This window comes from Molossus molossus, unplaced genomic scaffold (assembly GCF_014108415.1).
Source record: "Molossus molossus isolate mMolMol1 unplaced genomic scaffold, mMolMol1.p scaffold_m16_p_4, whole genome shotgun sequence".
In the NCBI taxonomy this organism is placed as follows: Eukaryota; Metazoa; Chordata; class Mammalia; order Chiroptera; family Molossidae; genus Molossus; species Molossus molossus.
The window spans coordinates 31,706,728-32,265,326 of NW_023425377.1; the positions used below are offsets into that span (position 1 = coordinate 31,706,728).

Genomic DNA, 558,599 nt, shown 5'->3' on the forward strand with positions numbered 1-558,599 from the left:
CACAGGGCAGGCTCTGAATTGCCAGCACACTCCCTTTCCTCTTGATTTTTCCCCATCATCTCAGCCATCATCATCTTCAACTATCAGCATCACCGTCACCATCTACAAAATTCTTAATTGCAAATGACTGTGAACCTAGAGACCAATGCAGATATAACTCCTGCCTTGGGATGGGAGGAGAGGACTTACAGTCCTCCAGCTATGTATACGCCCCCTCAAGTAAAGGTACAAAGCTGGGAGGTGGGAAGGCAGTCTTCTTCTTAGAGACTTTTCTGGAAGTAAGAGGGGTGGTGGGGAAAGACACTGCAAACAGCCATAACATGTCTGGTGAGGGAAATTAATCAATGGCCAAGGAGATTGCTTGTCATCTTTCAATATCTATAGAAATAACAAGCCTCCAGGGAGGGGGTCGAAGCTTCAAGAGAAAAGAAGATCAGAGGGTATTCTGCCCAACCTGTGTCTTTAATGAGCTACAGGGGAAAGATGGAATTATAGGCAGCTTCATCCCACTTTGGGTGTTGGCCAATACCCCATCTTCCTGGACACAGTAGCTCTTACAGTCCCTGGAAAACAGCAGCAAGCAATACTGCCCAGTTTTAAAATCTGACTGTTCCTTTGGGTCCAAATCCTACCCACCTCCTAGCCCAAAGAGCCTACTGGTTGGCTCTTCGTGAGTGCTGGCTGCCAGGGGGTGCCATTGTCCTGTACAGGAGGAGGTGAGAGGAGACAATGACTTCCAGGACCAAAGCTTCCACCCAGAATTCCCTCCTAGGCCCTAGAGCTCCCAGGACCTGGAAGAATTCTCCCCCCTGGTTGCGTTTGGAATTGGCTGGTTTTCTGGGCACCAGGCCCAGCTCAGTTTAATTTTTGTTTATTTCTATGTACGGATTCTCTTCTGTTTGGGGAAGAGCTTTGTGTAAATTATTATTATTTATATGATAAAGAATAAATCACACTAAATAAAAAAACCCACAATCTCTTTTTCTCAATAGAATTACTAAATTAGGGGCTGAAAGGAACAGCCGATATGCTGGGGTTTGGTTTCAGGAAGCCTTTGGACATGGATTCTTGCAAAATCTCTTAGAACATGGGCGCTGTAATCCTGGATTTGATGCTGCTCACAGCTAGCAGAGGCATGTGGGCCTTCTAGCAGGACTGCAGTACTTTGGGCCCAAGGGTGCTGGCTTCCTGGTCCTTCACACATCCCATCCCTTGGGAGATGAGTTGGGCATTTTTAAGTCACTCAATAACCCAGAATGGGAAAAAGAGAAATAGAGGAGTTACGAGTTTCTAGCCAGAACCATGACTAAAAGCCCAGAATTGGGGTGGGGGTGGGGTATATAGGAATTACTTGAATAGTGGCATTATTACATCAGGGGAAAATGAGCCAATCATTTACTTGCCTATTCATAAAATTTGCATACTAGGAATCTATTGGTTGGAATGAAATGAGTCAGGAGGCAGGGATGCAGATGGGCAGAGAACCAGGTTGGCCTAGAGAGTGTCCCCAAGTGGCCCCCATGCCCAGCCAGGGTAGAGAGATCAATTCATCTGAAGTACTGTCCTCTGAAACCTCCATGTCCACTCTTGCATAAAGTTCTGTTTGTGGGACAAGAGAAAAACATACCTAGGGCAGAAATCCATCCTGGGGCTAGTTTGCTAAAGGCCAGAGAAAGGAAAAAGTCTGCAATAGCTGACTTTTCTTTCTTCTTTTAGCTTCCCAGGATCTCAGGCTGCCAGAGACTTTTAAAACCAGGCAGGCCTGGGTCGGCTTTAGCTCAAGTGGTCACTTTGTTATAGCAGACTGCTAAAAGTCGGGCAGACCTGGCAGCATTGCTGATCAGCTTTTGCACGAGCTGTGGCCTCCTCCTAGAGTGGACTGCTATCTGCCCACCCAAGTCCTACCTTTGCTTCAGACATAGCTATGACCACCATTCTGGTTAAAAGCAGGGATCTGGACCCTCCTCTAGAGCGTGAAAATCCACTCTGCCACTTAATAGAGGTTGAAAATTGGAGCAAGCTGCTCAACCACCCTGAGCCGTAGTCTTCCCATCTGTAAATGGGGTGATAATAGCAATCACATACAAGGCTTATAGTGGAGAGTAATTGAGAAAACCCATGTAAAAAAGGCCTAACACACAGTAAGTACACAGTTAAGGTGATCTTTATTTTAAATAATACTGCAATAAGCTATTTCTGTGCTCCCCAGTTGGGAATTAACTGTGCCCCCCACACCCACCCAGCTCATGTGCAGTCTGAGAACACTTCTACTCCTAAGGTTTCCACTGAAATCATTTTTCACAATCTGCCCCGAAACAGCTACTATGAATGGGTGTGGCAATCCCTAGCCATGCCTTGCACTTAGTAGGTACTAAGTAAGGTATTTGTTTTAAAAGTCGCCCAACCATCAAATTCCCAAACCCTGTAAATTCCACTAAATTCTAATTTCACTGTTCTAGCTTCCACACCTGCCTGGTTCAGTCACTCCCTGGAGAATAGGTCATGCAGAACCATGGGACGTGGGCTGCTTAAGGTGGGGGGTTTGGGGTGGGGGAGATGGAGCCTGTGAGAGGCTCTACTTCTTTCAAGCCACATGGACAGATCTGTTTCTATTGCCCCTCCCATAGGACACTAAAAATTCCACCCTCATTTTTGATTAATCAACAGCTGACCTGAGACATGCCTTCCTGTACAGGTCCTCGTCCAGCTAGAGGGGTGGGTATTGATTAGCTAAACTAGTGCAATGAACTGTACAGGCCATGACTCTTGATGGTCTAAGAGGTCCCTTGAGAGGTGGTCCGTGTAGGTGACGGACATCTCTGTGTGATTTGGGGCACATATGCACTTGCTCATGAATATCTATACATTTATATATGTGTATTGGTGGGTAAACACATGTCCTTTATTCTTGGACTACATTCAGTTGTCTATTTAATATTTATTGTGAACCTACTATGTGTCAACACTATGTCAGTGTTATAATGCACTAGTCACTAAGACAGACAAAATTCTAGACCATACAGAACTTCTTTTCTTATTTTCTCAGTGAGAGCAGAGAGCAAGAGTAAACATGCAAAGAAATAAATAATTCAATTTCAGATTGTGAAAGTGCTATAAAAAATAAAGGGATGGAGAGTGACAGGGCATGTAGCGGGAGCTCCTTTAGGCTGAGTGGGTTGGGCAAAGCCCTAAATGATGAGAATAATTCAGCCTCAGAAAAACCTGGGAACAGAGCATCCCAGGCAGAGGGAACAGAGCATCCCAGGCAGAGGGAACAGCAACTACAAAACTTAGAACGGTTGTGAGACAGCCACTTCTGGGAGCTGTCTTTTTGAAGCAAATTTTAATCAGCTCTTATTGCATATACATCTTTGTATCTTTCCATTACTCTTAGAATCAAGTTCAGCTCTTCACATAGAACTACAACCTTACCCCTACACCCCACTGGCTTCTTCAGTTCTTTGAGTTCCCTCCTGCCATAGGGTCTTTGCACAGTCTGTTCCCACCACCTTGAATACTGCTCCCCATCCTCTTTCTCTAGTTAAAGCCTATATCTTTTCAATGTCAGGAAGCTTAGGGTGTTCCACCCCTCTCCCTCCCACACTAAACCAGTTTCCTTTGTTAGATGCTTTCATATATATTACCAAGTTTCTTCAGTCGGATCCCTTATCTCACTTGGTAATTACGTATTAATTTTTGTGCTTATCAGATAGTAGTATCTGACTTCTCCACCAGAATTATAAACCTCAGGAGATCTGGGATCACGTCTATATCCCCAGCTGTTAGACAGTACCTGGTGCCTGAAAGGCACTTAATAAACACTTTTTGAATGAGTAGTTATAAACATTTGTGGATGCTGGGGTCAGCCCTACTAAGAGTTCCAGTGATGTACCAGACATCACAGAGGAGGGGAATATGAAGGGGAAAGGACTCAAAACCACAGACTAGTGGGATATGGGGAAAGAGGGCAGTGTTGTTTAGCCCTGGAGAAAACAAGCCTCAGGGGGACTGTAATGGAAGCCTTCAAATTCCAGAAGACCTGTCAAGGTCCAGAGGAAGACCAAGTTAATATGAAAGCCAGAAAGTGAGGGACTGGGCTGTTATGGGGAGGTACATGGGGATCCTTCTTTTTGTCTTTTCTTTATTGATTTTAGAGAGAGAGGAAGGGAGAGGGAGAGAGAGAGAGAAACATTGATGAGAGAGAACATCAATTGATTGGCCACCTCCTGCATGCCCCCTACTGGGGAATTTGGCCCACAACCTGGGCATGTACCCTGACCAGGAATTGAACCGACAACTTCTTAGTGCATGGGTTGACAATCACTGAACCACACTGGCTAGGCTTTGGGGATCCTTCTATATAATAGTGAGAACTTTTAGGAATGAAACTGGTGCCTTATAAGGTAGTGAGTTCCCTGTCCTTGGAGGTCTGTAAGCAGAACAGAAGATAGATTGGGGCTCTGAAGTCGTCATTTCAGTACCAAGGTACTGTGATTATGGGTCTACTAGCAGATCAGGTCCCTCAACCCTACTGCTAGTCAGTTCTTTCCCTGGAAAATGGAAGCCCCAAGCCTGAGGGGCATGTGGGGGGCAAGGCCATTTCTAGCTTCAGTCTTGGTGGCTGCTCTTCCCCCTCCTCTCTGCCTTGCTCAGATAGGACTGGGGAAGGAGGGACAGAGCGTGGTGTGGAGGGAGGTCCTTCCGCAAGTCTTAAGTAGCTCCCCAGCTGGAGCTTGGTGAATATTTTAAGTACAGTTTATAGACAATGGATCTCTCCAGGGCTTGGAGGGGAAGGAAGCTGAAATGCAGGACCATTTAGTGAATTCCCAAGTTCTTTGTGTCCATTGTATGGGGAACAATGCTGTTTGTTCGGTATATTCACTCCGAATATGGGGGTAGGGGGATGGTTAGGCTCCAGTGTTCTGATGTTCTTGCGGGGGAGGGCTACTGAGGAATGTGGGACCCTTTCAGGAAAGAATGGAAGCTGGAGGAGCTGGGGTGGGCCCCAGGGAGGCAGGGAAGCTGCCAGTCTGGCTGGGTGGATTTGAGTTCCAGTACAGCCTCCCCACCCTTCCAGGGGATTCCAAGCCTCCTCTGACCTTGGTCTGTTGTCTGAAGGCTACATGTGGTAGTAGGGGGGAGGGGTAGAGCTGTCCATTTACTAAGTGACTGTATACAAGTCACTTTTTCCTGGAGATCTTACCTTTTTGCTCTGTTTCTACAGCTGGGTTGGCCTAGAGATGCTGTCACAACCCTATCAGTTCAGACATTCCTTGGACCAAGGAATATAGTCTCCCCTTCTATACCGACCATATCCCCAACCTCACCAAGCCTGGGTGCCCCCATCCCCAGATTCTTGCCCAGCAGCACACAGTCTTAGTTGCTGGAAGAGGTTGGGCATCTTCAGAATGAAGGATGTGAGAGATATAGCCCCAATTTCAGTCACAGTGTCACTGGAAGACAAGACCTCGGTCAAAGCACACTCAGGACTGTGAAACAAGGAAGGGCCTAGGGTGGAAGGAGCAACAGGAGAGCCTGGGCAGGGATGCTTAGCTCACTGGGAAGTCAGAGAAAAGGGGCCTTGGAGACAGGTTCAGGGGCTCAGCCTGGGACGAGCTGCTGCTGCCCATTGCTCCCTTGGTTGCAAGTCTCATGGGGTCCCTTAGAGTGTAGGAGATGCATGCCTGTGGGGGAAAGAGTGGGAGAAGGGGAGGCCCAGCTGTGCTCCCCAGGGAGAGCTTGCACTGGATCCTTTGTCTTGAGGGTTTCTCTCTCTCTCTTTAAAATATGTTTTGTATTGATTTTTAAAGAGAGAGGAAGGAAGGGGGAGAGACAGAAACATCCAGGAGTGAGAAACAAGGATTGGCTGCCTCCTGCACGCCCCCTGCTGGGGATTGAGCTTGCAACCTGAGAATATGCCCTGACAGGGAATCGAATCTGTGACATCTTGGTGCATGGGACACCGCTCAACCACTGAGCCACACTGGCCGCTTTTCTTTCACTCTTGAGGTCTTGGGAGGAGGGTTTGAGTAGCATAGTCATCAGTTTTCCAGGTGTGCTCTTTCAGGGTCTGGTCTCCACTGATTGGTCAGCACCAAGGGTCATTAGTTAATGCAGCTGGTCCTGAGGCAGCCAGTGGGTGTGGCTTTTCTGGTTTTGCTGCTTTTCTGAGCCGGATCTGAAATACAGCTGAGGCCTAGACGTTATCTTTAGGGAGGAGAAGGTCAGGGGGTCTAAACCACATGACCAGTGGTATGTTAGGGGAGCAAAGGTCACCCTGTGGCGGGGGGGGGGGGGGGAGGCTCCTTATCTTCCCAGTTTTGCCCCTTGCTAGGCACCCAAGGCTTTCCCGCCTGGTGCCCTTCTGGACCTGGTGACCTTCTGGACCTGGCCTATCATCCTTGCTTTGCTCCTGTCTAACTGCTACCACAATAGAACCTTACCAACAAGAATATCCCAATTTATTGCATACATTGGCTCATGCTGCCTGGATTAATAGCCCAGCTCTCCCACTAGCTGACTCACCTTAGCATCTCTGAGCCTCAGTTTCCCCTCTGCAGAAGAGACATAAAGATAATGATATCTATCCACTTCACTGGGCTGTTATGAGAATTAAGAGATAATGCATCTAAAGCAGTGTGTCTGAAAGGATGTAGGACTCGTGACTGTTAGCCATAGACTTGTATAGAATTACCATCTGTTGTTTAGGTAAGGGAATCAAAGCTTAGAGAAGGTAAGCATCACACAGTGAATAAATTAGGGCATTATAATTCAAACCCAGGCTGGTTGATTCTGAAGCTGAGTTGCCGACTTGCTCAGGGCCTCCTGCAGAGATGGGACTGATGGCTGCTCTGAGCAGGCCTCTCCTGGCTTTCCGACAGCACCTGTCAATGCCAGAAAGCCTTTTCCTTCCACCAGCCTGGGGCTGGGATCTGAGATTCCCCTCTAGTCTTCCCATAATCCCACTGTAACTTGGAGTACCCTACCACCACTATCACCGCTATCCACCAAAACTTCTGCAAAGCGGTGTCTTATAAAGTAGGGGCATCAGGGTCAAGGTCAGGAGCAGGCTTGGTGTTCCTGGGCTCAGTTCCAGGGCTGAGCTACAGTTGGGCTGATACTGGAGAGAAAACCTGAGCCTGGAGGCTGAAACCCACCTCTGTTGTGCTCTGAGGTCTTGGGCCCATCAAGGAGGCACTCTGGGCCCTGGACCTTCTAGTTTTGAGTTGGAAGACGCACAGGTTTATGAACTGAGACAGAGCTGGGAACAGGAGGAGCCTTGGGGTCCACAGGTTGGAGTGGGCACTGAGCCATGGCTCCTTCCCATTTCTATCCTACCCCTCCCTCCACCCTGGTCCAGCCCTATTCCCACACGCACTCCTACTCTTTCAGCCATTTCTCTCTTTGGTTCATGAATGAGAAGAGAGAGAAAGGGGAGAATGGGGGAGAGACAGAGCTAGGGGAAAGCGGTGTCCACTTTGTCCACATTAAGCAATTCTTGTTCTATGAATGGAGGTGGTATGGGCTCAGGGAGGAGGACAGCAGGTGGAGGGAAGCACTGGGCAGTGCAGCCTGCAGTGGGGTTGCCATGGGAACAGCAGCCTGTCAGGAGCCTTGCCTTCAAAGCTGAAGTGCGTGAGTGTTGCAGGTTCCTGGGGGAGGTGGATGGTGTATGTGTGTCTGGGGTAGGGGAGCATTTCTGATGTGAGCCTCCTGGGACTCCAGCTTCTGGATTCCAGATCAAAACTCTAACCCGAGAGGGAAACGGCACCCCTCAGCCTCAAACCTGCTCTTGCTGAGTGTAAGGCAGGGATGGGATCGAATCTACACTATGAAGGAAGCTCTGATGGAAGTCCTCTGCCAACACTTACCCCCTTCAAATGGGGCAGAAAGGAGAGGGAGTGGGGGTGGGGAACAGGGGTTCTGCTTTGTCCTCTAGGCCTGGGTTAGGGGCCAGGTTCCACAATGACACTGCCACCTGAGGCTTCCGGCTCCAATTCCCCCAGGAGAGACTTGAAGCCTGGAAACAGGGCTCACTGCCACCATCCACCATGCTCGCCGGTCCCTAGAGGGGGAATGCCTGGCACCCATGGGAACTGAGGCACAGGCCCGTTCTGAGACTCAAGGTGGCCCGGTGAAGAAGTGTGGATGAGATGAGGCCTCAGCAGCATTTGCCTTTCATGGGGTTGGCCCTGCTCATTCAGGCTCCCAGGAAACTCGAGGGCCTTTACGTGGCACCTAACATGCTTCAGCTGCCAATGCAGTCCCAGCCTTCTCACACTTGATGTCCAGCCACCCACTCAGACTTTTGTAGAAGCACCAGCCAATTCCAAACAGCTCTCAAGCGCCTGCCGCTCACCAGTACTGTGCTGAGCGTTGCAAGGGAGTTGAATGCATGGGAGAGACGAACGTGGACCGAGTGCAGGCTGGTGGGTAGAAATGCCACACTGGAGTCATGCAAACCTGTGTTGCAGTCCTCGCTTTGCTATTTCTAATTGGATGACTTCAGACAAGTCTCTGATCTTGAGCCTCAGTTTCCTTATCTTTACCTAGCTCCTGGAGCTGTGGGGAGAATGAGAAAGTGTGCTGAGCCCAGCCGGAGTAGCTCACTGATTGAGCGTCGACCCATACACCAAGAAGTCGCTGGTTTGATTCTCAGTCAGGGCACATGCCCAGGTTGTGGGCCAAATCCCTAGTAGGGGGCATGCAGGAGGTGGCCAATTGATGTTCTCTCTCACTGATGTTTCTCTCTCTCTCTCCCTCTCCCTTCCCCTCTCTCTCTTAAATCAATAAAGAAAAAAAAATTTTTAAAAAAAGAAAGTGTGCTGAAACCCTATAGTGCCGCACCTGACATGTAGGAAACCCTCAATGAAGGACACTGTTGTCATGAGGGTGAACCACACCGAGTGCTGACATGGCAATAGAAGCAGTGTTGAGTCTTGGAGGAAAGCAAAAGCAATCTGATGAGAATCAGGGAAGGCTTCTTGGATGTGGTGTCTACTGTGAGCCTGAGGCAGAACAGGATTTCTGTAGCCGGGGAAGGCCAGAAAGGGTGGAGCAGGTAGAAGGAATTTCAATGAAAAAAAAAAAAAAAAAGCATTTAGGGCTCTTGCTTTATTTATTTAACCCTTGCAGCACAAATTGGCAGCTCGAATCTCTCCTGGGGTGCCTCTCTCCTACATCCCTATTTCCAGAGGCTCTTCCATCTCCTCCTGCCCCTCAGCTTCCTCCTTTCTCTCACTCCCACTGTTTCCTTCTTCCTCCTCTTTCCTTCTTCCCTCCAGGGAAGCCAGCCCAGAGATAGCAAGTGGCACAAACAGTGACCACTGCCTTGTGAGGGCTTAGCTGAACCGCCTGGCTAGGGGCGGTTCTGTCCCCTGCGGGACTTTTGGCAGTGTCCAAAGACATTTGTAATTATCATGACTAGGTGTGCTGGGGATGCTTCTAGAGGGTAGAGGCCAGGAACGCTGCTAAACCTCCTGTACTGCACAGGACAGTCCCACCACAAAGAGTTACCTGGTCCCAAACGTCAGTAGTGCTGAGGCTGAGAAACCTGCTTTAGATCAAGAACTGGGGTGAAACTTGGCCCTCTCCTCAGGCTCCTGATGTGAAACCTCCAAATCCTCACCCCAAGAGTATCTGATTGCCCTCATCAGCTCTCCCCTTCTTATAGTCCCGCCCTCGGTATGCTCTGGCCTCACGCCCACCACTCCTGGCCTATGCCCCTTCCTCCAGGGTCGTGACCCCCCCCTTTATTCTTCCCTTCAACAGGGGCTGCGAGAGCCTGTCAGGCAGGAGTCAGCCTGCGGGCTGCAGGAGGAGGCTTCAGAGACCAAGCTGCTCGCTGCACTCAGTGCTGCCCGGCCCACTGATTGGCCAAGGCTGCTGTTTCCATGGTGATCCACAGCAAAGCCCAAGGCCCCCCTTGCCAGCCCCCCAACAGGCCGTATTCAGTGGCGAGAGCAACGACAGGCAGGTTAATAAAACAGGAGCCCTGTGAGGAGCAGGGCTGTGGGCCGAGGTCCCAGCGTGGTGGCCCGCCCAGAAGACGGAAGGGTGGGGGTGAAGGTGGGGGTGGGGGTGAGGATCTGGCTTGCTGCCCAGTCAGCGCCCTCCCTGCTCCAGCCAATAGAGGGGACTCTACTCTGGGCAGGATCTGGGGCTGCATTGGCCCTGGGGGAGTAGGGGTTCAGTCACTGGAGTGCACCTTCTGCAGAGGCCTCTGGGGGCAGTGTTCCCTCCCCCGCCCGCACCACAGCATTCCATAACTGGAACGGGAGTGTCCTGGGTCTGGGGATGCAGAACGGGGGAGATGGAGATGGGGCAAAGGAGAGAAATGGCAGTAAAAAATTGGAATGGGAATCGGGAAGGAGACCAGGGTGAGATGAGGATGAGGTGGGAAAGTAGAGGAGGTTGGGAATGGAGAAAAAGATGAAGATGAGCAAGTAGCTGGGGATCAGGCGAGAGAAAGAAGGAGTGAATTGAGTGAAATGGAGGGTGGAGTATGATAGATACCGAGGATTGAGATGAAGCTGAGATGGAGCTAGAAGGGGAGCTGGTGGCGGGTACAAGGTGGAAATGGAGTTGAAGGTAACAGGTGGGGATAAGAGATTGGATGGGAGCTGAGATGGAGATGGAATGAGTAGGAAAGCGTGAGATGGGGGGCATCTGGGAATAGACATGGCCTCTGACTTGTGTACCACTTATCCCCAGCACACAGCCTGGCAAAAACGTGTTAGTGGAATGAATGAATGGAGTTGGAGCTGATGGGCTGTGGATGCTGGGAGTGTGCTCATGCTGAAATAAGTGGCCATAGCAACACCAATGCCACTCTCAACCACTAATATCAACACTGAGTGCTTCTCATTCAGTACTTTCAATAATCCTTTGAGGCAGGTACTATTACCATTTGATAGGGGTTCAGAGAGTCTAGGTAACTTGCCAAGGTCACGTGGCTCTGATCCCTGCCTCAGAGATAGATGGTGGACATATGGTCAGCTTCTTTGTGGGTATTTCTGGCCAGAGACTCAAACCATACAGATTGGTAGCAGGGGAGGACACGGAGTGCTGTGTCAAGAGGCCCAAGGATGCAGTCTGCCTGTGACACTGACCTGGTGCCAGGCTCCTGGGTTGCCATCCCTGCCTTGGTCACTCACTGGCTCCATGAGTCACTTTTTCCAGCTGGTGGAGATGTTGGGTTCACTGTTGCTTGGGGCATCAAAGCAGTCACAACTCCTTCCCTGTGACAAATACAGTGACCCTACAGCCCTTCTCCCAATGCTATGCCTGCGGTCACTCATTTTGGGGTGGCCCAGAGCTGGTGTCCAAGGTCTGGAGTGAAAAGGGCTTTGGAATAAAATTAGAACAGCTTGGCTCTGCCATCTGTGGTGTGGCCTTGGGCAGACTACATTGGTCCATGGGTTGACGCTGTAACCGCTGAGCCAACATGGTCAGGGCTTGAGCAGACTACTTAACTTTCCCAAGCCTCAGTTTCCCCATCTATAAAATGGAGAAAGCAATACCTCCTAGTGTGGGGATGTGGATTACAAGGAGGTGACATCCGTGAAATGATTGGCGCAGAAAGTTCTCAGTAAATGCTGTTTCCCTGCTCCCGGGACCAGGTTACCTCCGCAGGACTTCTCCAGGTCCCAGAGGGGGAAAACAGGGGGAAAGGACCCTCTGCCTCCCTAGTGTCTATGTTGTTACCACTTCCAGAGGACTCAGCATAAGAGGTGGACATTGCATTTTGTAGGCCTAGAAAAAGAGGTAGGATGGATAAGCCCTAGGTGGTGAGGATACCTTTTTGTCCCCTCAGAAAAGGCAGATGGATTCGACAGCCCTGGCCCGTCCCTAGCCCAGAGAGAAGAGGCTGCTGAGAGGTCAGGCCTGGGGTCAAGAACACAGAGCTTCCGACCCCTTTGCACAGGCTGCTGCCCCTCCAGCCTGCCTGTGGCCCATGCCAGTCAGGCTTTGAGGGGCATGGCCGGGTGGCCAGGCCAGCAGCTAGGAGCCCGGCCTGGGAGGACAGAGGCAGCTGCAGCAACCTGAGCACTCGATAAACCATTAATTCTTAATAAACGACAGGCTGTGCATTATTTAACAATAATGATACTTTCTGTTCCATTATAGATTAAAACACCGGCCTCTTCTTATTAATCCTGCATTTCAAAAGCTTGTAAATCCTGCGCAGCCGGAGGAGATAAAAGCTGGCTCATCCCCATCCCAGGCTGACATGCTTGCACTGACACAGTGGCTCAGTGGCTGGGCCTGTGAGCGCACACGCGTGTGCCCGGGCCCACCCACTGCTGGCGTCACGGACAGGAGATAGGAGCGCAGCTGCAGGTGGGGGGCCGTCTCCATTCTCCATCCTGCCTCCTCTCTCATTTTGGTTCCTCTCAGCACTTTTCTCTTTTTCTGTTGATCTTGTTTCGCCCTCTCTCGTTGTATATTTTTCTCTCTTTGTTTTCACTGTCTCTTCTTTTTTATTTTCCTTCTCCCATCTCCCCTCCCCCACCCCACAGGTATATCACCTGCCTCTCCCTTCTTTACCTTCACATCATTCAACCAAACAGACTTCCAATATACACAAACTCTATCCATATATGGTCTTTGCTTTTCTCAGGGGTCCTCTGAGGGGTTGGGTGGGGAGAAGAAAAAAGAACTCCTTAGGGAAGGAAAAGGAGGTACAGAAAACCCCAAGACCCTGCAGGCGGTGTGGGTTCTGACCTTGAGCCCTCCTGACCTACTCTGAGAGCTGGGAACATCCAGTTCAGTCCTCAGAGTGTTCTCTGTGCCCCTCTGTATTACCACCAGGCTCTGTTTAGGTATTCCCTAGGGATGGGGAACTCACTACCTCAAGAGGCAGCCTCTTTTATTGCTGCAACGTGCCTATTACCCAAGCACTCTTCAGTAGGAGCCCATATTCACTTTCAGACCCCTCTGGCAAATGACAGGCCTTTGGGGATCTGAAAGCTGCCATTCTAACCCTCCGACGCTTCTAGCCTCACTGCTGACATTCCTCCAGGCCTATGTGTCAGTGAGTTGAGTTCAGTCTTCATCCTGGTTCTGCTGCTCTGTGCCACCAGGGTGTCAGAGAACTATTAAAGGTGGCCCCAGACTTAACCACAGCCCTTCCTCTGGTGCAGCCAGAACAGAGGTCAGCTGGACCCTCCTTCTGTCTGGGGATCAGAAATCATAACTGAGTGCTTGGGAAGAAAATTCACTCTGACCATGCATGTCTCTCCTAATGTCATTGCAAAAATAATATCTGTCATCATTTATTGAACTTTTACTACATGCTAGGCATGCCATTTATATCCCTTATCTCATTCAATCCTATGAAATCTGTTCTAGTATGACTCCCAATTTGCAGGTTAAGAGACAGACGTGGAGAAATTAAGTTAACTTGGCCGTGGTCACAAGTTAAAGCCAGAATTAACCTGGTACTATTTGCCTCTGAAGCATTTACATTCAGCAAGAGACTGCAGCCCTCGAGGGCTAACCTCAGATGTTCTCCCCAGCTATTTGGAACTAAAAGTGTCTTCTTGGTCCACTGGGTCCCCAAAGTCAGAGGGACTGATGCCCCTGAAGCTAAACCCACTCTCCAGGACTGGACTAACAGTATCCCACTGAGAGTTTTCAGGTAGAGGTGTAGCTCAGGTGGGGGTTTCTGGTGGCTCTGTTTGCATTTGTTGGACAATTCTTCAGGTCGAGGAGGAGATGGTCCCTGATGCTTACTGACTGGTCGCATACACCAGGCTCTATCACTCCTTTCATCCTCACTGTAACTCTGTGCAGGGGGTGTTTAAACCCACTTTATTATTTCTTTAAATATTTTTTCTTTATTGATTTTTAGAGAGAGAGGGAGAGGGAGAGAGAGAAACATCAATGAGAGAGAACACTGATTGGCCTCCTCCTGCATGCCCCCCCACTGGGGATTTGGCCCACAACCTGGACTTGTGTCCTGACCGGGAATCGAACTGGTGACCTCTTGGTGCATGAGTCGATGCTCAAGCACTGAGCCACACCGGCTGGCTGGGGATAAACCCACTTTATTGATTTTTTTTTTTTTTGGTACGTGCCCCTAGCGGGAACCAAACCCAGGACTCTCTGGTCCGCAGGCCAATGCTCCAAATGCTGAGCCAAACCGGCCAGGGCCAAACCCACTTTAAATAGTGGCAAACTGAGGCTCAGAGGGGTTAAGTCGATGGCATTCATGCTTATCCCCTGCCTAGGAGTCTTAGAGCTTGACTGTGATGCTTCTTTAGAGAGAGAAAAAGTGAGAGAGAGAGAGAGAGAAAGAGAGAGAGAGAGAGAAGAAAAGAGAGAGAGGAAATGGGAGAGAAAAAGGGGCGGACCTCAAGAAATAGAGTAGATGAGGAGAGTTGAGCAGCTTTCTTTTTTCTTTTTTTTTAAAGGCACGAATGGGAAATTTAACTTGATCCCTTGTGGTTTCTTGGCCAACCCCCCGAAGTCGGAAGGCTTTTGCAAAGGAAAATTTTATCCATTTTCTGGTTTTTATGGGGCTTCCTCAATGAGCAAAACCTCTCCTGATGGTGCTTTCAGAGGATTTCTCTGCATGGCCCACAGTGACGCTGTGTAATCTCCCAAAAAATATGGTGCTAATATTCGCCAGATTAGGGTTAGTTATTTTTATGTCTTTGTCATTTTGTTTCTCGGCAGCTCTTTCTGCCGCCTGAAAAGGACGCGGTGGACACTTTATTTCCAGAGTCATATTTTTTAATTTGATCAAAGCAAATTTCACTAGTTCTCCGTATAAATTATTTAACTCATTTCTTTTAGGTTAAACGTCTCAATAGGAGGATAGAAAGTCTTTCCATCACATTTTCTTTCAGGATTTTAATCAACTCCTCTAGATGGTATGAACTTCCTTCTCAGTCAGTCCTCCATCCTTCTCTGTCTTTACATCTCTCTCCCTCCCTCCCTGTCTCTCCCTATCCACTTTTCTTCATCCTCTGCCCCCAACTTCTCCTGAATCCCTTGGCCCAATCCCAGTTCCCTTCTGTCTTGGCTCAGGTGGGAAGGATGGAGGAGCCTGAACATTCAGGACCCAGCTAATATGCACTTGAACCAATAGCTGGATGAATGACCTAAAGTCACCCTTCCTTAGACCTGACCACTGCCCCACCAGGCCCCAGGCTTGGCCAGCAGCAGGGTGGTGCTGAGCATCAGGCCCTGCTTGCGCCCTCAGCCAGGTCTCTGTGCCCAAGTAGCTGCTCCTGTCTCTCCTAGACCTGTGCTTCCCCCGCCCCTTTCTCTCTCTAGGGCTGCAGTCTCCTGCTGAACTTAAATATAAGGGCCTCTCCCCAAATTCTAGTTCTGTTTCCTAATGAAACACTCTATCCTACTCAATCAATTGCCCCTGTCACAGGCAGATTTCTTAGTGTCTTATTTCACTCTGGTCTGGTTCCCTCGGCCCCAGGGCTCTTCCCAGGGCATCCCCCAGCCCCCTCACACACACACTGAGGCTTGATGCCACACTGTGTAACAGTGCAGGGCTGGGGGGCAGGGGGCTAAGGCAGAGGTTTGGGGGCTGAGAAGCGGGGCTGCAGCGGAGGGAGGGGCTTGGCCCTGTCAGCGGCCCAGCCTCTCCTGGCAGCCCCGCTTCTGGCCCCAGGCCCTGTCAAGAGAAGCAGAAACCAGCAGAGCAAGCTCATTACCTCGTGCACACTCTCCCTTCCCTCACATCGCATCGTTCCAGCCAAGAACAAGTCTCCAGTGGGAATTCCCTTTCCTCTTACTTTTAAAATATACAGTAATTAACAAACTAATGCTATTAACTGCGACAACGAAGAAATTACAATAAAATCACTGCAGAGTCCACAAGCAGTCTGTCTGGTGGTGGGTCTCTGCTCAGTCTGCACAGGAGGGACCCAGTCTGGGTCCAGGTGTCATCATCTCGGCCACAGCCCGGCCTCTCAGGCTGCGAACCTTCTGCAGGGGCCGAGTCCTCAGCAGGTCAAGCCAGGCCTCGGACACAGCTGCCGCATTTCCTGTGCAGGAAGAGTCAGGATCCCGGCCATTCTTCCAGGCCCGGAGGTTTACTTTTATGAAATCCTTAAATAATAGAGTTGTGGCCTGGTGCTGACCTGGGCATGTCTGCGAGGACCTGGCCCCTGCTCTGGAGACAGGCGCAGGGACTTCCCTTCAAGGTCACAGTAGGTTCTGGCAAGGTTTCCCGGGGATGCTGCTCAAAGAGAGGCTGAAGAAGGGCCTGCTGGACCACCGTGACGCCTTCTCTGGCCCTGCGGAAGCATCTTCACGGTTGCCCTGTCCAGCCTTCTGCATTCCTCCAAGCACAGTCAAGTCTCTCCTCTCCTCTCGGGGAGATTTTGCTAAAGCACAAGCCAAAGAGCCAGGAAGGAGCAGGCTTGTTGTTGCCCGATTGTTTAGAAGTCTGTTTCCAGGATGACTTCAGTCCTTCATGCTGAAGCCCTGTGGAATTTCCTCTGATGAGTTCCCAGCAAGCCTGGTCCATGCCCTTCCCATCCTTTCCTCCTCATCCCAGGTGTCATGTTCTCCTCTGCTGGTCCTTTGAATCCCTCTTTTCCATCAGGTAGCCAAGGGCAACCTATTTCCATCCTCCTTCTCTGGACTTTGTCCCCTTGTATATTGACAAATATCTGCTCAGAGCTCTTAGAAATTTTGCTCAGAAAACCACAAAGAAGTTTTATTGTCCCCATTTTACAGATGAGGAAACGAAGACTCAGAGAGGTTAAGTGACTTGCTTGAGATCACACAGCCATGAATGAAGGTGCAGAGCCAGGACTTGAACGGCACGTTATGTTTTCCCACATGACTCTATCTTCCTGGTCACCGCTTGTTCTTAGGGAATGAATACTCCCAGTGAGAGGACAGAAACTTGACTTTCCTTCCTCTCCATGATCATGCTGGGCTTGGGGAGGTGAATTAAAAAAAACAAAACAAAACAAAACAGTTCATTTCATTTTCTCCTTACAACAGCAGTATAAAATGGGTGCTATCATCATGCAGATTTTATATATGGGAAAACTGAGGCTTGGAGAAACCCAGGCCTCTGCCCAAGGCCACAGGGCTGTTGGTGACAGAACCAGAGTTTATACCCAGTCCTGTCTAATGCCAGAGCCCACCCCTGCCTTTAGCCTCTTGCCTGAAGAGTGAGACAGACTGACTTGAAGTCAGTGACAGTGAGTCCAGCCAGGGCGAGTGGCGAGTACGAGAACCTCATTAGGAGCGAAGCTGCCACACATGTCAAAACCCCGCCGCCCGGCCTGCCCCACTCAGGCCTCCAGCGCATAGTGTAAACATCCTTACTAATTCACCAAACTCAATCACGTTACTGTGATGGATTTTCCCATCATTACTCCCGAGTGAGTGACAACCTGCTCAGACACTTGCCTTCCCCCTGCCTTCAGCGAGTTTCAGAAACCAGAATGCTTTACTCCCTAAGTTGATTTGAACTTGTCCTAAAGTCATTTTAATGGGTGAAGCATCAGAGGCAATTTGGGTAACTTTCTGAGAGCCCCTTCTTGCCAGCACTGAGCTGGGGAAGGGGGGCCTCAAATGCCACCCTGGCCCCCGGGTAGCACTTTCTCCTCCCCTGATTGGTCAGGAGACCAGGCTCCTTGCTTTATTTTTGTGTTTCTTGCTGAGGTTCCTACTGCTGGTTCCCGAGGATAACAAGATTCATTTTCTCAATGGCTCTGACAGATAGGATTGTTATTGTTATTACACTCATATACCACCTTTCCTCTGAGGAGCTTAAGGCGCTTTACAAATTTGAAAATTATCTAATAATCTCCCAGCAACCCTGAGAGAGGGAGAGAAGCTGCAGCTAGAGGCACGCAGTGCAGGCAGAGCGCCCCCCACTGCTCGCCCCTCCACCAGGTAGGGTGGGCTGCAGGTCTCAGAGGGTCCCCCTCCCCCTGCTGAATAAGGAAGAGGATATGTCTGTATGGGAGGAGGGAGGAAGGAAGAACAAGAGGGAGGGATAAAGACCCAGCTCCAAAGGACAAAATCCAATGGGAGGCAACTCAGGCAAGAAGAGTTTTCTTTAAAGACACAAGGAAAGCAGGAGACTCCCAGGGGCTTGCGGGTAAGCGAGCTGAAATTCAAAATGGAAATCTACCAAAGCAGCATCTAGGCTGGTTGCAAAGGACCCAGCATGAGAACATGGGCAGAAATATCAAGAAAACCCATAATGCAAATTTAGATGGCTGCTTTTAGGTGGGTGTGGGAAGCCTCTGCAGACCTCTTTTTGTTTTTTTTTTCCACCTATGAGCTGAAAGGTATGGCATTAGGTCTCTGCCAGCCTGACATCCTGTGATTCTGTCTTTCTTTAAATTTTCTCTTGCCAGAGGTGGCCACCGTAATTACAGCACCTTTACTAAGCGTGAAGGGAAAGCTACTATCAAAATGATGGAAGGGCGTAACTGGACTGCCAGCATTTTCTTGAGAAGAAGGCATACAGATCTGCCTTAGTTGAGGCTGCCCTCTTGGGATTAGAGATTTGTGATGGCTCTAGGCCTTTTGGAGACCAGCTATGGTATTGTGGTTAAGAGCTGGGCCCTGAGATCAGACGACGTGGGGACCTTGGCAAATGATGGAATTACTCTGAGCCTCAGTTTCCTCATCTGTTCAAGCATAAGCATAGTGACTTTCTTTTGTGGATGCTTGAGGATGTGTGTAAAATGCCTGGCACAGTCAGCCATGAAAATGGTGAAGATGAGAAGGAGAGGATATAGTTGCTGATGATATGGTGTGATACTGGGATTTATAATAAGAATATATATATATTTGTCCCATTTTTGGCACAGAGCTCCTATAATTCTTAGAATTTTCTAAGTGACTAGAGCTAGTAAGGTGTTTATTGTTGTTGTTGTTGATGATGATGAGATGACTTTTAGAAAACTCATAAGTGACCTAAGGATTGGGGCAGGCTGCCAGGGGAACCAAACATACAACTAGAAGCCTGGAACTTTCTGTCCCCTCCTCCACCCCCAGCTTTGGAGAGGGAAGATGGGCTGGAGATTGATCTCAATCACCTATGGTCAATGATTTAATCAATCACATCCATGTAAAAAAGCTTCCATAAGAAACTAAAACGACAGGGTCTGGAGAGCTTCGGGGTTGGTGAGGGCTGGAGGTGCCTGGGGGATGATGACCCTGGAGAAGGCATGGGAGCTCCTCCCCCATTCCTCACACCTGTGCATCACTTCCATCTGGCTGTTCCTGAGTTATACCCTTTTATAACAAACCGGTGATCTGGTAAGAAAAACGTTTCTCTGGGTTCTGTGAACCTCTCTAGCAAATTAATTGAACCTAAAGAGGGGTCATTGAAACCTCCAAGCTACAGCCGGTTGGTCAGAAGCACAGATGACAGCCTGGACTTGCTATGACTGAAGTGGTGGGATGGGGGGTGGGGGGGGCAGTAGGGGAGCAGTCTTGCAGGACTGAGGCCTTAACCTGTGGAACCTGATGTTATCTCTGGGTAGGTAGTGTCAACATTGAGTTGACCTGCAGGACACCCAGCTGTGTCTGAGAATTGTTGCTGGTGTGGAAAAATATCCCTCCCCACGTTGCAATTGGGTGATCAGAACACTTTATATGGCTACCCTTCCCTTGAGCTTCTTCTAAAGGCCTGTCCTGCCTTAAGGGCTGGGACAGTTGGGTCAAGGCTCAGGGGCAGTTGGCAGACTGGGGATTTGGGTGACAAGGGGCCAGAGACTCGGCATGATGGTCTTTGAGGCAGCGACTCTTCTTCCTGTCCCCACCCCAGGCCACCAGACCATGGCTGTCATTCTAATCCCCTTCACTGCTCTCTCACCGCCCTCAGCTCCCCAGCGGCCATAACGGAAGCTGGAGGTGCCAGCAGGCTGCACCCCCTGCTGCTCCCTCACCTGGCTCCTCTTTCCGTTTCCACTGGGGCTTCTGGAGAAGGCCCAGGGCCCCTCTGTGGAACCCAAAGGAGGACACTAGGCGGTAGAAGGGATGCTGACCATGGCCTGAAAGGCAGACTGGGGAGGAAGGACAGTAGAATTCAGGACAGTGAGCTGGGGAGAGGGCAGGGAGGTCATAACGGTGAAGAGAAATGTAAGAGGAGGAGACCCTGTCGTTCTTTCCATGGTCGTCTTACTGAAAAGAGACATAGCAGGGGCTCACTACATGGGAGCTAGTGTGTGTATATACATATATATGTATATATATGCATACATATGCATATCTGTGGGTTTGGGTGTCTGTGGGGGTCCTGAAACCAAGCCCCCACGGATACAGAGGGATGGTCTAGCTAAGTTTTTGGGGAGTCAAAAGTTATACAGCCCTGGACGGTTTGGCTCAGTTAGATGTTGGCCTGAGGACTAGAGAGTCCCAGGTAGGTTTCCACTAAGGGCACGTACCTCTGTTGCAGTTTGTCTCCGGCCCCAGTTGGGGTTGTGTGGGTGGCAGCCACTCGATGTGTCTCTCTCTTTCTCCCGCTCTATCTGAAGATAAATGCAAAAATGTCCTTAGGTGACTATAAAAAAAAAAGTTATACAAAGATTTTGCCCTGGCTGATGTGGCTTCGTTGGTTGAGCATCATCCCATGCCCCCAAAGGTCACTGGCTCAATTCCTGGTCAGGGCACATGCCCAGGTTGCAGGTCCAATCCCCAGTCAAGGTGTGTACGGGAGGCAGCCGGTCAATGTTTCTCTCCTTGTCTCCCTTCCACTCTCTCTCTCTCAAATCAATAAAAACATATTTAAAAAAATAGTTATACACAGATTTTTCAACTGTACACGGGGTCAGTACCCCTAGTCCCCATGTTGTTCAAGAGTCAACTGTATACATATATTTTAAATAATTAATAAATTCCCAAACACCTGTCCTCTAAGTCATCCATCCAATAAATATTTACTAAGCACTGACTCAGTGAGACACCGGGGTCCAAGATAAACAAAAATAGATACAGACCCTGCCCTTAGAGAGCTTAGAGTCCAGTGAGAGAGACAGACTTTAAGCAGGCAAATACACAAATAAAGAAATGGTCTTAAAAGTGATTTGTTCATTCCACCATTAATAATAATACCTGGGAGAGCAAAACTAAGGAGACCAACTCCAGATGGCCCCAGGGAAAATCTGCTGGTGGAAAAGTTGGTTCAGATAAGATCTAAAGGCAGAGTAGGAACTGGCCAGGGGCAGACTGGGGAGCGAGAGCAGGGGGACAGCGGGAGGGAGGGCTAAAGTCTGGAGGGTCAGCAGGGCCTGGGCCCTGTGCAGGCCCATGGAAGGAGGTGGAATTTTTTTCCTACTCTTCAGTGCAATGGGAAGTTATTAGAGGAGAGTGATCTAATTTAAGTTTTTAATGATCTTTCTGGTGGTTGAGCACAGAATGGATTAGGGAAGGGGACGAGGTGAAAGTAGCAAGACCAGTGAGCAGGCTATTTCAGGAGCTGCAAAGTAGGGGGCCTCCCATGATGTCCCCTTCTACCCACTTTGGGTCTGGCATAGAGTGGTTCTCAATGTTGGCTGAACAGTAGAATCTCCTGGGGAGTTTTAGGAATCCTGCTGCTATTTGCACCCCCAGACCATTTAAGTCAGAGTCTCTGAGAGTAGGATCCAAGAGGGTGGGGAAGGAAATTCAAGTTTACTGTGCATCTACTATGTATCTGTGGCTATGCCAGTTTCATTGGCTTACATTAGTTCATTTAATCCACCACAACTGTGAGAGATGAATATTATTGCACCCACTTTACAGAAGAGGAAACTGAGACTCAGAGATGAAAAGATTTTGCTTCCCTATTTTCTGGCCTTGAGGAGTCTCAGTTCTTTGTTTGTTAGTTTTTGTATAAATTGGGGTTTATATTTATATCATAGAATTGCCAGGGGAATTCAATGAGGTAGGCTTGCCCACATCCAGAACATGTTAAGAGTTTGATATATTATAACTACTGTTAGCAGAGCCCAAGGCTCCAGAGTCAGTAAGTGGCAGAGGCAGGACTTGAGCTACCGACCTGTTCCATTTCTCATAGCACAGAAGCCATGAGTTGTCCTGTGGGTGCCCCGGTGGAACCCAGCCCAGGCACAAGGCTCAGAGCCCCTGCCCTAGCCTGGGAGTCAGCACCCACACTCCACACTCCAGGCAGACTGCAGCATTGACATCCGGGTGTCAGTAGGCCTCTCTGCTTCCCTTGGGAAAGAGGGAGCAGGAACTTTTCTCCCCTTTTACAGATGGGGGAAGTGTCTTGCCCAAAGGCAGGAAGTTAGAAACAGAGTCAGGATTGACCCCGGGTCTCCTATCTCCCTGCCTAAGGCATTTTCCTCTTGCCCAGTGGAATGAAGAGCAATATGAGGTTTGACTCATGTGGGGATAAGCTGCCTAGAGCTAGTGCTGGGGTGCCCCAAATGGTGGGTGATCTGAGAGTGAAGGCTGGGCCAAGGGCATGCCTCCTCAGACCCACTATTGGTGGGTTCCGTGGCTGACTCTGGGTATGTCCATTACCATGAAGGCCCCCACTGCCATCCCTGGTCCCCGAGAGTGCCCCCAGCTGGAGCCCAGAGACTTTTCTGGGTTTACCCTGCCCATGCTAGGGACCCGGCCCCCACTGTCTCTCAGCAGAACAGAGCAGCTATGGACACAAGCTCTGAAGTCAGGCAGACTTAAATGTCAATCCCAGCCCTGCCTCTTTTGAGCTGTAATGTCTTGGACAAGTTTCTTAACTTCTCTAAGTCTCAGTTTCCTCATCTGTACAATGGAGATAAGTAAAAAATAATATAAATAAAATCAACTGATAAGGAAGGAGCTCCAAGATTATTATTTGTTAAAAACAGAAATGCTGGCCCTGGCCAGGTGGCTCAGTTGGTTGGAGCATTGTCCCATACACCAAAAGTTGTGGGTTTGATTCCTGGTCAAGGCACATACCTAGGTTTGGGGGAGGCAACCGATTGATGTTTCTCTCTCACATCAATGTTTCTTTCTTTCTCTCCCTCTTCCCCTCTCTAAAATCAATAAAAACAAATAAAATCTTCAGGTAAGGATTTAAAAAAATGCTGAACATTTTTAATATAGTATGCACCAAGCTGAACTTTTAAAAAGGGATATCTCGTGTGTACGCTTGTGTATGTACACAGACTATAACAGAAAGTTCACAAAACAATTGAAACAGTGCTTCCTCTCTGGGGGATTGGGCTAGGGCTGGAGTAGAAAGAAGAGTTAGTTTTTGTTGTTGTTGTTGTTAATCCTCACCTGAGAATATGTTTCCATTGATTTTTAGATAGAGTGGGAGGGAGGGGGAGAGAGAGAGAAAAACATCAATGTGAGAGAGACACATCAATTGGTTGCCTCCTGCATGGGGTCAGGGATTAAACCTCCAGCCCACGTACGTACGTGCCCTTGACCGGGAATCGAATCTGAGACCCTTAGGGCCAATGCTCTAACCTCTGAACCAAACTGGCCAGGGCAAAGAGTTAGTTTTTATTGAATACAACTGGTACTACAGTTGACCCTTGAACCACACAGGCTTGAACTTCACAGGTCCACTTATACGAAAAATTTTTTCATCTTATAAACAGACAAAGCAAAGTTATGGTATTGATAAATACAGTACAGTACTACAAATGTATTTCATCTTCCTCATGATTTTCTTAATAACATTTTATTTTCTCATTTGCTTCATTGGAAGAATATAGTATGTAATACACATACCATGCAAAATATGTTAATTGATTATTAGGTTATGGGTAAGACTTCTGATCAACAGACATTATTGCAGCGTCTAGTACAATAGAAGCTAACAGTAGGCTATTGGTAATTAAGTCTTGGGGGGTTAATAGTTATATGTGGATTTTCAGCTTCATGCAGACCAGCCCCCAACCCCTGCATTGTTCAAGGGTAAACTATTTGAATTCTTTACTCTGTGCAGGTTTTATTTTTTCAGTTAAATTTTTTTTTAATGAAATTACTAATACTTACAGGTCGACTCAAAGATTAAATTAATACATGTAATGTGCTTAGCACAATGCCTAACACAGAGTAAGTACTCGGTTCCACAACACAATATTTAGGGAGAATGTGATAGTTTCAGTTGGTCCCAATTCTTATTTCCCCTACCAGAGCCACACCCTTGCCATGGCCACAGGACTTGCTCTGGCCACCTGGGTGCTTGCGTGGTTAGGCATGCTCGCTTGCATTCCTGTCTTTCACAGAACGTGCCTCAGGCAGCTGCTGGTCCAACAACAGGGGGAGGCCTGTGGAGCAGATGAGCATGCAGTCCACAGTTCAGAACCAAGCCCCACTGAGTTCAGTCCAGATCAACCAAACCCCAGCCAGCCTGCAGGAAATAGTGATTGGATGACCCTGATTTTTGGAGTGGTTGTTATACAGCATTATTATGACAAAAGCTGACTAATACAGACTATGTGGCAGGCCCTGTGGTAAGTACAGGGGCGAGCAGAAACAGATGTAGTCCCTGCCCTCATGAAGCTTATACTTGTAATGATGAAAGGGCCATGAGAGCAATTAGTGATGGAGATGGGGAGGGTTGATCTAGGCAGAGGGTCAAAGAAGCTTCCTTGCGGAAGTGACACTTGAACTGAGACCCTGAAGGATGAATAGTTGTTACCCAGGTAAACTCCTGCAGACAAACAGAATGTGCAAAGGTCCTGAGGCTGGAAGGGACCCTGGCTCCTACAAGGGGATTGACAGTGGCTAGATAACAGAGGGACAAGTGTGAGATGAGGTAGGGGGTGCAGATCAGGTAAGGATTTTAGGGAACCTATGGAAGGGTTTGGGAGGAGGGTTTGGTGTCAAAAGAGGAGGACATAATTAAATTCATCTTGGAAGAGGTCATTTGGACTGAGGTTATACACACTGGAAGTCGGGTTAGCTGAGGGGGTATTAGAATGATCACACCATCTGTGCTGTCTCGGCATCTCTGCCACGTTTTCGTCCATACCCATATCTGTGTCCTTGCTTCTGTGTCCAGCCTCAGAAGCCTCAGGGCTCCTGGCCCCTCTCCAGATTACCGAGGCCCTTAAAACTGTACCGCATGTGTAAACCCTGTGCATTCCCAAACTCTTGCCCACTTTCTGGGCACCTTGGGTCTCTCCAGACAGGGCTGGGTGTGCTGGCTCCAGGCTGGGATCTCTGGACCAGCAGAGGCAAAAGGCGGCTTCCAGGCCTCTGGAGTCTGAGGCTGGTGAGGACTTCTACTAGAAGGGGGTGGGGAGCAGGACGCGCGAAAGGCCCTGGCATCTGCAAACCTCCCATCAGTGCAAATCAATGCAAGATTAAAATTCATGATGGTTCCGGGGCACAACTGCAAACAATTTGTTCAGTAAACTTTGCTCTAATTGGCATTCGTAGAATTTCCTGTTAATCAGGCCCCTTGGGCTCTGTGGGGCTGGGATGCTCTGTCTCCCCAGGACAGGACAGGGAGCAAGTGTGGGTGGGTATGAGAGGAAGGGGAGGCACAATGGTCAAATGTGTATACCCATGATTATGTGCCGGGGTATGTCTCAGTGGAGACCCAAGTGCCAGACTGGGGTGTCCACAAGAGACTTTGCCCAGGGCGTATTTCTGTTCCACTCCAGCAGGTGTCTGAGTGTCAGGAGGTAGATCTGCCTGAGTCAGTCTGTGAACCAGTCTGTTGGAGAGTGTGTGTCTGTCCAGGGGTGCCTAGGTGTTGGGGTGATGCATATTGTGTGGGTGTGTCCATTTGGTAAGGGTGTGGATCTGTCAAAGTGTGTACTGGACCTGTGTCTCCTTAAGTGTTTGTGTTGGTGCCTGCAGGTGGCTGTCCAGGCACACCTGTGACATGTGTCTGCGGGTCAATACAGTGTTGTGTTGCAAGGTCTGAGTCTCAGTGTGGAGGCTCTGGCTCCAGGAGACAGGAATTGGTGATGATCAAGTTGGTTCCTAGACTCAGAGAGTCTCCTGCCCATGAGTCCCTGGTCTACCTACGCAAGCTGTCACCAAAGAGGGGCGGGGCCCACTGATAGCATTCCCCCTCCTCATGTCCACTACCCCTTTTACCAGGGCCCTTAGCATTTCCCCTCCCCCATGTCCACTACCCCTTTCATCATTCACCATAGCCCCAAGACCCAGGGCTTAAAGGCTTTCGAGGATTCTGCTGAAAAATATCAATGACCTCAAACATGAAGGGAACTCACATGAAGAAGTCACAAGTAATGCAAGTTTAATTACATCTATAAATTGTAACATCGTGCCAACTGCAAGACTGCTCAACTCATATGGTTCTATACAATATGAGATCTGGCTGTGTTTTATTGTGTTGGATATTATGGGAGGTATAGCCTCCAGGAGTAAGAAGAACCAAGAAAGTCTAGAGATGGCCCTGGACAGTCCCTTGAGCTCTTGTAGGAATGCCCAGCCCTCCCCTCCCTGGTCCCCAACTCTGCTCACTCTCACAGGGAGGCATCCTCTGTCCTTGGACAGTGATGGGGTCACCTTGGCATGCTGTCAGACCCTGACACCCAGAGACTGAAAAGGTGTAGCAGGTGATCGTGTGTGTGTGTGTGTGTGTGTGTGTGTTGTGGGCCTCTGAGTGCCAGGGCTGCCTGCAGCGCTTGTCTCTGAATGGGTTTATATTCAAACGCAGAGAATAACTGCAGTGCTTGTATAATTGTGTGTAAGGGACTGTATCTTATGCACAGATGGTTATGACGCTCCTTTCTGTGTGTGTGCGTGTGCATGCCCAAACTGATAACTTGCCTGAGCATGAGGACATTTGGGGGGGTGCTGGCTGGGGGGATGTACATGTGGCCCCCACCCCACCATCCCTCACAATCATTATCTCAGCAGGAACAGCTCTTGCCCTGGGGCCCGCCCTCACTGTTTCAAGCAGCTGCTGCTTTTCCCCAGATTAACCCCTCTGCTCTAGCTTCTCGTTTTCCTGCCAGGGGTCTGTGGGCTGACTGGGGAGGGCTCTCTGGAGGACATTGCCCTCAGCAGGCAAGCTGATCTTTCACAGACCCCCACCCCCACATCTTGTCCACAGGGGTTCCTCTCTTTTCTTGAGTCCCTGAGGCTGTGGACAATAGGGATTGTGTGACTGAGTATCTGTGTTGGTTGTGTGGCTGTGTGTGTGCGCGTACGTGCATATTGCATGTGTGTGTGTGTGTGGGGGGGTGCTGGGGCTAGAATGTGAATGGTTCAGAAGCGCTACACAAGATCCTGAGGTCTGGGAGGGGTGGGGCTGCCCTTGGTCCCGGCATCGGGGCCCTGAGCCTCTCTGGCATCGGGGAAGGACCAGAAGAGCCTGAACTGCAGGTGGCAGGGACAAGGCTTTGCCTAGCTAGGGAAGTCCTGGACCCACCCTTGGCTTATCCAAGGGCACCCAGGGAGGTTCAGCCTAGGTAGAGGGCATGTAGCCGCTGCACCTGCCAGGTGAGGGAGACCCAGGATCTCAGCAGAGGTTGCTGAGGAGAGGGGAAGCAGGGAGCAGACGAGAGAAAGGTAAAGAGGGGAGAGAGTTAATCGCAGAGTATTTCCCAAGAGCCAGGGAGGAAGGAAGGAGTGGGCTCCAGAAAGTCCAGGTGGAACCCAGGCCTGGGCAGGTGAATGGACAGCCCATCTCCAAGATGGGCACTCCGAGCCGTGACTGTGTGGAGGGCCCCTATGTCTCGACACAAATCTGCAGTCCAGGCCAGGTGGGCGCAGGGACAGCAGTCACCAGCACCTTGGCTCTGACTCTAAGACATTCAAGTTCTACCACGTGCCTCTGGGATGTAATCATGACCAAGACCCGGGCCAGCCCTCATGGAGCAGCAGGCTGCGGGGAGAGGCAGTGCTGGGAAGGGGATGCTCAGGGCTGTGGCCACCAGAGGAGGCCTGTCCCTCGGCTTAGGGGAGCCTGAGGGAAAGCTTTTAAAAGAGGTGCCATTTCAGCCTAGGCCTGATTCTAATAACAACACAAATTATTATTTGTAGTAAGAGTAACAAATACTAGTGATTTTGAGCAACCTACCACATGCTAGATATGCTATCCCATTTACCTTTGATAACTGCCCTGTGAGTTAGATACTGGAACCCCAGTTTACAGATGGGAAAACTGAGGCCCAGAAAGGGGAGGTTCTTTGTCCAGAAACCAATCGTTAATGGGCGACAGAGCCAAGATTTCAAGTTCACCAAAATATGAGTATTTACCCAAGATTTCAAGTCCACCGAAATCTGAGTTCCAGGACAGGCCTCCCGTGGTCCTGAGTCACCTCTCCTAACTTCTGCAGCACAGGCCTCCGAGCATCCCCTCGGACCCTCGGAGGCTGGCCTGGCAGCCTGGACCAGGCCCAGGTGCGCACGATGCGGGTGAAACGGGGAAGAGCAGGTGTAGCCCTCAGGCCCGTGTTTGCAGAGACTGACATCTACCTGGCCCTGTTTTCATTTGCTTTTTGGTTGAGAAGGGAAAAGGCCCACGTTTTTATGACACCACCTTGTGATTCTATTTTCTGTTTAAATTCTGGGTGAGGGAAAAATAAGAGACATCAGAGAAACCTTCAGAATCTCATTTCGAGAGTCTGAGCTGCAGATAAATGAGCCTCCTGCAGAAACGCTACATCAAAGCAAATTTTCTCAGCTGTATTTTCTTTCTTTTAATAGGGCCATTTACTACATTAATATTCCAGGAAGTCATTTTAATTTCGTGTTTATCATCCATTGGGAAAGTTAAACAGGATCAATATGTAACCAGTGGCGAATTGGGGAATCTTGGGAGAAAAGGGGCATGTTTGGAGGCTATGGTGATTCTACAATGGGGAGTCTTTAGGAGGGAGGAGGCGGCCAGGGAAGGGAGGAAGGGACGGGTGGGGGAGGGGTGGCGAAGCGTGGGGGAGTTGTAAGGTGGTAATTGTCTGAACATGTATTGAAAGAACAATTATTGAGCATCTACTAGCTTGAGACATTGCTCACACCTTATGTTTTCCATCCTCACAACAACTCACGAGGCAGGTATTCTTATTCCCATCCTCACACATGGAAAAACTGAGGTTCAGAAAATTGGCCACATGTCCAAGGTCTCATAGGAAAACTCTGATTCATTGACTGATTCATTCCTCCAATAAATGTCAAGCACCTGCTATGTGCCAGACATTTCCCTAGCAGCTGGAGGCTTTAGGTCAATGAAAGTTAATTTACCAAAAGCCTAAGGCTTCTTGTCAAATCCACTGAATGTCTCTCTGGGTGAATTGCCTGCTTCTGGGGAAACAGGTAGGCCCTGCCCTTGCAGAGGTTACAGTCAGGTAGGAAGACAGGCTTTCATCAAATAATCACACAAATCAAGATGAACCTGCCGTTATGATAGAGGCTCAGGGCTGAAATGGGGGCTTCATCTAGAATGGCAGGTCAGGGAAGGCTTCCCGGAGGTGGTGATAATCCAACTGAAATCTAAGGGAAGTGTGGGAGACAGTTGGGTGAAAGGGAAGGCAGGGCTAGCTTCAGGGAGCATCAAAGTTGGGAGGAACCAGGGACCTCGAGGGGCTGCTGGGGTGAACAGGAGATGTGATGGGAGCTCCTGAGCCACATAAGGACTTGGGGAGCCCAGAGGCTATGAGGCAGATATATACTCTGAATCAAGTTTGATGTACTGAGGGTCCTCCACCCTGCATAGCAAAGCCCTGGGCAGTGGAAGATGGGAGTGGGGGATAAAGATGGGGGTGGTAAATAGATCTTAAATAAAGCCCTGTGAGTGGTGGGTGTCTCAAGGGACTTGGGAGAAGGTCGGGGAGGGTGGAGCTGGATCTTAAAAGGAGGGGCTGGGTTTTCCAGAAGTTGAGACAAAGAAGGCGACACCCTTGGAATCATCTGCGACCTACCTCTTTCTCTCACCCTTTCCACATTCGATCCATCAGCTCATCCTGTTGGCTTTACCTGTACCAGACATCCAGACTCAGACCTCTCATCACCATCTCCATGCCTTCCTCTCCAAACTCAGCCACCATCTACTCTCACCTGGACTATTTCCACAGCCTGCTCACTCCTCTCTGCTTCTGTCCTTGACCCCCTCCAGTCTACTCTCAACACCACAGTCAGAGTGACACCTTCAAAACATAAATCAGTTCGTGCCTAAAGCCCCTGGCGGATTCCTGTCTCATTCAGCTAAAAGCTAGTCCTTACAAAGGGCAACAAGGCCCCAGACGGTCTGCACTTCCCCCACTACTTCGTGACTCCAGTTCCACCTTGGCTCATACAGCTACTCTGGTCTGCTTGCTGTCCCTATAACATGCCAGGTATGGTCCCACCTCAGAGCCTTTCTACTTTGCACTTGCTGTTCCCTCTCCCTGGAATGCTTGTCCCCCCAGATATAAGCTTGCTGCCTCTTTCACTTCCTTCGAGTCTTTTCTCTGTGGAGCTCCTCCGTCCACCTGTTTTGCTTGCACATCTCCCATCAGCCCTGCTTCTCTCCCCTGGCTGCTTGGTTTTGTTCTGGTGCATTTCTCGTTTCTCACATCTGTTACAACTTACTTATCTTGTTTGTGGTCGGCTTCCCCTCACTGATGGAAGCTTCACACGGGTGGGGAGTTTCGTCATCTGTTCACTGTTATGTCCCCTGTGCCCAGGACAGTGCCTCATGTCGTAGTGCTCAGTCTGCCAGATAGGGACACCTCCCCACCTAGGGAGGTAGGCAGCAAGGCCCCAAAGGGAATACTATTTTAGCTCTGAGTTGTTTTTAATTTTTTTTTATTTCCCTGACTTCTAACAACAGTGCTTCATGGTGACAACTATGATCGTCCCCATGTTATAAATGGGGTGGCTGAGGCTCAGGGAGGGAGTGAGGTAAGTGGTAGATCTGGTCATCCTTCATGTCTCAGGGACAGATGCCTCCACTTACCATTTATAGGACCTTGGGCAATCTTCTGTCTTCTCTGTGCCTCAGTATCCTCATCTACAAAATGGGCACAATCATAGTGCCTACCTCCAAGTGTTGTTGGGAGGCTTAAACAGGACAATGCATGCACACTCCTTAGCCTGGGCTGCATGGAGGGTGTTCAATAATGTTAGCTATTATTATTCTCGGACCTGTGCTCTACTGCCTGAGTCAGGCCTCTGGGGTACTACCCACCCAGGGGTCTCCATCCCATTTCCACGGGGAACCTCAGGTCAGCCCAGGGTTCTGCCTCCAAATGGCAGTGGCTGGGCTTGTCCGGTCCCATTTGTTTAGGTGGAATTTAATTTCTCCCCAAGCTGAGTGCCTTCTGCCCCCTCCTGCCCTTTCTCTTGCTCTCATCAGCAGGAAAATGAGCTCCGGGAGCTTTCCTTCTGGTCCAGAAATCCAAGGTGAAGAATTTCATTAACAATCAAGAGGACATAATCAACATTCTAATAATTCCAGATCCGCGTTCCCCCTTTTGCAGCCCCCTCAAAGTGCCCGCATCCCCCACCCCACCCCACTCCCCATGCGTGCAGACACACTCACCTTGACAAAGAATCTCATTTTCTCTCCAGCCAAATTTGCTTTGCTATTCAATTCAGCACCTTACCTTCTGCCCTGATGACGAGGAGATGTGCTCGGACTTCCTGGACATCTCCTGCTTCTGAAAGAGACACGAGTGGGAATGATGGCATCATGAGGGGCTTGCTCTCCTTGCTCCTTCTGGAATGTTCCAGGGTGGGAGCAACACACTGTCACCCTAGGGACTCAAGAACCCTCTACCCCATGGCCAGAGAAGCAGACTTCTGATGTGGGGGAGGTGGGCGTTCTGGCGATCTCTTCTCTGGGCTGCTGACGGCTCCAGGGCTGATAAAGTGGCCTTTTCCAATTTCATTTGCATTTTACACAGACCGAGGGCCCACCTCAAATCTCTACCCCAGCATTTGGGAGGATCTAGCTTGTACCACCTTCTGGCTCTATGATCTTGGCTAAATGAATCTTTCTGAGCCTCAGTTTTCTTATCTATAAAATGGGATACTGGCAATAATGCCCCCTCTCAGGGCACTGGGGGAATGAAATGAGATCACGCTTAGCACAGTGCCTGGTATGGCGTGGGCACACAATAAGTAATAGTGCCACTATGGTTGTAAGTGTAGCAGTAGTTACAGTGTCTTCGGCATTTGAATCTTACAATGTGGTCCTCACCATCCTTTCTGTCCTCACTGATTCCTTCACCCACTGAGAATACACCAGCTCTTACCGATGCGGTGACGTATGGGCGGTGAATGGATATGTCCAACAGGCATTTACAGTACAGTGTGGTCAGAGCTGTGACCGGAGAAGTACTGGGGCTATGGGGACCCAAGGGGGTGCCTATGTGGTGTCCCGAGGCTCTGGCAGGAGCTGACTTCTGTGCTGAGACCTGAGCAATGAGGAGGGATGTGCCTGGAGATGGGGAACCAGAGGGGCTTGAGGGTGGAAGTTGCCCGTGCAAAGGCCTGGAGGCGAGAAGTCTGGAGGCTGGAGAGGAGAGTTCCTTCTGCGGTGCTGGGGAGCCGGCCAGCCAGGAGCCAGGCCAGAGGGGTAAACCCGCCTCGGTCTCAAGCCACAGGGGGAGTTTGGCTTTTACCCTGAGATATGTGGAGCCAGCAAGGGACACCAGGAGAGGAGCAACCTGAGTTTTCTCAGAGAGCCATCCGTCTGGCGGCAGTGTGGGGAATAGACGGCAGAGGGCAAGGGTGGACGTGGGAAGGCGGTCAGGAGGGAGGTGCCTGGGCTGGTGGAGGCCAGGAGATGGCAAGCGGAAGTGTGAGCCTCAGAGGCCATCCTGGGAAGGGCTGGCGCTGACTGACGGGGGCTGGCTTGAGCACCCAACCCACTGGGGGACCTGGAAGAAGCACCAGAGCTGAGGGGAGACTGGCACCCCACATGTTTGGGTGCTTTTGTGAAGGCCACATGAGGCCCAGGTCCCTGTCTGGGAAGGTGCCTCGGGTTTGCTGGAGACCGGGTGAAAGGCAGGACCCCAGGAGGCCACTGTCACCCTGGCCTGGCCTAGCTCAATGCTCTGTGCAGCTGGGGCCCAAAGATTCCAGGCTCAGGAAGTTTGATTCTCTAATCTCTGAATTTTCCTGAAATCCCTTTTGAGTCTCGAGTGGCCCTCGGGCTCTCTTTCCTGAGGTGGTTCTGAGGCGGGGCCCATGGCATCTCCCTGGAGCTTCAGCATTCACACCACAACCCACACACCTTCTCTCGCCTGTCTGTCTGTCTCTCTCTCGGCAGAGACTTGGAAAGTCAAGAGGAGGAAGGAAAAGAGGTGAGGAAAGGGGAGGGAGGGAACAAAAAATTCCTCTCAGCGTCTGTGGCTCAGGCAGAGGTCAGCGGACGAGGGGAGAAGGGAGGGGCGTTGCTCCAAGTGACCCAAAGCTCTTCCCACCGGAGTTTCAGGAGGGCAGCAGACCTCCAGACCCCCTTCCCTTCCAGCTCCTTTCTAGGACACAGGCCTCTGGGTCCCCTCCCCAACCTCCACACATCCCCCTGTGTGGTCTGAGCAGGTCTGCTCCGTGTGTGTCTGGGAGAAGGAAAGTCTTGCCTCCCTTCCCAGTGCGGACAGGAGGGGGCTGTTCTCACACATGGTGGAGGTGAGACAGATGGTAGGAACCTCCTGGAAGGTCTCCCGCCCTCATCCCTGTGGCTCCCAGTGTGCTCTCCATATGGCAGCCACATTGCCCTCCTGCCCCACACCTTCCTATAGCTCCGCAGCACCCTCGGAATGAAACCCGAACTCTCCAGCAAGGCTGACAGGGCCTCCGTCCACCCTCCAGCCTCTACATCAACACCCTCCCCGCAAAGCCTCCGGGCCTCTTTCCTCTGCTCTTCCTTTTGTAGGTCCAGCCCCACACCATGCCCTTCGTCCTCATTCTTTAGGTCTCAGAATCCCTGAAGGAAAGTTCTCAGATCAGCCCTTCAAGCTACAAAAGTTACCCCCAGGGCATCACTGTCCTCTGCGCCCCACTGCAGCCTGGGTCCCCAGCTCTGATCACTTTGTGCCACCCCGGCCTGGCCCGAGAGCGCTGTGAGGGCAGGAACTTGTCTTCCCAGAATCCTCCATGCCTGAGGCCGTGCCTAGCAGCACCAGCTATTAGTGAAAGGAACACCCCAGGAATTACCAAAGTGGTATTGTCTTCCAGGCCAGAAGCTGGTCAGAGATCACCAAGGTGAACTTATTTTTGAGGCCCAGATTGTGGACAGGACTGGCCCCAGGTCACAGGGAGGGAGTAGCTCAGAAGTCCACACTCCTGGAGTCTTGCCCATTCGGGAAGGGACGGGGAAGTGGAGGCGCTGGCGGGAGGGGCAGTCGGAGGCCCTGCCGCAGCCCTCATGGTGTGTGCTCAGATGCGTGGGCTGCACTTGACTGGCTGGGAACCCCTCCTGCTGCCCTCAGCGAGGGGGCCCGGCTCCCTGGGGAGGAGCCCACCCAGCACTGGGTGCTGGGGGTGCGGGGGAGCCGAGCTGGCCAGGCTCTAGAATTGGGGATTTACATCATCTCAAACCCCTGTGGAAGCCGAGAGTGGGTACCCAGGGGGCAAGGCAAGCACTGGGGATGCAATCACAGCTAATAGCCTCCCAGCCTGAGATGCAATTAGGGGCCAATTCCCAGTGGGTCCAGAGGCAGCAGGAAAGGCAGTTAGTTGTGTGGAGTTGGGGGTGAGGTCCCACCTCTGCCAGCCCTGGCTCAGGGCCGGAGGGGCCACAACGAGGCCCGGGTGCAGTAGGGAGACCCCCACATGGAAGGAAGGTAGTGAGCAGAGGGCACCTTGGAAGTGAAGCACAATCATGGAGGATGAATGGGGTGGGGTATTTTTTCCGAGCTCCAAAGGTAACAGTGAAAGAGCCAAGCTAAGGAAGTTAATTCCCGGCTTTTTGAGTGGGGCTCCTTCCTTGTAAGGCAGGACTAATAACAATGGCTGGAGCTCAGAGGGCTGTTGAAAGGAAAGTGTAGAGGGGGGAAGAAGGGGGTCCCATGTTCATCCTTACTGACCTTCCCTGAGCACTTCATCTATGTCATCTGGTGTCATCCTCACAACCAACCCCTGAGGAGAGTGCAGGTATCATTCCTACCTTACAAACGGGGAAACTGAGGTCAAAGAGCTGAAGTGTCTAGCCCAAGGCTGCCTAGCCAGTAAGTGTCAGCCCCAGTATTCAAACTCAGGATTGCCCCAGAGCCCAGGCTTTGAAGGATCAGCCTGGCAGTGCGGAGCTTTAGGGGGAAGACCTGTGTCACACACACTCCTGCTGGACACTTTCTCCCCCCATTCTGGAGGAGCCCAGGGACTCAGATGCTGGTGGCCTGGGCACCACCGGGAAAAGGCCCAGACTGAACTCAGGAAGGCTGAGGTGGAGATCAGTGTCCAGGCCACAAGGTCACTGACCGGGCTGGAGGTGGTGCCCCAAGCGCTGGGGATGGCCTAGCTCCAGCCGCGTTGGTCCAGCCCCCTGGCCCCATCTCACCTGCCTGACCAGCCAGGTGCTTTGAGATAAAGAGGAAGTACAGCCCCCGAGCCTGCTGAGGCGGCTGCTTTGGGGTAAATATAAACCTGGTTTTCCTGGGTCCTAGATGACTCAGCACAGCTGGGCCCAAGGTTTTTCTGTCCTTTTTTGGTGGAGAAGGTGGAAATCAGTGGCACCCCACCCCCTACCTTCAGTGAAGAGCTCTCCTCCCTGGCTCCAACACAGGCTTTGAAAGAGGAAGCTGCTCTGCTTGTCCCAGGGTCCAGCTGAGGTGGTGATGCAGCCTGGTGTCATAGCAAGAGTATGGGCAGCTGTGGGCCAGGGTTCAAATCCCAGTGCTGCTTCTTACTGGCTGTGTGGCCTGGGTCCCAGTCTGTAAAATGGGGACAATCATCTCCACTTCTGCAAAGACTGTGAACACTGGCAAGGAGAGCTCAGGCATTCTGCAAATGTTTGTTTCCTTGCCTCTCCAGCCTCTCTGGCAAAACCCACGATCAGCAGCAGAACCATCCCAGACTCCCCTTGGAAATGCAGGGAGCAGGGGGAGAGGCAGGCATCAAGTGCACCTGAGGGGAAGCACGTGCAAAGTTCCGGCTACAGCCTGGGATGGGAATGGTGGGCGGGTTACTGACTCCTGAGAAAAGCAGGGCTGGCAAGAACTTAGAAAGCAGATTCGGGCCCTACCCCCTTATTTTAAAAGGGGGAAAGGCATAGAGGGGAGCTGCTGGCCAGGATCAGCCAGACGGTCAAGGTCTAGTCAAGTCAGGCTCGAATCCAGCTTGCTTGTGATTTTTCATCCTTGGTGACAGGAAAGACAAGTCCTGGGAGAGGGGCCCAGGTTACACTGGGAGGGGAGGGGCCCCGACAAGGAAGCCTGTTGCTCTTCACCACTGTCCTTGCACCTGAAACAGTGCCTGGACATAGTGGGCACTCAAATATTCATTGGATAGTTGAGTAGATGAATGAATGAATGAATGAATGAGGTAGCAGGAAGGCAAAGGTGCCCTTTCAGGAAGGAGGGTTATTTCTGTAAGAGTGTAGTCACCTTGAGAAGGGGCCCTCAGGGCCACCCCAGGGCAAAGGAGGCGCCCTCTTTGCTTCCTCCAGATGTCAGCTATGGGAGGAGGAGGAAGGGTTCCGCAGGGACAAAGACTGGAGCTGCAGCCAGAGGGATGTTGTTAGACAGCAGGGGAGCTATGTGCAGGAGGCAAGGAGGCTGGGAGGGCTTCTTCCATCAGAGATCTGTGAGGGAGGAGTGCTCTGTCTGTGTCCGGGGCAGGAGGGGCTTTGTTGGGGTGGGCACTGGGGGAGTCCTGAGTTACACTCGCTCAGAGCCTGGGCACCTGGGGCTCTGCAGGCAAAGGCCACTTGCGCTCCTCAGAAGCCCAGCAAGCTCAGCTCTGGCTGCTCAGGATGCTGTTGCCGTGGAGATACGGAAGGCTCCTCTGAGAGCATTGGAGGCACAGGCCTGCCCTCAGCCTGGTTTGAAGCTAGTGATGGGAATGGGGGCACAGTTGGGCAGCAAAGGGATTTGCTAGGACCTTGTCAGGCACAACTCCCACAGATATGCAATGTGGCAGTCACTGGCTTTAGAGTCCACAGACCTGGGCCTGAATCCCAATTATTAACTGGTGGCCCTGTACAAGCGACATCCCATGTTTGAGCCTCAGTTCTGTCATCTGTAAAATAGGGTTGATGATACTCTTCATAGGGCTGCTGTGCCATTCACTTGGGTCCGTTTGCCTGGGTTCAAACCCCAGTCCTGCTACTTACTGGCTGTGTGAAAAGCACAGTACTGGGGTCCAGGGAGGGCTCAGTAAGCGGTAACTATTATTGTAATTGGGATCGGGATTGGGGCTCTGTAGGCGTCGGCCCCTAAGGCAGCACCCCTGCCCTCCGCTGCTCCCGGGAACTCTTGGGTGAGGCTGGAGAGAGGCCTGACTCTTTTTCCACAGACAGAGGTGATCAAGAGCTGGAGTTATGTCATCCTTTGAACACGGGCCTGGAGGCTCTGCTGCAGGCACATCTGAAAAATAAATAATCACAACTTGAATAATTCACAGAACCCGTGTGAATAATTCACCGTGGCTTCCCAAGCACCAGCTGATTAGTCACCGCAGACCCAGGCTCTGGTCCTGCCTGCCTCTGGCTGCCCTGCCGGCCCCGGGGAGTGTGGCCTGGCTGCAGGTGCAGGAGGTGGAGGCTGTAGGGTCTCGGACAGCCGGGGAGGTGGGGTTCATGGTCTCTCTGGGTGCTACAGAGACCAAAGGGGACTGCCCTGGGGTCTTTGAACGAGGGGATCTTGTAGCTGGCCATCTGGAGGCTGCATGTTGCAGACTTGGAGAGAGGAGAGCCCCTTCTTGTGATATTTTAGGAACTAGTACAGCCCAATATGGCCCATCTCCACAGGGACTCCAGGCTGCATGGTCTCTCAGCCCTGAAATCAATCATGAGGAGCCCACACAAACCTCTTGTGTTTCTCCTGCGAGGTTGGATGAAGCGGGGGTTAAACGCCTCTGCTCAGGATTTAGACAGACCTTGGTTCAAGCCCCCAGTTACTTACTGTGTGATTTGGCCAAATGGCTCCAACATTTCCGGGTCTCCATTTCTTTGTCTGTAAAATGGGGATTAAAAACACCTACTTCATAACGTTATTATTGTTCTGTGGATGAAATGATGTAATGACCATAAATTGCTTGGTGCAATGCCTGGCACATAGTAAGTGTTAAAAAACAGTAGCTGTTATAGGTACTCATTATCTTTCTAAAGATAGCATGCTGGGGACTGGGGGTAGAAAGAGGGCTGCTCAGATGTTGCAGATGCTCATATAAAAAATGATCTGCAGGCCCAAGAGATGGGCATAGAGTGCTAGCAACCATGGAGGTGTGCAGGGCCCCAGGGCCCCAAGTAGATGCTCCACTCAAAATACTGAGGATCCTGTTTATTTCCTCCCCAGCACTTGCCATACTTTGTGATTATTTTTTTTAGTTACTTATCCTAGGGTCTGGGGAGATATCAGTCCAGATCAAGACAGATGAGGTCCCTGCCCTCGGGGAGCTCACTGTGTAGTGGGGAAGTGAAAGCCCCCCCCCCACTTGAGAACTTTCACTTCCTCACTAGTCACTGAGCTCCACGAGGGCAGGGACTTCACCTGTCTTGTTCTGAACCAGTATCTTCCCAGGCCCTGAAATACTGCCTGGCACATAGTAGGTGATAAATTAATAGATTGATCAGCTGGGCAAGGTTTTAGAAGACATGAGGTCCTGAAGAGCTGCTAGAACACAGCCTCCATTGTGGGTGGGTCCGAAGGGATTCTGGGGCCAGTAGCTGGGTGTGCAGCCCAGAGCAGGGAAGGTGGTTCTGGGGCTGGTCCCTGCCAGGCTGGCTGCTGGGTGGGGGTAATGCCTATCTCCCCTGTCTTCCCACCTCCCAGGTAAGCCTTCTCAAACCATCAGTACAAGCCAGGCTTACTGGTGACACAGGCTCGCTGTGCCTTCCCTAGTAATGATTTAATCGCTTGTTTAGAATTTCCTGTGGCATTAATGATTATTCCCCAGAACAGGGGGAATAATTGGCTGCACTCTCACTGTGAGCGAGCTCCCTGTTAGTGGGGAGCTGAGGCATGTTCTTCTGTAATCTTCTTCTTTTACCTGCCTGCCACTCACTCCTAGGGTGATAGAGATGGATGAGCTCACATGTGCAGAGTGGCTGGGAAGCCACGTGGAGGCTGCAGGACCTGGCTGGGGCAAGGAGGCTGCAGGGATGGTAGGGAAACTGAGGAAGAGATGCACAGAAATTCAGAGATTGATGGAGAAACAGCAAGAGCCAGAGACAGTGTGAGGGAATGACACTGCAGTCTGTGTTCTTGGACCGTCTAATCCCTACACTCAGCTCATAGCTTCTAGCCCACCCCAGCTGCCTCTCTCGCGCTGTTTTACAAAACCTTCCACGCATGAACGCGCATCCTCCTGTGTGTGCACATGTCAACGTCTCTAATGCAGTGGTTGTCAAAGAGTGGTATCCTGACCAGCTGCATCAGCAGTACCTGGGGACTTGCTTAAAATGCACATTCTCAGGCCCCACCCCAGACGCACTGAATCAGAAAGCCGGATGCAGGTGGAGCCTAGCATTCTAATAAGCCTTTTAGGTAATGCTGATACACCCAAGTGTGAGATGCTTCTAGAGTATGTAGAGATGTGTGACATGGATGCATTGCTGTGTGGACATGGCCACATGTACACATATGTAGGATGCCTGTGTGAGCATTACCACTGTCCCCAGCCAGAGGCCAGAAAATGCCCAGGCAGAAATCAGAACCCACCGGAGGGCCCAGGCTGCTGCTTTTTGAGAGGGGTTTCAGGTCCAGCTATCCATTGCCCCACCATAGCCCACTGTACTTGGGTGGCCACAGGACCTTCTGCCTGGGGAGTCTGAGCAGGATAAGAGGGGCCACTATCCCCGCCAGGGTCTTCGTAAAGCAGGCTTGGGAGCAGGATCTGCTGAGAGTAGCTGGCCTCAGCCCTGACATCCCAGGGAACCGTATCCTGGCCCCCTAGGCCAGGGACTTGGAATCCGGGGGACCTGTCCTGCCCCACCCCTTCATAAGTCACTGCTGTTGGGCTCTGAGAAAGTGAGTTTTCAGGGATCAAGCAATTTAAGGAGAATTATGCAGAGCTGGGATGGGGGTGGGGGATCAATTACCAGCTGAGAGCTAAGAGCAAAGCACCCACCTGCAGGAGCAGCCAAAACTTGGGCCTGTGGGTGATGTTTGGGGGAAGGGAAAGTAGGAGGCCGAAAGGGGTGAGAAGGACCTGAGCTCTGCAGTTGGCTCTGGGGTACGAGGGTGTTTCAGGGTGAGGAGGGGGGGGAAGGAGAGGAGCTTAAAGATGGGGGTGGGGCCCTGGCCAGTTTAGGTCAGTGGTTAGAGCGTCGGCCCATGGACCAGAGGGTCCCGGGTTTGGTTCCCACTAAGGGCATGTATTTTGGTTGCAGTTCATCCCCGGCCCGGATGGGGTCATGTGGGTTGCAACCAGTCGATGTGTCTCTCTCACAGATGTTTCTATCTCTCCTCCTCCTTCTCTCCCTCCCGCTCTATCTGAGGATAAATGCAAAAAAAAATGTCCTCGGGTGAGGATTAAAAAAAAAGACAAAGATGGGGGTGGGGAAAGAGTGGGGAGAAGGAAGATGATGAAGCAGAGAACAGGAAGATGTGGGAGGTGGCAGACTGAGAGGAGCACGGGAGGAAGGTAGAGGGGAGGAGAGGGGGGCAAAGCTGAGAAGGGACGCACTCTGGGTGGAGGAGGGAAGGGAAGAAGCGGTGGGAGGTCAAGATGGCAGAATGATGAGAGTGGGATTCCCAAAGAGGAAGCCACTGGAGAGGGTGTGCTCCACGGGGGTGGGGATCTCCAGGCTCACCTGAAGGAAAGGGTGTGGGCACACAATTCACTGTGAATCTGGAACAAATGAGAATGAGCCGCTTGTTTGAGTTTTATATTAACAAGACAAAAGAAATGGAAGGAATATGATTAATTAGGAAGTAATGAAGACCTTGCAAAAATAGCTTTTTCTTTAAAAAATAATAGAAGCAAAGAAAATACGCAGAAAACCAGAACATATGCAAATTACCCATCTTGGGCAGGTGCATGAGTCAGCAAGCCAAGACACCCAGCCCCTGGCAGTCCAGCTGGGCCTGGTGATGAGGCGGACAGTGAAGAGATGGGGAGAGGGGAAGGAATTGACCATCAGCCCAACCCTGCAAGAGTGGGCTGGAAGTTGAGATTAGGAGCCTCCCCCATGCTTCTCTGCTGGAGCACCCAAGACACATCTGGGGGAGACCATGGCAGTCCCCAGCAGTGATGCTGACCTCAAATGTCTACCCCCACCCCCCCAGCATCTCTCACTTCCTTTAATTACTGCCAGGGACCGTCATCCATTAATTTTGTGCAACCTTTTCTGAACTTCTTTCTATTTTCAGCTTATGAAGGCCCCTTGGGTGTAACAAATTCTAGAAGTCAGATAGCAACTGTGTAAGGCAGGACTTCCCTTTAGAAATCCTAAATTAAGTGACTCCAGCTTCTGAAGGGACCTCCTTGTTCTGGGCTAATGTGTCCTTCTCAGTAACTGGAGAGGCTTGGCCATCAGTGTTCTAACAGTCCCTTTGCTCCCACATTCCAAAGAGTCTGAGTTTAGGGTCAGACAACCTTGGGTCCAAATAAGGGCTCTAACACTTCCTAGATGTGTGACCTTTGAGCAAGTCACTTATCTTTCTGTCCTTAGTGTTTTCATCTGAAAAATGAGAAATAATTATATTGCCTCTTGCAAAGATTGAAACATGATGGAATAATGCATGTAAATCACCTGAAACAGTTGCCAGCCTGTAGTAAGTCGTGGCTGTGTGCCCGGTGCTGTTCCAGGCCCCGTGGGAGAACCAGGAGCGAGGCTGGGAGACTGCTGCCCTCAGGGAGCTTGCATGCCTGGAGGATGTGGGGAGATGACCACAGGCCAGGAAACAAATCAATAGAGGGATTCTGAAGAGTGGAGGTATGAGGACAGTAAAAAGGTGAAGGGAGGGTGGCGAAAGGACGCTCTGTTGAAGTGACATTTGCATTGAGAAGCCAGATAAATGGATCTGGGGAGGAATTTTTGTAATTAATCTCAGGATTTGTAAGCAGTTCAGGGCCACATTTGTTGTATCCTGTACATTTCATAGAATTTGACCTCCAGCCTTCTTCCCACTCTTCTTCCTTCTGGGTTTCATCCTTCTCTGGGCTCAGAGTCCCTCTTTGTGTTAACGGGTCCCAGGCCTAAGAAAGGGGTGGAGCAGCAGGGGGCTAAGAGCTCTGCCTCCTCCTTCCCTCACTCCCAAGCTGTTTCTCCCCTGGATCTCTGCCCTCACTGGCTGCCCAGGGTGATGGATGTTCCTACATGCTCTGGCTCTGGGCGAAGTCTCTGCCACGCCTCCATCCCTGCTCCCGTGGGGACGCTGATTTATAGGGGTTCCCCCTACCCCCAGGGACATGCATGCACTCAGCTCCACTCTGGCTCTGAGGCTGCAGGAGAAGAAGCCACCACTCTGAGCCACTTTCCTCAATCACACAAGGAAACTGAGGCTTGGAAGAGAGAAGGGACTCCTATGGTTGTGCTGCCACCTGGCTTGAGGCGGGACCTCGAGGCTCTGTGTCCAGTGCTCTTTTTCCTTGGCTGCTTGACCACAGTTAGGGCTTTGTCAGGGTCTCAGCTTCTTGAGGCCCAGAGCTAGGTTTGTGCAGCCCGTTCCGAGTAGCCCCCAGCCCAGTGCTTTGTGCAGGTAGCCTCCCGGAGGCTCTGGTGACTGCTAGGAGTGCATGGGGAGGACATGTTTTGGTGCTGCATAGGGCTCAGCAGGAAAGGGTTATAGTTCAGGGGTTCTCAAATTTCAGCTTGAGCAGAATCACCTGGAGGGCGTGTTAAAGCACTGATTTCTGGCTTTCACCATTCAAGGGGTCTGGTGTGAGGTCTGCTAATTTGCATTTTGAATAAATTCCCAGGTGATGCTGATGTTGCTGATCTGAGGACCACACTTTGACAACCCCCCTGCTGTAATTGATTAGCGCTTGTCAGTGATGGGTGTAAGAATTGGGGCTGGTGACAAGTATGGCATGTATTTGCCATCCCCCCTCTTTATTTCATAGGCAGCTAGAGTCATCTTTTCAAAATGCCAATCTGAACATGTAACTCAAAACCCTTTGAGGACCTCCAGATAAAGACAAAATGCCATATAAGGCCTGTAAGGTCCTACACAGTGTGGCCACTGCCCACTTCTCCAGGCTTGTCTTACATAACATGTTCACCTATGTCTTACTTTGGTCGCTCTCATTGACTAGCAGAATCCCTTTGACCACAGGACATTTGTACATACTGTTCCCACTGTCTGGAATATTCACTCCTACCACCAGTTTTGATTATTGCCTAATAAACTCCAACTTCTTCTTTAGACCTCAGGTTAGTCACTGTTTTCTCAGGGAAGCTGTCCCTGACCTCCCTGACCTGGTCCATTCCATTCTCAGAACTCATTGAGCCTCTTCTTTGAAGTTGTTAGCATAGGTACAGTGACGTGTATGTGATTATTTGATTAACCCCAGTCTAGCCCACCAGACCATCAGCCCCAGAAAGGCAGTGCCCATTACATAGTAAATATTTGTAGAAAGAGAGCAAGAGGGAAAGATGTTCTGAATTTCCGTTGGGTTTCTGTTTAAGGTTTTGCTGGGTGAGGAAGACATGGTCAACCAGTAATCAACAAATGTTTATCAAGCACCTACTCTGTGTAGAGATATGCAGACCTCAGTGCTGTGAGGTTCCTCTGCTGTGGACAAGAACAAGCTTTGAGGTGGCCAGTGAGAAGGGGGAAAAGAAAATTGGATTTGCTGAACTCCCTCTTAGGGTTGGTACTTTGCTTTCATGTACGCTCTCTCATTTCATTCTCAGAATAGGTGAGCGGTATTCTTCCCATTATCCAGATGAAGAAACTGAGGGTCTGAGAGGCCAAATAAATTGTGTGTGAGGTCTGTGTATGAATCCCCTTTTTACTTCAAACCTCAGAAAAATCTGAGGGGGCCCGATATGAGAGAGCACCAGTGTTAGGGTGGCTGACAGGAGGGACTCTATGTTTGGGTCAGGGATTCTAGTCTGTTCATTCACCCATTTCACAGACCCATAGGTAGAGGTGCTGAATATTCAGCAGTGAAAAGATAAAGTCCCTGTTCTCATGGAACTTTCATTCTGTTATGGGAGAGAGAGAACAAGTCAAATGTGAACTAGACGTTGTCAGATAGTTGTAATTCTGTGAAGGAAATAAATCAGGGTAATGAGCCAGTGTGTGGCTATGGGGGATATTTCAAATGGAGTGTTCAAGGAAGGCCTTTCGGAGGAAGTGACATTTGAACTGAGGCCTAAATTATGACAAGGCTCCAACCAGGACCAACTGCTCCATTAGGGATAGTAGCACAGTACCTAGGGCCCATGAAGATATTTCAGTTTCTTTTAAAATCAGAAGGAAAAAAAAAATGAACCTTTAGGTTGAAGAAGATATTTTAATATATAATATTAATATATTCTTCTACCAATGCAACCATAAAATATAATTTGTAAAAGATATTAAAAATATCTTATTAGGGATGAAGGAACCCACAAAAGAAGTGCGTAGGGCCCATGAAAATCATAATGTGACCCTGGCTCCAACTATAAGAAAAGCCACAGAAGAGCACTCCAGGCAGAGGAAACAGCAAGTGCAAAGGTCCTGCGGTGGGAATAGTTGGGCATTATTTGGGAGCGGAAACAAGGTCCCATGGCTGAAGTGAGATTGGTGAACTGAGAAGAGGGATGGGTTGCAGGGTCAGATCTTCAAGGGTGTATGGAGACAGATGTAGGCCAAAGTGAGGTAAGCTGATGCCTGAGGCGTCACCACTGACTGCTCTGGGGAGTAGGGGGTAGTGGGCTGCTTCTTAGAGTCAGAGTGGTTGGGCCCAGACCTGGACCAACACACCCCCTTAATGGAGGGCAGAATGAAAACCTGCCAGTTACAGCCTTGCAGCCAAGATAACAGGCCCAGGCAGAGCGAGTCCCCTGACAACTCGCAGTCCTGTAAGAGATTGCCTGCATCCCCTGTACTCAAGAAAAAGTGGGCTGTGCCTCCTAGGCATAGTGATGAACAGGTGTTGTTTGGTAGGCATTTCTGTGACTGGAGGGTGTTCCTGAGTTGGGGAGCTGAGCCCCTCTCTCTCTTGGCCTCATTTCTGGGGCTCACGTAGCCCCTCCCTGGGGCAGCCAGACTCGAGGGTGGGGGTGGGGCTTCGGCAAGTGAGACACAGCGCAGAGCTATTTAGAGCTGCCGGCAGCTCGCCCCTTCTGTTCGCGGCTCTGCCGGGTGGGAGCTGCCATCGTCACGCACCCACCGGCGCCACAGGAACACAGCAGCCCAGTACACCCACACAGAGATGTGGGGGGTCTTCATGCACCCCCACAACCTGGCAGGGGTCCTGCTGCTGGGAGGTCAGGGTAGACTAGGCAGGAGTGGACCCTGGACCGCTGGACAGCCAGCCTCTCACTCCACCCCCAGGTTCCTATCCACAGCCCAGGGAGGTAGCCTAAATTTAGGTCACCCCCCCAATTGGCTACAAGTGTAACCAATTAACAGCTTTTTGAGGGTGTTGGTGGAGGCAGGGGGATCTTCGGGCCCATGAAGGACTGGAAGGCTGTCCCAGGCCTGGGTGGAGGAGCCCGGAGGACATGGCCCCTCCTACAGCTGCAGCCTAGACTGTTCCTGACCCACCCTCACCTACATCACTCACACCTCCCGGGACCCCAGCAGCAGTTGCATGTGGGGGCTTCACAGGGTCTGCAGGGGTTCAGAGCACAAGTGTGGAGGCAAATGGGCCCAGGTATAAATCCAGGCAGGTGACAAACTCTCTGAGCCTCAGTTTCTTGCTCTAAGTGTGGATAAAAATAACATCCACCTCCTAGATAGTTGTGAGGATGTTATTTCAATTAATGTATAGCACTTCCCCATAGTCTTGCACTGAATAAGCTCCCGATGAGCGATGACTTTGCCAATATTATCTATCTATCTATCTATCTATCTATCTATCTATCTATCTATCCATCTATCATCTATCTATCTCTTTATTGTTGAGAATCATGAGAACTTTTGAAATTGGTTTCCTCTTCCTCAAACCGGAGACTAACATGTCCTGTTCAGGCCCCTGTGGATACAGACATGGGCTGAAGATTCTAGGAAGGGGACGCAACAGGCAGATTTGGCCTAGAGTTGGCTGTATGTCTGTCTGCGTCCTGGAACATACTGGGATTCCAGCAGTGCTGACTGGAACGTGCTGGAGACTCCATCCCTGCTCTGATCCTCACCAGCCAGACCTTCGGCTCCCAGACCCCAGGCTCAGGAGCCATCACGGGCTCCTTTTCAGGGGAGAACAACTGGTTCTGCCAGACCAGGGCCAGTGGGAACTGGGGCTCTTCTTTTGGGACCAGATAGTTAAACAGGCAGATAAACAGATTTCTGCAGGTCAGCCCTGAAATATACTCTGTCACTTGCAGGCCCCTAAATGGGAAGGGCTGTTCACTCACTCAACCCAGCAGGGGGAGAAGAGAGGTGGGGAAGCCTAGGGCCCAAGGTGAGGGCCGGAAGCAGTACAGTGAGAAATGGGAGCAGGGAGTCCTGGCATGAGGTGCAAAGGGGGAGACAGGTGAAGGGCAAGCCAAGGGAGGTCCCAAGGAACCGCTTCTCATAGCCTATTGCCACATCCATGCTTCATGGAATGCCTCCTTCTACCCATTCCATACCTCCTTCACCCCCATTCACCACCCCTTGAACCCTCACCAATGTCCCAGCATTGTACCTTAGGTCTCTTCCACCAACAAGGGTCCCCTTCATTACCTCTAATGCCCCCTTCTCTTATCCCAGCCCTTCTCTGAACTCCCTTCACTTTACTCCACCCCCCGCCCCCAGTCCATACCATTGCATCTAATGGTGTTACGACCCTCACCCAACCCATCCGCTATACCACCCAGGGTCCTCTCTAGGCAGCCCGGGTCCTCTGCGAAAGTCCTAGGACTCCCTCTCCAGCCCAGCTCCGTCTTCTGGGTCCCCATCACCCCATTCTGTCATCATGTTCTGAAACCAGCCACCGGGAGCTGAATCAGAGCCACAGAGCTAACATTTTGCACACACGTCTCTGCAGATGACGGGCAAGATGGGCCTTCTGCCCTCAGCCCACACACACCCGTGCTCAGGAAGCGCAGAGAGCCAGGGCTGCACCCCACATGGCGGGGGGAGTGCTGTGGGAGCCTTCCCCTTCTGGATAACTGGCCTGGACCTGGCCCCTTGGGCCTTTGCTCAAGGCTAGGACTCACCTTTTAAGATGCAGAAAGAAATACCACGTGAGATGGAGAAAGACACAGAGACTGGTAGACAGAGGCAGCCATCGAGTTCACATCAGAGACAGGACAACTGGGAAGGACAGGCAGGGGCAGAGACTGAATAGAGACAGACATCGGAGACAGGGACAAGGAAAGACAGAAATAGGAAGAGAGAAAGGGAGAGGGACTGAGGAGGGAACACAGAGAAGGAAGCAGAGATGGGTGGAAAGAAATCCAGGCACTTGTGAGAATGGGGGAGGGAGCATAAAGGGGACGCTGAGACAGGACAGGAGCTGTGGCCAGTAGTGAGAGCTCAGGTGGGGAGCAAAACCCGAGGAGAGGCGTCAGAGCTGGTCAGGGAAAATGCACCCCAGGGCTTCTGCACAAGGACCCAGGGCAGCACGCGGAGGGAGCAGGCCCTGGCAGGTGAGTCTAAAGAAACAGGGAGGACCATGTACCTCCCGACCTGGCAGCGCCCAGGTCCAGACTCCAGCTAGGAAGAGTTGGACTGATCCCAGCAGAGGCCTCTTGATGCCAGCCCAGCGCTCTTTTGCTTCTGGCTTTGCTTCTGCTCAATCATACTCACAGTAGCCACCATTTAACTATACACCTACTATGTGCCAGGCACTTACATCATCATCTCTTTCAATCCTGCACACAAAATGCCTGCAAGGCCAACACCATGGTCACCTCTGTTTTACAAACGAGGAGACTGAGACTCTGAAGCATGAAGGGCCTTGTCTAGGTCTAAATCCACCACGTTGGCTGTGAGCTTCTGCTTTCCTCGCGATGCCAGGATGTTTCATCTCTGCTCTAACATTGTGCGAGTCTGCAGATCCCAGCACATACACGTGGGTGGACCCCAGGAGACATACACACACACATGCACACGCACACGCACACACACACACACACACACACACACACACACACACAGGTGTTCCCAGGGGAGCTTGGATTCGGTCCTTCATCTGCCCCCTGGCTTCCCCACCCCCAGCCCCAGCAGTTCTTTCTTCCCTTCCACAGTATCTCAGATCACCTCCCTCTCGCTCAGCAGCTAGCATGAGGATGACATCATTCCTTTTATTTAAAGAAAAGGGCTGAACGGGAGCTTCAGGGTGGGAGTCCATGTGGGAGCAGGAGGCAGGTGACTGGCCACCCCAGCTCCTGGACCAACCTCTCTGTACCCCAACTGCCATCTACTGAGGTGCTTCGTGACCCCTGCCTTCTCTCCTGAGAAGCACCCTTGAGAGGGCCCTGCTCAGCATGGGGGAGACTGATAAGGGAAGAGAAGGTATCAGAGGTCTGCAAGGATATGCATTTATTAAGGGCTTTCAGGGAAACCGAGGCTCCAGGACATTCCGTCAGTCATCCAAGGTGGTTATCTATGCGTGGCATCCTGGTAGGAGGGTAGTGGGGAGGCACATTGAATGGGGAACTTACTCCCAGAATTGCTAAGTCTAAGTTCTCTCTTTCATCCTCTACTAGTAAGAGTCTACTCACCTGTTTCTCTCTAGAACACCTGAGAGGGGCACCAGTGAGGAAAGAGCCCCTGCCAGGAGTGGGGCCTGCTCAGCTTCCCCGGGGCCCCCAGCTCCCTTCCAGGCACAGGGCTCCCCTCCATCAGCCTCTCTGAGCAATACCCCTGCCCCTTTCAGACCTCAGCCTCACTCCCTACTGGGGGGCCTCTTTTTTGAGGGGTATAGAGAATTTATTATTACCTCATTTAAATCTAGCAACGCGGCCCTGGCTGCTTTGGCTCAGTGGTTAGAGCATTGGCCCATGGACCAGAAAGTCCCGGGTTCGGTTCCCGCTAAGGGCACGTATCTCAGTTGCAGTTTGTCCCTGGCTCCGGTTGGGGTCGTGTGGGCGGTAACCACTCGATGTGTCTCTCTCATGTCGATGTTTCTCTCTCTCTCTCCCTCCCTTCCCCCTCCCGCTCTATCTGAAGATAAATGCAAAAAATGTCCTCGGATAAGAATATAAAAAATAAAAATGAAAAAATAAATCTAGCAACATGATTAGAGGTTGGTATGACTATTATCATCCCCATTTTATAGCCAAGGCAACTGAGGCTTGGAAAGGGTAAGCCACCTGCCCAGGTGACACAGCAGGGAGTGGCAGAGCCAGGGTGCATCTCCAGGGTTGTCATGTTCCAAAGCCACGATCCTCTGCTTCCCACTGTTTTTCAGGACTTTCCCTCAGCTCTCTCAAGATCCCCACAGCTTCTCCGCATCCCCAGCTCTCTAGCATGAGCTCCTCTTCTCTGCACCCTTATCCCAGCAAGAGGCTCCAGTCCAGGGGCCTGGGACCACCATCTTCTGTCCCCCAGTCTGTTCCCAGGGTCCCTTACCCAGGCAGCCTTCAGGTCCCTCCCAGAAGCAGGCAGAGATGCTCATCCTGTATTTTATTTAGCCACTAATTGCCTGCATTTTAAAGGCATCCCAGTGCCACAATCGTCCTCTGCTTCATGCCCTGATGTGTGTTTCTGCATGAAGGGACACTGGGGCAGAGGAACAAGTGAGAGAGGGGCCACAGTCTCCCCAATGACAGCTTTAAAAGCCTGACCCCAGAGCTGAGTGCCAGAGGATGTCAGGTTGTCACCCTGAGAAGCGAGAGGGGGGCATGCAGGGGCTGCGGCCTCTGCAGAAAGAAGGAGAGAGGTCAGGGCCCTGGCAAGGGCCAGGAAGAAGCGGGAGGGGGCAGTCCATGTCCCAGATCACCCCTAGGCTGAAGGTCCAGCTGATGGAGCCCTACCCAGAGTGCCTTGCGTCAAACCCAGCTCTCCAGCCCAGAGGACTCTGCAGTAAAGCAGCTGCCTGGGAAAGGGCACGGCACAGGCCTCAGTCACAGATGCCGGGATCAGGAAGGAGATGACACGTGAGCCTTGCCCAGAGTGAGGTGGAAGGAGCAGGTGAGGGTAAGCATGGGAAGGCGGAGGTAAGTGAATAAGATAGGTGGTTGATGGCAGGTAACTTTTGTGACACTTTGGGTTTCCCACCTGCTCAGCAAGTGCACACCCTGGTAGGTGAAGAGCAAATGTGTTTCCCACCATTTCCCAATCACTTCCCAGTTTAATTCTGAGCCAAATATCATTTCACTCTGACCCCAGCCCTCATACCAAGCAAATCTTCACTTCAGCCACAATCCTGCTGACCCTCACCTCATCCCAACTACAACTTCACCCCCATTCCTGTCCCTGATACCCCAATCAAGCCAAAGTCCACCCCGAATTCTCACCCTAATAGCGATAATAATCCTAATCCTATTTCAGTTTCCAGTCCCAAACTGGCTCTAATCGCAACCTATTCCTAACTCCATCCTTACTCCGTATCCATCTCCAATGGAAAGCCACCCCCACTCCTGCTTCCTTTCCAGTCCTTATTTCTCAACTGACCCAACCCTTTCTCCAACCCAAGCTGACCTGCTAACCGCAACTGATGCCAGTTCCTCACTCTGACACGGTGCCCTGCCATGGGCTTGGTCCCATGGCACCTGGATTAGGCTGAGCATGGGTTAGAGGTTGCCATCTTGAGCTAAACCACCAGGTCATGGGAACTTTGGGGCGGTGCCTCCCATTTCTCAGAGGGCTCCAGGTCCCTGCTCTGAGCCTCTCCTATGGTGTTCAGTTCTCTGCAACCAGCCCAAGGACACCAGGACATGGGTAGGGGTGTGACAGGCCCCCCAGCTGAGGAGCCTTGCTTCTCCTGAGGAATGGGGAGAGATTAGCACTCCTCACACCTCGCTGAGTAATTTCTACAGGTTCAGGGGCTGAGCTAATGTGCTGCCTGCTTCCAGCCTGGTGGACAAGCGAGAAGAGCAGCCCCAGGGTCTCCCACAGGCGGAGGGGCTCTGTGCTCTGCTGAAAGGATGACATTTACCTCCGCCAGGAGAGAAGGGCACTCTGAAAGCGGAGAATCCTGCAGCCAGTGGGAGAGAAGGAGCAAGTTAGAGCGCTCTGCTGAGCCCTAAGAGGCAGGAAAACTTGTTCTCTGGGGATGGGCATAAAAGTCATCCCTGTTAGGGGCTGGAGTGCCAAGGAGCCACCGTCTGAGCTCCGCAAATGCCAAGTGATTAAGCCTTCAGCGTGCAAAGCCTTCCAAGCAGCCCCTCCAAGAGCAGCTCTGTGTACCCGAGCCCTGTTCCCAGGGCCCACCACCGTCCACCCTCCAGCCACCTGGTGATGATCACCAGCCATTACCACCGCATGGGCTGGCACCCCCCCAGCCCGCTGTCATCACCCACCCCTCTTCCTGGGGTCTGTCTGTCTGTCTGCTCAGATGGGGAGCTGGCTGGCCGGGCTGGCCGCCAGTTCTGCATTTCCTGCCCGGCCCAGTACGCTGTGGTTACTCACCAAGCACTAACTGAATGTTTGCTCTGAACTTGCTCCAGCTTTGTTTCCCAGCAACTTCCATTTCCTGGGAGGTGGGATGGTGACTTCTGCTCCATCCTCCAGGGGGTGCAGCTCTAGGATCAGACAGACATGCCTGGGTGCTAACAGCACTTCCAGCCCCACCATTAGGAGCTGTGTGACCTCGGGCAAGGTGTCTTCACTTCTCTGAACCTCACTTTTCTATTTTGTAAATGAAGATAAATATGGTTCAGAGTTGCTTTGAGAATTCAGTGAAGGAGCACACAATAAATGTGTGCGTGTATAAAGTGTTGAGCATAGTAGCTGACACACAGTAGGTCTGCAGTAAATAATAGCCATGCTAATGATATGGCTACAGACAATGGAGGCCTAACTTCAAGAGGTCAGCTTGCAGCCTGGCTGGTGTGGCTCAGTGCATTGAGCATGTTCCCATGGACCAGTTCAATTCCTGGTCAGGGCACAAGCCTGCGTTGCAGGCTTGATCCCTAGTAGGCGGCGTGCAGGAGGCAGCCAATCAATGTATCTATCTCTCCCTTCCTCTCTCTAAAACATCAATAAAAACATATTTTTAAAAAAAGAGGTCAGCTTGCATCCTTCTCCTGGGGGGACCCCAAACTTGATATGTTTACAGTCCTGTCTGAAGTACCTACTCTCCTTTCTCCACTAGACATTGTCCTTTCCCCCTTAACAGTTGGGGCCAAGAAATCCAATTATTCATTCATTCAGCCACTCATTCCCAGCTTCATCTAACAAATGTTTATGTATTGACTGCTCTGGGTCAGGCTGGGAGATAGGTACACAGGTCGAGGTCCCTACCCTCACAGAACTCATAGTCTGGAGGGAAGGGGCCAATGCTTGTCAGCACTAGAGTTGGGGGGGGCACACAGGGGGACCTCCTGGCCTAAGGCACAGGCTTCCTGAAGGGCGAATAGGTCTAAGTTAACTTCTGGAGGGTGGGCAGGAGTTAGGGAAAGAGGAGAAAGCGTTCCAGGCAGAGGAAACAGCCTGGGGAAAGGCCTGGGGAGGAGAGAAGACACAGATTTCGTGCTTTGAGGGGTTCAGGTGGGAAGTAGAGCCAAAGGCAATCAGGTAACAGGCTGGGGTTTGCACTCAGCCCTCAGAGCGCTTCCTTCAGAGATCAGACCTGGCCTGATGTTTTCCCCTCTCCACACAGCCTCTGCCTCAGCAAGGAGACCCATCTGGTCCTCAGCCCTACCTGGCTGTTGGCAGGGAGGGAATGAGACCAGGGAGGGGAGTTCACGCCCTCGGAGGGCCCGAGATGGACAGAAACTGGGAGGAAGAAATCTACAAGCGCCAGCATGACCAAAGCATTAACTCCATTTTCTTGCTCAATCTTCCTAACAGAACAAGAGGATACTCTTGCTGATTCCATTTTACCAATAAGGAAACGGAGGCACTGAGATTCTCAGTAACATGCCCAAAGTTTTACACCTACAGAATGTGGCCCTGGTGTCAGTCCCCAGAGCCTGGATGTAGTACAGTGCCGGGGGAGAGGGCCAGCCAGGGACAGGAAGGCAGGGAAGGAAATGGAGCCTTTGGGGGGTGACTCCCTTTGGCCTCTTGACCAGCTAGTGCCCCAGACGCAGACCCTGGGAGCAAGTGCCTACCAGTGCCCTGAAGGGACAAAGCCTCCCATTCAAGTCCTCTGATGATCTCCACTCCCAGCTGCTCAGCTCCTTGCAAAGCATTTTCTCTTAATAGCCTCCCATTCAGCAGGACGGCTGCAGCCCACATCTGCGGAAACCAGGCCATGGCAACTCCTCCTACCAGGCCAGCAAGGCTGCCATGGCCATGGTCACCATGTCCCAAGTTTCCCCTTCCTCCCAAGCTTCCCTTTCTCTCTTTAAGTCAGGAATCTTCCAACTTCCTTCCACTCCACCTGCGATTTCCAGGACTCTGTCTAGAGTGGGGGGCAGAGCTGAGATCCTTTCCCTCAGGCCGGTCGGTCCTAGCTTTTCTCTGCAAAATGTGTCTGAAAGGTGGGGATGGAGAGCAGGAGGAAGAGAACTCCTGGGTTCTAACTTGCCTCCAATTTGCTGTGTGATATTGGGAAAGTCACTTTACTTCTCTGGGCCTCCTGTTTCTCCAACTGTAGAATGAGAAGGTGGTCCAGCCGTGGACTCAGACTGCCTAGGTCTGAATCCTGGATCTGCCACTAACAAATTGGGTGACCTTTGACACACCTCTCTGAACCTCAGTTTCCTTGACTTTATCAGCCGGCTGGCCTGCTTTAGCACCAGGTGAGAGGATAAAAGAGACAATCCCCGTGAAGCACTAGCATAGTGCCAAGCTCTCAGTAACCAATCAACAAATGTTAGCTATATGATTATTATTACCTTAATAGACATTTTCCAGACTTTTTAGCTATAGAATTTTTTTTTTTTCAAACGCGGTTTTCAAGCAGAACCCTGTTACTGTATGTAAAAGGCGAAGTGGCGGGGTAGGGTTTGTCCACTGGATGAGGAGGGTTCTTCCAGCTCTGGCCCTCTGTGGCCTCTGGTTTTGACCAGGTAAGTCCCAGACCCTCCTGGGGGTGTTTTAAAACCCGTTTCCCAGGCCCCACCCCTGAGGCTCTCACTCAGGAGATCTGGGGTAAGCGTGACATCACCCCAGGTAGTTCTAATGCTCTCCCAGGTTCAGGTTCCACCAAGGTCCTTTCTGGCCCTCAGGTGACATCAAGATTTTGAGTTCAAATAACTTCTTCTCCATCGCCCCCTCTGAGGCTGAAAACCAAGCCACACAGTCCCAGCAGTTTCCAATTGTTCCCATACCCACACTCGGCTCCCAACCTTCACCAGGGTTCCCTTCTTTGAGTTTGTTCTCTTGGAGCCTTGACCAAAAGGGGACAGAGGGAAAGTGCTTCTTTACCCACCCCAGGCCCAGCCTTCCATCACCATGTTCTTGCCCCTCCTTTCTAGACCTGCCTTTTTTGATAATAATGTCTAAACAGCTGCTGAGGGCTTACCACGGGCCAGGCACCATGCTAAGCTCCTTACATTTACCATTTTGTTAAATCCTCACAAGCCCTGTGAGGTATGGATTATTATCACCCCAACCTGACAGACGAGAAAAGCAAAGCACAGAGAGGTTAGGTGACTTGGGCAAAGTCACACAGCTGTAACTAGCCAAGAAGAAACTCAAGCCTAGATTTGCCTGACCCCATAACTCCTGCTCTTAACCATCCTGCAGATGTCCTCCCTTCAGGGCCCCCACTCCCGATCTTACTCTATTAATCTCCACTCCCCACCTCCCACATCCCTAGAGACCTGCTGAAGCTTCTCCCAGGAACATGGCTCTGGCCACAGCTCCAATGGCAGGCGAGATGCACCACAGCAGGGCCTGCTCTAACTGGGCCTGAGAATGCCCTGGGTCCAGAGTCGGGGAGGGAGGCCAGGCACTTCCTTGAGTAATCACAGATGCATGGTGAATCCAGCCACCAGGCCGGTCCCTGCTAAGCAGACCCCCATCAGATCATCTACAACAGAGCAGTCATCCAGGCATCCGGCTATCAGGGCGGCTGCACTGACCAGTCCTGGTCATCTGTCAATCTTCTTTCTGACATCAACGGCCACCAGATGGTTCTTACATGCTTCTTAGTTCATCCATCGGTCAGTCCCTCTCTACAGACCAAGGGCCTTGATTTGTGAGTCCCCAGGGTTGAGATCCCTGACTCAGGGTCAGTGGGAACAGACCTAGCCACTGTCCCCACAGACCTTATAATCAGACACCCACAGTCATCATTCACCCAGCAGCCCCCCTGGTCATGATGTGGAACAGATCCCTCTTCCTGTCCCATCACCACATCATCTCCCCTAGTCCCAGATGCCCCCGTGGCTGCGAGACCTTTCCCTTTGTGACCTGTCTTGGTAATTTGGAAGGTGATTAACAGCAATCACGCTTGAGTTTGACATCCAGGCACGGCCACTAAATTGAGGCTCACAAAGCCTCCTTGACATCCAATATGTTATATGCTTTTCCCCTTAATTAGGAGCTAAAGTGGATAAATATGAAGTTGCCATGGCAACAGCCTCCCCGGTTGGTGGAGGGATGCAGCTCAGTTTCTGTCAGCTGGCTGGATGACATGTTGGCTGACGGGGCACGTCAGTCTGGGAAGGGGTAGGATACAGCCCCCTCCCACTTTCCTGGGAACCCACCTCCCAAGCCCCAGTTCTCCTTGTCCTCTTCATCACTTCTCACCAGACTTCCAGAGCCTGGGGATGCCCCACTTGGACCATGGACCTCAGTTGGTCTTACCCATCGTAAAGCAGATGGGGAACTAAGGAGGATGCTTGCGCCTGAGGAGTGAAAAGCAGATGAAATCTAATGCCCAGAGCTCCTGACTTCCAGACCGAAGTCCAGAGTGGTTCTCAACCAATTAGGGGTCTTAGATTCCTTGGAGAATCTGCTAACAGCTATGGGTCCTCTCTTGGAATATACATTCCAGAGGTTTCTGGACCCCTCTGAAGTTTGTCTGTGTACCCCAACCAGCTGTTCCTCCAAAGTTTTACCACCCACAGAAACTCTTTAAAAAAAAAAATTTTTTTCCTTTATTGATTTTAGAGAGAAAGAAAGGGAGAGGGAGAGAGAGATAGAAACATCAATGAGAGAGAACATCGATTGGCCGCCCCCTGCATGCCCCCCACTGGGGATCGGGCCCACAACCTGGGCATGTGCCCTGACCGGGAATTGAACCAGCGACCTTTTGGTGCAGGGGTCAATGCTCAACCACTGAGCCACACTGGCCAGGCCCCATAGAAACTCTTAACAAGTATATTTCAGCAGCGAGTCTTCACTCTTTCATTTCTGCCCTCTTTCCTGTGACTGTCTCATCTGAGATGCCCCTCAGCCTTCCCCTCTACCCTTGATGGCTGAAGGGAACAACGTCTCCAGCTCTGAAGGTACAGGGTGGCCTACATTCCGCCTCTGCCTGGGAGTCAGAGGCTTGCAGCACTGCGGGCAGTAATGGGGTAAGCAAAGTCAGTCAGATCCAAGAAGGAATTTCTGCGACATGGGCCTAAGATCAGCCACACTGTCAGTTTCAGGCCCAGGTTAGGGCTGAATCTGCTTTTTTTTTTTTTTATCCTCACCTGAGGACATTTTTGCACTTATTTTCAGATAGAGCGGGAGGAAGAGAGAGAAACATTGACGTGAGAGAGACACATCGAGTGGTTGCCACCTACACGACCCCAATTGCGGCTGTGGACAAACTGCAAACGAGGTACGTGCCCTTAGCGTGAACCAAACCCAGGACTCTCTGGCCCACGGGCTGATGCTCTAACCGCTGAGCCAAACTGGCCAGGGCCTGAATCTGCTTTTTAAATGTCATCAACTAACGGGGGGCGGGGGAACTTACTATGTGCATTTTCTCACATTATTTCATTTAATCTTTAGCAACCCTAATGGGTAGGTACTATAATTATCCCTATTTTACAGATGAAAAGACAGATTCAGAGCAGTTTAGCCACTTCTTCAATGTCACACAGCTGGTAGGTAGAGGAGTCAGGGTTTGAACCCAGGTCTATCTGACTGCAGAATCCAAGCTCTAACAACTATGCCCTCCTGCCACTTGAACTGCCTTTCTTTGACCCACAGTAAGGACAGTAGCAGCTGTGGGGTCCTAGCCAGGGAGTCTAAAAGACTCCTGCTGGTGAGGTGGGGGGCACTGAAAAAGTCCTCCCTCTCTGCTCCCAGCTCTGCTGTTAGGGTGGGTGGAGGCGAGTCTAGGGGCTCATGCCTCATACAAGCCTCCCACTGAGGAAGAGCTAGCCCCGAACACCTTGTAAAAGAGGGCAGGATGTTTAAACCTTGAAGGAGGAAGCAGGGGGCATCACTCAAAGAGCTCACAGAAGAAAGCACCTCAGAGTTCTATTTTCAGGAGACCAAACTGGGTCTTTCTTCTTTTCCCCCTTTTCCTTCTTTGCCAAAGATCTAGTGCAGAGCTGCGTGTTCAGGCTGGGAAAGGAGGCAGCACCCCACCCCAGCTGCCGATCCAGAGGATGTCCCCTCATTACAGCCATCAGGCCCAGCACCTGTGCTGGCCGGTGGGCGGGAATACTGTCCACCTTCCTGAGGAGCTGGGACTTGGGGCTCCTCCTGCACCACATGGTGTGGGTGCTGGCAGTGGGAGCTGGGGCTGGTGGCGTGGCCCCTGAACTTCCTCTTCTCCCAGTTCTGACTACAGGTAGACACAGCAAGGACACGCTCATCCTGGAAGACGGTGTGGGGGATGCCTGTGCACATAGCCTCCTTCTGGGCACGTGAGACCCAGCCCCCCGTTTTCTCCACATGCACCCCGCCTCCCACGGCCTTCCTCTGCTGTGGTGGTCACTGGCCCAGGATCCAGGGTGGGGGAGGGGGATTTGTTGCTTTCCCCAAAGTCTCAGGGAACATTCTCATTGGTCTCCTCTGGAGGGTCCAGGTCCGGGCTGCAGTCTAGAGGAGCGGGAGACCTGGCCTCAGCTTCCCTCCCCCGCTTACTGCATGCAAGTGGGAGGTGGGCTGTCAGGACTGGGGCTGTTACCTTTCAGTCCTGGAATAAGGCCCAGAAGCCCAGGCAGCTAAGCCGAGATGGTAGGGCGGGGGAGGGGAGCGTGTGCTCTCCAGTGTCTTACATTTCTCAGGAGGATGGCTTTCAAGCCTCAGGGTCCCTCCTGCCTCTAGGTCTTCCTGCAGGTCTCCTCCTCTGGTGACTGAGAGAAACCATAGCCAACTTAGTCTCCCGTTTGGGTGCTTGGTTCCCCCCACTGCCACACACCCCTCCCACAGAGAGGCCCAGGAGGAGTTTACAGTAGGGGATGAGGGAGGAGCCTGGCATCCTCTGCTGCTCCCCTCTGCCATCTACACCCCACCTCAGCTGCCCAGTCTGAGCTCTGCTCAGCGAGAACACACACACACACACAAACACACACACACGCACACACGCACACACGCACACATGCACGTACACTTTCCCTGACACACATGAGTATATAAGTGCACACCAGGTCCTGAGGGCATGAGGAGCTGGTGCTGGGCTGGGGACAGGCACAGAAAATACCTCTACCACAGTTCCATATCACCCAAGGAGCTGGTTTTCACCTGAGGTCACAGCCCAAGCCTGAGACCTGTTCTGATCCCCACCCCCACTCCGTTCCCATGTAGGCACACAAAGGGCCCCGATCTCTGCTCCTTCCATTGCACGTGGGGTACTGAGCAGTGGGAGAGGAAGCAGTTTGCTGTTGCACCCCAGTGCTTGGACAGTGCCTGGCACACAGTAGGTGCGTAGCAATGCCTGTTGGATGAGTGACTGAAAGAATGAATAAATGAATGAACAGGAGGCAGTTGTGACCCAAGACAAGAAAGGAATCATTAAAGCCATCGTTATGGTATTTTTGCAATGGGGCTGGAGTGAAAAATGAGAGAGCCAAGGGCAGGCTAATAATTCGGTGCCTCTTCAAACCAAGGCTCTTCCAATATTTGTTCAATATTTATTTGGAGAGGAGGCTGCACAGGGACTGGGCAGGAGGGGGCCTCCCCAGCTGCAGCCCTCAGCCTCTCCTCCATCAGCCTGAACAATTCAGCTTTGGCCCTGACCTCGCCCTTTTGGTTCTCCAGGTCCCCCTCCTCTGCAAGGAGCTTAATGAACAATCGTTGAAGTCTGAGCGTCTGTGGGATCTCACCTCTGTGCCCAGCAGCTCTGAAAGTGTTCCTGCCAACCCCAATGCCACTCTGAGGCTTGGGCCTGATAAATACTCTTGTTAAGTGACCAGTGAAGCTTTAGTGCCTCTTAGAGATGGGTGCCCTGGTGGGCTGCCCTCCATCGGATCTCTGGATGACTATGGAGGGGAGCAGCAGGGAGAGGGTCTACTTGGTGCCCTCTTCAGCTCCTCACAATCTCCTGCCCCTTTCCTAGGAGGTAGGATCAGGATGGGGAGGTGAGAGGAGACTGACCAGCAGCTAGAAGGGACTCCCACTCTCTCACAGTGAGCTCAAGGGGCAGATCCCCTGCTTCTGTCCCATTCTGCAGGGTAGTGTCCTGAGCCCCGAGAGTGCTGGCGAGTCTGGGGTGGATGCTTTAGAGCCTCTGAAGTCATGCGGTCTGACTCCCATTCCCCAGGGAAAAGCAGATGTCGGGCCAATGAGGCAGTCACTGGAGCAAAACCTTTATGTAAATACAGTCACTCACTGTCATGTCCTCTACTCTGCTTGCCCGCTCTCCCCTGCTTTCTGCATCCAGCACCCCTTTCTCATGCCAGCACACCTGTCCCTGCACCCACAGCCTCCCTGCAGCCGCCTTCCCAGCCCCCCTCCCACCACCATCTTCTCCATCCTCTCTTCAGCCCCCAGCATAAAACGAAAACTCTGAGCCTGCAATGATGAATAAATACCAACGATGTTAACACTTACTATTGCTTGAGCTCTCAGTGTGTGCCAGGCACTGGGCTAAATACTTCTTTATGTGTGTTACTCCTTTAATCCTCACAGAGACCCTGAGATATGGGTACCATACATCATTCAGGGTACAGCTCTGGGGTCAGAATCCCAACTTTGTCACTTACCAGCTGTGTGATTGTAGGAAAATCACATAACCTCTCTGAACCCTAGTTGCCTCATCTTTTAAATGGGGAGATTGGCAGTACTAACCACATAGGGCTGTGTGAGGATATGAGGAAACAGAGTGCTTAGAACAGCATATAGTCAGTCTGGCTTATATTATCTGATCTTCTTTTTAGATGAGGAAGCCAAGGAGGTTATGTTGTGTCACATGTGGCTAGAACATGGCAGATTCAGGGTTCTAACCAAGGCCTCCCAGTCCTGTCTGAGGGGCTGCAGGTGGGGCTGGGTCCAGTAGGGTCACAGGCCCCTCTTTTACCTTCCCGTGGAAGGAGAATGGAACTGAAGGAGGCAGAGCGCGCCTCTGTGGCTCCCTAGTGACAGCCAGCATCCCACAATGCTCTGGGGAATTTTGCGCACACCCACCTACTGGGTCTGGAGGAATCCAGGCTTTAGACTTGAAAGGTAATTCAATCCCCCATGATCCCCCCCCCCGCCCATGTTCATGACATCACAGACCCAGTTTCAGAGGAGCAAGCCAGCAACTTGCTGGGCTACACGCTCCCCTGGCTCACGGGAACCTCGCTGCCATCACTGGGGACACAGCCCACCCTGGCCTCTCACACCTCCTCTGGACTTGACAATCTCCACCCTTTCTTCAGCTCCCCATGTCCAGACTCCTTATTCCTGTCCCTTATCCTACCCTGGGGAAGTTCTATCTCTCTGACTGTCCCTTCTCCTGATCCTAGTCCAAAGACCCAGGGTCTCTTCTCATCATCAGAGTGGGCACTCAGTGACTGCCCCTGTGTATCCCTCTTCACCTGCCACCTGCCACCTGCCACTTCCACCCCACCCCACCCCTGCTTCCCCCCACCCAGTGGCCTGACTCAGCCCAGCTCTGCAACTGGTGCCCAGCACTTGGGGCCAGGGCAGGAGGAAGCTCCTGTTTCATTAATGATAAGTAATAAGTCAACATGTAATTAGAGGATGCAGCACCTGGCTGTGCCCCTTGGACTGTGCCCTGGGGGCGTGGGCTGAGCTCCTTCACTCCAGCCCCTGCGCCTCTAGATCCCCTTCTGCCAGATCCTCCCTCCCCACCCTCCCAGGATCACACAGGGGCCTGTGGCAGGCTCTCTGACAGGCAGTCCCCATTTATTCAGCACTCAAGACCACCCCCACAGTCCTGCCCCAGCTTCTTGTCCCCATTTCCAGAAGGTGCCCACTCCCTGTAGTTGTGGGGATCCCAAACTCTCCTGGCATCACAACTTTCTGAGGGGTCCGACTAGTTCCCTATCTCCACCCAGGCCTTGAGTGCTTGGAACAAGAAATCCCCCAGAGGATCCCAGGAAGAGTCAAGCCCCACACCTCTTCTGCCTCCCCCATTTGGCTTTGACATTCTGTCCCCCTCCATTGGCATTTCCCCCATTCTTCCCACATGCCAAGCAGGGGGCTAGTGATGCCACTCCAGGGACTCTCCTCATCCCATCCAGTGCCTGGTCTTCTTCCTCTCCAATACCTGAGGGGTGACAGGAAGGCAGCACCCCTACCCCCTTCACACCCACTGTCCACGGGCAGAGCATGTTGTCCCCTAGTGGCTGTGGCTAGCTGTGGCCCAGGGAGGAAAGGGTGTCCAGGCTCCTTGGAGTGGGTCAGGTCCAGTCTGTCTGGGGTGGGAGCTGGGGAGGTAGAACCCACCATGCTGCCAGGCATTTATAGACACATCTTTAGGGCCGGGAGCTGCCCAGTTCTCCCAGTAGCCTAGTTAGCACTTATTCCATTACCCTCATCCACCGCTGTGGGCCTGTGTGATCAGGTTCACTCTGACCCCTCCCCCCTGAATATTTTGGGTACTTTCACCAGCACTTTAGATTTAACACATATACTACCCACACACTCCACCCAGCACTGTCCAGCAAAGGGCCTGGCACGAAGTATCACAACCACAGAGGGACATCCAACCAGACCAACCCTTCCCCGGAGTGCACTGCACGTCCTGTGTGCTGGACAAGGGCTTTGCAAGCCTCGGCCTGCTCAGGCCTCACGGCAGCCCCGAGAGGTGCGGAAAGTTGTCAACCCCATTTCACAGATAAAGAAACAGAATCTCAGGTGACTTCCTAAGTTAGGAGTCTGACTGGAGAGACCAGCTCCTCATCAGGAGAGAGGGGGCCCTGATGGTCACTGAGGGGGAGCTGTGAGGGGGCGAGGGGGTTGGGATGAGGGAGGGACGGGCTTCGGTAGGTGCATGGGGAGTGAAGTGAGAGGTGAGGGAGTGTCAGGAGCAGGAGAAGGTTCCAGAAAGTGAGGTGAGGAGGGGATGTGCATTGTGGATGAGGGGGTGAGATGTGGAGGGGAAAAGGGTGAGGGGTGGAGGAGGTGAGCTAGGAGGAGTGAGGTGTGGGGTGAAACAGGAGGGGAGGAGAGTGTCAGGTGCGTGAGAGGTAGATGGGGAGTGGGCTAGGACCAGAGGTACGAGGGGGATGGGGAGGGGAGGGATGAAAGGGCAGAGTGAGAACACGTGGGAGGTGGGGGTGTCAGGTGTGTGGGTGTGCGAGGTGGAGCGTGGGAGGCATGAGGGTATGAAGGGTGAGAGGGCAGTGTGAGGACACAGGGCAGGTGGCGGGTGTCAGGTGGTAGGGGCATAAGAGGCATGAGGTAGTCAAGGGAGAAAGTGAGAAGGTGTACGAGGGTGTGAGGATTCTGAAGGTCCCGGAGGATCCAGAGGTCCTGAGCAGGGCAGACGAGTGGAGGAGGCGTGTGGGCAGCGCTGGGAGGGTGGATAGGTCTAAGGGACTTTGACAGTTTGGTTTCAGTGCCTGTCCACATCCCCGGCTGCTGCAGCCCCACCAGATCTGGCCTCACTGCCGGGCTCATTTCAGGGATGGGTGGAAATTTCCATTTCAGCAAAATGCATTTGTAAAGCCCTGGAGCTTTGAGCCTCACTCTGCTCTGCTTCTTGGCTCTGCCCCGCTCTACCCCAGACCTCCCTTTACTCTCCCTCCCCAGCAGGCAGAGCCTGGCTTAGGGCCTGGCCTCCCCCCGACCCACTGCAACTCCACTATAGCATTCAGAGAAGCCCCCCTTTCCTGAGCATCTTCACATCCTGGGTGCCCTGAGGGTCTCAATGTAGGGGACTGGGCACTGTCTTGCCCTCAGTTAGAGTTCCATCAGCACAGTCTGTGCCCACTGCCCCCTTTCCCAGAACTGAGGGTATTGTGACATTGCAGGATAGCAGAAGGGGACAGGTTCTTTTCAATAAGCCTATTTAGGCCTTTTACTTTTTATATATTAAAAAAAATTTTTTTCTTTATTGATTTTAGAGAGAAAGGAAGGGAGAGGGAGAGAGAGAAACATCAATGAGAGAGGACATCGATTGGCTGCCTCCTGCATGCCCCCACTGGGAATCGGGCCCACAACCTGGGCATGTACCCTGACCGGGAATTGAACCTGTGACCTCTTGGTGCATGGGTCGATGCTCAACCAGTGAGACACACCAATCAGGCAGGGCTTTTACTTTTTAAATGGGGAAATGGAGGTCCAGCAAGGAAAAGATACTTGCTTGTCCAGAACTACACAACCGGCTGGTGTGTAGAGCCGTCGTGACCATCTTGCCTAGGGGAGAGATTGTAGCAAAATGGTCATGCAAACTTAGGTTCAAATCCTGGCTCTGTTGAAGAGGTGTGCCTTCCACAAGTGACTCACTACTCTGCACCTGTTTGCTCATCTACCGAATGGTGCTCATGACCATTGTCCCAAGCTGGTGTGAGGACGGTGAGCTGACCACAGCCAGATGCAGCAAAGTGGGGTGGGCCCTCCAGTCCATGCACAGGCAGCAGTTCTAGATTCTGGCCCTTTGCCTTGTTCCACCTTCCCAAGAACCACAGAAACTATCGAACCAACAGGGATGACGTGAGGCTCTGGGTAGGAAGATAAGCTGTGGGGTTCTGGGATAGAAAGTGAGGGAGCAGCTCTGGCTGGTGTGGCTCAGTTGGTTGAGCATTGTCCTGTGCACCGAAAGGGTGCCAGTTCAATTCCCAGTCAGGGCACATGCCCAGGTTGCAGGCTTGATCCCCAGTTGGGGATGGGAGCAGGAGGCAGGCTATGGATGTTTCTCATATCAATGTTTCTCTTTCTATCCCTTCCTCTCTCTCTAAAATCAACAGAAACAGTCTGGCCAGTGTGGCTCAGTGGTTGAGTATTGACCCATGCACCAAGAGGTCACCAGTTTAATTCCTGGTCAGTGCACATGCCCAGGTTGTGGGCCTGATCCCCAGTGGGAGCCATGCAGGAGGCGACCAATTGATGCTCTCTCTCATTAATGTTTCTATCTCTCTCTCCCTCTCCCTTCTTCTCTCTTTAAAATCAATAAAGGGAAAAAAATTAAATACAATCAACAAAAACATATTTAAAAATACAAATAAAAAAGCAACTTGGCGCTGTGGGACCAATACTCAGTGGAGGCATGCAGGAAGAGGCCAATTGATGTTCTCTCATATTGATGTTTCTCTCTCTCTCTCTCTCTCTAAAAATCAATAAAAAACAAACAAACACAAAAAACAACCTGGCCAGTTTGGCTTAGCAGGCCAAAGGGTTGCAGGTTTGACTCCTGATTAGAGGCATGCACCTTGGTTGCAGGTTCATCTGCAGCCCTGGTTGGGGTTGTGTGGGAGGCAACCAATCGATGTATCTCACATCAATGTTTCTCTCTCTCTCTCTCTTCCTCCCTTTCTTCTACTCTATCCAAAAAATCAATGGAAAAATATCCTCAGGGGAAGAGTAACAAAACAAACAAATAAACAAATAAGAGAGCAAGTGAGGGGACAGGTTGGGCCATTTCACTCAGGCCTCTGAGCAAGGCTTTCCTCCCCCAGTCCAGAGGAGTGGCCACTCTGGACTCAGGACATCCCCATTTCCTAACCCTTGGGCATCCCTTCAGCTGTAGGGTGGTTCCTTGGGACCAAGCCAAAGTTCTGCATTGGGGTGAAGACTGAGCTCCCCAAGAGCAGAGTCTGTCTTGTTCATTTCAGTACCCTGCCACAGCACATAGCAGAGAGGGTACGCTTCCCTGCCAACAGCGAAAGGCAGCTCAGATCTATCTGGTACAGGGAAAGCACCTAGGGCCACCTGACCTATCCTGCTCTCTGCCCAAGTCCCACATCTGAGGCACACCCTGTAGCACATGTGCCAGCACCTTGGCGCCATCCTCAGCTCTAGCACGTGCCCCAGCACACCCTTCAACTGCTGCCCTGCTCCCTCCAGCCCCCACAGGAATCCCAGGCCTCATCTGCTCCACTTTCCTGCATCTCCCCTGAACATCTGGACTGCTCTTGAAATCTGGCTTCAGGCCCCATCCAGAGGAAGCTGCTGGAGGGAAGAGGAGACTCCTGGGCCCAGTTAGACCTGAGCTGGGGCCAGGGAAGCCTCTGCCTGACCCTCCTCTCTCTGCCTGCAGCAGCCAGAATGAACAGGTCTAACAGAACCCTGGTCCCTATTTCCTAACCCTTGGGCATCCCTTCAGCTGTAGGGTGGTAACTGCCCCCTTCTCTCCCACACACAGAACACACCCTACACAGCCTTCCCAATGACTGCCCAAGGGTCACTCCATTCTCTTGAAGGGAAAGTATAATCTGAATTTAATATTACTGAATTGCACTCTGAAAAATGGTTAAGGTGGTAAATATGATCTTATGTGTACTTTACCACAATATAAAACAAAAACAAAATCCAAACCATAATTTGCTCGCGTGTTTAGCTTTGAACTCTATGCACAAAGGTTCCCAGGGCTTCCTAGCAAGAGCCGTACTCTAGAACTAGACACTGAGCACAGGCTGCTCCTCCGCCTCCCACTCTCAGGCTGCTCCTCTGGTCTGAGGAAGCAAAATTTCTGAGTTCTAGTTCAGAGTCACCCAGCCTAGGAGGGCCAGGGTGAGGCTGGCCCTTGTCTATATTCTTCCTTTTTCCCATCACCTCTTCCCTACTTCAACCTCGACCAGCTCCCTTCCCTGGCAGGCAGGCCATCCAAGTTCTATTTTTGTTCTGGGAGAGGGCCTCCACTTTGCAGGGTGCTCTCCATGGTCCTGAAGCAGAATCACATCTCCTGAACCTTGAGGGATGCGTTACTCCTGGCCAACCTCCCCAAGGCCTGCTGACCCAGGTAAAGAAGAGGATAGTGGAACAGAAGGCAGTAGAGGGACAACAGAGACAAGAGCGTGAGACATAAAGGGACAGCGAGAAAGGGACCAACTTAAGACTGCCAAGAGGAAGAAAAAGTGATTTTTGTGTTTGTTCCTTCTAAGGAAGGTAATCCCCCACCTTATGCAAATGAAAACTCCTGTTTGCCTCTGCAGCCCATTAGCTGTTCCACCTTCCAGTTCTCTCTCCCTCGGTTTCTTGCTGGTCCCTGATTTGGGGGTTCCTGTATGTTGGGGACCACTTCCAACCCTGGTCCTAAATGCTCAGCTGTTGCTGCCTCCTTCCTGAAAGCTGAGAGAGGAAACCCCTCTCCAGACTTCTCCCATCCAGTGCTTCTTCAAGAGCAGATGCAGGAGGGGGAACAGAAGGCCTGTTCAGTCGCCCTAAGGGCAGCACCCCCAACCCCCTCCTGGGTGGATGGATGTCTGCTGCTCAGGGGAGGGAGGGAGGGCACTTACAGACCCGACCCAGCCTAGGAGCCCCTGGGACCACGCCTGGAAGGAAGGAGCTGGGGAAACAGAAAAGAGAGGAAAGCGGTTTCCCACTCCGTTATGGCTGTTATTATTTATTTATTCATGTATTTTTTATTAAGGAGGAGATGTTGACCTAATGAAGGAGGAGCACAGCAGGCAGAGCTCAGGGGTAATGGGGCGCTGTCCATGCATGCAGGGCCCCTCTCCAGCCACTGGGGACCCCCTCCAGCTCAAAGCCCTCAGCAGCCTGGTCTTCCTCTGCATAACTCTCCTCTCCCTTTTGCACTGCAGTCTACACCCAAGCCATAGGGTCCCCAGCACAGACCCTCGCCTTCACCCAGGGGACAGGACATTTCTCTCTCTTCCCCTTTCAGGTTCTGTGGACAAGAAGCCAGAACTAGAGCCTCAAAGGCACCTCTCCTTACCCAGGGAGGACTCCCTTTCCACACCCTGCCTGGTGAGCCCCACACCTGACCAGCTCTCCCAGCTCTTCCTCCAACCACAGTTCCCAGCCATGGCCCGGCAGGGAACTAGCTCAGCTTGAGAGACCAGCTCAGCCCTTATTCCTTAGTCAGGGACCACCTCAGCCATCATCAAGGACAAGATTGAGCTTCAGCTTCAGCTTTCAGTAAACAGCAGGCTTCAGACCTAGATACCCCAAGCCAAGTCAGGGGCTAGCCTCTGACCTGGACTAAATCCTTTGGCCCTGGAAGTGGAGACAGCTGCAGCCTAGTCCCAACTCTGAGGCTTTCCCTGGGAAGCTAGCCTCAGACCAGATCATGACCCAGCTCCTATGGTAGGGTTAGCCTTAATCCCAGTCTATCTGTGGAACAGCCTCAGATAGAGCCAGTCCTGAGCTGGCTCCAGGTTTTAGGGCAGTGAGGGAGGTGAAAGCTTTTAAATAAACTTGGTTGGTTGAAGGATTATGGCCAGTGGCGGCGGGGGTGGAGGACGCAACTGGTTGTTCCCTGAGGCCGAGACCACTGCAGCTTTACTCCGGTGGCAGAGGGTTGCCCTCTGCTTGTCGTAAGGACTCAACTGAAGGCACACCCTGGGGGTTCATGGAGGGAAGTGGGGGAGATGTGAGGGTCCTCTACCTATGTAAGTACTAGGCCACAAATTCCACTGTGTTTCCATACATCCAACAAGAGCTGGACCAAGAGAAGTGATTTGTTCCACAAACATCAGCAGAACCCTGCTCTGTGCCAGGAGCTGGGGACAGGGAGAGCATCCCCAGTAACCCAGGTCTGTCTAAGTGGAGTGGGTGAAGGTGGAATATCTTAGCTGCACCTAACTATATCGAGCATGTATTTTGCCAGGCCCTGTGATGAACAGCATCATCTTACTGCATCATTACAGCCCTACAAGGTACACACTGTTATTATTCCTATTCTATTTATTAAATAACCTTTTATTATTACAGAAGCAATACATGTACACTGTGCAAGATGTAAAAAGACAGAAAGCAAAAATATAGAAATAAAAGCAACACATTCCCACCATTATTAACACCTAAATGTATATCCCTCCAGCTCTTTTTCTTATATATAAGAATCTTTTTACCAAAATGTGATCACATTATACATACGACTTCATGATCTCCTTTTTCAGTCAACAGTCTTGACCTTTTCACTTCAGAAAATTTTCATCCCTTTCAAGGCTCAGATCATACACAAATCTCCTCAACTCACCCCCAAAATGTCCTTTACAGTTGGTTTGTCAGAACCCAATACAGGGCCACACATGGCATCTGACATCATGCGCATTAAGTTGCTTGGGACAGTGCACTCCCCTATTTTTTTTTTTATACTGACCCATGAAACATCCAGTTTTCCTACAGAATATCTCTCTTTCCAGATGCCTGGTGGCTTTCTTATGCTAGTTAACTTCCTGTAAACTCAAAGTCAGATCTCAAGGCTCAAATGATTCAAATTCAACGTTTTTGGCCAGAACACGTGTGGCGATGGTGTATACCTCACCTTGCCCTATGTCAGAAGACACATATAATATCTAATTCATCCACCATGAGAAACGCTCAGCCCATTACTGTCACGATTTTCTCCCCACCTTGCTTCTAGAAAATAATGTTTGTGGGTTACTCTAGCATCAAACAAATGTCGATTTCCCCATTAACCATTCCCCTAATGGTGTTTAATGCTAATTCATAATCCTTGCCTGATTACTGATTTTTAAAGATAAGAAAATTTGCCCAGCTGGTGTGGCTCAGTGGTCAAGCATCGAACCATGCACTAAGATGTTGCTGGTTCGATTTCCGGTCAGTACACATGCCTAGGCTGTGGGCCAAATCCCCAGTGGGGGACATGCAGGAGGCGGCCAATTGATGTTTCTATCTCTTTTTCCTTCTCTCTCTAAAATTGATTAAAAAAAATATACTGTAAAAAATAAAGACAAGAAAACTTGAGACTGGGACTGGGAAAGAGTCACTCAAGCTCACACAATCAGCAAATTAAGATTTTGACTAGAGCCAAACTAGTGTGGCTCAGTGGTTGAGCATCAACTCATGCACCAAGAGGTCACTGGTTCGATTCCTGGTCAGGGCACATGCCCAGGTTGTGGGTCTAATCCCCAGTAGGGGGCATGCAGGAGGTGACCAATCGATGTTCTCTCTCATTGATGTTTCTATCTCTCTCTCCCTCTCCCTTCCTCTCTCTAAAGTCAATAAGGAAAAAATAACAACAAAAAAGATTCTGACTAGAAATCAAGTTTTCTTCTTCTTTCCCCCCATATTGAGTGGGGTGCACATTAGGAGCCTGGTACACATTAAAATGCATGAAAATCTGTGGGAAGGGTCTTCCCTTCCTTAGAGACTGGGCTGACCAGAGGTGGGAAAGCTTCTCAGGGAGGCCCAGCCTGCCGCCAGGGTCTGCGTGCTGATGCCACTGAGAATGACCCAGCATCTGCTATGTAGCAGCCCGTGCTCAGTGCTTTACCTGCATAGTTTCTTTGATCCTCCCAACAGACCTGCAAGGTATGCATTGTTACTACCCCTCCCTGCATCGTACAGACGAAGAACTGAGGCTCAGAGAGGGAAACGACTAAGGCCACACAGCTAGTGATCAACAGAGCCAGGATTAGCTCTCTGACTCCAAATTCCAGACTCTTTACCACCACCCAGACCTGGCGTCTCAAGCTGCTCTCCCTCCCAGTCCTGACACTGCAGAGTAAAACTAGTGAGAGAGGCTGTAGGTCTCTTCCATGTGGGCTGTTCTGACACTAGATCTGTCAGCATCAACTGGGGCATCAGCGGGTTCCCTGGGTCTCCTCTGCTGGTCTTGACCCTCCAAGGAGCTTTCTACAATTTGAGAACTTGCCAGAGTCTGACCTGGTTCCTCTGGCCTCAGAGCCTAGTTATTCCTCCAAGCTCCATCCTCCCTACGCCCCACCTACCTTAGACCTTACTGCCCCCATAAGAGCCCTTCCCACTTGCACAGCAAATCACAGTATACAAAGCATTTCCCTTTTCTCACATTCATGTAGTCGGAGCCCCACAGCTCTTTGAAGGAGGGGGGTATTGTGGGCTCCGTCGTACAGATGCAGACACTGGGCCTGGGGGGAAAGCCCTGGGCCTCACTGCCCCCCTAGTCAGCATTTTCATGGAGGGACCCAGGCGCCTGTGCCACTTCAGGAACTACCCCAGAAAACGACGCTTTGCTGCTGTTTGGAATGTGAGGCGCATCCCTGGGTGGGGCCTGTGGCCTGAGCCCGTCTGGGCCTGGAGCAGGGTCAGCCTTGCCTCCTTTAGCCCGGTCTCTGAAATGTCACCAGCTTTGAGGGCATCCTGGGAAATGTCAACAAATGCTGATTTGGGTCCCCTGGCAGAGGGTGGAGCCAGCCTTTCTCTGCAGAGCCTCTCTTCACCATCTCCCTGTTCCCAGCAATAGACGGCACAGAAGCCAGAGAGCCCTTAGAACTAGTCCAGGTTCACCAGTTTATAGATGGAGGAACAGAGACCCAGACTCACAGAGCAAGCTGCTGATTTTTGCTCTGGAGACACTGAGGATTAGTGATGGCTGTTCCCATTCTTCACTCCCTCTTACTCCTATCTTCCTCTGAGCCCTGGAGCCTGCACCCCTTTGAATCAGGACACTGATTTCCAGAAGCCAAGGAGCAGAGGGAGGGCCTGAGCAGAGGTTCAGGGCTGTAGGTCCAGCATGAGAGTCCACAGTAAGAACAGCCTGAGCAGCCCCGCTGGTGTGGCTCAGTGGCTGAGCGTCGACCCATGCACCAAGAGGTCACCAGTTTGATTCCCGGTCAGGGCACATGCCCAGGGTGTGGGCCTGATCCCTAGTAGAGGGCATGCAGGAAGCAGCCAATCAATGTTCTCTTTCATCGACATTTCTATCTCTCTATCCCTCTCCCTCCCTCTCTCTCTCTCTCTCTCTAAAAATCAATTTAAAAAAAAAAGAACAGTGGAACAGCCTGAGCCAGCGCCACGTGGCCTCTGCCCTCTCTACCCCTTCACTGGACTGACACCTGGATCAGGTTCTTCCTGCCGCCTCCGCAGAGAGAAAATCAAGGTCCCAGGGAGTGGCAGGCAGCAGCACAGTAGCCTCCGCGAGCTCTGGGAGCCTGCCACCCTCTCCAGGTCCTGTGCGCTGGCATTCCTGTGTCTCTCACCTTCCCTCTGTGGGAGCCCCTCACTCCCTTTTCCCTGTACCCTAACCAGGGAGGTTGCTTCTTGCGTCCATTTGTTTCCACCTGTACTGGGTGCAAAGGACCCAGACTCCCATCTCTGGGTCCCTGGTGAGTCTGGGCCCCCAGTTGTCAGCTGCAGAGCCTGCATCCCTCTCCTTCAGTGAGTGCTAGTCCTCTCTGCGCTATGCCTGTCTCTGCTTGCGCTGAGAACAGGAGCCAGTGAGGGAGGGCCTGGCTGGGTGCTTCTCCTCCATGCCGGCCCTGTCACAGATGCGTGGCACACAGTCATTGAACAAATAAATATTGAGATCAGTCCTGGACTGTACTTAATAGCCTGCCCTGAAAGACAAGGTTGGCTTCCCCACAGACTGTAAGCTGCCTGAGGGCAGGGAGCAGGTCTTCCTGATCCATTTCTACATCCTCAGTGATGAACCTGGTACCTGGCCTGCACTAGGCACCTACTAAATCTTCATGGAAGGAAATATGTGGACGAACGGATGGATGGATGGATGGATGGATGGATGGATGGATGGATGGATGGGTGGATGGGTGGATGGATACATAAATGAATGAATGATCTAGGCAGGCTATTTTTATCCTCTTATTATAATGAGAAAAGGAGACTCAGAGAGGATGAAAATCTGGAAAAGACGTCCCAGATGTTAAGTGGTAGAGTTGGGATTTTAATGCAGGGAAAGCTGGCCCAGGAGGCTTGGACTACTGACTAGGGAGCGGATGGTAGGGGTGGGGTGGGAGGCTGAATGGGACAATCTCATGGCTGAGGTCCAGGCAGATGGACCCTCTTCCCAAGAGGAAGAACTTTCCTGGAATTATCCTGCCTCCAGGTGGAGGAGCAGGAAAGCCTAATTGGTTTTTTCAGCTCCTGGAGCCAGTTCCATAAATCATGGCTCTGTTTAAGACATGGTGACTCCTCTCTGGAGACTCAGGTATGACTTGACACACATTCCCAGTGACACGGGAGGCTTGCAGCCTTCACGTGCAGGTGCCCATGCCACCCTTGCCCAGAAGCGAAGGCACTGCTCCATAGGATCTGCCAGCCAACTGCTGTGTTCAAGGTGTGCAGCCCCATGGGAGGAGTGGGGGTTGGGTGAGGCATGGCATGAAGGCTCCCAGGAAAGACAGTGAGCCCTGCTGGGGGTGGGGAGGAAAGTGGAGAATGAGCCCTGGCTGGTTTGGCTCAGCGGTTAGAGCGTCAGCCTGCGGTCTGGAGAGACCTGGGTTCGGTTCCCGCTAAGGGCACGTACCTCGGTTGCAGTTTGTCTCCGGCCCTGGTTGGGTCGTGTAGGTGGCAACCACTCGATGTGTCCCTTTTACGTTGATGTTTCTCTCTCTCTCTCTGTCTCTCTCCCTCCCACTCTATCTGAACAAAATATCGAAAAATGTCCTCGGGTGAGGTTAAAAAAAAAAAGAAAGTGGAGAACGACAGAGGGTGGCAAAGGCCCATAGCCTTCCTTTTGTGAATTCGATCCCATTCACCATTTATCCAGTGCCTCCCTTGTGCCAGACGCCGTGCTGGGCACTGGGGACCCCGGATGGCTCATGCAGGAGAAAGAGAGGGAGAGGCAGCTACAGAGCCAATAATCACAACATGGGTGATAAGTGCTTGAGAGGGATGTACAAAGTGCTCTGGGAGCTCAGTGCATCAGGCCATTAATTCTTCCCCCAGTGGAAAAGGATTTTGGAAGACTTCACCGAGGAGGAGGTGTTTCAGCTGGGTTTGGTCAGCTAGGAGGTTGGAAGAGGGAGGGAAGGGTGTTTCAGGCTGAGGTGAGCATGTGCAAAGGCAGGGGTATGAAAGAGGAACCAGAAAACTTCTGCAGGGCTGGAGCAGAGAGGAGGCAGGAGGAGAAACTGGACAGGGAGCCTCGGGCCAGAATTTGCAGGGCCATGAATGGTTCTACTAGAGAGTTTGGATTTGATCCAGTCGTGGGCAAAGGGGAGCCATTGAAGAATTTTAAGCAGGGGTGTGACAGGACCCAATTTGTGTTTTAGAAAGCCTTCTCTGGGGGAGACAGAAAGAGCCAGGACTGTGGCCAAGGGGCAGAGAGAAGGGAATGGATTCTGGGGACATTTTGGAGGGAAAATGGACACAGCTTTGTCCTTCCTAAGCCATTATTTTGGACCTTCTTCCCTTTCTACCCAGGCTCCTAGATCCCCTGGAGATGGGGGGCTGCTCCCTCTTTCTCTGTGTCTGGTGCAGGTTATGCATCCATTGAGCTGAAGTACGGGGCTAAGAACAGAGCAGCAGAGCTGGATCCCAGTGGTGGGGGAGTCCTGCTCTGAGGATGAGCTGAGACTTCTCTTCATCTCAGTCCACAGGCCCCAGAGCCAGGTGAGGCTTCGCCCAGGCCTCTGGGGAAGGCCCATGAGGTCCTCCCCTCTCTCCTATTCTCTCTCTCTCTTCCCTCCTCCTCCTCCCCAGAGCCCAAGCTTTCTTGCTGGGAGGCTCTCAGAGCCAGCAGAGCTGTGGATGAAATGGTTCGGTGGCTCCAGCCCAGCTGCTGCCATGGTAACCAGGCTGCCTGCCAGACCCACAGTGACAAGCAGATCCAGTTTTCCTGCTCCGGGACTACAGTTCCCAGAATGCAAAGCACCTGGGAGGCTGAGAGAAACTCATCTTCTAGCTGATGTCCAGCCAGAGCCTTCTTTTTTTTTTTTTTTTTTTATCCTCACCCGAGGATATTTTTACATTTTTTTTTTTTTTTGTACAGATAGAATGGGAGGGAGAGAGAGGAAGGGAGAGAGAGTGAGAAACATCGACGTGAAGGGACACCTCGAGTGGCTGCCACCCGCACGACCAACCAGGGCCGGGGACAAACTGCAACCGAAGTACGTGCCCTTAGCGGGAACTGAACCCGGGTCTCTCCGGACCGCAGGCCGACGCTCTAACCGCTGAGCCAAACCGGCCAGGGCCAGCCAGAGCCTTCTAACTTGAAAGAGGACTTACATTGGCACCCCCAGGAGAACATAGTAGAGAATCTGGGAATCTGGGGCCAGACAGCAGAGATACTTCTAGAGGAAGCCTGGGAACCCCTCCTTATGGTGGCCCACTAGATATCCCAGCAGAAGGCCAACAGCTACAGGAAGGGGTAAAGGGTAGGGATGGTCACTCGTCCTGATTTTGCCCCAATCTGTGGTGTTGCTTGAACACTTTCTCTCAAAAACTGTCCAGTATTATCAACCTCCACCAGCCTTCATGGTCTGAGCTGGGGTGACTGCAACACCCTACTTATTGGTCTCCTTGCCTCCACTGGCGCCTCTCCCTTCCTTCTTCATACTTGAAGCCTGAGTGACCTTCTCGAAATGTAATTCTGATTATATCACTGCTGCCTCTGGACTTGCCCACTGGCTGTTTAAACTCTTCAGTGTTTAAACCCTTTGCCCTGCGTGGTCTGGCTTCTGCCCACTTTCCAGCCTCTCATTTACCACCCAAGCTCAGAACTTATGAACTTTTAGGTTTTTATAGAAACCCCAGGCCTTCTTTTCTGCCACAGGGCCTTCATACATGCTGTTCTCTCTCTCCAGAGCACTCTGTCCATCACTGTTACTCTACACAACCTCCTCTATCTCAGAGAAACAGCCTTCTCTCAGGAAATTTCCCTGACCTCCTTGACTTGACCAAATCGCCCTTTTATGGGCTCTTGTTGGCATCATGATCCTCTATAAGCACCTGTCACAGTGGCAACTTAACAGCAATGTGTCTGATTCTGTGACACATTGCAGCCTCAGTGAGGTTGGAAGAGGGAAGGGAAGGAGCGTGAGTGCCTGTTTGTCTGCTGCTGCATCCTCAGGGTCCAGCACTGTGCCTGACACACAGCAGATGCTCAGGAACCATTTATTAAAACAAATGACTCTGTTTAAGCTTCAGTCTTCCTGGCTGAGTGCCCACCTTGTGCCAGCTACTGTGGGGGTGGTACCAGGGATACGGTAGTGGACAAGACACACATGTGTGGCCCCTCCTACCATGGAGCTCACATTCAGTGGGAAGACGGACACTGAATATACAATGACAAGAGCGTAGAGTATTGCAAACAGTAAAGGATGTAGAGCCGTGCACCCAGAGCCAGGGGATCTGGAAAGAACCACTGAGGAAGAGAGGGAGGAGTTATCAGAGAAAAGGGATGGAAGAGTGTAAACAAGCATTGCAGGCAGAGGGAACAGCATGAGTGAGGGTACTGCTGAGGCAAAAGTGAGCGTGGAGTGTTGGAGGCATAAAGTAAGGACAGAGTTGCTGGAGCGTAGAGGGGCTGGGATGCGGCGTTAGCATCTACGTGCTTTGATTTTACTAGGCAGAAGTGGCATGAGACAGCTAGCCTTTAAACTGGTTGGCCCTCATCTTCCTTACTTCCTCCTGACCTCAGGCCCGGGCGGAGGTCCAGCATGAATGCAGCAGGCTGTCCCGTTGCTCAGGCACACTGTCCTTCACCTCTGAGTACCTCCGCTGTATCTCAGGTGTTATGTGTGGCCCTGCCTGTCTGCTATGATTGGGATGTGACATTTGGGGTGTCTGTGCATGGTGGGGGCATATGCTGGGACAGCAGTCAATCAGTCCTGGAGCACACATTGCCGACAAGTCTGGGAGAGGTCCCCGGAAAAGGCAGGGAGTCTGGCCTGGGGCTTGGGGATGGGTGCACAGCTTGCCTGGGAAATGAGGCATGACTTACCAGCTGCAAAGTCTGCAATGGGTGGGGGAGCAGAGGCCCCTGGGCACAAGGCAGGGAGGGCTCCTTCTCCTCACATCTGTTGCTGTCCTCCTCTTCCTCTGGGGTCCTGAGTTGGGTGGGGGAACTATATCCCCAGCAGGCTGAGCCGTTCCTCTGAACATGGGGGCTCTGCCATAAATAGCTCCCAGTGTGTGTATAGACCTGGCTGGAAAATGGATTTTAGCTTCCTCCTTTCACTGTAAGTATTCCAACTACTGCCCTTCCAACACACACACACACACACACACACACACACACACACACACACACACACTGAGCATCCTCCATCCCTGGCTATGTTGAGATCTCCCTGCAGCAGGACCCCCCGGCTCACCCATTTCCCAGAAGAGTGTTTCTCAAAGTGTGTACTTCAGACCCACGGTCTCAGGATCACATGGGATGCTTGTGAAAATGCGGCTGCCCGGCGACACTGATGTAGTGGCTTGTGGACCACATTTTGAAAAGTTTGTCCTGGAGGACACCTAATTCTGTCCAAAAAACTATGGAAGCATTCCCTTCCCCAGAAAGGTCTCCCCGAATTCAGCCAGTGATGTTATCATTGGCCAGCCAACCCTGGGCCCTGCACCCCACCCCCTTCACCACCAGACCTCTGCAGGAGGGCAAACCAGCCTTGCCCCTTCGGACCTACCACATCATGTGGTCAGTAAACATTTACCAAGGACCTACGAGGTGGTAGGTGCTGAAGTCCTGGGAAGAACATGGCAGCCCTAGCTCTGGTCCTCGTGGGTCTTTTAATTTAGGGATGAGGACAAATTACAGAAGCAAATAGGTAAATGAACAGGACAATAATGGTGAGTGCTATGAAGACAATAAAACAGAGTTTTCTAAGAAAATGCCCAAGGGGGCCTACTTAATTCAGGGGTTCAGGAAAGGAGGCTACCTGGTGCTGTGAAGAACAAGGTTCTGGAAATGAAAGAAAAAAATCCTTCCTTTCCCTTTGCTACTGCTTTTGTCTTTCTTCTTTCTTTCTTCTCTTTACCTTGGCTCGGCTCTCTGTTTCTCTTTGTTTCCTTTCTTCTCTCCTCCTCTGCTTCCACCCTCCTTCTCCCATTGCCTCCCTCTTCTCCCCACCCCACCCCCTCTCTTCTGCTTCCTCCAGAGAAATAGAAGAAACCAGATCCCTTTGCCTCTTGGGCTAGCCAGCAGTAATTGAGCTGTGGGCTTGCTCAGCAGCTGGACCCGAAAGCAGGGATAGAGGAGGGAAGAATGGAGGTCAGAGGGGAGCTGGAGAGATGGAAGCAGGGAGGGACTTAAGGAGGGAGAGGGCACTCAAGGGGCTGGAGGTGGCTGCTGAGCCAGGTAATCTAATCAGGGGTGAGTCATAAAGATCACTCACTCCCGTGCACAGAACCGGCCTAGGAAATCACATTAATTTGAAGAGGGTGTAAAATCCACGGAGAATTCCCCCTCTCTCCACCATACACATGAAGATAAACTGTCTTCAGCTTCCAATATGATCTTACAACAGCTTGTCAGTGACAAAACAGCCTCAAATCCTCCCATTTATCAAACGGCCAATCCTGTTAGCAGCTTAAAAGAGACATAATTACCTGCGGCCTTTTGTGTGATTCGTTATACTAACGCCACTTCCTTCTTCCTGGCAGCGGTCCAGAACGTGAGCTCAGAATTTGTTCCTGGTGACTGGGGAGATCATCAGAGATGTTAAAGTTGGGGAGGAGGAATGGGTGGGGTGAGAAGTTGTGCACTGTGGGCAAGTCTCAAGTGAGGATGTGGCTAGCACCATGGACAGGGACAGGGCCAGGAGCCCGGGCGTGGCAGCTTGCTTGGGGTAGGGAGGAGGCAAGCCCAACCGGGTAGTCAGTTGGCTGGCAGGTATCTCAAGGGCTGGGTTCCAGCTGCCTTTACTGAGAAAGCCGTGGAGCCCTGGCCCATGGTGCATCAGCACTGACAGTGGGGACAGGGACGAACACAGCCTGGCCTATAGATCAGTAATTTGGGTAGAATCATCCACCTTAGGCAGATCCAGAAGTTCCTTCTCTTGACTGCAGAATGACTGACACATTTGGGGTTTTCATGACTTTAGAATGCGCCATGCTGCTACCAGGGAGAACAATAATGTTCCCAGCTAACATTTACTGAGTGCCTGTATGGACCAGGCCTGCGCTAAGCACTCTATACACATGGTCTTAATTAATATAAACCTTATGCAACCATGTTGTATTATACCATTTTACAGATGAGAAACCAGAGGCAGGTGAGACTAAGTCACATGTCCAAGGTCACCCATAGCTGGTTCAGACTCATGGTCTGTGAGCTGGGCTGCCTTCAAGGCAGGCTCTGGCCATGAAGACAGATCAGTCTGTGGCTCTAGGTTGGTCTCTCTCCCCTCTGCACTTCTTGCTGTTCCCCAGGGAGCCACATCAAGGTGGGTATCTGCTCTCACTGCTTTGGGGAGAGGGATAAGAGAACAACATGACATGACATTTTCTTTCATGAGAAATAGGCCAGTCTGGAAACTGGCTTCTTTCTGGCCAGGGCAGCTCTACAAACTCATATCTGCATTCCCCCAGTCCCTCCCTTTCTCCGCTGACCAGGTCCCTCACCTCCACCCATTCCACGCCACCACCTTACTTCCACTCACGTCCACTGCCAAACCCCTACTTGCTACTAGCCTTCCCCACGTGCCTCCCCATACTCCAGAAGGCCCAAAGGAACCCTCTCATGGGAGGAAACCATCAGAGTCCATTTGGAAACCAGATAAAGAGGCAGATAGTGAGACAAACAGCAGGAGACAGACGAAAGATAGATAGACTTAAAATGAATTTTGAAGCACTGTTGAGTTAATGACTGTGGTCAAATCCTATGGAGAGAAAAGGCTAAGATTAGTTATCCAGGGGCATCTCATAGAGTTTCTAGAACTCAGCTTTGACTCAGCTGGCTCCCTCTGCCTACCAGCCCCCCATCCTCACCCCTCTCCTTTGCTGGGCTGCTGCCCAAATTAGCATCTTTTCCCCCACCCCAACGAGCCTCAGGGCATTTATCACTTGGGTTAGTGATTTATCAAAGACTCTGACAGTCCCTGTTTGGCAAAAATCGATCAGTGAAGAATGGGACCAACCCAGGGCCCCCTGTTTTCCCCAGCCCCCACCATCAATCTGCCCCAGAGGAACTCCATGGCTCCAACGTCAGTACTGCCCACACTACCCTTTACCCCAGCTTTGGGTGGGTCTCTGGATCCCTTTCTGTTCTTAGAAGAGAGAAGGAGGAGAAGGAGGCGGAGGAGGAAGAGAGAGAGAGAGAGAGAGAGAGAGAGAGAGAGAGAAGTGAGTTAGTGCCTTCTCTTAGATGTTTATTTTGTTGTTTTTAAGTGAGAAAGTCTCAGCTCTATTAAATGCAATCAATACTTGGCCCAAGAGAAGCTTCCCTTCTCTGAGACATTTGAAATCTGGTCAAATCATTTTGCCCCAATACAAAGTAATTTATCAATTTCAAAGCCTTTCTAATCAGTAGAAGCTGTAGAGTCCCCATTCCTGCCATCTTCTGCTGCAGGACACACACACGCGTGCGCACACGAACACACAAGCGCACATAGCTGTGCACAAACTCCTCTATTCTTTCTGCAAGCTCCCCTCCCTCCCACCTCCCAGGGACTGCAGAATGTCTTCCCCTCAGCTCAGCCTCCAGGCCTGGTGCCATCCTCAGCATCTCAGCCCAGCCTATGTGCTCCTGGCCCAGAGAGGCTGCAGGCCCCTGTAGGTCTGCGGCACTCAGCCCTGGGGGAGTGGAGGTGGGCATTGGCCCAGCCACAGGGCACCGCTGAGGGCACTCCTCCTCTCCTGGTGGGTAAACATCGCAGTGTGGGGGGAGGGGGTATTCCTGTTCAGAGAGAGAGCCCAGAATGAGAGTCAGGGGCCTGAGGCCACTAAAGCCATCCCCTAGGACCTTGGCCCAAGTCTCCAAGGGGCAAGCGGCATCAGCTGGCTGGAGAGGGGTTTGCTGGCTGAATCGGGGGATGATGTCACAACACTCTCCTGCTATTTTTGCCCTCGAGGACAGCCTGGGTCTAAAGGGAGATTGCGACAGCAGCAAAATCACCTTGCAACTCACCCTCCTGCTCCCAGGAAGAGCAGCTAGAGCCTTTGCTGCTCCATTAGATTGGATTTTCCGCAGGTCTTTTGTGGCCGCCAGCTGCCGTGGCCAGATAGGCCACTGACCTTTGTGGGGGGACCACTCACTGAATGGCTCTTCAGATTCTCTCTACAATGGGCTGTGCGCACTCCTCTCTCCGAGAACAACCGAGAAAAGTGACTCAGCCAGCCAGCGGCTGCCGCACAAGGAGCCTCAGGAGCACAGAGAGCATCCACGCTTTCTGAGCCCTCTATCCACAGGACAGTCAATCCAGGGCCCTTCCCTTGGCTTTTAAGGCCCCTCCACCAGGCCTAACCTATAAACCTCCAATAGACCTATGAAAGCCTGTCTAGTGTTCCACTAGCATGTGTTCAATCAGTGAATGGGTGCAACTCTGCCGTTTCCCTCCTGCTTTGTGCATTCTCTCCTCAAACCTATCAAAGCTCCTCTAGGGCTAGGACCAAGGACATAGCATATCTTTGGAGCCCACATCCAGGGCTCTGCACAGTATAATATTAAACTAGAGTGAACCCTGTACCCTATGGTGTATGAGGCATTTTACTATTTATTGTCTATTCTGCAATAACGCTGGGGGCAGGTGTTATGCTATTTTATACTGGGAGAACCCAAGATTCAGAGAGGTGAAGTCACTTTTTCCAAACCACCCAGAAAGTAAATAGTAAACCTGGGATGCCAATCTGCGTCCTCTGAATCTGAATCCTAATACCTTTCCACATCATTCATTCATCTCTCACATAAATATTGAGCATCCTTCTTACGCTAAATGTTAAGCTTTCTTCATGGCAATCTAAAGCTAGGTGACATTATTCCCTTTCTATAGATTAGGAAACAGAGACTTCACAGTTAAATGATTTGCCCAAGGTCACACAGTAAATAAGTGCTAGAAGTAGATTAAACCCCGGTCTTCTAATCTCAAATCTGGAGTCTTTTCCATTGTTTATACCATACATAATTTTTATAGTAACATGCATGAAGGGGTTGCTATATGCCCAGTACTATCCCACCTAATCTTCACAGCATTTGACATGGGTTCTGTGGTCACTCCCTTCTTGCAGGTGAAGAGATGGGAACTTTGAAAAGTCCAGTATCCAGTGGCCAAGTCAGGATTTGAACTCTGACTCCAGAATCTGAGCTCTAGGTAATGCTGGCTTTCTGATGATAATAAAAAACACTCATTACATCCAAATAATCGGTTGAGTGACTGGTCACTGTGGTTATAAGGCTCGTAGCACAGCTGGGAAGATAAGTTGTAAATTCTGGGTTTCTGAGCCGGCATCTGGCCCTTGGTCTACACGGCACCTCCCAGGCCCCTCTGCGCCTTGTAAGAGCTTGCCACATTTCCTGAGCACTCACTTCACGTCAGGTGCTGAGCTGGGGCCCTATATACACTCTCTCTTTGTATCTTCACATAAACTTATGGACATAGGTATTATTTTCCCCATTGGAGGGATGTGGAAACCAAAGCTAAGAGAGATTCAATCACTTGTCCCTGGCCACAGTATAGCAAAGCGATATCACTGTAAAGGTGCTATCTCTCTTCTCAGAACTATAAGCCATCTGGGGGCAGCTGCTCTAGTCCTACCTCCCCACCAGGGTCCTGTGGGGATTACGGACATCATTTCCCTGGGAGTTTGGAAAGAAAGTAGGAATATGGCACCGAGGGCAGCTGGAGGGGTCTGCGATGCTAAGTAGAGAGGCACACAGGTCGAGGATTGGAACCCTGCTGGGAGACAGGTGAAGCCAGGAGTCACCGAGGAAGAGGTTGGGAGAACAGCTGACTTCTGGGAACAACAGTGCCTGTTACTGGCTTGGATACCCCAATCCCACCCATCTAGAGTTGAGAATGCTCAAGCCTCCTCCAGGAAGGGACATCCCCCCAAAGAATGGCTGCAGCATCAACAGGCTCCAGACTCACCCCTATTGCTTCTCACATTGATGGATGAGTGCGCCTCTGCAAATGGGAAAAATAACTAATGTGCTACTCCCAGATCCTGCTGCCTAGGAGAGGAGGGGGCTCTTCTGGGTTAACCCAAGAACCGGGAGGAATCAATCCCCTGAATAACAACCCAAAGCTTCCAGCCTGGTGGGGGTGGAATTACATTTCCTACGGGGTATTCTCCATGTCACCTCTCATCACCATAATATTTACATCAAATGCAAAAGGCCTCCTTGGAATAGAACCCTGAGGTTGTAAATGCCAAATTCAAGAATGTCAGCGAATGCAAAAGATCAGGTTCCTTGAGCAGCAGTTTCTCCCTCTCCACCCGCAATGGCTGTGTCTGCCGCACCCCCCGGGACAGGCAGGGTGGGCTCCTTGGCAGCCGCGAATCTCTCCCAAGGTGGGGAAAGGCTAGGAGGCAGCAGTGTCCATGGACACCCATCTCTTTTCTGGGGGTGCCAGGCAGCCCTGTCCCTTTCACCTGGCTTCACCCAAAGTCTGAGGAAACGTGTCCACACATACCTGTGGGTGCAGAAAGGGAGGCCGGGCCACTTCACAGACAGACGGACAGACAGACAGGTAGATTCTCTTCTATGAACCCTGGAGCCTCAGTGATCAGACCTCAATTAGGTCTGTAACCCAGCAGCCAAATTCTCTGCCCAAGGTGCCCCATGCCTCTAGCTGCCTCCTTGGGGCCCAGGGAAGCTTTTCTGAGGTCACTCATCCATCAAACATTTATTGAGCACTTACTTAGTGCCAGACCCTGGGAACACAACCATGCAAACCTCGAAGAACCTTATGTTTTAGTGGGCAAAGCACAATGAACAAATTAACAAATGAAACATTTCAGATGCTATTAAGTGCTGAGAAGAAAGTAAGTTGAGATGGAGGGATAGAAAGGGATGAAGGAAAGCTGCTGCGGCTGGGTAGTCAGGGAAGGCCTCTCCAGGGAGGTGGCATTTTACCCGAAGAATGAGGAGAAGCTGCCACATGAAGATTTGGGGGGATAGAATTCCAAACAGGGGGAACAGCAAATGTAAGAGCCAGTGGAGAGAACGAGGGCGTCTGCTATAGCAATGGGGAAAGGGCAGAGTGAGTGATGAGGAGTAGAGGAGAGGAGGTGAGAGGTGCAGGGTCTTGGCAGCCATGGAAAAGAAAAGAACTTTATGCTGAAGACACTGGGAGGCCATAGGAGTAATCTAGTCAGGGGGTGGCATGCTCTGATTTGCATCTTTAGGTTTTGCTCAGATAATAAAATTCTTGGCCTAGTTCTGACTTTACAACTTACTCACTGTGTGATCTTGGGCCAAGTTCTTGCATTAATAAACCTTAGTTTTCTTAAGAACATCTTGGGGAGTCAGAAGGATGACATGAGTTACCATGTACAGTACGTCTAGTTCAGGGCTTGATGTCAGCAGGTGCACAATTAACGTCCCATATTGTGGCTCTCCCACTCTCTTTCCTCCGAGCCCCAGCCTGGGCCCCATCTACTGTCACACACTAAGTGCACCCAGGGCATACCTGGGGTCCTAGAGCAAGGAAATGGGCCTCATCCACTGGCATCAGGACTGGCTGAGGTGGGCCCAGTGTTCCCTTCCACCAGTGCCCCAGCATTTGCGGGCACCACCTCTTGGGAGGCAAGAGATCAGACTACAAGGGTACTCCCCAGGGGCTGCATGCTGCTTCCGGAGTGACCAGGAGGCCTGGGCACATTTACAATCAGACACTGCATTTCCATGCATTTGCATGTCACTTGCTGCACCCACAGGGCAGGCACAGCATCCAGGGGAAAGGTTATCACTGCTGCCCAAGGCTGTGCTCCTCCATGCTCATCTGCATTCCTCCCCAGGTCCTTCGTGTCTGGTCTTTGACCCCAGAAATGTCCTGGGGAGGATTAGAGAAAAGGGTGGAAGCAACTAGAGGGAGCAAATGATAAAGGCCTTTGTCAGACCATTTGGAAACTAAGCCAGGGCTGAGAGCAGACAGGGTGACCCTCGTTTCTTCCTGAAGCGGGGCTTACACCACAGCCAGCTTCAGAGTGGGGAGGGGTGGCAGCTCTGAGCGAGAATCCCCAGCAGTTGCTGGAGTAGCCACATGTCCACTTGACTGTCCACCTCCCTGCACTGGGCTCCACAGAAAGGAGGTGATGAGGTTAATTAATTACTTATAGAAAGTTCTTTGGAAGGAAGAGGAGGAACAAGAGAGCCATCAGTCTGGAATCCAGAGGATTCTGGCACAGTGCTAGCAGTGGAATCCTGTGGGCTCCAACAGGGGGTGCAGAGGGCAGGGCAAGGGGTTGTGATGGCAGCAGGCAGGCACCCACAGAGGGAAAAGTGTTGGTTGGGCATACGTGACAAGGCCTCGGCTGGCTCAAACCAGTGCCTGAGGCAAGGGGGAGGACAAACAACCCCAGCCAAAGCACTTCCTCCCCCTCCTCCCCCTGACTCAGTCTGAAGCCAGGGGCTCCCCCACCATGCCTCCACCCCACTCCCAGACTCTAGTTTTTGGAGATCCTCCTGTCTCATTCTTTTGGGGATCAGTGCACTTAGTTACCCATGAGTGGCCCTCCTATGTCCATACAGCTCCTCTGAAACTTCTGTAGTCCCAGTGAGACCCCCAACCATAATCTGAACTGTTCACATAGGTCCATTGTACTCAGCATTTCCACCAAACCCAGAGGATTAACTTAACAGCAGAGAAAGCCCCTGCAGCAGGAACTCAGAGGGCACTGACCAAGGTGCTGAATAGCACCAGTTCTTTCTACAGAACCTTCACAGTTCTCCCTATGCACACCTCTCCTCCCATCCCACCCACATATTCCCCCAGCTGCACCTCCAAGGCTTAAATGTGAACCATGTGAGGGCTGATTAGTCAGGTAGCTGATCTCAAGGAGCTCCTCTAGGTTACAAGCCTCCTCCTGAAAACAGAGCCTCCACCCCTCCCTGTCTGTCCTTAACACTGGCTCCGTCTGTTCTACCAACCCCGTCAAGGACAGCCCCCTGCAATCTGACCATAGCAGCAGCTGGCAGGGCCCAGGGCTGCACTTGACATCTTGATCCAACCATATTCTCAGAAAGGAAGCAGGTTGGGAGTTCCGCATGCTTGCACACACCTGCGCATACCATGCACACACTCACACCCTCAATGTCAGCCTAGGCTACGGGAATGGTCCTTAGATCTCCTGAATCACAGACCCTCTGGCTGTGATGAAAACAACTTTTTGCATGTCCTATCAGAAAGGCCTGGGATAAGGGTAACCCTTCCCTTGATTTCTGCCTTCAGCAGCAACCCTTATTCCCTAAGAAGATGTATTCCAGGCAAGTGGGAAATTGGCCAAATCACAGGGTGCCCTTTCATGGACTGAGTTTTGGGGACTCCCCAGTAGCAATGCCAGTGGGGCTGGGCTAAGGGGCAAGAGGTCTCTGAACCATCTCGGAGGCCACTTTCAGCTCAGACCTGAGGACTCAGCAGTTCTGTCTCACACATGTCTCTTGTTAACCAGTGCAGTTCAGGTACTGTCCTCCAGGCATGGTCTTCTTAAACCAGAGCAGGTGAGCTCCTCATAGCTCATTACACAGTCTGACTAGGTTCTGCCATCCACAGTGTGCACCAAGAAGCACCTTCATGCAGATTCTGGTCTCTGCCTGGCTTCACACTTTCTGTGACTAACACACACCCATTGCTTTGGGTTCAATACACAACTGCAGATCATCCACACGTGTGCACTGATGGCAAAGCACACAGAGATTAAGACACAGACGAACCACATGAGAGTATGCAGAAAACACACAAATCATAACAACAGGATGAAACATGCAAAGCTCCAAAAAGCACATGCATGAACACACAAACTATTCACATACACACAGTCACAATTATGTAAACCATATGTACACATACATACACTCTAACATGTAACTTCCCATTTCTACCTCCTGGAGAACATTCCGGCCCTACTAAACTTTGTTTCTCTCTGCTATGCTCTCACTCCTCCATGCCTTTGCGGGGTCTATTCTCTCCTTTTTCTCACCTGACAGATACCTAATTAGCCTAGTAAGCCTCTGTGTTAGGGCTTTCCTAGGGCTGTCATAACAAAGTACCACAAACTGTGTGGCTTATAACAGAAATTCATTCTCTCAACAGTTCTAAAGGCCAGATGTCCAAAATCAAGGTGTCAACAGGGTTGGTTTCTTCTTAGGGTCTCAGAGAGAGAACCTGTTCCATAATTCTCTGTTAGCTTCTGGTGGTTGCAATCCTTGGCATCCCTTGACTTGTAGACACATGACCTCAATCTCTGCCTCCAAAGTTATGTGGCCATCTTCCTATGTCTGTGTCCTAATTTTCCTCTTCTTATAAGGACACCAGTCACTGGAGTGGCGCCCACCCTAATCCAGTATGACGCCCTCACCACTTGATAGCATCAATAAAGACTCTATTTCCAAATAAGGTCACATTCACAGGCAGTTAGGACTTGAAAGTTTTTTGGTTTTGTTTGTTTGTTTGTTTGTTTGTTTGTTGGTGGGGGTGGGGATAAAATTCAACCTTCAACAGACTCCAAGTCATAGCCAAATTGTTTCTTTCTCCATGAGTCCTTCCCTGGCCTGCCTCCCTAAACCGGCCAAAGTAAGTGCTCCTGCCATGTGCCGCTGCATCGTGACACTTAGCTCACATTATGGTTATTGCTTCCTTAATGGTCTCTCTTCCCAGCTCTGAGGGCTGGAGCAGTCCACTTCTTTACTCATCATTGTATCCCCAGCACTTGGCACAGTGCCCAGTGATGGGGTCTCAATATATGCTTGTTGAATACAGTAAACCACTTATACACATGATAAACACACCTGAATCATAGTCACATGCACAAACACATACACTCTATGTGTGTGTACAACATGTAAATCAAACAGACACATGAACGTTATATAGACACACAAATGCCAGGCCCTGAACACAGTCCAGCAGGTTCCAATTAGTCAACCAGTAATGATCGAGTTCCAAAAAAAGTTCAACTCTTTTCTAAGTCTACTGGGAGTGGCATAAAGGGGTCATCTATGGTCTCCTGTCCTCAAGGGGCTGGCAGGCTAATTGGGAAAACAAGACTAATATATGATGAAAGATACTACAGAATTTTGTTCTATTTTGTGAGCTGAGGGTTCAGAGGAAGGAACTCTCATTATGAGCTGGAGTAGTCAAGGAAGGTTCCCTGGAGGAGGTAAAAGTTGAGCTTGGCCCTTCTGTGTTTGCAGGATTTAGACAGATGGAGAGGAGAGGGGAGGAGAGGGAAGGGGAGGGGAGGGGAGGGGAGGAGGGGGAGGGGAGGGGAGGGGAGGGGAGGGGGAGGGGAGGGAGGGGAGGGGAGGGGAGGGGAGGGGAGGGAGGGGAGGGGAGGGGAAGGGGAGGGGAGGGGAGGGGAAGGGAGAGGAGGGGAGGGAGGGGAGGGGAGGGGAGAGTGCATGTGTAAAGGCCCAGGGGCCTGTTCATGCGACCAGTTGGAAGAGAGAAACCCATGATCGTAGTTGAAGTGTGGGGGAGAGATCTAGATGCTGAGGCCTGCAATGTCAGGCTCAGGATCTCCAGATTCAGGCAGTCCAATCTCTTCCTGCGAGGTGCAGGGAACAATTTCTCCAGTCTTGTGACCCAGGCTTCAGGGGGCTGTGGGTAGACAGGGATGTGCTGTGTACCACAAGCTGTGTTAACAGGGCACAGCCCCTGGTAGGTCTCTTCTCCTTCGTCAGAAGCTGGGAACCTGTGGGCAGCAGCAGCACCTGCTGGAAGGGCAGGGTCAAGTGCAATGACTGGTCCCTCCACCCACTCCTTCCCTGGGAGAGAGAAGTGGCAAGCTAGAAGAAAATTTCAACACTTTAGTTGGTAAAGCAGCCCCTGTCAGCCACTAATGACAGGTGGAAGTGGGTGGCCATGGGTAGAGAGGAAGCCTCTCAATGCTCCTTCCCAACCCCAGCCCTGACACCAAAGATCCCCCCAGGGACCAGCCACACAGTAGCGAGGGAAGGCTCAGCAAGGAAGAGGGGGTGGTGGTGCCTGTCCCCACCAGGAAGGGTGGAGAGGTGGTGAGCTCCTTTTTAGGGTACTGTGTGAAAAGATAACTTGTTCTTTCATCCAGCAGGGACAGAGAATGGCTGAGTTGGAGCTCTTGAAACAGATACAAAGTCTCTATCACCCTGCAGGCCTCCTCTCTAACCTTGAAATAGCCCCTTTCTTAGGAATGTGGGCCAGAAAGTAGTGGTTGTCATTTGGAGCTTGAAGAAGCCACTAAGAAATGAGTAGAGACTATCAAGAAGAGGAGAGGGGCTAAGGGATCTAGTCTTGGAAACTTGGCCTGAGCACCTTCTTTCTATAGGCACCACCTGCCCTGTCCATCAGGTGCTGCTTGCAAAGGCCCCCAGTGGGGAGTAGGGCAGCACAGGACAAGCTCTGTGTTTGGAAGGTTAAGTGATTTTCTTGAACCTGCAGTGAGTGGGTTCTGGAAAACCATTCCCCTGGGGCACCCGGGTGAGTCACTGAAGAACAGATGAGCAAGCAGGTGGAGCAGGAGACAGAGGCCAGGGAAGAGATGAACACTCACTGGCTCCTGAGCATCACCTGTGGCTGCTTCCTCTGCAGTGGCTTCTGGGCAGCCCTCCTGCAGCAACCAAGAGCATGGTAGGTGGTCCAGCCCAAGTGAGGGCAGGACATGTGAGAATAGGTTATCACCTCTGCTGGAGGGCTGGCCCATAGGGCAGGCTAGATAGAGAGAGAAGGATAAAATGAAGCTACAAGCCCGGTCAGCGTGGCTTAGTGGTTGAGCATCTACCCAAGCACCAAGAGGTCGTCGGTTCCATTCCAGGTCAGGGCACATGCCCAGGCTGTGGGCTCAATCCCCAGTGGGGGGCATGCAGGAGGTGACCAATTGATGTTCTCTCTCATTGATGTTTCTATCTCCTCTCCCTCTCCCTTCCACTCTCTCTAAAATTCAATGAAGAAATAAACAATAGAGGAAGGCCACAATTGAATAAAAAGGACAGATGGAGGGGGCAACAAAGGGATCCAGAGGGCAAGGAAGGGGAGTTTGGGGGGATAGGCGAATAGGAGAAAGCTGGGGCAAACTGACATGGGGCCACCTCTCAGGCCACAGGGACTCAGCGGTCCCTCAGCCATGCTCACCTGGAGCCCGGTGACAGCCTTACTGGGGTCATCAGGTCTTTCTTGGCAGCACCCTGCCCAGCTCTGCACAGGATTCAGTCTGCTAACTTGACAGCATTTATTCAACTTTATCCCACCACTGGCCACTGACCATGAACAACCAGGGAGTCTGAGGCCAATTTTCTGTGCTAGCTTTAAGGTGGAGGAGGGTACCCCCCTACTCCCTAGATAACTCTGGATGGAAGCACTCTTGGAACTCTCCCCAGGCCCCACAAGCCCGGGAATGTCAGAGCCACTCTGCCTTCTCCTCCTCTCTTAAGAACCAGTTTCCCAGGTCACAGCCAAGACACAGTGGGATTTGGGGTACGGGGGAGGCAGCCTTGATGCCGCCTTCTCTCTTCTTCCTCTTTGTCTGGCCCCAGAATGTCCTACCCTTGCAGCTGCTGGGCCCCACGAACCTCTGTGAAACTCCCTTTTCTCTCCATTCAGTGACACAGTCCCTGCCTCAGCTTCTCTCTGACTTCCGTCCCACATCCTGAGCATTTCTAGGCCAGAACCTCTAGCCACCAAGATCACAGAAGCCTGCTGACCCCGCAGTTCCAAGGAGGCAGGAACGCTAATTGGCATTAACAGAAACCAGGCCAGCAGCTCACAAAAGATCCTCTCTTCCTGACCAGAGCCATGCCTGGGGCACAGCCAGCTTCTGGTGTCTGCTAGTGGGAGGAGGGGCCCTTTCGGGTGCAGGGGAAGAGAGGAGGCCCACTCACTGGGACTCTCTTCCTGGGACTCTCAGCAAAAGGCTGGCCTTTCTTGCAATCTCTCAACACAGCTCTTCAGCTCACCCTAGGGCTTTAATCCCCGTGAAGCCCACCACCCACACTATACGCTCGTTTTAAGTGGGTCTCACCTGGAACAGAAAGCTCTAAAGTCAGACTGCCCCGGTTGACATTCCAGCACCACACTTAACATGTATGACCTTGAACAACAACAATAAAAATGGCACCTCTGTTTTCTTGTCTATGAAAAGGGAATAATACTACCTACCTCCATGGCTGTCATGAAGATTAAATGCTATCTATGAAAAGCTCCCAGCATAGTGCCCAGCATGTAGTAAACACTCACTCAATAAACGGTCATTGCAGTTCTATGATTACAATGATTCTTTCCTGGACTCTGTATTCTTTGTTGTAGGGAGTTCCCATTTCAGGACTACAACGCTGAGCACAGAGAATGGAATAGAGCAGGCACCCCAGAGAAGTTTTTTGAATAGATGGAAGGAAGGGAAGGAGGGGAAGAGAAAAGAAAGGGGATGTATTTATCACAGGTAAAACCAGTTTTATGAGTAGACAGGAAAGACCCCTAGTTTAGTACTCCCTCTAATAGACTATCTGCCTAGAATTTCACCAATGTTGATTCATTTCTTTAATTTTTTTTTTTTTGAGAAAGAGAGGAAGAGGGAGAGAAAAGAAGCATCAATTTGTTGTTCCGCTTATTTATACATTCATTGGTTGCTTCTTGTGTGTGCCCTGACTGGGGATTGAACCCACAACCTTGGGGCATCCTGATGCCCCAACCATCTGAGCTACCTGGCCAGAGCTGATTCATTCCTTTGAGTAAAGCACCATCCTCTTCCCATTGGTCCTCATTAAGATGCAAACAATCACACTTTAGTTTAAATGACTTATAAGACTGACTGATGAAAAGAGGTGATTTGAAAGTACTAGAGATTCTGTGGGGAGGTAGGGAATTTTGACTTGCAAGGTGCCAAAGGGATCATACAATTTTGCAGGAGGCTAGCCGGAAGAAAATTGAGTGCAGGGTGCTGCAATTTCCCTTAGTAACAGTTCAGATGTGACTGAACCTCATATTCAAGAATGTCTTCCTTGTCTCCATCCTAAATCCTTCATGCTATGGATTATAGAACAAAATGATAATTTATTTCTCCACGTTATGGGCCCAGCACAGAATGTATGACTGTATTTGTTACTGAAGATTTTCTTTTTCTCGGGGTAGGAGCTATCCATATGCAATCTCAATCCTAAAGTGATTTTCATTTGCTGGGAAAATTTGAAGACTATCTCTTGCCAGTCAAGGTTAAACACAGAGGAAAATCTAAATGCAATTTTCCTGTTTGAAGAACAGTTACAATATTTTTAAGCAATTGAGGCTTCATAATTTCAAATTTAACATGCAGTTAGACCTCAGCCACAAGAACTACAGATTTTGCAAAGTTTACAAAACAGTGGAATATCTCTGGCTTTTCCCCTGAGTGCTGAGTCTTTGAGTGTTTCATAAACGAAGAGGCTCTGGGAGGCTAGGTTCAGTTTCATTGTTGTTGGCTTTTGGCTGGGGCCTTTTAAAGTAAATGTTACATGGGGGAAAATAAGAGGAAAGATGTTATAACAAAGCGTCGGAGCAATGATACATTTTTAATAGCATTATTTATCAACATTTATTGGCGTTTGGAGTTAACAAACACTCTGGTCCATCCCCATTGAGCATTTGCAGTAAATTTAAAGGACTTGTCTTGCCTTTGGCACAGTGAAGATGACCCAACTAGAGTTCTTGTGCCTTTTGCAGAGGCAGACTGTTGGATGCTGGGACAGAGAGTACAAAGAGAGACCATAGCTGGTCCCTACCCTTCCCTAGTTTATTCCCCAGGCCTGGAGAACCCAGTCTGCTTCATGAGTTTCCCCAGGCCTCCTCATGAACCCCATCCACTGCAGCAAGCAGACAGAGGGCTCTAAAGACATGTGAATCATGCTGCCCGCTCTACCAAGGCTACCAAAGGAGCAGCCATGGGGGACCTATCTTCATAGCCATTGCTGATTGGACCATTACCAGGATCCTGGTAGATGATTCACAGACCAGGAGGCTTTGCTGGGGCCGGGTGGGAGGAAAGAGGTGAGTTGAGTTCATCAGACCTTCTCTTCGGGTGTAAGGATTGTCATTTGCCTGTACAGCACTCGTCTCACATTTTTCTGGTAATAGCACCCCTATGTTCTTTGGAAATTAATTCTTCCACCTCTTTCAGTCCCTAGGATTTAGGTGAGCTGGTCTCAGCCCCAGATTCAGGAATAAAGCCCCAATCCCAGGTCTGGCCAGTTAGCAGATTTCTATCCCCTGACCACAATGATGGGTTCAGGAAGGGGAAGTGAAATAATGAAGGTACTGGTCCAGCTACTGTAACAAAGAGAGCCATCTAGTAGTGACTTAAACAAGATGCAAGTTTGCCCGGCCGGTGTGGCTCAGTGGTTGAGCGTCGACCCCTGCACCAAGAGGAGCCGGTTTGATTCCTGGTGAGGGCACATGCCCAGTTTGTGGGCTGGATCCCCAGTGGGAGGCATGCAGGAAGCAGCCAATCGATGTTCTCTCTCATTGATGTTTCTATCTCTCTCTCCCTCTCCCTTCCCCTCTCTCTAAAATCAATAAAGAAAAATTTTTTAAGATGCAAGTTGGTTTCTTTCTCATATAGAAGCCCAAGTGGGCGCAGTGGCTGTGTCCACAGAAGTCCTTAGGAGCCTGTGGGTGGGGGTCAGTCTCTTCACATCAGAGTCACCAGCCAGCCAGGAGGCAGCGAAAAGGGAGGGGAAGCATGACCTTTCCTTTTAAGGGAACCACCCCAAAATTACACACGTCACTTTTTTTTTTATCCTCACCCGAGGACATTTTTCCATTTTATGTTCAGGTAGAGTGGGACAGTGAGAGAGGAACAGAGAGAGAGAGAGAAACATCGACGTGAAAGGGACACATCGAGTGGCTGCCACCCGCACAACCAACTAGGGCCGGGGACAAACTGCAACTGAGGTACGTGCCCTTAGCGGGAACCGAACTCGGGTCTCTCGGGACAGCAGGCCGATGCTCTAACCGCGGAGTAAAACTGTCCAGGTCACACACGTCACTTTTGCATACATCCCATTAGCCAGAATTTAGTCCCAAACCACATCTAGTTGCAGGGGAGGCCATATGGCCAGCTAAAACTTCTACCACATTGGAAGGAGAGGGGAATGGCAATTTCAAGACAACCAGAGGCCTCTGCCACAGTAGCCATCCTGTCACCATGATGGGAGAGTCGTCCGGAGGTGGAATCAATGCAGAGGAAGCGAAGGGGATGCAGACATCGTTGGAGCCCACAGATCCAGCATGCTCAAAGCCAGTTCGACTTATGATTTTTCAGTTATGTGAGCTGATAAATTCCTTTCTTTTTTGTTTTCTTTCTTTCCCCTTCCTTCCTGCATTCCTTTCTTTCTCTTTCTTTTTAAAACTACTTTGATTTGGGTTTCTGGCACCTGAACCTCAAGAGTTCTGGCTAATTCATGGCAAGATCAGAAGGTAAAAGGTCATAAAGTACAAAGAGGGAGAAGGGACTATGAAGGGGACACCACCATCATAAGGAAACAGGACTCTGTAGACAGCAAAAAGCAGAAGCCACAAGACATAGAAAAAGTAGAGTCAGCGGGTGTGAGGGGGAAGAGGTGGACACACAGGAAGGCCAAGCTGCCTGAGCTATCACTTCCTCCTACAGAGGTCCCTCCTGCCAAGCCACTCTGAGGTTCAAATTACCTTCTAATTCAGTTACAATGTATGGAAAGTTGTGTTATTGTTCAAAATAGTTGCTGTCCCTCCCTTGGGTGCCTTTTCTGAAGGAAGAATACAATTCCTGCCCATTGATGTTAGGCCTAGTCATGTGATTTTCTTCAGTCAATAAAATGTCAGGGGAAGCTTTAAGACCCAGTGTGGTCCTCTGTCAGCCCAGGCTCCAGAGAAAAGAAAACATGGAACAAATCTTCAGCTGACCCATACCAGGCATGTAACACAAGGGAGAAATAAGTGTTTGTCTCAGGCCTCTGAGACTTGGGAATTGTTTGTTACTGTAGCATAACTTAAGCTGACTGACACAGTGTCTGTAAGATCTGTATTTCCTACAGTTCCTGCTGAACTTGAAGTTTGATTTTTCATCTTTCCTACGTTTTCAGGCACATATTTCCTTATAGTACAACCTCTCTCCTTATAGCCAACAGGGAGTAGCCTTGAACAATCACCTGGTATATAGCAACCTTGGAGAGCAATATCCATTACGCCAACATTTCATGACAAGGTACCCCTTATTACCAAATCCCTTTCCAGTTTCTACTCCCCAGTACTTCCTGTAGTCCTAAGGGGACATGGAATAGATCTGAATAGTATAAAACTGCACACTTTAAGTAATTTTATATTTGTAAATTTTACAAAAGTTTTGTAAAACAAAATAAAAAATGGGTCACTGTACAGAGCCGACTTCTCAGGCTGCTTCAGGTTACAGTACATGCTGCACTCGTGAAGATAATGACGACGGTGACAGAAATTCATGCAGCACGCTTACATTTCCAAAGCATGTCACATGTTTGTTCGCTTTAAGTTCACAATAGACTGCAAATATCCCCACTTTGCATACATATAGGAAGACTGGGATGAGAAAGTTGGAGAGACTTAACAAATTATGGAAGTGGCTCCTGTATCTCCTGGCTCCGTGTCCTGCTTCTCCCTTGCCTGCTACATTAGTCAGCAAGAGAACATGACAGGAGCATGGGAAGGGCAATCAGACACACCCCTGATTTGAATAAATAGCTGAATGCATGAAGATATGACTAAATGAAGTGATGGATGGATGATGAATAAATGGATGAGTAAACTGATGGACAGATAAATGCGTGGACGGATACATGAATGATGAATAGATGAATGGCAGGATGGATCCCTTTTGTATGGGTGGATGGGTGGATGGATGGGTGGAATTCACGTGCTCTGAGGGAGAAGGCAGGGTGTTCTCTCAGAGTCTGGAAAGTGTACACAAACACCCCTAATACTCTACCACCCAGAAGGTCCTACACCGTACTTGGCTGATATCCTAACCCTGCTGGCCCAGGTATTTTAATTCTCCCTCACCTCCAAGAAGATAGAATGTTTTGCCCACAATGTTGTCTGTTGCTACTGTCCAATTTATTAGCCACGTTCACGTCCCCTCGCCACGCCTTAGTGTCCTCATTTGTAAATGGAGATGAAAACAACATCTCCTTCATATGGTTGTTGCAGGAATACATAACATACAGAGATCATTTAGTAAAATATTTAGCGTATTATAAGTTCTCAATAAGTAGCAACTATCAGAGTTATTATTCCCTAAAGTTCAGGATGGTTGCCTGTGGAAATCAGGCTAACTCCCCACTAAGCCTACCATATTGTGATTACAGTCTTTAGCCCTTTTTCATTAGTGGTTGAATCTGTGATAATACAATAACCTTTATTTTATTACACAGCCCTTGGAAATTGAGGGTTTCATCCGTGTCAATTAATTCCCTCTCAGCCCACGTTAGCGGTGACAATCAGAATGTCAAAATGTCTCCAAGGATTCCTGGGAAATCGGAGGCACTTCACGAGGAGCCTGCCCAGGTGAGAGGCCCGCGAGAGTGAATCTTTAATGCACTTCACAGGAAGGGGGACTCTTTGGAAATGCTAATACAATCAACCTGAAAGGCAAACTTCAGGCTTCCTGCACAGTGATCAGAGAGGCGCTCCCAATGCTGGGGGGCTCTCCATTGAGGAGGCCAGAGGCTGGCTTCCTCACCCCACCTGCCAGGGAGGAGCAGCCCATCCTCTGCACTTTGCAGCTGCCATGCAGGGCCCACAGGTACCTCCTGTCGCAGCCAGGGCGGTGCCCAGACTATCTCTGGCCACCAGGACCCAGGTCTGCTCCAAGGAGACAGCACATTTCTGGAGGAGTCTTAGCCAAGAAATTACCATGGAGTGAGGAAGGAGATAAATGTCTGGATGAACAAGGAAATGCCTAATTCCCAGTGTTTACTCCTGGGACCCAGTTTGTAGCATTCTCCAGTGCCTCCGTTCAAACCCTGCTTTGCCTCTTCCTAGCTGTGTGGCCTTGAGTACATTACTTAACCTTGCCTGCCTTACTTTTCTCATTTATAAAATGCATATAATAACATTACCTACCTCCTAGGATTGTGTGAGGATTTAATGATTTAATAAAGCACTGAGAACAATGCCTAGTGCATGGAAAGCACTGTATGTTCTCTGTTATGATTTATTCTTTCTTATATTCCTTCATTCATGCATGCATTAATTCCTCCACCCATTCATTTACTCCTGCACTCATGCGCGCATCTATCCAACATCCCAACTGAACCTCTGATGAGGTCAGGTGAAAAATGAATTATAAATATCAGGGTTAGGTCTGAGAGACAAAGAGCCACCCTGGGGAGCCTGGGGGAGGTATCTTAACCCTCCACTTTGTGCAGGCAGCATTGCACAAAATCTCCAACAGCATGTTTTTTGTCATATGGTTTTCTCTCTTCGGATGCTTCTCTCCCTCTTCTCCCCTCAGAAAACTCTTACTCATCCTTCAAAGCCCAGTTCAAAGATCACCTGGGTGAAACTTATCTATCCTCCAGGTATAATTATTCTCCATCTCCTCAATGAATGTCTGCTTTGATTGAATGAATAAAGGCTCCCAATGCTCTCTGTTCGTATTAATATGATAGCCTGTATCACCTTGTACTATAATTTGTCACTTGCACTCTTCCTTCTGCCTGACCACTTTCCCCACAAGTAGGCCGTTCTTACTTATCATTCAGGTCTTGGTTCAGAAGTCACTTCTTCCAGGAAGCCGTCTTTGACTTACCAAATGCAGTCTTGGGGCTTCTCCTGCAAGCTCTCACAGCCCTGGCTCCTCTCCTGTCACCACGCTGGTCACACTGTGAGGTAATTCCTGCTTCATTGGACTGTCGGCCCTATGGAACATCATCTTCCATGAGGTTAGGGACGAGGCCAGTCTTGCCTCCCATGACATCCCCAGCACCCAGCACCCAGTAAAAGTCTCCACAGTATGAACAATGCCCCCAGAGGGTTGGGTGTTACACAGCTATGTATGGCAGCCCCGCTCTGGAATGGTGCCCAACCCCAAGTATTCGGTGAATCCACAGATGGTGGCAAAGCTCAGCAATCCCCAGGTCCCTGGGCCTGGTGTCTCCCATTGCTGCTCTAGGCCCCTCCTGGGGGGCAAAGGTATTGCAGGCTCTCCCTTCCCTCCTCTGTTGCAAGGTTTTATGTGTCTGGGAAGCTTAAAGAGCACCTGGAGGGAACTGGATGGTGGAATGAAATGAGATGGAGAAGGCTGCCTCCTGGAGCCTGAAAGCAAGGAGGCTGCCACTTTCACCTTGATAACTGGACACACTGAGTGCTTCCTGGGGATAATGGAGACCCCACCCCTACCTCCATCCAGCTCTGACCAAAGGTACCTAAAGCCCCTCCTTCTCAAAACATGTAGGCATCTCTGGACTGAACCCACAGAAGGCAGAATAGAGGAGTGGTTAAGAACAGACCACATCCAATTCGAGCCCACCTCTTATTAGCTGTTTGGCTTCAGAAGGATGCTCAGCCTTTCTGAGCTCCACTCCCTCAACTGTTTAAGGATAATACCTCACAAGGGAGGTATGAGGATTAAATGAAACAGCACGTGTCACATGTCTGCCACAGAGTAAACGCACCATGAATATCTGTTGATATTATTGTTGTTGTTAATCATCTTCTCAGAGTTGGAGGGGAGCTCAGACCTTATGGCATTGATCCGTCTCCACATCAACCCAGCCCCTCACTGAGGCTCAGAAGTGGGGATTTGTCAGAACCACAATCTGGCAACAGAACCAGAACCTTCTGACACCTCACATCGATGTGGGAACTTACTTCGTTCCTGTCCTCAGCATCTGGAGGTTACACATAGAGTGGAGGTGAGACTGGACCCTGGACTGACACTCTGCATCTGTTTGGCCCTTACCAGTCATGTGAACTTGGGTGAGCTGCTTAGCCTCTGCAAGCTTCCTCATCTAAAGATGGGAGTAATCAAAATAGTTCCTGCCTTCATGTGGAGAATAAAAAAGGTAATCAGGAAATGCAAGGAGAGCACTTAGTCCACTCTGGCTCAGAGAACCAGAGTAGTAACTGTTCATTATTATTTTATTTTATTACAAGTCTTAGGATCTATGCTTGTTGGGAGAGGGAGGATTTAAACTGTATCCTGATGGAGGCTGTTATTCTTCCTGGAAGTGTAGGCTCTGGTGTTTCTGACATGGACACACCCTACCCTCTCCCTTCCACGTGGCACCTCTTACTCCGCCCAGGCAAGGGTGGCCTGCCTGCCTCTCCTTCCTGAGGACCGCACCTGGGGACACTAATATCAGAGCCCTCTTGGCATTTGGAGGCTACATATAGAGTGGGGGTGAGGCTAGCCTTTGACTGACACTCTGCATCTGTTTGGCCCTTACCAGTCATGTGAACTTGGGTGAGCTGCTTAGCCTCTGGGAGCTTCCTCATCTAAAGATGGGAGTAATCAAAATATTTCCTGCCTTCATGTGGAGAATAAAAAAGGTAATCAGGAAATGCAAGGAGAGCACTTAGGCCACTCTCTGGGGTCTGTGGAATGCAGTTCTTACCCAGTGCCAAAGGGACCCAGGCTACCCCGGGCTGGGCTGACTTCTGGAGCTTGCTCTGTCTCCCACAGGCCAACAGAAACTTGCTCGAACCACACTGGGTGACAACAGACTGCTGAATGACTTCTCTGTGCTTTGCTCTACGTTCTCTGCAGCCAGAGCCAGTGGCTGGTCCTCAGGGATGTCCAGCTGACATGGGTTTTGTTCCCAAGTTGGCATCACCACCCTTACTCCAGTGTTATCGAAAGAATTGTTTGTGAGGACTTCCGGTCAAGACAGTGGCGTAGGTAAACGCGGTACTCACCTCCTCCCACAACCACATCAAAAAGACAACTAAATGACAGAACAACCATCATTCAGAACCACCTGATATTGAGCTGAATGGAAGTCCTACAACTACGAAATTAAAGAAGAGGCCACATGGAGACTGGTAGGAAGCATGGATGGGCTGGTCCCACACCCACATGTGGCCAATAAAAATCAGGAGTGATACCTCAGCTGCAAAGGTCCTCCCCGAGGAGTGAGGGGGCCCTGGCTCACACCAGGCTCCCAGCTCAGGGTTCCAGTGCCAGGAAGAGAAGTCCCCATCACTTCTGGCTGTAAAATCCAGCAGGAGTTGAGGCTGATGGAGGCTGAGGCTTCTGGAGTCCCAGGCAGTTCCTCTTAAAGGGCCCCCACACGGACTTATTCGAACTCGCTCCCTCCAACCTCCAGCACAGGGGAAGCAGCTTGGAAGGCTCCAGAGACATAAGGAGAAGAACTGAGTTGTTTAGCATCAGGGCGAAAGCTGGAGAGGCAGCTTTCTCCTGGACAGACCTGCTGGTGTAGGCCATTGTTTCTTTGGTGAGCCCTTCCCCAGGGCAGCAGACAGCCAACACATCTGGGACTCCAGCAACCTGTCTCATACTGTTTGTCCCACCCTAGGGATTCCCTGAGGCCCTGCCCCACCCAAATGTCAGGCCCACCCAAGCTGTATCCAGTGGCTAAAATAGGATTGGCCTATTTTAGCTCCTGCTTCAGATTTACCTAAATTATTTCAAACAAGCAGCATCTGGTCTCAGTGAGCCCCATACCTCTTATTAAGTGGCGCCAGGCATGGCACTAGAAGCAGCCAGCCTTGGTTCATAGCTTGGCTTTGCCTGGGCACTACCAAGCCCAGCACAAGAAGGAGCCATCTGCAGATTGCTTTGTAGCTTATGCCTGGTGTCCCTGGGTAGAACACAGGCAGGGGATGACCTTGCCCCAGAGCCAGAACACCCAGTGGACAGCTTCATACCCCGTTGAAGTACCACCACCAACCACCACTACCGACACACTCAAGTAGTGAACTCAGTGAGTACCAGAGTCCTGCTGAAGTACTGTAAGTCTTGCTCTGAGTGGTGGGTCCCTGCACAGCTGATCCTCCAAGGTAGTCAAAGGTCAATGGTCAGTGGGTATAGCCAGTCCTTGCAGCTGATCAGCCTGAGTAAATTCCTCCTATTGATGTGCCAACAGCAATCAAGACTCAATTACAATAGAAGGGTATACAGTCCACACAAGGGGTGTACATCAAGGGCCCAGCTGGTTGATCAGGGAGGCTGTGCCACTGAACCCTATGGGACATCTACTACAATAGGCCACCCTAGGAAGCCTAGGAGACATAGCAACTCTACCTAATACATAGAAACAAACACAGGGAGGCAGACAAAATTAGAAGACAAAGAAACATGTCCCAAATGAAAGAACAGAACAAAACTGCAGGAAAAGAACTAAACAAAATGGAGATAAGCAATCTAACAGATGCAGAGCTCAAAACGCTGGTTATAAGGATGCTTAAGGAACTTAGTAAGGACCCTAAGAGCATAGAAATGAAGGATGCACTAACTGAAATAAAGAATACTTTACAGGGAATTAATAGTAGAGTAGGTGAAGCCAAGAAGCAAACCATCGATTTGGAATATAAGGAAGCAAAAACACCCAATCAGAACACCAAAAAGAAAAAAGAATTTTAAAAAATGAGGATAGTGTAAGGAGCCTCTGGGACAACTTCAAGCATATCAACATTTGCATCATGGGAATGCCAGAAGAAGAAGAAGAGAGAGAAAGAAATTGAAAACCTATTTGAAAAAAAATAGTGACAGAAAACTTTCCTAACTTAGTGAAGAGAATAGATGTGCAAGTCCAGGAAGCATAGAGAGTCCCAAACAAGATGAACCCAAGGAGGCCCATACCAAGACACATCATCATCAAAATGCAAAAGGTTAAAGACAAAGAGAGAATATTAAAAACAGCAAGAGAAAAGCAATTTGTTATCTACAAGGGAGCTCCCATGAGACTGTCAGTCAATTTCTCAAAAGAAACTTTGGAGGCCGGAAGAGAGTGGCAAGAAATATTCAAAGTGATGAAAAGCAAGGACCTACAACCAAGATTACTCTATCCTGCAAAGCTGTCATTTAGAAACAATGGACATATAAAGAGTTTCCCAGACAAGAAAAAGCTAAAGGAGCTCATCACCACCAAACCAGTATTATATGAAATGTTGAAGGGTCTTCTTGAAGAATAAGAAGATAAAAAATATAAACAATAAAGTGGCAATAAATACATATCTATCAACAATTGAATCTACAAACAAAATGAGCAAGCAGAACAGAAACAGATTCATAGATTCAGAGAACTTTTTGTTGGTTTCCAGATGGGAAGGGGTTGGGAAGATGGGTAAAAAAGGTGAAGGGATTAACAAGTACAAATTGGTTGTTAGACTTAGGAACCTCAAGGGGAGAGGGAGAGGAGAGAGATAAACCAAAGAACTTACATGCATATATGTGTAACCAATGGACACAGACAATAGTGTGGGGAAAGCTAGATGGGAGCAGGAGTGGAGAGGAGAGGGGTCAATGGAGAGAAAAGAGGGAACATCTGTAATACATTCAACAAAGATAAATTTAAAAATAAAAATAATAAAATAAAGAATTGTTTGTCCCATAGGTCCCAGAGCAACCTGGATATGTGGGGGCCCATCCAATCTGTCATTCCTAGGTGATGGTATCCCAGAGCTGGGAAAGTGAAGGGGAGGGGAGGACCCCTGGCCCCACCCCTGGTCCTCACATCTCCCACCAACTTCTTTTCCAGAAGCAGATCTAGGGGCCCCCACCTCCAGGTGCCCAGAGGCCTGAGGAATTGTCGGAACCACTGAACCTGACAAGTATAACTGCAGGAGACGCCAGTCGTCTCCTCCAGATGCAGGCTAAAAATACAAAGGCACAAGGGTCCTTGGTAATGGAGACTTTAAGAGCCTGTGACATGCGGCAATGGCTGTGTGGCTGCTAATGAGCTCCAAGCCAGAGCCCTGAGTGAACACGTGGGCTGGAAGCAGGGATGGGGGTGTCACTCAGCATTTGTCCATCCTGGCTCAGAAATCTGAAATGCTAGTATGGGCCAGGTGCTTGGGGACCAGCTCGAGCAACCCCTTGATGTCTAGGTGGGGAGACTGAGGCCAAGTGACAGGAGGTTGAAAGACATATCTGGGAGAGGCAGAGGCCTCAAGGGACCCTAGCCAGACCTCTGCTTCTTTGGCTCCCTGTCTTGCCCCAGCCCTGTGCCCCAGAACCCAGCGCAGAGCCTGCACCAGGAGACCCTGGCAAACGGGTGAGAACTGACCAGCTGAATTCACAAATGAATAAGCTAATAAATCAATACCTTTTTCTTTGCAGTGTGAGCTCTCCATTGATGGGGACTGGAACTTAGTCATCCTATCGCTCCAGGAGTGCCCATTCTGCTTCTTGATCTATCCCTTTCTCAGTGTGGAGGTAGGAAGTCTATCAAAATTGTGCCTGGGGTCTCTTTCCCGTAGTCCTACCACTCAGAGAGCCAAGGGGTAGTCCCACTGAGCAGAGAAAAACAACCACAACACTATAGATATTTCTTAAATACTTAGTAGTCACAGTCCTAAGAACTTAACACAAATTATCTCTTTAGTCCTCACATCAACCTTGAGTTAAGTTCAATGATTCTACCCATTGCACAGAAGGGAAAGCTAAAAGGCTCAAGAGCCTGTGTGACTTGCCCTGAGTCAGGCCTCTAAGAAGAGGTGGGACCAGGATTCAAACCTGGACCAGCCTGCCCCAGTCCCTCCTTAACCATTGTGCTGACATGCCTCCCCTAACATACAGCTGGAGAGGAGAGGAGAATTGTGGGCCAGAGGAAGCCATGCAGAATGGAGATAAAAATACCTCCAGGGACCATAAAGTGTTTGATAAATTCCAGGAGAAGAATAGGAAGAAATAATAAGCATTTGTCAGAATCTTTTATAGCATAAGACGCTTTCCCCTGCATTCTCTCATTTGATCTTCACCACAGGCCTGGGAAGAAGGTGTGATCATTACCTACATTTTATTGGTGAGGAAAGTAGGGCTCCCACATCACCCTGCTTGTTCTGGGCAGGCTGCATACCTGAGGGAAAGGGGGTGGATAGTGGTGCCATGATAAGGACTTGTTTCTCATCTCCTGGCATAACCCTTCCCCAACTTGTCATTGGCTCAAAGAGTAAATCTAGGCTGAGGCCCATCTGACATTTCTGAGCTCCCTATAATCACAGGGGAAAGGCCAGCAGGGGGCAGAGGCCAGAGCAAATGCCATCTCCTCCAAGGAGCCTGCTTGGACCTGCCCACCTCAGGAATCTTACTCTTCTTGAGCTGTCCATCTCTCCCATCCCTTTGGCAGCCCCTCCCAAAGCAGGGCAGAGCTTGCTATCTCTGCATCATCACAAAAGTATTAGCCAGCAACTAGTTACCCTTGGCTGTGGGAAAGTAAACACAGGTACCTGTTTCCAGAGCACTAGTGGTTTGTGATCACTGTAAGGACGGAAAAAATGTGTGGAATGAAACCAGAGCCCCTCACCCTCTCGGGGCCCCTTTGGCTTCCCAGCTCCTCTGTCAGTCCCCTGACCATCAGAGCATGAGGCCAAGGTCGGGCACAAATTGGGTGTAGTGACACCTTTCCTAGTGCCCCCCTCCCATCCCCAGCAAGAAATATAAATTTAAATGCAACATGATGGAGGACTGGGTGGGGCTCCTGTCCTACACCCAGTTCCAGTTGCAGTGAATAGGAGTGTCAGGAAGTGACTCCCTGTGATTATCTGAACTTCCTCCGCTCAGTATAGGGTCAGTTGTGTACAGTATGAGCCTTATCATCTTTACTTTATGTGCCAATTCAGATGGATGAAAAATGTTGTTTTTCACTAACCCTGTAAAAATGAGAACCCAGATTTTTATGTGATCAAATTTTAGGGACCCTATTTAATGCATACATTAAGGTCTTACAGTCTTTGTGATTGCAAACGGGGAGCCAGAGCAGGTATGCACCTGAGTGGGATTCATGCCAGCATTCAACAAATGCCTATGGAGCCCCTGCTGTGTGCCAGGCACTGTGCTAGGCGTGGAGGGCACAGCGGTGAACCAGGCACACTCCCTATTGTCAAGAGTGTCCAGTCCAGCAGGGAACTGGCAAGCAGACTTCACAGGGTGGAAGGTGCTCCTAAGGATGGAGAAAGTTGCCATTAAGCACAAGGAGGCTCGGAAGCCCACAGCAGCTCCTGACCCAATCAAGGAAAGAGGAAGCCTCCAGGAGAAGGTGGCACCTGGACTTAGTCTTAAAGAACGTACAGGAGGCAGATGGTATAGTGGTGATAAACTCCTGAGCTGGAACCTGGTTCTGCCACTTCTGCCCGGTGACCCTGGGCAAGTCACTTGACTGCTCTTTGCTTCAGTTTCCCCATGTGCAGAATAGGAATAATCATGGTAACACGCCCTAACTGGGCTTGTAAGGATTAAGTTAGTTACTACATATAAAGCACTCAGAAGAGTGCCTGGCAAATGGCAGGCATCTACTACACGTCCACTATGATTATTTTTACCTTGTAGGTTGTTGTGAAGATTAAGTAAGATAACATTTGAGAAGCACTTAGCACAGAGTGAGTGCTCAGTAAATGTAAGCTGCTATTATTCTTGTTCGCCAATACGAGCCAGGTGCACAGAGGGGTGAGGAGGAGAGGAATCCAAGGCAGAGACAACAGTATCTGCAAAGGCCTGGAGGCCAGAGGGAGCCTGATGCACTTGGCAAAGTTCAGTTCAGTTAGACTGGCACATAGCCTGGGTCCCAGGAGTGATGCAGGATGGGGCTGGAGAGGAGGAGCCAGGGGCTGGATCTGCAGGCACTGGGAATAATGAGCCTCCATTCCCTGGCAAACAGCTTGGCTGAGAGTGCTCCGGCCGGATGAAGGCCTGGCTGGGGGCGGGGCAGGGTGGTAGGGCAGTGTGAGGTGGGCTGCTCTGCTCCCTGCCCCCACCCTGCCCAGTGTCACTCAGCATGGAGCCACTGGCTGTCAATTAGGCAGCCTCAGCCTGAGAGGCTCGCTTTCCTCATGCGATACATGTCACATCCGGGAACGATCAAAACAGCTTTGCTTTGGCAAAACGTCTTGTGCTGCGTGTTTGTTCTTTGGTGTCTGAGTGTAACTCCTGTTGTTCCTGAGACACCTGTGATTTGCTGGTCCCTGACAGCCATTACCGGCTCAAAGTCTCTGCCTGCCGCACAACCCACCTGGCGGCACCCCCTTTCCTTTCTCTGCCATCCCCAGAGCACTAAATGCCTCTCCGGACCACAGGGGCTAAGGCTGGCGCTGAGTCAGACACAGCGGCAAGATGGCCAATTTTAGTAATCACCCCACCATTCGGTAATACCTATTGTGTGCCAGGTGCTTTGAATGCCTTATTAATCTGCCCGGTACCCAGTTAGGCCTTATTATCTCTATTTGACTGAGGCTCAGTAAGGCTAAGAAACTGGCCCAAGTCCACCCAGTTGATAAGTGGCAGAGGTAGAATTTGAACCCAGATCTCTTGGCCACCACAGCCTGTGCACTTGCTACCACACCAGACTGCTTCTCTCCAGCTCACTTGCTCCAACCGGATGATTCTGAAGGGAGGGGCTTGGGAATGGCCAGGCTTCAACACAGTCAGGAGATCAACGGGTGAGAAGTCAACTCATCTGACTCCAAGGGGCCCCTCACCTGTCAGTTTCAGATCCTGGACCCATCCTTTGGCCTCTACTACCCACCCACCAAATCTCCCTTTGAGTTCATACATGTCAAGCATTCAATTCGAGTTAACTGTTTATTATTCATGTTGTTGTTGTTGTTATTGATGCAATCACTGCAATCACAGTCTTATGTAAGGCTTGAGGTCCCTTCCCTATCCCTGATTCTCCTTTTCCCACTTTCTAGGAGCTCTGATGAAGTAGGAGCCATAGGAAGTGCGGGTCCTCCATTCTGTGATGGGCTCCCTGAGGGCAGAGCCCTGCCTATCTTACTCACCCTGTTCCCCCAGTGCTAGAACTGCACGCAGTAGGTACGCAGGAATTGTCTGAACAACCACATCCACAGCTGCTCCGACTGGGCTGCACCGAGGACTTCACTTACGTGACCCCATTTAGTTGCGATAGGGGTCATATAAAGGGGGTATTGTTTTCCCTGCAGATGAGGAAACAGAGCCTGTGAAAGACAAAGGGATGTGCTATGGAACCCAGCTAGGAGATGTGGAGCCGGGATTCAAAACTCGGGGCTGCCTGGCTCCAAGGTTGTGTTTCTTACCCCCACCCCCACCCCATACTCCCTCTTAATGTAATCAGTCAGTGAATAATCAATCAATCCATTAATGCCCTCTGCAGTCAGCTGCACCTGGCCTGACCCCTCCCACAATCTCCTAGGACACTGGAGTCCTCTGCCCATCCTGCCCTGGCCCTGGCCACAGGCTCAGCGCAAGGCCTCTCGCAACAAGGCTTATCATTTCTAATCTGCCTCAGTTCAAAGGCATTTCAATTCCATTCTGAGTCAAGGAACAGTTCTCACTTTGCCCCTCTGACCCCCTACCACCCCCGCCTACTCCTCCAACTGGCGCCAATAACACAAGATAAATCTTTCCTCAGAAATATAATAGTTGTTCTTCCTCTTCCCGTTGAAGCCTCTGCCAGGTAATTAGCATACACTGACACCTTGATAGACGAAAAGAAAGGCATGAGATAATTCCCTTTTTCTTTAACCATTATAGTATGAAGCAGCCTTTCAATTTGCCGGTTACCCAATCCGGCATTCCTGAACGCAGCCCACCGTGTGACATGTTATTCTAGCTGATCCTACCATCTCTGGTATTCATCACCAACCCCAGGTCACACTTGATGGAGCAAATTCCCCTTTTACACTGACACCTCTCTGGTAGGAGGGGTGGCTGGGGTTTCAGACGCTCTGAAAACTGGGATGATGTGGTCAGACTTGGTTGGGCGCCCCCAGGGGGCAGCCTGAGGCCTCGCGTGGGCCGCACACCTACAGGGCCACTTTCAAAATCCCTTCTCACTTCTTTTCTCTTTAAAGGACTATCCCTCCATGGCTAGCTATATATATATATATATGTATATATATATATATATATGTATATTCTCACATATATATGATTTTCTCCTTGTCCTTTTTGGGGGTGAGTGATAGGGGAATGCCATCCTTCGTTCACTTTATTTCTTCATTTTACAAATAATTTATAGAGTGTCTACGTACTCTGCCAGGCAGTATTCTAGGAATTGACAAGACAGAGATGAACAAGACAGGCGAGGGTCCCAGCCTCATAGATCCAGTCCGAGGAAGCATACAAGAAATTTTTAATAAACCAGAAAGGTATTTTTTCAGATGGTAACGTGTGCTTTTTAGGAAACAAAACAAGTGTAGTGTGAGGGAGGGGGTGGGAGGATTCTCTGAGACAGGTGGCCAGGGAGGATCTGAGATTTGAACTGATAAATCGATGAAGGAAATATGCCGGCTACGTATGAGCTGGGGGAGAAATTTCTGAAAATGGGAACAAGCAAGCACTCACAATTCACAAGCTGGTTTGAGAACCTGTCATTCTGCAGCTGGGCCTGTCACTTTGGAGGGGTCTGGCCCACCCTGACGTAGCTTTGACTTTCCCAAGTACTAGGGTGGGTGGGGCAGGGTGGGACATGCAGTTTGTTCCTCCATTTGGTGAGAGAGAGAAATAGCTGCCTGGGTTTTCCAGTCAACCGGCCTTCCCACGAGGCTGGGAACCAGACCCCTGCGCAGGCGCACTGAAAAGAAACCAAAAACCAGACAGAACCCTGCCAACGGCTGCCCAAGGAAACCTCCAGGCCCCCATGCCTTAGACTCCCTTTACTCCAGGCAGGAGGCTCAGCTGCCCCAACCTTTCCCTCCCCTGTTCCACCATCTGGTCCCCCCTTGGCTGGGACAGGTTTCTGACATCCTCACTCTGGGTCCAGGCGCTGGGGTGAGGAGGGTGGGGAGGATCTGCCAGCCAACCTGTGCCAGTGCAGACATGTCTTCTTCCCTCTCAGTTCAGCTAAGATAAGGTGAGAGTTTTGTTTTGTTTTGTTTTGTTTTTTTAAACTCATCTAACAACCAGAGGGAAGAATAAAACAGAAAGAAAAGGGGGAAGTGCAGAGGCTGGGAAACGGGTGTCCGCAGAGCTGGGACAAATGACTAAAGGAATTCAAGCCTTGTCATAGCTCACTTGGCCTTCTCGGAACTTAAGCCTCCACCACCACCACCACCACTACCTTTGTGGCTCAGGATGCAGAATGACCTTGGACATCACTCAGATTGCAAGGTGACTTGTTAGCTGTTCTGTCGGGGGTGGGAAGGGGCGCAGGCCTAGAGCCCAAATGAGCCACAGGAGACTCTCCTTTCCCTGCTTCACAGGGGATCCTGTCTGCCCTCCCAGCTGCCTCAGCCTTTAGCTCGTCTCCCCACCTCACCCGGCCCCCCAATCTGTTCTCTATACATGAAAACCACTGATTTAAAAAAATTATATATGAATTAGATAGAATTTTTTATGATTTAAAATCTCCATTGAACAAATACTAGGATAGGCAAAAGAGAAAGGCCTGAATACACGGGATGGACAATATGAACTGCCAGCCAGACCTCCCTTCAGGGAAGGCTGGTGGCCCAGGTGCTATGGGCAGAAAGCCACCAACTCTCAGCCCCTCCAGGGACTGGCTCAGCTGCAGAGAACTGCTTGGTCCAAGCCCTGCTCCTTCCTGGGATCTCCATATCCAAGAGCAGGCTGACATGGGACATGAAGGACATGCCGGAGGACCAACTCCGAAGAGCCATTCTAGTCCCAGAATGCCCCATAGGTTTGGCCAAGGTTGTCCTGAGGCCTGTGCCCAGTTCAGCTTCTCCCTTTGCCCACGCCTACCTCCTTCCACAAGTGTTGATCCCAAGGGAACACCTTAATAAGGTCCTGCACACTAAAACAAAAACAAAAACACAAAAACAAAAATTCCACTGGCCTCCCATAGTATTTCCATTAAAAAGTTTTGTTTTTTTTTAAATGAGGGCCAAGAAGGCCTTGCCTGCATGACCTCTGCCTTTCTCACATCACAGACTGAGGTCTTCCCTGGCTACCTTGTCTCAAATTTCAGCTTCACATAGTCCTTAATATTTTTTCCTTACCATTTATCACTACCTATCATTCTCTATATTTAAACCTATGTATCTTGTTTATTTTCCGTCTCCCCACTAGAATATAAGTTCTAGGAGGGCAGGAATTAGTGTCTGTTTTGTTCCCATGGCACCTTCACAGCTCAGCATGGCGTCTGGCACATAGTAGGTGCTCAGCCGTTAGTTGTTCAGAGAAATAATAAATACATCTCCTACCTCCTGCTGTCTTACACAGTGCCTAGAACATAGTAGGCATGAAATAAATATTTATAGAACAAATGAATGAAGCTGTGTCCACCAGTGGGCGTCTCTCTAAAATCCTCTTTTCGCTCTAGGGGCTCTTTCTGTTCCCCTGGTTTCTCAAGTTTTCTCTGGTGATCCCTCCAGGGGTCAAGATCACAGGGATCTGATGACAGAATAGCACACGCTTGTACTTCACCACCTGTAAGCACCTGATCACAGACTCTGACCAGTGTGGTCGGTAGTTACAAACCAGGGTTCTGAAGCAAAACTGCCTACATTCAAATCCTAGTCCTCCCACTTACCAATTGGGCGACCTTAACATCTGTGAGCCTTTCATCAGTGAAATGAGGGGAGGTGACTACTATCTCATGGGGTTCAGGATGTGCCTACTGAACACTTGACTCCTACTAGACCCTGAATGCTTGGAGGGCAGGGGCCAAATCCACAAGTTCACATCTGACTCCTCAGCACTTAGTAGGGGCCTGATAAATTGGAGAGTGAATTTCTGTTTCCCACTGTATGTGGTACCCAGTGTATACATGAGCGAGACTGGTCAGAAGGCAGGCATGGCAGAGGCAGACCCCAAATGGCTACACTTAGGGGGTTTCTGCCTGATCACCCAGGATTTGCCTTCTTCTTCCCTCGCCTGAGAATTCCCACTGTTCTCTCAGTTGATAGGTGGAGGTGAGGAGGAAGTCCAGTGGTGGCCAACACCATTCATCCTATGCCCAGGGGTCCCTGTGTACCCCCAGATCTTCCAACTTCCCCGAGGCATCTCTGTCATAGGCCTCTAATCAAACCCCAATCTTTGCTCGTGCCCGCCCCTCCAGAATTCAGCCAAGTCCCTCCTCCGAACAGCTCCAACAGCTCAGGCCACAGTGTTCTCTCCCTTCCTGACCACCCACTGCATATATTGACTGAATTGTGCTTTCTGGCATTTGCTTCCACCTAGGCTGGCATTTGATTAGGTTCTGGCACAGGTTCTCATCTCACTTGCCTGTCAGATCTCCCCCCAATTGACTTTAATAATAATAATAATGCTCCCTCACATCTGGGAACCCACTGGGCACTCAGACAAAGGGCGTCCATTTCTTTTATCTCTCGCTGTCTCCACAACCATCTCAGAAAGTAGAAAGAGAGGGATATAGAATTCTCCTTATTCTATAAATAAGGCAACCAAGACTCAGGTAGGCCCACAACACAATCTCGTCTTCCCAACCCACTCCCATCTCTCTAATTCAGCCATCGGCACCACTGTCCAAGATGCTCAAGCCAGAAACAGGGCAACATCGCCATCCTTTAACTCACAGCCAGACAGTCCCCCAACTCTGCAGATGACCTCTAAGTCTCTCTCCAGACCACTCACTGCTCTCCAGCTCTTCTGCTTTGGCCCATGTGAGCTGGCCACCACTCTCCCCAGGAGGACTGCAAAAATCGCCCTCCTGCCTGGCCGGTGTGGCTCAGTGGATTGAGCACCATCCCATGGACTGAGAGGTCCCAGTTTGATTGCCTGTCAGGGCACATGCCCAGGATGAGGGCTCAATTCCCAGTAGGGGGCATGCAGGAGGCAGCTGATCCATGTAGGTATCTTTCTCATATCGATGTTTCTATCTCTCTCTCCCTTCCTCTCTACCCCCCCCCCCAAATTCAATAAAAACATTAAAAAACAACAACAACTACAATGCCCTCCTCATCTCTAGGATTCTCCACCCCAGCCTATTTATTCTTTTTACTGCAAGAGAGCATTCTTTCTCAGATGCATATTCATTCATTCATTCATTCATTCAACAAATAGTCATTGAAAGCCTACTATGTGCCATGCATTGTTCTAGATGCTGGGGGTACAGCAGTGAACAAAACAAAGCCTTTGCCCCCATGGAACTTATATTCCAATGGGGAGGTGGAGGACCAGTAAGAAATATCAAATAAATATATAGTACCTGGAGTGATAACTGTCATGGAAAGAAAAAAAGCAAAAGAGAGGAACAAGGAGTGCCCAAGCAGAAGAGAGGCTTGTTATTTACAAGATAGGGAGGGAAGCCCTCACTAAGCAGACCTCTGAAGGAAGTGAGGGAGTGAGCCTCGCTGATACCTGGGGCTGTTCCAGCCCGATAGAACAGCAAGTGCAAATTCTTCAGGTGGGATTGTGCTTGGCAAGTTCATGTCTGAGGAAGTGCACAGAGACTAACTAGCAAGGCTAGAGTAATAGGAGAAGAAGAGTTGGGAGGAGGCCTCTCCTTGCAGGGTTTGCAGGCCATTTTAAAGATTTTGGCTTTGACTCTCAGTGAGACTGAAGTCATTAGAGGTCTTGAGCAGAAGAGTGACACGATTTGATTTACATTTTTAAAAAATAAGTTTTTATTGATTTTCTAGATATAGAGGAAGAAAGAGAGAGAGAGAAACATTGGTATCAGACATGTGCCCTGACTCTGACCGAGAATTGAACGGGGACCTCTCAGTCCATGCCCTCAACCCACTGAGCCACACCAGCCAGGCTTGATTTACATTTCAACAGGATCCCTCTAGCTGCTTCATGGAGAATAGACTGGGGGAACAAGGGGAGAATCAGGGAGACCAGTTAAGAAGCCACTGCGGCAATGCTGATGGCTTGGGCCAGGGTGGTGGCTGTGGAAGTGGTAAAGAGTGGTCAGGTACTGGATGATTTATGAAGGTAGAGCTGATGATATTTGCTAATGAATTGGATGTGGAGTGTGAAAGAGAAGAGTCAGGACTGACGCCAAGGATGACTGCAGATTTGATCTTGTCAGTCCACTAGTTCCTCATTGCTCTTAGGTTTGTCCAAACCCTTTAACATGTATTATAAGGTCCATCATAATCTGAACCCCTAGTCACCTCCATGCTGTGATCTACTTTTCAGCAGCAGTGAATAATAGCACTGTTTATCAGTTATTGAACAGTGACCTCCTGCCAGGCCTGGGCTAAGCCCTGTACAGAAGTCCTCTCATTCTCATTCATTCAACAAAAGGCGCACTATTATTAATCCCTTTCTGTGAACATATCCATTTCACAGAAGAGGAAACTGAGGCACAGAGAGATTAAATAACTTGGCCAAGGTCACACAGCTGGTAAATAGCAGATCCAGTATTTGAATCCAGGCATTGGATCCCAAAGCTTTTTCTTTAACCACCACGAGAGATTAAAATTTCATTTTAATTTAATTTCACCATGAGCTCATTCTATTGACCTCTCTGCCCTCCAAGTTCCATGTGCCTAGAACATTATCCCTCCCACCCCTTACACACACACACCCTCCACACCTTTGTCTGGTGAAATTGCCTTCTGGGAAGCCCGTTAGGATGTGGTACCCCCGATCTGAGCAACCACAGCTGCCTATACTTGCTGTGTTTCTGCCCACCCTGCCACCTAAGGGCCTGTTTAGGGACCAGCTGCTGTTCCCTACCAGGCATGAATGCTCTGCACAGAGGCCATGTCTACCTGTCTCTCAGCTGTATCCACAAAGCAGAAGACAGTGCCCGGTACCTAGGCACTCAGTAATTGTCTGTTGATAGATGAATGGTACCAGGCTCAAACTCAGACATTCTACCTCTAAGGATGCACTTTGTATCCATTCTCTAATAAATGCCTAGGTCCTTGCCTTCTCACCACTCCTACACTGCTACCTTCATAGATTATAATAATAGCTAGCATTTACTGAGTGTTTACTTTGTGTCAGGTACAGTACTAAGCACTTTACATGCACAATTCCATTTAATCCTCCCAATGCATGTATGAGATAAACATGCTTATTACCTCCATTTTACAGGTGAGGAAATTGGATCTCAGAAGTTAAGTAAATTCCCCAGGGTCAAAATGTGGTGCTGGGATGCTACCCAAAAAGTTGCTGAATTACACTGATGACATTGGCATTAACTTGCTCCTGCTTTCTCCGTGTCCAGGGCTCTCAGCACAAGGCCTGGCACAGAGTGGGCACTGGCCCAACCAGTGAGCAGAGCTGCAGTCCCACTCTCAGCTGGAGAGGAAGGCCTCCCTCCTCTCCCCCAGAGCTTCCGGAGCTCCTCACTCATGCCCCTCCACACCCTTAATAAAAGCCCTGCGAGTGACCGATGGAAGGGTGTGATTTCCTCGGGAGAGCAGCAGCATTTACATGGGAACATTCAAACAGGAACAGAAATCTGCCGCGAGGGCATAGCCTTCAGAAGACAGCTGTGGATGGAGAGTTGTTGTTGGGGAAGGAGGTGGGAGGGGGTGCCGAGGGAGGGGACCGCTCCTTTATTTATTTATTTCCCACTCAGAGCCTTCACCTTTCATTAAAACAGCCTCCGGATGTAGGTGCAATCAAACATTCATTAGACAAGCAAGGTACATTTAAAAAAACCTAATAACCCCCAAACACACACACACACACACACACACACACACACACACACACACACACGCAGAATAATCAATCCGCGAAATGAAAACGGTCCTTCAGGCGAGAAAAGCAGGCTGTGTTCCTGAGCGCCGTGCTCCCGGGCCCTGTGTCCGCCCCTTGGTTACAGTAGCTCTCGCCCCCTTAGCCGACTGCCCTGAAGCTATGACCCCGGGATCTGGCACTCGCGTGTGGCTGCGGAGCAGTCGGGCTCCGCTCACCCCGTCCCCCCGCCGCCGCAGCTAGCCGGCCTCGCCAATCCCGGCCTGGGCAGGCTTGCCCACGGTCTGAAGCCACAGTGGGTTCTAGCTCGCGTCTGTTGGAGGCTCAGACCTTGGCCCTGGGGGTCGTCTGCACTGGGCACTTCCCCAAAGCGGTGGTTGGAGGAATGGGGGATGGAAGGCGGTCGTCCAGGACATCCGCCCTCCTCGCCTCAATCACGACCGGCTTCCCGGAGGAGAGGACGGTGGCGGAACGGGGAATGGGGACAAGGAAGTGGCTCGACAGATGGGTAGTGGGAGGTTCTTCCCAGCATATGGGGCTGCGTGGGTGGAAGGAGTCGGGACCAGGCGAGGGGGAGGGGACACAGGGCTGCAGAGACAGTTCCGGGAGCGGGAACGCGCGCTGAGTGGAGGTGGGCGTGTGAACCGGTCGTAGAGGGGAAGAGGTAAGACTGCAAAGGTGGGGGGCCGGGGAGTGGGGGCGGCCTTGGAGGCGCTCACCCCCGAGCCTGCGGAGGGTGCAGCACGCTGAGCGCCTAGCACAAGGGCGCCCCCTGATGGCGTTTCAGGAGTCAGTCACTCTTTCCATTTTCTTCAACCAATTTAACAAAATCCTTGATCCAGTGCTTCTCAGGAGACAGGCGCTGGGCTGAGCCCTCCTTTGGGGGATACTACCGTGCCCATTTTTCAGCAAAGGGAACGAAGACTCAGTGAGACTATACAGCTCGACGTGCGTAGCAAGAGCCAGAATTCCAACCCATGCTTTCATTCACTCAGCAGCTATTAAGAAGTCCCTACTGTGTGCTGGGGACACTGCAGTACACAGCGCTGACAAAGTCCCTGGTCTCGTGGGTCTTATAGTCTAGGTGAGGAGACAGCACACAAGTAAACAAATAAATGAGCAAAATCATTTCAGTGCTGTGAAGAAATAAACCGGGGTGTGGAGCTAGGCAGCTACTGTGCTCTCGGCTTCCCCCAGCCTGCCTCCCCCTTACTGCTCCCTGGGGACTGGGATTTGTCAGCCTTGGCTTCAAGGCAGGCAGCAAAGGAAGGTGGCTCTGGGGGTGAAACTAACGTGTGTATGGGGTACAGATTCCCAAGGCCAGGAGCTGCTCCCATCCCTGGCACCCCCTCACATGTACTCACCACAAGCACCTGCAGCCCCAGGCTTTCCCACTGTGGCCAACCGGCTGAATTATTTCCTCATCTCAACCAGATGAGTTTTTAATCTGTCTTTATACAGAAGCCTGGCTGCCTGCACAGGGATTATTACTGAGTTCTCTGTACATCAATCCTGCCTCTCCTTGTTCTGATCAAGTGAGGCTCTGAGATGGAGGCAGAAGAAGTCTGGAACGATTTAGGGGAGCACCAGTGCTGGCTGTGGGCAGGGGCCTGCAGTATTCAGGCATCAGATGCTCCGGATTTCAGGGGCTCTGCTCTGCAAGGTGGGGGTGCAACCAGGATGTCAGGATGTCAGGATGTGGATATGAAGGCGCAAAGCTTGCCGTTAGAGCTCAGGAGATAGGACTGTTCCAGGTTACTGTCTGCCTAGGCACTTTTGCAGCTGCAAGGGGAGAGAGGAAAGGATTAAGGGGAGGCTGAGATGGCCTGGGATAGGGACCAGAGGTCAGGCCAGGAGGCCAGGAGAACAGGGTTCTCCTCCCAGCTCTGCTATTTACAAGCTATGTGCCCTTGGGCAACTACCTCGGCTCCCTTCTGTACAATGGAGGTGGTTACTGGGGATATTTAATGCACCCGGTCTTCACACAGTGAACACTCAATGTCAGCTATTGTTATTAATATCATTATCTGTAAATGGGAGTAGGAGTACTGGCTCTGCTTCCTGGACAGATCTCTTGTGAAACTCAAGGGACAGAGGCACAGGCCCATGTGAGGACTATTGTTGGTCCAAGGCCAGCTCACTGACACTAATAAAGGTGTGAGGAAGAGAGGCGGACATGTCTATTCAGTCACTCCTGCATTGGGTCAGTGACACACAGTCTGGAGGCTGTTTAGACATGCAGCCTAGATACACCCTCCCCTGCCTGCATTCCTGGCCTAATAGCAAGGAATGTGGGACAAAAGCACCCACATGTGACTTTTCATCTGCCCTGGTGCCAATGGGTACCTGAGAGTGGCCTTTCAAGCATGCAGATCTGAGCAACTAGTTCATTGCCCTGGGCCAAGCCCCAAATGCCCTCCGTGGCCTGGGTGTATCTTCTGTTCCCACCTTGTCCCTCACTTCTCCTGCCCCTTGTACTCGGAGCTCCCTGTGGCTCCTACAGAATACTGGACCCCTCTTGCCTCTGCCTTAGCACATGCAGTTCCTTCGTCCTGGGACACTTTTCCTTTCAAACTCTAACCCCTTGGGGACAGAGACTTGGTTTACTGGTTCATCATAAGTGGATAATCAGCAAATATTTGTTGAATTGAATTAAATCGAACCCACCCCCATCCTAGATGACTAATTCCAGTCTCAGCTCAAACCTCACTTCTCAGGAAAAGCCCTCCCACTGCGGAGGCTGGGAAGAGCCTCTAGTTTCAACTCCTGAGGTCTCCCTGGAAAGGGGCATGTTTGGTGTCTGTCTCCTTTGCTAGACACAACTTCACAGGCCAGAGACAGCTCTTTTTTGTTTACTGCTCTATCTTTATTTACCGAACATGTAGTTGGTGCTCAAGAATATTGTGAACAAGTGAAGGAATGGATGGATGGCACTGGGACTCTATGTTCCTGTTTTAGTCCCTCCCATTGATTCTCCTTCCCCATCTGCAGAGAATGATTTCTAGTATCTGCAACAGGGTCTTTGCTCTCCAACCCCTCTTTCTTCTATCCCCTTCCTCCACTCCCAAGCCATGCCCTGGCTCCTGGGGACACTCTACTGGCTGGGCCCTTTCAGCCCTGGGGTCGGGTGGGGGGGAGTACGCTGCTGGCTGGGCCCTTTCAGCCTGGATTGCCCCTCCCTGATAAAAAGTAGGGCCTGCTCTGAGTTCCTGAGGGCAGGCCTGGACCTGAGCACCCTGGATCCACCTCCTTTTCATCTTCCAAAGAACACAGCTCTGGGTCTGCAGACACAGTGAGGCTGGACACCTCTCTCCCCACCCCAGTCAGCCAGGCCTAGCAAATGCAGAGTCATTGCTGGCTGCTGCCGCCTGTCTCCAGCTTCTCCAGCCTGAGGAGCTGCCAGGAGCAAACCCAGCAGAGCCGCCTCTGGCAGCATCCGAAGCACTTCACAACTGAAACCAAGGAGTTTCTGCTCCCTTTCTGCAGGCTCCCACCTTTGCAAGGGCAGATGGAGGCCCTTGAACCAGATATAGGACCAGGGTGGGATTACCAATGCTGTGCCATCTCAGAGCCACCTCCCAAACTCCCTCCACTGCCAAGGGCCTCTGGACACATGCTAACAACCCAGTCTCAGTTTCTCCGTGGGGCCCTTCTATTAAAGGAGCTACCAAGGAAATATTTGCAGAGCTGCGCCAAAGCTTTGGTGCCTGTGAATGCTGACTAATCATTAAGCCCCTACAAACTGCCTGTAGATAAGCATAATCCCTTGCATTTATACAGCACTGAACACATTTCAAAGCTTTTCACACATATTATCTCATATGATCTCCCACAATAATCGTATTGGGTAGTTGTTGGGAAGGACATTAATGTCCTTATTTTGTAGAGGAGAAAACCAAGACTCAGAGAGGGAAGGATCTTGTCTGAGGTCACACAGTTTGTGGGGGCCAAAGATGGGCCCAGGACATAGGTTCCCAACAGTCCACAGTTCTTAATTATCTTCTTGCTCAGAATCCTAGAGTTGCCTATATAGCACAAACCCTCTCAGGTTTCCGCCCACTCCAGCAGCAACAACAAAGAGTGGTGGAGCATGTATAAACAGCTTAAATTATGTTCTCTCATTCAACTCCCAACACAGCCTTGTGATATTGGCAATACCTATTATTAGCCCTCATGTTACAGATGAGGTGACCAAAACTCAGAGATGTTAAGTAACTTGCCTGGGGTCACACAGGCTATTTGGATCCAAGACAAAATGCTGGTTTGTTTGAACAACCTGACTTTAACTCCTATCCTTAGGGTCTCCTTGGCTTAGTTGAAGCTTCTTCTTAAAGTCTGGGATTATGCCCTAGTCGGTTTGGTTCAGCAGTTGGAGCGTTGGCCAGCATTCTGAAGGGTCGTGGATTCGATTCCTGGTCAAGGGCAAGTATCTGTGTTGCAGGTTCAGTCCCTAGCTCTGGTCAGAATTGTGTGGGAGGCAACCAATTGATGTGTTTCTCTTACATTGATGTTTCTATCTCTCCCTCCCTTCTGCTCCCTCTAAAGGTCAATGGAAAAATATCCTCAGGTGAGGATTAAAAAAAAAAGTCTGGGATTAGAGATTCTCTTTTCTGTGACTAGCTGCACTCTCAAGTTTCTCATTCATTCACACACTCATTTGACAAACATTTGTTGAAGATTTTATTGGTGCTTGGAATGAAGGATAGCACAATGGACAGCGGTCCAATTTCCTGCTCTTAAGTAGCTAGCCCAGGCTGGGGAAACCTGGGAAGGCTTCCTGGAGGAAGGAGCACCCAAAATAAATCTTTTATTTATTTTATTCTCACCCGAGGACATTTTTACTTTTTTTCTTCTTTTTTTTCAGATAGAGCAGGAGGGAGAGAGAGAGAGAAACATCGATGTGAGAGAGACACATAGACTGGCTGCCACCCACACAACCCCAACTGGTTCCAGGAACAAGCTGCAGCCAAGGTACATGCCCTTAGCAGGAACCGAATCCGGGTCCCTCAGGTTCGCAGGCTGACTCTCTAACCGCTGAGCCAAATTGGCCAGGGCTCCAAGATAAATCTTAAAAGATGAAGGAGGGAAGCAGACAGCAAAAAAAAGAAGGAGAAAAAAAATGTGCCAAACACAAAGAGCCAGAGAGGGTAGCACCTGTTCAGGGACCCCATAATTGAGACAATTTGGCTGGAGGAGAGAGGAGAGGTAAGATTTGTGCTGTGTCAGAGAGGGACATGTGGCAGGGCAGTGACCTGTCAGATCTGTGTTAAGAAAGCTGTGGAGGCTGTGAGGAGGGTGGAGCTGGTACTGTTCGCTCTGGTACAAGATCCTTCTCAGTCACTTCTTGTTCTAGACCCTTGGAGCCAGCCCTGTAGGCTGTGGGGATGTGGGAGGGCTGCCTTCCAGGGCACTCTTGACTGAGCTTAGGGGGAGACTTCAGAGGCTGGGGGTGGGGATGGGGAGTACTTTGTGGATGGGGTAAGATATGAAAGCCAAAGCTTCCTCTCCCCAGTGGTCCTCAATAAGGTACCCATCTGAGAGCAGGTAGAAGGAAGAGCATTCTAGTATCTTTTTTAAATTGATTTTTTTAGAGGAAGAGGAAGGCAGAGAGAGAAGCATCAATGTGAAATAGCAACATTGATCAGCTGCCTCCTGCACGCCCCACACCAGGGATTGAGCCCATAACCCAGGCATGTGCTCTGACCGGGAATTGAACTGGGACCTCTCAGTCCATGGGATGACGCTCAATCCACTGAGCCACACCGGCCAGGCAGGAAGAGCATTCTAGACAATGGGAACAGCATCTGCAAAGGTACAGAGGCAAAAAGGAGCAAGACCAGCTGTGGAGCTAGAGTTAAATATGGCTGAAGCCAGGGTCTGGGCTCGGGGGAGCAACTGCTATGCAGTGGAAATGAACTCAGGCCTTAATGGGTAAGAGTCCAGAGGCTCTGTGGATGGCCACCTAGGTTCAAATCCCAGCTCCTGCTAGCTATGTGTACTTGGGCAATTTACAGCTTAATTTCTCTGATTCTCAGTTTTTTCATCTGTAGAGTGGGGTTGTTGTGAGGATTATACAATACACTTAGTGTACTATAAACACTTAAACACAAACTATGTTATCATCACTAGCATTAATACCACCATTATTAACCGTTCCACAATTGGAGATCTAAAGTGGAGTACCACTTTGTAAGAAAGGAATATCATTTTAAAAACTAAAAACAAGTTGCAAGGTGTGCTTATCTGTAATTTCCACATTCACAGATATGTGTGAAATTTCATCTGCAACTGTTTCTCAGGGTGTCATCTCATCCCAAGTCAAATGACAGTATTGGATGTTGGATGTCCTTAGGAGCATTACAGGAACTGACAACAGGCTCCTGGCTGGGAGTGGGTGCAGAGGAGGGGAGCGGGGCTCTCTCAGTCCCTGGAGGGGTGACAAGCCCCAAGCTGAGATGGTGTGGGGCACTTGGGGCCTGAGAATGGCTCTACCTGTCCCAGTTAAGATAAGCCTTAGGCCCTGGCCAGTGTGGCTCAGTGGTTAGAGCGTCGGCTCGTGGACCGTAGAGACCTGGATTCGGTTCCCGCTAAGGGGGTGCGTACCTCGGTTGCAGTTTGTCCCCAGCCCTGGTTGGGGTCATGTGGGTGGCAACCACTTGATGTGTCTCTCGCACATCAATGTTTCTCTTTCTCTTCTTCCCTCTCTCCCTTCCACTCTTTCTGAAGATAAATGCAAAAATGTCCTTGGGCTAGGAGAGAAAAAAAAAAGATGAGTCTTAGGATCAGCCAAGTTTTTCTGGAACGAATGCTATGAGCAGAGTCTGGGACACAACCGCTGTCCCCAGAAGTTTATAATCTTCTAGAGCTATGAATTGACCTCTTAGAATTTGAATTGTTTGAACTTGGGGATTAAGCTTTGGCCAGTTGCTCAGTGGTTAGAGCATCGGCCCGAGGACCAGAGAGTCCTGGGTTCGGTTCCCACTAAGGGCACGTATCTCAGTTGCAGTTTGTCCCCGGCCCTGGTTGGGGTCATGTGGGTGGCAACCACTCGATGTGTTTCTCTCTCTCTTTCCCTCCCACTCTCCCTATCTGAAGATAAATGCAAAGAAAAAAAAATGTCCTCAGGTGAGGATAAAACAAACAAACAAGCAAACAAATAAACAAACTTGGGGATTAAAATTTCCAGGTGTTAACCATGAGACACAGAGCTCCAGCATGGTGAGACAAGCAAACTAGGACCAAGAGTGCTGTGCGCCAGAGTCCTGCTTGGGTGGAATCCTACCCCATCTATGGAACAGGGGGCCTTAGACAAGCCACTTCTCTGGGGTTTGGTTTCCTCACCTATACAACTGCACTGATCATTAGACCTACCCCAGAGGTTGTGTTAAGATTCAACGAAATAATGAATGTAGAGTGCCTGACACAGGGCCTGGCATGGGACCAGGGCTCAGAACCTAGTAGTGGCCATTGATGCTGATGAGAGGCTGCTCCTCTGAGAAGCTTGATGAGCAATCTCCCAGCTCCAGGTGAGCTGCCCATAGAGAGGGGCGAGAGGCAGGACTCGGGGCTGACACATCTCATCAACCAAACTACTGCCCCCTTAGGTAGTGGTAGGTAGGGGTACAGGCCCGGAAAGACCCCTGTATCCTGGAGGGCACTAGAACCTCTACTGTAACATGGGAACAAGCTGGGCCTTGGCCTCAGTGTGAGAACAGGGAAGGAGCTCCAATCTGCGTAGGGGCCGCCTGGACAAGGTCCCCTGCCCTGCATGAGGGTGCGAGGCTAGGGGCAGGCTGGGGTCTGTACCAGGCCAGTCCTTTGCCAGGCCTTCTGAAATTCAGAAATGGGAAGTGTTAAAAATCAGCACACACACAAAGAAATGTGTTTTTTTGCAGCTGTTTTGGCATTTGGGGAGTAATTTACCAACTTCGAGTTCAACTTAATGAAGTTGGGGGTAGGCAGCTTCCATGGGAGTTCTGCTTCCCGGCAATCTGCAGCCGGCAAAAGGGCTGAGCGGGTGCTCGGCTGGGAGCATTGACAGTAACACGCTGTGTATTTGTCATCAGAATGGAGCCCCCGGCACAAGGGTAGTGCCCATTGCAGCTCAATGGTGTATTTGTCATGTGGCCACTGACACAATCAATTGACCCCCTTACACACCGGTGTTTATTAGCCATTGTATAAATATTTCACCCCTCCCCAGCTGACACATAATCTCTTCTTCGCTGCCTCTGACAAATGAACATTTCTCTGTAGACTCTTAAATGAGTATGTGTCACAGCTATGTCACTGATTAATTTTTTTTACCACCATGAACAACGATGCATAGAAATGTAACTTATATTCATTTCCCGGCTTGAGCCCAGCTGTCTAAAAAATTCCACCAGCAGCTACGACTGACAGACAGCTATCCCAGCACTTGGGCGCGCTGACATGCGGTTGTGTGAGTGCCAGCTTGTTAATTACGGGCTTTCTCTTCCGGCCTGGCTGCCGAGTAACCAGCCACAAGGACTTTAATCACTGTTGGGTCCGGGAAGGGCCTGCTTCTGAGGGCTCCTGGGGCCGCCTCCCCAACCCAGCCTAACCACACACATTTTTTCCTCCAAGTATTGACCACTTTTTCCTCCAGGCCTTGGTCTGGGAATGCCCCTGAAGTCACCCTGGTGACACTCATTGCCACCTTAAACTCTTCCCCCACTGATCTGTGCGATCATGAGGGTAAGGACTGGGTCTTATTCGCTGAGTGCAGGGTGGATGCTCCAGAAATATTTGCTGACATTAAATCAGTTAAGGTGTAATTACTGAACAATGTACCAGCCACTTGATGTGTATTGTTCATTTCATTTTTCAGGGAGCATCCTTGGAGCCCCTACTCTGCAGGCCTATAGACCTGGAGCCAGAGGAAAGGGGGACTGTGGCTTAGACTGGGATGGGAAGGCGGACTTTGGAGCCTTCTGAAGCTGGCTCTTCCTGGGCATCGCAGTGATTAAGGTTGTTGTGACTGGTGACTTGGCAGGTAGGCCAAAATGAAGTTTAGATTCTGATGGCGGAGGACTAGAGGCTCTCGGGGTAGGCATTATTTGTACCCTGGCCTGCAGCTGGGGAAACTAAAAGGCAGTTCTTGCCATTGAAGCTGGGCTAAGAGCCCGTGTCATCTGACCCCAGAGCCTGCACACCTCACCATTCTCTGCCAATCGCCCTGACTCTGCAGTTTTTTTTCCTGTGTTGCCTCAGTTTCCCTTCCACTACATTTCACCTCCCATCCTTTCCTTTCTTCTCCTTCACACTTTCCTCTTCCTGGCAGATTCTCGAGTCACCTTGGGCTTCAGAGCCAACTCAGCATCCCTGCCCCCACCCTGACCTGTCCATCTGCTGCTTCCCCCTCCCCACCCACCCACCCACCGGCACAGGACTGAAATCCTCAGCAGGTGTCTAGGCTGCCTTCCCCACCCTCGACCTCCATGCACCTGTGTCCCATGCACCTGTGTCCCTTCCCTGATGTCATATAATCTCTAACTGGAAGCCAAGTGCACAGCACCTGGGGACACTTTCAGTAGATTAACTAGTTCAAAACAGCTCTGCCATTGACCTCAAGGCCCTCGAGAGACTGAGTTGAGACATAGAGACTCCTCCCCCTGCACATCCAGGGAACTGTTACTCAAAACCACTGATGTATGTGGTAAGGTACAGAGCTGGAATGGGACTTGGTCTGAATCAGTTTCTTTATTTACCCATTGTGTGTCCATGGGCAAGTCACTGACTTTCTTCTTGTCTTGTACATTGGGGATGCTGGTATCTATTTCGCAGGGTTGTTGTGAGGATGAAAAGAGCTCCTGTGGAGCACGCCCAGGATGATGCCTCGCACATAGTAGGTGCATAGTAAATGGCAGTCTTTCCTTTCGGGAAAAGACTTTCGAGGTTCCGTCCCATCTTGATCAATCATCTTCCAATCAGAGGAGAAAAGCTTGTTGAACCTATCTCCTTAGACACATGCCAGTGCCTTAGGATGTCCTAGCTCACACTCACCTTGGAGGTGGCCCTCTGTGACCTCATATAGCAGGTGGCTCTGCCTCCCTTCTTCCTTCCTGGCCTGAGTGGTATGAGAGAAGGGGCAGCTGCTGGGGAGGGAGCTGCCCAGAGGATCTGCTCTCACCTATGATGAGCATCATCCAAAACGATGACCACATGGGAACCTTCAGTCCATGCAGCACTGAATGACGTACATGTTTATGTGCACTATTTTAGTGAAAAGTCACAAATCCCCTCTGAGTTAGGTAAGACTGAGTTCATTGCACTGGTAAAGGAATGGAAACCCAAAGAGGTTAAGGAAACCACAAAAGGTCACACAGAGCCAGGATTTACTTGAACTTGGGTCTACCTCCTTCCCAATCAAGGGCTCTTAACTACCACCATATGTCACCTTCCTCAGACCTCCTTCCTCACTATACTCACCAAGCTCCCAGGTTGTTCTCCAGGGAGCAGGCATTACTAGCTCTATGATGTCACTGAGGGCCTGTGCTATGTCACTGAGGGCCCAGCGGGCCTGCCCTGCCCCACCTGTGGGGATTTAGTGGAGCTGAGGGCAAGGTAAGAGGAAGGAGAAGACCAGATGACACAGAGCTGCGTCAGGACAAGGATGACAGCAGGCCTGGGGGTTGGAGGGAGCAGATGCAAGAAAGGGGCCCCACACTGGCCCTTCAGTTGGAGGCTTGGGTGTGCCATCCCCCATACATTCCCTTGTTGGAAATGGAGCGTGGAGCCCCGGAAATCAGGACAAAAGCAACACCCACGTCTCTGGTCTCGATGACTCAGATTCCACCTCCCACAGCCTCCTCCTGTATGTGTTTCTGAATGTGTGTGTACCCAAGCACGCGCCCTGCCAGTCCGTGAGGCTGTCAGCTGTGCCTGCATGTGCACACACGCACGCACAGGGATGAGTCCACATGTGCATGTGCCCAAGCTGTGATCATCTGCATACCTCTCTTCAAGCCCAAGCCCTCAGAATATGATGAGCAACAGCGTCAATGGCAATCATAATGTAAATAGCTGACATGCTTCCTATGTTCAAAGGCACTGTGCTAAGCACTTTACATGTAGTATCGTGCGGAATCTTTACAAAGTGGCCCTTATGAGGTGAGCACTATCATTATTCCCAGAGGATGTTAATGATGAAACTGAGCCTCAGAGACATTAAACTGCTTTCCCAAGGCCATGCAGCCAGCAAATGTTGTAATGTTCAGTTGCCAAAATCTTAGCCCAGTAAGGATGTGCCTTCCTCCTTGCTCCCCCTAGGGAGTCTGGAGAGAAGACCAACCCCAAGCATGTTTTGGAACCAGGGTTTCTGAAGGAAATGGGGCCAGAAGCCAGTGTTGGAGAAGGGCAAATAGCAGCTAGATGCTTGAGCAGGAGGGGGCAGGGCAGTTGTCTCTCAGAACAGGTGTCAGAGAAGCTGTGACAGCCACTTAGAACCACAGTGGCAAGCCTCCTTTACACGGCGATTTGCATATATTTGCATTCATTTGCATCACCAAATCTGTGGAATTGGCCTTAATGGTCTCTGCCTTTGAAGCCTGGCAGAAGCTGAAGAGGGTGGGAGTGACAGGGAGGGCCTAGGGACTCAGGAAGGGAACGGAGGGAAGAGGCAGTGCTGTGGAGGCAATGGGAGGTGCCGGGCACTGCTAAAAGGCAGCTTCCAGGGGAAAGCAAGACCATTTCCCCCGATGTACCCATCCCCTGAGGGCAGCAGGAAAGGGAGCGGGGGATTCAGAAATCAGGAGAGCGCAGGGGGCTTTGGGCCCTGGGTCAGTGGGCAGCGCTCGAAAGGCAGGCCCAGGCCTGGTTCGGGAGCCCCGAGCCCGAGGACCTGGGAAAGCTGGCTGGAGGAGACAGAATCTTGCACTGCGTCTCCCCGCTAGGGGGCCGACAACTTGGCCTCCGGAGCTCAGCAGCTCGGTGTTGGGGCGCCATCTAGTGGGCACACTCCGGAAAGCGACCCCTTCCTGCCTGCTCTGGCTCAGCTCCTTCCTCTGGCTGCCTGTACAAAACCGGCGTCCACCTCGCTTCTGCGGAGGAAGCACGTGGTGGAACCTGGTCCTGTAACCCGCGGTATGAATAGGCCTGGGGATTGCGATTTTCCGGGGGATCACCAGGAGGAGCTTCCCGCCGGGCTTAGGTCAGGCTAAGATGAGCTAATACAGCTGAGTGATGGAAAGCCGTAGGCTTTAAAGTCAGAAAGACATGGCCGTGCCAGTTACTGACAGTGTGGCTTTGAAAGTTAACCTTTGAATAAGTTTATTCACTGTAAAATGGGAGTGATAATATTTACTTGTGAGAATGAAAGAACATAATATCTGTTAAGAGCTTATTAATAGGGTCAGGACTAGAGAAAAGCAAGTGAGGTGCCTAGGTTGCAAAATTAGGGACTTGGGTCTTGCACGGCACTGAGACCTCTTTAAAATGTGTGTCCTATCAAACAACAAGTGTTGGTGAGGGTGTGGAGGAAAGGGGACTCTAGTACACTGCTGGTGGGAATGCAGACTGGTGCAGCCACTATGGAAAACAATATGGTGTTATCTCAAAAAATTAAAAATTGAACTGCCATTTGACCCAGTGATTCCACTTCTAGGAATACACCCTAAGAAGCCTGAAACACCAATCAGAAAGAATATATGTACCCCCATGTTCATAGCAGCACTATTTACAATAGCTAAGATCTGGAAACAGCCCAAATGTCCATCAGTAGACGAATGGATAAAAAAGCGGTGGTACATATACACAATGGAGTACTATGCAGCTGTAAGAAAGAAAGATCTCTTATCCGTTGAGACGACATGGAGGGACCTGGACAGTATATCCTAAGCGAAACAAGCCAAACAGAGAAAGACAAATATCACACGATCTCACTTATTTGTGGAATCTAATGAACATAACAGTCTGAGGAACGGGGTAGCCCCAGAGACGTGGAAGTGGGGTACAGACTAACAATCCCTAGAAGAAGGGGTGGGGTGGAGAGATAAACCACAGAACTTATATGCATGTATGCATGAACAATGGACATAGACAACAAAGCTGGGGACGGTGGAGAGGGTGGGAGAGGTAGGTATCAGTGGGGGGAAAAGGAGAAACATTTGTAACAAAAATAAATTAATTAATGAAATAAAATAAATTAATTAAATTAAAATAATAAAATGTGTGTCCTAGGCTCCTCATTCTTTTCACCTTAGTCCTGGCCCTGCTTATTAGCACGTGGCCTGGCACAGGAGGGGCAGTGTTGATGTTATATTGTCATTAGCAGGAGCTACTGTTGATGTTATCATACTGTTACTGCTGGGAGGATGCTAAGGCTTTGGGAAGGTGGCACCCTACCCCCAAGGCCTAGAAGGAAGTAGCACCCCAGTTCTCATCTGGCCTGGCCTGGTCTGGCAAGAGTATGAAATGAGACTGAAGGCCACCTCACAGTGAGTCACAAAGAGCAAGGAAGTCACAGGCAGATAGGAGTGGAGGGGGATATTGGGTCACAAACCTTGTGTGGCTTCTCAGATACCCTGTGACCAACTGACCGACAAGGAAGGGACTCAGGCCTGGTTCACAGGTGATCAGTGTGATATGTGGTTGAAGTAGACTGCTGCCACACCACAGCCCTCTTGGGGTAACCCTAAAGGACAGTAGTGAAGGAAGTCCCATCCAGTGGACAAAGCTTTGAACGACAGACTTGCTCATCAGCTTTGTGCAGAAGTAGAAGTGGTGTGAGGTGTGGATATTCCCTGGTTCCTGGGAAGTAGTGAATGGCTTGGCTGGCTGACCAGGAGCCTGGAAGGGCAGAGAGAGCTAGGGAAAGATACGTGGACAGACTTCTGGGAGTGGGCACTGAGTGTGCAAACTTCGGTCTCAGGTAGACACTGCAGAGCATCCACTGCCACGAAGCTCTCAATGGGCAGGTAGAATGTTTCTTCGGGTGAGTGAGTCTCTTCCTGTCCCCCCACAAATGTCTGCACAATAGTCCTTGAATAGAGAGTGGTCATGGTGCCAGGGCCCAACAGCATGGGCTCCCCTTCATCAAGGCTGAGCTAGGTCCACCACCCTGAGGGCTCACCTGCCTACAGCAAGGCCCATGCAGAACCCTTAGTGTGGCTCTCTTCCTCAGAAGACCAGCCGAGCCCCTGGTGGCAGGTGGATTATGCTGAACCCCTTCTTTCCACCTTGGAGGGGACAGTGCATGCTCGGGATTTGGGCTTGTCTTTTTTGTCCACTGTGCCTCCACAAAGGACAATAATGAGGTCATCTAAGACTTTTACTTTCAGCTCTGACATTTATGTCTTTGGTCTGTGTTGACTTAAGTTTTGTATATGGTGCGGGGTAATCATGGGATGGTGATCAACAGATTCCTTCCTCACACTTAGTTGTACTTCATCGCGCAGAAGCAGTCAGCAGAGCAGTGGAACACAGCCTGTTGAATTCTCAGAAGATGCCAGCAGGAGCATGACTCCTGTGGGTTTGGGCCCTGAGCTCCCTGACATGGTATTTGTTTTGAATTAGCACTGTGTCCCCTATACCTGAAAGCTACAGGGATCAATGTAGAAGTGGAAGTGGCCCATCTCACTCTCAGATTTGCATAATTTTTGCTTCTTGCCCCCAAATCTTTAGACTCTGCCAGTCAGAGGTGCTGGGTTCCAGGGAGAGAGAATGTGCACCCGGGCACACAGTAATGTTTCCACTAAACCGGAAGTTGTGCTGCCACCCAGCCACCTCCTCATGCCAGTAGACCAATAGCAAAAAAAAAAGGGCATGACTGTACCGGTCAAAGCCATTGATCCTGATTGCCATGAGGAGCCGGGGCTGTAGATAGATGCAATGAGATACAATGAAGTCAGGGAAGAGGATGCCTGGACCCAGCCAGGGAGTCGCTGGGCATCTCTTAGAACCTTCCACCCGGGAGTAATTAACAACAGACAACCTCAACAGTGACAATCTCCAAAAGGCAGGCAACACAAGGATCAAACCTCTGGGGATGAAAGTCTGTATGATCCCATCAGGCAAAGAGCCCAGATCTGCAGAGGGCTAGCTGAGGGTAAGAGACGGACGAAGGACCAGCTGCAGCAGCGGGGACTGTGTCTTGCTTCATGCTCTTGCCTTTATCTTCCTCGAGATCACATCTACATTATCTGGAGAGGGACTTGTTTACAGTGGACTGTCCCTCCCTTTTTGAGAAAAAAAAAAGCGGTGACAAGTTTGTTCTCTTGAAAAAATAAACCACCACCACCAACAGAAAAATGACACAAAAAAGCGGAGGCCCCAGTGTTGCGGTATAGAAGTCCCATGTGATGAGAGGGTGTGAGTCATGAGGAGTGGACGGTACTGAGACAGCAACCTTTCTTCTCAAATGCCTTGATGACCTCTTTGCTCTCTTTGATGTTGACCCTCCACTTTCAGACTTAGATGCAAGATCACACACTGTGCAATTTGGAGTCTGGTTTCCCAGTGCCACCAAGGGCTGGATGCCAAAACCCAGGAGCTTGGGGTGAACCTTGACCCTTGGGGGTAGGTTGTGGGTGGAAGCTGTGGGCCACTTCAGGTGCTCTTCCTCTTTGCAGCATGCACTTTGGTGGCAAAACGTGCAGTGTCTCTGTGGCCCGTTGGAAGTGCAGTCTAGACAGTAAGGCATTGCTCCACCTTGTCCTGTGTCTTCCTGCCCTATTTCTCTTTCCTCGCCCTCAGCCCCTGGGCTTTCACCAGAACCCTGGCCACAGAGCACCTAAGACAAGCGATTTCTGAAATCTGCCTCCCTCCGTGTCCTCCACACCGTGATCACCGGATCCTGGGTCTGACCACGCCAGGCATCACTGCTGAAGCCAAAGAAATAGAGACCTGAGGAGGGCAGGAACCAACCAACTATTTTCCAGGTGGGGGAGCAAGAGGGTGGACATCTGAGAGATGAAGGATGAGAGGCAGACAGGGGCAGGAAGGGAGAGGAGTGCAGAGGGTAGAAAGTTAAGTTTCATGAAAGTTGTCCCCTGTAAATGGGTCAATACAGGGATTTTACTGGGAAGGAGTGGCTGGGTCCTGGAGGTCAGAAGGGGGACAATATTGTCCCCCCACTAGAGTGGACACACCCAGCAGTGAAGGACTGGGAGAGAGTTCCTCTGAGCCCCCCCAGACCTCCGTATGCTTGGGTATCTGACTCTCAGAAGATCTGGACAGTGAAACATCAGGATGAGCGGGTGGTGCTGGGGGCGTGAGCAGGCAGCACCCGGTGGAAGTTCCAGAGCAGCCAAAAGTGGCTGCTCCCTTTTCCAATGCAAGGAGGCCAGGTTGGGGGGCTAGACGAGGCTGAGGAACCCCCCTCCTGACTGGGTCTCCTGCTCTGGCTACTCCTAATCCCCCAGCTCATAGACATTGCAGGCACAGGTCCATCTCCAGAGCATAGCCTTACATTTACACTCTAGTAGAGACCTGCGCCCCAAAAGGGACCAGCCCAGCGGCAACTTGGTGATTTGCAGGGAGGCATGAAAGGAGGAAGTTCAGCCAGAGACTGAGACCAAATGTCCTCAGTGTCACCCCTACACCACACTGCCTTTCTTTAGATGTATAGGCAGTGCACAGGGAGGGAGGGGGCACAAAAGTCCCTGCTTCAAACTCTGGTCTGATAGTATCTGAGGTCACCCCACTCAGTCTTCTAGGCAAGACCCCACTTTTCCTAAAATTTTTCAAGGCAGAGAGAGGGGCAGAGTATATGAGATCCCATTGATGTACCCCAGACAGTCGGCCCTGCTTGCCGGGGTACATCCATGGGATTACAGGGGGCCATCTGTGATAGACAAAGTGGATATTTTTCTAAGGAGGGATCCATAATGGTGATCAGATTCTCATCAAAGTTTAAGGTCTGCCCATGCTGTTCAGTATGGGAGCCACTAGCTACATGTGGCTCTTTAAGTCTAAGTTAATTACAACAAAGTAAAATAAAGTAATTCAGCTCCTCTGGCTCACCAGCCGCATTTCAATGTCTCAATGGCCACGTGTTGGACAGCACAAATAGAGAACATGTCCACCATGTCCACTGTGGAAAGTGCCATTGCACAGAGCTTCCCATTAAGGTTAAAACATTTTTCCATGGTGAAGGCAGGAGGGGGAGGGGAGTGTGTGTGGCAGGAGCAGGGAGGAGGGTGTCAATGGGGGGAAAAAGGAGGGACATCTGTAATACTTTCCACAATAAAGACAAATTAAATTTTTTTCCAGCTTTATTGAGGTATAATTGACAAATAGAATTGTATGAATTTAAAGTATATAATGTGATGATCTGATATACATATATATTGTGATATACATATATATTGAGGACCATAGTGAAATTAGGTAACATCCATCAGCTCACATAGTTACTGTGTGTGTGTGTGTGTGTGGTGAGAACATTTAAGATCTACTCTCTTAGCAAATTTCAAGTGTACAATACAGTATTGTTAACTATAGTCACCATGCTGGAATTAGATCCCTGCCTGTTAACTTTATGCACAGGGAAACTGCGACCTAAGAGTGGGTAGCGGGCCCAAGGCCCCAGGGGAGTCAGTGGTAGCAGGGAGACCAGCAGCCCTTCATAAAATGCCTTGCAGTAAAATTGCATTAAAATATCTTCTTGTAGATACAGCTCATATCAACAGCCTAGGATGGAAGGAGACAGGGCTCTGGTTGTGGGGGTGGGAGTGGGGATGGGGGAAGGGAGGCGGTCTGTGTTTGTTCCTCCCCTCCCCCTCCCCAGGGCTACCCAGCCTCCAAGATAAAGGAGGCTTACAAGCCTCAAACTCCCTCCCCTCCCCCAAGATGACCTCATTCTCACACAAAATATGTGAGAAGGGCACTTCGGAGGGGCTGCATGGAGGGAAGCTAGGGTGGGGTGGGGTGTGTGGGTGGGGTAGATTGCACAGTCCTCTGGCCTGAGAAATTGAGGGCAGGGAGGGCTGTGCTGATCTTAACCAGTCTCCATGCAGCCATCTTTCTAAATTCCAAGTCTTAAACTCTTCTTGGACTGGAGACCAAACCCCAACCAAAGACTACAAGGGTCTAATCTACATGGCCTGGCCCTGGGGTCCCTTAATCTCAGCTGGCCCCAAACTTCCCCTCTCTTTGCTCTGTCTCTATTACTCACCTCAGGACCTTTGCACTTGTGGTTCCTCTGCCTAGAACACTCTCCTTGCCACCCTCAGCTAACTCCTACCTATCTTTATGACCTCAGCTTAAGCATTGCTTCCTGGAGAAGACTTTCCAAAACCCCAGGCCAGGTCAGCTTCCTCTGTGTTATGTTCTGACAGAGCTTTGCTTTAGACCACTCATCTCAGTTTGTAATTATACATTTATTTGGGTGTTCCTTGGTACATGTCTCACTCCTCTAGGAGACCATGTTCTCCACATTGTGCTTCTGCTCATTGTATCTCTAAATCCTTGAGCAGTGGTTGGTCCAGAAGAGATGCTCAATAAAAATATTTTCACATTCTCACAATTGAATGAAAGTATTTCCTCCTGCAAGAAACACGCTCCTCAGAGCCAGCCCCACCTTGACTGGCCCATGTCTTCAGGACCAGTGTGGGTGAGGGCTGTGCCCTCTACCACCCAGGGGGAGGCAGGAGAAGGAGTGAAACCTGGAGGCCCCAGAGACAGTGGAGGTGATCAGGAGTTGCAAGGGTGACAGCAAATTTTATAAGGAGTGACAAAAGTGGTGGAACTCACAAGATGACAACTGGGGACCGTAGGAGATGGTGGAACTACAATGAGTACAATGTGGTCTAATTTGACAATAGGATGCAATGGGATGGTTGATTAAAACAAGATCACGGGATATACCAGGGTGATGGGGTAACAGGCAAGCTAGTTTTTATCCAGAGTCACCATGGAACTGACTGGTAAAAAAAAAAAGTAACAAGGGCCCTGGCCTGCTTGTCTCTGTGGTTAGAGCGCTGGCCTGCAGATTAAATGGTCACAGGTTCGATTCCTGGTCAAGGGCACAAACTTGGGTTGTAGGTTTGATCCCCGGCTCTGATCAGGGTCGTGTAGGAAGCAGCCAAATGAGGTGTGTCTCTCACATTGATGTTTCTCTCTCTCTCTCCCTCCCTAAAAATCAGTGGAAAATATCCCCAGGTGAGTATTAACAACAACAAAAGAAGTAGTAAGGAATGGGAAATATTTATTGAGCACTACTGTGCATCAAGCCCTTTCCACATATCCATATATTTCCATGGATTAATCTTTACCACAAGCCTCTGTGGTAGGCACTATCATCTTCGTTCTTCAGAAAAGGAAACTGAGACAGGAAGATTGAGTAACTTGGTCACGTAGCTGGTAGAGGTGGGTCAGGATTTGACTTTAGAGACTCTGCTCTTAATTACTATATCATCCCATTACCTTTGGTGAACAAAGTGGCCTCCTACATGGCTGCGGCTGTAGTAGTCTATGGTTTGGGTGGGGAGGGAGAGAAGCAGAGAGATATAGAAAGGGGTGTTGAAAAATTCCCTTGTATACCCCTCATTGCTTGGTTCTGCCCCTTCCTCCGCTCACTCCCTTTTGTCCCCTGTGTTGGGATTAAGATTTATTACGATTACATCCCTTCTTACTGTCCCCTCCTTGCAAAATGCCGGAGAGGCTGAATCAAACTGCACGGTAAAGAGCATGGGACAGAGAACGCCTAGGCTGGCTATGGGAAGGACTTTGGGGAGATGGAGTAGTGAGGGGAGAGATAGGGGTACTGAGGAGGAAAATGGGTACTGAGGAGGGAGATGGGGTATTGAGGAGGGAGATGGGGTACTGAGGAGGGAGACATCCCCAAAACTATGGTTTGTAAGCCACATGGAAGTGTTGTTGTAGGTGATAAGGTCTTTTGAGAGATGAGACTTTGAAGAACATATCCATTCTCTTTGGTTTCTGGACTGACCTTGTTTTTAAACTGTGATCCCATGCATACACTGGGCTGCATGAGCCCTGCTGTTTATATTGGGATTAGACCAGAACAGGGAGATTGGGTGGCGATGGTCAGTAATGCAGTCTGTCAGGGCAGAGTGAACTGGTAGGGTCCAGGGTTAAGGTCTGTAAAGGGCTCCTTCCTAGAACCCTTTGCCCATCAGGCCCTGAAGGAGTCAGAGACAATGCCCTAAAACAAAAAGGGCAGCTAGCCCAGATTACCAGCCAGGGTGTCCCTGGAATGAGTTCCCTGGCTCGGCCTGGCATGGCTTATCTTGCTATAGGTGGTCCTTGAACAGTGAGGATGAAGGAGGTCTGGCTAAGGAGCAGGGACCTGAGACAGCCTCCGAGGGAAGAAGCCCCTCCAGGAGACCCTGGCCACTCACCCGCCTCACTCTCATTCCTATGAACTGGCTCACCTTGCACCCAACCATTCCCCCTGCTCTTTTTTCCTAAGGTGACTCTTGCTCTTTCAGGACATTCTGTGGCCACTCTCTGTCCCGTTTTTCAGACCAACAGCCTTCCCCTCATCCAAATCATTTTAGGAGTCATACATCCCCCCAGGGAAACAGTGACTTGGTGCTCTACCCCATTCTTAAGTATTCAGAGAAAAGATCAATCCCAGAATGCCATCCTCCCTGCCTTGAGGTCCCTGACCTCTCTCCTGCCCATCCAGTAGGGCCCAGGGCTGACATCTGCTTCAGGTTTACTCTGTGAGTCCCTGCACCCTCCTATTAGACCTGGTTGGTACTCTCTCCCCCTCCTCAGGCTTGAAGGAGGTCAGAGGATAGTCTCAACACCTGGACTCCAGCCTACAGCTCCACAGAGGGAGTTTGGGAAAGAACCACTATATCCAAGTTCAGGGTCACAGAGACGTCAGCCCTTGCCTTTGGTAGCCTGGGATGGCTCAGCTCCCTGCCTTTGTTCTCACTTATCTCTGTCTTGACCTGTTTCTGCCCTTAAGAAGGCTGAGAATGGAAGAGGAGGTGCGGAAAGACCTGTGCCTCCCTGGCCAGAGCCTGAGGTCCAGGGACACTCCCTCTTCTAGCTCCTAATGACCCTAGAATTGAAGAGTTCTTTTTGCTCCACTGTACACAGGCTACTGGAATCCCCTGAGTCTTCCCTGTCTCCTCAGAGACAGATTATGGGGACACAGAAAGAGACATAGATGCAGACAGAGGTACAGAGAGACACAGACTGACAGGCAGAAAGAGAGATAGACACAGAGAAAACCACAAAAAGAGCCAGTAAAGAATGACAGAAATAGCCCTGGCCACTTTGGCTCTGCGGTTAGAGCGTCGGCCTGCAGTCTGGAGAGACCCGGGCATGCACTTCGGTTGCAGTTTGTCCCCGGCTCTGGTTGGGTCGTGTGGGTGGCAGCCACTCGATGTGTCCCTTTCACGTCGATGTTTCTCTCTCTTCCTCTCTTTCCCTCCTGTTCTATCTGAATAAAAAATGGAAAAATGTCCTTGGGTGAGGATAAAAAAAAAAAATGACAGAAATACATTCACAGAAAGATAAAGAAGAAAAGAAACCAAAACAGAAAGAGAAACACAGTAACAGAGATTGGGGGGTGAGGGACAGAGATAGAAATAAGAGAAAGTGAAAAGGAGGGCCAGGGAGAAAGAGAAGAAAGATAAAACCCAAGGGTCAAGGGGCTCCACCCTCTCCCTGCAAAGGGTTAAGTCAGAGAAGGTAGTGTCATCTGAGGATTGGAGCTGGGTCCTTCTCTGCAGGTTTGCGCTGACTCTCTGGCTCAGATGTTCTCAGCTTGGAGTCACTGAACTTGGATGGGGGGGGGGGGTCACATTATTTTCACTAATCGCTAGCTATAAATTTAGCATTTCCTTCAATTATGACAATAGCAATAAACCAGTCATATTAGCCATAACTATGGCTTTGTCACCAAAAGAAATCACATATATTTTTGTATCATATTATGGTATTGCAGACATTTTGAAATAGCATTTATGCTCATCACTGCAACAAAATTATGTGAGTTATCAACCTATGGCTAGATCTTATTGAAAGCATTAATAAAGAAGCACATATATTACTATAGCATATTAAAATAGTTTTGTAACTGGATTGCAATATAATCGGTTTCCTTTGTAATGCTACATATTTTATTTTCTGCATTCTAAAACATTATTCTGAGACCAGGGCCATAGGTGTTACCAGATTGCCAAAGGGGAACATGACGAAAAGGTTCAGAACTCCTGCACCTGATCCCTGACCAGGACCCCCGCAGCACCCATTCCTGCAAGCTCCCTGTGCCCTGTACTAATTCACCCAACTCTTCTCTCTTGCTGGGTTGCTCTGAGTTCTCTAGAAGAAGCTGCCAAGGCAGGACAAAGTGTACAAAGATCTGACTAAGGGAGAGAATGCCTGTGAGAGAGGGAGGGGGCCACAGGCTGGGAGAGCTATGGAGGGAGGAAAGGAAGGGACGGGGGAAGACGCATCCTAGACCATCATGCAGTAGAAGGCAAGTTCGGCAAGGCCATGGGGGAATTCTTGAGCCAATGTCAGCTGTCGAAGGAGCCCTGTCTCCCAGGAATAGGCCTGCCTTAGGGTCTTGGCTGAGCTTGGTCAGGGGCTGGAGCAGCCCAGTGAGAAGCTGGCCTGAGAATAGGAGCTGATGGAGTCAGAGAGAAGCCGCTTGGTCAACTTCCATTCCTAGAGTTGGAGGTCTGTGAAGAACATTCTCCTGGCCCCACAGCTGCCCATCCAGAGACATGTCTCCTTTATTTGCCAAGTGGACGTGACAAAATTCCCTATCTTAAGGGTTGTTGTGAGGATTAACCGAAGTTTGCAAATCAATGTTTGCACTGGGCCTGGGAGAACAGTCAGTTCCCAATAATTGGTAGCTGTTACTATGGTCATTTTAGTGATTGATTATTATTCTCATTTTCTTTCTCAGAGGAAAGGGCTGCAGGATACTGAAGATGGGAGAGGTGGACACCACGTCCCCACACTGCCGCCCCACACTCCCTCCACCTTTCCCTGAGACAGGGGTCTTCCCCTAGCTACTGACAGTTCCTGTGTCTGCTTACTCAGAGCCAACTTCCTCTCATACAAACAGGAAAACACAGCCGGCCAGTCCCCCCACCCCCAACGCCAGACTACACAACACCAAAGGCCTGCCCAGCTCTGAGGGGAAGTGCTGCGGGCTCTGGAGGACAGGTTTCAAGGCTGGGGCTCCAGGGTAGATGGGGGAGGGGAGAGAAGCCGCTTCTCAGACACCCCCGACCCCACAAAAAAATGCAGCAGGAGAATGGGGAGAAGGGGCTTCTCCCAAGGATGAAAAGGTTGTTAGCTGGGTGGCTGTGTTCTCATGGTGCCAGCCTTATCCTCACACTGATTTGGGAAAAGAATGTGGCCCTGCTGACCTTCATCCCTGGGAAGAAACCTAGGCCGGGCCCTGGGGAGAGAGAAGCAGATGGGGTCTCCTCTGCTGGGCCTCGGTCCCTACTCCCCTAGGTCAGGTTGCTGGGCTGCTGAAGGGCTCCCCAGCTTGGAAGGCTGCAGCCTCCCTGACTTCTGCATGCCAGCTTCCGTCCCCTCTTTCACTGGGTGCCAGTGTCCAGCTGCTCCGCAGAAGTGCCCTGGGGGCTTAGGGCCCGACCCTTCTCCCCTCCCCTTCTGGTAGGACGAGGCGGGGGTGCACTGCCGTCCAGCGCAGCGCTGCCCTTTTCTCTCTTGTTCTCTCCTGGTCTCCATCTCTGCGCTGGTCTCTGCCTCTTTGTCCTGGCCTCCAGCCCTGTTCCGGTTCCCTTCTCGGCCCCCAAGAGGGCACAGTGGGCCAGTCCCAAGATAAGCGCTGCAGTTGGGTAAGGAGCCCAAAGCTTTTGAAGGTCGGCGCTTGCACAAGGAGTGGCCGGGGACCCGCGGGGGGAACGGCGGGCGGGGCGGGGCTGGGCCCGTCGGGGGAGTGCTGGGGGAGGCGGGGCCGGCGCGGCGGGACCCGGAGCCTCGGACAGCCCGGCGGGCACCGGGCAGCGGACGGCGGCCGCGCATTGAGGTGAGGACCCCCGCGCCCCCGGGCCCCTGAGCCCAGACTCCTCCCCATCACCTCCTCGAGGACTTTCGTGGGAATCCCAAGCCCCCTCCGCGCCGGCGGCCCTCCCCCACCCCTCCCCGCCGCGACCCGCCCCTCCCTGCGGGCGCCGGCCTCTGCCCCCTCCCTCCTTGCCCCCTCCCTCGTCGCAGCCCGCGCAGCCCCGAGCTGCCCGGCCCGCCCCCGGCACTCCTGCCCCGCGCACCTCCTGGTTCTCAGTCCCGTGCCCTCGGCCCGACCTGAGTCACCGGGACACTGGGCCCTGAGTCAGGGCCGGTCAAGGCCGGAGGCGCAGCACTCTGGCCCTAGCTTGGGGATGGGGCCCAGCCACGAGAGGCCGAGAGCAGCCAGAATTGATGCTGGGGCCAGAGGGAGTCCTGGTCAGGACTCCGTACAAGAGAAACAGGGAGAGACAGAAACCTAGAGTCAGAGGTGGCCAGAGACACAGATACAACCAAATATCTAGTTAAGTTAGAGACTGAGGCAAGGAGAGGCTTAGAGAGCAAAGCAAGGAGAGGGACAGAGATGGTTTTGAGGTGGAGACGGAAATGGGCTGGATTAGAGACAGGGACAGAGCAGAGATAAAACTCAGGGGAATGGAATCAGGGGTAGGTCCAGGGAGTAGACCAGGGTCAAGGTGAGGCTGGAGACCTGAGCCCAAGGGCATGGGCAGGGCAAAGGAAGGCTTGGAGAAAGTAGAGCTAAGGGGGATGCCATTTCACACCGCTAAGCCCCCTTTAGGGTGGGTGCTGACGTGCCCATGCATGTGTGTGAGCACACTGCAGGGCAGTGGACAGTAAGACTCTGGAGTACCCCTGGGCTCTGGTCCCTCATCTCTCTGGCCCAGTTCACCACTCCATCCCCACTCTGCCCAGGACCAGGATCCCACATGTTGGGACTAGTTAAGGCTCTCTTGGCAGCCTGACCAAGGCAGGCAGGATGTGTGGGTGGCCAGAGCTGGAGGGACAGGAAGGAAGTCTGAGCTGAGACAATAGGTGGAAGGGGAGGAGGAACTGGGAATGACCAGGATTAGGATGGCTGAGCCTATATCTCAGCTCTGGAAACCAGTGGGAGTGGAATCTGCACCTCCTCCTGTGCCGCTGCTGCTCTTATCCACAGCAGGATCAGGCCACGTCACGGGCTCCCTCCTCCCCGCCAACTCGCTCCACACCATCCCTGCAGGGCTCTAGCATCTTGTCCTGTTCTTCCTTAGTTGACTGTGCAGTCATGCAGAGGCAGAGCTTTGAACCCAGGGTGGGCAGGAGGTTGAGGGCCAACACTAACATGTATTTGTTGTGAGCCTCTTCCCCTCTCTGGGACTCAGTTTCCTCTCCTGCAAATGAAGGGATTCTCCTATAACAAGAAAGCTATTTATGATGTCCTGGGATAGCTTGGCCTCCAGATGGCAAGCCTCTGGTTCTTTTTCTTTGAAGGAAGACTGAAGTCTGGTACCCTAGTCCAGGTCTCAGACTTTGAGACAGGGAGGGGGAATCTCAGCCTGAGCCCTCCCTTCACCCTGCCCCTCCCCCCAGCAATGGCCTGAGCCCCCATGGCTGCCCCTCAGGACCTGGACATCGCTGTGTGGCTGGCCACGGTGCACCTGGAGCAGTATGCAGACACGTTTCGGAAGCATGGCCTGGCTACAGCAGGTGCAGCCCGGGGCCTGGGCCAGGAGGAGCTGAGGAAGTTGGGCATCAACGCCACAGGGCACCGGAAACGCATCTTGCGCCTGCTGCAGGCGGGTGCTGCAGAGTGCTCCCTGGATCCCCAATCCGATAGTGCCATGGAGCCATTCCCCAGCCCAACCACCCAAGCCCAGCCACCCAAGCCTGTGCCTAAGCCCAGGACAGTATTTGGTGGGCTCAGTGGCCCCACTACCACCCAGAGGCTTGGGTCGAGCTCAGCCCTCTTGAGACCAGAAGTACCCAGGAGCCCAGAGTCCAGCTCGAGGTCCCTTCCTCTTCCCACATCCTTCTCTGAGCAACCTTCAGCCTCGAATACTGTGGAGATGATGCCCAATGCCATCTACTTTGGCCTAGACTTAAGAAGCGGGGCACAGACAACTCAAGACATGTGAGTGAGGTTGTGTTCCTGGGGATCCAGTGCTGGGTGGGGGCAGAGAGGAACAGGGCCTGAGGGCTTGTCCTTTCTTCTCTCCCTTAATGACCACTAGACCTTTTCCTTCAGGGCCCCAGACAGCTCCCAGACAGCTGCCCCCACCCCTGCTCTCAGGCCCACCACAGGCACAGGTAGGTGGGTTATCATGTGCTGGGGGGAGAGGAACAGTGCTCTTCAGGACCTCAGACACTCCCACCTGATCTCCTCTTCCTGTCTCCCCCATCCTTCCCTTGACAGTGCACATCATGGACCCTGGTTGCCTGTACTATGGTGTCCAGCCTGTGGGGGTCCCAGGGACACCCAACAGAAGAGAAGGCAGAGGTGTCTGTCAGGATAGGGCTGAACACAGGTAAGTAGTCAGTAGGGTGATGATGGCAGGAAGTGGGGAGGCTTGAGAAGCTGGTGGGGGCCGTGTATGTAGTTATTCACCAGATGTGCATTGAATGTCTACTGCCTGCTAGCCAGAGGGTCTGGAACTGTATCTGTATCTCAAACAGAGAGAGGCTCAAGTACAGTATGAATATAACAGATCTAGTCCCTGCCTCAGGCAGCTTGTGACTTAGTGGCACAGACAGGAAATAAAACAAGTTGACAAATGGACATGTAATTTTTAAAAATTATTATTTTTTTAAATTTTCACCCAAGGATATTTTTTTCACTGACTTTTAGAGAGAGTGGAAGGTAAGGAGGGAAAGAGAGAGAGAAAGAGAGAAACATTGATGTGAGAGAGACATATCGATTAGTTGCCTCCAGTATGCACCTGGATCAGGGCCTGGGATTGAACCTGCAACCCAGGTACGTGCCCTTGACCAAGAATTGAACCTGTGACCCTTTGGTTCATGGGCTGACATTCTAACTGCTGAGCCACACCAGCCAGGGTAATGGACATACAATTTAAAATAGGGAACAGTGCTTTTCATTCTTTCATTTAACAAATATGCCCTTGTGGGGAGCTGGTCAATTAACAATGGATATGATAAATAAATTATACCATATGTTAAAAAGTGTTAATACCATGGAGAAAAGCAGAGCAGGGTGAGGGCTGGGGTGGAATGAGAGGGAGAGTGGACTGCAAATTTTCATCAAGAATTACCAGAGTGTTAAGAAGACATTTGAGTAAAAACATTTAGGGGGTAAGAGAGTCAGTCACAAAAATTTCTGGGAAGAGAGTGTCCCAGGCAGGGGGAGTGACCAGAATAGAGGCTTCAAGGAGGCCATGTGCCCAGGGGCATAGGAGCTGAGACAAGGCCGACTGGGGCAGGATGGGCTAGGGTGGGAGGAGTGGGAGAAGATGTCAGAGAGGTGAAAGGGGCCAGATGGGGCAGGACCCTGTAGGACCGGAAGGGTATGACTTACGTGTTAAGAATCCCCGGGGCAGCTTTGTGGGACTGGTCTGTTGAGGTCAAGAGCAGCAGCACAGAGACCGTTAGGAGGCTATTGCAGTAACCTATGTGAGACGTCTCAGACTAGGTAGTGGAGATGGTGAGAAGCGGATGGGTTTTGGTTATATTTTGATGGCAGACTATCCTAGTAAATTGAAGTGTGAAAGAAAAAAGAGCAGTTCAGAATCACTTCAAGGGTTTCCGTTTGAGCCTGCACAGTCAAGCGTGGTAGCCACTAGCCACATGTGACTGCTGACCGAATGTGGCAAGTCTGGAGTGAGATGTGCTGTGACAGTAAAACAACTACCGAATTTCAAAGACTTAGTACAAAAAAAGAAAGAAAGAAAGCAATACTAGATGAATGTAACAAACAGGTATAAATTATCTTAATTTTTATACTAATTACATATTAAAATGTTAATGTTTGGGGCATGTTGGGGTAAATAAAATATATTATTAAAATTAATTTCACCTGGTTCTTTGTACCTTCTCATTGATTTTTTTTTTTTAAGAGAGAGAGGCTGGGTGAGAGAAATAGAAACATCAATTGACTGCCTTCTGCATGCCCCCTACAGGGGATCGAGCCTGCAACCTAGGCATGTGCTCTGACCAGGAATTGAACTGGGACCTCTCAGTCCATGGGAGGACGCCCAATTCACTGAGCCACACCGGCCAGGCTCTTTGTACCCTTTTAAAGTGACTACTAGAAAATTTAAAATTATGTACTGTATGGCTTTCACATTGACTTCCGTTGGACAGCGCTGCTCTGAGCGACTGAAAGTTCCTGGAGTTGCCATGGTCTGAGATGGGGAGGACTGGAGATTAAATCAAGAGTTCAGTTTTCGATGTGTTGAATTTGAGGTGTATATTATACACCCACGAGGAGATGACAAATAGGCCATTGGATATGCAACTCCGAAGTTTTGGGGAGAGTTCTGAGATGCAGATCTAAATGTGTGAGTTGTCAGCATTTAGATGTGTGTATGTAGCTGTGAGTGAGTGTTAACAGAGCAGAGGACCAAGCTCAGTGTCCTGGCACACTTCAATAGCAAGAGGTTTGGGAGAAGAGGAAGGATCAGCAAAACAGAGTGAAAAGAAATGGCTAGTGAGCCCTGGCTGGTTTGGCTCAGCGGTTAGAGTGTCAGCCCCCAGACCAAAGGGTTGCAGATTCGATTCTGGTCAAGGGTACATGCTTCAGTGGTGGTTTGATCCCCAGCCCTGGTTGAGGTCGTGCAGGAGGCAATCAATTGGTGTGTCTTTCTCACATCAATGTCTCTCTCTCTCTCTTTCCCTCCTTCTCACTCTATCTGAAAATCAATGGAGCAGGGTCCTCGGGTGAGGATTTAAAAACAAAACAAATGGCTAGTGAAGGAGAAGGAAAAACAGGAGAGTGTGATGTTGTAGGAGCCAAGTGAAGGATATATGTATAAGGAGGAGGGAGAGGTCAGCTGTGTCGAATGCTGCTGAGGGTTGAATGAGATGAGAACTGAGAACTGACCTCTGGAATTGGCATCGTGGGGGTTGTTCAGAGTGGGCTCAAGAAAGAATGGAAGGTCCGGCTGGTGTGGCTCAGTGGTTGAGCACCGACCCATGCACCAAGAGGTTGCTGGTTCGGTTCCCGGTCACGGCACATGCCCGGGTTGTGGGCCCAATTTCCAGTGGGGGGCCTGCAGGGGGCGGCCAGTAGATGTTCTCTCTCATCAATGTTTCTATCTCTCCTTTTCTCTCTCTCTAAACTCAATAAAGAAAAAAAATTTTTTCTTTTTTTTTAAAAAAGAAAGAATGGAAGGAGAGGAGTTGGAAACGTGTAAACAAAATTCTTTAGGAGTTTTTTGCAATGAAGAGCCGAGAGTTGGAGTGGTTGTTGATAGTGGAAGTGGAGTCAAGAAAGGGATTTTTTTTTTTTATCCTCACCCGAGGACATTTTTGCATTTATCTTCAGATAGAGCTGGAGGGAGAGGGGGGGAGAGAGAGAGAGAGAAACATTGATGTGAGAGAGACACCTTGACTGGTCCCCACCCACACAACCCCAGCCAGGGCCGGGGACAAACTGCAACTGAGGTACGGGCCCTTAGTGGGAACCAAACCCTGGTCTCTCTGGTCCGCAGGCTGATGCTCTAACTGCTGAGCCAAACTGGCCAGAGCATATTATTATTTTTTAATCCTAATCTGAGGATATTTTTCCATTTTTGTTCAGAGAGAGTGGGAGACAGAGAGAGAGAGAGAGAGAGAGAGAGAGAAACATCTATGTCAGAGGGACACATCGAGTGTTGCCTTCCACACAGGGCCAGGGACCAATCACAACTGAGGTACATGCCCTTGACCGGAATCGAACCCACGATTCATTGGTCAGAGGCCAATGCTCTAACTGCTGAGCAAAACTGGCTAGGGCAAGAAAGAGTTTTTTTCATGTTTATTTTTTAAATTGATTTTTAGAGAGAGAGGAAGGGAGGAAGGGAGAGGGAGAGAGAGAGAACATTGATTGGCTGTCTCCTGCATGCCCCCCACTGGGGATTGGGCCCACAACCTGGGCATGTGTCCTGACGGGGAATCAAACTGGCAACTTCCTGGTGCATGGGTCGACGCTCAACCACTGAGCCATACCAGCCAGACAAGAAAGGGTTTTTTATAGGCTGAAATGTTACATGTGTTTATAGGTGAACAGGGGCGATCTGGTAGAGAGGGAAAATTGGCTGACGTCGGGGAGAGAAAGGGGAGAAGGTAGAGTGACGTCCTTGTGTAAGTGAGAAGGATAGGATCAAGAGCAGAGGAGGAACTGGCTTTAGACAGGGGTGTTTATTAATAGTAACGGGAGGAAAGCAGAGTGTGTGTGAAATTGGGTAGATGAGGTGCTGGGAGTCCGTGGGTGTTCTTGTCTGATTGCTTCAATTTCTCAGGGAAGTAGGAAACAAATAGGTGGAGGAATAGTTGGCAATCTTCATAGTGCTATAGCCTAGGGGACTTTTAAAACTACTTTTAAAATTGCCTGGGCCCCAATTTCAGGAGTTCAAATGTAAGTGTCTGGTATGGGGTTCATATTCCGAAGTTTATAAGTTTTCTGAGTGATTTTGTGCTCCTGAGATTAAGAACCACTGGAAAATACTAGAAAATAATAGAGGACTTTCTGAGGAGATGGCATGAGCAAAGTCCTGAGAATGGATGAGAAAAGGCAGCTCAAGGAAGCATATTCTGAGCTGAGGGAATAGCATGTGCAAAGGCTCCACGAGAGGGAGGGGAATGTGACTGATCTGTAGTAAGCAAAGGTGAGGCTGATACAAGATGAGGTCAGGGGAGTAGGCATGGATCTCACTGTCCAAGGTCTTACAGCCCATGGTAAGGAATTTGGATTTATCCTAAGTGCAGATGGAAAGTTATTACAGGGCTTCATGCAGGGGAGTGAAATGATCTCATTTGTATTTTTAAAAGAGCAGTCTGGTGGTGGTGGGAAAATGGGTGTGGGAGGGAGGGCCAGAGTGGAAGCAGGGGACCAGCTAAACAGTTACATCACTCTGGTGAGAATGATGGGAACTTCGTCCAGGGAGACAAAGTCAAGCATTTTTTGAGAAAGAACCAGTAAAACTTATTGATTAGATATAAGCAACCATGACAGGAAACCATCTACCTAAAGGCAGAGGAGAGGGACTGAAATTTTCCCAGTGAAATTTCAAGTGTGCTCACAGAAGATGGTCCATGCTAAACTACTGGGTTCCCAGCCTCCCTACTCCTCCATTTGAAAAGCAGATCCAGTACCTGCCAGGCATTGTACCAGGTTCTGTGGGTGGGGGTGTCTAGGGAACTGGGTCTAATGTGTGTCCCTCTCTATCTTGGCCCCCACAAGGCTCAGCAGGCAGGATCTGGAGACTCGGGAGGATGCTGGCTATGCCAGCCTTGAGCTGCCTGGGGATTCCACCCTCTCGCTGCCCACCCTGGACACAGAGGAGACCAGTGATGACCTCATTTCACCCTATGCCAGCTTCTCCTCCACTGCAGACCGCCCCACACCCCTGCTCAGTGGCTGGCTAGACAAGCTCTCCCCTCAGGGGTGCGGCTGCTGGGAAGGGGAGGGGAGGGAGGCTGGGGTTGGGTCCCAAGTGCTCCTAGACCCTAGGAACCCCATGCAGCCTCCACCACTCACTGATCTTGGCCCCTCCCTTCCCTAGAAACTACGTCTTCCAGAGGCGCTTTGTGCAGTTCAATGGGAGGAGTCTGATGTACTTTGGCAATGACAAGGTGGGGGTCCAGGAGATGCTCCTTGGGGCCTGGGGAGAGGGAGAGGGAAAGGGAGGGCTGAGAAGGGCTCAGGATCGGAAGGCAGAAGCCCATGGTAGGGATACAGTCACTACATGACTGATGTCAGCATCTAAAGCCAGGTTAGCAGCTGTACCCAAATGACTATGGAATGAGTGCTGATCTCATTAAAATTTGGTGCTGGCCCCTGGTGTCAGCACACATGACTGAGTTCCTGTCCCTGTGGGTCACTGGGCTGTCTCTTCAGGATCCCTTCCCCAAGGGCGTGATCCCTCTGTCTGCCATTGAGATGACCCGCAGCAGCAAGGACAACAAGTTCCAGGTCATCACCAGCCAGAGGGTGTTTGTGTTCCGCACCGAGAGCGAGGGTGAGGGCCAGGGCCCCTTGGGTGAGGGCAGGGGTGGGGAGGCCATGTGAGCACACAGCCCACTGACCTGCTTCCTTGTCCCCCACCAGCTCAGCGGGACACTTGGTGCTCCATGCTGCAATCCTGCCTGAAGGAGCAGCGCCTCCAGGGCCATCCCCGGACCCCTCAGCCTCCCCGCCCCCTCCGCACAGGCATGCTGGAGCTGCGTGGACACAAGGCCAAGGTGTTTGCTGCCTTGAGCCCCGGAGAGTTGGCACTGTACAAGAGTGAGCAGGTGAGGAGGGCTGGCTGGGGCTGAGGGGCCTGGCCTAGCCCATTCGGGCACCTCACTGCATCTCTCCCTGACCCCACCAGGCCTTCTCCCTGGGCATCGGGATCTGCTTCATTGAACTGCAGGGGTGCAGTGTCCGGGAGACCAAGAGTCGCAGCTTCGACCTCCTCACGCCCCATCGCTGCTTCAGGTGGGCCCAGATTGGCAGGAGGCAAGGTTAGGGGAGAGACTTTTGAGGGGGACACAGATGCAGAGGACTGGAGGCCTCCTCAGGAGGATATCAGTGGGTGTGCTCTGATGGGATTCTAGGGAGCAGGGTCAGGGCTATTAGGAGGGTCTGGGTTGGCCTGTGGGTGTTCCTGCAGGAATGGCTAGTGGGATGGGCTAGTGGGGAGCGTGTCCATGCCCACAGACTGGCTGTCCACCCCTCAGCTTCACAGCCGAGTCTGGGGGTGCTCGGCAGAGCTGGGCAGCCGCTCTACAGGAAGCAGTAACCGAGACCCTGTCTGACTACGAGGTGGCTGAGAAGATCTGGTCCAATCGGGCAAACCTGCACTGTGCAGACTGTGGGGCTTCCCGCCCAGACTGGGCTGCTGTCAACCTGGGAGTGGTCATCTGCAAGCAGTGTGCAGGTGAGGGCTGGAGCCTTAGCTGAAATGGGGAGAAGAAGGAGAACTGGGGTGGGAGGGCTCAGGGTACCCATGCCACATGCCCCTCATACTCTAACAGGTCAGCACCGGGCTCTGGGTTCCGGGATCTCCAAGGTGCAGAGTCTGAAGCTGGACACGAGTGTCTGGAGTAATGAGATAGTGCAGGTGAGGAATCTGAAGGAGAACATCCAAAAAAGACTTTGGACCCACCTTAGGGACAGGATTGGAATGTCTGAGACTCTTGAGTTCCCGTCACTTGCCTCTGCCCTTTGTCATCCTGCAGTTGTTCATTGTCTTGGGAAATGACCGTGCCAACCGCTTCTGGGCAGGGGCCCTACCCCCAGGTGAGAGGCTGCAGCCAGATACCACCCCAGGCCCCCGGGGAGAGTTTATCTCCAGGAAGTACCGGCTGGGTCTCTTCCGGAAGCCCCACCCGCAGTATCCAGATCACAGCCAGTTTCTCCAGGTAGGAGGGGCAGGTTGGGCTGATGGGGAGGAGCAAAGCAGTCTCTGAGTTGAAATGCCTAGACTTGGGGGGCAAGGGGCTGTTTTTGGTGACCAGGAGACCGTCCCCAGGGCTCTCATGTTGGGTCTTAGGGCTGACAGAATCCCTGTCCCCCTGCAGGCACTATGTACTGCTGTGGCAGGACCCAATCTGCTGAAGAACATGACCCAGCTTCTCTGTGTGGAGGCCTCTGAGGGCGAGGAGCCCTGGTCTCCCTCGGCCCTCGATGGCAGCTCCCCAGTTTTCCTGCCCCCAGGTAACCCCAGAAAGTGCCTTTTCTCTCTCCCCACGACAGTTCTCAGCCCACACCTGTGCCTTGGTTCTTCCAGGGAGCTGCCCTGACCAAATCCATCACAACGGCCTAACTGGGTGGTGTCCTAAACCTCCAGATCCTCTGGGACTGTTTCCTGATGTTATGAAATAACCAGTGCTGGCCACTGCCTGGGGTGTGGATCTGGATGTTTGGAGTGTTAGTGCTGGTCTGCTCCTGACAGGGTTCACCCATAGGCCAGGTCTCATCTCCCTGGGGGCAGTCTGATCATAGAAATGGTCATCTAAAGATGCTGGTCCTCAGTGGTCAGGCCAGAGGGGCTGAGATGCTTACAGATGACCCATACTCTGAGGCCTCCACCCAGGAGAGGCTGGGTAGTGGGGAGAGACTGTGGGCAAGGGCTGGGTTAGAGGCCTCATTCCACCCTCTTTTCTAATCTGAGTAGTGACTGGTCCAGCCCGACTGGGCTCTACTGAGCCATGCTGCCAGTGGAGTTCGGTCCCACTGTCTTCCTCAATCCCTTCCCTAGGGGGCTTAGACCAACCCATTGTACCGGCCTGACCTGATCACTACTCCTCCCCCTTACAGACCCCTCCCTTGGCGTGTACAATGAGGTGGTGGTGCCTGCCATTTACAGCAGCTTCCTGTACTGTGGTCCCATCAGCAATAAAGCTGGACCCCCACCCCCTCGCAGGGGCCGGGATGGTAAGGGGGAAGCTGAGGGACGGGAGGAGAAAGTGTAGCTAGGATGGGTGCAAATATACCGCAGGGGGACAGGGAGGAGAGGGCTGGCATGGGAAAGTGGGGTCATGCCCAGGGGTGGGCTGGGTGCAGGGGGTAAGAGAGGAACTCTGCCAGGTGGCAGCATTGTGCTTTGAAGCCAGACTATCAGGGTCGAATCCCAGCTCTGCTACTTCCTACCCATGAGGCTTGGGCAAGCCACTCAAACTTCGAGCCTCAGTTTTCCCATCTGTAAAACAGGATTGAGTACAATACCCACCTCATAGGATTGTTGTGAAGATTACATGAGATCATACATAGCCACAGGGCTTGGCATAGAATAAAGATCTGGTCTGTGGGAATTCTGACGGTGGAGACAGAGGTTTTCTGCCTGCAGACCATCCCTTTTCCCTTTAGCGCCTTCCCGACTGTGGTGTGTGCTAGGAGCGGCTCTGGAAATGTTTGTATCAGAAAGCAGTCCTGAACCCCTCAGCCTCATCCAGCCCCAGGATGTTGTATGTTTGGGTGTGAGCCCTCCACCTACTGACTCAGGTGACCTTGACAGGTAACAGCCCTCCGTGCTCACTACGTCCCCCTTTTCCCTTCCTGATCCTGAGCCTGAAGCCCCCTCCTTGGCCCCCATTCCATTCCCTGACCTCACCTTCTCCCCAGGTTCCCTTTTTCCTTTGAGCTCATCCTCACCGGGGGGAGGATCCAGCATTTTGGCACCGATGGAGCTGACAGTCTGGAGGCCTGGGTCAGTGCCCTGGGCAAGGTGAGACAGCAGAGACCCCTCCCTGACAGCTCATGGTTTTCCTGTCCCCCCTCCCCCCGTCCTCTCCTCTCTATTCCTATAGCCACTCCTACCCCCTCCATTAACAGCGAAGTTGGACTGAGCACTGATTCTGTGCCAGGGCCTGGGGTAAGCACTGCCCACTCAATATCTCATTTAATTTTCACAAGAACCCTCAGAGGAAAGGATCATTAATAGTCCACACATAAAAAAACTAAGTGTCAGAGGTTATGAAGTCGCTTGGTCAAGGTCACAGAGCTAGAAGGCTGCAGAACGCAGGATCAAAATCAGGCCTCTGGCCCCGGTGCTCATACCCAGAACTTCTTGTGCTGGGGCTCCTCCCACAGAGAAGCTGCCTTGCCTCCCACGTGTCTCCTCCCAGTTCTTCAGGTCCAGAGGCAAATCTGCCTTCATCTGTCCCAGCTTCTTCACTGCCACACTAGCCAATCTCTCTTCATTCTGCACCCTCCCCTGGAATTAAAAGTTCAGATCCTGGAGTCAGACATCCTGGGATCTGAGTCTTCCAGCTCTCAGCCTTGTGAGTTTTTCCGTAGGGGTAGAGTGGGTATAAAAGACCCGCCCCCTAAGGCTAAGAGTTAGACACGTGAGGCCCATACTGCCTGGCATCCTGCAAGCCCACCCTCTGTGGATGCTGAAATAGTAATGGTGATAATGATGATAATCACTCCCATCCTTAAGCAGCTTTCCCCTCAGCCCTGCTCCGCCTTCAGCTCACCCTGGTGCTCTCCTGACAACTTCTCAGAAAGGCCTGTGCCCCGTGGTTCCTCCTGAACCCCTTGCAGCTGCCTTCCTCTGCCACACTCTTCTGAGCTGCTACCCTGTGGGTGACCAGTGACTTTCCATTGCCAAGGTCCAAGGGCTTCCTTCTGGTCTCCCAGGTGATCTCTGCAGCATCTGACACTCCTTTGACCCCACTCTCCTGGTTCCCCTATAATTCCTCACACCAAGAAACTTCTCTCTGTCCTCTAAGGGTGCTGTCATGGCCCTGCCAGCTGAGTCCAAGTCTCCTCTTAATATTATGTACACTTCCCAAAAATCTAGCCCATCCTTTAAGGCAATGGTACCGCCTCATGTGTGGGCTGCAGACTGTTCATTGTACTGGCCCATGGGCTCTTTGTTATGGCCCATGACAGACAAGTACAGAACTCGGGAGTCAGCTTTTAGACTCTTTCATAACAATTTGGTACAGTGACTTTCTGTATAGAATCTCATAAAAATTGGGAGCTTATATTTTGTATGTACTTCATTTTTCATTTCACTTTTCTAGTAATTCATTTGTATTATTATTATTTGTTTTTGTTAATTCTCATCTGAGGCTATTTTTTCATTTATTTTTAGATAGAGTAGAAGGGAGAGAGGGGGAGAGAGAGAGAAAGAGAAATATCGACGTGAGAGAGACACACTGATTGGTTGCCTCCTGCATAACCCCAACTGTGGCTGGGGATTGAACCCAAAACCTAGGTACATGTCCTTGACCAGGAATCAAACCTGTGACCCTATGATCTGCAGGCCAGTGCTCTAACCACTGAGCAAACCGGCCAGGGCCATTTTTATTATTTGTTAGTGATGGTTTGGAAACTTACCAAAGAAAAGAAAAAGCTCCCTGTGCCTTCATCATAGGTGGTGTGAGAGGCACTGCTTGCAGGCCCAGCTCAGACAGTCCCTTCTCCATGAAGTCTCTGCCTGGCCCCTTGGTGTGGTGGGACTTCTAGGACATCACGACTCTTTCGTTATAGCATTTTGGACTACCCGTTCTTTCGTACCCCTACATCCCAATTAAGGGCATAAGGCTGTCACAAAGGGGTCTTCTCTGTGTTGGTTGGAGCAAATTGAATTGAACTGAATTTCTTTCCTGTCTTTCTCCATCCAACTCTGTCTTCTCCTTGGGTCTTTCCTCCACTCCCTCCCCATCTCTTTTCATTTCTCTCTTTCTTCTGCTTTCTCTTCATGTCTTTCTCTACCTTTTTCTGGCCCTCTCACTCTCTCTCCCCATCTCTTGTCTCTTTCCTCATCTTCCTCTCCCCCTGTGTCCTCCTCCTGCCTCACAGTGGTTCTCCCCGCTGAGCTGTCACCAGCTGTTGGGCCCTGGGCTGGTGCGGCTGGGCCGCCTGTGGCTGCGGTCCCCCTCCTATACAGCCCTGGCTCCTGGCCTCTGGCTGTCAGGGTTTGGACTTCTTCGTGGTGACCACCTCTTCCTGTGTCCAGCACCGGGCCCTGGCCCTGCAGTCCCTGAGGACATGGTGCATCTTCGGCGACTACAGGAGATCAGTGAGCAGGGGCGGGGACAGGGATGAAGGGTGTCCATGGAGGGGGAGGGGAATGGACCTTCATCTATCTGGGGGCCCCTATGGGAAACAGCAGAACATAATGGATTCAGGCACAACCCCCACTCCACCCCATCACTTCCAAGCTGGGTGATCTTGGACAAGTTACTTAACCTCTCTGTGCCTTAGTTTCCTTATTTTTACAATAAGGTAATGCATGTAAAACACTTACCACAGAGTCCGGGAGGAGGCATCTCTTAAGTGTTCAGTAAATGTTATATGTTTTAAATGTTATTGTTATTATCATTATTTGGAGTCATTGCTGGTTGGGGACAGGAGAGGGGACTGAGTACTCTCACTTTCTCCTAAAAGAGGAACAGTGTAGGGTAATGTTTTAGGGCTTCGGAGACAAGAGACCTGAGTTCAAGCTTAGTTTTGCCATTTTATAGCAAGTAATCAGAGGCTTAACCTCTCTGAACTTTGTATCACCTGTAAAATGGGGATAATAATGTGTAACTCGTAGGATTTAATGCAGCATTGTTTGTAAGGCTCCTAGCCTGCCACCTTCGTATCTTAGATGTTTTATAAATATTAGTCACGAAGATGAAGACAATGATGATAGTCTCCGTGGTTCTCTCAGGTGTAGTCTCGGCAGCTGACACCCCAGACAAGAAGGAGCATTTGGTCCTGGTGGAGACAGGAAGGTAAATGTTGTCCCTGCCCTTGACTCTGGGCTTCCCTTTCTAGAGCTCAGCCCACACCCTTTCACCCTAGCCCGCTGGACACTGCCCACTTCCTCAAAGTCCCTTCCCCAGTTCAGAGGCCCTGTCTGGGTTGGATGTTGCTGCCCCCTGTTGGTGATTCTGGGAAATCTGGTCCTTGTGAGTCTGAGCCTCTTAGAGACCCTCTGCAGATGGTTCTGACCCAGGTCTCTTGGGTCTCAGGACCCTGTATCTGCAGGGAGAGGGCCGGCTGGACTTCTCAGCATGGAATGCAGCCATTGGGGGAGCAGCCGGTGGGGGCGGCACAGGGCTGCAGGAGCAGCAGATGAGCCGGGGTGACATCCCCATCATTGTGGATGCCTGCATCAGTTTTGTCACCCAGCATGGTGAGTGGGGACTGGCCAATACTGAGCCAGTGGGGGATGGGCAACAAGGACACAGCCATGGGGTGGTGATCTGCCTACAAGCTTGGCCTCCAGAGCTGCAGCCTGATAACCTCTGCTGAGTTACCCTTGGCAACCTGCTCCACCTTTCTGAACCTCTGTTCTTCATCTGGAAAATAGGGTCACTAACAGTCCTTATTTTCCAGAATAGTTGTGATAGTAAGATAACACCTGTAAAGCATTTAGAACAGGACCTAGCAGGTCGTGAGTGTTCCAAGGCAGCTGTTTCTGGGGTGTTGGGCATGGAGAGAGTGGCACTGCAATGTGACTAGAGATGTAGAGCCATGGAGAACAAAGAGGGGGCAGCTGCAGGGCCAGAGCCATTCTGCAGCCAAATCCTTGAAGGTTTCAACACAATTATTCTGTGTGGGAGGTTTTCCAGGCATAAAAGATCAGCTATGCAAGTAGTTCCCAGAATTCTTTGTGAACTTTTGGCCTCTGCTTTAATCTCCAGCCTAAGTAAGGACCAAGTAGAATCTTATCTTCTGAGTGAATCCCCATTAGAAGGCTGAACTCTTGAGGAGAATTCACAGAAAACTAAGGAGGGCAGTAAAGAGGGGAAAGTACACCCATGAACCTACAAGGATGTGCTTGCAACAAGGACAGTGGATAGTCAGCAGCTAATGACATTCTCCATGAGTTGGCAGTGGCCTCATGCAGTGATTTCCCCTACTCACTAGACCCTTGTCCTTTTCTCAGCCTTCCTTGTGTTCAAAAGAGGAATTAAGTCAAAGGCCCAGTGAAAAAGCCCTGAAGAAAAAGAACGAGTGTTCAAGTCTGCTCCTCCACAATTCCTGCACCACTCTTTTTTTTTTTATTCCTCACCCAAAGATATTTTTCCATTTATCACTAGATAGAGTGGGAGGGAGGGAGGAAGAGAGAGAAACATTGATGTGAGAGGGACACATCAACTGGTTGCCTCCTACACAACCCAACCAGGGCCAGCGATGAATTGCAACTGGGGTACGTGCCCTTGACTGGAATCGAACCTGTGACTCATTGGTCCGCGAGCTGATGTTCTAACCGCTGAGCCAAACTAACCAGGGCCTGCTCTACAGTTTATTCAACAGATATTTGTTAAACTGCTCCCATTTTCCAGACATGGGGATATAGCAGTGAACAGGGAAGGTTCTATGAAGCTCAGAGACTAGTGGGAGAGATGGGTAATGAATGAGAAAACAAATACAATCGTTCTCATTATCTGAGGTCATTATATTCTATAAAGTTACTGCTAACACTGAATTAATGTACACGGGATCATTGCCCCAGTGGAAATACAGGGTTAGGTTCTTGAGAACCTCTGGTCACATTTTCATCAACCAATCAATACACGACTTTATTTTATGTGTGTTTCGGTTTAAAGACACGTTATTTAACATATATTGTTAATTCTGTTAACATTGAACTCATGGCCAACAAATACTACATCCCTACCTGAAGGAAGCTTATCTGACACACGTGTTCTCTCCAGAAGGCACATCATAGCCACCTCACACTTAGGAACAATAGATAGCACATTAGCACTACAATTGGGGGCCATTTTAGACAGAATTACACCCCCTCCCCAATGCTCAAAAAAAGCACAAGAGTGCAAAAAACATGTCTCTAAATATACCATGAAAAAGACACTTGTTTACTGTATGAAACTTTAGCTAGGAATGTGTCCAACAGGCAACTCAAAATTTTCTCCACTCTGCACATGTTCACAAATGACTGAAAAAGTGCCACCAGTATTGATTTGGGGGTTAATAATAAATTTTAGCAAGTAGATGAATTTGCAAATGTGGCGTCTTCAAATAACTAGGACCTGTAATGTGATTTCAGAGAGTGCTGTTCAAAAATTAAAGTGATGGAGAGATAGGCTGATGGGGGCTGCTTTGAGTGGTGGTGTGGTTAGGTTAGGACTTTTCTGAGAATGAGGACTGAGCAGGGCCCTGAAAAGCAAGACCATGGGGCAGATTTCCTCTTCTATGACCACCCAACAGCCACATCCCATGTGTGTGTGGGGGGGTCACAGATGAGATGCTGGACGGGTAGTGGTGGGTCTCTGGGCAGTTGTGAGCAGAGATGCTGGCTCTTCTCAGGACTCCGGCTGGAAGGTGTATACCGGAAAGGGGGTGCCCGTGCCCGCAGCCTGCGGCTCCTGGCTGAGTTCCGGCGGGATGCGCGGTCAGTGAAGCTCCGACCAGGGGAGCACTTTGTGGAGGATGTCACAGACACACTCAAACGCTTCTTTCGAGAGCTGGATGACCCTGTGACTTCTGCACGGTTGCTGCCTCGCTGGAGGGAGGCTGCTGGTACTTCCAAGATCCCTAAGAACTCACAGGCAACCAGGAGCTCCACCTACCTCACTAGAACCCCTGAGGCTCCCTTGGGGGATTGAGCGGCACCCTTCCTTATCACTCCCCCCACTGGAGGATCACCCAGGGACTCAGCTCAGGGCAAGGTGGGATGGGGGCAGAAACACATCCAGCATGGGTTTGTTCCTCTAAAAATCCCTTCACTCTCCCTCCTCTAATCCTCTCCAACCCTCCCCCATTCCATCCCAGAGCTGCCCCAGAAAAATCAGCGCCTGGAGAAATACAAAGAAGTGATTGGCTCCCTGCCGAGGGTCAACCGCCGCACACTGGCCACTCTCATTGGGCACCTCTATCGGTCAGTATGGCAGACCTCCTACAAGTCTCCTCACTGACCCTTCATCACTTCTGCCCAACCCCCTCGCTTACATTCATTCATCCATCCCACAGTTAAGCGAAGGTATAGCATAAAGTTTCAGTGTGAACTCTGGAGTCAGACAGACCTACGCCTCAGTTTCCTCATTTGTAAAAGAAAGATGATGTAATGAATAGTATTCACTTCATTGGTGATTTGAGAGTTAAGTGAGATAATCCTTGTAAAAACTTTAACAAATCCTTGCAAAAACTTTTAGCACCTGTAGTAAGCATTCAGAAATGGTGAGCAGTCACTATTATGTGGTTTTATTATTCTATGCCAAGCAAAGAGTAGATGTAGGAGACAAAAAGAATAAGATGCAGATATTTTACCTATCTGTCGGGGTGATCAGTCTTTAAATGATTCTCGGGTCAACCCCAGCTATATTGGGCTAATTACACTATATCACAGGAATGGCCAATTATGACCTGTGGGCCAAATCCAACCTGGTGCCTGTTTTGTAAACCAAGTTTCGTACATCAAGTGTAAGCCATGCTCATTCATTTATATATTTTCAGTGGCTCCCTTCACACTACAGCAGCAGAGTTGAGGAGTTGTGACAGTGATTGTCTGGCCTACAAGCCTAAAATATTTACCATCTGTTCATTTACGTTAAAAGTTTGCTGACCCCTACTATATTTATAAGGACCCATTCCTTGTCTGTCTCTCCCCTAGACTGGGAGCTCCTTGAAGCCAGTTGTATATCTGACTCCCTGTTGCATCCCAGTTTTTAGCCCAGGGCCTGCATACAGTAGGAATTCAGTAAGTGTTTGCTGAATGAATAGATGTGTTGACAAACGGGCGAACGCAAACCGCCTTCCTTATGACCCTCACGCCCCTCTTCAGAGTGCAGAAGTGTGCGGCTCTAAACCAGATGTGCACGCGGAACCTGGCCCTGCTGTTTGCACCCAGCGTGTTCCAGACGGATGGACGTGGGGAGCACGAGGTGCGGGTACTGCAGGAACTCATCGACGGCTATGTCTCTGTCTTTGATGTAAGTTCTCTCCCTGAAATCTGGATCCTGCTCACCCCAATAAGCCCCCAGTCCTCTGAAGGTCCTCAGCATCAGGAACCACTTCCCAGAGCCCTGGGCCCCCACGCCCATAACCTTGCTCCTAATATTCAATTGGTTCTTAGTTCTTGTAGCCTCTAACCCTCTCATACAGGTTCCCTGGTTGTTCATCTCTCCCTGCTCCCCTCCTTTCCTAGTGTCCCTACTCCCCAAACACACATGTACTCCTTTTGGCTCTTCCACAGATCGACTCTGACCAGGTAGCTCAGATTGACTTGGAGGTCAGTCTTATCACCACCTGGAAGGATGTGCAGGTAACTTATACTGAGCTTGGCTCCTGGGTGGGCCAGGAGGGGACATCAAGATTGGAAGCTGAGCCCAGCCAGTGTGGCTTAGTGGACTGAGCATCACCCCATGGAGTGAGAGGTCTGGGTTCGATTCCCATTCAAGGCACATGCCTGGGTTTCAGTCTTGATCTCCAGTGGGGGTGTGCAGGAGGCAGCTAATCGATGTATCTCTTCACATTGATGTTTCTGTCTCTCTCTCCCTTCCTCTCTCTCTAAGAAATCAATAAAAACATATTCTTAAAAAAATATAGGAAGCTAACCTTCTGCTTCTTGACAAGGGGAAACCCAAGGAGGGGAGTACTTTGCAGAGGGAGGGTTGGTTTACGATTTGCTTCATTCATTCCTCTATGAGGATTCTCCATTACAAACAGTGGCAGAAGCACTTTCATTCTACGTGTAAGAGATCCAAGGAAGAGTTAGCTAAATTAGACAGAGGTGAGAATAATAATGATAAATACCATAGTAAATAGCTGAGGACTTATTCTATTGAAGGCACCTGTAATCTCACATTAGTATCACACAACTCCATGAAGTCTGTAGTCTCATTTTTCAAATAAAGAAACTGAGGCTCAGAGGGTCACGTATTCAAGGTCATACTACAGTGAGTGGCAGAGTTGGGACTCAGGTAGTCTGACTCCAAACCTATCCTCCCAAGCACTTGTGCTGCACTGTCTTGGGAAGTACCTATGCAGCTTGAAGATGTGGTCCCGCCACCCCTGTTAAGGGCCTGAACCATGTTGGGAATGAGGGTTGGAAGGAGACTTTTGTGTGTGTGTAAGGGGGGGGGGGAATGCTTATGAGGCAACATGAGGAGTCCTCTGGCCTTCATTCTTTACATCCTCTGTGTCCTCATGACTTCTTTTCCCCTCCCCTCAGCTGTCCCAGGCTGGAGACCTCATCATAGAGGTTTATATAGAGCAACAACTCCCAGACAACTGTGTCACCCTGAAGGTCAGTCCTGAGGGAACGGGAGGGGAGATGAGAGGATCATGTGATACTAGGGCACAAGCCTGACCAACAAGGGTCTGCTTTTGCCCTGACCCCAGGTGTCCCCAACACTGACTGCCGAGGAGCTGACTAACCAGGTACTGGAGATGCGGGGGACAGAAGCTGGAACTGACTTGTGGGTGACATTTGAGATTCTCGAGCATGGGGAGCTTGGTGAGTATGACCAGGTGTGTGCGTGTGTGGTGGTGGGGGTCAAAGTCCCAATGACTTCTATGTTCCAAATATAGTAGACACTTCCTAATGCGCATGAGGGGACAAGCTACACAGTTGGTCACCCCCTCTTTCTCCATACTCTCTCTTCTCTTGGTTTTCATAGACTTCACAAACCTTTGATTTCCCTTCTACATTAATGGAGGCTTCTCTTCCATCTTTGCCCAGATTCCAAATGTTGGAGTGACCCATGGCTCAATCTTGGACCCTTTTCCTTTCTCTCCCTCTCTTTTTTTTAGCCTCACCCAAGAACTCTTTTGCATTTATCTTCACTTAGAGCTGGAGGGAGAGAGGGAGGGAGAGAGAGGGGGAGAAACATCGATATGAGAGAGACACATCAACTGGTTGCCACCCACACAAGCCCAACGAGGGCGGGGGACAAACTGCAACCGAGGTACGTGCCCTTAGCGGGAACTGAACCTGGGTCTCTCTGGTCCACTGGCCGATGCTCTAACTGCTGAGCCAAACCAGCCAGGGCCCCTTTTCTTTCCCTTTTTCTTCCTCTATCTACATTCTCCTTGGATGAGCTCGTTCACCCCATGGCTTAAACACCATTAATAAGCTAGCCCCCAATTTTCTTAAATCCTTACCCACGAATATTTTTCCATTTATTTATAGACAGAGTTGGGGGGGGGGGGAGAGAGAGAGAGAGTGAGAGAGAGAGAAATATCGATGTGAGAGAGACACATCAATTGGTTGCCTCCTGCACGACCCCAACCAGGGCCAGGGACCGAACCACAACTGAGGCACATGCCCTTGGCTGAAATCAAACCTGTGACTCTTCCGGCTGATGCTCTAACTGCTGAGCCAAACCGGCCAGGGCACAGCTCCTCAATTTTTATCTGCATACCAGACCTCTCCTCTGGGACTCATGTCCAACTGGTACCTCCACTCACTTGTATATCTCATAAGCCTCAAATTTAAAATGTCCAAGACCAAACTCAATTCCCAGCCCTCTCCCCTAACAAAAAGCCCGAGCCATTTCCTAGTTTTTCCTCAGTCAGTGGCACCACCATTCGGCCAGATGCTTGTGAGTCCTTTGGGACTCCTCCCTTTCCTTCATCTTCATACCCAACCCAACCAACTAGTTCTGTAGATTCTATTCGAATCTATCAGTCTCTCCATCTCCACCAATGTCACCACCCAGATCAAAGTCACTATTATGTCTCTGCTCTCCAACATTAACCACTAAAATGTACAGTCTCAGAAAGGAAACAGCTGGTTCGTATTCCATTCTTGCTTCCTGACAATCCATTTTCTGCACAGCAGCCAAATGGGCATTTCAAACATAAGTCAATCAGATCACACCATTCCCATGGTTAAAACCTTCCAGAGGGCTCCCATTGAACTTAAAACAAAATTCAAGTTCCTTATTATAGTCCACAAGACCCTGAGTTATCTGGTCCTTGCTTTTTTCCCCAGACCTTATCTCACATAATTGCTCCTCTCATCTATTCTTTGTCCCAGCCACACTGGCTGTTTAGTTCCTTAAACACCTTTTTCCTGACGAAGGACCTTTGTTCTTGCATTTTGTCATGCCTAAAATGTTCTTCTGCCTGATCTTAGCATGACTTCTTCCTAATCCTTCAGGCCTCCGAGTCTCACCTACAAATACTCCCTCTGAAAGACCTTGCCTGATCACAGTATCTCCGTAGCTGCCCTATTACTCTCTCTTTCAACTTATTGTTTCTGTCAGAATAATTGTTGTCTGTAATTGTTTTGTCCACTTACCTGTTTACTGTCTGCTCGCTCACTAGCTGTGGGCTCTGGGAAGGCAGGCCAGGTGTCTCATGCTCGCCACTGCATCCCTGGGGCCAGCACTGTGCTGGCGTAGACAGAGTTAGTCCTAACACAAATGCCTGTGACTGGATGGTGGGATGGACGGATGAATGAGTGACTGGTAGGACATGAGTTGGGGGCTCCAGGTCATGGATGGATATTCTGGTTGACACCCAACCTCGTCTTGCCCCTTAGAGCGCCCACTGCACCCCAAGGAAAGGGTCTTGGAGCAGGCCTTACAATGGTGCCAGCTCCCAGAGCCCTGCTCCGCCTCCTTGCTCTTGAGAAAAGTCTCCCTGGCCCAGGCCAGCTGCCTCTTTACAGGTGAGCCTCTTTCTTCAGCCCACAACCTCTAGGCCTCTCCCCTGGAACCCCCAACCTAGCCCTGCCCATTTGTACCCAGGTGTCCAGCGGGAGAGCCCGAAGGTGGGGCTCTTGCGGTGTCGAGAGGAACCACCCCGCTTGCTGGGAAACCGCTTCCAGGAGAGGTTCCTTCTACTTCGTGGTCGCTGCCTATTGCTGCTCAAGGAGAAGAAGGTGGGGCCTTGGCGCTATCAGGGGGGGACACTGGGTGGCCATGTGTGAGGAGCCATGAGCACACTGACCCTCTCACTCCCCGGCCCGTCATCTCATCAATCTCACGACTTCCCTGGCCCTTTGACCCTGTGATCACATAACCCCAGTGCTTCCATGACTTCTTGACCTCATAAACCATGTTCCTTCTCTCACCTATCAACCTCGCTGACTCCGTCCATGTTCTCAGAGCTCTAAACCAGAACGAGAGTGGCCTTTGGAAGGTGCCAAGGTCTACCTGGGGATCCGCAAGAAGTTAAAGCCTCCAACACCGTGAGTTTTCCTCCCCAACTCACACTTCTAGGGCCTTCCTGCCACCACCCCTCTGGTCTTTCTGTTCACCTCATCACTGTTCTCCTCTGCCTCCCAGGTGGGGCTTCACATTGATACTGGAGAAGATGCACCTGTGAGTACCTCCCAGCCTGGCTTCTCCTCTGGCCCAATCCTGCTCCCTGTCCTTCAGCTCCTCACTTTCCCTGTCCTCCTTCCCTACAGCTGTGACCTCTTTCCTTCCCCTAAATTCCCCTCTTATCACCCAGTTACCTGTCCTGCGCTGATGAGGATGAGTTGTGGGACTGGACCACCAGCATCCTCAAAGCCCAGGTGAGGGGAAGGAGAGAGCAGAGGGCTAGGTGTGCGGTTCCAGCTGTACCCCTTAGTACCTCCCATGCCCATCTGTGCCAACCTCTCCCCCTCCCTCCAGCACGATGACCAGCAGCCAGTGGTCTTACGACGCCGTTCCTCCTCTGACCTTGCCCGTCAGAAGTTTGGCACCATGCCTTTGCTACCCATCCGTGGGGATGACAGTGGGGCCACCCTCCTCTCTGCGAATCAGACTCTGGTGAGGTCCCAGCCCACCTGAATCCCTTCCTGATCCCTGCTGGTGCCCGGTCCACACTGCAGGAGGGAGTGGTGCACCTGCCAGCCTGGTGTCCCCCCTCTGCCTTCTCTGTGTCCCCACTCCCGACCCCCTGTTGCTCGGCCTCACTGTGTCTCTGTGTCTTTCTCTCCCCGAATCCCCACCCCATCTGTGCCCAGAGGCGACTTCACAATCGGAGGACCCTGTCCATGTTCTTCGTGAGTACTGTGCCTGCTCCGGCTGTGTGCCTGTCAGCGCTGTGTTGCTCTGTGCTGCCTGAGCCGGTGTGCTTTCTGTATTTGTCCTGATGCAGCCATCTGTGTGTGTGTGTGTGTGTGTGACAAAAAGGGTAAGTGAGAGAGTATTGGGGCTAGAAAAGGTGAAGAAAATGAGGGATGGTAAGATGCAGTGAGGAAAGGGGGAAGTGGTTACATGATCTGAGAAACAGAAAGCAAGTGGTTAGACAGACCTAGGTTCAAGCCCCAGCTCTACCATTTGGCAACTCTGTACCTCAGTTCACTCCCCTTCAGTGGAACCCATCATACAGAGTTGTTTTGATACCATATCTGCAAAGTATTGTGCAGCATCTGGCTGAGAGAAAGAGCTCAATAAATGGTAGTGATAAATAATCCAGTAACTAACTTCTGCCTCCTGCCAACACATTCCCATCTAGCCGATGAAGTCATCCCAGGGGTCTGTGGAGGAGCAAGAGGAACTGGAGGAGCCTGTGTATGAGGAGCCAGTGTACGAGGAAGTGGGAGCCTTCCCGGAGCTGACCAAGGATACCTCCACCTCATTCTCCACCACGAGGGAGCAGACAGCCAAGTCAGAGATGCCCCTCGCCAGCCAGAGGTCCTCTGATCAACCCCTTCTCTCCAAGGCAGGCCAGGAGGAGAGGCCACCAGAGGCTCCTCCAGGTCCTTCTTCAAAGAACAGTTCCCAGGCACGTGGGTCCTTGGAGGAACAGCTGCTCCAGGAGCTCAGCAGCCTCATCCTAAGGAAGGGAGAAACCACGATGGGCCTGGGCAGCTCCTCCCAACCCTCTAGCCCTCAGACCCCGAGCCCCAACAGCCGTCCGACACAGGCACCTGGCTTCCCCACCCCACCTCCCTGCACTTCCAGTTTACCCTCCAGCCAGCCCCTCACATGACCAGCAGTCTGAGGGAGTAGGTAACCGAAAGACCCAAGCTCTCTCCTTGGCAGACACTGTTGGGAGCTTCCTCTGCCATAGCTGGAAAGACTCTAGAATCCAGTGTGGTGCTATGGAAGTAGCACAGGAACTCAGGGCTCCAGAGGCTGTGTCCTGCCCAAAGAGGGGCAGGTCATGCCCTGTCCCACCACCGCCCACCTCTGCTCCCTTGTCTGTACTTTGAAGTAACTGAAAGTAGAGCAGTGAATGTCAAACTGTTGCTCAGAGCTGTAGGCCCCAAATATTTTCCCTCAACAAGGGCAACTCCTGCTTTATATATTTGATATATTGGGGTTCTATGAGAGATTTGGGGTTTGAAAAGAATGGTTTTACTGTGTTAAGTAAAAAAAAGATTTGGAAGCCAGATACCTGAATGGTCTCCAAGTCTGTCCTACACCACTTCCTACATTTGGGGTCTACGCTGAAACTCAAGAGTGGGGAGGTTGATGAGAATTAGGAGCTGGGGTAAAGAGGAACCAAGAAGGATGGTTCACTGTTAATAAGCCTTGGAATCAAAAGGCTACCATTCCTTTTTTTCAATTTTTATTAATTTATTTTTGTTACAGATGTCCCCCCCCCAGAACCCCCCCCCCCCACTGTTGTTGTCTTTGTCTATTGGTTATGCATACATGCATATAAGTTAAAAGGCTACCATTCTTTTATTCATTCATTCACTGGACAAATATGTATTGAGCACCCAGTTGTTGCTAGGAATTGGGGACATAGTATGAACAAAACAGATGAAGTCCCTGCTATTATGGAGCTTCCACTGTAGAGGGGGAACAGAAAACAGAAAATAAATGCACAAATTCAGTACTGTAAAGAAACTAAACCAAAGTAATGTGCTTGTGGGGGAAGCCTTTAGGCTGGGTGCATGGGGAAGGCCTCTGTGAAGAGTAGAAACTTAAGGGTAAGAAGCAAGACATGAAGAGAGCTGGGAGAAGGCGAGGGAAAGCAGGAGGCATGAAGGCTCTTGGACTGCCAGTGGGAAGGGACTTGGCTTGCTGGGGGAACAGCAAGGAAGTTGGAGCACCGTGAGTGGGAAGTGGGAGAAGAGTAGGCTGAAGAGGAGAAGAGGGACAGGGGAAAATCATGCACAGCCTTGTAGACCATGCTAAGGAAGTTGGATTTTATTCTGAAGCAACTGAGGAGTTTTAAGGAAAAACGTGATGAGATCTCATTTCCTTTAAAAACAACAACAATCATTCTGGCTGTTTATGAACAATGGGTTGTGGTGGTGGGTGGAGACTGGAAGCAAGGAGATCAGATATTAGACTAGGAGACCGATACTGAGGGCTTGGACTAGGTTGGTGGTTTTGGAAATTGAAGGAAGTGGATCAATAGGAGATATTTTTTAGAAACAACCTATAGGACTTGTTGATGGATGGAATGTGGGGGTAGGAGAAAGGGCATACTGATCCTGGGTTTCTGACTTTCTCAACTGGATGGAGCATGGTATCATTTAGTATGCTACCTGGGAGAGGTGATTGGGGAAGAATAGGGTTGAAGGAGCTGTTTTTATTATTATTTTTATTATTATTATTATAATATATTTTTTGCATTTATCTTCAGATAGAGCTGGAGGGAGAGAGGGAGGGAAACATCAATGTGAGAGAGACACATCGGCTGGTCACCACCCACAGGACCCCAACCGGGGTCAAGAATAAACGGCAACTGAGGTTCGTGCCCTTAGTGGGAACCAAACCTGGGACTATCTGGTCCGCAGGCTGATGCTCTAACCGCTGAGCCAAACTGGCCAGAGCATATTATTATTTTTTAATCCTAACCCGAGGATATTTTTCCATTTTTGTTCAGATAGAGTGGGAGACAGGACAGAGAGAGAGAGAGAGAGAGAGAGAAACATCTGTTAGAGGGACACATCAAGTGTTGCCTCCCACACAGGGCCAGGGACCAATCACATCTGAGGTACATGCCCTTGACCGAAATCAAACCCAGGACTCATTGGTCAGAGGGCCAATGCTCTAACTGCTGAGCCAAACCGGCCAGGGCTTGAAAGAGCTGTTTTAAAAGTTTGAGGTACTGCCCTGGTCTGTGTGACTCATTTGGTTGGAGCATCCTCTCCTCCACCAAAAGGTGGTGGGTTTGATTCCCAGTCAGGGCACATAACCAGGTTGTGGGTTCGATCGTCGGTTGGGACAGGCATGCAGGAGGCAACCAACTGATGCCCCCCCCCCCTTTCTTCTCTCTAAAATCAATGAAAAATAAATAAAAGTTTGAGATTCCTGTTAGATATACAAGTGGAGGTGTCAGTAGGCTGTTGGAAATGTGAATCTGGAGTTTGGGGCCACAGATAAACTACCTTTTCCAAGTCGGGGGTGTGGTGATGGGTGGGTGTGGGCCAAGGATAGGTGAGGTGGGTGAGGAAAGGGTGTGTGGATCCTCAGAAAGCTGTGCCAGGTCGGAAGGGCAGACCCTAAAGGTGACTTGGGGCATCCTGGGTCCCAAGGCCCCGTGCTCATCTCCCAGCTCACACCCACTCACTGGTGTCTTTTAGTTTCCCTTAGCCTCGGATGTACCTGTCTTTTCTTCTGGGACTGGTTCCTTTCTGGCTCCAGGCATCTTTCTCACCTCAACTCACTCTGGCTTTTCCAGTTCAGTGGGAATTGGGAAAAGGTCTGGGACCAGCCCTGTTTCACTCATCAGACACTCTTCACTCAGGCATCCAGTGACTCAGTTTCCCTGGTCACAGATGGAGTTCCTCGCCATTCTTCACTCTTTGCCGGAGACTGGAGATCTGCATATGTAAATGAATAATTAGAAATAATTACGGGCTGAGTCAGCGGCTCCACTAGAAATAGAACCCAGGCGTCTTGACTCAGAAACCTGGGGTTCCCCCTACCGCCCAGAGGACGCGGCGTCCACCCCGAGGCCCGGATCCTTTTGGGGTATCTGAAACAGAAGTCTAGTTCCTGCGCGGCCCGCGCGCGCCTCGCCGCCCTGCGCGTCGCCGAACCAGACGAGGGCGGGGCGAGGGCGGAGCCGGGCCGGGCCCGGGGCGGGGTTTCGGCGTGGGCGGGGCTTCCTGGAGTTCCGGAGTCGAGTCGCTGCCGGGGCTGGAACCGAGATGCAGCCGCCCTCCCGGAAAGTGAGCTCGGCCTGGGAATGGGGATTCTCGGCGGGCTCGGGGAGTGGTGGGGATCAAGGGGGCACCGGGCTCGCGGTGGGGGACGAGTAGTGGGAAGGGGTCAGAGTCCGACCCAGAAGTAACCGAGGAAACAGCTCAGCCCCTCCCCGGCCCCGCCTCCTCGCCGCTGGCCGCGCGGAGTGTTTTTCAGGTCCCCGCGCCGGGGGTCTTCATCCTTTTCTTACCTTCTAAGGTGAAGCCGGCCCAGGAGGTGAAGCTTCGCTTCCTGGAGCAGCTGAGCATCCTTCAGACTCGGCAGCAGAGGGAGGCGGATCTGCTGGAGGACATCAGGTAGCCCCTGCCCTCCTTCACGTTACCCATGTCTTCGCGGTCGCGCTCCGCCTCTCCTCCGACATACTTGGAGCGGGGGGCGGGAAGCAGGGGTGAAGAGCTCGCCAAACTGCCCATTCACAGCCCTCATCTTAGGCCTGCCTCTCCAGATACCGGATAGGAATTATACCTCCCCCACCCCAACACACACATAAACACACAGGGACCCTCCCTCAGCCCTCTGGACTCCACATCGCTCCCTCCACCCCCCACCTCCCCAACAATCACTCTTAGGGGAGAATCCCCCTCCCTCTTCCAGACCTGTTCGAAGGCTGGCGGACACTGTACCCAGGCCCCCATCAGTCCTCACCTCCAAGCCCACAGATGGTTCTCCGGGGGTGGGGAGGATCCTGCTGAGGCTGAGCAATGAGGTGAGGTTGACCTGTGTTCTGGCTGCCTGAGGTGATCTCAAGGACTCTCTATAGTCTCATTCCCTCCTGGTGTAGTCACAATCTAGGCCTGGCTCCCCTCTTCCTCCTGCCCTGGCTGAGGAAAGGACTGGGGGTAGAAGAAAGGACCAAACAGTAACACCCCTTCAATCCCTCAATCTCCACAGATCCTACAGCAAGCAGAGGGCAGCCATTGAACGGGAGTATGGGCAGGTATGGGATTCCTTTCTCCAGATCTACCCTTTTGTTCCCGCTTCCTTTACACTTCTATTAATGTTCCTCCACATATAACCCTGTTCTGGTCAAGAGCAAATGCCTAGAGTCAGGCAGATTTGTATTAAATCCCTGCTGTGCTACTTGCTAGATGTGTGACCTTGGACAAGTTACTTAGCCTTTCTTGGCCTCAATTTCTTTCTCTGTAAAATGGGAAGAATAATAATTATACCGTCATGTAGGGCTGTTGTAAGGGTGGAATAAGTTAATGCATGGAAAGCACTTACAAAGTGAGAGGCATATCATACACATCTGGTGAGTGGCATTATTGTACTCTGATCCCATATTTTTCCAATTGTGGGGAGTCTTTGGAAGGGAACTGGGTCTTTGTTGACTTTTCCACCAGGCACTCCAGAAACTGGCTGGGCCATTCCTGAAGAGGGAAGGGCAACGGAGTGGGGAGATAGACAGCAGGTGGGTCCTATGGAGGGGGAGGGCAAGGGACCAAGAAGGGATGAGGAGCTCAAGCCTAGGAACCTGTGGGGATGAAGGCCCAGTGAGGGGGGAGGGCACAGGAGCTGACACAGCAGCAGGAGAGGAGCTGACCCAGCAAGGACACTGTAGGTGGGGGTGGAGGGCACGAGTGATCCTTGTGGCTGAGTTAATGGGCTGATCGATTGAGGGCTCCCAGACAGGGGGGATGGGAAAGCACTCTGTCTACCATGGTGTTGAGGGGGTGGAGGGGTCTTATGAAGATTTGGAGTGCTCCCCTCTTCAACACAGACCTTCTCTGGGGAGAGGCAGGATGGTGTTTGGTGCCTGGCGCTGCTTGCTGGATGCCACCATGGCGGGGGGCCAAGCCCGGCTTCAGGCGTCTGACCGATACCGTGACCTGGCAGGGGGCACAGGGCGGAGTGCCAAGGAGCAGGTGCTTAGGAAGGTATGGCTCAGTAGATGGGGTGAAGGAAGGGCTGGCTCAGGGCTGGAGGTGGTCTGGGTCAGGACTTTGTGTGCCATGCCCCTAGGGAGCAGAGAACCTCCAGAGGGCACAGGCCGAGGTGCTGCAGTCTGTCCGAGAGCTGAGCCGAAGTCAGAAGCTGTATGGGCAGCGAGAACGTGTGTGGGCCTTGGCACAGGAGAAGGCAGCTGATGTCCAGGCCAGGTGAGGTCATAGGGTGTTAGTAAGCTTGGGGTGAGGGTGTGAAGGGGGTAGAACCAAGGCACCCCTGGTGGTTAATCTTGACTCTTCTTCCTTGCCTGCACAGGCTGAACCGAAGTGACCATGGGCTCTTCCACACACGGACCAGTCTCCAGAAACTCAGCATCAAGGTTTGGGGATGCAGGCACGAGTTGGGGCAGGGAAAGGGTGGGTAGAGTAGTCTAGTGGTTTGGGAGCCAGGGGCATAAGTAAGAGACTGAGATGAATTCAGGCTTCCTTACTTCCTTGGTGTGTGACCTTGGTTAACTTAATTTTTCTGAGCCTGATTTTCTTCATCTATAAAAATTAAAGTAGTGCTTTTCTCTTTCATTCCTTTACTATGCATTTATTGAGGACTTCTATGTACTGAATACTATTCTAAACACAAGATCCAGTGGAGAACACTACCAGTGGAGTTCCTGTCCTCACAGCCTGGTCAGGAGAGACAGATAGTAAGACACACACACATACATAATCAGATTAAATGAAAATAAAACAAGGTGCTGTGATAAAGGGTCATAAGGGGGTGTAATTTAGAGGGACAGCCTCTATGAACAGGTGGCCTAAATGTCAAGAAGGAGCCAGCCATGCGAAGAACTAGGGGAAGCACATTCCAGGGAGAGGAAATGGTACAACGGCTCTGAGACAGGAATGATTTTGTAGGCTCGAGGAATTCAGAGAAGGCCAGAGCACTGTGAGCAAGGGGACAAGCACTGTGGAAGAGGTCAGAGAGGTTGCACAGGCCAGCTTCTGTTGGACCTGATAGACCATGGTAAAGAGCAACTGGGATTTTATTCTAAATGTACACAAATACCTCTAGAGGATATGTAAAAATTTTAGTATAGTGTCAGGCATCTCAATAATGTTAGAATCCATTCTTGAGCAGGGTTGGCCTTGGAGGGACCCCAAGGGTCCAGGGTTCCCTGTTGACAATGTATTTTCCCCTCTTAGCTCTCCACGCAATCTGCCCAGTACTCCCAGCAGCTGAAAGCAGCCCGCAATGAGTACCTGCTCAACTTGGTGTCCACCAATGCCCACCTTGACCACTACTACCAGGAGGAACTGCCGGTCCTGCTCAAGGCCAGTCCCAGCCTAGATCCCCCTGCCTCTCACCGGGAAAGGAGGGGAGGGCCTCTCCCTGCTTCCCGGGTGGTGGTAGGGACCTAGCCTGCTTAAAATGGGTAGAAAATACATACTTGGTTTCTGGTTCTGCTTCTAACTGGTTCAGAACATTTAACCCCTCTGAACCCCAGTTTCATCATCAGGAATAATCTCTGCTCTGCCTCTCTCAAGACTAATGGGGCGCAAGGGAGAGAATGGATGTGGAAATGCTTTTTAAATGGTTAAGTATGGTGTACACATGAGGGTCCATTATTAGAAATGAGAATAATGTCTTATTCCTTTCCTCTTTCCCATACTTCATGCCCATCACCCATCCAAACCTGGACAGAGAGCCTGCTTTGTGGTAGAGGCCTGAGGAGGAAGTGGTGTCAGTTTCTTGGGGTTCTTTCCAGGCCCTGGTCAGCGAGCTGTTGGAACATTTGAGGGACCCCCTGACCTTATTGAGCTGCACTGAGCTGGAAGCAGCAGAGATGGCCCTGGAGCATGCCCGCCGTGGGGCACAGGCAACCTCCCAGGTGAGGGCTGTGCCCTGGGAGAGCTCCCCAGAGACCCTCTTTACCCTGCTCTCCTGATATAGACCACCCCACTGCATGTCTGCCCTTCTTCTCACCTTGTCCTTTCTTCCAAGAGGGGACAGGCTTGGAGAGGGAGCCAGTTTGTGACTGACTGACTTCTTCTAACCCCTAGGTAAGCTGGGAGCAGGATCTGGAGCTCTTTCTTCAAGACCCTGGGGTATTTTCCCCCATACCACCTCAGAAGTTTCAGCCAGCAGGGAATGACCAGGTGAGACCTCCCTGATTGTTGAAACCAGGGCAAATGTGAAGGGGACTGTAGTTTAGGCCCATCCACATTATTCTTCTGATGATATTAATTTAGTAACTTAAACCGTGGAGAGGGGGTTTGACTCGTTTGCCTCCCTTCCACCAGGACACAAATGAACACACTTCACTCCACCTTGTTGTCTCTCACTGCACTCTCCTCTTCATTCTACGCCTTTCCCTCATCCTGGATCCCGTTTCTGGGACTCTCTGTGTCTGTATGTTCTTATGAATGCACACCTGTGTCCATGGTCATAGGTGTGTAACCCCACCTCTTTGTCCCTGTCCCTGGAGGTCAGGTCAGAGAGAAGAGAAAAGGAGGGAACTGGAGGGAAGGGGAGTAGAGAAGGAGCAGCATCAGGTCCTCCTCACGCACTCTATTCATTCAGGTATGTGCCCTGGAGCTGGAGGGGGTCACTGGAGGTGTGGCTGGGGAGAGTGACCTGGAGAAAGAGGTTCAGCGTTGGACGAGTAGAGCTGCCCGAGACTACAAGATCCAGAACCACGGGCTTCGGGTGAGGTTGGGGGAGGGTGCAGATGTCACGGGTGGACAAGAATATCTGAAAGATGGGGATCCTTGAGTCACTGGGGATGTCCTGGTACAGGAGGAGGGGAGGGAAAGGTATTTTAAGCCAACAGTGTGGCAAAGTAGTTAAGAGCACAGCTTTTGGAGCAAGACCCACGTGGGTTCAGTTCCTGCTCTGTTGCTGCCTAGTTATGTCACTCTGAGTAAGGGAGTGATTTAACCTCTCTGGGCCTCAGTTTTCTCATTGAAGCAGGGCCAATAATAGCACTCACCCCATAGGGAAGATCAAATGATATAATGCATGTGGAGCCACTAGCAAAGTGCCAGGTTCATAGTAAGTTTTGTCCTATTGTATCTTCATCCACCCCGCCCTCTGCTCCCCATCCAGGTGCTGCAGCGGCTGGAGCAGAGGCGGCAGCAGGCTCCAGAGCGGGAGGCTCTGAGCATAGAGCAGCGGCTGCAGGAAGTGAGGCAGAGCATCCTGCGGGCACAAGTGAGACACAGCCCTGGGAGTTAGGGTCACTGATATCCCACCTCCTCAGCCAACACTCTCTTCCACTCCTTCTGATGGTGGGGAGGCGGTAGGCGGGAGGTAATGGGTGGACACATTTGGGGATGCTCCACTCACCTCCCCAAAGCAAGCCCAGCCACAGATTTGATCCCTCTTCCTCATGCCAGGTGAGCCAGGTGAAGGGAGCTGCCCGGCTGGCCCTGTTGCAGGAGGCTGGCCTGGATGTACAGCACTGGCTGAAGCCGGCCATGACCCAAGCCCAGGATGAGGTGGAACAGGAGCAACGGCTCAGCGAGGCCCGGCTGTCCCAGAGGGACCTCTCTCCCACAGTGAGCTCCTTCTGCTCCCTAACCACACATACCCAGGAGGGTAAAACACCCTAGTGGAGCGAAAGCCCTATAAAATGGAAATCACAACAGTACCAAAATCAAAGGGTTGTTCTGAGGCTTAGATAAAATCATTTAAGTATAATCCTTTGCATAGTTTATAGCATAGAGAGTTCTTAACAAACTTGTATTGAGTATAGGATGATGGCTATGAACTAAAGTTCTGGGGGCAGACTGAAAGTGGTTCCAGTAATAGCCAGTCACTTATTAGCTGTGTGATCTTGGAAAGTGACTTAACCTTTCTGAGCCTCAATTTTCTTATAAGTAAAATGAGGTTAATATTTATACAAAATAACACTGGGTTATGATGAAGATTAAATGAGAGGATGTACATAAGATACTTAGCACTGTGCATGGCACATAGTAAACGCCCAGGACTCTAACTCTGCAGTCTTTGTTAGTGTTATCCTGCCCTGTGGTGATTTTTCTTGTGATATCTGGTGAGGGGATGGGTGGTACTATCTTGGAGGAGGATCCTCCAAGGGTAGGATGAAGGAGTAGGAGATACAATGGGTATTTGAGAGTGACAGTGATGTCTGTTCTCTGCTTCCCCCCGCCACCAGGCTGAGGATGCTGAGCTTTCTGACTTTGAGGATTGTGAGGAGACTGGAGAGCTGTTTGAGGAGCCTGTCCCCTCAGCTCTGGCCAGCAGACCCCTCCCCTGCCCTGCACATGTGGTGTTTGGCTATCAGGTGTGAAAGGGGTGGGGACCTCAGATGGGCAGGGATGGGGGACAGCCAAGTCCTGAATCCTTCCTTGTGGGACCCAGGCGGGGCGTGAAGATGAGCTGACTATCACAGAAGGCGAGTGGCTGGAGGTCATAGAGGAGGGAGATGCCGATGAATGGGTCAAGGTGGGTATGGACCCTGGGGTCTGACTTTGGGGGCATGAGGGCAGTGGGAGGGACTTCTCTGTGGCCCACAAGGACCCAGCCAGGCAAAGCTAGAAGCCTGAATGGAGGAGGGCCAGGCTGCGAACCTTATCAGTTCTCCTTGCTGGGTGAGCAGGCTCGGAACCAGCATAGCGAAGTAGGCTTTGTTCCTGAGCGGTATCTCAACTTTCCGGATCTCTCCTTCCCTGAGAGCGGCCATGGCAGCAACAATCCCTCAGGGGCAGAACCCACAGGTAAGAAAGGAAAATTCTGGGTCAAGGGATGCTGGGTATGGAGAAGAGTTACTGAATGGTTGTGAGCCTAAGGTGTCATGGTCCTGGGCACTACCTCCACCCCTTCCCATCTCTCCTGGGTTTCTGCAGCATTCCTGGCCCGTGCCCTGTACAGCTACACGGGACAGAGCCCAGAGGAGCTGAGCTTCCCTGAGGGGGCACTCATTCGCCTGCTGCCCCGGGTCCAGGATGGAGTGGATGATGGCTTCTGGAGGGGAGAATTTGGGGGCCATGTTGGGGTCTTCCCCTCCCTGCTGGTGGAGGAGATGCTTGGTCCCCTAGGGCTACCTGAATCCTCAGACCCTGAACAGGTGAGGCTTCCTCCTCCCTAGGTCCCCAGGCACCTCTGGGTTGATCCTCCACCCCGCTGAGGCTCCATATTCATCTGAATGCTCCCTCCCCTGTCCAGGTTTACCTCCTATAGAGGCTTGGGCCTCCCACCTCCTTTGGCTGGGCTGAGAAAAGGGAAATCAAGGCAGTGTTCATAAGAGTTTGGTGGTGCTGCCATAGTGCTGGATAGATCTGAGTTCAGATTCCTATTGCATTACCTTGGACAGTGATTTAACCTCTCTTAGCTTCTTTATGTGTAAAAAGGGAATAATGCCTACTTTAGCAGGCCACTAACCTGACTAGGGACAATGGAGGTAAAGCCTTTAGCACAGAGGCCTGGCCCAGGAGGTGCTTTAAAATATGGTGCCTAGTGTTATATTGCAGCGGGAAGAGCATAGGAGTGGGAATCAGGAGATCCTGGCTCTAGCTGGGACTCTGCCACTAACTGGTTCTGTGATTTTGGACAGATGGCTTAACCTGAGTCTTGCCCCTAACATAGGAATCATAAAGATCCCTATCCCTGTGGAGTGGTGGTGGGGAATGAATGAATGGGTGCATGTGGAGTGCTAGCAGAATGTCTGGGACAGAATGGCAGTACACATTGACTGTTGGAATGTGTATCAGCTGCAGCCCCCACCCAGATACAAGTATTTGGCCACTCTTGGTACTGGGACAGGAACTGAAAGTGGGATGAGAGGACAAGCTGGTGAAACCTTCCCACATCCAGAAATAACTGTGTCCCCTCATCCTCAGATGCTGCCATCCCCTTCTCCTCCCAGCTTCTCCCCTCCTGCACCCATCTCTGCTTTAGATGGGCCCCCTGCACCTGTCCTGCCTGGGGGTGAGTAGTGGGAACTAGGGGTTCTGGGAGGGAAAGGGGCTGGAAGAAGGAGGAATCTTGGGACGCCTGGGTTATGCTTGGCTCTTCTGCCTGTCCTTGGGAACCTCTGCCATCAGGCTCATTGAAGCATGATGGTGAGAGCTTGGGCCAGGCCCAGTGTTCACACTCCACTCTGTGACTTCCTAGTGCGTGATTTGGGGTGGGATGTTTAACCTGTCTGGGTCTTTACAGAGTGGAGTTGTTGTGAGATAAAAAGATGTCTGTAGAGTACCCAGCATTGTGCCTGGCACATAGCAAGCACACAAGCAGTACTTGTGTTGTCATTATTATTTTCAAAATTAGCCAGCTTCTTCCACAGTGTTTTCCCAACACACATCCTCTGTTCTTAAGTGTTTTTGAGTTTTTCAAACACCTTGGTCTGTGTCATCATTTTCCTTCTTGGCATGTTCATCTTTTCTAAAGCCTTCTGGTACTTGCACTTTCTTTTTTTTAGATAGAGTGAGAGGGACGTATGGAGGGAGAGAAACATCACTGTGAGAGAGACACATCGATTGGTTGCCTCCTGTACGACTCCGACCAGGCCAGGGATCAAACCCACAACCGAGGTACATGCCCTTGACTGGGAATTGAACCCGCTACTCTTTGGTCTGCGGGCTGACGCTCTAACCACTGAGCAAAATTGGCCAGGGCAACTTGCACTTTCTTCACAGAGCCTCCCTTTACGACCCTGGAGACCCCTGTAAGCATTTTCTGCACCCCCTTCTCTGCACCACAGTTCACTTGGAGTGATTTAGCACTCAGTCATTCATTGGGCTTGTGTTTCGTTGTTGGGTTCCTGACAGCCACTGGGGGTGGCAGTGTTGTGGATCCCTCCTCCCCTTCTCTGATACCTTGAGCAAAGCTGCTTATGCAGCAAGTGCTCCATAAGTGTTGAAGCTGGGTAGATTGATGGATTTTATGGCCCAAGTTGGTGACTGTTTGTTAATTCAGTAAGTGTTGTTGTCTTAAGTGCTGGAGATATAACAGTGAACAAAACAGAGTCTGAAAACTGACTTGTGGTCTTATTTCCAGACCAAGACCTAGACTGCTCTGGACCCCTGGACATGATGGTGCCTCGACTCAGGCCGGTAAGGCCTTTCCCTTGGAGATTGTGTAGAGAGGGGTCATTCCAACTTGTCCTGTTTTGTCTGTAGGACTGAGGGCATGAACAGGGATATCCCCAGTAGAGGCCTCTGGAGCACTGACTGTGTGTTCCCTACAGATGCGTCCACCGCCTCCTCCACCAGCTAAAGCCCCGGATCCAGGCCACCCAGATCCCCTCACCTGAAGCCAGGGGGATCACTGCTCCCCAGGGATGCTGCTGCTGCCCCTGCCTCCATGCTGTCAGAGACCACCCTTCAATGATCCAGGGTGATACAGCCAAAGGCTGGAATCTCCCCCATTTCTACTCTCACCTCTAAGGGTAGAAAATTCCCCTCTCCCACTTCTGGGGCTGGAACTCCCCTCCCCCACCCATTGCCTGCCCTCTTGCCATCTATTTCTAGGGCTGGAACTACCCCTTTCTTTTCTGCCACCACTTCAGTTCTAGGGTGGTGAAACACCCTGAAATTCCTGGGGCTGGACCCCATCCCCCAAAGTCCTGAGTGGCTCTGGTCCATCTGTGTCTCAACCCTGGCTCTGTGACCCACCCCACTCCAGATGCCAGGGTAAGGATTGGGGGCCCAGACAGGGTGGACCTGTCAGAAGGAGCTGGAGCCAGTATGTGAAACAACTGTAATGGTCTGAGCGGATTTATTGACAATGAATAAAGGGCATGACGCCCAAGCCAGGGCCTGGGCCTCTTGTGCCAAGAGGGCAGGGGGCCTAAGGTGCTATTGCTTTAGGGGCCCACCAAGGACAGGGGCCTGCTCCCAGTTGCCACGCTCTAGCACAGTGGTTCTCAACGTTCCTAATGCCACGACCCTTTAATACAGTTCCTCATGTTGTGGTGACCCCCAACCATAAAATTATTTTCGTTGCTACTTCATAACTGTAATTTTGCTACTGTTATGAATAGCCATTGGAAATATGTGTTTTCCGATAGTCTTAGGCGACCCCTGTGAAATAGTCGTGTGACCCCCAAAGGGGTCACATCCCACAGGTTGAGAACCGCTGCTCTAGCATATGGAGTGAGGTGATGGGGAAGGCTGGGCAGGCAGCCTGTTGGCAGGGAGGGGAAGGGGGAAACTGAGGGCCAGCGGTGGGGATGGGGAGCTTCTCTCGAGGTCTCCCCAGCCTGAGACTGTGCAATTCCACGTGGAAGTAGGGCTGGTCCCTCAGCTGGGGGGCTGTCCAGTGGAAAGGAGGGGCTTCACGGCTACCCATGCCCTGGCTCTGTCAGCTGGTAGTTCTTCAGCAATAAAGAAGGAGGCTTGGAGGAGAGGAAGGGTAACAGTGTTGCCTCCCAGTCAAGCTGTATTCCAGCTTTTCCCTGGGGTCTGCAGGACTTCCCCTATCCCTGGAGCACATGCTTTCTCCCCACCACCAAACCAAAGAATATGTAGCAAAGGTTAAGCCTGCAGTTTACTCTGGGAGTACAGGGAGACAACCAATGGGCTTAAATAGTGTAAGCAGAGAGTGGGAGGATGAGAATGATCTGATTTGGAGCCCAGGCAGACTCACCTTACACACCCTTTGCTCCCCGTGCTGGAGACACCTGAGTGAGAGGAGGGGTCAACAATGGGAGAATAGGATGTGGGTTATATCAGTTGCATCCCCATCCCCAGAGTAGGGGGCAATAAGAGCTCAGCCCACCGCAGCCCTGGGCATGTCTTCATACCTGGTGATCTGAGGTGTCCGATTTGCTTGGCTGTCCATTTGCTTCTTGACTGGTCATCCCTGGACTTGGGCCCCTCCCTCCAGTCCCCAGCATCAGCTCTGCAGAGGCTCCAGGGTTCCCCTCAAGTGCACAAGGGACTAGGCTGCTGTCTTTGAGTCTTCCATTCTGCACTAGGGGGCTGGCGACGGCCTGGGGCTGTGGCCTCTCAGGGGTCAGGCTCTCAATGGCTGACACCCCTATCCTGGACTGCCCTCCCCCAGACCCCTGACTACCTGCTGGGTCCTGCCCCCCACCAGACCCCCAGCTCCTGTCCGTGGGGGAGCCATCATGATGTTCATGCAGCCCATAGCGCTTCTCAATGTGTGTCACTCGGAACCTGGGAGGGGAGGGAACACTGGGGCTTAGGATCACAACTGAGAGGTTGCTTGGCCCTTCCCTCCAACCTGGGACATCTTGGGTTTGATGGTCACTTCCCTCTGGTCTAGGGCAGGGGATACTTCCTCAGATTGTGGGGCACATTGTGTAACCTGACTCTTGCTGTAGGTCACAGTACAGGAAAAAAGAGCTGGGGCCCACCTTTGGAGTCAGGGGCCTGATCCTTGGGTCCCCCACCTCAACCTCCCTTGCCCTGGGGCACTGTGTCCCCACCTGCCCACAGAGAACACGGTGGTCTCCCCAGGCCTGGGGCGGCTCTTTCCTTCCTTGGAGCGTCCCTGGCGGACAAGTGGGGGCCTCTTGTTGCGGCTGCAGTGGATGCAAGGGGCTGCAGAGCCCAGGTGCACTGTATGATGATGGGAGGGGGCTCCATCTTGCAGGCTGGAAGTGGCATCCACGCTGGACAGTAGGGAGGAAGGGAGTAGGGGTGACATTTCCATTTCCCTTCCTGTTCTGTTTCTGTTCTTTCAGTGTGCTCCTTAAACCTCCAGATGCCCACTTTCCTCAGGTCCCAACATTCTTTTCTGTGTTTCTCTAATAAACTCAGTATTAAGATGGTAGTGATCATGTGTTCTCCCTCCCAGGGCTGGTTTCTAAAAAGAGGGAGATGCTTAACTCAAAGGAGAGGCACAAAGGGTGAATGTTAGGCTTGATGATTTCCAAATGAGAAGTATGGTTTGAAGGACTTGAGATGTCTGCAAAACTTTCATCCTGTAGGTTAGCCAGCTTTGCCCTCCCCCCACCCCAAACATGCAAGGAGACTGGGAGAGGATTGTGCTGGAGGAGAGGGTGCTCTCCAAGACAAGCTAAGTCATGCTGGCCCTTGTTTCCAGCTCACCTGGACAGTTGCACTGTCCCTTCTCCTTCACTGTCCCCCAGCATCTCCTTCAAGGCCTCAGCATTGGCTGAGGGAAGAAGGAAAAGAATCAGTGGAGGTGAAGGTCAGGGCAAGATAAAGTTGGGGGGGGGGCCTACACCCACCTTCATTTTGGATGATGCAGCGAACAATTCTCTCTACTGTGTCCTCATTCATGTCATCGTCCTCAGCTGAAGGATGAAAGTGTGAAAGAGGTTGGCAAGGAATTGGGAAATGAGTCAGCTTTGGGGGACATTACCAGGTGGCTTCTGTGGCTTACTGCTCAAGACATACCCTTGTGCCTATTTGCCATCATGCTGGGCATTAGCATTTCAGGGGTCAGGGCAGAAAAGATGAGAAAGTCAGTGAGAGCCCAAGATTACCATCAGTGGGCCCTACCCACCCATGCTGCCTTCTCTAGCCTTGCCTTCAGGGTGGTGTCACCCTACTTGCTGTCTCAAGAAAGCATCACTAGGTCTACTGAAATCTTGGTTGGGATTTGGCCTGGGTCTGTTGTCCAGGAAAGCAGAAAAAGGTGTGGGGGAGAAGGGTAAGGAAGAAAGGTGACTGAGCCAGGTTCTAGGCTCCTCACTCACGGGGCTGGAGCTGGGTGTCATCAGGCTCCGAGCCCCTGGATGTGCGGCAGCGGTAGCCCTTCTTCTTGAGCACGTGGCAGATCATGAAGCCTACCAGGCCCATGAGGAAGAAGACCAGCACAAGCAGGAAGAGCATGTACAGCCCATGTTGGGGTGGCTCCAGGTCAGGCTGTGGTTCCGACATGAGGCCCTGGGGGGCGAGCGCGGGCCAGGGCGCCTCCTGCGGTTAGGGGGCTGCAGCTAGGGATGGGAGGAGGGATAGAAATGTCCTCAAGATCTGGAAAAGGCAAGCCTCAGAGGTCCGGCCCCACCCACCAGGGAGCTGTCCGGGCCAGGGGTGCTGGTCGGGGCCAGGGATGCCAGACCGCGGCTGCGCAAGCCCTCTTCCCTGGTCCGGCCTCCTGGACACCCACAGCGTTCCCCTTACCAGTTTGTCCTGCGCTTCCCTTCCTCCCAAGGACACTACATAGCGAGATGGGACGGAATTCTCAGGCGGCCAGCGCAAGAATCATGCCTGAGTCAGCGTCCGCACCTCCTCCGCGCCGGCCTAAGCCAGGCCTCTGCAGCCCCTCACCTGCCTGTACTCCAGTACCCTCCCCCCTTTCGGTTCCTCCCATCCTGCACCTGGTCCACCCGGTACCGATGGTTTGGTTTTGGCTCCGGCTCCTGCTCGGGCTCCGGCTCCAGGGGTGTCCTAGTTCGGCTCAGGGCCCCCGACGCCCTCCCGGCTCTCATACCTTGCTTCCTTCCCCTTCCCCCTTCGCCACCTCACCGGCTCCGGGCTACGACTGCAGATACCGGTGCCGCGGCAGGCGGGGCGGGGTGCGGGGGGAGGGAAGGATAGAGAGGGATGCAGGCTGGTTGGGAGCGGCGGCAGGTTCCCGACAATTCTGGCCCGGGAGAAAGGAATAAATGGGGGGCGCCGCCGCAGCCACTCTGGGTTCCCAAATGCCTTCGCCAGTCGCTGGCCCGGGACCAGGCGGCGGGGCGCAGGTGTGCGGGGCAGAGAGCGAAGGCCTTGCGCGCTTGTGAGCGCAAGTGTGGTGCGCGCGTGACTGCTCTGCACACCCTCCCCCCCCGGTGGGGAGTGTGCAGCGCCGAGTCTGGGTCCGGGTGGGGTGGATAGGCAGTCAGACAACACTGTTCTCTAGTCTATCCGGCACGCCTGGCGCAGCTCCTGCCCTTTGATGCCCCGACCGGGTGGATAACCAGGAGTCTTCCCAGTGGACCGGGGGAAGCTGGCTTTCTGTACCCGAGCGGGATGGCGTGGCCGATTCTCCCGAGCCTCCTAGAGAGTGACCACGGCCTGAATCCCGTTTGGGGCAGGTGGCTGGACGAGATGGCTCGGCTTCTCGAGGATTTAACCCCCGCCCGGAAGGAAATGGCCCTCGCATCCTAGGACCGTTGCTACCTGTCCTCTGTCCAAGCCCAGATGCTCACGCCCAAGAATCTGAAAGCGAGGCCAGGGAAACGCAAACCGCAGAGGGCGTGGTCTGGGCGTGGTCTAGGGAGGCGTGGCCTGGATTCCCGGTTCCGCAGAGGCAGGCTGCGTGCTTACGCAGCACGTACGACGGGAGGTGGGGCTGGTAGCCGGGCGGGCGGGTGAGGCGCGGGGCCTGGTCCCGGCACCATGGCCAAAACCGTGGCTTATTTCTACGACCCCGATGTGGGCAACTTCCACTACGGTGAGGGAGCTAGGTGGTACGCGAGGGGTTTCGGGACGAGAAGGTTTCGAGGCTGAGGCTACAACTCCAGCGATGGAAACTAACGAATTCTCTTCTACCCCCCAGGGGCTGGGCACCCTATGAAGCCTCACCGCTTGGCACTGACCCATAGTCTGGTTCTGCACTACGGTCTCTATAAGAAGATGATCGTGAGTTTCACTATCTCTACTGGGGATTGAGGGTGGGGGCGAGCTGAGGCCCTAGAGCTAGGTAGGCCTCACTGAATGCACCAAGTGAGACCTACCCCAAGAGTGGGGGTAGGGGGAGGCTGGATAGAAGGAACCAGGAGTACCTCCCCCCCCCCCCCCCATATACAGAATGTTGGTGAGTGCAGCCATCGACTTAAGGGGAGTTGCTTTTTTACCTTAGGTCAGCCACCCTACGATTTCAGGTTGACTAACACTTGACCTAGAGTTAGGGTGTAGTGGAGCTGGTTTGAAGACAGAAGGTATTTTTCTCCCTAACATCTTAGGATGTGGGCAGTGCTGTGGTCTCAGGGAATGGAGAGGGGGCTGGATTACTATATCTGCATGTGAGATTTACCCTCAGTTTCTACCCCTTATCCTCTGGAACCCTTCTCACCAACAAGGAGCTGGAGCTCCAGGGAGGACCATAGCCCTATGTGTAAATGTGTGTGTGTGTGTGTAGGAGAGCAGGAGATGTACTGAGTATTCCCTTTTCAACCTAGAATACCCCCACATGGGTAATCACTACCCAACCCTTTGGCTCCCAGATACACGCATTCTGTCTGTCCCCAGCTTGGGATTTGTAGCTGTGTTAAGTGGTTATAACATTACTGCTCAGCCCTCATGCATTGCAAGGGGAGCTAGTTAACAGTATAGTATGAATGACTGTCCACTGCTTTTGCTAAGGCACAGAAAGTGAATGGGTCATAAAAAAAGATTGAGGTGATGTGAGTGCATGAATCCATGAATTTCTGAAATCTTTTGCTGGTATGTACCTGTGTACATTTTCCGGGGAGAGAAAGGCTTTTTGGTCTTGCCTAATTTCTAAAGAAGTGTGTGAACCCCCTCAAAAAATAAATTTCTGGCTTAGCACCTGAGTATTGTGAGTTTTAATGAGAAGATTGTCATACATTCCATATTATTTGATTCCAAAATTAAGAACTCAGAGACAGAAAGGGCAGGATCAGAGTCCAGGGGAGGATTGAGTATGGAGAAAATCAGAGATCCTGGGAACAGGGCAGGTGGATTGGGGCTCACGGTTGAGAAGGTAGGAAAGGCTGGGCTGGAGGTGGGAAGGAAAAGGCAAGCCCAGTGGTCTTTAGGGAGTTGATAACCACCTGGCTATCAGAGCCTCTCTTCTTCACTGACCTTTGCCTCATAGCCTAACAAGGATTGGGGTAAAGGGACTGGTTTTGGATAATCCCCAGGGCTGGTTCATTGTGGATGGTTCAGCCCCATGAATGAGACTGATCCTGCCTGGGTTCACCTTGTGTTTCCATTCTGAGGTCTTCAAGCCATACCAGGCCTCCCAGCATGACATGTGCCGCTTCCACTCTGAGGACTACATTGATTTCCTGCAAAGAGTCAGCCCCACCAATATGCAAGGCTTCACCAAGAGCCTTAATGCCTTCAACGTGGGAGATGACTGGTGAGAAGACTAGGACTTTTGATGCCAGGCATTTCAAGGAGAACACTTAAGTAAGGTCTTGCAGGCAGTAAGTGGGAAGATTATGAGTCAGTGAGTCATTATTTACTCATTGATTTATTCAACAAATATTTCTTGGTTATTTGCTCTAGGCCAGGTCCTGTGCCAAATGCTGGGGATGCACTGATCAACAATAACAGCAAAATTTTAATATTGTAGTTGTGCTAAGTCCTCTGAAGGAGAGGTACATGACTGCATATGGGAGTGTATATAAGGGAGATTTACCCAGCTTTGGGAGTCTGGTCAGTGGAAGCTTCTTAGAAGAACTAATGAAGATTGAGCTGTAATCTGAGGAAAAAATAAGTTAATTAGGTAACAGATGGTTAGGAAAAGAGAGGGTGAGGGGAGGAAAGTCATGGGCAGTAGGAATGACATGTGCTAGGGTCTGTGGTAGGATAGAGTATGACTCATTTGAGGACCATAGAATATGAAGAGAAGAGTGATCTGAATTGAGGCCGAAGTGATAGGCAGGACCTTTAAAAAGTAGACAGCCCTTTAATGAATTGGAGTTTTTACCTCTAGAAAAGAGGGAAGTCTTCAAAGTGTTTTAAAAAGCAAGAGAGTGAGTAAATATGATTAGGTTTACATGATTGGGCTTGTACCATACCAAGAAAACTCAGAGTTAGACCCTGTGGGAAGGGAGTGAACAAGAAAGATAAGCCATGATTCTTGCTTATATTCTAGTATACATCCATGAAAATATAGTGACCATAACAACTACCGTTTACTTAATTTATTTGTAAACTTAAAAAAAGTGTTGTTGTTTTTTGTCTTTATTGATTTTAGAGAGAGGAAGGGAGAGAGAGAGAGACAGATAGAACATCGATGAAAGAGAACATTGATTGGCCACCTCCTGCATGCCCCCCCACTGGGAATTTGGCCCACAACCTGGGCATGTACTCTGACCAGCTGAGCCATACCACTGAACCATACCAGCCAGGCTCTTTTTAAACTTTTTTTTTTATCCTCACCCGAGAACATTTTTTTTCCATATTTTGTTCAGATAGAGTGGGGGGGGGAGAGAGAGAGTGAGAGAGAGAGAGACATTGATGTGAAAGGGACACATCGAGTGGTTGCCACCCACATGACCAACCAGGGCCAGGGACAAACTGCAACCGAGGTACGTGCCCTTAGCGGGAACTGAACCCCGGTCTCTCTGGACCGCAGGCCGACACTCTAACCACTGAGCCAAACTGGCCAGGACATTTTTTAAACTTATTAGGGAAAATTTCAAACATTTCTGAAAGAATAGTACAGTAAACCCCATACATATAACATATATCTAGCATGCAGCTATAATACTTATAAACAAATGGCTTATCTTTTTTTTTTCTTTAATGCTTTCATTGAGTTTTTTAGAGAGAGAGAGCAAAACATTGATGTGAGAGAGAAACATCAATCAGCTGAGCCCACAACCCTGGGCATGTGCCCTGACTGGGAATTGAACGGGGACCTCTTAGTCCATGGGATGATGCTCAATCCACTGAGCCATACCAGCCAGACCGTCTCTTAAGACTTTTAATCTGTAACATTTATTTTCCTTGAATTTAATTCTTGAAGAGACCAGGCTGTTGATCCTATAGAGCAACAGCTACCATTTTTTAGTGCTTACTCTACCGTGCTGAGGGTTGCTGCTATATCCACTATTCTCACACTAACCCTGAGATGTAACAGTCCTTTTCCTGGTGTTGGGCATACTGAAGTTTGAGGAGATTTAGGTAACTTAGCCTGAGCCACATAACTGTTCAGTGGAGGTAGCTGAATTCAGATCCAGAGACCAGGTTTTTAAATACTACACTAATCTGTTTCCCTAAAATATCCTATCAATAGAAATAGCCTGGGCTGGAGAAATAGACACCAACTCCTCAGGCTGGCATTGAGCACTTCCTGGAATGCCATCTTCTCCAAGGCCTTACCAGCCTTCATACCACCAGGAAGTTTCACACCACAAAGCCTTTCTTGACCACACCAGCCGCTGAGGTCTGTCCTGCACTGTCATTTGGTGTTCAGTCACATGCTGCCCTGGAGGGTTTCTTGATTTTTTGTTATTGCTGCTGCTGCTATTTCTGAGTTCACTTTATAGGTCTGTGAATGCAGAGTCAGCCCTCAGGCCACAGCTGGGGCCCTGCAAAAGCTCTTTGTGGGGTTAGGGAATACTACCACTGGGCCTTTGCACTGTATCAGTCATATTGTCAAACTTAAGCCACAGTTGTGCTTATCTGTGTTTCAGATGAGAATCAGGAATTTTTCTTTTAATTAATTTCTGACTGTTTTCAAAGTAATTTAATATAAAAAGTTAAATTTTACTACAAGGCTTTTTTTTTTTTATCCTCACCTGAGGATTTTATCTTCAGATAGAGCAGGAGGGAGAGAGGGAGGAAGAGAGAGAGAGAGAGAGAGAAACATTGGTGTGAGAGAGACATGAGTGGTTGCCATCGACATGACCCCAACTGGGGTTAGGGACAAACTGCAACTGAGGTATGTACCCTTAGCGGGAACCAACCTGGGACTCTGGTCTGCGGGCCTACGCTCTAACCGCTGAGCAAACTGGCCAGGGCAAATTTTACTACAAGGCTTTTAATGAAAACAAAAAAAAGCTCCCTCCAAAATAGTTCCAGAACTGTCACTTCCACCTATAGATCCCTCTCCTCAGTGGCAGCCACTTTTAGCTCCTTTAACTATTTCTTGTAATATTTATCTTTGCATTTCAAAATAATAATACTGCCCTGGCCGGTATTCTCCCTCCCCCCCTACTTTTTCCCTCCTGCTCTATCTGAAGATAAATGAAAATATAATAATAATAATACTGATTTACTACTGTTACTAATAATCTGTAACACACTTAGGTACCTACTGTTTGTCAGGTACTATTCTAAATGCTTTGTAGCCATTGGCTAATTTAGTCTCAACCACCTCTATGAAGCAGGGTCTATGACTGTCTCCTTTTTACAGGTGAAGGCACTTAAGCACAGAAAGGTTAAACATCTTGCCTAAACTTACTATCATTAGGTGGTAAAGAGTCAAGGTTTGAACCTAGGTAGTCTGGCTCCAGAATCTAGGCTGTTAACCATGCTACCATACTGTACTGCCTCTTATAACATACTTTTTTTTTTTTTTTCTTTAAGTTTTTTTATTGATTTTTAGAGAAAGAGGAAGGAGGCGGGAGAAAGAGATAGAAACATCAATGAGAGAGGCAGTTGATGGGCTACCCACTGGGGATTGGGCCCACAACTTGGGCATGTGCCCTGACCAGAAATCAAACCAGCGACCTCTTGGTGCATGGGTTGACACTCAACCACTGAGCCACACCGGCCCGGCTTGTAACATACCCTTATTGCTCTCTTCATTTAGCAGTTGTCTATTAAACTCTTAGTATTGGAGATGAGCAGTTAGTCTTCTTATACCATCACCCTGGCTTCCCCTCCCCTTCCAGCTTCACAATATAGTTATTTAACAGTTTTTATTAAATGAATATTTTATGTTTATATTTTTTAACTTTGAAAAATTCATTTACCGTTGAGCTAAATAGTATACTATGATTTAATCTTTTTCTTGTACAACTTTTTGTTTTTCCTGGACTGATAATTGCATTGTTTATTTACTTGCTTACTTGTCTAGGTGTCAATCACGAATCCTTCCCAAACTCTTTGAGAAACTATAAAACTGCCTGCAATTTTTTTTGCACATAGTCAAATATGTCAGCTCCACTATTTTCTTGGAGACCTAAAATGAGGGATTTTTTAAAGCATTTTCTTTTCTGAAGGTCAGGTTTATGAAGCTATAATTTGTATACAGTGAAATTCACCTTTTTTAGATATACATTTTTGAGAGTTTTGACAGAAAGTCAATTATCCAGCAAAAGTCCCTCATGCACTTTTGGAGTCAACCCTTTCCCTTCACCTTAGCTCTAGGCAACTACTGATCTGAAGTCTGTCCCGATATTTTGCCTTTTCCAAAGTGTCATTTAAATGGAGCTATATAGCCCTGGCCGGTTTGGCTCAGCGGTTAGAGCATCCGCCTGCGGTCCAGAGAGACCCGGGTTCGGTTTCCGCTAAGGGCATGTACCTTGGTTGCAGTTTGTCCCTGGCCCTGGTTGGTCGTGCGGGTGTCGTGCGGGTGGCGGCCACTCGATGTGTCCCTTTCACATCGATGTTTCCCTCTCTCTCTCTTCCTCTCTCTCCCTCCCACTCTGTACAAAAAATGGAAAAATGTCCTCGGATGAGGATTAAAAAAATAATAAAATAAAAAATAAATGGAGCTATATAGTATGTAACCTTTTGTGTCTGGTTTCAAGCCTCTTTTTTATAAAAAAAAAAAGAATAAAGAATTCTTTATAAAGATGGATGCCCTGGCCAGTTTGGCTCAGCAATTAGAGCGTCAGCCTGCGTTCCAGAGAGACCTGGGTTCAGTTCCTGCTAAGGTCACATACCTCGGTTGCAGTTTGTCCCCAGCTCCAGTTGGGGTTGTGTGGGAGGCAGCCACTCGATGTCTGCCTTTCACGTCAGTGTTTCTCTCTCTCTCTCTCTCTCTTCTTCTTTCTCCCTCCCACTCTATCTGAACAAAAAATGAAAAAAATGACCTCTGGTGAGGATAAAAAAAAAAGTGTAGCTATATGCCCAGCCGGTGTGGCTCAGTGGTTGAGCATCGACCCTAGCACCAACAGGTCACCAGTTTGATTCCCAGTCAGGGCATATGCCCAGGTTGTGGGCCAAATCCCCAGTGGGGGGCTTGCAGGAGGCGGCCAATTGATGTTCTCTCTTATCGATGTTTCTATCTCTCTCTCTCTCCCTCTCTTTTCCTCTCTCCCTAAAATCAATAAAGGAAAAAAAAGTCTAAAAAAATGTGTAGCTATAAAGAACATTATTGAACATTATTAAAATGTGATATACACAGCCCGGCCAGTGTGGCTCAGTGATGGAACATTGACCCATGCACCAAGAGGTTGCCTGTTCGATTCCTGGTCAGGGCACATGCCCAGGTTGTGGGCCCGATCCCCAGTGGGGAGCATGCAGGAGGCGGCCAGTTGATGTTCTCTCTCATCAATGTTTCTATCTCTCTCCTCCTTTCCTCTCTCTTAAAATCAGTAAAGAAAAAGAAATTTTAAAAATAAAATAAAATGTGATACACACAGAAGAATCTTTTAAGAAAAATAGAGCTCGTGTTCTTTTTCAACTTATTTCCTTTTTGTGTGTTCACTGAAGTACCTTGTAGCTGCCTGTTTCTCTCTCCAAATAGGGTACAAACTTCCTGATAGGGTTAAATGCTTCTTTACTTCCCATCAGTGCTTTGCACAGGGCTTGTACATGGCTTGGCTCAAAATATTTGTTGAATAAATTTGCAGATAACTTGAGTGTGCAGGAGGGGGAGGTCAGGTTATTGAAGAGTGGAGACTGGAGGGGTTTAGGTAGGGAGAGAGGTATAGGAAGGCCCTTACAGAGGTAAATGGGGCTTCAACTTGCTTCTCTTCCCTGCAGCCCAGTGTTTCCCGGGCTCTTTGAGTTCTGTTCCCGGTACACAGGTGCATCTCTGCAAGGAGCAACCCAGCTGAACAACAAGGTGACCACAGCCCTGAGTCCCTTCCCCCTCACTGGACTCAAGGCCTTGACCCTGACCATGAGCTCTCAGCTTTGGGGTGGGCAGGAGGAGGACTGTGATTTGGGTGTTTGTTTTTTAGATCTGCGATATTGCCATTAACTGGGCTGGTGGGCTGCACCATGCCAAGAAGTTTGAGGTAAGTGAGGAGTTGATGGGGAGACAATGGCTATCTTAGGGTTGGTGTTCAGGATGGCAGTAGGGGATAGCTGGGTGGATGACTTGTTCCTTTCTTTATAAGACCACTGTCTTGCCATAGGCCTCTGGCTTCTGCTATGTCAATGACATTGTGATTGGCATCCTGGAGCTGCTCAAGTAAGTAGCCGGGAGGAGATGGAGGGACTGAATGAGACTCTTAGCTGAGGAGATCTCAGACTACCCTGGCCCTGACCCAGACCTCCACCCCCATAGTAGCGTCTCCCAAGTTCTTCATTTCCTGTTGTCTGCTCACATTTCAACCTTCTCTGCACATCCCTCTCCTGACCCTGCATCCAGGCTGGAGCCCCAGGGTTGCCCTTAGGGAACTGGTGGTATAGTTTTCAGGTGACTTTGGTGGAATTGGGAGGAAGCAGACTCTTCATAATCCCAGACCTTGTGTTTGGGAAGAGAGGCTGGGGGGTTTTCTTCCTGGGGTTCACCTGTGCCTCAGACCCTGGCTTTGCCCTCACCCCAGGTACCACCCTCGGGTGCTCTACATTGATATTGATATCCATCATGGTGACGGGGTTCAGGAAGCCTTCTACCTCACTGACCGGGTCATGACAGTGTCCTTCCACAAATACGGAAACTACTTCTTCCCTGGCACAGGTATGGGAATAGAAATGTCCATCCCCTTCGCACCCCTCAGCTCTGTACCGTGACCACCTCCTTCTCAGCCTTCAGGTCTCAGCTCAGATGCCCCTCCTCAGAGAAGCCTTTCCTAACCACCCCGTTAAAGTATTCACCTCCTTCCCCACTACTCTCTCACATCGCTCTGCTTGTTTCTCACAGAGCACTTGCTGCTATTTGTGTTTCTTGTGGCGTTTTGTTTCCTGTCTTCCCCTTGTTATGCTCACCTCCAAAAATATAAGCTTACTGGGATTTCCTTCATTTCATTAGTTCTCTTTATTGCTGTACCCCTTGTGCCTAGTACATAGCTTGGCTCCTAGTAGGCCCTCAGAAAGTATTTGTTAAATGAATGCAAGCTGCAGGCGACGTGGCTTTAGGGAGTGTGTGGTGCAGGTATGTTGACGGAGTGAGAGGCCCTCAGTGTTGGTTGGGGGTGAAACAGTTGTGTTGTAGATGCCTCCTTTGCATGGCTGCCATCCCCCACCTCCCACTTCCCTGTAGGTGACATGTATGAAGTTGGAGCAGAGAGTGGCCGCTACTACTGTCTCAATGTGCCTCTGCGGGATGGCATTGATGACCAGAGTAAGTACTGAAGTCTTCTCCCTGCTCCCTGGGCTCCTTCTTTCTCTCTTTGAATTAACCTCTTCTGCCTGGTATTGTCTACTATTGGGCCAGGTGTCCTTAAGGATGAATGGCTATCAGAGGGACCATGAATGCCCCCTGGAAACTGTATGCAACACATTATGTGTATGTGCATTTTTCTGGAAAAAAGGTCATCTGTCACTCCAAGGGGTCTGGGACCCCCTCCAGAAGTTCAGAACCAGTGGTTTGGTTCCTTGGGTTGTCCTTTCCTGGGCTATATGCTCTCTCAACCCCCTTTTCCCTTTTGTTCCCTGTCTCCCCATCCCCTTGGGGTGCCAGGTACCCATCTTTGGCCCTCTCCCAGGTTACAAGCACCTTTTCCAGCCAGTTATCAACCAGGTGGTGGACTTCTACCAACCCACATGCATTGTTCTCCAGGTAATGGTGCCAGTGCCTGATCAGGGGGGCTTTGCCTGTACTTGGGGGAAGAGAGCAGGGAAGAGGAGAGCCTCCAGGTTGATGGGGAAGGGAAGGACATATGGGGCATTCTGATCAGGTATCTCACCGCAGCTGCCTGGACTTTTGCTTTATGCAGTGTGGAGCTGACTCTCTGGGCTGTGATCGATTGGGCTGCTTCAACCTCAGCATTCGAGGACATGGGTGAGACTTGCCCTCCTTTGAGTTCCCCAGGTTTTCAGGTGGCCTTGGACCTCAGTACAGGGAGAGGGGGTAGTTGGGGAATAAGTCTCACCTCTTCTTGGGAATCAAAAATAGCTACAAATTGTACTTGAACCAGAAAGGTCACCTTGAACAGGCTCTCCTAGCTGGTCATTTATTCACAGTAGATTTTTATTAAGCACCTATTATGTTCCAGGCATTATACAAGGAGATGGGGATGGAATGTGGAAACTCCCATGGACTTCACAGTTTAGTGTGGGGAACAGACAATACATGAATAAGCAAACCAAGTATATTGTTATAAATCTTATGAAGGGAAAGGATAGGAAGCTGAGATAACAGAATAACAGTGGGGACCTACTTCAGATAGCACTATTTGGAAAGGATTTTCTGAGGAGTTGAAATTTGGGCTGAGAACCTGGAAGCTGAAAGGAGGGAGCCATAAGAAGAGCAGAGAAAACTCTGTCCCAAGTGGTGGGCAGGGCCCACACAGAGGCTCTGAGGCAGGGAAAAGCTGGTGTGCAGAGGAGATGAAGTAAAACCAGAGAGGCGGGAACACGGAGCAAGCCGGCAGTGGTTTGAGGTGAGATCTGAGAAGTTGACAGTGGTGAGGCTGCACAGAGCCTTTAGACCCTGGTAAGGAGTCTAGGTTATATTTCAAATATGACGGGACACCGTGGACAGATATAAAGCAGGGGAGTGCCGTGATTCAACTCATGTTTTAAAGTGACTGCTCTGATTGCTGCTTGGAGATAGGTTTGGGTTGGGGGAACAGGGGCAGCAGTGGGAAGACCAGTTAGGAAACTGCTGGTGGTGTATAGGCAGGAGATATGGGGCCCGGGCTGAGGTGAAGGAGAGATGGCTGGAGAGAAGTAGATGATGTGAGTTATATTTTGGTTTTAGAACTGATTGCACTTGCTGATACATGGATGAGAATAGTTGATTAACAGGTAGGGTGCCAGGATGGGTGTAGAGCAGGAGTGCACTTTATTTTAAAATTTCTATTGAGACACAACAGCAACATAATAAAGTACACATAACTCAAGGATAGAACGCAATGAATTTCACTGCCTAGGTCAAAATACAAACCTTTTGAGTTTCCTTGTGCTCCTTTCCAGGCAGTACTGAGAGGTGTGTACTTTGGCTTTTCATAACTACTTTACCCATTCCCTTGTTTTTTTTTTTAACAGGGAGTGTGTCGAATATGTCAAGAGCTTCAATATTCCTCTACTGGTGCTAGGTGGTGGTGGCTATACTGTCCGAAATGTTGCCCGCTGCTGGTAAGTACGCTCCCTGATTTTCCTCCTCCCCTTTGTCCAGTGTGAGCTAAGGGCTCCCTGAGAGATGGCCAGGTGGGCCCTCGAGGCCACTTGCTCAGCCTGCCCCCTTCTGCTGGTTGGTTTCAGGACGTATGAGACATCGCTGCTGGTAGAAGAGGCCATTAGTGAGGAGCTTCCCTATAGTGGTAAGGACAACCCCATGATACTCCGACACCAGAAAACCCATCTCACAAGACCCCACAATGGCCTTGATTTGAAGGCAGAGAGGAAATTGACATTCTCAGAGCTCTGCAGACTAAACCCCTGAGATCAGAGCAGTGAAAAGATTAGGCAACTATAATGTAGGTATTTTGGATGGGAAGGAAAGAGATTGGGAAGTCTTGAGTCCTACCTGTCTGTCTGAGCCATATCCTCTCCTTCAAATCTTCTTTTCCCTCCTAAGAATACTTTGAGTACTTTGCCCCAGACTTCACGCTTCATCCAGATGTCAGCACTCGCATCGAGAATCAGAACTCGCGCCAGGTCAGTAGTTCAGAGGAGCTGAGCACAAGGGTGGGGGAGCCCAGGAGAGGTCTAGGATGTGGGAAATCGGAGAAACCAGAGAAGAAAGTTCTCAGCCATCACTCTCACTGTTGTTAGCTAGGTGGCAGCCCAGGTTAAAGTAGAGGCAATCGCGTGGGAAGAGGGACATTCATCAGTTGGGGGATTCAAATTAGGATTCAAAATCGGATTAAAACTAGGACGGTAGAGGTGAAAGGCAGCTAGAAGGGTGGATTCCCTGAATCACTAGGGGCTGGCTCACTCTCAATTCCTTATCCCCAACCAGTATCTGGACCAGATCCGCCAGACAATCTTTGAAAACCTGAAGATGCTGAACCATGCACCTAGTGTCCAAATTCATGACGTGCCTGCAGACCTCCTGACCTATGACAGGACTGATGAGGCTGATGCAGAGGAGAGGGGTCCTGAGGAGAACTACAGCAGGTCTGGGGCAGGGACTAGGGAGTGGGGATTCTAGTAGGGATGTCAGGGAGGTGAAGAAGGGAAAAGTAAACTGAGGCATTAGCTTAATTGTCCCTAGCTTATCTCCTTTAGTATGCCTCCTCTTTGGTGTGCTGCCATTTCCCACTCTTTTTTTGCCCTGTTTTTAATGACATAAGTAACTTATATTTATTGTAAAAATTTTAAATAGCACCAAAATACGTTAAGTTTGCATTTACACAATCCCAGACCCATTCTACAAAGTAACCACTTTTCAGATAGATTTTTTTCCTATAGATTACAGGTGTACTGTTCAGTATGCACAGATAAACAAAAACACACATAACACTCATTCTCAGAGTTTGTACAGTTTTTTTTTCTTTTTTTTAATCCAAGTCAGATCATTCTATACGGGTTGCTCTACAATTTGCAACTCTTACAACTGCTTTTTTCTTTTTCTTTTTTTTACAAAGCAATGTGTGTCTTCCCATGGCGGTATATATAGATCTGCTTCATTATTTTATCAGCTCTATAATCCATTGTGTGGATGTAGCCTCATTTAACCAAGTACTGTTGAGGGACATTTGTATATTTCCCATTTTTTCATTATGACAAAGCATGTGGCAATGGACTCTCTTACATGTACATCTTTGCATGCTTGTTTCAGTAGATTAGAGTCCTAGAATTATTGCTGCTAGGTCAAAGGCTGTGTGTGCTAAATTTTTAAATATTTGCTGCCAAATTGCCTTCCAAAGAGTCTGTAACAGTTTATATTCTTGCCAGCATCTTCCTTCCAGGTTCTGAGCTGGACAGGTCACTGCCCATATACTGCTCTCTAAGACTCTTTGATTTCTTTCCTCTGTTAATTTTTGCACGTATGATGATTGTATTGTAGTTTTTCACAAAGTCATTATTTTTCTGAGATAGATACTATAGTATTTACAGATGCAATGAATTAGGGAAAAAAGACTAGGGTAGAATTTATTTTTAATCTCAAAGTAGGCTTTTCTGAAAAGTGAAGGGGAAAGACAATAGAATCCAGAAGTGCAGAAACAGATGCGCTTAATGAAGAACAGATTTCCTTATGTGACTGAAGGATAACCACAGCTGGACACTTGCAGGACATCTGGTCCTGCTCCCACGCAGTGTTAGAGGTTTGAGCTGGCTCTGCTCTAAGTCCCTTCCACAATCTGCTTCTCTTAGAGTTCAAGCTTCCAGATCCTTCCTCTGGACCTGGGCCTTACTGCTCAGACCTTTGGGACTATTCCAGCCTTCCTCCTCCATGAATACCCCCTTATTTCCACTCTTGGCTGAGGAGGTATCTGAATCTTAGGCCTCAGAAATTCCTTTTTGACCTATCATCTCCTTCTCAACTTCTCCAGGTCTCTGAGGCTTAAATTCTGGAAATTGATTTTCTTTGTCTTAAAAAAGGTAAAAACCTGTGTTTAAGTTCTTCCTTTTGACAAAGTCTAGCCTTTTCATCAATAGTTCTAGTCTGGTATCTGGCCTACTCTCTGCATTGTATCCTCCTTTCTCAATAGCCAGCAGAAACCTCGGGCCTCTTTCTGTCCTAAGCCCTACCTCACTGTCACATTGCCCACTGAGTTCCTGTTCTTTGATGCTTATGTCTCCAGCTTGAATATTATTTGCATAATAGTGACAATAAGACTTACCACTTTTTGGAGGGTTTGCAAAGCACCAGACACAATACTAAGTGCATTATAATAATACGTACATATCATCACGTCACCATTCTATTGCCATCAGATAACCCTAAGAGGTGGCTGTTATCCTGAAATTGCCAGAGGAGGATTCTGAGGCTCAGAGAGGTTAAATAACTCTCTGAAGGTTCCACAGGTCATTTAATATCACAGCCAACATTCAAACCTGAGTCTCTGACTCCATACCTCGAACCCTTGTGCACTTTGACGTGACTTGAGACATTGCTTACCAGGCAAAGAGGCTTTTCCTGACTTAGTTCCCCAGTTATCAGTTATTCATATTCTCCTAGAGAATAATTTTCCAAAAGTAAACCAGTATTGAATACTTACTGAGTCTGTGTCACTTTCACGTCCTTTCCCTCAGATCTTTTGCTGGCCAGTTCTTTGTCAGACTTCAGGTCTTAACTTTCTTAGAACAGCTTCCCTAATAATCCTGTCTGAAATTGTATCCTTTTCCTTCATACTCTTGGTCATATCTCCCATTATTTCATTTTATTCATGGTACTCTCCATCATCTGAAATTACCGTATTTATTTATTTACTTTCTTAATTATTGTCAGTCTCATTTATTAGGTAAGTTTTTGAGGACTGTCAGAAATTTTGTCTGGCTTCTCTGCTGTATTGCTAAGGCTCATGACAGTGTTTGGCATAGAGTAGTCAATACATGTTTACTGATTACATGAATGGAGGAATGACTGGTGATCAGTCTCTACCAACAGAAGGGGAAGAGTGGTTCCCTGACAAAGGGGCTTGGGAAGTGGCTCCAGAGAAGGTGCTTATGTGGGAAAATATTGGAACTTGGAGAGTGGGGCCCTCACCTCTCTTCCCTTGCTTTGCAGGCCGGAGGCACCCAATGAATTCTATGATGGAGACCACGACAACGACAAGGAAAGTGACGTGGAGATTTAAGAGCAGCTGGGCTTGCTGTGCCCCCACGGAATTCCATTTTACCTCTTGATTGGATGGGAGGAAAAGTGGTCCCCTAGCTCTGGACTGATCACCTTCACTGGTTTTACCAATGCTGGGGGACTGTTTGGAGACCACATCTGGTTCTTAAACCAACTATCCTTTTTCTTCTTCCTCCCAAGGCCTGACAATGGTGCCTATTTGGGATTGGATGGGGACAAGAATAGCTATCTCTAGAACATCTTGGGCAGTGGGCCCTAGATGCCAGTCCCAGTTCCTCTGGTCCCCTTATTCCTTCTCTGCTTTCCTCCAACCTAGAGACTTTTAGGGATGAAGGAGTAATCAGGACTGAGGTTGCCTTTGGCTTTCTCCTTCCCTGGGTTCTCCTACTATAAGCCTTGCTTCCAGTGCAGGTGAAGAGTGAGGGATTTTAGGGGCCTTTGGCTGCCTAACACCTTAACCCCAGATGATGGGAAGTATTGGAGTAGGATGTGAAAATGTCCTGTTCTAACTTTTGGCTTTATGTCCATTTTACCACTGTTTTTATCCAATAAACCAAGTTGGTATTTTTTGTACCTTTTGCCTTTCTGGGAAATCTTCTTGTTAGCTACCTATGTGTGAAGGGAGAGGAAAGGGGGGTGATGATGTATGTAACATTGTAGTTGACATTCACTCAGCACTTAGCTTATGTTAGGCCCTGTGTATGTATTCTACATGGATTATCTTGCTCATATATAGGGAGTTAATAGAACATTCTGGTTAAGAGTTAGACAGACCTGGGCAGATTACTAGCTTAAGAGAGAAAGTAGAAGAGGACTTGTGTTTTTTGAACCTGGGTGTTCGGAATGGTGGTGCTAGTTGGTGAAGATGCACTGAGAAAACATAGTTTCTCATCTTAACTGTCTATGTGAAGAACGATGCTAGTAGTCACAAACATAGACCCTTCCCTAAAGGAGGTTACAAGTAAACTCCCAGTAAGGAATGAGATAAATACAGGTGTAGACAGTGGTACAAGAAAGAAGAGTACTAGATCGGTCACTCTTCCATTCTTTGATTCTGTCTGTTTTTCATCTCTAGCTTAGAAAATAGCTTCTGAACTGGTTTGCACAAATTGAGTTGGAAGTGTGGGCTGGACAGCTCTGTGCAAATTTTCACCAAGCAATTAGAAAGTGGAACACAAGAGTCAGATTTAGGAGCCAGCCAATTTGGCAAAGTCCTTGTAATCTTATCAGGCCCTAGACCAGTAGTTCTCAACCTGTGGGTCGTGACCCCCTTTGGGGGTCAAATGACCCTTTCACAGGGGTCGCCTAAGACCATCAGAAAACACATATTTCTGATGGCGATTCATAACAGTAGCAAAATTACAGTTACAAAGTAGCAACAAAAATAATTTTATGGTTGGGGGTCACCAAAACATAAGGAACTGTATTAAAGGGTTGCGGCATTAGGAAGGTTGAGAATCATTGCCCTAGACTGAGCACTGGGGGCTACAGAGTGAGTGAGTCACTGAATCTGCCCTCCAGGAACATACATTTGAAATCTTTTGCAGCTGTGGGCAAGATAATTCAGTCCATACTTCGAGGACCCACTGGGTACTACATACTTTTCACTCAAGAAACTATTGTTGAGAGAATGAATGAAATTACTGAGGGAGAAATCAAAGTAGCAGAGCAAATAACATACTCTTGGAGAACACCTGTTCTTTTCACTCAGGTTTGGTTCATGTCAGTAGGGAATCCTGGTTAAACATAGGGCTTGGTAGTCAGACTAACCTGGGTTTTAATTTCTATCTATTATGTGTCCTTGGGCAAATCACTTCAATTCTCAAAGTCCCAATTTCCTGTCTGTTAACTGGTGAGACTAGTGGAATCTGTAGCATGGCATTGTGAGGATTCAGTGAAAAAAATACACATAGAGAGTTTTTTTCTTTTTTTTTCTGAACAGATTTTATTACACAGGGGATGGAGCTCAGTCCTTGGCTGCTGCCTTCCTCATGGCTGCAAGGACATTGCTCAGCTTCTCTCTCTTCCTCTTGGCACGGATGTGTGTCCCCACCCTTTTCTTGATGAATTTCAGGGCCCTCTTGTCCTTAGAGACCTTGAGCAGCTCCAAGGCTGCTCAAAGGGGGCAAAGCTACATACCTCTCAGATCATGTCCCACACGAACTTGGTGTGCTTGGTGAGGCGCCCACGGCGGCAGCTGTGCCTTGGCTTGCTCAGTTCTTAGTCACCTTGTGGCCCTTGTTGAGGCCCACGGCCATCGGGTAGTGCAGAGCCATGGCTGCTGTTCCTCAGTGGCTGTGGCGGCAGAAGGCACATAGAGAGTTTTATATAGTGCCTGGTGTAGAGCAAGTGCATTATTACTGTTTAAGCGCACACTGGCAATAACTAGTTTTTCTGCATTAGAAACAACTAGAAAGTAGCAGACCTGGGATTCAAAGCTAGGGAATCTAACTTCAGGGCTTGTCAATTTCCATCTAACACTTGCCTTAGACCATGTTCTGTTTTTGGCACATAGCTTTTAATAAAGGATAGATGTCACTTTTTTTTTTTCATGTACTCTATAGATACTGCACACATGAAAACTATATTATCCCTGAAAGCCCGGCACTATATTTTTTGTAGTCTCATGCAAGATAAGTCTCTCCTGCGATTTTTGGTTCAGATAATATTCTAGTTTGGGGAATGAGAGGGTCCAGGTTTTACAGCCACGTGGGCACTGCGTGGGAGAGGGGAGGCTGTACTGCTTCCACCAGCAGAGGGCGACGTTCGCGAATGCGGCCACAGAGAGGTTGCACCGCCCACTCGTCACCCCCCACGTGGGTCTGAATGGTTAGGCCCGCCGGGCAGGTAGCGCGCTTCCGCGGCTTCCCTCCACCCCCTCCCTTCATCTATTGGTAGGGGCTGCGGGTCCGGGCGGAAGTGGGGCAGGCAGGCGGGAGCGAGGCGTCACCGTTGTATATTCATGAGGCGCGCGCAGCCCGGCATGCTAATGAGGCGGGGCGCGGCGGCGGGCTAAGGAGCTGCTGGGCGGCGGCGGCGGCGGCTGCGGGCTGGGATCAGCCGGGCGGGAGCGGTGTAGGCGCGGGGTCACCAGCCAGCGCGAACCTGGACATGGAGCCGCCCGGCGGGGGCCAGGGGCCCGGCCGTGGGTCCCGGGACAAGAAGAAGGGCCGGAGCCCGGACGAGCTGCCTGCGGCGGGCGGCGACGGCGGCAAATCCAAGAAATTTGTGAGTGTCCTTCCCACCCCGTTCCCTCAGCCCAGCGGGGTAACCGCCCTCTGGACCCCGGAGATCCCCGCAATCGGTTCCTGGGATGCACGCCTGTCTCTAGGGAGCCGCCCCCGCGCCTCCCTTTCTCGTTTTGCTGGGTCCTGGGCTCCACAGCGGGACCTCCTACCCCTCCTGGACCTCGGGGAGCCCCGGCGTCACCCGGCTCTTGCCCCGGCAGCCTGGGAGCTTCCTTCACCCCCCAGCCAGCACGCTCTGCCCCTCGCCCCCATAGCCCGGGCGGGTCTCAGCCCCATCTCTTTCCTCTCAGCCCCGCTTCCTTTCTTCTTCCTCTATTACCCGAACACGCCTTCTCTATCTTGGTCCTCTGTGCTTTTCTGAGTCCATTTTCTCGTATTACTCCTCCCACCCCCCCCTTTTTGGTATTTTATTTGCTTCTCCTAAAGGTCACTTCCTTCCCCTAAGATTGATCGCTTTCACCTGCTAACTTTCCTCCGCCCAGCCCTCTCTCTGGGCCCTCAGCCCTGTGTCACCTAATAATCCTTCCTCTCAGGAATGTTACCTGACTTGGGCCGTACCTCCCCCCTGCCTTGAACGTTTGTCCTTGCGATTGCCGGAACGGGTTCATGGCCAGGTCCTGTGGTCATTGGGCATGACGTTAATTTTCTTCCCAGTATTTCCCTGTGCAGAGAACCTGTCACTTTACCCTGTTGCTTGTCACTTTTCAGGGGGTTAGAACTTCGCATGGTTATGCCCTTCTTGACCTAGGATGGTGATAAACCTCCCCCATGGGGAGGAAGTTAGACTGCAAGTCCAAGAAGTTTATGAGTAATTGAATTTCATTCTTTACATTTCCCATGATAACCATCTCCTAAACTCTGCCACCTCCTGTGCCCCAAGGCGACTGGCATCCCTTTTCCTACCTGTAGAAGAGTATAGCTTTCCTCAGGTGCCCATTACTTCCAATGGGAATCTGAAAGAATATTGATATTCATGTAACCCTATCGTATATAATTACCCTTGCTCACAATGAATCTTTTTTATTCCTCTCTCCAGGGAGCTATTTGTTTGCTTTTTACTGAGGGAAAGGGTCTTGGACCTTAATAGTCATTTGCTAGCTGTAATTTTAGTTATTTAGTCCTCTCTTCTAGGTAATTACGCCCCCACCTCAGTATCTCTTTCTACTAGTCAAATAGCTTCTAACACTTTACTCTTTCTTTCTCTTTTCTCTTACCCCCATCTCCCTTAGCATTCTGACCCAGTTCCACAACTTTGGGAAAAAATTGATAAAGTGTTAGGGTCAGGAAGAAAATGTTGCTTTGGGACCTAGAGGGTTGAGATGTGGAAAGAACTAAACAGAATTAAAAATAGTGACTCATCTCTTCCTACGTATTCCTAGCAAGGCAGGTGCTTCTGGACTGTCCTTTTCAGTGACTTAGAGGCTGTCAGTAACTTTTTATCTGGTAGAACATTTCCCCCCCAAGAAATGTAGGGTTAATGGTAGTGATGACCCTCCCCTATGGTAACTAAAGCAGCATTTCTCTCTGTTTCTTTAGGATAAGAGTTGACTCTCTAGGGAGAGAGCTTTCTTCCGGAGACTTAAGGTCTAGGGCCCATATTCTCTCTGTTTCAGTATCTTTTTGTTTTGATTTTGTTGCCATGGGTACTGTTTGACCTTCCTCACCCAATTCCACCTATTCCTCCTGATTTATAGTGACCTCTGTGCCTTGTATATGTTTTTCAAGTCCTTAATAAAATTTTATATGTGCTTTTGTTTTATTTAACACTTGTGTGTTTCACAAATGTGTAAAATCTGTTAAGTGTAAGTGGTGCTGAAAGGTGAGGTACCTGAGGAAACAACTTCTTTTCATGTTTTTTGGAATGTCCATGAAGTCTTGTATATGCTGAGTGGATTTGGCTCAGAGTTGTTGCTATTTGCTTTAGAGAGGGTGGAGCTGAACCAAGTTCTCTTTTCCTTTCTGAGGTGTTGGTCTTAACCCTTAACTTGCTAAATTTTAAACAATATGTAGCACAGGTAGGGAGCAGAATTGCATTTATAGCTAGGGGATTGGAAAGTTTCCAGGAGAAAAATGCTGCTTAACCCCTTTATTTGCCAATTATAATATACCTCAAGGCATCAGAATTCTCTTTTCCTCTTGATCTTTTTATGAAAACTCTAGAAATGAAAGACCAGAAGGAGCATTGCAATTAACGTCTCTTTGTGTCTGTGTGTATGTATATGTGGGTGGGTGGAGAGGGTGAGCTTGCTGGTGTGCTTTTGTTACCCAGTGTCTTAGTTTTCTTGAACTACAGGCTGAAAGTAAACTCAAAACTGTTTCACCTCCTCCACCTTTTCTATGAAGAATGTACTTTATAAAACTGTACTGGTTTGTTTCTAGTGTGCCCGAAGGTTATTTGTTTGCATCCGAAGGGTTACTAATCCTTTTAGCTGCTACATACCTTTCCAGGCTTATGCAGGTTCTAAGTATAGCTCAAATGATGAGAACACAGAGCTCACAAATTGCCTAAGATCTGCCCTTACTTTCTGAGGCATGTGGTGTGTAAAGAAGATGGAGTGTAAATTGAAAAAGTGGTTGGGCATCTTTTAAAAATGTGGTTGTGGGAGATGCTGACATGTCGTTGAAGCCAGGCTGCCTGGTATTCCCCCTTGATTCTTTATGAGTCTCTCTTCTCATGAGCCGTGAACATATCACTTCTCCAGCATTATTCTAGTTCATTTCAGAAGTCTTTAAGATGAAGGAAAATAAAAATTCCAAATAAAGAGTGTTTTCTGACTTTTCAGCAGTGATGAATGTGGGTGCCAAATAGACTGTTTCTGATATGTGTAAGGGGAATAAGTGTAACCAGGATGTTAGGAAGCTGCCGGGTATTCCTGTATTTTATAGGCTCCATGTCTTCTCACATAATCAAGAAATTGGTATGTTCTGTCCAGCTGGTGTGGCTCAGTGGTTGAGCATTGACGTATGCACCAAAAGGTCACCAGATCAATTCCCAGTCAGGACACGTGCCCAGGTTGTGGGCCTGATCCCCAGTGAGGGGCATGCAGGAGGCAGTCAATCGATGTTCTCTCTCATCAATGTTTCTGTCTCTCTCTCCCTCCCCCTTCCTCTCTCTCTAAAATCAATAAAGGGGAAAAAATTTTGAAAAAAGAAATTGATATGTTCTAAGAAAGAATATTACTTCCTGATTCAGCTAGGAGCATAACTTTGTAAAACATGAATTTCAGTGTGGGATTAGAGAAAACAGGAGAAAATTTAAAAAATCTTGTTAATTTTGGATGCCTATGTTGAATTAGTACCAGGTTGCAGTTTCATGCCTTTCTAAAAGCAAAGTGATAGTGAAAGTATGTTTGGTGTAGACTCCTGTTCAAAATGAGAGCAGTCAAAGGTGAAGGATGCCAGGCAGGATTTAAAGCAGATAATTGGGAAAGTAGAGAATATAAAAGAAGTGGAGTTGTTCATGCAGATTTCTGCTTCTCCTCTTAAAGGAGATCTTTAAAAAAAAAAATTTATCACAAATAGGATTTTTTATTTGTCACCATTAAATGTCTGAATTTTAAACAGATTCTTAGACTGGGAACTCATATCCACCATCTTGTTCAACTTTAGCACCTGTCTCATCTCTATTAGCTCTTCCAGAACTGCTACCTTCATCATGAAGCTCCATGAGTTTTCCAATTCAAACTTGGGCTTCTTCAGCATTTTGACTTTTCTAACAAAAACATCATGGAGTGGATAAATGGATTGCCAAGCCTTTTCTATGTCTTTTTCCAATGCTATCTGGAATCAGTTTATTGACCACTTCTTTCAAGTCATTTGCGCCTTTCAGGTCATGATTTCTGTCATCTTCTGGATTTGGCGGACCTGTTAATGCTGACTGTAAGAAGTCTTCTGAATCTAATTTTTGTGTTTTTTAGTAAAACCAGCACAGAACAGACGAAGCAAATAACCATTGATAGTCTTGACATCAACATGAGCTTCAAGCATTGTCTGCCATTTTTTTTTTACCACAGAGCACATCTTATCACAGGTGAGATCCATGCCATTGAAATTAGTCAGGCAGTTTTTGTCCTGAACATCCTCAGTAATTAGCTTGACTTTTCTAAATGTAACTTCATCATTCTGCAGATCAGCTAGGCTCACTTAAAAAACACAACGCTTGAGACCATCAGATTCAATTTTGGTTCCTTGAGTTCTTGTGAGTAGTGTTTTCCCAATAATTCTTACATTAAACATAGCTGGTGCTTTCACATAACATCATCTTTCTTAGAAAATGGATCAACCACTTTCTTCTTGGATCCCTTTTTGCTGCCTTTCATAAGGTGCTTGTGCTTGCCTACCACCATGGTGTTAGCTCAGAGAGCCAAAAGGATCTTAAAGGAGATCTTAACATTAATACAAAAGGTCACTGAAAACCAAGGACTGTACAGACAACTTTATACAAGTCATATGTTTTGTTTTTGTTTTTTTTTTAAGATGATAAACATAGGGATTACTTAATTTGGAAAAAGGGAGGGAAACCTATAATAATGTTACTGAGATGCTTGAGATAACAAGATCATACCTTAAAAATGTCTGCCCTTCTTCCTTGTCTTTTTTTTTCTTCACCGAGGAAATGTTTTGCATTTATTTTCAGATAGAGTGGGAGGGAGGGATGGGGGAAGAGAGAGAGAAACATCGATGTGAGAGAGACACAAATTGACTGGTTGCCACCTACATGACCTCAACCGGGGTGGGGACAAACTGCAACTGAGGTACGTGCCCTTAGCAGAAACCGAACCCAGGACTGGTCCACAGGCCAACGCTCTAACCGCTGAGCTAAACTGGCCAGGGCTCTTGTCTTATCTTTAAAGACAGCCCAAGGATCCACTTGATAATCTTACATGCCTCAGAATTAAAATCTCCCCTGGGAGACTTGGTAAATATTGGGATACTTTTATAAAAAGAACTGAAAATGTTATTACTTATAAATGGTTTATTATAAAAACTAAGAGAATAGAAATAAGTGAGAAGTGATTTAACTTTGTTGATGGGCATATGGGTCAGAATAGACTCGTTTTTATTTCCTGTGTGATAGAATAACCTTTTGATATTCCCTAGAGCCCTTGGTGTATTTTATGAATAGATTGCCAAGTTATTCTTGGAGAGTGTTATATTTTCAGTGGAAAGTAACAGAGACTTAAAAGATAAGGTTATACTACATATGATTTAGAAGAACAGGTTAAAATCATGTTCATTAATAAGAAATACTAGGTATTTTATAGGGCTTCTATATGCAGATGGGTTTTCTCTCAATTTATGTTTCAGTTAGCTGAAATCATTGAAGTTACAACAAGCATCTCCATTTTGAAACAGACTTTGTAGTAAGAGTTTTTATTTTTTATGTTGAGCCTCCCATTTCTAATCACTTTTATTTGAAAGCATTAGGAAAAAATGCACCACTAATAAGCAAAATGGATGTTTGCTCCTAGTTAGGGTTAGGTGAGACAAAGTCAATGTTCTTGCCTTGCCCAACTGCCTGTTATCCCCTCTCTCTTTGTTTTTATTCCCTCCCTGCTTCTATAGGGTCTGGTTCGAGTTTCATGAACAATCCAGGCTTTTGAGGAATTGAGCAGTAAAAGGTGTTGATACTAAAATTTCTTAAAACCTCAAGGCTAAAATTGAGAAGTAAAGAGTATTTTAATGACTATGAACATATTTTACCTTTTTAAACCTTTTTTTTTAAACAAAGTTTTTAGAATCAAGGAATCTTTTTTAAGGAAGTAAAGGAATTACTGAAGGAAAAAAGAAATATTGAGACTAGTATTTTAATGAATTTTTACCACCAATTACAGGATAACTTGGTGAATCATTATTCTTCCAACTCTGAGATTCTTCCATTCATTATTATAGTTTGCTATGAATGGCAGTCTTAAATTTGGAGTCAAGCCCAAACACCCACTTAGTGCAGCAGTCCTTACAGTTGTAGGTTAGAAACATCGGGGGGCAAAGGGGTGGAAATTGGATAAATGAATGAAGGAAGAGGAGAAATTTTGGATTCTCCATTTCCTTTAGTAAATTTGAGGATCTTGGAATAGCTAGAGTAATAGAAAGGGATTATATAAGAGGAACAGATATGTTAGAAGCTATGAAACCTAGAGAGAAAAGATTGAAAAAACTGCCTCTCTATGTGGAAGCATTCTTACATGGAAAATGTTAAATTCTATCCTTGGTGGTGGTTATAAATGGTTCTGAGGCAGTAGCTACTTTGGCATTTTGTTAGGGTAGCAGATACAGGTAGAGTTTATGGTGTCCTGGATTATTTTTCTGGATTTCTGATAATGTGACTTATTTCCTGTTTTAGGGATAGTACTGTGTGTAAGCATAAAATTTGTGTTTTCTTTTAAGATTTAACACACTTTATAGACTCAACTGAGGGTGATTTTATAAACCTTTCATCCTAAAGGTTACAGAAAACCAAGGAGTTTACCTTGATAGTGGTCCTACATCTCAGATATAGCTGCCTTTTTGTTGTTGTAAAAAAGGTAATATTTCTTTTTAAAAAATTTTATTTTTATTTTTAGAGAGAAGAAGAGGGAGATAGAGAGAGAAACATGGATTGGTTGCCTCCCACATGTGCCTAGACTGGGGGTTGATTCTGAAACCAGGATATGTGCCTTGTGACACTCCAGTCAACTGAGCCACACTGACCAGGGCTCTCACACTTTATTCAGAAGTCTTCACCTTTTTGTGTGCCATAGAGCCCTTGGACATTATCCCAGCCCCCTTTTTATTTTTTTTTATTTTTTTTATTTTTTTTTATCCTCATCCGAGGACATTTTTCGATATTTCGTTCAGATAGAGTGAGAGGGCCCTGGCCGGTTTGGCTCAGCGGTTAGAGCAGCGGCCTGCGGTCCGGACAGATAGAGTGAGAGGGAGAGAGAGAGAGAGAAACATCGACGTGAAAGCGACACATCGAGTGGTTGCCACCCACACGACCCAACCAGGGCTGGGGACAAACTGCAACCAAGGTACATGCCCTTAGCGGGAACCGAACCCGGGTCTCTCCGGACCGCAGTCGACGCTCTAACCGCTGAGCCAAACCGGCCAGGGCCCCAGCCCCCTTTTTAAAAATAGTTTTATTGATGTATAATTAACATACAATAAGCGGCATATATTTAGTGCACAATTTGTGAAGCTATTACCACAGTAAAGATAATGAATATACCAGTACCCTCAAAAGTTTCCTTCTGTTTCTTTGTAATCTCTCCTGCCCCCACCCGCCAAGGTGCTCCCATCCCTAGGTAACCACTGATTTGCTTTCTGTAACTGTAGTTTGTATTTTTTAGAAGTTTATATAAATGGAATTATACAATATGAACTCTTTCTTTCTGGCTTCTTTCAGTATATTATATGTTCTTACATTTATTTATTTATTTATTTATTTATTTTCCTTTATTGATTTTAGAGAGAAAGAAAGTGAGAGGGAAAGAGAGAGAGATAGAAACATCGATGAGAGACCATTGATTGGCCGCCACCTGTATGCCCCCCACAAGGATCGGGCCCACAACCTGGGCATGTGTCTTGACTGGAAATCAAACCGGCAACCTCTTGGTGCATGGGTTCACGCTCAACCACTGAGCCACACTGACCGCTGTTGTTACATTTATTAATAGCTTGTCCTTTTTTCTTTGCTGAGTAGTAGTATATTTTATGGATTTACTATAATTTGTTTATTCATTTACCTGTTGGTAGGCATTTGGGTTGTATCTAGGTTGTTTTGTTTTTGCTGTGCACGTTCAGACAAGTTTTTATCTGAATATGCCTTCATTTTTCTCTTGTAAATACCTAGGAGTGGAATGACGAGGTTATATGGTAGGGCTATGTTTAACTTTTTAAAGGAATTTCCTATTTTCCAAAGTAGTTGTACTGTTTTACATTCTCACAAGCAATAGAGGAGTTTCAGTTTCTTACCTACTAGGTAGATGAGTATGGTGAGTCTAAAATTTTAACCATTTAGGTGGGTATACAATGCTATATCAGTGTGGCTTTAATTTACATTTCCCTGATGATGTTGAGCCTATTCATGTGCTTATTTGCTATCTGTTCAAAAATTTTTCCCATTTAAAATATTTTATTATAGTCTAAATACCAGTCCTTTGTTATATATAGGTTTACAAATATTTTCTTCTTCCTGTGACTTGCCCTTTTGTTTTCTTAAGTGTATTTTAAAATGTCTAGTGAAACACAAAAGTGCTTAATTTTGATGAAGTCCAATCGATTTTTTTCCTGTTTGCTTTTTTTGTCATATTTCAAAAATTGTTGCTATAATTATGGTCACTAAGATTTTCTTCTTTGCTTTTAAGTTTTATAGATTTAGCTCTTAAATTCCATTTTCCACTGTGGATATGTAAGTTATATTCCACATATTCTCTTTGGGGTTTAATTTTCACTTGTACTTTGGAACCTTTGAGATCTTATTTATCCTGGAAGTAATTTCATCTTATGTGGTATTAGAAAACATTTGTTTTCCTATACTCAATTTTCCACAGGTTGTATAATGTCAATCTTTCTATCTATAAATATTAATGAATATTCAGCATTTTCATAGAAAGGAAGATTGATTCATTCCAGACTAGAAGGACAGGGAATAAGAATAGTAATAATAACAGTAACAGTAATAACAGTTGTTGCATATTACTATAACCCTAGCTGTGCTAAAGAGCTATAGATTCATCTCATTAATCTCTATATTACCCTTATAAAACAGGGCACTGTTGTTATTCCCGTTTTATAGGTAATTAAATTAAATTCTTTGAGATCAAACAACTTTCTTTAGGTTACAGAACAGAATTCAAACATAGGTCTAGATAGATGTCTAAAAAAACAACCACCCATATACTTTTTTTCATTTTTTTTAGAGAGTGGGAAGCGTAGGGAGAAACATCGATGGGAGAGACACATCAATTGGTTGCCTCCTACACAACCCCATCTGGGGTCGGGAATTGAACCGGCAACTTTTGCTCCTAGGGCTGGTGCTCTAACTGCTGAGCAAAACTGGCCGGGGCAACAATCATATTTTTATTCACCACATTGTACTGACAGTTTACATGTGTCTACTTTTTGCACCTGAAGTATAAAAGAGTATTCACTGCTAGGAATTTCTTATACAATTCTGATGATATCTCTTTAGAGTCCTTTGACAACTACAGTCTATTAAAACTGGACTGTTCTGCAGTTCAATTGGTGGGAAAGAAGTATTGGGTCTAGAAGTACAAAGTGCAGTGGCTAAATGCCTAACTGCTTTTTGCATTAGTAATTTAGACTTTGAAACCATTGTAAGAATCCTAATTAAACCTTTCTTATCTTAGGCCTGAAAAAGTAAGTAGCTGTTACAGTGTATGCAAAATCTATTTTCCCCTGACTCATGAGTTATTAAGAAGTTATCTAAATTATTATTTTTTTGAAATGTAACCTTATCTTTTTTTGTAAGTAGAACAGCTCAAAAAACATCACCTGTCAGGAATTTTAGTTATTTAAATTGCTTTCAGCAGCAAGTAGTGTTGACAAAGGGAGTGTGGGGAGGAGGAAGCTGTTGCTAGACTGTCTCTGTAGTTGTCTTTTCTATATTTTAGAATCAGCACGTGGCATTCCTAAAGACCTCTCTTTATGGCCCTGACACTTGTCTGTAAGGATTGCAAATGGCTAACTCCAGAGTCTCTTCTGAGTCTGGGGACTGCAGAAGATTGTTCTTTAGATCTGGCAGTTATTTGCCTGTGGTTAATTATTAATATTACCACAGAGATCCAGGTACTGGGAACTAGGATTTTTCTGTATGACTGGCAAAGAGTAAAGAATAGTTTCTCTTGCCCTGGCCGGTTTGGCTCAGTGGTTAGAGGGTCGGCCTGCGGTCCAAAGAGGCCTGGGTTTGGTTCCCGCTAAGGGCACGTACCTCGATTGCAGTTTGTACCTGGCTCTGGTTGGGTTGTGTGGGTGGCAGCCATTCGATGTGTCCCTTTCATGTCGATGTTTCTCTCTCTCTCTCTCTTCCTCTCTCTTCCTCCCGCTCTGTCTGAACAAAAAATGGAAAAATGTCCTCGAGTGAGGATAAAAATAAAGAATAGTTTCTCTTATTTGTCTGAATCTATAAGGATCTACCCTAGATCCAAAAGGCTGAAGATCAAGAAGTCATGTGGCTGTCCTGTCATGGTCAGCCTTTGCTTTTCAAAAGATTATAATCTCCGCCCTGGCTGGTCTGGCTCAGCAGTTAGAGTTTTGGCCTGCAGACCAATGAGTCAAGGATTTGATTCTGATCAGGGGCCCATACCTCGGTTATGGTTTGTTCATCCCTGGCCCTGGTTGGGGTTGTGCAGGAGGCAGGCAGTTGATGTGTCCCTCTCACATAGATGTTTCTTTCACTCCCTCCCTCCAACTCTATCTGAAGATAAATAGAAAAATATCCTCTGGTGAGGATTAAAAGAAGAAGATTATAATCTCAGTCACATTTGTAGAAGAATGGGTAGGAAAAGCTCTAAGGCCATGAGCATATGCTTTAAAAGCTGTAGAAATTCAGAGAAGTGAAAGAATTAAGTGAAAAGATGACTGGACTGAGAGTCAGAGGACCTAGGTTTTATTTATTTATTTATTTTTTGTTTGTTTTGTTTTTTGTTTTAGTCCTCACCCGAGGACCTTTTTTGATATTTTGTTCAGATACAGTGGGAGGGAGAGAGAAAGAAACATCGATGTGAAAGGGACACATCGAGTGGTTGCCACCCACATGACCCAACCAGGGCCGGGGACAAACTACAACCGAGGTACATGCCCTTAGTGGGAACCGAACCCGGGTCTCTCTGGACCGCAGGCCGATGCTCTAACCACTGAGCCAAACTGGCCAGGGCAGGACCTAGGTTTTAGAATCTTAGACTACTAGAGGTGAAAAGAATGCTAACAATTATTTAATTCAAACCTCTTATTTATAGACCAAGAAACATGGGCTAGAGAAGTGATCTGTCCAAATTTATAACTAGACTTAGAACTAGTTATAGTCCTAAGTTATCTCCCACTCCCACTGCAGTATACTTTCCATATATTATGCTTAGTCTGACTTAACTACTGATTAACCATGTGAACTATGGGCAAGTCACTCCAATTTTCTTGGTCTTTTCCTGTAAAATAGAGAGTTGTGGGCAGTGCTTATTTGCTTCATACAAGATGGGGGATATGAGAGGTCCTGAAAGGAAATCAGAGGATTGGTAGAGAAGAGGAGAAGGGATTTCATGGGATGGGGAACAGAGTGAACAGAGGCTCAGAGGTATGACTGTGTGGCTGTAGTAAAAGAAATGGCCAGGTTACAGAAGTCAAGAGGATTAGTGGGAGATAAACCATTTAAGAAAGGTGAAGTAGCTTTGTAGAGGTTATTTTAGTCCTGGGAAAGGCTTTTAGGTTCTCTTTCTGTAGAAACCTCAAGAAAGTAGGACTGGAAACTAGCATTTTGTAGCATGTCATGATGAATGTTAATGCAATTTTTGGCCATGTGAATGTGGCATGGTGACAGTTAGTAAATCAACATATCCAAGAACATGAATTAATTAAGTGTTAAGGTTCCAGCAAAGCATTTCTGCTACCTAGATGGAGTTTAGAGAGTTAAGTTTGTTTAATTTCTAGTCCTTATCAGTTTTAATACATCCCTCTTTTCAGGCTGTCTGAGATTAGATTTAAAAAGATATGATTCGCCCTAGCCAGTTTGGCTCAGCGGTTAGAGCGTCGGCCTGCGGTCCGGAGAGACCCGGGTTCGGTTCCCGCTAAGGGCACGTACTTTGGTTGCAGTTTGTCCCCGGCCCTGGTTGGTCGTGCGGGTGGCAGCCACTCGATGTGTCCCTTCACATCGATGTTTCTCTCTCTCTCTCCCTTCCTCTCCCCCCCTCCCACTCTATCTGTACAAAAAAATGAAAAAAAAAATATCCTCGGGTGAGGATAAAAAAATAAAAATAAAAAAATAAAAAGATATGATTCTTCAGCTAGCCAAATTGTGGGCTCAGGTGGGAAATGCCTGTGTGAAAAATCTGAGTCTATCTCTGGGCCCTATTGTTTCTTCTAAACACCCTCTAGCACAGTACAGTATAGGTCTTGAGTGCATGCTTATTTGAAGTGTTCTTTAGTCTTTTGTGAATGCGAAATAAATTGTATAGAGGGAGGGAAGGTTAGGGGGAGAGAGAAAGATGAGAGAATGAATATCAATCTTTTCTGGAGGGTCTTATCTCCTGTCTAGCTTGTAAGGTGCTTAAGAGCAATGGTGATGTTTAGCTCATGATAGCAATATCCTTTTATATATTTTAGTTTTAATGTTAGTCTTGGAAATCTTGAGATTATTTTCAAGGCTCTGTGTTTCTGTGGTCTAATACAGGAGATTGACAGTTTTGAAAACATTAGTCCTCTCACCAAGGTAACTATGAAGCAGAGAGAACCACTACTGTAACCATACGTGACCAGAAGAACTCTTTTGAGAAAAGTTTATTACTTTTCTCTAGAGATAGTATCTTATAGTTTTATCTTGTGTTTAATGAAAGAACATGTCTATAGGATTAAAAGTGTCTGCATTAATTTCCACAGTATAGGGCTGCTAACTGTTATCATTATAAATGAGAGCAGTATTTGACCCAGTGCTGTTGGGATTATTAACATACATTTAAAATGAATGATTGCTAAGTCTTCATATTATATGAATCTGTTAGTACCACAGTCTTTCATGGCTACAGAAGGGTTTACATAGAATATTAAATAAAGAAGACAAGGATGAGTCTTCACACTCTCGGAATTTGTCTGGATCTTCACAAAAAAATGCTAGTGGCAATAGGAGTGTCCTATTTTATTTTATTTTTTTTTCCTTTACCTCATATATACCTACCCATAGCTATGGAGTTCCTTCGATTTCTTCATTTGGCCATGGAAGCAAAGTGGTTTTGGACTGTTCCAAAATTATTTCATCATGCTCGCATGGGGCCTCCAGAGATATTTTTAGTTTTGAAAGTTTTTATGAAGGCTCACCAGGCAGAGAGGTTTCTAGTGATTTTTTTGATTCTTGTATGTTAAAGAGATGGGAGTTGGCCTTAGTTGGCAGCTCTTTGTATCCGCCAGGGCTTGTTCGTTACTTCTAGGCCCATGGGTGACGTCTGTTTCCTGTGATTGAAACCACAAGAAGAAGTGGTGAGAAGCCGCTGTAGGATATGCATTATCGGGCAAGCAGCAGGCATTGGGCTGCCCTGAAAAAGAGCAGTAGTAACTAAGCAGTCTGTTAGGGCCTTTAGAAGAGACTTTCAAAAGGATCTGACCCAGCCTCCTCATCTCAAAATGAGGAGGACACTGAGGCCTAGAGGTATTAAATTGCTCAAGATCATATAATTAGGTAAACTAGTTTTTAGACTTCACTAACTATTCATTATTCTTTCTCACAATTGCATTGCCACCCCTAATTTTTGTAACTCTGCCCTCCCAGAATGTTTCCTTAAACAAAGTACTGCTGGAGAGTAGTAAATACTGGTGGGCATTTTTTTCTTTTTTTTAATCCTCACCTGAGGATATTTTACCATTGATTTTTTTTTTTTTTTTTTTTTTAGATAGAGTGGGAGGGTGGGGGAGAGAGAAACTGGGAATTGAACCCGAGACTCTTTGGTCCTCAGGCTAACGCTCTAACCGCTGAGCCAAACGGCCAGGGCCTGGTGGGCATTTTTTAAATTGAATTTAAATTGGAGTGATATTGGCTGGTGGGCATTTTGAATATGGGAATTGGATGATGATGCTTTGCTTTTTAGATATTTTGTGAATAATAGTTTATGGGTTTTTTTTTTTATCCTCACCCGAGGACATTTTTGCATTCATCTTCAGATAGAGCGGCAGGGAGAGAGAAAGAGAAACATCGATGTGAGAGAGACACATCAAATGGCTGCCACCCACACAACCCCAACTGGGGCCAGGGACAAATTGTAACCGAGGTACATGCCCTTAGCGGGAACCGAACCCGGGACTCTCTGGTCCACGGGCCGATGCTCTAACCGCTGAGCAAGACTGGCCAGGGCATTTTATGCTTTTTTTTGAAAAGACATATACATAGGTTTTCAAAATAACAATATTTAAGAATTCCAAATTTCTGTTTTTCATTTTTATTTTACTTCGTATTTGAATATTCTAGTCATTATCTTTATGCAGATATTTTTACAGTATTGCATTTACAGTTTATACACTTTCCGCTTTTAAAATAATGTATCATAAACATTTTCCAGCTTTCTATTCTATGAAAATTGCTACTTATATTTGAAATGGAAATGTATTTTTATTATAAAATTGATCACATTTTTCTAAAAAAAATATAAATATGTATAAAATTATAATAAAACAATCCCCTACCTTGTTTTCCAGAAATTATAGTTATTTTGAAGTAGTTAGAACCAAAGAGAAAAATACATGATACATGAAGTCTCTTTGGTATGCAATTCTGTATGTTTGTGTTAGACATAGTTCCATACAAGAATGACTGCTAGAAGTATCAGAAGGACCTTATTTTAACTATTGTTTATATTTCTGATATTGAGACATAATGATATTTCACCCATTCTCTTCCCACAACCCAAGATTTTCTCAAAATAAAATCTTATCTAGCTTTGTAAAGGGTCGGAAAAATGTTTATTGTGGGTTTCATAAGATCAAATCTGGCTTTTTGAGTAGTAATGTAGTTTTTGGATCAGTTAAGCTATTATCAGTAGACTGATTATTTCTGGGTGTTCAGGAATGATGTGAAGAGAGAAAAAAGGAGTAACCGTCATTTAGAAATGAAGGTGGACTCCTACTTGGTGCTTGTACGTAGAAGCAGTATCAGCTGTAGGAACTTCCTGTCTACCAGGCCTTGGGTGTGTCAGATGGGTGTCCACCCTTGAAGAAGAGTAGATGTCCTTCTATTGACATCACAACATAGGAGAAGACAGTTGCTACGGAGATTGTGAAACAGCATTCCTGAGTCACTGTTTCCAAATGAATGGACAACACCCGTTTTTAAAGCAGCAGTCACCATCTTCTCTAAATTCAGGCAGTAAAGAGAGAGGCCTAGCTAGAAAGCAAAGAACAAGTATCAGTACTTAGAGCTTGAGAAATATGTTGAAACTTTGGAAAAATAGGTTAACATTAGTTATTGTTTTCTATATATGTACACTAAAAGTTTTATCAGAACCATATGATGTTTGAAAGGGAGAAAACTTTGCTTACTGTTCTTTGAACAGATGACATTATATGTGCACCTCCTTCCTGACAGCAAAGGAGATGGGCCTGTCTGCCACACCTTTGATACTTGATAGGAAACCAGGACTTCCAGAATCTGAGCACTTTCTTTATTGACAGCTTGTTTGCCCAATGCATGAGTGCTTCATCGTACAAAGGGCTGGCATTTTGTTTGGATGGATTTGTAGGAAGAATGCAGTGTTCCCAGCCTGGATTCCACCTGTTCTGCTGAGCTGGAATAGTGAAACCTGAGTGGACTTTCCTTCTCTCTAGGCTATCAGCTATCTAGGATGCAGGCTATGCCAGTCCCAGGGCTTCAAGATGAGCTGAGCTGTAGGCAAAACGTTCCCCCAAGAGACTTGCCTTCTTAGACTATTAGAGGATTATTAAAATATCTTTTGGACCTGTCAGAGGATTGAATCCTAATATTCATATAGTTTTTTCCTCTTTTTAATTACAGGCAGGAAATGCGATTTATTGGAAAACAGACTCTCACAAACAGCTTTAGACAGTTGTGTGGAAAATTGAGTTTGTTGTTTTTAATTTATAAAGAAATTATTTCAAATCTATAAGTAAATTATTGAAACAAGAAATGGATTACAGTTACCTAGTGCTGTTTATATGGCATTTCTAACCTGCGCTTGACGTATGTCAGTGCCTGGAATTTTCCAGGACTCCCTGGGTGGTATCAGGAAAAAGATACTGATTCTGGAAGGCAGGGTCAGGCTGAAAGAACTCTTTTAATAAGGAATAGAAGATCTTACACTCTCCTCTGCTATGTTCCCTCTGTTGTCTCTTGTGTGAATTCTAACTAGTTTAACTCTTCAATACTGAGTTTAGCTATGGGGCTACTGAGGTAGGGTGGAACTAAATGAATGAACTGCTAGAGTCTTACTTATTCCTTTATCACTTTTTCCTTCGTGATCATGGAGAACATGAGTGTGGTGTCCCCGTTCCTAGGGACTGCTGGCAACTCTTCAGTTTTCTTTTCTTTAAACATGATTAACTTTGTAATGTTAAATTAGCTTTATATGACTTAATATTTTTAAAAGCTTAATATAAATTAGCTTTATATTCCCTGTCATTAGGCTCCCTTTCCTCTGACATACTCATTTTCTTTTTTGAAGTGGCTGCTTCAGTACTACACTACTCCTGTTTAGGCTGTTGGCACCAATAAATAGTGATGTCAGAATCTATTTTATTTCTCTGTAAATGGTAGATGAGATATTGACTCATTCAATGTCATTCTTGGGCCATTCCTTGAAAATGGAAGGGAACGGTCTCTACATTTGAGTATATCCATTACTTTCTTTTCTGTAGTTCTAATTGATTTCTGTATAAGGAGTGGGAATTAAAGGGAGACCAGCAAGTTTCATCCTCATATATTATTTACTTTTTACAAAGCACTTTGCAAAACAAAGTGCTTTATATTCATTTCATTATTTATTCTCTAGTCCTAGTTGCATTGGTCCTATGAGACAACGTATCCCTGAAGATAGGAAGACTGACACTGTGGTAGATAAAAAGAAAAGCTTACCCTGCCTTTACTGTACTTCATTGGAAGTGTAGCATGTTTTGTGGCAAAGCTGGACTAGGATTCATTGGAAATTGAACTTAAGTCCATGTTATGACCTTTTGCCTCACTACCCTAAGGAACTGAATGTCAATCCTGTGATAGAATAAATAAATGAATTAAAGCCAGACCCTGCTCTCTGTTATGTATACTTCTGAATGACAGATACTTGACCTGCTGCTTCTTTGGTAGGTAGATTAGGATTTGAAAGAAAATTGTCATTGGCTGCAGTGACACTTTCCATTCTAACCATAAGTAGCCTGTGTCTTTACTGAGGGTTTATTGCTTTTCAAAGGAGGTGGAAGACTCCCTAGGTGACTTGTGTTCCCTAATTGAAAATTTTCCCCAAGGACCACTAACAAATATGTCATGTGGGTTGAAGCACCACTCAGGGTCCCCTGCTCTTATTCATAGGGAAAGACATTACCCTTGAAGGTTTGGTCTGATAGTTTACTGAGCTGTCTATGGCAGTCATGCTGTACTATCATAGATCTTGACTTGACACTTTTCCTCAGTTTCCTTCATTTGAATGAAGTAATGAGTGAATGCATATACTGTGCTTAGGATGATATTCCAAACCTATAGTGATGCTAATTTTTAAAAGTACTTATTTGAGGACTTCCGGTCAAGATGGCAACGTAGGTAAATGTGGTATCGTGTCCTCCCACAACCACACCAAAGTTACAACTAAACTACAGAACAGCCATCATTCAAAACCACCTGAAATAAAGCTGAATGGAAGTCCTACAGCTACGCAAGTAAAGAAGCAGCCACATCCAGACTGGTAGGAGGGGCGGAGGTGGACAGGCTGGTCCCACACCCACGTGTGGCGGATAAAAATCAGGAGGATACCTCGGCTGGGAATGTCCTCCCTGAGGACCGAGGGGTCCCCATTCCATACCAGGCACCCAGCTCAGGGTTGCAGTGCCAGGAAGAGAAGTCCCCATAACTTCTGGCTGGAAAAACCAGCAGGAACTGAGGCTCAGGGAATCTGACCCAGCTGGAGCCCCAGGCAGCTCCTTAAAGGGCCTGCACATGGACTTATCGGACTCTCTCCCTCTAAGCTTGGAGGGAAGGCAGCTGGAAGGGCACCAGAGACATACAGGGAAGAACTGAGCTCTTTGGCATTGGAGCAAGGGCTGGAGAGGGGGCTTTCTCCAGGACAGAAGTGCTGTCAGAGGCCTTTGTTCCTTTGGTGAGCCCTTCCCTGGGGCAGCAGACAGCTGCCATATCTGGGACTCCAGCAACCTGCCTCACACTGTTTGCCCCACCCCGGTGATTCCCTGAGGCCCCGCCCCACTCAACTTTCAGGCCCACCCAAGCTGTTGCCACTTGCTTAACCATAGGATTGGCCTGTCTTGGATCCTTAACCATAGGATTGGCCTGTCTTGGATCCTGCTTCAGGTTTTCCTAAATTCTTTCAAACAAGCAGCATCTGGTCTCAGCTAGCCCCATACCTCTTATTAAGTAATACATAGAAACAAACACAGGGAGGCAGCCAAAATGAGGAGACAAAGAAACAGGTCCCAAATGAAAGAACAGAACAAAACCCCAGGAAAAGAACTAAGTGAAATGGAGTTAAGCAACCTAACAGATGCTGAGTTCAAAATAATGCTTATAAAGATGCTCAATGAACTTAGTGAGAACTCAACGAACTTAGTGAGGGCCTCAAGAGCATAAAAAAGAACCAGTCAGAAATGAAGGAGGCACTAACTGAAATAAAGAATAATTTACTCAGATTCAATAGTAGAGTAGATAAAGCCAAGAAGCAGACCATCGATTTGGAATATAAGGAAGCAAAAAACACCCAATCAGAACAGCAAAAAGAAAAAAGAATCCAAAACAATGAGGATAGTGTAAGGAGCCTCTGGGACAACTTCAAGCATGCCAACATTCGCATCTTGAGTGTGCCAGAAGGAGAAGAGAGAGAACAAGAAATCAAAAACCTATTTGAAACAATAATGGCAGAAAACTGCCCTAACTTGGTGAAGGAAACAGACATACAAGTCCAGGAAGCACAGAGAGTCCCAGACAAGATGAACCCCAAGAGGCCCACACCAAGACACATCATCATCAAAATGCAAAAGGTTCAAGACAAAGAGAGAATCTTAAAAGCAGCAAGAGAAAAGCAATTACCTGCAAGGGAGTTCCCATAAGACTGTCAGCTGATTTCTCAAAAGAAATTTTGCAGGCCAGAAGGGAGTGGCAAGAAATATACAGAGTGATGAAATGCAAGAACCTATAACCAAGATTACTCTATCCTGCAAAGCTGTCATTTAGAATCGATGGCCATATAAAGAGTTTCCCAGACAAGAAAAAGTTAAAGGAGTTCATCACCACCAAACTGTTATCATATGAAATGTTGAAGGGTCTTTTTGAAGAAAAAGATAAAATATATGAACAAACAAAATGGCAATGAATACATATGTATCGACAATGGAATCTACAAACAAAATCAGAACAGAACAGAAACAATCTCATAGATACAGAGACTATTTTGTTGGTTGCCAGATGGGAGGGGGGTGGGGGAATTGGTGAGAAAGGTGGAGGGATTAAGAAGTACAAATTGGTTGCTAGACTCACAAACCTCAAAGGGAAGGGGGTTGGGGAGTGGGAAGAAATAAATCAAAGAACTTATATGCATAACCAATGGACACAGACAACAGTGTGGCAAAGGCAGGAGGGGGGCGGGAGTGGGGAGGAGGGGATCAATGGGGAAAAATGAGGAACATCTTTAATACATTCAACAATAAAGATAAAAAAAGTACTTATTATATATTGGACATATCAAATGAACAACACGTGGGGTTTTGCCCCTGAACAACTTATGTTCCAGTCTACAGAAACAGTTAAAATAAATGGTCTGAAGAAGGACCTGATATAAAATATTTAGAGCCTAGCTTGGATAAATTCTTTAGTTCTTTTTGCCAAATAATTGACTATGGTTTATTATATAATTTATAGATGAGGAATAACTTTTTTCTGCCATGTTTCTGTAGTGCATTGTCAACTAGTTAAATCGTCAGGTGTGTACATATTTTACAAGCCTCCCTGTACTAATAACAGCACAATTGCCTTTACAGAGTGAGATCGCACCACTTTATGATCTCAGGAGGTGTGTCTGGTTTTGTTTTGTTTTTTAATAAATGAATAATCAAAATGGCTAGCTCAAAATCATACCTGCAGTTTTTTAGGATGCTAGCAAAAAAAAACACACACACAAACAGGACTCATTGTTTTTTTCTGTTAGAGTTCTAGATATAGTCTAGATTTTGTTAGTTTGCTTAATGTATTAGTTTCCTACTGTTCTGACAAACTCAACAGCTTAAAAATAAAACCCATATATTAGCTTACAGTTTCATTGGTCAGAAGTCCAGCATGGATAGTATCACAGGGCTGAAATCATGGTGTCAACTGGGCCAGTTCTCATCTGCAGGTGCTGGGGGAATATCTGCTTCCAGGCTCATCCAGGTTGTTGGTAGAATAATTTCTTGCCATTATAAGGCAGAGGTCCCTGTTTCTTTGCTGGCTCTCAGCTCTTAGAGGCTGCCTGCAGTCTTTGACATTTGGCCCCTTTCATGCTCAAGCCAGACATGACACACTGCTGACTCCTTATGTCTCTAACTTTTCACCCAAAATTTAAAGGGCTCTTGTGATTGAGTCAGGCCCACACGGTTAATTTTCTCTTTCTTAGAAGTCACTTGTGCCAAATAACTAACCATAGGAATGATATCCAATCATATTTCCAGTCCTGGTAATTATACAGGGTGTGTACATCAGGCTAGGAATCTTGGAAGACGTCTTAGAATTCTACCTACCACACTAAACATTTCAGGGTGGATGTCAGAAGAGGAAGAGATAGGAATTGAGTATTCTGAGGCAGTTACTGAATTGCATTGTGATGATAAGTATTTTAAAGGTATTACAAGGCCCAGGGATCCTGGGCCTCCCAGAATCATCACAGAGTAGGGGTCAGGTGGCATTCATTTGTGTTGTTTTGGTGATAGTCACTTAGCCAAGAGCTCAAATATGGTTGCAGTTGTCCTATGTAAGTTAGCCTGAACAAAATCTTAGAAAATACTGAGAATATAGGCTTGTAGTTGTAGGTGTCTGTTACCCATGTGCTAGCCACATGGCTTATATGATTATTGTCCCTAATTAGCTGTTATTGTGAAGCACAGTGGTAGGAGTTAGAACAAATTTTTGCTATGTAATGTACTCTGTGTTCAGAATAATGTTTAATCACATTCTCTTATTAGATCCTTTCTAACCTCTTTGCCGCTAAGGGCACTACCTAACTACCTTTTGTTTGGCTACATAAGTATCCTGTGCCAAGGGATCATCCTTAATTGTCTGATAATTCTATGCCTTTTTTCTGACTGGAGGAAAAAGTTAAAGATTCAGGGAATTGTGTAGGATGAATTTTCTTATATTCTTGAGTTTATAATAGGTCCAGTTCTGTTACTTGGCAAACAGAGGGAAGATTGCCAAGTTTAGTCCCATTGGCCCATTTTTTAAAAGTTGAAATAGTAATAGACACACCACCATCACCACTGTAACAAATCCAGTTATAGAAAGGAAGTTTTATAGTTCATTTGCATTTAATATGACAATAATCAGGGTATTTTTCAAATTCATTAAGTCATTTACTTTAATTAGTTTGGTCTCACAGGACATACCTTGGGATCTTTTGAGTTTTTAATTTTGTTTTCTTATAGAAACCAAACTGTAAAGTATCTAGGAAGTTTCTTATTTCCTGTAGATTAGTAAGCAAAAGATTTATCTTACCACATATTACATTAGGATGTGGTGACTGAATCAGAACCTTGAATCACTCTGGAAGTCGAGTTGAGGGGACAGCTTTTTATTTTTATGTTGATTGATGGTCTTATTACAGAGCATACCCAGCCGAGTATATTTATTTTTGATGCTGTTACTTTTGATGCAGTATACCTTTGAGTAATTTAATAAAAGTGTGATTTGATAATACTGAGAATCTCTTGGAGAAGAAGCTCATTTTAATAAATACAATTTTGCTAAGCTCTTCTTGTATCAGCTAATGGCCTTTAGAAATTTATTTACTCATCTAATTCTATTGAATAAAAAATTCCTGTGGAACAAACATTGTCCTATACCTTTTAAAAATAAATATTTGTGCTTTTATCAATAATTGTTTGCATATAAATGAAATATTATAAAATTTGAGTAACAGGCAAAAATCTAGACTTTGTACATAAATGACAATGTTGCCACTAGTTAGATGGAGATGCTCAGAAGATAAACCGAATACCGTCTTGGAGTCACAGACCGGCTTTAGATTCTCTAAGTGTTTAAATAGATCCCTTCTGAGGATATCAGTGGGCCACGGGGACCTGGAGAACATAGTGCTCGCCGCAGTTGAGCATCTGGCAAGGCTACTGTGAGAGCCATGTACTAGACATTGAATAGGAATATGGTCAGGGGAGTACATGGCTCTATGTTTTCTCCTTCTAAGCTCACCATTGCCAACCTTCAGCTCTACTGAATAAGTCAAAGTAGAAAAATTCTGTGGAGTAGAATGAGTGTCTTTGACAATCTAGGCTGTAGAGGAAGGAAGGAAGGGAAGAAACTATTACCATATGGTTTGGACAAGCCAAGAATCTGGGTCAGGCTCAGTAGGTATTGTCAATTTAAAAAACCAGAACAAAAGTGACTGATGGTGATGACAGTTTTTGAGGGTCTGGCTCAAGTCTCATGGTTCCCTTCTAATTGTGCTCTTTGGCATAGAGTAGTCTTCTGGAATCTTTGTCCCAGGGATTTTCTTTACCTCTTTCAAATGTGTTAGGTGTCCTGTTTCCTGTATCTCAAGTCTTCTACTTTCTTGGGTACTCCCTAATTTTGGTGGGTCATATACTATGATGGCTTCCTGAAATACATAGAGATAAATTTTTTGAAAGTTTAACTGTCCGAAAATGTCTATTCTGAACTCTCATTTGATTTGATAGTTTGGTTGGGTATACAGAATTCTAGGTTGGCAATTATGTTTCTTTGGATTTTAAAGGCCTTGTTGCATTGTTATCTAGCTTTTGGGATATTGTTAAAGAATCCAAAACTTGCCTTGATTCCTTTGTATATGATCACTTTCCTCTTGTCTGTCGAATCTTGTAAATTTTCTTTGTATTCCCAGTGTTTGGAAATGTTACCATGATATGCCTTCTTGTGATCTATTTTTGTCCTTTATACTAGAGACTCATCCTTCAGTACTGGGAAATATTCTTGAATTATTTCTTTAATAACTTGCCTCCTCTGTTTTCTTCTATTATTTGGATATTTAACTCCAAAACTGATCTTCTAATTTTCTTATTTTTTTCCTCTCATTTTTACATTCTGTCTTTTCACTCTACATTTTTAAACTGATAAGAACAGATACGATACTTGATCTTAGCCAAAAGGCTGAGAAGCGATTGCTGTACATTTTTAGGTGATTCCTCAATTCTTCCATCCTATTTTTATACTGAGCTTTCTCTTGAGTTTCTCTTCTCATATTTTCATCTTCTAAGGGTTGTTTTTCCTTTGAATGTTTCTTCTTAAAATGGCATTGTGTTCTCTCTTGTGGATATTAATGGTTTTTATTTATTTTTTTATTTTAATTAAAAAATATATATATTTGTATAGAGAGAGGAAGGAAGAGGGAGAGAGAGATAGAAACATTGATGAGAGAGAAACATAAGTTGGTTGCCTCCTGCATGCTCCATATCGGGGATCAAGCCCACAACCTGGGCATGTAACCTGACTGGGAATTGACCTCTCAGTGCATGGGATGACACTCAGTCCACTGAGCCATACTGGTTGGGCATATATTAATGAATTTTAAAAATCTTTTCTTCTCCTTGCATAGTATCTATATAAGTTGCTTTTTCTTTTTCCTCTCATATTAGTAGCTTTCCTCAATAATCTGATAATCCTGAGTTTTGCCGCTAATGTTTAAGAATGAGGGACTGAAGAATTGATTGGAAACTCTGGATGGCTAGGGCTTGTTGGCTATGTGCTTCACTGTAGGACAGCCCGGACCAATGGAAAGATAAAGTGCCTGGCTGGTGTGGCTCAGTGGTTGAGCACTGATCCATGCACCAAGAGGTCGCCGGTTTAATTACTGGTTAGGGCACATGCCCAGGTTATGGGCCAAATCCCCAGTGGAGGGCATGCAGGAGGCAGCCAGCTGATGTCCTCTCTTATCAATGTTTCTATCTCTCTCTCCCTCTTTCTTCCTCTCTCTCTAAAATCAATAAAGAAAAAAATAAAAACTTTAAAAAATATATATAAAGCAAGTCACATGTAATTATATATTTTCCAGTAGCCACAGAAAAAGGCAAAAACAAAAGTAAAAAGAAACATGTGAGATTAATTTTAATAACATAGCTTGTTTAATTCAGCATCTCTAAGATATTACTTCAATATGTTAAGAAATAGAAAAATTATTGAGATATTTTATATATTTTTTATATTAAGTTATGGAACTCCAGTGTTTATTTTGCATTTATAACACATCTCAATTTGGATGCTAAATTTTCATAAAAATACTTGATGTGTATTTAGACTTTATAAAATTTACAAGTGAAAAAGTGAAAAATAGATTCACATGCCAAGGATGTTTCGAATATACTTAAGTTTAACAGTAACAATAAATTACTAGTTTTTAAATGTAAATTTTATTAAAATTAAATAAAATTAGAAATTCCTTTCTCAATCATACTAGCCATGTTAGAAGTGAAGTGCTTAGTAGTTACATGTGGCTAGTAACTACCACATTGGACCACAGAGCTCCAGGGTGACTTCTTTAGACTGTCAGTAACTTTAGGTCAGTTTTCAGTTCCCCAGAGAAGACTTCCAATCTTCTGCCTTAAGGGTAAAGGCCAGACTGCTGGGGTTTTGAGAAACTAGAAGGGGGAAGGTGCTAGGTATCTCAGCATATAGTATACATAGATTCATTTACTTTTTTCTTTTCTTTTTGTATGGCATCCCTACCCACAACTATGCCTATGCCCATCTAGAGACCCTCTGTTTTGACCTCTTCTAAGAATAAACTTCCAGACTTCTGCTAGAGTAAGAGAGAACAGTCTCCCAGTGTCATGTGGCCAGTAGGGGCAGGAAGATCTACAGATCTGCTTCTTAAATAGCTTTCAAACGATCTTATTTTTAACCTAACCCCGTCTCCAACCCCTATTTCCATACATAACTAGTGCCGCTAACTCATGAGCCTTTTGAGGATTGGCTATTGACCTTTAATATTTCTGGTTTAGGATTCAGTGTTTTGTTTTTTGTGTGTTTTTTTAAATCCTCACTTGAAGATATATTTATTGATTTTTAGAGAGAGAGGAAGGGGGAGAGAAAGAACCATCAATGTGAGAAAGAAACATTGATCAATCAGTTGCCTCCCGTATGCGCCTCAGCCAGGGATCAAACATGCAACCTACCCAGACTGAGAACTGAACCCATAACCTTTTGGTGTATGGGATGACACTTCAATCAACTGAGCCACCCGGCCAGGGAGGGACTCAGCTCCCTTAGGTCTGTTGGGTTTACCACTATTTCTTCCATTTATTTTCCTGCTTCAAAATTTGGTTGAGTTGCGTTTTTCTTATTCTTTCCAATATTGTAGTCTCCTTCCTTTCATCGTTTTCTTTCTAAACTTTTTTTTATAGTTTTAGAAGTGTTTCAAGAAGGGGAGAAATTAAATTTTTAAAAATGTTTTTATTGATTTTTTTAGAGAGAGAAACATCCAAGTGAGAGAAACATCGGTGGGCTACCTTCTGCATGCCCTCTACTGGGGATTGAGCCCAAAACCTGGGCATGTGCCCTGACTGTGCATTGAACTAGGAATCGAACAGGGACCTCTCAGTCCATGGGATGATGCTCAATCCACTGAGCCACACTGACCAGGCTAAATGTTTTTATTCAATCTGCCACCTTTTACCTAGAAGTTCCTATTACTGTGTTCATGAGCAGATTTTGATATTAAAATTTTTATTCTGGCCCTGGCCGGTTTGGCTCAGCGGTTAGAGCGTCGGCCTGTGGTCCGGAGAGGCCTGGGTTCGGTTCCCGCTAAGGGCATGTACCTCGGTTGCAGTTTGTCCCCGGCCTTGGTTGGTCGTGCGGGTGGCAGCCACTCGATGTGTCCCTTTCACGTCGATGTTTCTCTCTCTCTCTCTCTTCCTCTCTCTCCCTCCCACTCTATCTGTACAAAAAATGGAAAAATGTCCTCAGGTGAGGATGAAAAAAAAAAAAAAAAATTTTTTTATTCTGTATTTATGTATCCTTTAGTTTGTAGTTAGAGGTTTTAGTGATAATTTTAGTGGGAAACTCAATAGGAAGGACAGGAAGATGAAGTATGTAGTGCAGATAGGCTAGAAGAATAAGGGGTGGTTCAGAGGCAGAAGAGAATTGACAGTGAACAAGGTCAATGATGACAGTAGAAACATTTAAAGGTAGCTTGGAACTCTAAGGCATGAGGCATAAATATAGCTCCAGTAGCATTTATCTTCTTGGACTCCACTATTTTTAGTTCTTTTTACTTTTCATGATCTAGGAGCCTCTTGTTCCATATCTCAGAACCCACAAAACAACTAATACAGTTTTTAAAAACTTACTGTTTGCAAACACAGTATACATAGGGTCTCTAAGGAAAACATACAGTATTAAGTAAATAGACAGTACACCCTCAATATACTGTAGCAAAAGGTTCCATTTCAATATTTGAACTGGGCTTGCTGTTCTGGGGTTCTGAAACAGAATTTTGCCTCTCCTGTGATTCTCTTTGCTGGTAGTTGCTGCCCTCTCTTGGACTAATTGAGGAAATGCAGCTTTTATCCTGCATGAATCTTTTTTTTTCTGTCCTTAACTCAAATTGAGCACTAAACCATGGATAATTTTTTAAAAGAATTAAATATGTTTTTAATGATGCACCAAGGGAAATTAGTGTCTCCTTTCTTATGAAAATATATTTTCTTTTGTATCAAAACGCAAGAGTTAGTGGGCATTAAATGGGAACAAGTTTGAAGAATTTGGAAAATGCAACGATTTGGGGCTTTGGAATCTGGAGATTGGAGTTCCTACCCAGCTTGCTCTTAATCATGTAACCTCGATGATTTACTCCATCTGTCTGAGCTTGTTTCTTTACTGATACAATGAAGAGGAGGAATAGATTTGAGGATTCTCCAGGGATTGTTATTTCAGGAAAGGAGCCCCAGATTATGGTATTTGTTCATAGAAGACATAATGACTAAGTCTCAAGCTCTGCCTAAGGAATTGAGCTTGGAAAGGGATAGAGGAGGCAGATAATCAAAAGACAGTTGTAATCCTCTACTAGTGCTGTGTAGTAGGCAAGTACCTATTACTATGGAAACACAAGGAGTGGTACCTGTCCAATTAGCGGAGGTGTCATCCTATAGGGAATCTTGGAGTTAGCTTTGAAAGCACAACCTAGGCTGAGGAAAGCAGTAGCCTGGGGAAAGTTGGGTGGTGAGACAGCATGACCTGTTTGGAACCTGCAGCTAGTTCAAGGTGCCAAGAAGAGTTTGAAGTGGAAGGTTTGTTGAGAGATGCGTTGAGGGAAAAAAGCCAAAAATATTATATGCCATGCTAAAGAATTTGAATTTTGACCTGAGGACAGTGGGGAGCTATCGAATGGTTTTAAATGGGGACTTAATATGGACAGGTTGGCATTTCAGAAAGATTACTCTTGGATATATAGTATGGAGAATGGATTTGGTGTGGTACAGATGGGAATGAAGGCAGAGAGATTAGTTAGGAGGCTGTTGGCAATAAATGAAGCGGGATATAATAAGGGTGTGAACTTGGGTAGTAATTATGGGGATGGATGGGAGAGAAATAAGAGTCTATAGGCAGAAAGAACAGATTGCTGGTTTCCCTGCAGCTGGGTACAGTCCAGCTAGCACTGATTCATTAGGTCCAGGTTCTGTTATGTCTATCCAATAGTTGTTTAGGTTTTGCTTGGTTCTGAGGGAACATTTTTAAAAAATATGTTTTTACTGATTTTATAGAGAGAGGGGGGAGGGAGAGAGAGATAGAAATATCGATGTGAGAGAGAAACATCCTTTGGCTGCCTCCTGCATGCCCCCTTCTGGGGATCGAGCCCACAACCTGGGCATGTGCCCTGACCTGGAATTGAACCAGGACCTCTCAGTCCATGGGACGACGCTCAATCCACTGAACCACACTGGCCGGTCTCTGAGGAAACATTTTTTGTGTTTGGTGGGCAAAGTGCTGGAAGCAATTGCTCTAGGAGCAAATAAGTTTGACTTTGGCAATGGCAACCTAAACTGACACACTCAACTCATCCTTTTTGTGGCTTGTGTCACTTCTGTGTGCCAGGTCACTTAGGGTGGTGATAAAAGGAACTGTTAGTCTCCTTGGGTGTTGCTGTCTTTCCCTCATCATCCTTTTGTCTTCACACCCCAGTAAGCAGTACATGTCAGGTAACTTTAAATTCCACTGATGCTGAGCAAGGTTCTTATGGTTTCAAATGATTAGCACTCAGTCAGTTTAAGCTTGACCTCTCGACCATGGAAGGCAAAGTTAAGATTCACAGTTTAACTGGATTTAACTGAGCTTGATATGGGGAAACGTGACCATAATGATACAGATTTTCCTTGTCTTTAAAAAGGTTAGTAAAATAGCTCTGTGGCAGGGTCAGAAGTTGAAGAAAGTCAATAAGTATTCACTATACTCTTCTAAGGACATTAGCAAAAGAATATGGCTTACAAATTAAATATTAGGGTGAAGAATTCCTGCTTTCCCACACCTGCTCACTCAGACTTTTTTTTTCTTAGTAAAGTATAGCATGTTTACAGAAGAGAACATAAAACATATATAAAATAATTATAAGTCGAACACCCATGTAACCGTCATCCATGTCAAGAAATAGATTATTATAAGTACCTCAGAAACCCCCTTTTGCAGTCACAACTTTCACCAGCTCTAAGTAACCGCTTTTTTGACATTTGTGGTAATCATTTCTTTTATGATTTTATATCCTAAATAATATAATTTAGTTTTACATGTTTGTTTTTTTTTAAACATGTTTTTATTAATTTTTTTACAGGGAGGGGAAAGGAGAGAGAGAGAGAGAAACATCGATGTGAGAGAAAAACATTGATTGGCAGCCTCCTGCACGGCCCCTACTGGAGATTGAGCCCACAACCCGGGTATATGCCCTGACCGGGAATCCAACTGGGACCTCTCAGTCCATGGGGTGATGCTCAGTCCACTGAGCCACACCGACCAGGCTAGTTTTACATGTTTTTAAACTCAATATAAATTAAGTAATACATTCATTTTTATGTTTGTGAGTAACTGTAAGTTCAGTCACTTTTTTAAATTGATTTTTAGAGAGAGGAAGGGAGAGAGAGACATCAATAGAGGGAACATTGATCGGCTGCCAGGGATCTAGCCCACAACCCAGGCATGCACCCTGACTGGGAATCAAACCAGCAACCTTTCAGTGCACAGGACGATGCTCCAGTAATTGAACCACATCAGCCAGGGCTATCCATTCTACTCTTGATGGCTATTTAGATGGTTCTGTATTTTATTTTTTTATTTTTACTTTTTTTATCCTCACCCGAGGATATTTTTCCATTTTTTGTACAGATAGAGTGGGAGGGAGAGAGAGGAAGGGAGAGAGAGTGAGAAACATTGACGTGAAGGGACACATCGAGTGGCTGCCACCCGCACGACCATCCAGGGCCGGGGACAAACTGCAACCGAAGTACGTGCCCTTAGTGGGAACCGAACCCGGGTCTCTCCGGACCGCAGGCCGACGCTCTAACCGCTGAGCCAAACCGGCCAGGGCTGGTTCTGTGTTTTAGATAGTATAGTGTTACCGTGAAAATTTTTATTCTACATATCCTGCTACATATGTGCACGTTTCTACAGAGTAGGTATATAATATAAAAAATCAATTTGTTGAGGTGTAGTATATTATTTTTACTAGATAATGCCCATACTGTTTTCCAAAGTAGCCATAGCAGTTTACATTACCACCAGCAATGTGTGAGAACTTCTGCTGCTCTGTGACTAGATAGACATGAAAATTTTTGCCAATCTTAGCAAATGTGAAACAATCTCATTATGGTTTTAGTTGGCATTTCCTTGTTTACCAGTAAAGTTGAGCACCATTCATAGGTTTATTGTCATTGGATTCAGAGTTCTTTCAGATCTCCATCTCTTTTTATTTTCCTTTAAAGAACCATATGTTAGTGACCTTAAAATTATTCTTGCCCCTTACTTAAGGGAATGTGCTAAGGAACAGTTGGGCAGAATCTTTTAGCTTTGTGGGAAGTAACTTCGATTTTTTCAATTCATTTTTTCTTCTTTTTGTCCCCAACTCATCTGGTGTTTGGGAGATTTCCTGGTATTTCATTGATCTCTCTACTCTTTCTTTTCCCTTCTTTTTCCCATTTCCTAGACTCTGAAGCGGCTTATGGCAGATGAGGTAAGGACATATTTTTCAGCATGTGCATGTTCTAGCTCATTTTCTACACTATGATATTTACCAGTTACTATAACTTTGATTTTCTATAACTTGTAATGTTGGTATAAATTCTGTTCTCAGAGCATCCCTAAGCTTTTTCTTAACTCTTTGTTTTGTGTTTGGCTCATTGCATGCATTTCCCTGGCACTCATTAACTTCCAATGTTACCACTTTCTTTAAACTCCAAGCTGACTTGCAGTCTGGATGCTACTCATATCACTTAAAAACTCCATAATGCTTGCAGATACTTACTATTATTTTCAAACCAGTAGAGCTGATAAGCTGCAGCTTATCAGTGGCTCTTTTTTATTTGAACATTTCTACTTGAGATTTGAGGGGTGGTTCATGAGCGTTTTGTTGGCAGAGAGATGTACATATACCACTGAAGTACATTGTATTCTTTGCAAAAGGAATTTTGAGGAATATGTTGAGCTTTTGCTGCCTACATAATGCAAGGCATTTACTCATTTATTTTCTATGACTTATATCTATTGAAATCTATGGTCATTTACCTCTTGAAGGGAGGAATCATCTGAGGGCCTGGCCAGATTTATTAGATTTCTTGTTGGATAGCTAGAGGGAAACAAAGGGCATTTTTTGGAGATAGCTCAGTGCTTGGGATACTTTCAGTTCTGTGCTGCTAGAAATGGCAGGGGAGCTCAAGAACAAAGTTTTCTCTTTTTAGAAGTTCCAAATCTTAATACTCTAGTTCTTTTATTTTTGGATAAAGGTGAGAATACAGAGTCAGTATATTAATTAGATATGAAGAAGACTGGTTTCTTATTTTCATGTCAGAGGAGTCTTGGACTGCCCACAACCCAGAGGAATCATTCACGTATAAGTGGTTAGAGGGTTGGCTGTTTGATGTGTGGTTTGTTGTGTATATAAAAATAGATTGCTAATATTTTTTTCTCTTTCTCAGCTGGAGAGATTTACTAGCATGAGAATTAAGAAGGAGAAGGAAAAGTCCAATTCTTCTCATAGAATTTCTTCATCATATGGGGATGATCCCACAGCACAGTCATTACAAGATATTTCAGATGAGCAAGTGTTAGTACTTTTTGAACAGATGCTGGTAAGTTTCCCACCCAAAATGTTTCTTTTTGATAATGCATTTGGGCACAGTGGGCCCTTTTATGTGTATAGTCCTTTTAACTAGCCCTTAATTACAAAGAATTTCAGGCTGAAAAGGGAACTCCTTTTTTTTTTTTTTAATCCTCACCCGAGGATATTTTTCCATTTATCTTCAGATAGAGTGGGAGAGAGAAAGAGAGAGAGAAACCTTGGTGTGAGAGAGATGTATCGATTGGTTGCCTCCTAAACAACCTCAACCAGGCTGGGGACTGAACCAAAACTGAGGTATGTGCCCTTGACTGGAATCGAACCCGCGACTCTGGTCCATGGGCCAGTGCTCTAACTGCTGAGCCAAACCAGCCAGGGCCTAAGAGGGAACTTATGAGTAGCAGTCCGATTAACAAAGGGGCTAAATAAATATATAAGCACCAGTACGTAAGATTGAAATCTATTAGTTAGGCTTAGAAATGTCTGATCACTGACCACCTTAATAATGTCCTTCTGCATAGCAGTGCTTTAGCCATAAAGACATAGGGTGAGTGAATCAACTCATGTGGTAATGTAGCGACTTGGGGTTAGCCAGAGTAGATAAAGTGTTGGAACATTCACAGTGAACTCTGCACAAAGAAGAAACTGAGGAATGAAAAGGCATCATTTGCTCAAGGTCTTCTATTTAGTGGTGAATCTGGAAAGATAATTCTGATGCTATATCACTAGAAGACCTTTAAAGAAGATAATGGCTGAAGTCATTATATACATGGATGTGGCTTACTTTGCTGTTCTTAGTGAGTAACACTGAGTCGGGAGGACACTCAGTTAATGTCCATTAGTGATAAGTCTTGGAAAGTTTTGAGTACAGGCTTTTGAGGTTTTATAAGACCTGGATGTTACCTGGATATATGGTCTCAGATTCAAATAGAGACTACTAGAGGCCTAACTAATTAAAAGCACAGGCTTAAAATCCTTAAGACAGAACCTGGTACGTAGTAAACACTCAGCCAGTACTACTGTTATTATTTTTCACTGAAGTTCTTTTAGTTTGTCTCTCAGCAATCCAAGTGCAAGAGTTTAAGAGTGTGATCTATCAAGACAATCTCTTGACCTTGGATTACAAATTTAGATGTCTTTAGGGCCAAGGAGGTAGCATAAATAAGTTAAATAGGCTAGATAGAAGATGATAAAAATGAGGACTGTGGTAAAATGAAGAGAGACTTGAGACATTTTTGTTAGTTCCAGTAGCTTTTGTAGCACTCCACTTGGGAATACTAGCTCAGTAGTGCCAGATATTCTATTTTTCAAAAGAAGCCAGAAATCTGAAATTAAAAAATAAAGCCACAATAATTCTTTAATAGCATCAGCTATCATAACCAACATTAAGATTTCCCCAATTAGGTCATTTAAAAAATAATGTTTTTGTTCAAATCACAATTCTATATAAGATCCATTACCTAATAATAGTCCCTTAAGTTTAATTTAATCTATAGGTTTTCCTATGGAAACAGTTTGACTTGTAGAGTTTCCCACAATCTGAAATTTGATGATTACATCCCTTGATGCTAGAAATTCACATTTTTATTTGAAGTTTCCCAAATTTAAAATGTTGAGCTAGCCCTGGCCAGTTTGGCTCAGCAGTTAGAGTGTCGGCCTGCGGTCCCGAGAGACCCGGGTTCGGTTCCCGCTAAGGGCATGTACCTCGGTTGCGGTTTGTCCCCGGCCCTGGTTGGGTTGTGTGGTGGCAGCTACTCGATGTGTCCCTTTCACGTCGATGTTTCTCTCACTCTTCCACTCTATCTGAACAAAAACATGGAAAATGTCCTTGGATGAGGATTAAAAAAAAAAAAAAAAAAAGTTGACCTAGCCAAGCAAAACATACTTTATCTTTGAGTCTGATTCAACCTGAGGGCCATTAGTTTGCAACTTCTGTGTTCAGTTCACCTGTAAAATGAGGCAAAAAGCACTAGGCATTGTCAGAAAACATCAAATTAATATTGCTGTTTCGGAGTAGTGGTTTCTACACACACACACACCATACCACACCATGAAGAAATAGATTATATCCATTTTCCCCCTATGTTTTCCTCATTCAAATAATATTCTGGACTTTTTAGGGTTAAACTTATGTTCACCGAGGTCCTGGGCTCAGACACATGGTTATACATGTCATAGGATCAAGTCGAGCCTTTCCCCCAATAACATACTCCAGGTTATGTCTGCTGAGGGGCTTTTTCACAGTTTCCAGTTTTTTCTTCATGGGAAAGGAGTTTGTACAGGGACTGGGCGAAGTGGGAAGAAGGAGTGTTTAGGCCCTAGAGTGCTGCAAATTTTGCTGATGTCAATTTTTCTGGTTTTGGATGATGTCAGTCATTCAATACTTCAGTCTGAAGAGATCATTAAGGTCCATCCTAAGTGCAAAAAACGTGTGTGCCTTTTTTCAGTAGTACAAAATAAAATTTTCATCTATATTAAGAGCCCATTTTTGTTAGGAAAAAAGTTAAGTGTATATGTATATAAATGTCTACAAGGAGTTATACTAAAATATAACCATTTGTCCCTGAGGAATTTTCATCATCTGTAATGACTTAAATCTCTAGGTATTGGGAAACTTTATTTATTCCATAAGCATTTAATATGTTCAACTCTTCACTAAGTATACAAAATATTAAACACTGAAAGCTTGTAAGGAATTCAAGGCTATTTTGTTTTTTCCCTCTCTTTACTAGCTGGATATGAACCTGAATGAGGAAAAACAGCAACCTTTGAGGGAGAAGGACATTATTATCAAGAGGGAGATGGTGTCTCAATACTTGCACACTTCCAAGGCTGTGAGTTCTGGGGCAGGTACCCGTGACATGGGAGACTTGCCCTAACGTTGGACCTATTTGTTTTGCAAAATTCTGAGAACGTTTTGTGTCTATATCGGTTTTGCTTCATTCTATTATATAAGCCTACTTATTTTATACTTGCACTTAAGTTATCATTTCTACATACTTTTTGTCTGATTCAATTTTTATGAAGTGTAGATGGGAAATGGGATGGGAAATTCTGAGTCTCATGTAGTTTGGTGGTATATGTGATGGGTATCTGCCTTGATAGTATTTAAATTATATTGACTAATACTAGTCCAACTTATGCCTGGATCCAGGGTTTACTGATCTTTCTATATGCTTCTGTCTAGGGCATGAGCCAAAAGGAGAGCTCTCGATCTGCCATGGTGTACATTCAGGAGTTGAAGTCAGGCTTGCGGGACATGTCTCTGCTCAGCTGCCTGGAGTCCCTTCGTGTCTCCCTCAACAATAACCCTGTCAGGTGAGGAATCTGAGGTGGTATCAGGAGTAAGAGCCCAGAGTTAGAGTTTACTGGTGGGGATTGAAGATCAAAGGAGTCGGGGAAGTATGAGAATGTTCTGGGTAGGGAATAAGGAGCTACCAGGATAAACTTTGTGTGCAGATGGATTTATTGATTTGATTTAATATTGTATTGTCTCTGTCTGTTTCTTACAGCTGGGTGCAAACATTTGGTGCTGAGGGCCTGGCCTCTTTGTTGGACATCCTTAAACGACTCCATGATGAGAAAGAGGAGACTTCTGGGTAAGGACTTCCAAGTTTTGACATCTTCTAGGTGGAGGGTAGTAGGGGACTTGGCTATTTGCTTTAAAGGAGAAAATAGCAGCTAAATGTAAAATTATGGACTAGGGGAATATATTGTTAGCTGAGATTGGGGTTTATCGTAGGAGTGACTAGAGGATGAATAATGATTATAAATAAATAAAGGGAGGAGGAACTTATATTTCATGGTGAATAACACAGGATATATTCCACACAAATAATGAGCCTCTCAACATAGGTTCTTTTTTTTTTTTTAAGAAAGAGAGGAAGGGAGAGAGAGATAGAAACATTGATGTGAGAGAGATACATCAATCAGTTGCCTCTTGCATGCCCCCCACCAGGGATCGAGTCCACAGACCAGGCATGTGCCCTGACCAGGAATCAAACCAGGACCTCTCAGTCCATGGGAGGATGCTCAGTGCACTGAGCCACACTGGCCAGGCTCAGCATAGGTTCTTATCTAGTCTGTAAATACAGTCCGATTAAGTCCAGAGCTCCCCTGTGATCTGATCTGGGTTGTATTTCATTTGGAAGTCTTGAAATACACTTCTTCAGTTTGGAACTAGCTTTATGACAGTCTTCAGGATTAGAATAATTCTAGGGATACCTTGGACTGTGTTAGCTTATCTTGAAGCCAGCCTAACCCAAACTAACTTTTTTACTTCCTGGAATCTTTCCAAAACAAAATACAGGGCCTATATCTCCTGAATACAGACTTCAAACCTTTGAAGTAGTTAGGCAAGCAGTAATAGATGGAATGTTATCCTTATAGAATTTAGCATGTAGGAGCCTAGAGGGAATTAATGGGAAGATTGTAATGGAATACTAAATCTTGGATTTTGAGAGGATTAACCAAAGGTCTTTGATGGTGGGGATCCCTCTTTAGCTACCTGTTTTTGCCAGTGTTTCAGGGCAAAGTGCTATCGGCTAGAATTTACTCACCTACTAGTGGGGATGTTCCTGAGATCCTTGTTTGCAAGGTTGAAAAGTCAAATGGGAGAGGGGTATAGAATAAAGGGACTTCAGTGATTATGTCTTCTATATGCAGGAGCTACGATAGCCGTAATAAACATGAGATCATTCGCTGCTTGAAAGCTTTTATGAACAACAAGGTGAGATGTTTCCCATTTTCATTCTAACCCCCATGATGACCCCTGTTCTTTCTCTTCTATTGGCAAACTCCAAAAAGGACCTAGGAATATGAGGTTCAAGATTTCTAGATTTCTCTTTTAGTATTATAACCTTTTTTTCTTTCTCTTTTTGTTAATCCTTTTCCAAGGATATTTTCCATTGATTTTTTTTTTTTGGTCCTCATCCAAGGACATTTTTCCATTTTTTGTTCAGCTAGAGTGGGAGGGAGAGAGAGAAACATCGACGTGAAAGGGTCACATCGAGTGGTTGCCACCCACACGACCCAAGCAGGGCTGGGGACAAACTGCAACTGAGGTATGTGCCCTCAGCGGGAACCGAACCCGGGTCTCTCCGGACCGCAGGCCGATGCTCTAACCGCTGAGCCAAACCGGCCAGGGCTCCATTGATTTTTAGATAGAGTAAAAGGGAGCGAGGGGGAGAGAAAGAGAAACATCAATGTGAGAGAAATACATTGACTGGTTGCCTCTCCCACATGACCTCGACTGGGGCTGGGGATCAAACCTGCAACCTAGGTACGTGCCCTTGACCGGGAATTGAACCTGTTACCCTTTGGTCTGCAAGCTGATGCTCTAACCGCTGAGCCAAACTGGCCAGGGCTAGTATTATAACTTTTTATTGACCCATATACATGCTTCTTTGGACTCTTTTCCCCAGTTCTAATGTCTGTTTCAGAGGGTAGGCTCAACTTTCTTTCTTTTTATAGTTTCTTTTTCTAATTCTTGAATTTCCTGATTTGCAGTTATTGTTTTTGAAAGGTTTACATTTGTTTGTTTTTTTCCAGACAGCCACAGCATAGAATCTCTTTTTTCTGTATTTAAACCTAGGGAGCCCATGATTATTTATTCCTGAGTGCAAATCTGTTTTCTTCACTCTTTAATTTTGTTACAATTAACTATTCCTTTGGGTTGGGGGAACATTAAAAAGAAACATAAAAGTCCAAGATTTTTACTCCTGGAAGACATAGAATTCTGTTGTATATATACTAGAAAATTATTTTGCTATGCTAATTTCTGTTTAACTCTATTGGGAAAAGTGTTCTACCCCTATATTGGTTTACTAGGGCTGCTGAAACAAAGTACCACACATTGGGTGTGTTTAAACAACAGAAATTTATTGTCTCACACTTTTGGAGGCTATAAATCCAACCCTGTTGGTAGGGTTGGTTCCTTCTGAAGGCTGTAAGGGAGAGGATATCCCATGCCTCTCTCCTAGCTTCTGGTGGCCTGCGGGCAATATTGGGCATTCCTTGATTTGTAGATGCATCACCCCAACCTCTGCCATCATGTTCACATATCATTCTCCCTGTGTGCATGTCTATGTCCACATTTCCCTTTTTTATAAGGACAACAGTCATTGGATTAAGGACCCACCCTACTCTAATATGACCTTGTTGTAACTGGGAGTTAAAACTTCAGCGTATGAACTTTAGAGGGAAATACTATTCAACCCGTAATGACTTCTAAACTTGCACTGTGTTAGATGCTGTCATCTTTAAGCTTCCCTTTTCTGTTCTTGTCCTACCAGTTTGGAATCAAGACCATGTTAGAGACAGAAGAAGGAATCCTGCTTCTGGTCAGAGCCATGGATCCTGCTGTTCCCAACATGATGATTGATGCAGCTAAGCTACTTTCTGCTCTTTGTATACTACCACAGCCAGAGGACATGTATGTGACTGGAATTATTTCTCTTCTTCATTCTCTTTTTTACTGTCTTCCTTGGTCTAGAGCACCGGTTCTCAACCTGTGGGTTGCGACTCTTTTGGGGGTTGAACGACCCTTTCACAGGGGTCGCCTAAGACCATTGGAAAACACATATTTCCGATGGTCTTAGGAACCGAGACACTGCTCCTCTATCCGTCTCCCGTCAGGTCCGCCCACATACAGATACACTCACACACAACATGAGGAACTGTATTAAAGGGTTGCAGCATTAGCAAAGTTGAGAACCACTGGTCTAGAGGAAAATTGAGTTGCTTGGGTGGTTACTTGGTCTTCAATACTAGGAAAGGCTGTTTCTTCTCAGACATGAACACCATGAATGTTGATATTTAAGAAAGATTGTTAGGTGATGGGAGCTATCCTGAGTTATCAGAGGTATAGCCAGATAGCTCCTAGATCACCATTAATGTCAGTATTGTCTAGAACAAAGGTTTCTTTTTCCATTAAAAAGAAAATTCAGAAGCAACACAATATTATTTTTAAAATGCTTTATTTTTAAAGAAGTATATAAAGTAAAATTTAACAGTCTCATGCCTTTGGCAAATCTTATTCTGCAGAGATAACTACTGTTGATGGCTTTGTACAGTTTCATAGATCATTTTCTAGCATAGAAAAATATATTGCATTTCCTAGATTCCAAGATACCTTATACTACTCCTAAAGATGGTATTCTAGAACTAAGGAAAGGTGGCTTATGCCAGTGAAACCAACCACAGGTATAGGAGAGATTTTTACATTTTGTGGAGGGGTTTAACAAAAGCTAAATCATACCATTAATTTTTTTAAGCTTATTTCTTTTAATTTAACAGTAGATCTTGGACATCCTTTTATGTCGACATTTAAAGATATCTTTAGTGGCTATTTAGCATTCTGTAGTATGTATATCCCATAATTTATTTAACAATTCTTCTATTACTAGACTTTTAAATGGACTTTTATTTTTTTTTAAGAAATGTATGTGACTCTTGCTTTAGGTGATAAGAATTTTTACTGTTACAAATGATGCCATAATGAACATCCTTGGACATATATTCTTTCACATATATTCATTTATGTTCGATGGACTTCTAGAAATAGGTCACATGTTAAGTGCATTCAAAATTGGTATTATTAAATGTCCCTCCAAAAGTTGTACCAATTTATACTCCATAAAACAGGGGTGTTAATTTGGTATTTATAGATAGGAGTCTAGGAATGGGTTTTAAGGCACATTTTTTCTGAAGAGATGATCCTTAGTTTTCCCAAGATTCTGGCATCTATTCTAGGTGATGAGAATAATGTGAGAAATTGGAACACTGATAATGTTCTGTTTCTTAACTGATCTGTGTCTCCGCATCATCTACCTGTTGTGCCTGTCTGTGTCAGAGCACCTGGGCAATTCTCTCCCTATCTTTTCTCCTGGGTAGGAATGAAAGGGTTCTGGAGGCAATGACAGAAAGAGCTGAGATGGATGAGGTGGAACGTTTCCAACCACTGCTGGATGGATTAAAAAGTGGGACCTCCATTGCACTCAAGGCATGTATATCCCCTGAAACTGGGCCCAAGAGTAGAATTCAACATGGAAGGACTTAAGTTCATTTGATCTTTTAATAGAGTATGTGGAATGGTTCCCCAACTATATATATTATATTTCAGAATTTATTAGGAAGGGAACATGATTATCCTTATCTCCAAGCATACAGAGAAAGAACTGTTCCTCATTATGAGATGGGAAAAAGGCATGGTATCTATTTACAAATTAGGAAAACCAATGCCTAGAGCAAAGTATACCATCAAATTCTTGGCATTGTTTAGACCTCTCAGCTCTCCAGACCTGTGCTCAAACCAGGTCTTATTGCTTCATCAGAAAGTCATTCTTGTAGTCTTGTTCTGTATTTTCTAGGTTGTATTTGGGGTCCTCAGAATGCATGTAAAGAGAATAAAATTTTGATACCTAGGAGTTAACACTGACATAGCTGCTGAATTTTAAAATTTTAGGTGGGATGTCTACAGCTGATCAATGCTCTCATCACACCAGCTGAAGAACTTGACTTCCGAGTTCATATCCGAAGTGAACTGATGCGCTTGGGGCTGCATCAAGTGTTGCAGGTGAGGTGCAGCCCTTCATCAGAAAGTCTGAGCTGAATCCTTCCTGCTCTAATGGCCCTGCCATCCCAGGGATAACTTGGGTTTTCGATTTAAAAACCAGGTTGAAAGGCTTGGGATTTTAGTTAGCCTAGGACACTTCTGGGTTCCCTAACTTCTATTTTTGTCATGGACAGGATCTTCGGAAAATTGAAAATGAAGATATGAGAGTGCAACTAGCTGTGTTTGATGAGCAAGGGGATGAAGATTCCTATGACCTGAAGGGACGGCTAGATGACATTCGAATGGAGATGGAATATCCTTTTACTGACTGGGTTCAAGACAGGAGACATTCAGTTGTAGATCCCTTCATGGAATGGTGTGGGGTGATGACATCAGTCTGCATGTCTTCTCAGTAGATAAGGCAGTTGCTGTTGGATTTATTTACCTCAACATGGACCAGGGAAGTTAGGAAAGGTGGTCTGAGGGTTGTTTAGCATGCAAGCAGCCCTCAGAATCAGTGTAGACGTCCTAGAACATGGTAGCTTAGCTTGCTAAGATGTACAGTTGGTTTTTAGAGAACATAGGGAATGGGGTTATAATTTTCTTTCTTATATATATTCCTGAGACTGACAGAGAGATTCATTTGGTTACCTATTGATATTTGCCACAAGTGACTTTGAGGCAGATATCTTTTAGTTTTTGTCTACTGATTGATCTTCAAGCCAAATGCTAGCAAACTATCTCTGTATAGTACGACTAACACACTGGTCCCTTTGCTAAAGGAAGTTTATTATTACTTTTTAAAAAAATATATGTTTTTATTGATTTTCTTTTCAGAGAGAGAGAAACATCAGTGTGAGAGAGAAACATCTGTCAGCTGCCTCCTGCACACCTCCTACTGGGGATTGAGCCTGCAACCTGGGCATGTGCCCTGACTGGGAATCGGACAGAGACCTCTCAGTCCATGGGATGACACTCAATCCACTGAGCCACACTGGCGGGGCAAAAGAAGTTTATAAAACTTAAAGTTTGGGGCACTCTTTAGAGGAAGAACAGCTGTTAGAGGAGAAGAGCTCCTTGCTACTTTTCCTGAGAGTTGGGCAAGCCACCTGTCATAGTATCTCAATATATGTTTTCCTTAGCTTCTTCCCCTTTCCCACTGACTTCAGTGAAGTCTTCCAGATTCTCTTAAACACAGTGAAGGATTCAAAGGCAGAGCCACACTTCCTGTCTATTCTGCAGCATCTACTCTTGGTCCGAAATGACTATGAGGCCAGGTAAGATGGTATACGTGTAGGATGTTTTGAATTTCAACCTAAGTAGAAAGAGCAAAATCCTTAAGTTCAAAGACTGTCTATAAAGGGAAAAAGAAAAGATAAGGATTAGGTTTCATTTTAAGTCATAGATATAAAGGGAGTTGTCAGTGGTCCCTTTAATCCAACTGAAAAGCATCTCTGTGGAAGAAGTCAGAGTGTATAAGGTGAAACGCCCTTCCTTTTTTGATAGGGTAGAGTGAAGATGATAGCAAAGGGAGGTAAATGTAAAGTTCTTTCAGGTTGCCTGAAAGTAGAGATTTAGCAATAGTACTGTCATTGACAGGGAAGGATCAAGCCTGAGATTTTAGATGGGAACGAATTGGCACTAGGAGGCAGGTGGCAGGAAGTTTTGGTTCTCTGAAGTAGATGGGGTAGCTGATTGGATGAGGGGGTTTTCTAGCATGGCAGCGATACTTCTGGTAATTTTGTGAAAAGGTCTTTTCCAGAACATTTATCCCCCAGTCCCTCTGTTGTCAAGGCAGTTACCTTTTCTTGATCCAAAATACTCAAAATTACATTGTGGTTTTCTTTTCATAACCTTGTTTTATTTCTTCCATAGACCGCAGTACTATAGGTTGATTGAAGAATGTATTTCTCAGATAGTTTTGCACAAGAATGGGGCTGATCCTGACTTCAAGTGCCGGCACCTCCAGATTGATATTGAGGGATTGATTGGTAAGCATATTCATCTATCTGGTTCCTTAAAATTTGGTTCTGCCTTTCATTTTGCATCTTTCAGTGAAAATTTCAGAGAAGATATCTTTACAGTCCCCATGTATTTCCATTTTGGCCTTTTCTTAGGTGTTAATCAACATCTGTTTTAAGAATATATAGGCCTTTAGTTTATTTCTACATAATTCTAAAAATTTAACTCCTTCTCACACCTTTTGAAGGGACTTCAGCTATAAGTTAGGACTCTTGCTGGTCTCAGAGATTCATAAGTAAGACATTCTTCATCTCATCCAGATTGGTGGCCTTAACAAGCACTCAGAAATTTTATGTTGAACTTAACTGAAAGTTCTATTTTTTTATTTAGTGCAGAATATTAAGAAGAGCAGTAAAAATAAATAAAAGGACAAAAGACTGCCCTGTGGTTATATTGAAGGGCTTAGGTAGTGAGAGGGGAAAACAAGAGAATTGGGAACTTTACTTTCTCATTCTTCTTCTTTTCAGATCAAATGATTGATAAAACAAAGGTAGAGAAATCTGAAGCCAAAGCTACAGAGCTGGAAAAAAAGGTGTGTGTAAGAAATAAAATTTAAAAATCGGGGTATATCTTTCTTTGTCCAAGGATTATGATAGTTCTAACATGTAAAACATACCTGAGATATTTTGAAAGCATTCAGCACACAATAGTAATTACTAGGGGAAACTTTCTGGTGTAGGTTACCCAGTGGGAAAAGTGATATGAATGTGATCATGAGGAGCTAGTTAGTGTGAGTTTGCACAGTTCTTGGACCCCTGGTCAGGACAGGAAAGACAGACGGCACTTGTGTAATACTGAAAGCACTCTCGGGTTTACTTGGCATCTTGGGCCTCTTATCCCTGGAACAATAGGAACTGTAATTGTCTGAATTCTCTTTTTCTCTTCAAGTGTCAAAGACTCTTTTTTGTGGTTAATAGGTTTTGATCCTAGAGACTATTGGGATTATACGCCTGGCTGTCCTGGTTAAATGTCTTTAAAATAATAAGTTGTTGGTTTTTTTTTAATCATAACTCCAAAAATAGATAAACTATGGAAATGATCCCTACTTCTCCTTCCCTCCTTTATCCATAATTTTCAGGTCAAAATTATGGTGTTCTTATTTCCCAGGCATTCCCTGGGTCAATGATTTCTATAGATAAAAAATTGACATAAAACAGTAAATTATGAGGAATAACACTGTGCGTCTTGCTGAGATAGCTTACTGGGAACCTGGTTCCTTTCTTCTTTAGCTGGACTTAGAGTTAACAGCCCGACATGAGCTACAGGTGGAAATGAAAAAAATGGAAAGTGACTTTGAGCAGAAGCTCCAGGATCTTCAGGGAGAAAAGGATGCATTGGGTTCTGAAAAGCAACAAATTGTCACAGAGAAACAGGACCTGGAAGCGGAGGTGTCTCAGCTCACAGGAGAGGTAAGGTTTGAGCAGGGAAGGCAGAGTAACCTGTCACTGCCATTAGCAGCCTCGGGATGTCATCTTACTCCCAGGGAGGGTTCATCTACTAATAGGCCATCTACTTATTTAATGCATATTTTAAAAATCTTTTACTTTGTTTTGTTTTGGGGTAAGTAATACATAAGATAGAAAATTTGAAAAATACAAAACAACGTAGAATAAAATAAGTCACAGTACTATCCAGAAATAAAGATAATACTCTTCTAATAAATTTAGGAGTAGAAACTAAATAAATTATTCTCATATTTGCTTATTTTCTCCTATTTGTCATCTCTGGAGAGATTTATCCTTACACACTCTCTCTACAGTTATAAATATTTGAATGAGCGGTGATATCTGATAACTTGATCACTTACATGGTTATATAATTACCTGTATAGCACATGTGTTAATTATGTAACTGGAATATTTGATTTACTTGATCTTTGCATTTTCTAGTCAAAGGAAGAGTTTAACATAAAGGTTGAAGTTACCTTTTCAATGCAAAGCTGAACTATGAACATGAAGAACAGAACTTGAATTTGACCTTGTCACTGAATAGCTATGTGACTTTAGGCGGATTGTTTCATGTCTGACTCCTTTCACACCCATCATGTATAAAATGAGAAGTTGGAATTAAGTAGTTTCTTAGATCTCTTCAAACCTCAATTGTCCCTGAGGTGGAGTGAGAAGTATACTCTCATTGATGTTGTTTTTCTAGGTTGCTAAGCTATCCAAGGAATTGGAAGATGCCAAGAAAGAAATGGCTTCTCTCTCTGCTGCAGTTACTGCTGCAGCCCCTCCCAGCAGTGCTGCTGTTCCCCCTGCCCCTCCTTTACCTGGTGACTCTGGCTCTGTTATTCCACCCCCACCCCCACCTCCTCTTCCTGGGGGTGGTACTATTATTCCTCCACCACCTCCCCCTCCTTTACCTGGGGGTGTTTGTATCCCCCCACCCCCTTCTTTACCTGGGGGTGCTGCCATTCCTCCACCCCCTCCTTTGCCTGGGGGTGCTGCCATCCCTCCACCCCCTCCTTTGCCTGGGGGTGCTGCCATCCCTCCACCCCCTCCTTTGCCTGGGGGTACTGCTATCCCTCCACCCCCTCCTTTACCTGGGGGTGCTGGCATTCCCCCACCTCCCCCTTTGCCTGGGGGTGCTGGCATACCCCCACCTCCTCCTCTACCTGGAGGATCTGGAATGCTGCCTCCCCCTCCCCCTCTTCCTGGTGGTTCTGGAATCCCCCCACCCCCTCCATTTCCTGGAGGCCCTGGCATTCCTCCACCTCCACCTGGAATGGGTATGCCCCCACCTCCCCCTTTTGGATTTGGAGTTCCTACAGCCCCAGTTCTGCCATATGGTTTGACCCCAAAGAAGCTTTATAAGCCAGAGGTGCAGCTCCGGAGGCCAAACTGGTCCAAGGTGAGAATTTCTGTCCATTTCTTTATCAGTACATCTTCAGAAACCACTTCACTTTCCTACTTTGTACTTTGTGCATGGTTGGGCTTCCTATTCTTGTGGCTCACATCTGTCTGTCTTTTAAGTGCATCGATGCATATGTGTAGTCAGTAGATATTAGGCATCGCCTATATGCTAGACATTACTTTGGAGAGTTCTTTGAGCCTAAACTCTGCTATAAAAACTAAATTTAAGTTAGTAGTTTTGGCCTTTGAGGATATGAGGATATCTATACACAGTTTGATAATAGTCATTTCACCAGTCTGCAAGGTGCTGATAGTTTTGCTGATCTAAAGTCATGGATTTATGGTACAGCCCTCCTACCTCTACCCTCCAGTAAATGAGTTTCACAGGGAATGTTTGCATGGCACAGTATTGTTCCCACTGTGTTTGAGACCCCTGTGATTCTGCATCAGCCTTTTGCTTCCAGAAACCAAGTTAAAATAGAGTTTAGGGATTATAAAATGAACAAATTTGGCACAGTTAGTCAAACTGATGGGAAAATATGTAATGTAAACAAAGTCTTAGTGCTTCTATAACTAGTAGATTTAAGGTTAGAAGGAGGATAGGTAGCATAATTTGAATAATCATTAACAAACACACTAGAAACATCATCTCCTGATTTTATCATGAAGAGCACAGATGTCTGTCGCAGGTCAATCTGATTGTGGTGGATGTCAGTGCTAATAACTCTTGCCACTTACGTAATTGGTTTTCTGGGATGGAAAGTACAGAGCTCAGCTTAGTAATTTTTAACACCTTGCCTGTATCCATAGTTTGTTGCTGAGGACCTTTCCCAGGACTGCTTCTGGACAAAGGTGAAGGAGGACCGCTTTGAGAACAATGAACTTTTCGCCAAACTTACCCATGCCTTCTCTGCCCAGACCAAGAGTGAGTCCCTTCCTCTTTCATGCAGAGGGCCAGCATAGGACTTAGAACATCCTTTAAGTGGGTTTCCCGTTTCTTTCCCTTCCCTGGGTGAGGGTTGAAGAGAGATAGGATTTCAATTTGGAAGAAAATAAGATGTTTCTATATTCTGGGGATGCTGGATTTGGGAAAGAACTGTTGCATATAGGTGGGTAGTTCCCCCCTGGTTTTTTTGCATGTAGGTATTTTATATCATTGTAACTTGTAGGTTTATGAGAGTAAGGTGACAGCCCAGTCTGGGCCCATTTTGATGATGTTCTTGAACCAATTCTGGCACTGCCTTTAAGGTGCTATCTTCAGACCTACATACATAATTGATAAGGATTGGCAGAGTCTTTATAGGTCAGGTGTTTGAGCGAATACAATAACAACAAACCATATGTGATTCCTTTTCTTTCTTCCATTTTTTCCCAATATCCGATGCTTTCTCCTTCCTGGCCCTTTGCTCCTGCAGCATCAAAAGGTAAGAATATAGACTATAGTAGGGTCTTTTGAATATTAGAGGGGGGAAAAATGAAACAGATATGAAGGAACTTCTCTGTAGAAAACTGAGACTAGAGATCAGGGGTTGATTTCTCTTTTGCTATTTTTTTTTTTTTTAAAGAGTACAGGAAGACCAGTAGCTGTGATGTTAACTGACAGGGGAGAAAATTAAGCTACCAGATATTTATTCTTTCTTTGGAAGATGAGGGACAAATTAAGTAATAATACCATTATCTTACATTTGTGTTGTCTTTTACATTTTGCTTTAATATAACTTTACCCTATTTGACCTGCAAAGAAGCCTTATGAAACAGGCAGGATGTGTATTCTCTCCACTCTGTAGAAATACGAATTGAATAGTTAGGTAGCTTGCCCAAACCAGATCCAGGAATCTTAACTTTTGGTCTTTTTTTTTTTTTAAATACATATATATAAAAATAAATTCTTGCTTTTCTTCTTCACCTTCATATCTTCACCTTTATTTTAGAATTGCTGATCTTTTTTGCCCTCTTCTTTCTTCAATTCCTAGTTCTTGTGGGTTTTGTGCTCCGTTAATATGCCTTGTGATATTTCCATCTTTTTCCAGCTTTTTTGTTTATTATGACCCTTGTAAGTGATGAAATGCTCTAACTTTGGAGCATTTTTCCCCCGCCCCCTGCCCAGTAAATTAGCATTTTTAAAGACAATTATTGTTATTTTTTTAAGTGATATAATGGCACCAGACTACACTTTGTTCTAATTAGGAACTGGAGAGATTGCTAGGTGCCCTTGGTGCCCTTAGTTACTGTGGGTGTCTAGGAGTATAAGATCACAGTGCTCAGGCCTGTCTTGTTGCCCTAGATTTCAGGGCAAAGCGGCCTTTTCTTCTAAGAGATCTGTCACCTTCCACACTAAAATCCAGCTCAGGGAATTACTTCCACCCTCTTAGTTAAAAATGCTGTGATAATGATCACTTACACTACTATAGTATGTCAACAAAGACTAGTTGACAGGGAAAATAAAAATCAAATGGTTTGCTAATTTGTAAGTTCACAGAATCTATCTGTGTTGGCCTCTGGCCTAAGTCCCTTTCTTGTGGCTGGGCTCTTAGTGCCACTGCAAATGTACGCTGCCTGGGACTTTTCCTCCTCATCCTTCTTGTATCCTGTACATTTGTGTTCCTATGGTTGTAGAGGGGTTTCCCACAGGTTAACTAGTCTTTGTTCTAACTAGTCTTTGTTTTATTCTAATCTTGAAATATCTTTACTTTTGGTTAGGACTTTTCAGCTGTTAAGTTGGCATGCTGACCTTATTTCCCCATCTTTTCATTATGAAGCACTAGAGAAGGTGTTCTTGAAAAATTATTAAATCATGAGCAATTTTCCAGACATTCTTAATCTTAGTCATCTTAAGAAATTCCTAAAAGAGATTGTTTTCTTGTCAATTATAGTTATAAGTAATTAACTGTTTACCCAACTCTACCAGTTATCTGTAATACTCAGCTGCAACACAGCCTTCCTGCTCTCATTATCCATGCCACATCTATGTTTTCAATCATTTCCCCCCAAGGAACAAACACTTCTTTCTTTAAAAAATTATTTCTTGGGATTTTCAGCATTTCACTGACTTCAGTGTTGTCTGATGTATCTTTTTCTTCTACAAATTCTTGCTTTCTTTCTCTTTGAGTTACTCTGTAAATCTATGGTGACACAAGCAGTATTTAAAGGGACTTGTTGTAAAGTGTGTTTCTTGGGGACAAAATAGTTGCTTTGATATTATATGCATGAGCATCAAGTGTCAGATAGAAGTGCTGCATGTGGACCCGATGCCGTGTATCACACCCACTGTGACTGGCATAACTATCTTACCCCGTCTTTCCTGATGCACTTTTGAGCCTCGCTCCCTCAGTGCACAGGCGAGAATACTCAATACAGACTGTGCCCAAGTGGCCCCTTCGTCACAACATGCCCACAAAAGAACACTTGAGTAAAGAAGACTTTTGGCTTTTTAGAGTTCAGGTTTTTATCAGGTGAGGAATTTCAAGTTCTAGAAACTTCAGAGGTAAGGACTCAGAGGACCCAGATCTCGTCAGGATGAAAGCAAGGTTTACTTTGCTTCTGGTGCTTCAAACCATGTCTGTTATAACATTTCAGAACATTTCTCCTTAATTTTTTTTCAAGTTGGTAATCAGTTTCAGTTTCCAAGTCTCTCACTCATAGTCTTAATATTGATGATATAATTAAATGATAAATACTCATTACTACTCTATAAATATTCTATCTTCAGATGAAGAAGTAGAGACATGGGTTAAAACTATTCAAGGCCATATAGCATGTGCCAGAGCCAGGGTTCATGCTCCAGACTGTGTGACTCCAAAGTCCTTACTGTAGCCTCCTGCTCCCAAAAGTGTCCATCTCTGCCCTGAGAGCTTCTGAAGGCGTAGACCCAGACGAAATCTGGAAGAAGGGATGCACTGGCTTCCATAACCACTTCATTCATTTAGGCACAAATGTCTTTGAATTGACAGTGACTCTTAGGAGTACAGAAAGGAACAACATTAGATTAGGGAAAATGAGATACTGGATATTTAGGGTTGAAGAGAAGGCGGCATGTTCTGATTACAGTATATTCAACTGTAGCAAAACTAATCCAGTTGGAGAAGTAAGACATGCTCATTTAGTTCTAGTAGAAGTCCTGCTTAGATGATTTCAGCACAGTAGTTGCCTGTCTTGATGAGGAAGTTATTTGCACACTAGGTTTTCATAATATTGCATTATTTCCTTTCTGGCTTGCTAAACACTACTCTGCTATTTGTAAAACATGACTTTATCTCCCTCATATATTTTTTCTGCCTCAAAGCTCCCATATACCTGCTGGCTTCTCCAGGAATGGGCATTAAAAGAAAACATCTGCCTCTCTCTTTACATCTGCCTCCATAGTTAAAAGTCTTCAGCCACTGTTTCATTAAGGTTCAAGAAGGCATGTACCTTTTTTCTTCTTTTTTTAATATGTTTTTATTGATATTTAGAGAGAAAGGAAGGGAGAGAGAGATAGAAACTTCAATGTGAGAGAGAAACATATGATCAGCTGCCTCCTGCCCGCCCCCTACTGGGGATCGAACCTGCAACCCAGGCATATGCCCTGACCAGGTTTCGAACTGGGACCTCTCAGTCCATGGGACAACACTCAATCCATTGAGCCACACCAGTCGGGTATGCATATACCTTTTTCTAAGAGAAGAGCTAAGAGAGAGGAATGGTCCTCAAATTTATACTACAAGTTCTCATACACATTTTTCTCTCTCAGGGGTTACTCTCTTATTTCTGAACTATAAATCAGAAATTTACTTAGTTGATTTGTTACCAAGAAACTATTTTGAGTTCAGATTTGATAGGCAGTGCTATAAAACATCTAGTACTTTCTCATTTTCCTTATGGTGATCAAGAAGGAGTCTTTTTTTTTTATCCTCACCCGAGGACATTTTTCCATTTATTGTACAGACAGAGTGGGAGGGAGAGAGAAGAAGAGAGAGAGAGGGAAACATCAATGTGAAAGGGACACATCGAGTGGCTGCTACCCGCACGACCAACCAGGGCCGGGGACAAACTGCAACCGAGGCACATGCCCTTAGCGGGAACCGAACCCGGGTCTCTCTGGACCGCAGGTGGACGCTCCAACCGCTGAGCCAAACCGGCCAGGGCAGGAAGGAGTCTTTTATCATGGTCTCTGTTGACTGTTTCTTTAATTCCTTGTGAATATGCTCAGTAGTTTTGTTTTTTTTTTTAATCCTTTCTTAGGAAGCGGTTTTTATCACTGTGGTGGCCTCAGCTCATTATCTACAGTATGTACAAGATAACTAGTTTTTCATTGTTTCCTTTCTTTTGGTGATGACATGATTCCATTAAAACTGTTATGTTTTAAAATAGTGTGGTAAGTGATAACTGGTGTTCTTTTTAGGTTTATTCCTTTCTTTCAAAAACCTTTTGGATTCTTAAGATCCATAAGCCCCTTACTAGGTGTTCAGTGTAGCATTAGAGATGATCTCTCTCTGTTAAAATAGGAGGTGCATTATGGGAGCAGCATCAGAACAGTTCTCCAAAGTGGTTAATAACAGTGATTTAGAAAGAACTCTGGCTAAAAAGTAAGATCTTGACCAAGAGCTGAGAATTTCATAAACAATAACCGTGTTCTAGTTAGGGTTTGACTGTGTGGGCCCAGATCCCAAGATTTGTGCTGTTGTCTCACAAGTCAGAACTGTTGGCAGCTATGGCTAGGTTTACCTATCTGCTGCTCTCCTGGAACTTTCATGGTTCAGGCTTTAACAGGAACCTGTGGTGGGGAAGCAAGGTCCTCTTTCCCAAATGGGATCCAAGGGTCTTTTTCCTTTTCCCTGTGCTCCTCTTCTGTTCACTACGTGGCACCCACCCAGTTGAATCTTTATTAGGAAATGTCTGAGTGAATCTTTATAGTCTGCAACTTGAACCTCTAGAAACAAGATTTTGTAGGCGCTCAGCAGGCTCCACCTTACTCCGTAAGTCTTTTGGCAGAAAGATGTCTGTTCTGTCAGTTCCTTACGCCTCTCAAATGTGTGGGATTAGGATAAGCGGTGCTATTCAAGTGAACATTTGTTGGTGTTCTTGTCTTTTATTTACTAACAACTTCTCTTGGGTTTTGAATAGAGTCAGACTGTAAGCACAGAGAAGTCAGGAGGTTCTGTAATATCAGATAGTACTTCTTGTAATTTAAAAACATAAATCTACCCTATCACTTGGGATTATGAGGAGTCCTGCACAGGTAATAAGTGCCACACTTCCTATGGTCATGATCTCCCCATCCTGAGTGGTATGAAAAAAGAACCTAAACAACCCCTCATATACCCCTATATGCTCTCAACTTTGCCATTACTATTTGCCTTGAATCCACTGGATCTAATAATATGCTATTTATCTTGGTTTATGTCACTCACCACAGGAAACCCCAGACCCACAGATCATCTTCATCTCCCATACTTGAATCTCCATAAGGTTCTGGGTAACTCCTGATCTGTTACCTGAACTCCTGAAACCTGTCCATTGTGCTCTCTGAAATTTATCATCCATTACTAGCAAAATCTCCTTTCATCAGCTTCACCTTGTTGTCTAACAGAGATCTGGCTTTCTCTTGACACTGCTTTCCCTTTTGCCCCCCTCATGTGGGTCATCTCTCCCCCACTCCCACTTCCCAACTTGCCTATAAACCTCACTCCTTTGGATCTGGAGGTGGTGTAGGTGTCATTTTTGTTCATTGCTACTTCCAGTTCATTCCATCTTTTTTTTTTTTTCCTAGAAGCCCATAATTTTGAATCTCAGGACATTAAAATTATGTCACCCACTTACTCTCTTTGTGCTGTCATCTATGAACACCCCAATTTACTCCTTATTTCTCAATTAGTGTAGCTCTGGCCACTCTCTGAAGTACTACAGTACTGTCTTTGTCTTAAGTCTTAGCAATTTTTATACAAAAGGGTCATAATCCAACCAATTGTCTGGCTTCACAAGTCCTTGAATTAGCCTTTTCCAGTGATCTTGTCCTCTGCCCTCTCTCTCCCATTTTGTCCTGTGGTCAGGCACCAGTAACTGCAGCCCTTCCACAATCTCAGTTTCATATCACTTACATTCTGTCTTTTTATCTTGCTCTCTTTAGCACCCTGACCCCAACAATCCTCCAACCCCACTGGGACTTTCAGTTTATTTAGCTCACCACCTTTCACTGTCTTTTGTCCCCTTAGCTAAAATTCCATGGTTAATCATAATTATTCCCTGGGTGTTTTTTTTTTTTTTTTTCCTTTCATTATCTCTCATTTTAGCATACTTGACTAGCAAGACCACAGTCCTGGTTAATTCCACCCCTGTCCATCTGGTACCTATAGCTATGCAAGAGAACATGGCTGGAGAAAAACATATAGCTGGCCCTCCTTGATGCTGTCTTCACTTGGCTTTCAGTACAGCAAATGCTATTCCTCTTTCTCCTACCTCACTGGCTATTTTTATTCCTGGCTCCCCTCTGCTCAGTTTGCAGTATTACTTGACTTTTGATACTGCCAGCAATCAGATATTAAACATTTCTAGTTCATTCAGTTTCCTACTCTCCTAAATGATTATTTCATACCTTTCCTCAAAGGCCCAACACCTCTCTCATCTTCTGTTTTCTTTCTCCTTCACTGAGAAAATTGAAACAATCAGAGGAGGAACATCCATAGACCTCTCCTGTTACTTTTACCCACTTTCTGTGTCTTTCTCTCTGTTATGTGGTCTTGTATAAAGCCAGTTCCCGGATTAAGGTGGTATCCTCATTTCAACAAATGTATAGACTACACTGAAAATATAAAAGTAAAAGATCTTCCTCTTTCCCCTCACAGTTACTGTGGTTAATCATATCTAATAAAAGAATGAATACCTTTTCTCTTTTAATTCGGGTGAGAAAATGAGGGAGATTTCCAAATAGAACCTTACTGGAAAATTAAAGGGCAGTGGAATTAAAAGCTAAAATTATAGCTATGTCAGGGTATACACATATTTTTAATGTGTTCTGTGTGATCCCATGTGGTACATATTGTTCTTCATGTTTGCTTAACATGTTTCGGCATCTCTTGATATCATTTCATGGAGCTCTACCTAATTATTTCTAAGGGATAGTTGTATTCTGTCATATGAATAATACAGATTTATACAACTGATTCCTTACTGAAAATTTAAGTTCCCAGTTTTCTATATCTCAAGCAGTGCTGCAGGAAACATCATTTTATAATTATCTCTGCATACTTGTATTTCTGCCCAATAAATTTTAAAAAATAACATTTCTGGGCTCAAATCAGTAGGTATAGGATTGTACCAATTTGCACTTCCACCAAAAATAACTTATTTATTGTAATGTCTGATAAGAGGAAAGTGATATTTTGTTTTAATCTGATTACTAATGAGATTGCACCAGAGATTTTCCTTCATGCCTTGACTCTTTCCTCATCTGTAAAATGAGATAGATAAACCTAAAGATACCTTTCAGTTCTAAACTGCTGGTTCTGTAATTATAATTTTTTTTCTTATTTTTTCTTGCATAAACTGTCTTTGGTGTTATCTGTCATCATCTCAAATTCTTATTTTGTTTTGCCAGCTACTAAAAAGTTCTTGTGTTATTTTGTTTGTTCTGGTCTGAGTTTTATTCTTCTTTTTCCATGTACTGGTGGGGATTTAAGGGAAAGTGTCATCAGATAAAGATAATTAAACTTTAATTCCCTCTAAACTGGAGGAAATCTGATACATCTGCAGTGTGCTTTCTCTTTTCACCACCAGATGGCACATGGATCTCTTCTATTTAGATGTGTCATTGTTACGTCTGTTAGTGACGCAGTCACGTTAGAGAGAGGCACCTTCTGTTGTTTTCAAATAGAGATTTCTTGGTATGCTGCCCTCTACCAGTCTGGAAAGTAATTTGGAGGACCAATCGGTTAAATTAAGACAGGAAACTGTATCTGCCCTTTTACAAAAGGATCTTGTCCTGTGCAGTTAGTGTTTTTAATAGGAGCAATTTAGCATTTTTTGGGGAGCCTGGAATCTGGAGAATATTTTTGTTTTTGTTTTAGTCTGATAGCTTCATGAAAATATAGTCTTTCTTTCAGAGTGTTTAAATAGAGGATCATATTTTACCAGCTTGGTAGTTCACTAAAAATATGTTTATAACTCCAATATAGTCATAAGCCCATCTCTGCCTCAGTTTCTATTGAATAGCTACTTCAAGCACATAATAGAATTATCCACTGATATATACTGGTTATTTCCCAGAGATACTATACTGAATTTATTTCCTTCAGGAAACTCCCCTGACCTACGCTGGGTAGAATTTGCTGGTGCAGAAAGGTTTTTACAATCAACCCTTTGGTGACATTTGTTGGCTCCTCATTATCCCAAGATAATCTCAGTTCTAGAAACTCTCTCTACCTATTCATACTTGTGTGTGCCTATATTACTATTCTAGACATCTGCAGACCGAAACTGTATCTTTCAAACTCAAGACACTACCCACCATTACCTACAGATTTTGGATCTGATTTTTGACAAAATGTCTTTTTACATGGCATTGTCTAAGACTTAGGTTATCTCACAGGGGATATGTGTTGCCTAAATTTCTGTCATCTTGATGCAGTCAGTCCCTAAACTTAAATGTCTGTTTCTACCAGTAATCTCCCACCTTTAGCATGCATAAGGATTACAAGAGGAGCTTTTTAAAGGTCCAGAGAGTCCAAGTTACAAGGACTATAGATGGATATATTTTTAACAAGCATACCATGTAATTTTTTTATAGACATACTAACCTGGCTTGACCCATTGCTTCAGTTTTTACTTCTCTTTCCATTTTCTGCTTGCTGTCTTTCCCTCCCTGCATGGCCTAGAAGCTGTTCTCTACTTTTTTTTTGTGATAACATGTTTATGTCTGTGTCAGAGCAGTTGTTGTATAAGTATTATCTTTGTTTTTATGGAGGTCATACAAAGATCACTTTGGAAACAATTTGACATTGTCTACTAACTGCTAACATTTTGGAGGCTCTATTTCAAGGGCACTTGTTTCTGCAAAATTCTTTTCTTGTTATTTTCCCAGCCAGGTCTCAATAGGCATCTTTGGAGGATATTTTGAAGAAGTTCTCTGGAGTCAGTGAAGTAGCTGGGACCCACTTAGAGACTGACCGGGCTGGAGGGCAGATGACTAGAGGTCTCTCAGGCTTGTACAACAAAGATGGAGTTGATAAGAAACTTGAGGAAGTCCAGATCATGATGGAGAGTATTGTGGCTGTGCAGACATAACTCTTGTTTAAGTCTGGCTATTCTCACCATGGAGTCCTGGAGTTGGTAGGGATCAGAGATGTGATTCGGAGGAGGAATGGGATCTCCAGGACATTTCAGAGCAGAGGTAGGCTTTGGGATAAGCAGAAGAGTGGTCCAGTGCTCTTTGGCTACATACTGGAGCCCAAACTGATGCCTCAAGGAAAAAGCACTGTTGTGAAGGGTCCCTTATGCTCTGGGAGTTGTTGGATCTGAATGTACTTTTCTGCTGATTGGGGACAAATCTCCCTCCAAACATAAAGTAGTAGGTAGACTAGTTTTCAGGGAGCACTAAGGATATCTCTACCACAGGTTATTTTCTCTGGGCTTTTCTTTCTGCCTCTCTATTATCTGTTTTTCTGCACAGGTAATATAGAGAGTTCAGAAGTCAAGATGGTTATAACAAAGTCTCTTCTTACCCATGTATTCATCCATCTCATCCTTCCCCTACCCCTCTCCTCTAGAGATTACCATTTTTATCAATTTCTTGATTATCCTCTCAGTGTTTCTTTTAAAAATTGCAATTATAAGCAAATACTAATATAGATTCTTATCCTCCATCCCTTTACCAAAAGGTAACGTACTATCTATACCATTCTATATTGTCTATATCCTCAGACATTTTATATCGATACATAGAAATTTTCCTCATTTAAAAAAAGTCCAAACTGTGTATTACTTTAATAATAAACAGTGTGATTAAACAAAATATAGTAAGGAAGTAATCAGTCCTTTTCTTGAAACAATAGCTGCACTAAGCCATTTGGTCTGACTGCATCTTAGCATGCATGAGTCCTTTCCCCCTCTCTGTTTTCCTGAAAACTCTCTCATGTCACAACTGAACAGTTAATGACCCATACCAATTCTATAAAAATACAGCCCCTCATTCTAGAGCCTTTCAGCCATTATGGTATGAGGAAGAGAGACTTGAAAAGTTCTGCTAAGGGGCCTTCCAGACTTCTAGCTAGTTCCCTAGAACATTATATTCTAGAGCGGAGCTTTGTATCACTAGCATAGGGGCACTGCTTCATAAAGGGGTATAGTCTTCAAAGGAAAGGATGACCTACTTAATTTTTTCTTCTCAATTTTTGTTCTAAAGGTCATTGCTTTAGAACTTAGTACCATTTAACTGACCCATGTTATAACTCTACCCCATTGCCTGTGGAGCAACATGGAAGAATGCTTATGATATAGTGCTAGGCAGAAAAAGCAGGAAACAATTTTATATATAACTTTTACTGCAGTCGTGTTTTACAGAACATAAAAAATGCAGAAGTAAAAGATTGGAAGAGCATATTACCAGAAAACTATAACAGAGTTTTTGTTAGGGTGCTAGATTTTTTTCCTTCAATTTTTCTATAATGTCATCTTATTTTTATGATAGGAAGGACAAAGGGATTTAAAAGGAAATTTGCCAGGGTCCAGGATAATTGAAAAGGGGGTTTCTGCTGGACCTGATAAATGAATGTATGTACAGCAGAGAGCAGTCTTACAAAGCAGGTAATAGCATCTTTTACTTCATTCTCCATAATGATCCTTGCCTGTTGGAAAATCAGATTCCAACTGAAAAACCCATTTCTTCTCTCAGCTCCCTTGGGTATGGGAACCCCTGTTATACAACAGAAGGGCATTGGTAACCCCATGTATGCAAGATGAGATGCACACATCCTTCCCTCCTAATCCTACGGCAATCCCAGCTCTAAGAGTCAGTGACATTTTTCTTTTGTAACTATTAGATTGGCATGTAAGACACTGTGTGTGTGTGTGTGTGTGTGTGTGTGTGTGTGTGTGTGTGTGTGTTTAAATTTCCTATTGGCAAAAAAAACTGCTAAAATCCTTTAGAGAAGAATGTCTCTTTCCACTCTGCTTACATTCCTGTTCTGCTTGCATTTCTCTTTTCCGCCACGGGGTGTGCGCAGTTGAGCTATTTTGGCACAGGTTCCAGATTGTGAGGTCAGCAACTGGGGATTGGAGGAGAGCATCAGGTGACTTTCAGTAACAGTGATGACGGTCCTGCCCTCATCCCCACCCCTTCTCCCCCTTCTTTCTCCACCCTTTCCTGGCTTCTACCTTAGGAACAAAGAAGGGAAAAAACCAGCAGTATGACGAAAACCAGCAGCTGCATCTGCAGACTTAGGCTGGGGGCTGGGTGTTTATTCCATCTGTTCGCTTTGTTTTGAACTGTTACTTCCCCACCCAGTCCCTGAATAAAATGGAGGATATTTCTAGGATCCTTTGTTACAGAGAATGGCTTAGAAATCTGCAAGTTATTCAGTGTTTAGGTGGGTGAGGGTGAGACAGAGCAGATTAAAAATACTTCAGGCACCTAGAAAAAGATGGAGGTATTTTGTCTTGTTTTGTCATACTCAAGAATACCTTTTTAATGTCAGAGACTATGATAGGGGCTTATCACCTATTATTGCTAGTTATTAAAACTATGCTGCTTAATAGGTATTGCCTTCATTTTATAACAGAAATATCAAATACAGAATTAATATGTCCTTTGCTTATTAAGGTTTCATAACAAGTAAATACCAAACCACAATTGGACCCCAGATCTGTTGGACTCAGAAGCCAGCATTTCGTGACCGGGAGTGGCAAGAAAGCAGGCATATTTAGAGAAACCTGAGGTGCCCGTGTCTGGGGACTGTCTTGGCACTGTTCCAATATGCTTTGCTTTTCACCAGAAACCAGTGGCCTGATTTCTTCAAAAACTAGATCTCAAGGTAAAAAATGAGATCAAGGGGAACATATAGATTAAAATAGAATTTTTAAACATGTCAGTCAGTTGCAGTATGTAGACCTTATTTTAAATCCTGATCCATTTTTTAAGAAAGGAAAAGGCTTTATTTCTAGTACCTTACTTTGATGCCTTTTTCCCTGCTGTCTAGCCTACTGTTCCCTTGCATAAACCTGTCCTACCTTTTTGCTGACTTGCTTGGGGCACTGCCTGTCCTTCCAGTCCCTACCCATCTAGATCTCTAAAGCTGATCTCTTCCTTAGCACTCCCTTATTGAGTCACCTTCCTGGGTGTGCTGAGAAAGTGTCTGTGAGAAGCTCAGTGACTGTGTTGTTTGAATGAGCCATGCTTTGTGAATGCTCAGATTTCTAATACTGCTTTGCCCGCACCCTTTCAGAATCCCATTGTGTCCCCCTCTTCCTAACTCTTAGCACTTGGTTCTTGTCAGTTTGGAATTCTGTTTGGCTTTGTTCCTGTCCTTTATCCATTTTGGCCATTTGTTCCATACCTCCATACAGCTTGCATATCCATAATGATGTAGTTCTGTGGGATTTAACAGATGGGTATTTGTTTTGGCCAAGAGGCCAGTGGTGGGAATCTGGTAACCTTTGGGCAGGAATAACAGCTGTTCATTTGGCATGCTATTTATCTGATTTTCTCTTCTATTGGTGTATACCTGAGAATGACTGTGAGGTGCTGAATTTTTCTTTCATGTATATTACAGCTATGAGAGATATAAAGTAGAACTCCTTCACATTGGCAGCTTCTTACGTGAGCACATGATAGGACCCTCTTGTTCTGTTCTCTTTCCAGAATCAGAGAACTCATGTAGAGCTTAATAGGCATGGCTTATTGTATGCTGGGTGGACTTCATGATAGCAGAGCTATGTTACCCTCACAGAAAGTTTGTTGTTATTTCCTAGGGATCTTTCTAAGTGTTCTAATTCTTTAGATATGCTGGGGAGATCTGGGACTCTTCCACAGAGACCCTAGTTCTTTAGAGAGAACTATAGTGGTACCAGAGTCCACTTTTTATTTTAACTTCCTATTTTGATTCTGTGCTCATATATATGTGCTGCAGTTATCTCACTTTCTGGACATTGTGCTGCTTCATATAAGTATTGGAAACCATTGGTAGCTTGGACCCACAGAATTTTGAACATGTTTGTGCTTTTGTTGTGGGCTGGAATGGCACCAGGTGTTAGACCGGTGGGGTCAGATGGAACCTGGGTTCATCAGCCTCAGTACTTGAGTTCTGGATAAGAAAATATTCAGAGTCAAGACTCAAACTATAAGAGAACATTTATTTGGAAAATCAGAGGTAGAAGAAGTAATTTGTAGAAGAAATGGGCTTAGAAAATAAGTTATAGAGGTCAAGGAAGGGCCTCTGGAGCTTGGGAGCGAGGAAGGTGATGGTAATGAGCCTGGGGGGGGGGGAGTAAAGCACAGTTCTGGGAGGGCGAGTGATCTGGGTCCTCAGTCCTAAGGGTTTTAAGGGGGGAGATTTTAGGGGAGGTTTCCGGGGAAGATCTCAATAGAATATTCAGCAGTTTTCCAGGTGTGTCCTTTCAGGGTCCAGGTCTTCATTGATTGATTGGCGGGCGCCAGGGCAGAGCGTCATTATCCAATGCAGCTGGTCCTGAGGTCAGCTGTGGGGTTAGGGTTGCTTGTCTGGGTTTGCTGTTTTTCTGGGCCTGGAGCTGAAATACAACTGAGGCCTAGATGTTATCTCTAGGGAGGAAAGGTCAGGGAGTCCAAACTGCATATGCTAGGGGAGGAAAGGTCATCCTGGGGGTGAGGTCCCACCCAACAGTTGTCCATTGCTAGGCACCGGGGGCTTTCCACCTATCCTTGCTCTGCTCATATCTAACTGCTTACCATACTTTTCCCACTTTTCTCCTGTGTTCTCTTTTAGTCATAAGGTACTTGTTTTACTCATGGGAGGTGTAGCATAAGATTATGTTCCCTGATGAATAGGGACAAAAGCCGTGGGCTTTGTCTTGGGCAGAGCAAGTAGTGTATGGTCCTGAGTAAGTGAGTGAGAATTAAGGTTAGGTGGAGTCACTTTGTAGCTCAGCCTGAATCTTTCAGCCCTGCAGCTGTAACTGGATTTAGATACCAAAGTCCTTTTCCTATCTTTCTTACTCACTCCCACTTGCAACTCTTAAGAACTTAGTTTCCAGGATGTCAGACTACTTCCCATGCCTCCATTTCCTGTTTGTGGTCTTCATTGAGAGGAGCCTGCTACAGGAATTCCTGGGGAAGTGACAGCTATAACTGTGGGACTCCCCAGGCTCTTAGCTCATTACTGAAGTTGGGGAATACTGTGCAATGAAGGATCGCCCTTCCGGCCTGTGGGCCCTTAGCAACTCTGTTACTAATCACAACCAAGCAATAACTGGGCTGCTGACTGTGCCTTGACTATTCTCTGTCTTAGAGACTGAAATTTATTTTTTCTTCTTGTGCCTCAGTTTCTATTCTTTGATTTTAGGATTCAACATAGGTATCAAGATTCATGACAAAATTAGCTTGGACTCTGTAGGATCAATTGTTTTAGACATATTAAAAAATAATGAAGAAAAACGGGGTCCCTCTGTTGGACAGCAGGGGGTGCCCTTTCCCTTCGCTTTATTGCCTGACACTCCCTACTGCATTCAGCCATTTTAGACAGATTGTTTTTGTTTCCAGCTAGCTCCATTTTGTGCTTGTGACGCAGAAAGAAGAGAGTGCGGCAAGGGAGGAGCCTGACTGGGGGGGGGGGGGGGCATGGCCACAGCCTCCTTTACGGCACTAGTTTCCCAGGGACTTACCTTGCTGCAGGCTGCCTGTACCCTGAGCAGTCGAGGCAGAAGTCCCTGCTAGCTGAGCAAATAACAGTGGTGACTGGCTACTGGACACCTAACAGTGATAGGGTACTGGTTTCTGAGACAGCAGGCAGGGCATCCCCTGTCTCACTGAGAATCTAAGCCTGGGTTTAGGTGGTTTTTATTACAGAGATGTTTAGGATGGTATTCTGAATTATAGGATCCGATAAGAAAAAAAGGCCTTTAAAAAATATTTTATTATTATTTTTTTCCATCACCATTTATCCTCCCATACCCTCTTCCACATACACACACCCTCCTCCCAGAAGAAAAGTCCTTTTCATTTAGTTATCTGAGAAGAATTAGATGCCTTGATGACTCCAGGGAAACCATCTGACTTTTAAAAAAGCTTTTATTTTTGAAAATGTATAAAACCAAACACTAACACACAAGCAATAGTGTGAATATCTGTGTCTTTATTACCCATTTTAGAAACTTAACTCATAGCCAGTCTTTTTTTATTAATTAATTAATTTTTGTTACAGATGTTTCTCCTTTTTTCCCCCTAGACACCCTTTCCCCTTCCGCCGCCCCCCTCCTCTGAGGTTTGTCAGTCTGAATGGTACTCTTTTCTATGTCTCTGGGTCTATGTTGTTCATCAGCTTATTTTGTTCATTATATTCCACAAATAATTGAGATCATGTGGTATTTGTCTTTCTCTGATTGGTTTATTTCACATAGCATAATACTTTCCAGGTCCCTCCATGTCTTCTCAAAGGATAATAGATCTTTCTTTCTTATAGCTGCATAGTGTTCCATTGTGTATATGTACCACAGCTTTTTTATCCACTCATCTATTCATGGATACCTGGGCTGTTTCCAGATCTTAGCTATTGTAAGTAGTGCTGCTATGAACATAGAGGTAGATGTATTGTTTCTGATTGGTGTTTCAGGCTTTGTAGGGTATATTTCTAGCAGTGGGATCCCTGGATCAAATGGCAGTTCAATTTTTAGATTTTTGGGGAAACACCATATTGTTTTCCATTGTGGCTGCACGAGTCTGCATTCCCTCTAGCAGTGTACTAGAGTCCCCTTTTCTCCACACCCTCGCCAGCACTTGTTGTTTGATGATTTGTTTTTTTTTATCCTCACCAGAGGACACTTTTCCATTTTTTGTTCAGGTAGAGTGGGAGGGAGAGAGAGGAACAGAGAGAGAGAGAAACATCAATGTGAAAGGGACACATCGAGTGGCTGCCACCCGCACAACCGACCAGGGCCGGGGACAAACTGCAACCGAGGTACGTGCCCTTAGCGGGAACCGAACCCGGGTCTCTCAGGACCGCAGGCCGACGCTCTAACCGCTGAGCCAAACCGGCTAGGGCGATGATTTGTTGATAGTACAGTTTGGCAGGTGGAGGTGATACCTCATAGTCGTTTTAATTTACATCTCTCTGATGATGAATGACATTGAGCATTTTTTCATATATCTCTCGGCCAGTTGCATGTCCTTTTCGGAGAGGTGTCTTTTTAGGTCCTCTGCCCATTTTTTAGATAAAACAACTTTTTTTTATCCTCACCTGAGGACATGTTTCCATTTTTTGTTCAGATAGAATGGGGAGGGAGGGAGGGAGAGAGAGAGAGAGAGAGAGAGAGAGAGACATCGACGTGGTTGCCACCCGCACGACCCAACCAGGGCCGGGGACAAACTGCAACCGAGGTACATGCCCTTAGCGGGAACCGAACCTGGGTCTCCCTGGACCACAGGCCGACGCTCTACCACTGAGCCAAACTGGCCAGGGCATCTGCCCATTTTTTAATTGGATTCTTTGTCTTCCTTTGGTTGAGTTGTATGAGTACTCTATATATTTTGGAAATTAACCCCTTATCTGATGTATTGTTGGCATTTATGCTCTCCCATATAGTGGGTTCCCTTTTCATTTTGGTAGTTGTTTCTTTTGCTGTGCAGAAGCTTTTTAGTTTGTAGTCCCATGTATTCATTTTTTCCTTTGTTTCTTTTGCCTTAGGTGTTATATCAATGAAAATTCTGCTGTGTGTGATGTCTGAAATTTTGTTGCCTACATTTTCTTCTAGGATCTTGATGGATTCACAAGTCACATTCAAGTCTTTTATCCATTTTGAGTTTATTCTTGTGTATGGTGTAAGTTGGTGGTCTAGTTTCATTTTTTTACATGTAGCTGTCCAATTTTCCCAACACCAGTTATTAAAGAGGCTGTCTTTACTCTATTGTATGCTCTTGCCACCTTTGTCAAATATTAATTGAGCATAATGTCTTGAGTCAATTTCCAAGTTCTCTGTTTTGTTCTATTGATCTATATTCCTGTTCTTGTGCCAGTATCAGGCTGCTTTGATTACAATGGCTTTGTAGTATAACCTGTTATCTGGTATCATGATCCCTCCTTCTTTGTTCTTTTTTTTCAAGATTGCTGTGGCTATTTAGGGTTTTTTTTTCAGTGCCATATGAACTTTTTATGTATTTGGGGTCTCTCTTGGTTCTATATGAACTTTTGGAGTATTGGTCCTAGTTCTGTGAAGCATGTCGTTGGTATTTTGATGGGGATTGCATTGAATCTATAGATTGCTTTGGGTAGTATGCACATTTTAATGATGTTATTTCTTTCAATTCATGAACAAGGTATGTGCTTCCACTTTTTTATATCTTCCTCTATTTCCTTTTTCAATGTCCTGTAGTTTTCTGCAAATAGGTCCTTTACTTCTTTGGTTAAGTTTATTCCTAGGTATCTTAATTTTTTTTGCCACAGTGGTAAATTGGTTTTTGCTGCAATGGGATTACTTTTTTAGTTTCTCTTTCTGTGAGTTCATTGTTGGTGTATAAGAATGCCGTCGATTTCTTGATGTTAATTTTGTATCCTGCTGCTTTGCTAAATTCATTTATTAAATCTAGTAGATTTTTGGTGGAGTCTTTAGGTTTATATGTACAATATCATGTCATCTGCAAATAATGACAGTTTCACTTCCTCCTTTTCAATTTGGATCTTTAAAATTTTTTTTTCATGTCTAATTGTTGTGGCTAAGACTTCCAGTACCATGTTAAAGAAGAGTGGTGAAAGTGGGCATCCCTGTCTTGTTCCTGTTTTTAAAGGAAACGCTTTAAGTGTTTGCCCATTGAGTATGATGTTGCCTGTAGGTTTTTCAAATGTGTCCTTTATAATGTTGAGATATGTATGATTTCTCTATTCCCACATTGCTGAGTGTTTTTTAAAAGAAATGGATGTTGGATTTTGTTGAATGCTTTTTCAGTGTCTATTGATATGATCATATGGTTTTTTTCTTTCATTTTGTTTATGTGGTGTATCACATTTATTGATTTGCAAATATTGTACTAGCCTTGCATCCCTGGGATGAATCCCACTTGGTCATGGTGAATAATTTTTTCAATGTATTGCTGGATCTGATTTGCTAATATTTTGTTAAGGATTTTGGCATCTATGTTCATCAGGGATATTGGCTTATAGTTTTCTTTCTTTGTAGTGTTTTTATCTGGTTTTGGAATTAGAATTACGCTGGCCTTATAAAACAAGTTTGGAAGTCTTTCTTCTTCTTTAATTTTTTGTAATAGTTTGAGGAGAGTGGGTGTTAGTTCTTCTTTGAATGTTCAATAAAACTCCCTTGTGAAGCCGTTGGGGCTCAGGCTTTTGTTTGCCAGGAGATTCTTGATTACATCTTCAATTTCTTTAGTTGTTATTGGTCTGTTCAAGTTTTCTCTCTTCCTGGTTCAGTTTTGGGAGAGTATGTGTTTGTAGAAATTTATCCATTTCGCCTAGATTGTCTATTTTGTTGGCATATAATTATTCATAGTATTTAGTAATGATCCTTTGTATTATTCATAGTATGTAGTAATGATCCATAGTATTTAGTAATGATCCATAGTATTTAGTAATGATCCTTTAGTAATGATCCTTTGTATTTTGAAGTATTTGTACTTCTCCTCTTTCATTTCTGATTTTGTTTATTTGGGTCCTCTCTCTTTGTTTCTTGGTGATTCTAGCTAAGGGTCCATCAATCTTGTTTATCTTTTCAAAGAACCTGCTTTTTGTTTTATTCATCTTTTGAATTGCTTTTGTAGTCTCTATGTCATTTATTTCTGTTCTGATCTTTACTATTTCTTTCCTTCTACTTGCTCTGGGTTTTCCTTTTTGTTTGCTTTCTAGTTCTTTAAGTTGTGAGGTTAGATAGTCTACTAGAAATTTTTCTTGCTTCTTGAGGTAGGCCTGTAGTAGCTATGAACTTCCCTCTCAGGACTGCTTTTGCTGTGTTCCATAGATTTTGTGTTGTTGTGTGTTCATTTTCAGTGGTTTCTAGGAAGTTTTTAATTTCTTCCTTGATCTCTTTGGTAACCCATTCATTGTTTAATAACATGCTGTTTAGCCTCCATGTGTTTGAATTTTTGTTTGTTTGTTTTTGTTATAATTGATTTCTAGTTTCATGCCATTGTGATCTGAGAAGATGTTTGATACGATTTCAATCTTCCTGAACTTGTAGAGACTTAATTTGCATCCTAACATGTGGTCTATCTTTGAGAATGTCCCATGTGCACTTGAGAAGAATGTGAATTCTGCAGTTTGGGGATGTAATTCTCTGTAGATATCTATTAAATCCATTTGATCTAGTGCATGATTTAGAGTCTCTGTTTCCTTGTTAAGTTTTTGTCTAGAGGATCTATCCAGTGATGTCAGTGGGGTGTTGAAGTCCCCTGCTATGATTGTATTGCTGTAGGTTTCTCCTTTGAAGTCCTCCAGAGGACTTTTAATATATGTTGGTGCTCCTATGTTGGGTGCATATATGTTTACCAAGGTTATATCTTCCTGTTGGATAGATCCTTTCAATATTATGTAGTGGCCTTCTTTGTCTCTAGTTATAGCCTTCATTTTAAAGTCTATTTTATTGGAGTATTGCTACCCCAGCTCTTTTTTACTTTCTGTTTGCTTGGAAGATATTTTTTCATCTTTTCACTTTCATCCTATGTGAGTCTTTTGTTGTGAGGTGGGTCTCTTGTAAACAACATATATATGAGTCATGCTTTTTTATCTAGTCAGCTACCATGTGTCTTTTGATCCGGCATTTAATCCATTTACATTTAAGGTTATTATAATTATTATTATTATTTTTCTTTTTTTTATCCTCACCCGAGGACATTTTTCCATTTTTTGTTCAGGTAGAGTGGGAGGGAGAGAGAGAGAGAGAGAGAGAAACATCGATGCGAAAGGAACACATCGAGTGGCTGCCACCTGCACGACCGACCAGGGCCTGGGACAAACTGCAACCGAGGTACGCGCCCTTAGCGGGAACCGAACCCGGGTCTCTCAGGACCGCAGGTCAACGCTCTAACCGCTGAGCCAAACCGGCCAGGGCTAAGGTTATTATTGATATGTACTTATTTATTGCCATTTTTCTTTATTGTGGTTATATTTTTCTTCCTATTTCTTCTACTAATTACAGCAGTCCTTTTAACATTTCTTGCAGTGCTGGTTTGGTGCCAATATATTCCCTTAGCCTTTTTGCCTGGGAAGGTTTTTATTTCACCTTCTATTTTGTATGACAGCCTTGCTGGATAGAGTAGCCTTGCATTCAGATCCTTGTTTTTCATGACCTTGATTACTTCATGCCATTTCCTTCTGGCCTATAGTGTTTCTGTTGAGAATTCAGCTGATAGCCTTAGGGGGGTTCCTTTGTAGGGAACCAGTTGCTGATCTCTTGCTGCCTTTAGGATTAGCCACTCTTGTTTATCTACCTGTATCAGCCCCCTCCTTGCCACCCCAATTATTTTAAAGTATGTCATAGTTAGTCATGTCATCAGAGGCAAATTAAATCTATACATTGCAATTGGTTGATGTGTCTATATTTTTCTCTTCAGCTTGTGTTGTTTTTCTCATTTTTTTTTAATGCATAATGTTTATTTTTTTCTAAATTGATTTAGAGAGAGAGGATGGGAGAGGTAGAGATAGAAACATCGATTGGCCGCCTCCTGTATATTCCCCACTGGGGATTTGGCCCACAACCTGGGCATGTGCCCTGACCGGGGATCGAACTGTGGGCTTCTTGGTGCACGGGTCGACACTCAACCTCTGAGCCACACTGGCCAGGCTGTCTTTCTCATTTTTTTATCTTGCAATTTATTATAGACTTAATTTCTTAAGGAACTAGAGGGAACCTCTCAGATTAGGACAGAAAATACAAAGCCAGACTTCTCTTCAGAGAGCAGAGCTTCCCATTTTTAGGATTTGCCCAGAGGTGATGGCAGAGGAAGTGAAGGGGCAATGCTCTGTAGCCTTCAAAGGGAGAAGGAGCTGGAGTCTCTTACTGGGACAGTGGCTTGTTTCTCCTGCCATGGTGACCTGTTACCTAAAGTCTTTAGAAACGTTGGCAGACTGCTCTCAATAGAGAACATGGTTGAAGTGGACCACACTCTTTCCTAGGAATTAAAGGAGAACTTTGAAGCTTTGGAACACTGGATTTACCCCCGATGAGTAACAACTGCATCCCTAGGGTCATTCCAGATCCTCAGTTTGGTCTTCCCACCACTGTCTCCTGATCAGACCTAATGAGTTAGCAGCACTTTATACACTGTTTTATAAAAAGAAAAAAATATGATGTTGCGGTGAGCACATTTGAAAATTCTTTCATGGCTCTAGCATTATAACATCCCACCTCTTCCCCATGACCTTTTTGGAGATAACCTCAGAGACTGATTTACATGCCAATGATGAGATGAAAGCTTCAGTGATGCTCATTCTCCCCCTCTGAAATGGGTCAGTGACTTTGACTTTCAGCACTCACAGCAGGCAGTCTGTTCCCTTGCTTCTGGGGAGGGCACAGGTTACAGAGGGAAGTTGCAGGGTCTAACTTCTTGGCAAGGCTGGCAGGGCACTTGTAACTTCTGGTCCTTGGAGACTAGGATGGCTGTATGCCAGTCTGGAAGCTGTAGTTCCCATTAGCAAACGTGCTTAAAATCTGCTGAAGAGGTCAGGGTTGCAGCAACTAGAAACATGGACCCTGGCACTGACTCACTTTTTTACCAGAGAGTTATAATCATTTGCAAATAAGATTCTTCTTTTTTCTTCTGTGCTAAGGAGCTGTCGGTACCCACTTCTGCATCCTTGCTCTGGCAAAAATGAGTGCTGGAACCCAAGCACTGATAAGGTTATATGTTAAACGCTATAATTGTATGCTGAATTAATGCACAATTCCAATAACAGTGCTGGGACAGTTGCAAATGGGGGTATCCTATGAGTTCTACATTTGACTCTATTGCTAGTTGTCAGTGGGTTCCCTCCCTCCCCCAACTCAGTGTGAAAGTGGAATCAGAGCCAGCTGTCTAAGGATATGAAGCTGTTACAGGTGGTATCCAGACCCATGCCTGTCTTCCCTTTCTCAGTTCCCTGGTTATTAACAGCATAAAAAAGATACATAGCCCTGATCGGTTTGGTTCCGCGGTTAGAGCATCAGCCCATGGACCAGAGTCTCGGGTTAGATCCCTCTCGCATCGCTGTCTCTGTCTCCCTCCCTCTCCCTCTCTCCCTCTCCCCCTCTCCCTTCTTCCCTCCCTCCCTTCCACTCTGTCTGAAGATAAAAATGGAAAAGTATCCTTGGATGAGGATTTAAAAACAAAAAGTACACACAATGACACTATCTCACTACATTAACAAATCAAACTATTTTAATTTGTCTCTGTTCCCTTGTATACTTGCTGATACTGTGTATGTGTATGTATAAATACATACACATACACACACATATAATCAGAAGTGTGTATATTTTTTTTTATTTCAAGTTGAAGTGTACAAATCATGTGTATGAGTCAGTGAATTTTCACAAAATTAAAAATGGAATTTACATCCATGTATCAATACCCAGATCGAGAAACAGAACATTCCTAAGAACTGGAAACTCTGTATCCATTTCCAGTTAAACTGATGACTTACTCCTCCCACCCTTTACCCAGAGTAACCACCATCCTGACTTAAAACCATAGTTTCCTCTTACTTGGTCCCTGTTATCCACAATGTATTACTTGTTTGCTTGTTCTTACAATACATTAAGTACCTTCAGAATTGCTGGCTCATACCACTTTGAAACAAATCTACTAAAATAGAGTTCACTATTTGTTTACATCAAGCATCTTTGTTTTTATTAGATAATTCTGAATCCATCTATTTCTGTCTATCTTCAGCCTTGCTATAACCTTAGGTCATGCCTTTTTCTCTTACCCGTAATATTAAACCCTTCTTTAAAAAAAGAAAAGAGAGAGAAGCTTTGATTAGTTTCAATGACAGTCATTCTTTGTTATGTAGTAACACTTTAAAAAATAATACGCTTTTGCTCTGGCTGGCATTGTTCAGTGGTTAGAGCATCGGCCCTTGTACCAGAGGGTCTTGGGTTCAATTCCCAGTCAAGGGCACGTACCTGGGTTACAGGGTCAATCTCTGGCCTCAGTTGAGGTAACCAATTGATGTGTCTGTCTCACATCAATGTTTCTCCCTCTCTCTCTCTCTCTCTCTCTCCCCCCCTCTCTCTCCCTCTCTCTCCCTCTCTCTCCCTCTCCCTTCCTCCCTCCCACCTTCATCTCCTCGTTGTCATTGTCCTCCTCCTCCTCTACCCCCTCCCTTCCACTCTTTCTAAAAATCAGTGGAAAAAATATCCTTGGGTGAGGATTAACAACAACAACAAAAATACTAATACTACGCTTTTGTCTATTTTTCTTGATTTATAAATTGAAAATTTTATCATTGCCTTCCTGCTAGAAAACTGAAGATTATATCACTTTCCTCTACCCTTCCCTTTCCTCTCCTCCAAGTTATCATTATGTAATTTTTAGGTCTTCTTTTAATGTTTAAACTTTTTATTGTTAAATATAGTAAAAATACAGAAAACTACATAGAACAGATGTACAGCTTAGTGAATTATTATAAGGTGAATACCTGTGTAAATGCCATATGTTAGGAAATAAGAAACTCTCCAGGAGGTCCCTAGGAACTCCTGTGCCCCTTTCCCTCTAATAGAAATCACTGTCCTGACTGGTATGGCAATCACTTCTTTATTTTTGTTGTTGTTTTGTTATCCACATTTATATTTCCGAACGCTACACTTTAGTTTTGTGTGTGTTTTAAATGTCTTCTTTGTCTCTCTTAATCTATAGATTCTTTCTTTTTCTCTTTTTTAAAATTCATTTGTTGTAAAAACTGTATCATTTGTCCTGTTTTTTCCATAATGTGGATTTTGTACTTGTATTCCTATAGTGTAGTTTCTGTTTCCTGTATTTACTGTAAATTGGTAATTGGATCTAGATGTTCAATCAGAATCAGGCTCCATTTGTCTTTTTGCCAATACTTCTTCATAGTAGGTATTAGGTTCCTCTTCAGAGAGCATAAGATGTCTTATTGTCTCTTCTGTGATGCTAGCAGCATTGCTTTTTAGTGCATAGATCTATTAGTTCATTAGGGTTGCAAATGGTGAAATTCCAGACAAACGGAATAATTTATATGTTCTAGATATTAATTCTTTGTCACTTAAGTGTATCACAAACATCTTCTCTGACTCTGGCTTCTTTTCACTTTTTTTTTTTCTTATAGTGTCTTGAACAGAAGTTCCTTATGAAAAAGTGCTTAGATTTATCAGTATTTTCCTTTATGAGTAATACATACTGTATCTCATTTAAAAAATCATTTAGTCACCAAGATAATTAATCTTACAGTTTTGCCTTTCACATTACAGTTCCTTGGTCTTTATATTTCACGATCTTGACATTTTTTAATAGTGCAGACCAGTTAGTTTGTAGACTCGCCTTCAGTTTGTAATTCCTGAAATATTTGGGTTTAAATCTACCGTCTTATTAATTTTGTGTTTTCTGTTTGTCCCATCTGTTCTTCTACGTAATATGCTGATTTCATTCCATTCAAAATATTTACTAATTTCTTTTGTGAATTTTTACCTGACTCCAGAGTTATTTGGATATTTACTCAATATCTGGATAGTTGGGGATTTTTAGTTTCTTTTCACTGATTTCCAGCTTAATACTTCTGTGGTCAAAGAACACACTAGGAATTATTTTTGCCCTTTGAAATTTGTTGAGTCTTGCTTTTATCCAGTATGTGGTGAATTATGGTAAATATGCAATGTGCGTATAGAAAAAGGGTATAATTTGTTATTGTTGAGTGCATTGTTCTATCAATTAGGTCAAGTTGTCAGATGTGTTCAACATTTTCTATATCCTTTCTAAGTTTTTGTCTGTTTGTTTAATTAGTTACTGTACAGAAGGGTTTTAATTCTTCCACTGTGGTTGTCCTTTTCTTCTTTTAGTTAAATCAATTTTTACTTTATATTTTGAAACTAAATTATTAGCTGTATTTAGTTTAGAATTATTATATATTCCTTGTGGGTTAGCCCTTTATCATTATGAAGTGTGTCTATTCAAGGTAATGGCATTATTAGAGATGAAATCTTTATTAGTACAGCTACACCAGCTTTCTTTGGTTAGTATATTTTCTTCCACTGTTTTACCCTTTACATGTCTGTGTCTTTATTTAAGGTGTGTCTCTTGCAAGCAGAACATATTTAGTGTGTTTTGTAAATTCAGTCTGATAATCTTAGACTTTGCACTGTGAAGTATTTAATCCATTTGAGTTGATAAATACCATATTGCAGATTTTATTTTAATGTTTTTTTCCCCTTTATTCATTTTAGAGAGAAAGGAAGGGAGAGGGAGAGAGAGATAGAAACATTGATGAAAGAGAACATCGATTGGCTGCCTCCTGCATGCCCTCCACTGGGGATTTAGCCCACAACCTGGGCATGTGCCCTGACCCAGAATCGAACTGGGGACCTCTTGGTGCATGGGTCAATGCTCAACCACTGAGCCACACGGGCCGGGCAATACCATATTGCTATTTGTTTTCTGTTTGATTTTTTCAATAAACATCTTTTTTCTGTTCTTGACTTCTTTTGGATTTACTTAAAACTTTATTATTTCACATTTCCCCCTACTCATATATTTTTGTTATACATTTTTTTACTATCCATTTTGAGTGTACCTTAGAAATTACAACATGTATGCTTGACTTATTACAGTCTAATACAATTGGTAACTTACAACCTTCCAGATAATGCTAGAACATTAAAACATTTTAACTCTATTCACTACATAGCTTCCTTTTGAGTTATTGGTGTTATGTATTTTAATTCTACATGTTTTAAACCCCACAGACATTTTTGCTATTATTTTGTGATATCAATATTCAATTAAAAAGACTTAGAGTGTTTTTTTCTTCCTACCTGCATTTCTGTATTTCCTGTTGGTATAATTTTTCTTCTGCTGCCTGAATAAATACTCTCTTTAGTATTTATTTTAGTTCAGGTCTGTTGGTAATGAATTTTCTGTTTTTGTCTGGATATATCTTTTTTTCACCTATATTTTTGAAGGGTGTTTTTGTTTTCCCCTTTAAAACAAAACAAAACAAAACTCCATTGTCAGTGTAATTGTTGGTAATGTGAAGGTAATATATTCTACCTGCTGCTACTTTGAGAATTTTTTTCTCTGGTTAAAGTACTTTAACTATGATGATGTGTGGTGGTGTGATTTTCTTTGTATGTATCCTTGGGATTCCCTGACTTCTTGATTCTTCATGGTGAAGTGTTTCTTCACTCTTGGAAAGTTCACAGCTATTTTCTCTTATATCATTGCATCTGTCCAGTTTTTGTTTTTTCTTTATTAGCATTTTATTTTGCTTTCAAGTTTAATGCCAGCGAATAATATCACAGCATTCCATTTGTGTGTGTGTTGGGGAGGGTTGTTTTCTCTTTGTTATTTTCAATATTTTACTCTCTGCTTTATCTGCTTACCTGTCTAAAGTTTCCCTTTGAGACTGAAAGCTTGGGACTCCTCTCATGCTCCAAGTCACATTTAATAGTCAATATTTCCACCTTTCCTCCAGCTTTATTGAGGTATATTTAATATAAAAAATGAGTACATATTTAAAGTATGCATTTTGATGAGTTTGGATATATGTATACATCTATGATATCATAATTAAGGTAATTAACATATTCATTAACTCTAAAAAGATTTTTTTTTTTTTTTTTTTTTATAAATCCATACTTGAGGATTTTTTTTTTTGCATTTATCTTCAGATAGAGTGGGAGGGAGGGAAGGGGAGAGAGAGAGAAAAGAGAGAGAAACATCGATGTTTCAATGAAACAACACATTGATTGATTGCCTCCCACACGAACCGGAGCAGGGCTGGGACCAGAGCCAGGACTGAACCACAACCAAGGTACCTGCCCTTGACCGGAATCGATCCCACGACTCTTTGGTCTGAGGTCCAACGCTCTAACCGCTGAGCCAAACTAGCCAGGGCTTCAAAAGATTTCTTACGTCCCCTTGTTTTTGTTTTTGGTTTTTTTTGTTGTTTGTTTGTTTTTTTTTTTATCCTCACCCGAGGATATTTTTCCATTTTTTGTACAGATAGAGTGGGAGGGAAAGAGAGGAAGGGAGAGACAGACAGAAACATTGACGTGAAGGGACACATCGAGTGGCTGCCACCCACACGACCAACCAGGGCCGGGGACAAACTGCAACCGAAGTACGTGCCCTTAGCGGGAACCGAACCCGGGTCTCTCCAGACCGCAGGCCGACGCTCTAACCGCTGAGCCAAACTGGCCAGGGCTTTGTTTTTGTTTTTGTGGTAAGAACAGTTAACCTGAGATCTAGATCCTCTTAACAAATTTTTACATGCACATCACCATGTTGTTAGCTACTTCTGTTCAACTCCCCCCTTTTAATATGTTTTTATTGATTTTTTTAGAGAGAGAGGAAGGGAGAGTGATATAGAAACATCAACGTGAGAGAAACATCAGTCGGCTGCCTCCTGCACACTCACTACTGGGAATTAAACCTGCAGCTGGGGCATGTGCCCCTACCAGGAATTGAACCGAGATTTCTCAGTCCACGGGGCCATGCTCAATCCACTCAGCCACACCGGCTGAGTTCATTCTTTCTCCTCTTTCAGGGCTTCCAATTGCTCATATGTTGGACCTTTTCACATGTCCCTTATACTCTTTTTTGTTGCTTTTCATCTTTTATCTCTGTGTTTTACTTTGTATCTTTTTTATTGACCTGTTTTCCAATTCACTAATGTCTACTAGCTCTTACTTTCAGTCATAATAATATTTAATTCTAGAATGTCCATTGATTTATTTTTTAAATAAATTTTATTTCTCTGGTGAACTTCGGCATCTTCATCTATTTTAATTTTTCCCTCTGTATACTTGAACATATTAACTATAGTTAAAGTCCTTGTTGGCTAGCTCCAATGCTGGATCATGCATGGGTCTGTTTGTATTTGTTGTTTCTTCTCTAGACAGATAAGAGTAGGAGCTTATACCTTAATCCAGTCAGTCAGTGAGCTGTGCCAACATTTGTGGTTTTGGAGAGGCTTGATCTACCTCTGATTCACCCTGTTCCAAGAGTATAGGCTTTCTAAGCTTTCAACTGCAAGTCTGTTTTGTTCACCTTTACTGAGGATGTAGCCTTTTGGGTTCCTAGCTAATGAAGGTCTCATGTGAGACTCTCCCCATTAAGCAGAAACTGGACCTTGACCCATCCATCCTTGCTGCACAAAGCCATCAGACTGGCATTGGGACAGTGGTCCAATGTTTTGCTTACCTCTTGGGAATAGTTCATCACCATCTTGTCAGCTCTTCCATGCTTTTAGAGTGATTTTTAAAAACATTACAGTAGCATTTTAAGATGTTTCCACAGGAGATTTGGTTCCATTACTAGAAATGGAAATTCTCATTTCTTTTCTTATTTTATATGATGATTTTCACAATATTGAACCATTAAAATTTTATGTAATCAAAGCAGTCTGTCTTTTACTTTGTACCATCTTTTTTTTTTTTTTTAATCCTCACCCGAGTATATTTTTCCACTGATTTTCAGATAGAGTGGAAGGGAGGGAGAGAGAGAGAAAGAAACATCAATATGATTGATTGGTTGCTTCCTGCACGACCCAAGCTAGGGCCAGGGGTTGAACTGCAACCGAAGTACGTGCCCTTAACTGGAATCGCACCCATGACTTTTTGGTCCTCGGGCCGACGTTCTAATGCTGAGCCAAACCAATGAAGGCTACTTTGTACCATCTTGATTTTGGTTTATTCTTAGGAAAATTTTTATTTTTTCAGAATTGTACTTCTGTTTTTAACATTTAGATGTTTAATGTATTTGGAATTATTTATATGAATAGCATAAAGTTAGTATCTAACTATTTTCCTTCAAAATAGAGTCAGTTGTTCCAACACTATTGATCAGACCAGGAGTCGGCAAACTATGGCTACCCCATTTTGGTTAATAAAGTTTTATTGGAACCCAGCCATGCCCATTTGATTACATAATGTCTATGACTTCTTTCATACTACACCAGCCGAGTTGAGTAGTTGCAACAGAAACTATATAGCCCACAAAGCCTAAAATATTTATTTTCTGGTCTTTAAGAAAAAGTTTATCAACCCTGGATTAGACCATCCTTTTTTTTTTTTTTTTTTTTTAATATTGATTTTTTTTTTTTTAGTAAGAGGAAGGGAAAGAGATAGAAACATCAATTATCTGCCTCCTGCATGCCCCTTGCTGGGGATGGAACCCACAACCCAGGCATGTGCCCTAACTATGAATCAAACCTGAACCTCTCAGTCCATGGGACAATGCTCAATCCACTGAACTACACCAGCTGGGCAAACCATCCTTTTTTCATTAATCTAAGTTTCTACTTTCGCATGTACTAAATGTTTAATGTTTGTTTCTGGAACCCCTTTCCCTCTTTATGTATTATTAAGAACTTAATATATTCTTCTATCATATATTCTTCTGTCAATATCACTCTTATAATTATTATAGCCCTATTTACTGTATTTTCTTGGCCTCGAAGATACAATATGTTTAGTCAGGTTTATTGAAGTATAATTGGCATGTAGTAAAATTTACCCTTTTTATGTGTACAGTTATATGAATTTTTACAGCCATATAACTATCACAATCATGATAGAGAACATGCTCATCACTCTAAAAAGTTCTCTTCTGCCCATTTATTCATTCCATCCCCTTACCACCAGGCCCTGGCAACTGCTGATCTGTTTTCTGTCCCTGGAGTTTTGTCTATTCTGTAATGTTATATAAATGGAGTCATACACTGAGTACCCTTTTAAGGCTGTATTTTTTCACTTATAATAATGTATTTGAGATTTGTTCATGGTATTGTATGCATGTTCATTCCTTTTTATTGCTGAGTACGATTCCATTATATCCATTCACTAGTTGATGGACATTTGGGTTGGATCTAGTTTTTGGCAATTATGAATAAAGCCAACAGAAACATTTGCATACAAGATTTTGTATGGATATACCTGTTTTCAGTTTTCTTGGGCAAATACCTAGGAAACAGATTGTTGGGCCATGTACTACTACAATAAATGTATAATTGACTGTATAAGAAACTGGCAAACTGTTTTCTAAAGTAGCTGTACTTTTTTTTTTTTTTTTTTCATTTCCACTAGCAGTGTATTGGAGTTGCAGGTGCTTTGCATCCTTGCCAGCACTTAGTATCATCAGTTTTGCTTTTTAATTTTAATGATTCTAATGGGCTAGGATTTTAGTTTTATTTCCTAATTAATTTAATTTCTAATATGTATTCCTAAAGACTGAATGATGTCAAGCATCCTTCCCTGTGCTTAATTACCATTTATGTCTTCTTGGGTGAAGTGTCTGCCCAAATCTTTTGCCTGTTTAATTTTTTTATTAACAAATGGGTTGTTTGTTTTCTTACACTTGAGTCATGAAAATTTTTTAGATGTTCTGGGTACTAGTCCTTTTGCAAGCATTTTCTCCTAGCTATCGCTTGTTTGTTTATTTCTTACAGTGTCGTCAAAGAAAAATGTTTAATTGTGATGAAGTTCAGTTTGTCATATTTTCCTTTTATGTTTTTTATTATTTTCTTTTTATTTATTTTAATTCCTCACTCGAGGATATTTTTCTATTTATCATCAGATAGAGTGGGAAGGAGGGAGGGAGAGAGACAGAAACATTGATATGAGAGAGACACATCAACTGGTTGCCTCCCACATGACCCGGCCAGGACTGGGGACGAACTGCAACTGAGGTTTGTGCCCTTGACCGGAATCAAACCCGGAACTCATTGGCCCACGGGCCAGTGCTCTAACTGGTGAGACAAATGGGCCAGGGCTTTTTATTATTTTCTATTGCTATATAACAAATTACCACAAACAGTGGCTTAGAACAGCATAACTTTATCTCACAGTTTCCATGGGTCTGGGATCCAAGTTAGCTGTATCCTCTGCTGAAGGTCACACCAAACTGAAATCAAGGTTCTGGCTGGGTCACATTGCTTTTTGGAGCTCACTGTCCTCTTCCAAGCTCATGTGTTTGGCTGAATCCAGTTCCTTATCATTGTAGGACATAGATTCCTATTTTCTTATCAGTCATCAGGTAGGGGCTGTTTTCAGCTCTTAGAGGCTGCTCACTATTTCCTGCTACGTAGCCTTCTCCACAGCATGGCAGTTGGCTTCTCCAAGGATAGCAAGAGAGCATCTGCCACAGCTTTGGATCTCTCTGACTTCTCTTGTCTCTGACCTCTAAACCTTTGTTTAAAAGAGCTAACCAGAGTAGGTTAGGCCCACTCACACTCAAGGAGAAGAGCTGTATACGAGGTGTGCACACTAGGAGGAGGGAAATTTGGGGGCCAACTTAGGATTCTTCCTACCACATGATTTGTACGTTTTTGTTTCTAAGAAATCTTTGCCTGCCCCAGTGTTGCGAAGATTTTTCCAAATTCTTTTAGGTTAATAGTTTTACCTTTTCAATTTAGATCTGTGGTCCATTGTATGTATGTACTTGTATGTGTGCATTTATTTACGTAAGATATAATTCACATACTAAATGTGTACAATTCCATAGTTTATTGTATAGTACAAAATGGTGCATCTACTGCCACTCTCAAATTCTAGAACATCGTCATCACAGATAATAAATTCTAGAAGAGAAACTCTGAATTCATTAAGCAGTCACTCCCCCTTTTCACTTTCCCCAACTTGGCAACCAGTAATTTACTTTCTGTCTCTATGGATTTACTGATCCTGGACATTTTCTGTCAAAGTAATCATGTATTGTGTGCTCTTTTGTGTCTGGCTTCTTCACTAATCATGTTTGCATTGTTCATTCATGTTGTCCCATATATCAGCACTTCATTCCTTTTTATGTTGAATAATATCCAATTGTATAGATATACCACATTTTGTTTTTCTCTTCATCAACTGATGGACATTGGGTTGTTTCTACTTTTTGGCCATTATGAATAATGCTGCTATGGACATTTCCTTTTTATTTTTTAATTTAAATTTTATTTTTCAATTATAGTTTACATTAAGTATTATTTTGTATTAGTTTCAGTTGTATTGCATAGTGATTAGACAGTTATACTTGACTAAGTGTTCCCCTGGATATTTCTAATACCTACCTGGCATCTTCCATACTTATTACAATATTATTAACTATATTCCCTATTGCTGCATTCATTTTATTTATATTTATTTATTTTAATCCTTATCTGAGAATATGTTTTTATTGATTTCAGAGAGAGAGGAAGGGAGAGGGATAGAATAAGAGAAACATTGATGTGAGAGAGAAACATCTATTGGTTGCCTCCTGTACGCACCCTGACCAGGGATCAAACTCACAACCTGGGTATGTGCCCTGACTGGGAATGGAACCCACAACCCTTTGGTGCACAAGATGAAACTTTAACCAACTGAGCCACACTGGCAAGGGCTATTTACTTATTTTTTATTTATTTATATTTAAAAAGCCTTGCGAGTGTGGCTTACTTGTTGAGCGTCGACCATGCACCAGTTTGATTCTCACAGGACACATGCCCAGGTGTGGGCCCGATCCCCAGTGAGGGGCATGCAGGAGGCCGCCAGCCAGTGTTCTCTCTCATTGATATTTCTACCTCTCTCTTTATCCCTTCTTCTCTCTCTAAAAATCAATAAAGAAAAAAAATTAAAAAAAAAAAAAAGACTCAGGGCTAATCTGGTATAGAAGGACATGGGGCCACATGCCAGCAGGGCCAGGATCCTGCCCCAAGCACAGAAGCGGGGTGGGCAGAGGTCTGTGCCACCCTGTGCTTGGCCCAGGGAAAGAGCCTTGGGAGTCTTTGGGAACTTTGTCCCCCAGGGCCAGTGCAGCCAGGAGGAGCAGGCCAGTGCCAGCAGACTGTGTTCTTGCTCGAGAGCCCGGGGATCCTGCCTGCAGTCACTGACTGATCACAGCGAGGGCTATTTATTTGTTTTAAATTTTTTGTTCTTTATTGATTTTAGAGAGAGAAGAAGGGAGAGGGAGAGAGATAGAAACATCAATGAGAGAGAACAGTGATTGGCCACCTCCTACACGACCCCCTCCAGGGATTGGGCCCACAACCTGGGCATATGCCCTGACTGGGAACCAAACTGGCGACCTCTTGGTGCGTGGGTCAACGCTTAACCACTGAGCCACACCAGCCGGGCAAGGGCTATTTACTTTTAACTGAACTGTTTGAGACAAAGTACCGACATCATGGTCTTTTACCCCTAAATTCTTCAGGATGCCTCTCCCAAATACAAGGACATCCTTTTCCATAACCACAGTGCAGTTATCACATTTAGAAAATTTATCATTGATATATTACTGTTATCTAATATACAATCCATATTCAGATTTCACTGATTTAGTGATTTTTAATATCTTAAATAAATACCAATTATTTTATTTAGATGAAATTCACATAACATAAAATTAACTGTTTAAAATAAATAACTCATTGGCATTCATAGAATCAAGTGGGACGTGTTCCCTCTTCTGTTTTTCTGGCATTCATTTTTCTTTAAATGTTTGGTAGACTTCTCTAGTGAAACCTTCTTGGCCAGGAAATATCCTTCTCAGAAGCCTTTTTAAATTGTGGATTCTGTTCGTTAAGTGGTTTCAAGTGTGTTTGAGTTGTCTATTTCATCTTAGTTGACTTTTGGCAGTTTGTGTTTTTTAGGAATTGGTCCATTTCTTGTAAGTTGTTCCATTTATGACTACAGAGTTGTTTGTAGTGTCCCTTATTACCCTTTAATGGCTGAAGTGATGCATCATTTCACTTCTGATATTAGTGACATATGTCTTCTCTCTTTTTATCTTTGTTAGTCTTCCTGGATGTTTATCTATTTTATTGATTTTTATGGCACAGGATGTGGTCTTTCTTGGATATAAATGTTCAATGAGCACTTGAAAAAAATGCAATTTTGCTGCTGTTGGGTGAAGTGTCCTCTCTCATACACATATACAGGGTGGGCAAAAGTAGGTTTACAGTTGTGAGTACATGAAGCACAGAGAAGAAAAATTTTATAGGGAACTTATGTTTAAGATAGAGCTTGAAAGATAAATAGGATTCTTAATAGGCACAAAAGGATAACACAGTGGAAGACTCCAGTACAGGGATTGGCAAACTATAGCCTCTCAAGCTGACTACCTGTTTTTGTGAATGAAGTTTGATTGGAATACAGCCATGCCATGTATGTCCTGTCTATGAGTGTTTTCATGCTATAGTGGCAGAGCCAAGACAGACAATATGGTCTGCAGAGCCTAAAATATTTACCAACTGGTCCTTTACAGAAAGTTTGCTGCTCCCTGCAAGTAGATAAGTTGTAAGTGGGAAAGCATTATTGATAATTATTAAAAATGAAAATGAGATTTTTTTTATAGTTAGAGGGGGAAGTCAATAATAGAAAGGTAGGTGGTTAAAGAGGAGGTTTGCTTTGAAGGACTATGATAGGAGACCATTATTAATAGAGAGGACGTGAAAGGTCTTTCCTGGATGGGACCCTAGTTCAATAAGGGGCAGATGTGGCTTGTTCTTAATCATGCTTTTCTAATCTTTCCCTTTCTAGCCAAGAAGGATCAAGAAGGTGGAGAAGAAAAGAAATCTGTGCAAAAGAAAAAAGTGAAAGAATTAAAGGTGTTGGATTCAAAGACGGCCCAGAATCTTTGTGAGTAACTCTGTGATCTGAACTACTTGAAAAGTGAAGGATTTCTTCTAAGAGTTTAATTCTGGTGGATCCAGAGTCCCTTGATATGAAACTTCGATTTGTTGAGTTCCTGCTGTATGCCAGGCATTGCCTAGTGAATATTCTATCTCATTTAATCCCTTTAATGGCATTGCAAGATTGTTCATGTATAGATTTATGGCAAGAAATTGAGGCTAAAACTTTGAGGAATTTGCCTAGTTGCCTATCTAGGGATTTAAACCTTGGATTTTCATATTTCAAAGCCCTTACTGTTTTCCACTGCATCCACAGACAATCTACCACAAATGTTCTAGCTACTGTACATTTCCCTTTTTCTTACTTTCTTTTATGTATTTCCTCTTAAATGCAGGTACTGGCTTGACTTCAATTAAATCTAAAAGAACTTTGTGGTTTAGGATAAATAAAGTAAATCCTGGACTTCTCAGAGTAGGATCAGTCACTCCAAACAGTTCTGTTATGAACTTGCTATATTATACTTTATACTTATAACTGGTGGCAGAATTTCAGTCCAGAAGCTCCTCGGCATAGTTGATATACGTAGTATTTATTTGATGATCAGAATATATGTTCATTTTTTGTTCATTTCAACTCTTGATCTCCCTAAGACTATAGATTTAAATATTTGCTCAACAAATATTTGCGGGTCTGCCATATTTCAGCTCTATTAGGCACATACTAGGCATGTGTTCCAGAGATGAAAGGGTACGTAGTCCATACAACCCACTCTCAGTCTTGTGGTGTAGCTGTTGTCCTCATTTTTCCAAATGAGAAAACTAAAGTTCAGCTGTTGTGACTTGGCCTAGGTCACACAAAGTAAAGTCAGTGATACAGTGAGAACAGTAAGCCTTTACATTGTTCTTGGCTATATAATCTTACATCATTGTGAAGATTATGGAAGTTACCCAAGGGGTTTTAATCAGGAAAGTGAATGATACAACCCTATGTGATTTTTTGGGAAGGTTTCTTTAGCAGTGATTTTGAGGCTGCAGTGCTGGGGGAGGGGAAGACTAGGCAGAGGTGAGTTATGTTATTGCTTTAAAACTAGGTCAGAGGGGATCAGGGCCTGGAACTAAAGTAGTAAAAATGAATAGGAAGGTAGAAGATAAGATAGAATGAATGGAACTTAGTGATTGACTGAGGGGATAAAGGAGATATTTTCTTAGGTTTAGATCACTCCATAGAGGATGGTACAATTTACTGAAATGGGAAAATCCAGCAGAAGCTGTTCTGTCTTTTGTAGGAGAAGTGGTAGGTAATGGACATGATGAGAGATGGCAGGGTGGTGGGTGGAAATGATTAACTTAATTTTAGGGTAGAATGTAAGGTGCCTGTGGGACTCTTCTAAAAGGATGTGTATATTAGGCATTTGGGCATAGAAATCAGGAGGAAGGTCTGACTGGAGATAGGAATTTAGGAGATAGCATATGACTCATAACTGAAGCCATGATTTTGCTTTGAAGGCCATTAATATGTAAGGGACAGTTAATAAAAGAACAAGGCCTCAAAAAAAGGGGGGCTGGAAAGGAGCAGCAAGAAATATGTTAATGAGCCCGGCCGGTGTGGCTCAGTGGTTGAGCATCGACCCATACACCAAGAGGTCGCCAGTTTGATTCCCGGTCAGGGCACATGCCCAGGTTGTGGGCCTGATCCCCAGTGGGGGGCATGCAGTAGGCAGCCAATCAATGTTCTCTCTCATCGACATTTCTGTCTCTCTCTACCTCTCCCTTTCTTTCTCTTTCTAAAATCAATACAGACAAAAATAATTTAAAAAAGAAATATGTTATGAAATAGTCCTAAGAAGTGGGAGTAGTCCACAATATCAGATGAAGACATGAATCAGGACAGGTCAGGACAGTATCTTTTGGATCTGGCATCAGGAAAGTCAGTAGGCAAGGCAAGAATAATTGCCATATAGCATAGGAGTTAACTGAGGCTCTGAAATTCATTGTATTTAAATTCTGGCTCCAACCTTTACTAGCAGTGGGACTTTGGATAGGTAGCTTAACTTCTTGATGTATTACTATCCTTTTTTTGTCAAATGGGGCTAAGAATACAAACTTACAGGGATATTAAGAATGGGGTTATGCCCAGTCGGTGTGGCTCAGTGGATTGAGGGTTGTCCCATGGACTGAGAGGTCTCAGTTCGATCCCCAGTAGGGGGCATGCAGGAGGCAGCTAATCAATGTTTCTCTCTCTTTCTCCCTTCCTCTCTCTCTAAAAAATCAATACAGACATTAAAAAAAAGAGAAAAGAATGGGTTTAAATGAGATATATGTCAATTGTATTTAAGGTACTGTTTTTCACATGGAGTGGACATTCAGTAAACTGTTGTCATCTTTTCATTGACTTTGTAAGGACAGAAAATAAATGAGCTATGGAAGTGAGAGACAATAGACTTTATATTTTACAATGTTATAAAATGAAGGAAAGCCTGGTCTGTGTAGCTCAGTGGTTGAGCGTCAACCCATGCATCAAGAGGTCGCTGGTTCAATTCCCAGTCAGGGCACATGCCCAGGTTGTGGGCCAAATCCCCAGTGAGGGGCACGCAGGAGGTGGCCAGTCGATGTTCTTTCTCATTGATATTTCTATCTCTCCCCCTCTCTCTCTCATCAATAAAGAAAATAAAATTATAAAATAAAGTGAAGGAGAGAAAGAAGTTGGTAATTAGAGAAGAATATTGGGTCAGGGAGTTGTTTTTTAAGCTAGGAGAAACGTGTGTGTGTGTGTGTGTGTATATCCTGAGGGAAAGGTCCTTAGGGTCACCTGTTCTATTGAAACATGAGGAAAGGATGAGTACATTGGGTATAGCTGCTGATAAGCTTGCAGAAGTGTTGGCACAAGTTTTTTTCTAGATGATTTCAAAATAGTCCTTATCCATGCCTTTTCTTGCCTGGCTCCATCTGATGGCCCCTGATGCTCAGTTTGTAAGTGGCATAAGAGAAAGCTGAGCAAGTGATTTCATCAGTGGCTTCAATTTTTTCAGTTAAGAGACGCAAGGTCTTCTTAGAACAGATGCAGAAAGGGTGGGACAGTTGGGAAAATAGGCATATTTTGGTGGAGCTGCAAAGACAGCCAGGAGAGCATGGACTAGGGACACTGGAAAGAATACTAGGCTGCACTGAGGCCCCAGCTGTCATTGGTGCCATCACAAATGCATGGGTTCTGTTCCACAGTGTGTACTAGCATGTTCATCAGCCCAGGTATAAGAATAGAGAAATCAGGAAACAAGAGAACAGAAATAGGGGTAATAGAAATGGGAATATAGTAGAAACTGAAGTGATAGACTATGGAGTCTAGGTTAAATAGAGAAGGCAAAGTGGAATTGATACATTCAGAGAAAGTGGAATGATCAGTCCTCTTCAGAGAGAGAAAGAGACAAAGGGAGGGGGAGAGAGAGCGAGAGAGCGAGCACGTGAGCTCCCATTTAGAGATTAGTGAGTGAGAGAGCTAGAAGGATAGGAAGTGTTTGTTAGGAAATGGGATGTGGCAGTTGAGAATCAGAGCATTTCTAGGCAACGGTGGCTTTGAGAGTCATGAGAGTGGGCAACTAAAATAGAGTGGGGCGGACGTCTTTGATATATATAGATAGAGAAGATCAAAGACTTTCTGGGAGCAAAGGCAGGAGTCATGGTGTTTGTTGAATGTGATGTTTGGAACAACAGGGCTGCTATGTGATATCAGTGTAGGGATCAGTGAGTGAGATCGCTGGGAGGTAGGAACCTTCAACACTGGATGGACTCAGGAACTTGGATTTTAACAATGTAATTGTGGAGCTGGTGGAGGTTTCTGATAGTGACTTTAAAAGAACGCTCTCTGTTAAAAAAAAATTGCCCAGCAAAGGATTGTAGGGTGGGCTGGAAGGAGGAAGAGACTGAAAACGTCTTTCCATCTCATTTTCTGGCAGCTATCTTTCTGGGCTCCTTCCGCATGCCCTATCAAGAGATTAAGAATGTGATCCTGGAGGTGAATGAGGCTGTTCTGACTGAGTCTATGATCCAGGTAAGGAGCTAGCTGTTTGCATCACTCTGCACTTGCCTCATCTTCTCTCTGCTTAGAGGATGAGGATCCTCTGGCATTGTTGACTTAAAGAACGCTGGCTTTGGGTAAGCTTCCATCTCTGGCGGTCAGGTTGTTTCTGGGTTATTTTTCAAAAGTCCTGCCACCTCACTAGCAGCCTTACCCCGCAGCCGCCATGCCCGTGTTTCCTTCTTAGTGGTCCTTGGGCACAGTGAGGGCCTGACAGGAGGCTCAAGTTGTGATCTCATTCCCCTCAAACTGAGACAGTCCCTTCTCCCTTTCAGAACCTCATTAAGCAGATGCCAGAGCCAGAGCAGTTGAAGATGCTGTCCGAGCTGAAGGACGAGTATGATGATCTGGCGGAGTCGGAGCAGTTTGGCGTAGTGGTGAGTGAGGCCTGTGGCGGCAGCTCCTCTCCACCCCCTCACCCTCTCAGGCACTTGCTTCTGGCCTCTTGTCTGTTTTGAACCTATCTTTCTCTGTCTCTTCTCTCGACTCTGGAACTCCAATCATCCCAAAGGCGACTCAAGCCTGTAGCTTTTTCCTACTTTGCTGTGTTTGCTGGCCATAATGGAGCTGCTTGTCTGCCCCCAGATGGGCACTGTGCCCCGCCTGCGGCCTCGCCTCAACGCCATCCTCTTCAGGCTGCAGTTCAGCGAGCAGGTGGAGAACATCAAGCCAGAGATCGTTTCTGTGACTGCCGCGTGTGAGGAGGTGCGGAAGAGCGAGAGCTTCAAGAACCTTTTGGAGATTACCTTGCTTGTCGGAAACTTTATGAATGCTGGTTCCAGGAATGCTGGGGCTTTCGGCTTCAACATCAGCTTCCTCTGTAAGGTGAGCCAGAGGGTCAGAGCAGACGACAGAAGGGAAGGCTGCTGACCTCTGTGAGCACAATGTGGCAAACTTGTGGCCTGACGTGACCCAGGGCATGTCAGGACTAACAATTTCTCCTCTTCCCCAAGCTTCGAGACACCAAGTCCACAGATCAGAAGATGACCTTGTTGCACTTCTTAGCTGAGTTGTGTGAGAATGACTATCCTGATGTCCTCAAGTTTCCAGATGAACTTGCCCACGTGGAGAAAGCCAGCCGAGGTGGGCAGGGTGGGGGAAGCGAGAAGACATTTCCAGGCCCCACATATCTCTGCATGAGAAGGGAAATAAGAGTCTAGATTTTAGATTATTTTCAGTTCAGACTATGTAAGTAGAAATGAGAGAAGGTATAGACATGATGTCTAAACCACAAGGGAGGAATATTAGGTAGAAGAGAGGTCCTCATATACAGAAGTGGGAAACACCAACCACAACTGGAAAAAAGGCAGGTGTTTTTAGTCTAGAGCAATGGTCATCCTCATTCAGAAAACATAGACTGGATTAGATTAACAAAAACCAGGCCTCACCATCCTGGAATTAGGCAAACAATAAACAGCATTCAGTAGAAATGGGAACAGATTTCTTTCCTGCTTCTATATTTTTGTGTATGTCTCCTTCTTCCAAACCCTGTTCTCTAAAATAAATGAAACCAGGATCCCAGGGGATTTCATAGATTTTTGTTGAATTAAATGAAGCCTCTCTCTGCTCTGTACAGGACAGCTTGGAGAGGGAAGCCGGGGGCTCAGTCATCAAGTAATTTATAGTCTCCCTGGAAAGATGTGAGAAGCAACTAGAGAGTATATAAGAGAAATAAAATAATTAAGTACCAGCTGTATTCAGAGACTGGAGTTGTGCCCTAAAGGGCGGAAACTGAAGGTCTAAAGACAAAATTTAGTAAGCTCTTCCTGTCTGTTTTTGTTTCTTTTAGTTTCTGCTGAAAACTTGCAAAAGAATCTGGATCAGATGAAGAAACAGATTTCTGATGTGGAACGTGATGTCCAGAATTTCCCAGCTGCCACAGATGAGAAAGATAAGTTTGTTGAAAAAATGACTATATCCTTTCTTGAAAGGAGGGAGTTGCCCCCTAGGAAAGGATAGAATTTTTGAGGGGTGGGGCAGGGGGGTAATTTTTTCCTCTTAAAATTTTTTTTTATTAAATATATAGAATTTATAGTTGTTTTTTTTTTTTAAAGCATTGCATTGTTATGGAAGGAGAAGCAAACCATGCAAATAAGCTAAAAGTCCTCCTTGATCCCTTCCCCTCCATCTGTCTACACACACACACACACACACACACATACGTGCATAGGTATTCCCTCCCCACTGCCCTTCCCAAAGGTAATCACTGTCACTGGACTTCTTTCTGATTTGTACCTCATGAATTTATTTTATTTAGAAATTGCATTGTGTGCATTGTATTGCTTTTTGCCCATAATCTGTCTTAGCCCTGTTTCTACAGCACTGTATGCAGAACAGCCTCTTTTTTAACTCCCACCTCCTATTCTATAGATGTATGTAGTTGATGGTTTACCATGCCCCCTATTTGGGATATATAGATTGCTTTTGGCTTTTGCCTCAAAATAAATAGTGCTGTATTGAACATTCTTGTGCACGCCAACACATACCTTTGAGTCTTCCTCTGGGTGGGAAAGTGGGCCTGCTTCTTGGCATTGGTCCTTGACTCCATGGCTGCACAGCTTTGTGAAGGATGCACAGGAACAGTATAACAAGCTGCGGATGATGCACTCCAACATGGAGAACCTCTATAAGGAGCTGGGCGAGTACTTCCTCTTTGACCCCAAGAAGGTGTCTGTGGAAGAATTCTTCATGGATTTGCACAACTTTAAGAATATGTTTGTGGTGAGCAAGGAATATCTGCTGACTGACTCTCTTGAGAACATTTTTCACTTTCCACTGGGTTAATACTGGGTGGTGGATGGTGTGCATGTGTGTGAGTGCATCCGTGCCCGTGTGTTTGTTTCCTCCACAGCAAGCAGTCAAGGAGAACCAGAAGCGGCGGGAGACAGAGGAAAAGATGCGGCGAGCAAAACTAGCCAAGGAGAAGGCAGAGAAGGAACGGCTGGAGAAGCAGCAGAAGAGAGAGCAACTCATAGACATGAATGCAGGTAAGAAGTGGAGGAGAAAGCAACATTTGGAAGGCTTCTCTGTCTTGAATCTGGAGGCCAGAGAGAATAGCTCATGTCTGAGCTCAGCTGCTGGCAAGTAATTGTTGGCAGCCTTCTCTCTCCAACATCCTGATGCTGGACTTTCACCCCGACTTAGTTACATGCACAGGCCAGTTCTCCATGCTCAAGTCCTCTTCTCTCCTTTGCTGGTTCCTGCATTATGTCTCATCTCCCCAGTGACTTAGTATTGCTATAACACATACTCTTTTCCTTCTGCCTGTCCAAAGTGCCTCTGGCCTACTTTCATACCCTTTACTAAGTCTTTTGTTCTTTCCTCCACAATGTTTTCCTGGCCCTGCTTCTGTCTTTTAGTGGTGGCTTACCCTCCTTTTCTGCTTATTTCACTATGTACTGTGCCCCGAGTATTTCAACACAATCATGTACACCTTTCAGATTGTAAATGGATTAAACTTCTGGAAAGGGGGCAGGGGAGCTGACCACTTCTTCTTTCTTCAGCAGAGTTCTGTTTTACTACCAGAAGCATGTCTTTGTTGAAACATATGGCCTCAATTACTGGCCCTCTGGTTCTTGTCTCCGCTTCTTTCCTACTGCTGGTTCCCTGCCCCCTCTGGCTGCCCCAGCGGAAATACAGCATACACTGTGCACGGCACTGAGCTGATGCCGTCCTTCTGAACCTGAGAGGCTACGAGCCATCTACGTGAAGGGGTTCCAGGGCTCTGGTTTTGGCAAGAATGAGAGTGCTTTGCTGAGCACAAGAGGAAACGGTTGCTCTAACACCTCTTGCTCCAGGGACTTGCTTTGGCATTTCCTGTTGTGGTAATATCAGGGACCTGAAGCAGCAGGAACAGCCTATGTTTCATCTTTTCTTTAACTTTTCTGGGAAGCAGTTGCCTGCTCTTACCCCAGTTGTGTATAAGCCACAAACTATTCTAGTAATACTATTTAAGCCCACAGCAAATATTTTTCACCTTCTTCCATTCTCCTCAGGCCCCTAGGTTTGCCCCCAGGTACTGTCTAAGATGCAGTAGGGAAAGGTGGAGTCATCAGGTGACACAGTTGACCTTGTCCTGACCCTGGGATGCCCAGGGCAAGCAAATGAGGTTGGAATGTAGGTCAGCTGTATTGGTGATGTTCAGCCAGCAGGTGGCGCTCGGAGCAGTGCGCCCAGCCTAGTAACTGGCAGCCTCCGGGCTCCAAGGGATTTTGCAGTTTCAGATTTCACCACCCTGAGCTGTTACCATGGAAACAGAGCCAGGCTGGAACAAGGATTCTACATTAACTCTTTGTATTCTGGCCAGGATATGCTTCTCTTAGATGCCTAGCTGGCTTCAGGACGATGCAGCCACTGGGGGCAGTACTTCAGTGAAACGTATTCTTGATCAGTTCTCTCATCTTTTCTCCACCCTGCTCTGAAACTGGAACCAGGTGCTGCAGGAAAGGTTTATGTAAATTGGAGTGAAACACATTAGGATAAAGAGAGAGTGATATAGTTCCTTGCTAATTTCATAATCCCCGTCTTTGTTGGTGCCCTGGTCTTGGAGTTGGGCAGTTCTGCAATTCACTTTGCTCGTCCTGATTGGGATGGGAAGGAGAGGGTGTCACAGGAAAATATCCCCAGGTTTACAGTGGCTAGTAGGCAATAAAACCTTTTGTTTAAACCATTTTCAAACAGACACAAGTAAACGTGGGCTGAGGCTTGAGGCTGAGCCCTCTGTCTGCTCTGAGCCCCAGCCGTCGTGGGTGAGGGGAAGCCAAGCAGACACCATGCATTTTGTGTGTGGCTCAGCACATGCACGCTGCTTGGGCTAAAGAGCTTACATCTCCATCTCTGTTCATGACAGAAGGTGATGAAACCGGTGTGATGGACAGTCTTCTGGAAGCCCTGCAGTCAGGCGCAGCATTCCGACGGAAGAGAGGACCCCGTCAGGGTAAGTAAGCAAATGGAGCCCTCCCCCTGGTGAAGGGTGCGGCCTCTTTACTCCTGGTCCTGTTTGTGTTGGCTGAAGGGCTGATGCTCTGAGGGTTTAGAAACTTCCCCCAACAGTCCCTGCATCTGGAGTGGTTGATGTAGTCCTCTTCCTCTCGTGTTGGAAAGTACTGACCTGGAGAACTAGGGCTTGAGGGACTGACGGCAGATCACTTACATTTGCTTATTCTTGCATTTGTCCCTGTCCTTGAAGCAGTAACCTGGAGCCAGCAAACCATGGCGCCAGACACACAGATTTGGGTGGGTGTTTTGAGTGTATGAACAAAATTGACCCAAATACAAAACTACATTAGATGTAGGAAATACAAAGGAAAAATAAGTGAGGAGTCCTTACTCTCAACTTCGCAAGCAGAAGAGATAGAGAATAAGAAGTATAAAATCCTATAGAGAAGGTTAGGCATCGTTATCCCCAGATATAGAGGGGGCCTCTCAATGGCAGGATTGTGCTGTGTCCGAGAACTGCCTTTTCCATGGGTGCAGTTAGCTCCCACTGCCCTGGCCTTCCCCATTTGCTCCCCTGCAGTCTTCTCTCCCGACCGTCAGAGGATGTAAGAGGATTACGCTGAGCCAGAGCCGCTAAGAAGAATTATGGGGATAGGAGGACAAGTGATCCAGGCATTAGTATGAGGAAGGATCAGCGGAGAAGTTTCCTTTGAAGGAAGTGTACAGTGGCCTACAGATAGTCCAGAAGAAGATGCAGCCAAGGCTACCCCTCATGTACAATTGACCTGCACCATTGTGTCAGTGAAGTCCCCTTGGGACTAGGAGTGCTGGCTTCTCTCCTAGGTTGAAGGGCGGGATTCCAGAAAAGATGTCGGTAAGGGTTTCTCCTCCTGAGGGAGGTAGAGCTGTGTGCCCTGTTCCCTGGCTGGTACGTTTGATGTGAACTTTGAGTTTGTTGTAAAGAGAAGGAGTTGTGTAGTTTGCTTTGGCCAGTGCTTAGCTATTAACGCAGTGGTGTCTGTAGGACTTGTAGTACCTGGAAGGTACTGACATGACCTGGAAGGGGACCTGAGGATCAAGGTTACAGAGTGTAAACTCAGTGTCCTGGCCCAAATGTTGCAGGTTACTGTGTGTTTCATTTGTAATGACCAACTGCCTGTTTCTACCCACACTGGGAATATTCAGAGGGAAATTCCCTACTGTGACATCAGAACTTCCCTACACAGGAGGATCTCTAGCCGTGACTCTTACCCATGTTCGGGCATCCTCTGAGTACAGGCTCCCTAGAGGGGAAGAGAAGGGAATCAGATGGGACAGACCGTTGAATCTTATAGATCAGTGGTTGGATAGAGAATGCAGCTGGTGGTGTCTCTTTTGTGTTTAGTCTTTAAAGGTTCTGTGACATGGTTTCCCGCCCACCATATAAGGTGAGGTGGCCTTCCATTGAGCATTTCTAGCCCAATGAAAACACATTGCATCTCACTGTCTTCCTCTGTCCTCTCAGCTAAGTGCCAGCCTGCTCAGACTTCGGCGGGGAATTCCCTTTTAAGCCTCTTCCTGTGGAACTGTGCTAGAATCCCAGATGCTTCCTGTACACAGGCAGCGAGACATCAGTGGCTCCCCTCTGCTGGGGAGGCCCATCGCCACTCTTCCCAAGTGGAAAACAGGACTCCCAGGTGGAGGAAGCAGGGATTTATTGGAACCCAACTTTTCAGCAGAGGACCTGAGTTAGTCAAGTACTGTTTCCCAGTGCAAGAAGGAATAGGAGACTTACAATAGGTGATATTGATGCAAAAAGAAGGGGAAACTAAGAACTACATACTTTTCAAATTGGCCCCATCCTGTAACCTTACCTTTCTGGGCTCTGGGTTTACTGAACACATCTGAATATATCTGGGAGTCTCTCTCGTGGGAGACATTTCTGGTTACTCTGCTAAGCTCTTCAGACCTTGGTGCATTCACATCATATAAAGTAATGTGTCCTTACATTAAATGTAGATAGAAGGCATCAAAGTAGAGTGCAAAGAGCATAGGACTGAGATCAAAAGACCCCAAGTCCAGCCCAACACTGACGCTGTCTAGGTTACCTTAGCTTTCTGGGGCTCTGTTTTTCATGTGTAAAATGACAGTTGGACTAAAACGGACACGAGTGTCCTATTAATATCTTTTAATACAGTGAGAGTAGGATTAAGATAACAAGAAAGATTGGATCCAGAAACCCCATTCTCAAACGATAAAGGCTCTGGTGGCTGTGGGTTTCCCTGGGTGGCTACTAGACCTAGCTGGTACTTGGCTGTCTCCAACTGTTCCTCCGGCTAATTGCTTTGAGCCAGAAAACGAGCATCATCGAGCAGATCTGCCTCACAGCCTTCCTCAGTTGCAGAGAGGCAGCTGTCCCTATTCAAAGAAGGGCACTAGCCTTCTCCCTAGGATTTAAAGGAATGTTACAAAAAAATCTTTGATCTCTGGAGACCTGAGGGAGTGACCAGTATACAAAGACCCATTGATCAGTTGGAAGAGGAGAGTTACTATCAGGGCTGGCTCATTAAAAGTGACATGTACACTGCTGGGATCTGCAGGGTGTGGGAGAACAGTGGTTTGAGTGTCAAGGGGAAGAATCTATGTGATTGTGTTACTGCTACTATTTCAGGCTGGTGATTGAGTCTGCTTGGGGTTTTAATGACTCAACTTTATCTCCATGGCTGAATTGTAGCCTCTTATACAGGCCATCTGCTCATGGGATAAAAGTTAAGGGAAGAAAGAAATTCATCTCCCTTTCCTTCCCTCTGCTACTTCCCTCCTCCCTGATGACTCCCCCTACACTAACAGAGCCTTAGAGTTGGGAAAGACTCTACAGCCCTCTAGGGATCAGCACCTAACCTTCTCGTAGGGGAAGGAACGAAGACCCAGTAAGGTCTTGCCCAGGTCTGCAGAGCTGGCTAATGGTAGAGCCAGACTGTAGCCCACTTTTGTAAAGCCAGGTCCAGGGCTACTTCCACGAAGCCTACATGACTGGACAGTAGGTGACAGTGACCCTTTTGTGTAGGCAGACATATTCTTTCATACCTTCCAGCAAGGAGAGCCCTAGACATGGTGACATTGTTCCAGGGAGTTTCCTGATGACCACCTGTCTGTAGAAGGTTAAGAGTATTTCCTATTTGACTACTTATTCTCCCTCCGCTTTTGTGAAAATAGGACAGGGATTATAATTAGGAGACATTAGACAATAATGAGTTCTTTCGGATGGTAATGATTGTCCCATCTGCCCTAGTTACCTCTTCCCTAAGGAAGCTTATTAACAAGAGCACTTCCTCTTTAGTAATAGTTCCAGCCGGTGTTTTATAAATCTCTTTCCAAACCATTAACCTTTTTCTGATTCATCTGTTTTAGTGTTACATGGTTGATTTTGCTGGTGTTTTTATTCCAGCCCACCCCTAACTTCTGGGAATCTGGCCCCAGCTTTGACCAATGTCTCAATAGTCTGTGGGACTGTACTCTTATGACTTAATCATCCTCCCTGATCCCATGGAGTCAAAATGTGTATCTGCTTCTGGAGCTACTTTTCAGTAGTCTTAACAAGTACCCAAATTAGGGAAAAGGGGGAGAGGTCAGTTTTTCTAGATAGTTCAAGCTACTTAGCTTACCTGTGGTCCTGAAGACACAGTGGAGGCTGGGATTCCTCGGCTGTTTCCAGATCCCACGAGAGCTCTCATTCCCGATGCTGACCGTGGGCCATTTGTGTCCATCCCTAGTGTACCTCCCCTCTAGGCTTAAAAGGGAAGTTTTGGTCTTCTCCCCACCTGCCATCCACTCCGAATTTTTATGAAATCTGTAATGCACCAGACACCTTTCGAATCTAGAAAAATCTAGAAACACCGCTTGAGTGTGTACAACTAGTATCGTCTTAGTTTAGAGCAGCAGTTTTCAACCTGTGGGTCATGACCCCTTTGGGGGTCGAACGACCCTTTCACGGGTCGCCTAAGACATAACATTAGCAAAATTACAGTTATGAAGTAGCAGTGAACATAATTTTATGGTTGGGGGTCACCACAACATGAGGAACTGTATTTTTTTTTTTTTTATCCTCACCCAAGGACATTTTTCCACTTTTTTGTTCAGACAGAGTGGGAGGAAGAGAGAGAGAGAAACATTGATGTGAAAGAGACACATCGAATGGCTGCCACCCGCACAACCCAACCAGGGCCAGGGACAAACTGCAACCGAGGTATGTGCCCTTAGCAGGAACCGAACCCGGGTCTTTCTGGACCACAGGCCATCGCTCTAACCGCTGAGCCAAACCGGCCAGGGCATGAGGAACTGTGCTAAAGGGTTACGGCATTAGGAAGGTTGAGAACCACTGGTTTAGAGGAAGAAACTAAAGAGAGAAGAGGCTTAGACATGTGCCACTTGAACTCTGATGTCTCCCTTGTTGCTGAGGACAGGTGTCCCTAAAGGCCATTTTTACACACACACACACACAATTACAGATTTTCTTAACTGCTGGAGAGTACAGTCAAAGGAACAGTAAAATGACATCATTGCTTTTCCAGACATGAGAAGTAGGGATGTAAGATGGGAGTATTTCAGAAAAGAGTGGAAATGAAGTGGGTCTCAGTTTGCTAGAGAGACTAAGAAGGAAGACAGGAGAAGCGTATACATAGAGACCATGCCAGTACACATCTGTCCCTCCCTGTCAGCCACGGAGGCTGTACTTTATGTTCCTAATCCAAGGAGTGGTTCCTGTGAACACCCCAAAGTCGAGGTCGCACACTTTCCACCTGTAACCAGAGGGGCGTCTTGTCTGTCAGCCAGGGCCTTCACTATTCTTTTTCCTTCTGTTAGACAACCCCCTGTGCCCCTGGGAGGAGGAGGAGGAGGAGGAAGAGACCTGTACATTGGTAACCTGTGGGCATGCTGTGTGCTCCCTGCTAACCTGTAGGTAGCCTTTGCCGTGTGCACACAGTGACGCTCACTGGGTCATGTATCTGCAGAGAAGCTAACTGCCCTGGTGATGACTTGGGCCCTTTAACCCTGTTTGGCTTCTGCACTCCCTAAAGCTTTTCGCTGGTCGAAAGTAGGCAAAGCTGTTCTGAGTGCTGTGTTCACAGGCTCCTCTGGACCCCTGCCTCCCAGCAGGCCGCAGCTGCCTGCTTTTGGAAGTAGTTAGGCGTGAAGTCTTCACTGGAGAGCCGGCTCATCTGTCCCTGCTCCTTTAAGACTTAGGCACTGCTTTCTCCACCCAGCTTTCCCATGACCCAGCAAGCTCTTCTTCTTTTTTTTTTAAATTGAGATATAAACCACATGCCTAAAATCTACCCCTTTAAAATATACAATTTAATGTTTTGTTTTGTTTTTATCCTCACCCGAGGACATTTTTGCATTTATCTTCAGATAGAGCGGGGCGGGGAGAGGTGGGGGAGAGAGAAATATCAATGTGCAAGAGACACACTGAATGGTTGCCACCCACACGACCCCAACTGGGGCCGGGGACAAATTGCAACCGAGGTACGTGCCCTTAGCGGGAACCAGACCCGGGTCTCTCTGGTCTGTGGGCCAACGCTCTAACTGCTGAGCCAAACTGGCCAGGGCAATTCAGTGCTTTTTAGCATGTTCACAAGGTTGTGCAACCATCACCACTATCTAAATTCCAAAACATTCTTGTCTCCCTGAAAGGAAACTCCATATCTAGCAGCAGCCACGCCTCGTTCTCCCTCCCCCAGCCCCTGGCAGTGGCTAATCTACTTTCTTCCTCTGGATTTGCCCATTTCAGACTGTATAGAAATGGGATTATAGCTTCTTCAGCCCTTGGTGTTTGCTTCCTTCACTGCAGCAGGCAGCTCTTTGCGGCCTGTCCATGTTGCTCCCAGGGTGTGGGGATAGCAGACAGCATGAGATGCACATGGTCCCAAGGAACTGCCTTCTTGTGCAGGGTACTGGGGCTGTGACTGTGGTTCCATTACTGGATCTGAGGGCCTGGGGACGGCCTCTGACAGTTAGAACAGAAACTCATGGGTTGATTGGTTCTTCTCTTTCTGTTTAGGATGACAGCTGGAGCTTCACAATCCCTTAGCCACCAGCTGAGATTTCTTTTTTTTTTTTTTTTTGTATATGCCCCTAACAGAAACCGAACCTGGGACTCTCTGGTCCACAGGCCGACGCTCCAAGTGCTGAGCCAAACTGGCCAGGGCCAGCTGAGATTTCTTTGTAGGGGACCCCCTGGCCATCCTTGACCCTATGTCTGCCTTCCTTGACTTACCTTTCGTTACCCTATTACCCCTCCCCCAACACACACACACACACACACACACACACACACACCCATGCAGGACCCTTGGCATTCCCTTTGGCACTCATATCACAGTTGCTACCCTTGAGGAAGTGGGAGAGAGCGAGGTGTGTGGGCACGTGGGGAGAGGGAGGGAGGGTCGGTGAGATACATGGCAGTGTGACATGCACCTGATACGGCATGTGGCTCCTCTCTGCAGGAGTCCCCCTGGCCACCTGCTGAAGGCCTTCCTCTGCTTGGGACAACCCTCCCAGGGCTGACCGAAAGTGGCTTTGGCCTAATTGCTTCCTGGGAACTGCCAACAAAACAAGAATAATACTGTTTACTGAGCTTGAGGCTATTTCATTCCAACAACATTATGATGAGAAAACCGATTTTGAGTATAAGTTACATAGCTAGCACCTGAACCCTGTTCTGTCGGTCTAGCTGTATTCAAACCTGTGTACTATTCCACAGGGAAGCAAGAGCGCGGCTTGCTCTCCTGCCTGCACCTTACTCGTCTTCTCTACACCCCGCCCATGGCTATAATTTTTGTCTTCTTAGACCTCTGCCTCCTTCAAAATAAAGGCCTCTGTGAACCGGACAGGGCAGCCACGTTTGCATGGCGTCTGGCTAAATGTCTGCCCTGGAGTTCAGAGGGGCTTTCTGTGGATGAAACTGCTTATGTCTCTCCTGCAGCCAACAGGAAGGCCGGGTGTGCCGTCACATCTCTGCTAGCCTCAGAGCTGACCAAGGATGATGCCATGACTGCTGTCCCTTCCAAGGTGACCAAGACCAGTGATGGAGTTCCCACAATCCTGGAGGAGACCAAGGAGTTGGTTGGCCGTGCAAGCTAATCTGGGACCTGTGGCCGTGGCAGCTCCTCAGTGGAGCCCAGACTGTCCTGCCCTGCAGCCTGTGCCTAAAGGGTCATGGAGATATCCCTGTGGGGTGGCCTGTCCCATCGCCCTGACCCTGCCTTTCTCTCTGGCCTGCTGCTCTCTGTACGTCTCTGTACACAGCTTCAGCTGCCTGGAGGCCAGAAGGAAAGGGCCGTATGGGGGAGGCCTGAGCCCAACCCAGCCAGCCCTGGCTGTTGCATTACCAAAGCAGGCTCCGTGTTCGCTGCCTTAACCCCAAGTGTCTCCTCTGTTACTCTGAGGCCTGTCTCAGACAAGGCCCTGCCTGCTTATCAGCCCCTGGCTCTCCAGTGGGCTTCCCATAGGTCAACTTGCTGGGTTTGTGCTTTTCTTTTGTGGTTTCTCTGGCCCTGAGAACAGCATGGGGCTTGTGAACTTTTGGGCTATACCCCACCTTTCACTGCTGTCACCTCTGCTCTGCTCCTCCTGGCTGTTGTTATTTATTACTGGTGGTGTGGCATTGGAAGCTGCCTCTTAAGGAAGTGGGGAGCAAGTCCCAGCCTTACTCCACCTACCTGAGAAAGGCCTCCCAAAACAAAAAGGACCTGGGCCGCTTTTATCTGTTCCATTGTGGCGCAGGCCAGAGCCTGTGGGCAGGCGGGCAGGGCATAGAGACATCGTGGGACCTGCCCCAGCCTGCTGCCATGCGCTGTGCCCTCGCCTCTTCGGACCCTCTGCACCAGCCCCAGGCCACTGAGCCATGGCCCCTGTTGTGCCCTCCCCAGAGCTTTGGTGCATCTCATCTGGAGTACCGGCTGTATTGTGACCATCCCAACACCTTACCCTCTGTCTCCAAGGAAATGGGAGGTGGAGCCTCCTGGCTGAGAAATTGTTTTGCAAATGGATCTATTTTTGTATGAGATTTTTTTTTTTTTTTAAAGAAAAATAACTCTTCCTTCCCTCTTCTCCATAATGTAAGAGTCTTTGATGGCAGGTTCCAGAGTCCTTGGGATTTCTCCCCACCGGCCTCAATTCTGAACAGGCCCCATGGACCTCCGCCTCAGCCCTCAAGCCTTCTGGGCCCTTGAGGCCAGTACAGGTTCTCTCCCAGCCTCCAGTTCTGGCAGAGGAGGAAGCTCTTCTCGGGTTGAGCTGAACCAGGCCTGAGAGTAGTGGGGGCTTTGAGATCACAGAGTTTTTATAAATGTAATATATTTATCAAGCCAAATGTGCAGATGCTAACTGGACACTCTGGGGAAGTGGGCAGAGGAGTGCCCCGCCCCCATTTGTACCCCTGCTCCCTTCTGAACAGTGGGCAGGCCAAACTGTTCGGTGGCTCCAGCCACAGGACGCTCAGACTCTCTCGAGGTGACACTGTGCCCACCCTGTGCTCCTTCATCTTCCCACCCCGGTAGGGAGAGGGCGCACTGGTAAGGCCTCGCCCGGATTACCGTTGTTAGCGCCGCGGGAGTCGCGGGGAGACGGAGGGCACTTGTGTGGAGGCGTTGAGCAGGAAGAAGGGTTCTGGTTGCTAGAGCCTGTGTGAGGGGCAACAGCAGCTCTTGAGTTACTCTCCGGAAGATGTGCGAGGGCCCTGCTGCTCCCTACGTCTCCTTTCTCTCCCTGCTGACACCTGGGGCTTTGACCCTTTCTTTTTTAATCTACTTTTGCTAAGATGCATTTAATAAAAAATTTTTAAAAGGTGGGGGGACAGTATACAAACCTATTTCCCTTGCCTCTTGGGCTTCTGGGATGTCATCACCTCCAGTTTGTTGGGTTTGTTTCCAACTGTTAATAAAGCATTGAAACAGTACTTGCCTTACAGCCTCCTGTGTGAATTTCTGAGCCGTTTCTTTTTCTTTTCCCTCTCATCCAGACCCCTCTATGTTGTCCTGCCTCCGATCCCTGGTTGACCTGACAAATCACTGTCAGGAAGTTCAAGCTGTCCATCATGTGCCAGATACTATGGTCGAGGCCTAGAATGATTAACACTTGGTGGCTTCTGCCCCACCATTTGCCTTCCATAGAGGAGCAGGGCCTCAGTTCAGGCCCCCTGCCCTTCCTCATTTTTAAAAATTCAGTTCTATACTCTGGTTTCTCTTCAGATAACATAAAAATTCAGTTCTAGCTCCCCACCTCTCTGTGCCCCCAGATGACCAGTTTTCTGGCAGTACCTGTGCCTCTTGAGGGAAACATCTAACTCCTGTCCCGCCTTGGGTGGCCCCAGACCACATTCTAGACTAGAGGGACTTACACTTGGGTAGAAACCTGAGCCTGCCGAGCAGAGTTCAGAAGCCAGAGGTCATGCTCCAGATGACTTGCTCTAAGTCATACTTGTTTGAGCACGTTGTGACCGGCACAAAGAAACCTTACAATCTATAAGCAGGCCCAGAATAGGCAGGGAGGGGCCTGGAGAGGACCACAAACCCATTTTGGGCAGGCTCTGGAACTGGAAATGAAAGCTTTTTAAATAGCCCTAGAGCCTGGGCAGCTGCCTCCCCAGTAGGGCTGGGGATTTGGGGTGGGCTGCCTGCTTCCTGTTTCCCTACCTCCAGAGGCCAGGCGTTTCTGGCTCAGAGCTATATAGGCACACATACCAATTAGGGGACCAACCGCAGCTGCTCACGCTCTGCCTAGAATAGAACCCAGGCGCCCGGCTCCCCGCCTTCTGCAGCCTGGCTCAGAAACGAAACCCCGCTTACAACTCGGCAACCGCGCACACCACCCTCCCGCCCACGCAGGAAAGTCATCCCCAGATGCTTAGTTGGAAGGCTTGGTTTCCATGACAACAGACTTACGGGGCTGGCAGAACCCATGACCCGGCTCTGAGAGGCTCTGCACAGGAAGCCCAGAGAGCCTCCTTCCTCCGGGTGGTGGGACATACCCTTGCTGACCCTCTTGATAACCCCAGTGGGTCCTTCGCCACCCCCCCCCCCAGGTCTTCCCTCCCTCTTTTCTTGTGGCTGCAGCAACCTCAGAATCCCACTGTGCTTGGAGGAGTCGGGCGGAGGAGGAGGGGAGGAGGGGAGATGGGCGAGCAGACGAGAAAAGCACGGAGGGAGGAGGGAGGGCGATCTGGGGTGGGCTAACTCATTTCCTGCCTGCTCTTTCAGTCCCCTTGACCACCCTCACCCACCCCCGGGCAAGAAAGCGATGAGCCCTCCAATTTCCTTGGCTTTGCAGCGGAGAGACGAGCGGAAGATGAATTCCAAGTGGGGAAATTGAGGCCCCTGGCATTCCCTCCCACTCCCGTGGTGTTCCCAAACCCCCTAGGCAGCGGGGGTGGAGGTGGGCAGGCAAAGGGGAGTCCTCCCTCCTTCCGCGAAGCCTGCTAGGGCTCTGGGGGTGTAATTTAAGCAGAGAAGGGGTGGGCACTGAGGGGATGTTCCCGCCCCCTCTGCAGCGCAGTTTGCCAGGCGCCAACCCGCGTCCGCCCCCCGCGCCGGGGTCTCCTCTTCTGCCTGGAGACTGGCGCTCAGAACCGTAACGGAGACTGCAGCAAGCATCCGGCTGCACACTCAATTGCCACGCCACATCCAAATATCCCCTCCCCCACAACGGACCCACAAGCCGATTACGCACACGGTATACAGATTCACCAGCACATTTAGTCACTCGCACACTATTACATGTACTCAGCGGCGTTGCAAGTACACACAGCCACATTCGACAATCATGCACTGACTCACGGCAATGGCATAAAACCAGGATGCAAACACCATAATCGCCTCCCGACCCGCCCTTCTTCCAGCACCCCTCAGCTCATCACTTCATCCAACCTTGTCAGGAGCCCCCATCTCTTACACAGAAACGTTCAACCTTTCAGAAGAAACCTTTTTATTTATTTTTTTTTCAAAGAAAAAAAGCCATATAAATATTAGAGTATAAAACTTGCGTGAGACATGGGAAAGGGGGGAGAGCTACGTGACTATGCAAAGAGAAGCGCTTATAGAAGTCAGTACCGGGGAGGGGGGTCGCCGCAGTGCGTGGACACAGCACAAAACACAGCACGGGCCGCCGCAGGCAGATTCAAGGACAGACGGCTGCGCGGAGCCCGCCGCCCGCTGCCCACTCGCCATCACGGAAAAGCACACCGCACTACACTATTGGCTATTCTACACCAGCCAAAAGAGGGAAGGGGGTCTCTACACTACTGTAAGGACTAGGGTGGGTTCTCGAGCAGCCCCGCTGGATGAACGGGACTCTGGGGGGCAGAAGTAGGTGGGCACAGGAAGGTTTATGCACAAGGAGGCACTGGGGACTTTAACCAGGCTCTGGCCACTAGGGGGCGGAATAAGGGCCTGGGCAGTGGCCTTCACAGAGAAGAAATGGCACCTGGCAAGGTGAAGGACCAAGGCTCCTGGAATGCTGGGCCCCATGGAGAAGCCTGATCCTGGGCCGAGACTTTCTGTCCACTTGGTCCCTACTCTATTGCCTTGCCTCCCCAATCCAGGGACCAAGAATGGCCTAGCTGGCCCCCTCTTCCTGCTGGGAGTGGGGAGGGCACACTCACTGATCCTTCCACTAGCAGCACCTCTGGAGTACCCAGCACCCAGAGGCCCCTCTGACCTCTCCAGGGAACCTGGTCCCAAACCTGCTCAGACCTTCCTTGGATTGCAATGCCAGTTTCCATCCGTTGGTGCTGGTAGCTCCGCCCAAAGCTGGCCTCTTGGGTGGAGCCCTGTATGTGGTAGATGAGGGTCTAGCCTGGTGCTTGGTTTATGGCTGGAATTTGGGGATCTGGTCAGTATCCTGGGGACATACAGAGCCTCCTGCAAGACCCTGTTAACTGATGGGTCAATATCTGTTCATCCCCCACCCACATACACACCCTTCCCTTCTTTCTCTTACCACCACATACTGTCTTGGAACATGCAATGTAGTCTCTGTTTGGGGAGGAGGCAGTCACAGCATGCAGTGAAAACATCAAACAATGAAAAACAAAACGAAACAAAAAACTGGTCCCTAGAACATTGGGAAGAGGCATGGTAGCAAAATGCCCTCCCTAAATCCAGCAAGCATCAGTACCATGGAATGGTGACCATGTCTCCCAAAACTTGAGCTTGGACTCAGGTTCTGAAGGAGGTGAAGGAACTGACACCAAACCATACTTTGGGGGAAGTTTGAGAAATGAAGGAGCAGCCAAGAGGTAATGATGCCCTTTCAGCTCTTCAGAACTATGAGCTTTTTTAGGTCACCAGGTACCTCCACACCCCAGCCACCTTACTCAAGAAAGAGGAGCTGTTAGAGGAGTGGGGTGGGGTGCCATGGGTAGGCGGGGCAGGGGATGGTTGGGCCTGATTGAATTTGGAAGATGAAGGGATTCAGCTGTAACTAAAGCGGGCATGATAAATGATGTCTACACTAACCCCACTACCCCCATGGGCACAGCAATTGATTGGATAGGGGTTCCCAGCAGAACTCCCTTTGCATATTCAATCCCCTGGGGGCAGAGAGGGGGGTGTTGACTGGGCACTTGTTTCTGTTTCCCAAGGGGAGCATGGCCTGGGCCCCACCAGGATCCTGGGGGTGAGCCCTGAAAATCCCAGTCCCGGGTTCAGGTAGGGAGAGGCTGGGCTGGCTGGGGGGAGGTGGCCAGCTGGCTCTGGGCCTGGCCTCCACATTACTTCTTCTCCTTCTTGCCTGACTTCTTCTTGTTGCCGTTGCCACCTGCAGGGGCCTTGCCATCCCGTTTGCCCGCTGCGTTGGTCAGTGTGGCATTGCTGCCCGGGATGTAGACATTCTGGCGGTAGTCAGGCACGTGCTGCAGGGTGAACTGGGGCCCATAGCGGGCACTCAAGCCCATGGTGCCAGCACCCCCTCCCAGGGTGGAGCTCCCATCAGCGGCTTCTGCAGAGACAGAGGAAAGTCAGGAGTTAAACTTTGGGTCCCCAACAGCCACTCTTTCAAGAAGCAGTTAATGAATACCTGCAAAGCACCCAGCCCTGACCACGCTGAGCACTGGGAAGCCTGTCTCTATCACAAGGGTAGAGGTAAGGGGCTCTGGACTAACAGCCTAGGTTTGAGTCCTAGCTCTTTTACCTGTTCACCTAAGGAAAGGGCTTAAAATATGTTAGCTGTGCTTGGCTGGTGTGGCTCAGTGAATGAGCGGCCAATCGATGTTCTCTCTCATTGGTGTTTCTATCTCTCTCCCTCTCTCTTCCTCTCTAACATCAATAGAGAAAAAAATAATTAAAAAAAAAAATTCTAGCTGTTCTTTCTCTCAGGGCTGAGATTCCGGCTCTCTAATCCTTGCGCTTCTCAAGGGAGCCTCTCTGCTCTCCACACTGGACAGTGGGCTCCTGGGGGCCTTCAACCATGGCTCGTGCACCCTCCTTTCCTTCTCCATCCAGTGCCTGGCACAGAGAAAGCCCTGAGCAGTTCTGCTGTCAGTCAGCAGTGGCTGCTTTTCCAGGCATTCATTTCAGAACAGCAACTGACACCCACTCTGTGCCGAGCACTTGGCTAGATGGTGCGCACTCATGATGGCTTCTGATCTCAGCACAACAGCCGGGTGAGGGATGTGTGTTATCCCCGTGCTACAGACCAGGGAAGGTAGAAGACGAGCCCTCGGCCATACAGCCGGCACAGGTTAGAGCGGGTGAGGCTTGAGTGTATGTAGGTGCGTGGAGGGTACACACCCCCAGCAGCAGCGTGGCCCTCAAACCTGTTCTCAGGTAAAGGGGAGAGAAGACAGGCATGAGCAGTCTCCTGTGAGGCTGAGGAGATGATGATCCTGGGACCAGACAAGCTCACAGTGTCAGAGCCAGGGGACATCAAAGACAATGTCCTACCCAATGTCCCACTGCACAGGCGAAGACACAGGTCCAGGGAAGTACCAGTTCGGGCTCAGCATCCTCTGGGAGCTTGTTAGAAACGCAGACTGAGTCTGCACTTTAACAAGCCCTCCAGGTGATCTGTATTCAGCTACAGGTAGAGAAGCCCGAGGTGGGCTTCGGTGGGGCTTAAATGAGACAGTGCTTCGTCCAGGGCCTTGTGCCCGCCTGGCTCCCGAGTGCCAGCTGCCACTGTGTCCACCACCACAGGGCCACACTGAGCGAGTGCGGACAGGGAAGGAACCGGAAGTTCGGATGGCTTTGGCTGAGTTCCCAAGAGTACTGGAGGTCTCTGGCAGGGGGAGGGTTAAAGCCCAGGCATGCCAGCCCAGCCGCAGCCTGGCTGACCAGGAGCTGTCCCCTCAGCCTCCCTCTGCCCCCACTCCAGACCCTGGGAGTGGGCAGACAGGGTGACTAAAGCTGGAGAGGCTGAGTAATCTTGAGACACCAACCAGGGATTGAGAAACAGAGACAGGAAATATTTTCAAAGACTGGCACCAGAGGAGGGAGGGGCATAAGGGAAGGAAAGGAGGGATGAGCCTGGGTCCTCCGCACTCCAGTGCTCAGGTTTCTCCAGCCTCCATTTCAAGTCCCCAAGGCCTGGATCAGATGGCCTTCCAGGGGAGGGGAAGAGGGGTTGGGAGGGAGGGGGAGCAGCTGCCCACTTCCTTCTCTCCTCTCCTCCCCCCCCACCCTTTCATTGCACTAACATTCCTCTGTTTCCCCTAATTGACTCCAGGAGGGAGCTGGGACCTTGACTGCCAGCCCCCTCCCCTCCCATGTTCCCCCTGCTAGCCTGGGAATGGAGGGGTTGGGGGAGGGGACCAGATCCAGCTTCAAGAGCCAGGATTCAAGAATTCAAGAGTGATTTAAGGCTTCAGAACTCAGGAGAGAGAGAGAGAGAGAGAGAGAGAGAGAGAGAGAGAGAGAGAGAGAGAGAGAGAAACGGAGGAAAAAGGCAAAGACAGAAAGAAAGGAAGAGCTTGACTGGGTAACTGGGAGTCAGGCCCACCCGCATCCTGCATGCAGTCAAGATCTCCGAGGAGCACCCAAATGGGTGAAAACAACAAAGCCAGCCCCTGCCACCTCCTTCCCAGAAGCAGGGGCCTGGTTGGTCTAGGCCCTATCCCTGCAGTAGAGTTGAGCTGAACCAGAAGGGAGAAGAGTATTAACAGAAAGAGGCTGACCCTTCACTCCGTCTGGTCAGCTCTGCCACTAAGGAGCTGTGTGACCTTGACCGAGGTGCTGCATGATCCAGGCCTCAGTTTCCCTGTCTATGAATCTGAGGGGAAGAAGTTGGATTGCAGGCTCTGACCTGTAGAATCAAAGCTCCAGTGGCCCCTCTTTCTACCCCTACAAGACCCACACTGGACAGGCACCAGGCTCTTCTCTTGGTCCAAGAGAAACAGACTTTGAAGAGCAGCAAGAGAACCAGCATCCTCTGGTTTGGAGGAGGTGGATGCGGTGCTGCCTCCTCTGCTGTGCCAGCCTCTCCTGGGGAAACAGCTCCAGGCACATAGCCTCCCCGCCTCCTGCCCTCCCACCCCAGGGCTGGGGCAGCCACTCCAGAGCAGCCCAGGGGGCCTCGACCCCAGCCAGCTGCACTGCAAACCGCAGGCTCCTTGAGAGCACACCTCCTCCCCAGAGTGTTTATTTAAGAAGCCTCCCGAGCGGTCTCCTCTTTCCCTCTAACCCTCAGCAGCTCCAGGCCTGGCTGGGCTGGACTCCAGGAACCTCTCTGGCTCCAGGGCCAGGAAGCGGGTGTGAAAGTGAGAGCAGGGCCTGACCCTGCCACCTCCACCCTCAGGGTCTGCTCCCCAGGGCCCAGGCTCACACAGGTCAGGCCCTGTGTGGGCCAGAGGCGGGGAGCCCTGTGGGGGGGGGGTGGGCTGCCTGCAATGAATGACCCAGGGGGCCTTCTGGGAGGGTTTGGGGCCATAAATACTCCATTTCTGTTTTTAAAATCTGGATTTAGGCTAAAAAGCCTGCTTCTTTGGCCTTTGGACTCAAGGCCACAAGAGCTAAATATACCTGACTGTCTGTTTACTCTCCTCGAGAACCGACTTGGCCTCTCCTCAGACCCAGCTGCCTTCTCGGCGTCTGGCCTCTGCCACTTCTCCCCTCGAAACCACAGTCCTGGCCCTGCTCAGCCTCACAGACATCTGGGGGGAGCCTGCCAGACTTAGCAAACGAAATGCAGGGTGCCCAGTTAGGTACGGATGTCAGGTGACAAGGAGCAACTTTCGAGTGTCGCACGTCCCAGTACTAACGTTTGGGACCTATTTATGCTAAAATATTATTTGCTGTTTATCTGAGGTTAAAATTGAACTGATTACCTTGTATTTTGTCTGGCAACCCTCATCTGGGGGAGCAGTGCAGGGCAGCGAGAGTTCGCCTCTAGACCTATGCAGCTAAAAGGGAAACTGAGGCTGGTCTTAAGGCAGATATGGTCACTATAGCAGAAAGAACATAAACGTGGGGGTTGGGCTGGGTTAGAATCACCCGTCTTCAGCCTCAGAGAAGTGACTTAGTTCTCTTGTCTGTCCAGTGGAAGTCATCAGACCTGCTTTGCAAAGCTGTGGAGACGGTTTGTTGATGTGAGGCCCATAAGCTTTGTCTGACATGTGCCTGGGACAATACACAGGTGTGGTTATGGTGATTACTGTTCCGATTGTACCTGGTTCTCTACCCACCAACCCTCCACGCTGGACTCTCAGTCACTATGTAAGGCCAGTGCCTTAACCCCGCCAGCCTCCACACAAGCCCAGGATTTGTTGCTCCCGAAGCTAGTCCTTATTAATGGGCATTATTCTAATTCTACCTTCGATCTACTCCTATGGTTCAATAAAGAGAATAATTAATCAGTTTTAGCTACTACATATTGTGTCCTTTCTCTCTGTCAATTCTATGCTGAAGTTTATATTAGGCCCTCATAACACTACAATGACAGCTGTTATTACTGTACCCATTTTAGAGTCAGTGAAACCGAGGCCCGGAGGGGCTTAGTAGCTTGCCCGAGGACTCGCAGTTAAACAGGGGTGCCAGAATTGGAATCCATGCTGACCTGCCTCCAAAGCCTGTGCTCTTAAGTATTAATGATATGGTTCTACTTCCCCTGTTTGGGACCCTTATGACTCTTTAGGGACAATAACCATCAACTGAATCGCTATTGCATGTGAAGTTCTTTATGAGTCTCGTGGGAAAACCAAAATCCTGCTGTGAAGGTGGGTCAGCAAAAAAGAGAAGCGGACTCGCATACCCCGAGTCTGTTCTCTCTGCTGGGACTCTCTCCCCCGCCCCATCATGACTGAGGGCGTATGTAACCAGATCCAGTACTTTGTGCTTTGTGGTATCATCTCATTTAATCCTCACAACAGTCCTTTGAGGTCACTGCCCCATTTTCTTGGCTGAGGAAACTGAGGTTTAGAGAGAGTAAGCAAATGGATCAAAGTCACAAAGATTGTAAGTGGCAGCGCTGGGACCAGACTGATGCTGTCCCCTTCCGGAGCCAGACTCTCAGCCACTACTCCCCACATCTCCTCCGCGATCTCTCCTCGATCGCTCCCCTTGGGCCGCCCAGGACTCCCAATCCCTCAGCCATTCCTCAACCTGCGTCCTCTAAATCCATCAGAAGGATTCAGAGAAACCATGCAGGTTGATAGCCAGTCTCAGGCATGGTGGCTGTGGGATGTCCCCGAACCCCGGTCTCCCATCCTAATGCACACACTGGCACAACTCACCGCTGGCGGAGGCCAAGATCATGGCTTGCAGCATCTCTGTGTCAAACTGGTTGTTGGGCCAGGTGCCGGTCTCATCGCCATTTTGGGAGCTGGAGAGAGAGTGGGATGGTGAGCAGTGTCCCAAGTCAGCCCAGCTCATGCCCTTCCTTCCTCTCCCTGGGCTCCCAAATCTGGTTCCCTAGCCACGCCCTATCCCCAAGTCCCGCCCCGTCAGCAAGGTAGGGGGTAATTTATACAGTTCTTCAGAAACCATTTGTCAGTCCCCCAAGTCAGCTCTCAGATCCTGTGGCCTTAGACAGATAGAGCAGGATAAACTGTGACCCCTGCCCCCACGAGAGGGCAGCGCTTACTGTCACAGTGGGGAGATCGAATCTCTCCCCAAGGCAGTGAAGGTGAGGAATAGGAGAGAATGTGTGGGAGCCAGAGAAAGGTGTGAGAACCTAGTGAGAAGGGGGGTGAGGGAGGCAGGAGATCCCAGGAGACCCTGGAACAGGGAGGCTTGCTAAACCCTCAGGATAAAATCCAGGGCACATCAGGGCCCATCCCTGCTAACCCCCAGCCCCTCCCAGACATTCTGCCATCAAACGTTTCCCCAGGCACTTTCCCAATTCCTCAAGCTCTCTCAGAGCGAAGCCTGGGAAGGCTCTGTTCTCTGGAATGCCGGTTCCAGCCTCTGCCTTGGTCAAATAAACAGCTGGTCAGAGGGGATCCCTAAGCCCACCAGGTCCAGCTCCCTGTGGCAAGACTGCCTGCCTGCTTCCAAGTGCAGAACCTATCACACCTGTAGATGCTCTAAGCGCTAAGAAAAGCACGGAGTGATTCATAACTGTGAAAAATGCTAATGTAAGAGACTTTAGAAATTTCAACCCAACCTGGGTTTTCCCCATGGTGATTATTTCCATGCTTTTTTTTTTGGAATTTTCAAGGATCGAGTCATTTCCGTTTTTGCGGAGGGGGAAGCACCCTATTAGGTGTCCCTTGGCACCATCAGGCACACGGAAGTTCCTCGATAAATATTTGTTGCCTGAATGAATGGGAAAAGGCCATGGAGATTGTGAGGTCACTGTGAGAATTTGGCACCAGGGGAGGGGAGAACTTGAGGGCGTGAGTGTGTGTGAGTGTGTGTGTGTGTGTTTGGATATATAGAGAGATAAAACAAATGTGCAAAATATTAACAAATGATGAATCTAGGTAAAAAGAGTATTCAGATGTTCATTATATTATTCTTTTAATTTTTCGATAGGTCTGAAACATTTCAAAGTAAAAAATTGAGGGGTCAGATTAAGTTGTCTGGGAAAAGGGGTGTTTGGAGAGAGCTTCCTGGGCGGAGGGAGTAAGCTGCCTGGGGCTGGGAGACACTGGGCAAGTTTAAAGGACTAAGGAAAATCCAGTGTGGCCGCCACAAGGGGAGGTGGTGTCAGGGGCTGAGCCTGCAGATGGGACATTAAAGATTTTGGTCTCGCCCAACCGGTGTGGCTCAGTGTTTGAGCAACAACCCATGCACCATGAAGTCGCTGGTTCGATTCCCAGTCAGGGCACATGTCCAAGTTGTGGGCCAAATCCCCAGTGGGGGGCATATAGGAGGCAGCCAATCAATGTTCTCTCTCATCAATGTTTCCATTTCTCTCTCCCTCTTCCTTCCTCTCCCTCTAAATTCAATAAAGAAAAAAAAAAAAAGATTTTGTTTTCATCCTGAGAACTCTGGGAAGCCACTGAGGTGTTGTCAGGATCTCATTAAAATAGTCAACGACCACTCTTGCTCCTGTGGGAGGACTGAGGGTCAGGGTTACCTCTGTGAGGACAAGAACCCAGTGAGGGGGCCTCAGTCACCTCTGTCTTCACAAGACCGAGTTCTCTGTGGGCTGGCCCAAGGGTGCAGGGTTCAGGCAGGTGGGCTCAGGCCTAGATGAAGGGCCCAATGAGGTCAGAATGGGGACAGCAGTTGGGGGGGGGGGGGGCTGAGAAGAGCTTTGGGGCTGTGAGGTAGATAACAGGTCAGATACCAGGTCCAGAGGACGCCCTGTGGAGGTGGGCAATGGTGTTGAGGGAATAAAGGTAAGTGGAAGGGGGGTGGGCGGGGCTGCAAGGAGGATTCTAGGGAAACAGTTGAAGGTTGGAGGCCAAGCCCCTGGGCAGGCTGCCAGCTCTTTGAAGCTGGGCAGATGAGTGGAGTGGGAGAGACTTCTTTGGGAACCATTTCCCGAGAGCTTCCTACTTCTGGACACTGGGTCGACTATATATATAACATATAGTTTATTTCAGCCTCAGAACCACCTGCAGATAAGTGTTATGATTATCCCTATTTTCCCACAGATGAAATCAGGGCTCCGAGAGGTTGAGAAACTTTCCCAAAGTCACACAGCTGGTAACTGGCAGAGCTGCGACCGGAAATAGGCCTAATGTGACTTCAAAGCCTATGGCCTTATACACAGTAACGTTCTGGGCTTCAGCTTCAGCAGGGAGGGCCTGGACCCCAGCAGTAGGTATAGGGGACTCTTCCAGGATTTGGAAAACAATGAAAAATAAAAATGGAGGAGAGAGACTGACCATTTCCCAAGCATCCACTATGTGTCTATGGCTTTGACAGGCACTAGGAATTAAGAGATGACAGATACAGTCCATGTAAGGAGCTTGTATTGGGGGTGCTGGGTGTGTTGGGGAACATCTCAGAGGCTGGGCTTTGATAAAACGCTTCCTGAATCAGGCTCAAAAAGAGAAGAAATCTGGGCAAGTCACCCCTGACAACAGCCTGGATTTACCTGATAAAATGTAAATGCATGTATATACTTTCAAATATCAGCATTTTAAAATATACATATATAGGGTTGGGCAAAAGTAGATTTACAGTTGTTTGTATGGAAATAACACAATAACTACTAACTGATAATATGGGAATAAACTCTGTTTCACGAACTCACTCACATCTGTAAACCTACCTTTGTCCACCCCATATGTGGGGCTATTATGCAATAATTAAATGACTTTTCAAAAAATTTTTATAGACAGAGGGGGATTTTTGTGATATGTTGCAATTTTTGTGATATGTTGCAAAGACCAAAAAAAGCTACAATACTAATGAATAGTATAAACTCAATTACTACGAAGAAAAATAAACTGGTGAGAAATATACCAGTTTACTGGGACTGAAAGTCCTCAGTATTCTGTGAACAAATTCATAAACAATTTGCTTAAGTTAAGACCTGAGTTTTTTTTAAAGAGGAGCCTATGCATGTTGCTGGACTGCACAGAGAAAAGGGGTCAGATAGAGACATAGCATCACAAGAGCTAAAGAAAGTGGAGATACTCAACCAAATACAAAATAGATAAGCATGCAAGCAAATTCACCAAGAGAAAGATATAACTAGGAAAATTTGAATACAGACTGGATATTTGGTGATATTCGTTTATTAGTATTACTTATTACTAATGTATTAATTTTAGTTTGTTGATATTATTTTTACATGTTTTTTTTTCCTTTATTGATTTTAGAGAGATTGGAAGGGAGAGGGAGAGAGAGATAGAAACATTGATGAGAGAGAACATCGATTGGCCGCCTCCTGGATGCCCCCCACTGGGGATCAGGCCCACAGCCTGGGCATGTGTCCTGACTGGGAATGGAACTGGCGACCTCTTGGTGCATGGGCCGTCGCTCAACCACTGAGCCACACCGACCGGGCTAGTGTTAACATGTTTATTATTATTATTATTATTTTTTTATCCTCACCCGAGGACATTTTTTGATATTTTGTTCAGATAGAGTGGGAGGGAGACAGAGAGAAACATCGATGTGAAAGGGACACATTGAGTGGCTGCCACCCACACGACCCAACCAGGGCCGGGGACAAACTACAACCGAAGTACGTGCCCTTAGCGGGAACCGAACCCGGGTCTCTCTGGACCACAGGCCGACGCTCTAACCGCTGAGCCAAACCGGCCAGGGCTACGTGTTTTTTGAATTGTCTACTGAAGATAGTGAAGACTGAGGTAAAACAGTATCATGGCTGAAATTTTTCAAAATAAGTCAAGAGAGGGTGGGGGTGAGATAGAAGTAAAACAAGATAGGGAATTAGTTGCAGCTGAATAGTGGGATCATAGAGGTTTATTTTATTGTCCTCAATTTTTGTATAGATTTGAAATTTTCCATATTAAAAAAATGTTAGTGGTGGTTTCCCTGGGTTGTGAAAGTACGCGTACTTTTAAATTTTGTTCTCTATTTCTCATGTTTCTATAATTAACATGTATTATTTTAAAAACAGGAAAAAAAAGTTGCTGTGGAGGGAGAGCAGGGATCCTGTCTCTCAGAGGAGGTGGGCAGAGGGAAGGTAGTGTGCAACCGTCAAACAGAACGGAGTGGGGAGCAGGGGATGCTGAATGGAGACTGTCTCCTCTGTGCAGAGGCTGGGAACAGCTGCAGGGTGGGGCCTGGTTACAGCCTGAGAAGGGAAAACTGGCCTGCAGGATTCAGACCTTGAGACAACAGCTGTTGGGATCAGAAGCCAAAAGGATGACCTGAGAAGGGACAGTGGTGGGGAGGAGGTGCACCTGGCAAGCAAGAGCTTCAGAACTTGAGTCTTTTCCCCTTTTGTCTAGGCAACGTGACCCATGCTGGTTTGAACTTTAACTAGATTTACTGAAGAACTCAACACGAGCACTATTTTGAACCTAGTGTGCCAGTAGCCAAGATGTTGGGGTAGGAGGGGGCAGAAAGGCAGTGGAGGGCTGGAACCAGGGTTAGACTGAATAAGAGAAATCTTTCCTCATGAAGCCCTCACTCCAATTTATTCATCAGAATGGCAGCACACACAAAAAAAACTCCCTGTCATTCTGTTGATCCTGCGATACCTCACCACAGGACCTTTGCATATGCTCTTCCCTCTACCTGATATGTTCTTAACTGGTTCCTTCAGCTGGTTACTTTGTATTCATCCTTCAGATCCCAACACAGCCTCATTTCATTCTGGCCATTCTCCTGCTCCCTGACCAGGTCAAATCTTTATTTTATGCTCTCACTACCAGGTACTCTCTTCATAGTACTCATGATAGCTGTGATCTTACATTTATTTTTTGTGTGATTATTTGGTTAATATTTGTCTCCCTCAACATTGTAAACTCCTGAGGACAGGGAATATATATATATATATTTTAAATGGTTTCATTGATTTTTTAGAGAGAGAGGAAGGGAGAGGGAGATAGAAACATTGATGTGAGAGAGAAACACCCATTGGCTGCCTCCTGAACGCCCCCTACTGGGGATGGAGCCTGCAACCTGGGCATGTGCCCTGATCAGGAATCGAACCAGGACCTCTCAGTCCATGGGACAACACTCAATCTACTGAGTCACACCAGTTGGGCTCTTTTTATATTTTTTATGTACCTAGAATACTACCTGGCCTACAGTAGTAGGTCTTACTGTTTACTGAATGAAGAAGGAAAGTTGCAGTTGTTGGACTGGGCCCCTAACACTTATTTCATCTGGGCCACTTTGGATCAAAACCGTTTGTCCCATCCCGCTCCAGTGAAGGATAGGAGAGCTCCTGAGCCTTCTCCAGCTCCCCGAGAACTCCCGCATGTATTTCAGGCCACCCAGTCTCTCAGTTGAGTGGGGGTACGGTGCTCAGCCCTGAGCAATCAGTGGGGCTTCCAGCTTCAGCAGTGACTTCTGCTTCTGGGCTAGCACATGGCCTGGGTGGGGGCGGGGGAGGGGACAGATCGCCCTGTACTTCTTTCTCATCACCTCCGCTCACATGTCACTCCCTCCTGGAGGCCTTCTCTATCCTCCTCCACCACTACACTCACAATATCCTCTTCTCAGAACTTGCTATGGTTTGAAATGACATTTGTGTGTGTGCGATTTGTTGTCAATTTTCTGTCTTCCTTGCTGGCATGAAAAGTTATGAGTTCAAGGATCATGCCTGCTTGTTCACCATTATAGGGTGCTGGCTCATAGCAGATGCTCAATAAATATTTTTTGAATGAATAGATGGATAACTGAATGGATAACCTAATGGCAAGGCCAGTGGGGAAAAGGGCAGGGCAAGGGCAGTCCAGACCATTGGTTGGTTGCCTTCTTAGGGGCCTTCCAGGAAGTGCCTGGAGATCTTGATACAGTGACAGGACTGAACCTGCCCAGGAGCTGGAGCCTCCACCCTACACCAAGGTCTCCTGGGTTCCTGTGGCAGTGAGGGCTCAGTATCTGTAGTGTTTAGGGAAATGTGGGCAGCAAGAGTCTGACCAGTGAGGAGGCAGGGAAGGCAGTCCAAGCTCTGCCTCTCTCTCTCTCCAGGGATCCTTGGATTCCTCCAGGCTCCTGACTTCTAGCAGGGAGGCCTGGCCCAGAGCCCACCCCACTCCCCTCAGACCAACTGAAGGTCTTTCCGCTGAAGTTTCCCTCCTCCCCCACCCACAGGGGGTTCCTGTCTCAGCAGGAATTCATACCAGATTGAAATGAGCAGCTGGGGCAGCCTGGATGGGAGGGTGTGTTGGAAAGCATTGATCAAAGGCTCTGTGTGTGAGGGGCAGGGGGAGGGGGAGAGGTGGGGATGCTTGTGTGTACTGGCTTGCCCACAAGTACAAAGAAATGAGAGACAGACAGGGACACCGAGTAAAAGACAGGATAAAAGAGAGAGATAAATAAAGGGAAACCGAGGAGACTCAGTGAGGCAGAAAGCGACAGAGAACAGACTTAGAGAGATACAGAGGGACAGAGACACAGAGAGGCTGAGAATAGAGAGGAAAGCAGAAATGGTGAGAGACTGGGAAACAAAGACAGGAGACAGGAACACAAGGACACTAGCAAAGGATAAAAGAAGAAGAGGAGAGCAGAGATCAAGGATAGAGACAGGGAGAAAAGGAGAAACAGACTGAGACTAGGAAGTCACATTTATTCATTGATTCCACATTTATTGAGCACCTAAGCTGTGGCAGGTGCAGAGCGAGGCACAGAGCAACGCAAGTAGATACAAATGGTATTGACAGAGAGGCAGCAATAAAGACAGAAACTGAGATAGAGACCAAGGAAAGGGGAGAGGTGGAGAATGTAAACTGACATAGAGACTGAGGGAGGCTGCCCAGATAGTAGAGCAGCCGGACAAAAGGCCTGCAGACTGAGAGGGCAGGACCAGTGGGGGCCCCAGTGTGGCCAGGGGGAGGGACAGGACTAGGAAGACCTGCCCAAGAGCTCTCTCTCCTCAGCCCTACCTCCAGCTGTGCTGTCTCCACTTCCCCCACAGCTGCCTGACCTCCCTCCCTCCTCTGCCTCTGCTCTTTCCTGTGGGCTCTGGAGGAGGCTCTGACTCCTGACAGCCCCTCCTCTCCTCCTGCCCCAGGTTCCTCTGCCTGAACCCCAGGTCAGGATGGAGCCCAGCTCAATCCAGAGTGGGGATATAGGCAGTAGATGGGTTAACAAGCTTCCTCTCCACCCAGAGACCACCTTAAAAATCATCTTTTGGTCCCACAGAGCCCTCAAGAGATAGGACAAGTTTCCTATGGTGGAAGAAAGGGAGGGAATGAGTGTGAGAATTGAGCTTCCAAAATAGCCTCTTCCTTCTGGGGTCTGTGTAACAGTCCCTTATACACCAAAACCTCCCTGAAATCTGGAACTGAGGGAAGAAGCCATTCGCAGTGTGCTGAGCCCTCCCCCATCTCCTCCCACGTCATCACTGAGAAAATACCGCAGAGAAGAGGGTGGGCTGAGAGGCAGTCACCTACCCGCTGGTGCCAGGTCTCTGGGCCTGAGAGAAACGCCAGTCCGTGTTGGGTGGGGCTTGCTGTGGAGAAAACAGAGGGAAATGGGCTGAGTACCCTGGATAAGTCAGAATGTCACCTGACCCCTGGGGAGTGCACAGAAGAAACTGGTGTGAGATGGGGGAGGGGTAGACTCATCTTCAAAGACAAAATATACCTCAGGTCTCAGAAGGTACTGGAGACAAAGAGATTAAATAACATTCATCTGACCACAGTGAGCAAACCCAGATTCCTTTGCTAATGAAACAGCCCCTTCCTCCCTGTCCCCAGTCTCAGAATTTCTGAGCTGAGATTCAAGGGCTAAAAGTGTCTTCTGCAAAACCAGGGAGAGGGGTGCAGAGAAGGACCCCAAATGTGGCAGAGGAGGCTTTGAGATAGAATCCCACCAGCCCTAGAAAGAATTTATTCAGCTCCTCAGCTGCAAACAAAGCGTCCTCTGCAGCAAGATGGCTGCTGCTCGGGGTAACCCTTTTCACGCCGGGTTGTGCTGTAATACATTCAGAGGGACACCTCCTTCAGGCCCTTGGCAATCAGGGGTTCCTTCCCACAGATAAATACATTATTAATTTAGGAGTCAAGCCAGACTGGGCCTTTGCAGGGCATCCAAGCCCCAGGACACCTCTCACCCCCATAACTCTGTGCCAGACAATGACTGTGTCTAAGGAGGAGAGAACAAGGCTGCTCTGTCTAGGACAGAAAACTGCTGGATGGAGCCCAGCAGAGATCAAGCTCCCACAGCCTCCAAGGAGAGCCAACCAAGTCTCCAGGGCTCCCAAGGGGGCTAAGCTGTAGCCAGCCCCCACCTGGATGAAGGTGTGGGACTCTGGCCAGCCACTTCACTCCTGAGCCCTCCCAGCCTTTCCTGAGAGCGTGTTATTCCATCACACACTCTCACAGAGCCATATCCTCACCAGTTCTGGGGTGTGCTAATAATTAATTCTCACACTCACTCCCAGGAGCAGAGGAGGTATGAGCATCTCTGATTACACCGGGGAGAAGGAAGACCCATGGCTGCCAAATGACTCACTCTGAGCCTCACAGGTGGCAGTGTTGTGAGCAGAACCCAGAAACTTAGCATCCCATGTGCAACAGGCTTCACCAGCACCAGCCTGGGGGTGCCATGGGCAGGGCACAGGGATGTCCAGCCTCAGCCACTGTATTTGTAGCTATAGCAGAATCTACTTGGTGATGCAGGTGCCCTGACAGATGGGAGGAGAGGAGCTGGGCAAAATTCAAAACCTGCAAAAGGATGCCGGGTCCAAGTTTGTTCAGTTAGAATTGCTCAGGGACAAGGAGCCCCAGAAGGCTTTCTCCACTGGTAAGAACCACCTCAGCTCCAGCCCAGCAGATGCAAACCGTGCCTGCTGTCCTCCAGCAGTCCAGTTTCCTAGTTCTTCTGGTGTTAGGCAGACCTAGGTTAGGTCTTTCTCTATCACTTACCATGAGAACTTGAACAAGTCATTTGATCTCTGTGAAACCCAGTTATGAGGTGGGAATGCTAGTGCCTATCCAACACAAGTGTCGGAAGAGCAAATGAGATGAGGTTCTTAGAGGTGTGTAGTAAGATTCTCTCAATCAGCTACAAGAATCGCATGGGGGCGTTGTTTCAAAATACAATTCTGATTCATTGGGGGCAGGGCGAGGTATAGATATATTCTGAATAAAAACTCCTGGGGTTGTGGCAACATATGCTTTTTACTATTGTTTCCCCATATATGAGGGCACCCTGGCATCTGGGAAGGCCATGGCTCTCCATCAGCCAGGGGAAGAAGGATGTGCCAGTCTCAGATACTTTGGTCACCCCCAAAGCCTACCTAGATCTCTGGACACATTTGTGGTCATGATAGAGCCCAAACTGATCTCTGAGCCAACAGAGCCAGGGTTTGCCAGGCTCCTACTTCCATCGAGTGGACGGGGCGGGGGGGTGGGAACTGAGGTCCCAGGCCTGCTCACTCACCCTAGGCCGGGCCCTGCCACCCCTCGAACCCAAGGGCAGCTCCGCCCACCTGGCCAAAGCTTCTGGGCAGGAGGCACCTCTGTTCTCCACTCAGAGTCCCGGCCCAGCGGGACCCGGATTCACTCCCGCGCTCTGCGTGCCTCAACCTAGCTTCAGGCCCACCCGGGGGCGAGTGGTCCGCCCGGGACAGGGGTGGGAGGAGGCTCCCGAGGCCAGGGCTCTGGAGGGCCACGACCTGGAACTGTCACCTGGGTGCGCAGTCAGCGGTGAGTACCTCTGAGGCCCATAGCAGGGGGAGGGGGCGCAGGGACAGCCCTTGCGTGTGACCTGGCGGCTAGGCGGGCAGTGAAAGGGGGCGTGTGTGCAGGTGAGGCGGAGCGGGCCTTGCGCTGTGGCCCTTGGATGTGTCTTGCCGGAAGGACATGCGGGAGCCCTGCGCACGCGCCTGTCCTGTCTACAAACGCGCTTGTTTGATGGGGGAATAAAGAGGTTTGAGAATAACAGCGAAGTCCTAGATCCAGGGAGTTGGGAGAAACCTAAGAGGAAGCCTAAAGAGCAGCAGAGCGTGCCGGCGCCGGAGCCTCGGAGGCTGGCAGTGGGCGTGGATCTGTGACTGCCTCCACCGACCCCGGCAGAAATCGCTGGCCCCAGCCTTTTCTGAGTTTTGGGGTCGGGGTCGATTCTATCCCCCTGGGACACAATCACCACCACCTCCCGGGGCTCAGAGCCCCATCCCTGTTTGGCCACACCTCTGGTCCCGCGCAATCAGTCCAACCGGTCCCGACAATCGACAATCGGGTGAAGCGCGGCTAGCAGCCGAGCTGCGCGCGAGAGTAGAGGCAAGTTCAAGGTCCCTGTGTGGATGGGCGGCCTTTCCACTGCCGGCCCCAGGGGTCGCGCCGAGCCCTCACCTGGCTCCGCTCCCGCAGCGTGTTAGAGAGGGATCGGAAGGCATCAGGCTCCAGCGCCAAAGCTGAGGGCTGCTGGACGCTGAGGGGCCTGAGAAACGTGAAGTCACTGCCATCCGAGGCTGGTGAAAAGCACGTCCTGTAGCAATGGCTCTGCGAGTCTGCGGGCCGCAGCGTCACCTCCATGTACTTGAGCGTGCCGTCTGAGCTCACCTGCAGGTTGGGGCTGGACTGCTTATAGTAGTCCCGGGAGGGTGAGTCCTGGCGCCTGCAACACTGGCCCCCACCCCCATCCCCATCTGCATGTCCCCGAAGACACTTAGCTGACAGGAAAGTGAAGGTGACTAAAGATAACAGACTGATGGCTGCAAGAGCCACAATGAGGTAAAGGGTAAGGTCTGAACGCTCAGGAGGGTGTGTGAGGAAGTCCCTGGATTTGGGCATTTCCTCAGGGTCCTCATCCTCCAGAACAAGCAGCACTGTGGCTGTAGAGGAGAGTGAAGGGTCACCATTGTCCCTCACCAGGACCACCACCTGCTGGGTTTCAGAGTCATCCTCCAGTAAGGCCCGGGCCGTGCGCACCTCACCGGTGTGTGCAGACACTAGGAACAGTCCTGGGGCTGTGGACTGTGGCAACAGTGAGTAAGAGAGCCAGGCATTGTGGCCTGCATCTGCATCCACGGCTGTCACCTTGGTGACCAAGGAGCCAGGAGGTGCAGAGCGAGGGAGACGCTGGGGGACTGAGAGTTCCCAGCTGGGTCTTGGGTGCAGCACAGCTGGGGCATTATCATTCTGGTCCAGGACAAACACATGCAGAGATGTGTTGGTATGCAGTGGGGGAGAGCCAGAGTCTCGCACCCCCACCACAATCTGCATCATCTGAAGCAATTCATAGTCAAAGGTACGCTGGGCAAAGACCCGCCCATCCTCAGGGTTGACATACACAAAGGAGGAGGCTGGGGCTCCCTGAATCAGACTCCCTACAATGGAGTAGGTGAGACGGGCATTATCTCCAGTGTCTGGATCAAAGGCAGCCACAGTGCAGAGAAGGGAGCCTGGAGGCCGGTTTTCTGGGATGTAAGCAGTATAGAGCTGCTGGGTGAAGTAGGGAGCATTGTCATTAACATCTGAAATGTTGAGCCTGATGGTGAGAGGTGCATGCAGGGGAGGTGAGCCTGCATCACTGGCCAGCAGCTCAATGATGTAGTGGGATGTGGCCTCACGGTCCAAGGGCTGGCTGGTTAGCAGTGAGTAGTGGTTCTCAGAGGGCATAATCTGAAATGGCAGGTCTGGAGAGATATCAAGGCTCACTTCACCATTTCTCCCTGAGTCTCGGTCCCGCACATTAAACAATCCCACTACTGTGCCCACTGGTGTGTTTTCCAGGACAGGGTTGACCAATGAGGCCATTAGTACCTCTGGAGCATTGTCATTGGCATCCCCCACATCCACTTGAATCACACAGTGGCCTTCCATGGCTGGCTGTCCCTGGTCACGGGCCCTTGCATGAATTTCATAGAAACGTGACTCCTCAAAGTCTATGGGACCCAACACACGGATTGCTCCACTGCTAGGATCTAGGCCAAAGAGATTCCGCACTGCCTCAGAAGTATGGTCTCCAAAAGAATAGTCTAGTTGGCCATTGGTGCCTTCGTCCAGATCAGTGGCATTGAGGCGGAGCAGCAGTGTACCCATGGGTGCATTCTCAGTGAGTCCCACACGAAGAACTGAAGACTGGAAGGTTGGAGCATTATCATTGATGTCCAGCACAGTGACAGAGATAAGGGTGGTCCCGGAGCGGGCTGGGACACCCCCATCCACAGCAGTGAGCACCAACTGATGTTTTGCCTGAGCTTCCCGGTCCAGCTGCTGCTCTAGCACCAGCTCTGGGAACAGCTTCCCATCTTTTAGGGTCTTCACATTCAAAGTGAAGTGGTTGTTGGGGCTCAGGGTGTAGAAGCTCACAGTATTGGTGCCCACATCTGGATCCTGGGCACTATCCAGTGGGAATCGTGCCCCAAATGCAGCTGATTCTGAGATGCGTATTTCTCGCTCAGGGATGGCAAAGCTAGGAGAGTTGTCATTGAGATCCAGGATCTCTACCTCTACACGGCTTAGTTCCAGTGGGTGTTCGGTCACCACCTGCACTGGCAACAGGCAGCTGGTGCTGGCTCCACACAGGCTCTCTCGGTCAATCTTTTGATTTACTGCCAGAGCACCACTCATCAGGCTCAGGGAAAAATAGTGCCCGTTTTCCTCAGAGCCCAACCGCAGTCGGCGGCTCAACAGATCTGTCACCTTTAAGCCTAGATCTTGAGCAACATTCCCCACCAGCGTCCCTGGCTCAGACTCCTCCACCACTGAGTAACGAAGCTGCCCAGACACCCAGCCCCAGCAGCACAAGGACAACATGCACAGCACTTGCCATTTCCCAGTGAGCTGTGGGGTTATCTTGGGCCCCATGACCCAGAAGTTCCTTCCTGGACACTGACTCTGTGCTGTCCTGTCTCCAAGGTAGACCCAGGGCTTGGAACGTAGCTGCTGAAATCTCTTGTGTCTCCTCCAGCCTCTTAAAAACTGCTCTGAGGTTTGTCTGCCTGCAGCAGTTCTTCTTAGTCACCGAATGGCGGGGGTGGCTGGAGGGGGAGGGGAATTAAATGAGTGGAGCTGGGGAACTGGGGGAGGAGAGGCGGGCAGGAAGAGCAGATCCCCCACCTCGGCTCTGAGTCTGATTGGCCAAAAAGTCTGTCTGCTCTCAACCAATTATGAAGTCTCCTCAGTCCTGGAAACCTTGGGAACAGGCTGCAAATCTGTGTCACAGAAGCCTTCTACTTCCCCACTCATTTCGTGCTGCAAGTTGATTCAGCCCCCTTGGCAGCAAAATTTGACAGCTCAGATGGTGCTCAACAGGGAAGACAAAGTGGTACAAAACTTCTCAGTGTTCTGTCCCAGAAACTTCCTGCATGATTTCAGAAGCTTCCACTACTTTGCTTGAACCAACAAAAGTTTGTCCTTCTAGGGGAGACAAAGCCCATGTATTCCGCCTCCCACCCCCATCCTGCCAACCACTGCTAAGATGAGAAGAAACATTTGTTAGGATCGTGTAGAGTCTTGCTCTGACTTTCCAGCAATGCTTTAAGGAATCTCAGTGTTAGCTCCTCACTATAGGACTCAGTTTTCCTGAGATCCCAGCCTTGGGCTATGGGATAAGCATCATAGCTTATGGTGGGGGAAACATTTCTGGGACTGATCCAAGTCACCCAGGAGGGTGACTAGAAACTAGGCATGACATCTAGGCTTTTGATTTCACCGATTCAGAAGAACTCTACTTAGAGACCCCCAGTGTAGCTATCCCTATGAACTCCTCATCTATAAACCAGATTCTTGACATTAAGTGAATTCACTTTTTGCTTTTTTCCCAAAGAGGTAATGCTCCCCTGTCCCAAATCTACTGCATCTAGCTCAGCTCTCTGTGGGGACTTGATTGGGAGTCCTGAAGCTCTGGACCAGCAGATCTCTCCTTCCACATTGATGCCTCTACTCCTTTGACCTTTTCCTCTTTGTGCTCTCTTCAATATTTCTAGCAGAGTTCCCTTCACAGTGGGTTAGGGAGTACTTGATACTGTGAGGCAAAGATATGGTTCTCTTAATCCACTGGGCAATGGTAATTACCTAGAGTTAAGGTGGTCCAGAATCTGGTCCCTTCATTCAGGAAAAGTAGAGAGAGCAGCCACCTGGGTTTAGGTGACTGTCTGGGGCACCCTATCCCTGTGTGCTGTAGCCTTCCATGCTCCCACATTCAGGCAGCATGCTTCCACTGTATTCTGGCTCTTGATCACTTGCTTTCATTTCTTACCCTCAGATAAGGGCATAACCCAAACCCAAGGACTAATCTGCGACAACCCCCTGGTTAATTCACAAAACACTTCTAAAGCACAGCATCTACCACATAGTCACCACTCACAAAAATGGTGACATCACTACGGACTCTTACAGAGAAACCAATGCTCTCTGGGACATGGCCCAGCCATATGCCTGGATCACAATAATCCTCAAGTTTTGGCTGAGTCTGCAAAGATCTCACCTCCAGCCCATAGAGAAGATCAGAGGGTGGACAGCTTGGGCGAACAGGTTCCCCTGCCATAGGTGCACTGGGCGACTTCACCATCATGAAGCTATCGCTCCGAGTGGGTGCAGAAGCCAAGGGTGTACAGCCATGAGAGTGACCGCCCACATCAACAAACTTGATAGGATCATCTGACCCTAGCTGGATTCGGAGAATCCCATTGGAAGGAGGAAGCCCCTCCCTCCTTCGAGATCGAGTGAGACACGCACAGGTGCCAGCAGGAAAGCAGGTCACTCCACAGGCAGCCCCACGAAGACACTTAGAGAGTAGTGCCACGAATGAGCCAAAGGAGACAAAGCAAATTGCCACTAGAGATACAGCCAAGTAGAGGGTCAGGCGGGATTCTCCTTCCCTGGGAGCTGAAGATTCTCGAAGATCAGGGACAACTGGATGAGCATCTTCCTCCAAGGACACTAGGAGAGTAACGGAGGTAGAGAGTGGTGGAGTACCACTATCCTTTACCACAATGACCAGCTTCTGTGGTGGGAGATCAGCTGGGATGGGAACAGCCGTCCGCACCTCCCCAGCATAGCGAGAGACTGCAAACAGGCTGGGATCTGGAGCCTCCAGGAGTTGATATGAAACCCAAGCATTGTAACCTGAATCCAAGTCCACAGCGGTCACCTTTGTGACTAGGTGACCAGCACCAACTGATGGAGGCAGTGCTTGGGGACATAAGGAACCAGGCCGGGCCCTAGGGCGGAGCACAGCTGGCGCATTGTCATTGAGGTCCAGCACAAACAGACGAACCGTCACGGTGCTACTAAGGGGTGGGTTGCCTCGATCTCGGGCCTGCACCTCAAACTGCAGTGTCTGTGTTTGTTCATAGTCAAAGGATCGAGTAGCATGAACAGCTCCCGTCTGGGGGTTCAGAGAGATGAATGAGGAAGCTGACACATCTCGATTTCTGGGCTCAAGGAGAGAGTAGGAGATAAGTGCATTCAAGCCAGAGTCTGGATCAGAGGCTGCAAGGGAGCAAAGCAGGTCCCCTGGGCGGTTGTTCTCAGGAACAAACACCTCATGTGACCTTTGGAAGAAAGAAGGTGGGTTATCGTTCACATCTGAAATATTGAGGAAAATAGTCCTTTGGGTACTCAGAGGAGGATTCCCAGCATCAGAAGCAGTCACCATGATGTCATAGCTGGATTTGGCCTCTCTGTCCAAGGGCCCAGCAGTCACCAGGGAGAACTGGTTCCTGAAGGCGGACTTGAGGGCAAATGGCAAGTGGTCAGGAATACGGAGGCTCACATCTCCATTTGACCCTGAGTCGGGGTCCTGCACACTGATGAGGGCCACCACAGTGCCAGGTTCTGCGCTCTCTGGGAGAGTCCCAAGCTCTGAGGTCACCGTGATGTGGGGAGCATTGTCATTTACATCCAGGAGATCCACTCGAAGGCTGCAATGTTGTTCCATGGCTGGAGAACCCCCATCACGAGCCCGCACATCAAATTCATAGTAATTCTCATTCTCAAAGTCTAGGGGCCCCTGAAGAGTAAGCTTTCCAGTAGTGGGGTGCAGACTAAAGAGGTTTCTCACTCGATCAGGGGTGTGACCACTGAAAGAAAAGGTGACATTACCACTGGGACCCAGGTCCGGGTCAGAAGCATTGAGCTGGATGAGCAGCATGCCGGCTGGTGCACTTTCCAGCACGCTGATCCTGTAGCTGGATTGCTGGAAGGCTGGGGCGTTGTCATTCACGTCCAGCACTGATACCCGGAGCTCCGCCGTGCCAGATCTTGGAGGGTTACCTCCGTCCACAGCAGTCAGCACCAGGCGGTAGTCTGATTGCTTCTCCCGATCCAAAGGCTTCTCCAGGAGCAGCTCTGGGACCAGGCTGCCGTCGCTGCGTTTCTTGACATCCAGTGCAAAGTGTTCATTGGAGCTTAGTCTATAGCTGCTGATGGAGTTGCTCCCCACATCTGCATCCTGAGCCTTTTCCAAGGGGAAACGCTGTCCTGGAGGAGCTGCCTCCCCAATTTCCAAGTCCAGCTGCTGCCGAGGAAATCGGGGGGCGTGATCATTCACATCCACGATTTCTACCTCCGCTCGGTACATTTCCAAAGGCCCTTCGGTTACAAACTCCAGGGGCACGATACAGTTGGCACTGAGCCCACACAGTGCCTCTCGATCAATTGGATTCTTGATGAGCAAGGCTCCGCTGTCCAAATCCACACGAAAGTGTCTTTGGTTCACCTCTCCAGCGACCTGCAGCCTGCGAGCTGACAGACTCTCTGTATCCAGCAGGAAATCTTGGGCGACATTCCCTACAAAAGTCCCCTCCTGTGACTCCTCTGGGACCGGGTAGCGGATCTGCCCACAAACGTAACCCAGGTAGCAAAAGAGGAACAAAAGGGTAGCCCCCGGGCAGATTTCTACCCAGCTTCTCACCTTGCGGAGCATTGCTGCCGCCTGCTAGTTCTCTACCTGGTGCTGAGAAGTAGAAGAATCCGACCCGCCCCAAACGGCCACAGCAGCTGGAGACACCTATCTCCCTTTGCCCGCGCCAGTTCTGGCGCGGCTGGGCCGGCGCCGCAAGGGTTACGCGCCGTTTTTTGCTGGTGGCGGGGTAGATTTGTCTGCCTCCCACCACCCGATTGGCAGACAGCGGCTCCGGGGCTCAGCCAATAGGCTGAGCAGAGAACATCCCAATAGCAGCAGGGTTAATGCGTCGCAGCATTGGAGAAAAAACACACACACAAAACCCAAAAAAACCCAAACAAAAAACACCTATCTTTTCCTCTTCCTTCTGCTCAACAGCATTTCTTTCCACGGGTTATTATTACCTCTATAGAGAGGCAGAAAACATATATGTGGGGTTTTTTTCCCCTCGAACACACTAACTTTCCCCGCCCCTTTTCCGCGGGGGAAAACAGCGACAGCCAGAGCCTTAGCAACCTGCAGCCCAAAGAGCAGTAGCCATTTGAGACTGGTCACTTTGTTCAAGCCAGTGTTGTCATCCACCAATATTCTAAATGAGTAGCTTCTGCTCGGTCCAATTGTATTAGAGCAACAGCTCATTAGAAGCACTGCCATATACACAAAATTCTGCCTCTCTCAGATTAGTCAGAAACGTATCCATCTCTTTGCAGAAAAGGCTTACACATTAATGTAACCAATTAAATTTATGCAGTACACATTTTTGTTGTAACAGGAGACGCAGGGGAAACCAAACCTCTTCTATTCAGACGCTTGCTAGTGATATACTAAATTACCATTCATTGATTTCAAGGACAGTATGGAAGGAGATGAAGCAGAGTGGAGGAAGCCAGGAGAGGGAGATGTTCCAAATCAGTGAAGAATCAGTTGTGTCTGGGAGGTGCTAAAAACTAGATCTCATTATCTGGCAGAATGCTAATGTTCACAAATTTAATAGCTGAATGATTGAGATCAAGCTACTAACAGCACTGTGCCTACAAATCCTCTTTATTTGACACCACGGTAAGCTTGATATGTTGCTAATTATCAACAGAGACTGTTTCAAAAGAGCAAGCTTTTCACTTCACCCCTTGGAGCTGGAGACTTGATGTCACTCCACACCCACCCTGATCCAGAACCCCCTCCCCACTAGCCTGGCTACCACCTTGTATAAAGGCAGAGACACAGCCCATTTCACACTGCAGTTACCTGCAAACTGTAATCTGAGTGGAAAACACACCAGAGCACAAAGAAAAATTCAGCCTCGTCTGGACATATTTCTGAGCTCATTTGAATCCTCACTTAAGATTGCCAGTGGATGCCAAAATCACTGGCAAAATCTGGATTTCTTATTTTCCTTATATATTTTTTCCAAACCCATGATCCTAACTCAGGAATATCCTTTGACTATGGTGAGGCCAGCAACCAACATCCTGGTCTCAAAGGGAGGGATCTGTTTTCTGTGTTCTTTTACAAAAACACCTAAACCTCCTCCCAGGTGAATGATGGACATGTAAACCAGTCTGACCTACTAGGTGTTTATGCCAGGATTCACTTCAGTAAATGACACCATCATCCACCCAACTGTCTCAACTGGAACAGGTACGGTCATCCTTGACTCATTCCTTTTCCTGACTACTATATTATGTCAATCAACAAGTCCTGACAATTTTACTACGGTCATCTCCCTCCATCTATACTGCCACTGTGGTGGTTCCAGCATCTATCAGTCTTTTCTTCAAATATGATAATAGCCTACTAACTGTTCTCTTTGTCTCCAGTCTCAATATTCCCAATCCATCTCACTCATGGCTGCTAGAATAATCTCTCTAAAACAAACAAACAAACAAACAAACAAAATTCTGCAATGACTACCACTGATACAGAATAACATAAAAACTCCTTGGCCTGGTCTAAAGGTAATTCAAGATCTAATTCCTGCCTACCTGCTTCATTTTATCTCTTGCAAAGACTGTTTTACAATAATGTAAAACAGTAAAGTTCAGCAATAATGTAATACCATTATTCCTCAGCACGGAATTTCCTACAAGATCCCCTCTCTGCTCCCTTTCTCCTTCACTATTCAATAAACTACTACTCAATCTTCAGTTCTCAGCTCAAGCATCACTACCTCTACGAAGTCCTACTGATTTTCCCAGGCTGGCTTAGGTGTTCCTTTCCCTCTGCTCCCATTACTTCTTGTATTATTGTTTTTTGCATGTCTGTTTCCTATGGTACTTTGTGTACCATAATGGCAGGACTGTGTCTCTTCCCCTTTTGTGGTGACTGGCACATAGGGATGCTCAATAAATGGTAAATTATTGATATTATTATTTATTAGTTTAATAAATATTTATTGAGCCCTGGCTGGTTTGGCTCAGTGGTAGAGCATCAGTCTGTGGACCAATAAATCTCAGGTTCAATTCCGGCCAAGGGCATGTACCTTAGTTGCAGTTTATTCCCTGCCCTGGTCAGGGTCATGGGGGAGGCAACCAGTTAATGTGTCCTTCTCTCTCGATGTTTCTCTCTCTCTCTCTCCCCCCCCTTCCCTTCTTCCCTCTCTCCCACTCTATCTGAAGATAAATAGAAAAATAGCCCTGGCCAGTTTGGCTCAGCGGTTAGAGTATCGGCCTGCGGTCTGGAGAGACCTGGGTTCGGTTCCCGCTAAGGGCATGTACCTTGGTTGCAGTTTGTCCCCGGCCCTGGTTGGTCGTGCGGGTGGCAGCCACTCGATGTGTCCCTTTCACGTTGATGTTTCTCTCTCTCTCTCTCTCTCTCTCTCTCTCTCTCTCTCTCTCTCTCTTCCTCTCTCTCTCTCCTACTCTATCTGTGCAAAAAATGAAAAAATGTCCTCGGGTGAGGATAAATATATATATATATATATATATATCCTCGGGTGAGGATTAAAAATAAATAAAATAAAATAAATATTTATTGAACGTTCAGGTTTTATATGAGTACTTTGTGTTGAGTACAGACCCTTTATGTGCATTACTTTTCACTCTCAACAATTTTGAAAGGTGGCATTTTCTTTATTTTATAGATAGATGAGGACATGAGTTCAGAGACTAAGAAATTTGTCTAAAGCTAAACAACGAGTATGTGCAGAACTAGGATTGTCCCCACTCCCACCCCTGGTCTGTCTGGAAAGAAATAAAATCTTGTTCTATAACATCTTAAATGATCTTTCTACCAGTTTGTCATCTCTATAACCATAAACTGGACCTTTACTGATGCTTTTAATATCCAAGAACTAGACCTCTTACAGGTCTTAATCCCTTATATTTACAAGTCCACACCAAAACAAACACACATATAGTCTATTACTAGAATTGGAGCATCATAAAGCCTTAATCCTACATATCCTTGACTTGACCTTTTTATGCCAGGTATGTGATTCTCTCAACTCTAGATTTTAAAACACCTTTGTTGAGCTATAATTCATATACTATACAGTTCATCTTTTTAAAGTGTACAATTCAATAGTTTTCTAGTATATTCACGTATACGAAAACCATGCAACCATCACCACATTCTAATTATAGAACATTTTGCCAGCCCCAAAAGAGACCCGTACCCATTGTCCAGCTCTAGATTTTTAAAGAATAGTTGCCTGGTTCCTAGTGGTTTAGGAAGATTGTCTCTTTAGGTGTCCAAAATATCATCTTATGTCTTTCCTACAATGCTCTTCTGAACCATTCTATGTAGTACTTTAAGCTTGGGAAATAATATCACATAATTTTTTAAAGTTTGGCCTGGTTCAGTAAGGCTGGCTCCTGGTTCTGTAAACACCAGAATAACACTTTGCTTCATAAATATGCTACTTGATAGACTGGCATGTTCTAGAGCAGTGTTTTTTAAACTTTTCTGCACACTGGAATTACTTAGGGATCTTTAAAAATTACTGATCCCTGTGTTCCACTCCCAGAGATGGTGTTTTGATTGGTTTGGGATGTGGCCTGGGCTTCAGAATTTTCAAAAAGTCCCTAGGTAGTTCTAGTGTGCAACCAAGTTTGAGAACATTGTGCTAAGGAAAGTGCCAGTTATTTTCCAGTGTGCCCAGAAGAGGAGCAGCTGCTTCTCTCTGGCTTTCATCTTCCCTTAGCCTTTCCAAATATGCCTCTACTTTGTCTATCTCCAGATTTGCTTATTTCCAAGGTGTGTTTAAGATTTGGGGTGAGTGGCCTGGCCTGGTAGCTCAATTATTCAAAGTGTCGTCCCACTATGCCAAGGTTGCAGGTTTGGTCCTGGGTCAGGACACATACAAGAATCAACCAATGAATGCATAAATAAGTGGAACAACAAATCAACTTTTCTCTCCCTTTCTCTCTCTCTCAAATCAATAAATAAAAATGAAAAAATATTTTTAAAAAAGATTTGGGGTGGGTAAAGAACTAATAAAATAATAATAATAATAGCTAAGAATTTTTTAACACTTATGAGACACCAGACAGTGTGCATATATTATATCATGCACTAATCTTATAAGACCCTTGTTATTTCCTTTTTGCAATATGAGAAACAGGTTTAAGATGAACTTGGCCAAGGACTCCTAGTTCGTAAGTGGTGGAGCCTCATTTGTCTAACTGCCAAATTCGAGGTTGATAACAATTATACACTTATTAGTAACAAAATGGTGGCTCTCTCACCATCAAAAGTGTGCATAAGCTTTAGTCCAAGAATATGCCTTGCAGTCATCTACACATCAGCCTGAATAAATGAAAGCATTACCTTTCCCAGGATATGAATTTACCTACCTTTCACATCATGTGTATATCTAAGAAAAATAGTGCTGGAAGAATAGGGAATTACACGGGAGGTATAAAAAAAAACTTTCATTTTGTACTTTGTTGTTTTGGATTGTCTGGATTTATTTTTAAAGTAAATGATTACTTTTACAGTTAATGGTAGTTATCTTCAGATTGGGGGATTACAGTTAGTTTTAATTTTTCTTTATAAATTTCTCTATTTTCCAAATTTTCTAAAATGCACATGGATCACTATTATAACATAAAATAGTTTATAACTAATGTGTACATCATTTCCAGTAGTGTGCTTGAAATAAAATTTAAAGGATGCCTAGAATTTTATTTCTTTCATAGAAAATCATCTAAGAATGAGGTATAGGACCTGTGTAGGCAAAGGAAAATTACCAGCAAACCATTAGTTTTAATGCAGATGTGGCAATCGCTTGAAAGATGGACAAATGAGGTAGTTTTTATATTCCTAGCAGCTGCCACTGGTTAGAGTTATACAGTAGCTTGTTCCCACAGCAAATGACACCAAGCTAAACTCTGAGTGCTGAGATCTTGGGTTATAGTTAGATGGCTCCTTAGCAAGATTGGTTAGTTGCTACAGCAAGCAAGTACTGAGGGTGTTAAGTTGGGTCTACAGATGAGTCAATTAACTCCACACTGTGAGCAACCACAAACCACACTCTGGCCAGGCCATTCCCTTTGTAAAGGCACAATGCTTTATCTAGGAAGGACTAGGTAAAATGTGGATGCATCATTAGGAAAACTTCTTCATCACTAAAAAATAAACAAAAACTGGTTCCATACCTTCCTGAACACAGTGCAAGAATCAAAAGGCATCAATATTTGTCCAGGATGACTTGCTAACCCTTACCTGTCCGGGAGGGGAGCTCTCTGCACCCAACACCTGCCTATAGAACACCGGATCGCAGCTCCGCAGTGTGTTCTGGTGGCTGGCCAGAGGGCTGGCGGCCCCAGGTTTCTTCAGCAGCGGGTCGCTGCGGCGTGAGTCAGTGGTGAGGTACACCTGATGGTAAAGGTGCGGCGGCACCAGGCCACCCCGCACGGCGTCAGCGTGCAGAGAGGGCCCTGGCGTTCGGTATAGAGAGCTCACGGGGGCTCGGTATAAGTCCCTGGACTGTTTCCACTTATAAACTTTGAAGATTATCACTCCCAATACTGTGACTGCAAACCCCACAGAGACCAGGATTAGAGAGAGGAGTAGATAAAAGGTGAGATTTTTATTCTGCTCCCCAGGAGCAGAGCCAGAGGGGAACTCAACCCGGGCTTCTGGAGATTCCTCAGTTACTGACACAGTCAGGGTGGCGGTGGTGGACAGCGACGGCTCTCCACCGTCTTTGATCAAGACCGTGAGAGTTTGCCTGGGCGAATCTGTGTCCTGGACTGGGCGAGCAGTACTGACTTGACCCGTGTGAAGCCCCACGGCAAAAAGGCTCTGGTTGGGGGCTCCCAAGAGGCTGTAGGAGAGCCAGGCGTTGTATCCTGCATCCGAGTCCCAGCCCACCACCCGCGTGACCACGTGGCCGGCAGCGGTACCTCGGGGCAGCATCTCCACCGAGCTCCGGCCAGGTCGGGGGTATAGGACCTGAGGGGCGTTGTCATTGCGATCAGTGACAAATATGTTCACGCTGATGTTGGTGGTCAGGACCGGAGAGCCCCCGTCGCTGATATGAGCTATTAATTCGAACTCCCGCCTATCCTCATAGTCCAGGGGCACTAAAGATGACACTATGCCACTGTCACGATTTATCGTGAAATAGCGACCCACTAGCCCGGTTTCAGCTCCTTGCTCCAAGAGAAAGAAGGAAAGCCGAGCATTCTGTGGGGCATCGGGGTCCCAGACACTCAGATTTAGTATTGGAACCCCGGGGAGGTTATTTTCCTCCACATAAACGTCATAGGAAGATTGAGAAGATTGTGGAGGGTTGTCGTTGATGTCAGACACCTGCACCCACACCGTTGTAAAGGCTGAGAGGGAAGGGGCTCCAGCATCTCGAGCAGTGATGCTGAGGTTGTATTCTGGCACAGTCTCCCGATCCAGGGCTGCGCTGGTTTTCAAAGTAAAGTAATTCTTGAGGGAAGATGTAAGGCTGAAGGGGAGTCCTGGTGGAATCTCGCAAGTCACTAGCCCATTCTCCCCTGCATCCAGATCAGTCACACTGAGCAAAGCGATGACAGTTCCCAGAGAAGCATCCTCGGGGACTGGGCTGTATACGGAAGTGACTGTGATCTCCGGGGCATTGTCATTCACATCCACAACCTCTACCAACACTTTGCAATGTGCTCCTTCGGGATTGGAGCCCTTGTCTTTGGCCTGTATGTAAATCTCGTGGAGTTTTGTGTCTTCGAAATCCAGTCGACCCTTGATTGTCAGCACCCCGGTTACAAGGTCTAAGGAGAATAGTTCCCGCACGCCGGCGCGGTTGTGGCTGCCGAAGGAATAAATGATTTCACCGTTGGGGCCTTCATCCAGATCGGTTGCGTGGATTTGCACCACGCGAGTGCCGGGCGGTGCATCCTCCAGGACGCGCGCCCGATACAGGGACTGGTTGAAGGAGGGCGCATTATCATTCGCATCCAGCACGGTGATGCGAATGGGAAGGCTGGCAGAGCGAGCCGGGGTTCCTCCGTCCAACGCTGTAAGCACCAACTGGAGATTTGGCTCTCGCTCCCGGTCCAGGGCGCGCTCCAGCACCAGCTCCGCGTACTTGGTGCTGTCCTCCCGCGTCTGCACTCGAAGCGCAAAGTACTCATTTCGGCTCAGCTCATAGGTTTGTAAAGAGTTGCTTCCCACATCGGGATCGTGCGCGCTCTCCAGCGGAAAGCGCGTGCCCGGCGCCACGGCCTCGCTAATCTCCAATTTCATTTCCCGGGTAGGGAAAGCGGGATTGTTGTCGTTGATATCCTGAATCACCACTTCCGCCCTGAAGAGCTCAAGTGGAGTCACCACTAACAACTCCAGAGTTACCGTGCAGGAGGGCAATGTCCCACAAAGCTCCTCTCGATCCAGGCGGTCATTCACGAACATCTCTCCGGTCTCTCGGTTCACCTCAAAGAATTTTCGGCTGGCTCTGGACACCACCTGGAGCTGACGGGCTGACAGGCTGCCGAGATCCAAGCCAAGGTCCGCGACCACGTTGCCCACCGTGAAACCCTTCTCTCTTTCCTCCAGGATCTCATAGCGAATGACGGCGGAAGCCTTGTGCAAGGCACCAAGCAGAAGCAAAACTCCCACCACTCTCCCGGTGCTTACCAGTCCGCTCCTCCAGGCCTCTGGGACCATCTCACTCAAAGGTAGCTCCTCTTAGCGGGGCCCAGATCGTCCTGGCGTTTTCGCTGAGAAACTTTCAGCGGGTTAGCGCTTGAGCGCTGGGCGCCGAATCTGACATGGCTTTCCGGATGCCGTTGATTTGCTCGCCGGCTGTTCAGTCTTTGCCTCATCCCGGGGCGCCGAGAGGGGACGGGCCGGGGCCAGATCTCCCGCGTCTTCATTGGCCGACAGCGGCACGCAGAGTCCCAGCCAATAACTGCACGAAGAATGCGCTAGCGCCGGCTCTCTGAGTGGGACAAGCGCTTAGCGCCAGGAACTTCACTTTCCTTTGGCTTCCTTCCAGAGTTTACGGCCAAGGCGCCTTGGCAGCATCCGTACATCGGAAACCTAACTTAGCCTGGAAAGCCAATTGCAGGGTGATGAAGCTGGCTATTCTGCAAGTCTTCGAGCCAAACCAAGGCCTATTAAACATTTTGATGGTTGTCTTTAATCGCAAGAAGGGGGATCTAATCAAACCGAAAACGATACGACGCTGTCTGGAAAAACACCAACAAATTTGGTTTGTTGGAGGACTGAGTAAAACCTATTACTCTACTAGTAAGGAGTAAGTTAGTATTTCTGTGGAGATGTTAATTGCAGTTTTTACCTCTTACCAAATGAGACTGTAGCATTCCCTGTCACTTCCTCAGTAAAGCAAAACAAGACCTACTAATAACTGTGGTGTAACTCCGTTCAATGCAGATTTCTTTTAAAACTGGATATTGTTTCCCTAAAAACCAGGGAGCAACGTGAAATTTCCTACCTTTCCCCCAATGAGCATAATCTCAATCATAAAGCATAATCTTAAACGTTTTCCTTTACTTGATCAATGTGTTTCTCAAGGTCTTGGGTTCAAACGACACAAAGAGAAGTCACATTGCTAATAAAGGATAGCACCTCTCCTCTAAAGGGGTGGGGGGTAGGCTTATTTACCACTTGAGACCTTTATAAAATGATTGCAATATGGCAAAGCTCCATAAAGTCTATAGAGAAATACAAAGGCATTACCCACAGAATAAAGAACCTCGAATTTTTCATATTTAAGATTGCAGTTACTAAACAAACAAAATAGAAATGATTAGGATGATGAATAAGAGAGTTGGGTATGAATAAGTCAGAGCTGAGTTGTACATCCTTGGACAAAAAACCCCAAACTATCCTTTAAGCCTTAGAGTCTAAGGGTTCCTGGATTCCTATCTATTAAATGAATAAGGGAGGTTAAATGCCTGGCACAGAGTAAGCCTCAATTAATGACCCAAATCACCCCATTAGAGGCAAAGTTTTAGAGCCTCACATGCTATTTCTCTATAACTGAGACATTGCTTTGATTGCATATAGTTCTTTCTGAAGTGTAACTGAACCTTGAGGCTGGGAGGTAGGCAGACAGGTTAGATAGGTAGACAGGAAGTAAGTATATAGAATATTTATTGAAAAGATGAAAAGCCACATTTTACCTGTTTATCCATGTCCTCAATACTTTATCTCTTAAAACCCCTGGATTCAAATAATCAAGTATGACAATTGGCTAGATCACAAGAAGGTTGAGAGACATTAAAAGATAGAATATATTCTATAGAATATATTTAGAATTTAGACTATAGCCCAGTCACTTGCTACTCAAAATGTGAGCCAAGGACCCACAGCATAGCATCACCTGGGAGTTTGTTAGAAGTACTGAAACATCCCACTTCAGACCCACAGAACCAGAATTTACATTTAACAAAATACCTGGATGATCTGAATGCATATTAAAGTTTTAGAAGCATGGATCTAGTGGGTTATTGAGATAAACTAATTTATCAATCATATTTTCTATTCACTATCACTTAATTGATAACATGTCTTTTCAAAACTAGCTTTTACAAGTTGAAGTAGTTTTCCCATTCATAAGGCCCATAGTTTTTCTAAGACCTCTTCATAAGTCAGCAAAACCCTCTTGGACCTATTCTTCACAAAATGATCTTAACATTTTAATTGAATCATGAGTCCCCAGCTCAAAAATCCTCAGTAGCATCTCATTGCTCTTGAAATAAAATAACAATTTTTTTGCATAGTATCTGAGTTTTCATGTTTTCTTCTCTTGATATTCTATAACACTGCTTTCAGTGTGGTCATCAGACCAGCCAAGCTCTTTTGTGCCCTGGGGCCTTCACACAGGCTGTTCCTCTCCTAGGAAAGCTTCTTTCCCTTACCTTCCTTTGCTGTGCTAACTTCTACAAATCTTTCAGGTCTCAGTTTAAATATTATTTCCTAACAGGAGTTTTCCCTCTGTCAGAGCACCTTATATTTTCCTTTGTTTACCTAGCACAATTAAAGATTTTGTGATGTGTTTTGTTTTAGCATAATGTCTGCTTCTTTCACTAAAAAAATACAAAAGCTGCAGGAGGGGAGAGACCATGCCTTTAAAAAAATTTTTTTTTATCCTCACCCGACGACATTTTTCCATTTTTTGTTCAGATAGAGTGAAAGGGAGAGAGAAAGAGAAACATTGACATGAAAGGGACACATTGAGTGGCTGCCACCCACACGACCAACCAGGGCTGGGGATAAACTGCAACCAAGGTGCATGCCCTTAGCAGAACCGATGCTCTAACCGCTGAGCCAAACCAGCCAGGGCAGACCATGCCTGTTTTGATGATCACTTGTATACCTGGTGTCTAATACAGTAGGTACTTAATGCTTCTCCCCCTCCTAGCTTTATTGAAGTAAAATTGACAAAATTATATAAATTCAAGGTATACAAATGATGATTTAATATATGTATATAATGAAATGATTACAATATAGTTAACACATTTATCACCTCACCTAGTTGCCATTGTGTGTGTGTTAAGAACATTTAAGATCTATTATTTCAGCAAATTTCAAGTATACACTACAGTACTGTTAACTATAGTTACCATGCTGTATATTAGATTCTCATAACTTATTCATTTTATAACTAAAAGTTTGTACTCTTTGACCAACATTTCCCTATACTTATATGCTTATTAACATGGCAATCATCATGTTACTGGTATAGTACAAATAAAATTTACTAAGGGATATATATATATATATATATATATATATATATATATTCATTTATGTACATCCATAAGCATTTTTGGAAGATACAGTCACTCTTTCAAGCTACCAGGTGGCCTAACGAAACTATTCCTTAACATAATAATTTGAAAGAGAAAATATAGTTCACCAAAGAACCAAGTAAGGTGTGCTAATACAACTTACTGGAGATAAACAAAGATGAAATAACTAACTAGCTGTGTCACCTATATCCAAGAGAAATGGAAACACCGTTGTATAGGATCAATCTTCTTTTCTCTCTTTTTTTATTTTAAAAGAAACTCTGATCAATGGGATGCACAAATACAATGTAATTTTTAAATAAAAAGTAAATGCATTTTAGTGGTCAAGAGTGAGGCTTTAGTGTCCAGAAGACTCAAGTTCCAATACTGGACATTACACTTAACAGCTATGTAACCATGAAGTTTTTATTTTTAACTTCTCTTTTATTTTCTTGATCTATAAAATGGGAATAATAACAGTACTCCTTGATATAACCATGGGCATCTTAATCTCTCATTTTAATCTTTTAACAGCTTTATACTTATCATAGAGTTCACCTAGACAATCAATGATTTTTAGCAAATTTATGCAGTTATGCAATCAACACCACAATCCAGTTTTAGATTACTCCCTTCACCCCCAAAAGTTCCCTTAGGCCTGTCAGCAGTCAATCTTCACTCTTACCCCCACCCTCAGGCAACCACTTATCTACTTTCTATGTAGTTTTGTCTGTTCCAGAAATCTCATAAAAGTGGGATGATAAAATACACAGTCTTCTGTATCTGGCTTCTTTCACTTAGCATAATGTCCAACCCAATTCTTAACTACACCTTCAAACCTGTTCTTTCTCAAGGGGCACTTCTAGCCCAGTCAAAAATTCCTGTCGGTCTTAACATCTTTTTGTATATCCCACATTCCATTCATTACCAGTCATGCCAATGCTTACAACCTCCGAAGTATATTTGAATCTATCAATTACTCTCCCTCTCCACAGCTACTACCTGAGTCAAAACCACCTTAAATAATGTCATAGCTTCCTCTCTGGTCTTTTTATTTCCTCTTTTATTTTCCCTAAAATCCATTTCACATGCAGAAACCTGAGGGATCTTTCAAAAATATAAATTAGCCCTGGCCAGTTTGGCTCAGCGGTTAGAGCGTCGGCCTGCGGTCCGGAGAGACCCGGGTTCGGTTCCCACTAAGGGCATGTACTTCGGTTGCAGTTTGTCCCCGGCCCTGGTTGGTCGTGCGGGTGGCAGCCACTCGATGTGTCCCTTCACGTCGATGTTTCTCTCTCTCTCTCTCTCCCTTCCTCTCTCTCCCTCCCACTCTATCTGTACAAAAATGGAAAAATATCCTCGGGTGAGGATAAATATATATATATATATATATATATATATATATATATATATAAAAATTAAATTATATACTCTCTTTGTTATACATAATGTTTGGTACCAGGACTGGCTACATAATTTGTGGGGTTAATGCAAAATAAAAATAGAGGGCTCCTTGTTTAAAAAGTACTAAGAATTTTGAGATGGTGACAGCAGAGGATTAATCCAAATACAGGGCTCTTCCAAGAATGGGGGGCAGTGTGACTGCACAGGCCATATGTCTATGATGCTGGCCTTGCCTAGCACAGAGGAAGCTCTCCATAAACATTTTTTAATATTATTTTTAATATTAGGTAATTACCTAATATTTGTCCCCAGAGAGTCAGTAATATCAGAAAAGCCTACTCATGATACTATTAAATTACTGCATTCAAGGAAGAATTTATGTATTACCCCCTTAAAGTCCTAAATATCATCTAATAATTTCTCAATTCAATCTAATTTGCCTATTTGAGGGACATCTTAAGGTCAAATTAAGGGATCATTTGAGGCATAAAAATGGCATAAAAACAAATAATCAATAGATTAATCAAATATGTATGACAATTTAGACAGGTGAGATTCAAGGATTTGGTGAAGAGGCAGAATGGTTTAGCTTAATATTTACCTGAAGCTATTTGTGTTTTGCATACTTGGATTTTAAAAGATGACCTATGGCCTAGCCTGTGTGGCTCAGTGGATTGAGCATCATCCCACCATCCCAGTTAGTTTCCCAGTCAGGGCACATGCCTGGGTTGCAGGCTTGATCCCTGGTAGGGGATGTGCAGGAGGCAGCTCATCAATGTTTCTCTCTCACATCGATGTTTCTATCTCTCTTTCCCTTCCTCTCTCTCTAAAATAAATAAATAAATAAGTTGCATTTATGTATGTATGTATGTATTTATTTTGGCACATGCCCCTAGCAGGAACCAAACCCGGGACTCACTGGTCTGCAGGCCGATGCTCCAACCACTGAGCCAAACTGACCAGAGCCAAATAAAACGTATTTAAAAAGTAAAAGATTATCTATGAATACTAAGAATAAGTTTTTTAAGACCTCCATTTTATTTACCCTTAGAACAAGAAAAAATTATCTCATCAAAATATTTTGGAAGTACAGTCAGTGATTTTAGAGGTCAAAAGTTTAAGAAAAAAATGTTTGCTTCTTCTCCCATCTGAATGCTATTCTCTTCTAGTTTTGATCACATAAGTACTCTCTTATTGCTTATTATATCACAAAGCTTAGATATGCCAGGAAACTACTTGCAAAAGACTACTAAATTTGTTCACATGAAAGTCTCCCAAGATACCTCAATTTTCCTTAGATAGAATTTGTTCAATTTTTTCCAAGAATGCTGTTATTATATTGTTATCTAAATTACCAGATGGGTAGCCTTATATGGCTATATTGTTTATTTTTTCTAAATTAAGTACTTCACTTCAATATGTAATGATAATTTTAAGTGAGAAAAAGTATAGCTTTCTGATCATTAAAACCTGGCAACACATAAATTTAGTATATGATAAAGATACTATTTCAAATCACTGGGGCAAAGATGAAGTTTTTAATAAATGATATTGGGATACTTGGATAGCCACTTAGAAAAAAAACAAAGATAACCCTGGCTGGTTTGGCTCAGCAGTTAGAGCGCCAGCCCATGGACCAGAGAGTCCCGGGTTCAGTTCCCGCTAAGGGCACGTACCTTGGCTGCAGTTTGTCTCCGGCCCCAGTTAGGCTCGTGTGGGTGGCAGCCACTCAGTGTGTCTCTCTCACATTGATGTTTCTCCCTCTCTCTTCCTTCTGCTCTATCTGAAAATAAATGCAAAAGTGTCCTCAAGTGAGGATTTAAAAAAAAAAAAGAAAAAAACAAAGATAAAATTAAATCCATACCTCAATACACACAAGAATAAAGTCCAGGAATCTAAAAGTAAAAACCAAATAACAACCCCCCCCCCCAAAAAAAACCCCATACAAATCCTAGAAGAAAACTAATGAATTTTTCAATATCCTGAATGTATAGCAAGGCTTTCTAACTATGACTCCAAACCTAAATGCAATACAAGAAAAGCCTGATTCATTTGATTAAAAAATAAATAAATACAGGGGAAAAAGGGTTACATGGCAAAAAATACCATAAACAAAGTTGAAAGGCAAATTAAATGCAAAAAATATATATTTGAAACTTGTATCTTGGACAAAGAGCTAATGTCTCTAAATATATAAATAACTTAATGCCCTGGCCAGTTTGGCTCAGCGGTTGAGCATTGGCCTGTGGACCAGAGAGTCCCGGGTTTGGTTCCTGCTAGGGGCACGTACCACAACAACAACAACAACTATATATATATATATACTTAAAATTTTAGGATGAAACACTTAAAACGCTCATAGAAAAATAAACATAAGACATGAACAGATCACTTTTTTTTATCCTCACCCTGAGGACATTATCACATTTATTTTCAGATAGAGCGGGAGGAAGAAAGACAGAAACATCAATGTGAGAGCCACACATGGACTGGTTGGGGCCTGGGACAAACAGCAACCAGGGGTATATGCCCTTAGGGGGAACCAAACCCGGGACTCTCCTGGGACTCTCTGGTCTGCGGGCTGACGCTCTAACCACTGAGCAAAAACAGCCAGGGCTGAACAGACAACTTTTAAAAGGAGACAAACTGGCTCTTACACATATTAAAAGGTGTTTAATTTCAATCATAATGAAAAAAATTCCAATGAAAACTATTTTTACTGATCAGATTGGCAAAAGTGTAAAATCTGACACATACTCTGTAGATGAGAATTTTGGAAAATTAACATTCTCATCTATTGGTTAGAATGCAAAATGGTACAACCTATATGGAAGGAAATAGTAATATTTGACAAAACTATTTATGTATTTAGCTTATGACATAACAATCACAGTTTTAGGAATTTACCCTAATATACACCATAAAAATTATGAAAAGACATATGTACCAAGGTATTCATTACAAAATTATATGTAATTGCAAAATAGATTGGAAACTACCAAATGACAAACTACAGATTGGTCAAATAGTCTATGATATGTATACATACAATGGAGTTTTATAAAGCTACATATTAAAAAAATAAAACAGCCCAGCTAGTGTGGCTCAGTGAATTGAACAATGGCCCATGGACTGAGAGGTAGCCCAGGGGCTGAGAGGTACAGGTCTCATTCCCAGTCAAGAGACAAACTGGCATGCAGGAGGCAACCAGTCAATTCTTTCTCATATTGATGTTTTTCTCTCTCTAATAAATCAATAAAAACATAGAAAATAAATAAAACAAAGATCTCTATAAATTGATGTAGAAGATTTCCAGGATCTATTATTAGTGCAAAAAGCAAAGTGAATATTTTTTATTTTGACTGTGTGGTACTAGTCATATCACTACAAATAACTAGAAGATTGATGCAAATGTGGGAAAAAATGTTTTTAGACATTTGCTCAAAAGTAGTTCAAAACTGAGTGAAAGGAACAAATGTAGTGAGTTCTAGGATCTCTGGTTTTTTTGTTTGTTTGTTTGTTTTTTGCCTGGAAGCAATTTTCAGATGATGAGTCAGGAAAGGAAAAATCTAAGAATAACACGGTGGCTTTGCTGAATAGAAATTAGAATTTGGAGAGATTAGAATTTGGAGAATTTAGCCAGAATTTGTGGGACAGAACACCAGAGAGAGAAGAGCTACATAAAGAACTCTAGACATTTGGATAAGGACTCCCCTGAGTTTTGGGCTGAATGATAATCTGAGTATACATAGACTGACATTCTTTTGAAGCTGGGCAAAGAACAACTGTCAAGGGAGCTATTAGCTGAAGAATTCCTAAAGTTCCCACAGAGATGGGAAATATTTGAATTCCATTTAGCCAGAATACAGAGACCACGCCAAACACTCAGAAAAATTAAAAAATAAAAACGTCAAAATTTAACAGTAGGTCTAAACTAGCTCAAAGCAAAAGTTTCTATAGACCCATCCTAACAAAGTTTAAAAACAAGCCTTGAAAAGATCAACCTGATCTGCAAATAACTTGAAAACCTTCAATACTTCTTAGAGACAACAAAATCCAAACTTTCAACAATGCAACATTTAAAATGTCTGCCATCCAGTAAAAACATTATTAGTTATGCAAATAAGCAGAAAGTTGTTACCTATAACCGGGAAGAAAATAAACACTAGAAATGACATAGGTGATGAAATTAGCAGACAAGGACTTTAAATCAGCTATTGTAAATATTATCAAAGATTAAAAAGAAAACATGAAGATAATGAGAAAAATGAAGTGAAATAAAAGAATGAAATTTAATTTCTAGATGCGAACAATAAGTGAAATGAAAACTTCACTAGGTGGGATTAGCAGTAGACTAGATACTGACGGAAAAAAAATCATTGAACTTTCAGACAGAGCAACAGAGACTATCCAAACTGAAATACAATTTTTAAATTAACAGAGGTTTAGCCAACTGTGGGAAATTATCAAGTGGTCTAACAAAAATGAAATTGAAGTTTCAAAATTGTATATAAATGTGACAAATAATATTTGAATAAATGTAGCCCAAACCTCCTAAACTTAAAGAAAATTATGGACCTACAGAATCAAGAAGTTCAATGAATTCCGAGTAGGATAAACATAAAAGAAAACACACAAAGGTCCATCATAATCACATTTATGAAAGCCTCTGATAAAGAGAAAGTTTTAGAAACAGCTGGAAGAAAAAAAAAAAACATTAAATAATGGGGGAACAAAGATTCAAAAGATTATAGACTTCTAATCAGAAACAATGCAAAATAGAAGAGAGAGAGGAACAATAGCTTTAAAGTGCTTAAAGAAAAAAACTGTCAGCCTAGAATTTTATATCCAGCAAAACTCTCTCTCAAAAATGAAGGTAAAATAAAGATTTTTTTTCCAGAAAAATAAAGAAAATATGCAACCAGCAGATCTATATTGCAAGAAACATTAAAGGAAATTCTTTAGTCTGAAGGAAAAAGATACCAGATGGAAACTTGAATCTATGTAAAGAAATTAGTGACAGAAATGATAAAAATGTAGGTTACATATAAAAGACTTTCCTTCTCACTTTTATTTATTTATTTTTTTTATTTTATTTTTTTTTATTTTATCCTCACCCGAGGACATTTTTCCATTTTTTGTACAGATAGAGTGGGAGGGAGAGAGAGGAAGGGAGAGAGAGAGAGAAACATCAACGTGAAGGGACACATCGAGTGGCTGCCACCCGCACGACCAACCAGGGCCGGGGACAAACTGCAACCGAAGTACGTGCCCTTAGCGGGAACCGAACCCGGGCCTCTCCGGACCGCAGGCCGACACTCTAACCGCTGAGCCAAACTGGCCAGGGCTCTTCTCACTTTTAAATTTCTTTAAAAGAGAATTGATTAGTTAAAGCAAAAATATTGCTCTGGCCGGTTTGGCTCAGCAGTAGAGTGTTGGTCTGCAGACCAAAGAGTCGCGGGTTCAATTCCAGTCAAGGGCACGTACTTCAGTTGTGCTTCGTCCCTTGCCCTCATTGGGGTAGTGCAGGAGGCAACCAGTCGATGTGTCCCTCTCATGTCAATGTTTCTCTCTCTCTCCCTCCCACTCTATCTGAAGATAAATAGAAAAATATCCTCAGGTGAGGATTTAAAACAAAAATCAAAAACAACATATTTGGGGGCTTAAAATGCAGAAGTAAAATGTGTGACAATAGTACAAAAAGTAAAAACAGAAGGAAAATATAAGTATATTGTTAAAGAGTACTTCATTATACATGAAATGCTATACATTATGTGAATTATATTTATAGTGACGAGTTAAGGATGCATACTGTAAACCCTAGAACAACTACTAGGAGCCCTGGCCGGTTTGACTGAGCAGTTGGAACATTGGCCTGCGGACCAGAGAGTCCCGGGTTCAGTTTCTGCTAGGGGCAGGTACAAATAAAATAAAATAAAATAAAATAAAATAAAGAGGATATCTAATAAACTAATGGAATATTAAGCAATACTTAATTAATCTAAAATGAGGTAGGAAAAATATATGTCATGCAAAAACTAATTATAAGAAAGCTTAGTGGCTATGTTAATATCAGAAGAAAGTAGACCTTCAGTCAAGATATATTAGCTGAGAAAAAGAGAGACATTTCAAAATGACAAAAAGGTTACTTTATCAATCATCAAGAAGAATCTTAAATGCCTACTTATCAGAATAAAATTGCCAGGGACAAAGAGGGATAAAATGCAATGATAAAATGGTCAATCCACCAGGAAGACATAGTCATCTTAAATATGTATATACTAAACAATAGAACTTCAAAACACATGTAACAAAAACTGATATAACTGAAAGATAAAATAGACAAACCCACTGTTATAGTTGGAGAATTCAACAATTTGACAACAATTAACAGAACTACTAACAAGTATATAGAAGTGAACAATAATCAATAAACCTCTTTTCCAACAATTGATAGCATTACTAACAAGAATATAGAAATGAATTCCCCCATTAATTAATAGGACCTGACACTTATAGAGCATTTCACCCAACAAAAGAACATATTCTGATCAAATCCAGGGCAGAAAACAAAGCTCAACAAATTCAAAAAAATGGAAATCACACAGAATATATGCTTTGACCATCTGGAATTAAAATAAAAATCGAGATAACAGGAAAATTTCTAAACACTTGGAAATAAAACAACACAGTTCTAAATAATCCATGGCTCGAAGAGTAAGTCTCTGAGGAAATTTAAATATACAGTGAACTGAAAATGAAAATACAACATCAAAATTTATGGAATTCAACTAAAGCAGTCCTAAGAGGTAAGTGTATAACACCAGCAATAAGAGAAAATGTCTCAAATACATAGACTATGATTCACCTCAAGAAACTAGAAAAAGAAGAGCAAAATAAACACAAAGCAAGCAGAGAGGGAAAAAGTTAATAAATACAAGTGCAGAAACCAATGAAATTGAGCTCCTAGGTATATACCCAAGCTAAATGAAAACATATATGCATACAAAGACTTGTAGTACATGTTCATAGCAACATTTTTTCATAATAGCCCCAAACTGCAATCAATCTAAATGTCCATCAATGGATGAACAGATAAACAAAATATGGTAGAAGGATGGAAATAAAAATGAGAGTAGAAATTAATGAAATGAACAAATAATAGAGAAAATCAAGAAACCCAAAAGCTGTTATTCCAATAACAAAATGAGATAAAGAAATTATAGAAAAATAAAGTACAGACTAATATCTTTCATAAACAAACAAATTGCGAAGTTGATCAAACATTTAAAACTCAATCTATGTAATTTACCATATTAGCAAGTAAAACTGAAAAGTTATATGGTCAGTTCAATAGAAGCAAAAAGGCATTTGGCAAAATTTAACACTCACTCATGATAACTCTCAACAAACTAGAAATAAAGGAAACTTCCTCAATCTGTTAAAATGTATCTATGGACACATAATGGTGGAAAACTAAATGCTTTCCCTCAGAAAAGACTAGAAATAAGGCAAGAATGTCCACACTCACTATCTCTATTTGATTTTGCTCTGGAAGTTCTAACCAATGCAACAGGGTAAGTAAAAGAAAGAAAAGGCATATAGATTAGAAAGAAAGAAATAGAATATTATTATTTTTTTTGCAGGAAACATGTTTGTGTATGTAGAGAATCCCAAAGAATCTCAAAAAACAACTAAAAACCAAAAACCCTATAATATTCATAAGTCAATTTATTAAGGGCCCAGGATAGAGATCAATATGACCAATGTTGCTTCAATAAATTCAATTTAAAAATCAATTGTATTTTTATTTTATTTTATTTTATTTATTTATTTTTTATCCTCACCCGAGGACATTTTTTCATTTTTTGTTCAGATAGAGCGGGAGGGAGAGAGAGAGAGAGAGAAGCATCAACGTGAAGAGACACATCGAGTGGCTGCCACCCGCACGACCAACCAGGGCCGGGGACAAACTGCAACCAAGGTACATGCCCTTAGCGGGAACCGAACCCAGGTCTCTCTGTACCGCAGGCCGACGCTCCAACCGCTGAGCCAAACCGGCCAGGGCTAAAAATCAATTGTATTTTTATATACTTGCAATGATCATTAGAAAATTAAAAAAAAAAAAAAATTTATCTTCACCCAAGCACATTTTTCCATTTTTTGTTCAGATAGAGTGGGAAGGAGAGCATGAGAGAGAAAACATCGACATGAAAAGGACACATCGAGTGGTTGCCACCCACATGACCCAACCAGGGCTGGGGACAAACTGCAACAGAAGTACGTGCCCTTAGCAGGAACTGAATCTGGGTCTCTCTGGACCTCAGGCCAGTGCTCTAACCGCTGAGCAAAACCGGCCAGGGCAGAAAATAAAAAACATTTTTAAAATTCTAACCATAAGATATTTTTCCATTCACCTTGAGATAGCGGGAGGAAGGGAGGGAAGGAGGGAGGGAGAGAAAGAGAGAGAGAGAGAGAGAAACATGGATGTGAGGGAGACACATTGACTGGTTGCCTCCTGCTGATCCCGACCAGGGCTGGAGACTGAACCGCAACCAAGGTATGTGCCTTTGATTGGACTCGAACCTGTGACTCTTTGGTCAATGGGCCGATGCTCTAACCACAGCCAAACCAGCCAATGCAAAAATAAAAAAAATTTAAATGCTATTCATAATAGTAGAAAACATTAAATAATAAGCAGTGAATTTATAAAACATCAGAAAATCTGCACACTGAAAAGCACAAAACATAGCTTAGAGAAATTAAAGAACACTTAAATATATGAAGAGATATACCATATTCATGGATTGAAAAAGTCAATGATATAATTAATTTTTCCTAAATTGAAGTTATAGAATCAATGCAACCCTAATCAATATCCAGAAGTCTTTTTTGTTCTTCAGGAAGTGACAGCATGACACCAAAATTTACACAAAAATTAAAGGGTTTAGAATAGCAAAAACAATTTTGAAAAAGAAAAACAAAGTCGGAGAACTAACACTACATAAATTCAATACTTTATTATAATACTATAGATATACATGTATTATAATAGAGATTCCACAAAAAGACACATATTGATAATCAAATGATTTTTGAGGAAGGTGCCAAGATTACTTAATGGGAAAAGGTAAACTTCTCAGCAAATTTTCCAAAGGCACAGCTTGATATCCCTTTGGAAAAATATGAAGCTTCACATCATACACTAGCATCAACTCGAAATGGATCATATACCAAATTATAATGTTAAAATTATATAAATTCTAGAAGAAAATATAGGAGAAAGTAAACAGAACTTAGCAATAAGCAAAGACTTATTAAATAGGATATAAAAAATAAAAACTATAAAGGAAAAAGTGAATATATGGAGCTTTATCAAAATCACAACTTCTCAGAATTCCAAAATGGCGGCAGAGTGAACAGAAGCTACACAGTCCATCTCCCAGGACCAAACTGGAATTACGACTAAAACACAGACAAATCGATGGGAAAAACCAATAGAAAAGCAGCTTGCAAGGACTATATAACCAGGGACACTGACTCGATCCTGGTAGGATTGCAAAGGCGAGAGATGGGGGCTGGGAGCCCACGGTCAGCAGCTTGGCAGCGGCCTTAGCTGTGAGTAGCGCCCTCGGGTTAAAATCCCAAGCAGCTCCACAGCGCAGAGCCAGGACAGAGGCTAAAAAAGCCACAGCCACTCACCTTGGGCTCCGGCAGAGGGAGAGCAGACTGGCCTGGAACTGTGTGGGCACACTCAGGATGTGGAGGACACTCAGAGCTTTTGCTGAGCTGCTGCCACGCAGGATGGTGGCCATATTGCTCCTTCCCAGGGCTCTGGGGAAAGGCAGCAGCCCTTCCCTTGGAGATCTAACCCCACCCTGTGGGCCACTGAAGTGCTAACTGAAGCTCATTAATAACCAGCATCTGCCCCACCCTCCTGAAATCCCCTTAAGCTGAGCACCTGAGGGAGTTTTTCAATCACCTGACAACCCAAAACTCATCAAATAACCTCGACTGCTAGCCTCCAGGCAAAAAGCTAGAGGATAACAGTACCTTTCCTAGGTTAGCAACTTAACCAGGAAAGTAAGACTTGAAAGTGGTGTTTAACATGGGTCCTCCTTCGCTCATCTAAACCCAGGAGAGGGAGCCACAAACAGCAGAACACCAACACCCACAGGGAAAACTTGACAGGCTCCAAAGCCCACTGTGATAGCCAAAATGGTGAAACATAGAAACAGAAGCCAAATGAAAGAGCAAGAGACCTCCACCAAAGATGAGATCAATGTGGAGCAGTTAGGCATGTTAACAGAGCTAGAATTCAGAGCCATGATCTTGAGGAAGCTCAACAGCATGAGTAAGGACATAGAGATGCTGAAAATAAGCCAATTGGAAATTTAAAACCATCAAGAAGAGATAAAAAATGACATATCAGAAATGAAAAACACATTGGAAGGTTTAAAAAGCAGAGTAGAGGAAGCTGAGGACCGGATCAGTGAATTAGAAGACAGGGTAGAAAAAATCAACCAATCAGAAAACCAAAAGGAAAAAACGATTAAAAAACAGGAAGACAGCTTAAGAGAACTGTGGGACAACTGAAAACGTAATAATGTTCGCATCATAGGAGTTCCCGAAGAAGAAGAAAATGAGCAAGGGATAGAGAATATATTCAAAAAAATAGTGACAGAAAACTTCCCTAATTTGGAAGGAAGAAGGCATTCAAGTTCAAGAAGCACAGAGAGTCCCAAGTAAGAAGAACCCAAACAGGCCCACACCAAGACCAAAAGTTAAAGACAAAGAAAGAATCCTAAAAGCAGCAAGAGATAAGCAACAGGTTACCTACAAAGGAAACCCCATAAGGCTCTCAGCTGACTTCTCACAAGAAACACTACAGGCCAGAAGGGAATGGCATGAAGTAATCAAGATCATGAAAAACAAGGATCTGAATCCAAGACTACTCTACACAGCAAGGCTATCATTCAAAATAGAAGGTCAAATAAAGAGCTTCCCAGACAAAAAAAAAAAAAAAAAGGTTAGGGAATACATTAGCACTAAACCAGCACTGCAAGAAATGTTAAAAGGACTGCTGTAATTAGCATGAGAAATGGGAAGAAAAATAGAACCACACTAAACAAAAATGTCAATAAATAAGTACATATCAATAATCACCTTAAATGTAAATGGATTGAATGCTCCCAGAAAAAGACACAGAGTAGCTGATTGGACAAGAAAGCATGACTCATCTATATGTTGTTTGCAAGAGACCCACCTCACAACAAAAGACTCACATAGGTTGAAAGTGAAGGAATGGAAAAAAATTTTCCAAGCAAATGGAAAGCAAAAAAAAAAAAAAGCTGGGGTAGCAATACTCATATCTGATAAAATAGATTTCAAAATGAAGGCCATAACTAGAGACAAAGAAGGCCACTACATAATATTGAAAGGATGTATCCAACAGGAAGATATAACCTTGATAAACATATATGCACCCAATATAGGAGCACCAAAATATATTAAAAATCTTCTGGAGGACTTCCAAGGAGAAATCGACAGCAATACAAACATAGCAGGGGATTTCAACACCCCGTTGACACCACTGGATAGATCCTCTAGACAAAAAATTAGCAAGGAAACAGAGACTCTAAATGAAGCACTACACCAAATGGATTTAATAGATATCTACAGAGAATTACACCCCAAAACTACAGAATACACATTCTTCTCAAGTGCACATGGGACATTCTCAAAGATAGACCATGTGATAGGACACAAACTAAATCTCTACAAGTTCAAAAAGATTGAAATCATACCAAGCATCTTCTCAGATCACAATGGCATGAAACTAGAAATCAATTTCAACAAGAACATACAAAGACATTTCAACACATGGAGGCTAAATAGCATGTTACTAAACAATGAATGGGTCACTGAGGAGATCAAGGAAGAAATTAAAACTTCCTGGAAACCAATGAAAGTGAACACACAACAACACAAAATCTATGGGATGCAGCGAAAGCAGTTCTGAGGGGGAAGTTCACAGCACTACAGGCCTACTTCAAGAAACAAGAAAAATTTCTAATTGACTGTCTACCCTCACAACTTAAAGAATTAGAAAGCAAACAAAAAGAAAACCCCAGAGCAAGTAGAAGGAAGGAAATAGTAAAGATCAGAGCAGAAATAAATGACATAGAGACCAAAAAAACAATTCAAAGGATCAATGAAACAAAGAGCTGGTTTTTTGAAAAGATAAACAAGATTGATGGACCCTTAGCTAGACTCACCAAGAAACAAAGAGAGAGAACCCAAATACACAAAATCAGAAATTAAGGAGGAGAAGTCACAACCAACACCACAGAAATACAAAAGATCGTTAACAGCTACTATGAACAACTATATGGCAACAAATTTGACAATCTAAGCGAAATGGACAAATTTCTAGAAACACACAGTCTCCCAAAACTGGACCGGGAAGAGATAGAAAACTTGAACAGACCAATAACAACTAAGGAAATTGAAGAGGTAATCAAGACTCTCCCAGCAAATAAAAGCCCAGGCCCAGATGGCTTCACAGGGGAGTTTTACCGAACATTCAAAAAAGAACTAACACCCATTCTCCACAAACTATTTCAAAAAATTCAAGAAGAAGGAAGACTTCCAAACTCATTTTATGAGGCCAGCGTAATTCTAATTCCAAAATGAGAAAAAGATACTACAGAGAAAGAAAACTACAGGCCAATATCCCTGATGAACATAGTCGCCAAAATCCTGAACAAAATACTAGCAAATCGGATCTAGCAATACATCAAAAAAATTATTCACCATGACCAAGTGGGTCATTCCAGGGATGCAAGGCTGGTACAATATTCACAGATCAATAAATGTGATACACCACATAAACAAAATAAAGAATAAAAACCACATGATCATATCAATAGATGCCGAAAAAGCATTCAACGAAATCCAGCATCCATTTCTGATAAAAACGCTCAGCAATGTGGGAATAGAGGGATCATATCTTGACATAATAAAGGCCATATATGTTTGTTTGTTTGTTTTTATCCTCACCCGAGGATACTTTTCCATTTTTTGTACAGATAGAGTGGGAGGGAGAGAGAGGAAGGGAGAGAGAGAGAGAAACATCGACGTGAAGGGACACATCGAGTGGCTGCATGACCAACCAGGGCTGGGAACAAACTGCAACCGAAGTACATGCCCTTAGCGGGAAACCGAACCTGGGTCTCTCCGGACCGCGGGCCGATGCTCTAACTGCTGAGCCAAACCGGCCAGGGCATAAAGGCCATATATGAAAGACCTATAGCCAACATCATACTCAATGGGCAGAAACTAAAAACATTTCCATTAAGAACAGGAACAAGACAGGGATGTCCACTTTTACCACTCTTATTTAACATAGTACTGGAAGTCTTAGCCACAGCAATCAGACATGAGGAAAACATAAAAGGGATCCAAATTGGAAAGGAGGAAGTGAAACTGTCATTATTTGCAGATGACATGATATTATACATAGAAAACTCTAAAGACTCCATCAAACATCTACTAGACTTAGTAAACAAATTTGGCAAAGTAGCAGGATACAAAATTAACATCAAGAAATCAATGGCATTCTTGTACACCAATGATGAACTCACAGAAAGAGAAACTTAAAAAACAATCCTATTTACTATTGTGCCAAAAAAATTAAGATACTAGAAATAAACTTAACCAAAGAAATAAAGGACCTATTTGCAGAAAACTACAGGACATTGAAAAAAGAAACAGAGGATGATATAAAAAAGTGGAAGCACATACCTTGTTCATGGATTGGAAGAATTAACATCATTAAAATGTCCATATTACCCAAAGCAATCTATAGATTCAATGCAATCCCCATCAAAATACCAATGACATATTTCACAGAACTAGAACAAATACTTCAAAAGTTCATATGGAACCAAAAAAGTCCTCGAATAGCCACAGCAATTTTGAAAAAGAAGGACAAAGTAGGTGGGATCACAATACCAGATTTCAGGTTATACTACAAAGCCACTGTAATCAAAACAGCCTGGTACTGGCATAAGAACAGGCATATAGACCAGTGGAACAGAACTGAAAACCCAGAAATGGACCCAAGGCAATATGCTCAATTAATATTTGACAAAGGTGGCAAGAGCATACAGTGGAGTAAAGACAGCCTCTTCAATAAATGGTGTTGGGAAAATTGGACAGCTACATGCAAAAAAATGAAACTAGACCATCAACTTACACCATACACAAAAATAAACTCAAAATGGATAAAAGACGTAAATGTGACCCACGATTCCATAAAAATCCTAGAAGAAAATGTAGGCAACAAAATTTAGGACATCTTACGGAGCAGAATTTTCACTGATACATCACCTATGGCAACAGAAACAAAGGAAAAAATAAACATATGGGACTACATCAAACTAAAAAGCTTCTGCACAGCGAAAGAAACAATAATCAAAATGGAAAGGCAACCCACTGTATGGGAGAACATCATTGCCAATGATATATCAGATAAGGGGTTAATTTCCAATATATAGAGAGTGCTCATACAACTCAACAAAAGGAAAACAAAGAACCCAATTAAAAAATGGGCAGAGGAGCTGAATAGACACCTTTCCAAACAGGACATACAAATGGCCAAGAGACATATGAATAAATGCTCAACATCACTAATCATCAGAGAGATGCAAATTAAAACAACAATGAGGTATCACCTTACACCTGTCAGAATGGCCACCATCCACAAATCATCAAACAACAAATGTTGGTGAGGGTGTGGAGAAAAGGGGACTCTAATACACTGCTGGTGGGAATGCAGACTGGTGCAGCCACTATGGAAAACAATATGATGTTACCTCAAAAAATTAAAAATTGAACTTCCATTTGACCCAGTGATCCTGCTTCTAGGAATATACCCTAAAAAGCCTGAAACACTAATCAGGAAGAATATATGTACTCCCATGTTCATAGCAGCACTATTTACAATAGCTAAGATCTGGAAACAGCCCAAGTGTCCATCAGTAGACGAATGGATTAAAAAGCTGTGGTACATATACACAATGGAGTACTATGCAGCTGTAAGAAAGAAAGATCTCTTATCCTTTGAGATGACATGGAGGGACCTAGAAAGTATTATCCTAAGTGAAATAAGCCAAGCAGAAAAAGACAAATACCACATGATCTCACTTATATACAAAATATAATGAACATAACAGTCTGAGGAATACGGTAGACCCAGAAACATGGAAGTAGGGCACAGACTGACATCCCTCAGAAGAGGGGGTGGGGGGTGGGAGGAGCTAAACCACAGAACTTATATGCATGTATGCATGACCAATGGACATGGACAACAAAGCCAGAGATGGGGCAGGGGTGGGGTGGGGAGGGGTGTGCCAATGGGGTAAAAAAGGAGAAACATCTGTAACAAAATAAATAAATAAATAAATAAATAAATAAATAAATAAATAAATAAATAAATAAAGAAAGAAAGAAAGCAGTCAGAGGTCAATATGGAAAAAAAAAATCACAACTTCTGCTCTTTGAAAGACACTAACAAGAAAAGGAAAAGTCAAGGCAGTCTTTAAGACAAGTCACAATAACCACAAAACATGTATGTGACAAAGAATTCACATCTAGAGTATATTTTTTAAAACTCTCACAACTGAATTTTAATAAGACAAATAGCTAAAATATGAACAAAAGATCTAAACAGACTCCAAGAAGAAGATATACAAATAGCCAATAAACACATGAAAAGATGTTCAGTATCTCTTTTTTTTTTTAATCCTCACCTGAGGACATTTTTGCATGTATCTTCAGATAGAGTGGGAGGGAGAGACAGACACAGAGAGAGAGAGAGAGAAAGAGAGAGAGAGAGAGAGAGAGAGAGAGAGAAAGAAACATCGATGTGAGAGAGTCACATTGAGTGGTTGCCACCCACACAACCCCAACTGAAGCCGGGGACAAACTGCAACTGAGGTACGTGCCCTTCGTGGGTAGACACTCTAACCACTGAGCAAAACCGCCAGGGCAAGACGTTCAATATCTTTAGTCCACAAAAAAATACAAATTAAAATCCCAATGAGATAGTACTACACATCCCCTATAATGATTAAAATTAAAAAGTTTGTCAACAGGAAGCACTGGGAAAGATGTGGATCAAATGAAACTCTCATACACTGCTGCTGGATATGTAAAGTGATATTACCACTTTAAAAAATAGTTTTGCAGCTTCTTATGAAACTAAATATATACTTCCCATATTATATGACCCAGCAATCACGTTTTCAGGTATTTATTCAAGACTAAAAAACTATGCCCACAGAAAGACTTGTACATAAATGTTCATAACACCTTAATTCAGAATAACACCAAACTGGGAACAATCCAAATATCCAATAGATGAATGGCTAAACAAATTGTGATATATGTGTACAATGCAATACCACTCAGCAATAAAAAAGAACAAATAATACATACAATAATGTGAATGAATTTCAAAAATCTATTGAGCAAAAGAAGCAAACACAAAAGAGCTCATGTAGAATTTCATTTAGATGAAATTCTGGAAGAGGCAAAACTAATTTATGGTGACAGGAGCAGATCAGTAATTGCCTGGAGCCAGATATGTGGGGAATTGATTGTGAAGGGACATGAGAGAACTTTTAAAGGTTATAGAAATAAATGTTCTATAGTTTGATTATAGTGTCAGTTACACAGGTGCAAACATTTGTCAAAATTCATTGACCTGTATAATTTTAAAAGGCACATTTTATTGTATACAAATTATACTGCAATAAAACTGATTAAATTTTTTAAAAAGCAAAGTGCAAAGGACAATATACAAGCATTTCTCTCTTTTCATGGTAGTGCAGGACTGTAAAAATGACCATGCAAGCTGACACTGTAAAGTGATCTTAATCAATGGTGAAAATTATGATTGTTCCATGACCTTTAACATTTTTTATGTAAACATTAGAAACTCTCTAATAGAGAAGTAAAAAATAACAAAATATTTATTTATTATATTGTAATCTAAAATATTAAAACCACTGGGAATTAAAGGGTTTTTTTCTTTGTAAAAAACTTATTAAGAAGAGGTTTTGGCTTCTTCTCATCCTATAATTTACAATATGGAACAAGCATTCTCTTTATGCTTTGGCAAACTGTCAAACTCCTTTCTAAGTTTGGATCAACTTCCAACATAACCTGTGAGCTTTCAATGGCATGAAACATTTCAGAGTTACTTTAATGTACAATTTTTTGCTGGTGTCATTTTTTTCTAGGACATCTTCATCCTTTTCGTCACAACCACTTTTCTCACTCATGTTATTAAGTTCACCTTCACTAAGCTCCTTTAGCTACATGTCTAGAGACTCTCGAGGTCAGAAGTGTCAACATCCCATGGCCAGCTTGTTCTTCGATAACTCCATTTATTTCATTCAAATTTCACGGAAAGCATTATCACTTTTGTTTCTTGGTTGCACTCCCTTCTTTGTTGGTCAGTTCCCTCTGTATTTTTGCAAACTGTCATGTGGGTTATTACTGGGAGACAAGAAGGCAATACAACTACATCCTCTGCTGTCTGTGCATTAATCAAGTAATCAATGCAGAGTAACCAAACACTAACAGACTGAAAGAAGCCATGTGATTTGACACACATCTTTATTTGCAAAGTAATCTGTGGACTGAAGGGCTAACAATGAAATCTGTACTTTATGCCATTACTCAGTTAATATACCATGGTAACTGAAGTTTGAACTGTTTTTAGGGTTCCACTGTGTAATGGTCAGCACTCTAGACTCTGAACTGTTTTTAGGAGATTGGTATTATTTAAACTGTGGTAACTGTGGGAATCGAACTGTGGCAACCTCTTGATGCATGGGTCAATGCTCAACCACTGAGCCACACTGGACAGGCACAAGTATACTTTTTAAAAAATAATTTGAGTTTAATTATGTTGTTTTACATATTCAAAAAAAGAATACTAACCAACACTCTAATCAATTTTAGAGTGTGGAAAAACTCTAAACTTGTGTGCAACAGAAATTAATAACTTTAACTTTATTTCAAATGAATAACATAACAATACTGCAAATAACTGAACACAACACTTAAACAATATACCCTTAATTTAAAGACAACTGTAAGGAAATCTTGAATTCTGTAGGGTTTTAAAAAAATGTTTTTATTGATTTTTAGAGAGAGAGAGAGAGAGAGAGAGAGAGAGAGAGAGAGAGAAACATCAATGTGAAAGAGAAACATCGATCGACTGCCTCCTGCAGGTGCCCTGACCAGGAATCAAACTGGGACCTCAGTCTATGGGACGATGCTCAATACAGAGCCACATCAGCCAGGCAAATTCTGTAAGTTTTTCACCTTGGTATGAGTATAGCAATTCACTTTCCATGTAGTTCAGGACTGAGTAAATATATTCATAATGTTGGGAGCTAGAGTCCTCACTTACAGAAAAGAAAATACAAAAATGTAAAGGGGAGAGGCTAGGAAGAAACTGAATTGGAGGTATTAATATGAACCTATAATTTTGAAGGTGTGTGGGTATAGATGTAGACGGTGTGTGTGTTCCCTGGCTCTGTCTGCTGAAAAGGCTTAGAAACAGCCCAGCCAGTGTGGCTCAGTGGTTGAGTGTTGAGCCCTACACTAAGAGGTCACCAGTTCAATTCTTGGTCAGGGCACATGCCCTGGTTGTGGGCCCAATCCCCAGTGGGGGGCATGCAGGAGGTGGCCAATCAATGTTCTCTCTTATCAATGTCTCTCTCTCTCTCCATCTCTCTTCCTTCCTCTCTCTCTAAAATCAATAAAGAAAAAAAATTAATGAAAAGGCTTAGAAATAGTGACAGCCCACTAGCAATATATACACCGAGTACCCAGAGCTTAGTTTCTAAATACTATTTCCTACTTTAAAAAAAAAAGCAGGGTTTTTGGATAAATAGCTCATTTCATGACTGGAGCAGGGACTGTATAAGATAATCTTGTAATATCTTACATCATAAAGTAAGACAGTGCTCAAGAAAATGACAGAGGTATAACAAGGAGGCACAGGAACCAGCCTAAAGAGGTTCTTACTGGCAAAACAGTTTGGGATAAAAATAAATCTAAATCTAAAATGAAAAAATATGATATATCTAGAACAATTGGCTGAAAGCAAATAGTGGCAATATGGAATATATAATTCATTAAAACACACACACACACACACACACACACACACACACACACACACGAACCACAACTGAATAAATAAAAAATGAGGGAAAGCTCTCCCTTATTATAGTATAATGCCAACTAATAAATGTGGAAGAAATGATTATCAGTGGAGTTAGAAAATCATCTCTCCTTGAGTGTAGGCTGAACCAAGTAGAACTGAATACAGCAAAAGTAATGGTATGTCACTTTCTTTTTTAAAAACATATTTTTATTACTTTTTTAGAGAGAGAAAAAGGGAGAGAGATAGAGACAAGATGATGTGAGAGAGAAACATTGATCAGCTGCCTCCTGCATGTGCCCTGATCAGGAATTGAACAGGGACCTCTCAGTCCATGGGATGACACTCAATCCACTGAGCCACACTTGCCAGGCTCTAAATTAGTTTTACAAAAAGATTGTGGCTTCCATCTGGCTCTCTCTCTTCCTTTCTCTGATGAAAGCCAAATGTTATATGTTGAGCTGCCCAAGGAGAGTCCACATGGCGAGGAAATGAGGTAGGCCTCCAGCTAACAGCCAGCAAGAAGCTAGGACCCTCATTCTAACAACCATGAGGAACTGAATATCACCAATAACTATGTGAAAGACACTAGAAGTGGCTCCTTCCTCAGTCGAGCCTTCAGAAAAGACAACACCCCTGGCTGACACCTTGATTGCAGCCTTGTGAGAAAATTTGAGGCAGAAGCACCCAGATTCCTGACACACATAACCTAAGAGATGATTGTTGTTTCAAGCCACTATGTCTTAGGGTTATTTGTTACACAACAATGGATAACGTATATGCATCAAAAATGCCTAGTTTAAATATAATCACAAGGAAGCATAAAACAAACCAAACCTAAGGGCATGATAAAAAATAATGGCGGACTTCCGGTCAAGATGGCGGCGTAGGTAAACACGGTATCGCGTCCTCCCACAACCACATCAAAGTTACAACTAAACTACAGAACAACCATCATTCAAAACTGCCCGAAGTCATCCTGAATGGAAGTCCTATGACTACGGAATTAAAGCAGCAGCCACATCCAGACTGGTAGGAGGGGCGGAGGCGCGAGGGCTGGTGGCGAGACTCCCACACCCACGTGTGGTAGATAAAAATCAGGAGGACACCTCAGCTGGGAACATCCTCCCTGAGGACTGAGGGGTCCCTGTCCCATACCAGGTGCCCCGCTCAGGGTTCCAGTGCCAGGAAGAGAAGTCCCCATAACTTCTGGCTGGAAAAACCAGCAGGAACTGAGGCTGACAAGGCTGGAGCCCCAGGCAGCTCCTTAAAGGGCCCGCGAACAAACTTATTGGACTCTCTCCCTCTAAACTTGGAGGGGAGGCAGCTCGAGGGGCACCAGAGACATACAGGGAAGAACTGAGCTGTTTGGCACTGGAGCGAGGGCTGGAGAGGGGGCTTTTTCCAGGACAAACGTGCTGTCAGAGGCCTTTGTTCCTTTGGTGAGACCTTCCCTGGGGCAGCAGACAGCCGCCATATCTAGGACTCCAGCAACCAGCTCACACTGGTAGCCCTGCCCTGGTGATTCCCTGAGGCCCCGCCCCACCCAACTTTCAGGCCCACCCAAGCTGTTGCCAGTTGCTTAACCATAGGATTGGCCTGTCTTGGATCCTGCTTCAGGTTTTTCCTAAATTCTTTCAAATGAGCAGCATTTGGTCTCAGCTAGCCCCATACCTCTTCTTAAGTAATACACAGAAACAAACACAGGGAGGCAGCCAAAATGAGGAGACAAAGAAACAGGTCCCAAATGAAAGAACAGAACAAAACCCCAAGAAAAGAACTAAGCGAAATGGAGTTAAGCAACCTAACAGATGCTGAGTTCAAAATACTGCTTATAAGAATGCTCAGTGAACTTAGTGAGGGCCTCAAGAGCATAAAAAAGGACCAATCAGAAATTATGGACGCACAGTCAGAATTGAAGGAGGCATTAACTGAAATAAAGAATAATTTACACAACTTCAATAGTAGAGTACGTAAATCCAAGAAGCAAACCATCGATTTGGAATATAAGGAAGCAAAAAACACCCAATCAGAACAGCAAAAAGAAAAAAGAATCCAAAAAAATGAGAATAGTGTAAGGAGCCTCTGGGACAACTTCCAGCGTGCCAACATTCGCATCTTGGGGGTGCCAGAAGGAGAAGAGCGAGAATAAATCGAAAACCTATTTGAAACAATAATGGCAGAAAACTTTCCTAACTTGGTGAAGGAAACAGACATACAAGTCCAGGAAGCACAGAGTCCCAGACAAGATGAACCCCAAGAGGCCCACACCAAGACACATCATCATCAAAATGCAAAAGGTTCAAGACAAAGAGAGAATCTTAAAAGCAGCAAGAGAAAGGCAGCTAGTTACCTACAAGGGAGTTCCCATAAGGCTGCCAGCTGATTTCTCAAAAGAAACTCTGCAGGCCAGAAGGGAGTGGCAAGAAATATTCAGAGTGATGAAAAGCAAGAACCTACAATCAAGATTACTCTATCCTGCAAAGCTGTCATTTAGAATTGATGGCCATATAAAGACTTTCCCAGACAAGAAAAACGTTAAAGGAGTTCATCACCACCAAACCGTTATTATATGAAATGATGAAGGGTCTTTTTGAAGAAAATGATAAAATATATGAACAAACAAAATGGCAATGAATACATATCTATCAACAATGGAATCTACAAACAAAATGAACAGGTATAACAGAAACATTCTCATAGATACAGAGAACAATTTGTTGGTTGCCAGATGTGAGAGGGATTGGGGGAATGGGTGAAAAAGGTGAAGAGATGAAGAAGTACAAATTCATTGCTAGACTGACAAACCTCAAAGGGAAAGGGGTTGGGGGGGTGGGAAGAAATAAACCAAAGAATTTATATGCATAACCAATGGACACAGACAATAGTGTGGGAAAAGGCGGGAGGGGGCGGGAGTGGGGAGGAGGGGGTCAATGGGGGAAAAAAGTGGAACATCTGTAATACATATTACATTCAACAATAAAAATTCAAAAAAAATAGTAAATAAATTTTTAAAATGGCTTATAGTCTTTTTAAAATATTAGTGTTGTAAAAGACTAAGCAAGGCTGAGAAACTGTTTCAAATTAAAGTTAACTAAAGAAACATGACAACCAAATACAATGTATGATTCTGGACTTGAAAAATCCCTGTAAAGTATTAGTAAAATTCAAGTATAGACTATAGATAATCACAATGTTAAACTTTCTAATTTTCATTATTTAAACTAAGTTACATAAAAGAATATTGTTGTTCTTAAAAAATACACAAGAAAGAGTTAGGATTAAGGAGACGTGATGCCTACAACTTATTCTCAAATGGTTCATAAAAAATAACAACATGTGTGTACACACACATAAATACTTACATACATGTGAAAACACGCAAATATATTTGAAAATAATAAAACAGAATGAAAAAGAGAAATGATAAAGGAAATGTAGCAAAATGCAAAATACTAACAATAGATGAATCTGGGTAAAGGGTAGATAGTTTTTTGTACAATTATTGTAATACTTCTATAAATTTGAAATCTTTTCAAAACAGAAAGTAAAAAGAGAACTTGCTGTGAGGACACCTATCACAATTACAAACCTATTTACTCTTTAACCCAGCAATTTCAATTCTGGGAACTCATCACACATATAGATGCAGTCGTTTGTAACAATGATTGGAAATAAGCCAATTATCAATTTATTAATCAGGAGACTGTTTAATCAGTGAAATACTAAGTGGCTTTTTAATTATTTTTCTTTTATTGATTTTAGAGAGAGTAAGGGAGAGGGAGAGAGAAATGGAAACATTGATGGGAGAGAACATCAATTAGCCGCCTCCTGCGTGTCCCCACTGGGAATCGGGCCCACAACCTGGGCATGTGCCCTGACCAGGAGTCGAACTAGCAACCTCTTGATGTAGGGCTCAACGCTCAACCACTGAACCATACTAGCTGGGCAACATAAAATGATTTTTAAAGGATACATTGTAGAGTGAAGAAAGAAAGATTAAAAAACAGTGTATTGTATGTTACTTTTTCTTGTAAGAAAAGTGAGGAAATAAAAACATATATCGATATTTGTCCATATTTGCATAAAGAAATGCTGAAAGGCTACTTAAGAAATGAATAAAATGTTTATGTATAGGAGGTAGTAGGAAAGAGAGATGGAACAGGAGTTGGACAGGAATAGGAATGAGGTCATATGCATCTATTATGTTGTTTTAATTTTTGAATCATGTATATGTATTTCCTATTCTAAAATAAAATAAATAAAAGAAAATTACTAAGATTGAGGTAGATGGCAGACATATAAAGAGTCAAATGAAAAGATGTCTCTGAGATATTAACTGGGAAAAGCAAGTTGCAGAATAGTATATATTTTATAAAATGGCCCCTGGTGGGGGGAAAAAAAGCACACATATTTACATATACAAAAATGCTTGGAATAATCAGATATTAACAGTGGTGACCTCTTGGGGATGAGTCTATAGACAAGATGAGGGTGTGGGGGGAATCTGATGTTTTATTTTCCTAAAAAAAATTTTTTTTCTTTATTGATATTACAGAGAGAGAGAGGAAAGGAGAGGGAGAGACAGAAACATCGATGAGCGAGAACATTGATTGGCCACCTCCTGCATGCCCCCCACTGGGGATCAGGCCCACAACTTGGGCATGGGCCCTGACCAGGAATCGAACCAGTGACCTCTTGAAGCATGGGTTGACACTAAACTACTGAGCCACACTGGCCAGGCTGTTATATTTTCTTAAATCCCTTTTTAAGTTGCAGCACTGTTTACATACAGTGCATTCAATGAGTTTTGGTAAATGTATAATTTGTATTTATCCACCTCTATAAAAATATGGACATTTTCTATGCCCCATGGAGAAAAGAAGTTCTACCATCATTTAGTAGATATAGTAGAAGTTCTACTAGAGTATTGGTTTCAACTTAAGTGCTTAATTATTGTCGATTCATTCAATAAATATTTACTTAAAGCTTAACAATATCAAGCACTATTCTAGGCCTTAAATATATAGTATGATAAAAATAAATAAATATTTGCCATCAAAGAGCTCCTGTTCTGTTGGGGAGACAGAGCTAATATATTGATGAAGAAGCAAACATATATCAAATGAAAGTCATAGAACAAAAAGTAATATTTTTTAATATGGTTACTAAGGACTCTATGGGATGTTTAAGGCATGTATACAATCTTCCAACAATTTTATTATTATTGCTATGCATCTTTTATCCTAAACATTTCTTATCTAAAATATTACTATTTGTAAGCCAAAAACAGATGGTGAAGAAAAACTGAGCTTAAAAATTTCCATAGAAAATATACAAACAAGTAAAAGAAAATTAAATAACAACAGATTAAAACATCCTGATAAGTTTTAACCCAAACAAAATTCCAGAGGCAGAAAAGAACTGGCCATCAGGACCGGTCTGAAGAGCGAGGTGAGCATGAATTAGTCACAGTGAGGTTCTCCAGGTGCTGGGTGTTTCTAATAGTGAAAAAGAGATTGGGAAGAAAAACAAAGCATGGGTAGCTCTGCCATAAGCCCAAAAACATACCAGTGTAGAGCCACCAGGAAGTTTATCATGCTCAGCTTGGTAAGGATCTATCCATCTGAATGAATTACCACAGTGGAAGAAATCAGAGTAAAAGAATGCTGACCATATGTCCAAGCGTACTTTTAATATCTGCACGTGGATGTTTCTCAGAATCTTAAACTTAACTTCTTTACAACTCAACCCTTGATTTCTCTGAACTCTGCTATTCACTAGTTTCCCCTATCTTACAAAATGGTACCTTTGTCCATCCAGTTCCTCATTTCAGAAATCTTGAAATGACTCAGTCCCCATTGTACTTATTCAGTCAACAATGTCTTATTTGAGGATCTACCACTTGCCAGGCAACAATCTTGTCACAAACTGAGGAATATAATAAACAAAATAGTCCCTGCCCTCATGGAGTTTACATCCCAGCCATTCCATTATTGTCTTGCTGAGTCTATTTCTTAAATATATCTCCAATCCCTCTATTTATTTCTATATCCACTGCCTTCCTTTTAATCCATGCCAGCTGTTTCATACCAGGAGCATTGCCATAGTCTCCCATCTGTTCTCCCTACTTCCATTTATAACCCTCATAAATCAAGTCACCACACAGCAGCCAGAGTGATCTTTTAAAAATTTAAATGATATCTTGTCACTGACTTGTTTAAAATATTTCAATAGCTCCTAAGTACAAGGGTACTTAGAATAAAATCCAGAATATTTAATATGGTTTATGGTTCTACTTACTTTCCATTTCTAGCCTCCCTAGCACTTTTCAGTTGCTCATTTTTTCTTTTTTTAAGACCTTTACACATGCCATTCCCTCTGCCTGACATTTTATTCTTTAATCTGCTTGTTACCTAGCTACGTTCTACTCATCCTTCATATCTCACTCCAAATATCTCATCCTGAAAGAAGCCTTCCCTCACCCTTTGGACTGTGGTAGGCCTCCCTATTACAGACTTTCTGAGCATCTTGTTTTTTCCCCTTGGCGGCATTCATCAGACTTCTAAAAGACCTCTTAGAATGGGGACCCATTAAGGCAGGAATCGTATCTGTCTTGTTCATTGCTGCATTCTTGGCACCTAGGACAGTGCCCTGTATAAAGCAGTCAGTTAATAAATATTTATTATATAAATGCATGAATGAATGACCCACTATTAGACTTGGGGCAGGCTCTTGTTTTTGGGTGGGCTCTTTGAACCTATACACTGCAGACAATACACTCCTGAACTTATGCAGAGGTGGTTTAAGCTATATCCTCTTACATGATATTCTCATACAGTATAAGAATAGAGCATCCTGAACCTCTTGTTTTTCAAAAGCATATGAAATATACAAAAAATTATTCATTTTTCTGTAAACTAGCAGTGAGCAATGAGAAAATAAAATAAAAATGCAGTTTACAGTAATCCATCAAGTATGTACGAATAATGTTTTTGCTTCAAAAAATTTTTAATCACCACCCGAGAATATGTTTTTTTGTATTGATTTTTTTTAGGGAGAGAGAAAGAGAAAAACAAAAAACAAAACAAAACATTGAGAAAGAAAAATTGATCAGCTGTCTTCCAGACACGCCCTGACCGGGGATGAAACCTGCAACCTAGGTATGTGCCCTGACTGGGAATCGAACCACAACATTTTTGGTATATGGTAAGATGCTCCATCCAACTGAGCCACACAGCCAGGGCTTTGGAAATAATTTAATGAAAGACATTCAAGACCTTTATACTGGAAACTATAAAACATTGCTGAGAGAAGTTAAAGACGACCTAAATAAATGGAAATATATACTATTTTCATGGATTGAAAGTCTCAATATTGTTAAGATGACCTCTTCCCCAATGGATGTATAGATTCAATGCAATCCCATTCAAAATTACTGCAGGCTATTCCCCTCTGAAAAGTGACAAGATTATTTTAATTCATTTTGAAAGACAAAGAGGCAAGAATAGTCAAAACAATGTTGAAAAAGAAGATGAGAGTTGGAAGACTTACCCACCTGACTTTAAGACTTACTATAAAGCTGCAATAGCCAAAAGGATATATAAATAGATCAATGGCACATGATAGAGTCTAAAAATAGACCCACATGTATCAATCAAATAATTTTCAACAAGTGTGCCAAAGCTATTCAATAGGAACCGAAAAACATTTTCAACTGACTTGCAAAATGATTTTGCAAAAACTTGGCATCTATATGGGAAAATAGAATCTTGACCCTTACATCATTGAATTGCTACCTCATACCATATGTAAAAGTCAATTAAAAAAATTTTTTTCTTTTACTGATTTTAGAGAGAGAAATAGAAATATTAATGAGAGAGAACATTGACTGGCTTCCTGCATTCCCCTCACTGGAGATTTGGCCCACAACCTGGGCATATACCCTGACCAGGAATCGAACCTGCAACCTCTTGGTGCATGGGTCAGTGCTTAACCACTGAGTCACACTGGCTAGGCTGTAAAAGTCAATTTTAAATAAGGTAAATAGAAGAGTCAATAAGTATGAAATAAGTGCTTTTTGCTCACAAGGAATATTCACTGCCTCTCCTAATATAGTGCTAGCACAAGTATTACACAGGATAGAGTCAATATGTGCAAGTGACATATATTGGTGAAGATGCTTGCTTATCCTTGGTTTCTAAGCTGTAGAAAACTCTTCAGGTGAGCATCTGAATCCAAGCTGAAGATGTTAAGTAATCTGATTTTCGGAATTCCTTTTAGAGACCAGCATTCAGGTAGTATTTATAATAAAATTAACATAGCTTAGATAGACTACAAAATCTATGCCAATAAGGAACCCTACCATGACTAACCAATCAGACAGAATTTTATGCATCTTACTACTAATATTCTCTTTCTCTTGACTTAACAGTAATTTTCCTTTCACTCTTTTCAGTTTCCATATTATCCACTTTACCTCATTTCACTTTGCAAAACTAACTGGTTCCTTTTCCTTTTGTGTTTATATTTTAGACTTCAACCTTCTAAATCACTGACAGTGACATATAATGGGGAATTTTATATAAAATATTATCCTATCATTTTTAAGTGCAAGTTCAGTGAAAAGCTATGCTAACATTATTTAGATCCATTTGTATGATTACCTGATTACAAGAACAGTCCTTATCCAGCATTCTGTGCTAGTTCAAATTCATGTAAAGCATTTGAATTAGCCACAGTAGAGTAGGAGGTTTGGTTTGTTCATCCCATGTTGGGATCTGAGGTGCAGACTTAGGCAATAGATGCACCAGAAGGGTTGTTCTCAGCTACATGGACCATATAGGAGGCATGGTGGAAAACTGGCACATCGTTGTTGATGTCACCAATGTGTACGGTGATGCTTCTGCTGGAGGAGAGGGATAGCTTGCTTCTGTCAGTGGTCATGATAGTGACATTGTACTTCAGGGTTTACTCCAGGGTTCCATCTGTTACAAGCCTGTAGTAATTATTCATGGGAGACTAAATTCTGAAAGGTGCATTTTCTTGCATCTCCTCATTTTCTCCCAAATCTGGATCCTGTGTTTTAAACAGAGAGATTACTGGCCAAGGTGCAGAATCTTCAGAAATCATTGTGGAAAGAGAAGTAAAAATCTCCTCTTGGATTTTGTCATTATCATCTAGAATTTTGATCTAAACTATACTAGGCTACAAGTTACCCCTTGTTCCTTGCTTCTGAAACCATAGGATATTTTTAAATCTCTTCATGTTCCAATGTACTTGAAGTTTTTATTTCTCTACTATGGTGATCAAGGCCAAACTAGATATAGATACTCTGGACTGCAAAGGCATAATTGATTTTCACTTTGAGGCCCTCATTTGGGTCAGTGGCCCTCACCTTCACCATGGAGGGGCCGGGGTATGTCTTCTCAAAGGCTGACCCTGTATACATTTTGATTAAAATGAGGGACAGGGGTATTGTAGTTGCATTGTTCCCAGGTAGCTTTTGCTGTCTAAGGCGGTCAGGGCTAAGTGACGAGAGCTTTGCTTTTCAAGATCTAGTAGCTTCTCTTACACAAGTTCAGCATGTCTGTTTCTACTGCCATTTTCTTTTACTTTGTTTTGTTTTTTTAAATTTATTTTCTTTATTGATTTTTAGAGAGAGGAAGGGAGAGGGAGAGAGAGATAGAAACATCGATGAGAGAGACTGGCCGCCTCCTGCATGCCCCCCATTGGGGATTTGGCCCACAACTTGGGCGTGTGCCCTGATTGGGAATCAAACCGGCGACTCTTTGGTGCATGGGTTGATGCGCCACCAGTGAGCCACACTGGCCGGGCTGTTTTCTTTTACTTTGAAGACAAATATAGAGTTACTGCTAAGGTGGTAATTTTGCAAAAAAATTGCTTCCAACATCAGGATCTTCTGTAGATTCTATTGCAAATCTTGCTCCAGGCTAGGTCAACTCACATGTTTAACTTAATAACACTCCTGCTGAACCAGGGGGTATTATCATTTACATCTTGAAAGTTTATATTAATGTAAAAAACAAAGGTTCAACTACTATTTCTAAACATATAATACAAACTGTAGCATGTAGGCAAATCCACTCCAGGTCCATCCTGTCACAAGTCGGTCTCCACTTTCTTCACTTGGAGTGAACTATTCTTTTTCCTAATTAACTCACAGCTTCCAAGCAGGTAAGTCTTGAACACCAGGCCCCCGATCTTTAGCAGGGTCTGCCTAGGAATGTTACCTAGTGGAAACCTTATGGAAACTCTTCATTTATTTCTGTTCTCACAGTGGCTGATAGTGGTGCTCTGACTCCCTACTCTAGAACTGCAGCCTGAAGAAATCAGAGGTCCAGGTTCTGAAGAGTTGAGAGCAATGAGAAACATAGATATTTCTTACTGGAATTTGGTAGTTAAAAGGGAGTAGTATAGTTTTATTCGTGATATTAAATATTTCTGGGAATTTTTATCAACAGTGACTCCAGCTTATGAAGTGAAAGCGATGACTTCTTTTTATTTCCTCCTGATGTCTAAGAGTCTTTTTTTTTTTTTTTAATCCTCACCAGAGGACATTTTTCCATTTTTTGTTCAGACAGAGTGGGAAGGAGAGAGAGGAAGAGAGAGAGAGAGAGAGAGAGAGAGAGAGAGAGAGAGAGAGAGATCAATGTGAAAGGGACACATCAAGTGGTTGCCACCCGCACGACCAATCAGGGCCGGGGACAAACTGCAACCGAGATACACACCCTTAGCAGGAACCAAACCCAGGTCTCTTGGGACCGCAGGCTGACGCTCTAACTACTGAGCCAAACCGGCCAGGGCTAAGAGTCTTTTTTAGGCTGAGTCTCTCTTTTTATCTTTTGGGGGTGATGCTTTTTTTAAAAAAACTATAACACAGCCTCAGAATAAACTATTGGCTGAATCTTTAGCTGCAAATATATAGAAAGCTTCTAAGAAGTGTTACCATATGAAAATATTATAGACTTAAACATCTTGAGAAATCTCCAGTTTTTTAGCTTTGTACAGATAGGTCAGAGACTTGGCTCTTATGAGGAGTTCAATATAGAGGGAAAACATGTGTAAAATAACTGGTTTTGCAATATAATTTCCCCCCAAAGACCTCTTTCTAATAATTGAATTCAAGCCTTTTTATTGAGTATTAAAAAGGTGTATAAACCACCATGCAAAATGCTTGAGACTTAAAGATAAACTAAGAAGTTATACTTATCCTCAATATTGTACAGAGTAGATCTTTTAATGGCATCTCTAAGAGAAATTGTGGAAGTACTGATTTCTTTTGCATATAGACAAATTACTTTATTTGACTCTATGGTCCATCTGATGATAATTTTTTCACATTTTCTGCACCAGAGTTCTTCCCATTTGGTACACAGAAAACTCATCCTCTATTAAATATTTTTTTCAATTATCGTTACCATCAGTTATCTTTTCCTATCAGTATTTTAAGAATGTGTACTTAACAATGTGCTCTGTTATTGATAACTTTTCATTAGGTATGGTTTCCTAAAAATTAACTCTATGTGTAACATTAGAGAGTATATATTCATTAATTTGATCATCATCCCTTCACAACTATGTGTTTCCTTAAAAATTTTTTAAAGCTTTATTGAGATATAATTGATATACAAAGAACTACACATAGTTACTGTGGAGGTGTTTACCTTTTAAAACTTGACAAAACAGCATTTGACAAAATCCAGCATCCATTTTTAATAAAACTCTCAGCAAAATGGGAATAGAAGGATCATACCTCAACATAATAAAGGCCATAGAAGACAAATATACAGCTAACATCATACTCAATGGGCAAAAACTAAAAGTATTTCCTTTAAGAAAAGGAACAAGACAGGGATGTCTGCTTTCACCAGTCTTATTCAACATAGCACTGGAAGTCTTAGCCACAACAATCAGACAAGAAGAAAAAAATAAAAGGCATCCAAATTAGAAAGGAGGAAGTGCATCATTATTTGCAGATAATGTAATATTGTACATAGAACACCCTAAAGATTCCACCAAAAAATGACTAGATTTAATACACTAATTCAGTAAAGTAGCAAGATACAAAATCAACATCCAGAAATCATTGGCTATTTTATACACCAATAATGTATGCAACAAAAAACCTAAGATACCTAGGAATAAACTTAACTAAAGCAAAGGACCTGTTCTCAGAAAACTACAGGACATTGAAAAAAGAAATAGAGGAAGATATAAAAAAGTAGAAGTATATACTATGTTCATGGATTGGAAGAATTAACATCATTCAAATGTCTATACCACCCAAAGCAATCTATAGATTCAATGCAATCCTCATTAAAATACCAATGATATATTTCACAGATCTAGAGCAAATACTCCAAAAGTTTATATGGAACCAAGTAAGACCCTGAATAGCCACAGCAATCTTGAGAAAGAACAAAGTTGGAGGGATCACAATACCAGATATCAGGTTATACTACAAAGCCATTATAATAAAAACAACCTGGTGCTGGCACAAGAACAGGCATATAGATTAATGGAACAGAGCAGAGAACCCAGAAATTGACTCAAGACATTATGCTCAACTAATATTTAACAAAAGTGGCAAGAGCATACAATGGAGTAAAGACAGTCTCTTTAATAAATAGTGTTGGGAAAACTGGACAGCTACATGCAAAAAAAAACCAACAAAAAACTAAATCACCAGTTTATATCATACAAAAGAATAAATTCAAAATGGATAAAAGACTTGAATGTCACTCATTAAACCATAAAAATCCTAGAAGAAAATGTGGGCAGCAAAATCTCAGACATTACACATAGCAGAATTTTCACAGATACATTGCCTAGGGCAAGAGAAACAAAGGAAAAATTAATAAATAGGACTTCATCAGACTAAAAAGCTTCTGCACAGCAAAAGAAACAAGCATCAAAATGAAAGGGGAATCCACTGAATGGGAGAACATAATTGCCAATGATACATCTGATAAGGGGTTAATTTCTAAAATATATAGAGCACTCATACAACTCAACAAAAGGAAAACAAAGAAACCAATTAAAAAATGGGCAGAGGATGTGGATAGACACCTTTCCAAACAGGACATAAAAATGGCCAAGAGACATATGAAAAAATGCTCAGTGTCACTAATCATCAGAGACATGCAAATTAAAACAATAATGAGGTATCACTTCACACCTGCCAGAATGGCTGCCATCCACAAATCATCAAACAACAAGTGCTGGTGAAGATGTGGAGAAAAGGGGACTCCAGTACACTGCTGGTGGGAATGCAGACTGGTGCAGCCACTATGGAAAACAATATGGAGTTTCCTCAAAAAATTAAAAATTGAACTGCCATTTGACCCAGTGATCCCACTTCTAGGAATATACCCTAAGAAGATTGAAACATCAATCAGAAAGAATATATGTACCCTTAAGTTCATAGCAGCACTATTTATAATAGCTAAGATCTGGAAACAGCCCAAGTGTCCATTAATAGATAAGTGGATAAAAAAGCAGTGGTGCATATACACAATGGAATACTACGCAGCTGTAAGGAAGAAAGATCTCTTACCCTTTGAGATGGTATGGAGGGACCTGGAGAGTATTATGCTAAGCAAAATAAGCCAATTAAAGAAAGACAAATATCACATTATCTCATTTATTTGTGGAATATAATGAACAAAATAAGCTGATGAACAAAATAGACTCAGAGACATGGAAGTATGGAACAGATGACAAACCTCAGAGGGAGAGGGGGTGGGAAGGTGAGAAGAAATAAACTAAAGATCTTATATGCGTAAGCAATGGACACAGAGAACAATACTGTGAAGATGGGGGGAGATGGGAGCAGAGAGGAGAGTGTCAATGGGGGGAAAAGGAGAAACATCTGTAACAAAAATAAGTTAATTAAAAAGAAGAACTCAATATCTTCCATGAGGAAAAGCAGACTTTTCACCAGATTTATTCAACACATGATCACAGCTATACTCTATTACATGTAACTGAGAAAACTGTGATACAGTTCACTCATTTATCATTAGACTTCTAATTGAGTTTAAAATTATCTATAGGTTGCATAGTCTCAATAAGTTGTATAGTCTCAGCAAGGATCCTAGGCTATTTATTGCTGCTTCAAGGAACACAAGACACTTCTAGAATGGAGTGGGGAAAGAATGTCTTCTGATAGATTACATTCCAATTTTAGGTGCTATAAAACAGTGCTATAAAACAACTTACATTATAGTTGAATACTTTGATTAACTTACTAGGTTAAGTGAACGCATGAACATTTTTCATATCCATAAGAAGATAAGCAAAGTCCTTGACATAGTTTCATTACTGGCACCAAAAGAAATATAAACAGCCAAACCAATAAAAAGTATCAACAACAAATATCCTAATTATCAATTCTAAATTATCAACAAATATATTGAAGCTAAGATTGATACTTTGCATAGCCATTCGCTTAAACTCACACAGTCCAAATTAAATTAACTCCAACTTTCAGGTTTTGGTGATCCATTTTTCAGTTAAATCACCTTAGCAATCCTATTGGGGTAAATTGATCTTTTGAATAACAGGATCCTTGTTTAGGTTACACTACGGTTCAGATAGAGGAAAATTAACACTAATAAAATTGTCTCATCCAAAACAATCTTTTCCCCATCGTTTATGACCATAAACAGTGGCTTCTCAATCAAGAATGTTTCTAGGCACTTGAGATTTTTTAATTAGCTTTCATAATAATTTTAGAACATTTTTAATTCCACCCACAGATAATCCCATTGTACCATCTGGAGAAGCACACAAATCATTATTACTTTTCCCCTTAAAATGTTAAATGTGCTGACATTAAAAGCATGACTCCTTTTTAAAAAATCAACAATGTGAAAAATGGCTACTGCTAATGAAGTACATATTACGTATGAAGCATGTTATGAACCAGTGATATGTTATCACTAGTCCTCACCAGTTTTTCAAATTATATACTATTATCTTTATTTTGCTGAAGATGAAAAAGATTAAATAACTTAGCAGAGATCACACAAGTAGGAGTCACCTTATTGAAAAGCTGCTATTTTTCTATATTACATTTTAGAATACTGATATCAAGTAATCCCCAGAACACATACATTTGTTAATTCATTCTCTCAAAAACCATTTAATGAAGCCTATTAACTCAAACTGGAAGCATAGTTAAGATTACTGATATTTGAGCCCTGGCTGGTTTGGAACAGCAGTTGGAGCAACGGCCTGTGGACCAGGCCGTAGAGTCCCAGGTTTGGTTCTGCTAAGGGCACGTGCCTCGGTTGCAGTTTGTCCTTTGCCCCGGTTGGGATCATGTAGGTAGCAACCACTAGATGTGTGTCTCTCACGTCGATGTTTCTCTCTCTCTCTTCCCACCTCCTTCCCTCCAGCTCTATCTGAAGATAAATGCAATAATGTCCTCGGGTAAGGAAAAAAAAAAGATTACTGATATTTGAGATATAGCCTATGGGTCATGATTATTCATTGCCTTAGCTCTTAATGATTATCATTAAATGAACAGAAGTCAGCATATTTGGACAATACTAGGTTAGCTTCCCAAATAATTTCTGCTGTGTGTTCCACTTTCCTTTGGAACTGACCACCACATGAAAACTGGCCTTGTGATAAACATTTTGGTAGCTTTTACAAAACATCGGGAGTGACATTGCCCTCTATTCCCCTTGATATTATTTAGAAAGCTCTACTTATTATCCATTTGTAACTTAATGTCAATATAAAGTTTGCATATTTAATATCTTCAAAACTTCCTTTTTTTAAAAAAAGTTCCCACACCCCAATAGAACCATACTATGTTTTTTGTTTGTTTGTTTGTTTTGTTGTGTTTTTGTCTTGGTTGTCAAAAAGCATAAAGTGGCACGTGAATCTCAGTAACAGTAACTGTCTCATTTTAGGGCCATTGTCTTTCTTTCTCTAAATGATTTTTTTTTTTTTTATCCTCACCCGAGGACACTTTTTCATTCTTTGTTCAGATAGAGCAGGAGGGAGAGAGAGAGAGAGAAACATCGATGTGAAAGGGACACATCGAGTGGCTGCCACCCGCACGACCAACCAGGGCCGGGGACAAACTGCAACCGAGGTACATGCCCTTAGCGGGAACCGAACCCGGGTCTCTCCGGACCGCAGGCCGATGCTCTAACCGCTGAGCCAAACTGGCCAGGGCCTCTAAATGATTTTGAATCTCTTGTGTATGTCTAGGTTTTAAGTAACTATTATATTTTTCAAAGTAGATAAGCAAAAATAAAGAGAGAAAATAATAAGGATGTTATGATACCCTACCCTATACCAGAATTCACCAAAAGAAACCAGGCTTCTCACAGGTTCCAGTAATGATTTTTCATGAATAATGTACTTTAGCATTCAATTTCTATTCAACATTCTACAATAAGCATAAGTTTTTCAGGAAACACTTAGAATCTGTGAATTTTCCAGAAAATTTTCCATGGGTGTGAAAATTGTGGGAAATTTAACATAAGAAGAAATAATTATGGCAAATTCAACAAAGTACCAAAAAATGGGCTCAAAACAGAGTTTGTTAACTCTCATTGTTCCATAAAGTCATCATTAAAATAATCAATGTGGATAAAATGGGCAAAAGAAATATATAACCTGGAAACACATACTGATACTGTATTCCTAAAATCTATAATGGGGGTGAAAAAAAAAACACACCATTTCTTCAGTTTTCCATATGAGACTTATACCATCTGCATATTTCAGTGAGAAAGTTTTAAGTAAGAAATAAATTCACCATATTTGGAAGTTCAAGAATGATTTGAAACCATGAAGTAACTTAGGACACTGAGAAAGTATAAATGTCTGCATCCCCCATAACCAGAAGGAATCATTGCACTTAATAAGAAACTAAATGTACTTTATGAATTTGTTAGCCATGTAATGTGTAGTTGAAGTCACTCATTTATAAAAGTTTATTTTAAATATCATTGATCATTTTCATCGAATTAGATTTATCTCTTCTAGAAGAATTTGTGTGCTCTTAACAGATAAATTGGCATCAGATGTTCAATAAAAAACTGTTGCATGGCCAATGGGAAATAAGAGATCAACTAGAAGTAGGAAGAGTTTATAGTTCATAAATTAAATTAGAGACAGTATTAACAAGTACTTTATAAGGTGGATACAAATTTTTATATATAACATATACAAATACATAAAAATTTGTATAAATAAGGTATGAGGGAAGGCCTGAGGGAAAGTGGCAGGGTTTGCATTGGTGTCTGCCATGTATAAATAACTTGATTGATGTCTGTTTTATAAATTCGGAATACAGTCGTCCCTCGTCACTTTGCGCTTCGACTTTCACGGCTTCATTCTATCGCGTTTTTTTCAAATATATTCATTAAAAAGTTGATCGAGACAGTGAAAATGATACAGCGCGCGCTCGGTGGTCTGAGTCAATTATACTCCCCTGTATTACAATTAAAATGAAAATTACTGTATGGACTGTAGGCCTATGTATTCAAGTACCCCAGGAATCCTTCAATGCCAGGTGCAACCGTTAGAGTCTGGAACGGACTAACCGCCATAAACGAAGGACGACTGTATGTACTCCTTACCTATAATAAAATATTTTGTTCAAAGCTCAGAGAATAGTACTTGACATGGACTCACCTGAATTAGTGCATGATTATCTTTAGAAAACACCGAATCACCTGGCAGCAACAGAGGCTCGCTTTTCCCACAACTCTCCTGGCTGATGAGAGTGTCAGCATAGTTGGGTTGCGGAAAAATCAGGTGACTCTTCCGCGAGTCCGCGGTGAGGGAGACCTCATGGGAATAGGTCTGCAGGAACGCCCGCACCCCATCCACGCCCACAAAGTGAGAGGCGGGCACGCCCACCAACCCGCCTCCTGAAGCCTGGAGTAGACGTGATGTGTGCCAGCGCCTCAGCCTGAGAGCAAGCAGCACTACGACAAAGGCAAGGAAGACGCAAGAGACTGCGGCCACCGCCACTACCAGGTAGAATGTGAGGTCAGAGTCGTCTTGGTTGGCGAGAGACTCAAGGCTGCTTAGGTCAGCCAGGACAGCTGGGATACTGTCAGCCACGGCCACAGTGAGTGTGACTGTGGCTGAGAGAGGGGGCTGGCCATGGTCCTGAACAGCCACCACCAGGCTCTGCTTGAGGGCATCCCGGTCCAGCAGGGCCCGCGTAGTGCGCACCTCGCCCGTGTGCAGCCCCACAGCGAAGAGCCCTGGCTCGCTGGCCTTGAGCAGGCGGTAGGAGAGCCAGGCATTCTGGCCTGAATCTCGGTCCACTGCCACCACCTTAGTCACTAGGTAGCCGGGCTCTGCAGAGCGGGGTGCTAGCTCCACACCGGTGGAGCCATCAGTGGGGAGGGCGGGATATAGGATCTCTGGCGTGTTGTCATTATGGTCCAGTACAAACAGGCTCAGTGACACATTGCTGCTGAGTGCAGGGTCGCCGCTGTCATGCGCTATCACTTGTAGCTGCAGGTCTCGAAACTGCTCGTAGTCGAAGGAGCACAGTGCGTACAGGACTCCCGTGTCGGAATTGATGGAGATGTAAGAGGACAGGGGAACTCCCTGGAAGGTGTCCTCAACCAGGGAGTAAGTGACCTGGGCGTTCTCTCCATAGTCCGGGTCATATGCAGTCACAGACGCTATGGAGGCTCCTCTGGGGTTGTTCTCAGGGACATAGGCTGTGTAGGAGGCATGAGAGAAGGTGGGTGGGTTGTCGTTGGTGTCTGCCACATTAAGTAAGATGTGCGTTTTTGTGGACAGGGGTGGATTTCCTCTGTCAGTGGCAGTAACTGTGATGTTGTAGCTAGGGACCAGTTCTCGGTCTAGGAGTGTGTCTGTCACTAAACTATAGTAATTTCCATAAGATTTTTCTAATTTAAAGGGCAGATTCCCTTGGATGAAACAGATCACTTGTCCGTTTTCCCCAGAGTCTTGATCATTTACATTTAAAAGGGCAATTAATGTCCCTCTCGGAGAGTTTTCCAGAATGGAGCTGGAGAGAGAGGTGACAAGTACTTCAGGGGCATTGTCATTCATATCCAAAACTGTGATAAGGACTTTGGCTCGTGCAGAATATCCTGCATTATCAGTTGCTTGCACTTCCATCTCATAGAATCCCGATTCCTCGTGGTTCAGCTCCCCTATTGTTGAAATTGATCCTAAATTACAATTTAGCTCGAAAAGTTGGGCAGCCTTGTTGTCCACATACCGGAAAGAATACATTACTTCCGCATTGGTTCCTTCGTCAGGGTCGGTGGCGTTTACCAGGAGCAGCGTAGTGCCCACCGCCACGTTCTCCGGAACGCTCACGTGGTATTCGGACTGAGCAAACGCTGGTGCATTGTCGTTCACATCAAGGACCGTCACGCGGATGCGCGCGGTGCCAGTGAGCACTGGGTCGCCTCTATCAGAGGCCAAGAGAACAAGGTGGTGGACCGCCTTTTCCTCGCGGTCCAGGGCGCGCTCCAGCACTAATTCCGGGTACTTATTACCATCCGTTCCGCTTTGCACCTCCAGGGAGAAGTGAGTATTATTACTGAGCTCGTAGCTCTGGAGAGAGTTCTTCCCGATATCCGGATCCCAAGCGTGGGGAAGGGGGAACTGCATCCCAGTAGCTGCGTTTTCACCTATTTTTATTTCTAATTCTTCTTCCCGAAAGTAGGGGGCATTATCATTAATATCTTTCACTTCTACCACCACCCCATATATTTTTACTTTATCTTTCATCAGAATCTCCAGATTTAGTTGACACTTTATGGCCCCCATACAGAGCTCCTCCCGGTCTATTCTGCCCGCGGTGACCAAGCTGCCGCTTTGCGCGTTCAGAGCGAAATGTTGCGTCCTACCTCCGGAGACGATACGGACTCCGCGCTCTTCCAGTTGCCCGGCCTCCAGCCCCAGATCCTTGGCGATGTTGCCCACCCTGGATCCTTTTTCCAGCTCCTCGGGAACTGAATAGTGGATTTGGGTGCATCCAGTTTCCCACGGAATCCCCAGGAGAACTCCCAGCAGGACCAGCCCTTTGCAGTCTTGGTGCAGTCGCGCAGGAATCATTGTCACTTTGCTGGAGAATTATTTCCAATTCTTCCCTTAACCACCGATGTCTGGATCACCACTTCCGTCCTTAGAATCCGTCAGCTGGGGGACCAGAGCTACTCCGTTCAGTTTCCTCACAGTCCAGGAGGAGATGGTTAGTTTCTATCTGTGCTTTGTGCTTCAGGCGCATGCACCGCAAGCAGGATCGCTCTGCTTTTCTCTCCCTGATTGGTGAACAGCGGCGCTCAGAGTCCTAACCAATTACTACACAAGCTTGGACTCCGAGAGAGGATTGTTGGTTTTTGGACCTCAAATAGCTCCACCTACTGTTCTTCAAATAGGGATGGAAGTGGAGCCGATTAAAACTACAGTATTTATTTTAAATGAAATTTCAGGGAACTTCTTTTAATTTCCCTAAAAAAATTTCACACAAGCCAATTTTCTTGAGACTGCTTTCTGTAGCTGCATATTCTAATTTTCCCATGAGTTTTCAAATGAACTTGAAATTTCTATACACAGTCATTTTATCTTTAATTTTAGTGCACCTGCTTTGACATCACCAATACCCCCCCCTACACACACACACATATCTATTATGGGACATCTCCCAAGTAATTTTCTAGACTGAGAAATCATATAATACAATAATTTTAAATTTCTCAGCTATAATTTGGGGCACATTTTTTCATAGAGACCTAAATTTGCCTAAATGGAAGAACTGCTTTAATGGGGTGTTGATATTTAAATGTAAAAAGCAAGTTTTCACAATAATATGGAAACCTAAAAATAAGAATCTCTGGAAGTTAATAGAAGACACATTAACATTTAACATTTTAAGAACAAAATCAAAGCATTCCAACCTCCATTTACTGGAAATAAACATGCTACTTTATAATCTACTAACACACTATATTTCAAAAGAATGTGCAGGCAAATTAGTAATCCAAAGAATAATATAAACCTACCTTTTTCTGGGTAACACACCTAATTCCAAATACTAGAAATTACTAGCAATACATTTGGAAGCCCATCAAAATATAGGAAAATATTCTCACTGTTGCGCTTTTATGAATGTAAATATTTATATTCCGAGGATAAGCACGTTTGGCAGGCCAACCATAAAATAATATTTTTTAATTGGGAAAAATCTACAGATGACTTTGAGAAAAGGGCATACAATTGACCTAGTCAATGGGATTCAAATAATTTATAGCAAATGTACCTGTATATTATGGAATCATCACTATGTCCCTTTTAAAGGCCTTTTCTCGTGCATTTTCCTCTTCAAAGTTAATAAAGAAAATTAAACTATTTGCAGATAAAAGGCATTCATTGAAACTTATGTGAGTAGAAGAAACATGGAGCTTAACTTGTTATTCTCCTCAGTGACACTTACTACCAAAGATGCTTCATTAGAAAGATCTTGTGGAGGGACACTTTCTGGCGTCATAGAGAGAAAATTAAATCTTGTTTTCTGAGAATCCGAGGCAACACACAGATTGTAGGAATAAGGCAAAGTTCCCTCGTTGTAGTTGGAAGAAACCCCTGGTCCACTCTTGGTACAGAGACTACGCTGAAAGCAGCGCCAGGCAGCCAGGCTAGAGGAGCGTCGTAGGCGCATGGCAATGGCCAGAATCACCGCCAAGAGGAAAAGCACGGAGATCAGGGCCAAGGCCACCACTAGGTAAAACTGCAGCTCAGTCTGGGGGTCAGGGTGCATAGGACGGTCGCTGAGATCTGGCAGTGCCTCTTGTAGGCTGTCCGCAAAGACCAGGTACAGCGTGGCGGTGGCCGAGAGGGATGGTTGTCCCCCATCGCGCACAGCGACCAGTAGGCGCTGGCGGGCCGCGTCCCTTTCGCCCAAAGCACGCGCTGTGCGCACCTCGCCAGTGCGCAGCCCCAGGCTGAACAGTCCGGGCTCGCTGGCCTGCAGCACGTGGTAGGACAGCCAGGCATTGTGTCCTGAGTCCGCGTCCACCGCCACCACCTTGGTGACCAGGTAGCCAGGCTGCGCTGCGCGTGGCACGGTGTCGAAGAGCGCCGAGCCGTCGGGCCCCAGCGCCGGGTACAGAACCCTTGGCGCGTTGTCGTTGCGGTCGCCCACCAACACGCGTAAGCTCACGTTGGCGCTGAGCGCTGGCGAGCCTTGGTCGCGGGCCTGCAGAGTCAGCTCGAAGGCGCGCAGCTGCTCGTGGTCGAAGGCGCGCTGCGCGAACACCACCCCGCTCTGCGCGCTCACGGACACGTAAGACGATAACGCCCCTGGCTCCAGGTCGCTGGCCACGATGGAGTAGGAGACATGGCCGTTGGGTCCCAGGTCGGGGTCGGAGGCGCTGACCTGCGCTATGGAGGCCCCGGGCGGGTTGTTTTCTGGCACATGGACCAGGTAGGCGGACTGTTGGAAAACCGGAGCGTTGTCGTTGACGTCCCCGATGTGTAGGGTGACGCTTCTACTGGAGGAGAGGGGTGGCTTGCCTCTGTCTATGGCTGTGATGGTGACATTGTACTCCGGGGTCCGTTCCCGGTCCAGGGCCTCATCTGTTACAAGTTTGTAGTAATTATTGGCGGAAGATTGAATTCTAAAAGGAACTTTCTCTTTTATGAGGCATGTGACCTCCCCATTTTCTCCCGAATCTTTATCATGTGTTTTGAACAAAGCAATCACAGTCCCGGGCTCTGCGTCCTCGGTTATGGAACTAGACACCGAAGTGAACACCACCTCTGGGGCATTGTCATTCTCATCTAGAACTTCTAGTATAATTTTACATTCAGTGGCCATGCCTCCACCGTCCTTGGCTTCTATGCTTATGGTATAACTGCTACTAATTTCGAAATCTATAAGGTCTTTGGATTTAATTTCTCCACTTTGATGGTCTATCATAAACAGATTTCCAATATCTCCTAGTATTTTGAAGGAGTAGGTGATCTTTGCATTGATGCCCTCATCTTGGTCTGTGGCTGTCACCTTTAGCACAGAGGTGCCTGAGGGCAAGTTCTCTCGTAGGCTAACTTTGTACACATCCTGACTAAACACTGGGGGGTTATCGTTGGCATCAGTGACCACGATCCTGATTTGAGTGGTGCCAGTTCGAACTGGGTCACCCCCATCCACCGCTGTCAGGAGCAGGAGATGGGAGCTCTGTTGTTCCCGGTCCAGGGGCTTTTCTAACACTAATTCTGGGGTGTTCTTACCTTTAGTTTTATCCTTCACCATCAGAGAAAAGTGCTCATTATAGCTGAGCTGGTAACTTTGGAGAGCGTGAGGGCCTACATCTGCATCTATAGCGGACTCCAGGCCAAACCGAGTTCCTGGAATTGCAAGTTCATTAATTTGTAAAACAATGCTATTTTGCGGGAAATGAGGTGGATTGTCATTTATATCTTCTATCATCACGTTTATGTGAAAAACATTTAGAGGATTCTCTGCTACAATTTCTAAGGGCAGGACACACACAAGGTTTTGGGGGCAGAGCGATTCCCGATCTATTCTGTCACTCACAAGTAAGTTCCCATTCTCCGTGTTTATGGTAAAGTATTGCTTCTCTGCACTAACTCTAAGGTTGCGGGTCAATAAATCCCGTACACGCAGCCCCAGGTCCTTAGCGAGGTTCCCCACTACTGAGCCCTTTGCCATTTCTTCCGGAATAGAGTAGCGGATCTCCTCCGAGAGCGCCCCGCAGAACAAAGGCAGCAGGAAGGGAAAGAGTACTTGCCGCCGCCGCAGGTTACTGCTCCTCTGCTTCTCCCTATTTGCCATCCTTCTCGGCCCTCCTGCAGCCTCAGGCGTTGAGAAGATGCTTTCTCTACAAATTGCGTTTAAAATATCTACTTCCACCGCGTAGAAAACTCAAGGCTCCCTGTTTGAAGGCATCCCAGTTGTATTCCGAAATCAGATTTGCAGAGCAGTGAGCCGGAGTCCGGGCCCCTCTCCTTTCTACTGGCTTTTGTGACTGCGCAAACACCGGGTGGATCCTGGACTCCAGCTCTTGCAGCACATTGGCCAACAGCGGCGCCCAGAGTTTGTTTAAAAAACTGCAGGCAGAAGCCTGGCAAATAATGGGCTTCGGTATTCCGACAGCTATGTTGGATTGACGTCTAGGAAAGGAGGTAACTTGTGAGTTTTGGCTGTGTCTGTTTTCCAGTGTTTACTACCAAAGAAAGTTTCTTAGAGATGGGATCCTACAGAAGAGCCATTAACCCACCAATGAGAAAAGAATCTCTTTTTCTAATCAGAGGTAGTGCAGATATTGGAGAACAAAGCAAAGTCTTCTCTCCAGACTTAGAGCAAAGACCATAAGAGAAAATAGCCCCACCAAGTGGTATGGGGAAATTTTGACAGCCATGAAATGATACCCAGTATTAGATTCAATCTTACATGCAGATTGATTTCCCTCCTCCATTTATCAGAGGAAACTAGAGGAAAACTCAAAGCTATATAGAGTGTACTCAGGATAAGAATGGCCAGTGCCATCAAGCCTTCCTTGTTACTCATAAAAGAGATTTATGAAAGGGATTATTAAGTGTTTAACACTTACATCATAAACAGTATAAAAGTATACCCTAGTAGGTTACCACAGGAATTTAACGACATGAAATGTGAGAGTGTTCTAATTTCTATCCTTTCATTTAATTGGACTGTATGTTCCACCTTAACAGAACTTTATTACTACCTCTGAGTTAAAATAACCTTTTTAATCTCAAGTTTTAAAGCCAACCTTTTCTTTTTATTTCCAAGATCTTGGTTGCCAGCTCCTAACTAGTTCAGACTACATTTTTTAAAAATGTGGAACACCTCCTGCTCCCAGCAAAACTCGTATCTTTCTTATTCATCTAATTTCAGTTCAAGTAAAATGCATTAAATCTTTTTTCTCAGTTTGGTATTTCATAAACATAATTCTATCCCTAGATGCTCCAAACACACTAACATTTTCTTGACTTCAAGGCAAGTTAGGCATCTGTTAAAGACTTCCCTTTCCTACAGCTGAAATTATTTTCGCCCAAACATTACTCTATGTATAGTTAATGATATTAAGGCCAATTCCTAAAAGAGAAAGGAAAACTTGAAAGGGAACATAAATATGCAAGTAATTTGGACAGCAGTAGATGATTCCTGTGATCAAATACCCTAGATAGGAATCTTCTCCTCACTTGGCTTTCCTAGACCCCGTTTCAGTTAAGATAACAGGTGTGTTAATAGGTAACTCTTAGGGCTTCAGTAACAAGTTGGTTATAAATATAAGAATTGAATATACTTAGATATAATACAAAATGAGTTTATAAAGGACATAAAGAGGGAATCCATAACTTGTTGATATATTGAAAATAAACAGAAATTTCCAGAGAAATGCCAGCTAAATCAGTCTCCTATAAAGTCTAAATATCCACTTCATCGCTTATATTCACAAACTATTCCATATAAATAAATCTGAAAAAATGTAAACATGTTTAACAGATTTGAAAATAACTTTTTGAGAAGCACTGGATCAAAATTAAGTATTTCTGTGACTTCACATTTTTAAAAATATTCAACACAGACACTAAAGTACAAGTAAAAGAATAAAAGGAAATACTACCAGTTTGACAATTCAATTATTTCTTCAGAACTATCTAATGACTTAACTGTAGAGATAGAAAAGATGTCTGGCTCAGCGGTTAGAGCATCAGCCCTTGGACCAATGAGTCTCCAGAGTTTGATTCTGGTGAAGGGCACGTATGTACCTCATTGCTGTTTGTCCCAGGCCCTGGTCCGGGTATGGCGGGAGACCCCAATCCATGTGTCTCTCTCCGCTCTCTCCGGTCGATGTTTATTGCTCTCTCCCTCTCACTCTATCTGAACCAAAATGGGAAAATGTCTTCCCATGAGGATTAAAAAAAAAAAAGTCTAGAACTTAAGAAAAAAAAGTGTTCTACATTTTCTCTCACAAGAGAATCTAGAAATTAAAAGGCAGTCAACATGTCTGTTTTGGTGGGATAAATAAATAAAGCAGAGTTGAAATTATCAATAGGATCTAAACATATTACCAGTCATCAAAAATGAAACTAATTGTTTTGTGCTCAGAGGAAGGCTTACATGTGCAAATATGTGTGACAGCGTGTATATACATAGATTTTAAAAAAAGATTATGCTATTGAATCAACAGGGTCAAATCAGAGCATTAGAAGTAAAGCAAATTATGGTAGAATATAATTATAATCATGGAGGCAATGCAAAATTGAAATAGAGAAATAAATAAAAAGTGTTTGTGAATCATAACCAGTTTATATTGATAGCCACAGATACTAATAGAAACATATCACTAAACTTCAATTTACTATAAAGCAAGCCATGATAGCAAAACTGGGCCTTTGAATTCCAAAGAAAATATAGTGGGACTAAAAATAAATAAATAAGACTTTCACAAAACCTTTCTGGGAAAAAAAAAAAAAGATGGTAGCTTGATTGAAGATAAAGTACACAAACTCACATGTATTGCTCTAAGTCTGTATGAACTGAATATGCCACCCCCCAACAGTTTTTATAATAGGCTACCAAAAAGCCACTTGATAGACTTGTGCAGAGACACTAGTAATGGGGAAGCAGGAAAAAAAAATCTCACCTGATTATCTGTAGAGTTACATTTGCCTAAACCGGTAACTGAATCTTCAACTATCAAGAGAGGCTCGCTTTTCTCACAGCTTTTCTCACAGCTCTCCTGGCTGATCAGAGTGTCAGCATAGTTGGGTTGCGGAAAGATCAGGTGACTCTTCCGCGAGTCCGCGGTGAGGGAGACCTCATGGGAATAGGTCTGCAGGAACGCCCGCACCCCGTCCACGCCCACAAAGTGCGAAGCGGGCACGCCCACCAACCCGCCTCCTGAAGCTTGGAGCAGGCGCATTGTGTGCCAGCGCCTCAGCCTGAGCGCCACCAGCACGATGACAAAGGCGAGAAAGACACAGGAGACTGCAGCCACCGCCATCACCAGGTATAACGTGAGGCCCGAATCACTGGGGTTAGCGGGAGACTCCAGGCTGCCCAGGTCAGCCAGGACCTCTGGGATACTGTCGGCTACAGCCACAGTGAGAGTGACGGTGGCCGAGAGTGGAGGTTGGCCGTGGTCTTGGACCACCACCACTAGGCTCTGCTTGAGGGCATCTCGGTCCAGCAGGGCACGCGCAGTGCGCACCTCGCCTGTGTGCAGCCCCACCGTGAAGAGCCCTGGCTCGCTGGCCTTGAGCAGGCGGTAGGACAGCCAGGCATTCTGGCCTGAGTCTCTGTCCACAGCTACCACCTTGGTCACCAGGTAGCCAGGCTCTGCGGAACGGGGTGCCAGCTCCACACCGGTGGAGCCATCAGTGGGGAGTGCAGGGTACAGGATCTCTGGTGCATTGTCGTTCTGGTCCAGTACAAATATGCTCAGGGACACGTTGCTGCTGAGCTGAGGGTCCCCACTGTCCTGTGCTATCACTTGTAGCTGCAGGTCTCGGAACTGCTCATAATCGAAGGAGCACAGTGCATACAGGACACCAGTGTCTGAGTTGATAGAGATGTAGGAGGACAGGGGAGCTCCCTGGATGGTGTCCTGGACCAGGGAGTAAGTGACCCTGGCATTTTCTTTGCTGTCCCAATCAAATGCGGTCACTGAGAAGAAGGAGGCTCCTCTAGGGTTGTTTTCAGGAATGTAGGCTGAGTAAGAGGAGTGAGCAAAAGTGGGTGGGTTATCGTTGTCATCTGCTACATTCAATAAAATGTGAGTTTTTGTAGACAAGGGTGGATTTCCTTGATCTGTAGCTGTCAATGTTATATTGTAGCTCTGGACCTGCTCTCTGTCCAGCGCTCTGTCTGTTATCAACTTGTAATAATTTCCGTAAGTTTTTTCTAAATTAAAAGGCAGGTTGTTAGGAATGAAACAAGAAATTTGACCATTTTCTCCGGAGTCTTGATCTTGAACATTTAGAAGAGCAATTACTGTACCTGGAGGAGAGTTTTCCAGCACTGAGTTAGTAGAAGATGTGATAGTTATTTCTGGAGCATTATCATTCACATCCACAACTGTGATCATCATCTTAGCAGTGGTGGAGAAACCTCCACCATCTTGACCTTGAATTTCCAACTCATAGAACCTATATTTCTCAAAATCCAGAGGCCCCTGTATTGAGACTTCTCCAGTTCGAGAATCCAACTGGAATATTTCAGAAGCTTTGCTTTCCATGTTCCTGAATGAATACACCACTTCCCCGTTGATTCCCTCATCTGGATCAGTTGCGTTTACCATGAGCACCGGAGATCCAGAGCTGAGGTTCTCAGGAACACTCACTCGATAAACAGACTGTGTAAACTTTGGGATATGGTCATTTATGTCCAGGACCACCACACGAATGGGAACAGTGCCCTGGCGGATAGGATCTCCTCCATCTAAGGCTGTAAGGAGGAGGAGGTGAGCAGCCTCTTTCTCCCGGTCCAGGGTCTCCTCCAGCACTAGTTCCGGATTGTTGGCCCCATCGGTTCTGCTTCGCACTTGCAAGGAAAAGTAACTATTAGGGCTGAGCTGGTAGCGCTGTAGGGAGTTCATACCTACGTCTGGATCCCTAGCATGAGGAAGGGGAAATCTCGATCCCAGAGTTGCGTGCTCATTGACTTTAATCTCTACTTCCTCCTCCCGGAAGCTGGGGGCGTTATCATTAATATCCATTATTTCCACTTCCACTCCGTAAATCTTGAGGGTATCTTCCACAAGTATCTCCATATTAAGAAAACAGGAGGACATCGTCTCACAGAGCTCCTCCCGATCTATCCTACCTGCAGTGATCAAGCTGCCACTTCGCGGATGCAGAGCGAAAAGCTGCGCCTTTCCTCTGGAGACGATGCGGACGCGGCGCTCCGTCAACTCCCAGGGCTCCAGCCCCAGGTCCTTGGAAATATTGCCCACGAAGAAGCCTTTGTCTGTCTCTTCTGGCACCGAGTATCGGATCTGCTCGGCCCCAAACTCCCGCAGCTTCCCCAGGAAAATGTACAGTAGGACCAGCCCGCTGCGGTCCAGGCGTAGTTGCTGATTCGCCATGGCGGTGGCTGAGCCGATATTCCGCGGTTTCTTGAGCCGGTTTGTCCTGATTCAGCCTATGTATCTATGAGGTCCCAGGATGACAGCATCCAAAATACATTAGAGAGAAGAGAAGTCCGTACTTTTAAGTTTCCAGCATCAGGATCTGTGAGTATCCATCTCACACTGCTTTGTATTAAATAGAGGTAGGGGAGGGAGTGATTCTGTAGCTCGCAGCTTCCCATCCCCTAGTTGGTGAGCAGCGGCGCCTAGAGTCCAAACTTATTATTGCAACGAGTAAGAAAACCCAGTGAATGTACCTGTTCCACAAATTAATAAATATACTCACCTCTTCGAGAATCATTCGTAGAGCATAAAAGCTTAAATTGCAGACAATAAAGAGTTATATAATGTGATGTTAAAGGTTTACCTAGCACTTTTGGAAAGAGTAATTATTACAAGGGTTTGCTTAATTTTTCAAAAGTTATCAAATATTACTGTAACTGAAAACTTGCAGGTTAGATTTGGTTTCTATTAATTTTTACCAACTGAAGAGAAGATCATTTGTGAATGTGGAACTAGCACGGTCCCAACAAAATTATAACTGTAATTCTTACCAATGTTTTGGTTTTTTTTGAGAAAAATAAAGATGAAACGCTTGAGAAAATTCGGATGGCACTAGGGTTATTTAAAATATTATGATATTAAATATACCTGTATTCCATACCCTTAATTAAAAGGTTTTCTAGTTCATGAAAATTTCACCTGAGATTTCTCTATATATTTATCTTAAAATGCATTTGAATAGATCAGACCAAAGGTTTATTTTAGAAACTCTATCAAGAGATTGAATCTTATTTTAAGATTGAATCTTAAAATAAAAGCGCTATGTTGGTATATAATGACATATAAAAAGCATTGTTTTAACTACTTACCTGTTTAAAAGTCTTATCTGCTTCAACACTAGGAGTTAGAATGCTAGCCAATAGTGCTAAAGAGCTATCTTTGTTGAGAGTATCTTTTTTGGCTGGACAATGATCAGCAGACATGAGAAAATTAAATTCCGGGTTAGTTTGATTCCCAGGCACACACAGATTATAGGCATAGGGCAAAGTCCTCTCACTGTAGTTGGGGGGAATCTCTGGTCCAGACTTTGAGCAGAGAATAGACCCAAAGCAGCTCCCAGTGGGGGGGCTGGAAGAGCTTCGCAGGCGCAGAGCAATGGCTAGAATCACCGCAAGGAGGAAGAGCACGGAGATCAAGGCCAAAGCTACTACAAGGTAAAACTGCAGTTCAGCCTGGGGGTCAGATGGTGTAGGGCGGTCGCTGATGTCGGGCAGTGCTTCTTGTAGGCTATCAGCAAAGACCAGGAGCAGCGTGGCGGTGGCTGAGAGGGGCGGCTTTCCTCCGTCGCGCACAGCGACCAGTAGGCGTTGGCGGGCCGCGTCCCTTTCGCCCAAAGCACGCGCTGTGCGAACCTCGCCAGTGCGCAGCCCTAGGCTGAACAGTCCAGGCTCGCTGGCCTGCAGCACGTGGTAGGACAGCCAGGCATTGTGTCCTGAGTCCGCGTCCACCGCCACCACCTTGGTGACCAGGTAGCCAGGCTGTGCTGCGCGTGGCACGGTGTCGAAGAGCGCCGAGCCGTCGGGCCCCAGCGCCGGGTACAGTACCCTTGGCGCGTTGTCGTTGCGGTCGCCCACCAACACGCGCAGGCTCACGTTGGCGCTGAGCGCGGGCGAGCCCTGGTCGCGGGCCTGCAGAGTCAGCTCGAAGGCGCGCAGCTGCTCGTGGTCGAAGGCGCGCTGCGCGAACACCACCCCGCTCTGCGCGCTCACGGACACGTAAGACGATAACGCCCCTGGCTCCAGGTCGCTGGCCACGATGGAGTAGGAGACGTGGCCATTGGGTCCCAGGTCGGAGTCGGAGGCGCTGACCTGCGCTATGGAGGCCCCGGGCGGGTTGTTTTCTGGCACATGGACTAGGTAGCCTGACTTTTGGAAAATTGGAGCGTTGTCGTTGACATCGGTGATGTGCAGGGTGATGGTAGTGCTGGAGGAGAGGGGTGGCTTGCCTCTGTCTGTGGCTGTGATGGTGACATTATATTCCGGGGTTTGTTCCCGGTCGAGGGCCGCATCTGTTACAAGCTTGTAGTAATTACTAGAAGACGAATGAATCTTAAATGGAACATTTCTACTTAAATTACATGTGACTTCTCCATTTTCCCTGGAATCCCAGTCCCTTGTTTTGAAGAGGGCCACAACCATTCCTGGACGGGAATCCTCCAAAATCTGATCAGAGAGAGAAGTGATTATTATTTCTGGGCTGTTGTCGTTTTCATCTAGGACTTCTATAATTACTTTACACCGTGTAGAGAGAGATCCTCGGTCCTTTGCTTCTACATCCATTATATATCTGTCTACTTCTTCAAAATCCAAGGGTTGATGAGTTATAATGTTTCCTGTTGCAGAATCCAGAAAGAACACTTGCTGTGCTTTATCAGCCACACCAAGGAAAGAGTAGGTGACCTCTGCGTTGAACCCTTCGTCTTGGTCACTGGCACTCACTCTCAGCACAGAGGTGCCTGGGGGCACCCCTTCTGGAATGCTGACTCTATACACATCTTGGTTGAACACAGGGGGGTTATCATTGGCATCCACCACCAAGATTCGGATCTGAGCAGTGCCACTTTGTGGCGGATTTCCACCATCCAAGGCTGTTAGCACCAAGTGGTGTGTGGTCTGCATTTCTCGGTCCAGGTTCTTCTTCAATACTAATTCTGGATATTTGCCACCATCGGGATTGTCTTTCACCACTAATGAGAAATATTCATTAGGACTTAGTTGGTATTTGTTAAGTGAATTCATACCAATATCAGGATCTATTGCAGAGTCAAGAATTGTTCCAATTCCTGGGCTGACAGATTCACTGATTTCTAAGTTTATTTCATCTTTATGGAATTGAGGGGCGTGGTCATTAATATCGTCAACAGCCACAATGATATGAAAAACATTTAAAGGATTTTCCACCACCGCCTCCAACTGTAACTCACATCTTCTCTCTTTGCAAATCTGCTCACGATCTATTCGGTCCTTCACAAGTAAGTCCCCGCTCTCCGCGTCTATACTGAAAAGCAGCTTCTCCGCGCTAACTCGTAGTTTCCGAGAGGACACCTCCACGACACTGAGCCCTAGATCCTTGGCGAGGTTCCCCACTACTGAGCCCTTGGCTAGCTCCTCAGGAATAGAATATCGAATAGGCTCACAGAGTGCACGGTAGAACAAAAGCAGCAGGAAAGGAAACAGTACCTGCAGCCGGCCAGTTCCGCGTCTCTGCGCGCAGCTCCCTCCCATTGTGCGCTCTTATTTTCTTTGGGTCCCAATCTTTACAGTTGAAGAAAGTGCACACTATCGCACTGGAAGAACATTCAACCCAGGACAGCCTGAGCCCTAGTCTTGGGCTGGGAATCCGCTTGTGCTGGGTGAGTCTGTGCAGTCAGGAGCCCTAGTGTGTAAGTCGGTTTCCTTCTACGTTGGTGGCTACGCAGGAAATCCTAGCCTAGAGGCTGAAGAATCCCGGGAGCCAAAGTTGGTCCTGCACTGGCCTACAGCGGCGCCCAGAGGCCTCATGTGGAACCGCAGCCTAGTTTTTCTCCATTTCAGGAAATCTTTTTCTTTGGATGTTAACAGCTAAAATATTTGAATCTTATTCTTCAGTGATTCCGTTTTCATTATGAAACACAGTTCTTCACGTGATCAAAAGTATATCTTCTTATATTTTAAAATTTTACATAAATTTGAATAGATAAAAGTATTTCTTTCAAAAGTCAAAAAAAGTATGAAAGACTATAAAGTGACAATAGTCCACTGCTCAGTTCTGCCACCCAGAAGCAATCATTGTTTTTCTTTTAAGAGTAATTGCCCACAACGGGAAATACTGGAGATAAGCAAAAAGCTTTATTTGGTCTTAAATACGAGCTTATATTTAGCTAGAAAGTGTTAATCCATCTCCCCATATTTAGGAACTAGAATGCATCATTGCCATATTGATTACAATAATCTAAAGTGTCCTGTATTGCTTTCAATTAACTATATTTAAAAAACATTTGCTTACAATAGCTACCATGTCAGAGTATTTTTAAATTGTATTTTTCCAAATAAAAGAATTATTTGAGGTGGATGTATAATAATTTTGATTCTCATGGACAGAAATTTTAAGTGACAGTTTCAATAATTTAAAAGTTTAATAACTGTGATCCTAAAGAGCGTGTTCTCTTTCCACAGACCTATCACTGAACAAGTGTTGAATGACATGAAAAAAGTAATGTTCACATAAGTATGTTGAGACACATTAGGACACTCTTTGCCTTTATGTTACCATATTAATTTAGAAGAATATTAGTAATAAAAGTAAGAGATCAAACCAATACATCACTATCTTCAATAACCCAAATAGGTTTATCATTAACTCCACTGATAATTTGTTTAAAATAATTTTCAGATCAGATATCCTGCAGAAATAACATTTCTTCCTTGGTTTTAAGTTTATTTTTACTCAATTTCAGAAGTTTCAGAGTTTCAGGTAGATCTTTCTTCCACTACATCAAGGAGCTACTGACATACTCTTGGCACACATCCCTTGCTTCTGTTCTTGGGAACATGTACAAATCTATCTGTCATCCCAATTTATATATGTTTTCAGTCTCAGAGATTGGAGAATTTAACAAAAAAGATATAGAGCAAGCAGAACAGATATTTGCTTAATTTAACCTTCTATATGTCCTCTAGAAACCTGATTGAGCTAGGAAAGTCAAATTAAAATGTTGTGTCTTGCCCTGGCCGGTTTGGCTCCGCAGTTAGAGCATAGGCCTGCGGTCCCGAGAGACCCAGATTCGGTTCCGCTAAGGGCATGTACCTCGGTTGCAGTTTGTCCCTGGCCCTGGTTGGGACCTGCAGGAGGCAGCCACTTTATGTGTCCCATTCACATCGATGTCTCTCTCTCTCTCTCTCTCTCTCTGTTCTTCCTCTCTCTCCCTCCCACTCTATCTGAACAAAAAAATGGAAAAATGTCCTTGGGTGAGGATAAAAAAATAAAAAAATGAAAATAAAATGCTGTGTCATTCACACAACAGTATGAAATTAGAATCACAGGTAAAAAGGATGCTGCAGTATTACCAGGTATGATCACACTTGGAAAAAATTAAGCACATATTGTTATGATTTCTTATAGAATATTGATAAAAAATTTAAATCTCTAGGAAGTAAATTCAACTGTAACTGTTATTACAAGGTATAGTTTGAAAAATGTAACCACAAAGGTGTACTTTTGCCCTTCTCCTTGGTAAGAACAACACTCAGTGGCCTTGTGTTTGAGTTATGTTTCCAGTGATGCAAATGCATTTGTTTCTGATATTTACCTATGTTTACCAGACTTGCCTTCAAAACCAGAGCTAGAATTTCAGTATGTGGCCAAAGGACGGTACACAAAACTGTAAAACATAAGGCTCTGCACAGCTAATCATAACAATCTTCTGATAATAGAACTTCACTGCCATCACATAAATATTTGCCAGAAAGTAAAGACATATCAGTCTTAATAACTGACAAGTTCTACTCTGGACTATTTTGGCAAGAAGCAAATTGAAACAGGAAAAACTGAAAGACTAAAGATTAAAAATTCCCATCACCATGCCAAACCTAAAAACAAAACCAATCATATTTTTTTAATGAAAGGAAAGGAATAAAAATAGAACTCACTGGAACCAAAGGAGTGTCTTCTATAGGAAACTTGGAATCATCTAACAAAGACAAAGGATCCTTTTTCTCACAGCTCTCCTGGCTGATGAGCGTGTCTGCATAGTTGGGCTGGGGGAAGATCAGGTGACTCTTCCTCGAGTCCGCAGTGAGGGAGACCTCATGGGAATAGGTTTGCAGGAACGCCCGCACCCCATCCACGCCCACAAAGTGCGAGGTGGGAATGCCTGCCAACCCACTTCCTGAAGCCTGGAGCAGACGTGACGTGTGCCAGCGTCGCAATCTGAGAGCCAGAAGCACAATGACAAAGGCAAGAAAGACGCAGGAGACAACAGCCACTGCCACCACCAGGTACAGTGTGAGACTGGAGTCATCAGGGTTGGTGGAGTGCTCAAGACTTCCCAGGTCGGCCAGGATGTCTGGGATGCTATCAGCCACAGCCACCGTGAGTGTGACAGTTGCAGAGAGAGGAGGCTGGCCATGGTCCTGAACTGCCATCACCAGATTCTGCTTGAGCACATCTCTGTCCAGCAGGGCCCGCGCAGTGCGCACCTCACCAGTGTGCAGCCCCACCACAAAAAGCCCTGGCTCGCTTGCCTTGAGCAGGCGGTAGGACAACCAGGCGTTCTGACCAGAGTCTTTGTCCACTGCCACGACCTTGGTCACCAGGTAGCCAGGTTCTGCAGAGCGGGGTGCCAGCTCCACACCAGTGGAACCATCAGTGGGAAGTGAGGGGTACAGGATCTCTGGAGCATTGTCATTCTGGTCCAGCACAAATAGACTCAGTGACACATTGCTGCTGAGTGGTGGGTCCCCATTATCAGTGGCAGTCACCTGCATCTGTAGGTCACGAAACTGCTCATAGTCGAAGGATTGAAGTGCATACAGGACTCCTGTGTCAGAGTTGATGGAGATGTAGGAGGATAGAGGTGCTCCCTGGACAGTGTCTTCAGTTAGGGAGTAAATAACCTGAGCATTCTCTTTGCTGTCTGGGTCTAGTGCAGTCACCGAGAAGATGGAGGCACCTCTTGGGTTGTTCTCCGGGATATAGGTAAAGTAGGATTTGTGAGAGAAGGTGGGTGGGTTGTCATTGACATCTGCCACTTGCAGGGTGAAGTGAGTTTCCGTCGATAGGGGTGGACTTCCTCCATCTGTGGCTGTTACAGTAATATTGTAAGAGGATACCTGTTCCCTGTCAAGAGCTTGCTGTGTCACCAATCTATAATAACTGTCAATAGACTTTTCTAACTTAAATGGTAGATTCCCTGATATAGAACAGATGACCTGTCCATTCTGCCCAGAGTCTAGATCATGTACGTTTAAAAGAGCTATAACAGTCCCTAGAGGTGAATCTTCCTTCAGGGGACTAAACAGAGATGTGATGGTCACCTCTGGACTGTTGTCATTTACATCTTCTACTGTAATCAACACTTTTGCAGTTGCAAGATATGCTCCTCCATCTTCTGCTTGTATTTCTATTTCATAGAAACCTGTTTCTTCATAATCTAGATTTTCCAATATTTTTATTTCTCCAGTGTTTTTGTTTAGTTGGAATTTCAACAATTGTGTATCAGGTAATTTTCGAAATGAATATGTCACTTCTCCATTGGTTCCTTCATCCCTGTCGGTGGCAGTGACTGTCAGCAACTGTGTGCCTACAGGCAAGTTCTCTGGAACATTCACTCGGTATTCGGGCAAAGTAAAGACAGGTGCGTTGTCATTTGCATCGAAGACAGTGACACTAATGAGGACAGTGCCAGATCGGAGAGGGTCACCCCCGTCGGAGGCAGTGAGGACCAGGTGATGCTGTGCCTCTTCCTCGCGATCCAGGGCTCGCTCCAGCACCAGCTCCGGGTACTTGGCACCATTGACATGGCTCTGAACTGCTAGGGAGAAGTGTCTATTGGGGCTGAGCTGGTAGCTCTGTAGGGAGTTCACGCCCACATCCGGATCAACAGCTTCCGGGAGAGGAAAACGCATTCCTGGAGCGACATTTTCATTAATTTTTACGTCTAGATTTTCTGCTTGGAATTTTGGGGCATTATCGTTGATATCAGTTACTTCTACTTCTATCCCGAAAAGTTTCACTCTATCTTCTACAAGAATGTTAAAACTCACCAGACAGCGCGCGCTCTGAGCGCAGAGCTCCTCCCGGTCTATCCTGCCCGCGGTGACCAGGCTGCCGCTCCGCGGGTTCAGAGCGAAAAGCTGCGCCCTACCTCTGGAGACGATGCGGACTCCGAGCTCCTCCAGCTCCCGGGGCTCCAGCCCAAGGTCCTTGGAAATGTTGCCCACGAAGGAGCCTTTGTTCAGCTCCTCAGGCACCGAGTAGCGGATCTGCCGGGCATCAGCCTCCCTTGGCACACCGAGGAAAAGGCAGAGCAGAACCAGCGCGCTGCGGTCGGAGCTATTCCTTTGAGCGGCCATTGTTGTTTGGTCACGGAATTCTGGCAATGTCCTCACTGGGCACGTTGCGTGTTTTCACCGGTTCCTTTCCCTTTCTCTGGCTGCAAGGAGTTTCTGTAGCCTGAGCACCTTAAATTCTAGAGTGAGTGTCGCTGCAGCCTCGGAGTCAGTTTGTAGGAGCTGTGGAGCTTTTGTGTAGTTGGAACCCTGAGAATTCGGATGGAGCGCTGGCTGCGTTTCTCTCCTAGTAGGTGAACAGCGACGCCCAGAGTCCTCAGAAGTTACTGCACACACTGTGTATGCCATAGAAATCAAACGCTACTCTTTGTTGGAGATTTTATTTTATTTTACATTACTTCCTTGGTTTCTCGGCTGATATCATGTCATCAACCATTAGTACATTTCTTTACTGGGTAGAATAAAATGGAATAAAAATAGTTTCTTAAATATATATATTTCAACACACTTCCCAACAGAAAAATATCCACGTTAAGAGGTAAGTAATGCTTATTTCCTATGAATTTCTAGATATATGCAGAAAAGTCTTACGGTCTTCTTTGATATTTAGATTTAAAAGGCCCGATTGTGTTTTAACATTCATATAGAGACTATAAGAGATATACCCCTAACAATTCATTTTAAATCTTTTTATTTTAGATTTAATTAAGTTTGTTTAGCATTAAGATTGTATAAATGGTTTTCAAATATTATTTTCTAAATTAGTTTTATTGAGCCTCAATGAATCTTTTTAATGTATTTTTATTTTAGGCATATGTTATCAGAAGTTGGTTTGACCTACTTAAATAAATTGAGCAGATAACCACAAACTAAGAAGAACATGTCCGTATTGTAATTGGAAGAGATATATGCACAGGAATTTCAAATATTAGTTTTCAAAAATAAAGTTAGAAATAGTGATGTAGTTTTAAAAATAAGTGCTCATGTCAAATGACCTGTTTTCATCAGGGCACTGATGGCAATTTAAATATCTTCTTTTAGCATTTTGAATGGAATCCCAAAGTAAAGTGGTACACATGTCTTCAATTGTATGTGTCCATCAACCCAGCAGCAGTTCTCCATTCAAAAGTGAATGGTTTAGAGGGTCACTTCTTTCATACAGAGAACACATTGTTCAGCAGTATTTATGTCACTATGCCCCAAGTATGTAACTCTTCAAAGGTTTCATCTTTTGTCTTCAAAGATTTAAATCAGATAATCCAAGACAGAAACTGAATGAAAAGGGCAAGAGCATTTCATTTCCTTTGTGGGAAATTCTTGATCTTGCAATGTAGAGGAAAGATTGGAAAAGAGTACAACTTGAGCTCCAAGAAAAGATAAGTAAATATAAGAAGAAAGCCAGAAGGACCAAAGTTGAAGAAAAATATTTATCTACAGTAGTTAGTATTAAGTTCTGGGGACCATAGAAGCCTTGGCAATGGAAACAAATTTTTGACTCCTCCCCCAAGAAAAATGCATCATACATTTATAACTTCACATATAATTTCAGGATTTTATGAATCTGCTTACCATCCCTCTCAATGCTTATAGTTTTATTATTTTTTTGTTTTATTTATTTATTTATTTAATCCTCAGTCGAGGACGTTTTTGCATTTATCTTCAGATAGAGCAGGAGGAAGAGAGAAAGAAACATCAATGTGAGAGAGACACATCAACTAGCTGCCACCCACAGGACCCCAACCGGGGCGGGGGCAAATTGCAATCGAGGTACTGCCCTTAGCGGAACCGAACCCAGGTCTCCCTGGTCCGTGGAGGGACGCTCTAACCACTGAGCAAACTGGCCAAGGCTCAATGTTTACAGTTTTAAAAAGTATTAAAATAGTAAAGAAAGACATCTAAGTCATCTATAAGAATGTCTGCAATAAGTGTTTTTTTGTTTTTGTTTTTTGGAAGCAGTATTTAATGCTTTGATATTTAAAGAGTGCCTGAATATTATTAAACTTTAAAAACAGCCCTGGCCGGTTTGGCTCCGCGGTTAGAGCATCGGCCTGCGGTCCAGAGATACCCGGGTTTGGTTCCCCTAAGGGCATCGTACCTCGGTTGCAGTTTGTCCCCAGCCTTGGTCGGGTCATGCAGGGGACAGCTACTCAGGTGTCCCTTTCACCTCGATGTTTCTCTCTCTTCCTCTCTCTCCCTCCCACTCTATCTGAACAACAAAAAAATAAAAACATATGAGTAGGATATAGAAAATTTATTTTAAATCTAGCAGATTTGGATAGGTTATTATTTATTTATTTGGTAAGAAGACTAGACCACTGCCTCTGTTTTGCTAATCTGAGCTTAACAAGATATCTCCAATTGAGCAACATTCTTTCTGAATTATGGAACAACATGTGAGCCAAGTAAATCTTGAAAAATATAATCAGCCCAAAGTGAACACTGAGAAGACAAGATAGTGATTAACTATGGATTGTCTAAAACTGATTGTAGGTATTAAAAGGAAATAGTACACCCGAAATATGAAAAAGTAGTAGAATATTACAGAAGACACATAAATAAAACTCACCGGTGTTAGGGTCTCAGGATGTGGAGTCAAATCATTCCCACTCTGAAAAGGAATTAAGGCCCCAGAAGAATCGCCGCAAACTATGTCTTGAGTTGAATGCAAGGGCTCACTACATTTTAGGAAATTAAACTCTGTCTTTCCACCCTGGGCAACGCACAGATTGTAGGAATAGGGCAGTGTTCCCTCACTGTAGTTGGGTGGAACCACAGGTCTAGACTTGGAGCAGAGACCAGGATGAAAGCAGCCCCAAACGGAGGGGTTGGAGGAGCGACGAAAGTGCAGGGAGACCGCCAGAATCACCGCGAGGAGGAAAAGCACGGAGATCAAGGCCAGGGCCACCACCAGATAAAACTGCAGCTCAGCCTGGGGGTCAGAGGGTGCGGGAAGGTCGCTGAGATCCGGCAGTACCTCTTGTAGGCTGTCCGCAAAGACCAGGAGCAGAGTGGCGGTGGCAGAGAGGGGCGGCTGTCCCCCATCACGCACAGCGACCAGCAGGCGCTGGCGGGCCGCGTCCCTTTCGCCCAAAACTCGCGCTGTGCGCACCTCGCCCGTGCGCAGCCCCAGGCTGAACAGTCCAGGCTCACTGGCCTGCAGCACGTGGTAGGACAGCCAAGCATTGTGTCCTGAGTCCGCGTCCACCGCCACCACCTTAGTGACCAGGTAGCCTGGTTGCGCTGCGCGTGGCACGGTGTCGAAGAGCGCCGAGCCGTCGGGCCCCAGCGCCGGGTACAGCACCCTTGGCGCGTTGTCGTTGCGGTCGCCCACCAACACGCGCAGGCTCACGTTGGCGCTGAGCGCGGGCGAGCCCTGGTCGCGGGCCTGCAGAGTCAGCTCGAAGGCGCGCAGCTGCTCGTGGTCGAAGGCGCGCTGCGCGAACACCACCCCGCTCTGCGCGCTCACGGACACGTAGGACGACAACGCCCGTGGCTCCAGGTCGCTGGCCACGATGGCGTAGGAGACGTGGCCATTGGGTCCCAGGTCGGGGTCGGAGGCGCTGACCTGAGCTATGGAGGCCCCTGGGGGGTTGTTTTCTGGCACATGGACCAGGTAGGCGGACTGTTGGAAAACCGGAGCATTGTCGTTGACATCGGTGATGCGCAGGGTGATGGTTGTGCTGGAGGAGAGGGGCGGCTTGCCCCTGTCAACGGCTGTGATGGTGACATTGTATTCTGGGGTCCGTTCTCGGTCTAGGGCTCCATCTGTCACCAACTTGTAGTACTTATTAGAAGAGGAGTAAATCTTGAAAGGAACATCTCTTTCTATATCACATATGACCTCTCCATTTCCTCCGAAATCCGGGTCCCGTGTTTTGAAGAGGGCAACAACCATTCCTGAACGGGAATCCTCCAAAATCTCATCAGAAAGAGAAGTGATTATTATTTCTGGGCTGTTGTCGTTTTCATCTAGGATTTCTATGATTACTTTACAATGGGTAGAGAGACCCCCTCCGTCCTTTGCTTCCACTTCCATAGTATATCTTTCCATATCCTCAAAATCCAATGATTGGTTATTCTTAATCATGCCTGTTTTCTCATCCAGTGAGAACATGTGCCTCGTACTCTGAGCAGTGCTCCTGAAGTAGTAGTTTATTTCGGCATTGACCCCCTCATCCTTATCAGTGGCTGTCACCTGCAACACAGAGGACCCAGGGGGCAGATTTTCACTTACAGTGACTCTATATTCTTCTTTGCTAAACACCGGAGGGTTGTCATTGATATCTTTCACAAAAATTTCTATTCTAACTGTGGCACTTCGTGGCGGGTCCCCTCCGTCCAAGGCAGTTAATATCAAGCGATGAGACCGCTGCTCTTCCCGGTCTAGGGGTTTCTCCAAAGATAACTCTGGGTATTGGCCACCATCGGAATTAACTCTAACCATTAATTTGAAATAAGGGTTAGGATTTATCTGATAATCTTTAATTGAGTTTATGTTTATATCGGGGTCAGTGGCAGGGTCAAGGGATATTCGTGCACCTGTGGATACAGATTCAAAAATTTCTAAACGTATGTCCTTTTTATCGAATTGAGGGGCATGGTCATTAGTATCCTCAACATTCACAATGATATGAAAAATATTTAAGGGATTTTCCACCACAGCCTCCAACTGTAACTCACATCTTCTTCTCTCTTTGCAAATCTGCTCACGATCTATTCGGTCCTTCACAAGTAAGTTCCCGCTCTCCGCGTCTATACTGAAAAGCAGCTTCTCCGCGCTAACTCGTAGCTTCCGAGAGGACACCTCCTGGACATTGAGCCCTAGATCCTTGGCGAGGTTCCCTACTACCGAGCCCTTGGCCAGCTCCTCGGGAATCGAATATCGGATGGGCTCGCAGAACGCGCGGTAGAACAAAAGCAGCAGGAAGGGAAACAGTACCTGCAGCCGGCCAGTTCCGCGTCTCTGCGCGCAGCTCCCTCCCATTGTGCGCTCGAATTCTCGTTGGGTCCCAGTCTTTCTGGAAAGCTGAAGAAACTGCAAACCACAGCGTCACTGGAAGAGCATTCGGCCCAGGACAGACGAAGCTGGGAATCCGTTTGTGCTGGGGCGAGTCTGCGCGGACAGGAGTCCCAGTGTTTAAACGGATTTCCTTCTCTGTGTTGGTGGCTGCGCAAGGAAATCCCAGGCTAGAGGCTCAAGAATCCCGGGCGTCAGCGCTAGCCCTGCACTGGCCGACAGCGGCGCCCAGAGTCCCCGTGTAGAACTGCAGTTTGACGTTTTAGTCTTGAATCCAATTTATCTCCAGAAGATATATCCCTATCTTCAAAAATGCTTATATAATAGCCCCGAATTTTTGTTTACATTGGTTGCCTATATAATTAGTGTTTTCATGAAATGTATTATGGAAGACTTCAAACTTATACTAAGTCGGGAGCATTAGTATTGAATCTTCATATACCCATCACCCAACTGCAAGAATGATCAACACAAGACCATCTTTGTTTAATGTATATTGTCTCCCCTCATTATTTTGAAGATGAGACATTAAGGTGATCAAGAATTTTATCTTTAAGCCTATTATTTTATATAACCTTTTAAATATGCAAAAGTCCCACCTAGTTTAAGAAAACTAGAATTTACCATTTTCCCCACTCTGCCCAGTTATTCTATCAGTAAGCTTTGTGTTCTGTTTTTAAAGGAAGTGACATTTTTATTCTAGAGAATAGTAGTTACCTACCATGACATAGAAGCCTTCATCAATATCTATGTTATTACCCTTTTTAAAGTTAATACATATTTTAATGTTTGTGAATATTAAGTACTAAAGATTACTCCCCAGGGCAGAAACATTAACCAAAAGATTTCCTTACTGTATGGTTAAAAATATGATCATGAACGATGGTTTACTTTTTTCCTATTAGCTTAGAAACAGAGAATATTTGAAATAATTATGTCTGTATGTCCCAGACATATTAGCATTTGTATTCAGCATGTTTAGAATAACATTTGAGTCAGCTTCAAAGCTTATTTTCAAAGTCTTCTAGAGTATCATTTATTATTTGAAATGACAGTATGTATAAAATCAAATTAAATAATACATTATTCTTTTTCTGATAGCTAAAAGCCAGTAAAGTATTGTTAGAACCTCCTTAGCAGTTTCTGAGAATATTTTTCTAAATCATCTCCCATAACCAGATGTATTTCCAGCCTCACAGGTTGAAGAACTGAGCCACAAATAACACAGTCAAAAAGTAATTTTTATTTCCCTTTTCTCTTTTCAGAATGTTCAGTCTCAGAAACCTCTCTTGAGCAGACATAAGGAAGAGTTTCAAGCTGTTAGTAATTTGAGAATATGAAAAGAATGTTAAAATTCTCACCATTAAAAGAATAAACAAGGATGTCAGCATAGGTAAATGCAATACTCACCTCCTCCCACAACCACATCAAAATTACAACTAAACTACAGGACAACTATCATTCAGAACCACCTGAAATTGAGCTGAATGGAAGTACTACAGCTACAAAATTAAAGAAGAAGCCACATCAAAACTGGTGGGAGGGGCAGAGGCATGGATAGGCTGGTCCTACACCCACAAGTGGAAGATAAAAATCAGGAGGGCTACCTTGTCTGGGAAGGTCCTTCCTGAGGCACAAGGGGTCCCCATCCCACATCAGGCCCCACAGCTCAGGGTTCCAGTACCAGTAAGAGAAGTCCCTGTCACTTCTGGCTGTAAAAACCAGTGGGAATTGAGGCTGGGGGAGGCTGAGGCTCCCAGAGTCCCAGGCAGTTCCTCTTAAAGGGTCCATACATGAACTTACTCAAAGCCACTTCCTCCACGCTCCAGTGTGGGGGAGGCAGCTTGACAGGCACCAGAAACATACCAACAAGAACTGAGTTTTTTGGCATTGGGGTGGGAGCTGGAGAGGCAGCTTTCTCCCAGGCAGACGTGCTGGTGGAGGCCTTTATTCCTTTGATGAGCCCTTCCCCAATAGGGCAGGCAGATGGGTGCCATACTTGGGACTCCAGCAACCTGGCTCACACTGTTTGCCCCATCCTGGTGATTTCCTGAAGCCCTGCCCCACCCAACTTTCAGGTCCACCCAAGATGTTTCCAGTGGCTTTACCATAGGACTTGCCTATCTTGGCTCTTGCTTCAGATTTTCTTAAATTGTCTCAAATAAACAGTACCTGGAAATCTAACAGATTCAGAGTTCAAAACACTGGTTACAAGGATGCTCATACCTCTGGCTAACTGGCCCCCAGGCCTGGCACTAGAAGCAGCCAGCCTTGGTTCATAGCCTGGCTGGCCTGGGCACTTTCAAGACCAGCACAAGAAGCAGCCATCTGTAGATTGCTTTGTAGCTTATGCCTGGTGGCCCCAGGTAGAACACAGGCAGAGGCTGACCTTGCCGCAGCTAGCACACCCAGTGAACAGCTTCAGACCACCATGTTGAAGGACCACAACCCAACAACCTCCACAGCAACACATTCAAGGAGTGGATACCAGTGGGTACCAGAGTTCTGCTGAAGTATGTCTTGCTCTGTGTGGTGGACCCTGCACAGCTGATCCTCCAAGGTAGTCAGAGGTCAGTGGTCAGTGGTCAGAGCCAGTCCTTACAGCTGATAAGCCTGAGTAAATCCCTCCCATTAATATACCAATAGCAATCAAGACTCAATTACAACAGAAGAGTGGACAGTCCACACCAGGGGTACACCTCAAGGGTTCAGCTGGGGTAACCTGGGAGGCTGTGTCACTGGACCCTACAGGACACCTACTACAAAAGGCCACTCTGGGAAGCCTAGGAGACATAGCAACTCTACCCAATACATAGAAACAAACACAGGGAGGCAGCCAAAATGAGGAGACAAAGAAATATACCCCAAATGAGAGAACAGAACAAAACTCCAGGAAAAGAACTAAAAAAAAAAAAATGGAGATAAGCAATCTAACAGATGCAGAGTTCAAAACACTGGTTATAAGGATGCTCAATGAACTTAGGAATTTCAAGGAACTTAGTGAGAACTTCAAGAGCATAAGAAAGAACCAGTCAGAAATGAAGAATGCACAAACTTAAATAAAGAATAATTTATAGGGAATCAACAGAGTAGGTGAAGCAAAGAAGCAAACCATTGATTTGGAATATAAGGAAGAAAAAAACAACAACACCCAGTCTGAACAAAGAATCCAAAATAATGAGGACAGTGTAAGGAACCTCTGGGAGAATTTCAAAATTTGCATCGGGGGAGGGGAGTGCCAGGGGAAGAGAGCGAACAAGAGACTGAAAATATTTTTGAAAAAATAATGGCAGAAAACTTCCCTAACTTGGTGAAGAAAACAGACATACAAGTCCTGGAGCACAGTCCCAAACAAGATGAACCCAAAGAGGTCCACACCAAGACACATCATCATCAAAATGCAAAAGGTTAAAGACTAAGAGACTCTTAAAAGCAGCAAGAGAAAAGCAGTTAGTTACCTACAAGGGAGCTCCCATAAGATAGTCAGCTGATTTCTCAAAAGAAACTTTGCAGACTAGAAAGGCAAGAGATATTCAAAGTGATGAAAAGTAACAACCCACACCAAGATTACTCTATCCTGCAAAGCTATCATTTAGAATTGAGGGACATATAAAAAGTTTCCCAGACAAAAAACACTGAAGGAGTACACCACCAAACCAGTATTATATGAAAAGTTGATGGGTCTTCTTGAAGAAGAAGGAGGTGGAGAAGAAGGAAGAGAAGGAGGAGGAGGAAGAGGAGGACGAGGATGAGGACGAGGACGAGGACGAGGAGGAGGACGAGAAAAATATGAACAATAAAATGGCAATAAATACATGTCTATCGACAACTGAATCTACAAACAAAATGAGCAATCAGAACAAAAACAGACTCATAGATACAGAGAACTTTTTGTTGGTTGCCAGGTGGGAGGGGGCTAGGAGGATGGGTGAAAAAGGTGAAGGGATTAAGAAGTTAAATTGGTTGTTAGACTGACGAACCTCAAAGGGAAGGAGGGAGGGAGGGTGGGAGGGAAGAGATAAACCAAAGAACTTATACACATATATGCATAACCAATGGACAGAAACAATGGTGTGGGGAAGGCAGGAGGGGGAATGGGAGTGGGGAGGAGGGGGTCAGTGGGAGAAAAGGGGAGGCACCTGCAATACATTCAACAATAAAGATATGTTTAAAAAGAATATAACATGCTTTAAAAGGAGTTGGAAATGGATAACTGAAGTTTGAATCTTTCTTAGAAATGATCTTTAGCCTTGGCCGGTTTGGCTCAGCGGTTGGAGCATCCACCTGCGGACCAAATAGTCCCAGGTTCGGTTTCCGCTAGGGGCACATACCAAAAAAATAAAAATAAAAATAAATAAATAAAATAAAATTACCCAGACCTTTTTTTTTTTTTTTTTTTTTTTTTAAAGAAATGATCTTTAAATGCAAACAACCTCTACACATGTTAGATCTGGAAAACATCACCTCAAAGGGGTGTTGTCCTGTCATAAAAATAGAAGAGCAGAAGCAGCAATCTGGGCCTTCAGTTGTTTCTCAGAGAAGAATGCATTTGCCTTTTTATTAATTTACCCTTGCGAAATAGTATTGACTGTATTAATCTTTTTCAAATAAGAATTCCACAACATGGCTATTGGAGATAACAATAAGTTTCAGGAATGGAAAACCAGCCCTAAAATTAGTAGTGAAACAGGGTAACTAATAAAGTAGCCCTATCAAAAAAGCTCATGATAATTCTCAATCATGAGAGCAGCCCCAAAGAGAAGGTTTTGTTGACTCAGTTACTTATTTTGAGAAAATAAAAATTATATAAATGATGTAACCAATAAATGCTTTCTATAGATGTTAGAGCAAAAACTGGACCCAGTAAAAACTTAAATGGTGAAAATATGTTAATATCAACATATCCTACCTAAAGTACAAACTCTTGTAGAGAAAACCAGTTATAACAGAAAGTAAAGGAAATAAATTGAACTCACTGGAACCAAAAGGGTGTCTTTTATAGGAAACCTGGAATCATCTGAAACACACAAAGGATCCTTTTTCTCACTGCTCTCTTCGCTGATGAGTGTGTCCGCATAGTTGGGCTGGGGGAAGATCAGGTCACTCTTCCTTGAGTCAGTGGTGAGGAAGACCTCATGGGAATAGGTCTGCAGGAAAGCCTGAAATCCGTCCATGCCTACAAAACGAGAAGACTGCATGCCCGCCAATCCACCGCCAGAAGCCTGAAGCAGACGTGATGTGTGCCAACGCCTAAGCCTGAGCGCTAGCAGGATGATAATGAAGGCAAGGAAGACACAGGAGACCGCAGCCACAGCAACTACCAGGTACAATGTGAGGTCCGAGGCCTCCGGATTCAAAGGGACCTCAAGATTGCCAAAGCCAACCAACACATCTGGGATGTTGTCAGCCAAGGCCACGGTGAGCATGACAGTGGCCGACAGAGGGGGCTGACCATGGTCCTGAACAGCCACCACCAGACTCTGCCTAAGCGCATCTCGGTCCAGCAGGGCCCGCACAGTGCGCACCTCGCCCGTGTGCAGCCCCACGGCGAAGAGCCCTGGTTCGCTGGCCTTGAGCAGACGATAGGACAACCAGGCATTCTGGCCTGAGTCTCTGTCCACTGCCACCACCTTAGTCACGAGGTATCCAGGTTCTGCGGAGCGGGGAGCCAGCTCCACTCCAGTGGAACCATCAGTGGGGATGGCGGGGTACAGGATCTCTGGCACATTGTCGTTCTGGTCCAGCACAAACAAGCTCAGTGACACGTTGCTGCTGAGTGGAGGATCTCCACTGTCACTTGCCCTAATCTGCACTTGAAGATCTCGAAACTGCTCATAGTCGAAGGGGTGAAGTGCGTAAAGCACACCAGTATCTGCATTGATGGAGACATAAGAGGAGAGAGGCACCCCTTGGATGGTGTCTTCTGCCAAGGAGTAAATAACTCGGGCATTCTCATTGCTGTCAGGATCATGGGCTGTCACAGAGAAGATGGAGGTACCTCTAAGGTTGTTCTCCAAGACATAGCCTGAGTAGGAGGTTTGAGAGAAGGAGGGTGGATTGTCATTGATGTCAGCCACATGCAGAGTGATGTGAATTTCTGTGGACAGGGGCGGTGTTCCTCTGTCTGTTGCAGTCACTGTGATGTTGTATTCAGAGGTTTTTTCTCGGTCAAGAATTTGGGATGTCAACAATCTATAATAATCTTCTATTGACTTTTCTAATTGAAAAGGTAGAATCTCCTGGATGGAACAAACAACTTGACCATTTTTCCCGGAGTCTCGGTCATAAGCATTGAAAAGAATGACCACTGTTCCTTGAGGAGCATCTTCCCTCACTGGACTAAACAGAGATGTAATGATCACTTCGGGTCTATTGTCATTTATATCTTCCACGGAAATGAGCACTTTTGTCCAAGCCTTCAACCCTCCACCATCTTCAGCTTGTATTTCCATTTCATAAAATGCACGTTCTTCATAGTCTAGACTTTTTGCTGTTGATAATTCCCCAGTGTTTTCATTGAGCTGGAATAACGGAGATTGTTTTTCACTAATCTTCCAGAATTTATATGCCACTTCTCCATTGGCTCCCTCATCCGGGTCACTAGCTCTTACAGTAAGTAGCTGGGTGCCAGGGGGCACGTTCTCTGGGACTGTCATTCTGTAAATTGGTTGAGCAAACACAGGCGCATTGTCGTTCACATCCACTACCGTCACTAGGATGTGCACTGTGCTGGAGTGACTTGGTTTGCCGCCATCGGAGGCGATGAGGACAAGTTGGTGAGCAGCCTCTTCCTCCCGGTCCAGGGCGCGCTCCAGCACCAACCCTGGGTTTATAGTTCCATCGTCTCCAGTTCGAAGGTTCAGAGAGAAGTGGTAATTAGGACTGAGCTGATAGCTCTGCAGGGAATTCAAGCCCACATCTGGGTCAACAGCTTCTGGCAGTGGATAACGTATGCCTGGCACCGCGATTTCGTTAATTTTTATTTCCAGATTTTCTGCCTGGAATTTTGGAGCATTGTCGTTTATATCAGTGACTTCTATTTCTATTCCATAAAATTGCACTCTGTCTTCAACCAGAACTTTAAAGTTAAACAGACACTGGATGCTCTGGGCACAGAGCTCCTCTCTGTCTATTCTGCCCGCGGTTACCAAGCTGCCACTTCGCGGGTTCAGAGCAAAGAGCTGCGTCCTACCTCTGGAGACGATGCGGACTCCGCGCTCCGCCAGCTCCCGGGGCTCCAGCCCCAGATCCTTGGAGATGTTGCCCACAATATAGCCTTTTACTGTCTCTTCAGGCACGGAGTAGTGGATCTGACTGGCCTGGATCTCCCACAACCTTCCCAGGAAAAGGCACAGCAGGACCATTCCTCTGTGGTGCGGGCTATTCACTGCAGCCTCCATTGTTGCTTCACTTCAGATTTTTTTTTTACTGCTTTCTTTGGACGCTGACTCCTTAGGTTCTTTTTTCCTCCTGCAAATTATGGTGATCTTTTTGCTCAGGTGAAACCCGGAAGCCCCAAATTGAGAGGCTGAGTTTTATTGCAGTCCTGGAGTAGGTATGTGGGATCTGTGGGGCTTTGTGTACTTGCAGAATCCAATATCTCGATGGAGCGCTGATTGAGGTTTCTTAGAGTTGGTGAACAGCGGCGCTCAGAGTCCTAAGTCGTTACTACACTCACAGAGATATGCAATACAGTACTTTTTTTTTTTTTTAAATGACAGATGATTGAAGGAAAACACTACTCTCTTCTAATTACGACTTTAGATTTCTCTAATTGTTCCTTACATTCATATTTCAAAAGCAATTATCTTGTGGAATGAAATTTCTATTAAATGTATTATTATATCGCCGTTTTTCTTAATATCAAATTAACTCAATCTAATTCTGGGTAGAATCTGGCTTTCTATCTATTTTCAACTTTAGACATATATGTATGTTACATAATTTATATTGAATGAATACATATGGATAGATTTTTCACTTTGAAGTTATTTTATAAGGTTAATTATTTTGATAGTAAAATTTCTCCAGTAAGATTTCCTTAAAATTTTATTTGCAAAATAATCTTTTTTTTTTATCCTCACCTGAGGACATTTGTGCATTTATCTTTAGACAGAGCGAGAGGAAGAGAGGGGGGAAGTGAGAGAGAGAAACATGGAGAGACACATCAACTGGTTGCCACCCACACAACCCCAACCTGGGGCCAGGGACAAACTGCAACCAAGGTACGTGCCCTTAGCGGGAACTGAACCCGGGACTCTCCGGTCCATGGGCTGATGCTCTAACCGCTGAGCCAAACCGGCCAGGGCTGCAAAATAATTAGGCAATAGACTTTCTCACCTAATGTTACTAAATTTAAAAAGCATTTTAAAAAAATGTACATATTTGTGATTGTAAAACTTATGTTATTTCAAAAATGTTTAGCTTTCTATGTGAATATATAATGAATTTGGAAGATTCAAATAAACATACATTGAAAAGCAGGTTTTCATTTAAATCATTTAATCAAGAAATCATGCTATTTTGAAGTAGTCTTAAACTTCTTATTCTTAGAGTCACTGAAACTTATGTAATAATTTGGGGAAAAGACCACAAGATAATTGTTAACACTAGAAAGTAAAAAGTAAGTGCCTATTAAAGAAACTACTTTCACCAGTTTGCAATGACACCATTTACTGAAGCAGTTCCTAAGGGAAACAAGCAAAAGACTGGTACTTATTTAATGACAAGTTTGTATGTGCATGAGTTAGAAATTTTTGTCTTTAAATTTAGCATTCTCCTTTCTTCCTACAGATATATTGATGATGAGAAAAATTCTAATCAACAGTGTTTAAGACTCCAAATAGTAAGACAAATCTAGGGACTTTCCTCCTCTATTTAAAAAAAATAAAGGTCAGAGATGAGAGTAAGTGATAGAGGCAGTAGCATTTCCTTTTCTTTTATCAAGTTTATCTTTCTGAAAACTATGAAAGGAAGAGAAGATTTTGCATTCAAGAGAACTTGAAGGAGCCCTGGCCGGTTTGGCTCAGCCGTTGGAGCTTCGACCTGCAGTACAGAGAGACCCGGGTTGGGTTCCCGCTAAGGGCACGTACTTACCTCGGTTGCAGTTTGTCCCCAGCCCTGGTTGGTCCTGCGGGTGGCAGCCACTCGATGTGTCCCTTTCACATCGATGTTTCTCTCTCTCTCTCTTCCTCTCTCTCCCTCCCGCTCCATCTGAACAAAAAATGGAAAAATGTCCTCGGGTGAGGATAAAAAAGAGAGAACTTGAAGGAACTTAGATAATGATTTGGACCTTCCGGTGAGTTCATTGAGTCTCTCTCTCTCTCTCTCTCTCTCTCTCTCTCTCTCTCTCTCATTATTTTCCTTACAATTTCAATGGATTCAAAGAATCATCAATAAGTAGAAATAAGAAACTAGACACGAGGAATAAATATAAGGGACAGAAACAATACCAGTGAAATCAGTGAAGTAGTAGTTTCTTTGCTCTAAAGGGTGAATTAAATGATTGCCTATTTTAATATTTACTTGTATTAAAAATCTTAATATGTTAAATAAGGAATGAGACAATTAGTGGGTGAATTTCAATAGCTTTTGGAAAAAAAGGTAAGAAATTGGTACAATACTTTGGCTGTGAAAACAGAACGCACTTTCACTATGTAGATCCAAACCTGGTAGATATGGCACATAACTACTCCCAATTCAACACTAACCTTGAAGAATGGAAGTATAGCTTTCTGACAGGCTATAGTATCCCTAAGACAATTGACTAGACTTGGAAATATAACATATTTTCATATAAATATGGACAATTGGGTAGATGATGAAAAAGGACTAGACTAGACATTTAAATGGAACTCACCGCCGTTAGTGTTTCAGGATGGGAAGTCGACTCAACAGAACTACATAGTGGAAATAAGGCCCCAGATGAATCATCACAAAGTATGTCTTGTCCAGAATTCAACTGCTCATTACATTTTAGAAAATTAAACTCTGTCTTTCCACCCTGGGCAACGCACAGATTGTAGGAATAAGGTAAAGTCCCTTCATTGTAGATGGGGGGAACCACGGGTCTAGTCTTAGTACAGAGACCAGGCTGAAAGCAGCCCCAGGTGGTGGGGCTGGAGGAGCGGCGAAGACGCAGGGCGACCGCCAGAATCACCGCGAGGAGGAAGAGCACGGAGATCAAAGCCAGGGCCACCACCAGGTAAAACTGCAACTCAGCCTGGGGATCAGAGGGTGTGAGGCGGTCACTGAGGTCTGGCAGTGCCTCTTGAGGGCTGTCCGCAAAAACCAGGTGCAGCGTGGCGGTGGCTGAGAGGGGCGGCTTTCCTCCGTCGCGCACAGCGACCAGTAGGCGCTGGCGGGCCGCGTCCCTTTCGCCCAAAGCACGCGCTATGCGCACCTCGCCCGTGCGCAGCCCCAGGCTGAATAGTCCAGGCTCGCTGGCCTGCAGCACGTGGTAGGACAGCCAGGCATTGTGTCCTGAGTCCGCGTCCACCGCCACCACCTTAGTGACCAGGTAGCCCGGTTGCGCTGCGCGTGGCACGGTGTCGAAGAGCGCTGAGCCATCGGGCCCTAGAGCTGGGTACAGTACCCTTGGCGCGTTGTCGTTGCGGTCGCCCACCAACACGCGCAGGCTCACGTTGGCGCTGAGCGCGGGCGAGCCCTGGTCGCGGGCCTGCAGAGTCAGCTCGAAGGCGCGCAGCTGCTCGTGGTCGAAGGCGCGCTGCGCGAACACCACCCCGCTCTGCGCGCTCACGGACACGTAGGACGACAATGCCCGTGGCTCCAGGTCGCTGGCCACGATGGCGTAGGAGACGTGGCCGTTGGGTCCCAGGTCGGGGTCCGAGGCGCTGACCTGCGCTATGGAGGCCCCGGGCAGGTTGTTTTCTAGCACATGGACCAGGTAGGCGGACTGTTGGAAAACCGGAGCGTTGTCGTTGACATCGGTGATGTGCAGGGTGATGGTAGTGCTGGAGGAGAGGGGTGGCTTGCCCCTGTCGGTGGCTGTGATGGTAACATTGTACTCCGGGGTCTGTTCCCGGTCTAGGGACCCCTCTGTTACCAACTTATACGAACTTTTGGATGAAGAGATAATCTGAAACGGTACTTTATCCTCTAGTCGACAATTAACCTCCCCATTCTCCCCAGAATCTTGGTCATGTATTTTGATTAAAGCAATTAGCGTTCCTGGCACTGCGTTTTCCAGAATTATTTCCACTATAGAATGGAATGTAATTTCTGGACTGTTGTCATTTTCATCTTGAATGTTAATTTCAACTGTACATTGTGCAGCCAGTCCTCCACCATCCCTTCCTTCCACTACTATAGAATATTCCTTGATTTCTTCGAAATCCAGTGTCCTTAAAGTGGTCACTTCCCCGCTCTTTGAATTCAGGTGGAACATTTGCGCGGTCCTGTAGAAGGAATAAGTTATTTCTGAGTTGATACCCTCGTCCAGGTCGGTGGCTGACACCTGCAGCACACTGGTGCCTGGGGGCACATTTTCTGGAATGCTGACTTTGTATACGTCCTGCTTGAATACAGGGGGGTTATCATTGGCGTCAGTGACATTTATCCGGAGCTCAATGGTACCGCTTAGGGGTGGATCTCCGCCATCCACGGCAGTGAGGACTAACCGATGATAATTCTGTTGTTCCCGGTCTAATGGTTTCTCCAATGTCAGTTCTGGGTATTTACTACCATCTTGTTTCTCCTTATTTATCAAGGAGAAACTAGGGCTGAGAGAGAGTTTGTAATTCTGCAGAGAGTTTAAGCCAGTATCTCCATCTTCTGCTACTTCTAATATAAATCGCGTGCCTGGCAGTGTGGACTCACTTATTTGCAGCTCAAAGGAATTGTGCATGAATTTCGGGCTGTGATCATTAATATCCTCGAGCTCCACGTTCACGTGGTAAAAATTCGATGGATTTTCAGCAACAGCCTCAAATTCCACAGCACAGACTGGCTTCTTCCCGCATATCTGCTCCCGGTCCAGCCTGCTGCTTACAAGTAACTCCCCGCGCTCTGCGCTCACAGTGAAGTAAGGCTTCTCAGAACTGACGCGCAGTTTTCGAGTCGGTAACTCGCGCACACTGAGTCCCAGGTCCTTGGCGAGGTTCCCCACCACCGAGCCCTGGGGCATTTCCTCGGGAATCCTGTAGCGGATCGGCTCAGAGAGCGCCGGCCACAACAAAGACAGCAAGAAGGGAAAGAGCACTGGCCGCCGCTCAGCCCAGCCCCTGTCCCCAGAGCCGCTCCCCATCCCTTTTGTTCCCCTCAGCTTGCTCACCGGCCTGTCGACGCCGGACGACAAGTAATCCCTGTGTTGTAGACGTTCGGAGCTCCGAACAGGCTTTAGTTTCTGCCTGGGGGTCAGGGTTTCTTCTTTTCCAGAGGAGGAAGCGGTGGAAAGGGTCGCTCTAGCGGGTCTGAGACGAGGAAAGTGAGCTGCGGCTGCGCGAAGCGATCGGCAGGGCCGAGCCCTCCGCTCTGGTCAACAGCGGCGCCCAGAGTCCGCACTGGGAAACTGCAGCCTCTGCTTCTTCAGTCTAACCAGCTACAGTAAATTATAATCGTGTGCCAGACTGAACAAGCTGTATATATATATATATTTTTTGTTGTTAAGATATTTACATCTTAAATTATAAGGCCATCTTTAAGATATCTTTACTACTGTTTTCAAATTATTAGACATATGCGGGGTTTTTATACAAACCTACATATACAGGGTGGGGCAAAAGTAGATTTACAGTTGCTCATATGGAAAATAATATAATTAATAAATAATAAACAAGAATAAACTCTCTGTTTCACGTACTCACAACTGTAAACCACTTTTGCCCTACCCTGTATGGTGCATTCATTTACCATTCTACAAACATATATTGAACTCTTGCCTTGTACTAAGTTCTGCCCTTCTTTTTTTTTTTAATCCTTACCCGAAGACATTTTTCCATTTTTTGTTCAGATAGAGTGTGAGGGAGAGCAAGAGAGTGAAACATCGACGTGAAAGGGACAGATCGAGTGGCTGCCACCCGCACGACCAACCAGGGCCAGGGACAAACTGCAACCGAGGTATGTGCCCCTAACGGTGGCTGAACCCGGGTCTCTCTGGACCACAGGCCAAGGCTTTAACCGCTGAGCCAAACAGGCCAGGGCAGTTCTACCCTTCTTAGTGGTGATATAACAATGGCATTGCCCTCGAAGAGTTTGTCATCTACTGACTTCACAAATTCATTCTCTTTATTGGCTATGACATCTGAAATAATTTCTGACTTTCTTTTATTGATTCCTATGTTTTGCCCCAACAGTTGAACATCATTAATGCTGTTTCATATCACATATATTAAGAGAACATCAATACTGTTGAAATTACCGGTAAAGTTGTGCAATTTTGTGTTAATCCTTAAACATCTCCTCCTCCTGATAATACCAATATTCTGTTTATTAATTATTTTTACTCTTCTGACGACTTCAGGAAATAGTCATTTTGTAAAAACTGTCTCTATGATGTAGCCAAGACATGATTTATTCTATGCTCTTCTTTTTAAAAATTTTTTTCTTTATTGATTTTAGAGAGAGAGGAAGAGAGAGGGAGAGAGATAAACATCAATGAGAGAGAACATCAGTTGGTCACCTCCTGCATGCCCCACGCTGGGGATTTGGTCCACAGCCTGGATAGGGACCTCTTGGTGCATGGGTTGATGCTCAACCACTGAACCACACCAGCCGGGCTACCCTCTTCTTTATATCTCACAGTTACTTGGTTAATGTCATACCCAATATAGTATGTGAGTTCATTCTTTTTTTTTTTTTTTTGAACATTTAAAAAATGTACTATATTTATAAAAGTTTATTCTTAAAAGTTGCTGGGGAAATGTTTATCTATTCTTCAATATAAAGTCACAAGGAGATAATTCAGCAGGCTGCATTACTTCCTTATCTATGTACCTACCTTGCCCTGAAGTAATGACTTTGAAATTGAAGGAGCTGAGCTCATGGTAAGTTTCTTTAAATAAATTTACTGAATATAGAGATATTTGTTCTAATATTTTTCATTTCATTAAAAATTTTTTTTGACAATTAGTGAATGTTTTGACCAAGAGTAAAGATTTTCTTTTCTATCAGGGCAACTTTCCATATACTTTAAAAAATTGCAGTGTCAGGAATATAGTTGTCCCCTTAAATGACTCTACACCCAAGCACTACAGAAAATATAAAGTTAACTCCCACCTATTGTATATGCAAAATAGGAGGGAACATTGCACTATCCTTAGGTAATGTCTTTTTTATTACTAACAAATGATTTATTGTATTTTCTACTTTCACCTAATAAAAAACCAGGGGTTAGCTTTATTAAAATGCTATAACAAGGAACACAGACGACATACACATAGTCTAAATGGAATACTTTTTAGTTGATTAGCTTGTTTAGAATTTGTGTACATGAAACTTCTGTTCTTTAAACCAACATTCTCAAACTCTCTTACCATGTGTACACAGCACATTTCACATGGCCGCATCATCAAAACAATTCATTGGAACTCTACTGACACATGGTCTTCTGTATTTTACAAAAGTATCTTTCAACAGTTTAAAATGACATTTTATTTCAAGTCTGATTTTATTGTTTTGTTTTCTTTTGGAGGGAGGGGCAGTGGCTACTTTAGACTTTAGATTCCAAGTCTCCATTGGTATGATCCTGGGTGAACACTGACACACAAACTCAACATTTAGGGATTAGTTGAATGTACCACCAGGATCTACCATTTAAAATGTGTTTACATTTTGACATATAAGAAGCACTAAAATTTTGAAAGGTACTAATGAGGATACAGGGCTCAGAAAAGACATTTAAAGTGAAGGAATCTTTCAGAGCTTAGTTTTAGGTTCAAACCCTAAACATATGCTAACAATCTGTGATGTGTTTTATTTCTACTGACATAATCCAAGGATTTAGGAGTCTCAGTAATTTTCTCTCTGTTCTAATTTAGGAGTGTATGTATTCCTATATATAAAACAAACTTACCTTCTGTAGTTAGGCATCTACTTCTTAAGTGAATGAATGATAAGTGATAATTATAGTAAAATATGGAAGGCTTTAAAAGGTTGAGAGTTCACATTTAAACAATTGTGTCCAATCCTTTGGAAAGCAAACTATGATAATTAGAACTCAAATTTATAGTATCACCACTAAAATAAACCCCAAATTTTGTGGTATACCTTAAAAACATTTTGAAAACTGGACATTTTAGGTAATTTTGGACTTCCTTCACAACACGTTTCAAAACACATAAATTTATAACTAACGTAATTCCTTGGAGAAATAAATGTAAACAAAAACTGAACTCACCTGAACAGATGCAGCTTCATCCTTACCTTCATGAAAATCTATGGATGTTAACAAGGAATCATTTTTCTCACAGCTCTCATGGCTTATAAGTGTGTCTGCGTAGTTGGGCTGTGGGAAGATGAGGTGACTCTTCCCGGAGTCTGCAGTGAGGGAGACCTCATGGGAATAGGTCTTCAGGAATGCCTGTACTCCTTCCACACCCACAAAGCTTGAGGCAGGCAAGTCCACCAATCCTCTACATGAAGACTGAAGCATACTAGATGTGTGCCATCGCCATAGCCTGAGTGCCAGCAGAACAACCACAAAGGCAAGGAAGACACAGGAGACAATGGCCACGGCCACCACCAGGTACAGTGTGAGTTCTGAATCATCAGAGTTGGTCGGGTTCTTGATGTTGCCCAGGTCAGCCAGGACATCTGAGATACTGTCTGCCACAGCCACCGTGAGTGTGACAGTGGCAGAGAGAGGGGGCTGGCCATGGTCCTGGACCACCACCACTAAGCTCTGCCTGAGCAAGTCTCTGTCCAGCAGGGCCCGAGCAGTGCGTACCTCACCCGTGTGCAGCCCCACAACAAAAAGCCCTGGTTCGCTGGCCTTGAGTAGGCGATAAGACAGCCAGGCATTCTGGCCTGAGTCTCTGTCTACCGCCACCACTTTGGTCACCAGGTAGCCAAGCTCTGCAGAGCGGGGTGCCAGCTCCACTCCTGTGGAACCGTCATTGGGGAGCAAGGGGTACAGGATTTCAGGTGTGTTGTCATTCCGGTCCAGAATGAACAGACTCAGTGACACATTGCTGCTGAGTGGAGGAGCCCCACTGTCCCTGGCAGTCACCAGTAGTTGTAAGTCTTGGATCTGCTCATAGTCAAAGGAGCACAGTGCATACAGCACACCAGTGTCAGAGTTGATGGAGACATAAGAGGAAAGAGGTGCTCCCATGATGGTGTCCTCGGTCAGAGAGTAAGTGACTTGGGCATTCTTGCCACTGTCAGGGTCATGGGCAGTCACAGAAAAGATGGAAGCTCCTCTGGGGTTGTTCTCTGGGATATAGGCTGAGTAGAAGGCATGAGAAAAAGTGGGTGGATTGTCATTGGTGTCTGCCACATGCAGGGTGATATGAATTTCAGTAGATAAAGGTGGGGTTCCTAGATCTGAGGCCATCACTGTGATATTGTACATGGAGATCTTTTCTCGGTCCAAATATTTCCATGTCACTAATCTATAATAATTATCTATTGATTTTTCTAATTGAAAAGGTAAATTATCATGTATGTGACAGACAACTTGACCATTCTTCCCAGAGTCTTGGTCATGCACATTCAAAAAGGCAATTACTGTCCCAGGAAGAGTATTTTCCAAGACTGGACTGAACAGAGATGTAACAATCACTTCCGGTCTATTGTCATTTATATCTTCCACGGAAATGAGCACTTTGGTCTTCCCCATAAGAGCCCCCACATCTTCAGCTTGTATTTCCATTTCATAAAATGCACATTCTTCATAATCTAGACTCTTTGCTGTTGATATTTCCCCAGTATTTTCATTAAGCTGGAATAACGGAGATTGTTTTTCACTAATCTTCCAGAATTTATATGCCACTTCTCCGTTGGCTCCCTCGTCCGGGTCACTAGCTCTTACAGTAAGTAGCTGGGTGCCAGGGGGCACGTTCTCTGGGACTGTCACTCTGTAAATGGGTTGAGCAAACACAGGCGCATTGTCATTCACATCCACTACCGTCACTAGGATGTGCACTGTGCTGGAACGACGTGGTTTGCCGCCATCGGAGGCGATGAGGACCAGTTGGTGAGCAGCCTCTTCCTCCCGGTCCAGGGCGCGCTCCAGTACCAGCCCTGGGTTTATAGTTCCATCGTCTCCAGTTCGCAGGTCCAGGGAGAAATGGTGATTGGGGCTGAGTTGGTAGTTCTGCAGGGAATTCAAGCCCACATCTGGGTCAACAGCTTCTGGCAGTGGATAACGTGTGCCAGGCGCCGCGATTTCATTAATTTTTACTTCCAGATTTTCGGCCTGGAATTTTGGGTTATTATCATTGATATCAATGATTTCTATTTCTATCCCAAAAAGTTTTCCTCTATCCTCAACCAGGATGTTAATATTTACAAGACAATGAACGCTCTGGGCACAGAGCTCCTCCCTGTCTATCCTGCCCGCGGTGACCAAGCTGCCACTTCGCAGGTTCAGAGAGAAAAGCTGCGTCTTACCTCTGGAGACGATGCGGACTCCGTGATTTGCCAGGTCTTGTGACTCCAGCCCCAGGTCCTTGGAGATGTTACCCACGAAGGATCCTTTGTCGCTCTCTTCTGGCACCGAGTAGTGAATCTGTCCCCTCCCGATCTCCCACAGCGTACCCAGGAGCGCGCACAGCAGGACCAGCTCGCCGCGTCCTCCGTAATTCTTTGGAGCGGCCATTGTTCTTTTGCTGTGGAATCCACTCAGAATCTTCATTGGAAATACGTGTCTTGTTTACCTTTTTGCTGCAGCTACAGATATCATCCTTTCGAAAGCTGGAATGTCCCAAATTTAGGACGGAGTTTCACTGCAACCCTGCAGTTGATTTGAGAGATCTGCTGGTCTTTGCGAGGTGGGAGCCCAGAGTATCCGGACGGCGTTTGGTGACATTATCTCCAAGTTAAGTGAACAGCGGCGCTTAGAGCCCTAAACAGTTACTGCACCCACTTAGATTTGTAATACTGTTTGCTAGATTCCTGAGGGGGAAAAAATGCTACTTGCTTTTTATAGTTTGTTTTGTATTTATTAAATTTGTCCCTGAATTCATAATTTAAAAGTAATTACCAAGAAGTGTGGGGTGAAGTAGAGTTAAAGTCTTACTAAGTATTAGAAAATGATGAGATTTATAGGTTCACCTCACATTACTCACATTTCTGGAAGACATTTACTTTTTAAAAAACGAATTATTAAATTTTATATACTATACTTTAAACTTTATTGTAAATGTCTTCAATATCTATTATCAAGTAACTTAAAACTCCAGTTGTCACTGGCAATTAAGTCACTCTTAGACTACAATAGACCTATTGGAGATGACTGACTCAGAAGTGGTTTTATTTGGTTTAAACTAATCATAGTAAGATTTCTGTAGGTATTTGCTTTTTAAATTTTTTTAAAAATGTCATTTAAATTACATATTGCTAGTGTTTGAAATTAATATTGTAAAATTTTAACAGTTTAAGTTCTACTTCCTTTTTTTTACTTGGGCAATTAATTTTAATTAATTAATTAATTATTTTTAATTAATTAATTTTTGTTACAGATGTTTCTCCTTTTCCCTCCACTGATTCCCCTCCCTCTCCCTCCCATTAAGTTCTACTTTCAAGTTTTATCAGAAAGTATACTGTTTTGCTACTTTATTTCAATTATTTGTAATTTTCCTATTTGAAAATACTTGAAGGGTACAAATGAATTTACATGAAAAGTAAATCTCCATTCCATTTTCCCACCAATGAGAGATTATTACATGTTAAAGCAGACACCTAAATTCTTAATGTAAACATATATTCTAAAGTTACTTTTACTTTTATGAGTACTTTAATCAAAAGAACCACAAAAAGTAAAGAGCACATAATTATCACCAAGGAATCAAAAACTGCCAATACAAACAAATGTCTTTTCAGCAGTTTGCTAAGTGGCCATTAATTGAAGCAGTTGCTACGGGAAATCCAGCAAAAGGTTGAAAAAATGTATTATCATCTTGTGAATGTACTTGTTTACACATCAGATAAGCACTTTTGTCTAACATTTTAATAATTCAACTCTATTTTTGTTTTAGAGATAGTAGAGTAACTAGGAGACATCTAGCTATATTAGTTTAAGTTTGCTAAAAAAAGACAGCTCAAAACACAGTCTTTTCTTGGGTAGAAGAGCCTATAGAATGAGCTTCAACATAGGTTAATCTTGAAAAGCCTATGTTGCAAGCAGGGAGAACATGTTTTTGTCTTCTTATGAGCATAATGGACCTACTGCTAAGTAAAAGGATTTTACACACACACACACACACACACACACAGTACATTGCACAGAGTTACAATGAGATCCATCTACATAAAAACCCTGGTTAACGTATATTATTCTAGGTGTTTTTGAAACAAAAATGGAAGTAAATATAAGAGACAAGACATCAGACTAATATGAAAAGCATAATAGTTAAATCAGTTAAGAGAAAAAGTTTGCTTTTTTTTTTTTTTGCTTGAAAGGCTTATTTAAATGACTGCCTACTTTTACATTTACAGTACATCCAAGCTTGAAAAAAAACCTATTAAGTGATAGGATAAAAAAATTAGGGAAAAAAAATTTTAATCCTCACCAGAGGACACTTTTCCATATTTTGTTCAGATAGAGTGGGAGGGAGGGAGGGAGAGAGAGAGAGAGAGAGAGAGAGAGAGAGAGAGAGAGAGAAAGAGAAATATCGAAGGGAAAGGGACAAATCGAGTGGTTGCCACCCTCACGACCCACTCAGGGCCAGAGACAAACCGCACGGGGTCTCTCAGGACCGTAGGCTGATGCTCTAACCGTAGGCTGATGCTCTAACCGCTGAGCCAAAACGGCCAGGGCAAATTAGGGGGAAATTTTATAAGCTTTTATGAGAGAACCTATAGCCTTGTCTAATGTTTCCCTTTGTAGATAAACCCACACCCTCAATCCTTCCTAAATTTGAGCCTGGTAAGACATCCCTCAAAGTGCTCCTACTTCAATCTTCTTTTAAGAATAGTATGACAGCTTTTTTACTAGGTATAACTTTCTGAAGACAACTTTTAGATGAGAAAATTGTTTGTTTTCCTGTAAATATGGAGAACTGGGTAGACAGGTTATGCTGAAAGGAAACTCACCTGATGGGAAGTCGACTCACTGGAATTACAAAGTGGAAATAAGGCCCCAGATGAATCATCACAAAGTATGTCTTGTCCAGAATTCAACTGCTCATTACATTTTAGAAAATTAAACTCTGTCTTTCCACCCTGGGCAACGCACAGATTGTAGGAATAAGGTAAAGTCCCTTCATTGTAGATGGGGGGAACCACGGGTCTAGTCTTAGTACAGAGACCAGGCTGAAAGCAGCCCCAGGTGGTGGGGCTGGAGGAGCGGCGAAGACGCAGGGCGACCGCCAGAATCACCGCGAGGAGGAAGAGCACGGAGATCAAGGCCAGGGCCACCACCAGGTAAAACTGCAACTCAGCCTGGGGGTCAGATGGTGTAGGGTGGTCACTGAGGTCTGGCAGTGCCTCTTGTAGGCTATCAGCGAAGACCAGCAGCAGCGTGGCGGTGGCTGAGAGGGGCGGCTTTCCTCCGTCGCGCACAGCGACCAGTAGGCGCTGGCGGGCCGCGTCCCTTTCGCCCAAAGCACGCGCTGTGCGCACCTCGCCCGTGCGCAGCCCCAGGCTGAACAGTCCGGGCTCGCTGGCCTGCAGCACGTGGTAGGACAGCCAGGCATTGTGTCCTGAGTCCGCGTCCACCGCCACCACCTTAGTGACCAGGTAGCCTGGTTGCGCTGCGCGTGGCACGGTGTCGAAGAGCGCTGAGCCATCGGGTCCCAGCGCCGGGTACAGCACCCTTGGCGCATTGTCGTTGCGGTCGCCCACCAACACGCGCAGGCTCACGTTGGCGCTGAGCGCGGGCGAGCCCTGGTCGCGGGCCTGCAGAGTCAGCTCGAAGGCGCGCAGCTGCTCGTGGTCAAAGGCGCGCTGCGCGAACACCACCCCGCTCTGCGCGCTCACGGACACGTAGGACGACAACGCCCGTGGCTCCAGGTCGCTAGCCGCGATGGCGTAGGAGATGTGGCCGTTGGGTCCCAGGTCGGGGTCCGAGGCGCTGACCTGCGCTATGGAGGCCCCGGGCGGGTTGTTTTCTGGCACGTGGACCAGGTAGGCGGACTGTTGGAAAACCGGAGCGTTGTCGTTGACATCGGTGATGTGCAGGGTGATGGTAGTGCTGGAGGAGAGGGGTGGCTTGCCCCTGTCGGTGGCTGTGATGGTGACATTATATTCAGGGGTCTGCTCGCGGTCTAGAACTCCATCTGTCACTAATTTATACGTGTTTCTTGAAGACGTTAGCAATTTAAAGGGAACATCACCTTCTAATTTACAAGTAACTTCTCCATTGTCTCCGGAATCCTTGTCGCGGACTTTAAGTAAAGCAATGTATGTTCCCAACTTGGCGTCCTCCAGAATAAGATCTGTTAGAGATTGGAATATCATTTCTGGATTATTATCATTTACGTCTAGGACCTCTATCTCCACGGTACATTGGGCAATCATTCCTCCACCATCCCTTGCTTCTAAAACTATGGAATATTCTTTGACTTCCTCAAAATCTAATGTATTTCGAGTTGTAATTTCCCCAGTAGTAGAATTCAAGTCAAACTGGGTGATCTGGCTTGCTTCAGTGAAAGAGAAGGTGATCTCGGCATTGACACCCTCATCCTGGTCCGTGGCCATCACTCTAAGCACAGTGGTACCTAGGAACACGTTTTCTGGAAGGCCTACCCTGTATAACTCTTGGGTGAACACTGGAGGGTTATCATTGGCATCAGTCACTAAGATGTGTATCTGTGCAGTGCTGCTTAGGGGTGGATCTCCACAGTCCAAGGCAGTCAAGGTCAAGTGATAGGACTTCTGCTCCTCCCGATCTAAAGGCATCTTCAATACTAGCTCAGGGTATTTACTACCATCTAATTTCTCCTTATTCACTAGTAAGAAATGATCATTGGGACTGAGTTGATAACTCTGTAGTGAGTTGGTACCAATATCTGCATCATGGGCAGATCCCAAGATAAATCGTGCCTCAGGCTTTGTAGACTCACTTATTTGCAGCTCAATGGAATTGTGCATGAATTTCGGGCTGTGATCATTAATATCCTCGATCTCCACGTTCACGTGGTAAAAATCCGATGGATTTTCAGCAACAGCCTCAAATTCCACAGCACAGACTGGCTTCTTCCCGCATATCTGCTCCCGGTCCAGCCTGCTGCTTACAAGTAACTCCCCGCGCTCTGCGCTCACAGTGAAGTAAGGCTTCTCAGAACTGACGCGCAGTTTTCGAGTCGGTAACTCGCGCACACTGAGTCCCAGGTCCTTGGCGAGGTTCCCCACCACCGAGCCCTGGGGCATTTCCTCGGGAATCCTGTAGCGGATCGGCTCAGAGAGCGCCGGCCACAACAAAGACAGCAAGAAGGGAAAGAGCACTGGCCGCCGCTCAGCCCAGCCCCTGTCCCCAGAGCCGCTCCCCATCCCTTTTGTTCCCCTCAGCTTGCTCACCGGCCTGACGACGCCGGACGACAAGTAATCCCTGTGTTGTAGACGTTCGGAGCTCCGAACAGGCTTTAGTTTCTGCCTGGGGGTCAGAGTTTCTTCTTTTCCAGAGGAGGAAGCGGTGGAAAGGGTCGCTCTAGCGGGTCTGAGACGAGGAAAGTGAGCTGCGGCTGCGCGAAGCGATCGGCAGAGCCGAGCCCTCCGCTCTGGTCAACAGCGGCGCCCAGAGTCCGCACTGGGAAACTGCAGCCTCTGCTTCTTCAGTCTAATGAGCTATAGTAATTATAATCGTGTACCCGAGTGAACAATTTTTGTGTCTATGTATTTAATAATGTTTACTTTGTACCACTAGAAACGTCATTTCACAACTTCCCAAGTTTTAGAAAAGTCACACAGATTTAATATATAAACTTTATATGTTAGCATAATCATTGCCCAATCTTCAAATCTTCACTATTAATAGAAAGATGACTACAACACAGACTTGGTCTAAATTATCTCAGAGTACAGTAATTTTGAAGACTTATTAATTGTCAACACATTGGATAAAGTTTTATGTTTCTTCCTTTGTTTTTTGTTTTTGTACGTGCCCCGAGGGGGGACCAAACCCAGGACTCTCTGATGGGCAGGCCAGCACTCCAACCGTTTAGCCAAACCGGCCAGGGCTCTTCCTTTGTTTCTTTTTCTTTCCAACCGTTTAGCCAAACCGGCCAGGGCTCTTCCTTTGTTTCTTTTTCTTTTTTTCCCTTGTGTTTCTTTACGTTTTGGGTACCTCCATGCTCATTCACTTCCGTTTTTTCAGAGAGCATCAGCAATGATGCTGAAATTGTCTTTAAAAGGGCACAATTTATACTTACCTCCAAATACCTCTCTTCTTCCAAAATCATTTCAGTGATTTATTTATAGAATATTACCTGATTTTAACTTCTAGTATTTCAGTCAAGGAAATAATGTAGCCAGAAAGGAGTTGGCCCACCCTTTTCTTTCCCATTGAACAATTATTTTCCTAGTTATGAAATGTAACATCACCTCTCAAAGTTACCAGGGGAATAATATTTCACCTTGCAACACAGAGTCACTAATTATGGTCTATTACACCAAGGCATGGTTCCCATGTCTGTGTGGCTTGAAATCAAGGAAATAATTCTTAGAAAGTTAATTTGCAGTAGCTCACTGAGCTTAGTGACACTTTTTCTCCTTTGTTTAAAAAAGAGCCCAGTGGTTATGGCTCAGTCAGTGGTTGAGCACTGACCTATGCACCAGGTCTCCAGTCTGATTCTGCGAGTTGGGCTTGATTCCCAGCAGGGGGCGTTTAGAAGGCAGCTACTCCTTGTTAATATTTCTCTCCCTTTCCCTTCCTCTTTAAATACAAAACATATTTTTAAATATTTCTAAGCATCTAATAAATTGGATGGGAGAATTTTCTTTTTCAATATACCTGATAACCACATTTCTGCCTCACAAAGTATCAGTAACACCATCCATTCTCCAAATGAGTGTACATCTGAACACTACAGAATATATGAAATATACTCACATCACCGCATATTTCTTTATATGGAAAATACCAGCAAACACAACACTATACTAGAAATGTTTAAATGAACACTCAAAAGGTCCCAGCAAACAAGATTACCTTGTCATCAACCTCTTCCAGATGCTAATCAACTGATGCATTGGGCTATACTGAAATTTTATATGTAAAGCAGCAATTCTCAACCAGTATGCCGTGGCAGGCACGCTGTTGTGTCACAAGGATTTTTAAAACATGCAGTACCTAATTATTTAGTCAGGAGCACTGAACTCTTTTCCCTTAGATCTCAAATTTTTTTTTTTATCCTCACCCGAGGATATTTTTTCCATTTTTTGTACAGATAGAGTGGGAGGGAGAGAGAGGAATGGAGAGAGAGAGAGAAACATCCACGTGAAGGGACACATCGAGTGGCTGCCACCCGCACGACCAACCATGGCCGGGGACAAACTGCAACCGAAGTACGTGCCCTTAGCGGGAACCGAACCCGGGTCTCTCCGGACCGCAGGCCGACGCTCTAACCGATGAGCCAAACTGGCCAGGGCTAGATCTCAAATTTAAAAAAAAATGACAACAACCAACACAACAATAGCCATCCGGTGTGAACGAATCAAAATTATACCTATATTTTTTGTCAGATTGGAAAAAATATAATATATTTTTTGGTGTGCTGACAAATTTTAGTAATTAGTTTATGTGTGTCATGAGATGAAAAGGTTGAAAATTGCTGACTTAAACTATGGAAGTAGTTAGTCCCAGATTAGGTTATTTCTGGCAGGATTTTTCAGCAGACCCAATAAGTAAAGTCCAACTACTGGTCTAGGACTTGAGTATGTGAGAGATTTGTTCCCTAAAGCCAGCATCCCCAGTATACTACTTGGAGAGCCCACAGTCACATTTCACATGGCTTTACCACTAAAACCACACGCAGGAATTGTATGGTAAAATACGTAACTGCCTAGTTCACAAATGCCACTTATAATACTTGAAAAGACATTTTATTTGACACCATACTTTATTGGTTTTGAAAAATGACCTTCAGTGTGGCATTAGACTCCATCTTTGCCATTGATATAGATCTTAGTGAAGCTTGACACACACATTTTTTCCCCCAGGCATTTACCCAACCTTCCACCAGGACCCATTTTAATAGATGAATATGCTTTAAATAGGTCAGGAAGCAATGGATATTTTTCAAGGCCTTCAAGTTAAGGTACATGGAGGCAGAAGATAGACACAGAAAAAAACTTCAAATGGAAACAATCTGCAAGAACCTTTTATAGATCTGATCTAAAGAGAATCCTGAGAAGTCCCTTGCTAACCTACTATGAGAAATACATAATTAATTCTCACTTATAAACTGCATGAATTAAGTACATCAAGTGGAAATTATTGGAAGGTATAAAAATGTGACTTATTCTCAATCTTGTCCGTAGGCATTTACTATGGAAATGATACCAAATCCTACATGAATAAGTGTTTCATGTTAAAGTAGCACCACTCAAATAAAACATTTAACATGCTTTAGTTTTTTAAGCTTTTTTTCACCACATCTTCAAAACACTGCCTTCACAAAATAAATATTTACACAAAATAGTATTCCTCAAGAATATAAACATAAATGAAATGACTGAACTCACCTGAATACTTTGGGCTTCATCCTCACATTCTTGAAAATCTATGGGTGCTAACAAAGGATCCTTTTTCTCACAGCTCTCCTGGCTGATGAGTGTGTCCGCATAGTTGGGCTGTGGGAAGATCAGGTGACTCTTTCGAGAGTCTGAGGTGAGGGATACCTCATGGGAGTAGGTCTGCAGGAAAGCCTGCACCCTGTCCACACCCACAAAGTGCGAGGCCGGCACTCCCTCCAACCCTCGTCCTGAAGCCTGGAGCAGGCGCGACGTGGACCAGCGCCGAAGCCTGAGTACCAGCAGCACAATGACAAAGGCTAGAAAGACGCAAGAGACGGTGGCCACCGCCACCACCAGGTACAGAGTGAGGGCTGGGGCATCAGAGTCCTGTGGGACCTCCAGGCTGCCCAGGTCAGCCAGAACGTCTGGGATGCTGTCGGCCACGGCCACAGTAAGCGTGACGGTGGCCAAGAGAGGGGGCTGGCCGTGGTCCTGAACAGCCACCACCAGGCTCTGCTTGAGTGCATCTCTGTCCAGCAGGGCCCGCGCAGTGCGCACCTCGCCCGTGTGCAGCCCCACCACGAAGAGCCCTGGCTCGCTCGCCTTGAGCAGGCGGTAGGAGAGCCAGGCATTCTGGCCTGAGTCTCTGTCCACTGCTACCACCTTGGTCACCAGGTAGCCAGGTTCTGCGGAGCGAGGTGCCAGCTCCACGCCTGTGGAGCCGTCGGTGGGGATGGTGGGGTACAGGATCTCTGGTGCATTGTCATTTTGGTCCAGCACAAACAGACTCAGTGACACGTTGCTGCTGAGTTGTGGGTCCCCGCTGTCATGTGCAGTCACTCTCAACTGCAAGTCACGGAACTGCTCATAGTCGAAGGAGTGCAGTGCATACAGGACACCCGTGTCAGAGTTGATGGAGACATAGGATGATAGAGGAGCACCCTGGATAGTGTCTTCATCCAGGGAGTAGGTGACTCGGGCATTCTCGTCGCTGTCGGGGTCATGGGCAGTCAGAGAGAAGATGGAGGTGCCTCTGGGGTTGTTCTCAGGGACATAGACAGAGTAGGAGGAGTGGGGAAAGGAAGGTGGGTTGTCGTTAGTGTCTGCCACCTTTACTGAGATGTGAGTTTCCGTGGACAAGGGCGGGGTTCCACCATCTGTGGTTTTCAGTGTGATATTGTATGCAGAGCATATTTCTCGGTCTAGTTGTTTTGTTGTCACCAATCTGTAATAATTATCTATTGATCTTTCTAACTTGAAAGGCAGATTTTCTGAAATAGTGCAGGTCACCTCACCATTCTTCCCAGAATCTCGGTCTTGAAAGTAGAAAAGAGCAATTACTGTTCCAGGAGGAGTGTCTTCAGGGATTGAGCTGCTTACCGATGTTATAGTCAGTTCTGGGGCATTGTCATTCACATCTAAAATCGTGATCCGGACTTTAGCCCTTGTCATACTACCAGGACCGTCCTGAGCCTGAACTTCCATTTCATAGTAGCTAGATTCTTCATAATCTAGGCCTTCTAACGTTGATAATTCTCCCGTGTGGGAGTTCAGTTGGAATATTTGTAGAATTTTTGGAGTCATTTTCCAAAAAGAGTATGTCACTTCTCCATTGAGTCCCTCGTCTAGGTCAATAGCATTTACTGTGAGCAGTATTGTGCCCACCGGCACATTTTCAGGGACAGTTACTTGGTACTGAGGTAAAGAGAAAATTGGTGCATGATCATTTATGTCCACCACTGCTACTTGGATGAGGGAGGTGCCAGATAAGGGTGGGTCACCACCGTCAGAGGCTGTGAGGAGGAGGTGGTGAATCGCCTCTTCCTCTCGGTCCAGCACCCTCTCCAGCACTAACTCCGGATATTTAGTTCCGTCGTCTCCAGTTTGTACAACCAGGGAGAAGTGTCGATTGGGATTGAGCTGGTAGCTCTGGAGAGAGTTCGTGCCCACATCCGGATCCCTCGCTTCTTTTAACGGAAATCTCATCCCAGGAGCTGTATTCTCCATTATTTTTACATTCATTTCTTCCGTCAAGAACTTAGGAGCATTGTCATTAACATCCATTATTTCCACTTCTATAGCGTAAAGATTCATTTTATTTTCTACCAGGATGTTAAAACTCACCAGACAGCGCGCGCTCTGAGCGCAGAGCTCCTCCCGGTCTATCCTGCCCGCGGTGACCAGGCTGCCGCTCCGCGGGTTCAGAGCGAAAAGCTGCGCCCTACCTCTGGAGACGATGCGGACTCCGCGCTCCGCCAGCTCCTGAGCGCTCAGTCCCAGGTCCTTGGCGACATTACCCACAAAAGAGCCGTTGTCTGTCTCCTCCGGCACAGAATAGAGAATGTGTCCTGCCCAAGCTTCGCTCTGGGTCCCCAGCAGGATGGAGAGCAGGATGAATCCTCTGTAATCCCCGCCCCTCTCCGGAGCCGCCATTGCTGTCCTGCGGATCCTTCGACCCTGGGCTACCTCCTGTTGTTTCCGGATGCTAGTGTATCCGCGTGGAACCCTCTGTATTCGGAAAAGGAGCCCCAAATCCAGTAGAGTAGAGGTCTGAGTTTGGTGTCTCTTGGAAAAGAGTTTGTCTCAACCTGGCGTTCCGTTGTGCTGTAAAAACTTGGTAGTTCTGGAGGGTTTTTTTTCTCTTGGTTGGTGAACAGCGGCGCCCAGAGCCCTTACTATGTTACTGCACCATATTGAAGCAAAAATAATTGATTTTTCAGAAAATGTGTTTTATCCTTCAAAATTCTTCCGTTTATTTTTCTTTAATCCATATATCTCCGATATCGTGTAAAAATAAATTTTAAGAAACTTTGAATTGATGCGATAATGTTCATGGATGGGTGTTTATTAAACCCTGATGATTTTTGAAAAGTCCTTGGTTTGCATTGCAACTTTGAAATTACTCTTGGGCATTGCCTCATACTTTATTGCACATAGAGAAAATCAACCATTGCAGGTAAAAAAAATAACATGATTTATTTTTAAAAGGTGTGTGTGTACATAAGAAAGATGTTATATAGTAAATGTTTACCTCAGAGTAAAATGAATTTCAATTCATTCAATATTATTGAGCACATGCTATGCTCTAGACACCACCATGTAAAACTCAGACAGTCAAACATTTCTTTATATTATGAAGAGGTGATATAATAAAGCTTGTGATTGGATGAAACTTTAGAGATGGTTTAGTCCAATACCTTCATTTTAATGATTTAAAAAGGTAGAGGGAATTGCTTTGTCCTGGACTATGTAGTAATAGAACCAATGTCAGAATATACATGTCCTCACTCCCATTTTTTGAGAGAAAAAAAGAGAGAAATCATTGTTGTTCTTACCTGATACTTTATGCTCAAAAAGTGCTGTTAGAGATGAGAAGCCAAGCAGCAATAATCAGCTGTAAAAACAATTCATTTTGTACAGAAGGCCAAAATAAGCAGATGTTCTGCTGGTTGTGGATTCATAAGAAGGGTGTTGGCTCGACTGCTTCTTTTCATTATGCAATTCAAATAAACTTGCTACCCTATTCCAGAATAATTGAAGAAAGGTGGATCTCTAGACAGACAGCCTTTGAGCATACATTCAGGACTGTTAGAGGCACTCATTTTTCCACCGATGTTAATGAAACAAAACTCAATTGTTGATGGATCTGAGATTACCCTGAGCTGGTAGAAATAAAATTCCTTCCACACAGTTGCAGGAGAAAGAAAGTGACCTGGAATGAAGACCTAGCAAGACATAACCTTGCTTTGTAAATCACTTTAAACCCCAAGGGAGTAGCTAGCAGCACCAGGAGAAGGAACTAGAGGTAACATTGAAAATGTTTAGCTTAGTTGGTGTTCTCTGATGGCATTGCTCCAAAATATAGGAAATACTTTGAATGAAATGCTGTTTTAATTTATCAAAATAATTCATAGCCATGTTTGTTTTCATCAAGCAGATAAAAACTTTTTTCCCCAAAGGAACCAATATGAGTATTATAGATTAATTCCATAAACAGAAATTAAATACTATTTGTTTAGTAGTAATTTTGAATTTCATGCTCATGCAAGCAAAGCGAATGGTTATAAAAAATCACAAGTATGAGTTCTTGTAGACATTTGCAAATAAAACTTTCATGTCTGGATATTGTGGCCCCCAATGCTATGATTTTTTTTTCTATTTGATACTTCAAAATTCATAGTGTTATCTCATATTTGTCTCTTATTCTACTATTTATTAAAATATCAATTAACATTACTTTTGGGCACTTTCTTTGGAGTTAAATAATATCCAGACAAATGAGATTATAGACATACTCTGAACATAAATATACTTTAGGGAGTAAACAACTACATCACCTCTAATATCAAGTTTTCTAAGTTATTTCACAACAAAATGAAATATTAGGGATCTCTACTAGAACATCACAATATGTTTAAATATAACAAAAATTTACTATACAAAGTAAAAAGAATTTTATAGCTTTAAAGGGAATATGTTATTATTGATGTAGTTTGGGGGCAGAATCTTGACCTTCATTTGTTTACTTGCATTAGAAAACTATATGGAAAGTCTATTTGACTTCTCTTTATAAAACTTTTTTTTTTTTAATTGAAGAACCATTTGTTTGGACTTCTGTTTAGGTTGTCATTCTCAGGCAAAGATATAGGTATTTCCCAATGATTCTGAGATTTTACTCTTTCCTCTTTGGTAATTGCTGCTTCAACAGATGTTTGGTCAGACACTGCTGGTTTTCACAGATGATAAAATAGCCCAGTAATTTGGTAGATTTTTTTCTTGATGCTTCAAAATTCAGTATATGTTCAAAATCTCAGACTGTCGATTTTATTCAAAATAACTCATATGGTATGTAGGTCAAAGAGCCTCATTTAGTCAGAACTCAGCATGGTTTGCAAGACTGAACACTTCGTCAGTCCACATGAGTGAGTTACTATTGTGAGAGTAGAATCTGATAGTTTTCCTGTCAGTATGTTTTGTTTAAATAAAATGGTCACAGGTGACTCAGATAAGAGAATAAAATAAACCAGCCTACTGCACTGGCCAAGTAGCTCAGTTGGCTAGGGCATCCTCCCAGTACACCAAGGTTGTAGGTTCAATCCTCAGTCAGGGCATATAAGAATCAATCAATGAATGCATAAATAAGTGGAACAACAAAGTGATGTTTCTCTTGCTTGCTCACTCTAAATAACATAAAATAAAGCAGCTACTATCCCAGTTAGTGAGCAGAGAAGAGAATAAAATAAACCATTGTACTACCCATGAAACCAGTTAGTAAACATTGCCTAAAACTATGAAGGTTCAATATATAGTTAAAATCATCCAGAATTGGTATTATAATAACATTTGCATTCTCAGAGTGTATGAAATAAATCATAATACTTGTATAAGATACCATCTGACTCCCTTGACCAATACCCAAGATCCAAGTTCTTTAAAATTGTGATTTACTATTTAAATTATAATTAAAACCATCAAAGAATTATATCATAAATGTCCAAGTAAATCATATTTGAAAATGTATATGACTGGAGTCTCTTGGTTAGTCATTAGGAATCTTGAAATGAATAATTCTACAATTGCTGAAGTGTAATTACCACAATACTGATTTAGAAAAACATATCTTACCCTTAGCAGCTAATTTAAGAACATCATTTCAATCAGTTTTTATGAAGACTGACAATTTCAGGTTATAAAAGAGGTTCTCATTCATTTTCAAAGTATCTTCTCAATTGTTTATTTTACATGTGCAATTGTTTATTTTAGATGCACAAGTGACAAATCTTTTATTTATCAGATCATAGAATACTCCAGCTCAGAATTGGAACAGAACTTGACTATCATGTATTTCAATGATTTATCATATTGTATTATCCCTAGTATATTAATTCCATGGCCATCAACTTACTTTTGAAGAGTGCCAATAATAGAATCTCCTAACTCATTAGAAATCCATTTTCTGATCAAACAACTTTGACATCTCAAAACTTTTCTTTTTCCTACTCATTAAGCCATAGTTTCAATCACACCTTTGGGTCATGATGAATTAGACTAATTATTCTTTCAAATGACAACCCTCCTTTCCTTAAATATTTGAACGGAGTTCCTACACAGTGGAGCCTTATTTTATCTGGGTTAAATATGCCAATTATTTAAATTCTTATTTGAACACTATTAAGTCTTTATTCCCCCATTCACTAGTCATTCCTCTACTTTTAGAGATATATCCTGTAAGTGGATACTAATGAGCATATTTAAAAATTCATTTTCATTAAAAATTTTTATTTAGAGAGAGAGGAAGGGGGGAAGAGAGAGAGAAACATTGATTTGTTGTTGCACTTGTATGTTGATTCTTGTATGTGCCCTGACCAGGGATTGAACCCAAAACCTTGGTGTATTGGGAGGATACTCTAACCAACTAACCTACTGAGCCAGGGCTCATTTTCTTTAAAAAAAAAATTTTTTTTTATCCTCACCCGAGGACATTTTATTTATTTTTTATTTTTTTGTTCAGATAGAGTGGGAGGGAGAGTAAGAGAGAGAAACATCAACGTGAAAGGGACACATCGAGTGGTTGCCACCCACAGGACCCAATCAGGGCCCGGGACAAACTGCAACAGAGGTTCGTGCCCTTAGCGGGAACTGAACCAGGGTCTCCCTGGACCGCAGGCCAACGATCTAACCATGGAGCAAAACCAGCCAGGGCTCATTTTCATTTTTTAAAACTTTCAAGCACACAAATTGCAGAAGACATTGTAGTACACATACAGCATTAGATGTATATTATTTGTTAGCAACCCAATACTTATAATAATGGTGATGTCAACAAATATTTGTTCACTATACTGTTTTATAGTTCGAAAAAACTTTCATTGAATTATTTTATTATATTTTATTTTCCCATAATTTCTGTGAGGTACATAAGAGAAGTCTTTTTAAGTTTTACTTTGAAGATTGTAGATATTATGACTAGCCCAAGTAAATAACAGATAGATCCAAAGATCTTCAACCACAAAAGATCAGGTCTTTCTTCTCAATTACTTTGATCTTTTATATAATTTTTTTATTCCTAAGTAGTAAATGGGGAAATATCTCTCACAGATCTCCATAATTTTAGAAAGTACTCACTATTAATTAAATTGGAGAAAAACAAAATATTGACTTTTTAAACAAAGACTGCAATTCAGTTTTCACACTAGAACAAGAATCTCAGAAATGTCACATAATGGAAAAGAAAAACTTAAGAAATAAGATGTATGTAATCATAGGAACAAAGAGCTTGCCAAGAGGAGAAAAGTTAAAAAAGAAAAGATAGGGCATACATTATTAAGATTATTTTGGTAAAATTTGAGAAAACTAAGATTTAATAGAGCTCTACTGATAAAGAAAAATCTTATCAAAATTACATGATTCACTGCAAAACACTAAGAAAACTAAGCACTGATCAAATAGAATTTTAAAATTTCCTATTCAAATAAAACCAGTTAAAGCAATAATCTCACCTGAACAAGGGAGTCTTCCTCTTTACAAAAACCTGAATCTTCCTGTAGCAAAAGAGGCTCGCTTTTCCCACAGCTCTCCTGGCTGATGAGCGTGTCCGCATAGTTGGGCTGTGGGAAGATCAGGTGACTCTTCCTTGAGTCAGCGGTGAGTGAGACCTCATGGGAATAGGTCTGCAGGAAAGCCTGCACCCCATCCACACCTACAAAGTGCGAGGCGGGCACGCCCACCAACCCACTTCCGGAAGCCTGCAGCCTGCGCGACTTGTGCCAGTGCTTCAGCCTAAGTACCAGCAGCACAATGACAAAGGCGAGAAAGACACAGGAAACCGAAGCCACCGCCACCACCAGATACAATGTGAGGCCTGAGGCGTCAGGGTTGTGAGGAACCTTTAGGCTGCCCAGGTCTTCCAGAACGTCTGGGATGCTGTCAGCCACGGCCACGGTGAGCGTGACCGTGGCCGAGAGAGGAGGCTGGCCGTGGTCCTGAACAGCCACCACCAGGCTCTGCTTGAGCGCATCTCTGTCCAGCAGGGCCCGAGCAGTGCGCACCTCGCCCGTGTGCAGCCCCACCACGAAGAGCCCTGGCTCGCTCGCCTTGAGCAGGCGGTAGGCCAGCCAGGCATTCTGGCCTGAGTCTCTGTCCACAGCTACCACCTTGGTCACCAGGTAGCCAGGTTCTGCGGAGCGAGGTGCCAGCTCCACGCCTGTGGAGCCGTCGGTGGGGATGGTGGGGTACAGGATCTCTGGCGCATTGTCGTTTTGGTCCAGCACTAACAGACTCAGTGACACGTTGCTGCTGAGTTGTGGGTCCCCGCTGTCATGTGCAGTCACTCTCAACTGCAAGTCATGGAACTGCTCATAGTCGAAGGAGTGCAGTGCATACAGGACACCCGTGTCAGAGTTGATGGAGACATAGGAGGACAGAGGCACACCCTGGATGGTGTCTTCATCCAGGGAGTAGGTGACCCGGGCATTCTCATTGCTGTCGGGGTCGTGGGCAGTCACAGAGAAGATGGAGGCGCCTCTGGGGTTGTTCTCAGGGACATAGACAAAGTAGGAGGAGTGGGGAAAGGAAGGTGGGTTGTCGTTAGTGTCTGCCACATTTAGAGAGATGAACGTTTCTGTAGACAGAGGGGGCACTCCTTTGTCTGTGGCTGTCACAGTGATGTTGTATAGGGATACCTGTTCTCGATCTAGAATTGTATTGGTCACTAATCGATAATAATTGTCCACTGATTTTTCCAGCTCAAATGGCAGACTTCTTGAGATGGAACATGTTACCAGGCCATTCAGTCCGGAGTCACGATCATATACTTGGAAAAGAGCGATTACCGTTCCTGGAGGCGTACTTTCCGCAATTGACTTGCTTCCAGATGTGACTACCACTTCTGGTACATTATCATTCACATCCAAGACAGTTATTAAGACTTTTGCTCTGTCTTGTAGACCTGACCTATCCCGGGCTTCAACATCCAGCTCATAAAAGCTGGAGTCCTCATAGTCTAGATTTGCAGAAATTGATATTTCTCCAGTGAAAACATTCAAGCAGAAAATCTTTGAGATCTTTTCTGTTATCCTCACAAAGGAATATGTTACTTCTGCATGAACTCCTTCATCCTGGTCGGTGGCATTTACTGACAACAGTGGTGTACCTATTGGCAGATTTTCAGGAACACTCACAAGGTAGACAGGCTGAGTAAACACTGGAGCATTGTCATTCGCGTCTAGGACAGTTACTAGAATTCGAGCCATGCCTGAACGGACAGGGTCACCACCATCCATGGCAGTAAGAACCAAGTGATGAATAGACTCTCCCTCCCGGTCCAGAGCACGCTCCAGCACCAGCTCTGGGTATTTGGGCCCATCAGCTTCACTTGGTACATCCACAGAGAAGTGACTATTTTTGCTGAGCTTGAAGCCCTGAAGAGAGTTCATTCCCACATCGGGGTCAGAGACCTCCACTAGTGGAAAACGAGAAGATGGGGCTGCGCTTTCGAGAATTTTCACTTCTAATTCTTCTCTTAAGAATTTGGGTGTATTATCATTAATATCCACTATTTCCACTTCTATGGGATAAAGATTCAGTTTGTCCTCAATGAGGATGTTAAAACTCACCAGACATCGGGGGCTCTGAGCGCAGAGCTCCTCCCGGTCTATCCTGCCCGCGGTGACCAAGCTGCCGTTTGGCGGATTCAGAGCAAAGAGCTGCGTCCTACCTCTGGAGACGATGCGGACTCCGTGCTCTGCCAGTTCCTTGGTCTCCAGCCCGAGATCTTTGGCAATATTGCCCACGAAGGAGCCTTTGTCCAGCTCTTCAGGGATGGAGTAATGGATTGGCCCGGCCCGGGCTCCGGCCCCCAACAGCGTCCCCAGGAGCATAAAAAGCAGGACTGACCGGCTGTGGCGCCCGCGCCGTTGCAGAGCCTCCATTATTGGCTCCTTGTGGACTTCTCTGGAGTTATGAGTAGGGGGAACAGGTTCGCATTGCTCTTGGGCTTCTCAGAATTAGAGTTCAAGGTCCATAAACAAGCAGAGATCCGATGCAAAGCGTTTTAGGTCAGAATTTTTGCGCAGCTGCAGAGCTTTTGTGCCTGACCTGCTTTGTGCTTGGAGGATGTAACTGGAATTCTCATTGCTTTCCTTACCCGGGTTAGTGAACAGCGACGCTTAGAGTCCTAACTTAATACTGCACCGTTTTTGTGAAACCATCATAACAGAGGATCTGAATTCTGCTAAATCTGCATAGATGACACTCATAAAATTCCTCTCGCCAAGAATGAGAAGCATTTGGAAAAACAAAAGAGCCTATTTTAAGTAATTTTATATGCTCCCTGGAATTTACCATTCATTTTTGTGGCAATATCTCTTACAGCCTTGGAGAACAGAAATATTACACTTTTCTGTAAGTCTTGGATTATCATACCCACCATCATTTATTTGTCCCATTTTCAATAAGGGAACCAACAACCACAAACACCTTTGAACCAATCCAGTTAGTGACAGTGAAGTGTTGTCATATTTAAATTTCATTATCTATATTAATCAACATATAGATTAAGAACTGCCCTAATTTAGCCAATATCTGTGCATACTTTTTAAAACATGCAAATTAAGTGAAAATATGTGGGCTACAATGAAAAGATATTTTACATTTATATTATATATAAACCTAGGTCTGACTGCACTGAAACCAAGAAAAACACTTAATTGTCTGGATTTATGTTTAATTACATATAGATAATGTGTCTCATAATAAGAGTGTGAGGTACAAATGTATTAAGATGTTTCAGGATATACTATTTTGGGATTAACAAAAATTTCAAGATCATCACAAGGTGATTTCGTATGAAAGAACAATTGCAACACAGATAAGCAAACAAAGAATTTCTAACACCCTCATTGTATGCCCCCCCCAAATCAATAAAACACAAAATCAAAATATATTTAGCCTGTATACTTTTTACCTCTAAAATAATGAATTAAAACCTATTTATACTTATGGGAGGAAAGGTTTTGAAGTAACTCACCTGTTGCAAATTGACTGACTCAGAAGTCACTGGGGGATTATCACTGGTGCTTTCAAACCAAGAGGCTTCATTACATAGAAGATCGTGTGGTGGAGCATTTTCAGGGTTTATATTGAGAAATTTAAACTCAGCTTTTGAGGAGTGTGAGGCAGCGCATAAATTGTAGGAATAGGGCAAAGTCCCTTCGCAGTAGTTGGGAAAAACCCCAGGTCCAGTTTTGGAGCAGACACCACTAGTCTGAAAGCAACTCCAGGCAGCAGGGGTGGAGGAGCGTCGCAGGCTCAGGGCGACCGCCAGAATCACCGCGAGGAGGAAGAGCACGGAGATCAAGACCAGGGCCACCACCAGATAGAACTGCAGCTCAGCCTGGGTGTCAGAGGGTGCGGGAAGGTCGCTGAGATCCGGCAGTACCTCTTGTAGGCTGTCCGCAAAGACCAGGAGCAGAGTGGCGGTGGCAGAGAGGGGTGGCTGTCCCCCATCACGCACAGCGACCAGCAGGCGCTGGCGGGCTGCGTCCCTGTCTCCCAAAACTCGCGCTGTGCGCACCTCGCCCGTGCGCAGCCCCAGGCTGAACAGTCCGGGCTCGCTGGCCTGCAGCACGTGGTAGGACAGCCAAGCATTGTGTCCTGAGTCCGCGTCCACCGCCACCACCTTGGTGACCAGGTAGCCTGGCTGAGCAGCGCGTGGCACGGTGTCGAAGAGCGCCGAGCCGTCGGACCCCAGCGCCGGATACAGCACCCTTGGTGCATTGTCGTTGCGGTCGCCCACCAACACGCGCAGGCTCACGTTGGCGCTGAGCGCGGGCGAGCCCTGGTCGCGGGCCTGCAGAGTCAGCTCGAAGGCGCGCAGCTGCTCGTGGTCGAAGGCGCGCTGCGAGAACACCACCCCGCTCTGCGCGCTCACGGACACGTAGGAAGATAACGTCCCTGGCTCCAGGTCGCTGGCCACGATGGAGTAGGAGACATGGCCGTTGGGTCCCAGGTCGGGGTCGGAGGCGCTGACCTGCGCTATGGAACCACCGGGTGGGTTATTTTCTGCCACGTTGACCATATAAGAGGCCTGGTGGAAAACAGGAGCATTGTCATTGACATCAGCGATGTTCAAGGTGATACTTCTGTTGGAGGACAGGGGAGGTTTGCCCTTGTCAGTGGCTGTGATGGTGATGTTGTATTCTATAGTCTGCTCTCGATCTAGGGCTCCATCTGTCACCAACTTGTATGTGTTTTTTGTATCTTGAACTATTTTAAATGGGACATTTCCATTTAGTTGACATAGGACTTCCCCATTAAATCCAGAATCCAGATCATGTGTTTTGATCAGGGCAACAACAGTCCCCGGCTCTACATCTTCTTGTATATGTTTAGATTCAGAATCCAGGGTTATCTCAGGAGCATTGTCATTTTCATCCAAAATATCTATCAGTATTTTACAATGTGCTGTGTGACGTCCACCATCCTTTGCTTCTACTCCAATTGTATAGCGTTCTTTCTCTTCAAAGTCCAGTTCTCCACCAGTGGAGAGTTCCCCTGTTTTACTGTTCAGCTTGAACAGTTGTCTCGCTGCCTTACCAATGTTGATGAAAGCATAGGTGATCTCCGCATTGATGCCCTCATCCAAGTCAGTGGCCATTACTGTTAGCACAGAGGAGTCGACTGGCAGGTTCTCTGGAACAGTGACCCTGTACACATCCTGGGTGAACACTGGGGGGTTATCATTTGCATCTGCCACAACCACCTTGATTTGGGTGGTGCAGCTTCTGGCAGGCTCACCCCCATCCATAGCAGTGAGGACCAGGTGGTGGCAGGACTGCTTTTCCCTGTCCAGGGGAGCCTTTACTACCAGTTCTGGGTACCTACTGCCATCAGGGTTCTCTTTCTGGGTCAAGGAGAAGTGTGGGTGGGGGCTAAGGTAGTACTGCTGCAGGGAATTAACTCCTACATCTGAGTCTTGTGCAGATTCCAAGGCAAAGGTGGCTCCAGTTAGAGCCAGTTCACTGATTTCCAGTTCAGTGATATTTCGGCTGAAGGTCGGTGGGTTGTCGTTGACATCCTGAATCACTACGGCTATATGAAAAAAGTTCAAAGGCTTTTCAGCAACCATTTCGAATTCCAGAATACACATCGACTTCTTGCCACAAATCTGCTCTCGGTCTATACGGTCGCTCACAAGTAAGTCCCCGTTCTCGGTGCTCACTGTAAAGAATTTCTTCTCGCCACTAACCCGCAGGTTCCGAGTGGGCAAATCTCTCACGCCAAGCCCCAGATCCTTAGCGAGATTCCCCACCAGCGAGCCCCTGGCCAGCTCCTCCGGAATAGTGTAGCGGATCGGCTCTGAGAGCGCGGGGCCGAACAAAGGCAGCAGCAGGAGAAAAAGCATTCGCCTCCGCCCGGTCAGGCCCTGCGGTCCCCAGAGGTTTCGCATCCCGCTTTCTGAGCCTCTGCCTTACTGATTCCGAAGAGCAGCGATCGCTAAATGATCCCAAGAATTCTCCGAGCAAGAGCGATTCCTTGATTTGTCTTGGCAGACAAATTCTCTGATGGGTATCTCCTCCGCAGAGAGCCGGAGAAAGAGTGCACCGTTCTTTCGATTCCGCGGTCTGATGGCGAGTCCTTTGTGTCAGTCAGAAGGAGCTGACACTACGCTCAGTACTAGCCGACAGCGGCACCCCGCGTCTCGGCTGCAGAACTGCAGTAGTGGTTACTAAACTCCAAATACGGAGCGGCCCAGATGACAACTCCACTGTGTCTTGATATAGATACCCTTTCTTCCCTTTATACAAGGGTATAACATTTTAAATATGTACTATATCTTCAGTCCGGATGTCATTTCTTTGAATGTTAACTTCACTCATCCAAATCAAGTAATTTTTACTCGTCAAAAAGCAGCGGTACCTTACTGAAGACATTTATTGGCTTAATGGTGACTTTTTTTTTGTTTGTCTCAATTGTCATAATATGGTCAGAATAACACCTTCTTTGACTAGCTTAGTAAAATTGAGGACTACATAAAATAATATATAGAAAATAATACAAATGAAAGACAGTGTTGGTGGTAGCAGAAGGTGTAATACTTAAATTCTCAAAATAATAATTTGGTATGTATTGTTATTCCACTCTATCTTCTTTTCTTCTAACTTATAAAAGTTCTTCTATCTTATCTTTATTATCTTCTTCCCAAAATAATTGATAGATATCAAGGAGACTGGTTGTCCTTACAAAATAGAAGTATGGTAAGAAGCAAGATACTCTATTTTCCTTAGTTTCCAAGTGTTTACTTTTAATTAAATGACTATAATTTTAAAATTATTCTACTCATTTTATCTTTTCATAATACAGTCCCATCATTTTAAATGTTTTAATTGTTTCTTCTCAAGTGTCTTAACAGTGGTGAATTATATGAATTATAGGAGTGAAGTATGAGTCCTTATGATTATATATCTCAAAGAGAGTAATCTATGTTGCCCACTTTTCCTCAGTCCCCAGGTTATAATCTTATCGTTCTAAACCTTTGTTATTGACACTCTTTCCTGGTTAATGAAGCATGCCAATTTCCCTGTTTCTGGTAGATATCTTATGGTTTCCATTCTATTTCCAAACTAGAAATATTCATAAAAAGTGTTTTAAACCCACACAATACATTGTCATTCTAAAATCTGACAGGTGTGTAGCAATGTTAAACTCATAATTGAATAGTATTAGAGCATCTTAAACCATTCAGTTTATTCAGGATTCTAGACAGAAACTCATTGGCATCTCTATATAAACATAAAAGCACTACTGACTCAAACTTTGTTCCAAAACACGACTGAGCAAGTGCCTTTCCACCACTGTGTGAATCCTTCAATTAGTACAGGAAAGTTATCTTTTCAGAACACATATGAAACTAGAGTCAAATATTTAAAAGACTATAGAATATATGTAATATATATATTCAGAGTGTGTGAATCAAACATTTTATTATGTAAAGTATACATAACATATACTCATAAAATTTAAGAACCATAAATCAGCATTTTATTAAGAAAAAATTATTAATTTAAGATAAGCACAGTCCCTGAGAAATAAATTTTAAAAATTGAAAGTTGAACTGATTCTCCAAGCACAAATCTAAAGTCGATTGACGTTTGTAAAGTACATAGAGGTTTAAAGGGTATTTTTCCAGTGCATGAAAAAATTAACTCAGGACACATACCCAAATCTATCTATCTATCTATCTATCTATCTATCTATCTATCTATCTATCTATCTTTTGGTATGTGCCCCTAGTGGGAACCGGACCCGGGACTCTCTGGTCTGCAGGCCTATGTTCCAACCACTGAGCCAAACTGGCAGGGCTATATTTTTTCTTTAAAAAATAATGCAAAAGTGAGTTTTTATGTAGGAGTAAATGATATCAGCATCTATTATACAGATTCTCTTGTTACTCTTCTTCTTCTTTTTTTTTTATCCTTACCTGAGGACATTTTTTTTTCATTTTTTTGTTCAGATAGTGTGGGAGGGAGAGAGAGAAAGAGAGAGAGAAACATCAACGTGAAAGGGACACATCGAGTGGCTGCCAGCCACACAACCAACCATGGCCCGGGACAAACTGCAACCAAGGTACGTGCCCTTAGAGGGAACCGAACCCAGGTCTCTCTGGACTGCAGGCCGAAACTCTAACCCTTGAGCCAAACCAGCCAGGCTCTCTTGTTACTCTTTGTGTTTGTTTGTTTTTTTATTCTCACTCAAGGACATTTTTCCATTTTTTTGTTCAGATAGAGTGGGAGAAAGAGAGGAAGAGAGAGAAACATCGACATGAAAGGGACACATCCAGTGGCTGCTTCCCACATGACCCAACCAGGGCCAGGGACAAACTGCAACCTAGGTACGTGCCCTTAGCAGGAACTAAACCCCAGTCTCTCTGGATCACAGGCCGAAACTCTAACTGCTGAGCCAAACCAGCCAGGGCTCTTGTTACTCTTTGGAGGCACTCACTATTTAGCAAGTCTGTACATTTTACATTGAGGTCAGAATTGTCCATATATAAATATATTTGGACCCCCTTCAAATAAATGTTTAAAAAGCATTTAAAAGAAAAAAGTGGTCCTGGGTTCCCAAATGTATCAATAAACCTTTAATGTGTTCAAGTAGTGTAGCCTACTATCCTATTAACAATATTTTATTCATACATTGTAACTGATGTTCAAGTTGTTGAAAGCACAAACTTGAAAGATTAAAAAATCCTTTAAAAGGCTCTGAAAATCATCTTTAGTAAAGCAAATACAAAAAATGAATAGGGTAGTTCTTCCATTACACAACATACACTTATGAAATTTGAGACCCATAGATCAGCGTTTTATTAAGAAAAATATTTTAATTTAAGATAAACACAGCCCTGAGAAATGAATTTTTAAATGTGAAACCATTTTAAAGTTGAATTGACTTTCCAAACACAAATCTTAGACTCTTGTAATAAAGCAGAATTGTATGCAAATATTCTGGTAGATATCGATTCTGTAAAGTGAAAGGATTACCTATAACCACAAGATGCCAGGTGTGTAGCATATTTGAATTTAATGAATGTAGCGGTATCTAAATCTTTGGAGATTAAAAACTGCATCACAGAATAAAGCACAATTCTTAGGCTCCTCACTGATTTCTTTTCTCAGTGAATACACACATCCAATAATTTCATAGTTTAACTCAAAAACTTTCCAGATTTCAGAATGACACAGACACTATCATCAATATAAATTTAATCTTATTTCTAATATTTTTCATGCAGTATTTTTCCAGTGATTTATCCAAATATGTAAATTATTTCCACATATTTGCTATTTGGTGTTTAGGCAAATATTTAAAGAACAACATTACATCTAACAATCTGGACTAATCAAACAACTCATCCATTACCATAATAAAAGTTCTGAATATAAATAATTCTTTGGGTAAAGTGATTATGTTTAACCACTTTTAAAGTACTTGTTTTGTTTTTTATTCTCACCTGAGGATATTTTTTAATGTTAATCTTCAGATAGAACTGGAGGGAGAGAGGGAGGAAGAAAGAGATGAAGAGAGAAAGAAACACTGATGTGAGAGAAAGAAACACTGATGTGAGAGAGACACATCAATTGGTTGCCACCGACACAACCCCAACCAGGGCCAGAGATGAACCCCAACAGAGGTATGTGCCCTTGGCCAGAATCGAACCTGGGACTCTCTGGTCTGCGGGTGATGCTCTTACCACTGAGCCATACCAGCACAAATTAAAGTATTTGTTTCATTTAAATCTGGATATCAGCTAAATTTTCTATAATATCCATGTATTGAAAAAATAAGATACTATACCCAAAATATAATTTAAAAATAAATGGAGAAAGCATCAATTATCAAATTAAATTAAGCTAACCTCTAAATGAAGCAAATAATAATACACTATTTATATAATTGACGTATTTGGATGTGGAAGAAAAATAACTGAGGAAACAAATGAACAAAATGCTCCAAGCAACCCTACTGAAAAAGAAAACTCACCTGAACAACTTCTGGTTCTTCGTTTGCATTTATCTTCTCAGATATCAGAAGAGGTTCGCTTTTCTCACAGCTCTCCTGGCTGATCAGAGTGTCAGCATAGTTGGGTTGTGGGAAGATCAGGTGACTCTTCCTCGAGTCAGCAGTGAGGGAGACCTCATGGGAATAGGTCTGCAGAAACGCTCGCACCCCGTCCACGCCCATAAAGTGTGAGGTGGGCACTCCTGCCAATCCCCCTCCTGAAGCCTGGAGCAGACGTGATGTGTGCCAGCGCCTCAGTCTGAGAGCAAGCAGCACTATGACAAAAGCAAGGAAGAGGCAGGAGACAGCAGCCACTGCCACCACCAAGTACAGTGTTAGGCTGGAGTGATCAGGATCAGAAGAGGGCTCAAAACTGCTCAAGTCAGCCAAGACATCTGGGATACTGTCAGCCACTGCGACAGTGAGTGTAACAGTGGCTGAGAGAGGGGGCTGGCCATGGTCTTGGACGACCACCACCAGGCTCTGCTTGAGCGCATCTCTGTCCAGCAGGGCCCGCGCAGTGCGCACCTCGCCTGTGTGCAGCCCCACTGCAAAGAGCCCTGGCTCGCTGGCCTTGAGCAGGCGGTAGGATAGCCAGGCGTTCTGGCCTGAGTCTCTGTCCACTGCCACCACCTTGGTCACCAGATAGCCAAGCTCTGCGGAACGGGGTGCCAGCTCCACTCCTGTGGAACCATCCGTGGGGATGGTAGGGTACAAGATTTCAGGAGTGTTGTCATTCTGGTCCAACACAAACAGGCTCAGTGACACATTACTGCTAAGTGGAGGGTCTCCGCTGTCGCTGGCTGTCACCCACAGTTGCAGGTCTCTAACCTGCTCATAGTCAAAAGAGCCCAGTGCATAGAGAACACCAGTGTCAGAGTTTATAGAGACATAGGAGGAGAGAGGCATTCCCTGAAGCGTGTCCTTGGCCAGAGAATAAGTGACCTGGGCATTGTTGCCACTATCAGGGTCGTGGGCAGTCACAGAGAAGATTGAGATACCTCTGGGATTGTTTTCTGGGATGTAGGTGGAGTATGAGGTGTGAGGGAAGCTAGGAGGATTGTCATTGATGTCTGCCACTTTCAGGGAGATGTGGTTTTCTGTAGACAGGGGTGGGTTTCCATGGTCAATGACAGTTATCGTGATGTTATAATCTGAGATCTCTTCTCTGTCCAGGGTTCTTGTTGTCAATAAGTGATAGTAATTATCAACTGACTTTTCCAATTTAAAGGGCAAGTTCCTGGAGATGGAACATGCAACCTCCCCATTCTCTCCAGAATCACCATCATGTACACTAAACAGCGCAATCACAGTTCCAGGAAGACAATCTTCAGAGACGGAACTGGCAAGAGAGGTAAGGATCATTTCTGGGACATTGTCATTCACGTCCTGTACTGTGATCACCACCTTAGCACTGGCAAGAAGAGCACCTCCGTCCTGAGCTACCACTTCCATAAGGTAGAAACTGGATTCTTCATAATCCAGTGATTGCACTGTTGAAATTTCACCCAGGTTGGAATCAAGTTGGAAAGTCTGTGAAATTTTGTCTTCTTCATTGCGAAAAGAGTAGGTCAATTTTCCGTTTATTCCCTCATCTGGATCCATGGCAGTTAGTGTGAGCAGCCGTGTGCCCACAGGTATGTTCTCTGGAACACTCACTCTGTACTCCGATCGAGTGAACTGGGGCGCGTTATCATTTGCGTCGAGGACCATCACGCGGATGTGCGTAGTGCTAGAAAGAACAGGGTCTCCACCATCCAAAGCTGTGAGGAGGAGGTCGTGAACAGCCACTTTCTCCCGGTCCAAAGGTTGTTCCAGTACCAGTTCCGGGTATTTTTGTCCATCACTTCCACTTTTCTCATCCAGAGAGAAGTGGATATTGGAACTGAGCTGGTAACTCTGGAGGGAGTTCACACCCACATCTGCATCTCGAGCGAAGGGAAGAACTAACCGTGTCCCTGTAGCCGCATTTTCATTAACTTTTACTTTTACTTCCTCATCCCGGAAACGAGGGAAGTTATCATTAATATCGATTATTTCTACTTCTACTCCATAAATTTTCAATTTATTCTCAACCAAGATGTTAAAACTCACCAGACACCGCGCGTTCTGGGCGCAGAGCTCCTCCCGGTCTATCCTGCCCGCGGTGACCAGGCTGCCACTTCCCGGGTTCAGAGCGAAAAGCTGCGTCCTACCTCTGGAGACGATTCGGACTCCTCGCTCCGCCAGTTCCTGAGGCTCCAGCCCGAGATCCTTGGCGATGTTACCCACGAAGGAGCCTTTGTCCAGTTCCTCCCGCACTGAGTAGCAGATCTGCCCAGCCCTGGCTCCCCGCTGCGTCCCCAAGAACAGAAAGAGCAGTAGCAGCTCTCTGCTGCCCCAGCCTTTCAGTGGATCCGCCATTGCCTTCTCTCCGACCACTTTTCTCTTAGTTCTGGTTTCAGCCTGCTGTTTCCTTATTTCTTTAAAGCCAAAGGGTACACATTCCTTGTTGGAAGTGGGAGAAGGGCGTGGGTGGAAGGCTTTTCCCAGGAGCTTGTCTGGTCTACGCGCGTTTTGTGCCGAAGAAACAGTGAGCCGGGTCGCATCAGCAGCAGTTTCTTTCCCACTTTGGTGAACAGCGACGCTCAGAGTCCTAACCAGTTACTACACCAATTGTTTTTATTTCATAAGTGTTTAATTATATTTTATTTTTAATAATTCTGCTGTATCCTTCACGTATTACTGCGTGATATTGTTTCAATTTAATTAAGGTTCAATTCTGAAACAAGACCCACAACCCCTAAAATCAATATACTTATTAGATTATTTTTACTTCCTTAGAAAAGTTGTATTTAATGTGCCATTGATCCTATGTCCTTTTACTTCTTATCTAAATGAAGTCCATTAAATTAGAGCACTGTAATTCTTACTTTTGTAGGTTTTAAGATTTCATCTTTGTATTAAGATATATTTATGAAAACGTGCCCATTTGCACATAAGAATGCCAAGGAAACAAGTCTAGCTCTCAATCAACTTTGCAAAAAGGCCCACTAATTGATGCAAATTGATTAGCTGTCATATTCAGAAAGAATTAATGGGCTATTTTGTTACTTGTGAGGTCTTCCAGAAAGTTTCTCATTTTTCACACTAGAAATATAGCAGTTACATCATATTACACTGAGAGTTTAAGTTGGGTTAGCAATGCACTACATATATTTCCCTATTACTATGTCTAAATTGGAGTTAGATATTATACCATGCAGACTCTTGGGGGGGGGGGGATCCATACAGTAACTAGAGCAGAGGGCTTTAGTTTATCACCCATGCAGAAAAAATATGTCTATAACTTAACAGAGAACAGGCAACTAGTGGACTTTCTATGTTGAGACAGATATTTAATGTTTTCACCTTTATATGGTAGCAAAACCTCAAGACTTAAAAAAAAAAAAAGGACATTTCAGAGTCCATTAAGTGAGAGAAGCAATTTTTACTTAATACCTTTATAGACTATTGAAGAAAGTAATGATATTATATATCTATAAATAGAAAATTTAGAAAATAAAGTTTTAAGTATAGAATGTGAGTATAAGTTATGATTTTTCCTCAATGTACAATTTTCACAAGAGCAATTTGTTAAAAAAGAATTTCTTCCATTATTAAACACACTCGTAATAGCAAACAACTAATACCTCAAAATTTGCCCATCCTTTAAATATAGACCTGGAATCCCAAGACACTTAGCTTGCAAAGACACTTAGATTGCTGATGTTCAAGTCAGTCCTACCCATGCTCTGGTGTAGACAAGCCAAGTTCTTCCTTTCTTTGGTTCCTAGTTTCCCCAAACTAGTAAGATGGGGAGCTCTCTTTATTCTGAAGCACTATAATTTGAAGAGGAAGTAAAACTAAAATTTGAGTAATAAAAACCTTGAATGGGAAATAGTTTAAGAAGCCCATAGTAATAAATCTTCGGATGGAAGAGTTGTAAAGATGAGGAAGAAAAAGAAGTCTCTCATGTAGTGAAGTTTTGTAATTATGAACAAATAAATTTCATACATTAGATAGAAAGCCACATCAAAATTTGTTTAGATCAAATTAAGATAATTATCACAAAAAAATGCCTAAATTCAAGTCACAAGACAATTAAATATGAAATGGAGACCCTTATCCCAGATAGGTGATTTATTAAGAAACATTATAACCCAAAGGGAAAATAAGTTAATTAAATTAAAACTTACCTTTAAAATAGTATCTGAGGAAAATGAGCCCTCAGCATCTCCATGATTTGTACTTGGTACCCAAGAGGCATCTTCACAGAGGAGATCCTGAGGGGGAGCGACTTCTGGGGTCACGTTCAGAAAATTAAATTCTGTCTTAGCTGACTGTGAAGCAACGCAGAAATTGTAGGAATAGGGCAAAGTCCCCTCGCTGTAATTGGGGAGAACCCCAGGTCCAGACTTAGAACTAAGACCAGGCTGAAAGCAGCCCCAACTAGAGGCTCTGGAGCGTCGAAGGCGTAGGGCTACTGCCAGAATCACCGCGAGGAGGAAGAGCACCGAAATCAAGGCCAGGGCCACCACCAGATAGAACTGCAGCTCAGCCTGGGGATCAGAGGGCTTAGGACGGTCGCTAAGATCGGGCAGGGCTTCTTGTAGGCTGTCCGCAAAGACCAGGAGCAGAGTGGCGGTGGCAGAGAGGGGTGGCTGTCCCCCATCACGCACAGCGACCAGCAGGCGCTGGCGGGCCGCGTCCCTTTCGCCCAAAACTCGCGCTGTGCGCACCTCGCCCGTGCGCAGCCCCAGGCTGAACAGTCCGGGCTCGCTGGCCTGCAGCACGTGGTAGGACAGCCAAGCATTGTGTCCTGAGTCCGCATCCACCGCCACCACCTTGGTGACCAGGTAGCCTGGCTGCGCTGCGCGCGGCACGGTGTCGAAGAGCGCTGAGCCGTCGGGCCCCAGCGCCGGGTACAGCACCCTTGGCGCGTTGTCATTGCGGTCGCCCACCAACACGCGCAGGCTCACGTTGGCGCTGAGCGCGGGCGAGCCCTGGTCGCGGGCCTGCAGAGTCAGCTCGAAGGCGCGCAGCTGCTCGTGGTCGAAGGCGCGCTGCGCGAACACCACCCCGCTCTGCGCGCTCACGGACACGTAGGACGACAACGCCCGTGGCTCCAGGTCGCTGGCCACGATGGCGTAGGAGACATGGCCATTGGGTCCCAGGTCGGGGTCGGAGGCGCTGACCTGCGCTATGGAGGCCCCTGGGGGGTTGTTTTCTGGCACATGGACCAGGTAGGCGGACTGTTGGAAAACCGGAGCGTTGTCGTTCACATCGGTGATGTGCAGGGTGATGGTAGTGCTAGAGGAGAGGGGTGGGTTGCCTTTGTCGGTGGCCATTATAGTGACGTTGTATTCCGGGATCTCTTCCCGGTCCAGAGCCCCATCTGTCATTAGCTTGTAATAGTTTTTTGAGTAAGATTTCAAGGTAAACTCTTTCTTTCCTAATATGCTGCAGTAAACTTCTCCATTTTCTCCAGAGTCTCTATCTCTTGTTTTTATCAAGGCGATCACTGTTCCTGGTGGTGAATCCTCTGGAAGGGGGGTAAACACTGAGGTCACAATCACTTCAGGTACACAATCATTCTCATCGAGAATTTCGACTTGAATACTGCAGTGAGCTGCTAGATCCCCAGAATCTTTTGCTTCTATACTGAGAGTGTAACTATTAGCCATTTCAAAATCAAAATGATGCTTTGTTGTGATTTCTCCTGTTCTTTTATCTAAGTTAAAAAGTTGTTCCACTTGTTCATCCACGTTATGAAAGGAGTAGGTGACCTCCGCGTTAATGCCCTCGTCCTGGTCAGTGGCTGTCACTTGAAGTATGGAGAAGCCTGGGGGCACGCCCTCCTTCAGGCTGACCCTGTACACGTCCTGGCTGAACACCGGGGGGTTATCATTGGCATCCGTGACTTGGATTTGGATCTGGGTGGTGCCACTTTGGGGTGGGTCTCCACCATCCACAGCTGTAAGGACCAGTTGATGGAAATTCTGCTCTTCTCTGTCCAGAGAATGTTTCAGAATCAACTCAGGATATTTACGTCCATCTGGAGTCTGTTTCTCCATGAGATCAAAGTACTCATTGTCATTAAGGTAGTATCTTTGCAGTGAATTAGGACCAGCATCCGAATCCAGGGCTGGGTCTAGTGGAAATGTTTTACCTGGTTTAGTGGTTTCTACAATTTTAAAATCAATCTTTCTCTGTTTGAATAATGGAATGTTGTCATTTATATCCTGCACTACTACTGCCACATGGAAAACATTTAGTGGCTTTTCAGTGACAACATCAAAATCCAGAATACACAGAGGCTTCTTCCCACAAATCTGCTCTCGGTCTATTCTGTCGCTCACAAGTAAGTCCCCGCTGACAGGGTCTACAGTGAAATATTCCTTCTCCGCGCTAACTCGCAGCTTCCGGGCAGGCAAATCCCTGACTCTGAGCCCCAGATCCTTGGCGAGGTTTCCTACCACCGAGTTCTTGGCCAGTTCCTCAGGAATTGAATAACGGATTTGGTCCAGAAGAGCCCCCCGGAACAAAGACAGTAGAAAGGGCAACAATACCTGCCACCACCGCGCCGGGCTGCTCCTCTCTGCACTCGGCCTCATGCTCTGTCTCCCTCCGCTGCTGCTCTCTCTGCTCCTTGACCATGGGGAGGAATAAGCCCTCTGTGGATGGCAAAAATCCGGAGTAGGGGCAATTTTCCTGCTTTTGTTTTTGTAACCAAATCTGTATTGGCCTCCTCCGCGAGGTTGGTTTGACCAGGAAGTTACCTTCTGAGAGGCTCCCAAATGCGTCTGGTATCTTCTCGCTCTTCTTTAGACCTACAGCGACGCCCAGGGGTATTTTTGTGAAACTGCTCCAAGGGTTTGTAAATGTTTTGCAAAGAATTTTTTTTTCTTTTGTGGATTTATAGAGTATTTGTTTAAATAGGTATACATTACATAGTTCCAAATTCAAAAGGTATATACAGTATATTCTATAGACTCTCCCTCTTTGTTTTCAACAACACATTTCTCCCAGAAGAAATGAGTGTTCCTTTATTGTGTACTATGCCAGAGGTATGTTTTGTATAGTGAAGCAGAATTTTATCAATGTCCTCCCCTGCTTTCATACATATACAAAAGTATACAACAGACCATGTTTTGCAGCTTGCTTTGTATACTCATTATATTTTGAAGATCATTTCATATTAGTACATAAAGAGGTTTCCCATGTATTTCTTATAGCTATGTAGTAACCCACCATATGGTTGTGCAGTAACTTATTTAACCAAAAATAATATTTTCTAAAAGAAACCCAGTACCTATTCAAACAAACATTTTCTATGTGCTATTAGGTTATCATTTATCTACTGCTGCTCTTCTAGGCATTTAAAATATGTATCACTCTGATTCTGAATGTATTCCTAATACCACAATCCAAATATGTGTGACACAGCTTGAGGACAATTGATATTTCCAAATTATATTTTAAAGCTGCAGTATTGTAAATAATTTCTTCTCAGATATGATTTTTCTCTCTCAATATTCATTTGTTACTTTTCTTTCCTCTCTTCATGCCAGCTGGTTGTATAATATCACATTCTTATTTATTCTATGTATTGCACCACAACTTTCCATGAAGACAAAAACATCAAGAAACTGAGACTCTCCTTCTTAGGTTGAATTGAGGCATAGTCCCCAATTTATTGCTACAATTTCAAGGTATTCAAACATCACTAATTTGAATAGTCCTAGACATTCATGAATTCCAAAATAACTAAGAGAACAAAATAAGGCATAAAGAACAAAAGTTGCATACCCTTTGTACAAAAAATATTTTCCCCTATACTAGACCATTGCAGAGAAATGAAGTGACAGAGCTATCTAAGGGCAATGTGCAGAAACAGGGATGAGACTTATTTACTAAGTAGCACAAATCATATCAGTTCACAAATCAAGTCACCTGACCCCTGTAAAAGGCTCCCATGATGAAAAGAAAAATTTTCAAGTTATGTTTCTTTATAAACAGAGAAAGGTCTCATAGTGGTGCCACAATAGGTAATTTAGATATTATTAAAATTATTCCTACAACCTAATGAGACAAGTGAAATAAAATGAGCAATATTTTTGGTAATCACAGAAGTACACCAAAGGAATCACACACAGTCACAGCTAGTAAATCTCAGAAACTGCAACAACAAAATATTTAAAATATATCTGTCTATTTGAGAAGCTGTCACTGTTAAAGTTGTAGCTAAATGTTAAATATTTCCCCCACTGTTTATAAACTGACATTGCTCATTTATAATGAAAAATACCCATTCAAGTAAAATTCAAGCGAAATATGCCAGAGTATAAAAAGATGAAATTTTAGCCCTGGCCAGTTTTCTCAGTTGTTAGAGTGTCAGCCAGCAGACCAGAGAGTCCTGGGTTTGGTTCCTGCTAAGGTATGTACCTGGGTTGTAGTTTGTCCCCAGCCCCAGATGGGGTTGTGTAGGTGGCAGCCAGTCGATGTGTCTCTCTCACATCGCTGTTTCTCTCTCTCTCTTCCTCCCTCTCTCTCTTCTGCTCTATCTGAAGATACAAAAATGTCATTGGGTGAGGAAAAAAAAAGATGAAATTTTAAAATAGTCCAGATTCAACAATACCTTCATAAGAGAGAATGCTTTAATATAAATTTTCACAATTGCCTTCTCTTTCATACTTCAGTATTTTCAGTAAAACTTAAAGGAAAATGGCATTTAAAGAAGTGAGGCAGTTTGCCCAGGCCAGTTTGGCTCAGTGGTCGGAGCATTGGCCTGCAGACCAGAGAGTCCCGGGTTTGGTACCTGCTAGGGGCACGTACCAAAAAAAAAAGAGGAGGAGGAGGAGGAGGAGGAAGAGGAAGAAGAAGAAGAAGAAGAAGAAGAAGAAGAAGAAGAAGAAGAAGAAGAAGAAGAAAGGCAGTTAGAGATATAAAATTAAGAAATTGTTGCCCTGGCCAGTTTGGCTCAGCGGTTGAAGCATCGGCCTGTGGTACGGAGAGACCCAGGTTCGGTTCCCACTAAGGGCATGTACCTCGGTTGCAGTTTGTCCCCGACCCTGGTTGGTCGTGCGGGTGGCAGCCACTCGATGTGTCCCTTCACATCGATGTTTCTCTCTCTCCCTCTTCTTCTCTCCCCCTCCCGCTCTATCTGAACAAAAAATGGAAAAATGTCCTCGGGTGAGGATAAAAAAAAAAAAAAAAAAGAAAAAAAGAAATTGTTGCTGAAACTATTACTTGATTAAGACTACAAAGGATAGGTGTAGTACATTTATTGATCATTACTGAAGGGTCATCTGCCCCTCCCCTTTAAAACAATAGAATACTAAAAATAAGTATCTTTGTGTGATTTGAAATGCATCTTATACAATCAGAGCTTATAAAATTAAAGACACAGGATGTCTGCCTATGTTTCAGTGTGGCAACGTTGACTTACCTGATGAAGATTGGGGTCTCCTTTCGTTTCAAGTAAATCCTGAGTTATCAAAAGAGGCTCGTTTTTTTCACAGCTCTTCTGGCTGATGAGTGTGTCTGCGTAGTTGGGCTGGGGGAAGATCAGGTGACTCTTCCTCGAGTCCGCGGTGAGGGAGACCTCGTGGGAATAGGTCTGCAGGAAAGCCCGCACCCCATCCACACCCACAAAGTGCGAGGCGGACATGCCCACCAACCCACCTTCTGAAGCCTGGAGCAGACGTGATGTGTGCCAGCGCCGCAGTCTCAGTGCCAGCAACACAATGACAAAGGCAAGGAAGAGGCAGGACACCGAGGCCACAGCCACCACCAGGTACAACGTGAGATCCGAAGCCTCTGGGGTTGAAGAGATCTCAAGACTGCTCAAGTCAGCCAACACATCTGGGATGCTGTCAGCCACAGCCACAGTGAGCGTGACGGTGGCTGAGAGAGGGGGCTGTCCGTGGTCCTGGACCATCACCACCAGGCTCTGCTTGAGCGCATCTCTGTCCAGCAGGGCCCGTGCCGTGCGCACCTCACCCGTGTGCCGCCCCACCGCGAAGAGCCCTGGCTCGCTGGCCTTGAGAAGGTGGTAGGACAGCCAGGCGTTCTGGCCGGAGTCTCTGTCCACTGCCACGACCTTGGTCACCAGGTAGCCGGGTTCTGCAGAGCGGGGCGCCAATTCTACACCAGTGGAACCATCAGTGGGGTGAGAGGGGTACAGTATTTCAGGTGCATTGTCATTCTGATCCAGAATAAATAGGCTCAGAGACACATTACTGGTAAGTGGAGGGTCCCCGCTGTCACTGGCTGTTACCAGTAGTTTCATGTCTCTAACCTGCTCATAGTCGAATGAACGAAGTGAATACAGGACACCGGTATCAGAGTTGATAGAGACATAGGAGGAGAGAGGCTCCTCCTGGAGCACGTCCTCAGCCAGGGAGTAAGTGACTCTGGCGTTCTCAATGCTGTCAGGGTCCTGGGCTGTTATGGTTAAAATGGAGGCTCCTCTGGCATTGTTTTCAGGAAGGTAGGCAGAGTAAGAAGCATGAAGGAAGGCAGGTGGGTTGTCATTGATGTCTGCCACCTTCAGTGAGATGTGGGTTTCTGTAGATAATGGTGGAGTTCCCTGGTCAGTGGCAGTTACTGTGATGTTATATTCTGAGACTTTTTCTCTATCCAGAGCGCTGTGTGTCAATAATCGATAATAATTTCCGTAGGTCTTTTCAAGTGTGAATGGCAGATTATTTGGAATAGAACACGTGACAAGGCCATTCTCTCCTGAATCACTATCATGCACATTGAAAAGTGCAATTACTGTGCCTGGGGAGGAAGTTTCTTGGATAGAGCTGACGAGAGAAGTAACCATGACTTCTGGAGCATTGTCATTTACATCCAGCACTGTTACCAGTACCTTACTCCTGGCTCGGAGACCAGGACCATCGTGAGCTTCTACATCTATATGGTAGAATTCAGAGTCCTCATAATCTAAATCCTCCAATATTGTTATGTCTCCAGTCTCAGAATTCAACTGGAACAGCTGGGATATTTTATCTCTTACTTTCCGGAAATAATATGTCACTTCTCCATTGGCTCCTTCATCTGGATCAGTGGCTTTTACGGTGAGGATTCGGGAGCCCACCGGTATATTCTCTGGAACACTCACATGGTACTCGGGCCGAGTGAATAGTGGGGCATTGTCGTTCGCATCCATAAGTGTTACATGAATCCTGGTAGTGCCAGAGTGAACTGGGTCGCCTCCATCGAAGGCGGTGAGAACCAGATGGTGAACTGCGTCTTTCTCGCGGTCCAAGGCGCACTCCAGCACCAATTCAGGGTACTTTATCCCATCAGCTCCGTTTTGCACGTCCAGAGAAAAGTAAACATTCGAGTTGAGCTGGTAACCCTGCAGAGAGTTTACCCCTACATCCGGATCAAAAGCTTCAGGAAGAGGGAATCTTGTCCCAGGAATTTCATTTTCAGCGACTTTTATTTCCCTTTGCTCTGCCCCAAAGTTGGGCGCGTTATCATTAACATCTATTATTTCCACTTCTACTCCAAAAATCTTCACTTTGTCCTCTAGGAGAATCTCCAGGCTTACTACACACTTTGGAGATCTATCACAGAGCTCCTCCCGGTCTATCCTGCCCGCGGTGACCAAGCTGCCGCTTCGCAGGTTCAGAGCAAAGAGCTGCGTCCTACCTCTGGAGACGATGCGGACTCCGCGCTCCGCCAGCTCCCGGGGCTCCAGCCCCAGATCCTTGGCGATGTTGCCCACGTAGGAGCCTTTCTCCAGCTCCTCGGGCACAGAGTAGCGGATCTGTTCAGCCCGGGTTTCCCACAGGGCCCCCAGGAGAAGGCAAATCCCAACCAGCCGGCTGCAGTATGGACGATAAGGAGAAGCCGCCATTACAATCCAGCCGCTGAGAAGTTGCGCCAGAGTTTTCCCTCGAGGGAGATCTGAGGACCCCCAGGAACTTCGCGATCCAAGATAATGTATTTTCACCGTTGGCTGTTGGAGCTCTGGGGTTTCAGTTTGGAGCTTTTATAAAGCTCCAGGGTCAGTGCTTTGTGATGCAGAAATCTTGTGGTTCGGATTAAATTCCTGATTGTCTTTTCCCCGATTGGTGAACAGCGACACCCAGAGTCCTAACCTGTTATTGCAATCTATTCTCACCTGTGTACACCATGTCTTTTCAGTATCCTATTTCTCCCAAAAGAATAAGTCAAACTCCTGTTGTTTTATTTGCAATAAAAATAAATAAACAATCAAAAGCTTCTTGTACAATAAGCCTTATAAAGTAATTAATTTTTAGAGAAAATATTTTTTTTTGGCTAAAAATGTTTATACTTCTTTAAAGTTTTTGCGTTATGTATTCTCATAGTCCATTTTCAGAACAGCGTATTGTGTGAGAGACACATTTATCCAGCCCAGGAACAAGGGTGGACTTGAAGACTGGAAAAATAGGTGAAAAGCCAGTGTCTGAAGAGTTGGAAATCTGGGCTCTAGTCACAAACCATGCAGAAACAAGTTTCCTCACATGAATGGATCTTTTAGAATCTGGGGCAACTTTTTAGTTCCTTGTAAAATATATATATATACTGTTCAAGAGCTAGTCTTACCCCTGTGTCAATGTAATTAGCAAATATAGTGATAGGTTTGGGAAGAAAATTTGTTCATTAATTTTCTATACAGAAGATTCTATGCCAAGAGTTACATCTGTAACTAGCATGTTCACAATGTATCCTCAAAGTTTAGAACACTACCTTTCACAGAGTATGCAGCAAACAGTTTTTCAGTGTTTAGTAAATGAGTTACTAATGCAACTGCAAAGCCTAAAACAATGGATAAATAACTCTGATCTTCAAAATAAAAATAAACAAAGATAAGAAGACAAAAAGGCTAGAGTGAAGCACTATAAAGACCAGACAGCATTTCAGTGATCTTTTCCCACACAAGGACATATCCAGAAGGTATTATTTTACCGTTATTTCTAAATTTATTTTAGTTTTGATTTTAGAAATAACCAGTAAAAGGAAACATTTTAGTAGTTGTATATATATTGTCATTGCATGTTTCATAGTTTTTTAATTCAAAAAAAAAAACTTAGAGTAATGTACTAATTTGAGATAAAGCAGCAAGTACCCAGTTCTTTAGATTATTCCTCACATAATAAATAACTTCTAGAAATTAATCATAAATTTAAAAAGTCCACTGACTATTCAGTTTTTAAATCTCCCGACTTTGTAGAGTAAATTAGATTTTTCCTACACAATTTTCAAAGGACCCATAAATTGCTAGGGATTGAGATAAAACAATGAAATATTTTGAAAAAATTGACTCTCTTCTCAGAAACATACTAAAAAATAAAATATGAAACAGGCTTTATATACAAAAATGTCCCTTGCATTTCTTATTATAATAGTGACAAAGTAGCAACAGGTATAAAAATAAATTATTAAAGAAGGAGGTGGCAGAGCAGCTTCCCCAGCAGATGCAGAAATGCAGATCTTTGTGAAAACCCTGACTGGCAAGACCATCATCACCCCTGAGGTTGAGCCCAGTGGCACCACTGAGAATGTCAAAGCTAAAATCCAAGACAAGGAGGGCATCCTGCCTGACCAGCAGCAGCTGATTTTTTCAGGCAAACAAATAGAGGATGGCCGTACACTCTCAGACTACAATATTCAGAAAGAGTCCACCCTGCACCTGGTGCTTTGTCTGAGGGATGGCCTCATCATCAAACCTCCCTCTGCCAGCTCACCCAGAAGTACAACTGCAACAAGATGATCTGCTGCAAGTGTTATGCTCACCTGCACCACTTTGCTGTCAATTGCCGAAAGAAGTGTGGTCACACCAACAACCCGTGCCCCAAGAAGAAAGTTAAATAAGGCTCCTCTACCACTTCCTTGGGCCCACTGGGCAGCCTTTTGCCTGAACCCTGTGATCTTGGGGCACCAATAAAGTTTCTCTGTTGTTGACTGGAGCAGTAAAAAAAAACAAAAAAAAACAAAAAGTAAATAAATTATTAAAGAAGAGTTAAGAAAAGTATTCTTGAATGAGATTATGAAGTGGGATAAAGTTGACCCAGAGGTAGTGATTAAAATGTAAGATCTGACCATGTTTGCTACATGTGATAAGGTCAAGAAATGCTAAGAAACAATTATTGGAAAGCTATATTAAAAATACACATCACGGTCCTGGCTCAGTTGTCCCTTGCACTGTAAGGTCACTGGTTCAATTTCAGGTCAGGACACATACACATGATGCAGTTTCTATCCCTGGTCTGAGTGCCTATGGGAGGCAACTGATAGATGTTGGTGTCTCACATGGATGTTTCTCTCCCTCTCCCTCTCTCTCTAAATAAATAAAAACATTTAAAAATAAAAATACACATTGCAGCAACAAACCAACAACTAGGATGTCTTTGATGAGATGAACATAAAGTTTATGCCAGGCAGAAAAAAACTGCCAGCATATTTATAAAGAGTAAAGCTTGAAACAAACAAACAAACAAACAAACAAACAAACAAACAAAACCAGTATCGCATACCAACTAAAAAGGGGTAGTGCTATTATTGAAAGTAATGACAACCAAGAAAAGCTCTGTTTAGCAAGATTTGCTGACCATATAGAAATGCCAACAGTAGAGATTGAGAAGTAGTAATTAGCGAATTGCCAAGAGTACTGAGCAATCAAGGGACCCATCTCCACCCATCCAATACACCTCCTCTCTCACTACCACTACTAGAACAATGAACACCGACCCAAACTAATTATGCACACTAAGAATAAAATACAATATAAAATGTAAGTAGGTTTGCAGAAACTCACGTGTGAGGAAAAAGAGGAGTCATAAGCGACTTGAGGGTCTTCATTATTGGCACATACATCCATAGAAGGATCTTCGCACAGGAGATCCCGAGTGGGAGCCATTTCCGGGGTCAGGTTAGAAAAATTATGTTTGGTCATTGCTGAATGCGAGGCAACGCACAGATTGTAAGAATAGGGCAAAGTCCCTTCACTGTAGTTGGGGGCAACTACAGGGTCAGACTTGGAGTAGAGGCCAGGCTGAAAGCAGCCCAAGGTGGTGGGGCTGGAGGAGCATCGAAGTCGTAGGGCGACCGCCAGGATCACCGCGAGGAAGAAGAGCACGGAAATTAAGGCCAAGGCCACCACCAGGTAAAACTGCAGCTCAGCCTGGGGATCAGGAGCTGCGGGAAGGTCGCTGAGATCCGGCAGTACCTCTTGTAGGCTGTCCGCAAAGACCAGGAGCAGCGTGGCGGTGGCTGAGAGGGGCGGCTGTCCCCCATCACGCACAGCGACCAGTAGGCGCTGGCGGGCCGCGTCCCTTTCGCCCAAAGCACGCGCTGTGCGCACCTCGCCCGTGCGCAGCCCCAGGCTGAACAGTCCGGGCTCGCTGGCCTGCAGCACGTGGTAGGACAGCCAGGCATTGTGTCCTGAGTCCGCGTCCACCGCCACCACCTTAGTGACCAGGTAGCCCGGTTGCGCTGCGCGTGGCACGGTGTCGAAGAGCGCCGAGCCGTCGGGCCCCAGCGCCGGGTACAGAACCCTTGGCGCGTTGTCGTTGCGGTCGCCCACCAACACGCGCAGGCTCACGTTGGCGCTGAGCGCGGGCGAGCCCTGGTCGCGGGCCTGCAGAGTCAGCTCGAAGGCGCGCAGCTGCTCGTGGTCGAAGGCGCGCTGCGCGAACACCACCCCGCTCTGCGCGCTCACGGACACGTAGGAAGATAACGTCCCTGGCTCCAGGTCGCTGGCCACGATGGAGTAGGAGACACGGCCGTTGGGTCCCAGGTCCGGGTCAGAGGCGATGACTTGGGCAATGGAGGCCCCAGGTGGGTTGTTCTCGGCCACGTGTACTACGTAGGAGGTCTGGTGGAAAACTGGAGTATTGTCGTTGATGTCAGCGATGTGTAGGGTGATGCTTGTACTGGAGGATAGAGATGGCTTGCCCTTGTCGATAGCTGTGACGGTGACGTTGTACTCTGATACCTGCTCACGATCTAAAGCACGGTCAATCAGCAGCTTGTAATAATTCTTGGAGGTGGATTCTAATTTGAAGGGAACGTCTCCCTCAATATAACATGTCACCAGACCATTTTGCCCAGAATCCTTGTCTCGAACTTTAATGAGGGCTATTACGGTTCCAAGGTCTGAGTCCTCAGGAATCTTGTTAGAAAAGGACATGAATGTTACCTCTGGGGCATTGTCATTCTCATCAACAATTTCAATATGAACACTACAGTGAGCCGTGTGTACACCTCCATCCTTGGCTTCTACAGCCAACATGTACATACTTGTCTCTTCAAAGTCCAATGTACCATTGGTTGTGATATCACCAGTATTTGGATTGAGATTGAAGAGAAGGCTGGTGCTTGTTGGGGCATTGAGGAAGGCATAGGTGATCTGTGCATTAACACCCTCATCCTGGTCAGTGGCCTTCACTCGAAGCACCGAGGTTCCCCTGGCCACGTTTTCGTGGAGTCTAACTCTGTATGTGTCCTGGCTGAACACTGGAGCATTATCATTGGCATCGGTGACCTGTATCTGGATCTGGGTGGTGCCACTTAGTGGAGGGTCCCCACCATCCATGGCAGTCAGGATTAAGCAGTGGGAACTCTGCTGTTCTCTGTCCAGAGGCTTTTCCAGCAGTAATTCTGGGTATTTACTCCCATCAGGACTTTCCTTCGTTGACAGAGAGAAGTGGTCATTGGGGCTGACGGTGTAAACCTTCAGTGAGTTACTTGCTACATCTACATCTTGTGCAGAATCCAGTGGGAATTTTACCCCTGGTAAGGCTGACTCACAGATTTCCAAGTCAATGCTTTTTGCCATGAAACGTGGTGCATTGTCATTAATATCTTGGATTGCAACAGTCACGTGGAACACATTCATTGGGTTTTCAGCGACCATTTCAAATTCCAGTGCACACTCAGATCTCCTCCCACAAATCTTCTCTCTATCTATCCTACCGCTCACTAACAAATCCCCACTCTCCGCACTCACGTTGAAAAATTCCTCTGCATTAACCCGCAGTTTTCGAGCTGGCAACTCCTGAACACTGAGCCTCAGATCCTTGGCGAGGTTCCCCACCCTCGATCCCTTGGCCAGCTCCTCTGGAATCGCGTACTGGACCTGCTGGGAGATGGCTCCGCACAACAAAGACAGCAGGAAGAGAAACAGTACCTGACTTGTCATCGTTTCAGCTTGTCCGGAGTTCCTTTGCATCTCTTGAACTCTTTGGGAAGCTTCTTTTCAAGATGTCTCTGGGATGTTTAAAAAAGCACTGACAGCACCCTGGACGTTTGGGACTTGAGGGTAGGACTTGTTAAGCTCTTACAGATGCACAGGAGAGGCGTCCGCGTTCTGCTGTGCACAGAACAAAGCTAGAAACACTCTGCCGGAAGCTCCCGCGGAACTGAGAACTCCTTTCTTCCCTTTGGTCAACAGCGGCCCCCGGAGGTTGTCTGGGAAAAGTGCACGTTGCCTAGCTATCCTCCAAGTGTAAGCTCTTGAATCTATATGCATTTTGTCTTTTTATTTGTTGGAAAGAGCCAAATATTTAAGTTTACCTTCAAATGAGACATTTTCTAGTTTTTTTGGTCATCTCATAAGCGTTGCCACCATTTCACATCATTTTTTTATTGAAACATTTAATAAGGCATACAGCCATTGTTTTTCAGTTTGGGGGTGGCCGGGATCTTCAGTAATTTTACTGTATTTATAAAATTGGATCAACTAGTAGGGATGTAACCAAATTTTCGTGGACTATGATCCTTACTGGCTTTTTATCCACATTTTCGTGGACTATGATCTTTACATTTTTGTAAATCCATAACTTTCCTTATTTAGCATTTTAACTCTCCCATATATACCTCATTAATTCTATAATACCCTTTAAAGATATAGTCTTTGTAAAAAAAAAAAAAAAGAGTGAGTCAAGCAGCAAGATTTATTTTAACGTATTTCTCATCTTTTCAAAACACAGGTTTCCTGTTATGTACAGCAGAGCCTGATATTTTGTTAAAGAGACCAATTTAGTACTCGGGCACATATACATGTATTTGTAAAGCTGAATCTTGTGTAAGTCATATTTATTTTTATTAAACTAGTGCTTCTTTATTATATGAATGTGTATGCATTACTCCATAATGCCAATTTTCAGCTCCAGCCAATGTACACCATTAATAAATGAAACGAGTTTGACTTGATCACTAGTTATAATCTTGGCAAGGCATTGAGAATTCATACACACTCCATTTTAGAACTTACCAGTAATCCTTGAACTGGTCTTGAGTAACAAAAACATACAAATACATTACCAAATAGATACCAACTCAACAATTTGTTCTATGATTTGCAGTGCTAACCCATACTCATCTTACACTCCAGCCAAAACAGACTATCTCTTTTCCTAAGACACCTTTTCCCTACTCCATGCCTTTATACTTTCTCTTTTTTTTATTAGAATTTCTCCTCTCTTTCTCTTGTAATGAATTATTGCTCATCCTTTAAAAATATTTTGTAGTGAAAACAGGATGTCTGAAACCTTTCAATATCTATACATGCAGATGGAAATTACACAGCCTTTGTATTTTCTTTGCATTTTCACATATTTTTAAGTTATGTTTTATATGGGATTCTTAAAAAATTCTCTTTAAACATCTAAAGTTATCTGGCACTAGCCATTTAATATTTTCCCAAAGGTTATGTGCCATTTTTTCCTGTTATGTATTTGAATGTTTGAGTGAGAATACACCCTTCTCTGCTTTCAGTCATTCTGTTCAGACCCTGTTGTCACACACTTCTCAATGCACCTCTTCCTAATATATGCAGGAGACATCTGTTTCTTTGTTTGAGAGCTAATAAACTTATATTTTAATCTAACTTTGGATGACTCTTTTATGTGACTTTATGGGTGAAAGTAATTTTATAAATTTCAAAATAGGCCAACAATTTCTGCTCCAAGAAAGTTGTATAACTCCTATTTCCCTATTGCAGCATATGGTCTGGAAATCTCCCACAAAGGCAGAGACATATCTCCTTACACTTTTTTATCCTTCACAGAGGACAAAAAATACCACCCCAAGGCTCATAACTGTATAGGCAATTGAACTTCTCACCGTCACACAAACAGTTTAAATAAATATTAATACACACATGCACACACACACTTTAGGTATACATAATAGGGACTACAGGACAAGTAAAACAATTTGACCAAATATATATATTTTCTATAGTCATCTGAGGATATTTTCCCATGTATCTTCACAAACAGTGGGAGGGAGGGAGGAAAGAAGGAAGAGAGGGAGGGAGGGAGAGAAAGAGAGAGAGAGAGAGAGAAACATCGATGTGAGAGAGAGACATTGACTAGTTGCCTCCCGTATGACCTCGACCAGGGCCAAGGATGAACTACAACAGAGGTACATGCCCATGACTGGAATCAAACCAGTGACTCACTGGTCCGAGGGCCAAATGCTCTAAACACTTAGCAAAACTGGCCAGGGCCCAACTATACTTTTATCCTATAATCTTTATGTCATTGAGATAAAGAGTGTGGTCTGACTTGAAAAGAGTTAAATATCATTTTATGGGAGCCTAACATAACTAACTAAATATATATATTTACTTGTTTGAATCAGTCTGTATAGGCTAGGTAGGCAGGAGTGACTAACTTCAAACGACAGGAGTTTAAAATGAAAAACATCTATTTGTCACAGATATAAGTCAAGGTTGGGTAAACCACAGAGCTCTTCTCTCATCATAGTTCTTCAAGGACTCAGGTAGAAGGAGCAATCACAATTTCAAAGAGTATTTTAGAGATCTGGAAATTCTCACAAGGGCAACTAAAGCTTCCTCCAGGAAGAGACACACCTAGTTCCATTTACAATGTCTTGACCAGAACTAGTTACCTAGACCCACTCAGCTACACCAGGCCAGAAGTGCAGACCTAACATAGGCCCAGAAGGAAAGAGGAACGAATACTTAAACAACAGGACTAAGTTTTATAATAACCACATTGGCACAATTGATCTTTATACTATTAAAAAAGAACAAACAGATAAACTCACCTGAAGTAGCTTGGTGTCTCCTTTTGCTTCGAGAAAGTCTTGAGCTACCAGGAGAGGTTCGCTTTTCTCACAGCTCTCCTGGCTGATGAGTGTGTCTGCGTAGTTGGGTTGCGGGAAGATCAGATGACTCTTCCTCGAATCAGCGGTGAGGGAGACTTCATGGGAATAGGTCTGCAGGAAAGCTCGCACCCCATCCACGCCCACAAAGTGCGATGTGGGCACTCCTGCCAATCCCCCTCCTGAAGCCTGGAGCAGACGTGATGTGTGCCAGCGCCGCAGTCTCAGTGCCAGCAACACAATGACAAAGGCAAGGAAGAGGCAGGACACCGAGGCCACAGCCACCACCAGGTACAACGTGAGATCCGAAGCCTCTGGGGTTGACGAGATCTCAAGACTGCTCAAGTCAGCCAACACATCTGGGATGCTGTCAGCCACAGCCACAGTGAGCGTGACGGTGGCTGAGAGAGGTGGCTGTCCGTGGTCCTGGACCACCACCACCAGGCTCTGCTTGAGCGCATCTCTGTCTAGCAGGGCTCTCACAGTGCGCACCTCACCCGTGTGCAGCCCCACCACAAAAAGCCCTGGCTCGCTGGCCTTGAGCAGGCGATAGGACAGCCAGGCATTCTGGCCGGAGTCTCTGTCCACTGCCACGACCTTGGTCACCAGGTAGCCGGGTTCTGCAGAGCGGGGTGCCAGTTCCACTCCAGTGGAACCGTCTGTGGGGAGGGTGGGGTAGAGGATCTCTGGCGCATTGTCATTCTGGTCCAGCACAAACAGGCTTAGAGACACGTTGCTGCTGAGAGGAGGGTCCCCGCTGTCACTAGCTGTCACCAGTAGCTTCAGGTCTCTAAGCTGCTCATAGTCCAAGGATCGAAGAGCATACAGGACTCCCGTGTCAGAGTTGATGGAGATATAACTGGAGAGAGGTGCTCCCTGGATAGTATCTTCAGTCACTGCATAAGTGATTTGGGCATTCTCCATACTGTCAGGGTCCTGGGCGGTAACAGAGGAGATGGAGGCTCCTCTGGGGTTGTTTTCCAGAACATAAGCAGAGTAGAAGGCATGAGTGAAGGTTGGTGGGTTGTCATTGATGTCTGCCACGTGCAGGATGATGTGAGTGTCTGTAGATAGCGGTGGACTTCCTCCATCTGTTGCTCTCAGGGTTATGTTATATTCAGAAATCTGTTCCCGGTCCAGGGATCTGGCTGTCACTAAGCGGTAATATTGGTCTATTGATTTTTCCAAATTAAATGGCATATTTCCCAGGACAAAAACTGTGACTTGCCCATTTTTCCCAGAATCCTGGTCATGCACATTGACCAGGGCAACTTCTCTTCCTGCGGCAGTCTCTTCTGTGACTGATCCTGTGAAAGAAGTGATTGTAATTTCTGGGGCGTTGTCATTCACATCCAGAACTGTGACTACAATTTTAGCTTTTGAGAGGAGACCTGGTCCATCTTGTGCTTCAATTTTAATTTCATAGAACCTAGCATCCTCATAATCTAGACTTTTTAATATGGATATATCGCCAGTCACCGAGTTGAGATAAAAGATCTCAGCTATTTTCCCAGGCATTTTATCTAGCATGTAGGACACTTGAGCGTTGAATCCTTCGTCAGGGTCCGTGGCATTCACGGTGAGCAGTCTGGTGCCCACTGGGAAGTTCTCCTGCACACTCACTTGATACTCAGACTGAGTAAATACTGGCGGGTTGTCATTTGCATCCAGAACTATCACTTGGATGCACAAGGTGCCAGAGTGAACAGGGTCCCCACCATCAGAAGCAATGAGGACAAGCTGGTGAACTTCCTTTTCCTCGCGGTCCAAAGCCCGCTCCAGCACCAGCTCTGGGTACTTGGCCCCAACAGATACAATCTTCACAGCCAGGGAGAAGTAGTCGTTGGGGCTGAGCTGGTAGTTTTGCAGAGAGTTTATGCCCACATCAGGATCAAATGCACTCTTAAGTGGAAATCGAGTTCCTGGAGCCGTTAGTTCACCAATTTTTATTTCCAATTCCTCCGTTAGAAAATCAGGAGCATTATCATTAATGTCTTTAATTTCTATTTCTACTTCAAAAATGTTCAGTTTGTCTTCAACCAGGATGTTAAATTTTACTAGACACCGCGTACTTTGAGCGCAGAGCTCCTCCCGATCTATCCTGCCCGCGGTGACCAAGCTGCCGCTTCGCAGGTTCAGAGCAAAGAGCTGCGTCCTACCTCTGGAGACGATGCGGACTCCGCGCTCTGCCAGCTCCGGGGGCCTCAGCCCTAGGTCCTTGGAGATGTTGCCCACGAAGGAGCCTTTGTCCAACTCCTCCAGCACTGAGTAGCGGATCTGCCCGGATCCAGTCTTGCACAGCGTCCCCAGGAGCGTGCACAGCAGGGCCAGTACTCCACCGTTTCTGATCAGATAACTGGTCATTTCCCTTTTGGTGAATTATTTTTTTTCTGTATCCGGTTCCAACTTCCCACGACAGAATCCACTCTTATTTTCTCAACGAACTAAGCCCTTCATGGGCCTAATTCATAGGTCACAGAGCTGGTTGACCGACAGGGTGAGCGTAGCAGCCCCGGGTTTTCAGAGCCTGATTTGCTGCTGCTTTGCTTCTTAGGAACAAGGAAATGGTGGACTAGCTCTCCAACCGCATTTTCCTCCTTGAGTGGTCAACAGCGACGCTCAGAGGCCTAACCGTATACTGCACTCTCTCAGACAAACGCCAGTTTGTATTTTCAGTTTCCCAACACCCAAAATCCTTTTTATCACAGGTAACAGGATTGATGTTTATTTCACATATTTTAAATGCTTTATGTTAAAGGATGTGACTGCCAGTTATTTCCTCTGGAAGCGATACACTAACCTTAATGCCACCAATATTGCTTCGAACATGCTGGAATTACTGTTTTTTAAATGTTCAAAGTTTAAGAACCACACAGAAACATCAACCATATTGATAAATTATGCCTCTTGAAGTTTGTTCCTAATAGCCTGACATCTTAGTTTTTATATTTTTTATTTAACCAAATCATTAAACAAACATATAATTGGGTGTCAGACAATATCTGGGGATTTCAGATGAACAATATGGACAAGCCACTTCCTTCACAGAGATTATGAAGATGTAAAAGCAAACAAGAAATAACCATGCATTGTCATCCCAGCCTTGGAGTTTAGCAAACATGAGAGGAGTGGATCAGGGAAAAGGCCTGGAAATGACAGACCAGCATGGCAAGGCCTAGATGTGAGTGAAAGGTCACAGAACTATGGGGTATTAAAAGTAGTTCACTTTGCTCAAATATAGAGTGTGAGGAGGGTTTTTAAACACCCAAATTGAAACCAGTAGATATAAAGGTTTTATGTTTTAGAAAACTTTTTTCTGTATTTTTTCTTCTCCAAGCACAAAATAGAAATATAATATAGTTGTCATTTCAATTATGATGCATTACATCCCCATGTATAAGGCCTTATTCTTGTGACAAGTTACTATACACACTAAAAGAAACTGTCCTTAATTTTCTTCAGTTCATAATTTATTAATTACTTACAAGATGTTATGAGGTATTATTCCACAGTGAGTTACAATTTTGTCTCATAGGAAATTATATGATAGTAAGATACACAATAAAATACATTGTCTTGGATCGATTTTCCCTCTAATGCCCTTAAGTATAATCACAGCACCTTGAAAGATGATAATACCATTAAATATAAGACTCAGTTAGTACATGATTACTTCCAAATAAAAATAAAAAAATCCCAGTTACATAGAACATTAGTGTATTCTTTGTTGTCTGTTATTCAATATATTACTAACACACTAAAAGCCAACATGGAAAGAGGAATGGGGAAGGAGAGCTGTGGTTGTGAGGGGGACTGAGGTGAGGGATTAGCAATGTTTTGTTTTTTTTTACGGGGATTTTTATTTACTGAATCCTCCCCTATGTCTTACCTGGGTCCCAAACACAGACTCATGTTAAAAGAGGCCATTTGGGGTTGGGGCCATCCATAGTGGGACTGGAAATGTTTTAAACAGCTGCTATGAATAGGAAAGTTTGAAAAGAGAGATGCATAAGGAGAATTTCAGGGTCACTTATTGACATAGTCTCTAAATCCCTTGAAGATGTATATTATTTTTAAAGATAAAAGAGCAAAATGGTTATCAGATATGAGAAAAATAAAAACATCAAAGAGAAATGTGTTTACTATTACACTACCTATTATAGAGCAAACAATAATTCAATCACTTCTTCAAAGAACGGTTACTCTAGAGGCGAATAAAAATTTTTTTTTATCCTCACCCAAGGACATTTTTTTTGTTTAGATAGAGTGGGAGGAAGAGAGAGAGAGAAACATCAACGTGAAAGGGACACATCGAGTGGCTGCCTCCCACAGGACCCAACCAGGGCCGAGGTACGTGCCCTTAGCGGAAAGTGAACCCGGGTCTCTCTGGACCACAGGCTGACACTCTAACCGCTGAGCCAAACTGGCCAGGGCAAGGGGAATGAGATTTTAAACTAAGCAGAGATCCAATGGCATACCTTTCTGAAATATGGTGAAGCACTGGTGTGTGTTTTTTAAATTTTTTTTTCTTTATTGATTTTTAGAGAGAGAGGAAGGGAGAGGGAGAGAGAGACAGAAACATTGATGAGAGAGAACATTGATTGGCCACCTCCTGCGTGCCCCTCACTGGGGATCGGGCCCACAACCTGGGCATGTGCTCTGGCCAGAATCAGACCCGCAACCTTTTGGTGCATGGGTCAACGCTCAACCACTGAGCCACACCTGCCGGGCAAGCATTGGTATTTTTAAATTTCCATTTTTTAAATAGGGAAAACCATGCAAACAAAGTAAAATGAAGAACCTCACTACCAAACTGAAGAAAAAATAAGATTGAATGAGAAGAAACCAACCAAATAAAGTGTTTCATTATTCATAAACAAATGCAAATATAAAAGCCTTAATTTTTTATCCTCACCCGAGGACATTTCTCCATTTTTTGTTCAGATAGAGTGGGAGGGAGGGTGGGAAGGGGAGAGAGAGAGAGAGAGAGAGAGAGAGAGATATCAACGTGAAAGGGACACCTCGAGTGGTTGCCACCCACACAACCCAACCAGGGCGGGGGACAAACTGCAACCCAGGTACATGCCCTCAGCAGAAACCGAAGCCGGGTCTCTCTGGACCGCAGGCCGTCGCTCTAACCGCTGAGCCAAATTGGCCACGGCAAAGCCTTAATTTTTAAAGAACTTGAATTAACATAAAATCAACCTTCATATTCTTAAGAGAGAAAGAATTGTTGACCCAGGTAGATGAGTTGAATTACCCAGGGATGGGAAAGAAAGTATAAGAAACTGGTACCCCAGTTCCCAATGTTCTTTTGATAACTTATATATCATCTTCACCTACTAACTTCTGATTTATACTTATGACACAATGATTCTAGTCTCTCTTCCCCTTACAGTGAGTGAACACTTACAAGTATCGAGAAATAATTCACCAGGGCTCATTTCCTAAAAATTGAATATATTCTAAAGGAAATATGCAAAATAGAAGAAATATGATAAACAGTGGAGGAAGCTAAGTAAATAGGTAATTTTATTTGTTTAGTGATAGCTCAGTATATTGTGAAAAGAGTTTACCTGAGGAAATATTTCTTCTCCTTTATCTTCGAGTAAAGACTGAGATGCTGATAGAAAATCCTTTTTCTCACAGCTCTCCTGGCTGATGAGTGTGTCTGCATAGTTGGGCTGTGGGAAGATCAGGTGACTCTTCCTCGAGTCAGCGGTGAGGGAGACCTCGTGGGAATAGGTCTGCAGGAACGCCCGCACCCCGTCCACGCCCACAAAGTGCGAAGCGGGCATGCCCGTCAAGCCACCTCCTGAAGCCCGGAGCAGACGTGATGTGTGCCAGCGTCGCAGTCTGAGTGCAACCAACATGATGACAAAGGTGAAGAAGAGGCAGGAAACAGCGGCCACTGCCACCACCAGGTACAGAGTGATGTCTGAGGCATCAGGGTCAGCAGAGGGTTCAAGGCTACCCAGGTCAGCCAGGACGTCTGGGATGCTGTCAGCCACGGCCACGGTGAGCGTGACAGTAGCAGAGAGAGGGGGCTGGCCGTGGTCCTGAACAGCCACCACCAGGCTCTGCTTGAGGGCATCCCGGTCCAGCAGGGCCCGCGCAGTGCGCACCTCGCCCGTGTGCAGCCCCACCACAAAGAGCCCTGGTTCGCTGGCTTTGAGCAGGCGGTAGGATAGCCAGGCGTTCTGGCCTGAGTCTTTGTCCACTGCCACCACCTTAGTCACGAGGTATCCGGGTTCAGCGGAGCGTGGCGCCAATTCCACGCCGGTGGAACCATCGGTGGGGAGGGCGGGATACAGGATCTCCGGTGTGTTGTCGTTCTGATCCAGAACAAAGAGGCTCAGAGACACGTTGCTACTGAGCGGTGGGTTCCCGCTGTCCTGTGCTGTCACCCACAGTTGAAGTTCACGGAACTGCTCATAGTCAAAGGAGCACAGTGCATAGAGGACACCGGTGTCAGAGTTGATGGAGATATAGGACGACAGAGGCGCCCCCTGGAGGGTATACTCGGTCAAGGAATAAGTTACATGGGCATTGTTGTCGCTGTCGGGGTCATGGGCCATCACAGAAATGATGGAGGCTCCTCTGGGATTGTTTTCAGGAATGTAGGCGGAGTAGAAAGTGTGAAGAAAGGTCGGTGGGTTGTCGTTGATGTCTGCCACCTGAAGCACAATGTGAACATCTGTGGACAGAGATGGGTTTCCTCCATCTTTGGCGGTCACAGTGATGTTATAAAAGGAAAACTGTTCTCTGTCAAGGGCTCTAGTTGTAACCAGTCTGTGGTAATTGTCCACTGACCGTTCTAACTTGAAAGGAAGGTTATCTGGTAGTGAACATGTGATAAATGCATTCTGCCCAGAGTCTCTGTCATGTACATTGAAAAGTGCAATTATGGTTCCTGGAGGAGAGTCTTCAGAGATTGAGCTAGTAGCTGTGGTCATGTAAAATTCTGGGGCATTGTCATTCACGTCGAGAACTGTGACAGTAACCTTCGTTCTGGTCAGAAGGCCTGGACCATCATGAGCTTCAATATCAATTTCATAAAATTTGGCATCCTCATAATCTAGACTTTTTATGATTGTTATATCTCCAGATTCCGGTTTAAGCTCAAATACATCTGATGATTTTCCAGGGGTTTTCTCTTGAAAATATGCTACTTGAGCGTTGTATCCCTCATCTGCGTCCGTGGCGGTCACTGTGAGTATCCGGGTGCCTACGGGCATATTCTCTGGAACAGTTACATGGTACTCGGGCTGTGTAAAAACAGGTGCATTGTCATTCACATCCAGGACCGTTACGCGGATGCGGGAGGTGCCAGATCGGACCGGGTCTCCCCCATCCAAAGCCATGAGAACGAGGTGGTGAACAGCCTCTTCCTCGCGGTTCAGGGCGTGCTCCAGCACCAGCTCCGGGTATTTGTTCCCATCCGCTCCGATTCGCACATCTAGGGAGAAGTGGTCATTTGGGTTAAGTTCGTACTTCTGGAGAGTGTTCTCTCCTACGTCCGCATCATGAGCACTCTTTAGAGGAATCCGGAATCCGGGCGTAGTTGTTTCGCTGATTTTTAGCTCCAGTTCCTCTACTCCAAAGCGAGGGGCATTATCATTAACATCTGTTATTTCCACCTCTACCGAATAAATAGTCAACTTATCTTCCAAAAGAATGTTAAAATTCACCAGACACGCAGTACTCTGAGCGCAGAGCTCCTCGCGGTCTATCCTGCCCGCGGTGACCAAGCTGCCGCTTCGCGGATTGAGAGCAAAGAGCTGCGTCCTACCTCTGGAGACGATGCGGACTCCGTGCTCCGCCAGTGCCACGGGCTCCAAACCCAAGTCCTTGGCGATGTTGCCCACGAATGAGCCTTTGTCGATCTCTTCTGACACAGAGTAACGCATCTGCCCAACTGCAGCCTCCCACAGGGCCGCCGAAAAGAGACACAGCAGGACCAGCCTCCTGCGTTGTGGCAACTTTTGCAGAACCGCCATTTCTTTTGCTGCAGTCTTTTCTCCGAGGCAACTTCCAGCATCCAGTGCGGGATTCCAGTCTTTATTCCTCAAAGTCTGGGGTCACCAGCATCCTCGGGACCCAGATCGCTGTGGAGAGAACAAGTGGGTAGCTGGACTGGATTTCTTAGCCGCTCGGAAGGTTGCGGGCCAAATGCCCAGCCCTTTGTGTTGTGCCAGCCTTAGTGTAGGATCGGATGTCTTGCGGGCTTTTACTTCTTGGGTGGTCAACAGCGACGCTCAGAGGCCTAAGTAATATCTGCACCCTATCAGGAAACCTAAATTGTTTAGGTTAGCTTTGTGACTTTCGTTTCTTTGAAGACTATTACAGTTCTAAGATACCTTAGAAGGAGATCTTTCAAGTCAGGAGTCTTTCTCTCAGAATTAATAAGGAAGATGTAAATGAATGTGACCTTGAGAGAAGTTGCTAGGAGGGGATTATTGAGGTTTAAGGCATTAATCAAGGTTGCCGCGGCCCTTGCCCCAAACATCTTCACCCTCTAATTTTATATTCAGAGACAATAAGATAAATTTTCAACCATTAGCTACATTATCTTCTAAGGTTATATATTTTGAATTTTGGTGCTTGATGGCTTAGCACTTAACTTCAAGACCTGTGTTTAAAATATTGAATTATGAGACACTTAATTGGTTGACTATCATGTGCCTGACACGGTGCCTGATTGATGCTGGAGATTGAAATGGTGAACCTGATTAACACAGTCCTTGTTCTCAGGAAGCAAACAGAATAGTGGAGGACAAAGAAAACTAAACAGAGTATTATGATAGAATATAACTGCTGTAATGGTGGGAAACACTAGGCAATGAGGGAACACATAGGAAGGCTATCCAGCCTAGATTTGGGAGTCCTTTTCCAGGACATAATTAAAGATGAATCCTAAAGGGTAGGATTGGGTCAGAAAAGAGGTTGGAGCAGTGTTCTAGAACCTCAGTACAAATGCTTGGAGGTGAGAGGTAGTATGAAACATGAAGGAAACAAGGGAGAGGTTTTTACCACATGGAGAATAAGTCACTCAAAGTTGTTAGAGCTTGCCAAGTTCTTTTTCTGATGTTTAGTGTTTTCTAAATACATAAAATGCTATGCAGTGGATGTCTTTTTACTCTGTTTCATTTTATGTACTTATGGATAATACATTTGTTATTTCAAAAATTCTGAAAAATTTCAAACATATAGGCAAGCATAGAAAATAATATAATGAAAGTCTGTGTACATACTATTTAACATTTATCAAATCTTAATATTTTGCCATATTTGATATCAGTTTTAAACATTTTATTTTGAATAATTTCAGACTTATAGAAAGGTTACACAAATAGTACAAAGGATTCCCATATACTTGTCATCCAAATTATCAAAAATGTTAACATTTTTATTTCATGCTGTCTCTCTCTGTCTCTCAATCTCTCTGAATTATATTAGAGTATGTTGTAGATATGATGCTCCTTTACCTCTTAAATACTTCAGTGTGTAGTTCCTTCATTACCAACATAAGGTACAAGTCAGTAAATTGGCACTGATATAGTTCTATTATCTTACCTACAAACGTTAGTCCAATTTTGCCAGTTGCCATACTAATTTTTCTTTATAGCAAAAAGAAAAAAAAATCTGGTCTAAGATTAAATCCAGGATTTATGTAATGACTTATCTTTAGTTACATTTATTTGTTTATTTTTATTTTTTTTCTTTATTGGTTTTAGAAAGAGAGGGAGAGAGAGATAGACAGACACATTGATGAGAGAGAACATCAATTGGCCACCTCCTGCCACCTCCTGCAAGCCCACAATCTGGGCATGTGCCATGACTGGGAATCAAACTGATTACCTCTTGGTGCATGGGTTAATGCTCAACCACTGAGCCATGCTGGCCAGGCTCTTTAGTTACATTTAATTTTGTTTTCTTTATTGATTTTTAGAGAGAAAGGATGGGAGAGGGAGAGAGAGATAGAAACATCGATGAGAGAGAACATTGATTGGCTGCCTCCTGCATGTCCCCCACTGGTGATTGACCCTACAACCTGGGCATGTGCCCTGACCAGGAATTGAACCAGCAACCCCTTGGTGCATGGGTCCATGCTCAACCACTGAACCACACCGGCTGGGCCTCTTTAGTTACATTTAATCTGAGACAGTTCATCAGCCTTTATTTATATTTCATGACTTTACTCTTTTGAAGAGTAGTGGCTAGTTATTTAGTATAATACCCATCATTAGGGTTTGTCTGATATCCCCCCCCCATGATTAGATTTAGATGATATGTGGTTTGGGGCAGGAATGCTACAGAAATTATGTTGTAGCCTTTTCAGCGCATCTTATCAGGAGGCACATGATATCTTTGTTTCATTACTGCTAATGTTAACATTGATCTTTTGGTTAAGGTGGTGACTACTAGGTTTCTCTATTGATAATATCTCTAGTAAAATTACTGTTTTCTCTTCGTTTTAATTAGTATCTTGTAGGGAGATGCTTTAATACTATATAAATGTCATGTTTCTAAATGAGCTTTCACCATGGGTGATTCTTGCCTGAAACAATTATTACTATGGTTGTTGGAGATCAATTTTTAAAAACAAACCCAAAAAAAGACTCAAACTCCTCTGATAGACTTCCTTAAAAACAGTCCTTTTCCTTCCTTCATAGAAGTAACCACCACCCAGAATAGAGCAGTTATTATTCCCATGTATGTATTTTTTTTTTTTTACTGCATATGGATGCATCCATAAACATTTTGTCTACTTTCAATTCATACAAATAGTAGCATGCTATACCTATCCTGCAATGCACTTTCCTCAACATTTCACTTTCTTTGTTATCACATATTGTATGATTTATTTGCTATTAAATATCCAGAAAGGACAAATCTATAAAAGATTAAAAAATAGATTAGTAGTTGCCTGGCTCAACATTTCACTTTTGATATTTACTTATGTTGATAATGTTCATTTTAACTGCTGTATATTATTCCATTATTTAAAAGATGTTAAGTTTTATTTTTCTATATCTGTAGGAGGATATTAGGTTATTTTTCCTTTTGCTTCCTTCTCTCCATTCCTTCTTCCCTCTCTTTCCTTCCTCCCTCTCTTTCCTCTCCTTATCTCCTTCCTTGTCTACCTCTCTCCCCTTCCTTCTTCACTATTGCAGACAATGAGACAATGAAGCTTACTGGACATGTCTCCTCATGTATACATCTCTCTAGGACTAGGGTATTAACCTGAAAATGGGATTTCTGGGTCAAATTGTATGCATTATGCATATCACTTCAGTTATCATTGAGTATAACAATCCACCCCAAAATCAGTGTCTTAAAATTACATGGTTTTATTTGTTCAATAATTTTCTATTTGAGCTGGGGTAATCTATTTCTGTTCTTCTACTGGTCTTGCTGGTGGTTATTCATGCAGTATCATCTGGGTACTGGGTTCAGCTGGTGTGGTGAAACATCTGGATGACTTTCTATGTAGATTCATGGCCTCTTCCTTTTCACATGGCTTTTTTTTTTCTCTCATGAACTTAACAGCAGAGTAACTGGACTTCTTTTTTTTTTTTTTTTTTTAATAGTGGTAAAATCCTCACCTGAGGACATAACATAAAATTGACCATTTTAACCATTTCAAGTGTACTGTTCTGTAGCATTAAGTATATACACACTGATCTCCAGAACTTTTTTATCTTCTCCAATTGAAACTCTATATTCATTAAACACTAACTCACCATTCCTCTTTCCTCTATAACCCTGGCAACCACCATTATACTTTCTATTTCTATACATTTGACTACTCTAAGAACTTCATAATAAAAGGAATCATACAGTATTTGTCCTTTTGTGGCTGGCTTATTTCACTTAGCATAATGTTGTCAAGGTTCATCCATGTTGTAGCATGTGTCTAAGTCTTTTCTTTTTTTTTTTAATCCTCACCCGAGGACATTTTTTTTTTTCATTTATCTTCAGATAGAGGGGGAGGGAGGGAGAGAGGAAGGAAGAGAGAGAGAGAAACATCGATGTGAGAGAGACACATTGAGTGGTCACCACCCACACGACCCTAACCAGGGCCGAGGACAAGCTGCAACCGAGGTGTGTGCCCTTAGTGGGAACTGAACCCAGGAGTCTCTCATCTGCGGGCCAATGCTCTAACTGCTGAGCCAAACCGGCCAGGGCAAGTCTTTTCTTTTTTAAGGCTGAATATTCATAAGTGTATATATACACAAATATTCATCTGTCACTGATCATATGGAGTATTGGAATATTCATCTGTTAGTGGACACTTGGCTTGCTTCTATTGTTTGGCTATTGTGAATAGTGCTGCTGTGAACGTGAGTGCATAAATATCTGTCCAAGTTCCTGCTTTTGTTTCTTTTGGGTATATTACTGAATCATTTGATTATTCTGTTGAACTTCTTTTGAGGAATCATCATGCCATTTCCATAGCAGTAGTATTATTTTACATTCCCACCAGCAGTGCATGAACGTTCCAATACTCCATATGATTGATGACACTTGTTCTTTTCTTTTTTTGTTGTTTTTCGTAATAGCCATCCCTACTGAGTATGAATGGTATCTCATTATTATTTTGATTCGTATTTCCCTAATATTTAGTGATACAGAGCATAATTCATGTACTTATCAGCCATTTGTGTACTTTATTTGGAGAAATGTCTATTCAAGTCTGTTGTCCATTTTTAAATCTGGTTGTTTTTCGTTGCAAGTTATAGGAGTTCTTTATATATTTCAGATATCAGTCCTCATCGGATGAATGACTTGCAAATATTTTCTCCCATTCTGAGTTGACTTTTCACTCTGTAGATATTGTCCTTTGATGCACAAGAGTTTTTAATTTTGATAAAGTCCAGTTTATCTATTTTTCTTTTGTTACCTGTGCTTTTAGTGCCATATTTAAGAAATCATTGCCAAATCCAATGTCATGAAGATTTTCCACTATGTTTTCTTCTAGGAGTTTTATAATTTAAGCTCTTGTGTTTAGGTCTTTAATCCATCTTGAGTAAATTTTTGTATATGGTGTAAGGTAAAGGCCTAATTTTTTTTTTTTTTTTAACATGTGGACATCCAGTTTTCTCAAAACCATTTGTTAAAAAGATCATCCATTCTTCATTGAACAGTCTTGGCACTCTTGTTGAAAATCATTTGATCATATATGTGATGACAGTTTATTTCTAGCCTCTCTATTCTATTCCACTGACCTATATGTCTGTCTTCATGCTAGTATCATACTGTTCTGATTATTGTATCTTTGAATTAAGTTTTGAAATCAGAAATTGTGAGATCTCCAACTTCTTCTTTTACAAGATTGCTTTGGCTACTCAAATCCCTTCATAATCCACGTAAATTTTAGTATGGATTTTTTTTTCTATTTCTGCAAAAGAAGTCACTGAGGTTTTTAAAGGAATTGCATAGAATCTGTAGATTTCTTTGTGTCGACTATACATTTGTTGTTGTTGTTAATCCTCACCAGAGGACATTTTTCCATTGATTTTTAGATAGAGTGGAAGGGAAGGAGGGAGAGAAAGAGAAAGAGAAACATTGATGTGAGCGAGACACATTGATCAGTTGCCTCCTACATGACCCCCTCCAGGGCCAAGAATTGAACCCAAGACCCTTCAGTCCACAGGCCGATGCTCTAACAGCTGAGACAAACTGGCCAGGGTAGACTATAAGTTTTTAATAGAAATTGTTTATCAGGTTAAGAAAATTTCCTTCAATTCCTAGTTTATTAAAAGATTTTTGTTGTTGTTGTTGTTAATCCTCACTGGAGGATCGCTTTTCTATTGATTTTTTAAAAAGAGAGTAGAAGAGAGGCAGGGGGGAGAGAGAGAGAAACATCATTTCTCTCACATTGATTGGTCTCCCACGCATGCCCCTTTGCAGGAAGGGATAAAACCTGCAACCCAGGTACATGCCCTTGACTGGAAATTGTACCCTCAACACTTCTGTCCACAGGCCGACACTCTAACTAATAACCGAGCAACTCCAGCCAGGGCTACTCAAATATTTTAATCATGCATTGAATGTTCTCAAGAACTTTACTATGCCTATATTGAAATAAATACATGTTTTTTATCTTTAATCTCTTAATATGGAGATTTACATTATTAGATCAGCAGATATCATTGAAATATCCTTGCATTCCTGAAATAAACTGTCATAAGCTATAAATATTATTTTAAAAATAATAAATAGCTATATTATTTTAAAATATATAGTGAACAGGATTTGATATCTTAACTGAGACTTCAAATCAACATTCCTCAGTGAGATCGGCTATTTCTAGTCTCATTTAAGTTTGTTTGCTTTTTGGCTTCTTCCCTATTGAACTTTTTTCATTTTTACTTTTATCCAATTCTCTGAGAACACTGATGAAATATTTATTGGAAAAAATTTATATCACCTCACCATACTTTCCAGTAGAGCCTTTAGTTTGTTTTTAAAAACCTTTTCATCAACAATGTTTTGATGATTTCGAGTCTCATTACATAATACTCAACATCCTTCATTGCAATTTTCTAAAGATATATCTCTTTGTCTTTCACAATATCTGCTTTTACTTAGTATATTATTTCTTATTCATGCTTCTTGATTTATACCAAGTTATTTTTTCCCAGTTTCCCTTGCTTTTTTCTTCTCTTTCTCCTTTTCCAGGTCTTTGTTTTTTTGTTTTAAATTAGAATTCTGGGTTTTTATTTAGAATGTTTAAAAAGAGTGTTAAACTCATGGCATCTGCCTAGCCTATGTTAGTCCCAACTTGGACTTAAGAAAATGTTCTTTTTCTTCCCACTGGTATGACCTTTATTGTCTACTTCTAATGTTTCATCATCAGAATTCTTCCTTGTTTGCATTTCAGTAACTAATACTTCTATCTTTGTTATTTTTTCTATTATTTTCTTTCAGTTTATGCTGTTATGTTTTTTGTTTTATTTCTTTAATAAGAAACTAAATTCATTTATTTTAAATCATTTGCTTTTTAAATATTGCATTTGTCTATAAATTTACCACTAAATACTGTTTTAGCTGCATTCCACAATTTTTAATAAATAATATTTTAATTTTTGTTTATTTCTAAATAGTCTTCATATCTATTGTGATTTTTAAAACCCAAGACTAATTTAGGGGTATAGATTTTAGTATCTAAACTTTTTTGTTTCCTTTTACTATTTTTAAATGTTTGATATCTGATCCCCCCCCAGCTTTATTGAGGTACAATTGACAAATAAAATGGTAAGATATTTAAAGTATTCAACATGATGACTTGAAATATGTATATATTGTGAAAAGATTCCTCCTGAGCTAATTAACACATCCATCACTTCTCATTTTATGAGACCATTTAAGTTCTACTCTCTTAGCAAAATTTAGTTATACAATACAGTGTCATCAACTATAGTCTCTACCATGTCACACATTAGATTTCAGACTTTATTAATTTTATAACTAAAAGTTTATACCTTTTACCAGCCTCTCCTTATTTCCCCTCACCCCCCCCCCCCCAGGCATGTGTATGATTGGTACTTGGGAATTTGCTATGCCTTTTTTGTGATGACTGCAATAAATTGTTGTAGATTTTCCATATGTTCATGTAAAGAATGGCTATTCTATGTTTGTTGTGTGTATATAGGATTCTATACAGATCTATTAGATCACTCTTAAAGATTCTGTTGTTCAAATCTTCTGTATATGCTTAGTAACTTTCTGCCTGTAGGGTCTATTGTTTTTTTATGGAATTGGATTAAAATCTCCTAATATTATTTCTTTCTTTCTTTTTTTTTTTATCCTCACCCAGGACATTTTCCATTTTTTTTGTTCAGATAGAGCAGGAGGGAGAGAGAGACAAACATTGACATGAAAGGGACACATTGAGTGGCTGCCACCCACACGACCCAATTAGGGCCGGGGGAAAATCCACAACACAACCGAGGTACATGCCCTTAGTGGGAACTGAACCCCGGTCTCTCTGGACCACAGGCTGACGCTCTAACCACTGAGCAAAACCAGCCAGGGCTCTTCTAGTATTATTTCTAAAGCTATATTGTTCAGTGACAGGAGCTCATACGTTTTATAATCTTTTGTCTGTTCTTTTTATACTTATTGACATGACTGCTTTGTTTTGTGAGTGTGTGTGAATTACACTGAAATATTGAAAATAAAGGTATATACTGTATATTTTTGTTTTAAGCATGTATCTTGTCAGCAGGATCTAGATGGATTTTTAAAATCAGCCAACTTAATCTCTTTTTTTAAAATAGATAAACTTAGCTCATTTATATATACAGAAGTGATATTTTAAGAACTGAGAAAAGTTTAAATTATAATAAGATATGTTATTAATTGAGAGTATACTCTTGGTACCAAACAGAAAATCAAAATCAAAATCTACACTTAGACATTCAGCAGGAATGAGAGAAAATTTTAAACGCCACCAGAGAGAATACAGACATTTCCTAAAAAACAATGACAATCTGTTGACAAAATTTCTCATTAGCAACAATAAATTTCAGAAGACAGTATGTTTCAACACTTTGGTTTGTACATTTATTTTAAGTGGAAGACTCCCCCTGCCCCCAACGTCCTCTCCCTTTTTTCCTCACTCCTGGGTTCAGTGTTTTGATATCACAGCTCACATCAGAGATATTTTCAGTGTTCATTGTCTGTATCCACCATTCTCCCTTGGTCTCAGGCTTGCAACAAGTTATGACCTAAGGAATAGGTAGACAACATTTTATGCAATTTCCCTTTTCTAATTACCCAAGGGGCCTAATTGCTTATTTTGCATTTAAGTAGTAAGCCTGGCTCATGTCCATTGTTTAGACTGAAACACTTTTGTCTTTATTACACTGCTGGAAAAATCTTCTGACCTTCATTGCCTTCATCTAAATACAAGATTAGAACTCCCACAACTTTAGTCTGGCTCACCACTTTCCTTTTTACTTGTCATCTATTTAGATAATTATCTTTTAAAAATATATGTTTTTATTGATTTTTAGATAGAGAGGAAAGGAGAGGGAGATAGAAGCATCAATCAGCTGCCTTCTGCACGACCCCCACCAGGGCCTGGCCAGGAATCAAACTGGTGACCTCCTGGTGCACAGGATAATGTTCAATCCATTGAACCACACCAGCCAGGATAGATGCTTATCTTTTATTTGAGCCTTATTATACTTTTGCTTTCTTCTTTTTGTATTTTATATATCACTATAATTTATTGGAGCAGAGTAAGTAAATCAAAGCATGGACTTACTCTCCTATAATCCATTTCTTGTGAAGAGTTAGCACACACTTTAAAATGGAATATATACTTTTGATTTTTATTAATCACCTCCACTACAGGAATAATGGTACAAGTCAAGAGACTTCAAAACTAATGCTCAAATTGCATAGTCAATTTTCTATCATTCATTTTATTGCATCATTTTATAAGTAACTTAAACATTTGATGTATTCTTTAGCCTGCACAAAATAACTCAAAATATAATATTAAACAAAGGGCTAACATGAATAATAACTTAAATTTGCAACTTACATAGATTTCTATAATTTTATACTAACAACTAAAATTACTATTTTAGAAAATCTTTACTTTTTAATATGTCCCCAAATAGATGAATCCTTTTTTTTTTTTGGTACGTGCCCCTAGTGGGAACCGAACCTGGGACTCTCTGGTCTGCAGGTGAACGCTCCAACCGCTGAGCCAAACCGGCCAGGGCCATATGTCCCCAAATAAAATAGCATCCTGACACCTGACAGATGACATCTACATTATATTTAGGAATTAGGAGGTGTTCGTACCATAAGGAAATTTGAAAATACTATTATTAACATAAATATTCGTGAGTCTTTTCTAGTCAAACCCTATTCTTTCCAGATAAGGCAATGTAAAACAAGAAAAAATAAAAATTACTTGGTAAGAGACAAGCAAGAAAATGTTAGAAGCCAGATCTCCTTGTTTCTGAGGCAGCGCTCTTTCCACCACTGAGGTAGCATCTCACGCGTACTCTTCATCCCAATCACCTAGTCTCCTTTTCAGTGAAAGAACAATGATAAATATCCTAGATAGAAACACTTAATAACGATTTCCCAGGATTTGGAAATAGAAATGTACAAAGATATATGGGAAATAGAAGAACTGTTAGTAGTAAAAGGTGAAAGCAAGTAGTAGAGAGATTATTTTTATCTAGGTAAATTTATTACAAAAAGGTTACCTGAGAAAATGTTTCTTTTTTGTCTTCAGGTAAAGACTGAGGTGCTGACAGAAAATCCTTTTTCTCACAGCTCTCCTGGCTGATGAGCGTGTCTGCATAGTTGGGTTGCGGGAAAATCAGGTGACTCTTCCTCGAGTCCGAGCTGAGCGAGACCTCATGGGAATAGGTCTGCAGGAACGCCCGCACCCCGTCCACGCCCAGGAAGTGCGAAGCGGGCACGCCCTCCAACCTGTCTCCCGAAGCCTGGAGCAGACGTGACGTGTGCCAGCGCCGCAGTCTGAGCGCCAGCAGCATGATGACAAAGGCGAGAAAAACGCAGGAGACAGCGGCTACTGCCACCACCAGGTACAGCGTAAGGCTGGAGTCATCAGGGTCAACGGAGGGCTCCAGATTACCCAGGTCAGCCAGGAGGTCTGGGATACTGTCAGCCACGGCCACGGTGAGTGAAACAGTGGCTGAGAGAGGGGGCTGGCCGTGGTCTTGGACCGCCACCACCAGGCTCTGCTTGAGCGCATCTCTGTCCAGCAGGGCCCGCGCAGTGCGCACCTCGCCCGTGTGCAGCCCCACCGCGAAGAGCCCTGGTTCGCTGGCTTTAAGCAGGCGGTAGGACAACCAGGCGTTCTGGCCTGAGTCTCTGTCCACTGCCACGACCTTGGTCACCAGGTACCCAGGTTCTGCGGAGCGGGGTGCCAGCTCCATGCCGGTGGAACCATCAGTAGGGAGAGCAGGATACAGGATTTGGGGCGTGTTGTCATTCTGGTCTAGCAGGAATATGCTCACGGACACGTTGCTGCTAAGCGGTGGGTCCCCGCTGTCACGCGCAGTCACTCTCAATTGCAGGTCCCGAAACTGCTCATAGTCAAAAGATCGCAGAGCGTACAGGACGCCGGTGTCTGCGTTAATGGAAACGTAGGAGGACAGAGGTGCCCCCTGGATGGTGTCCTCTACTAGTGAGTAAATAACACGTGCATTCTCATCGCTGTCAGTGTCATGGGCTGTCACAGAGAAGATGGAGGCTCCTCTAGGGTTGTTTTCCGGTATGCACGTGGAGTAAGAGTCCTGGGTGAAGGCAGGGGGGTTGTCGTTGATATCTGTCACTTGCAATGAAATGTGCATTTCAGTAGATAGAGTTGGAGTTCCCTGATCTGTTGCTGTTACTGTGATGTTGTACCTGGAGGTAAGTTCTCTGTCCAGTGTTCTTTCTGTTACTAAACGGTAGTAATTATCATCTAACTTTTCTAATTTAAAGGGTAGATTTTCAGGAATGGAACATGTAGTGTGACCATTGTCTCCAGAGTCCTGGTCATGCACATTGATAAAAGCAATTATGGTTTCAGGAGGAAAGTTTTCTGGGACTGCAGTGGTGACAGAGGTGATGGTCACTTCTGGGGCATTATCATTTCTGTCCAGAACTTTGATCAGCACCTTAGTTCGAGACATAAGACCTGCACCATCCTGAGCTTGAATTTCCATTGGATAAATTTTGTATTCTTCAAAATCCAAGGGTTCTTTATTTGATATTTTTCCTGTGTAAGAATCCAATTGAAATATTTGAGCTACTTTTTGGTCTATATTATGAAAGGAGTATGTTACTTCCCCATTGGCTCCTTCATCTGGGTCGGTGGCTTTTACTGTGAGCAGCCGAGTGCCCAGTGGCACGTTCTCTGGGACACTCATGTGATACTCTGATTGAGTGAATTCTGGAGGGTTGTCATTTGCATCAACTACCTGAACACGAATTCGGAGGGTTCCAGAATGTCCTGGGTTGCCCCCATCAGAGGCTGTGAGGAGGAGGTGGTGGACAGCTTCTTCTTCCCTATCCAGGGGACTCTGAAGCACCATCTCTGGGTGTTGGAACCCATCAGCTCCTTGTTGCACATCCAGGGAGAAATGAGGGTTGGAGCTGAGCTGGTAGCTCTGGAGTGAATTAATACCCACATCAAGGTCTTGCCCAGAAGGCAGGGGAATCCTTGTACCTGGAGTGGTTAGCTCATTCATTTTAAATTCCAATTCCTCTAACTGGAATTGGGGAGTGTTATCATTAATATCCATTATTTCCACTTCAACAGGGAAAAGCTTCATTTTATCCTCTACCAAGATGTTAAAACTCACCAGACACTGCTCGATCTGAGCACAGAGCTCCTCCCGGTCTATCCTGCCCGCGGTGACCAAGCTGCCGCTTCGCAGGTTAAGAGCAAAGAGCTGCGTCCTACCTCTGGAGACGATGCGGACTCCGCGCTCTGCCAGCTCCTGGGGTTGTAGCCCCAGGTCTTTGGCGATATTGCCCACGAAGAAACCTTCCTCTGTCTCTTCTGGCACCGAGTAGCGGATCTTTCTGGCCCGGGCTTCCAACAGCAGCCCCAGAAAAAGGACCAGCAGGACCAGTCCGCTGTAGCCGGGCAGCTTCACCCAAATCTCCATTGTTTTATCGCTTCACAGTTTTCTCCCAGTCCGGTACCAAGGGTATTTGTTCTCTGCTCTTTTGAGCCTAAATTAACTGAATTTTCAGGAGAATTCAGAGCGGAAAGTGGAACAAGGATCTCGGCAGCCTCCGAGAAACCGTTTTCGATCTGGTGGTGATGGAGGTTCTAAGAACCTTTATTTTTTTTTTTCTTTCTTCCTTTTTTTTGGTGGGGGATGTGCGCGCGCTGCCAGTATCTCCCAGATTGGTGAACAGCGGCGCCTAGAGTCATAATCAGTTACTGCACTCTTTTGTAATAAACGTTCTAATTCACCTGATCTATCTATCCTCAAGTTTTAGTTTATTTGTTAAGGAAATAATTAAGCATTGTACAATACATGTATGAAAAGTATAAACTACTATTCCACTTAATTAATCATATCTAAGTGTTACTAAATTGCAATATACAGTAGAAACCCAGTGTTCCCAAGCTATCTGCTTTCCCTGTTTGCTTTTCAGGGATTATCACAAAGAGGATAAAAATCATCCTTCCACTCTGTAGTATGTGTTGACCACTTGATAATTTCTCAGATTACATATAAGAGCAACTTTTCTGTGAGGATGAACAAAATTAAAGGGAAAAACAAACTTAAAATATAAGCCAGACTTATAAAAAATTGGACTGTCCCATTTGCTCTCCATTGTGCTTTGAATATTTATCAGAAACCTTGGCATTTTTAAGGCTATGTTTACTTCATCCTCATTTTTCATCTTTTTCTGAAGTGTCTATGTATTATGTGGATTTTAAAAGATCTTTAATATGGGCTTTAAAAAAAGACCTTTAGTTCACCCAAAAGTAATATATGTTGAATAAAATAACATTGGGTTCTTGAAATTTCACTAGAAAAATGTCACATTGATGCTTAATTTAGACTTCAAATTTAAGAGACACAGAAGTAATGATATTATTCTTCAAAACTGAAAAGAAAAAGACTGCATCTTTGTTTTTAGACAAGCTATTAGGATAATAAGTATTCTCCTATAAGCACACTCAGTGATTTCTCCAAGAGAAGCTGGTTTTCTTAAATAGCAGGATTTTTAGACTAGATTGTCTTTCTTCTTTTACTTATGAAAAATTAGTAAAAGGTTACTAAGTAAAATGTCTCAGGCTTAGAGTGATTTATTTATTTTTACCCAAAACTTAGGAAAGCATGGTCTCTGAATTCCAGAGGTTGACATTTTAAGAAACAAATTGGACCAGATGTTGGCAGCCAACCATGACTGCCATGACACCATGACTGAGAAGAATCTGGAAAAAGATGAAACAAAGGAATTAATCAAAAGCCATAAAAATATTTCTTGCAAGAATAATTTTGGTCCTATTTAACAAAATCTACAGTTTCTCATCTTCTCAAAGGCAAGTACATGGAGCTCAAAGGCAGAAACTTAAAGATGCAGTGAGCCTTCTTCAATATTGCAAGGAAAGAACTCTTTAGCAGGAAATACCCTTTTTCAGAACACACTAATAGGCACAGATCTGTCCCCAAATGAATTGTCCAAGTTAATGAGACAAATCAAAATATACATTAAAACTAGCAAGTAAACTTATAGAGCTCTCCTCCTACACCAACAAGAAAAAACAAGCTGAATTGATTTGTAGCAGGATGATCTTTATGAAATAGAAGGTTAAAACTCACACATATACATCTGGATCCAATGTAATATTTAAGCCTTCATTGCTGGCACTATAGAGAATATCCAGATGAAGAATGTTTCTTGAGTTAACTTGAAATTAAGATTTTGCAATATCTAAAGCCACACACAGATTGTAGGAATAGGAAAAATCTCTCTTGCTGCAATGGGAGCAACTCCAAATTCAGGCTTGGACCAGAGACCAGGCTGAAAGCAGGGCTGGAGGAGCAATGCAGGCAGAGGACGATGGTCAGTCATTAGAGGAGGGAAAGCACCGAGATTAGGCCAAGGCCACTACAGCTCTTCCTGCCTGGAGGTAGGTGTTGAGCTATTGCTGAGGTCTGGCAGCAACTCATGCAAACTGTAGTCAAAGACTAGATGCAGCATGACCTATGTCGCCATTGCACAGGATGACCTGGAGAGCAGCATTTCTGTCACCCATAGAGCTACAGTGCATCCCTAGGTTTAAGAGTTGAAATTGGTGGTCTGAAACATGTCATAGAACAGCCAGGCATTGCACCCAAGTCAGCATCCACCTTGGTACCAGGTAGCCAGATAGCACAGGGCATGGTACCACACTGAAGAGGGCTGTGACTTCTATCTGCAGCTCCTGGCATAGCATTCTCTGGGCATGGTGGTGGTCCACCAATACAGACAGGCTCAGGATGACACTGAAACCAGCTGAACCGTGGTCATGAACCCATACAGTCAGCTCAAAGGTAGGCTGCAGTGAACACCACTGTGCTCTGCGCTCACCCACATATCAGACAACAGTGCCAGCAGCACTGTGGAAGGGTGGCTGGTCAGAAAGAAATAGGAGGCACTTAGGACCCCAAATATAGGTTAGAAGCACTAATGTATGTGATGGAAGTAGACGTTCCCAGTCTCCTGAACTATACAGTAGGTCTGCTGGAAAATCAGAGCATTTTTGTTGATGTGGGTTATATGCAGAGTGATATTTGTGCTGGAGGACAGCTTGTCCTTGTCTATGACTTTGATGGTGACATTGTACTTCAGAATCTGCTTCCAGTTTAGAATTCCTTGTCAGTAGCTTAAAAAAATTACACAGTAATTTTTAGAGGTGAATTGTTTGATGGTGTATTTATTACTTTCTATAATATCTTTCACTTCTCCAATTAAGCAAGGTTTCTCAGTTCTGTATTTTTGGTTAGGGTAACCACATTTCTTGCCTGTAATACAACTAGACACTCAGCTGAAAGCCGCCTGTATTGCATTATAGTTCTCAACCTCTATTTCAGCTAGCTTTCTGAAATGGTTCTTTAAACTGCCTCCAGTTTTCTCTTCTACCCCATAATTTAACTGTTAGTCTTCTAAGTCAAAGCTGGTGCTGTCGTTATTGAGCACTAAGTATATATTATGTATGCTCTGTGAGACTGTGTGAAAAGTGTAGAATTCTACCTTAAGGGTAAATTCTAGGTCAGTGGGATCACCTCAAGATTGCAGGAGGTGGAAGGCAGGTTCTCCTGCAGAAAAACTCTGCTGTACTCCTTGTGGCTCAGTATGGGAGGACTGGCATTGCCATCCAAGACCTGCATTTTCCCCTCCTGAGCTGTTCTGTCCCCTCCCCACCACTAAGTGGTGGCAGCTCTGCTCTTCTGGTCCAGATTTCTCCAACAGCAACCAGAATATTCACTGCCCTAATGCTCTCTTTTACTTCTGGGGGCAAGGAAGATAGTTACTGAAACTGATCTAATTAATTCAGAGAATTACTTGCAGTGTCCAAATGTACTGTGGTTTAGGAGGAAACTTTGCTTCTATCAAGATATTTTCTAGAATTATCAAAACAAAATGTCCGCCCTAAAAGCCATAAGTTATTTATATCCAGGATGAGTGTCTCTCTATGAAAAGCATTTCTAGGATTTCCAGTGAAGGTCTGAGATTCATGGGGCCTAGGAGCTTCCTTTGGCATATCCGCTTGATTTATCCTGTCATTCTCCATTTCATCCCTGCTCTCTTCGCCTCCGGTAAAGAAAGGCTTCTCACCACTCACCCATGGTTCTGGTTACTGAGATGCATATCTTTGGCGAGATCTCCCACTTCTACACCTGTGGCCATTGCTTCTGGATTTCCTAGTGGATCTGCTGCGTAGGCTGAACAAAGACGTCAGGAAAGGAAAAAGCACTTGCTGCACTCAGCGCGCCTTCTCCCAATGCTGCTTTTCAGATCCGAGTACACCTCGCTGCGGTTGTTCCGGGATTACAAAGGGGTTCTGCAAAGAAAAGGCAGCTCCTCACTCAGGATGATTAAATATCCCAACGTTCCTGATCCAGATATTTGGAAAAGACTGCGGGAGAGATGGCACGCAGAGTCCGCTCCGGATGTGTTTCTCCAAAGTCGGCGGGGATCGCTGCGTCAGAGTCGCCAGTGGATTGCTTTGCTTCACTCCACCCACGGATTGGCCGACAGCGGCACCCAGAGGCCCAGACCGACATTTATTTTCATTTCTAAAAGCCCCAGCAGGAGACTGTATTTGCTTTGTTTTCAGGACTTATTTTAGAATACCAGTCATTATATTTTGTGGACAAAATATCAATAAAAATGGTCTCTTCACAAAATTTAAATCAAACGTTTTAATTTATTAAAATGCATATCGACTTAAAATAAGAATTCTTACAGAATTTTCCCTCTCTACATTTCCTTTTAAGTAGACAATATATTTTGAAGCTTCTTTTCCTCAAGAAAACTTTTTACTAAGCAATTGTTCATTGTTAACTGAATTTCACATCACAGAAAGAAATTCTCACTGTAAAATCTACAATATAAAAGAAATTTTCACTATAAAAAGGAATAAAATACTAATAAAAATGTTAAATCACCAGTATTTGCATTATATAATTACTGATTTAAATAATTTATATCATATGCCTATTCATACTTTCAAAATACATATATAATTTTTTTATTGTGGTAAAATATACCTGACTTAAAATTTACCATCATAATCATTTTTAAGTGTACATTTCAGTGGTATTAAATACATTTATAATGTCCTGCAAACCATCACTACCATCTATTTCCATAATTCTTTTCATCTTGTAAAACTGAAACCTATACCTATTAAATGATAACTCTTCATTCTCCCCTCTCTCCATCCCCTGGCAAACACCATTCTACTTTTTATTTCTATGATTTTGACCACTCAAAATACCTAATATAAATGGAATCATGCAGTATTTATCTTTCTGTGACTGTCTTATTTTGCATAGCATAGTATCCACAAGGTTCATCTATGTTGGAAACATATATCAGAATTTTCTTCCTTTTTAAAGCTGAATAATATTCCATTGTATGTAAACACCACATTTTGCTTATCCATTCATCTGTTGATGGACATTTGTGTTGCTTAAAACTTTCAGCTATTGTGAATAATGCTGCTAAGAACATGGGTGTACAAATATCTCTTCAAGACTCTGCTTTCAATTTTTTGGGGTATACATCCAGATGTGGAATTGCTGAGTCATATGATAATTCTATGTTTAAGGTTTTGAGGAATCACCACACTGTTTTCCACAGTGGCTATACCATTTTACCCACCAAAAGGGCACAAGGATTTCAATTACTCCCAATCCTTGCCAACATTTGTTATTTTCTATTTTTTCAATAGTAGCCATCCTATTGGGTGTGAGGTAGTATTTCATTGTTGTTTTGGTTTGCATTTTCCCAGTGATTAGTGATGTCGAGGAGCATCTTTTCATGTGCTTTGCTTATTGGTCATTTGTATACTTATGGAATTACATATATACTATTATAATCTTCCAAGTAATTAGTTCTTTCATGGATACTACTGGTTGCCTCTATAGACTGAATATTTGTGTCTCCCCACCCCAATTCATATGCTGAAACCTAATACCCTCTGTAATGGTATTTGGAGGTAAAGCTTTCGGGAGGTGATTAGGTCATGACTGTGGAGTCCTCATAAATGGTATGAATGGCCTTATATTTTTATTTTTTATGTATTTATTTATTTATTTATTTATTTTTTATCCTCACCCGAGGACATTTTCTCATTTTTTTGTTCAGGTAGAGTGGGAGGGAGAGAGAGGAACACAGAGAGAGAGAGAAACATCGATGTGAAAGGAACACATCGAGTGGCTGCCACCCGCACGACCATCCAGGGCCGGGGACAAACTGCAACTGAGGTACGCGCCCTTAGCGGGAACCGAACCCAGGTCTCTCAGGACCGCAGGTCGACGCTCTAACCGCTGAGCCAAACCGGCCAGGGCTGAATGGCCTTATAAAAGAGGATACAGAGAGCCCCCACACAACTTCCAGCATGTAAGATTACAGTGAAACGGCTACTGTCTATAAATATGGAAGCCTTCCAGCAGACACCAAATCTGCCAGTGTCTTTAACTTGGACTTCTCAGACTCCAGAACTGGGAAATAAATTTCTGTTCTTTACAAGTCACTTGGTTTATGGTATTTTGTTAGAGCAGCCCAGATGGACTGAGACAGTTGCCCATGCCCTCTCCTTTCTTCTAACACTATTTTTAGTTTAGGGGCCCACTCTCTGCATATCTAAGGTGAAGCTGAATCTATTTATAGCTGTAGTAGGTTCTGGAAGATCTAAAAATAACAATAATCTCATTCCACTTGTTAGTGTTTAGTTTGGAATAGAGGCTTAAAATAATAAGCTTAGGGCAGGGTCTCTCAGTCTTGATTCTATTTTGAGACAGATAACTCTGTTATGGTGGGATAAGTGTTCTGTGTATTTTATAATATATAGCAGCATCCCTAGCTTCTACCCACTAGATGCCGGTAGACCCCCACCCCCACAGCTGTAACAATCAAAAATGTCTTCAGACATTATCAAATATCACCTCTTCCCCACCATCAAAATGGTGACTATCATTGAGCCAGGGATAGGTACACAACCTAAGTTAGTACAATCTGATTGAAAGACAGAATTTGTTTGGGAGTAACCACTTTCTAAACTTACAATGGACAAGGAAGAAAGTTCCCTAGTTACCGCTGGCAGGTTTTTTGTGACTATAGACTTTGGAAGTTTACAAGGAGATGAGGGCAAAGCTGAAAAAAATAGAAAAAGTATAAATAAATGCTCATTCTCCAAATTTAGGAAGAGAAAAACAATTTGTGCCAAGCCATAATTCTATCTTACTCAGAGGCAACCATACTTCTAGAACTGTACTGTCTAATACAGTAACCATCAGCCACATGACCACTGAACACTCGAAATGTGGTTATTCCAAATTGAGATGTACTGTATGTGTAAAATACACATCATATTTTGAAGAATTAGTACAAAATAAGAATATAAAATATATCATTAATAATTCTATATTGATTAACTATTGAAATGCTATTTTTAAAAAACATATGTTTTTATTGATTTTTTTTTTTTTAGAGAGAGAAAGGTGAGAGAGATAGAAACATTGATTGGCTGCCTCCTGCTCATCCCTGACCAGGAATTGAGCCTGCAACCTGAGCATGAGCCCCAACCAGGACCTCTCAGTCCATGGAATAATGCTCAGTCCATTAAGCCACACAGGCCAGGCTGAACTGCTATTTTTGATGCTAAGGTTGAATAAAATGGTATTGAAATTAATTTCACTTGCTTCAAATGTGGCTACTTGATAATTTAATATACCATATGTGGCTCTCATCTGAGGTTCACATTAAATTTTTATTGGACAAAGCTACTCTAGACTACCTGTTTTTTGAGATAATTGATTGTCTTATTGTTTAAATCAGTGTAAATTAGGTTGGTCCTTTATTTCCCTATAAAAAATCATACTTGATATAGAAGACTACTATGTATTAAATTCAAAAGCAGACACTATGTTTCAGAATTGAAGAAGGTAGATACTTTGGGGGAAACTTCAGTTAATCCTTTTAATGATCTCTGACCATCTTTCATTTAAAGATTTAGTAACTAAAATACATCATAATTTTGGCAAATAAGAATTGCATAGAATTTATCTCAGATTACTTTCAGTGACAAGGATATTGGAGCATCATAAAACTCATATGTAATTAAAATGCAAAGCAATATGTGGACTATTTTCATGTATAGGTATAGCCTCACATTTTATATAGTTAACTTAAGCATTATGCAGAGAATAGCATGTGAAACTTATATCTATCAAATAAATAAAATCAGGTATAATTAAGGGAGAAGCACAATAAATAATTTTATCTTTGAAAAGAGGAAATAGATCATCCTGGAAATTATAGGTAAATCAGCTAACTTTTTTTTATTATTTATTTTTTTATCCTCACCCGAGGACATCCTTTTCCACTTTTTGTTCAGATAGAGTGGGAGTGAGAGAGAGAAAGAGAAACATCGACGCAAAAGGGACACATCGAGTGGATGCCACCCACATAACCAACCAGGGCTAGGGACAAACTGCAACCGAGGCATGCACCGTTAGCGGGAACCAAACCTGGGTCTCTCTGGACTGCAGGCTGATGATGCTCCAACCGCTGAGCCAAACTGGCCAGGGCTCAGCTAACTTTCTTTAAACATTATAGAACAAAGAGAACTAATGTTATCTTAAAGACCATAATTTGAACTTTAAACTTAACATGAAAAAAGAAAAAAAACCTGGTGCCAGGCCATTTCAATTTCCTCCCATGATACACAGTCTACCTAAACCAAAGAGGACACATTCACACATACCATTAGCAAACCTCTCTGCTTATATCAATTAGCACTGTCCTTGACTAGAGAGAAAATGTATAGGAAGTGACTCTCTCATTTTAAAGTAATATAGAATGTATTTTCTTTTCACAAATTATTATAGGAGTTTGACTATATTTATGTTCCTTCTAGATGGATCAATTGGTTCATTCAATTATCCTTTTTTTTTATATCTCTCATGTTTTGTTACTAGGTACTGGGACATGATGAACAAGATAGAAGACTCCTGATTATCATGGAGCTTCCAATCTGGGGTGAGGAATACAATAAAACAAAGAGATAAAGCAAATTTTGGAACTGTTAATCACATATTAAGAGTGTTCTCTTAAATCTAGATGCAGTTGTTACTATTTTAGAGGACAGAAATTAGATTTTTAATGACCCCAATACTCTACCAAACTGATATCATTAAAAAAGAACTAAATGGAAATGAGTAGAAATAAGTGGAAACTGTAACATAATTAGGCGTATATACTATCGGTACATATTGATGAATACCTGACTACATACAAAAGAGACAAACAGAAAAGTTATCAAAATAATAGAGGTGAAATGAACAAAAATCCTAACTAATTAAAAAATTACTGGCAAGTGAGTGGCAGGAAGTAATACTTCAATTATATTCTACCTCAATCAGACCATCTGTCTGTCAGACAACACTGTCTTAAACAAACATTTAACCCTAGAAGACACTTCTTTGCATTTATATCTACATCAAACATATTGAAAAGAGGAATCACCCTTGTTCCCTTGGGATCCTTCAAAACAGAAACAGAACCTGAGGTATGGGTCCACTCCAGTTTCATAACCAATGTTATGACTTAGAATTATATAATGGGCAGCATGTCCTCCTCACTCCACTGATTTGGGTAATTTGTAATGCACTGCACGATTATAAGTCCTTCTATCAGCTCCCAACTGGATACACCCTGGAAGCATCCGAGGTGTTTCCAGAAGCAGAAGCTTCCGGGTTGGATACCCGGTATCCGACAATCACCCGGAAGCTTAGGAGCTATCCGGCCTCACCGCGATCCGATAAAAGTTCTGGTTGAGCGGCGGGGCAAGGGGCGGGTGCAGAAGGACCTAGGTCTTTCTTGGAACCGTGTCTCAATAAATACAGTATTTTTAAACAATAGCTCTTTAAGAAGTTATTCCCAGCGCATAAAGCCAAGATCTCGCGAGATGACAGTCTTAAGCCGGCGCGAGTAATTGCGCATTGCGCCTGCGTGCTCTGAGGCAGTCCGTACTTCCGTCTGAGTTGTGCTGTCACTCACAGCAGTCTCCCGCCCCGTGCCGTGACGTAGCGCTTTCTTCTCTGCTTGGTTCGCAGCACCGGACTGAGGTCTGTGGGGCTGCAGAGCTCTGAGTCTGGCAGTCAGCGCTGTGGATCTCGGCGAGATTTCGCGCTGCTCACCCTCGGCCATTCACTGATAATCAGACCGGGTCGCCTTCCTAAGATTCGGGAGGAACAAAGGAATCAGGAAAAAGACGGTCGGCCCCCTGCCGCCTTGCTCCGATTGGCTTCCTGTTCCGCTCGCTCTTGTCCGGAGGAGCTGGGTTTATAATCGTCACTGGATTGTAAGTATCCGAGGCGAAGAGAGCTCACTGCGCCCCGCTTTTTGACTGCCTTTGTTCCGGGAAAATTTGTGGATTGGGAGTGTCTGCTGGTGCCTTAACTTTCTGTGCTGCAAAGCAGTCTGCAGAAGCCGCCATTTGCTTTCCTGCTCGCCAGCTCTCTGCGTTGCTCGGCAGCGGCATCTAGAGGTTGGAACTTGGCATTACAGCTAATGTATTTAAGTGGACCTAAGTGAATAAGCAAGCCAGTGTCAGTAACAACTGCTGTTCAGTCCCAGTATATTTAAAAAGACTTGGTGCTTAATTCAAAATTAAGAAAATGGACGCTTAGCTGCTGTAATACTTAAATATTTTAATTCATAACAAACTTGGCTTTCTAACTGTTGCAATAGCTGGAACTTTTTAGTGCAACAAGTGGTTATTAGAGAAGTGTCACAAAAATGAGTAAGAGCAAAGATGATGCTCCTCATGAACTAGAGAGCCAGTTTATCTTACGTTTACCTCCAGAATATGCCTCAACTGTGAGGCGGGCAGTACAGTCTGGCCATGTCAACCTGAAGGACAGACTGACAATAGAGTTACACCCAGATGGACGTCATGGAATTGTCAGAGTGGATCGTGTCCCACTGGCCTCAAAATTGGTAGATCTACCATGTATTATGGAAAGTTTGAAAACCATTGATAAAAAAACCTTTTACAAGACAGCTGATATCTGTCAGATGCTCGTATCCACAATTGATGGTGATCTCTATCCTCCAGTGGAGGAACCAATTGCTGCTGCTGCAGCTGCTGCAGCAGCTGCTGCTGATCCCAAAGCAAGCAAAAAGAAGGATAAGGACAAAGAAAAAAAGTTTATATGGAACCATGGAATCACTCTGCCTCTAAAAAATGTCAGGAAGAGAAGGTTCCGGAAGACAGCAAAGAAGAAATATATTGAATCTCCAGATGTGGAAAAAGAAGTGAAGCGTTTGCTGAGTACAGATGCTGAAGCTGTCAGCACTCGTTGGGAAATAATTGCTGAGGATGAAACAAAAGAAACAGAAAATCAAGGCCTTGATATCTCTTCTCCAGGAATGTCAGGCCACAGGCAGGGCCATGACTCCTTAGAACATGATGAGCTTCGGGAGATATTCAATGACCTCAGCAGCAGCAGTGAAGATGAAGATGAGACACAGCATCAAGATGAGGAAGATATAAACATAATTGACACTGAGGAAGACCTGGAAAGACAGCTACAGGACAAGCTAAATACATCAGATGAACAGCACCAAGAAAATGAGGGAACCAATCAGCTGGTTATGGGAATTCAGAAACAGATTGATAACATGAAAGGCAAGCTCCAAGAGACCCAGGATAGGGCAAAACGACAGGAAGATCTCATCATGAAAGTGGAAAACCTGGCTCTCAAGAACAGATTTCAGGCTGTGCTGGATGAACTCAAACAAAAGGAAGACCGAGAAAAGGAACAGCTCAGCTCTTTGCAAGAAGAGCTAGACTCACTTCTAGAAAAGTAAGAAGAGTTTTGATACTTTATTCTATGGAGTAGTAAGCATTAGAAGAAAAATGTTGGCTTCATCACCTGGACTGGCTGTAACTGCAGCAATTCCTTTGCTGCCTTCTTTGAATTTGTCTTACAGACTATTATAAATGTGAATTTCTATTTCATTTGTCTCTTATTCTGTAGGAAGTAGGAATATATGCATAAATGTAGGAAAGTTGTAAGATTGGTGGAATAAACAGTTCAACCTTAGTAATCACAACTTCACTGCAGGACTTGACTGATGTGTCTCCATTTGCCAGAAGCTACTATTGCTAGTCTGTGATGCCATCTGAGATCAATAAGAAGAGTAATCTAGAGGCAGTGAAGCTAGTTTGCATATGTTTTATTATGCAGTGGTTATTTTTCTATATGTAGAATTACAAATCATTTTATAAAGTTATTTTAACACAATAAATAAAAACTAGTTTTCACCTCAGAATGTGTCTTGCTCTTTTAGGGGTAGTGGGTGTCAGATCCTCTTGTGAGGTGGTTTGTTGGTGAGGTGGTTTGGGCATTTTGATCCTGTTTTGTAGGGAAAGAAGCAGTTATGTTGGGTTTTAAGAAAAAGATAAACACAGTAGGTGCAGACAAATTGGGAATGTCATCTTTTGTTATTTCTAATCTACCTGCTCCATTTGGAGGTTAAGAAACACTAGGTACAGAATCTTCCTATACTATCCTAAGTTTTGTACATGAAGGTTTTGTTTAATGCTTTGTGTTTCTTAACCCACAACACTCGTCTCCTTACTATCTTAGGAACACAAAGTGAGGGCTTTCACACACTGTTGAAGGAATCATTCCATTGAGTCGGATTAAGATTATGTTTCTAAATGTTTTCAACTTAATTTCTGTAATTATTAAATATTCTGACTCTGAAAATTAAGGTGATTTGTCCATGTCAGTTCAATCAAAATTGTTCATGAAGTCAGTACATGGCCTTGATATTTCAAAATTTCTTAAACATAATTTTCTTATTTTTAAAATGTTTTTATTGGTTATTTTAGAGAGCCATAGAAACATTGATGTGAGAGAGAGACATTGATCTGTTCACATGAGGCCCTACTGGGGATCAAGCCCGCAACCCATGCATGTGCCCTGACAGGGAATTGAACTGGGACCTCTCAGTCCATGGGATGGTGGTCAATCCCCTGAGCCACAGTGACCAGGCAGATTTTCTTATTTTTCACATGTGCTAGAGATTTTAATCTAATTAGTATTAAAATTGACAAAATAAAGTTGCTTTTTCTGCCATTATCATTTCTTACAGTTTATAAAGAAAATATTTGGTTTGAAAATACTAGGCTCATGAAGCAGACATTTAAAGCCCATTTTAGTTAGGTATTGGACAAAAAATGGTTGTGAAATGGTAAAGTTTTCCAGACCTCTCAAGTCTATGATTATACATACCAATATTTGCAGACCTCACAAAGCTGATTTTTCTCTCATGTTACGTGATCATTTTTCTTTTACCAAAATGCTTTCATAATTTAAGATTTCAGTCTAGAACATGGAGGCTTAAGCACGGTTTCTCTCAATATCTAGGCTTTGGATCATTTCTTGAGATTTGCAAATAATAAGAGGCAAGTTTTCTTAATACATGCAGGTGGTTGGTAACATTCTCCTGTTTTAATACATTGGGTATTTTGCTATAAGATTGATACCTGGCCCTGGCTGGTTTCGCACAGTGGTAGAGTGTCAGCCTGCAGACCAATGAGTCACGGGTTCGATTCCGGTCAAGGGAACATACTTTGATTGCAGTTTGTCCCCAGCCCTGGTTGGGGTTGTGTGGGAGGCAACCATTTGATGTGTCCCTCTCACGTCGATGTTTCTTTCCCTTTCTCCCTCCTACTCTCTGAAGATAAATAGAAATACATCCTCAGGTGAGGATTAAAAAAATTAAAAAAGATTGATACCTGGCCCTGGCTGGTTTTGCTCAGTGGTTAGAGCATTGGCCTGTGGACCAGTGAGTTGCAGGTTCAATTCCAATCAAGGGCATGTACCTTGGTTGTGGTTTGTCCCCAGCCCTGATCAGGGTCGTACGGAGGCAACCAGTTGATGTATCCCTCTCATGTTGATGTTTTTCTCTCCCTCCCTCTCTCCCACTCTATCTGAAGATAAATAGAAAAATATCATCGGGTGAGGATTAGAGAAAAGAAAGAAAAAAAAGATTGATACCTGAAAAGCTCTCACCTTACTTGGCTTTAGAGTAGATCATTTATCACAATAATTTATTGAAGACCTTAACACCAATGATAGTTAATTTCCATTAATAATAGGAAGGACAGGTGCATGCAAAAAACAAAATTAAGTGATTTCATTACCCCCATTTCAGTTATTAGCTCTGCTGATTTTCAAATTTGTATTTGTAAATGATGTCTTCTGAACTTTATATATAATATAATCAGCTGTGTATTGGAAACCCTTGTAAGTGTTCCCTCAGGCAACTCAACTCTAAGTGTTCGAAGTAGAGCTCATTATTTCTTCCATTAATTGAAAGCCTGCCCTTCTGTTTCGTGTCTCAGTGAAATCAAATAGCACTACCACCCATCCCAGTTGCTAAAGCTAGAAATTTAGCCCATAATCTTCAACTGCTTCCCCTTACAAATGATTCTGCCTTCTAAAAAGCTCTTCAGTCACTACTTCATCCCCACTGCTACTGTCCTAATATAAATCATTATTATCTTACCTAGCAAATTGCAGTAGTGTCATCCTAACTGTGTGTTTATATAAATTTACCATCCAACTTAGTTTTTTGACCTGGCCATCAAAGTGATCTTTCCAAGATATATTTGATCATGTTATTCCCATGCTTAAAACCATTCAGTGGTACATGATTATTTCAGTATTAAATTTGTGTTTCTTAAAAAGATACACAGGAACTTCCGGACAAGATGGCAGTGTAGGTAAATGCGGTATCCTGTCCTCCCACAACCACATCAAAATTACAATTAAACTACAGAACAACCATCATTCAGTACCACCTGAAATCAAGCTGAATGGAAGTCCAACTACAAAATTAAGCCACATCAAGACTGGTAGGAGGGGTGGAGGCAGGGAAGGGATGGTCCCACACGCATGTGTGGTAGGTAAAAATCAGGAGGGATACCTCAGTTGTGAAGGTCCTCCCCAAGGAGCAAAGGGGTTCCCCAGCTCAGGTCAGGGTTCCAGTGCCAGGAAGAGAAGTCCCCATAACTTCTGGCTGTGAAAACCAGTGGGAATTGAGGCTGAGGCAGTTCCTCCTAGAGGGCCCATGCATGTACTTACTCGGACTCACTCCCTCTGGGCTCTAGTGCTAGGGTGGGGGGTGTTGAAAGGTACCAGAGACATACAGGGGAGAACTGAGTTGTTTGGCATCAGGGGGAGAGCTGGAGAGGCAGCCTTCTCCTGGACAGATAGGCTGGTGGAGGCCATTGTTTCTTTGGAGAGCCCTTTCCTCATGTGGCTGGCAGACGGGCATCATATCTGGTACTCCAGCAACCAGGCTTTCCCCTGCCCTGGTGTTTTCCTGAGGCCATGCCCATCCAAGCTATTTCCAGTGGCTTTACCATAGTAATGGCCTGTCTGGGCTTGTGCTTTGGATTTTCCTAAAATCTTTCAAACAAGCAGCAGCTGGCCTCAGTGAGCCCCATTCCTCTTGCTAAGTGGTCCCAGTCCCATCCCCAGCCCAGCAGCAGTCAGCCTTGGTTCATAGCTTGCCCTTGCTTGGGCACCATTAAGCTCAGCACAAGAAGCAGCCCTCTGTAGATAGCTTTGTAGCTTATGCCTGGTGGCCCTGGGGTAGAACACAGGCAGTTGCTGACCTTGGCCTGTGCCTCCTGGGAGGCCCCAGAGCCAGCACACCCAGTGGACAGCTTCAGACCACATCAAACCACATCCACTCAACCACCTCCATAAGCAACACACTCAAGGGGTGGGCTCAGTGGGCCTGCTTAAGTAAGTCTTGCTTTGTGTGGTAGGCCCCTGCACAGTTGGTTCTCCAAGGTGGTCAGAGGTTGATGGTCAGTGGTCACAGCCAGTTCTTATAGCTGATCAGCCTGAGTAAATCCCTCCCATTGATGTGCCAACAGCAGTCAAGACTCAGTTACAACTGAAAGGTATACAGTCCACATGGGGGGGTGTACCTTGAGTGACAAGCTGGGGTGATCAGGGAGGCTGTGCCACTGGACCCTACAGGACACCTACTACAATAGGTTGCCCTACCAAGCCTGGGAAACACAGAAGCTCTACCTGATACATAGAAACAAACACAATGGGGCAGCCAAAATGAGGAGACAAAGAAACATGTCCCAAATGAAAGAACAGAACAAAACTTCAGGAAAAAATTAAACAAAATGGAGGTAAGCAATCTAGCAGTTAAAAACTGGTTATAAGGATGCTCAAGGAACTTAGTATCTCAAGAGCATAATAAAGGACCAGTTAAAAATGAAGGATGGAGTTCTAGCAGAGAGCACAGTGAGAAGCAGAAAGTACATTGAGAAGCAGAGTGCGGCATTCTCCTCTGGGTTCTTCCAGGTCCCTCCAGGCCCTTTGGCCTTGGCGGGCAGGTGAGCTGGGGAACCTGGGGACAGGCAGCATTAGCAGGCTCTGTGCTGCAGAGGCCCAGAGCCCATCCTGCGGTTGTCTACTGGCAGGGCCCAGGCTTTGAAGCAGCAGTAAACCTCTCCCCCCACCCCCACCTCTACGATCTCAAGGCGGTGACCTTGCAGATCCACATCCTGCAGATGTCTGGGGCTCTAGGCCCAACCCTCTGGGATCTAAGCAAAGCTCCGGCCAAGCACCAAGTCACCAAGGCTGCCCTGCCTTGAGCATTGGGTGTGGTGGGCGAAAAGAATGGTGACCACTGGAATGTGGCAGAGGGAGGCCCTTAGGGCCATGGAGGGCCCGAAAGGCGGGTCTGTGTGGACACAAGCTTGCCCACCCTTAGGCTTTGGAGCCTGTAGATGCGGCACCTTGGGTGACTCCTCTCCCAATTGGAGGAGACCTCATCTCATCCTGACAACGATGGACAAAGGCCTTAGTGCCCCAGGAAGATGAGTGGAGCCCCAATCCATGACAGGTAGAATGGTTAGTAAGCCATCAGTGGTTGGTCTTTGTTCTACTATAGACTGTAATTTTGGAAGAGAGAAATGGCAGAATAACATATCATTTTTGGCTAATAGGAAGTGCCCACCACCGTTCGGAAAGATTTACTGGCTGTTTATAGAGGCCTGTGTATATAATATTTAAAAAGCTGCTCTCAACTTTCCCTCTAACCTTTCAAAAGATAACCTTGTTACATCTAGAGCTTCTAGATGTAAAGAGGTTGCCAACGTAGGATAAAGTAGAGTTAGAAAATCATACATCTTGCCAAATGCCCATTTAAAAAATATATCAAAATAAATGTCTTCTGGAAATGACTTTGAAATGGAATTATTAGACTACCTCTAGAAATGACACACATCCACATTTCTTTCATGGGTTAGAGGACATGGAGTAGAAGACCTTGAGGAGGAAGAAAAGAAGGTTCTATGCCAGACTGGTCATATTTAGAAGACATTTTCATATTATAGCCATTGTTTTATGTGTGCATTTTATTCCTCACTACTGTATAATAGTCGACAATGCTAAGTACTTTTTTGAAATATTTATCTACATATTCTGAAGTGCCTGATAAAAGTGGAGGTAGTAAAAAAGACATTTTAGTAAATATCTTGTTAAAATTCATACCAAATATTGTTATTTTGGGAATGGCCAAACCACCTCTTTGAACAGTACACATTGCATTTGTGCACTGGTTCAGGGAGAAGGAATGCAAAGAGCTCTATGCTAGTGTGTTTCCAAATGAGGTAGATTAACTACTGTCCCTTATGTTCATGCATTGTTTTACTTATCTGTGTATATAATGGACAAATGAGTCCTAATTTACAACATCTAGTCTTTGTAGATGTTAAAGAGGTTGCCAGTGTATGACAAAAATAGAGTTAGTAAACAAATGCATTTTGTACAGTTGTGTTAATATTTCTAGGAAAGACTGTCTTCTGAAAAATGTTAGCATTATAACCTACATGGTTGGTGGAGGAGGGGGAGAAGGGAAAGGTGGTCTTAGGCTACAATGTTCATATTTTGAAGACACTTTCAGATTATAATTGTTAAATGTGTGCAGTTTATTTAAAACTGTTGTGTATATAGTGGACAAATTAATTTCTTATTTGAAACATCTAGTCCATCTAGATGTTTACAAGTGCCCAAAGTATGTTAAATGTAGAGGTAGTAAGATACACTTTTGTAAATATCTTTTTACTAAAATTCATAGGAAATACTGTCTTTTTTTTTGTTGCATATAAGTAATTTGGTTTATTTCTCCACCCCCCTTCCCCTTCTCTTTGAGGTTTGTCAGTCTAACAATTTGTACTTCTTAATCCCTTCACCCTTTTCACCCATTCCCCCAACCCTCCTCCGATCTGGCAACCAACAAAATGTTCTCTGTATCTATGAGAATGTTTCTGTTCTGCTTGTTCATTTTGTTTGTAGATTCAATTGTTGATAGATACGTATTTATTGTTGTTCATATATTTTTTTTATCTTCACCTGAAGACATTTTTCCATTTTTTGTTCAGATAGAGTGGGAGGGATGGTGGGAGGAAGGAAGAGAAAGAGAGAGAGAGAGAGAGAGAGAGAGAGAGAGAGAGAGAGAGAGAGAGAGAGAAACATCGATGTGAAAGGGACACATCGAGTGGCTGCCTCCCGCATGGCCCTAACGCAATCAGGGCTGGGGACAAACTGCAACCAAGGTACGTGCCCTTAGCAGGAACCAAACCCAGTCTCTCTGGATCGCAGGCCAACACACTAACCACTGAGCCAAAGTGGCTAAGGCTGTTGTTCATATTTTTTATCTTCTTTTTCTTCAAGAAGACCCTTCACAATTTCACATAATACTGGTTTGGTGGTGATGAACTCCTTTAGCTTTTTCTTGTCTGGGAAACTCCATATGTCCATCGATTCTAAATGATAGCTTTGCAGGATAGAGTAATCTTTGTTGTAGGTTCTTGCTTTTCATCACTGAATATTTCTTGCCACTCCCTTCTGGCCTACAAAGTTTCTTTTGAGAAATCAGTTGACAGTCTTATGGGAGATCCCTTGTAGGTAACTAACTGCTTTTCTCTTGCTGCTTTCAAGATCTTCTCTTTGTCTTGAACTTTTTGCAGTTTGATTATGATGTGTCTTGGTGTGGGCCTCTTTGGGTTCATCTTGTTTTGGACTCTCTGTGCTTCCTGGATTTGTATGCCTGTTTCCTTCACCAAGTTAGGGTACTTTTCTGTCATTATTGTTTCAAATAGGTTTTTAATTTCTTGTTCTCTCTTTTCTCCTTCTGGCACTCCAGTGATGGGAATGTTGGTACACTTGAAGTTGTCCCAGAAGCTCCTTACACTATCCTCATTTTTTGGATTCTTTTTTCTTTTTGCTGTTCTGATTGGGTGTTTTTTACTTCCTTATATTTCAAATCCATGGTGTGCTACTTGGATTTACCTACTCTACTACTGAATCTCTGTAAATTATTTTTTATTTTTGTTAGTGCCTCCTTCATTTCTGACTGGTCCATTTTTATGCTCTTGAGGCCCTCACTAAGTTCATTGAGCATCCTTGTAAGCAGTGTTTTGAACTCTGCATCTATTAGATTGCTTATCTCCATTTTGTTTAGTTATTTTCCAGGAGTTTTGTTCTGTTCTTTCATTTGGGACCTGTTCCTTTGTCTCCTCATTTTGGCTGCCTCCCTGTGTTTGTATCTATGTATTAGGTAGAGTTGCTATGTCTCCTGGGCTTCCTTTGGTGGCCTATTGTAGTAGGTGTGCTGTAGGATCCAGTGGCACAGCCTCCCTTGTCTCCCAACTGGGCCCTTGAGGTGCAGCCCTAGTGGGGACCTTATACTATTCTGTTCTGTTGAAATTAAGTCTTTTTTTTTTTTTTATGAATTACACTTTTTTTTTTTTTTGGTATGTGCCCCTAGCGGGAATCGAACCTGAGACTGGTCCACAGGCCAACGCTCCAACCGCTGAGCCAAACTAGCTAGGGCAGCAATTAAGTTTTGATTGCTGTTGGCACATCAATGACAGGGTTTTACTCAGGCTTATCAACTGCAAGGACTGGCCGTGCGCACTATCCACCGACCTCTGACTACCTTAATGGGGCAGAGCCTCAGAGAATCACCAGGGTAGGGCAAAGAGTGTGAACCAAATAGAGTCCCAGATATGGCTGCCGTCTGCCAGCCTCGTTGCAGAAGGGCTCACCAAAAAAAACAAAGGCCTCAGACAGCATGTCTGTGCAGGAGAAAGCTGCCTCTCCAGCTCACTCCAATGCCAAACAACTCAGTTCTTCCCAGTATGTCTCTGGTGCCTTTCAAGCTACCTCCCCCATGCTGGAGCTCAGAGGGAGCAAGTCTGAGTAAGTCCATGAGTGGGCTCTTTAAGAGGAGCTGGGGTTTCAGCAGCCTCAGCCTCCCTCAGCCTCAGTTCCCACTGGTTTTTACAGCCAGAAATTATGGGGACTTCTCTTCCTGGCACTGGAACCCTGAGCTGGCAGCCTGGTATGGGAGGGGGACCCCTTACTCCTTATGGAGGATCTTCCCAGCTGAGGTGTCCCTCCTGATTTTTATCCACCACACGTGGGTGTGGGACCAGCTGGTCTGTGCCTCTGCCCCTCCTACCAGTCTCAATGTGGCTTCTTCTTTAATTTTGTAGTTGTAGGACTTCCATTCAGCTTGATTTCAGGCTTTCTGAATGATGGTTGTTCTGTAGTTTAGTTGTGATTTTGATGTGGTTGTGGGAGGACAGGATACTGCATTTACCTATGTTGCCATCTTGACCAGAAGTCCCGGAAATAGTGTCTTTGGGAATGGAATTGTTAAACCACCTCTGTGAGCAGTATACTATAGTCTATACTTGTTCAGTGGTTTGGAGGAGGTGGAAGGGAAAGAATTGCAAAAGGTAATATGCTAGTGTGTTCATATTTGGACATTTTCAGATAAAAACATTGTTGTATACTATGTGCATTTTGTTTTGTGTGTATATAATGGACAAATAAGTCCTAAAATTGCAATATCTAGTCTCTAGATATTAGAGTTTGCCAGAGTATGACAAAGAAGTTAGTAAAATTAGCACATTTTATACACTTTTCTCATGTAAGTGACTTTTGGATATGAATTTGTTCAACCACCTCTAAGTATTACACGTGCCTGTACTTGTCCACTGGACTGGTGGTGGAGAGAAGGGTGTGTGAGGGAATGGTTCAGGCCAACATGGTCACATTTAAAAGTACCTTAGATTATAACCATTGTTATGTGTGTTCAATTTTAACAGTGTTGTACACATAGTGGACAAGTACTTAAATGAAATATATAGTCTTTCTAGACATGTACAAGTGCTTGATGTACTTAAAAATAGAAATAGTAGAATAATGCTTCATGTAAATACCTTTTAAAACCTGATAGGAAATATTGTCTTTAGAAATCAAATTGTTAAACCACCTCTTCGAACAGTGTATTCTATGTATTTCTTTACTGGGTTGAGGGAGGGGAGAGAGAAGAAATTGCAAAAAAGAAATGTTTTGCTATTATGTAATAGAAAATTTTAGCTACTCCTTTGCCCTATATGTTATATGCATTTCATTGAACTTTACGGTATATATTGTGAATATACTGGACAAATGGATCTTAATTTTATAATATATAATTTCTAAATATTAAAGAGTTTGCCAATATGTGACAAAAGTAGAGTTAGTAAGCTAACACATTTTGTACATTTTGTGTTAAAATTAATCAAAAGGCCATCTTCTGAAAAAAGACTCTTGGAAAAGAAATTGTGAAATCACATCTAAGTAACACATATGCCTATACTCAACCCACTGGGTTGATGGTGGACAGAAGGAATTGGGAGAAATGAAGGGTTCCAGACTAGACTGCTCTTATGTAGAAGACACTTTCAGATATAACCATTGTTACATGTGTGGAGTTTATTCAACATCACTGTGTTTATAGTGGACACATTTAAGTTCTTATTTGAAACATACAGACCTTCTAAATGTTTAGAAGTACACAAAGTATGTTAAAAGTATAGGTAGTAAAATAACACATTTTGTAGATATCCTTTTGTTAAATTCATTTCTAATACTGTGTTTTGGAAATGGGATGAACAAAATGATCAAACCACCTCTCTGATTTGTACATGTTATATTTGTACTGGTTCAGGTAGGAAGAGAAGAAAATGCAAAGGGCTTTTACCAATATGTTTATAGTTAGGCAAGATAAATTATCTTCCCATGTGTGTGCTCATTTTTGTTTTACTTAACTGTGTATATAGTGTATATGAAGGACAAATGTCCTAATTTACAACATCTAGTCTTTCTAGATGTTACAGAGGTTGCCAGTATATGACAGAAGTAGTTAGTAAACAGATACATTGTATACAGTTTGTGTTAAATTCCTAGGAAAGACTGTTCTGAAAATGTGAGGAAGTGAAATTGTTAAAATCCCCTCTACATATTATAGGTGCATATTATACTTATCCACTGGGTTGGCCGAGATAAGAAGGGTAAGGATTATAGGCCAGAATGTTCCTTCCTGTTTATTTATTTATTAAAAAAATTTTTTTCTTTATTGATATTAGAGAGAGAGAGAAGGGAGAAGGAGAGAGAGAGAGAAACATTGATGAGAGAGAACATTTATTGGCCACCTCCTGCATGCCCCCCACTGGGGATCAGGCCCACAACCTGGGCATGTGCTCTGACTGGGAATCGAACCAGTGACCTCTTGGTGCATAGGTCAATGCTCAACCACTGAACCACACTGTCTGGGCTGCTCCTTCCTATTTAGAAGACACTTTCAGATTATAGTCTCTACTATAATTTAAGTTGTTCAAACTTAAATCCTTATTTGAAATATGTAGTCTTTCTAGATGTTTGAAAGTGTACAACATATGTTAAAAGAGTTAAAGTAACACCCTTGAAGTATTCTTTCTGTTAATTCATAGGAATGATTGTATTTTGGGAATGGAATTGTTAAATGATGTCTTGAAAAGTATGCTGACTGTTCACAGGGAAAGGGGGAGGGAAGTACAGAAAAAAAGGGTTCTGTGTCCATGAGTCTCTAGACAAACTCAGATTGTCTAGCCATTGTTACATATGTGCATTTTAGTTAATATTGCTATGTATTCAAGGATGATGAACAAGTCTTAATGCCCCAAAGTATATTAAAAGTAGAGGTAGTAAGGTAATTCCTTTATAAAAGCCACCTTTTTTTAGTTTTTAGGAAGGACTGTTTTCTGGAAATGTGTTTGTTAATCCACCTCTTGGAACTAGGTGTCCTGTATTTAGTCACTTAAATGGTGGAGGAGGGAGAAGAGGATGGGTGAAGGGAAGGGCTCTTTGCTAGTATCTCCATATCTAGAAAAAAGTTTTAGGTTATAACCATAGGTCTATATGTGCATCTTTGTAAAGTTCCTGTATTTATTGTGGACAAGGTTCATTCTTTATTTTGCAACATCTGAACTTTTAAGATGTTCTGAGGTGACAATGTATGATAAAAAGTAGAGCTAGTGAATTAACAAATTTGTAAATATCTTTTTGTTGTATTGACAATTATATGACACATAGGGGGTGGTCAGCTCTCAATCATATAATTGTTAGAAAAGAGGCATCTTAGACATGGAATTGTTGAACCATCTCAGAAATGGCCACCAGGACTTGTTCATTAGGTTGGCAGTAGAGGGCAAAAAGAAGGACAGAGGGAGGGATGTGTATGAATGTGTTCATATTCACATTGTGATGATAGCCACTGATGTGTGGGCATCTCTGGCTCTGCTATACAAATGCATTGTTAAATATTTCAGTTGAAACTTGCCTACTTGCTAATATATTTTTTTAAATCCTCACCCGAGGATATTTTTCTATTTATCTTCAAATAGAGTGGGTGGGAGGGATGGAGGGAGAGAGAGAGAGAGAAACATCAATGTGTGAGAGACACATTAATCGGTGGCCTCCTGCATGACCTCAACCAGGGCCAGAAACCGAACCCAAACTGAGGTATGTGCTTTTGTCCAGAATCGAATCCACAACTCTTTGGTCCACAGGCCGATGCTCCAACCACTGAGCCAAACCAGCCAGGGCAGGAAATGAAGTATTTTAATTGTAACTTTGCCAATATCTTTATCTAGATGTCTATTGCTCTTTTTGTCCTTTATGAATTTTTGTCACCAAGAAAGGCAGGATTACATTTTCTTCCAGTGTGAGTTGGTGTAGGGTATCCTTGGTTATCAAAATACCCATATTGCATTGGGACTTAGAAGTGGTAAATATTCATGATGTGTGAAAAAGCTTGATATGTAACTGTACAATCCTAATTATAAAATAAAGGGAAGCTTAATTATGTACACACATGGGGAACTTAGAAGGACATGTCAGACTGTATACTGCTTGTGATTATGGATGGCTTTGTTCTTTGCTTCTTGTGTTTTTCAGTTTCCTATTATATTCACATGTTAACTTTTAAAAAGTAAATGTTATTTTAAAAACCTGAAAAGAAAAAAGAAATGAAGGATGCACAGTTATAAATGAAGTATGCACTAACTGAAATAAAGAATAATTTGTAGGGAATCAATAGTAGAGTGGTGAAGCCAAGAAGCAAACCATCAATTTGGAATATAAGAAAGCAAAAAACACCCAATCAGAACAGCAAAAAGAAAAAAGAATAAAAATTAAAAAAAAGGATAGTGTAAGGAGTCTCTGGGACAACTTCAAGCATACCAACATTCATTTCATGGGGGTGCTGGAAGGAGAAAAGAGAGAACAAGAAATTAAAAACCTATTTGAACAAATAATGACAGAAAACTTCTGTAACTTGGTGAAGGAAACAGGCACACAAGTCCAGGAAGCACAAAGAGTCCCAAACAAGATGAACCCAAAGAGACCCAGACACATCATAATCAAAATGCAAAAGGTTCAAGACAAAGAGAGTATCTTAAAAGCAGCAAGAGAAAAGCAGTTAGTTACCTACAAGGGAGCTCCCATAAGATTGTCAACTGATTTCTCAAAAGGAACTTTGTAGGCTAGAAGGAAGTGGCAAGAAATATTCAAAGTAATGAAAAGCAAGAACCTACAATCAAGATTACTCTATCCTGCAAAGCTATCATTTAGAACCAATGGACATATTAAGAGTTTCCCAGACAAGAAAAAGCTAAAGGAGTTCATCACCACCAAACCAATATTATATAAAACGTTGAAGGGTCTTCTTGAAGATTAAAAAAATGAACAATACAATGGTAATAAATACATATCTATCAACAATTGAATCTACAGCCCTGGCCAGTTTGGCTCAATGGTTGAATAGTTGGCCTGTGGACCAGAGAGTTCCAGGTTCGGTTCCCACTAGGGGCACGTACCAAAAACAAAAACAAAACCAAAAAAACCCAATTGAATCTACAAACAAACATAACAGAAACAGACTCAGATACAGAGAACTTTTTGTTGATTGCCAGATGGGAGGGAGGTTGGAGGGATGGGTGAAAAAGGAAAAGGGATTAAGAAGTACACATTAGTTGTTAATCTGATAAACATCAGAAGGAAGTTGGGAGGAATGGTGGGAATAGATAAACCAAAGAACTTATATGCATATATGCATAACCAATGGACACAGACAATAGTGTGAGGAAGGTAGGAGGGGTGAGTGGGGAGGAGGGGGTCAATGAGGAAATAAAGGGGGGACATCTGTAATACCTTCAACAATAAAGATATATTTTTAAAAAAGATACACAGGATTATGAATGTCCCAATTACCTTTTCAGCCTCATCTCACCACATACTCTGACTGTTTTCAACTCATACTGAGTTTATTTACATTTTACCAAAGAGTTTAATGACTACTCTTCCTCTCTAGGGCCTTAGAGCCTGTAAACAAGCTGTTCACTCTGCCTAGAAGACTCTCCCCTTTATTTGGCCACATCCTACTTAACCCTCAGTCTCAACCTGAGTATCACTGACTCCCAAGTCTTTCTAGATCTCCAACTAGGTTAAGCAATTCCATTATGGCTTTGCTTATACTCTGTGTTTCCCTCTTATTCAACAAATATTTATTGTGCCAAGCAGTACCAGACACTGTATATGAAATCCAGAACTAAACAGTGTCTATAATCTCTTGCACTCTATATTAGTCTACTGGGATAAATGATCTAATGCACATATCACACTAAAATATAAATTACTTGTTGTTCGTATCCCCTACTAGGCTGTAAATTCATTGAGAAGGCATTTTTGCTTCTTAGTCACTAAATTTAGTGACTAGTAACGAGATTAAAATCTTAAGGTCAAGAGATGTAGTGCCTGGGTCTATATTCTAGCTCAGTGACCTATTGTGTTGTCTTGGACAAGTTAACAACCTGTTTGCTTCAGTTTTCTCATATCTAAAATGGAGGTGATAATATTATCTACCTCAGAGCTGTTGGCTAATGAATTGATACATATAAAGGACTTAGAACAATGCCTGGAATATAGTAAACAATAAAACGCAAACTATTATTGCCTATTTACTAAGGTCTGAACATAACAGGGATTAAATAATTAGTTGAATTAAAGAGTTATCAAAATGGTAGGAAATGTATAAAGAAACAGCTATTTAAAACGTGGTTGACTGATTTCAAATTAAAGAATCTAAACAAATTTTATAAATTAGAGCAGAAACAGGGTTTGCTTCAAATATATCTGCAGCATAGATAAATTGACTCAACTTATTTTAACTTTATTGCTTTTTATTTGATTCATTTATGGCTTGGCATTGCATTAATATTAAGAACTCCACAATGAAGAGTAAGTATCTGTTACATAAACTTTAAAAAAGAAAAACTTAACTAAAGAAGATTGGATTCCATTTCCCTTTAAATAAATCTAGAGTTATAAAAAATGGCCCACTTTTCTCATAACTCCAATGGTTAATGAGTATGGATGTGGTTGGGCTACAATTTTCAAGATTTCTGAGTTCATGAACAAAAGTTATGAAAAATGTTTTTAAATTAGTGCTTTAAAATATTACAAAAGTAAAAAAACTCACTAAAAAAATTAAACAATGCAGAAATTTTACAAAAAATAAAGTCTTTTTCACCCCAATTTTCTAGGGTAAACAACATTTTGATATGTATCATTCCAGATCTTTATTTGGTATACAATTAATTGTGGTATAAATTAATTGGTAAAAAATTAATTTTGTCTGTATAGCAAAAAAAAAAAAAGATTGTTAGAGACATGATTCTAAAACTTTTCTCACTCAAAAATACATTGTATTATTCCTTATCAGCTTGTATAGATCTACTGCTTTTCTTTTTTCATAATATAGATATTTTCTTAATTTTATCCACTCCCCTATTGCTGGTAACTTGGGTTGTTCCATTTTAAATTTGCTATTACATAGAATGCTAAAATAAACATTCATGCCAATATGGCCTCTGTTTTGTATTATATCTATAGATTAGGTCAATGGGATCAGTATTCAGTTTTAATTGTCATAAAGCCCAACATTTCAAATGTTTGAGATGAAAAATTTGGATAAATTGTAATAATTCATTTTTCTGAAGGACTGTGCTGTAAAGTCTAATTTTTATCTTTTATTATCCAGTAAGAATTCTATGTGAAAACATAGACCAGAAAGACTGCTCACCACTTAGCAGGCACAGAGCCTCCTTTTGTGGTGATACTTAAAATGTTGCACCACAAAACTTTAACACTTACAGTTCCCCTTTCCTCAAACAGTCTCCAGATATTTTCATGTTTAGCTTTTTGTTATTCAGGCCTCAGCTCAAACCTCACTTTCTCTGGTAATCCTATCTGGCTACTCAGTCTAAAGGCAAGGGATCATGTGATTTGCTTGTTCATATTTTGTCAAGAATCTTCCTTTGCCATTATTTTCCAGTATGTATGCTTGGAAGGACATGTGCTTAAATTTTAAACAGGAGCAACAAACATCATTTTGGTTAGTTAGAATCAGGAAAAAAATAATTTTCAAGATTGCTTATTGTCTTGGGCAGTGTGTAATATATGCTGGGATCTGTTCTCTCCAAGTCCAGCAGTTTAGTGGAACTTGGTTTCTGTCACTACTATTTGTGCAGCTATATCTGACAAGTCAGTGAGGATACAGACCATTTCCCTATCAATGCCCTGGTGATCCCTGGCCTTTACTAATTCTCCAAAACATGTATGAACTTAATGCAAAAGTACCTGATGATTTATTGCAGTATTCTGCATCTCATATTTGGAAAAATTCAGTATGTTTTTAACCCATTTCCCATTTAGAAAGAAAAAAGGGCAGCTTGCTGCCAGTGTTCATCTAATTTTACATAAACATGCACTTTGAGACTAAAGCAAATGTGACTGGTTTTCAATGTGAAAATAAAAACTGCTCTTGGAGTTATTTCTAAACAGAACTTGTCTCTAATCCTAATGTGGCAAATTTATATATGATGATCAGTATTTAATACTTTGTGTGTGTGTGTGTGGTAAATTTCAAAGCATAGAATAACAGATAGCGGAACATCACATTCCACACAAAAATGTGTTTCTCTCCAGATCTTCATGCCATTCTTGTTGTTCCAGAAGCAAACTTTGGAACAACCAGTTGGAGTCTGTTTTCCTGATGTTGGTGGTATGCTCTTGGGGAAATGTCGTCGAGACAGGTGAAGAGGTGTGACATTATCAGAGCACATATAATCTCTAAGATGTTGCTGCACTGTCTTATGATACTCTTCCATAATCCAATCAACATCAGCCTGAAGTTAACATGGCTGATCATGTGCTCAGGCTTCTCCTTGAACAGGATGTGGAATTCAGCACCATAATGTTAGTTTGTTTATTTATTTATTTATTTATTTATTTATTTATTTATTTATTTATTTATTCATTCATTATTTTTCTCTCTTTTTTGGACTATTTATTTATTTCATTTATTTTTGTTACAGATGTTTCTCTTTCCCCCCCCACTGATTCACCCCTCCCTCCGCTCCCTGCCGTCCCCAGCTTTGTTGTCCATGTCCATTGTTCATGCATACATGCATATAAGTTCTGTGGTTTATCTCTCCCCCACCACCCCCTCTTCTGGGGATTGTCAGTCTGTACCCCACTTCCACATCTCTGGGATTACCCCATTCCTCAGACTATTATGTTCATTATATTCCACAAATAAGTGACATCATATGATACTTGTCTTTCTCTGCTTGGCTTGTTTCGCTTAGGATAATACTTTTCAGGTCCCTCCATGTTGTCTCAAAGGATAAGAGATCTTTCTTTCTTACAGCTGCATAGTACTCCATTGTGTATATGTACCACTGCTTTTTTATCCATTCATCTCCTGATGGGCATTTGGGCTGTTTCCAGATCTTAGCTATTGTAAATACTGCTGCTACGAACATGGGGGTACATATATTCTTTCTGATTGGTGTTTCAGGCTTCTTAGGGTATATTCCTAGAAGTGGGATCACTGGGTCAAATGGAAGTTCAATTTTTAATTTTTTGAGGTAATACCATATGGTTTTCCATAATGGCTGCGCCAGTCTGCATTCCCACCAGCAATGTACTAGAGTCCCCTTTTCTCCACACCCACGCCAACACCTGTTTTTTGATGATTTGTTGATGGTGGCCATTCTGACAGGTGTGAGGTGATACCTCATTGTTGTTTTAATTTGCATGTCTCTGATTATTAGTGATGTTGAGCATTTCTTCAAATGTCTCTTAGCCATTTGTATGTCCTGTTTGGAGAGGTGTCTATTGAGCTCCTCTGCCCATTTTTTAATTGGGCTCTTTGTCTTCCTTTTGTTGAGTGGTATGAGTACTCTATATATATTGGAAATTAACCCCTTATCTGATATATTATTGGCAGTTATGCTCTCCCATACAGTGGGTTGCCTCTCCATTTTGATGATTCTATCTTTTGCTGTGCAGAAACTTTTGAGTTTGATGTAGTCTCATATGTTCATTTTCTCCTTTGTTTCTGTTGCCTTAGGTGATGTATCAGTGAAAATTCTGCTGCGTATGAAATTTTGTTGCCAACATTTTCTTCTAGGATTTTTATGGATTCATGAGTCACATTTAAGTCTTTTATCCATTTTAAGTTTATTCTTGTGTATGGTGTAAGTTGATGGTCTAGTTTCACTTTTTTGCATGTAGCGGTCCAATTTTCCCAACTCCATTTATTAAAGAAGCTGTCTTTACTCCACTGTATGCTCTTGCCACCTTTGTCAAATATTAATTGAGCATATTGCCTTGGATTCATTTCTGGGCTCTCTGTTCAGTTCCACTGGTCTATATGCCTGTTCTTGTGCCAGTACCAGGCTGTTTTGATTACAGTGGCTTTGTAGTATAACCTGAAATCTGGTAATGTGATCCCTCCAACTTTGTTCTTCTTTTTGAAGATGGCTGTGGCTATTTGAGGTCCATTTTGGTTCCATATGAACTTCTGAAGTATTTGTTCTAGTTCTGTGAAGTAAGTCATTGGTATTTTGAAGAGGATTGCATTGAATCTATAGATTGCTTTGGGTAGTATGAACATTTTAATGATGTTAATTCTTTTTTAAAATTATTTTATTTATTATTTATTTATTTATTTATTTATTTATTTATTCATGAATTCATTTATTTGTGGTACGTGCCCCTAGCAGGAACCAAACCCCGGACTCTCTGGTCCACAGGCCAAACTGGCCAGGACTAATGATGTTAATTCTTCCAAGCCATGAACAAGGTATGTCCTTCCACTTTTTTATATCTTTCTCTATTTATTTTTTCAATGACTTGTAGTTTTCTGTAAATAGGTCTTTTATTTCTTTGGTTAAGTTTATTCCTAGGTATCTTAATTTTTTTGCCGCGATGGTAATGGGATTGTTTTTTTAGTTTCTCTTTCTGTGAGTTCATCATTGGTGTATAAGAATGCCGTTGATTTCTTGACATTAATTTTGTATCCTGCTACTTTGCCAAATTAATTTACTAAGTCTAGTAGATTTTTGATGAAATCTTTGGGGTTTTCTACATATAGTATAATGTCATCTGCGAATAATGACAGCTTCACTTCCTCCTTTCCAATTTGGATCCCTTTTATTTTTTTCTTCATGTCTGATTGCTGTGGCTAAGACTTCCAGTACTATGTTAAATAAGAGTGGCAAAAGTGGGCATCTTTGTCTTGTTCCTGTTCTTAAGGGAAATGCTTTTAATTTTTGCCCATTGAGTATGATGTTTTGCTGTAGGTCTTTCATATATGGCCTTTATTATGTCGAGATATGTCTATAGACGAGAAATATTATGTCTATTCCCAGATTGCTGAGTGTTTTTATCAGAATTGGGTGCTGGATTTTGTGGAATGCTTTTTCAGCATCTATTGATATGATCATATGATTTTTATCTTTCATTTTGTTTATGTGATGTATCACATTTATTGATTTGCGAATATTGTACCAGCCTCGCATCCCTGGGAAGAATCCCACTTGGTCATGGTGAATAATTTATTTGATGTATTGCTGGATTCGATTTGCTAGTATTTTGTTCAGGGTTTTGGCGTCTATGCTCATCAGGGATATTGGCCTGTAGTTTTCTTTCTTTGTAGTGTCTTTTTCTGGTTTTGGAATTAGAATTATCCTGGCCTCGTAAAACAAGTTTGGAAGTCTTCCTTCTTGAATTTTTTGAAATAGTTTGAGGAGAATGGGTATTAGTTCTTCTTTGAATGTTGGTAAAATTCCCCTGTGAAGCCATCTGGGCCTGGGCTTTTGTTTGCTGGGAGAGTCTTGATTACATCTTCAATTTCTTTTGTTGTTATTGGTTTGTTCAAGTTTTCTATTTCTTCCCGGTCCAGTTTTGGGGGACTATGTGTTTCTAGAAATTTGTCCATTTCACTTAGATTGTCAAATTTGTTGCTGTATAATTGTTCATAATATTTTTAACAATTCTTTGTATTTCTGTGGTGTCAGTTATTATTTCTCCTCTTTCATTTCTGATTTTGTGTATTTGGGTTCTCTCTCTTTGTTTCTTGGTGAGTCTAGCTAAAGGTCCATCAATCTTGTCTATCTTTTCAAAGAATCAGCTCTTTGTTTCATTGATCCTTTGAATTGTTTTTTTGGTCTCCATGTCATTTACTTCTGCTCTGATCTTTACTATTTCCTTCCTTCTACTTGCTCTGGAGTTTTCTTTTTGTTTTCTTTCTAATTCTTTAAGTTTTGAGGTTAGATAGTCTATTACAAAATTTTCTTGCTTCTTGAGGTAGGCCTGTAGTGCTATAAACTTCCCTCTCAGAACTGCTTTCACTGCACCCCATAGATTTTGTATTGTGTGTTCATTTTCATTGGTTTCTAGGAAGTTTTTAATTTGTTACTTGATCTCCATGATAATCCATTCATTGTTCAACAACATGCTATTTAGCCTCCATGTTTTCAAATGTTTTTGCATATTCTTGTTGCAGTTGATTTCTAGTTTCATGCCATTGTGATCTGAGAAGATGCTTGATATGTTTTCAATCTTCTTGAATTTGTAGAGACTTAGTTTGTGCCCTAACGTGTAGTCTATCTTTGAGACTGTCCCATGTGCACTTGAGAAGAATGTGAATTCTGTAGTTTTGGGGTGTAATTCTCTGTAGATAGCTATGAAATCCATTTGATCTAGCGCTTCATTTAGAGTCTGTGTTTCCTTGTTAATTTTTTGTCTAGAAGATCTACCCAGTGATGTCAGCGGGGTGTTGAAGTCCCCTGCTATGATTGTATTGCTATTGATTTCTCCTTTGAAGTCCTCCAGAAGATTTTTAATATATGTTGGTGCTCCTATATTGGGTGCATATATGTTTACCAAGGTTATATCTTTCTGTTGGATAGATCTTTTCAATATCATGTAGTGGCCTTCTTTGTCTCTAGTTATAACCTTCATTTAAAATCTACTCTATCAGATATGAGTATTGCTACCCCAGTCTTGTTGTTGTTGTTGGTTTTTTTGGCTTTTCGTTTGCTTGAAAGATTTTTTTTCCATCCCTTCACTTTCAACCTATGTAAGTCTTTTATTGTGAGGTGGGTCTCTTGTAAATAACATATATGTGAATCATGCATTTTATCCAATCAGCTACTCTGTGTCTTTTTCTCAGAGCATTCAAACAATTCACATTTAAGGTGATAATTGATATGTACTTATTTATTGCTATTTTTGTTTAGTGTGTTTCTATTTTTCTTCTACTTCTACTTTCTTCCCATTTTTTCTACTAATTACAGCAGTCCTTTTAGCATATCTTGCAGTGCTGGTTTGGTGTTAATATATTCCCGTAGCCTTTTTTGTCTGGAAAGTTCTTTATTTGACCTTCTATTTTGAATGATAGCCTTTCTGGATAGAGTAGTCTTGGATTCGGACCCTTGTTTTTCATGACCTTGATTACTTCATGCCACTCCCTTATGGCCTGTAGTATTTCTGTTGAGAAGTTGGCTGAGAGCCTTATGGGGTTTCCTTTATAGGTAACCTGTTGCTTATCTCTTGCTGCCTTTAGGATTTTCTCTTTGTCTTTAACTTTTGGCATTTTATTTATTTACTTACTTATTTTCATCCTCACCTAAGGACATTTTTCTATTTTTTGTTCAGATAAAGTGGGAGGAAGAGAGAGAGAAACATTGACGTGAAAGGGACACATCAAGTAGCTGCCACCCACACAACCAACCAGGGCCGGGAACAAACTGCAACCGAGGTACGCATCCTTAGCTGTAACCAAACCCGGGTCTCTCTGGACCGCAGTCTGACACTCTAACCACTGAGCCAAACTGGCCAGGGTGCTTTTGGCATTTTAATTACTATGTGTCTTGGTATGGGCCTATTTGGGTTCTTCTTACTTGGGGCTCTCTGTGCTTCTTGAACTTGAATGCCTTCTTCCTTCACCAAGTTAGGAAAGTTTTCTGTCACTATTTTTTCAAATATATTCTCTAACCCTTGCTCATTTTCTTCTTCTTTGGGGACTCCTATGATGCAAATTTAATTACATTTCCAGTTGTCCCACAGTTCTCTTAAGCTATCTTCCTGTTTGTTTGTTTATTTATTTATTATTTTTAATTCTCAACTGAGGACATTTTTCCATTTTTTTGTTCAGATAGAGTGGGAGGGAGAGAGAGGAAGAGAAAGAGAGAGAGAAACATCGACGTGAGAGGGCTGCCACCCACACAACCCAACCAGGGCTGGGAACAAACTGCAACCGAGGTACACGCCCTTAGCGGGAACCGAACCTGGGTCTCTCCGAACTGCAGGCCGATGCTCTAACTGCTGAGCCAAACTGGCCAGGGCTGTCTTCCTGTTTTTTCATTGTTTTTTCGTTTTGGTTTTCTGATAGGTTGATTTTTTCTAATTCACTGAATTGGTCCTCAGCTTCCTCTACTCTGCTAGTTAGTCCTTCCAATGTGTTCATAATTTCTGCTATGTCATTCTCATTTCCACTTGGTTAGTTTTCAGTGTTTCTATATCTTTACTCACGGTGCTGATGTCCTTACTCATGCTGTTGAGTTTCCTCAAGATCATGACTCTGAACTCTACCTCTGATAATTTGCTTAGCTGCATTTCATTTATCTCATCTTCGATAGAGTTCTCTTGTTCTTTCATTTGGGATTTGTTTCTTTGTTTCACCATTTTGGCTATCTCAGTGGAGTTTGGAGCCTGCCAATTTTTCCCTGTGGGTGTTGGTGTTCTGCTGTTTGTGGCTCCCTGTACTGGGTTTGGATGAGCCTGGGTGGGCCTACGTTAAACACCACTGTCAAGTCTTACTTTCCTGGGTAGATTTGCAAGCCCAGGAAATGTTCAGTTATCCTCTAGCTTTTTCCTGGTGGCTAGTTACTCAGTGCCTTGGAATGTAGCCCTGGTGTTCTGCATAAGAGAATTTCCAGAGGGTGGGTTAGATGCTGGTTGTCAATGAGCCTCAATTTGCATTTCTTTGCCTCACCTGGGAAAGACTGAATCTCCAAGGTGGGGTGGAGGGGAAGGAGCACCTGCCCACCATCCTTTATGGCCACAACTCAGCAAAAACTCTGAGTGCCGTCCAAATCCCGGGTGTCCCCACAGAGTTCCAGCTCAGTCTGCCCTCCCTCTGTCGTAGCCTCCATAGCTCTGTCCTGGCTCTCTGTGCTATGGAGCAGGCTTGGTCTTTATTCCCCAAGGGAGCTGGTCACAGCTAAGACTGTGGCTGCCCGTGGGCTCCCAGCCCACCACCCTTTCACATCTCTGCAGATCCTACCAGTGTTCCCTGGTTATATGGTCCTGTCCTGCTGCTTTTTTGTTGCTTTTTTCCAAGGATTTGTCTTTATTTTAGTTGTAATTTCTGTTTGGTTTTGGGAGATCGTCTGCATAGCTTCTATTCACTCCACCTCCATTTTCACATCCTCTATGCCTATTCTGTGCGCAGCTGGGTCACACAGGCCTGTCTGGTGCCCCTGCACCCTGCAGGTCCTGCGGGTAACTGGATCGCACAGTCCTTTTGGGGACCCAGCTCTATGCCTATGTTATGGGCTGCTGGGTTGCACAGGACTCTCTGGTGCTTCAGCACCCCACAGGCCCCATAGTTAACTAGATCGTGCAGTCCCTGCTGGGTCTCACAGGCCTCTCTGGTGCCCCTGCACCCTGCAGTTCCCACGGGCAGGCAGCTGGATTGAACCAGTATCTCTTGGGCTCTGGTTTCCCACTGCTCTTGTGGGCTACTGGACCATACAGGCCTCTGTGGAGCCCCAGGTCCCACCACTGTTGGCTGGGGAATGCTGCTGCCCAGTGAAGCTCAACACCTGCTTAGCTTTTGCTGTAGTGTTTGGGGATGGGTCTTAACTGCTGATCTATGTTTCTGTTGCCTGGGAATGGATGTCTGCTCCCCAGCCTCTGTTGCTGGGGGTATATCTCAACTCTGATTGGGCTGCTACTATGAGGGATGGTGCTGGGCTCCAGGCTGTCTGTGGCTTCCACGACTGGCACCTTCAGAGCTCCACTACTATACAACGGTCTGTGTTGACACAGATTGTCCACTGGTCCTATGGTGCCAGGTGTGCTGGTAGGCTCAGGTTGCTGGGCCCTAGCTACTCCCACTGCCTCCTCCCAGGGAAGACCTGAGATCTTCCAAAATGGTGGGACCTCCCCACAGTACAGGGAGAAGCACCCTTTAGGGCCACTTACTGAGGTAGCCAGCTGCTTTCATCCACAGTACAGGAACCTTCTTCTCCGCTCTCTGCACTGCTTGGGTTTGGTTGTCTACCTTCACGTCCACTCACACTCTCTCACACACTCGCTCATTCTCTCACACACTCACCCTCCCTCCGGTCCTGCCCTCCGCCATCTTCCTTTATTATTATTTCTTTAAAATATGTTTTAATTGATTTTTTTAGAGAGAGGAAGGAAGAGATAGAAACATCAATGTGAGAGAGAAACATTGATCAGCTGCCTCCTGCATGCCCCATACTGGGGATCGAGCCTGCAACCCAGGCATGTCCCCTAACTGGAATTGAACTGGAACCTCAATCCATGGAACAGCGCTCAATCCACTGAGCCACACTGGCCAGAGAGCACTGTAGTGTTTAGAAGGTGGGAAAATATACCAAACTTTGTGCCTTTTGTGCTCAGTTGGATAAGAAGTAAGCATCTGATCAGCTGAGTCCACTGCTACCATATTCTCATTGTAATCCACAATGACACATGGCTTCTTAGTTTTCCTTCCATTTCTGTTGTCTACTTCAATCACAGTATCACTGCACAATGCTGAGAACATTGTTACCTCCTTGTCACACCATTTCAATGCTATAAGTTCATCACAGAATCTGGCTACAGTCATCCCCTTTGCAATTTTTTTTTCAGATAATTTGGCATCTATTTTCTGTTCAAAAAAGCTGTCACAACTTACATCAGTCCTGTTTTGATGTAATTCTCTAAAAAGCATGAAAGCTGTATAAAAGTTATCGAAGAAGACACAATATCCTTGGCCATGGTCATTTACCAATGTTAAGAATAATGCAAGACAATTTTAGACCATTAGCTGAATCTTTCAAATTTATACTTGGCCCTGTGTGAACAAGCATATAGCACATGTAACCAGACTGGCTTTCATAAAGTACATATAGCTTGAGACTAAAGCGTGCTCAAGAACTGCTTCATAGCTAACCACCCCTTGAATAGCATCAGTGATTCATTGACTGCAATGTTTCTGATAGGAGTATATACAATTGAAAACTTATTTACAAGAAAGTCTAACTCAGGTTTGATCTTCTGCAATGAAATCTAGGCCTTTGATTGACCAGCAGATGTGGAAGAATTGTTGGCAAAATGCAGGTACTAAAACAAAAGTAAAAATCTTTCACCAGTCATAATTTGCCTGATCAATAATTATTATATTTTGTAAATGGAAATACCACTACTAAAAATAAAATGCTATGAATAAAATGATGTCTTTTGTTTCCAGAGACTTCAATGTACTAGAGCAATATGAAAATAATAATAAAAGTGAGATAGTTTGTGGCAAACTTTGGGGGTAAGGTTAGGACTGTAATCCAAGAGTTATCTCATGGTAAAGGTTGCAGCCTTAAATACCACTGCTGAGTATTCTTGGGTGAAAGGGTTAGTAACGTTTTAATTTTTTTTTTTTATCCTCACCCAAGGACATTTTTTGCATTTATCTTTAGATGGAGTGGAAGAGAGAGGGAGGAAGAGGGAGAGAGAAACATCGATGTGAGAGAGACACATCAACTGGTTGCCACTCACACAACCTCAACCGGGGCCAGGGACAAACTGCAACCAAGGTACATGCCCTTAGCAGGAACTGAACCCGGGACTCTCCGGTGCATGGGCCGAAGCTCTAACCACTGAGCAAAACCGGCCAGGGTGGGTTAGTAATGTTTTAAAGGGTAAAGGTAAAAACTTGCAAAAGGCAGAAACTGTGAAAAAATGTGTTGCTTGCATGACCTTTGCTCAGCCTTCTGATGAGGATGGATTATTTGGATTATCCACAAGACAGTGAATCACCCAGCAGATGCAGGACAAGATATCAGACCAGTCCAACTGCAAAGTGGTCAATGGGCCATGCAGAGTATGTCAGTAGGAACTGCTGGAAGCTAGAAGCAGAGTATATAACCTATACCCCAACTGTTATTCAGGGTTGACTCCCTTTTGGGGGGCTCAACCCACAGCACCCAGGTGCATGCAATAAAGCCATTTTGCTGTACATTGACCTTGTGTTGTGGATGTGATCTCCTGCCGGCTCAGACCTTTGATTTGGTGCCAAAACCCAGGAGGTCTGTGAGAATCCCACATAGGGGGCAACCGCAGGCCCCCAGAATCCTCCAGACCTCCTTCTGGACTGGGACTGATCACATCCTCAGCCAGATACAGGACCTTCAACCTTTCCTGCCGATCGAGCATCAATACCGAACACTAATTCACTGGTGAGTGTTTTTGTGTACTGGTCTGATCTCCAGGCTGTCCTATTATCCTCTATCCAGGACATAAGAGAGCCAGGTCTCTCGGTCACATCTGTATGATCATCCCTCCTGAAATCCAGCACTGGTCAGGACACGTTCCTTGGGAACCAGGTTCTCTCAGCTCACAATTTATCTGGGACACCTGATATAGGTGAGTTGCATGTCTCTCTATTCTAGGGGAGAAGGGGGTACACCTTCTTCTTCCACTAGTGTATCCATCAGGCTGCTAGGCCAAGACATCTCACACTGCAACATGCGATAACACCCCCTAGGATGTCTCCTAAAAAATCTAAAGACCCTAGGCCTCACTCAGAACATATGTCCCAAGCGACTCATTTTTTGTTACTGCAACACTGCGTGGCCTCAATTCGAATTAGACAATGGGTCACAATAGCCTGAGAACAGCACTTTTGACATTCTCACTGACCTAGACAATTTCTGTCGAAGGCAAGGAATATGGTCTGAGGTTCCTTACATTCAGGCCTTTTTTGCACTCAAAACACATCCCTCTTTATGCGATTCTTGCTCTTCCTCCCAAATCTTCCTACTCCACTCTAGTCATCCCAAACCTCCCTCTGAAGATGATGCACTAACTTCTGTTTCTTCCTTTGACCCAGCCAATCTTGCTCCACTGCCTCCTCCTCCAGCCCCTTCTGTGGCCCCCCCACCCTACTCTGAACCTTCTACTCTGGCTCCGACTCCTCTACCACTGCAAATGACTCCCTCACACATGTGATCAGGAACCATCTTGATCCTGGATGGTAGGTCCCTATCCATCCCCTACCCCGACCCCCGTTTTAAAATGCCCCCTGAGAGAAGTAGCAGAAGCTGAAGGGATTGTCAGAGTTCATGTCCTCTTCTCTCTCTCAGATTTGTCTCAAATAAATAAAAGATTAGGATCCTTTGCTGAGGATCCCACCCATTATACTCAGGAATTTGAGTACCTTACCCAGTCCTATGACCTAACTTGGAATGATATTAATGTTATTCTCTCTTCCATCCTTAATCCAGAAGATAAAAATCAAGTCTGGGTTAATGCCCAGGGCCATGTCAATAATATGAGACAACAGGCCCCCTCTAACCTGTTAGGGGCTGAAGCAATCCCTAGCCAGGATCCCAGGTGGAATTATCAGGACAATAGGGTGGTAGGAAAGCCAGGGACCACATGATAATATGTTTCACTGGGGGACTTATAAAAGCCTCACACAAGGCTGTAACCTATGAAAAACTTTCTGAAATAATCCAGGAAAGAAAAACCCTGCAACCTTTCTATTCCACCTGACACAGGCTATGAGAAGATATACTAACTTAGATCCCACTAGCCCAGATAGGCCTGTCATTTTAAACCTGAGATTTATCTCCCCAGACATTAGGAGACAGTTACAAAAACTTGAAGATGGCCCTAAAACCCCTCAACGGGAACTTTTAAATCTAGCCTTAAGGGTTTTTAATCATCATGATGAAGAGGCTAAACGGCAAAGAATAGCAGACTTCCAAATGCTTGCCTCTGCCATCAGAGGCCCCACTAATTAAAGGGGTCAGCAAACCCCCTTCAGGGGACAGAAAAAGGGCACCCACCAGAATCAGCAGAGTGGACCCCCAGGTCCTTGCTTTAAATGCAATCAGACTGGCTATTGGGTGAAGCAATGCCCCAATCCCCACCACCACCTAAGCCATGTCTTCAATGTGGAGGACCCCACTGGAAGTCAGACTGCGGACAGACTGCAGAGTTGGTCCTCATCCCTTCCTTGGACTAGTGGAATGAGAAATCTAGGCCTTGATCTGATTGGCCTTGTGACTAAAGACTGAAGGTGCCCTGGAATCGACGCCCTGACCATCATCTTGAACTCCGAACCTCGGGTAACTCTGATGGTAGCAGGTAGGCCAATTTCACTTTTAATTGATACCAGGGCAATCTACTCTGCCCTCCCTGAGTTCAGGGGACCTCTTCGACACTCTGGGGTTTCAGTTGTGGGAATTGTCGGACAAATATCACAACCCAGGGCAACCCAGACACTCACTTTTCTTTAGGCACTTGTAACTTTCTCCACTCTGTTTTAGTGTTACCAGCCTGCCCCATTCCCTTGTTAGGGCGAGACATTCTTTCTAAACTCCATGCTACTTTAACCTTTACTCCTTCTCTCCCCACTAACCACTCTCATTCTTTACTTTGCTCCTCCAAGAATCGGCCTGCTCTCCTAACATAATCCCCCTACCATTACCTCCAGAACTAGTTAACCCCAGAGTGTGGGACACACTCCTCCCTTCTGCAGCTAAGCATCATATGCGAATGAAGATATCTCTCAAAGATCCCTCATTTTTCCTGTCCCAGAAATGATACCCTATCCCCATAGAAGCCTCCAAAGGACTGAAACCTGTCTTAACTTGACTTCTAAAGAAAAATTTACTTCACCCCACCTATTTTCCCTATAACACTCCCATTTTGCCTGTACGAAAGCCCGATGGATCTTACTGTCTAGTATAAGACCTCTGCATCATAAATCAGGCTGTACAGCCAATGCAACCAGTTGTTCCTAACCCATGTACTCTTCTGTCCCAAATCCTGGCTAACACATAGTTCTTTAGAGTCCTAGACCTTAAAGATGCCGTTTTAACTATTCCTTTACATCCAGGTTCTCAAAACCTTTTTGCTTTCACCTGGACTGACCCAGACACCGGGCAGTCCCAACAGCTAACATGGATTGTTCTCCCTCAAGGATTTCCAGACAGTTCCCACCTCTTTGGGCAGGCCATAGCCAGTGACTTGCAGCAATTAGACATAAAAGGCTCCATTCTTCTTCACTATATAGATGACCTTCTCCTTTGTAGTCCCACCAGAGAGGATTCTGAAAATCATACCACCTGTTTATTGAATTTTCTTGCAGAAAAAGGGTACTGGGTTTCTCCTTAGAAAGCTCAACTTACAACTCCCTGAGTAATGGGGCTCACTCTTACTCCCCATTCCAGAGGGATCCCTGCAGGCCGAATCTCCCTCATCTCTGAAACCCCCGTCCTGGAGACTAAACAAGAGCTTCTTTCATTTTCAGGTTACTTCAGGTGGATTCCTAATTTTGCACTTTTAGCTAAACCTTTCTATCAGGCTGCCAAAGGGAGTCTTGAAGAACCCTTAAATTCTGTCACTCCCATTAAGGCTCCTTTTCAGAAATTACAGTAAGCCCTTACCCAGGCTCCTGCCCTCACTCTGCCAGACTTAACCAAGCCATTTATTTTATACATAGATTAAAGACAAGGAGTGGCAGTTGAACTCCTACGACAGTTGAAGGGGCCCACCCTCCAGTCTGTAGCATACCTTTCTAAACAGTTAGATAATACTGTTCTGGGATGGCCACCACGCCTTAGGGCTTTAGCAGGGGAGGTAGTCCTCACCCTTGAGAGCCTAAAGATGACCTTTTATAGCCCAGTCCACTCCTCTCATAATTTAAAGGATATACTATCCTCAGCAACATTTACAAAATGTAATGTCACCTTCTCGCATTCAACAGCTACACACCCTTTTCCTCCAAATGCCTCAGGTCTCAGTAGCATCTACCTCTCCCCTTAATCCAGCAACTTTACTTCCTTTACCATTTAAAGGAGGAAAAGAAGAGACACACTGCTGTTTAGAAATTTTAGACTCCTGTTTATCTCCCTTTCCCTTTATCAAGGACAGCCTCTTCCAAAGGCAGATCATATGTGGTTCATTGATGCAGCGCCTACAGTCACAGGGTGCCTCCTGTGTTGGTTATGCAATTATAACCTTGGAGCCTAAAGAGGTTATTGAGGCTGGTCCCCTCCCTCCAGGCACAACCTCTCAAAAAGCAGAAGTAATTGTTTTAATCAGAGCTCTAAACCTAGCAAAGGGCCAGAGGGCAAACATCTACACTGACTAAATATGCCTTCCATATCCTACAATCACATGCTTCTATCTGGGCTGACAGGGGCTTTTTCTCAACCCAGGGGACAGGCATTCTTTTTTTTTTTTTAAATTGTTATTTATTTTTGTTACAGATGTTTCTCCTTTTCCCCCCACTGATTCCCCCTTTCCCCTCCCTCCCCGCCCTGTCCCCAGCTTATACTCATGCACACATGCATATAAGTTCTGTGGTTTATCTCTCCCCCACCACCCACTCTTCTGGGGATTGTCAGTATGTACCCCACTTCCATGTCTCTGGGACTACCCCATTCCTCAGACTGTTATGTTCATTATATTCCACAAATAAGTGACATCATATGATAGTTGTCTTTCTCTGTTTGGCTTGTTTCGCTTAGGATGATACTTTCCAGGTTCCTCCATGTCGTCTCAAAGGATAAGAGATCTTTCTTTCTTACAGCTGCATAGTACTCCATTGTGTATATGTACCACTGCTTTTTTACCCATTTGTCTACTGATGGACACTTGGGATATTTCCAGATCTTAGCTATTGTAAATACTGCTGCTATGAACATGGGGGTACGTATATTCTTTCTGATTGGTGTTTCAGGCTTCTTAGGGTATATTCCTAGAAGTGGGATCACTGGGTCAAATGGAAGTTCAATTTTTTATTTTTTGAGGTAACACCATATTGTTTTCCATAGTGGCTGCACCAATCTGCATTCCCACCAGCAGTGTACTAGAGTCCCCTTTTCTCCACACCCACGCCAGCACCTGTCTTTTGATGATTTGTTGATGGCGGCCATTCTGACAGGTGTGAGGTGATACCTCATTGTTGTTTTAATTTGCATCTCTCTGATAATTAGTGATATTGAACACTTCTTCATATGTCTCTTAGCCATTTGTATGTCCTATTTGGAGAGGTGTCTATTTAGTTTCTCTGCCCATTTTTTAGTCGGGCTCTTTGTCTTCCTTTTGTTGAGTTGTATGAACACTCTACATATATTGGAAATTAACCCCTTATCTGATATATCATTGGCAATTATGCTCTCCCACACAGTGGGTTGAGGACAGGCATTCTTGCACCCACCTTATTTACTAGGGATAGGCAGCACCTGAACACCTTTATGTTGCTTCCAATATAACGGCTACATGACAATCTTTAACACCCCCAACCTTAGACATGCTGTACTCAACCAAGCATACCGAGCAGGCACCATGTATAATATCTTTCATTATAACCTTATGAGGGGTACCTGTAATCTAATTATTCATGATGTGTCTAACCCCTGCAGTTGGAGTTTACATGTGCAAGCTCAGAGGGAATTGATGCAATACCAAGAAAATCATCCTAGGGAAATTAGTTGCTATCCAGGATGCAGTTCTGCCGGTGGCACTAGCCCTCTTCTCCCTCTGTCATGGTTTAATCATTTGAATCTTACTTGTGGGTTTATCAAACACTTCCCTAGGCCCAAATATCACTGGACTAGTTTGCTTACCAGAGGGAATGATGCTTTTAGGTGCACTAAACATTTCTGCCTCCAGGAGAGGAATTGCTACCCAATGCCTAAATCCAGACAAACAGGGTGGCTTATGGTCAATAGGATATGTCACCCCAGCCAATACCTTAATCCATTCCTTTATCCCTAATTCAATCTTATCAAGCCCTGAGCCCGGAAGCTATCATTGGGCAAAAAGGGGAGTTGGACTCCTCATAGCAGGAGTAATAGCTGCTATTACCACTGTGGACCTCATGGGAGGAATAACATCAAAAAACATAACCACCACCATGGTATATATAGATAGAGATACAGGTGAAAATTTCAAACTTCTTTCAAAATCTCTCGACTCTCTTGCCTGCATGGTAATAGACAACCGCATGGCACTAGACTGTTTTCTAGCCAAAGAGGGAAGTCTATATACAAGAAAGCAAATACATCTTGTTGATTCTATGTTAACTCAACTGACCAGGTTGAGGAGAGAACACAATGAATTCTAGATAATGCCCAGTGGCTAAAAGAATTCAATCAGGATCACCTAGCCCAATCTATCTGGACAAGTATAGAAGCAGCCTTGCCTAACTAATCTGGCTACTCCCCTTTATAGGGCCCCTAGTATTAGCCTTCCTATTATTGCTTTTTGGACCCTGCCTCTTGTGAGGTTTGTACAAAATCAACTGCAAATTTTAGTCAACCAGATAGTTGGACAATTTGTTCTAGCACAGGTAAAAGGACCCTATTGCCCCATTTCCCAAGAAATTATCTAACAAATTCTTTTTAGGAGTCCACAATGATCCCACACCTACAGGCAGTAGACAAAGAGAAATTTTGCCCCCTTTACCTTTTTATCATCATTATAAGATGGGAATGAAAGGGTTAGTAATGTTTTAAAGGGTAAAGGTAAAAGCTTGCAAAAGGTGGGAACTATAAAAGAAGTGTTGCTTGCATGACCTTCGCTCCGTTTTCTGTTGAGTATGGATTATCTGGATTATCTGCAAGACAATGAATCACCCAGCAGATGCAGGACAAGATACCAGACCAGTCCAACTACAAAGTGGACAATGGGCCATGCAGAGTATGTCAGTAGGAACTGCTGGAAGCTAGAAGCAGAGTATATAACCTATACCCCAAATGTTATACAGGGCTGACTCTCTTTTTGGGGGCTCAGCCTGCCTGCACCCAGGCTCATGTAATAAAGCCATTTTGCTGTACATTGACCTTGTGTTGTGGATGTGATCTCCTGAATCTCAGACCTTTTATTGGGGAAAACAGGAAGTGGGTTAAAAACAGTGAACCACGCCCTGGCCAGTTTGGCTCAGCGGTTGGAGCGTCAGCCTGTGGACCAGAGAGTCCCAGATTCGGTTCCCGCTAGGGGCACGTACTAAAAAACAAAAAACTAAAAAAACAAACAAACAGTGAACCAGAGGTAATTAATTGAAAATCAATGGTCATCATTAAAATATTGAATGTACTTCTAGATAACTTGATAGGGCCTCCACAATAAATATTAAAATATACTTTTTCCTCCCTGTCTTTCCCGAGGGTCATATCAAAACATTAAACATCCCTTAAATAAGACATGAAGTATTTAAAAATCTTTTTCTAATCTAAAATGGCAGATTGTTCTCACATATCTCTTCTCTATCAACAATCCTGCCAAAATAACAATAACCCACAAGGTTAAGAGAATAAGAGATGAGACAACATTAAATGATAGATGTCAAACCATTTTCAGAAGGCCAAAGCAAATGAATAAATGATAAATTAATTCAGAGATCAGAGAAAGGCATATGCTAAATGTCTGCAATGGGGTATACCAAAGAGAAACAAACCCACTTGATATAGAATCTGTGAGAAGCTCAATTTTTGCAAGCAGAAGTTTCCAAGGAAGGGGAAATAGATAAGGTGGAAACCTGGTATTCATTAAAGTCTGTGTTCAGAGCGGTTGAATATCGAAGATCCTTATCCCACCCCAGGAATCTAGATGACTTTTCTTTCTCCATCCCACACATACGAAGTTTATTTTGTTTTATTTTATTTATGTATTTATTTAGTTAGTTTGGAAAGTTCATTTTCTAGATAAGGAAAAAGGCACAGATGAAAGTTGGGGTTTATAGCGTCAAATGGGAATTATGTGAAAATCTATATCCTTTACTGCAGGAATGTCACCTCTCCTTCCCTATCTTGGTCTCATTAAATCAGTATCCAAAGGATACCCCCTTTCCTCCTACCCAAATCCACACACACGCTCCTACAAGGAATCATTCCAAAGAGTATTCTCTGAAGAAACCATGTGGTTCCTGAGAAAAAAAATCCAAATACTCCAAGAAAAGGCCAGGTCACACTACATACAACAATAAACTCTATCTGTTGGCAAACTCTACCCATACACAATCTGCTTTCACTTTTTAAAAAGCGCCTCACTTTTAAATATTAATTGACAGCGGAAGATAATTAGGTAAGGGAAGCTTTCTAGATGAAAATCATTACAGTATACTTTCTAACCCTTCCCCTATTTTGTTTTTTTGTTTGTTGTTTGTTTGTTTGTTTGTTTTGTTTCGTTTTTATCCTCACCCAAGGACATTTTTTTCCATTTTTGTTCAGATAGAGTGGGAGGGAGTGAGGAAGAGAGAGAATGAGAGAAATGGGAGGGAGTGAGGAAGAGAGAGAAAGAGAGAAACATCGACGTGAAAGGAACACATCGAGTGGTTGCCACCCGCAGGACCATCCAGGGCCGGGGACAAACTGCAACCGAGGTACATGCCCTTAGCGGGAACCGAACCCGGGTGAGGGACCGCAGGTCGATGCTCTAACCACTGAGCCAAACTGGCCAGGGCTATTTTGTTTGTTTTTAATCCCCAAAGTAAAATTCCAACTAGGCCTTGGAATGTAAACTTTAGGAAAATACATTCTAATGCTGGGATTATGAGCCTCTGGGAGGTGTGTCCTAAGAGCGGCACCCTCACTGATGTCCCAAACCTCACTTTACCTTGGAACTAGTGTGTTGTCATTTATATCCCGAATTTATGCAGCTGCTGCCCAAAACACTTTGGCTCCTCAGAAACCACGAAATTTAGCAAGCATAGACAGCTGGAACCACACAGCCCTTTACTATCAAGTTTCTTAGCAATATATAAATACCTCTTTTCCAGGCCGATTGTAAAATGCCAGGTCTTACCTCTAGAAATGATGAACACTCAGTCCCACCAGCTCCCAGGGCTCTAAACCCAGGTGCCAGGAGATGTTGCCACGAAATAGCCCTTCTCCAGCTCCACAGGCCCGGGGTAGCGCATCCGCCCGCCTCAGCGCGCCTCCAGCATCCCCAGGACCCGACCTCCTGAGGCCCTGTGGGCCCGTCCCTCTGCAGAGCCGCCATTCTCATCCCAGAGATGATTAAAGGTTTTCTAGTCAAAAGCAGCCGAATGGTATGTAAACACCCCAGGCCCCCGCCGCCCCCAGCGGTTTGTTTGTCTTTCCTACTTAAACCTCTGTTTGTGTTGATTGACCCTTTGGCTCGGGGCTCTATCAACTGTGAGCAGCTCTCCTTTTGTTGCTCCCAGGGACTCTAGGGGAGGCGGGGTAGTGGTCTGAGCCTATAGAAAAGTATTACCCCTACCCCACCCCCCGCCACTTGAAGAGCAGCTCCCAGAGTCTACCTGTCCCTGCAAGAATTTATCTTAGAGCTTTCGTGGTTGCGTTCATTAAAAGTATTTACGTATTCAGTCCGCACCTCCCGCGCGCTGGCGCTGGGATGGCGGTTGCGCGGCCCGGCCCGCAGGGGGCGCTGGAGAGTCTCGCGAGAGGCCGCGGACATTGAGTTACCTCCGGCGCGAGGAGGCGGCCGGCGGCCTCGCCTGGGGTTCAGCCCCTTTTCCCGCCGCGGAGTCATAGCGAGGAGTAGGCGGTGGGTCCAGAGACGCCCGACGCAGCTCCAAAGAGTCGCTTTCCACAGAGCCCAGCGGACCAGAGAGCGAACATGAGGTCTAATCCTGCCATCCAAGCGGCCATCGACCTCACAGCAGGGGCCCTCGGGGGCACCGCGTGTGTCCTGACCGGGCAGCCCTTCGACACAGTGAAAGTGAAGATGCAGACGTTCCCCGGCATGTACAAGGGCTTCACCGACTGCTGCCTGAAGACGTACGCGCAAGTGGGCCTGCGCGGCTTCTACAAGGGCACCGGCCCCGCGCTGATGGCCTACGTCGCCGAGAACTCCGTCCTCTTCATGTGCTACGGCTTCTGCCAACAGTTCGTGAAGAAAGTGGTGGGACTGGACAAGCAGGCAAAGCTGAGTGATCTGCAGACTGCAACTGCCGGTTCCTTGGCGTCTGCGTTTGCTGCGCTGGCCCTGTGTCCCACGGAGCTTGTGAAGTGCCGGCTACAGACCATGTACGAATTGGAGATGTCAGGGAAGATAGCCAAAAGCCACAACACCGTTTGGTCCGTTGTGAAGGGCATCCTTAGGAAGGATGGCCTCTTGGGCTTCTACCACGGACTCTCGAGCACTCTCATTCAAGAAGTACCGGGCTATTTCTTCTTCTTCGGTGGCTATGAACTGAGCCGATCGTTTTTTGCCTCGGGGAGATCAAAAGATGAACTAGGCCCTGTCCCTTTGATGTTAAGTGGTGGAATTGCTGGGATTTGCCTTTGGCTTGTCATATACCCAGTGGATTGTATCAAATCCAGAATTCAGGTTCTTTCCATGTCTGGAAAACAGGCAGGATTTATCAGAACTCTTTTAAGTATTGTGGAAAGAGAAGGGATAGCAGCCTTATATTTTGGATTGACAGCTACTATGATTCGAGCATTACCTGCCAATGGGTCGCTGTTTTTGGTTTATGAATACAGCAGGAGGAGGATGATGAACCAGTTTGAAGCATACTGAAGTGTCTTGGTGAACCTGGATTCAAATACCACCTTGGAGGACTCATGGAGCTCTGGACTAATGTAGGGTTATTTTTTACTTCTTGGGAATTTTGTTTTTGTCTTATTCTACCCTAAATCTTAAACTTTGTGGAAGAACCTCTGTTTTTCTTCATGTAATTTCAGCCTATAATTGACCTGAAATAGAAAAGTTGCTCCTTCTGTGTTTTGTGCACTATAGAGTGGGTGGTCCTACCTAATTTGAAAGTTATATCACAGTGTTTGTATAAACCTGTACATGTACATACGATTTAGTTGGTTATGTGTTGTAAGTAAAACACAGTTTGGTTCCCTGTTTAATTTCATAGCACCAGAAAAACTGAGTTAACTATGTTTTATGAAGATGGTTATAAATTACTGCTTAACTCATTCAAGATGTAGGTTCTCTTTAAAACTGTATACTGAACTAGGCAATTAAAAATTTTAAAGTTTTTGTGTGGTAATTGAAAACCAAAATACCCATCTAGATTTAAAGAAGAGAACATACTGCTGTGTGTTCCACATTCTTGAGTTAAAGTTTCAGAGTTGGCATCCTGGATTTTTCTAAGATGCTCTACTCTTAAAATAGTGCCATCCAGCTTGGCTGGTGTGACTCAATGGAGTGAGCAACATCATATGGACCGAGAGGTCCCCGTTCAATTCCTGGTCGGGGCTCATGCCTGGGTTTCGGGCTCAGTCCCTGGTGGGGTTTGTGCAGGAGACTGCTGATCAATGTTTCTCTCTCATATCAATGTTTCTATCTCTATCTTCCTTCTTTTCTTTCTCTCTAAAAAAAAGTGCCATCCATTTTCAAAGTGGGATCATATTCCACACTCTTAGGTGTGGCCTAGAGTATCAGATCTTTGAGAAGTAGCATGTCCTTCATCTATACCAACTTTCCTTCTCTCCCAAAGAGCTTCTCCTCTGTGGGGCTTTAGATTGAGAAAGGGGTTGAGGGAAGGGGTTGTTCTTTGATGAAGACCCATGTAGCTGAAAACAGTTCTTAGCTTCTAGTTTCTGGGTGCTGGCCTGGGTAGGATTCCAGGGTGTTCTCTGGGCCCATTTAGGGGTTGTTGATCCACTCTGGATTATTCACTGTCTGCCTTTACCAGTCAGAAATCCTTCCAGGGAACAGAGTGCCAAAGTCAATAGAAACTTTTATTTCGTTTGGTGTGCAAGTGACAATACTCGTGGATGAAGTCCTCTCTTCTCAGGTAGAACTGGACAGAATTTAGTGCTTGTACTCCACAGTGAGGAATGTTAGGGCTGACCCATCCTGAAGTTTATCTGAAAGTCCATAATTCCTTCTCATGCTTATACAGTGTTGGAACCTTCTAAATTTGGCACTGACCATCAGTGAATTTTAATGATAACTGTATGTGGAGTGTGACTTTATAAAGCATAGAAACACAAGAAAAACAATTTTATTAAACTGTACCATATGTATGTGTATATGCACACAAAAAAATAAAACACAGTTCATCTTATCCCACAAACTTGCTGATGAGTACTATATAGCCCTATGGTAAGAGAGCCATTCTTGCCATCATTAAATAAGCCTTACCATTCCTTGCTGGTCCAAGACCAGCAGAGTCTTCAATAAGAAGTGTTCTTAAGCAGCATGTAAAGCTAAAAACAAGCAGGCTATCAGTCTTAATAATAGTCCATACCATATGTGTGTATCACTGTCAACAGAACATAAATCTTGTGTAAAATCTCACTTCCTTTAGCTTTTGCTATGTGTGAAACCTCTGCTAAATTCAGAGTTTGATATTTGGGTACAGTGTATGCCATTTCAGATCTGTGTTACAGACAGAAATACAGTAATTTGCAACATTGTGTTTAAATAAATTTAAGTGTTCTATCATTAAATTATTTACCTAAATAAAAATAGTGCCAGAAGCAAGAGGGTCAGGGAAACAAGATATGGACAAATGGGGGCTGAGGCAGACATTTGGGGAGGGGATGCCTGGTGCTTCCATGCATGGCTGGTCTTCCATGTGCTTTTCCTTTAAAAGAAAACCATTTCCTTCCTTACTTTTAATTTATTTATACATTTAAGTTATATATTGCATACTTGAATGGTCAGTAGCTACTTAGTGGGGCTTCATCCATGCAGGCCTGGATTAAAGCAGAATAGAGAATAGAACTGCCTTCCAGCAGGAAGTGGACCTCTTCAGAGTTAACTATTCCCCTACCCAGCACCTGTGAGCTTGTCTCAGCCTTGTTGTCAGTAGACCTACCTTTACATATTTTTGATGAACAGGTTTACCTAAATATCTTCAGTAGAAATAGTTTGAGGCAAGTAGGAGTGAGTGGACTTGGGGAATGGAAGCCTAACTCAGGAAAATTTTTCACCACTCTGCTGAATTCATGATTTGATATTTGGGTACAATTTGTACCATTTCAGATGTGTATTACCAGCAAAATATAGTAACAAAAATATTAAAGAAATAATGTTTAAAGAAATTTGAGTGTTCTATCAGTTAACTATTTACCTAAATAAAAATATATATTCAGTCACATTATTTACAATGTACTATATACCTCTGGGTATTCAGACATTAATGATATCTGGATTCTGTTCTCAAAAATAATTCTCTCTCTCTCTCTCTCTCTCTCTCTCTCTCTCTCTCTCGGCTAATAACTCCCCTGCCATACCCTACTGCCTATGAAAACCTTCCATTTTGTGCACCTCCTCTGAGCATCCTTCTAGTCACTAATTGGAATGCTCCTCTATGCCCTATTTATGAATCACTTAATAAAGAAAATTAGATCTTCAAATGTACTCAGTTGGATTTTGTTTATTTAACATACCACATCCATCACCTCATAATGTTATCTTTGTTTTTTATTTTCTATTTCTCATATTGATTTTTTATATAGAGAGGAAGTGAGAGGGAGAGAGAGATAGAAACATCGATCAGCGAGAACATCGATTGGCTGCCTCCTGCATGCCCCCCATTGGGTATTAGGCCCACAACCTGGGCATGTGCTCTGACGGGGAATCAAACTGGTGTTCTCTTGGTGCATGGGTTGATGCTCAACCACTGAGCCACACTGGCCAGACAGTGTTACCTTTTTTATTGAGATATAATTGACTTATAACATCCACTTATTTAATTTATTATTTTGTGTGGTGAGATGGTATTTATGTCTGAGATTTAAATTGGTCAAATCCACTTTTCTGATGCCTAGCCTTATTTTAAACTTCACTTCCACATGGCATAGTTTACCCCTCAACTTTGAAAAATCTTTTCTGATATTTATTACATTATTTGGCCTATGTCAGGGCCAGACAGTCTTCATGCTACAGTGAAATTCATTCTCTGTCCTAGCTTTTATAGGATTCCAAGCTGTAACAGTTGTTGAGTATATGAGACATCTCAGAAAAATCATATCTGGCAATATAGTATCAAATCTGTCATTTTCTTTAATTGTACAAGAAAACACCCTGAAGTTGCTGAGCTTGAGAGAAAAGGACTTTCTTTCTCTTCTGGTCCAAAGCTCTAAGGAGGAGTGATCATTATTTCTAGGAAGATGACATAACATAGTCATGGGAGGTTTTTTACTCAAGGCCAGGAAGTAGTATTCTGTCCAGAGCCTCCATTTTCAACTTGAATACCATCTGAGCTTTGAAATCCCTGTTTTCAAAGTCCACACCTCTCTGGTGTCTCTAATCTCACCCAGATCCACATGGAATGGCTCAGAAGTCTTCTCCAAGAGACTCTTTATTCTTTTATTTTATTTTATTTTTTTTATCCTCGCCCGAGGATATCTTTCCATTTTTTGTACAGACTGAGTGGGAGGGAGAGAGAGGAAGAGAGAGAGAGGGAAACATCAATGTGAAAGGGACACATCGAGTGGCTGCCACCCGCACAACCAACCAGGGCCGGGGACAAACTGCAACCAAGGTACATGCCCTTAGCGGGAACCGAACCCGGGTCTCTCCGGACCACAGGCGGACGCTCTAACCGCTGAGCCAAACCGGCCAGGGCAAGAGACTCTTTACAAAGTAAATTATTTCAGTATTGGAACTATAATCTAAGTCTGGAACCTGCCTTAGTATTCTCAGTATACTGTGGAACTATCCACAGTATTCTCAGCTCCCTTCGAATGCCAGCATTTAAATACTGGCTCCTGCCCTGGCTGGTTTGGCTCAGCGGTTGGAGCATTGTCCTGTGGACCAGAGAGTCCTGGGTTCGGTTCCCGCTAGGGGCATGTATCAATCAATCAATCAATCAATCAATCAATCAATAAATAAATAAATAAATACTGGCTCCTTCTCAGTTGTGGTTTGGTCCCCAGCCCTGGTCAGGGTTCTGCGGGAGGCAACCTATTGATGTATCTCTCTCACATCGATGTTTCTCTCCCCCCCACCACTCTATCTAAAGATAAATGGAAAAATATCTCAGACAAGGATTTAAAATAAATAAATAAATAAATACTGGCTCCTTTTCAATGACTAGTATCTTTTTGTCACACCCAATCTCTTCAAAGTTGGTGGTCGTCATCATCACTGATGCTCTGTTCATTGCACCAGGCTTAATGGCTTTGCAAAACCAGAATATTTGGTATTAGTGCCTTTAGTCTGCACTGCGAGGTGGAAAATTTTACAGATGGGTAAGTAGTTTTGTAGAAAATTGACCTCTCTTAACAATCCTGTACTTTCTGTGGGTGAAACAAATGTCCCCAGAAAGGATATTAGTTCCTTCAGATAATTGTCTATATAGTGAATATTTCTACTCCAGCCTAAAGAAGTTTCACTGGGTCCTCCTCAGCAACCTGGACTGTCAGCAGACATTAAGTAGGGCATCTTTCCACATATGTTGCTTGCTTATTTATATACAAATGGCTCTTTTAAAAATAAAGTTTGTATTGATTTGAGAGAGAGGGAGAAAGAAACATTGATATGTGAGAGAAACATCAATTGTTTGCCTCCTGCACACATCCCAACAGGGGATCAAACTGCAACCTGGGTATGAGCTCTGACCCAGAATGGAGCTGGTGACCTTTCAGTGCACAGGGCAGTGCTCAACCAACTTAGCCACACCAGCCAGGGCCAAATGGCTCCTCTGTGCATTCAGAGGAAGGGCTCCTTTCTGCCTTTGGATAAATGGCATATTGACTCTTCTCTAGCCAGCACTCAGGTTCCTGATCTAGGTTCTTGGAACTGTTGCCCATAAAAAGCCTTCCATATCTTCTCGGCACCAGCCATGGGCATCTTCTCAGACTCAGGTGCCCATTTGGGCAGGAAGAGGCCACATAGCAGTGAGTTCCATTCCAAGTCTGGAGACTGCCATGGCACTTTTACTGTCTTCTGTAAGTACTAGATTTTAGCACACACTGGCCTTTATTTTTCTCCTCTGTGCTTCTGTTTTTATGCTTTCTTCTCCACTTCAATTTGCTATCTGGGGTAAATCTTAAAAGTCTCTCTTTCTCTCTCTCTCTCACACACACACACACAAACACACACATACACACAAATATCTACTGTCTTAGCAACTTTCAAATATATAATACAGCATCGTTAACTATAGTCACCAAGCAATACATTACATCCCCAGGACTTAACTTTTCTACATCTTTAAGATGTCTATTGACGAGTCAAAGTCTTTGATTTTAATGCAGTCAAATTTATTATTTATTAATTTTTTATTCTAGGTCAGTGTCTTTTTTTTTTATCCTCACCTGAGGACATTTTTGCATTTATCTTCAGATAGAGTGGAAGGAAGAGAGGGAGGAAGAGAGAGAGAGAAACATCGATGTGAGAGAGACACACTGACTGATTGCCACCCACATGACCCCAACCAGGGCCAGGGACAAACTGCACCCAAGGTATGTGCCCTTAACGGGAACCAAACCCAGGCCTCTCTGGTCCACGGGCCAATGCTCTAGCTGCTGAGCCAAACAAACCAGGGCAGTCAGTGTCTTTTTTAAAGAAATTATTTCTACTCCCAGGTCTAAACTTAATTTATCTAAATTTTCCATTAAGAGCTTTAAAGGTTTTTGTTTCATTTTGGGTGTTTTGTTTGACATTAAAATCTTAGATCCATTTGGAATTGTTTGTTTTTTGTTTGTTTTTTTAATCCTCACCTGAGGATATTTTCCCATTTATCTTCAGTCAGAGTGGGAGGCAGAGAGAGAGAGAGAAACATTGATGTGAGAGAGACATCTACTCGTTGCCTCCTGCACGACCCCAACCAGGACAGGGGACCAAACCACAACCCAGTTACATACCCTTGACAGGACTCGAACCTGAGACTCTTTGGTCTGAGGGCCACCGCTCTAACCGCTGAGCCAAACAGGCCAGGGCTGCAGTTTATTTTTAAATTAAAACTCAATTTAATTTTTTTCTGTATTAATAACTATTTTTAATTGAACATCTCATCTTTTCTCCATTGATCTGTGTTACAGACTAAATGTCTGTGCTCCACTTTCCTCCAAATTCACATATTGAAGCCCTAACCCCCAAGATTACAGTGTTAGGAGGTGGAGACTTTGGGAGATAACCAAGCCTGGAGGACATTATGAGGACAGAGCTCCATGATAAGGTCAGTGCCTTTATAATAATAAGAAAAAACAGCAGAGTTGCTTTTCTCAGCCTTGTGAGGATACAGAGAGAACCCCACAGTCTGCAAGCCAGGAAAAAGGCCCTCATCAAGAATCCAGTGTGCTGGCACCTTCATCTTAGACTTCCCAGCTCCAGAATTGTGAGAAATAAACACTGGTTGTTTAAGGCACTAATCTGATATTTTCTTACAGTAGCCTGAGCAGACAGATAATCTGACTTGCCGTCTTGTTTAATACTCAAATGTACATATATATATATATATAAATCTATTTTGACCTCTCTATTACATTTGTCAAATTTTCTGTCTGTGCACCAATACCAGACTATCTTGATTAATATAGATTTATAACAAGTCTTAATAATTAGCAAGGCGACTTTTTTCTTCCTGTTCTTTTTTCTTAAGAAGTTTCCTAGCTATTATTGACATTTTATTATTTCACATGAATTTTAAAGTAATGTTTAACTACTGTTGTAATGTTTAAAGTAATGTACTAGGGGAGAAGATAAATTGATAACTTAAAAAATTTGAATCTTCCGATACATGAACATCACATATTTCTTCATTAATGTTAGTCACCTTACTGTCTCTTTATAAAGTTATATACTTTCCCAATAGAAGTCTTATATATTTTTACACTTGCTCATACGTAGTTGATATTTTATGATTGTAAATTGTATCCTTATTTTAAATGTAAATTTCTGTTTGTTGCTGGTTTATAGAATACAATTTTATATTGATTTTTCAAATTCTGCAACCTTATTTTTTTTTCCCCTTAATCCTCACCAGAGGGCATTCTTAGAGATAGGAAGAGAGAGAGAGAGGGAAAAAAGAGAGGGAGAAACATTGATGTGAGAGATAAACATCAATCAGCTGCCCTCTGCACATGCCCCAACCTTGGATCAAACCCGAAACCTAGGCATGTGTCCTGACTGGGAATCGAACCAGCAACCCTTCGGTGCACAGGATGATGTTCAACCAACTGAGCCACTCTGGTCCAACTGCAACCTTACTTTTTAATTTTTCTTTATTGATGTTAGAGAGAGAGGAAGGGAGAGGAAAAGAGAGATAGAAATATCAATGAGAGAACATTGATTGGCTGCCTCCTGCATGCCCCCCACTGGGGATTTGGTCCACAACCTGGGCATGTGCCCTGACCAGGAATCAAACCAGCGACCTCTTGATGCATGGGTCAATGCTCAACCACTGAACCACACTGGCCAGGCTGCAACCTTATTTTTTTATTTTATTTTTATTGTCCCACTACTCCACTCCAAAACTATTCTCTCTTTGATAGGAAGAAGGAGTAAATCTTCTTGGTCTTGCTTTTAAAAAACACCAAGAGTCATAGCACCATTATCTCCTGGTGAAGTAGAACACATAATATTAAACTGATAGAAAGAATCTCCCCTCCCTCCTTACCTGTCTGGTTGAGTCATTTCTAGCCCAATAGGCACCATCATGGAACAGATGGGAGGTCTCATCATTGGGGGCCCAGGCATCACTGGGATGTGCCCTCCCATTGGCGGCCTCATTCCAGGAGTGCTAAGCATCTGTTCAGAGTTGTATAAAAGGTGAGCAGGAGGCCCATGCTGAGAACCAGAACCCACTGGCATCATCCCAGGAGGAGGAGGCATCATGGGAGGGCCCCCATGTGGGGTGCTGGTATCATACCAAGGCAAGGAGGACCTGGAAGACTGAGAGGAGGTAGGAATCATTGTCTCTGCCCGAGGAGGAGCAGAGGTATTTCCTTGCTGAAATGCTGAGATTGTTTTGTTAATCAGGCTCTGAGCCTGCTTTTCCATCCATTTCTGATAGTAGTCTTTCACATTCTCTGTGTTTTCTACCACTGCAGTGTGTCTTTCTCACAGATGGAGAGTCATGGGTGAAGTATGTATTGCAGTAGTCACAATAAAACTTGGGCATGTTGCTGTGCAGGCCATTGGCCATTCTGTTCAATATTGGCTTTTAATTTTCCTTTCTTGATATCAGGATTATGGTTAACATATAACATTTTTAGGGAGTGTTCATTTTTCACCAAGTGAAAAAACACTTCCTAAGGAAGTGTTTATATAAGACTGAAATTATTTCTTTCTTGAATTTTTGGTAGTACTCTTAGCCAGATGGTCCTGAAATTTAACAGTTATCATACTCCAGTTTATCTAATCTTGATGAACCAGTTTGATTATATTTCTAGCAATTTGTTTTCCAACTAAACATTTTTAGCTTCTTGTCATAGACTTGTATATAATATTTTGTTTTACTTTTCTACTGTGTCTACAATATTTGAGTTGCCCTTTCAATTTCTGCTATTGGTTATTTGTGCCTTCCCTGTAGTTTTCTTGTACATTGCCAGAGATTTGTCACTTTTCATTAATACTTGAAAAAAATTAACTTTGGGGCATTTGGATTCTCTTGGATACTTATTTACCACTTCATTAATTGCTTCTCTTAATTTTTTTCTTCCTTGTCTTCTTTGGGGTTTATTGTCTCTTGCTTTTCTCATTCTTGACAAGGGTAGTTAATTTATTAATCTTTAGTCTTTCTCCTCTTCTAATATATTCAAAGCTATAAACTTTTCTCTAAATACTGCTTAATTGCATCATACATGTTTTATTATATCAAAATAGTTCAGTTCAAAATAGCTTCTAATTTTAGTGTAATGCTTTCTTTGACTCACATATTATTAAACTGAATTTTAAAATTTCCAAACATACAGATATTCTCATCTTCTTTTTGTTATTGATTTCTAGCTAGTTCTATTGTGATAAGATAATATGCTCATGTAATTTTCATCTTTAACTATTTGTTGAAACTTTTTTATGTACAATATGACAAGTTTTTATAAATTATGAAGAAAATAATTGATTCTATACTTGCTGCATTTGATGTTCTACATATGTCTAGTAAGTCTGTTTTCTTGCCTCTAATGTGATTATGTTTTTTTTAGGCGCTAAACCAACCAGTCAATTCATTTGTCACTGTTTAGCTATCTATATATAGTCATACCTCTGGCCACTTCTCCTTCCATTAAAAATGGATGTCAAGGGTACTGCTTACAGCTCTGCTTACTTGAATAATTTCCCTTCATCATTGTCTTTTTGGGCCACCCTTGAGTAGGCCTGCAATTTAGCAGTTAAATGTTGTAGGCTTGCAACAACCATCTGTGAATTTGGGCCAAGATCTTTTCTCCTCTGCAATTGGTAATAGAGAATCTTCCTGTGAAATCATAGGTGTGAATTGGGACAGACTTTGGTGTACTAGAAGTAGATAAAATGAGAGCCAAGATCATTTGTTCATGAAATTCCTTCTGAACCTGCTTGGAACCAATTCTGAATTCACTAGTTCTATTATATAAGGATTGCTCTTATACCTACCTAGCCTTAGGATGATGGCATAATCATTTGGTGCCCCATAGTCAGCCTACTCAGTCTTTACTAGGGCTCAGGAGCATGATAGAATCTTTTTATAAACACAGAATAGTTATCTGCTTAGAAGGCATGGGTCTGCACTTCAAGATTTGCACTGTAATTCTCCTATTGTGGTTTGCCAGAAACTCCACACAATATTCTTATACACTATGGGCATTGCTAGCAACACCAGATTGGCTGGATCATAGCAGATTGGCTAGTTTTGTAGCCTGGACCTGCTGCATATTTTACTCTTACTCCGGGCCCTGATCAAACCCGGCAGGAGTTTGTGTTCCAAATATGGTACGTGCTGCCTGTAAAATTCAAAGAGGTCTCTAAAGATAGTGCCTCTTCTTTAGTGGCAAGAAGTGCAAACACCTGAACTTTCATGGGGCTAATCTCTTACTCTTTGACATGCATGCAGGCCATTCAGGGTCCTTGTCATATACTGCTCACTAGGTCTTATTTTCATGATGTCACCAATATTGTGGTCTAGCATTATGTTCTGCAGAATGTTCAATGTTAAGGTTTTTATGGAGTATGTTATGAAAGAAAGAAAAAATGTAACATAGTTCTGGAGCAAGACAGTGAGTGTATTCTGCTGCCTTATTATGAGAAGATGAGCTTAAAACCTGAAATAGCCATGAGTCTAGGGTGATGTTGGAGAAATGCTTTAATAGGGACAGCAGTGCCCAGAAGAGTGCCATAATAAAATGGAAATTGTTTATACAGGATCGTGCTATTTGAAGGATGCAGGAAAGATATATTCACAAGTTGAGGAGGGCCTCTTTTCCCCTAGGACCGACTCTGAAGTAGTGGGGAATTGCTGGATTCTATTGTCCCATTGGCAGTGCCATATAAAGAGCCCTTGACTGATTGACAAAGAGCTGCTTGGTTTGTGGGTGACAGTTCCAAGGGAAATGGACAAGATCCAGTTTGAAAGACTGACACTTCGATGGAAGGAGGTAAAAACAAATCATCTTGGTGGGTTGAATTGCCAGGTGTTTTCCCAGTAGTTATGGAAAAATTGAACAGTAGAAAAAGCTTCTATGTTTGGCTTTTTGTTGGCCATATGGTTATATGAGGACAATGGAGACCTGGCCTATTAAAAGGATGCCCACATGGAGCACAGCCCTATGGAAATTTGAGGTGTACATTAAAGTAGGACATGTCGATGCCCATCATAATAACTCCCTTGCAGGTTTGGAAGGTAATTGGAATCAACAAGCAGAGATATCCCCACATGCTCACTTGAGGTGGCCAGCTGGGTCCACGAAATGAGTGGACAATGAGGGTCTGCAGCAACGCAGAAATGGCCTGAATCTAGACATATTCTTGGTGTGCTCTTTGAGGCACAAAATGCCAGTGAGAACTGTTCTGTCTACCAACAAAAGAGACAGAGACTGCAGATGACTACTTGGCTGATTTCCAGGTCTGAAGGCCCTGAACACAGCTGGCAAGTCAGGCTGATGCTGATAGCCCTGGGGGCTACAAATGGGTCCCAACAGGAATAGACACTAATTCTGGACTGGCCTTAGCTTACCTGGTGGTAGATGCAGATGCTCACAGTATATGAAAAGAACCAGAACAGAACAAAATGCGTTGATTTGGATGGCACATAGTGAAAATTAATTAGAAACAGTAACAAAACTAATTTCAAATACTCTTACTTGCATATTAAAAATATTCCTTACTTCAATCCAAGGAAACTTCACAGTGGAAATGAGACCATATATATAAGTGAACCACAATGAAAATAATACATACAACGATTGTGTGATATAGGTGAAAGGGCACTGGGAGCAATAGTTACCACTGCAGAGGTTTATATTAGAAAATGGAAACTATAAATGATGAGCTAGGGATCACTTCAAAGATGAGATACTGAAAAAGAGAATCCATATGTACAACATTTAAAGATATCTCCTCCAGTATGAATTTCCTCATGTATAATGAGAAAAGGTGCACCTGAAGACATTCCCACATTGATTACATTCATTGGGCTTCTTTCCAATGTGAGTTTTCACATGTCTTTGAAGTATTAAGGAAAACGAAAAGATTTTCCACATTCTTTACATTTCTATCTCCCAGTATGAGTTCTCATTTGCTGACTAAGGCATGAGAAAGACTTGGAGGCTTTCCCACATTCTTGAGATTTATATGGTTTCTCTTCAGTATGTGTTCTCACATATGCACTCAAGTGCTAGGAATTACATTCTCACATTTCTTATACTTACATGGTTTGTCTCCAATGTGAATTTTCACATGGCTTTGAAAAAGACTAGACATAAGTTAAGACTTTCCTATACTCCAAGTATTAATCGAATTTCTCTCCATTGTGAGTTGTCATATGTTTCCTAAGGGATGATGAATAGCTGAAGGCATTCCATACATTCACAGTGTTTCTCTCCAATGTGCATTATCACATGTACAGTAAAATCTGAAGAATAAAATAAATATTTGTCACATTGTTTAATAATTATAGAACCTCTCTCCAGTGTTTGTACTCATGTTGTTATTAAAGGAGGAGGGGAACTGTAGACTTTCCAATATTCTTTATATGCATAGAGCTCTTTTTTGGTATGTTTTGTCATTTGTAGAGTAAGCTTTGAGAAATAAGTGAAGATTTTCCCACATTCCTTCCATAAGGCTTCTCTCCAATGTGAGCTCTTAGATGTACAGTAAGAGATGTGGAATAAATACAGGCTTTATCACATTCTTTTACATTTGTGGGGTATATTTTCAACATAAGTTCTCACATGTGCACTAAAGAATGAGGGACAGTTGATTCTTTCACACTTTTTATATACACAGAATTTCTCTCCAGTGAGAATTTTTGCATTTTCTGAGGGATGAAAGCAAATGGAAGGCTTCTTAACATTTTTTTACACTATATAAATATAAGTATTATCTCTACCATGAGTTCTTACATGTAAAGCAATAGATGAAGAATGAAGAAAGGCTTTTTGTATAACACAATATTTTTCTCCAGTGTGAAGTTTCCTATGATACAAAGAACAGCTGAAGGGTTTGCTACTTTCCTTACATTGATATGGTTTGTGTCCAATGTGTGGTTCCATATGTATCTTAATAAATGAACAATTAATAAAGGCTTTCTTGCATCCAATGAATTTATAGAATTTCTATTCAGTATGAGTTCTCTGGTGCACAATTAAATTTGGAATCTGGCTGAAGGCTTTTACACACTAATTACCTTCATTATATTTCTCTCCAGTATAAAATATCTTATGCACAGTAGATATTAAGGTCTTTCTGAAATATTTTCCAATTTGATTATATTCATAGAAGTTCTCCACTGTATGACTTCTTAAATCTCTCCTGTGTCTTACATTAATTTTTGTGCCCTGGAAAAAAGGATGAGAATTACATAGTAGGTAAGGTTTGGGTGTTTTTTTTGTTTGTTTGTTTGTTTGTTTTACATTGTAGGTGAAGTAGTATAATACTAATTTAAGGTATACTGTGATAAGTAAAGGATATATTCTTATCCTTAAAGTGATTATTGCCCAAAATGTTATAGGTAAATGTCAATTTAGGGTATAAAATGGAATTCCAAAAAGTATACAAATAAGCCAAAAGAAAAAAAAAAGAAACAAAGGAATGAAAACAGTATGAATAAAAATGCAATTGACATAATTATAAAAGTAATTATATTAAATACACATGAAATGAATTCTCCAGTTAAAAGACAGAAATGATAAGACTGGATAAAAAGAGCAAGATCCAACTCTATGTAGTTTACAAAAGATGCACTTAAAATATAAAGAGAGGATGAAAGTAAAAAGATAAAAAATGATATATAAATCCTAAGTGTAAGAAATATGGGTTATTAACATCAGATTGAAAGTATTATTGGAGATGAAAAGGGATTTTTATAATGATTAGTGTCAATTTATCAAGAAGATAAAATAATACTATCTAAGTATATCAAGTAACAGAGCTTCAAAATACATGGGGTTTTAAAAAAAATGCTAAAAATAAAAGGAGAAATGAAGAAACTCACAATCATAGTTAAAGAATTTAACAGTTTTCTTTTAGTAGTTGATAGAACATGTAAGAAAATGGTGAGAATAAAAAAGATTTAAACAACATTATCAAGAAACTTGATTTAATTAATATTTATAGAATACTACACACATTTATTTCAAATACACAAGGAAACTCACCAAGATAATCCATATGTTAAATAACAACAAAACTCAATAATGTCAAAAGATGTAAGTTATATAAACTATGTTCTCAGACCAAAACAATTATTTTAGATATCAAAAATGATATCCCTGGATATTTGGGAATTAAACAACACACTTCTAGTTACCCATGGGTCAAATAAAAATCAACAGGGAAATTACAGACAAATTCAAACTGAGTGGTAATAAAACCACAATATCAAAATTCATGAAATGCAGCTTAAGTAATGCATACAAAAATTGTGTGTATAGCTTTTATTTATATTTTCATATATTTAATCTATATTAGAAAAGAAGGGCCCAGAGACAATGATCTAAACTTTCAGAGGAGCTACAAATAGAAGAGAAAACTAAAACCAAAGGTATTAGAAAAGAAATAAAAACATAAGAGTGGAAAGCAAGGAAACAAAACAGAAATCAATAGGAAAATAAGAGACACATGGAGTGGTTGCCATCCACACGACCCCAACAGGGCTGGGGACAAACTGCAACCAAGGTACGTACCCTTAGCAGGAACTGAACCCGGGTGTCTTTGGTCCACAAGCTGAGGTTCTAACCTCTGAGCCAAACCGGCCAGGGCAAGGGTTGGTTTTTTAAAAAGGTTAATAAAATGGATACACTCACAGCAATACTAATAAAGACCAAAGAGAGGAAACATATTTTACCAATATCTGGAATAAAAGAGAGGCATAATATAAATATATAGAAAAGATGATAAAGAAATATTATCAATAACTTCAGGCCAATAAGTTTTACACTGTAGATAAAATGGGCAAATTATTTAAAAAATGCAAGCCACTAAATCTACATAAGAGGAAATAGAAAACTGGAATTGCAGCGTACCTAAGCCATTAAGTTTGCAATTCAAAATCTTCCCACAAAGATGTTAGCCACAGATGGCTTCTGTGATACATTCTATTAAGTACATAAAGAAGTAATAAATATGTTATACAAACTCTTTCATCAAAGAGAAAAGGAAGAAACAATTGCCAACTCATTTTATGTGACCAGTATAATCCTGAAACTAAAACCTGACAAGAGCATAACATGAAAAATTACATATCACTCACAGACATAAATGCAAATATTCTCAACAATGAAGTAGAAAATTGAGTTTACCTAATATATAATACTTTTAACCCTGATGCATGCCACCTGGAAGAAAAAACATATAGACATTTTGCCAGGCTAATGACAGTTATGCAGGTGCTCTTTCATTCCCAGTCTGCAGGACTCCAGTTCATCGGATCTGCTTGGATATCTTTGTATTCTTTCACTGTTGCTGTTGCTATCCCATATTCAGAATGGAGAGGAACTTGATTCATATTTCTGTTCATATTCCATTTGTGATCACCATTACTACTGCTGCGATGTTCATTTGAATTTGAAAGTTGGAAACAACCAACAGGACCAGGACTAGGGCAAGGTAAATGTCTCAGAAGCAAAATTAATGGGTTATCCAAAAATTTGGTAGTAAAGATGGACACTGTTCAATGCAATATTATAAAAAATCAAACTTGCCCTGGCCAGTTTGGCTCAGAGGTTAGAGCGTTGGCCTGCGGTCTGGAGAGACCCGGGTTCGGTTCCCGCTAAGGGCATGTACTTCGGTTGCGGTTTGTCCCCGGTCCTGGTTGGTCGTGTGGGTGGCAGCCACTCGATGTGTCCCTTCACGTCGATGTTTCTCTCTCTCTCTCTCCCTTCCTCTCTCTCCCTCCCACTCTATCTGTAAAAAAAAAAAAAAATGAAAAAATATCCTCGGGTGAGGATAAAAAAAAAAAAAATCAAACTTAATGAAAAAAAAAAAGCCATGACAAACAAAATTTCAATGTTTAATTAAAGACAGGATCCAGTCAGGCCGGTGTGGCTCAGTGGTTGAGCATCGACCCATGCACCAAGAGGTCGCTGGTTTGATTCCTGGCCAAGACACATGCCCAGGTTGTGGGCTCAATCCTCAGTGTTGGGCATGCAGGAGGCGGCCAATCAATGTTCTTGCTCGTCAGTGTTTCTATCTCTCTCTCCCTTTCACTTCCTCTTTCTCTAAAATCAATAAAGGAAAAAAAATAAAAAATAAAATAGATGGGATCCAATCCTACACTTACACAACTTGGCCTCACCCTAATTCCAGCCTGTCACACCCTGATCTCACTGGGGCTACTTCTCTCTCCTCGGTTGTTCCTTCAAGGTCAGGAGGGCTACCAAACTTCTAGGTCAAATAATGCTGCATTGTTACATTTACAAGAAGAGAACTCTTTTAGTTTGCAAATATGATCTCTTCTAGAATATGTTCCTAATGCCAATTTTATTACATACATTATGCATTCAAAGAAAATATATCTTTACAATATGGAAAAGATATGGAAAAGTAATGTTACTCTTGTAAATATATCTGTGCATGCAGTGCATCTCTACCATCTACTAAAGCTGTTCCCCTAGACACACACACATGCACATATACACATGCTCAAATGCACACATAGATGCAAACACACACATAGACAAACATTCTGGGTGCAGCTGTGAAATTCAAAAGTTGTTTGAGGTATTACCATTTAAATATACTGATAAATTTCTATTGATTTTTCATGGTTATGCTGATAAACTGAAAGTAATGCTCTTTTCAAGGTATTCCAGATCAATCCGTGAAATATATAAGTATTAATCCTTGGGAGATGCCTTTAAATTCTACACTTTATCAATAAAGTATTTGTAAAGTAAGTTAGGAAAGCAGTAGTGGACACTGACACATTGTGGTCTCTAGGTCTGTTTCAAAACATGCATTTCCTTATATTGAAAAGGTTGTTAGGAATTTCTGACCCTCCCACCAGGCATGTTCTACCAAAACATGCAGATTCCTGACATGCTTATGAAGATTTTCAGGGCTCATATTTAGTCAATTTATTTTACTAAGTAAAATTTCTGACCTTGCTCTTTTTGTCTGAGAGGAAAACCAGTGTTCTGAATTGCTGTGTAAACATAGTAGTTGTCTTGTAAGGATACCACTAATTCAGGTTTAAACATATAACTGGCATTTATCAGCTTACCTTCTTGTTCTATTCTCCAAACTCATTTTTTGGGGCAGCTACCCTCCAGGAGTATTTCTTTGAAAGTTCAATTGTCTGTGTATGTTTGTATTAGCCAAATTGCATGAAGATATGAATTCGGCCACAGTAGTTCAATACTTTCCATGGATAATACCTAAAGGAAAGCAAAACTACCTTTCTGACAAGCATCTCAAATATCTTAAATAGATAACCTGAGATCTAGTCAGACAATTGTGCAAATCAGCCTTACTCATGAGGAGAGATGTGTCAGTTTGGAACACATTTGTCTGTGATCAACAGAAAACCCAATTAATCACATAGGGGTTTATTTATATTATGTAGCCTGGGAGAAGGCAGTGTAGAGTTGTTGCAGCAGCTTAACCATGATAAGAAATCCAGGGGCTTTTCATAGTATCATAGTTAGTACATAGACTTTTTATGACACTTTGATTATGTTTTATGACACAGTTGCAAGTTGACTACTTGAGCTCAATACCCATGCTAGTTAAGAAAAAAGAAAATGGGTAAAGACCTAAGGAACATGCCACCTCAGACTACTCCTTTCAAAAATATTTCTCTTGCCCTGTCCAGTGTGGCTCAACAGTTAGAGTGTCGGCCTGTGGTCCAGAGAGACCTGGGTTCGGTTTCCGCTAAGGGCACATACCTCGGTTGCAGTTTGTCCCCGGTCCTGGTTGGGTCATGTGGGTGGCAACCACTCGATGTGTCCCTTTCACATCGATGTTTCTCTCTTTCTCTTCCTCTCTCTCCCTCCCACTCTATCTGAACAAAAAATGGAAAAAATGTCCTCGGGTGAGGATAAAAAAAATAATAAAAAATAAAATATTTATCTTAAGCCCAATCCCTTAATGATACTTTTAAATTGTTAGCAATAATTGAGTTATATGGTAAGGGATTATGGGAACATGAATATTTTGGTCTCGGAAGGCAAAGAAAAATGGCCTTGAAAATGGGTTTTTTAGTAGACATATGTATTCATTTCCTATTGCTGCTGTGACAAATTACCACAAACTTAGTGGCTTAAAAACAAATTTATTTGACAGTTCTAGAGATCAACAGTTAAACTGGGCTAAAGTTAAGGTAGGAATGCATTCCTTTTTGGAAGCTCTAAGTAAAAATATATTCTCTTGCCTTTTCTAGCTTCTAGAAGCTATCTTCATTCTTTCACTTGTGGCTTCCTTTGGTCTTCAAAATTAGTAATGGCTAGTTCAGTCTTTTCACGCAGTATCACTCTGATACTGACTCTTCTTCTGCTTCCTCCTTTCATTTCTTATTAAAAACTCTTGTAATTATACTGGAACCACCTGGACAATCTAGGTCAGTGGTTTTCAACCTGTGGGTCGTGACCCCTTTGGGGGTCAAATGACCCTTTCACAGGGGTCGCCTAAGACATAACAGTAGCAAAATTACAGTTATGAAGTAGCAAAGAAAATGATTTTATGGTTGGGGGTCACCACACATGAGGAACTGCATTAAAGGGTCACGGCATTAGGAAGGTGGAGAACCACTGATCTAGGTGGTTTTTTTAAAGAAAGACCAACTGAGTATCAACCTTAGTTCCCCTTTGCACATAGCATTTTTGGCTTTCTCTCCAAAATATGCTTTCCTGATAATGTATCACCTAATTTTAGCATCATTTACAATTTGAATAGATTGCAAATTTCCCAAATCATTAAATTCTGGTTCCTTTTTGCTTAACAGTCTTTCCCTCAATCTATCTCATTCTGCTCACATTTTGTGAAAAGGAGCAAGAATAAACCAGGTTGCAACTTCAACTTTAACCTGGAAATCTTCTCCGCTAGGTATCCAAGTTCATTGTTCACAAGTCCTTCTTTCTATATTTCCACTGCAGGATACAATTCAGCTAAGTTTTGTGACACTACGTAACAAGGATTTCCTTTGCTCCAGTTTCCACTATCATTTTCCTAATTTCTTTTCTGTGTAAAGTCACCCGTAGTGACTTGAACAACCATATTTCTACCAACAGTATCTTTACAATGATTTAGGTATTCTGTAAGGCAATATATGTTTTCTCCACCATGCTCCTTACTTTCTTCTGAGTCTTTGCTATCAGTGTTGTTAACATCCGTATTTCAACTCACAGTCTGTCCAAAACAATCTAGGCTTTTTTTTTTTTTTTTTTTATCATGCTCTTTAAAATCCTTCCAGCCTCTGCTAATGCTCAATTCCAAAGCAACTTCTACATTTTTAGTTATTTGTTACAGCAGCACTCCACTTCCAGGTATCAACTCTGTATCAGTCAGGGTTCAACCAGAGAAACAGAACCAGCAGGAGACATACATATTAAGAGATTTATTGCAGGAAAGTGATTTATTCCATTGAGGGAGCTGGCTAGGCAAGTGTAAAATCTGAGGGGCAGGCCATTAGAAAGGGCAGGCTGCAACTCTGGACACAAGTGGAAACTGCTGCCCATAGTCATAATTCTTCTTCATCTCAGGGAAGACAGCTCTGGTTTAAGGCTTTTCAATAGATTGAATCAGGTCCACCCAGATCATTTAGGATATTCTCGCCATTTTAAGGTTAGCTGATTAGCAACCCTAATTCCATTTGAATATTAAGCCCCTTTTGCAATATAACATAACATATTCACAGGTTCCAGGGAATAAGATGTGGATATCTTAAGGGGGCTATTATTTTGCCCACCACACCATCCTGTAATATCTGTAAAGTTAAGAGTCTCCTGGAGATAGAGAAGTCCTGACAATGGAGCTGATTATTTCTTCAAACCATTCATCACCATCATTAACATATTCTTTCATAAGTTTTCTTTAATTAATATTAATTCTACAATGTATTTTTTCAGGTTCCTTATCAACCAGAACAATATCATCATCCCAAGGCAAGTAGATAGGTATTAGCATGCTATCCCATAAAAAGCTCCTCTAGGCCCAGACTTTGGAGCTCACTTGAGAATTTCTCTGCAATAGCAAGAGACAATTTCAGGTAATGCATTACTTGGTCCTGGAGTCTACTGATCTTGAGAGTTTATAGGAACAAGTTAAACACAGTTAATCTGGTATCAGTAAAACTGTCCAGGACTCTTACCAGGATCTTATAACTTCAGTTAAATATAAGGAAGAATCCATTAGTTTTTTCAACATTAGATGAGAAAGATATATTTTCATGAGATAATATGTATGTTACAGTGAAAGTCTAATAATTACAAATGTGATTTTGATATAAACATCATGAAATTATACGTTATTGCCTGTTGATAAAACAAACAGAAACACCCACAGGGTTTGAAAGAAACTGGACATGGATGAATACAAATCGATTCCACCCCGAACAGAAAATGGGTTATTAAAAAAGGCATAGCTGTGTAAATAATAAAAACTAAAAAAATCCTCTGATAATTTAAAAATGAAGTAGACGGAAAGAAATCAGATAGTCATATATAGTGTCATATAATGAGATGAGTACTTTTAAAATTAGAATTATGTTTATTCTGAGAGGTTAACTTTCATATTATCCTTTAGAAATGAGTACTAAAATTGTAATCAGAAATATGAAATGTCCTGATACTTTTTATTAAAAAATCTTCACAGGAGGATATTTTTTCATTTGTCATCAGATAGAGTAGTAGGGAGAAAGAGAGAGGGAGAGAGACCGTTTGCCTCCCTAACCCAGCAGGGTCAGGAGATGAACCGATTGGTCCTAGGGCCTGTGCTCAAACCACTGAGCAAAACCGGCCAGGGCACTTTTTTTTTTTTTTTTTACTAATAATACAAGAATTGGAAAAATAATTTTAGGACAAGAGTAACTACTAAGAAAAACAGTAGGAAGAAAAAAAAAGAAAAACAAATAGAATTACAGGCTACTGCTGGATTTAAAAAGGAAAGAAAGGTAAAGGGGACAACACTAATGCTGTCAGTGGGGAAGTTTCAGATACCCAAACTATTATGGGATGTTGGATTTCCCTCTGACTTCCTCCCAATGTCCTGGCCTAGAATATTGGGCAAGATAGGTTTCAAGAATTTGAACTCATTACTCCCAGAGTCTCCCGTCAGACACACCTCATACTGGTAGCTCTGGGACAGGGTCCCTGTGCCGCTGATGTCCACCAGGTGGCCGGGAAAGTGGCCCTCAGGCACCGAGCAGCCACCCACCAAGCCGGCCCTGCTCCGCCTGCACAGCCGCACCGCCACGAACGCCAGCACCGAGAAGAGGAAGAGCGACGACACCGACGCCAACGCGATGACCAGGTAGACGGTGAGCGGGTCGGCCTGGGCCGGGTCGGCCGCCGCTTCGGGCAGCGGCAGGTAGGGCTGCGAGAAGCCGTCCACCAGCAGCACGTGCAGCGTGACGCTGGCCGACAGCGGCGGCTCGCCATTGTCCTTGACCAGCACCACCAGCCTGTGCCTGGCCGCGTCGCGCTCGCTCAGCAGCCGGGCCGTGCGCACCTCGCCGTTGTGCGCCCACACGCCGAACAGCCCGGGCTCCGTGGCCTTGAGCAGCTGGTACGACAGCCAGGCGTTCTGGCCCGAGTCCGCGTCCACCGCCACCACCTTGCTCACCAGGTAGCCCGGCTCGGCCGCCCTGGGCACCAGCTCGGTGCAGGGCGCAGAGCCATTCTGCAGCGGGTACAGCACGAAGGGCGAGTTGTCGTTGGCGTCCAGCACCTGCACGCGCACCAGCGCCTGGCTGCTCAGCGCGGGCGACCCGCGGTCCGTGGCGCCCACGCGGAACTCGAACGCCTGCAGGGCCTCGAAATCCAGCGCCCTCAGGGCGAACAGGTGGCCGTTGTCCGCGTTGATGGACACCAGCGAGGCCAGGGGCAGGTGCGGGTCCTGGGGCGGCAGCAGCGAGTAGGTGACCTGGGCGTTGGCTCCCGCATCTCTGTCTGTGGCGCTGACGCTGCCTATGTGCAGGGCGGGGCTGTTGTTCTCGCGGATGAACAGGGTGTAAGAGGTTTGGGTGAAGGCAGGGGCGTTGTCATTGACGTCAGAGACCAATACAGTTATGTTGCACTGGGTTTTCAGCCTGGGTGTCCCCAAGTCGGTAACTGTAATAGTGACATTATACACGGCTCTGGTCTCTCTGTCCAGAGCCCCATTTGTTACCAGGGTGTAGAAATTCTCTTCAGTTGGTCTCAGGAGGAAGGGGAGATCATCTTGGATGGAGCAAGCCATCATTCCGTTGTTCCCTGAGTCTCGGTCTCGAATCTGAAACAGAGCCACTTCTGTCTCGGGTGAATTTTCAGGAATGGGGCTGGTAAGTGATGAAATAGTTAGTTCTGGGGAGTTATCGTTAACATCCACCACCTCAATGGAGACAGAGCATTTTCCAGAAAGTCCCCCACCATCAGAGGCATCTATATCCAGCTCATATGAGGATATTGTCTCAAAATCTAGTTTTTTGATTAGTCGAACTTCTCCTGAAAGGCTATTTACTTCAAAAGTTGTGCTTATCTCCTGAGAACTATAAGAAAGGGAGTATGATATCTCTCCATTTGTTCCAGTGTCTAAATCTCTAGCAGAAACCTTGACAACTAGGGAACCTACAGGGCTGTTCTCTGAGACCTGCACTTGGTACAGCGTCTGTGCAAAGTCGGGAGCATTGTCATTGATGTCCAAGACCAAGATGTGGACCTGGGCGGAACCAGACAGGGGTGGAGAGCCGCCATCCAGTGCTGTGAGGGTTAATCTAAGCTGGGCCTGCTCCTCACGATCCAGCTCTTTGTCCAGCACCAGCTCTGGGTATTTCCTGCCGTCACCCCGGTTGCGGATGGAAACATGGAAATGAGAGTTGGGACTGATGCTGTAGTTTTGGATGTTGTTGTTACCCACGTCCAAATCCTGGGCTCTTTTCAGAGGAAACACGGTCCCAGGAGGGCTATTTTCTGGGATTTTCAGCGTCATTTCTGTTTCAGAAAACTCAGGAGAATGATCATTTATGTCTCTCACCAGTAGCTCAGCTCGAAATACTCCCAATGGTTTTTTCAGTAACACTTGAAAATGCATTAAACATGGTTCGGTTGGACCACACATCTCCTCCCGGTCCAGTTTCTCATTTAATATCAAGTCACCGGTCTGCAGATCCAGCTGCAATCGGGATTCATTATCCTCAGTGACCAGCCGGGCTCCCCGTGCAACTAGCTCTCCCGCTCCCAGCCCTAGGTCCGTCGCTATGTTGGCCACAAATGAGCCACTCTCTGTTTCCTCCATCACGGAATAGCGACGGGATTCCCAGCCTGCCAGAGCCACTTCCACCAAAAGAAAGAGAATCAGAACTTGCCTTTGTTTAGGAAAGCGCTCCCCTCTGGCCTCCATCTTTATTCCACAAACACCTTTCCAGGAACCGGGCCAGCTCTAACCTTAGGGAGCAATGGGACTGAGACAGGGCTGGATCGCTTAGTTGGTAACCTGTCCGGAAATGTCGGTGAGCTGCATTCTCTGGAGACTGACTTACTGGTCCTCAGCTCCCTTACTGGCTTTTCTCCTCCGCTAGAGATCTGAGGTTGAGTGAGTTGAATTTCCTGGGCTTTTTTTAAAGCCTTAGCCTGCAGCGCCACCATGCGTTGTTTTAGAAAAAGAATTGCTACAATTGTATTCTTTCTTTTTATGTACCAGTAATAATCTAGTAATCCCAATAACCTATCTATCTAGTAATACCAGTAATCTATTGGGAGTTTGGAAATGTTTTTGGGACATGATGTAATCAGAAAACCATGCAATTATAATTATTTATTCCTTCATTCAAAGATGTATTATTGATATCTATGTGTACTAGGTTCTGAAATGCATTACTAAACAACCCAGACATGGTTTCTATCTTCTAGAACCTATAGTCTAGGTGGAGCGTTCTGAGAAGAACTGAGAAGTGAAAGAAGACTAAATAGTAATCAGTTGTCTTGTAAAAATAGGAGTAAAGCTATGTGATTTCTTAAAATTCTCTCAGCGAAAAAGGATGAATTCCTCTAGATTTTCTTTCAAATTCTAGGCAGCCTATGCGCCACAATTATGGTTCTCATTGATTAAATCAGATAGAGGAAAAAGCTACTTTGTTACACTTAATTGCATTTTGCATATCCTTCCTACATAAAGTCAGAGAATTATGATTTTATGAAACTTTTAAACTATGGGAAAATGCATATGAGGGAATTCTATAGCTCTCTGCCTGTTTCATCTTCTTTTGCATTGATCACCATCTGATATAACATATATGTACATGTTTACTTCTTTTCTGTGTCATACTTGAGTTTCAGAACTTTGTTTTGCTTACTTCAGTATCCCTCAACAGCTAGTCGCTGGCACATGGCATATGCTCAGCAAATATTTGTTGAATAGATCAATGAATAAATCACAATTTAAAATTTTTGACAGATGTAAAAGCTCACTTTTTTGTTGGAATCTTAATTTATTATTTGAGACAGCATGTTCCCAAATAGTTATGCTCTTTTGGTTTTTGTTTGTTTGTGGTACATGCCCTTAGCAGGAACCGAACCCGGGTCTCTCTGGTCCAAAGGCCGATGCTCAACCGCTGAGCCAAACTGGCCAGGGCAGTTGTGCTCTTTTGAATAGTAATTTAAAATAATTCAAAATGATCTAAAATATTTTTCATTACATGGAAAAATACCCTGGCTCACCCGTAAACAAAAGGATACATTATAAAAAAGAAAAAAAAAACATAACAACCGGGCTATAATGATTCTATAAATAAGGTATTCATTTATTTAAAACATATTTTACATTGTCTGTGTTATTTCACCCTAATGATATTAGGACACTAATGATATTAAAATTTTTCTTATATAGAATTTTCTAAGAATTTTTCCTAAATACTCCATAAACTGTACAATTTGGAAATATCCATCTGTTCTCAAAATTGTGTAGTCTAACACAAGTTTGTGCTTTTCCCTTACAGACTACTAATATTCCACCACCTTTAAAAAAAAATTTTCCCACACTGATTTTAGAGAGAGAGAAAGAGAGAGAGAGATAGTAACATTGATGTGAGAGAGAAACTGCCCCCAACTGGGGATGTGGCCCAAAACCTGGGCATGTGCCCTGACCAGGAATCAAATGGGCAACCTCTTGGTGCATGGGTCAATGCTCAACCACTGAGCAACACCGGCCAGGCTCCACCACCTTTTGACCCAAATATTGTTAAATTTATATGACAACCACAATTAATTTAAATTTTTTTCTTTATTGATTTTAGAGAGAGGGAGGGAGAGAGAGAGAGAAACATTGATGAGAGAAAGCATTGATTGGCCGCCACTGGGGATCAGGCCCACAACCTGGGCATGTGTCCTGACCAGGAATCAAATTGGCCACCTCTTGGTGCATGGGTCCACACTCAACCACTGAGCCACACCAACTGGACTGTTTTAATTTTTAAGAATTTTTATTTATTCATTGATTTTAGAGAGAGAAAAAGAAACAAAGAGAGAGGGGGAGAGAGAGGAAAAAAACACACTGATAAACAGTATTTGTATATACTCATTTATGCATTCATTGGTTGATTCTTGTATGTGCCCTGACCAGAGATCAAACCTTTAACTTTGGTGTATTGGGATGGCACTCAAACCAACTGAGCAACCTGGCCAGGACAACAACCACAATTTTTAAAATGACAAATTAATAGTAAATTTTAATCCATACAAGACTATCTAAACAGGCTTTTGATAAGTGGAAAAACCCATCTAGCTCTCTTAATTAGTGGGAAATTTATTAAAAGAGCACTTGTTTCCAAAAACCCAAGGGAGAAAGCAGACTTAGGAGAGACTGGACAATGTACAATGCTCATTAGGCATCTCCTTCCTTCTTGTCTCTAAGTGGATTTATTTTCTGTGCTTCTTTCCACATATTTAGCCAACATAATATCATTTTCTTAAGTTCCTCACAAAGAGACTATTTTATATCTGGTTTCTAAAACTATTTTTTAAACAGAATCGGATTGACACAGCTTAGATCAGCAATGTCTACCACCTTGTCTAACTGTCTGAAATCACAAAAAAAGATGGGACTTTAAAATAAACATGGCTGCAACAGTAGACATCTACTGAAGAAAGAAGTTTCCAGAAAGAGATGGGGTGGGATCTATTATTTAAATATTTGGGAATAATCTAATTCTCTTTCAATATCGTGATGGAAGATGATTTGACTGGGTGGTAGGCACACAATACAATATACAGATCATGTATTACAGAAATGTACACTTGAAACCCACATAATCTTATTAACCAATGTCACCCCAATACATTTAATTAAAAATAATACATATATACTGAAGGTTGCTATATTGAGGTAAAAATCTCTCAAGTATGGGTGAAATTGTAGTTTTTTCTATGTAATACTACTGTGAAACAAAATCATGCAATTTTTGCAGATATTTCTCAATTTAAAAATTTAAGACAGGCAGTATAATATATTAAACTGAAGATATACTAATAACTCATTAGGTTTGTATCATGCCCATCTCCTAAGAAACCACAACATCAAAAAATTTTTGAATGTTTCTGTACAACATTCAAACAGACAATGGTGCTGGGGTTATCTTCAAATCAATGGTTGATGGTAAAGAGTTCATAAATTAAATATTCATGACTTTTTAGTAATGAAGTACAGTTGCAAGTTATTTGTCATAATCAAAATAGAAATGATAAAAAAGAGTAAACATGAATATACACTTAAATTTTCTAATCTCCTTAACTAGAAAAATGATATCAACAAAATGAATTCAAAGAAATTATGGATCTAAAAAGGTAATGGAGACATAGTACATTTAGAAAGAACTAACCTTCATCTTGAATGCTCTGAAAAATTAAAAAATTCCTAATTGAATCCAAAACCATTTACAGAATTTTAGTTTTCCTCCACACCATTCACAGAACCCAGATGTTTGGAGGCAACAGACTTCAGGAACTTGAACTCGCTGGTGGTCCCTGAGCTTCCGTTCAGACACACTTCATACTGGTAGCTCTGAGACAGGGTCCCCATGCCGCTGACATCCACCAGGTGGCCGGAAAAGTGGCCCTCTGGCACCGAACAGCCACTCACCCAGTTGGCCCTGCTCCGCCTGCACAGCCGCACCGCCACGAACGCCAGCACCGAGAAGAGGAAGAGCGACGACACCGACGCCAACGCGATGACCAGGTAGACGGTGAGCGGGTCGGCCTGGGCCGGGTCGGCCGCCGCTTCGGGCAGCGGCAGGTAGGGCTGCGAGAAGCCGTCCACCAGCAGCACGTGCAGCGTGACGCTGGCCGACAGCGGCGGCTCGCCATTGTCCTTGACCAGCACCACCAGCCTGTGCCTGGCCGCGTCGCGCTCGCTCAGCAGCCGGGCCGTGCGCACCTCGCCGTTGTGCGCCCACACGCCGAACAGCCCGGGCTCCGTGGCCTTGAGCAGCTGGTACGACAGCCAGGCGTTCTGGCCCGAGTCCGCGTCCACCGCCACCACCTTGCTCACCAGGTAGCCCGGCTCGGCCGCCCTGGGCACCAGCTCGGTGCAGGGCGCAGAGCCATTCTGCAGCGGGTACAGCACGAAGGGCGAGTTGTCGTTGGCGTCCAGCACCTGCACGCGCACCAGCGCCTGGCTGCTCAGCGCGGGCGACCCGCGGTCCGTGGCGCCCACGCGGAACTCGAACGCCTGCAGGGCCTCGAAATCCAGCGCCCTCAGGGCGAACAGGTGGCCGTTGTCCGCGTTGATGGACACCAGCGAGGCCAGGGGCAGGTGCGGGTCCTGGGGCGGCAGCAGCGAGTAGGTGACCTGGGCGTTGGCTCCCGCGTCTCTGTCTGTGGCGCTGACGCTGCCTATGTGCAGGGCGGGGCTGTTGTTCTCTTGGATGAACAGGGTGTAGGAGGTTTTTGTGAAGGCGGGGGCGTTGTCGTTGACGTCGGAGACCAGCACGGTTATGTTGTGCTGGGTTTTCAGCCTGGGTGTCCCCAAGTCGGTGACGGTGATGGTGATGATATACTGCTCCTGGTTCTCTCTATCTAGAGGTCCTTCTGTAACCAGCTTGAAGAAATTCTCAACGGAAGGTTTCAGCGTGAAAGGAACATCTTCCTGGATGGAACAAACCACCTTCCCGTTATCTCCAGAGTCTGGGTCTTGAACACTGAAAAGAGCTATGGTAGTTTCTGGGGAATTTTCTGGGATGGAGCTTGTAAGTGAAGCCACTGTCAGTTCCGGCGTGTTATCATTTACATCCACCACCTGTATTATGACAGTACATTTTCCCGAAAGACCTGCCCCATCAGACGCCTTAATATCCACCTCGTATGACACACTTTTTTCAAAATCTAGTTTCTTAATTATCGTAATTTCTCCTGTGAGTTCATTAAGTGCAAATGTCCTAGTGATCTCTTCGTCACCATAAAAAAATGAGTAGAACACTTGCCCGTTTATTCCCATGTCCAAATCTCTAGCTGAAACAGTGACAACAAGGGATCCCAGAGAACTGTCTTCCAGGATCTGTGCACGATACAGTGGCTGCACAAACTCAGGGGCATTGTCATTGATATCCAAAACATCAATGAGGACCAGGGCAGTGCCAGATTTGGGAGGAGCTCCACCATCTACCGCCTTGAGAGTTAACCTCAGCTCCGCCTGCTCCTCTCGATCTAGAGCTTTGTCCAGAACCAGCACTGGGTATTTTCTGCCCTCACTGCCATTTCTGGTAAGAACGTGGAAATGGAAGTTGGGGTAGATGGTATAGTTTTGAACATTATTGATGCCCACATCCAAATCTTGTGCATTTTTCAAGGGAAACACAGTCCCTGGAAGAGTATTTTCCATGATTTTCAAAATCATTTTTGCTTCTGGGAACACGGGTGAATTGTCATTTATGTCACGGACCAAAAGCTTAAACCTATATACTTCCAAAGGGTCTTCCAGTAACACCTGGAACTGCAGCACACAAGGCTCAGTGGGGCCACACAGTTCTTCCCGATCCAGTTTCTCATTTACTTGTAAGTCTCCAGTCTGAAGGTTCAGCAGAAAATGTTTTTTGTTGTTGTTAAAAATGACCCGAGCCTTCCGCCGAGACAGTTCCCTTACCTCTAGTCCTATGTCCTTTGCTAGATTGGCCACAAACGAACCACTCTCTGTTTCTTCTGTGACACTATAACCTTCCTGCTCCGCGCAAGTCTGAGCCAGAAAAACAAAGAGAAGCAGGACTTGCCTTAGAGTAGGAAAGCGCTCCTCTTCAGCCTCCATTCTTTCAGCGCCGAGTCTTTAGGGTCGGGTGCCTGTTGGGTTTGTAGGCAGACTGCTCAGGGAGCCGATCCTTGCCGCAAGGTAATTCCAAGAAGGCTTTTCTTAGCTAAATCTGTAAAATGACTGCCGGAACCAGACCCTCCGCAGGTCTGTTTTTCGCAGCCTTAGCTTACAGCGCCACCATGTGTTGTACTTAAACCTAGTTTGCTGGAAATGCTATAAAACTGTATTCCACTTATGTAGATTTATGCACACACTCGCAAAATAACCACTGTGGATTATATGTAGGATGGTTTATAAATAAAATTGTAACACATTTTCCTGTAACTGTGAATGTGGAAATGGTGCTAGCCACTTTGGAAAATGATGCAAGGACAAAGCTAACTATATTTGTTTATTCAACAAAACTTACTGATTTCATATTATATGTCAGACAGTATACTAAGTGCTGGGAATAAAAATCCTTTCTTTGTTGTCCTGGAGTTTAAAATATAATATATACTATGCTGTATAGTCTGTATTCTGTGGGGATTGAGAAAGATGTGTAGTTATCAGTTTACTTCTAAAAAAATCAAATTCTTAACACACAGCCAGGACAGTAGATGAAGAGATTCATTTATACATTTGAGGAGTATAAACTTAAGTGACAGACCAGCTAGAACTGGTTTATTATGCAAACTAAATAGATAGCTTAAGGGATTGTGGATCACTTATTTGTAAATATTGTCTAAGGAGAATGTCTCAGTATATCTTTAAGCATTGTTGTATTGACTGTT

General features: G+C 45.0%; 19 protein-coding genes and 5 pseudogenes across 33 annotated transcripts; 7 read left to right on the forward strand and 17 right to left on the reverse strand.

The window, feature by feature from the left end:
- Positions 1-137,966: 137,966 nt before the first annotated feature.
- Positions 137,967-162,976, forward strand: ARAP3 (ArfGAP with RhoGAP domain, ankyrin repeat and PH domain 3). Its single transcript, XM_036240788.1, has 33 exons — positions 137,967-138,018; positions 139,587-140,127; positions 140,242-140,303; positions 140,410-140,521; positions 145,393-145,596; positions 145,715-145,784; positions 146,050-146,170; positions 146,260-146,444; positions 146,525-146,631; positions 146,874-147,073; positions 147,171-147,256; positions 147,375-147,557; positions 147,717-147,852; positions 148,456-148,572; positions 149,005-149,152; positions 149,260-149,362; positions 151,450-151,669; positions 152,306-152,369; positions 152,610-152,773; positions 154,915-155,127; positions 155,380-155,485; positions 156,389-156,536; positions 156,800-156,868; positions 157,778-157,852; positions 157,948-158,062; positions 160,094-160,222; positions 160,302-160,435; positions 160,662-160,744; positions 160,842-160,877; positions 161,011-161,074; positions 161,175-161,312; positions 161,510-161,548; positions 162,004-162,976. The coding sequence occupies exons 2-33, from the start codon at positions 139,604-139,606 to the stop codon at positions 162,478-162,480; spliced, it is 4,632 nt and encodes a 1,543-aa protein (XP_036096681.1). The 5' UTR covers positions 137,967-138,018; positions 139,587-139,603; the 3' UTR covers positions 162,481-162,976.
- A 2,593-nt stretch (positions 162,977-165,569) lies between these two features.
- Positions 165,570-175,501, forward strand: FCHSD1 (FCH and double SH3 domains 1). 2 transcript variants are annotated; one of them, XM_036241882.1, is made up of 20 exons: positions 165,570-165,625; positions 165,858-165,955; positions 166,551-166,596; positions 167,003-167,070; positions 167,380-167,536; positions 167,622-167,758; positions 167,862-167,925; positions 168,746-168,874; positions 169,309-169,431; positions 169,604-169,699; positions 170,124-170,249; positions 170,649-170,753; positions 170,939-171,100; positions 171,721-171,849; positions 171,927-172,010; positions 172,165-172,282; positions 172,412-172,632; positions 173,405-173,492; positions 174,564-174,619; positions 174,754-175,501. In XM_036241882.1, the coding sequence occupies exons 1-20, from the start codon at positions 165,605-165,607 to the stop codon at positions 174,817-174,819; spliced, it is 2,094 nt and encodes a 697-aa protein (XP_036097775.1). In that variant the 5' UTR covers positions 165,570-165,604; the 3' UTR covers positions 174,820-175,501. The 2 variants fall into 2 exon arrangements, with proteins under 2 accessions (XP_036097775.1, XP_036097776.1); XM_036241883.1 differs by having other exon boundaries at positions 167,401-167,536.
- Positions 175,502-175,835: 334 nt separating this feature from the next.
- Positions 175,836-179,630, reverse strand: RELL2 (RELT like 2). 2 transcript variants are annotated; one of them, XM_036240425.1, is made up of 8 exons: positions 178,822-179,630; positions 178,198-178,437; positions 177,727-177,792; positions 177,584-177,650; positions 176,959-177,144; positions 176,311-176,686; positions 176,154-176,187; positions 175,836-175,902 (listed from the first exon to the last, which is right to left on the reverse strand). In XM_036240425.1, the coding sequence occupies exons 2-7, from the start codon at positions 178,379-178,381 to the stop codon at positions 176,155-176,157; spliced, it is 912 nt and encodes a 303-aa protein (XP_036096318.1). In that variant the 5' UTR covers positions 178,382-178,437; positions 178,822-179,630; the 3' UTR covers positions 175,836-175,902; position 176,154. The 2 variants fall into 2 exon arrangements, with proteins under 2 accessions (XP_036096318.1, XP_036096319.1); XM_036240426.1 differs by lacking the exon at positions 175,836-175,902 and having other exon boundaries at positions 176,108-176,686.
- Positions 179,631-179,784: 154 nt separating this feature from the next.
- HDAC3 (histone deacetylase 3) lies at positions 179,785-194,740 on the forward strand. Its single transcript, XM_036241006.1, has 15 exons — positions 179,785-179,882; positions 179,988-180,070; positions 181,393-181,535; positions 187,067-187,148; positions 187,267-187,323; positions 187,444-187,499; positions 187,858-187,991; positions 188,514-188,594; positions 188,959-189,032; positions 189,190-189,254; positions 190,463-190,552; positions 190,679-190,737; positions 190,995-191,074; positions 191,379-191,536; positions 194,094-194,740. Exons 1-15 carry the CDS (start codon positions 179,828-179,830, stop codon positions 194,161-194,163), a joined length of 1,287 nt encoding a protein of 428 aa, XP_036096899.1. The 5' UTR covers positions 179,785-179,827; the 3' UTR covers positions 194,164-194,740.
- Positions 194,741-196,128: 1,388 nt separating this feature from the next.
- On the reverse strand, positions 196,129-196,438 carry LOC118643548 (annotated as a pseudogene).
- An 835-nt stretch (positions 196,439-197,273) lies between these two features.
- On the forward strand, positions 197,274-296,207 carry DIAPH1 (diaphanous related formin 1). 2 transcript variants are annotated; one of them, XM_036241317.1, is made up of 28 exons: positions 197,274-197,390; positions 227,692-227,718; positions 228,680-228,832; positions 231,552-231,653; positions 232,007-232,137; positions 232,332-232,418; positions 233,485-233,548; positions 235,113-235,252; positions 236,713-236,821; positions 237,284-237,394; positions 237,568-237,686; positions 238,534-238,650; positions 239,249-239,364; positions 239,863-239,927; positions 240,625-240,804; positions 241,547-242,245; positions 243,058-243,172; positions 243,663-243,671; positions 278,071-278,169; positions 282,113-282,207; positions 282,510-282,611; positions 282,820-283,059; positions 283,188-283,317; positions 284,024-284,148; positions 284,791-284,955; positions 285,086-285,221; positions 287,084-287,170; positions 294,137-296,207. In XM_036241317.1, the coding sequence occupies exons 1-28, from the start codon at positions 197,274-197,276 to the stop codon at positions 294,292-294,294; spliced, it is 3,798 nt and encodes a 1,265-aa protein (XP_036097210.1). In that variant the 3' UTR covers positions 294,295-296,207. The 2 variants fall into 2 exon arrangements, with proteins under 2 accessions (XP_036097210.1, XP_036097211.1); XM_036241318.1 differs by lacking the exon at positions 227,692-227,718 and having other exon boundaries at positions 294,137-294,294.
- On the reverse strand, positions 200,979-201,756 carry LOC118615994 (annotated as a pseudogene).
- On the reverse strand, positions 220,568-220,670 carry LOC118616739 (annotated as a pseudogene).
- A 1,910-nt stretch (positions 296,208-298,117) lies between the features above and the next one.
- LOC118616167 (protocadherin gamma-C4) lies at positions 298,118-480,324 on the reverse strand. Of its 12 annotated transcripts, none has more exons than XM_036241589.1 (4): positions 477,793-480,324; positions 312,581-312,639; positions 304,874-304,962; positions 298,118-300,147 (listed from the first exon to the last, which is right to left on the reverse strand). In XM_036241589.1, exons 1-4 carry the CDS (start codon positions 480,211-480,213, stop codon positions 299,921-299,923), a joined length of 2,796 nt encoding a protein of 931 aa, XP_036097482.1. In that variant the 5' UTR covers positions 480,214-480,324; the 3' UTR covers positions 298,118-299,920. The 12 variants fall into 12 exon arrangements, with proteins under 12 accessions (XP_036097482.1, XP_036097480.1, XP_036097485.1 ...); XM_036241587.1 differs by lacking the exon at positions 477,793-480,324 and adding an exon at positions 465,127-467,710; XM_036241592.1 differs by lacking the exon at positions 477,793-480,324 and adding an exon at positions 454,233-456,647.
- LOC118616361 (protocadherin gamma-A12-like) lies at positions 367,461-374,193 on the reverse strand. Its single transcript, XM_036241945.1, is given in 2 exon segments — positions 367,461-367,532; positions 371,496-374,193. Coding segments are annotated over 2 exon segments (2,511 nt in total). The 5' UTR covers positions 373,935-374,193.
- Positions 377,104-383,108, reverse strand: LOC118616169 (protocadherin gamma-A11-like). Its single transcript, XM_036241596.1, has 2 exons — positions 380,513-383,108; positions 377,104-377,225 (listed from the first exon to the last, which is right to left on the reverse strand). Exons 1-2 carry the CDS (start codon positions 382,952-382,954, stop codon positions 377,196-377,198), a joined length of 2,472 nt encoding a protein of 823 aa, XP_036097489.1. The 5' UTR covers positions 382,955-383,108; the 3' UTR covers positions 377,104-377,195.
- On the reverse strand, positions 401,005-403,550 carry LOC118616364 (protocadherin gamma-A9-like). Its single transcript, XM_036241947.1, has one exon. It carries the CDS (start codon positions 403,462-403,464, stop codon positions 401,005-401,007), a length of 2,460 nt encoding a protein of 819 aa, XP_036097840.1. The 5' UTR covers positions 403,465-403,550.
- Positions 421,772-424,504, reverse strand: LOC118616365 (protocadherin gamma-A7-like). The gene has a single exon (XM_036241948.1). The coding sequence runs from the start codon at positions 424,289-424,291 to the stop codon at positions 421,772-421,774; it is 2,520 nt and encodes an 839-aa protein (XP_036097841.1). The 5' UTR covers positions 424,292-424,504.
- LOC118616367 (protocadherin gamma-A6-like) lies at positions 429,340-431,787 on the reverse strand. The gene has a single exon (XM_036241950.1). It carries the CDS (start codon positions 431,785-431,787, stop codon positions 429,340-429,342), a length of 2,448 nt encoding a protein of 815 aa, XP_036097843.1.
- Positions 432,837-435,473, reverse strand: LOC118616369 (protocadherin gamma-B3-like). Its single transcript, XM_036241951.1, has one exon. It carries the CDS (start codon positions 435,303-435,305, stop codon positions 432,837-432,839), a length of 2,469 nt encoding a protein of 822 aa, XP_036097844.1. The 5' UTR covers positions 435,306-435,473.
- Positions 439,376-441,817, reverse strand: LOC118616170 (protocadherin gamma-A5-like). The gene has a single exon (XM_036241597.1). The coding sequence runs from the start codon at positions 441,815-441,817 to the stop codon at positions 439,376-439,378; it is 2,442 nt and encodes an 813-aa protein (XP_036097490.1).
- Positions 448,854-451,322, reverse strand: LOC118616371 (protocadherin gamma-A4-like). The gene has a single exon (XM_036241953.1). The coding sequence runs from the start codon at positions 451,305-451,307 to the stop codon at positions 448,854-448,856; it is 2,454 nt and encodes an 817-aa protein (XP_036097846.1). The 5' UTR covers positions 451,308-451,322.
- On the forward strand, positions 452,895-453,289 carry LOC118616171 (annotated as a pseudogene).
- LOC118616373 (protocadherin gamma-A3-like) lies at positions 459,458-461,929 on the reverse strand. The gene has a single exon (XM_036241955.1). The coding sequence runs from the start codon at positions 461,912-461,914 to the stop codon at positions 459,458-459,460; it is 2,457 nt and encodes an 818-aa protein (XP_036097848.1). The 5' UTR covers positions 461,915-461,929.
- Positions 480,325-489,856: 9,532 nt separating the features above from the next.
- Positions 489,857-492,261, forward strand: TAF7 (TATA-box binding protein associated factor 7). The gene has a single exon (XM_036242009.1). The coding sequence runs from the start codon at positions 490,583-490,585 to the stop codon at positions 491,654-491,656; it is 1,074 nt and encodes a 357-aa protein (XP_036097902.1). The 5' UTR covers positions 489,857-490,582; the 3' UTR covers positions 491,657-492,261.
- A 35,208-nt stretch (positions 492,262-527,469) lies between these two features.
- Positions 527,470-528,375, forward strand: LOC118616321 (mitochondrial ornithine transporter 2). The gene has a single exon (XM_036241898.1). It carries the CDS (start codon positions 527,470-527,472, stop codon positions 528,373-528,375), a length of 906 nt encoding a protein of 301 aa, XP_036097791.1.
- Positions 528,376-536,382: 8,007 nt separating this feature from the next.
- LOC118616408 lies at positions 536,383-536,890 on the reverse strand (annotated as a pseudogene).
- Positions 536,891-549,546: 12,656 nt separating this feature from the next.
- LOC118643550 (protocadherin beta-15-like) lies at positions 549,547-552,145 on the reverse strand. Its single transcript, XM_036281656.1, has one exon. The coding sequence runs from the start codon at positions 551,932-551,934 to the stop codon at positions 549,547-549,549; it is 2,388 nt and encodes a 795-aa protein (XP_036137549.1). The 5' UTR covers positions 551,935-552,145.
- Positions 552,146-555,471: 3,326 nt separating this feature from the next.
- LOC118643552 (protocadherin beta-15-like) lies at positions 555,472-557,921 on the reverse strand. The gene has a single exon (XM_036281658.1). The coding sequence runs from the start codon at positions 557,821-557,823 to the stop codon at positions 555,472-555,474; it is 2,352 nt and encodes a 783-aa protein (XP_036137551.1). The 5' UTR covers positions 557,824-557,921.
- Positions 557,922-558,599: the final 678 nt, after the last annotated feature.

Coding starts and splice junctions, on each gene's coding strand:
- ARAP3 (XM_036240788.1), top strand. CDS start 139,604: ATGGCTGCCCCTCAGGACCTGGACATCGCTGTGTGGCTGGCCACGGTG. Junction 140,304..140,409: donor CAGGCCCACCACAGGCACAG/GTAGGTGGGTTA, acceptor TTCCCTTGACAG/TGCACATCATGGACCCTGGT. Junction 158,063..160,093: donor TCTCGAGCATGGGGAGCTTG/GTGAGTATGACC, acceptor CTTGCCCCTTAG/AGCGCCCACTGCACCCCAAG.
- FCHSD1 (XM_036241882.1), top strand. CDS start 165,605: ATGCAGCCGCCCTCCCGGAAA. Junction 165,626..165,857: donor TGCAGCCGCCCTCCCGGAAA/GTGAGCTCGGCC, acceptor TTACCTTCTAAG/GTGAAGCCGGCCCAGGAGGT. Junction 167,759..167,861: donor GCAGCTGATGTCCAGGCCAG/GTGAGGTCATAG, acceptor TTGCCTGCACAG/GCTGAACCGAAGTGACCATG.
- RELL2 (XM_036240425.1), bottom strand. CDS start 178,381: ATGTCGGAACCACAGCCTGACCTGGAGCCACCCCAACATGGGCTGTAC. Junction 177,651..177,726: donor CTGCATCATCCAAAATGAAG/GTGGGTGTAGGC, acceptor TTCTTCCCTCAG/CCAATGCTGAGGCCTTGAAG. Junction 177,145..177,583: donor GGGACAGTGCAACTGTCCAG/GTGAGCTGGAAA, acceptor CCTACTGTCCAG/CGTGGATGCCACTTCCAGCC.
- HDAC3 (XM_036241006.1), top strand. CDS start 179,828: ATGGCCAAAACCGTGGCTTATTTCTACGACCCCGATGTGGGCAACTTC. Junction 187,149..187,266: donor CAACCCAGCTGAACAACAAG/GTGACCACAGCC, acceptor TTTGTTTTTTAG/ATCTGCGATATTGCCATTAA. Junction 189,033..189,189: donor CCACATGCATTGTTCTCCAG/GTAATGGTGCCA, acceptor TGCTTTATGCAG/TGTGGAGCTGACTCTCTGGG.
- DIAPH1 (XM_036241317.1), top strand. CDS start 197,274: ATGGAGCCGCCCGGCGGGGGCCAGGGGCCCGGCCGTGGGTCCCGGGAC. Junction 227,719..228,679: donor AGCGGCTTATGGCAGATGAG/GTAAGGACATAT, acceptor TCTCTTTCTCAG/CTGGAGAGATTTACTAGCAT. Junction 232,138..232,331: donor CTCAACAATAACCCTGTCAG/GTGAGGAATCTG, acceptor TGTTTCTTACAG/CTGGGTGCAAACATTTGGTG.
- LOC118616169 (XM_036241596.1), bottom strand. CDS start 382,954: ATGGCGAATCAGCAACTACGCCTGGACCGCAGCGGGCTGGTCCTACTG. Junction 377,226..380,512: donor GTAACTCTACAGATAATCAG/GTGAGATTTTTT, acceptor TTGCAATTCCAG/GAACTCGGTTTGGCCTGGAG.
- LOC118616364 (XM_036241947.1), bottom strand. CDS start 403,464: ATGGAGGCTGCAGTGAATAGCCCGCACCACAGAGGAATGGTCCTGCTG.
- LOC118616167 (XM_036241584.1), bottom strand. CDS start 413,879: ATGAAGATTCTGAGTGGATTCCACAGCAAAAGAACAATGGCCGCTCCA. Junction 312,640..411,419: donor ATGAAGCTGCATCTGTTCAG/GTGAGTTCAGTT, acceptor TTTTCTCCACAG/CAAGCCCCACCCAACACGGA. Junction 304,963..312,580: donor CAGAGACCTGGCACCAGCGG/GTAGGTGACTGC, acceptor CTCTCTCTCCAG/CTCCCAAAATGGCGATGAGA.
- LOC118616365 (XM_036241948.1), bottom strand. CDS start 424,291: ATGGCGGCTCCGGAGAGGGGCGGGGATTACAGAGGATTCATCCTGCTC.
- LOC118616367 (XM_036241950.1), bottom strand. CDS start 431,787: ATGGAGGCTCTGCAACGGCGCGGGCGCCACAGCCGGTCAGTCCTGCTT.
- LOC118616369 (XM_036241951.1), bottom strand. CDS start 435,305: ATGCGAAACCTCTGGGGACCGCAGGGCCTGACCGGGCGGAGGCGAATG.
- LOC118616170 (XM_036241597.1), bottom strand. CDS start 441,817: ATGGCGGATCCACTGAAAGGCTGGGGCAGCAGAGAGCTGCTACTGCTC.
- LOC118616371 (XM_036241953.1), bottom strand. CDS start 451,307: ATGGCGGCTTCTCCTTATCGTCCATACTGCAGCCGGCTGGTTGGGATT.
- LOC118616373 (XM_036241955.1), bottom strand. CDS start 461,914: ATGACCAGTTATCTGATCAGAAACGGTGGAGTACTGGCCCTGCTGTGC.
- TAF7 (XM_036242009.1), top strand. CDS start 490,583: ATGAGTAAGAGCAAAGATGATGCTCCTCATGAACTAGAGAGCCAGTTT.
- LOC118616321 (XM_036241898.1), top strand. CDS start 527,470: ATGAGGTCTAATCCTGCCATCCAAGCGGCCATCGACCTCACAGCAGGG.
- LOC118643550 (XM_036281656.1), bottom strand. CDS start 551,934: ATGGAGGCCAGAGGGGAGCGCTTTCCTAAACAAAGGCAAGTTCTGATT.
- LOC118643552 (XM_036281658.1), bottom strand. CDS start 557,823: ATGGAGGCTGAAGAGGAGCGCTTTCCTACTCTAAGGCAAGTCCTGCTT.